This window comes from Rhinopithecus roxellana, chromosome 4 (assembly GCF_007565055.1).
Source record: "Rhinopithecus roxellana isolate Shanxi Qingling chromosome 4, ASM756505v1, whole genome shotgun sequence".
Taxonomy (NCBI): domain Eukaryota; kingdom Metazoa; phylum Chordata; class Mammalia; order Primates; family Cercopithecidae; genus Rhinopithecus; species Rhinopithecus roxellana.
This window is the reverse complement of record NC_044552.1, coordinates 6,464,576-6,892,799: the sequence shown is the minus strand read 5'-3', so window position 1 is coordinate 6,892,799 and position 428,224 is coordinate 6,464,576. Positions and strand designations below refer to the sequence as shown.

Below are 428,224 nucleotides of genomic sequence, written 5' to 3'. Positions count from 1 at the left end.
TACTACTGTCACCCCATGTAGCAATGGTTTCAAGGTGTCTGTATAAATCGTCCTTAGTAATTACAATATTCTTGGAAGGAGAGCCTGGGGGCTTGGCCTGAAAGAGGTGATTGCATAGTAAGCATATGATTTTCACTTGGACGTTATGTTTCCTGGGCTCTTTATGGCACCAATCTCATATAAACAATCCTTTTCTACCTACCAGTGAGGCTCAGGGTCAAGGGCACTCATCCTTGTATTTCACCTACAGAAAATCCTTGGGTCCCAATACGTTTGGGTAAACTTTCTTCAGCTGGTGAAAGGCTAAACCAGACCAACAGTAAAGTCCGCTTTAAGAAGTATCCTCAGAGTAGTAGCAAATTACTGACAGGTACTTGATATTTAACCTACATCACATATTCTGTGTCACGTCTGGTGCTTGGCCCACCGCTGCTGTGGCGCTCTTAATGGCGGTTTGTTATGGCACAAATCACCTCTGTAAAATGATGAAGGGTTTTTCTTACAAGTCACAGCTGTGAAGAGAAACAAGCAGAAAACCATAGTGGTGTCAGGCTGATTGTAAGAAAAGAAGAGGTGGAGGGGTCTCATCACACAGCACATTGCTCTAAGACCTTTTCTCAGCAGGGAGAGTTCGTGACCGGATGTCACTACCTCTCACTTGCCACTTCCTGCCTCTCCTCTTGAATCTGCTCCTACCTTCAGTGAGTAGGAGCCAAATGTCCTTGAAGTGTAGCGCTGGGGTTCTGGGAAGCTGCAGAGTTGTGAATTATGAGCGTACGTCAGGACAGGCGAGCCTCGAAGCAGCATGAGTCAGGGATACAGCATAGTCAGAGCCCAGGGCAGATTCTCAGCCAGAAGCAAGCATACAAGCAAAGGTATATGCAATCTGATGTTTGTAACGCTGAAGGCTTGCACTGGCATAGAAAAATATGTAAAGTGAACTCAAAGGTCAATATATGGGGCTTGCAATCAAAACATCATGAGTGGACCTGAATTAACTAAAACGCATTTTCTAACACAGACAGAGAGTTCTTTGATGTTTCCTTTTGGAGAAGCTCCTCCCCGGGGTATGAAAAACTTTGAGCAGGAAATAAATGGCTCATCAATTCCCCCATTCTGCCAGCAACTGACCTCATCCAGAGTGGGATTAAAGGAAAGGTACCCATAAGAAAATCTCTGCCTACATTCATTGACATTGACTTTCCAATGCCACATCCCATCTTTTGCTCACCCTTCAGGAAACAGAATATTCCAACAAACATGCAACAACAGAAAAGGAAGAAAAAAAGAGGAAAAACTGATAATCCTCAAAATGATCTGTCATTTCCCATTAAATATGTCATTATTTCCATATGATTAAGTGCCGTTTAGTGTGCCTAGCACTATGCTACTTAAACACCACAGGGATATCAAGTAGTAGAAACACAATTCAAGCTAATACTCTTTGAGTATTTATTGCCAAGTGATATACTACATTTTTGAAATACCCTGCCCTGTTTAAAGTAACCACAACTTCATGTTGTAGTTAGAGCTAGTTCTTTCATTTACAAGTGATGAAACTAAGTCTTAAAGGTCAAACAACTAGTTTAAGGTCACACAGTGGCCAGGTGTGGTGGCTCACACCTGTAATCCTAGTCACTCTGGAGGCTGAGGCAGGAGAATCGCTTGAACTCAGGAGGCGGCAGGTGCAGTGAGCCGAGATCATATCACTGCACTCCAGCCTGGGCGACAGAACGAGACTCTGTCTCAAATAAATAAATAAATAAACAAATGTAAATAAGGTCACACTGATACACGACAAGCCTGGGACTGGAATTCATACAGTCCAACTCCAATGCCTGAGTGTTTGGCAACACAGTTCCACTGAAGAAAGTAGCTTACGAGCTAGTGGAGAAATGAATCATCCAAGTCAATCTTCCTGACCCAGGCTGATACAAGCACACATATCCCAAAGCTCCATAGCTCTTTCATCCAGGCATTTCAGCAGGTATAGATCTGCCCTACCAACCACATTCAATCTTTGCAGAATCCTGGTAATATTCAATAAAAAAGTATTATTCATTCCTCTATAGGTTAAACATAGAATTACCAGTAATTCCGCTCCCAGACAGATATCCTAAAGAATTAGAAACAGATGCTCAAACAAAAACTTGTAGAGGAATGTTCATAGCAGCATTACTCACAATAGCCAAAAGGTAGAAAACCCACAAATGTTCATCAATAAACAAAGTGTGGACAAACAATATGTGGCATATCCATATAATGAAATATTATTCAGCCAGAGAAAGAAAGAAAGTACTGACATATGTACTTTATGGATGAACCTTGAAAATACTATGCCAAGAGAAAGAAGCCACATATGTCGGATTCCATTTATATGAAATGTCCAGAATAGACAAATTCACAGAGACCTGAAGGTAGGTTGGTTCTACCAGGGGCTAAGGAAAATGGGAGAATTAGGTATGATTGTTTCTTGGCTACAGGGTTTCCTTTTGGGTTGATGAAAATATTATAGCACTACGTAGTGTTGATGGCTGCACAACACTGTGAATGTAATAAATGGCACTGAATTATACACCTTAAAATGGTTACAATGATGAATTTTACATATGTGTATTCTGCCACAATGGAAAGAAAAGGTTGTTATGGACCTGGGATAGTAGGTTCCATGTGGCATTTTTAGGGGTTCATAGATGCGTAAGACACATTCTCTATCCTCAAATAATTTAGAAATACACTGATGATGAAATTAAAATGCAAATGTCCTTCTTGCTTTTCTATGAATGGGAAGGTGCTGTTGCTTTGGTGACAAATGGTATATCCAAGTAAATAATTGCTTCACTGTGGTTGAATTGACACCTGTCAACATGTTATGATTTATAAAGGTTGTAAAACACTTAGAAATTCATACAATCTGAATGGCACAGGTAAATTTATTTTATATTTGAGATAATACTTAAGAATTTATGATATTCTAAATCTGTAGGCCTTGCACGTAGTCTTGGAATTTTCTTGCTTTTGCTGGATCAATAGAAAAAATGACGGACAAAAGATGACTCTTCTGCATATTTAGGTCTCAGGTCATTTTATGGATTATTAACTTTGCCAAACTGCGTGTGGGATTAATTGGAAACAATTGCAATGTTCTTACTACATTGCACCACTTCCTCTTGTTAATTAAGAGACATTACCCTCTGTTCTACTGATAACAAAAAGGATGACTCTTTTATTACCAGACAGCAGCCATGGAAGGAAAGGCAGGAAGCACAGTGTGTCTGAGAATTAAGACAATGATCGAGGGCATACATCTCAGTATGGTGGCTACCGAGAGAGATGCTGAGTCCAAATCCTGGGCTCTTAAGTATGCTTAATTCTAAGCTTCTAGTTCAATCTGCCCAATTACAATTTGGCCTGTCTGTTTGCTAGTTGACAAAAGCAAGCTGCCTAAAAAAGCAAAACTTACTAAGGAGAATAAAATAACAATGGGGTTGATTAAGAAAATCCCTCGCCATCCACAATTACATACCTATGTTAATCCTTTCGTTTAAACAATAAATTAGAAACAAAATTAATACAACATCTGTAAGTGCCCTTTAACAGTAAACCCTTTAAAAAAATAAACTTCCTTATTCTGACTTTATTGAAAGAATTTGGAAGTGGGTATGTGTGTAGCTCTGTGTTTCGAAAGATCATATCTGTCCCCCTAAAATAATTGTTTGATCAGATTACTGTAATGCCTAAGCATGTTCTGAACATCCACTTTGCAAGCTAGATAATGTAGAGAAGACAGAGTAAGTTCCCGTGAATGGGGATGAAAGGAGCGGTGAAGACATCTTCACCTTTGAAATAAGATTTTCTTTTTTTTTGAGACAGAGTCTCGCTGGGTCGCCCAGGCTGGAGTGCAGTGGCCCGATCTCGGCTCACTGCAAGCTCCGCCTCCCAGGTTCAGGCCATTCTCCTGCCTCAGCCTCAGGAGTAGCTGGGACTACAGGCGCCCGCCACCACGCCTGGCTAATTTTTTGTATTTTTAGTAGAGACGGCGTTTCACCGGGTTAGCCAGAATGGTCTTGATCTCCTGACCTCGTGATCTGCCCGCCTCAGCCTCCCAAAGTGCTGGGTTTACAGGCATGAGAGTTAAGATTTCTTTTAGTCCCTCAGACATGTCATGCTCTCTCTGGTTTTAGCAGCTTCATACAAGCAGTTGCCCCTGACTACACTCTTCCCCTTTTGCCCCCCTTATTCCCATCTGACTAACTCCTACTTCTCTTTTAGGTCCCCGTATAAAACCACTTCCTCCAGGAAGCTCTCCCTAATCACTCCCCTAAATTCATTGTGTTTCTGCTATGCACTGCCACATTGTCTCTGTTTCTCCTATGATAGCTCTTACCACATTCTGTGGTCATTGCATGTTTACTTATCCACTGTTCAGTCAAAACTGCAAGTTTCATGAAAGCAGGAATTATGTTCATCTTGCTGTCAAGAGAATATTTTCTCAGTACATTCACCAGTGCCTGGCATGGTGCTAAATACATATTTTCCAAGTCAATGAATAAGGACAGATGAAATGAAATGTGAACGAATGAAGAAGATTTGAATAGATCAGGGATTCCCAAAGTACGGTCATTAAATACTAATTCTTATGGGTTTCTAGAAAAAGAGGAATCTGGTGTTTGGGAAACACTGAGTAGCAAAGCTAACCTGATTTACTTGCTGCAGGACTTCTCAGAGCGTTTTAAATGCTAAAGTTCAGCCGGGTACAGTGGCTTATGACTGTAATCCCAGCATTTTGGGAGGCCAAGGTGGGCAGATCACCTGAGGTCACGAGTTTGAGACCAGCCGGGCCAATATGGCAAAACCCCAATTCTACCAAAAATACAAAAATTAGCCGGGTGTGGTGGTGGGTGCCTGGAGTTCCAGCTACTCAGGAGGCTGAGGCAGGAGAATTGCTTGAACCCAGGAGGTGGAGGTTGCAGTGGCCAAGATCATACTACTGCATTCCAGCCTGGGTAACAGAGCAAGACGCTGTCTCAAAAATAAATAAATAAATAAATAAATAAATAAATAAATAAGTGCTAAAGTTCATGAAACCTCCAAGGTGGGGGTGGAAGTGGATCTAGTATACCGTATTATACCAGATTCCTTTTCTTTAGTAGACATCTTGCAAGACCAGTATTCTGAGGAGCATATATTGGGAAATGCCACAAAAGATAAAGAATAAAATGCATCGTCCAGTGAGAAGGTGGGTAGAGAAAGATGAAATGTGTGTAGAATACTAAGTAGACTATAATAGCAGAAAATGTAGCATCAGGGAAGGATGGAATGAAAAATGAACAGGAATGTAGTGAAGGACGTTGGGTGCCATGCTAAACAACTTGAACACTACCCTGTAAGGGAGTGATATTAACCTTTGAGAAAGGGTGTCATATACTAACCCGGTTTTAGGAAGCCAATTCTGGTGGCAGTGTGAAAAACAAAGCTCCGAGATATGAGCAATTTGCAAATGGGAAACCAGTTAGATTACTGCAGTAGACCTGGTAAGAGAGGGTAAGGATGCGAATTAGGAAAATTGCAAGTGGTGTAGAAGAGAAGGCTCTAGAAAAATATATTAAAAGATCAGAAGTGAGATCATCCAGGGAGGAGTAAGACCAAAAAATGGCTTGAGAGAGAACCCAACATTTAAGAAGTAGATAAATGGAGAAAAAACAAAGAAATAAGAAGTACAGTTCAAGCAAACAAATGAAAAAGTAGCTTAGAGTAAGTGGTATTGCAGAAAGCAAGAAAAGAATTGCAGCGTGATATCCAATATGGTAGAGGGCTCAGAGTCTAAAAAAGCATTGCACATACAATGCAACGATGGTGCTGGAATTTTTTTTTTTTTTTTTTTTTTTTTGAGATGGAGTCTTGCTCTGTGGCTCAGGCTGGAGTGCAGTGGCAAGGTCTCGGCTCACTGGAACCCTCCATCTCCTCGATTCAAGCAATTCTCCTGCCTCAGCCTCCTGAGTAGCTGGAATTAAAGGCACCCGCCACCATGCCTGGCTAATTTTTGTGCTTTTAGTAGAGATGGTGTTTCACCATATTGGTCAGGCTGGTCTCAAACTCCTGATGTCGTGATCCGCCCGCCTCAGCCTCCGAAAGTGCTGGGATTACAGGTGTGAGGTACCACGCTTGGCCGACGGTGCTGGATTTTTAGTGGAGCTCCCCTGGATCGTTAATATAATTTTGTAACAGTCCAACTTCTAGACTTAAAAAAGGAATACCGGCCGGGCGAGGTGGCTCAAGCCTGTAATCCCAGCACTTTGGGAAGCCAAGACGGGCAGATCACGAGGTCAGGAGATCGAGACCATCCTGGCTAACACGGTGAAACCCCGTCTCTACTAAAAAAAATACAAAAAAAAAAACTAGCCGGGCAAGGTGGCGGGTGCCTGTAGTCTCAGCTACTCGGGAGGCTGAGGCAGGAGAATGGCGTAAACCTGGGAGGTGGAGCTTGCAGTGAGCTGAGATCCGACCACTGCACTCCAGCCTGGGTGACGGAGCAAGACTCTGTCTCAAAAAAAAAAAGAAAAAAAAAAAAAGGAATACCCATAAATTACTGCGTGGCAAGCTAAGTTCTTTCTGCTAGATGCTTACTATGCTTCTTTATACTGCACTGTTGAGATACAATGGTCTGCATACCCTAGCACTTTATCTGGCTTCCCAAGAAACATAACTGAAGAAACATAACTATTCTGCTTTTTTTTTTTTTTCCTGTGATGACACCAGTTGCCTCGTGATTTTCACATCAGTTAGTGTAGAGGGAAGTGGTTTACTGCAGAGGGTTCAATAAGAAATAAAGAAGACATGGGAAAAACATGAAAAACAATGTTCTTATTTTTGAATGGATGATGAATTAATGACTTGGGAGAAAAAAACTAAATCAAAAGTAGTGAAACTTAAAAGAAATATTTAGAACATTTATTTGAAAGCAGAAATGTGGGAGCCAGACGCTCCTGGGTTTGTATCCTGACTCTAGTGGCTATAAATTATATGACCTTTGGGGAAAGAAATGGTGGATCTTGCCAGGGGCTGTGGTAAGCAGTAAACTTCTGTGAATTCATTTAATCCTCACAATCACCCTAAGGAAAAGTGAGGCTCAGAAAGGTCTAAGCAATTTAAATAGGTAGTAAGTGACAGAGTCAGATTCAAACTCAGGGTCATTTGATGACAAAGCAGTTATTTTCCACCAGTCTGAAAACTGTGAGGCAGAAATCACCTCTGTTTTCTTTACGTTTGTATATCCTACAGATCCATAGCAGGCTGTTAATAACTATTTGTTGAATGGATGAATTAATATATAAATGATTAAGTGAATGAACAACTAATCTGTAATGTTATTTCCAATAGACTTTATCTTTTTCAACCCTAATGTTCTCCTCTGTTGGCTCATTGTAGGTGCACCATGAACCTTTCCATATCCCTAAAGGAAAGGCCGAGCTGATTGGCAACAGACTTAGGAGCTGGATGGTTCTGCATCATTAGTCAAAACAGACTTTCTGTTCTAGGGTAATCTGGCCAGTAGGTGATGCTGACTGAGACAGTTGAAAACACCTAGTGTCAAGTCATGGCTGGGTGTTGGTAAGCTGTACAGAGCAGCTGAGATATTTGGATTGTTTGAAACAATTATGATCATGACATTAACATAAAAGCTGAGAAATAGAGTTGAGTTGAAGGGAAAATGTCTCAGTGGAAGGAAAGGTTTTTAAAGAAAGGGGTATATCCCAGCCAGCTCTAAGGCCTTAAGAGCAAAATCCATCATGGTGACTAGGATAGGGTTGTTGTTGGTGGTCATGGTGGTGATGCTGATGATGATAATAAACTGTAAGATGTATGCCTTCTCTGTGCCAGATATGATGCTAAGTATTTAACACAAACCACCACATTTATCTTAACAATAATTCTATGATCTAGGCTTTATTTTTATCCCCCTTCAAGACTTGTGAATTCATCAAAGGTCACACAGTTAAAGTAATAATGGTCAAGATTTAAACTCTGACCTTGCCCGATTCCAGTGCCTAAGCTTTGAACCCCATGTTATCTTCCTCTAGGAAGAGGTAATTGAGGCCATACTTATCTTTCAATTAGGTTTTTTTTTAATGTGTTCAACATCTACATTTCATCCACATGCCCTTACTCAAAGCTGCTCTCACATTCTGAAATATTTGAATATTTGACAATTTAGTAATTATTAAATTTTACTTCCAGGCAATTTATAGCTGTTTTTCTTTGTTTGCGTGGAAAGTCATAAAAGCATTTCAAAATAAATTTTTATAACAGACACGCTTGAAGGTCAGATGTAAGGAATCCTTGTGACAATGGGGTACAAAGAAATAGAAAAATAGGGCTGGGCACGGTGGCTCACGCCTGTAATCCCAGCACTTTGGGAGGCTGAGGCAGGCGGATGACCTGAGGTCGGGAGTGCGAGGCCAGTCTGACCAACATGGAGAAACCTCATATCTATTAAAAATACAAAATTAGCCCGGCATGGTGGCGCCTACCTGTAATCCTAGCTACTCGGGAGACTGAGGCAGGAGAATCACTTGAACCCAGGAGGCAGAGATTGCAGTGACCTGGATCGTGCCATTGCACTCCAACCTGGGCAACAAAAGCGAAACTTCATCAAAAAAAAAAAAAAAAGAAAGAAAGAAAGAAAGAAAAGAAAAATGGTCCACATTCTCCAGGAATTTTCAGCACAGTGGAAATACAACCTATGTCAATGAAACACCTAGGAAAGCCCAGTAAACAGTTACTCAAGGGCAACATCTTCCAGCACAGACACCACTCTCTTAGCATAAGTGCTCATTGGGAAGGAAGAATAAGTAAATGATCCAAGTCCATTGTGGTTGTTTGGGGAGCTTCCTGGAAGAGGTGAGTCTCTGAAGGCAAATGTGGTATAGACATACATTGACCAAAAAGGCATGGGAGTCAGAGAGGATATTCTAACGAGGAAGGGGGTCTGAATATAGTGCTATGGTGGTTTTATTTAAAATAAATTTAAAGAATATATAAACTCTGATATAAAACACTTTGAAAAACTGTTTAGTATTAATGTCCTTTTAAACCAGAAATGGTTTGGTAACTTTAAGGTTTAGTATAAACGTAAACAGCTTCTGTGGTTTGAAAAAAAAAATCACGAATCAATCTGGATCAATGGTGGGATTTTCTCATGCCATTACACACACAAGTACACAGTGCTCTGAGGAAGAGAAGGATTAGATTACTACTTGAAAATGGAGTTGCCCATCCCCACGGCTGATAAAATGTCTAAGACGCCAAGCCTTATATACACCCCTCCTGTCTCACACCTAATGCTCCAATCCTGGGCTGCTTATGATTTTTATTAAATAGCTACTGGAGTGTCCCAAGGCTCTTTCACTGCATAACAAATCACCCCAACACTTTGCTGTTTAAAACAATAATCATTTTGATAATCTCTCATGTTTCTGTGAACCAGGATTTGGGAGGACTCACCTGAATAGTTTTTGTTTCAGTCTCTCATGAGGTTGCAGTTCAGGCAGCAACTGTTGAAGGGTGGGGCTGGAGCATCTGAGAACTCTCTGGTCTCCCCACGCAGGCTAAGTTGGGCTTCCTCATAGTATGGCGGCCTCAAAGCAGTTAACTGCTTACGTGTCATCTGAAGGCTTCAATAGCAAGGATCCCAACTAATTTGAGAGAAGCTACATTGCCTTTTATGATGGCCTCTCTGCAGTCCCACAGAATTACTTCTACCATACAGTGTGTAAGCAAGTTCCAAGCCTACTCAGATTCAGAGAGAGGAATTAGATTCCACCACTTGATGGGGGAGTGGTAGGATTCTAGAAGAGAACGTGGGATAGGAGATGTGGTTGTGTTCATCTTTGGAAAATACAATCTGCAACTTGGAGGTTTCCCAGGAGAAGGGAGGAGGAGAGACACACACATGTGGTACTCACTATTTGCTGGAGAGCTCATTTAATTTCCCAAAGAACTCTACAAAAGGGGCATTGTTGTCTTTCTCCCTTTTATACATGAGAAAAAGGAGACTAAGAAACCAGCCTGGCTAGGATCATTCAGCACCTGTCCTGCCCCTAGGTACCTGACAGGTGCTTTACAAACATCACCTTATAACTTCTCCCCAGTTTACGAAACAGAGGCTAACTCACCTGCCCCATGTGAGCAAGTGGCAGAACTAGAATTCCATCTCAGGCCTCTTCCTACTGCAGTTTCCACCTTCTAACACCTCATTCATTTGCGCCATTACATGGGCCACTGAGTTCTTGTATCTTCCCTGGGTCTTCGTCCTATTTGGGCACAAGTCATGACAAAAATTCCACATGGTGCTTTGGAGAGAATTAGAGGGACCAACAAAAGGGCCTGATCCTGCAGGAGACGGCCTTTTTCTGTTGCTCTCCCAAAGTAAAGCTGTCATGTAGGTTTTGTGCTGAGCTGGCCAAAAAGCAATTTGAAAAATGGCTTCCGAGATGGGCAGTGGCATTGACTTGGCAGGGAGGAAGGTAATAACTGCTCTGTTATAGATTATGCCGGAGGCCTCCCATCTCGTTCCTGTCAGGCCCTGCCTTCATTCTGGGAAGCTCTGTGTGAAACTGTCCCCTTTGCTCAGAACAAGAATCCTTTGACCTCATACCTTTCTTGTTTATGGTATTGCAGACCTTCCAAGGGAGAGCAGAAACAGGCTAGTCTAAGTTTAGCAACCTGGTGAGCTTAATATGGCCTTGGCAAAAAGATCTCCATACAACACCCTTAGTTAGTCGGCCAGGAATAGCAAGGAGACAAAATAAACTCATTTTTAAGATAATAAAAGAAAAGGAGGCAGTTAAAGAAAAAGAGAGGTAAAGGAAAATAAAGAAGAGGGGAGAAAGAGGTAGAAAGAAGAAAGAGGGAAAGAAGGAAGACAAGTTGTGAAAGTCAATAAATTTGCCATCTTAATACGTGCCAACAGGAAGTGAGATAGAGAGAAGGTGGGGTGAGATAGGAGGAGTTCACACCCTAATTCCATCTCCAACACTTTATTATGATCATGAAATATCTCCTAATATTTGATGTTGAGAATAAACAATTTCCATTCATTGACAATCATATTAGCCACTCACTCTGCCAAGCCCTTTATTTATAGACATGATCTCGTATAATGCCCAGAGTAATCTGCAATATCCTCATTCCCTTTTTATAGATGAGGAAACTGAGGCTCTCAGAGGGTAAAGGACTTTGCCCAGCAGAGACAGCTCTGCTCTGTGCACTGTGTTGTAAAGCCAAGCAGTGGTGGCCAAAGGCTGACCCTTAGAGCACACAGAGCAAAAAGCCTCTTCCTGGATCAAGTTCCTGAGGGAGTTAGGCTTTTACAGAACTCAGCTTCTCTTCTAGCCCTGAGCCTCGCCTCCTAGCACCATGCCCTGTGCAAGTCTGAGGCTATCCCAGGGTCCAGAGCCTCCAGAAACCCCATTGGTAATAGTTTTCTGTTGACATCAAGGCTATGATACTGTTTAAGTAGGTGAAAATACGTATTTATTATGAGAAGCATCAAGTGTATTTTATCTTCATTTTATTTCAACAAGAGTTTGTTAAACCTTTAGTACCTGCACTGCCGTTTATGTAGTGGCATTGTGGAAACAAAGTGCAGAAAGCAATGAATACTCTTGAGTAACTGACAACCCAGTAAAAAACAACTGGTGCATTGCACTTGAGCCAGTGAGCGCAACCCTGGGCACCCGTGAACAAGAAGTTCTCTGGTCCCTTCATGTTTTAAAAAAACAGGCGTATGCTTTAGAGCAGTTTTAGGCTCACAGCAAAGTTGAGAGGAAGGAACAGAGATTTCTCATGTACCTCCTACCCTACAAGTGCACAGCCTCCCTATCGATAGCCCCCAGCAGAGTGGTCCCTTTGTGACAATCGATGAACCTACGTCATCATCTCCCAGAGTCCACAGCCTGCATTAGGGTTCACTCTTGGTGCTCTTGGTGCTGAACATTCTGTGGGTCTGGATAGATGTCTAATGACATGTTCTAACCACTATAGTATCATCTGAGCAAAGTAATTTCCCTGCCCAAAAAATCCTCTGTGCTCCACTCATTCATCACTCCCTCCCCCAATCCTGATCTTTTCATTGTCTCCGTAGTGTTTACCTTTACCAGAATATCATATGTAATCAGACTCAAACAGTGTGTGGCCTTTCCAGACTGGCTTTTTTCCATGGAGGCATTTAGATTTCCTCCCTGTCTTTTCATGGCTTGAGAGCTCATTTGCTTTTAATGCTAAATAATACTCTATTGTCCGGATGTACCAGTTTATTTATCCATACGCCTCCTGAAGGACATCTTGATTGCTTCCAACTTTTGGCAATTATGCATAAAGCTGCTATCCATGTGCAGATTTTTGTGTGAATATGAAGTTTTCAACTCCTTTGTGTAGATACCAAGGAACAGGATGTCTGGATCATATGATAAGAATATGTTTAGTTTTGTAAGAAGTTTCCAAATTGTCTTCCAAAGTGTCTGTACCATTTTGAGTCCCCACCAGCAATAAATGAGAGTTCCTTCCTATCCTTGCCAGCATTGGATGGTTGGTCTGTTCATTTTTTAAAGCACCAATAAACCGAATTATGATAGAAACTACTAGAGAGCCAAAAATAGTGCCAAAAATGACTCTGAGAAAAAGGCTGAATGTCGAGTCCTGTGACATCCACAGAGCAGCGCCCCTTGTGCCCTTACTCAAAGCTACAATATTCTTGCCAGGTGCGGTGGCTCATGCCTGTAATCCCAGCACTTTGGGAGGCTGAGGCACGTGGATCACCTGAGGTCATGAGTCCGAGATTAGCCTGGCCAATGTGGTGAAACCCCGTCTCTACTAAAAACATAAAAATTAGCCCGGCGTGGTGGCTGGCACCTGTAATCCCAGCTACTTGAGAGGCTGAGGCAGGAGAATCTCTTGAACCCAGGAGGTGAAGGTTGCAGTGAGCCGAGATCATGGCACTGCACTCCAGCCTGGGCAACAGAGCAAGACTCCATCTCCGAAAGAAAGAAGGAAGGAAGGAAGGAAGGAAGGAAGGAAGGAAGGAAGGAAGGAAGGAAGGAAGGAAGGAAGGAAGGAAGGAAGGAAGGAAGGAAGGAAGGAAGGAAGGAAGAAAGAAAGAAAGAAAGAAAGAAAGAAAGAAAGAAAGAAAGAAAGAAAGAAAGAAAGAACGGAGGGAGGGAGGGAGGGAGGGAGGGAGGGAGGGAGGGAGGAAGGAAGGAAGGAAGGAAGGAAGGAAGGAAGGAAGGAAGGAAGGAAGGAAGGAAGGAAGGAAGGAAGGAAGGAAGGCTACAATATTCTCATTCTACACAAAACACTAGTAAGCTACTTTTCTATTTTCCCATCCCACTAAAATCTGGAGGCTTTAAAGAGTCAGAGACACTAAAAATATAAAACAAAAACACATGCCTTAGCCTGTTTACAAATAAGTTAACAAATATATAACCCTGTGCACTTTGGAGACATAACTACACATCAACTTGTCTAAACTGGTGTTTATAACAATAACCTAAAAACACTGGCTGAAAGAATGAAACTGTATTTGAGATGCCACAGCTATTAGAAATTGGGGATATTATAAGTCCCTGCCTTATAGATTTTTTGTTAGAATTAAATGAAATCTGTGTAAAATGCTTAGCACAATGTTTGATACCTAGTAAGTGCTGATAATATTGGCTGCTGTGTAATGACGAGAATGATGATGGTGATAACGATGATACACCAAGGGATTAGAGAATCAGAAGGAGGAGTAGAAGAGCATTAGAATTCCTCAGACATTCATTGAAATACTCTTATGTCCCAAGGTGAGTTCATAGGTAAATGACACACAATTCGTATTCTTGGAAAGGTCCTTGTATAGCATATTATATGATTATAGTTGAATGTGATAAATGTTATAACACATTGACTTATAAAAGTGGCGTGATGGCATAGGTGAAGAAGCTGTTAATTTTGACCACAAGATTAGGAAAAACTACAGGAGATAGCTGAGCTAGGCTTGAAAGATTTTGCTATTTGGTAAGGGGTAGGCATTTCAAGGAAGAACATTCCAGGCAGACGAAACAGACTTTCAACAAAGGCAGGGAGACTGAGAAGTCATGCCACAGTTAAGCATGCAGACTAGGGTAAATTCAAAGAATGTGCAGCAAAGAGATGAGCTGGAAATGCTCCCAGGGCCAGTTTATGATTGCCTAGCATATCACTGCAAGGAGTGTGGATTTCATTTGAAAGGCGGTAGGTTGCCATTAAAAGTTTTAAGCTGAGTAACTATAGGATTAAATGTCTGCTTGGACACGTGCTCACGCTGAAGACAGGGTAGAAAATGAACTCAAGTGGTCAGAAAGTGAAGTCAGGAGGGCCAGGCAGGGGTGCTCGTGATAGTTTGGGTACTGGCTGAGGCCCTGCCACTTGAGAAAAGGTGACGGGTAGACTTGATAAGATTGAGGGTTCTGGCCGGGCACGGTGGCTCACACCTGTAATCCCGGCTCACACAGTGAAACCCCATCTCTACTAAAAATACAAAAAATTAGCCGGGCGAGGTGGCGGGCGCCTGCAGTCCCAGCTACTCAGGAGGCTGAGGCAGGAGAACTGGCGTAAACCCGGGAGGCGGAGCTTGCAGTGAGCCCAGATCGCGACACTGCACTCCAGCCTGGACGACAGAGGGAGACCCCGTCTCAAAAAAAAAAAAAGATTGAGGGCTCTATTAGGAGGGCTAGGGGAAATGGGCAGAGAGAGAGGATGTGTAGAAAGTCAAGTCAAGTCAAGATAAGACTTTGGGGGCCTGAGCTTGGGCAACTGGGGCAACACAAGGAAAGAACTTGTTACAAACCCAAGATTGAGGTTTTAATCTTCATGACCCTCTAGTGGCAAGAAAGAAGTTGAATCTTTAATACTATTTCAGTTCCAGGCTTATTTGATGTTTTCTTGTTCCACCCAAGAGATTACCACTTGAATTACGCCGTAGGGCTAGAACCAAATTAATGCAGTTATTTTTCTAAAATGTGCAAGTAGGGATAGACAAATTTGCTCCCCCAAAATAAATTCTAACCTCAAAAAGGCCAAATATAATCCAGGGCTTGGCCATCTAATGTGATAACCACTAACCACATGTGGCTACTGGGTATTTGAAATGTGGCTAGACTTATTTGAGATGTGATGAGGGTATAAAACACTTACCAATATTCAGATATTCAGTATGAAAATAATACATAATATTTCATTAATTTTTATATTGATTACATGTTGAAATAATGTTTTGGGTATATGGGATTAAATAAGCTATATTACAAAAATAATTTCCCTTAAAAAATTTTAATGTGACTACTAGAAAATTTAAAATTACAACTATGGCTCACATTATATTTCCTTTTTTTTTTTTTTTTTTTTTGAGAGAGAGATGGTGTCTTGCTCTGTTGCCCAGGCTGGAGTGCAGTAGTACAGTCGTGACTCACTGTAGCTTTTTCCTCCTGGGCTCAAGGGATCCTCCCATCTCAACCTCCCCAGTAGCTGGAATTACAGGTGCACCCAACCAGCTGATTTTTTAATTAAAAAAATTTTTTTTGTAGCAATGGGGTCTTGCTGTGTTGCCCAGACTTGTCTCAAGCTCCTATTGTCACCTGGCCTCCCAAAGCGCTGGGATTACAGGATTGAGCCACCGTGCCCGGCCCCACATTATATTTCTATTGAACAATGCTGGTAAGAAATTTGAGTTTTGCAGTGCCAGTATTTAATGACCATATACAGGCCAAGGGTATATTTTTTATTACTGCATCCTCTTCCCATTACTGAGGAATGTCTCACCACCTGATGTTCTCTAACACCTTCCTATGTGTCTTTATTCTTATTAAGAAAGTAGTTACCATAGCAACTGCCACAATACCTTGTATTTACTACACCTGGAGGGAGAGACATAAACAGACATCAATCTGTCATTCAGGTTTTCAGGTTTACACATTTATATTTTTCTCATGTTTATCTGAGTTTTCCTCTGCAAAGCGGAACACCAAGAGTAGGAGACCCGTCTTGTAACTCCTATCTATGACACTGGCGTCTCTGGCTCTCCATAAGAACAGTCATTACCCCATGCTGACCTCAGGGGGCTATGTGGATAGATAGTTACAAAGAATTTTGAAAGTGATTCTTAGGGTACAGTATCTAATGTCACATATTTTAACATGAAAATAGTATCTGACATTACTTACAATAATGGAGGAAGGCAGGAGGGAGAAAGTAGTTTCCTCTGGTGATTATGGGTTGGGAAGATCCAGGGGAGAGAAAAGGAGTGAGACTAGAAAAACCCATAGTAGGGCCGGGCGCGGTGGCTCAAGCCTGTAATCCCAGCACTTTGGGAGGCCGAGACGGGCGGATCACGAGGTCAGGAGACCGAGACCATCCTGGCTAACACGGTGAAACCCCGTCTCTACTAAAAAAATACAAAAAACTAGCCGGGCGAGGCGGCAGGTGCCTGTAGTCCCAGCTACTAGGGAGGCTGAGGCAGGAGAATGGCGTGAACCTGGGAGGCGGAGCTTGCAGTGAGCTGAGATTCGGCCACTGCACTCCAGCCTGGGCGACAGAGCGAGACTCCGTCTCAAAAAAAAAAAAAAAAAGAAAAACCCATAGAAGGCTGATCAACATTAGCATTTGTTCTCATCAACATAAAATAGTTATTTTCCTGTATTCAACAACAAGGCTCCACTGGCTGGGAGAAGATTGGGAGCCCAGAGCTATGCAGATAGTTCATCTTGGCTTTGACATGGAAAAAGCAAACGGGTTGGAGTGTTTTTTACATCATATTGTATGATACTTTAGGTGTTACCCTCATTGATTGCCATTTAAGTTCCATTCATGGGACGATTATGTTTGAACATGCTTGCTCCTTAGTGGGTAACATCTGGGCAGAGATAACAGATGCTAAGACAGGGACTGGGGGGACATTGAGGAATATTACTACTACCTTGACCTAGGACAGGTGTGGCTTCAAAATGTCTATATAGAGTGGCCTTAGGGGTTACAATATGGTTGAAAGTGGAGGCTAGGGGCTTGCCCTTTCGGAGGTGTTTGCCTAGCAAAGCAAGATGTTGTCCCTTGGGCATTATGCTTATTTGTGGTGGCTGGAGCGGGTTTATGAGGATCAAGGTCAGGGCAGGGATTTTGGCTCAAGACCCCTCAATCCAAGCCACCCCTTTGGCATTTCATGGAAATGTGGCAAAAGTAATGAGATTCTTGGTTTTAGGTTTTATTTGCACATGTTTTATAAATCTACCTGAAGCTGTTCAACTGACGATCCGCTTGATCATTTCAAAATCCATTCAGCGACTTATCCCATCTACGGAGAACCATCCTAAAATACAATCAAGAAAGATGCTACCATCCCATCTTGAGAAATTCCCACTCACTCCTCATGGGCATTTGGGAGGTCCTCTACTCAAGAGTTGAACTGAAGGCAAATAAAGTGCACTGCAAAAATGCAGTCCTTCCAGGGAAGGTTCAAGGAAAGTTAATTGTCATTGTTCCACGTTTTGAGGTCTCCCTCCCTCTTCCCTTCCTGGGGGGCGGGGTGGGGTGGATGATGATGGGGGGTGGGGGAAAGGGGAGGCAAGTGTGGTTTTCCGATCAGAGATCAAATAGCAGTTAGAATTATATAATGGAACTGCCCTGAGTCAGTTCCATTACTCGGGGATCACTGAGTAATTCCCTGCAGAAGGAGACAAACTGCATGTTAAAAAGCTCAACAAATACTCTAAAAAAAAAAAAAAAAAAAAAAAAGCCCAGGCCGTGAGTTCCAGACTTCCAAGCTGCAGTTTCCTCTGAATCCTCTCCAGGCTGAAACAGCTGTACAGGCTTGCTGAGTCAGAAGACTCCCAGAGATTGGGGATGGCCGAGGCAGGTCGGGGGTCTGGTGTGGATCCCCGGGTTACTTTCTGTTTCATTTTGAAATGTTCCCTGCTTCTGAAACCGTTTGCCTCTGATGTCAAGTAAAACACAGGACTCCTTGGAGATGCCAGCTGGGCTTTTAAGGACTGGGGCTCTGTGAAGGTAAGAGGCAGTCTGTGCCCCACCGGCTGGAGGCTGCCACTTTAGAGAGGTCTGAGTACCCGCAGGTCACACCCAGGAGGGGTTGGTGTGCCTGCCAACTGTTCTGGGCTCTGAATGAGGCTGGAGAGACCATCGTGGAGGCGGTTTCAGGTTAGAAAAGGGATAAAATGGACCCTTCCTGCCAGATGGGTGGCCACCTAGTCCACGGTGAGTTGAATCCATCCCCCGACTTTGGTTGACACCCTCCCCTTCTCCATTCCATCCCACGTGGGAGCTGGTCAGCAGCCAGGGAACTGGCACGGCCGGGAAGGAAGGCGAAGGGGCTGCCTGGCACTGAGAGGCTGCATGGGTGTGTGTAGCATGTGTATTTTCAGAGCCCGACACTTGAGGAGACTGTTGCTCAATTTAAGAAAGCATAGCTATTGGAAAGCCAGGAAACAGACCCAGAGAGGCAGATGCATGTGGGAGCAAAGAGCTTTGGGCAGCCTTTAAGGTAGGCATTGGCATCTGAAATCATGGTATTGCCTTTTGTTTATTTGTTAGGTGGATTTTGTATTGGTTTTATGCTTTGTTCGGTTTAGAGAATTTTCCTTTGATGGAGCTGCCAATATGAATAGATTTGGTTTTGAAATCCTCAGACCGGGTTCATAGGATATCCTGGAGCCCACAGTGTTAGTGTAGATACCTCAAAGTCAGAGGAGATGGATACAAAACTGGTGATGGTTTTCAAAGGAGATTCACTTGCAAATCTCACTGCAATGGAGACTTGCTGGGAGTCCTGGTGCCTGCTGAGGCAGGCAGCTCTTAGGAACCTCAGGAAGTTTCTGACTTAAAGAGACAGGAAAGGAAAAAATCAAATCCGCAGCTGTTATTTTGGGGAAAGTGGGTTCAGGGAGAATTTGTGGCTGAAGAAAAGGGAAAGAGGACTTGGAAAACAAACGGAAACGTAAGGGATAGGCTTGGTGGGATTCCAGCTTGGGGCAGTGGCATTTTGAGGCTTGCTGCATGGAGATAAAAATCAATATGGGAACGGATAACAGCTCACTCAGCATGAATAAGAAATGCTACATGGATTCTTTCACCACTGACTTCTAAAGAGCCTGAGAAATACGCAAGGTGTTAGTTTGGAGGAGTTTATTTCTAGTTGTTATTTATTTTTTATTGTTTGTCCCCATGAGCTGCTCTAAACAAAATATTGTGATGTTAGAACCAAAAGGAAAGTGTCCTTAGAATAATATCTATAAAGAGGAGGTATTCAAGTTTTCACTGCCTTTCTCCTTCTTTTTCTGCCTTTCTCTCAGTTTGGGCAAATTATGTGATTTGAATGTATCCAACAGAAACAACTCTTTAAAGAGGAGCTGGGCACGGTGGCTTACGCCTGTAATCCCAGCACTGTGGCAGGCCGAGGCGGATGGATTACTTGAGGTCAGGAGTTCGAGACTAGCCTGGCCAACATGGTGAAACCCTGTATCTACTAAAAATACAAAACTTAGCTGGGCGTGGTGGCACACGCCTGTAGTCCCAGCTACTGGGGAGGCTGTGGCACAAGAACAGCTTGAACCCAGGAGGTAGAGGTTGCAGTGAGCCCAGATCTCACCACTGCACCCTATCTGGGTGATGGAGTGAGACTCTATCTCGAAAAAAAAAAAAAAAGAAAAAAGAAAAGAAAACGGAAACAACTCTTTAAAGTGGTACAATTTATCTTTTAAGAAGATATTTGAATATTGGAATTAAAAAATGATCTTAAATCTGTGGTTCTTAAATCTTCAAAATCATGGACCACATTTGGGAAGCAAAAAGACTGTGGATCGTGAATTTCTAGTCTTTTCTCTACTGTGGCCCTATCACTCCCATCTCTTCTGATGCTCAACAAACAAAACTAAACAACAAAGCTAAAAAAGCATAACAAAGTTTTTCACTAAAGTACATACTTGAAATGGAGATGCTATAATATTGTAAATATTCGTAATGTAAAAGAACAGCTCATAGAGCCCCTTTTTAAGGCCATGGCAGTCTCTCGAGAAAACATTGCTTAAATAATTAATATCAGCAGAATGAGTTCCTTTTATCTGGATTTCCATCTGTTGAAACTTGCTGGAAACTTACCTTTCTACATTTCAATAATATTATGAGGACTGAGATTCATGAGGATGACCTCCAGGTACTACAAAGCTCATTGGTGCCTCCCAAATCACAGAAGATAACATGATGCTCAAGAGTCTTGGTTTTGAGCGCATTGCCTTCCACTCTAATTCAATAAAATTTGCTCATCTGCATAGATCGTGGTGCCCACGTTTTCTATGTCAAGGACCAGGACTTGTGACCTTACAGAGGACTTTTATGTTGCTTTCAGCGTGAGAGACGGTCTAAGAAATGCAGTGTGGATGCCAGGTTTTGTTAATTTCTGGGATAGTCCAACAAGTTATGGGACAGCTGGTGAAATAGGACAGATTTTGAAAATTCAGTCTTTATGGAAATCAAGGTGCTTTGATTAAAAGCTTAATGTTTTTAGTTAGGTTGACTGAGGTTTCCATTCCAATTATGCTACCTTTTCAGTGAGTGACATTGAGCAAGTTTGCTGACCTTTCTAAGGCTCAGTTTCCTCATCCATAAAATTGGAGAGTAACAGTGCTTTACCTCATAGGCTGTATGGGAAGTAAATTATATAGAACATCCCGTAGTGCTGTGCCTGGCACACTTAGTGCCTGACAAAGTACCTGCTACTATTTTTGTTATCATTTATGGTATCTAGTGACCACAAAGTACTTGAAAAACCAGGTCACTTTTTCCCTTGAATGTGCCAGTGAGTAAAGAATACATGTGAAACTTTAGCTCACATTTGAGCTCCTACAAATATTTTGGAATTAATTCAATAACACTTGTATTTCTCTATATGAGAAAGCATGATTGTCTGCGTGTTTTGGACAGAAGGGTCAATTGAACTGGTTTAAGCCACAGAGGGCATCAGTGGCAGCAGCAGATAAACAACATTTGTCGCCAGACTCCCTGCACTCTACCACCGGGTCACAGTGACCCCACACCAGGGAGGGTCCAACAAGGACAAAATAGCCCTTGTCTCTGGACAGCCCCAAACACCTTCTAATGGATGTAGTAGGTTTGATTTTTCCTGCTTCACCCATGCTATAAGTTGTGATTCTGCCCTTTTCTCATCCTGAATCTGATGGGCTCAGGGCTCATGTAGGCTTGTTGTTGTTGTTGTTGTTGTTGTTTTCTGAGACGGAGTCTCACTCTGTCACTCAGGCTGGAGAGCAGTGGCAGGATCTCGGCTCATTGCAAGCTCCGCCTCCCGGGTTCACTGCCATTCTCCTGCCTCAGCCTCCCAAGTAGCTGGGACTACAGGAGCTCGCCACCAGGCCCGGTTAATTTTTTGTATTTTTAGTAGAGATGGGGTTTCACCATGTTAGCCAGGATGGTCTCGATCTCCTGACCTTGTGATCTGCCTGCCTCAGCCTCCCAAAGTGCTGGGAATACAGGCGCGAGCCACCGCGCCCGGCCTCCTGTAGGCTTTTACCCAAGTTGGAAAATGACTACAGATGGGCTATAGTGATCCATAACTATACACTTCCAAGCCTCCACTAGGGACAACACAGAATCTGCTACCCCTAAATGGCCCCTTAATGACAGTGTTTTTATTTTCTTTTTGCAGTCTCCTAACGTGGGGATTTAATGCCTCCCATAAAGCAAGCTCCTGATCATATACTGTAAAGTCCAAAGACAGTAGCATAATTACTCTAAAGGGTAAAGATGCCAAAGGCCCTTAATTTTGACATTCCATGAGTATTTCAGCTTCCTACAAAGTTCTGGATCCACGGTTGCTGGGAAAGGGTTTCATAAAAGGTTCTCTAGGTGTAGCTTGAGCTTCTCTAGGAAACTAACTGGATAAAAAAACCTCTCCTGGAACTTGTCCTAAACAAGGAAGAGTGAAAAACAGTGTAGGGTGTCTTCTTCTAAGAAATCCATCACAAAGATAACACAAATGTCTAAAATTAAGAGAAACAGAAAAAAATAATCCAACAGAATACAGAAAGATGAGACACAAGTTTCAGAAACAACTGGGATGGAAAAACACCCAAACTTGGGTGTATTCTAATGTTAGGGAAAAAGAAGAAGGAGTGGAATGTTGGAGAAGCAGCAGAGGAAGTGGTATTGAAAGACCTGGTTATAAATTCATATGCCCTGGGTAAATCATGCCAGAGTCAGTTTCTTCACTTATAAAATAGCAAAAATAATTCCTACCCTACCGTCAGGGTATTGAAGAGGAACATATGATATCCTGTGTCCAAACTGAAATGAAGACAAGAACCTAAAGCACAAACTTGTGTTAATAATTATTTGGGATTAAAGAACCTGACCTCCCAAAAAAGGAATATGTGTGTTACTGAAAACCAGGATTTTCTTATAGATAGTAATGAAGAAAATCACCTTGGATAGTCCATACTTAATGTATTCATTGGCTAAGGCTGCCGTAACAAAATACTACTGGGTCGCTGAAACAATAGTAATTTATTTTCTCACAGTTTTGGAGGCTGGAAGGTCCAAGACTGAGGTACTGGTAAGGTTGATTTTTCCTGAGGTCTTGCTCCTTGGCTTGTAGATGACCTCATTCTCACCTTGTCCTCCCACACAGTTGCCCCTTGGTCTGTGGCTGTCTGTGGCCTAATCTTCTTCTCTTTTTTTGTTGTTTTTGTTTTTGGTTTTGAGTCAGGATCTGTCTCTGTCACCCAGGCTTGGGTGCAGTGGTGTGATCTCAGCTCTCTGGAGCCTTGATCTCCTGGGCTCAAGTGAACCTCCCGCCTAAGCCTTCTGTGTAGCTGGGACCACAGGGGTGTGATACCACCCAAGCTAATTTCTTTATTTTTTAATTTTTTGTAGGGACAGAGCCTTGCTATGTTGTCCAGGCTGGTCTCGAACTCCTGGGCTCAAGTGATCTCCCTCCTTGGCCTCCCAAAATGCTGGGATGAGCCACTGTGTCTGGCCCTAATCTCTCCTATAAAGACACCAGTCATATTGGATTTGCCCCCACCCTTATTACCCCATTTAACATTAATCATCTCTTTCAAGGCCCTTTCTCCAAATATAGTCACATTCTCAGGTCACATACTAGGGGTCAGGGCCTCAACATATGAATTTGGGAGGGAGCACAATTTGGCTCCAAACAGCTATCAAGTTGATTAAGAAAATTCATTAAAAGATGCATTCTTCTTGTTTTAGGAATTGATCAGATCCATTAGGGAACATGGTACCACCTTAGAAGAAAATGGTATTGCCAAACTGCTATGAGGAGACTCCAGGAAAGGCAGCCTGGTAGACCTGGGCCAAGCTTCCAGAGAAGCTTGACTCCCTAGAGTGTATTAATCACAAGGGAAAGGGAGGACCTTGTTTTACTGACTTCCACCTGGGCATTCTGTCAAAGCACTGGTAGATTGTACCTAACAAGTTTTGCAGCTCTGTGGTGACAGCTGTTCTTGGAGAATGGATTTAACGTAGTTTTGAATTAGATGTTCCTTTGAGGTCAAAAGGATTATGGCATGTCTCTGGATAATTTCCCACTTCCTTTCACTGTTTCATCACTTAAAAAAGATTGATCCTATCATCCAGGTTCCTGCCATGTTCTGCAGAACCATTCATGGCCTTCTGTGTTTCTGGTCAGTCCCCAGCTCTCCCTGTCTCCATTCAGCATGAACAGTGATATTCAAGGACATGGTTACTTGAAATACACATACCTCAGCACATGCGTACACACACCTCAGCACATGCGTGCACACACACACACACATTGATTTATATATTTTTGAAACAGAATTGGTCAGTACAGAGGAAGATGATTTGCAAGTGGTATTTACAAGTCACTTCCTTTCTAAATGTTGGATCTCAGAATTCAGAGAAAGAGACAGGAAGTCCAGCTCATAGCTGAAGTATTCTTACAAATATGGGAAGTGCAGGGGAACTGACGCCTCTTCCAAATTAACAGACATGAAAAGGCATGGACGAGAAAGTAATAACAAGAGTGGAGCAGGTGATTTGCAGGCCCCCACAGATGAGGGTGAGCCTGCTCACTGCTTCCTCTTCCCCTCCGCAGCTGCACCATTACCGGGACCATTTGCACACTTTGGTAAGGCATAGACCAGTTCCCTGGTAGCAGCCTGGATCCTCCATTCAAACAGGAAAATGCAACATAAAGGAGGAAATCATTCAGGCAAGACATGTACTTTGATTTTCTTTAAAAAAAAAAAAACAACTGATGATGGTGAAAAAATATATCAGGAGGAACAAAGGAGCACACATTTAGTAACTTGTAAAACACCCTGCTATGTCTTTCTTCATTAAAAATACGGTATGCCTCCAGTGCCCAAGAAGGAAGTATTTGTTCCCTGGACGTTATGATCCCACCTCCTGATTCTCACAAACAGGAACACACTCAGTCATGAGTAGACAGACTTACCCTATACCAGGCTCCAGTTCAGAGGCAGAGAGCAACAGGTTAATGTACAAAATTAGTTTGCCCAAGCTTCAAGCTATTTAGATGCAGTGATCTCACCAAGTGTGAAGTGCTCTTGTTGTTATTAGAATGAGGCTGTTGAAAGACCCTGTGATGTAATTCGGAGTATGTTGGCACCTGTATTATTTAGCCCTGATTTCAAGGTTCATGACTTACCCGAAAAAGGGCCTGGAGGCTGCAGATGTTTAGGACAAACGTTCAGGAATGAGTCACCAGACTTTAAGAAAACTAGTTAGTATTGGCTCCCTTTGGCTTTCATATAAATTAGGAACTCTCTTTTTAATTTAAAGTTGGTTTGTTCATATGTAGAATTTCTCAAGTAAAAAAAAAAGTGTTTTTATAAATATCATGTCTTTTTCAGTAAAGCAAAACCAACTACCTTGTGAGTATTTTTGTTATTGTATTTAATCAGTAAGCATTTATTATCTACTGTACTAAAGACACGGTATTGTGCAAAGAGTTCCACAGTATATGAGAAAAGGAATCAGATCTACTCATACCTATTCAGGGAAATAAAACATGTACATAAAAGTTTTAACAAAATATGGAAAATGACAGCTTCCATGAGAACAGAAAAAAAAAAGATTATTGAGGATGATAAGAGGGAGATATTAATTCTGGCTAGAAAAGGCTTTAGAGATGTTTTTAACCTAAGAGTCTTGAGAGCTGAATAGATATATTTTAATATAGGAGAATGGGGGAGGGAAGGAGGGAGCAGGAGACATTTTCAACAAAGGAGGGAGAGTAAGTGGAATGCCAATTCAGCAGGGAAGGCATGCCTGGAGTGTACATGAGGCATGGTGGCCAGGCCAGTTTTGTTGAACGAGAGGGTAGAGAGAAAGGGATCGATGGTAGATGCATTGAAAAGAATTTGACTACCAAGCCCAGAAGTGACATGGTTAGAGTTTAAGTCTATGTGTCAGGTGGCACATGGAGATGGAGGCACCATCAGTTACAAATGCAACTGCAGCGGTGAGGAACATAATGGTAATAAATAATAATAATGACGATAAATAATAGTAACAGCTTTCACTTGTTAATTGCCTAGTACTTGCTTCTTAGATTATGTCCTTTAATCTGCACAGCAAGCCTGCATGACAAATACAGCCGGTCCTCATTTTTCCAAGGTCTGTTTAGGTACGAACACAGTCTTCCCTGGGAACCACAGTGCAGGTTCCTGGACACCTCCACTCTCTCCCGCAGCCTCCCGACCCCCGCCATGCTCAAGTTCCTGATATAAAATAGTGTAATATTTGCATATAATCTATGCATATCCTCACACATAGTTTAAATCATCTCTAGCTTACGTATAATACCTAACAGAATGTAAATGCTATGCAAATAGTTGTTATACTGTATTGTTTATTAAATTTGTGTTATTTTTATTGCTGTATTGTTACTTTTTATTTTTTCCCCATGGATTGAACAGAGAGGGCTGACTGTACAGTCAATCCTCATTTTTCTTGGATTCTGCTTTTGCAAAATTTGCCTACTCACTAGAATGTATTTGTAACCCCAAAAATCAGTCCCTGTGGCGTTTTCACAGTCATTTGCAGACATGTGCAGAGCAGCGAAAATTTGAGCTGAGATGGAACAAAGCGAGGCTCTGCCTCCTTGTTTGAGCTCTCATCCTGTTGATGTGTCCTTTTTACAGTCTATTTTGTGCCATTTTTTTTTGCATTTTGGTGCTTTTTGTTGGTGGTTTTGCTGTTTAGAATGGCCCCAAGCATCATGCTGAAGTGTCGTACAGTGCTTCTAAACTTCAGGGAAGCTGTGACGAGCTTTATGGAGAACATGCAATGAGCGTGGCTCAGGCTTGAGTGATAGTGCTGTTGGCCGTGTGACTTCAATGTTGATGAATCAACAGTATGTGTTAAATCTGGTGTGGTTCAACAGAAACAAACAGTAAACCTAAGGTATGTACAGGCGGGCTGAAGAAAACATGCTCGCAGAGACTTCGCCTTGCATTTCCTCCAGTAGCAATGGTTCAGTGTTCACCAATCCAGTGTTCACAGTGACTTTGTGAGACAAAACTGCCATAAACAGTGAGGATCCACTAGTTATTTCCTTCCCGCAGAGAAATAAACTGAGGGTTGCAGAAATAAGAAATTTGTCAGAAGCTGCACAGCTAGCATGAACTCAGACTGGAGTGTCATAAATGGCACACATTTCTAAAGACAATAAAGGGCCTGGACATGGTGATGGCAAGGAATGGAAGAGAGGAGGCAAAGTGTAAACGATTGAGGGAGTAGAATCAATAGGCTTTGGCCACTGACTGCACATGGGGAAGGCTACGAGGAGGAAGGGGTGCAGGAGGACCCTGAAGTCAGGTGGAGGCAATGGAAGGTCGAGTTTGGAGGGCCTGAGAGTCAAGGTTGCAGGGAGGGTAAGAAGCAGCTCCAGCAGCAAGTAAGGACTCAGGCTGGGGGCAGACGGGCCAGCTCTTACTTTCTGAGCACTCACTATGTTCAGATGCCGCTGAGAGATTCTTGCTAAATGATCTCATTGAATCTTCACGACCCTATGGGAGAGAAAGAGGGACTATTATACCCATGTTACAGATGAGGATAGTGAGGCTCAAAGAAGTAAAGTAACTTGTCCCTGGACATCCTGCTGATAAAGCACAGAACAGGGAATGCAAACCCAGGCAAGAGGACCCTGGCTGGTTGTGATCACAGTGAGACGTTTTGGAGTTTCAGATCTTGGAGGAAGAGAAGCACTAATGTTAATGATACCTGACCTTGTTCTCTAGTTTCTTGTTTTTATTTTTACTTTTTCCAACATTCTGCTTATACCACATATTTTTCTACCTTCATGTTTTTGTTCAAATTCTTTTCTTCCACAGGAAGGTTGTTCTTCTCTCCTAGCCTTTAGGTTTTCTTGTTTTGTTTTGTTGATATTGCAAAAGGGTGGTTAAAATTATTTGGTAGCTGAAAAAATTGGACATTTTATTTGTGTTATGTTATATTGTGCTGTTTAGTAAAAATATGTGAACATTTCAGTGTTTCCTAGAATATAATATATATTACTAAAAAGTCACTCTTGGCATTTCACATTAATGGAGCTACAAGTGACTTACAGATGTGCTCATTAACAGAGGAGAAGCATGGTTATACTATTTTTCTACTAGATTTGGAGAATCTGGAATAAAATGACATGGTCCTTGCTTTACATTTTGTCTCTAATGTGAATTATCTCTGAACCTTTTTAAAGACCTGAAGTCTCTCTTTAAGTTTCCCAAATTTGTATTGCTGAGAATTACTTGCCCATGTTCCTCAGATATTATAAAATTAAATAATCCTCAATACTTAGGTATTAAGGGCTATTCCCAGAGCCCTCTTAGTACCGTTCTTATGGATAAAAGTGATTCCAAATACAGCAAATGTTTCATCTTCATATATTAAAAAATGTGGACAATACAGAATAGGGAAAAACCCTTATCAGAATATTGGGCCCCTTCCTTGTTTCTCAAATGGCCCTCCAAGATGTCCAAGGAGGTGAGCATTCTTTCTGACCACATGGAAAGTGCTGTCTCTGAAGCTGTGGCACTCCATTAAAACACGTCTGCCCACAGAGTTCAAATGCTGAGGGCTGCATGAAGAAAAGTAAGCTTGAAACTTTGTAGCTAAGTGGAAAAGAGTTCTCCTACAAGGGAGTCTCTATTCTTTGAAATAAGCAAGTCTGGAGCCCTTCATTTATAAATTAAAGAAGAAACCTGCTGAACTATACCGAAACCAGGGAGAGAGAGAAAAGCAATGCTGCTGGCAACTGTGCTATATACTTATTCAACTGTAACTCTTAGATGAGTAAATTCTGCATGTGTGTAGAGACCTGGTAGTGTAGAAACAAAGGCTATGACAAAGAAACCCAAGAAATATTCGTCCTCTTCTTAAACTTCCATTCCCTAGAAATGGAACTGGGAAAAGCTAAGCCGCATTTGATTCCACAAACACTTGAAACCATCTTTCAAGTATCCTGGACGGAATCAAGTCCAAGGCGTACTTTGCCAAACCCAAGGGAAATTCGCTCCATATGTTTCTGATTCATCTATAGTTTAATCATCAAAATATTGTTTTGCAAGGACTAGTTTTGTCCAAGAAAGCTTTTATGAGCCATTTTAAAACACTATCTTGAAAACAGGAAGTTCCGTTTTGCCAAGAGCTAACAGAGGCCTGAGCAGTGGTTCTGGATTTGGTTGTGGGGGCAAGCCCTGGATACCAAGGTTTCCAACATGACCGAGCTGGCTTTAGAATTCCTTCAGGGAGTCTGTGTTGTGTGCCCTCTCCACTCACCAGAATTATAGAACTCTTTCAGGGAAAATAACCCAAGGGAAGGGTGATCACGGGCTTCCATGATTTCCACCCAAACTCATCGCCCTTCGTGGAATCTCATGCCCCCTTCCCCACATTCCATTTGCTAAATGATGGTTCAGAGATAACTTCCCTACTGAAATTATGTTAGCATTGTAGCCCTTAAAAGCCTAAGGTAAAATTTCACAAAGGAGCTTGGAAAACAGCAGCTTCAAAGGAGCCATTGACTCCAGGAAAAGGGAAAGAAAAATTCTCTTTCTTCCTGAGTTTCTTTAATTTTTTTTTCATGGCAAAATACACATAACATGAAATTTAGCATCGTTACTATATTGAAGTCTTCAGGCTTGTGGCATAAAGTACATTCGCAGTATTGTGCAACCATCATCACCATCCATCCCTCTCCAGAACTCTTCATTTGCAAGAGTGAAACACTGTGACCGTTAAACAATAACTTTTCATTCCCCTTCCCCGCAGCCCCTTGCAAACATCATTCAACTTTCTGTCTGAACTAAGGAGTAACTAAATTCATCTGGTGACATGAGCTTTTTTTGTCACTAAAATGTGAAAGGATTTTTGTTGTTTGGATTCTTGTACAAGGGATTTTGGATATATAGTAGGAAAATGTCTTTGATAAGAATTGTATAATTGACACAAATAGACTCCACTGATCCCCAGGCAAATCATGAAACTAGAGTTCAGTGAAGGCATTTCACCAGGGAGTTCTGCCACTGTGCTGCTTTTTGATGATCTGATAGTAAAAATGTATAGAATATTCTTTTAAAAAAAAAAAGGTGGTCATCAAACTTTCAAATGCATTAGAATCTCCTGGGAATCTTGTTATCCACAGATTCTGATTCAGCAGGTCTGAAGTGGGGCTCAAGATGTTACATTTCTAACAACCTCCCAGGTGATGGTAATGCTGCTAATCCATGCACCACACTTGGAGAAACAAGGTTCTAGAAGAGTGGTTCATGACCCTTGACAGCCTTTTTAAAATTCTAACTCAAATATTCTGGATGGGACTTGGGCATAGGTATTTTTAAAGTACCTCAAGCAATCCTAATGTATAGCTAGCATTGAGAACCTCTGACCTGAGAAATTGAGTTAATATTTTTGTCTGCCTCTCTTAAAGTCAGATATTTCATCTGAGTTGTTGAGTATTAGATTGCAGGGAATTCATACTTGACTTCTCTAGTAAGAGCCTTGAGTGGCTATTTCTGTGTTCCTGATAAAAGAAAGAGCTAAATGCTTTAGATTCCAGACACACTAACTACGGAGTTGACATTCAGCTATGAAAATCTAGCAACATGTCTTGTATTTTCACCACTGCAGAGGGTATTCCTAGGCCGGATACGGTGACTCATGCTTGTAATCCCAGCACTTTGGGAGGCCTAGGTGGGAGGATCACTTGAGCCCAGGAGTTTGAGACCAGCCCAGGCAATGTGGTGAAACCCCATCTCTACCAAAAATATATGCTCAAATACTTAGACACATAATTGAGAACTCAGAATCTTGTACAAAAAAAAAAGAGAGAGAAAATGTTATCTTAAAAATGTTAAGAACAGGACAGGTGCAGTGGCTCATGCCTGTAATCCCAGCACTTGGGGAGGCCAAGGCAGGTGGTTCACTTGAGGTCAGGAATCGGAGACCAGCCTGGCCAACATGGTGAAAAACCGTTTCTACTAAAAATACAAAAAATTAGCTGGGCATGGTGGCATGCACCTGTAATCCCAGCTACTCAGGAGGCTGAGGCAGGAGAACTGCTTGAACCCGGGAGGTGGAGGTTGCAGTGAGCCGAGATCATGCCACTGCACTCCAGCCTGGGCGATAGAGTAAGACTCCATCTCAAAAACAAAACAAAAGAAACAAACAAAAAATAAAACAAAAAACAAATGTTAAGAACAAATGTTACAATCCGCTTGTCTCTAGCATAAAATAAATATAATATTACTTCTGTGGAACATCTGATTCTACTTTTATCTGCATCCTGATGGATCTTCTTGAATGAGTCACCTGCAAAGTGCACCTCTAAGAAGCTGAATGTGCTGTCTGTGGTTGGGATAATTAAATACTGTGGACTTAAACATTAGAGAATGCCTGCCAAAGACAATTATTTCAATTTAGCTTAATTGAGACTAAACTCTTCCTCACAATAATTAGCCAACAGGAGCAGTTATTTTTAAGGCCATCCCTAATTTCTGATAATAAAACTATGGTAACATAGAAAAGAACGTATCCCTGTTTATTCTGGCAGATGAATGCAGACCCAATGTAGCTAATAAGCACATCAACTTATTTAAATATTAAACCCAAAAGGAGAAGAATTCAGTGCATGGCAGTATTTTAGAATTTAAATTTAATCCACCAGAAAGCCATTCTTGGCCGGGCGTGGTGGCTCACGCCTGTAATCCCACTACTTTGTGAGGCCGAGGCGGAAGGATCACGAGGTCAGGAGATCGAAACCGTCCTAGCCAACACGGTGAAATCCCATCTCTACTAAAAGTACAAAAATTAATGTACTTTTTTACATTAAAAGTACTATAGTGGGCACCTATAGTCCCAGCTACTTGGGAGGCTGAGGCACGAGAATCCTTTGAACCGGCGGGAGGTGGGGGGGGCGGTGGAGGTTGCAGTGAGCAGAGATCTCACCACTGCACTCCAGCCTGGGTGACAGAGCAAGATTCTGTCTCAAACAAACAAACAAAAAGTGATTCTTATTTACCCCCATCTTTTTGCCAGTAGTATTATGATGGCAGACTTTAATCAAACATTATAATTAATTAAAAATTAGAATGAAAAATGTTGATGCCATATAAACATTTCCCATTTTATGCCGTGGGTAGCTCATGTGCATGAACCAAAGACTGACCAAAAACAATCATCATTGCCAACGTCTTCTCAACCATTTTCTCCAGAAACTGGAACTGTGTAGTAGTGATAAGTAATAGAATGATCATTAATAGAATAGACATGGCCAGGATAGTCATGAAGAAGTGTTTCCTGTTATTCATTGCAATACCCCGTTTTGAGACCTGTGTGCTCTGACCTGGCCCTTTGAGTTAATGTAACCCACTCATGTCCCAGGGCTGAGCAGCACAAACCAGCTAGGGCTGGAAGAAACAAATCAGGGTCCCTCTTGCTTGTTTCTTCTCCAATTCCATCTTCACCCAACACTAGCCCTAGGGCCCGGACCATCTTTCTTGGCCTCTTTGCACATCATACTTAGCTGTGTTCTTTTTAGTACTTAGAATTCAGATTTTCTCATAGACTTAGGCTTTGCCACCCTTAAAAGGGGCTTAAAATGTCCCCTACTGCCCCCTCAGCTAGGAATTCCCACCCCCACCTCAGCCCCAAGAAACCCCTTCCCAGTATAACAACAGTAGCCAGACCAGTACAGCAGCAATTACAATAAACTATCAACAAACCTGGGGTAAATGAATCTGGCCTCCAGGTTACTGAAGACACCTATGTGTGGGCAAAAGGATGGGAAAGAAGAGAGGCCAGCGGGATAGAGGTGCCCTCGCATGCCTGAGGGAGCCGATGGACCCCCTTGAATTTGGGTCCATGTATACCCTCCTGTAGAACACCTGGCCACTTCTCATTACTAGGACTAGAGTTTTGAAGTTGAGGTTTGGGAAGGCGGCATGAGGAGGGAGACCTTTAAATTTGTGTATTCTTTTAAAATCATGATTGGAAAATGTAACCTTTAAATTTAAGTTCCCTGTAATACTAGAAGCTCTGATGAATATAATCCAGTTCCCCTGAAGGTTACTTTCAGGCGGACCCAGTTTTCACTTTTGAAGGGAAAAAAGGTGATGTGAAATTTTGAGGTGATGGCCAATAAGCTCATCAGTTTGCTTAGATAGTGCAATTTTCTTCTTGAAGCAAGCGTGTACCACATTTGGATCCCATCTAAAAAAGCAATGCCTAAGATCGCATCCACAGCAGTTGCTGGGATAGACTCCCTAATTCTCAGAGCCAGAGATTGTGTTCAGTTTTTGTTGATTGATCGGATTTTTAAAGTGGATGCATTTTCACTAAGGGGGTAGGCTAAATAAGGGAGTAGAAAACTGCTATAAACAATAAAAACAAATATTGTAATAACAAAGGATAGGCAGGTCCACAGCCAGGCAGCAATAATACCAAGAATTAAGGCAAGAAAATAAGAAGCAGAAGGTCATCTCCAGAGCCTAAAGACTGAGTCCACTGAGGAGGTCAGGAGCCCAAAAAGAAACTCAAGGAGACAGGTATTCCAAAAGCCTAACAAATTACCTGCGATAGACAGAAACAAGCCAAAATTGATTAAGAAAACCAGTAATAAGACAAAACAAAGGAACTGAGGCCAGTTCTTCAGTCATTCTCATTTGAATAGCCTGGGAGCACTTTCAAAACATTAATTACAGGCTTCATCCTAGGCCAACTCAATCAAAATTTCTAGATGTCAAACACGAGGATCAGATTGGAACTTTGTTTAAATGTCCCTCAGGAAAATCAAATGCACATCAAGAGCTGAGAATCCAGGACTAGCCTAACCAGGAAGCCTGTGTTGTAGTCTCTGTTAGGGCAATAGTTTTGGAGATGGACATTCTATAGCTTGCTTCGCTGTCCAGCTGCCACCCACTGGCCACATGTGGCCAAAGAGCACTTGAAATGTGCCTTGTCCAAATGGCTGTATGCTGTGTTAAATACACACTGGATCTTCAAGATATAGTATGAGGGAAAAAAAGTATAAAACATCTCAATAAATTTTATATTGGCTATATGTCAAAATAGTATTTGGGGTATACTGGGTTAAATAAAATATACTTCAAAAATTAATTTCACCATTTTGTTTTTACTTTTTTAATGTGGCTACTAGAATACTTTAAATTACCTATGTAACTCACACTATACTTCTATAGGACTGTGCTGTCCCAGAGCCCACAGGTAAGACCACAGAGCAAGAGGAGAACATAGGAAAATCATTTTTTGGTACTGATTTATTGTTTAGCTTTTGTATTCAAAGATAATTGTTTAAGGCCAGGCATGGTGGCTCACACCTGTAATCTCAGCACTTTGGGAGCTCGAGGAGGGCAGATCACCTGGAGTCAGGAGTCTGACATCAGCCTGGCCAACATGGAGAAATTCCATCTACTAAAAATGCGAAAATTAGCCAGGTGTGATGGCGGCACCTGTGATCCTTGCACTTTGGTAGGCCGAGGCAGGTAGATTACCTGAGTTGAGGAGTTCAAAACCAGTCTGGCCAACATAGTGAAACCCCATCTCTACTAAAAATACAAAAATTAGCCAAGTGTGTTAGTGAGCACCTGTAATCCCAGCTATTCGGGAGGCTGAGGCAGGAGAATCTCTTGAACCCAGGAGGTGGACATCACAGTGAGCCGAGATCGTGCCACTACACTCCAGACTGGGTGACAGAGCGAGACTCCGTCCCAAAATAACAACAAATAAATCCAAAGATATTGTTTAAATTTAATTTATTTAAGCCCCAAATCTTGCATTTCCCTATCCTTCAGTAGATAACCTTCTGCACAAAGGTTGAAACGTCAGTCAACAGAGATTTAGGAATGAAAGACTCTCCCTAACCTGCCCCACCTGGAAATATTTCCTGAATTAAGTAGAATACTGCTGTGTGAATCATTTAGTCATGACTTGTCCAGAAATTAGACAAGGAAAATGAAATGCTGTATAATGCTATATATTCCTTAATAGTTAACATATTTTCTTGAGCATGCACAGACACACATACCCCAGTCAACTATCCATTAGTGTGTGTGGGTGACAAATGGAAGCAGGGAAACCTATGAAGTTTCAGCCTAAGTTTAGCTTCTTTGAATTCTGTGTTTGAAACTTGGAACTTTTTCAAATTGGAGACATTCCTCGTGCTTTCCATTAACACATATCTGCGGTACAAATACTATGCAAGGTGCTAAGGATGCAACAATGAATAAGATGGACACAGGTCCTACTTTCTCAGAGCTTACAGGGAACACAAGCAGGCAATTACAATGTAGCATCATGACATAGTATAAGGAGCTAAGGAAGTGTGTCTCAAAGGCAGTCAGTGAAGACTTCCTGGGAAAAATGAGTCTTGTTTGATACCTGAGGGATGCAAAGGTTGTTCCAGGCAAAGGCACATGCACATACATAGGGCTGAAGGCAGAAGGGTGGGAACTGTGAAAACTCAAACAACTAAAAGTAATTACAGTTTTGCTGTCCTATCCCTGAGGGATGGGAAATTGGTAAGGTAAGCCTGGAAAGGTAAATATGACCCAGGACAAAAGTCCGCATATTGCATGATTCCATGTATATGAAATGTCCAAAAAGACAAATCCATAGGGACAGAACATGGATGAGTAGTTACTGAGGGGTAGGGTGGGAATAAAGAATGGTGGTAAATCACCACCCAAGTCCTTTTTAGGATGATGGAACTGTTCTAAAAGTAGACTGTAGTGATGGCAATTCTGCACTATACATAATACAATTTTGCAAATACGCTACAAAAAAAAAAAAAAACCCATGAAATTGTTGTGAATCACATACAGGTGAATTTCATGATATGTAAATTATGTCTTAAGCTGTTAAAATATAAAAAGCATTTCACACATCCTGCTAAGGAGTTTTTTTGTTATCCCAGTTGAGGCAGGAAGGTATTAATGATGCAGATACAGGCCTTTACATTTTAGAAAGCTCCCTGGGGTATTATACACAGCCCCTGCTATGTAAGGTTGAGGTGAGAGGAAGAGAACTGACTTCTGTTGAGCACCTACTGTGTAAGAAACACTGGGTAGAGACTCCTTACTCAAATTATCTCATTTAAACTTCACAACAACCTACTGATACCTTTTACTATATCTGGATGGTTTGTTGCCGTTGCAGTAGGGGTGTGATTCTACTGGATGTGATATAGTATAAACAACTACTGCTTTACCTGTGAGGTAATTAGGACTCAGAGAGGTAAATAGCCCAGAGGCACGCAGACCAGACCAGAAGTGACAGAACCAGGACTGGAACTCAGGGGATGTCTCATCTAGAGCTTTGCTCTTTCTACTCCACTCTGCTGCCTTGACATTGGGTGAATTCACGTGCATAGCATGAGGTTGAACAGTTTGGTAGATTTCCCAGCATTAACTCTTACACATACCCCTTCTTTTAGTTTTCTGTTACTGTTATAATAAATTACCACAAACTTAGTGGCCTAAAGCAACACTAGATTTATTCACAGTTCTGGAGGTCAGAAGACCAAAATCAATCTCACTGGAATTAAGTCAAGGTATAGGCATAGCTGGATCATCCTGGAGGCTCTAGAAGAGAATCCATTTCTGTGTCTTTTTCAGCTTCTCTGGCCTGCCTGTGTTCCGTGACTCATGGCCTTTTCCTTGCACTGGTATCACTCTAGCTCCTTTCTTTCTTTTCTTTTCTTTTTTTTTTTTTTTTTTTTTTTTTTGAGATAGCATCTTGCTCTGTCACCCAGGCTGGAGAGCAGTGGCGTGATCTCGGCTCACTGCAACCTCCACCTCCTGGGTTCAAGCAGTTCTCCTGTCTCAGCCTCCCAAGTTGCTGAGACTACAGATGCCTGCCACCACACCCAGCAATTTTTGTATTTTCAGTAGAGACAGGATTTCACCATATTGATCAGGCTGGTCTGAAACTCCTGTCCTCAAATGACCCACCTGCCTCGGCCACCCAAAGTGTTGGGATTACAGGTGCGGTTTCACTGCACCCAGCCTTTATCACTCTAACTTCTGCTTCCACCATCACAACTCCTTCTTCTCTGACTTTGGGCCTCTTGCCTTCCTCTTATAGACACCCTTGTGATTACATTGGGCCTATTTGGATGATCCAGGATAACCTTTTCTCAGGACCTTTAATTTAATTACAGCCGCAAAGTCCCTCTGCCATGTAAGGTACCATGTTCACAGGGTTAGGACTAGGCCACCACCCTGCTCTAGAAACCCTTTGTTTAAAAGGAGTCTGAAAATAAATGTAGTCTTCCACATCTTCACCTTGAACATAAGCTCAAAACTTCTTCTTTATTTATAACAACACAAGCAAGACTAAATTAAATAATACTATTATTTATTTGCCTCCAATTTTAAATCTCCTCCACTCAAAATTTTAGAGGAATAAAATAAAGACTTGATCATGTGCCATTAAAAATATCATTTTCCTTGGAAAGTATTATTATTAGTTAATAAATTACAGAATAACTTTCATATGTTCAGCCCTCAGAGAGGTCTCACGCCAAAGGAATGTGGAAATGTGGACAAATGAGAACAAACAGGCACGGAGAATAATGTTTACATTGCATCATAAACTGTTTTGAGGCATGCTTTCTCTTCTACCACTTCATTCAAGACAAATATAAGCTTCATAAAGCTGTTTCTCAGCAGGTCAGTGTGTTGTTTTTAAGGGATCTGTGTTATCTATTTTGCTGTAGGGTTGCTCGTTTACTGCCAGAGCTGTAAATTGTCAATGTCAAGGCACCATCAGAAGAGGAACAAAACCAGAGGCCATGAGACAGCCTGGACTGTTCTGACCAAAGGCACGCTGCAAAGAAAGGAGCTTATTGATTGTTATTCAAGGATCCTGGGTTCTAAGGTTGTTTGTTCAAAGGTGGGAGAGCTAACCATCTTTAAACAAACAAATATATTGGGGGTTGAAGAGGCTGGGATTTTTCATTTTTTTATTTTTATTTATTTATTTTTTTTGAGGCAGTCTCGCTCTCTCACCCGGGCTAGAGTGCAATGGTGCGATCTTGACTCACTGCAACCTCTGCCTCCCGGGTTCAAGGAATTCTCCTGCCTCAGCCTCCCGAGTAGCAGGTACTACAGGCATGCGCCACCACGCCCGGCTAATTTTTGTATTTTTAGTAGAGACAGGGTTTCACCATATTGGCCAGGCTGGTCTCAAACTCCTGACATTGTGATCCACCCACTCTGTCTCCGCAAGTGCTGGGATTACAGGTGTGAGCCACCGCACCCGGCCACAAGTGTGGGATTTTTTAAGCTCCTTGTCAGAGTTTCCCTATATATTCTCATTTCTCCTTGACCAATGCAAGCAATGCCATTCTCTGTAACTCTGTCACCTTCACATAACTATATCATCCTCTTAATCTTTTGTTCTCTTTCTTACACTCGGCATATCACCATGGACTTTTTCTATCCTTCGATTCAAATCTCATGACAGGCTTCTGCTAGAAGTAATATCTTAGCTCACAAATGTCCCGGCCTGTTAACCAGATTTGTCTCACTCACAGAGTAAAATCCTGGGGGACTCAGGATATCTGCTCTCTGACATTAACTACTCATGTGACCTTGTTTGTTAAGATCTCAGTTTTTCCAAATAAAAATCGAAATTCACAAACATTGTCTAATTGGGTGAAAACTCAATTGGGTGACAACTTGATTGTGGTGCCTTTCAATTCCAATCTCATAAACTCAGAACATTTGGTGGATACAGGAAATATAAGCAGGAAAAATAAATATAAGTGGATACAGCATTTGCTGGGTCTTGAGGTTTGGGGTTTCAAAAAGGCTGACCCAGAGATAAGATTTTGAGTGCAAGCGAGATTTTGGGAGGTGCACACAGAAAATACCAGCAGAGATTTGGGGAAGTACGACAGAAAAGAGAAGAAAGTCAGTAAAAAGTGTTATTTTCATGCCACTGACCACTGTGTGAAACATACCTCCAAGTTATTCCAATTTAAGTGTGTAGAAATTGGGATATGTATTTACTTACTTCCTCTCCATCATTGGATGATCACTGCTTCATTGAGCATTGTCTCCCATACTCCTATGGTCAGGGAAAAAAGCTCTCTGTACAGTTGTAGATGTTCCCAGTAAGCTTCTAATTAGGGAGGTAAGTGCTACTGGGTTATGGACCGAGGGAGTGCTGACTCTATCTGTTACAATGAGTGTGAGAGGTGTGGGAGAAGTATGGGAAATGAATAATACATTAGGAAATAGGAAAGCCCATGGCCTGTGTTTTGCATGCTTTTAAACTTGCTATGACATTTCTAGAGATTACAAGGCATTGTTCTGCTATGTTTAGCAGCATAAACTTGCTACCTCCACGACGGACATGGACCAGAAAATTAATTTGCAGCTAACGTTAAAGAAGAGCTCAAAAAGATCCTGACCAGAGTGAAAAGGGTGGTATGTTAATAAGTTATGGGTACTCTGTATTATTTATATGAAAATACTCTTAAAACTTCACTCTGCAAAAATCTGCAATGAATTTTTTCTCTATATCCATTCTTCAGAAATGACATTAAAATGTTTTAGCGCTAAGATATTTTAACTATTAAGGAGCTCATTTTCAATTGCTTGGTATAGAAGGTTCAGTTTGGGCAAAAGCCTTTCTTTATGTATTTTGGGCCTTTCTTTTCTTTTTTGAGACGAGGTCTCACTCTGTCACCCAGGCTGGAGTGCAGTGGTGTGATCAACTGCTCACTGCAACCTCCACCTGCCAGGCTCAAGCAACCCTCCCACCCCAGCCTCCTGAGTAGCTGGGACTAGAGAAACACAACAAAATGCCTGGCTATTTGTAAATCTTTTTGTAGAGATGGAATCTCACTAAACACTGTTGCCCGGGTTGGTCTAATTTCTGGGCTCAAGTAATCCTCCTGCCTCAGCCTTCCAAAGTGCTGGGATTACAGTCAAGAGCTACCTTGGCAGGTCGAATCTTTCTTTAAATGCACAGCCAGTGCTATAGGTAAAATGGGCCGATTGGTCTTATGATCATCCATTGAAAAGATTTGGCATTTAGATGTGCTTTTAGAAATATATGGGGTGGGAGGAATGGGATAATTCAATTCCTTTTCCCCCTTCTGAACTTTATTTCTGAGAACTCAACTTGCCAACATCTATGAAAAATAGAAGAGGCTTAGCAATCAATCACTGGGGGAGAGGGTGATGGAAGGGGAAGGAGACAGCTGGCTAAGGAATTCTAGGCTTCAATCATTTTGTAGTTCAGAACAAGAGAGCAGGGTTGCTGACTTTTAGATTTCCTTTGAGAGATGATGCATGAACGGCATGTGGAATATTCTAATAAAAGTCAGGTATAGGTTTAACTCCTTTAGGAAACAATCAAACAGGTAAAATGTGAAAGTCCTTGGGTGAATTTTAAGTAAGATTTGACTTATGTGTAACCTGGAATCTTAGAATAAAAAGGAACCTTGTAGAGCATCTGATTCAACCCTTTCTTTTTTTTTTTGAGACGGAGTCTCGCTCTGTCACCCAGGCTGGAGTGCTGTGGCCAGATCTCAGCTCACTGCAAGCTCCGCCTCCCAGGTTTTCGCCATTCTCCTGCCTCAGCCTCCCGAGTAGCTGGGACTACAGGTGCCGCCACCTCGCCCGGCTAGTTTTTTGTATTTTTTTAGTAGAGACGGGGTTTCACCGTGTTAGCCAGGATGATCTTGATCTCCTGACCTCGTGATCCGCCCATCTCGGCCTCCCAAAGTGCTGGGATTACAGGCTTGAGCCACCGCGCCCGGCCGATTCAACCCTTTCATTTGACTCAAGAAGAAACCAGGACCTTGAAAGTTTCAGAGATTTGGTCAACAGGACTCCAGAACTTGTGGACTAAAGTGTTCTCATACTTGTTCAGTGCTCCTTCTGCCCCACCCCATTGCTCAGTCTTTCCTGCTTATCAGCAATTTTACTTTCTGTGGTTTTAGTTACTCATAGTCAACCGCAATCTGAAAATATTAAATGGTAAACTCCAGAAATGAACAATTCATAAGTTTTAAATTTCACACCATTCTGAATATTGTGATGAAATCTTGCTCTGTCCACTCTGTACTGCCTGGGTCATGGATCATTCCTTTATCAGGTGTCTCTCCCTGAAAATGCTTCCCACCTGTGAGCCACTTAGTAGCCATCTCAGTCATCAGATCAACTGTCCTAGTGTCACAGTGCTTGTGTTCACATAACGATTTTACCTAATTGCTCTATTTTATTATAAGTAATTATTGCTAATCTCTTACTGTGTATAGTTTATAAGTTAAATTTTATTATAGATATGTATGTATAGGAAAAAACATAGTATGTGTAGGGTTCTCTATGATCTGCAGTGTTTGTTGGTTTGTTTGTTTGTTTTGAGAAGGAGTCTCACTCTGTTGCCCAGGCTGGAGTGCAATGGTGCACTCTTGGCTCACTGCAATCTCTGCCTAGTGGGTTCAAGCTATTCTCCTGCCTCAGCCTCCTGAGTAGCTGGGATTAGAGGTGCCCGCCTAATTTTGTATTTTAGTAGAGATAGGGTTTCACAAAGTTGGCCAGGCTGGTCTTGACCTCAGGTGATCCACCCACCTCGGCCTTCCAAAGTGCTAGGATTATAGGCGTGAGCTGCTGTGACCGGCCAAAAAGGATCTATAGTTTTAGGACATCCATTGAGGGTCTTGGAATGTACCTCCCTGCAGGTAAGGGAGTACTGCTATATATTGCTGCTGTTCCTCTTCCTCAGTCTTCCTTCTACTTCTCTCTCTCTCTCTTCCTCTCTCTCTCTCTTTCACACACACACACACACACATACACACATACACACACACACAACTCATTTAAACAAGACATTCGACTTGAAAGGACAACTATCTAGGACCCATTTCTTTTAGTTTATCCCTCTATGTAAGAGCTTCACACACTCTCTCCCCCTAAAAGTTATAAAGTTATCCTTGGCTTTACAAGGATGGAAGTGAAACACTGGAATCCTCCAGTCAAACAAGGTCTGCAAGGATTTGTGTGAATCATTTGTTTAACACTGAGAGCCCGGTAATTAGTGTAATGTAAGGATCAAAATTAAATGAGCATGCCGCTAATGGGAAAAGGTGATGTTTTTATGCGAAGTCTTTCTCTAGACCTTTTTCTAGATCTCCATCTTGAGAAACATAGTGGGACATTTAGCTTTTAAAAGTGTGGCTCTGTCCTGTTTCCCTCAGCTTCTCTTTGCCTGATCTGTTCCATGTCTTTGTCATTTAACATCTCTGAACCTCAGCCTCCCTCTGTTGAAATAACATTTCTTGGCTGGGGTAGATCTTGTTTTGGAGGAGGTTTTCCTAAGGAAAAATATAGAAATATCTGATTTTGAAAATTAGGAAAACCATATGTGCATGTGAACACGTGGCTAGGTCCTCTCCCAAGGCCTTTGGAAAGGGGCCCAGGCCTAATTTCAGCTCCCGTATCTTCAAGGCAAATCTGTCTGTATGTTTCAGCATCCTGCATGATATTTCCTTCCATCTCTAGAAATCCGACCACACCCTGCCTGGCCTGGTTTTCAGCAGCGCCCTTGGCTAGGCCCCTGAGTCCCATCCACTCCACTGTTCCATCTCCCACTGGCCTCCAGAGTCAGTGTTCAAAATCTGAATCTCATTATGTCACCACTCCCCCTGACCTTGTGAAAATCCTCTTTCCCTGATTTTCCATCATCTCAAGAATAATCACTAATTCCTTAGAAAGGAATCCAAGGCCTTCTAGGAGGGTCCAGTCCTTACCCTTCCAATACTTGCTCTTGCCAGGCTCTCAGGACCACGTCCACACCCCAGTCACTCATGCTGTCTACCGTTCCATGCAGTCAGGGCTCTCCTGCCTCCATGCCTGCTGGCCTGCTCTGCATCCTCAGCACTCTGGCTGCCATATCTCTCTTTGAAGACTTTGCTTCCAAGACACCCAATAGTGATGTCTCTCTGGGCTTCCCAATAAAAGTAAGCATTCTTTCCCTGCCTGTACCCTGTGTCTTAACATCTGGGATATATCGTTGCTCTGATGAGCTTCTCCCGCCTACAAAGCTTGACAATAGTCACATATGTCTTCTTTGTATTTGCAGTGCCTGCTGGAATGGTGCTGGCTCATAGTTGATGACACGTGTTTGTGGCATAGGGTCGACTTCAGATTTAACTCCTTACTTACCACAGCAGTATCAAGTCTCAAGGGAAAGAAGTGTTTTCCAGCTTTTCAGGCTGAAATTAAGTACTAACAAGTTATGAAACTCAAAATGCCTCCATCTGTGTTGTTTGACCACCAGGATCATTATAGATTTTAACTGGAATATTCCTAGTGATCACTGGGCTTGATCTTCTGCTTTTGTAGACCTTTGCAGCAAGAATAATAAAGGGCATCTGGTGAAAAGAGGATGGAGATGCTCCTAGCGCTGTTTTGTCCTTAATATGCTGAAAATGATTGTTGATTTTAAGGCCCTTTCTTTAGAAGAGGCTGAAGAAGAGAGTGACCAGGAGACCACTCCCCTCCCACCTCCAACCCAGCCACTGAGTACATTGTCCCTGGTGGACCAGGGTCTGTGTTGGCCAGAGACTGTCATATTTCACCTTTCTTCAGGTGGAGGAGGCGGAAGAGTGAATTCTGCTTTCTTTTTGCTGCTTCAAAAGTTCACCTGGCCCCTTATTCTTCACTTTGGGCAGATTCCCTCTAATGGTTGTCATAATCATTAAGCATGTCTCTGAATCCATTAGGTGCATCTCTAAACATGGCAGTGCTGCATCAAGCATTGAACAAAGGATGCAAGTCAGCCAGCAGATCCTACCTTCAGGAGTTCACAGTGCACATGTGGCTATGAGAGAACAGCTGGCGAGGTCCAGAGACCCCTCCTGAGCCCTGTTTTGCAGTTGCAGGGGGTCTCTGGTGATCTGACGTTCTGAAGAGACCCTACTGTCATCCACAGAATGGTAGCATACCCAATTAGAATGCACCTGCAGGTTTTCATTGCTTGCATTGTGTTGTTCTGGTGTAAGTTTGTAGCATTGTGAGCCTCACACACAGGCACTGTTGTTTAGAGAAACATTCCCTTTCTATGTTTGTATGCAGAGGAGCTCCAATGCAGTGAGTTTTCCTTTAAAGAAAATGATCCCCCCTCCAAAAAAAAAAAAAGAAAAACCCACACAACAAGTGTTACAGTGTATTTGGAGAATTCTGTAAGCCACTGTGATTCTTTCTAGAACAAAATCAAATGCTAAAAGGTTGTCTCATCCTTTCGTTGTTGAATACCTGGTAAATAACACAGTTTATTTGGAATGACTGATTTAAGAAGACCTGCTTTTCTTCCAGAAAATGGCTCTCCAAAATATTCTTTTTTGCTTGCATAAGGATGAAATCACTTTCACAATTAGCATGCTTTGTTAGCCACAAGTGGAGATAGTTCTCTTTATGGTATATAGAAATGTTCAATCTACTGATGGAAAAGCCGATGACGTAATTATGAGATCCTGGTCAAATTATTTTGTTTTGTGTCATAGCAAAAGGAGGGTGGTATAAGTCCTCAAGATAGCAGTTTTTATCTAATAGTGAAAACTCGTTATTCTAAGTGCATACAGAAAAAGCATAGAGTGTGTGTGTGTGTGTGTATGTGTGTGTGTGCACATGCATGTGTGCACGTGTGTGACAAATGACAGATGCTAAAAGGTTTATTATTTAGTCTGTTCATTTCTATTTGCTCTTGCAAATCCAGCTTCCCACTGGCCTTAAAGTGACCAGGATGAGAAAAGGATTCATTATCTCCCCTCATCACCCTTCCAGACCTAGACTCAGGGCACCAGGATCTGGAGTGTCAAGCATGTCCCGTACAAGTGAGATTATATGCTCCCAGAGAGCCAAGTGTGTTTTGTCGAATAGTACGGTGACTTGCACTTACCCAATAGTGCCCAATAGACATTGGAATGAATCCATAGGAGAGTTAGTGCTTAAAAGTGTGGTTTTAGATTCACTATTTTTGAGTCACAAACAGAATGACTTCTATGTGTGGTTGTGGCAAGGAGGATAGGATGAAATGCGCAGTTTTATTAAAATATCTGTGAAAACTATTTGAGACTCCCATGTCCTAAGTCTTAGATACATTCTTTTTACTCCATTCTGGAGACACTGGTGCAGACCAAAGACAAAGACAGCCCGGAAGAGAGATATCCTTGCTGTTATTTATATATTTTTATGAAGTCTCTCCTTAGTCATATTTTTATTTTTCAGAAATCCCCAAGTAGGACTGAATCTGCCTACACGATTTCTTTAAAATTAAACTTGCGCATCAGTATTCATAGCTCCGCCTACTCTTCCTCCCTTTTTTGGGGTGTATGCAGACTATACAGATGCCTGGGGATACGCTTCCATTCTCCTTGACATAAACGTGCTCAGCTTCCCTCAGGATAACTGTGGGAATGCTCCGCAACAGTCTATGCAGGCTATGCAGCCTGCAACAGTCGGCTTATTCCTGCAACATCGCATTTAATCTACCTTCTTGCGTGAGTGTTGCATTTAGGAAATTGGCCTTTTCAATAAGTGAATGCGACTAGAATCGCCAAGAACGTCATAATTGTTTTAGAGCTGATTTCATAAATATAATAGTATAAAATACTAGTGAAAAAGTAATCCAAAAAAGGATGCTAAAAACAATAGCATAAAAACTCTTCCCCATCCCTGCCTCCCTTGCAAAGCAAGCTAATCGGAACTGTCCAGCCAAATGTCTTATTGCTGATATGATTGTGTGTCTTGGCGTTTTCTGATTACTACCATGAATAGAAAGAAAACCTTTAAATTAAATGAAATAGACATTATTTCCTTCTTTCTCCTATTAGAATGTGAACAATCTGAGAAAATCTCACGCTGGAAAGATTTTTATCATGCTTCCATAGGAAAAATTCCACAAAGCATCCCCAAATGTAGGCACTTTTCTTTACCTATTATTTGAATTGCCAAATCTTTTTTCCAGGTTAAGAGGTTACGAGTTTTCCCATTCAGAATTTTACCATGGGATCACTGTCTTGACCCATATTCATTTCCCACCCTCAATTGGGCATGACATGACCAGTGAACTGGTTGAATCAGGAAGTCTCTGAACTAAAAGGGAAGAAAACTTCTGGGTACAAACCATGTACAAGTGGGCAGTTTGTAGTAGGTAGCTTAAATGTATGCCTCAGTGCATCTTGGCATATGTATTTTTATATGTATTTTCAATATTTTCTGCTTTATTCCCAGGGCCTAGATTAGGTCCAAATGAGTTGGCAATTACTTGAACCCCATCAAATTATTTGTATCTCCTGAATCCACCTGTGCTTGCTTTCTTTCTCTAAGCCCCTTTCTGCCACCAGTTTGATTTCTTGCTAGACTTTTCTACATCTTTTTTGCTTACCCTCTCCCTTCCCAAATCCCAGTGAGCCTCTTTTGCTAATGATCTTTAAGAGGAGATTAGATGTTTGCATATTGACTTGAAATTCCAGAACTGAAACAGGTAAATTGTAAAGTTGCTTTTCACCTAATCAACAGGTCTTAATATCCTCGTTCTTAGGCTTTCCTCATGTGACTTCCCCCAAGTTAGCCAGCCCCTCCTGGCAGCTCTCTGCAGCTCCTGACAACCCCTAATAGTCCTTTAGCTAGAAGTGCCCAGGTTCTAGTCCCTAAAGCAACTTTTTCCAGCTACTGCTTAAAACTCTGTTTAGTCCTTTCCTCTGAGACATGAATGACTTTTCTACTGCTTGTCAGTTGTTTACTCGTTGTTAAAATTAACCTATCAGCCGAGCACGGTGGCTCACACCTGTAATCCCAACACTTTGGGAGACCGAGATGGGTGGATCATGAGCTTAGGAGTTCAAGACCAGCCTGGCCAACATGGTGAAACCCCATCTCTATTAAAAATACAAAAATTAGCCAGGCATGGTGGTGGGCCCCTGTAATCCCAGCTACTCGGGAGGCTGAGGCAGAGAATTGCTTGAACCCGGGAGGTGGAGGTTGCAGTGAGCCTAGATTGTGCCACTGTGCTCCAGCCTGGGTGACAGAGCAAGACTCCGTGTCAAAATAAATAAATACATAAACAAACAAACCTGTCTAAAGTTTCCTTTCCAGGCTTGCTCTCAAGAGTCAGTTTACTTTCCTAAGAATCACTGGACTTGAAATTGAACAACTAGGGTCCAAACTCCTGCTTCTATCACTTTTAGAGACTGTTTTCTCATCCATCCAGTGGATCAGTTCCTGACTCTCAAAAAAATGCTCTTCTTTTCTAGCTATAATTAATGAGATGTATATTCACAACAACTGTGCAATTAGAGATGTTACATCTGGTGTAAATGAGAGAATTTTTGAATTTCTTCTTTGATCATTAAGGCTAAGACCCCTAAAGATATGAAGACCAATTTCTTGATTTTACATATGAAGAAGGTGCTCCACCATACCCCCATCATTTAGTTAGTAGAAAACCTGAGAACAAAACCCATGCTTGAGATTTCCAGTCCCTTGATTTGTTTTTCCTGTATAACATGTTGAATTTGCAAACTTAAGTAAATACAAATTAATTCAGTGCTTACTGCAAGGAACTGTGGGTAGCACTGAAAATACAAAAAGAAGCCTAGTTTCTATTTGCAAAAAGATTATGAACAAGTAGAGGATAAAAATAGGTCATTAACTAATTAATACAGGGAAGAGTGAAGTAAATGCTAAATAAAGCAAAATCTGGTTGTAATTTATCTAATTCAAAAAAGGAGGTGACATTTAACCTGGACCTTGACCGTTATGAAAGATTTGAATACATGGAGAAGTAGAGGGCTGAAAGAGCACTCCAGACAAAAATAATTACAAAAGTAAAACCAAAGAGTCATGAAGGTACATAGTGGGGACCTGGAATACAGAAGAGGCTAATGTTAAGTAGAGGGTAGGAATTCTAAGGAGGTGTATTTAGAATTTAGATTAAAACATAGCTAGTCTGGGGCCACAGAGTCAAGAATGTGGCTTTTTTTTTTTTTTTTTTTTCAAATTAATAGCCATTTAAGGAGGCAGGCGATGTGAGAGTATTTAATCTTTCAATAAAGCAGCTCCTTCCAGAACTGATGTTTGGATAGACTGAAGAGCCAGAGGGCATAGACAGTGGGAACAGAAAGAAGGGCTAGTTCTGGAAATGTGCCATGTCAGGGCTAGATTTAAATCAACAATTCTAAACTTAGGAACTTATATCATTGTTCATTTCTAAGTTATCCCCTCTGGTGTTCCAAGAAAGAATCCCTTTCAATATGGTCACCACTTTTGATTTTGTCATTCCATGGGTACTAACCTAGTTACGCCTTTCATTTATAGGATAGTAGCTACAACTAGTTTCTAAATAATTTTGGGATCATTAGTGGGGAGAGGATGGGTCATGTTGTCTGCACCTTCCCCAGCTGAGCAGTTTGTTTCATAAGGAAAAAGCAAACCTTCTAATGGTGAATCTATAATACTGGAGTATTCATCAATCACAGTTTCAGAACATGCTCTTAATAAACAGGAAGCCCATGAGATTTTTATAGCACATTCATGGAAATGTAAGAACAAAATCTGAGCAAGACCAAACGACGAAGATAGTTATTTTGAGTTTGAGACTTCTCACTTACAAGTTTTGGAACTGCTTCTATACTTGGCAAAAGCTGGGTTGTCCCTTCAGTTAAAATCATCTAAACCACAATCTTCCACTAGTATATATAGTTCCAATTTCACCCAACTGAAACCAACTAAAATTTATTTTTTATTAATAGGATATGAGGTTCATAGGCATCATCATCATTCTAAGTCGATACTTTAAGAAGCACTTTGAAAAGTACTGTTTATAATTTCTCTATTTCACACCTCATCTCCATACATTAGCTCAATAATCCAAATTTTCTATGGTTCAATTTTCTTGAACCATAGGAAAAATATAAGCCTAAGGTCTTACTCCAATTGAGAAATTAACCTGTAGAGACTAGATTTTGCATGGGCTCAAATAGCAGGCATAGGTTTATAATTGATTGAAGGTAGATGCAGTGGGATGTCCTGTGTTCCAGTAAGTCCCTCCTGTAATTTTCTTCCCAATGAAAAACCAAGTTCTTTTGTACTTTAGTGTATTTCAATGTGGCTACTGTTTACATTGACCATACTACATCATCAGAAGTTTGTAAAGTATTACAAATTAAGTTATATATATATATATATATATATATATATAGAGAGAGAGAGAGAGAGAGAGAGAGAGAGAGAGAGAGGAGGTGGGAGAGAGAGAGAGAGAGATGCACACACACAAACATGAATATGAAAGTTAATAGTATTTTTTATAAAGGCTAAAACCTGGAAACAACTCAATGTCCATTAAGAGTAGAATGGATAAATTAATTATGGTATAATCATGCAATGGTACAGTTCACAGAAATAGAAGTAACAAAATCACAATTATATAGATGAATCTCATAAACATAATATTAAGGGAAAGAAGCTAGAACACATATTGTATAATTCAATTTATATTAAGTTCAAAAACATGCTAATTTTTTTTTTTTTTTTTTTTTTTTTTTGAGACAGAGTTTCACTCTTGTCACCCAGGCTGGAGTGCAAAGGCACCATCTCAGCTCACTGCAACCTCTGCCTCCTGGGTTCAAGTGATTCTCCTGTCTCAGCCTCCTGAGTAGCTGGGATTACAGGCACCTGCCACCATGCCCAGCTAATCTTCGTATTTCTGGTAGAGAGGGGATTTCACCATGTTAGTCAGGCTGGTCTCAAACTCCTGATCTCAGGTGATCCACCTGCCTCAGCCTCCCAAAGTGCTGGGATTACAGGCGTGAGCCACCATGCCCGGCCTAAAACCATACTAAATTAAACAATAATGTTAGAAACAACTTGCCCTGAGCTTTCAGGAGCAAAGGTGGGTAGAGATTGTGATGAGGCATCAGTAGGGGCTTCAGAGACACTGGCAAAATTTGTTTTCTTGATCTGGGTGATGTCCGCATGGGCATCCCAGGACCTTGCACTGGTGACGCACATAGTTGTGTATTGTGGAGCTAAAAAAGTATTGCCTAGAGTCTTTTCAGACCTTTCATTCCTAAACAGACAATAGTTCTAACATAAAAGATCTGATGTGCTAGAAACACTGCAGACAAGTATTCATGGAGCGCAAGGGGCCTACTACCGTATGGTTTGTCTTCAGCTCATTAGATGAGAAGCCATGCTTTCTGCTCTTGCGTTCATTACTCCCCCAGTGTTTGTTTGATGCCAGCTCTATGCTAGGCAGAAGCTAAAGAAAGGGATGGATAAAACACACTTTGCCATCAGAGAGCTTCCAGTCTCTATTGGGGGACAGATATGGGTGCATGCCAGATAGATGTGCACATGCAGGCCAGACCTCACCATGCCAGCAGAGAAGACACCTATGGAAGATTAGGGGGGAGGGGGATCCATCTTACTTGTGAGGATGGGTGTATGGAGAGCTTCGAAGGGGAGGCGGTATTTGAGCAGTCCTTGATCTACCAGTATACTTATCAGAGAGGACTCAGAAGGGCAATATAGTTCAGAGAGAACAAGGTAAGCAAAGGTTTAGAGAAGTGAAAGCCCATAGTTTGCTAAGAAACTCATCTGAAAGATACCTATCAAGATGCTAATAGGGGCTGCCTCAGAGTGGTTGATTTGTACAGGATTTTTCCTACTTTATATAAGACTGTCATTTATGTGTTTTTTACAATAGGAATGTACTGTATTCACAGCTGTAATATATATATATATATATATATACACACACATATATACACACATATATACATGCACATGTAAGTGTATATGATTTTAAAAGAAATATATGAATATTATGATTATAGTCAATATTATGATTAGGTTTAGAAAGATCCAGAATATTAAGGATTTTTATTTTATTCTGCAGGTGAGTAGGAGATAAGAAAGGCCTTTTTACAGCAGAATGACATTATCCATTGAAAAACACTTAGAGAACAGCTCAAAAGAGTATTTGATTCAGCTCCAAAATATGTAACACCAACATATGCAGCGAGTCAGAAAAGAAAATAGCATTGTGGACCAGAACGTTAATGAAAGGCTTTGTAGAAAGACATGAGATCAGAGCTCAACTTGGAACAATTTGTAATAGGTAGAGGGAGAAGGCATTTTAGCTGAAGCAAAGCATGAGCAAAAGCAAAGTGCTGAAGACAAATGTTTCTATTTGGAAATAATGAGACCTGGGGATGCACAGGTGGAACCATGGTAGCTTAAGGCAGCTTCTAGTTCCAAAAGGATGGCTTTGGACTTGATTGTGTAAGCCAGTGGAGATCTTCAAGCAGAATGATGGGATAAAGATAGTTCTTGAGCAAATAAAGCTCATGCAGCAGCAGTGTTTAGGGAGATGCAGCAGGAGAGGCACTAGTCTGTATGTGGGGTGCTGGCAGTGGAAGCAGTAGGAATAGAACAGCAGCGGTAACCCATTTTAAAATTCGAAAATCAATAGAAGGGTGAAGATGTACTAGAATAAGAGGGAAGGGTTAATGGTGTTTCTGCTGTAGAGCGGAATTCTAAAGTCCTGACGATAACTATAAATTGCCAGACAATCTCACTCACATGAAAATGACAACACCAGTCCCCACTATTACTGCATGGATGTTGTGAATTTTCCAGCACTTTTGCTAGATGGGACTAGCCACTTACACTCTCCTGCAGGGGCCCCTTGGCAGCCACTGGTGCACATTTCTAAGAGGGTTGGCTAGCCTGTGACCATGGGAACAAGTCAACTTAGCTGATCGCAGGGGCAGGCCTTCAACTCTGATCTTAAGTATATCAAGTGGCAGCCAACTAAGGTCATCAATGTGAATTAATATTGGAAATTGAATGCCTTAGGGTCCATTTGCAGTACTTATTGACAGGCAAAAGACGTAGAGGAATAAGAGTACCATTTCCTTCAGAGCTTCTTAAAAGATGGAAGAATTGTCATAAGCAATTACAAATTAAATAGTCTTCATCCAGATTGATTGCTGGAGCTGACCTAGAAATCATCTCAAAGCATTATGTGGCATGAAGCCACATCACACTGATCACCAATTACCATGGGTAGGTACCAGAAGGGTGTGAAAACTGTCTGGATGCCATGCTAAATATTCATAATGAAGTATTGAAGCGGAGGCTCCCCTTTGATCCTTGGCTACAAAGTTATCAGAGATGCTAATAGAGGTGATGCATTATGAATGAAGATATGTCCATCAGGCAATCATGGAAAACCACCAAGACACAAAAGTATAATGTTTGCAAAGTACCTAAGCATCCTTTAAATTCCTTGACCTTACCTCCCCAGTGTGTAGAGCATATTATTCCTCTTTTCAGATAAGAAACCTGAAGCTGAGAGGTTAAGCAATTTGGCCAATATCATGGTGGTGAATAGATAGTGGGAAAAACACTGGTTGGCCAAGACAGTCATGTTCGAATTTCAGCACCGCTCTCATATGTGGAACCAGAGATGCATCACTTAACCAGTCCGCCTTGCTGTCTCCTGCCATAAAATGATGATCACAGTAAGAGCCTACTCATCTCACAGGGCTTTTGAGAGGATCAAAGAGATAACAGATGTGAAAGTAGGATTTAGGTGTAAGGTACCATCAGTGTGACTAGAAGGTAAAGCTCCTATACATTTTTGAACTTGACAGAGTCCTCCAAGGAATACAGATCTCCTAGAACAATGTGTCTCATTCCACCTGTTGCTGCAACAAAGATTCAAGAAAGAAATTACTGTATTTAACCACTCAAGATGAATATTTACCCTGGCATCATAATGCCTATCTTATAACTTTGCATGCTAATTAGTAATCTAATTGCATTAGCATGGTAATTAGTAATCTGCCTATGAAATACTAATACAAAAAGGTGACTTCCAGGCGGACAAGCCATCTATTCATTAATTTTCCAAACATCACTGCTATTCATGTGTCCAGGAACTAAAGGCACAAATATAAAGAAGATATAATTGCTTTCCACGGAGACTCAAAGTCTACAGGGGGAGATAGAGATATAAACACATATTCACAAAGCCAAGTGAGAGGTGAGGAATGAAGAAAATGCTTCCCGGTCACTGAGGGTAGAATGAATAACTTTGTCTGGGTAGTCAAGAAAGTTTCATCCAGGAGGTGCTCTCTGAGTTGCAGGTTATACCAACATATAGTCTGGGAGGCCAGCAAGATAGATGTTGGGTTTGTTGCTCATTCCAATGCAACTTCAGAATTTCTGACCCAGGCCAGAAGCACCTCACCCCTGCAACTCCCACTTTAGAGAGTTTCTCCTGATGTTTTCTGTGGGAGACCAGTCTCAACACCACCCAGAGGGTATCCGAAGTCCGGTGGCGACAAAGGATTGAGAAGAGACAAGTTAAGAGTTTATGAAGGTGGGAGCCAGGGGGCCAGCTGCAAAATGGAGGCTGCAAAAGGACCAGAGTTCTGGTCTCCACACTATTTATTGAGTACAATCACTTAGATCTAAGAAGCAGATGTTCAGGACGAAACAGTGAAAGGGGGGCAATGTGTCATAGGCGTAATCTATAGCAACAGTGGTTTAAATGAATCTCCTTTGTGCTCAAACAGCATATCTTTAACTTCTCGGAGAGTAGCTAGTGGGAGTGGACTTAACTAGGAGCCTGTACGTCTGTCCACATTTCAGTGTTTTAAAGGAGTATCTTTCTCCTTGAACACAGTGTTTACAGGTAAAAGAGCGGGTCTCGCTCTGAGCATGGGAACATGACGGCAGTTAGGAGGCTTTCCTCCTCAGAGGCCTCTTGTGGCTTTCCACAGCTTCTTATCCCATATTTTTATGGCCAGTTTATACAGGCACCCCACAAGCCCTTTTCCCAGCAGTTTTCTAAGGCCTTATGAGATGCCTGGATGGCAAAGCAGTAGTTGTCTTAGCTAGGAGCCCTGGGCCCAGACCAGACCTGTGCCACCCTTAGACCCCTGTTTCTGCTTTTTGGGATACTCTTCAATCTTCCAACTCCATTGTATCCACTCTCAGCCTTGGGAGTTGATCAGATGTCCCAAGGAGCTCAGCACTCCTTCCTGTGGTTGACCTTGGGCCCTGTTGAGACTGAAGAGTACCCTTGACTTGACCTTGTTGTGGGTGGGAACTGGAGTGCACCAGCTCTGGGACAAGCCAACCACTTCAGCACCAGCAGGAATGAATTTCACTCGCTTGAACTTGCTAGGTTGAAACATTCACAGGAGAGAGCACACAGGAGAGTGGGTGCCAGGGCCGGGCTGAGTGCTTTTGGGTTCCAGCCCCATGGCAGCATTCTATGGGTGTGTTACAATTTTAGCTTTGCTGTCTATGGATGGCTAAGTGTTGACAGCTCAGTGGTAGGTCAGGGTGACAGCCTTCTGCACCTGCCCCTTTGATACCCAAGTTCTTGTTTGGCATCCAGAAGAATCAGATCACATGAACTGTTTGAAAGGCGATGAATGCAGAGGATTTTATTAAGCAGTGGAAGTGGCTCTCAGAGAATCAGGAGCTGGAAAGGGGATGGTGTAGGATGAAGGTGATCTTTCCCAGAGATGACCAGGCTCTTCTCTGAAGTTGTGCCATCTGAAGTTAAGCCACATCTCTCTGTAGTCTTCAATGCTCAGTTGCTTCTTCTCTGGATGTTCAGCCACTTGTCTCTTTGCCAGCTGGGGTCTGAGGTTTATATGGGCACAGGATAGGGGAATGAGGCAGGCCAAAAAGGCAACATTTGGGCAGGAAAACAGGGATAACATTTCTCATTTAGGGCCGTAGTTTCCAGGCTTGAGGATAGGGCTTTTGCCAGGGAACATTAGTTCCTGGTACTACTACCCAGTATTTCCCTGCCTCCTGTCCATATCACTATTACCTGTCCCTTGTTCCAGGAGGGCAGCCTGCCAAGCAGTTTACCTCTGCTGACCAGGATGCCATTTCTTCTATAAATCAGGTGAGATCAGTGCTAACACACTGACCCAGGGTGACACAAATTGCTGCTATAGATGAGGACCCTAGCACCCAAGGGGTGGCCCTGGTTTGCAGGGCAGTAGATGGGCATGTTTACCTTATATCGCCACAGGACTGCCCCATGTTGGAAAATTTTCCCTTTACAGAGCTGATGAATATGTCAGTGCTCAGTGATTACAACAGCTCATTCCATTACACCACAAATACCTGCCAACTAAATACTTTCTAAAGAGGCCAGCAATACAGAAAATGGTCTTATGCAGTTTCTCTGATGTCATTAAAAATATTCCCTTCTACTTTTTGGTTTATTCTTCTTTTACAAAGTCCTGTCCTACATCATTTTCTTCTTAAGAAAAAAATAACTGTAACTGAACTGAAACTTCCTCATCAGCATTTTGTTGCCATATGGAGAAATAAGCTGGATGATGAGGACCACTATTGAGAGAGGCCAGCACTCTTATGGTAGGCACTGAAGAAGAAATGGAAGTAGTTTAATTAGATAAAACTATAATGGTTTTGTGTTTGTGGAGGGGGAGATCACATGCACAGTACTTTCTAAACACACTTCATTAGAAGCTTGCTCAAGACCTCAAATAATGAAAACGTCAAGTATTCAACGTGATAAGCCTTGCAAATTTCCAAACAGGATACACAGGCTTACTCAATTATGGCACTGACATAAGTATGTTTCTGTGTCTTTTTTTTTTTTATTTTTTTAACCACTATGAAAGGTCTTTCAAAATCCCAATTAGTATCTGCTATTTTCTCACACCCCAAATCCACTGACAACACACACATTGTTATTTTACCATGTCCCAAAGTTAAATCACCGACTTAAAGGAAGCTGCAAAGAAGGATGAACTCTAGGTTAATAGGAGACAAGGCCTTTCTTCCTTCTTTCTCCCTCCTCCAATCCCCTACCCAAATCGCCAGTGATAAATGTTAAAGGAGAAATCAGAGTATCCTCCTCTTGCACTGTAAATAAATTGAAAATGAAGCCCCTTCATGGAGTTTCATATTTTAAAAACTGAAAATCTAGAAAGATGTTAATTAAATGGTCAAAAAGCTTCTTGCCTCATTTCACTGCATGGCATAACCAGGTAGCCAGAAACTAAATATAGCCTCTGAGTACTATTCTTGGGTCTTAATATAGTGTTAATTATTTAATTTAAACAATATTTCAAATAGTGAGGAAGAAAACCAGTTGAAGAAGAGGTCAGAGCAATCAGGTTCCACAGACATCTCCCAATTATTGCTCTCCAGTTCTCTTTATTCTCTGACGTATCTCTTATCTGTGTCTTGGACACCATGTTGCAAGTGACAAGTTGTACAGAACTTCTTAGTAGATGTCAAACTCATCTAAATTAAACTCATTCATTTACCAAATATTGAAGCGGTGCTGTTTTTCATTGCCTTACGCCAAGGAAACTGAAGACGCAGATGCACACAAAGAATGAGTTTAAGAGTGAAGGTTTAATAGGCGAAAGAAAGAGAAAAGCTCTCTCTCCTACATAGAGAGGGGCTCCTACCGGAGTGGGTCTTCCGGTTCTGTGGTGAAATGCACGGGCTTGGGGGGTGGGGAGGTCTATAGACGAGCTCAAGAAGGCAGAAGGCAGCGGCTGATTTACATAGGGCACAAAAGATTGGTCAGACCAGGTATGCCATTTACATAGTGCGTGAAGAAGCTGGCCTCCTCACCTTAATCTTTTATTATGCAAATGGTTCTCTACCTGGCCGACGCCATGTTGCCTGCTTCTATGCTGCACACATGGTTGACAAAGAAAAAGGAAGATAGAGCCTCCATGTTGAACATGCCTAACCCCCAGGTGGCCTTTTCTTATTGGCACAGCTGCCAGCATTCACCTGTGTAAGCTTCTAGCTTACTTATCTATGCTTGCAGCTTGATTTTTCAGGCTGTTTTTTGTTCGAAAAGAAATGATTTCGGGACTGCTTTTTATTAAAAGGAAATCTTACTGAGGACTCTCATCCTCGCTATCTGCCTAAATAATTTCTTTCTAGCTCTTCTATCAGTATGAATCATGCTTTTGTTTACTCTCTGCCAGGTTTTTTGCTAGGAGTTGGGATAGTAGAGCAGAGAGAAATAATGGTTAATAAGTTGGTTCTTGCCTTTGAAATGCTCATTCACTAGTTGAGAGAGACAAACACGTAAAGAAATAATCAGAAGAACTTTCAGCAGCATAATAGACTGAACTGACTTTACTCTGGGGTGTCTGACCTGGATACATGCCTGAGACACTGAGGGCTGGAGTTTCAATTCTCATTTAAGGGCAGAGCTAAGACTCTGATTAAGGGAAGACTCCTCGAAGTCCTACCCATAGATAAAACTGGAAATTGGAAAAAAAGACAAAGCAATAACTTTGCCTGTGAGGAAAATAGCAAGGAGCTGTAAGCCCAGGGGATCTCTGTAGAGGCAGGAAAGTCCCTATGAGAAATTGAAACTGAAAGCCTATGTGATCCAAATTTTTAGTACCCAGAGGATTTGGGAATCCTGGAGCTAAAAGTGAACATATTTCCCACCCTCTAGGCCATTAGAATCATTGGGTTATTGATAGAAGCAAATAAAAAATTACTCTTTAAGGAATGGAAAAGAATCCTGTTAAGTATAAACTCACAATGAAAAAACTCCAAATCACATGAAGAAATAGACTAGAATAAAGTCAACAGATTCAACAAATGAAGAACTAGAAATAAGATATAAATATAAAGGTTTCTATCAAATACATATGCTTACAATAAGAAAAGAAATAGAGAATAAATAGGAGCCATAGTGAAAAAGAAACCACTATGAAAAACAACAGCAAAAAAAGACAGACTAGAAGAGAAATAAATATAATATCTAGAAATGAAAAATATAGTCTTTGAAATTAAACACTGAATAAATAGCACAGTAGACACAGCCAAAGAAAGAATTAATAAACTGGAAGATCAAAGAAAATCAGAATGAAGCCCTGAGAAATGAGATGAAGAATACAATATATTAGGTGACACAAAAGATAGTAAAAGGGGGTGGTGTAAAGCAACTTCTCTATCACTCCCTCAAGAGGTGGGATTTTTCCCCTCCTTGGAGAAGTTAAATCCAAAAGCATCTGGATTTAGGCACATAATCATAGCTCCAAAATGAGGCACCCTGTCTGAAATATTTGGTTGATTGGGGTGTTATACTGAGAAGCTGTTGAAGGGTGTAGAAAAAATTAGAGATCAGTTCAAAGAAGACTCAGGAAAAAAATTAAGGGATTATTAACTCCAGGAAAAATGAAAATTTGTTTAAAATGGAAGTGTAATCATAGAATTCCAAAGAACCAATTTTAACAAAATTGAAATATGTAAAAATTGAATATTTAACAAAATATGATATAAAAATGGAGGAGGAAAAGGGGAATGGAATGGCTTAAGAGAGCTCAGTCTGCTAACATAGTATACAGTTAATAAATTGTATTATAAATTAATGAATTGAGAGTATTATACTATTTAGAAACTTAGAGCTAAATACCATATGGAATAGATCAGAAAGAAAAAACAGTTGGAAATTGTTATGTCTGGGGAAGTGAGGAACAGGAGACTACTACTTTTAGCACCATTTAAATTTTTAACTACTTACATACATTTATTAGATAATAATAATTAAAATATATAAAGATTCATGCTAGTAAACTCAGGGTCTGAGTTCGTTAATCATAGACCCTCACTAAACGAAGGAATCGCCTGTCATTCAGAAAGAAGAAAATTGAACCAAGAAGGAAGGAGTGAGATTGAAGAAGCAGATGTGACGTTGATAAATATATTTGTAAAAGTAAAACAACATAAAACAGTGATGGAATTTTTTCTAAAGGGATGGGGTTACAGACAAGGTAGAACTAAAAGCAAACCTAAGTAACAGAGAGGGGTGATTTCAGCATTCTGGGCTTGTTCCAGATATACTGGCCAGAAACATAAGAATATGTTAAAGTTGTAATGACAACTATTAAAAAAAAAGAAACAAAATATATAACTTCCAAATTAGAGGAAAGGAAAAGAAAGAATAAAGAAAACTCCATCAGTCAGAGATCAAGAGGTGAAAAGACAAATGGAAAACCAAAATAGTATGAAACAAATGAGTCACAACAACTATAAATAGATTAAACTTCTATGCTAAAAGTAGAAAAAAACCATGATGCACCAATGATTCAATAGGCAAATATTAACCAAAAGTAAATCAAACTAGCATACCAATATTACTATTAAATAAAATAGATTTTAAAGCTAACAACAGTATTAAAGATAGGGAAAATTGTTACTTAATGATACTTGTTAATACTTAATTATGAATCAGTACTTAATGGTAAATGATTATAGATAAATAATTATGTATTAATACTTAATGATAAATGATTAATACTTAATAATTTCATTAATAATGACAAAGGGAATATTTCATAGGAAGATGTAAAAATTTAACAAAATAGCCACCAAATAAAAAATGCATAAATGTTTAAAATTACAAGGGAAAACTAATCCAAAATTATAAACGAATATTTTTTAAAACACATTTTTCACAGTAACTTATACATTAGTTAGCTTAGTAATTTTAATGGAGGTTTAAACAACTCAGGTAACATGTTTTCTTTAATGTACACATTAACAATTGAAGCCTACATATTTTTTGAAGTAATATATGGACCATTAAGAAAATTAGTTACAAGCTAGATCATTAAAAAGTTAGTAAATTCCAAACTATTAATATGCAAAGTATTTTCTCTAGAAAATAGCAATAAAGCGATATATATGTCAAAGATATTGCTTAAAACATACGTTTGGAATTAAATAAATACCTAAGAAATTCATACATCAAAAGTAAATCATTTCTAAATATGAAATATTTAGAACTGAACGATAACTTAAAACTACTTACAAAATATATGAGATTTGCAAGTAGTTCTTTGAGAGAAATCTGTAGCCTTGCATGCATGTGTTAGGAAATAGGTAATATTTAAAGTGAATTAGTCACACAGTCAACTCAGTAAATAAGAAAAGATACAGCAGCACTATCCCAAAGACTGAAGAAAGAAATTATAGAAATAAGAGGTGAAATTAATGGAAAGAAAATCCAAGATACAATCGACACTCAAAAATCAAAGAAAATAAAAAGTTTCTTGTTTTGAAAATGTTAATAAAACAGGCAGATCTCTGGCAAGAGCCATCAAAAACAAAACAAAAGAAGGCACAAACATAGAGTATTAGAGGGGCACAGTTAACAGATAATTTTAAAATACCTGAAGGAAATATTATGATCAACTTCTTGCAAGTAAATTGGAAAACTTAAATAAAATGGAAAATCTTCTAGATGATCTATAAACTACCAATATTGACTGAAGAAGCAATAGAAAATAAATCACTACAGTCGCTGAAGAAATCAGATCTACAGTAAAAATCAATTAGGCTGATGAGTTTTAATAAACATTTAAGAAGGGTTACCCTTAACTTATATAAGCTATTCCAGAGACTAAATATGTGACCTCTATTTTACATAAACTTTTCAAGTCAATAGAAAGAGAAGGAATGTTTAACAAATCTTTTTATTAGAGTAATACAACCCTTAATCTAAAAACTGGAGAAGGACCATGTAAGAGAGAAAACATACAGATCAATCTAATTTATGAACATAAATTAAATTCAGAAATTCTAAATATAATATTTTAACACAAGCCAGCAAACTATTTGATAAATTTTAAAAATTTATAAATGTATGGCCAGTTGCGATGGCTCACTCCTGTGATCCCAGCACTTTGGAAGGCCAAGGCAGGCAGATCACCTGAGGTCAGGAGTTTGAGACCAGCCTGATCAACATGGTGAAACCCCGTCTCTACTAAAAGCACAAAATTAGCCAGGCATGGTGGTACATGCCTGTAAGCCCAGCTACTCGGGAGGCTGAGGCAGGAGAATCGCTTGAACCTGGGAGGTGGAGGTTGCAGTGAGCTGAGATCACCCGCCATTGCACTCCAGCCCGGGCAACAAAAGAGAAACGCTGTCTCAAAAAAAACATAATAATAGGCCGGGCGCGGTGGCTCAAGCCTGTAATCCCAGCACTTTGGGAGGCCGAGACGGGCGGATCACGAGGTCAGGAGATCGAGACCATCCTGGCTAACACGGTGAAACCCCGTCTCTACTAAAAATACAAAAACTAGCCGGGCGAGGTGGCGGGCGCCTGTAGTCCCAGCTACTCGGGAGGCTGAGGCAGGAGAATGGCGTAAACCCGGGAGGCGGAGCTTGCAGTGAGCTGAGATCCGGCCACTGCACTCCAGTCCGGGCGACAGAGCGAGACTCCGCCTCAAAAAAAAAACAACAACAACAACAACAAAAAACATAATAATAAATGTATTATAAATTTATAATACATTTATATATGATTTATTATATAATAAATATATATTACATATTATATATTTATATATAAGTAAATATATATTATGTTAGTATATAAGTAAATCTATATTTTATATATAAGTAAATTTACATTATATATAAGTAAATATATATTTAAAGTAAATATGTATTGTATATATTTATATATAAATAAATATATGGGGGATGGGAGGAAGAGAGTCTTTTTATTCTTCTGCCTGCCATTTTTTCAAGTTTTATTCTATTTTTAATTGACACATAATAGTTTCATATATTTATGGGGTACAAATGAGATGCTTCAATACACTTTTACATTGTGTGATGACTAAATCAGGATAATTAGCATATCCATCACCTCAAATATGTATCATTTTTTGTGGTGAGAATATTCAAAATCCTCTCTTCTAGCTATTTTGAAATATGCAACACATTATTATTAACTATAGTTACCCTAGTGTGCAAAGAACGCCAGGACTTATACATAAAAATATATTTAAAATATTCAGTATAACTCAGTCCATTGGTATATCACAAAAGTAGCTTTATAAATCAGTATAGAAAAAGTAAACCATGCAATAAGCAGTACTGAGGAAAAAAATTTTTTTCCATATTGTAAAAAATAAATTGGCTTTCTGGCTCACGTCTTATATAAAAACAAATTCCAGATGGATTAACAACCTAAATATGTAAAGCAAAACATTGAAACTTTAAAAGGAGAATATAGGTGAAGATTGCATAACCTTGTCATAGAAAAGAATTTATTTAAAAGTCCAAAAATAGGCAAGGCACAGTGGCTCATGCCTGTAATCCCAGCACTTCGGGAGGCTGAGGCAGAGGAATTGCTTTAGCTTAGGAGTTAGAGACCAGCCTGGACAACATAGCGAGATCTCATCTCTACTTAAAGAAAAATTAGTCAGGTGTGGTGGTGCACACCTCTGGTCCCAACTTACTCGAGAGACTGAGGCAAGAGGATTGTCTGAACCCTTGAGTGCAGGGCTGCCATGAGCTATGATATTGCCACTGCACTCTGGCCTGGGCAACAGAGCAAGACCTGTTCAAAAAAAAAAAAAAGAAGAAGAAAGGAAAAAGAAAAAGTCCCAAGACAGCACAAAAACATCAAATCAACAACTGGTAACTTTAACTTTAAAAAAATCTTTATATGACAAAGGACTCACAAACAAAATTATGACTGAAAGACTGGTACTGCACATAAAGCCAACAACAATGGTTATACCAGAAGAAAAGAGTCTATATAAATCAAAGAGAAAAAAAAAAAAAACTCAATATACAAGTGGACAAAATATGAGCAAGTAATTTGTAGACAGAGAAACCTGAATACTCCGCAGATAATCAAGATATAGGAATTAAATCACCCAGCATTCTGAAAACCCAAATGAAATAATGATAATACCAAGTAATGATGAAGTGGAAAGAGAAACTTTCATACACTGTTGATGAGATGGTAATCGTTACGATCACTTTAAGAGCTGTCTGTCAATATCTAGTTAAACTAAAGTTGCGCATACCCGATGACACAGCTATTTCAGTTATATTTATATTCTTTAGAGAAACCTTTGCACATGGGTACAAAAGAGAATTGATCAGGATGCTCACTGGAGGATTGTCATTGCAAAAAAATGTACATACCAACTAAAAAACCCTCTGTAAGGGTTGAAGAATCTTGTGATATAATCATCTATTGGAATACTAATGCAGCAGGAAACATGAATGAACTAGATTTACATGAACCAACATGCAATAATCTTAAAACATGTTGAGACTGGGCGTGATGGCTCATGCCTGTAATCCCAGCACTTTTGGGAGGCCGAGGTGGGTGGATCACGATATCAGGAGTTCAAGACCAACCTGGTCAAGATGGCGAAACCCTGTCTCTACTAACAAAATACAAAAATTAGCCGGGCATGGTGTCAGGCGCCTGTAATCCCAGCTACTCGGGAGGCTGAAGCAGAGAATTGCTTGAACCCCGGAGGCGGAGGTTGCAGAGAGCTGAGATTGTGCCACTGCACTCCAGCCTGGGTGACAGAGCGAGACTCTGTCTCAAAAAACAAAAAAGCAAACATAATGTTGAATTAAATGTAGAATGTTACAAATGATTCTTAAAGTGTGATACCGCATATGGACATTGGAAGCCTATGAAGAAATATTTTATATTAATGCTTGCAAATGCATACCTATATGGTAAAAGTACAACAGGATACGCAAACATTAACTTCAGGGTAGTACTTGCTTCCAGGAAAAGGTGTGGGAAAAGGGAGCATCCGTGATGTTTGGCCATATGTGTAATTTGTATTCCTTTACATTATTTTTGAAACACTAAAGCAGCTAGGACACAATGTTAACATTTCTAAACCTAAATAATGTCCAGGTGGAGAGTATTATATTCATCATTTTTTTGTCTTGTATTTGAAATATTTCCTAAAGAAAAACTTAAATACAGAATGTTACAATAAATGTTCAGTTAGCAGTAAGTTCCAAGGTGGCACAAAGCACTGGGCAGGGAATCTGTTGGTCAGGGTGTGCTGCAGGTGTCTTCCAAAATGGCACTCTCACTGCTATGATCAGAAAAACAAGAAAGAGGCTCCAGAAAGAGACCAGGAAAGGGCATGTGGGAAGCCATGACAAGGCATGGTGTTTGGGGGAACTGTAAGTTATCTGGAGCAGCTAAGCTTGAAGCGGTGGCAGGTAGCAAAGGTGGCGGATGGCCCCGTGCTGTGGTTCACACCTGGAATCTCAGCACTTTGGGAGGCTGAGGCCGGAGGAGGATCCTTTGAGCCCAGGAGTTCAAGACTAGCCTGGGCAACATTGTGAGACCCCGTCTCTATAAAAAATGTAGAACTTATCTAGGTGTGGTGGTGCACATCTGTGGTCCCAGCTACACAGGAGGCTGAGGTGAGAGGATCTCTCGAGCTCAGGAGGTTCAGGCTGCAGTGAGCCATGATTGCACCACTGCACTCCAGCCACAGTGACAGAGTCTCCAAAAACAAACGTGGAGGAGGGAGAGACAAAGAGAGACGGGGAGGGGGAGAAAGAGAAGAGAGGGAAGGAAGGAAGGAAGGAAAGAGCGAAGGAAGGAAGGAAGGGAGGAAGGGAGGGACGGAGGGAAGGAGGAAGGAAGGAAGGAAGGAAGGAAGGAAGGAAGGAAGGAAGGAAGGAAGGAAGGAAGGAAGGAAGGAAGGAAGGAAGGAAGGAAGGAAAGAAGGAAGGAAGGAAAAGAGAAAAACAAAGGTGGTGGAACGTGCAGCTATAGAGGAAGATTAAGCCTGCCTTGGCTGTAGGTCACGATTTGATGTCTTAGAAAGGTAAATGCTCACGGCAAGCTCTCACTTCAATCTAGCGTGTCATTTTTCCTCTTCCAACAAGGTTATTTATGTTTCTTTCTTCCCCAAGATCATCTTCCAGTTGCAATTTACATCTGTTAGAGTCAAAGAATTACATTTTTGGGAAGACCTTAGCAGTCTTCTCCTAGTCCAATGCCCTCATTTTACCAACCGAAGAATGTATTGATCACTTTGAGGAGTAACCCCTCTGAAAGGTTTGGTCTTTGTAATCAAATCTAACTTAGTTGACTTTCTGGAATAATTGATTCCTAGGAAAGGTTTATGATGGAATCAGGGGATAGACTGTGTCAGAAGTGGTTCCATTGATAGAAAATTTCATGCAAGTAATATTGTGATAAATAAAGACAGGTGCTTAATAAATTACAAATGATGTTGATGGATTTTTAGTTGTGAAAATAATAATGAAAGAGGTTGTTACTTTAGTTCATTTTCTAAAGAATGAAATGAGGATGCCGTCTCATCCCAGTCTCAGCTTCGGGGTATTTTTTCATCATAAATGAGATAAAAATTGGGAAGAAAAATTAACTAGGCTTGGCACTGTATTCAGAAGAAGTGACCAAAAGATAGTGCAGAGGGTTCAAGTGCAGAGAAGAAAGGGTGACCTTGAAAGGAGGGTGGTTTGCACAAGAGGACAATGAGAATGGTTTGGAGCTGGACTTGAAATTCAGCATACGACTACAGATTCCAACTCTAGTTTATTCATTGTCCTCTCCCCACCATGACCTGCAGTAGCCCAGAAGTCTTTCTCAAGGCTTCTCTGTAGTATTCTGAAATTCAGTTTCTCCCAGAAAAGGTAATCTCTCCCTTTTCTTGATTCAGTGCCACCTCTCAACAGAAACCTGGCAGCCTAGAAAGTGACATCCAATAAATAGTGTGTCCTCCACTTTGGGGAAGTACTGTCTTGTTTCTGGTTTTCTCTCCTCCTTCTCACTTTGGTGTGAAACCATTGTGTTTCCTAATCCTCCTGATCATGCTTGAGCGATAGGTAGATTTTAATAGAATATCCACGAGGAATTTCCCTAATTTCTAAGACTGTCATCACTGGAAGTTTCAGTCTGGGTGACTGACAGGTGATTAATGCAGGTAGCAACATGGATAGTAGTATCAACCCGGATTCAGATTGATTTGGACTTGAACTGTGAAGATTTTATTGACTCGTTCATTCCTCCACCCAATACTTAGTGGTCTAAACAGTTCTCAGCAGTCTCTTTATGTTACCAAGCATATGCTGGTATTTACAATTAACACTGAACTATGCATTTGCAGGGAATGAGCCCTTTCCTTCCTGAGTCACCTCTCTTTTCCCTCTTTTATACAGTTTGAGCTAAGATCATTTTGGAGAGCATAGTGGCACATTGCTCATTTATTTCAGCAAGCAACATGGTGTCTCAGGTAAAGGGGAAAATGCCTGCTCTATTAGCTCGGCTATCCTATTTCTTTCATGGCCCGATAAAATGTCAACATATACTATAAAGCATTATATACATGTCTACTTTTTTTTTGGGGGGGGTTAGCAGTTACAAATATGTATTCACAGGAAAATGTCTCAGCTCTCTTTTTTTATTTCAGTACTCTATGTGGAAATACCTATCTCTCTCATTGTTTATTTGTTAACAAAACCTAGGAAAAATTTCAGGAGAAAGCATTTCCTATGATTATCATGTGTCTTCTATATTACCCTCAGGCTTAAAAGCAGCATGAGGAAAAGGCTAAACTCTTTCTCTGTTGGAAAATATACATAAGATCGAAGCAGTGTGACCTATTCGTTGATCATGTGCACCTGTCAAAAACCAAACTTGGCTGTACCAATGCCTGCCTGGAGAGTCAACTCTAAATGCATGTAATGATGGGTTCCCAAACTGTGTATAAAATGTTCTAAACAGTTCCCAGTTGTCTTAATATGCACCATTTAAGAAAAATTAGCTGATCTGAATATGCAAACATGATAATATGCCCTTTATGGGCTCATGAATGTATTAACAAAAAAGCTTGAGGAGTTACGCTGGTAAGTCATATGCATTAATGTCCTGAAGTATGTCTGAGAACTTAAACTTTTGAGCATCAGGTTTAGGTAATGGAGCAGTGCCTATATATTTACCTTGCATGCAAAACAAGTGTGTTTCATTTTTAAGGTAAATTTTAGATTAGGATTTAGTTAAGTGGAAACGATAGGGCTTTTTTGCCTTTAAGAAATGGACAGATTTGAAGGTTTATCTTCATGAAATCAGAGGATTTTAACCTGAGACCTCAGGTATCCCTGACATATTGCCAATTTGGGAAAAGAAAGAGAAAGGGAACTAAAAAAAGAGAAACTGGAAGAAGGATTTCACATAGTTAAAATTTTTGCAAGATTCCTTTAAACTGTTTCTATGCATTAGATTTGGTAAAATATAAATATATGTTGATTTATTATCTATAGATTCAGAATGTTTCATTTATTTTTTATCATAACTCAGACTTTCTCTAAGGATTGATTCTTTTTGTCAAAATTTAATAATTCTGTTTTTTCACCTGCTGACTGCCAAGAAAAATAGCATGTTTTAAAATGCTTTTAAAAATAAATGACAAGATTTGAGATAGAGAGAGTATTTGTTTCAGTACTTTAAAAATAATCTATAAACTGACAAGACAGATTTACTCCCAGTATAAATAAGTAGATGGATAGATGGACCCTTCATCTTTGGGAAGTCTTCCAGGAATTTTTTTTCTAGGGTGCCTTGTAAAGATATTTTTCCTTCATTACTACTTCTTTTAAAAACATTTTTAATAGATTTAGGAAGTACAAAGTGTCATTTTTTATTACATGGATATACTATGGAGAAGTGAAGCCTGGACTTTGAGTGTAGCCATCACCCTAAGAGCACATTGTACCCACCAAATAACTTCTCATTTCTCACTCTCACATCCTCCCACCCTTCTGAGTCTCCAGTGTCTATTATTCCACTCTCTATGTCCATGTCCATTGGTAACCACCATTGAGCTCCTACTTATAAGCGAGAACATGTGGTATTTGACTTTCTGTCTCTGAGTTATTTCACTTAAGATAATGGCCTGCAAGTTCTATCCAGGTTGCTGCAAAAGACATAATTTTATTCTTTTGTTATGGCTCAGTAGTATTCCTTTGTGTGTGTGTATGTGTGTGTGTGTGTATATATATATATATCACATTTTCTTTATCCAGTCATCTGTTGATGAACATTTAGGTTGATTCCATATCTTTGCTGTTGTGAATAGTGCTGCGATAAACATATGGGTGCGGGTATCTGTTTAATATAATGGTTTGTTTTCCTTTGTGTATATACCCAGTAGTAGGATTGCTGGATTGAATGGTAGATCTATTTTTAGTTCTTTGGGACATCTCCATCTGTTTTCCATAGAGGTTGCATTAATTTACATTCCCATCAACAGTGTGTAAGTACGCCCTTTTCTCTGCATCCTCACCAACATCTGTCAATGGTTTTAAATTTTAGTATTAATAATAACCATTCTGACAGGTGTGAGATGGCATCTCATTGTGATTTTAGTAAGCGTTTCTCTGATTAGTGATGTTGAACATTTTTCATATGTTTCTTGGCCCTTTGTATGTTTTCTTTTGCAAAATGTCTGTTTGTGTCATTTACCCAATTTTTAGTGGGTTTATTTGCTTTTTGTTGTTGTTATTGTTGAGTTATTTGAGTTCCTTGTAGATTCTGAATATTAGTCTTTTGTCAATATAGCCTTTTTTTTTTTTTTTTATGTGAAGGTTTGTTACATAGCTATACATGTGCAATGGTGGTTTACTGCACCTATCAACCTCTCACCTAGGTTTTAAACCTCACATGCATTAGGTATTTGTCCTAATACTCTCCCTCCCCTTGCCTCTTTCTTATGTGCAAAGTTCTGGACAGCAGCATGATATGGTGGAGAGTGTATATGTCTGGTCTGCATTCACTTCAGATTTGGGCTTTGCACATCTGTGCAATATAGCTTTGCACAACTTCCTCTCGCCAGCTTTTTCCTTATAAGGGAAATACCTCAAACCTTGTAACCATTGTGAACATTAAGTGATAAAATTTGCAGTTAATATAAAATCTATGTAAAATATAAAATACTATATACCATTTGCTTGTAATATATATTTAATATATTTCTTATTCTTTAAATATATTTTACAAATGAATATCTTTAAATTTTTTATTAATCAAAAGCCCAGTAGTTTCTCAGATACACCAGAAGCTCACTAAATGATACATCCTTTACATCCTTCCCCTTCTTCCCGCTAGTGGTCTCTTTCCCTGCAAACTCATTGTTGTGACCCTGAATGGGTTTTTAAAATCTCTCTTTGTGTGTCTCCTTTTATTTTTATTTTTTTCAGACAGGGTCTCACTGTTGCCTAGGCTGATCTTGAACTTAGACTATATCTCTAAGGAGTATGGAGTATATAGAGCATATACATATACTGTCTCTATACATAAGAGTATATATCTCTCCATATATATCCACGTGCATCTCTACAACATACATACAACATGCATGTATTGCTCTCCTACCCTTAAGCTCCCTTTATATGAGCTCTCTTTAGACTCCTCTTAGCTTTTGACTTACCCTTGATTCTTGCAGACAACATTCCTTTTACATGTAAAATGGCTACAAACTGTTATATTAATTTGTGTGGATATAATATGTATCATGGAAGAAAAGCTCTATTGAAATATAATGTATAAATATAAATATCTTTTCTCTTCAGCATGGCTTCTGTACTGTAAAAAATTCTTTTGGAAGCTCAGGGATCACAGGATCCTGGAGTGCTGGAATCAAGATACAACCTGCCTTGTTAGAACTAGAGATGTTCCTTTGATCATTCACTTCACAAGTCTTAGAGCATATTCCATTGTTTTCCTCGGTGAATTAGACATCGTATTTTCCATGGAAGAAACAAAATGCATATCCCACTTTAATACACCAGTGACATCCACTTAAAATCTTCCCAGAGCTGGCTACCTACAACTCCCTGCCCCACCCCACCCCCCACCATTATGTTGCATGTGTAACTAAAGTTCTCACACTTGGAAAAAGGGCCACTCCACTCTCCATTTCTCGCCAATGTTACATTATCCTATTACCTTGTTCCAGCACCTGCTCAATATAAACAATCGGGATTCTGTCCTAAAGGCCAATTATCATTAGCTGATGGTGAGCTTTTGTGAAACAGCCCTGAGGGATTCACCACAATGTAGATACAATCCCAGCCCTAAAAGGATCACATCAGCCAGTACACAACTGCAGTCTGTTTTAAAGATTAAAAGAGCAGGGATCTGCCAATACAGATGATAGATAAGAACCTATGCATCCTATTTTTATCCCTGTTCTATTTACCACCAGCAGCGATGCTCGGCATGGCAGCCAAGGTTTCTGTGTCCTGTGCCTGTAGTATGATAACCTTTCTTGGTTGTGTTTTATGATGCCATATGCTCTGTCCTAAAATAGTGCTGAGGGTCCTCTGAAGAAAAACTGCCTAGCCACTTTCTCAATGTCAGTGGAATGTTTAGAGACAGAAAGGTGAGCTTTGCTGTAAACTCATTTTCACTCAGAGTTCTACTTGGCCAAATGCTAATTGTGTGACCTGGGAAATTCATTTAATCTCACTGAACTTCTGTTTTGTGAAGTGTAAAAAGTGGAAATACTACTTCCATCTTATGATATTGGTGTGATGTTTAAATAAGGTGATACATACACACCTTATATTAAATAAGGTGATATACACACAACTTATTTTAAATAAGGTGATATATGATACACACACACACATACACACTTCTCATTGTTTTATTAGTCTTGATAGGCTAGATTGTATTGCAGTGAAAACAACTCCCAAATTTCAGCAGCGTGACACAACACAAGTTTGTGTCTCATACTACAGGACTGTTGTTGGTCGTTAGGTAGTCTGAGCTCATCACTGCCTCACTTCAAAACCCAAAGGGAAGCAGTAGCTGCTATCTTGAACTTCAGCTATCATTTAAAGGTCGGAATGGCCCCACTCACAAAGGGTTCTGGCTGTGCCAACTGCAATCCTACCATGTGCCTGAAGACAGCAAGTCAGAAATATTTGGAGGGCACTAGTGATGTCTACAATATTTGTTTCACAAAAATGAGATCATATTATAGTCAGTTTTGTGAACTTTAATTTTCTCATTTAACAATATATTGTGGAAGTTCTTCCAGGTCAACTTATTTAGGTCTAACTCATTCTTTTTAGTGGCATCATGCTATAAATATACTACAATTTATGAGGTCATTCCATCATTGCTGGACTTCCCAGCTGCTTTATTTTATTTTATTATAATATAAACACACTTAATACCACCTTTATACTCTGGTACTTTTATGACTATAAGACAAATATCTAGAAGTGTCTAAATCTGCCAAAAAGAAGAACGATTTCAAAAAGAATACATAAGGCTGTGTTTATCCGTCCATAAATCTCATAGAATGGGATTGATAGTTTGGAGCAAAATGTAAAGCAACTGAATACTTTGGAACAACTAGAAGTCTCACTAATCTCTGATCATTTTCAGCCTCTACCTAATCTATCCCCTATTTATCCCCAGACATGAGCAGCAATACCTGATCCTAAATTTATTAACTTAGAATAAGAGTCTTCCTTGGATATTAGTAATATAGGCTTTAAAGATGCTTGATGTTACAAGACTTTGCAGAAAAATTTCCACCATACCTGATCTTCTTTCTGTCATGGCCACAACAATGATATTCACTTCTCCTATTTTGGAGAAGATCTTTTTCTTTTTTTGAACTTAAGAGCTAGACTACCCCAGCCCTCTTTTCTTCAATGGTAATGCAGAAAGAGAAAGGAGTCTTCCAAAGTAATGCTGCAATCAAAGAACTACAGGAGTCATATTCTGGATAGTTCTCCCCCAATCACCTCTTCCTCCACCTGTTTTATCTAAAATGATTCCAATCTTCCTTCTCATCATGGTGCTATCTGCTAAGTGTTCACAGAATAATTTTCACAGAGCAATCCCCTTAGTAAGCAAAATTATCACAAGCCTAGAAGTAAAACTGCTTTCCATTCGAAGTTTTAGGGAAACAACCCTCATCTAAAATAAACAAATAAAAAATAAAAAACAAAACCCCACTTAACACAAAAAAACTGCTCACACATTTAGATGTTTCAACTAGATTATTTTACAGAATTGTTTCTGTAAACCCCTTGTCCACTAACCTCTCCCTGGGGCTTATACCAAAAGTCTGCCAGATTTGATCAAGAGATAATAAAGGAAAAGCTAAAGCCAAAGGATCTTTCACTTTAGGCTTCAAATCACAGTTGACAGAAAAACACTGTGGTGGAAAAGCCTTACTTGTGGGGCAATCAAAGCTTGTCAATCATATGCAGGAGTGACATTCAAAATATTTAACAACTAGACATATAAGAGTCAGAAAGAATATTCAATCTATTAGAACAGATGCCAGCCATAAACAATTCATACAGCTGGACCAGTGCTCAGGCCCTGAATATGACCTCCACGTACATACCCCTAAATCTCCTAAAGAATTTTCACTAGCCATTCACAGCAAGCTCTGATCACATCTCCTTGCTCGAAATATAAATGTATTACATCAAATATGAGACAGCCTGGAAGCTATATCTCCTCTTAATCGCAGTCTTCTCTTCCATTCCTTTCCATACTTCCAGTCTAGCATCTGCAAAAAACTAACAAAAAACTCAAACCAAAAAATACCCCCAAAACAACAACAACAACAACAACAACAACACACACACACACACACACACGCACATAGCAGCAGTGCTGCACCATTCTGTGTCCATGAACCATTTGGAAGTACTTTTTTTTTTTTTTTTTTTTTTTGAGACGGAGTCTCACTCTATCGCCCAGGCTGGAGTGCAGTGGCCGGATCTCAGCTCACTGCAAGCTCCGCCTCCCGGGTTTACGCCATTCTCCTGCCTCAGCCTCCCGAGTAGCTGGGACTACAGGCGCCCGCCACCTCGCCCGGCTAGTTTTTTGTATTTTTTTAGTAGAGACGGGGTTTCACAGTGTTAGCCAGGATGGTCTCGATCTCCTGACCTCGTGATCCACCCGTCTCGGCCTCCCAAAGTGCTGGGATTACAGGCTTGAGCCACCGCGCCCAGCCTTGGAAGTACTTTTTTAACCTTGTTCTTAATCTACACTTTGCAGATGAGCTTGCAGTTCTGGTTTTAACATACTGCACATTTAGAGCAAACCTGGAAAAATATAGATGCTATTCTTGTAATAAGAATATCACATATTGTTAATGTTTAGGGAGTGTGTTTTTCCTAGGGATGATGTAACAAATTATCCCAAAGTTAGCGGCTTAAAACAACAGATATTTATTCTCTCACTCAGTTCTGGAGACCAACAGGTCAAGTTCAAGGTGGACCAAGATCCCTCCAGAGGCTCTTGGGGAGAGCCTGTTCCTCCCTTCCTCCAGCTTCTGGTGACTGTTGGCATTCCTGTGGCAGCGGTGTCACTCCCATCTCCGAATCCATCTTCACATTGTGTTCTCCTCCTCTGTCTGTGTGTCTCTCCTCTGTGTGCCTTTTATAAAAAGCACTTATCACTGGATTTAGGACCCCTGCAGAGAATCTAGGATGATCTCCTCATCTCAAGATCCTTAACTTAATTAAACCTGCAAAGACACTTTTCCCAAATAAGGTCACACCCATATATTCCAGGGATTTGACAGGGACATATCTCTGGGAGAGGTGGACACCATTCCACCCACTGTAGGGTGGATAGGAACAAGAAAGGAGACACAGAAGCAGGGCGGACACTGAATGAATAGCTTGAGTTCAAATCAAAGAAAAAATACTGAGAGAGGAAAAGAAGATTTTTATAAAAATCTTTTCTTACATTAAATATGTGTAGTAATTTCTATTTGAGTACACTTCCATTGCTTTGCCCTGTGTTGACCTTAATATTTAGTATTTCTGCTGTGTGCTTTCCCGTAAGAGTGAAAGCACTTTTGTGAGCATTTTAAATTTTCTACCCTTAATTTTGATTGTAGGTTTCTTTAAAGCCTCATAACAGCTGGGCGTTAAAAATGGGGAGGAGCATAGGCAAGTAGAAAACAGAACAAAGCCTCAGTTCACAGGAGATCACACACTGCTTCTCACATTCAGACTTGGAGGATTTCAAGGTCTGCAGTTGCCCTCACATCAGCCTAATGGTGGGATCTTCTGGAAAAGTCAATTTGCTGGCTGTAACAGGTCCTGCCAGGCCAATGGCCGCCCATCCTTGACCTCCCCACCCCATGAACTCCTAGTCTGCGAGCTTGCAGTCTCCCTACACTACCACCGCCGCCACCACCACCCTGTGCCCCCTACTGCTTCAGATCAACTTTCCCAGGGGACTCATCCTGCATATATGCCATCTCTTCCACAATAATCACTGCAGAAATCCCTTTATATATGGCTCACCCCACACCCCCGATGTTAAATTCATAGATCTCCGTGGGTACTCCTGGTTACAAATTTGCACGTGTTTTCAGCTCAGTGTCTCCTGTTATTCTTATATGCCCTTGTATTAAGTGCACCCTCTTTCCCATTAATTTTTTTTTTTTTTTTTTTTTTTTTTTTTGAGACGGAGTTTTGCTCTTATTGCCCAAGCTGGAGTGCAGTGGCACGATTTTGGCTCGCTGCAACCTCTGCCTCCCGGGTTCAAGCAATTCTCCTGCCTCAGCCTCCTGAGTAGCTGGGATTACAGGTGCATGCCACCATGCCCCACGCTAATTTTTTGTATTTTTAGTACAGACAGGGTTTCACCATGTTGGCCAGGCTGGTCTCAAACTCCTGACCTCAAGTGGTCCACCCGCCTCAGTGTCCCGAAGTGCTGGTGGATTACAGGCATGAGCCACCCACCCAGCCCTTCCCATTAAGTTTCAAGTTCCATGAGATCAAGAATCCTATCCACGCCTTACTTTGGAATGAAAATATGTGTTGCTCTGGTAGGCTGATTTCTAGAGGGTGCATCTGAAACCTCAATATGCATCCAAATCACCCGGAGGTCTTGTTTAAATGCAGATTCTGGGCTAGAGCTTGAAGTGCTGCATTTCTAACAAGCTCTCAGGTACCTGGGATCTGCTGGTCCTTGGGGTCATATTTTGGGTAGTGGGGTCTTAGGGGACCAAACAAGTCTCACAAGGGGATCTGCAAGTTAAGTATATCCTAAATCAGGGATGGGAAGGAGACTGTCATACAGTCAAGTGACGCTGAGCGTGATCACAGGAGGTCATCCTCATTTAGATCATCTTGGTAAAAAAAAAAAAAAAAAAAAAGTAAATAAATAAATAAATGCTACAAGGAAATAATAATAATGGACACCAGTAGTGATTCTTCACTGAGGTGGCATTCGGGGTACGAGCAGAGTCAAGAGGAAATGCGGGACAGTGTGCACATCAGCCCTGCTGCCTGCTGAGGCAAGGAGGTGGTGCTAGAAGCTGTCAGATTCAGCCACCTACCAAACTGCTGCCCACACTAAGCTATATTCCATCCTGGGCCCTTTTTCACACACCTTCTGTTGTAACAATAAGAGATGGCACTTCTTAGCTTCTGAAACTTAAGCTAATCCTTCTCGAATTCAATCTGAGACACTAAAAGGCACACATCTGCTAAGAACAGCATGGTCTCATACAACTTTCAACGGTGATGAAGTGTTCTACAATCTGCCCTACCCAATGCAGTAGCCACTAGCCACGTGTGGCCATTGAGCATGTGGATAGTGGTTAGTGCAGCTGAGGAACTGAATTTGAATTTTATTGAATTTTAATTCATTTAAATGTCAACAGTCACATGTTGCTAGTGGATACTATATTGCACAGCACCACGAGAGGGTACAAACTCAGGGAGGACAGTTGAGAAAGATGGATCCTCAAACAAGAGAAATGGCTCTCCCAGGTAAACTTTATGGCTTTTATACACTTAACTTGAACAGAGGGCCCCTACAGCCCAGGGCACATCCCTTAATATTTGAGGCTTTGCTGGCGGCTCTGTCAGTCTTTTTGTACGACACAATCACAATGCCTGATGGCCAATTAAGATAGAAACATACAGAGCCCCTTAGTATTCTGCAAGGGAATAAAAGATTGCTTCACTCTTAGTTGCTTTAATAAGGTCAGATGGGGTTTCTGCAGGTCCACTGTTCTAACCTGTGGGGCAGAGAGTAAGGCAGAAAAGGCATGCAATTTAAAATACACATTTAAGGAAAAATGTACTTTGCTGGTAAATACACGACCTCCTCTTTTCAGAAGGGACTTAAGGGATGATAGTTTGGGGGAGGGGCCCACGGAATTACACAAGAGAATAACAAATGTTTGCTCAGAATACAATGCAGCAAATTCCCTGGTGCACTCAACCAGTATAACAAACAGGTCCTTTGTAACCTCTAAGGTAAGGCTTATAATTAGCCAGGGACCAAGTGACATGAATCCGACATGAGCAGACGTAGTGGATTCACCTGTGGTTGGCCTGGCTGGTAATCCAGTAAAAGGGGGCAGTTGCTGAAGCCCTCAATGGGCACCAAGAGGGATGGAGATCTAATTACAGAGACCTGCATTCTACGTCCATCCCCCTCTGGAGGAGGCGATGGCAGCTGGACACCTGACTTTCCGAACTCCAGAATGAAAATGAAGCTCTTGTCCTGCTGATTTGTGCACACTATTTTGCAGACGAGAAGTAGTAGAAATGATAGAGTGGTAGAATTGGAGTGATCAGAAGCCTATTGCAATACAGTAATTTAATATCCTCAGTGGATCATTGACCCTGTTACCTGTGAGGCAACTGTGTGTGTAGAATTTGCCCAGTTGGAGGAGAGACTAGCAAAGACCTGCCTTTTGTGGAAGAGGCAGTGACAGGGAATTGTGAGATTAGCTTTGAGGAAGTTCCTAGAAACAACTGGTAGTGACAGTGCATTCTTCAACTGACATTATTCTGGTAGGTTGGAAAAGAGGACAAGGGTGTGACTCCGAGTGAATGCAGTAGGGTGGGAAGAACACAGGAGTGGGGGCAGACACACCTGGCTGTAAACACCTGTTTCTCCATTTATGCTTTGCATCAAAGTCACCTGGGGAGCTCGTTAAAGGTACAGATTCCTGGACCCTGCACTGACCTACTAAATCAGAATATCAGGATTTAGGGCTCTGTAATCTCTATTTTTAAAATAAGCACACAAGGTGATTGTGATATAGGCCTTCTCTAAGCCTTAGTTCTCTAAAAGGTGATATAGGATTGGCGATATCTGAGTCGGGATTGTTGTGTGAATTGGTGGTTTATTAGAAGTAGCATGATTTTAATAAGGCAAATCCGTGGCTGAAGAATAATATTTACAAGTTACTGAGCTTTGATTTGTTCTGCATGGTTCGTTAAAGGCACTGTTCTCCCTGCAATGCCAGATACTCAGGAAACTGAGGCAAGAGGATCGCTTGAGCCCGGGAGTTCGAGGCTGCAGCGAATTGTCATTGTGCCACAGCACTCTAGCCTAGGCGACAGAGTGACAGCCGATCTCTAAAAACAATTTTTTTGGTTTGTTTTTTAAAGAAAATACCCTGTTCTCCCTTTGGAAATCCTGGTAGATGTCTCTTGCTTTGCTAAGCCTTAGTTACTGTGCTAAAACAGCTGGAGAGTGATTTGACCAAATTAGCTGACAGTCCCAAAGTCGCAAATTGTTGTTTCTGAGTCTTGATAAAATCAGCATTTTATTTTCCTTTTTAATGACCCTGGCGTTAAACAATCTCCTTCGGGTCTGAGAATTTCTATGGGAGGTGAAAACATCAATTATGTTGTAACAGGTTGTCTGCTCCAGTGAAAGTCAAGGGCTATGGGTTGGACCCGCTGGAGAGGGTAATTTGCTGTGCCCCTGGAGGGGCGCTTGCACCCGAGGGCTCCCAGCGCAACGCTTTCCGTGTGAAACATTTTGCTTTCATTCGGCAGCTTTAGGCGTGAAGAAAAGGGGGAGGGGGTTGGCGTTCCGCCCTGGAGCTCTTGAGAGTGAAGGTAGCTGCAAACCCAGCAGGCTCTCAGTAGCTGGTGCTGAGATTTCCGGAGGGGTGGGGCCTCCAGAGGAGGATGTGCACGTGAGACCCGGAGAGAGGTGGGAGTGGAGCGTCTCAGGTAGGACCGAGGAGCGCCCTGCGTGCCCCCTCCTCCGGCCTCGGGATCCGGATTGGCTCGGGCAGCGAGGTCGGCGAGGTCAAGACCCTTTCGGCGCCCTCCCCGACCCGCCCCGCCGCGGCGGTGCTTATGTAGAGCGACCGGCGCGGGCGGGGCGGGGGCATGCTGGCGAGGCCGAGGGGCGCGAGTGGCAGCGCGCGGGGGCCGGAGCAGCGCCCGGCCCCGGGCGCCCGGGGACCGGATGGCGGAGCCCACGCGCGCAGCGAAGCCGGGGAGGTTTGCGCTCCGCTCGCCGCGCTGCAGGGAGGGCGCGGTGCCAGGCGCGAGCGCCGAGAAACCAAAAAAGAAAGCTTTTTATTTGATGAGGATGAAGCCCCTGAAGGAGCCCGCCCCCAACAACAACAACAACGTGTCCTTTGTGATCCACTGTCAACTAGGCAAGGAGATCAAACACATTTGCAGCAACTGCAGTCGGGGGGAGGACGCCCGGGACGGTGAGTGCCGGGGCCCGTCGGGGCGGCAGCGGCCAGCGCGGGAGGCGGGGAGGTGGTTCGGGCTGTCTCAGTTTGGGGGCACCGTCGGCGTCTGTCGCCTGGAGAACTGCAGGGACATCCGCACTCCACCCAGACATGACACCCGCCCGCCGAGCACTTTGCAGAGTGACACCCACAGCCCAACCCGGGCTCGCAACCCTGTACATCCCATTGACGTATATGGTCCCCAAAATGAGGGTTTTGAAACAGTTAAAAGAGCAAGTCTTGGGATTTTCATTTGGAAGCCGAGGCTTAGGGGATTTGTCGGTGGTAAAAGAGCTGACTCCCGCTTTTTCCTTCCATGGGCTTCTTAACTGTTGCCCCGTCCTCGTGTCATGATGGGATACAGGGTTTTCTGGGCTGCGTTAGGGACATGGGCTTTCTTCGGGTGGCATCAGTTTGGAGAGGCGGTTTGGCGGCGGCGCCCAGAGCCCTAGAGACTTGTGGAGTTGTTGAATGATGCCTGTTTAGAGTAAAACATGGCTGTGATTTTTGGAGTGCCGCTGCTGGTCCCTGATGGAACGATGCCCAAAGGCCAACATGTGGAGAGGTGGGGGAGGGGGCGCGCAGCGGCATCTTCCAGGTGAGCCTGGGCGTGTGCGAGCCAGAGCTCCCGCAGTCTAATCTGAAGCAGGGCAGTGAAAGGGTGCCGGGCTGCCAGCGACTCTGGGCAGGAGGAGCCCAGAGCGAGGGACAGCCGGCGCGGACGAGGCAGAAGCCTCTGCAGCTGTGGACGCCCCTGTGTGGCTGTGCATTCGCGCGAGCTTCCAGGCGGTTCCTGAGCAGCTCACGGAACAGGCTCTGCAGGGCCGCTGGAGGTCATGGAAAAGTTTTAGGCAGCAGATTTTACATTGAAAGCCTTAGCTACTGGCCGGCCTGAAGCTCATCTCCATGCCTGACACGCACACCTGCTTGGGCAGGCAGATTTTCCTATCACATAGGCAGGTTTTGCTGTTCCTTTTGGAAGAAGAAACATTACTTAGGATCCCTCCCGTTCTTAGTCTGTCTCTGAAGTGCAGAGTAATGAAATGACTCTGGCTTGGCTAATGTCTTTTCAAAATTAGAGGCCTGCTAGCGTCATTATCGTTTTCTTTGATTAAATTGCAAGAGAGGCTGTGCAGGACACCACCAGGCATCCGAGAGGAAACCCGGGACGGCAGTGGAGGAAGGCGCACACACGAAACACATGAACGCCCCTGCTGTTAGGTGTAGGGGGGATATATGTTTCTGAGAAGCACACACTGACTGACATGTGTTGGTTACTACATCAGCTGATAACATCGAGACCTATGGAATACAAATGGATTAATCAGATGACCCAAAGCCAGACCTTTACCATGTAACGCAACAAAGCTTGATATGCAGGCTAAAATGGTTATTAAATGTCAGTTTCTCTCTTGACTGAATTGCTGCTTCACAAATGGGCTGCTTCCACAACCCTGGGAGTTTACTTAAATTAGCGTCTGTAAATGCTGCTCTGATAAGGAAAGGTATATGTCCATACTCAAGGATGTGTGCTTACAAATGTTATTATGAGTGCTGTCACTGGTAAATGCGGTATACTCTGTCAATGGATACACGTACGTATTTTAACCTGCAGCACATAGTTCTTCTTGAAACGTGCGTCATCTCCACAGCCTCACACATTTCAGAATGTCCCAAGCAGCTATGTATGGATGCTCACATATTACCTGATAGGATTATTTACCCTCAAAGGATTCTTAAGTGGGGAATTATGTTATAGTGCCTAATTTTTGCCTAATTTCATACTGCTAATCCTGCCAATCTATTGTGTGGTGCACTCATTTAATCACCAAAATGGAATGAGGTCAGGAGCTTAACCCTTCTTCTTTTACTGCTGGAAACCAAAGCAGCACTGCCCACTGTGGAAGTTCCAATACATTTCACTTTGGGCAAGGATTGCCCTCCCATGATAGTCTGCAGGGAGTGGATGTTCTTTTGGATAAATTCTCTAGAAGCGATTTGCAATTTGAGTCATATTTTCTACATGCCAGGAGCACCAGCTATTTTAAAACATTTGTATGCTCAAGATCATAGTGAGGCAAACAGATTTCCCCAACGTCCTGTTTGCTCAGGCTCTATAGAGGAAGGTGCATCTTAAGGAGAGGCACACCTGTATTATGTCCAGTACCATCCGTGTGCCTGGTTCTTCATTCAGCACTGAGTAGGCCACTTGGTGGCACCCACGGAAAATTCTGATACAGCTTGAAAGCCCTTCTAGAAATTTTACACAGATGAAATTTTAGAAAGGTACTGTTCACTGAGTTTCTTTCACACTTAATTTCTTTGCATGTGAAATCGTTATTTAAAGCATATTTTAATAACTTACAGTTTAAAGACAATCTATAACTAAAGAATAAACTTTAAAGGATAAAATATTTCTGGCTCTTGAGAGGTATATAAAAGGTGAAATTACATTTCAACGATTATCTTTTTACTCGAGTTTTTTTTTTTCCTGGTGTCTACTAACTAGTATTAAAGATGTTTTGCTAAGCTTATTTTAAGTAATTCTCTATTGTTAAGAAACCATAGAACACAATTCACCATTAATGGCCAAATACTGTGTTTCCTTCCATCTTTGCTGTTTTGATTCAATACTAAAGCTATTTTCAGGTGAGGAAACAAGCTTATCTAGGAAAGCCACACAGTAAATACAGGGGAAACAGACTCACACCCTCATCTGTTTCACTTTAAAACCAAGACGCGGCTGGGCGCGGTGGCTCACGCCTGTAATCCCAGCACTTTGGGAGGCCGAGGCCTGTGGATCACTTGAGGTCAGTAGTTTGAGACCAGCATGGCCAACAGGGTGAAACCGTGTCTCTACTAAAAATACAAAAATTAGCCAGGCATGGTGGCACATGCCTGTAATCCCAGCTACTGGGGAGGCTGAGGCAGGAGAATTGCTTGAATGCAGGAGGCAGAGGTTGCAGTGAGCCAAGATCGCGCCATAAGAAACGAGACAGTATCTCAAAAAAAACAACAACCAAGACGCTTTCCACTGTACCATCAAGTTAATTGTTTTTTAATGGCCGTTTATCTCTGCCACCTGCACTGAATGTGGAACATTAGGTATTGTGGTGTCTATTTATATCTGTATGCATGTGTGATATATACATGTGCAGTCTCAACAAGCTAGGTTTATTATTATAGTAAAGAATTAGAAGGAATTGCAGAATTTTCTGAAGCATTTTTTTCCCCTGCCTTACCTACTTGATAGAGGCTGACTTTAGTGGGGATAGAGAGGAATTTACAACCAGGTAGATTAGAAGTTATGGACATCGTAAAGCCATAAGAAACATAGCTAAGTCATCACTGAACTTATATTAGAAGTTAATAGGAGAATATGATTTAATTTACAAATAGTTAAAAATGAAATTTAGAGAAAATCGATTCTAGAAAGTGAAGTATTTATGTATTTGATTTCAAACGCATTTCTATTTTCATTTGAATTCCTTTTGAGTCCATTAATAGTGAGAAATAAGTTTAGGAATTATAATATATGTAATAATTATGTATTAAGATATAATTTCAATAGAAATAAAATATTTTAACTGCTTTTAAAAATGTCTTGAAGCCTCTCAGTCTTATTTTATAATGACACTTAATAAAATGATGGATTTAGAAACAAGACATATTGATTGCAACTGCTACTCAGTGCCTTTTACATGTAATTAATCAGTAGATCACAGTTGTCTTCATTTTACTATATATGGTTCCTATTTTTTAAACATTTATATAGAAATGTACTAATCCGTGGACATGCTAGATGTTTTCTTAAGTTTTGTTTTAGGGATTAGAAATATTTAGCATATTTTCTAATGGATTCCAATGTGAACTTTAGGAATAACAATTTGACTGTAGAGTTCATCCATCAAGACAGCCTTTTAGGAGAGAATGCCCTGTGAGTTTCTGTGGGTCACCTGCCTCATTTTGCAGGTGAGAAAATGAAGATGCATAAGGATTAAGTGAGCAGTCTACCAAGGTCAAACCACCATTTGGTGTCAGGGCTGCTAACAGAACCTGTCCTTGAAGAGGGAAGCAGTTTTCAACTGGGGTTCACAGCTGGATCCTGGAAACGTACTGCCTGTTTTCAGTGTCTCCTCTGCTTGCTGGTTGGGTGGTTTGGGGATATTACCATTTTAGTTGTAAGGATTAAATGAGATATTTGGTACAAAGCATTTAGCATGGTGCCTTTCAAGAGAAAGTGCTTGAGAAACATTAGCTGCAATTGCTAGCGTTTGTACTGTTACCCCCCAAGTCCAATTTTGCCTTGGGCATTTCCCCCTGTTATACTGTGCTGCTTTGCCTCTTCTGTAATTAAACTTCCTTGGATTGAGACCAAGATGAGAGCACCCAATTCTTCTCTATATTTAAACATATATTTCTAACAAGACAAATAAGGTAAGGGTCAGATTGAGGACATAGTGGTAGGTTCCACCCTGGGCAGGAAAAGGAAGGTCAGAAAAAGCCTCTTACAGTTTCAGAAGCAGTTCAGATTGCATCCACTTCCAAAGGAATTCAGATTGCAAGTACCAAAGATGGCACAGGGTTTTTAAGCAGAGGCGATGTGATCAACTCATCTGTTTGTTTGTTTATTTATTTATTTGAGATAGGGTCTCACTCTGTTGCCCAGGCTAAAGTGCGGAGGCAAAATCATGGTTCAGGCTATCCTTCCACCTGGTAGCTGGGACTACGGGCATGCACTACCACATTGACTAATTTTTGTGTGTATGTGTGTATATATATATACATTTTCTTTTTGTAGAGACAGGATATTCCCCACGTTGCCCAGGCTGATCTTGAACTCCTGGGCTCAAGCAGTCCTCCCGCCTCAGCCTCCCAAAGTGCTGGGATTACAAGCATGAGCCACAGTGCCTGGCTCAAAATGCCCTTTTAAAAAAAGTTTATTATGAAAAATTATACACATATGCGAAAGTAGACGCAATAGGATAATTAATTCCCGTAGGCATATCACTCAGATTCCCCCACTCTTGTATTACATTAAAGCAAATATAAGTGAGTTTTTCCAATGGTGTTGGTGTTAGTGCCTAGGCCAGGACTAGACAAGACAAGGACCCAGCTCCATGCTGCTCATAGCTCAACAAAGGATGTTTCAAGACCTTGAGCAGCCAAAAGACCAAGATTCTGCAATATCTGTTTCAGGCTCAGAATGTGTCCAATAATACACTTTCAATCACCAGCAATTCAAAATCAGCTTGTCTTATTTTTAGCATAACTTTGAGCTCATATATAATTTTACTAATAATTTCCCCTTCTGTTCTAATATTGCTCTGACACTTTACAGACATCTGTAAATAGTCACTTAGTTTAGGAGAGGACATATTTAAACAATTTGTGAAATCTATAGCTTAAAGTATCCTTATTTGTCTAAAGGAGATAAAAGCAATCACATTGAAAAGGGTAATAGATAAAATATATCCATAAAACTTTAATGGGGGTAGGTGGAAAGGATCACTACTTGTTTCCTAGCCCTAAACTTCTATTTCTTTGGTTCACTAACTTACATATGAATGGTGAGAACTCTTTGGACTTGACTAGGCTTTGGGGACTTCTAGAAGTGTCTAAAAGCCTGAAGGGTGGTGGTCCATTGAGCCAGTTAGGAGCCACCATTGATGATGTTCAATGAGGTACTGCTGGTGCACAGGCTACCTGTGCCAGGGGGACAGCTGAGCTGAAAGCCAAGAGATAAAGGTGAGTTTGTTGAAGGCCAAGTAGCCAGAGAGAGGGGCAGAGGTGACCTTACTTCACCCCACAGGTTGCAAGGGAGAAAAGGTAAGTCCAAAGAGGCAAAAATTGGAATAGATCCAGGAACTAAACAAGAATCTAGTTGTTGGTTTGGAAAAGAAGAAATGAATTATAGAGATTTTCAGCCCAGGGAAAAAAATCAGCCAGAAGGTTAGCAGTAGACCATTCAAGAGAAATCATATGATGATTGTTTTTAGTGTTGTATTGTTTTTATACCCAAGGCCAGAGGAAGGATAGAACATGGTCATTTGTTTATTCATGTATCAAACATTGATGCCTACGGTGAAGTTACGTGTGAGTAGAGAGGTAGAAGATGAGTTCCTGCCCTGAGAGAAACAGTCCAGTGAGGGACGTTGCTGTGACAGGTAGACTCAGGATGTCATGGACACACGGGTGGGGAACCCATCTCCTCCCTGGGGGAGAAAGCTAGCAGGCCATGTAGGAGGAGATGGTACTTGGGCTGAATTGAGTGGGATGAATAGGGTTGGGCTGGCAGATACCTGAAGGAAAGAGTCACTGGAAGCGGGACAAAGAGCAAGGGTAGGAAAGGTCAAAGGCCAGAGGAGGGCATTGAATGCTGCTCTTCCAGCAAGGGTCTGTCCTATCTTCTCATGACTGCTATGTTTCTAGTGCTGAGAACAGTGCACAGGTATTATCCACTTAAGATATGTTCAATACATGAACGTACATGTTCTTTTATTATAGATCTAGTCAATGAATGTGTGTCCCTTTATTACAGCGGCTGTAAGGACAGTGGTGTGATGTGGCTGGGGGATGGTGAGAAGGGCGCCTGGGGAGATGGACAGTAGCCACATACCAAGGGCCTGGGATACCACGCTAAGGAGCTGGGACTTGCTCCATGACGAGTTGTAGTATTCCCTGGAGGATTTTTTAGAAAGCATTTTTACTGAGATATAATTCACACACCAGAGAGTTCACTAATTTAAGGTATGTAATTTAATAGCATTTAAGTCATAGAATTGTCATCCATCACCACAATCAATTTTTGAATGTTTTCATTACACCTAAAAAGCAACTCTGTTCCCCTTAACATATCCATTCATTATTCCATTCCCTACACCCCGTTCCCAAATCCCAGGCAGCCACTCATCTATAGGTTTCCCTATTCTAGACATTTCACATAAATGGAACCATGCAATATATGGTACCTTATATTTGGTAGCCATGCAATATATGGCTTCTTTCACTTAGCACAGTGTTTTCAAAATGTATTCATGCTGTAGTATGTATCAGAATTTCATTGCTTTTTATGGCTGAATAATATTTCATTGTGTGAATATTTATTCACCCATTCATCTGCTGATAGACATTTGGGTTGTTTCCACTCTTTGGCTCTGCTGAATATGCCACTATAAACATTGATGTGCAAGCTTTAGCATGGACACAGGTTTTCATCTCTCTTATGTATGTACCTAGGAGTAGAATTGCTAGATCACATTGTAACTCCATGTTTAACCATTTGAGGGTCTGCCAGACCCTTTGCCAAACTGGCTGCACCATTTTACATCTCCCCGAGCAATGAATAGTATATAAAAGTTCAGTTTCTCTACAATTTTCCTGACACTTGTTATTATCTGTTATGGGTAATAGCCACCCTGCAGGACTTTTAAGAAAGCAAGTTAGAAGGTTCTAAATGAGTTGGTGGTCAAGAAAAAGAGTTAATTCAGTCCATTTAAGAAAACTAGTGATTTTAGACACCTTACATAAATGTATTTACATTACGCTTTATAGCTTGTGTCTTATTTCCTTGCGGTCATCAGAACAACCTTTTACAGTTGGAATTATTCTTGTGACCATTTAAGAGAAGAGGGTCAGAGACTCAGAGTAGCTCTTGGCTTCCTAATGTCACCTGCCCATGCTGTTGCGGCTGAGCTGTCTCTCCAGCTCTGGCTCCCACCTTCGGGTCATCAAGCCACTTTTAGCTGCCTGGAGACTCACACTTTACTGAACCTCTAAGGAGGGACTGTTTATTTTGGCCCATGAAGTTTAACTTCTTAAGGCAATTAATTAAATGTGATTATGATCATTCAGAGAAATTTGGGCAAAGATGAACACCCAAAGCAAACCGTCAATTCATTGAAAAGTTGAAGTGGAAATTATCTGATGAAGAGGGTGTTTGGTTAGAATTAGGAGGCCGAGGGGACCTCCAATGCCTCTACCTGCTTTTGAGTTTCTTCCACCTGCAAAATGAATTTACTTCCATTCCACAGGAGGTGCCTAAAACCTATCTGGCTCAGGAGTTAGTAAACTATGGCTCATGGGCCCTCTGCCTGTGTTTGTAGGTTGAGAATGTTGTTTGCGATTTTAAATGGCTGGAGAAAAATCAAAAGAAGAAAAATAATTCATGACACAAGATACTTACAGGAAATTCAGATTTTAGTGTCTGTAAATACAGTCTTATTGGGAAACAACCATGCACAATTGTTTGCACACTGTCTGTGGCACCTTTCAAGTTACAACTGGACGTAAGTTGTTGCCACAGAGACTCGCAAAGCTTAAGATATTTATTCTCTGGCCTTAAAAAAATAAACAAACTTTGCCAACCCCTGGTGACATCAAAGTTGCTGTAATAGAAAGTATCTCTCCTGACTGGGTGTGGTGGCTCACACCTGTAATCCAGCACCTTCGGAGACTGAGGTGGGTGGATCGCTTGAGCCCAGGAGTTCGAGACCAGCCTGGGCAACATGGCGAAACCCCGTCTCTACAAAAAATTCTAAAATTAGCCAGGTGTGGTGGTGCATGCTTGTAATCCCAGCTACTTGGGTGACTGAGGTGGGAAGATCACCTGAGCCCAGGAGGCAAAAGTTGCAGTGAGCTGAGATCACACCACTGCACTCCAGGCTGGACCATAGAGGGAGATCCTGTCTCAAAATAATAATAATAATAATAAATAAAGTACCACTCCTGACCATTTTAGCATCATAGGCTGATTTTAGAATTGAAAAGGATCCTGGAGATTATCCAGTGTTCAATTATATATCAGTGTCGTTCACCTGAATTGCAGCTTTGGTCTTTTCAAAAGTTATTTGATGTTGTGGTGTACTCAGAGGGACAGGTTTAAAATGAAAATCAGCCTACAAAGAAATAACTTATCTGAATTCAGTTTGCGGAGTATCTTTAGTGTTCCCACTCCCACCCTGACCTTTATGTGGGCTTCAGGCTGGCACATGTTACAAAGAGGGATGGCTTTTCTAATCCCCACCTATGAGTTAACCATCTTGACTCTGTTATTGTTTCGATGTGAACTTTAGAACAATTGCCTCAGCTATTTTGTCACTGGAGATTTGCCTCCACAGTAATTATTTTGCAACCCACAAAAGTAATTATAAAATCAAATAATTATCTTCTAAACAAGCTGTAACCTCAGCAGAGGCTCTTGGGGTGGGGGGGGAGTTCCCGTTCTTTCGTTCTCATTTTTTGGGCTGTAACATTCTGCTTCCCTTGTCCCCTTACCGCAGTTCTGAGGTTATTTCAAGTACAGTGGCAATCTGTAGTGAAGAACCATCTTCTTTTGATGCAATCTCCTTGACACAGTAGCACTGCTCCATGTCTATGAGTAGAAAGAGTGAGGAACAAGTTACAGAAGAGGAAAACAAAAGTGAATGGAATTCTTCTGGCCATGGGAAGTAAAAGAAAAAAATGGGGTCAGGCACAGTGGCTCATGCCTGTAATCCCAGCACTTTGGGAGGCCAAGGTGGGCAGATTACTTGATATCAGGAGTTCAAGACCAGCCTGGCCAAGATAACAAAACCCTGTCTCTACTAAAAATACAAAAGTTAGCTGGGCATGGTGGCACTTGCCTATAATTCCAGCTACTTGGGAGGCAGCGGCTGGAGAATCGCTTGAACCCCGGAGGCAGAGTTTGGAAAGAGCTGAGATCGAGCCACTGCACTCCAGCCTGGGTGACAGAGCGAGACTCTGTCTCAAAGTAAAAAATTGGAATAACAGCCTACCAGACTCGATTGCATATTGGTTTGAATTATTGAGAGATGCATTATAGGGAGATGTTGCTGATTCTGAAGGTGTTCTCAGTAAGAGTTGGCACCAGTACATCCTGGCACAACTTGAAGGCTGAAATCTGCTGCACAGTTAGGGACCATCCCTCTCTGACAGGCTGGGCATCTACCAGAATTAGGTTCTTTCTTGAAAGACTTGAGGTCTGTTTATGGGCAAGTGTTTGTCTGACATAGCCAGCGGAAACTATAGATTGTGCTTATTTATATGTTTGGAAATTGTCACCGGTCTGATGGACTGACCTAATCCACATGATGAGAGGATGTGTAGAGAAGCAGATCTTGGCCACAGGAACATTGCTGATCTGCTACATTTTCAAGAATCACCTCTGCAAATTTCAGTAACTCACTGATTTATGCATCCCTTTACCATCCCCCTGAAAAGTCAAACAGGCCACCGGACAGGAGCTCATCATTCTCAAAATGAACATACTGTGAACTTTTTTGCCTGCCCAAAGCCTTAATGTGCTCATATCCAGAACAAATAGTATGTAGCTGTTTTCTACTAGTCATGATATGAATTATTCATGCACTATTAAGCAGCCTGTGGTCGGAACACCACTACCCAAAGTAAAACTGAATACAAAAGAAGAGGCTTTAATATCTGCAGCTGAAAATGCCCTTTGCCATGGGAGTAGAAACGATGGGCTACTGGACCCCTCCCATCCTTGTGCCAGGTCTTAGAGGTTGAATCTGTGAATATCGATGCAGATTCCTGTGGTAAGACACTGGAAATGGCTTGGAATACCTGAAAAGTGTAGTAGTCGTTGGGCTGCATACCTAGGTTAATGTTTTTCGTTTTTCTAGCAGGCAAAAGAAGGAGAACCTATACAAAAAGGAGCATCAGGCCAGGCCCAAGCTGGTAAATCGCTTGAGCCCAGGAGTTCAAGACCAGCCTGGGCAACATAGTGAAACCCCATCGCTACAAAAATACAAAAATTAGCTGGGCATGGTGGTGCGTGCCTACAGTCCTACAGCTACTTGGGAGGCTGAGGTAGGAGGATTGCTTGAGCTGGGGAGGTTGAGGCTGCAGTGAGCCAAGATTGTGCCACTACACTCTAGCCTGGGTGACAAAGCAACACTCCGTCTCAAAAACAAAAAAAAAGCAAAAAAGAGTAGCCACAGAAAAGAAATAAAAAGTAAAGAAACATGTAATAGAAGAGTTGTTCTTTGGAAAGAGAAAACTTAACAAGCATCTTGAAAGACCCCCATATATAAACCAGATAAAAGGGAGATTGCTGTGGTTTAGGCCAGATTGGCGGGCCTGCCCTGACATAGTGCCGTAGAGTCCTGGAATTTTTCAGAACTATAGTTTAAAATTTGTTCCATGCTGTCCTCCATTTAGATGAGATACACTATATTGTAGAGTGACACTTGTATCTCTAGAATATACACATCACCTCATAATGGTGGACATTATATCCAAAATTTAATTCTAGGAAGATGACATCTAATAGAATAACCTGTGATGTAAGTCACAGGTGTGTGTGTGTGTGTATGTTTGTGTGTGGGTGTGTGTGGTATGTATGGTATGTCCTAGGGCAGAGTTAGTTTTGGAAATATGTATGTATTGGCTAAAGGATTAATTACATCATATAGAAATTGGTAGGAATGTAACATTTTTAAGTTCAAATTATTTCCAGAGGAATGTTTAATCTTATGCCAACATGAATAATCACCTCTTTAAAAAAAGCAACTGCTGGGAATGAAGTTGGAGCAGTTTTATAGTCCCTGTGCTCTCCTCATGACATTGTTGATGGTTCCAAAATGCACCACTGGTTTTATAAACAAGAGTTGAGGACCAGACAGGAATGACATTTAGCTTTTAAGCCATGATTATGACAGATGGGTCAGTGTACATTGCTAACTCCAAATACATAATTAGCCATAATAAAATGGTACAAATTTACTTTGAAAATATCATAGCCTAAATCACAGTCAGATTTAACTGGAAGAATTTCCACCATGATTTTAGAAAGCAAATATGGCTTATTTTTATTGCAGAAACCTAGGAGTGCAATTCCTGGCAGTGTTTACCAGAGAGAAGGAATTAGCAGCCTCCAGGGAGGGTTAGGAAAACAGAGCACCCCTGGGAATCAGACTCTTAAGTTTCAGTTCCAGTAGCCTCCAAACCAACTGGGCTCAGGTCATTCAGTCTCCCTGAATTTCAAAATTTTGTGATATTTAGAAATTCTCTGTTTTCTTTCTTGCAAACCAGGCCCAGGTATAGGAGGGTCAAGCTTTTTTTTCCAGAGGGTCTTGAAAATCTGTAGGAGGTATCTGGAGACTTTTCAAAAACACAGAGGGTCTGGTGCTTTTATATCCATGGTGCTGGCTTGTACAGAGGGAGGAAGGAGCTGGATTTCTCTTTTCTTCTCCTCTCAGTTCATGGTGGTGGTGGGGAGGAGAATGGAGGGCCAAACAGGCACGTATGTGTGATTCACAGGGCGGGAGGATGATAGCCCTTTCATCACAAGGTGAAAGCACAGAGGGAGCCCCAGAGCTGGAGGAACAGATGGCAGCGTTGTTGCTGCTACATTGCTTCTGGCTGTGCATGTCCTCATCCCGTGCCCAGCCAAGCCTCTTTAGACTGTGCAGGTCACAGAGTAATGGCCAACTCGAAAGATCAATGTCCTGAAGGCTGCTGTAGACACCAGAGTACCTTGCTGATGGCCAGTCCCCTGCCAAAACAAAAAAGTCTGCACAGTCTTAAGCAAGGGTGGTTGGACTGAGGTCTTCTAGGAAGTACAGATCCTCTTCAGAATTCAGTCCTCTGCAATACAGCTAAATCCATAGATATCACAGAATTTCAAAAACGAACAACTGGGTCTGTGACTCAGGGATATAAGGGATTAGAGAGGATTAGGGACTGGTTGGGAAGTGGATGGGCAGAAACAGGGTACCGAGTACCTGTTCCTTTGGTCTCTTGCAAATGCTCTCTTACTCTGCTTGCTTACAGATATTCAGAGTCACTATTTGTCGGGGCTTTTTCTCTCTTTGTCCTGCAAAAGTTTGAATTAGCCTTATTGCTTGTGGGAAAATAATAATTTTCTGCCTAGTGTTTAAATATATTGAGGTCAGTACTGTTGTATCCAGTCCAAGGTGAGAAGGCAGAAAAGACAAGTTCCTTCATTTGTCTTTTATGCCAACGGGAAGTGTGGTCTGGCTAGTCCTCGGGTCCGTGTTACTGCAACAGAAACCAGCAGAAGCAGTGCTCTTCCTCCTAACACTTCTGAAGTTATGTTGTCCTTCTTTGCTATTTAGTGTCCCAGAGCAGCTCTGATTACACTGTGAGAAACTGTAATTCAAGTTCTATGGTTCAATCTTGAGGTTTTTGTCAACTTCAATGAGATGTTTTCCAAAATGTGTTCCACCGAATACTTGCTGCACAGGATGGTAACAATAATATGTGGATTTTTTTTTTTTTTTTTTTTTTTTTTTGAGACAGAGTCTCACTCGGTCACCCAGGTGGAGTGCAGTGGCACAATCTAGACTGACTGCAACCTCCGCCCCCTGGGTTCAAACGATTCTCCTTCCTCAGTCTTCTAAGCAGCTGGGATTACAGGCGCCTGCCACCACGCCTAGCTAATTTTTTGTATTTTTAGTAGAGAGGGGGTTTCACCATGTTGGCCAGGCTGGTCTTGAACTCCTGACCTCAGATGATCCACCCATCTCGGCCTCCCAAAGTGCTGGGATTACAGGTGTGAGCCAGTGCGCCCGGCCTGATATATGGAAAATTTCAAGATCACACTAGGGTGGAAAACTGAGCGGAACAAAGTTAAGTAAATGTTTTTATCTCAGAGCCCCTGGTGTGAAAATATGTATTGTAAATCTCTAAGAACAGGGTATAGATGCTTCTTTACCCAAATGTATTTTATCACACATATGTCTTGTTTTGTTTGTTTGTTTGTTTGTTTGCGGAGTGGCTCAGGTGACTAACGTCCTAGAGGAAAATTAATGTGCTGCATTAGAATCTTCCAATAGAAAGTACTGTATTGATTGACTATGTTCCCACTTGTAAGAGACAAAGAAACACACACAACACTGAGATTCCTTTGTGATTTGTTCTTTTCCACCAGAAGCTATTAGCTTGAAACTATAGCCTGGTAATTGAGAAGAAATGTTTCCACTGTGGCTGGACGTATGTATTCAGTGATTTTTAGGTAACAGGTAACAGAGATCTAAATGCAAATTAAAATATTGTATCAATCGTACTTTTGCTTCAATCGATCCAGGAATCAGGAGCTTCCTCTTCCATAGCAGGCAGTATGACAGAATGATAGGACAGGGTTGATGCTTCCAGAGACCTTGTGATTGCAATGCGTGGGATATTTTGGGTCAGGGTTTTTCAGGCTGAGGACTGTTGACATTTTATGCTGGATAATTCTTTACTACTGGGGAGTGTCAGGTGCATCCTATACATTGTAGGATGTTTAGCAGCATCCTTGGACTGTACCCACTAGAGGCCAGTAGCACCCACCTCCCTTTTGTGGCAAACATTAAGTATCTCTAGACATTGCCAAATGTCACCTTGGAGACAAGTTTGCTCCTGAGTTGAGAGCCACTGATTAAGGGGCAAGGTGGATACTGCTGACCACGAGTGAGTTCCCCAAAGCAAGAGATCAGTGTGGACTAGTGTCTAGGAGGAGGCTTTGTGTGAAGAGGCTGGTTTGGATTAGTAGAGTGAGGAAGGGAGAAATGCTAAGTGGGGAGAATAACATGAACACCGGCAGAGGGAAGGAAGGAAGAGTTACTGTACTGGCTTTTTGGATATTAGCAGTAATAACATTGCTTATTCACTTATTATGTGCCAATTATGAGAATTAATCTAATCTTCCCAAGATAGATACTATTTATCTCAATTTAGTAGAAAAGGAAAATGAGGCTCAGTGGAACTAGAGAGTACGCCTGAGTCTCACTGGTAGTAAGTGTTGGCGTTAGAGTTTGAAACCAGGTTTCTTTTAGTTACAAGATTGTATTAAAATGATATGAATTTGAAAGAACATCAGGTAAGATTAAAGAATGTTAAATTATAGACAGAAGTGTCTGGACTTCAGGGGATGCGCTGCATAAAGTAATGGCAGAGTCTTCGACAGAGGAATGGTTTGGTGAAAAGGGCATGTTGTATTCATCTCGCAGCATCAGCCATGCAGAAGGGATGGGGAATTGATTGGAAGTGGGCTGAGATGATGTGGGGCTGAGCAAGCTGCAGTACAGGTGTGGAGGAGTGGGGTTTGGCCATGGCTAGTGACGGCAGAATTTAATGGGCTTCACTCATATAGTATCGCCATCATTCAGCAGGCAAAATACAAAGAAAAGGTAATTACTAGCTCTCAAGATGGTTACAGAAATAGATGGAGGAGCATACTGAAATGAAATGAAGCTACGTAGCTAGGAGTACAGTGTTGAGTTGACATTAGGTATTATTGAAGAGTTTCAACAGGTGTTGGCAAACTTTTTTCGTAAAGGGCCAGATAGTAAATATTTTAGGCTTTCACAGTGTGGTCTCTGTTGGAACGACTCTACTCAGCTATTCTAGTGCAAATGCAGTGAGAAGCAGTGCATATGTAAATAAGAATGGCTGTGTTCCAATAAAACTGTATTTATAAGGAGAGGCAGCAGGCCAGATTGGAACTGAAGGTCAGATTTGTGCACCCCTGGTGGACTCTCAAGTCTGACAGACAGAACAAGGCACAGACCCCAGATGTGCCACTTGCTAGTTGTGTGACCTTCTCAGACTAAGCCTCAGTTTCTGCATCTGTAAAATGGTGAATCTGATAGCATCCACATTTAGAGTTGATGGTAGGATTAAGTGAGATAATGTGAAGTGCTTGGCACTGACCCTAGCATATAGTAAGTGCTGAATAAATGGTGGCTTTTATTGTTATTGTGGTTACAAGTATTATTTTTATACTCCTGACCTTTTTTCCTTCTTGTTTTTCATTGTATTAAATGAATTCACACTGAATTCATGCTTGTGAGTGCAACAGACATTTTATTTGCACTTGTTATCTCTAGATTTCTTGAGTTTAAAGAATAATAAGGAAAATATCTGTAGTTCCTACCAGTGAGGATTGTTGTAAGTATAAAATTCATGTGAAGAAACTTACACAGTTTCCTGTCACTTAGCACACAATATATCACCGCTAATGGGGAGAAGAGAATATGTTGAAAAATAAAGTATTAAAATGCAGAACATAAAAAAATTAATTACTTGGAAATCTTATGGAATTTCAATTAAATAAGAAATCTGATGGGGGAGATTTTAGCATTCAGTGTACATAAACAGCTTAGTTGTTCACGTTTGGAATCAATTAATTGCTTGGCTTTGTTAATTAGGTATTCCCTGAAGTAGAATCCATTGCTCATAAACTAGGAATGTTAAAGCCAGTCAAGGCATTTGCTTTTCAAAATGATCTGTTTGTATTGTAGCTGAAACAAGATAAATCACACAAGAGAAACAGCTGTCTGTTGGTTGAAGAATAGTTTCTGTTCTGCACCTTGAGAATACTCATTACAAACACTCATTCATGTGCTGAGACAATGATCGTTCAGTAATGTATGGAAGAGGTGAAAGCAGAACTCACTCAACTAGGTCTAGTTTCTTTGGGATCATGTGTTCAGAGGATACAGAGAACAGGATTTATTCGCCTGAGCACTGTTGACATTTTGAGCCAGATCATTCTCTGTTATGGAAGACTGTCTGGTGCATTGCAGGATGTTCAGCAGCATCCTGGCCTCCACCTACTAGATACCAGTAGCAGATGTCCCCCACCCCACCCCAGTGGCGACGATCAAAACTATTTCCAGATATTTGGCAAAATGTCTCATGGGAGACAAGATTACCCCTGGTCCAGAACCACTGATGTAGATTGCTGTTTAACAGTGCCTGGAGACATTATGTCCCAACATATCCAAGCAATAATAACTTATTCATATTGGAATATATGCCTGATTTCTCAGGATAGTCTTAATTTCAGGTATTCTGCCTCACTGATCTAATGTAATTGGAACCCCATGTATTCTGATATTTTTTTCTATTTGAAAATAGAGTGACCATCCCTATGCAGTGTTTGTCTATTTTAGGACTTAGTTGGAATACTTAGTTGGAATATGTTTATTGTGCCACCATTCACTTTTAGACTTTGTGAATTTTGCTGAGACAAATAGTTGATGTACTTCCTACTGGTTAGCAACATTGAATGTGGTTATATCCCAAGAGTGATATAAGTCTACCACCAGTTTAATTGAAATGAATTCTATTAAAAGTTTAATATGCAGAGTGATACAATTTTTTGGTCTGATTCTTCTCATATTAAAGCATGGTCATTGACTGTTTCTGGTAATATGCCACATTACATGTAGCTGGAAAGGGATGACTTTCTAGGTGCATGAGGAAGGTATTGTTCTACCTGTCTACTAGGACGCCTTTCCAGGTAAATTCTGGCACATTGGCTATATTCCCTGAAACAAGTTCGTTTATTTTTAGGATGCATTTCTTTTGTAAAATAAGGTTGACATTACTCATGTCTTTAAAACAAGTATTAAAAATTGCCACTTTTCTTTTTGACTCACCATTGCCTGAGGAATACAATGATAGTAAGAAAAATGAAATCAAAGTTTGCATTTCTTACTAGATTGACACCAAGTGCTAAATGGAAATGTCTGCTTAACCTATAATAAGATAGTCACTTATAGAGGATATGGAGAAAGATGTCAGTATTTAAATTATCTTGAAAATATTTACAATAAGAACATATGTAGTTTTCTGTATTACTATTCTGACCCTTGTGGAATTTACTGGTGTAATGAAACACCAACATTTCAGCATCAGAAAAAGCAATTCTAGAATATAATATTTACCTAGGTATAATATTTACCTTCATGGGTAGAATAATTACCCATGAAGATATATTTCACATATTATATAGCCTGTGAATAACTTTGCCAACTTGTTCCTTAGTCTATTCTATATTTACCATTTATTAAAGAGACACATTATATACTGAACATCAGTACCTTGAAAAATAATTGTGGCCCATAGTATTTTAAATGTTGGCTATCCTCAAACATTATTTTAAGTTCCGCTTATTTATTTTATTCAGAATCTGTTTATATGTAATAATTTGCTTTCATTCTCCTCTCCATTTTATTTGATAGCATTTTACTGTAACAGAGGACCTATATAAACAAATGACAAAGCATCTCTGTTAGCTTTGAGCTCTTAGTCCTTGTGAGGTCATGATTATGCAGTAGAATAAATCCTATTGTTGCTGTGTTTACAGCAGTATTTTATAGATTCTTTTTATTTGTGCATATAGGATATCCCTGTGCCTTATATATGTATGTGATGTTTACTTTGTCATAAAATTTTTATTGTTTGAGAATATGGAAGATGATATGAAAGATTTTTTTTTTTTTTTTGACATGGGGTCTAGCTCTGTTGCCCAGGCTGGAATGCAGTGGCACGAATATGGCTCACTGCAGCCTTGAACTCTGGGCTTAGGTGATCCTCCCGCCTCAGCCTCATGAGGACTATAGGCGTGCACCACCATGCCCTGCCTAATTTTTATTTTTTTGTAGAGACAGAGTTTCACCATGTTACCCAGGTTGATCTTGAACTCTTGGGCTCACACAATCCACTCTCCATGGCCTCCCAAAGTGCTGGGATTACAGGTATGAGCTACTGTGCCCAGTGATATGAGAGAGATTTTGTTACTCTTTTATGTTGTTGTTTTTAGTTTTGGTCAAAATTTCCCGTTAGAGGAAGTCTCAATTTTGTGAAATAAAAAAAAAAAATACTGCCTCTATTTCCGAAAGTCATAAAAATGAACCTGACTTCTCTTTTCCCACTCTTATGGTTTCATTGTTTTTCCAGAGTGCTAAGGCATTCTTCCTAACTTGCAACTATGTATATGTGAAGAATACCCCATCCAGACCCCGCAAAATTAGGAATTACACAAAATTGCCTTTAAACTCTCTTATTTAAACTTTAGATTTTTAATGTCAACAAAATTCTCCTCATTGCTTTTTGGCAGGGCCATGATTTGGAAGAATGAAATAAGACTATTTTCCCCTCTGTACCTGTTTCCAGCCCTAACCAAACCGTAGACATGCAACTGTTTGAAGTGACTTTTCATTTTCACTGTGCAATGACTGCATACACTTGACATATTCTAGCTACCAGGTTATCATCATACTATTATACATGAGAGTATTACTGCCTGTTTTATGAACAAGTTGTCTTATATGGCCATGCTCTGTTAAAATGCACCATTATATCATTGATTCCTTCGATGAACAGCCATACTTAGCAGTTATTGGCAATTAGATAAAGAAAAAATAATTTAAGGCAACTGTAAAATGCTGTTTATTTCTAGCCATTTATCCTAGGTGGTCAGCCTGAGAACCAGAAAGGAAAATGCTATATACAGGATTGATTCAATCTGTCAGAATTTTGAAGCTTAATTAATGCAAACATGGCTACTGGCATAAAAGTTGTTTCAACTTTTATCGTATGAACTATTCTAGAAAAGAACTTTCTCAGTGTTATAAAGATAGAACTGACTTACTTTCTTCCTGTCCCATAGAGTGCCCTAAACAAAGAGCTAGTTTATGACTTTTAATAAAATTGTTCCTACTTTACACCAATTATAATAAAGCAAAATGGTCCCAAGAAATAATTATTTTAAAACCTCCCTACAAACTTATCTTCAAGAAAATCTGAAATTGTTTTCTTGTCTAAACCAATAGATGAGTTTGTGTCCCACAATGTTGTGAGTACTTCTGAAGGACAGGACTTTTGTTTGTCTAATCCACAAAGCCGCACACAGAGCAGATGCTCAATAAATGGTTGTGGAATTAAATTCATAAAAGGCAGTTTGTTGGAGAAACCAACTTTTGTTAAAGTACTTAATATAGATTTTCTCCCTCCAAACCACTTCCTCTCATATTTTATCTTGGAGGTTCAGTAATTACTCTCTTGGTGAGCTGAGAAAGAGCTCAAGATGAAAAGCTACTGTTTCTCCCCCAGTGGACATGTGGCTGAGTTCTGCAGATAATTAAAAGAAAAATTCCTGTTATTGGTATTGGGGTTGGGGCTGGGTTGTTATCTGAGTGGTATAGAGGGGACTTGTTTGTCAGACTTAAATATTCTGACTATGGCTTCTGTATTTGCAAATAAAGATTTCCTTAGCCTGGCTCGTCCTCCTGAATTGAATCTTTCTTGAACCAGCTCAATCCTGTAGGTGCAACTAATTTTTATAAGTATCAAAGGGAACAATTGTATTTGCATTTGAGGCAGTATAAATGGCACACAGAAAAAGTCCTTTTCTGGTAGTGAAAAGCCAGGAAATAGATAAATTACTTTCAATGTTTCTTGAAGGATAGTTCAACAAATATCAAATGCTGTTAGAAGACCTATGAAAATATTGACTTCATGTTGTCTAATTTCTTTCTGCTTAGTGGATCTACACCAGATCTCAGGCAATTTCTATTTAAATAAATGCCCTAAAGCCTTCAAAGTATTCATGAGGTGTTTGCTTTGTGCCTTGCATGATAACATTGTGAATGTATTTGAGTTACTCTTGGCTTTGTTAGTCAATTTAGCTATAGGATTAAAACCCAAATTATTTTATATTCCCAAGACAAAAATTAATCATAGATATGTCTTATTACACCAGCAAATGCGCTCTGTTGTTGTTATTAATCTATAAATACTTCCATTTTTCATTAGAGTGCCGTTTTCACATAAATTAAATCCTAACAGATAAAAATGAATTTGGCATACAATTAAGCCTGAACTTATTTTATTATATACCCTCCTCTCAGAATCTCCTTATTCCCCCCTCCCATTTTTAGATAGCCATTTATCTTTTCAAAATACAAATAGTCCAGAGAAGTTCTATGTGTGTTTTTTTTTTTAAAAACCTAACAACCCATTTTACTGCATTGTTCTAGTTTCTGTTTAAATAATTCCTACAACCTTATTTTAAAATGTAAGCAATTCTCTAGGTAAAAATATAGCTAGTGGAATGTCAAGGCAGAATTTATTATATTTAAAATATAATTTTATGATGAATTATAATACTAGTATTTGCTGGGCACTTAACTATGGCCAGGAACTGTGTTCAGTATTTAAGTACCTAATCTTTTGGAATACAAGAGCCCTATGAAGAAACTATTATTATTCTCATTGTAAAGTGATGAAATTTGCCTTAGGTCATGGGACTCATGACTCTCCATGCTGAAGCCATGCTTTTACATGCTGCATTGCACATAGTTCAGTGATAGCCTCGGGGAGGAAAGGTCACATTCAAGGTCATCGGTCATTCCTTTGTGCCCTGCACATTCAACCACAACTTCCACTAAGTACCATCTGTAAATTTGTTAGGCTTAAATACAAACATAATATTTATATTACAGTGATGATATATAATGTTCATATAGCTAATATTCATTAGTACTTACCACATGTTAAATCCATTACTAAATGTTTACATATATTCATTCCTCATAACAATTTAAGAGATAGGTTCTCTTATTTTCTCTATTATACAAAGGTGGTTACTGAGGCTTAGCATACGGCTAGTAGCTGACAGTGATGGGATTAAATCCACTCCCTCATTCCAAAAAATAAAAAATAAAAAAGAAGACTGAAGAAAAGAAAATTATAGAGAAGCTTAAAATTTGTCTATAACTTTATCGCCCAAATAGAACCACTATCAGCTAAGTTTCTTCTTCCAAATCCTATCCCTATGCATAAATGGATATGAAGATAGGCAAGTAAGCCATTCTTATAGAAAAATAGAATTATACATAATATTTGGCAAAACTAAGCAACAAACTATGGCAATTTTTCACATCAATAATGAGAGCTGTTTATAATTTTTAATGGCTGCGTAGACACGCATTAAATGGTTGTTTCTTAATTTAATCAATCTGTCATGGTTGAACATGGGGGTCATTATCTTTTTACAGTATTAAATACAAATAGAGCTTAATTTATGATATCACTCTTGAATAATATGTCAAACCTGACCAAAATTAGCAAATCCTCTTGTGGTTTATGGGACAAACTCATGTGAAAAGCCAATGGTCACCTTGAAACAACAGCCTCAGTTCAAACTCGAGATAAACTTACAACCAAGAGAAATTTCTAAGGACTCATGGTAGCCTCTAATCTTACCCTGTCATGTGAGAAAATTCTCCACATGTCATTTCTTACCTGTGGTTTGGAGGTGGATGCTGTCTCTTATTCCACAGCCCCACCTCCAGCCATGGCTCTGCTTGGATCAATCTTAACTACAGTGGTTTGTCCTAACCATGAATATTCCAGGAGATGGGAAATATTATACATACTGAAACCAGAGCCTATCCTTTCTCTGGGAAACATTCATTCATTTATCCATTCAAAAAATAATCATTAATTACTTCCTAGGTGGCATAAACGATCCTTGTCCTCCACGGCAAGCATGGAGGGTAGGGTCATGTCATTTAGGATGCTTTTGGCTGCAGTCACAGAAGTTCTCCTGCATCTTGGCCCAAAAAGTAAGGTCACTTATTATCTTATATAGCAAATGTGTCAGTGAGGCAGGTTCTAGGCCTGATTACCCTATGATTCTCTGCTCTGCTCACCTTTGCTTCAGGACTCTATCCTCAGGCCCGTTGCAAGGTGGCTACAATAGTTCGGGCCTCACATCCTGACACCATAGTGATCAGAGGCAGAAGTAGGACTTAGAGATACAGAATAGGTGTCTCTCTCTAAGTGTGAGGCAGCCATTCTTAGAAGCCTCACTACCTACAGGTACTCCCACCACCCCCCATTAACCCACCCATTAACCAATTCCTAACCAGAGATCCACCCACTAGAGCTTGAGTGGGATCAACTTCTAGGAAGCTCATGGTCTGGTGAAGAAGCTAAATGTTGGAGCACAGTCTGGGTTATATTAAAAAGGAAAATGGACGGATAAGGGTGCAGCATTTTTTTTTACAGAGGAAACTAGCAGGCAGCAGTGACTGGTAAAAATTAATTAGCCAGGCAGACCGAATGGCCTTGAGGCAGAAATGATGGGTTTCTTGTATTTGAAGACTAGAATGAGGAGCAGAACTGGAGCCAGTGAGTGATTGGAGATGGGAGAGATCATGTCCCTCTGGGCTGATGTGAAGCCTCCAGGGCCTTAAGAGCAAGGAGGACCCACTGGGGGATTCATAGAGGAACCATGGCATGCTTTGATTCATCTTTAGAAGAGATGTTCCTGGCTGCTGTATGGAAGACTTGAGGGCAAGTAACGAAAGTCAGAACACGGAAACTGATTATATGGATGACTGATCTACATGAGGAGAGAAGTGGGGAGAGTTGGCAAATAGTTAAGAGTTACCTTTGACCAGTTTTGGTGATGAGTTAGAGCTGGTGGCCATAAGGAAAAAGGTGGTATCAAGGACAACTCGTGGGTTTCTCTCTGAGCAATTAGATCACTGGCATTGCCATTACTAAAGAATGCTCCAGTTAAGGGTAAGAATAATTCACTTTAGATAAAGTGAAGATGAGGTGCCTATGAAATGTTATTTGGAGATGCAGAGTCATGATGAGGCTAGTATTAATTCAGATATTTTTCCAAATATTATTTTGTATGAAATAATATAATTCTCATAATAATCCATGAAGCAGAGGCTGTTATTATCCCCATATTCCAGATGTGGTAACTGAGACCTAGAGAAGTTAAAAACTTGGCCGATGTTACACAGCTAGTAAGAACTGTGTCAATGAGAAGAGCTTTTTGGGCTGGAAATACAAATTTAAAAATATTAAGATTATCAATGGTAATTAGAGCCATAGGTACAAATGAAATGGTCTAGGGAGAACTGAACCTTGGGAAATTCCATAATTTAACTCAAGGCCTGAGAGATACAAAAGTGCTCTAGAGAAAAGGGAAAGGGAAAGGGAGGAAGCCTTCCTGGGGATCAGCTTCTTTTGCATGAGTGTTCAAGTGTTAAAATTAAAAAAAAAAAAGGAAGGACTTGGCTCCTTTACAAACTAAAAAGCAGTTTATAAAAGGTTCTGAAATTCTGCCAGAGAGAGAGAGAGCGTGTGAAATATGGACATGTATGTCAGCACTTGATGTTCTGCCACTTAGAAACTATAGAGTTTGTATAAACTCAGGCAAATTACTTCTTTGCATTAGGATTAGGTTCAGCTGCATAAAACCAACTCAAAATAGTAATAACTAACACAAGATAGGGATGAATTTTTCTCTCATGTAAAAGAAGCACAGAGGCGGTCAGTTTAAGGCTGCTATGTATGATGGCTCCACAAAGTTCTTAAAGACCAAGATGCCTCCTAGCTTACAACTGTGTTATTACTATGAAGTGGCCCTTGTCCTCACAGTGCCTTCCATGTTCCAGCCATCACTTCTTTGATCTAGAAAACTGGATGAAGGGAAAAGCAAACCAAAGAAATGGCACATCTCTTATCTTTAAGCAGATTTCCCAGAAGTCACTTGGAACCCTTTGGTTCATATCTCATTGGTAAAAGCTTTATAATAGGCCCCACCTACCCTCACAGGAGGCTGGGAAACATTCTTTTGTGGGGCAAAAAATCAAAATGTATTCACTAAATAGAAGAATGGATTTGGCAGGTGGCCAGTTGTCTCTGCCATTGTCAATTTGCTCTTTTGTAAAACAGGATTTAAAATATTCACTTCATCTTTCTTATTGGTTTGTTGTAGGGATCAAATGATAAAATAACTGGGCAAGTCCTTGATAAATGATAAAACACTATTCAAATAGTTGCTGTGAGGATGGCCATTTACTCCTCTTGCACACAGTAAGCACTTAAATATGTTTTCAATGAGAAAATCTTAAAAAATATTTTCTATTTGTGGGGTCTAAAGCAGGAAATGTGGACTGATAACAGAGATTTTTTTTTTCTACAAATCTTGCACTTCAGTGGCAAAGCCTTTCTTTGCCTTCAGAATCCATTTCAGGACAGCCAAGATTGATATTTGATTAGCTCTGCGGTAAAGTTCCCATCAATATTGCCTACTCTCTGATGAACTCAGGCACTCTCCTGAGTTTTTCTGGTAGATAAAGTAGAAGAATTATTTGTGGGGATTGCAGCTCATGTCATTAACCCACCTGGTCCTCACAATTCTGACATCCTGGCAACATAACAAGGATTCCAGACCAAGGTCCCTTGTGGTGACTGTTTTTAAGGGAATGGCTCTTTAAATCAGAAACCAGTTGAAATGATCATTAGGAAACAGACTGCAAAGATAGCAGGGCACTCTGGAAACTGTAGCTACTTATTGTGCTTAGAGATTCCCAGGCATGGATAAAAGTAAATGAAGTTTCTTTTCCTATTAAAATAAATCTGGGGTAGTCAGGAATTATCTGTGAATACTGATAATCTTTTTAACTTTTGAGCTTGGCCCCAGAAACAGATGATGCTTTTGCATTAAATAATGACCTTTAAGATTATTCCACCACTCAGGGCAGTTTCTATTTCTTTCATTATATACGTGCTTTATATGTTAATTCCTCTAAAAATAAAATAATGTTTGCTCTTGTACAGTACTTTGCATTTTAGGATTTTAAAGAGTAGAAATTTCCTCTTCTCTTTCTTCAAAATCCCTACCCTCATAATTTGAATTGTACAATAAATGCTTAAAAAATTTTTGCCACATCAATGCATCATAACCTCCTGTACTCATGGGCTTCCCAAAAGTTCCCAAAAGTCCTCCCCAAAAGTTCCTGAAGGGACAGGTCTGAGAGCAGGACCCTCGACATCAGCCTGTTTCTCTATTTCTTGTGACTGTCCTTTTTTCTTTCCTTGACCTGTTGCCTTATAATTTAATGCTTAAATTTTGGAAAGGGAAAAAGGAACAAGCACAAATAGAGCTGATTTAGTTAAGATGAGTTTCATTATGTGGCCTAAAGGAAAATGGAAAAGATGCTATATACATTAAAAAACCATATTGCAAGTAATGCAGGAAAACATGTTTGACAGATGATAAGCCCAAATTGTAGCCAACAATTCAACTTGGGGAAAATTCCCACTTAGATCTGGTGTGGCTTGGTTAGTTTCATTGATGAGTCTTACTGGATAGTCATTAGCTGCTCTTTGTGATACCCTCCAGCTGAGACACAGGACCCTGCCCACCAGCCACCACCTTCCTGTGAGATTCAAGTAAAATCAAGAGTGTATGCAGACTGAAATGGTTATAAACAATCAACACTCTAAATTTGGAGTCAGGAAATATTTAATGGGCACCCACAAAATGCCACTTATTATACTAGAGTTTCCATGTATTAGTATAATGGTTATATATGCAATCAGAGAGGTAGATATTGCTATTTCCGTTTTTGTAGTTAAGGAAATATAGTTTTGAGGCTGATTAACTTGTCTGTGGTTACAGAGCAAGTGATGATTAAGTGCACTTAAACCTGATGTTCAAAGTCCCAATTCTAGGCTCTAAGGTGAATACATCCAGATATTTGGAGAAAAGAACTCAAAAATAAGGAAAGTAATAATTTAAAAATAAACACTAAAGCAAATGTGAATTCAGAACTTCCTCTGGGGCAAAATTAATAGGTGACTTTCTCTGTTGAGACCTCTTTAAAAATGTAACATCTTTCATGCAGAAGAATAATAAAAAGTCCCCAAAGGAATCAACAGGACAAAAAAGAATAGGACATTTACCTCTGAAAAAAGACTAATGGAAGTCAATTTCTGTGTTCTGAGACAAGGACAATTAAGAATTCCTCGTGAAAGTCTTGACCAAGATATGAGCACGGTTCCTTACTTTCTGAGCAATAATCAAAACAGGTCCAAGTTAGAGCCACTGGTGGTAATTAAAATACACACACACACACACACACACACAGAAGAGAAGAAGAAAAGAATGTTTTAGCAAGGATCAACACCCTTGCGAAAATGTTCACTTCAGAAATACTATTTGAATTTCACCTCGTCACTACACAAATGACAAATGGCACTGAAAAACTCATCTGGGAGGTAATGGGAGCTACATAAGGAAACAGGGTAATGTCATCACGCAGAGAAAGTGAGAAATCTGAGCTTAAAAGGAAGTAGACTCAAGAAATGATTCTCAAATGGAATGTAAAGTTTCATCAGGTTCTCTATCATCCTACACTTAATAGGTAACAGAGTGGCTGTTTTCATGAGATTTTGGAATGAGTTCAAGAGAGAAAAAAGTGTCCAGGAGTGTATTAACCTTGACAGTATTAATGGAGGGAAAGATTTTGCAAAGGTCGAATCAAAAAGCCTGCACCGCCTGGTCTTGAGCATCCTCAAACCATCCACAGGAAAAGATGTGTGAATGACAAGTCTCTAGACTCAGTCCTGGACCACGGTAACTTTGTGTGAGTTGCCACATTCTAGGCAAATCCCTTGACTCCTCTGTGTCTCGGTTCCTTTAACGATAGAATGGTACAAAAAATACTCAACATTTGATAAATTGTGTTTCATGGAACACAAGTCTGTGAGACCTTAATGATGTCCCACAAAAAAACCACCAGCCAACCATATTTGTGATTAAGTTAAGTTTGGAAAATAAAAGGTTCAACAGAGTTTAAAAGGTTTACTGCAGACCTTCTGAGAGCCATTAAAAGGCTAAATTGTAATTCAATTCTTGGAGAAAATAGTATCATAGTCATACATAGAGAAACAAATGAAATGTTATGCCCCACCCACATAATGGGGGTGTTGTGAAGATCTAATGAGATAATAGATCTAAAAGCATTTAGAATAAAGCACTACATGAACATTAGGCATTTTAAAATAATTCCCAGTGATTTCAGGTTTTAGGGACTGGCAGACACCACTGAAGTATGACTGAATTTTCTATACTAAGGATCTTTCTTCTTAGCCAGCCACCTGAAGGCAATGGATATAGCTGGGAAGAAGGGAGTAGGATCCTAGGGTTCAGTAGGAGTGCTGCAGGTCTCAAAGAGTGATTCTCAGAACACTGCTGTCAAAATTACCTGGGCTGCCTATTTATGCATTCATATTCCTGGTGCTGTAGGTGTGAGATGGGATTAAAATTCTTAACAGGTACTTCAGTTGATTCTTATATGCACTAAATTTTGAGATCCACTAGTCTGAAGAGACAGCACAGTTGAGAGCCTCCAAAACTTTTTAAATTCATGTAAGTCCGTAAGGGATATTCTAGCTGTGAAGTGGTAATGAACTTCACCCCAGTGGAACCCTTATTAGCCAGGTGGTCTGACTGATACCAGAGGAGACTTTTCACTTTCAGATAACTTTAGTGGAGCCCATGTTCTGTGCCCCAAAAGAGTGGTTGTAGTATATGCCTATTAATCTTTATAAGTCTGTATTATCCCCATTTTACAGAGAGGAAGCTGATGGGACTTCCCTAAGGTCACACAGTGAATTTGTTAGAAGCCTTTTAGTTGCAAGTAAAAGAGAACCCCACTCAACCTAGTGTAAGTAAAAAAGAGAATTTATTGCTTTGTATAAGGTAAACATTCAGGGTTATAATGGTTTCAGGCAGGGCTGGATCCAGAAGACCAAGTGATGTAATGAGATTTCAGTTTCATTGAGTCATCTCTGTTCTCTTTGTCTCTGTTGTGGCTCCATTCTCAGGCAGCCTCTGCCATTAAAGTGACTGAAAGGGCTGGGCATGGTGGCTCGCGCCTGTAATCCCAGCACTTTGAGAGGCCGAGGTGGGAGGATTACTTGAGGTCAGGGGTTCAAGACCAGCCTGGCCAACATGGCAAAACCCTGTCTCTACTAAAAATACAAAAATTATCTGGGTGTGGTGGTGCACACCTGTAATCCAAGCTACTTGGGAGGTGGAGACACAAGAACCGCTTGAACTCGGGAAGTGGAGGCTGCAGTGAGCTGAGATTGAGCCACTGCACTTCAGCCTGTGAAAGATTCAGCCTTCAGTCTTCACAAAGTGAGATTATGTCTCAAAAAAAAAAAGAAAAAAAAAAAGGATTGCGGGGGCTGAAAGATTACCCATAGCTCTATAGGACAAGGGTTGACAAGCTATGGCCATGCAGGCCAGATGCTTGTTTTTATAAATAAAGTTTTATTGGAACACAGACATGCCCATTTGGGCATATTAGTCTACCACTGCTTTTACAGTGCATCAGCGGAGTAGAGTACTTCAACAGAGAGTATATGTTCCGTAAAGCCTAAAGTACTTACTATTTGGCTTAACAGAAAGAGTTTGCTCACCCCTGCAGGGGAAACCAGGCTTTGTTGAGGTGGGATTTGAGTCTGTGAAAGGCACTATTTATTTAACTGCAAGAAGAATATCAGACCCTAGGGTCTATGAATTTAAGATGAAAAAAGGGTCTACGTTATTTAAAGATTGTTGCTTTGGTTTAACACAAGACTTGGGAGTTTATCTACAATTTAAGTAAGTTCTGTTCCCAACACAAATGTATTCTATAGATTAAATGAACAACAGAATGTTTTATAAGTTTTTGTAGTCATTATATGTGTTAGTGGTTGAAAGCTACATTCCTGGGAGATAAAACAAAAATTTTGTACTGAATATCTAAGGAAGAATTTTGATAATAACATCTATTAGCTCAATAAGTCTAACAATATAGAACTTGTATAATTTTAAATATTTTACATGTTATAATTTTAAATTTAAATATTTTACATTTTATAGTTTTAAATGTGAATAGAAACTTTCCTCCCTACCTGTCTGGTCCATTCACAATATGCTCTCTTCATTGCCCTGTGTTCATGGAATAGAAATATTTTCATCCTTCCAACACAGTTCTTAGAACATATGAAGTATTTGACATAATAGGGCTGTTTCTTCTCAAAGCTTATGAATCATCATTGTGACTTGGAGATTCTTTTAACATTAACCAAGGCTAAATGAAGATGTTTTAGTTTGTGACCCCTACATTGATTAGGCTTAGAGCCTATGTAATCTGCAATCCCAGCTGAAAGAGCATGTTTATCAGTGGTTCCAACAAAATCCAGCATTGAGTCTCATTGTCTAGCCAAGCTCAATGGCTCATCCCTGAATGAATTACTGTGGGTGGAGGTTGGAGATGCAATGCTCTGATTGGCCAGCACTGGGTCACATGCCCGCTTTTGGCGTCAGGATGGAAATGAACTTCCTGAATCACCCAGAGTGCAAGGAGAGGAGGAGTGACTCTCCAGAGGAGAATTAGAAAGCCCTTGCCACCTGGTGGGGGCCAGAAAGAACTCCTCTCCACCAGTAGCTATTAGGTGGTAGATTCCGGATCTGGACCCTCATCCTCCTGGTTTCATAATATTTTTCCCCTATACACGATGGTTAGCATTTTCTAAGTGAAGCAGATCTGAGCCTGTTCCAGGCCTGACTGGCACCTGCTGAGTTCATGATTGTAGCTTGTGGCACAGGTCCTTAGTAAATAATGTCCTAGCCGGTTCTTCTTGTCCTAGTGATCTAGAGCGGGTATTCTCCAGGGCACCTACAGACAGGTGTACATCTATATTATGACATTTTAGGGTAAGACAGCACCTCTTTTCTCTTGCTAGAGTAGGATCAATTTATACTTGACATCTGTTTTGCAGCCTTTTCGAAAAAGCAGCTCATTTCCTCCCTCATCCCTGAAGCCCTCTTACTACTTTAGTGAGTAATACAAAAATTCAAAAAGCCAGACTCTCACACATTGAGGAGATATTCTTGCAAATAGGCATGTCTTAGTTAAAAGCATGTGTTTCTCTTCTTTCGAGAATCACTTTTTCCTATTCATTAGTCCCTTCTCAATTTCTCCAGCTCTAAAATGGGGATAATATATAGCCCTAGCTCACAAGTTTAATTTGAGGATTATATAAGGTAACACATTTTAAGTGCTTAGATCAGTGGAATAGACTTAGCGACTGAAACATGTTAGCTGTTATGAATGCTGTTATCCTCCTCATCCTCATCATCATCAGTTATGATCTTTACCATCGTAATAGTCATCAGCACCGATACCTAAGGAAGTACTATACCTTTTAGAATCCCCCCTCCTGTTAGAAGGAAACGCAGAGTCCCATAAACCACATTGGTCATGTGGCCTCTTTCTGATACAGTAGCCCACGATTCCAAAACCAGTAGAGCTAACTTCTTGCTTTCTTTAAAACTGGCACATCTTAGGGCACCAGGATTTATGGATGTTCTTGTATTCTTCTTAGCTGTCAATTCATGCTTCAGGAGCAAATTAACAGAAACATGACTTGGGCCATCTTTGGACCTATGGATCCCTGAGTTTCCCTTCCTTCCCATCTCCCCGCATTGCGTGTCAGCACAGTGTTTTCCCAGGGGACCACTAAAGGGCAGCTCTGCCTGTTCACAGTGCAGGAGGCAGCAGCACACCTATGATGAAAGCATCCCTAGGGACTTGCCCCTGGCAGTGACTAGAGCTGCCTTTACCAGGCAGAACTCTGTAGAAGCCAGAGACAAAGGAGGAGGTTGGCCAAGCGCCTGAGCAAATCTGTTGAGAAGTTTGGGTCCAGGTCTATGCAGCTTCCCTCCCTTCTCCCACCACCTCCCAGCCCACAGGACTCTATCGTATAGGCATGCACACATTATTGGTTCATCCCCCATGAGGACTACCATTCTTGTAAGCAATAAGATTGAACTCTCTCAATGTAAACGCTGACCTCTCCCTCCAGAGATGTAGTGGGGAAGACTGCCAAATGTCATGATGTGGCGTAATAGTTGCGTCTGGGGTGTGGGTGGTGTTTTGTGTGGAATGTAAATGGAATTTCCTCTGATGGTTCCCAGGTAGAAAACATAGCCACCTGTGTGTCCAAGTGGCTGAGGAGCACCAGAGCTCCCTCCTCCTCCCCATCCCCACCAGGACTTGCATTACTCAAGTCATCCAGTCTTTGGATTCAAACAGATAAACCCTTAGTTAAATGTTGCTGTCTCATTACCACATGCTCAGCCAGTATCAGTGTCCACAGCTTGGTGCTAATACATAAATTGGATCCCTCTTTGACTGGATGCTAAGGGATGGGGAGGAGGAGGGCAGGTGCACAGAGTTGCTAAAAAGCCTCAAAGGAGGAGGTGAGGGCAGTGAAGGTCAGTGATCCTCATACTCACCAATGTTAACATGAGCACTCAGGCATCGTTTCTGTGTTTAATAGCTCTTGGACAACACGGTCTTGTTGATGTATCTCCTAGCTCCTTCGTGGCATATATTTTTCCTTTAACCAGGCAACCTCTATGTGCTAAAAGAGTCTCTGTTGTCCCCATCGTTTTCCCTCTTTAATACCCAATCCTTGTCCCATCCACTCCCCACTTTAAGTCCCCATCCCATTCCTAAAGAAACCAGATGGGCATTCTGGATTTTTAGAATAAACATGTTTTACTCTTTTTTAAATAAAAATCAAAAAACAAGGCCGGGCGCGGTGGCTCAAGCCTGTAATCCCAGCACTTTGGGAGGCCGAGATGGGTGGATCGCGAGGTCAGGAGATCGAGACCATCCTGGCTAGCACGGCGAAACCCCGTCTCTACTAAAAAATACAAAAAACTAGCCGGGCGAGTTGGCGGGTGCCTGTAGTCCCAGCTACTTGGGAGGCTGAGGCAGGAGAATGGCGTAAACCCGGGAGGCGAAGCTTGCAGTGAGCTGAGATCCGGCCACTGCACTCCAGCCTGGGCGACAGAGCGAGACTCCGTCTCAAAAAAAAAAAAAAAAAAAAAAAAAAAAAAAAATCTTCTGGTTAATCAATTCTAGGATGTCAGAAACACTTCCAAGAGATCCAGCCTCTGTAAGAGTATGGTATGACTTATTCTAGAAAAAAGAAAAATAGTGTCCTCATATGATAATTCATATTAACCCTTCATTTATTTATGATAAGGTAGCTCTGAAAGTGATAGTACATTTATAAAAGGGACCTTTCTGAATGTCTGGGCACCTGTGTGGCATCATTTTGCAGGACAGGAAAAGGCAGTGCAGGCCAGCCATGGTGGCTCACACCTGTAGTCCCAGCACTTTGGGAGGCCAAGGCAGGCGGATCACATGAGGCCAGGAGTTCAAGACCAGCCTGGACAACATGGTGAAACCTTGTCTCTGCTAAAAATACAAAAATTAGCCGAGTGTGGTGGTGCATTCCTATAGTCCTGGCTACTCGGGAGGCTGAGGCATGAGAATGGCTTGAACCCGGGAGGTGGAGGTTGCAGTGAACTGAGATCGTGTCACTGCACTCCAGCCTCCAGCCTGGGTGACAGAGCAAAACCCTGTCTCAAAAAAAAAAAAAAAAAAAAAAAAAAAGGCAGTGCTGCTTCAGCGTAGTGAGCTGACAGCCTAGCTTGCCTCCACTCTGATTTTGGTTCCCATTCCTAGGGTGGTGAAATAAGGGGGATATATAACCCCTTCTAATTACAAGCAAAAGTGAAGGTTATCAGATCCTGCAACAGAAACGTTCTGTTATTGAGTTCACTTAGGATTAAGAAACAAGAATCCAATTTATGAGAATCTTAGGTCCTCCAAAAACCCTAGGAGCACTTAGCAGATGGAGAGATCTCCACTGGGGTCCCAAATGGGCTGCCCTCCTGCCTCTGGTGCTGACTCTGACTAGACATCAGATGGCACAGACACCGTGCTTCCTTCATTCCAGGTTGCTCCCTGGGACACTGTATGACCAGCACTTTCTAGGCCAGCAGGAAGCCAAGGTGGTGCCATCCTTGCGCATGCCTTTTGAAAGCCAAACCACCGTGAGAAATATGGTGTACCTGAGGAGTGCCCCTGGCCCAGCTCCTCCCACTTCAACAGAGACCATATGGTCCATAAAGCCTAAAGTACTTACTATTTGGCCCTAGGAGCCCACCAAGAGTCATCCCAGGCTGCCACAAGGGCTGGGGTTCAGAACACCATCAGGCCGAGGTGCTTTGGTTCTTGTTCATTAAAATCATGCACACATCAAATATTTTCTTTCTAGCCTTTCTAAGGAGAAAGAAAAATAATCTCCTAATCATTTCCACCCTATGGATAAAACAAAATCCAGTTTTGTCATAAGTGGGAGCCCAAACTGTGTGGTCCTTTAAAGAGCGTTCTCTTGGGTGGTAGAGCAGGAAAGACGCCAGGAGTTTGCTTGCCCATGGCTCGTTCCTCACTTCACCCTTCTGAAGGAGCTCAGCTGCCCAGCTTCCAACGTTTTGATTCAACATGCTCAGTCCTGGCAGCTGACATTCAAGCTGATTCATGTGTAGCTCAGCATTTTCTCCAGACAGCATGAGGTAGCCACCTTTGAGCAGGCCAAAGCGAAGCTGTCTTTACATGCTCCATTTCCAAGGAAGGCTGTTTGTGATTCCAAAACATGGCAGGCTGTGCCTTACTCTCCCACTTGCCATCATCCCTTTCTTTCTCTGGTTTCTGCAGTGGGAGAGCACTTTATTCTGAACCCTGGTTTTTTGTGGGTTTTTTTCCCTTCATTTTCTTTTCTCTCTCTCTCTCTCTTTTTATTTTTTATTTTTATTTTTGTGTTTGTGTGATGGAGTTTCGCTTTTGTCACCTAGGCTGGAGTGCAGTGGTGCAATCTCCGCTCACTGCAATCTCCACCTCTTGGATTCAAGTGATTCTCCTGCCTCAGCCTCAGTAGCTGGGATTACAGGCACCTGCCACCACACCCAGCTTATTTTTTGTATTTTTAGTGGAGACAGGGTTTCACCATGTCGGCCAGGCTGGTTTTGAACTCCTGATCTCAGGTGATCCACCTGCCTCGACCTCCCAAAGTGCTGTAATTATAGGCGTGAGCTGCCACACCAAGCCTTCCCTTCCTTTTCAAACTGTATTCACAAATTGGCTCATTCTTGAGCCATCCTCACACTTAAGCCTTCCAATATCATTATCTGATGCCAAAGCTAGCCCCCATCATCAAATGAATTGAAGAAAAATGTAATGGGGTGATTAAAATATAAATCAACTAAACCTAATGTGATCCAGTCTACTCAATAATCTGCTGAATTTAAGAGCTAAACATCATGAATTTCATAATAATACTTATTAAGCATTCATTTACCTACTGAGTTATAATTATACCTTTATAATACCCTCTGTTCCTTGCCACTCTTGGTTTTTCAAAGACAGTTCTAATTTCATATCATTATTTTAATGGGGCAATTTCAGAATAATTTGTATCCACTTCTCTTTTTTTTTTTTTTTTTTTGAGACGGAGTCTCGCTCTGTCACCCAGGCTGGAGTGCAGTGGCCGGATCTCAGCTCACTGCAAGCTCCGCCTCCCGGGTTTACGCCATTCTCCTGCCTCAGCCTCCCGAGTAGCTGGGACTACAGGCGCCCACCACCTCGCCCGGCTAGTTTTTTTGCATTTTTTAGTAGAGACGGGGTTTCACCGTGTTAGCCAGGATGGTCTCGATCTCCTGACCTCGTGATCCACCCGTCTCGGCCTCCCAAAGTGCTGGGATTACAGGCTTGAGCCACCGCTCCCGGCCTGTATCCATTTCTTAAAGATGTGATTGTGGAACAGCCTTTTGGTTCTCATGGCACTTTTTTTTAAAGACAAATAACGATACTTATTTTCATACCTCTGAAGATGTGAGGGAATGAATTGAATCAAATGCAGTTATCCAGTTATCTATTTAATAAGTCATTATTGAGTGCCAACCATGAGAAGCAAACTCAGTATCAACCCTGAATAATTCCTCTCTTGATTTTTTTAGAGGATTCTGTGTATAATCTCTCTTTAACCTTTAGCAGATGTTTTGTGTTGGCTGAACTCAGAGAATTCTCAAACTGAATATTTTTACAACTTCACCTTTTGTGGCTTAGGCTCTTTTGAGAATCAAAGAATGATAGGAAATCTTCCAACCAAATGCAGATACCCATCCCCTTGAAGACCACTGGGATCCAGAGATCCCGGGATGAGCTGCTTCTACAGGGAGGATTTCATTTTGACTACAACCCGTGTTTAGAGAAGTGCTAGAAGATCATTCTGAGCAGCTTACTCAGGTTGAGAGTAATAAGTCAGGCTGTTTTAATACAAAAAATAGGTTATTTCATGGAGGAAAAAAGCTTGAATAAGTGATTATTGGCCTTGTCTGAAGGCCAATATAGGACATTAGAACTTCCTACTGTATGCTGTGGGGAGCCACTTGTAGTTCCTACAAGGAACAGACTTCTAGTGAAAGTATCCAATACAGGTTTGAAGGCAGGAGAGTAAGTCTGGCAATGTAGGTTTGGAGACTTGTAAAATCTGGACAAAAGCAACAAAAAGACTATTCACCAAGGTAAGAAATGGGGGGGGGGGAGTGATGAGTATGAAAGAGAAGGTGTCCTTGGGAGAATCAGACCTCTGGACTGTGGTGGCTTTGCTTCCTTCCTGGACTCAATACCTCTTTGCTTTGGTTTCCCGCAATTATCACTACTCATGTGGCTCTGCTGACATTGTTGAAGAAGCACCAACTCAAGCAGCTGATGCCATTTAAAAAGCAGAATGCTCAAATTCAGTGTTACTTCTGAGGCCATTTACTTGCCTGATTTGATTTCTTTTTTATTCCTTGTCGTAGCTGTGTTGTTGTTATTGTTACCACTCTCCTCAGCCATTCCACAACCGTACTTAAAACCTTCTGAATCTTTTATCTTCCTCCTTTAGCCTCCAATAATCCATTATTTTACCACTGCTGCTAGATTATTCTCCCTGAGGCCCACATCTGATCTATGCCATTTGTGATCAGACACCTCAGTTCAAACTTTCAATCACTCAGCATACAATCTCCTGATCACTAATACTTTTGTACACTTTTGATCCCACTTCTTCTCCTTCCTAAGAACCATGTTTCATACATTTCTCAGCCTTTTTTCTACATCTTCGGTCTGTCACTTTCCCCTGGCTCTGGCAGCTCAGCCTACTGACCCCCAAATCAAGTCTCTCCTTCCTACCTTGGCAAATTTCCTCTCAATAGTTCTTCATTACCTCAAGAAATAAAGTTCTAATCCCTAAAGAGCCTTTGCAAAAATACTGAATTATCTGGCTGCAAAGTTCTTGTCCCCATTGAGCTGCCATCCTATTCTGCTCCTTCCTTTATCATCAAATTCTTTAAAACATGTAAAATCATCACATTGACCTAGTCATGAAAACTAAAAATGTTAGCCATTCTCACTTCCTGGCACTTGCTCATGTTTATCCAGAGAGTTACCAAATCTGCTGATTCTCCCACCTGGCTGAATCGCATCTTTTCTTCCTATCCTTCTGTCATGCTCCTGCTTGAATCCTAGTCACTGTGATTGCAGTGTCCTCCTGATGGTTCTCGCTGTCAAGGATTTTCCCATATTCTGAGTCAGGTTACCTTTGCTGCTGCAATGATATTCCTAAGAAACAAATCTAGTTGCATCCTGATCAGGCCGACCCCCCCCCCCCCCCGTTCTCGAGTACCTGGCATGGAAACGGGGGGCCGGCCCTTCTCGATCAGGCCGATCCCCCCATTCCACGCCAGGTACTCTTGATCTACTTTACCGGGTTCTACTCATTATATTTTTCCCCAAAGCAAGTGTCTTCTGGCATACTCTATAATTTATTTGGTTTCAGCGTTTGCTGTCTGCCCTTCACCCTACCTCCGCATGTGAACCCTATGAATTGGTATTTTTATCTGTTTTGTTTACCTCATAGCCTAAGCATCTGGTATAGAGTGAGCATGCAATACATTTTGGTTGAATGTAATAATGCCAGTTTCCCATTCTCAAATTTCCTTGTCCCTCTGCTCAGAGGATGAACCCCAAATGCCAATTCATTTCAAGAGCTTGCATGATCTGGTTGCAGACCCTCCAACCCCACTCTCTCTCCATTAGTGCTTCATTTCACCTAATGTCACTGAGGCTCACAGTTGACTGAGTTCCTTCAAGTCCCCAGATCTTCCATGCTTTCAGCCCTCTCTGTTCCTGTTGGGTCTGTTTCTCCTCCCAGGGATCCACTTCTCCCTCTTCCCTTTGCAGGGAGAACAGTTCCTCCTCTTTCAAAACTTAAGCCCAAAGTGACCTCCCTCGAGGTCTTCTCCAATGCTGTGAAGCAGAAGTTGTTGCTCTCTCCTCTTCACCTCCATTGAGTTTTACATCATAGCTCTGTTGTGGTATGTTCTTACACACTGATCCCTCTGTCTCCCCCTTGGGACTATGTGCTCAAGACTGGTTTTCCTGTGTGTCTTCCCCAGAAATGGTCATAGTGTCTGGCAGAGATTTAAGTGGTCACTTAATTAAATGATTGAAAAAAGGAGCTCCCAGTGCGTTGAACCAGGTAGTAAAAGGTTTAAGTGCCCTCTTCATTGCAATATGTCCAAATCATGGCTGCCCTCACCCCTAAACCTGTGCCCTCCCCTGTCTTCCTTATCTCTATGAATGAAGGGTACTACTCTGCTGACCTGAATCTGGGAATTGCCAATGATCTGTCTCCAGTCCTTCAGGTCACTCAATCAGTCACTAAGTTCTTTTGACTTTGCTCCTGACGTGTCTCTCAATTCCATCTGCTTTCTTTCAGTCCTGCTGTGGGGAGCTCTTACTAGCTTATCACATCTGTCACCAATACAACTGCCACAGCACACACTCAAAATTCCATATGTATTGAATGAATGAATCTCCTGAGTTAAAACTATGTTCAGACCACAACAAGCAGACTATCATTTTTATGTGGTCATTGACAGGTTGAACTTGCAAGGAATGCATCGGTTGAAGAAGTCTGGATGATTTTTTTGAGAGACTATGGTCAAGGCCAAACAAAGTGGTTTGGGATTTGCCATGGCTTCAGATACTGTTTTGCTTTCTGGGAAGTTGAATCCACACCCTCAATTTTGCCAAAGAGCTTGTTTTCTCTGATTATTCCTTTCTTAAAAATTTAAGTTGGGGTATTGGACTCTGTAAATATGGAAAAGAGTTAGTTTTATTTCATGTGGTAAAAAGAGGTTGGGATGATTGTGACCTTTAAGGAAGGGTCCACTAGGCATTATGAGATTGAAAGTCTTAATTTAATATGCTCAAGTGTTCCATTATTGGGATTAGCGTAGATTTTCCCTAAAGATACCCCCGGCTCTCAATTTCTAAGAATTTTTTTTTTTTTTAAGCAAGTCTCCAGGAAAAGAAAATCTAGTGGAATTAAGACAATTGTAAAATCTAATGGAAGTGTGAGTGATTCTAAAATAGATCAGTAATCCTGAAGAACAGTCACTTGTTTAACAGATTTCAGTGCTGCTGAAAGTCTAGGTAAAGCCAGGTAGTAGGAAGTAGAGAGCAGTGGGTGTTGGAGACATTGGCTTTGGAATAGACAGTTGATAAATGTTTTCTGTCTTCTTTTTTCTCAGCAGACAGTGCTGTAGTGATTGCATTTGCCAAGTCTTATTTGAGAAATTGCTGGACCAGTAGTTACACTGACTCTCATTTGAATCTTCTGGTGGCCTCTCCCTGTTTTGGGCGGGAGTCCCTGACTTGTCCAGAGAGCTCTCCTCCTCTTTCTCTTCCTCCTCCAGCCTAAGTAGAAGTTGAGCAAATTTGGCTGGGGTGTTCTGAATCTCTAGGGTTTGGCCAACTGTCCTCAGCCTTCAGAACACACTGGTATGACTTCCATTCCAAAAGGCAAAAAGAAACTCTGGTCACGTGGTTTCTGTTATCTGTAACCATGGAAAACGTTGGCCATCTGTGAGGCTCCCATTTTAACACTCTTTTTCTCTCTTTATTTTCATTTCTTTCTTGGAAATAACAAGCTGAGGAAGTGGAGAGGCTGGCGGCGATGCGTTCTGACTCCCTCGTCCCAGGCACCCACACCCCACCCATCCGCAGGAGAAGTAAGTTTGCCAACCTGGGAAGGATTTTCAAGCCTTGGAAATGGAGGAAGAAGAAAAGCGAAAAGTTCAAACACACGTCAGCAGGTAAGATGATTTGTTTTTTCATTTCTCATTGGGTATTTGTTGCCTTCAACTCTATTATCTTAATTAATAGAATTGAATTGCAATAGGCTGTTTGAACCAAAGGGAAAAAAATATCAAGCCTTGAAATTGCCCTTGTCTTTAAAAATTCTTCAATATGACCAAGAATGACTTTTATATCTTATGTGTTTTCTCATATCTCATGTTTTTTTGGTTTGTTTTTAAATTAAAGAACCACTCTTTTTATTTGATCTATGAATAATCTGAATTTAGAACTCCACCTTTTCTATAATTGAATGCTTTTATTCTGGCATTGATGATCCATTTATTATATTCAATGTTATTTTCACTATTCCAGTAAAAGTGAACACATAGCAGAAAACAAGTTATATAGTTACTGGCAGGTAAGAATAGGTTATTTCATGGAGGAAAAACCTTGAATAAGTGATTCTTGGGCATAGCAGGAAAACAAAGAATACAAATGAATCATTGTAGTGGCAAAGATAACTGTACAGTTTGTGGCTCAATGGACAGCAAAGAAATGTGGGGCAAGTCAGCACAGCTGAGGGGTTAAGAGCACAGATCCTGGAGCCAGACTTCCTGGGGTTGAATCCCAAATCTGATACTTGCTGGTTGTATGATCTTGCTCAGTTTATTAATGCTGTGCTTTGGCTTCCTCATCTATAAAAATAGAAGTAAGAAAAATACCTTATATGAGTTAATGTTTGTGGAGAGTTTGTGTGGCATCTTAGGTGGATATTTTTTCAAGAAGTAAGGGTGTGCAGAGGGAAATGTGCTACAGGGAGAGACACAGAGTTTTGACTTCGCCCCACTGGGTCTGCAGTCAGATAGTGGAAGAGCTATATAGATTCTCTTTGGTTTTGGTCGGTTTGGGCTGCCATAACAAAATACCATAGACTGGGTGGCTTAAACAACAGAAATGTGTTTCTCACAGTTCTGGAGGCTGGAAGACCAAGATCAAGTTGCTGCAAGATAGGTTTCCTTCTGAGGCCTCTTCTCTTGGCTTGTGGATGGCAGCCATCTTGCTGTACACTCACATCACCTCTTCATTTTTGTGTGCACAGAGAGAGCATGTGCGTGAGTGTGAGCAGGCTGGCGAGAGTCTCTCCTTATAAAGACACTAAATCCATCATGAGTGCCCTACCTACATGACCTCATCTAATCCTAATCACCTCCCAAAGTCCCCTTTCTCCAAATACCAACACAAGGGGAGTGAGGGTTTCAACATATGAATGTGGGAGGGTCACAACTAAGTCCACGGGACTTCATTTTGATTTTTCTAATCACGCGTCCAGTCATTGCCAGGGCTACCCTGGCTTGAAGGCTTTCATTTCCTTCTTCCCTCTACATCCTCAAAAACTCAACCTGCCTTCTCGCCTGCTCAGAATCATCACCTCTTCCATTTCTTGGGTTTCCTCCCGCTTTGCCTCAACCCCAAACTAACCTTGAAATAGGAGATGTGCTTCTTGTCCCTGAATATCAGTCCACAGATCTGAGAATTTTAATGCTAATCACTTTTGGAAAAGAAAGAGAATAACATAGAAAAGCGGCAGAGTCTTGAAATCTTAATTCTCATGGTAGCCATGTTTTCTGACTAGCTCAGTAGCTCTCTCTTGCAGTCTCAACATTTTGGGCAGCCCAGGTAAGAGGATCCCTTGAGGAGTTAAAGATCAGCTTGGGCGACATAGTGAGACCTCATCTCTACAAAACATAAAATTAGCATGGGGACACATGTCTGTAGTCCCAGGTACTCAGGAGGCTGAGGTGAGAGGATTGCTTGAACCCAGGAGTTCAAGGCTGCAGTGAGCTGTGCTCGTGCCACTATAGCTTGGGTGACCAGCGGAGACACTATCTCAAACATACAAAAAGCAAACTTTTCCATGTGTGTGTAAGAGTCATATCTAAATAAATATGCATGAGAATTGGTTGACTGAGGGAATGTTCGTTGGTTAGTCAATTTTAGCTAGTATACTTATCTTTGTCTTGTATGTATGTGTTGTTAGAGGAAAAGTTATTCATTGACGCTTGTTGAAGATAAGGCAGTCTTTATTCAAGACCACTGAGAGAAGTATAGGGACCACTGCAATCGGGTCTTGCAGTGGGAGAAATGGTCAGGACTCAACTCTGATACAGCATGGGCAAGTGGAAATTTACAACCAGGGAGCAGAGTGAGGGTCCCTGGGTGGAAAACTACTAAAAGGAAACATCAGGAGTAAGGGGGATTCTGGCTAAGCCAATGTAACAAGATTCTTGCTGAAGACAGGCCGGGGTGATCAGATATCACCTGGGAGATGGTGGGGACTGAGGAACCTGATGATTAAATAATGAGAATGATCTGATATTGAAGATGGGGAGATTCTGCTTAAACTGACTTACCAGGATCCTTGCTGAAATTGGACAATGGAAAGAAGAACATGACAGGCCAAAGTCAGGCCCAGTGAAAAGGAGTTCAGGGTGGGGGAAGGGAGAACGAAGAGAAGTTGGTTAATGAGTACAAAACTACAGTTAGTTAGAAGGAATAAAGTATAATAGATTAGACTGTAGTTAAGAATTTTTTATAAATTTCAAATAGCTGGAAGAGAAGAATTGGAATGTTCTAACAAAGAAAAGATAACTGTTTGAGATGATGGATATTCCCAATTATCCTGATTTGACCACTATACATTGTATACATGCATCCAAATATCACCCCCAAAATATATGCAAAATGTATGTATTTATATACAAATATATATCAAAATGTACCCCCCAAATATATACAACTATTGTGTATTAATTTAGAAAAAAGGAAAAAGGAGTTCAGGGGAGCCTGAGTAGACTTTGGTTAATGAGAAAATCTTACTCAGTCTATGTCATATCCTTTCATATGTACAATATTATCCACCTTTTTAAATACAAAGGATAAGTCCATATAATTGTATGATTTATTTGTATTTAAAAGTATATCCTTCTTTGAACACACAAAAAGACGTCAATACAGTGTTTACTTGGCTTGTTATTGTTTACAGACTGGGTTACATTTATAATTTGCCATGATTAGCTATACTGTGGTTCAACTGTAACTTGTTACAGAGGCTTATGTGTCTCTTTGTAATTAAATTTCTGAGTGTACCTTTCTACAAGGAATAAATTGCAATATTTGATAGTAGATAGTGTACCTTATACAAGGGGACACTCAGAAATCTTATTTGCTCTTGTATAGCAATAAGAAAACTACATTGGAAAGTTATGATTTCAACGTTTCCCTCAATTTTGACATCAACGTTTACATGAATGTTTTGAACTTAGACCTCCACTTTGAATGCTACTCTTACATCTTTCCTATTCTAAGCTGAAGGCTGCCATCCTTAAAAGGTCCTGAGCGTTAAGACCCAGAGGCTGAGCTCCAGATGGTGGTAAAAGCACTATTAAGACAAGGAGTAGCTCTCAGCAGCAGTCCTGCATCACAGGATGGCAGGAGGAAAACAGGAATGGATGAAACATAAAGTAATGGGTTCCTCAGGGAGACGATCCCCACATGCCTTTCAGTCTGTCCTCCGAGGCCCTGCCCAGGGCTTGTGAACCTGTGAGCCTGATACATTCAGCTTCTTACGTGAATCTGCAGTGGTGTCCACAATGCATCTCCACACCTGCCCCAGGAATGAAGACAGATGATAACATCCCCTCTGAAATAGAACAGGCAGTGCCTCCCCAAAATAGTCAACCGCAGCGATCTTATCCAAAATCCTTGAAAATGAGGACTGTATTTATAGAAAAGTAGAACTGGCAGGCAGAAACTGTGAAGATACCACTGAGTTATGCTTTTATTTCCTTTTGACAGAAAATCATCAGCTGCAGGGGTTGGCCCTGGAAATCTACAATGTGTCAGAATTCCCTTTGTGCTTCTAAGATTTTCTGCACACCTAGGGTCTTGGGTGTTGAGGGGGGAGAGAAAAGCATGAAAAACTTTTACTGAGTGTCTACCACATGCCGGAATGTCACCTGGCTCTGGGTATATAGCTGTGAGCCAAACCAGACCTAGTCGGTGACCTCCTGGCATGCACGATATAGTGGAGAGACAGCTGGTCAAATGTTGAAATTACAAAAGTAAAGGTAAAGTCACACCTGTGATAAGGGCAATGAAGGAAAGGTACTTGGGAGAATGAGAGGGAGGACTTCACTTAGTCTTGAGGGGTCAGGGAAACTTTCCTAAGGAAGAGAGGTTTGGGCTAGAGTCTGAGGAAAGTGTAGAAATGTAGAAAATGAGCAGCAGAAAGAGCTTGTGCAAAGGCCCTGTAGTAGAAGAAGGAGAGGTGAGCAGTCTAGGAGAGCGAGAAAGACCAGTGGCTAGAGAATGGAGAGCTGAGTGTGGTGCGGGCTGAGGCTGGAGAGGTAACCAAACACCAGCTCCCCACTGATTCTGCCTTGTTTAGAGCAAATTCAGGAGTGTGAGTGGCTGCAGACAGCCAGTGGGGGGCATTATGCAGATGATAGTAGCCTGAACTAATGTCTGGTAGTAGAAAGGGATGGATTTGAGAGATTTTATAGGGAACAAACGACTTAGTAATGGGGCAAACATGGAGAGGAGAGATAGAAGCAGTGTCACTTTTGGAAAGGAATGTTCCATTTTGACATTTGGGGGCAATATTATTTAGTCTTAAAAGAGAAGGAAATCCTACCATTTGTGAGAAAATGGGTAAACCTGGAGGGTACCATGCCAAGTGAAATATACTGGGTACAGATGGACAAATGTGGCATGAGCCCACTTCCATGAGGTATCTGAAAGAGTCAAGTAGAAGGGTGGTTGCCAGGGGAGGGGGAAATGGGGAGTTGTTTCTCAATGGCCATAAAAGCTCAGTTATGTAAGATGAATTAGTTCTAGAGGTCTACTGTATAATACGGTGTCTCTAATTAACAATTCAGTATTATGCACTTAAAAATTTAAGATGGTAGATTTTATGTTAAATGTTCTTACCACACGCACACACACATACACACACAAAAAACCCACAGAGGGGCACAAGGAAACTTTTGAAGGTGATGGATGTGTTTATTACCTTGATTGTGGTGATATCTTGGTTGTATGCATATGTCCAAACTCATCTACTTGTATATGTAAACATGCAGTTTGTACACAATTATACCTCAATAAAGTTGACAATTTTAAAAATAAAAAAATTGTTTTAAAGTGTAAAGTTTGACACCCTAATGTTGGTTTATGGTGGTGACTTTACCTGAGATGAGTACTTTAGAAGAGTGACAGGTTTGGGGGTATGATTCCAATTTTAGATGTGTAGGTATGTGCTTGAGTCAACTTTGTGATATCCAGAGTTGGCAGTTGAATATATGGAATGCAAAAGAGAGGTCTGGGCTGGTTATGTAAATTTCAGGTCATTTGCATATGTATAATAATTAGAGTGATGATTACATATAAGATTGGCTAGGAAACAAGAACAGAATGAAAAGAAAAGAGGGCCAAGGACGGTCTTATAGACAAGGGAAGATTATTGTCCCTAAGACTAGATAGAGGAGGAGGAGCCTGTAAAGGAGATAGAGAGGCAGTGGCCAGAGAGGTAGGAGGAAAAGCATAAGCCTAAGATGAGGTGGACACCAAGAACAGAAGGCATCCAGGAGACTACAGTTAACTGTGTTTAATACCATGAAGTCAAGTGGAAGAAGTACAGAAAAATGTCCATCGGCACTAGTGGTTCCACTCAACTAGAGATTATTGGTGACTTAGCAAGTGCTGCCTGGGTGGATTGTTTGGGGCAGATGTCAGATTAGTGTAGAGTGAGAAGTTAGTGGGAACTGGATGAAAATAGGGTTAAATTTTTGAGAAGGTCAGCAGTTAAGTGGGTAAGAAATAGGACAAGATGGATGATGGAGGAAATCTGTATGTGTCTGTAGGGGGCTGTATGTGTGCCTTCTGATTTGTCACCATTGTTTGTCACCATGCAAGAGAGATCAAGAGGAAAAGCAAATGTGAAAGAGGCAGTAGAAGGAGTTAGAATATATGAGACAGAAGTGACAGGGTAAAGGTGCTGACAAGTGAGGAGTAGATGGGTTACAAGATACAGAAACAAGGGCTAGTATCAGAAAAGGAATGAACTCCACTGCAATCAGAGGGAAGCTGCAGCAGTAGATAGAATGATACATTTGATGAGCTCATCCAGTGGTGACTGAGTTGGTCTAGGTAATAAACGAGGTTATCTCCTAACAGGGAGAGGAGGAGAAGAACGTACAGGGTGAAGTCCATTCCAGATTGATGATTATGACTCTACATGATACTGATGACTTTTTTTCACTGGCTTTTGGCTGTCAGCTAATAGTTGGGTCCATCCAGAACTGGAGCTTTGCCAGATACGTAGAAAGAAAAGGAGGGCAAGGGAGATTGAGTTAGTTTCCTAAGCTGCTATAACAAATTACTATAAACTTGGTGGCTTAAAGCAACAGAGCTTCTCCTGCAGTTCCAGAAATCTAAAGTCAAAGTGTTGGCAGGGTGGGTTCCTTCTGGAAACTCTAAGGGAGAATCTGTTCATGCCTCTCTCCTCCCTGCCAGTGGCCACTGGCAATCCTTGGTGTTCCTTAGCTGGCAGCTGCATAATTTGAATCTCTGCCACCACCTTCACATGGCATCTCTCTGTGTCTCAAGTCTCTCTCTTTCTCCTTTTCTCTTATAAGGATACCAGAAATTGGATTTAGGGACCACCTGTATATCCAGGATATTCTTGTTCAGATATCCTTGCATTTGTTATATCTGCAAAGACCTTATTTCCAAATAAGATCACATTCATGGGCACCAAGGGTTGGGACTTGGATGTATCTTTTGGGGGACACAGTTTGGCAGGGGACCCACTGCAGTACTGAATTTTAGATAGGACAGGAAAGGTCCAGGGGAGTTCAGAGGAATTAGAAAAAATCAACAAATATTAATTTCCAAAGAGGTCAAAGAAGTTTAAATTGGTCAGTGGGGACAATTACAGAAGCAATACAGATCACGAGCTGATGGGTAAACAGCTGCATTCTTGAATTAGTGGTTTTTAAGGTGGTACAGTTATAGCGACAAGATAAAAACTCAGACCATGGGGGTGGACAGTTGAGGTAGAGGAAAAAGTTAGGAAACTGGAAATTGCCTTATTGAAAACATGGTAAATGATCCTACTTACTAGTAGACTAACAGCTATATATCTTATTTGCTGAGTTTTGTGCTGATTTAATTTGCCATTTTCACTCGAGGAAAAAAAGGAAATTTCCTCTCTGGTTTTTGCATTCAACTAATTTTGAATTGATATTTTCTTGGAAAATTTTTCTGTTTTTCTTTTTCCAAATTGAGATGTTTTGGTCCATCATATTTTTAAGCAATAAAGTACTGCAGTTCAATTGATTCATAGAAAATCAAAACCATAATTTGCTTTTGAATGTTTCACTCCAGCTATTAGCATACCCACCTAATATAGGTAAAGTAGTATGATAATCAGGCAGCAGCTTCAGATACAAGTAATTGATTGCTTGTTCATCTTCCATGCAATTGGGAACTTGTGAAACGTAGCCTTAGTCTGCTTGTGTCAGCCTCACCTAAATGATGGCAATAATGAAGGGCTGGGCCAGAAATATGTTGGAAACTTTCCTGATACTCATGACAGTGTCCAGAAACAGTCTCCTTGCTTTTGCCCAGTATTTTATTTATGACACAAGACTGATGTAACAGTATGTATGCACAGGAAAGTCTTTAGGTACTCAGGTGAGCATAGAGCTCCAGCCCTCTCCCTAAGCCCCCATCTGCCTAATTGTCATTTTGCTGTAGGTTCTGTTTATCCTGAAATCCCCTAATCAAACAAGAACCAGCCCTTAACCCTGGCCTGTTAGACAACCACTTCACCTAGTTTCTTAGCTTCCCCTTTCCCACAGGGCTAGACTCTACTTCCTTCATTTCTTCCATCAATTCACCCAGAGTTGCTCATGACTTTAACAACCACTATGTCCCAGGAATCACTTCCATGGAAGCTTATGTATCTGGAATTATTCTTCTTTAAATAAAAATCCTTGGATAGCCAAGGCAGTCTACATTGGATTCTGCCTTTGGACCTGATGGTGATAGGCTTCTGGGCTGTTCTGGAAGAGTCTGTCCCTGGTGTCCAGGATGGTTGCCCTCCATGCTAACCCCAGATTTCTCATTCCTCTGTCAGGAAACCCTAGCATTCCATGTCATTGACAGAGTACATCTGCAATTCTTGGAGTAGAAAAATAAACCCATAGTTACATCATGTCTTGCCTTGACATCTTTGTAGTGTGGGATGGAAGATCATTGTTCGTAAAGGGAAACATGACCTCTTATCCAGCATAAGACTAGCTACATCCACCATGAAGACTCCATGCCCCGTCACTGGCATAACTCTTGAGCTGGAAGCTTAAAGCAAAGAGACAAAATTGATAGGTTGAAAAAAAATGAATGATTATGAATAGGTTCTGATGTGCTTGAAAGATGGAGGATTACAGGTCTTGCACTCTAACTTAAGCGCTCCCTTGGTGTTCCTGTTTCTCAGTCTAACAGAATAATATAATCTACTTGTTCAGAGCCTAGGCTGTTGGACTTAAACTATAAGAAGTTCATAAATGATACCAGCTTACTGTATTGAATTTATTTATGTGCCAGATGCTGCCATTGTTCATACGAAGTCCATACCATTGCAACAGTGAGGACGGACATGGCCCCTACCTCCCAAAGGTTTTGGTCTTAAAGGGAAGACAGATAATAAAGCCAGCAATTGCAATAAAGTAGAAGTGAAGTGATAAGAGATGCACAGGGGCTTTGAGAGCTTGAAAGAGACAAACCCAGTTGAGTGGCAAGTTACCGGGAAAGGTTTGCTAGAGAAAGGGATATTTCACCAAGGGGTTAGCAATGCATGTGAAGAAATCTCTCCTGGTAGGCAGAATAGAATGTAGGAGAGCCAGGGAAGAGAGGAGAGGTTAACAGTCTACAGCTTAAAAAGAAATTATGGCCGGGCGCCTTGACTCATGCCTGTAATCCCAGCACTTTGGGAGGCCAAAGTGGGAGACTTACTTGAGCCCACGAGTTTGAGATCAGCCTTGACAACACAGCAAGACCCCATCACTGCAAAATGAAATGAAATGAAAAAATAAAAATTAGCTGAGTGTGATGGCGTATGCCTGAAGTCCCAGCTACTGGGGAGGCTCAGGTGGGAGGATCACATGAGTCCAGGAGATCAAGGCTGCAGTGAATCATGTTTGCACTACCACACTCCAGCCTGGGCAATGGAGCAAGACCCTGTCTCAAAAAAATAAAATAAATTATGACTTGAAAAGGATTGTTGGGGGAAGGACAGAGAGTAGTGAGAGATGAGGCTGAAGAGATGGACAAGAATCTACTCGTAAAGGGTCTTGTGAGGTATGTTAAGGAGTCTGAGTGTTATCCTAATGCAATAGGAAATTATGAGAGGACTTGCATTTTAGAACAATTATTCTCTATATTATGGGAAAAGCTTGGGGTGGCACCGAGTGGTGTTTACAAGTTTATAACATAACAACTTCTATAAATGTTGATGTTGTGTTGGTAATGAGAGAAAATTTACTTGTGATAGAATTAAGATGATACCTTATTCCTGTCACATCAAATGGAATATTGCGTCCTTATTGATTCTGGTAACAAGGAAACTGGTTAGCAGGTGGTTGATTATAATGTTGGGGAGAGAGGGAGATAGCCTAGACTAAAATAGTGCCATTAGGAACTGAAGACTGTGAACAGATCCAAGAGATATTTAGGAGACAGAATGAGCAAGACTTGATTACAGATTGGATGTGGAAGTGGGGAGAAGAACAAAAAAAAACCACTCTTGGGTTTCTCACTGAGCAATTAAATGGATGGAGGTATGTTCTGTGCAGAAGTTGCGCGAGGGGAGAAGAAAAGACACACCCACGATACCTTTACGGGTAAACAAGCTTTATCCCACGTAAATGGCAATGCAGATATAATAAGCAAATTGTATAATATGCAAATGAATATAATACATTGCAACAGGAAGGGGAGAAGAGAATATATATATATACACTCGCCAGACTATGGAGGATTCACCACCAGACCGGGAAGGAACAGCCTGGGCTCCAGAGTCAGCCACTCGTGCATGCACAGATGAGGAGAGGTCTCATGAAGCTTTAGCGCAGTCTGGGACCCTAGGTCTTTTTGTAACAAGTTGTTTGGCATGAAACCCAGTCAAGAAGGCCCTTCACGACTGGGCTCAAGGAACACAAAAGTCAATTTGATTTTCACGATTGTCTACTGTTTTTCAATAACTAATGTATAGGAATAGATTGAAATAGAGATTTCTCCAAAACAGCGCTGGATGAACGCTTTAACTCACCTGTTCCGGGACTTGGTGACCATTGTTTGTGTCCATGTTCAATTGAGTTCAAATTTAATATTTAACTTTCCCTCCACATTGTACCATTGACTAAGTCAGGGACACTGAAGAGGAGCAGATTTGTGAGGGAAAAAGATGAATTTATCTGGGGACATGCCAGCTTTCTTGTGCTTCTGAGACATTCAGATGGAGGGGACCTTGCGTATAGAGAACTGGGGTCCAGAGAGGTCTAAGAAATGCAGATTGGAGGTCATCAGCACCTGGATGATCATGGAAGCCCTGGGATGAAAACTCCAAAGAGAGAAAGTAAAGTGTGAAGCAAAGTCAAGGGTACAGTAACACCTTGAGGGCCACTAGCCTGTGAGTTCTGAACAGAGGCAGCAGAGCCTTCAGAGAAGGCAGATGGCCCACTAGAGTTTGGAGGAAAACTAGGAGGGACTGGTGGTCTCGGTGAACCAGAGGAGGAGAGGGCTCCAGAAAGAAGAGTCTACTCTGGCAGATCTTGACAAGATGGTAAGGACTGAGACGTGTCCGGTGGGCAGAGACAACTCATCATTGCTGTCCTTTGGGATTATGACTTTAGGAAAGCCACGTGGCTGGGATTTAGATAGCATATGGTTGAGGAGTAATTGAGAGGAGAGGAAGTAGTCATCTTCTTTTAAGATGTTGGGTTGAGAGGGAAAATGAGAAATATATAGTAAACACCAAAAGAGGATGTGAGCTTGAGGGAGATGTTTTTTAAGATTGGTTAGATTGTGTCAAGCTACAAAATTTGCCTTAACATGGCTGTGGCATTCCCAGGGAAATTGAAACATCAGCAAAGTGACTGTTAAGCCAAATAAATATATTTGCACACATTTTTCAGCAATGACAATTCTCGTGACTAGGAAAAATAAACATGCAAATAATCAGCACTGGTTAGCATCTGATTTTAATAAGAAACTATCAAACCAAGTTGAATAGCCTTCAGCATCTGGCCAGATCACATATTCCCTTTGGGTGAGTGATTGGAGCATTTCATTGGAGGGAGCATTTCATTTCTTCTTTAAAAAAAAAAAAACAAAGATCCAGCATAGATAAGCAGGGAATATTCTTAGTTGCGTATTCATCATGACTCACAAAGGGAACATCTAGTGGTTAGAAAGCAAAGTAGACTTAATGGCCCTGTTTTATGTTTTTTAAAAAATCTCTAACAGGTACGACTAAAGACTATGGGAATCTCTTACCTTGTAGGTCTGGATTGTAAAAGATGTAATTGTTTCTTCTCAAAGTGAACTTTATCCAGCACTTTCTGCTTGTGAGTCCAGGCGGTAAAATCCTTAATCGCATTGACTCTGCTGATATCCTTTTGTCTTCTAGTGTTAAGCGGAACACTTGGTACAGAATAGGTACCAGATAAGTACATATTGAACTTAAAGTCAATAAGCCAGCCAGATATTAATATATTTTTAAGTTTCTCTGTTTACTAAGATCTGAAAGAGGAGAGGAGGTAGGGTACTTAGGGTACTTATGGATGCATACGATGGAAGGTCCCAATCTTTGAAGAATTTGTCATCATTCGTGATTGTTTTTCAGTTTTTCATAGTCATGCACAGGTTAGGCTAAATGACAGTGTGTGTTAAAAGCTCAGATTGTTTGGACAGAATTATTGTCCAATTTGGACAATTTAGGTTATCTATTGCTGTGTTACAAAACCCCCTAAAACATAATGGCTTAAAAACAGCAACCTCTGTATTATCCGTTATGGCTTGGGGATTGACTGGGCTCGGTGAGATTGTTCTTCAGCTGGTCTCTCTTGGGGTCTGTCATGCATTTTCCGGTAGATTGCATTGGAGTCATCTGGAGGCTCACTAAGGTGCGAGGAAAGCTGGGCCACTTTCCCTGTTTATGTAGTCTCAGGGCTTTTCCGTGTGGTTTCTTCCTATGGTCTCTCCAGCAGGGAGTTGAGGGCCCCTAAAAGCACAAAATAAGATGCTTCCATGCCTTTTAAAGGCTTAGGTACAACATTGGCTTAGTATTATAGTCACATTATTCTAATGGTTAAAGCAAGCCATGGGACCAGCCCAGATTCATTGTTGGGTGGACTAAACAAGGGTATGAATGCCAGAACAAGGTTCAGTGGGGCCTGTCTTTGGAAGCCAGATACTACCATTGTTCAAGATGTGGTAAGACAACAGCTGCTCCTTGTTTCCTTCTTCCCAGGTAGGATGTGCTTCAACAATGTTATATTGATGACAACAGCAGGAGCAATCTTCCGTTGTGCTCTGCTCATATTACTATGTAATATGAAGTATACTTGACCCTTTCCATGCCTTATGGACTTGAATCTTTTACCAGACCTATATAGTATTATTAGCTTCACTTGACAGACGAGGAAACTGAAGCTTAGGGAGATTAAATAATTGCCAGTTAGAAATAACAGAGCTAGAATTTGAACTTAGCCCATAGTCTTCTCAACTGTATCACATTTCAGATCCATGAGGTGGAAATCAATAATTCAGATGTTTTAAAACATAGTTCTTCTGCACATAACAATGATATTACAAGATACTTTCCTTTTTTTGACATATGTCTATAAAGAAATGTGAAGGAAGAGAAACTCAAAAAACTGACACTGGAAGCCATGATACGAGTCTTTATTGAAAGCCTTTAAAGGGGAAAGTCAAGGTGTAGCATACTCATCTTTGTATGAACCCCACAGTATCCAGTTCAATGCCATGTACTTGGAGGATGCACTCTGTTTGTTGAATGGCTAGGAAAGAGTAAATTGATACTGGCATGAAACAAACCTTCAAAATCATTCCATTTATGTTTTCAATATAGCTATCTCTTTCTGCTGTATGATATATAGGAACAAAATATGCATAGATCAGGTAATCAGACAGTAATCACAGAGGCCTCAGTGGTTGCTAGATTTGGGGCTAGATAGACACAGAAATATTTCTATAAAAAGATGCAAACTTGGCCGGGCGCGGTGGCTCAAGCCTGTAATCCCAGCACTTTGGGAGGCCGAGGCGGGTGGATCACGAGGTCAGGAGATCGAGACCCTCCTGGCTAACACAGTGAAACCCCGTCTCTACTAAAAATACAAAAAACTAGCTGGGCGCGGTGGCGGGCGCCTGTAGTCCCAGCTACTCGGAGGCTGAGGCGGGAGAATGGCGGGAACCCGGGAGGCGGAGCTTGCAGTGAGCCGAGATCGCGCCACTGCACTCCAGCCTGGGCGACACAGCGAGACTCCGTCTCAAAAAAAAAAAAAAAGATGCAAACTTTTTATTGTTTGATGTATGTGTGGCTACTTCTAAGATAAGGAGTTTTATGGGAGAGGTGATATAGACTAGTGGTTAGGGGTCAAATTCTGGAGCCTGACTGCTGAGTTACCTCGTCCAAGTTTTTTGTATTCTCTCTGCCTCAGTTCCTTCAACTTTAACATAGGGATAAAGCTGGCACCTTAGGCCAGGCACGGTGCCCCAGCACCTTTGGGAGGCCAAGGCAGGCGGATCTCCTGAGGTCTGGAATTTGAGACCAGCCTGGCCAACACGGTGAAACCCCACCTCTACTAAAATTACAAAAATTAGCTGAGCATAGTGGCATATGCCTGTAGCCCCACCTACTCCGGAGGCTGAGGCATGAGAATTGCTTAAACCTGGGGGATGGAGGTTGCAGTGAGCCGAGATGACACCACTGCACTCCAGCCTGGGTGACAGAGTGAGACTCTGCCTCAAAAACAAACAAACAACAACAACAACAACAACAACAATAAAAACTGGCATCCTATAAATTTGTTTTGAGGATTCAAAAAGAAGTTAATTGATGGAAATCTCTTAGAATAGTACCTTGCACATAAGTTTTATCTACCATTATTTTTTCTTCTCTACATGCATTTGAAAAACACAACAGACATCTTAGAGTAACGGAAGGTTTATTTCCTATTTTCAGTCTGTGGATGGTGTATGGATAACTTCATGATTCTGATAAGCTTCTCTTAGATCTAGGCAGTGTTCACTTCAGTGCTAAGTTTAGGAGCCTGCCTTTAGACACGTTGTACGATTCCACAAACCTGGAGTTTTGTTCCTTATTTTCCTGGGTACAAGCAAGTTTCTTCACTAAAGTATTTCCTTTTCTCTGTGAATTTACAATGAAGTGAACAAACACAATGGCCACTGAGGAAGTGCCTTATCCTGTTTCTCCTTTGCTATGTCACGGGCAGAAATATGCACAATAGAGGAAGAGAGAGTCTTGGGAGGGAAGGTGAGCACCGTATCCTTTCAAAAAGCAGAAATTGGTGGCAAGTCAGAAGGCTCGAAAACAGAAGGTATTTAAATGGAGCGACCTTGTACTTTACGTTCCAAACCTGGGCATTTCCGAGAGTGAAATGGGGTGCTATAACTCCTTAGGCTGAACAATAATCTGAATGAGGCCTGTGCTGAGGAAAGCAGGGAGAATATGGTCACCCTATACAAAACCACAGAGACAGAAGTACAGGCCCTGAGGCCAGTGCTGTTTTACAAACAGAAAAGAAGTGCCAGTTAACTTTCAAAAGAAGACTGGACCCCAGACACAGAAGAACATTAACATGGCCCTCCACTGTCTACCATCTCAGTTAAATTAATTAATGGAGGTTGAGTATCTTTGCTTCTCTACAGAATTGAATTTCTTTGTTCCCAGTCCTCACACTGTTTCTGCCACCTCTCTTGTACCTCTTCTGCTGAATGTCTTGTCTGGAAATGCTGTCCCAGTGCAGTTTCTTTCACTAATAATTTATTCTCTATTCCTTTAACACTTCTTTTTCTCTCCAAAGTTCTGATGGCTTCTGTCATCAGCTCCCATGCCACCAGGTCTAGTGCCTCTTCCCCACTTCCAGACCCTTTAGACATGCATGACACACACGTCTTACCACTGCCTTTCCTTGGACCAGGACTGGGAGTCATGCATGACTCTCCTTGAGTACTTCTCTTCATGTTTAACACATTGTTCTTTCTTTATTCTTCTTCTTCTGCTCTGGTTTTCTTTCCATTCTTTCCCTCTCCTTTTCTTCTTGGAACACTCATTTATTCCACCTAAAGCCTAGATGTCTCCTAAGTTCATTTGGTTTCCTTCTTCCCAGGTAGAATGTGCTTCAACAATGTCATATCGATTGACTGTAGCAGGAGCAATCTTCTGTTGTGCTCTGCTCATATTACTATGTATTAATTATATGAAATACACGTGACCCTTTCCATGCCTTATGGACTTGAATCTTGCAACGGACCTATATAGTATTATTAACTTCATTTGACAAGTGAGAAAACTGAAGCTTAGGGAAACTAAATAATTGCCAGTTAGAAATGACCAAGCTGGAATTTGAACTTAGCCTGTAGTCTAAGGCTACAGTGCTGGTTTCCGACTACATGGCCACACTGGACTCAGATCTCTGTTGGCAGGTCCAACTTCTGCCCTGAGACCAGCCCTCTGCAGAACCTCAAATAAGTATGTGTACACCAAATGCCTCATTTTCACCCTAGCAGGCTTCCCCTCCGATAGCACCCTGACTCTATGAAATGATTATCATTGCCTTTGAGGACACTTCTGAATTAAGCCTCAGTTTCATTTCCATATCTAGTCGAATTACAGATGTGCCCTTTCATTTCTTCACTGTCACTTTAATCTAGATATTCATTGGGGTCTTGTGGGTTTCCCCAGAATTTTTTGACCTTTTTCCTTTGACTTTTAGTCACTAAAAACTTAATAATTATGTTATTAATATACATTAGCACTGCTAGTAACAATGGTAATAGCTAGTGCTTGAGTGCCCACCTGACAAGTGTGAACTAGCTGCAGTCTGGCTCTCAGTGCCCCAGCAGTCCTCTCAGGTGGTTACTTAGTTATTCCTAATACCTGTTTGATAGGTGAGGGTAATGAGGCTTAGGAGGGGCCAGTAACTTGCCCAGGGTCACAGGACTGGTTAATGATATAGCCCCAGAGGATTAGAATTGCAAGGCTGTCTCACCCCAAAGTCTTCTGGGCTTTACTTGGAAGTATCACAGTTAACCATGACTTGAAAACATACAGAGTGAAAAGGTTAAGATGTATGCATATCTGGGTGGGTAAGTTTTGAACATACTGGAATTCAGAAATCTAATCTCATTGAGAAAACAGAAACTATTGGAAATAGGACTTGGCAATTTTGGTGACTAATTCTGGATTCCCAAGGCAGAGAAAGATACCTACATGATGTGTATGAACATGCCTGCTTAAAAAAACAAAACTAAACTAAAACAAGGTTTTTGTTGCTTGGTTGGTTTTGTTGGTGGTGGTTTCCTTAAGTTGAAGGAGATAGAGAAATAACATTAGGCAATGAATTAATGAGGATTTGGAACTTGTTTGACTAAAATATAAAGTAACCTTAATAATTAAAAAAAAAAAAAAAGACTGAATCAAATAGTTGTGGAAGGTCAGGTTTAAAGGTCTTTCTTCTTTTTGTTACCCTGAAGGAGAGTTGGGTGGGGGCAATTTGTGAATATAAAACGTGTAAAATATTAATGACATCACACGAATGAAAAAGTTATGCCGGGCGCAGTGGCTCGTGCCTGTAATCCCCGCACTTTGGGAGGCCAAGGCAGGCAGATCACCTGAGATCAGGAGTTAGAGACCAGCCTGACCCATATGGTAAAACCCTGTCTCTACTAAAAATGCAAGAAATTAGCCAGGCGTGGCAGTGTGCACCTGTAATCCCAGCTACATGGGAGGCTGAGGCAGGAGAATTGCTTGAACCTGGGAGGTGGAGGTTGCAGTGAGCTGAGATCACGACGCTACTGCACTCCAGCTTGGGCGATAGTGAGACTACATCTCAAAAAAAAAAGGAAAGTTGTATACCAAGAACCCACATTGCAGTGGTATTCTGACCTGAGTTAGGAGGATGGGGTGATAACCTCAAATGCCTCTGAGGACTTTTCCTGTCGAATCAAATTAGCACAAAGCTGGGAGAGGTCTGTGTGGAGTAGAAGTCAGAGTGCTAATGATGTTCAGATGCAGATGTAATTTGGCCGTAGAAGACTATTGTTCAGTCTATTTTGGTCCTCAAATTAACCAAATGGGAATTTCTAAAATAAAAAATCTCTTCTATGGCATAGCAGCATTTTTAGGTCCTCTAAATAGTGGTTTTGTTCCATATTGATGGGGTTTACCTTCTCTGGCATCCTGAGGGACATGAAAACCTCTGTTAACATGTAGGAAGCTGCCTGCTACCACTGCATGTTGTTGTGGTTAGAAAGGGCTACTAAATGCTTCCCAGCATACACAACGGGGTTGTTTAATGCTGTAGTTTGAGCATCATGTTAATTATATTTCCAGATGTTTCTATGAAGATTATGTGAAGCAACTACGAACTCTAATTCAGCAGCATCATTTTATAATAATGTTTATATGAAAAAAAGGTTATGCAATTAATCTGTTGTAGCACAAAACTCTATTTCATCCATGGACAACGGAAAAGATTCACTAGAAAGTCTATTGTTACAACAAGGATGAACTTTGTTTTCCTGGTGAATGGCTGAAACATCACTTGATAGAAGTAGGTCAGATATTTACAGGGATACCCAACAACCATGTGCCTTTCCCCAGTGCCCATTATCAGAACTGCATTCCAGAACTGCTTCCAGTAGTTCTGGAAAGACTGGTGGGCTCTTGTCATGTTGAATCCTAATCGTGGATACATTAATTAAATGCCTTTAAATCAGTCATTTAACTTGTTTGTCACCAACAGCATGCCTATGGAAGGTCTTTATTGTCATAATTTGGTATGTAGATTCTGACTAGAAGAAAACTTGAGATTTTTAAAAATATGTAAATAATAGATATTAGAGTTTGAAAGCAGAGACAAAAATGCACCCTTAATTCTGACAATCTTATACATTATGATTGTTTATACATACTTGCTTTCCTTTTTTCATAATCCCACATAGTTGAAATCAAAATATAGACCTAATTTTACCTCTCTCTTTTTTGTTTTTTAAAGTTGACCTTATGTCATAGCAGAAACTCTAGCTCATTGCTGAGTAGTCACCCTCCTAATTCTAAAACATTCCCTTGATTGTGTGCCATTATAAATAACCTTGCCACAAACATGTATGTGTTTCTTTTCTTTATTTTTTCTTTATACATTTCTCCTTTATTTGTACTTTTTTTTCCTGGGGATAGAGATCTGCTTCTGGGGTGCATTGAGTGTGAATAGTTTTATGGTTTTATGGGCCCTTGCTTTCCAAAAAGGTTGTAACAATTTACACCTCCTGTGATATGGAGAGTAATGACTTCACACTCAGCAGGGCTGGAAGACAGAGATGTATAATGGTGTGAAGTTAAGGTGGTTAGTGAGAAATCAAGTAGGGAAGTAGGGTGTTCCAGCATTAGACAGTATGTCCGGAGTGGTCTCAGGGAAGCCGTGATCATTGGCCTTTATTTGGACTGATTTCTTCTTTTGTAGTTTATTATACTCCTGCTGTGAATGTTGCAAAGGACTAATCCACCGTAGTCTCACATTTTCCCTATCAGAGTAGCTGAAGTTTCGTATGTGAGAACTTAAGTAAGAGCCAGCTGGAAAATCTCTGGATCATAAACAAGCAGAAACCAGAAAAGACATAATATTTAAAAATGGTCTCTGATAACAGGATTAACAGAAAGAAAGAAAGAAAGAGAGAGAGAGAGAGAGAGAGAGAGGGAGGGAGGGAGGGGGAGAGAGAGAGAGAGAGAAAGTAAGAAAGAGAGAGAGGGAGGGAGGGAGGGGGAGAGAGAGAGAGGGAGGGAGGGAGGGGGAGAGAGAGAGAGAGAGAGAGAGAGAAAGAGAGAAAGAGAGAGAGAGAAAGAAAGAAAGAAAATACTTGAGGAAAATAGTTTAATGTTTCTTAGGTAGTTCCTTAAGATGAATTATATGAAAATTGGAGTTCCTTCAACCAGTCATTCCATGAATTTATTTATTTATTTATTTTTGAGACATAGTCTCACTCTGTTGCCCAGGCTGGAGTGCAGTGGTACAATCTCGTCTCACTGCAACCTCCGCCTCTTGGGTCTCACTACAACCTCCACCTCTTGGGTCCAAGTGATTCTTCTGCCTCAACCTCCTGAGTAGCTGGGACTACAGGTGCATGTCACCACACCTGGCTAATTTTTGTATTTTTAGTAGAGAAGCCATTTCACCATGTTATCCGGGCTGGGCTCGAACTCCTGACCTTGTGATCTGCCCACCTCAGCCTCCCGAAGTGCTGGGATTACTGGCGTGAGCCACCACGCCTGGCCCATTCTATGAATTTTTATTGACAAAGAGATCTGGGACCACAAGTGGCCAGGTGTTTCTGTGCCATCAAGCTTGAGACAAGAGGAATCAACCATTGAGAGAAGTGGCATAGATGGGACCAGATCACACACAAGCCCCCCTTTTTTTTCATATTAGGGATTCCAGACTATCCCATAGGCAGTAGGTCACTGTGAAAGGCTTTAAGTTCATATTTTCTTTTTTCTTTCTTTTTTTTTTTTTTTTTTTTTCTGAGACGGAGTCTTGCTCTGTCACCCAGGCTGTGGAGCAGCACGATCTCGGCTCACTGCAACCTCCACCTCCGGGTTCAAGAGATTCTCCTGCCTCAGCCTCCCGAGTAGCTGGGATTACAGGCACGCACCACCGTGCCCAGCTAATTTTTGTATTTTTAGTAGAGATGGGGTTTCACCATGTTGGTCAGGCTGGTCTTGAACTCCTGATGTCATGATCCACCCACCTTGGCCTCCCAAAGTGCTGGGATTACAGGCATGAGCTACCGTACCTGGCCCATATTTTCAATTCAAGACAAATTGTCTGGGCAAAGGATATGAACCAGCAAATCAAAGAAAAATGCAAATGCCCCAAAAACATAAAAAATGATCTTATCCTCACTCATAGTATAACTAAGGAAATACAAATTGAAACTACTGAGGTACCATTTGTCACTTATGACTTTGCCAAAGATAAGAAATCGATAACTACACTCTGTCAGCTAGTGTTAAAGTAGACTAGGAGACAGCTACTCTTACAGCATTGGTGGAAAGAGGAGTCAGTGCAAGATTTTTGGAATACAATGTGGCAAAAATAATCAAAATTTTAGATGCACTTACCCTTGACCTTGTAATTCATCAACCCGCCAAAGGATAGTAAGACAGGAAGAACATCCCACACGCAGGAAAAAGAGATGCTGCAAAGTTTCAGATTTGAGGAAGGCCATGCCCAGAAGAAATGGTAAATTGCCAGGAATTTAACCTACGTATATATACTTGCAGAAATATAATAAGAAGGATGTACAAGGTTGTTTGTTACAGAATGTTTATAATCACACACACAAAAGCTGGAAACAAGGTAAATGCCATCAGTAGGGGCTGGTTATACAAATCATGATCTTTCTACACAGTGGAGTACCAATGAGTCATAGAAAAGTATGAAGAAGACGTATATCTTCAGATACGGAGAGGACTTTAAGATACACAGTTAATGGAAAAAAGCAAGATGAGATGGAGAACAGTATGAATATTGTGATCCTATTCATTTGAAGGGATAGACTGTATATATCCACATAATTGATTTCTGAATAATTTTTTTTCTGTAAAAACATGAAAGAAACATTTAAGAGTGTGGTGGTCATTGGGAAATATAATTGGGTATTGAGATTAGAATTATTTCAATTATTGTCATATGTATGCGTTGCTTTTATAAAAAGTAATTACAAAAGACATTTTCATTGACTATTAGCCACACATCACCTTCGCCTAATTTAATGTTGGTTTATCAACATATATATTACTTATGTGTCATTCACTCTTCCAAGTTTGTCACATATATTAACTCCTATTATCACAAACCCGTATGAGATGAGAACTATTCATATAGTCTCATTTTGTGGAAGAAGGAACTGAGACACAGAGAGGTTAGGCAACTTGCCCCAAGATCACGTGGCTCTTAAGGAACAAATCCAGGATTTGAACTCTAGTAGCCTGGCACCCCAGCCCACTACAGCTTCCCTCAGTGATTTTGACTTGCCACCATTGAAACAGGAAGCTGATCCCTTGAGTAAAGTCTTCATAATGACCCTTGTACTATTACTTGTTACTGATTTGAGGTTCTTTTAGTTCAGTCAGTGAGTAGTTGTATTTAGTAAGGGGTTAAAGTTGGTTCTGGCACCTGCTCCAACAAGTGCCTCTTTTCCCCATGCAGAATTTGCTCAGCTTTCATCTGAAGACAACGAGTCCAATACATAAAGGCCACAGGTGCCCCTTGCCGCCCTCCTGCTTTCTCAATCCTAGTTTTGCTTTCTGAAAGGGAAATACACAGAGGATTTATCCCTTCCAGGCATGCTGAGAGCCCAGCAGTTGGCCAGGCTATGTTCAAGTCTTCTAGACTCCCAGCCTGGGCTCCCTGAATACCCCTTAGCAGAATGCTTTATAGCTCAAGGTCATATGCCAAGGGATCTTTCTGCCCTACGACTCCCTGCAGCAAGCTTGGAAAACAAAATACTGTAAGTCAAGCTAGATCCGAGGCCAGGATAACTAGATTAATACAGCTAAAAATTTTTCTGTTTTCAGAGTTATGCCATGGAAATGACAATAGGATTTGATCAGAAATACCTTCCTAGCAATGAATTATTTAAAAAAAAACAATGCAAGGGAACATCTTATTTTTTCCCCCCCGATTGGCTGATGTTACTTAATGGCTCGTAGTGCCCCATTATTTGGCTCAGTTTTCTGAGCAAATTCCTTTGTTCAACAAACACTTACCTAAGATCTCCTTAATGCCAGGTACAAAAACTAGAGAGACACAGTCGCCCACACTGAGCACACACTAATGAAAGAAATAGAACTGGCAGCCAATAATTACAAGGCTGCAAGATAAGTGATTATGAAGCATATACAAAGTACTCTGGAACCACGAAGTAAGTAATCCTTTAATTGTCTTAATTTAGTCCCAGTTGATAAGTATTTGCCAGGGAAATGGCCTCCGTCTCCTTTGGGAATATGAATGCCTTGGGTTATTTCAGCCTTTCACCTGTTCATGCATGCATGCATGCAACAAACACAGAACACCTGACAACACTGGCCCTGGTGGCTGCATAGAGAAAAATGTGATAGAGTTACGTTCATTGGGGAATTCACACCAACATTTGGTCTTCTGCATGTTTTGCAAGCATTCATTTTGTACATACTAAGTGCTAAACCCTGAATTAGGCCCTTGGTTACAAAGATGAAAAAATGTAATTCCTTCCTCTGAGAGACTTGAGTGTGACCCAACTGGAGCTGAAGTGGAGATGGCAACAGAGCACTGGGAAGCAAAGAAGATGGAGTGAGGTTCCCTGGGGCCTTTGAAGCTGGTGTTTGAGGTTGGAAAGAGAGAAGGGACATTCCAGATGCAGGAAGAAGTGCTGCAAAGTCATAGAGTTAAGGAGAAGCATGTCCAAAAGGAATGATAGAAGGAACTTAAGGGCCATAAGAGCAGATTAGTTGGAATGCTCTGAGAGGTCAGGGCAGAGGGTCATTGTTTTCAATAATAATAGTTGAAAGTGATTGCATGCTTATGTGTCTGAGTGTGGTTTATGCATTCACTTGTTTAATTCTCACTGTAGCCCGATGAAGTATTATGTACTCCCATCTTGCATTAGTGGAAACTGAAACACAGGGAAGTTTGATAACTTGCCAAGCTCGTATCTCAGTGAGTTGATCTGGTTCATTGCACTCTAGGGCCTGCACACCTAACCATGGCACCACCAGGCTACAGTCCTTGCAGAATGGCCAGGATTTTGAACAGCAGAATTAGGGGAGAGGATATTCAGACACAGCCAATGGGATAAACAAAGGCACAGATCAGAAGCGTGTTTTAGAAGTTTGACTCAGTTGGATCAGGGGTTATAACAGGCAACTGCTGGGAGATATAAGTTGGGTTTAGATCATGGAAAGCAGTAACAGCTATAGAATTGGGCTTTCATTCCACTGGAGGCTTTTGAGCAAGCAGGTGACATGATCACAGCTGGCCTTTGGGTGACTCACTAGCAGTTAGAGATACAACCAACAGGAAAGTGGGAGCCTGGCCAGGGAGGCTAGTTAGGGGACTATGGTAACAGTCTAGGCAAGAGACAATGGAGCCAGCATGAGGTGGTGGCAGCCAGAATGAAAGGAAGCCAAGAAATAGAGGCACAGAGGAGGAAGAAATGACAAGACTCGTGAGACAAAATGTGGGGGTGAGGGAGAAGGAGAAATCAAAGGTAGCCCAGAGGTTCTGACCCTGGGTGACTGATGATTGGTGGTGCTTTTTTAACAGCCATGGATAAGAGTTGAATTAAGATGAGAAGAGAAGGGGAATCTGCTTATGACAAGGAACCCTCAGGGCCAAAGAGGATCCAGGGGCCCCCCATCACACAATGAAGGAGAGTTCATCTACTGGGAGTGCAGGATGCCAAGGCTGGATTCCACCATGTCTCAGAAAGGACGGGAACACTCTTAACCCTATGGGGCAGCTGTATCAGTTTCCTAGAGCTGTTTTTATTTTATTTTATTTTATTTATTTATTTATTTATTTATTTATTTATTTATTTATTTTTATTTTTATTTATTTATTTATTTTTTTTTTAAGGGCCGTGAGGAAGAATCTGTTCCACGCATCTCCCCTAGCTTCTGGTGGTTTGCTGACCATCTTGGTCATTCCTTGGCTTATAGAAGCATCACCCTAACCTCTGCCTTCGGCCTCACATGGCGTTCTCCCTGTGTGCCTGTCTGTCTCCAAATTTCCCTTTTTTGTAAAGACACCAGTGATACTGGATTAGGGACTTATACTATTCCAACGTGACCTTACCCGAATCCAGCTGGTGACATCTTCAACAACCCTATTCCAAATAAGGTCGCATTCTAAACACTAGGGATTAAGACATCAACATGTGAATTTTGGAGGAATGTAGTTCTAACCATAACAGCAGTGAGTGAGATGAAGAACTATTGCTCTCAAAAGGTAGCCAGGTTTCTATTTTCCATAGGCATTTTCTGGAGGTTTGTGAGCAATTCATTATTATCTTAAAAATATTATCAAGAGCTCTGGTCTAGTAGCAACTCATTACCAGACTGACAGATATGTTTAATCAGCAAAAGAATTGTTCCTATGATTAGCATCCTCTTGGTTTCCCAGCTCAAGAGTTCTTCTGAGTAACAGTAATCCTTCCCCCAGAGATCATATTCCAGAATAGCTGTATAGCCGGGAGCACATGCCCAGTGGCTGGAGAACTCTTCTTTGGGAGAGAAGCTGCTTAAGACAAAGAACAAGTAAAGGCGAAAACTTGAGCTGTGGGTAACCAGGGCATTCAGGCGCAAATAAAGTCCCACCACATTCAGTTCCTATTAGGAATAGATCTGTGTCCATTTTGGTGTTTGCAGGGGTCTAGCTTTGTCAATAAAATAGTTTACAGTCTTTAACCCAAACTCAATTTTTTTCTTCTTGGAAAATGAATTTTATCGCCATGTTGAAAAGAAAAAAAAAGTTTTCCAAGAGCAAATTTTTAAAAGATATTTGATTTTTCCAGATTCACCATCATCCTCATAAGGCATATAGGCTGTTGTGCCCAAGCAGGATCAGAGAAAAACACATTTGACTCATGATCACGGTCCTTCCTCATGAAGAGGCAATGCCAACTCATGGAGACACGGCCCTTACTGCTTACAGGCGATGGCTGGAGGTTTGGGCATTGCAGAGATGGACAGATACCCATGAGTGAATCACAAGAAGCTCTGCCCTGGGTGTTTATAATTCAGATCCAGCCCTTCCCTGAATAGCTCTTAGGTGATATTCCATTTCCATGTGGGCATATTTACATTTACACTCCATTTATGCGATTTGTTTGAGCTTGAGGCTGATAGCTTAAAACCTTTCCCTTCCCTTCCAGTTTTCATTGCCCTCCCAATCTCTATAGCCTTGAAAGTGAGCTTTTCTGAGCTTCTCATTAATTTTTCACTCCTCTCCCTGCAGGAGACTCACAGATAGACGGCACTGGGATTGCCGGCCAAGGAATGCTTGGCAAGCCACTGCTGCATCCAGCAATAAGTTTCAGAAACATATCTCAAGGGATTTTGACGAGTAAAATGCCCAGTACCTGCTTGCATTCTAATTATGGGGTTCCCATGAGACCCTGAGAAGGTTGCATTATGTACCAATCTCAGGGTGTGCAGTGATTTGCTCATTCTTTTTTAATTGGATGTTAAATTAAAAGTAGCGGTGTGATATACTAGCAAGATCACCACTCTGGCTATAACTAGCCTTATGACCTTGAACAAGTGAGTTCACCTCTTCGAACCGTCTCACTTCATCTTCAAAATATGTATCCTAGGCTAGACCACCTCCAAGATTTTATCACATCTAACCTTCCTCTCATTTTGACAGCCACCGAGCATTCTTTTCTACAAATACAGAGAAACGGCATGTAAGCAGTCTCCCTTTGTGTCTGTTTCTCTAGCCATGAACAGGATTTGTGTGTTGGAAGGCTCAAAAATTCACCCACACCCAGTTTTGTGTAAGAAACATGCCACACAGGACATGTGTCTTCCACTTAGGGCAACCCTGTCATCCAATGTTGTGACATCGGATGCTGTCTCTGAACTTCACTGCTCCTCCTTTCCACCTGACCCCCCACCCCCACCCAACACAACTATCCTGATTTAGAAGATTTGAATGCATTTCTTAAGAGGCCTTTAAAAAAGTCATTTCAAGCACTGGAGTTTAGAATTCTGTAGGACGAGAGTATCTAGAGAGCTCTGTAATAAGCCTAGAGTCTTGGTGAGCATGAACTTACTCAGCTGGCAAAATAACCCTATTGAAGTTTTTACCCAGCTGGTTTAATTGGAACTGGGGTGTGTAAGGGTCAAAATGGATAAGACTTTTCATTGATTAGTTCATTAACCAACTAAACCAATGGTGCATGTGATTTGCTTCTGCAAAGTCTTCTAAAATGAGATAACCTTCTGAATTTATAGATGGTCTTCCAATAACTAATAATTCAAATAACCAGTGAACAAAATAGGACAAGAGTCGGGTTTTGTCACCTTCTGTGGCCTGTATTTGCTGTCTAGAGGTAATTATCTTGGGAATGAACTCATTTGATCAGCAGCCAGGAATGCTATCTGTGACAAATAAATTCCCTTAGATTGTCCTTGAGGATAATAATAAATGATGTCACAAGAAGGAAAATATAAAAAGAAAACCTGGTAGAAAAGACAATAAATATGTGTTAGGAATTAAGTACTACAGTAATGATAGAGCTTTCTCCACCTAAATTTTATGTCATCCTAGGAAAGAACTTTTTGTAAAAGAAAATAAAGTTTTTAATGGCTTGCTTCCATGACTAATAGAAAACCAGAGAAATTTTCAGGCTAAGCTAAAAAGGAGAATATTTTTGGAAAAATACAGCAAGCACTTGGAGTACAGACAATTTGTGACATCAACATTAAATCAGAACATGTTGAATAACCAATGGATTATTTTCTTCATAAGAATAGAGAGTAGTCCAGAGTGCAGTATTTAAAACACTGAGCATAAAAACCCTAAAAGTGTCAGTCTTTTCATGTACCCCAAAGGTTGAAAAATAAAACAGTGGGTTATAGTAGTAATTACTTTGAGCAGAACTCTGCCAGTATTTGAAGTTCTTGGCATAACTCCATTGTACTTTCTGAACTGGGTTCTACGAGAGGATGAACTCCCCTAGAGCTGTTTCCTCATGCATGAAGTGATGGGTTTAGAATAGATGGTCTCTGAGGCTCCTGACAACCCTAATATTCTTTGATTTTAAAACAACAAATTTAAGAAAAATGCATCGAATTTTATGTTTTCAGTTGTATTAAAATATAGTAGCAGCAGAAATGATAGACACAACATGTATCTGTTCTGTTAGCAAAATATCTCTTTGCACAATGCCCTTCCCAATCACTGCTCCTGGTTATAGCTATTTGAAAGCACTGTACGATGTTATCTAAAAGCTTACTTAAAGAAGAAGCCAGGCTGGGCTCATGCCTGTAATCCCAGATCTTTGGGAGGCCAAAGCAGGAGGATCGCTTTAGGCCAGAAGTTCGAGACTAGCCTGGGCAACATAGTGAGACCCCATCTCTAAAAAAAAAAAAAAATTAATTAATTAGCCAGGTGTGCAGATGTAATCCCAGCCACTTGGGAAGCTGAAGCAGGAGGACCACTTCAGCCCGGGAGATTGAGACTGCAGTAGGCTATGATTGTATCACTGCACTTTAGCCTAGGCGATGGAGTAAGACCCTGTCTCTAAAACAATAAAAATAAGAAGTCAAAGGGAAGCATGGTTTGCCCTCTTTAAATGCTACAGCAGTAGACTTCATTTACGGGAATTTAGGAATACTAGAACGAATGATGTCTCTTTCATCATTGCTGTTTCTTTCCTAGTTTAACAATTCACAAAGAATTGCAGGTAAGATCAATCTTGCCATACTTTCTTTTGAGCGAGAATAGATATTAATACTTAAAGGAAAGAACAATTAGGGGCCTAGGTGAGATCATTAGGGCTAGGTGCAGACTTTGGGAATTTCACTGATGCCCCCCCACCCCATTCACTCCATGTTATTCTGCCTCCTACTTCCACTCATCGCGATGCCTTCATCCTTTTTTCTTCCACCTTTAAGAGTGTATGCTGGTCTCTGTATGTTTCCTTCTCCTCCACTGAGTCACCAGTGGCTCCAATGGGTATCACTTTGCTCAAAGTCAACTGGAGATGGCTGGCCATGAATATTATTATATCTTCAGTGTGCTGAGGGCAAATGCCATTAGTCAACAGTTTTATGCCTAGGTAAACCAGCATTCAGCATTTTATGCCTAGGTAAACCAGCATTCATAAAATAAAGATGTGTTAGCCATAGGAATCTGAAAGAGTTGACCGTGAAGAGATAGTTCCCAAAAGGAATGTGAAAGAAACAGTTCAGGAAGAAGAAAAATGAACCCATAATAAAGGACTTGAATGGAGGAAGCAATAACGAGCAAATAAATTGGCAACATTCTTTTATCAATGTAAATAAGTGCTCCCTGTTTAAAAATAGTAAAAATAATTATTATGAGCAATTTTAAAAGGAAGAACCAGTATCCTACATAACAACGTATAAGAGGAGGTGGTGGCATGAATAATGACATTCTAAGTTCACTGTATTATTCTGGAGGAAGGTGGTGATAGGGATTCATTTTGAACTTTCTGAGTCAAGTAAGCATATTAAACATTTAAGGCTAACCACTAAAAGAATAGAAGTAGAGCATGTAACTTAAACCAGTGAAGAGGGAACAGGATAAAGAAAACTTTTTCATTCTAATAGAAAGTAATGAAAACTCTAAGAAAATTATGGCAATTAGCATAGAATAAAAGGGTAGAGATATTAATAAATCCAAATATATCAGCAATTACAATACATGTAAGTATTCAATATATACCAATTAAAAGATGGATGTTAAAAAGTATACAACAAAATTCAAATATATCCTGTTTATAAAACATACTTTAAACATAAGGACATGGAAAAGTTTAGAAGGTCATAAAAGGATATGCTAACTAAAATTTTTTAGAAGAATGCTATTCTAATATTTTTTAGAAGAATTTATCTATGTAAATATTAATCAAATATACTTTCAGGCAAAAAGCAGCTATAAAGTTGATAAAAGGAACAGTTTATTAGGAAGATGCAACAATTCAAAATATGTATGTATCTAACTTTATAGTCTTAAAATATATACAGCATAAGTTGGCAGAATATGAGGATAAATGAACAAATCTATTAACTTATACCTCTCAAGAACTGGCAGATGAGACAGACAAAAAGAAGTGAGGATATAGAAAGCTAAAATGCATGATTAACAAGCTGTAAGACAGCCAAAATCTATCACAGGTTTGGAAATTTAAAAATGAACATTAAAATGTTTTATGGATTAAAGAATAAATTATACACTCAGCATTAAAAAAAATTTAGAAATGACTGAAAATAAATATATTATGTGTCAAATACATGTGAGATATAGCATAAAACAGTATGTAGAAGTAAATTTATAACCTTAAATGTATACCTTAGAAAAGAAGAAAGATTGCAGGAGCTAAAATTAATGAATCAAAAACAATTTAAAAAATAAGATCCATAAAGCCTAAAAACAATTGTTTGAAAACACTTCCAAAGCGGATAAAAATCTAGGCAAAGTAATTACCTAAAAATAAAGAAGATATAAATTTCTAAAAAAAAAAAAAAAACTAGAAGGAAAACAACATAACTACAGATAGAACTCAGAGTTTTTAATCAAAAGGAAAAACAGAACAACTTTATGCCAAAATTTGAAAACCTAGGTTAATAAGAGTTTCTATAACATAATATGAATTGCCTAAATGCATACTAGTAAAAATAGAAAAGGCAACTAAACTCCAGCCAGTGTACTATTAAATTAGTAGTTTAGAAACCTTTATTTTCTTTTAAAACATTTTTTATTGAGATGTAATTTACACTCGGCAAAATTAACCCATTTTCATGTACAGTTTCAGGAGTTTCGCAGATATATACAGACATGTAACCCCCTCCATAATCAAGATACAGAACAGTTTTATTTCCCTAAAAATTTCCTCATTCTCCTCTGCAGACAACTTTTGTTCACCCCTAGGCCCCAGTAAACAGTGCTCTTTTTTCTGCCACTATGATTTTGTGCTTTCCAGAGTGTGGTAAGAATGGAATTATATAGTACGCAGCATTCTGAGAATGCATTTCAGATTCATCTGTGTTATGGTGTGTATCTGTCATTTATTCCTTTTTCTTGCTGAGTAGTATTTCCTTACATGGATATCCCATAGTTTACCCATTTGACCAATTGAAAGACTTTTGGGTTGTTTCTAGGTTTAGGCTATTATTATGTACATACATGTTTTTATTTCACCTAGGTAAATAACTAGGAGTAAGATTTCTGGGTTATATGGTAAGGGTATGTTTAACTTTATAAGAAATTGTCACACTGTGTTTGTACCACTTTGCATTCCCATCAACAAGGTGATAGAGTTCCAGTGGCTCTGTATTCTTGTCAACACTTGGTATTATCCATTCATTTATTTTATCCATTCTAATAGGTATGAGTCTCACTGTAATTCAAATTTGCATTTTCATAATGACTAATGAGCATCTTTTCATGTTCTTATTTGCCATTTTTATATCTTTGTTCAAATATTTTGACCATTTTTAAAACTGGGTTGTTCATTTTCTTACTGAGTTTTCAGATTGTTGTATATATATAAAATATATGAATATATTTAGATATCTAAAATATATATATATATATTCTGTGTTAAAAATTACATGCAGTAGCTTAAAATCATCCTTCTTTTAAAAAAGTGAAGCCTTAGGTGGTGGTGATTTAACCATTCTACCAAACCATCGAGGAAAAACTACAAATTATTCTGGAAAATGAAATAAAAGTCCTCAATCATTTTATTGTGTAACTATGATACCGAAGCACATAGTATGAGAAAGGAAAATTTGTAGAGCAATTTTACTTGCAACATAGATGAAATACTATCAAACTAAATTCATGTTCAAGTGAGTTTTTTTGCATCAATGATGGGTTAACATTAGACAGTTTATTAATATAACTTACTGCCTGACTATGTTAAGAAGAAGATCATATAAGTATCTCAAAAGAAGAAAAAGCACTGAGGATATCTAATATTCATGATTTAAAGAAAGAAACAATGTTAGCAAATTACAAATAAAAGCAGAATTTTTTTTTTTTTTGAAACAGGGTGTCACCCTGTTGCACAGGCTGGTGTGCAGTGGTGTGATCGCAGCTCACTGCAGCTTTCACCTCCTGAGCTCAGGTGATCCTCCCACCTGAGCTTCCCTAGTAGCTGGAACTACAGGTGCATGCCATCACGCCTGGCTAATATTTTGTATTTTTTGTAGAGATGGGGTTTCACCATGCTGCCCAGGCTAATCTGGAAGTCCTGGGTTCAAGCAATCCTCCCACCTTGGCCTCCCAAGGTGCTAGGATTACAAGCATGAGCCACTGCACCCAGCCAAAAGCAGACATCTTTCACCTGGTAATGTGTCGCTACAAAAAGCCATATTCACCATATTGAAGGGTGAAACACTAGAAACCTTCTCTTTGATGACAGGTAGAAAAGAAGAGTGTTCATCCTTACCACCTCTATTTAACATAGTTCTTGAGCTCCTACCCAGAAAAATGAGACACAATTCCTGCACAGAGAGTGCAAGATAATCTAAACAAACTTAGAACTAATATGTGGGGCTCGGCAAGTTTGCTGTGAATAAAATATAATACATTTTAGAAACAATTGAATTCATATATAACAGCTACAAGTAATAATAAAACATAATATTTTTTAAAAGATTCTATTCTTTACAGTTCTATTTCCCCACCCCCACCCCTCCAAAAAAAACCCTCAGTACTCAGAGCTGTGCTTCTGGCTTCTGTAGCTCTCCATTTCACCCTGGACGTGGTTCTTTATCTTGCCACCTGGGAGAAATTTGATTCTCCCTATACCTTCTAACTGCAAATATCTACCTAGGTGGTTCTGTACTCCAAGTGTTTATGGATCCATTTAATTATATTCCCAAACTTTTTTTGAGTAATGACTATATTTCAGGCATTTTTTTTTTTTTTTGACCAGCATCTATTTAGCAGGTTTTCTTTTTTAGATCTGGAAAATTTGCTCCCAGCAGCTGCTCACCAGAGCTCCCTAAACATGGCTCAGATAGGCTTTGTTTTGACCCTAGTTTCTGTATAAGATGTTCCTTTCTCTTTTTTTGCTCACCATTGATTCTCAGCCTTTTGGATATCACAAAGCTGTCCCCATAGTCACCTTGAAGAGCCCTTCTAAGGTCAGCTTCAACATTTAAATGACCCTTGTCTGCAGGAAAACAGGGATACAATGCAATGCACATGGAAATATTTCCTCCTGGGCTCTCGAGTACGGACATTCTGCTGTTCAGCTTTGTATCCTCTGAGCCTAATAGACAGTCTTGCAAAAAGAGGGTGCCAGTTATATTTAGAAATGGATTATACAAAACTTCAAACATCCAGAAAACAGGTAATTTATTGTAGATTTGCTAAGAGGTGACAGGAAGGGACTGCTTCATCTCCTCTGTCTCCTTTACCTTCTCTGTCACTGTGCAGTCATACAGGGACCTCCTACAGGTCCTCCACTAACAAGAGGACAAACTGGACAAGATTACAAACACAGTCCCCTCCCCCTTAGCTCTTGGTTTGCCCCCCTTCTCTTCCTGCCCTGCGCCCATCCCTCCACCACAAGAAACCCCTGGGGCACAGGTGGGGACACTTACCAGTACATCTGCTCAAGCTTCATCCCCTGGAAGCTCTTGGCTATTTGGGCAGAGAACCCAGGGGTCCCGAGTACACAGCGTGGGATATCTGAGAGGGTGCAGGCTCCAGGGGGTTGCACTCTATTGGCCCAGACATCTCACTTTGTACAGAAGGGCAGATCTGGGGAGAGGTCTACTTAGGTGCCTGGCTCAGGGGAGGCTTTCTTGGGTGTCAGTGTGCAGCCAGAACACGTCAACTTATTTCCTGAAGAATTCTGACTCAATATGCTATCATCATTTTTTAGGTAGAATTGTAACATTTGAGAACTTGAAGAGACCTTAGAAATTGCCTCATCCAAAGTGTTCATTAAGTGGGGAAACCAAGGCCAAAAAATAATGAATTCATTTACTAATGGTCATGTGACAGGGTCGCATTAGATAATTGATAGCAAACCAGATTTCTGGAGTCCGGATGATGCTTCTGGTTTGTGTCCTGCTAGCTGTATATTCATAACACCTATCGCGGGATTCCTGAATGGGTCGACAAATTTATGTGCCAATTTTGTTGCTAGTGAATAAAACTGACAAACGGTAACCACAGTGGAACAAACTGGTGAGATGAGGCCAGGGGAAAATGCAGCCACATGCCCCACAGCATCTGCATCACTTGGATTTGTCCTCCTTGTGACATAATAATTTTCCTGAAATGCATAGGAAATGTCATTTAGAATCAGAAGTGGACAACAGCGGGCTATCAGGTAAGCTGAAATGCCAGAAGCTAAGTAATATAATAGAAGGGAACAACAGCACTGCATTGGTTATATTTTTTTGAGATGGAGTTTCACTCTTATTGCCCAGGCTGGAGTGCAATGGCGCGATCTTGGCTCACTGCAACCTCCGCCTCCCGGGTTCAAGCAATTCTCCTGCCTCAACCTCCTGAGTAACTGGGATTACAGGTGACCTGAGACAAGAATGAGAACATAGCTTAGGGCAGCGGTCCCCAGCTTTTTTGGCACCAGGGACCAGTTGTGTGGAAGACAGTTTTTCCGCCGACTGGGGGTAGCAGATAGTTTTAGGATGATTTAAGCACATTACATCTGTTGTACATTTTATTTCTATTATTATTACATTGTAATATATAATGAAATAATTATACAACTTACCATAATGTAGAATCAGTGGGAGCCCTGAGCTTGTTTTTCTACAACTAGTCAGTCCCATCTGGCAGCAATCGGAGACAGTGACAGATCATCAGGAATTAGATTCTCATAAGAAGCAGGCAACCTAGACCCCTTGCATGTGCAGTTCACAATAGTGGTCACCCTTCTCTTTTTTTGAGACAGAATCTCGCTCTGTGGCCCAGGCTGGAGTGCAATGGCTCTATCTCAGTTCACTGCAAGCTCCGCCTCCTGGGTTCAAGCGATTCTCCTGCCTCAGCCTCCTGAGTACCTGGGACTACAGGCGCCTACGACCACGCCTGGCTAATTTTTTTGTATCTTTAGTGGATACGGGGTTTCACTGTGTTACGCAGGATAGTCTCAATTTCCTGACCTCATGATCCACCTGCCTCAGCCTCCCAAAGTGTTGGGATTGCAGGCATGAGCCACCGTGCCCCGCACTTCTTTGAGAATCTAATGCCGCTGATCTGACAGGAGGCGGAGCTCAGGCGGTAATGCAAGTGATGGGCAGTGGCTGTAAATACAGATGAAGCTGCGCTCAGCTGCCGCTCAATCTCCCGCTATGCGGCACACAGTTCCTAATAGGCCACGGACTGGTCCGGGGGCCTGGGGGTTGGGGACCCCCGACTTAGGGCCTCCCAATTTTCATTCTTTTGCATACGATTTGTTCTTTTAACAAATATTTATTGAACAGTTGCCATTTATTAAGTCCTGTGCTGGGTACTAAGAATATAGAAGTGAACCAGGCAGATGTCATTCCTGCTATTAAGTAGCTTCCAGTCTAATGGTAAAGAATCATTTGAGATCGTCAAGATCTCAATGTCAGAAGCCAGACAATTTTTCTGTGGACTGGGGACAGCAGATGGCTTTTGGATGATTTAAGCACATTACATTTATTGTACACTTTGTTGCTATTATTATTACATTGCAATATATAATGACATAATTATACAACTCACCATAATATGGACTCAGTGGGAGTCCTGAGCTTGTTTTTCTGCAACTAGTCAGTCCCATCTGGTGGTGATGGGAGACAGTGAAGGAATGGGAACGTGGAAAAGAGCTAAACCAGGAATGTAGGAAGCTCCTGATGGAGCAAAAAAGCAGAAGGAAACTCTACCCATTAGCACACTGTGGCAGAGATGCCAGAATACATGCTTTGCTATAGAACATGGATGAAGACTGATGCTTTTTGCCTTCACTGAGAACAAAGTAAACTCCAGCCTGAGGGATTCCGGCAGGAAAGCAGCATTTCCATATGTTTGAAAGTTTTTATAGTAGAAAATAAGCATCTAGAGGAGATTATGGAATATTGTCTGATGATCTTTACAGTAGACCCACAGGCCTAGGGTGGTCTAGCCATGATCTTGTTTGTGTCTGTGAGTGACAAACTGGGGAACTCTTCAGGGTCAGTCCAAGCGTGATTTGCATTCATGTGGTTGACAGAATTCTTAGTGATCTTGGGCAATATGTATCTACTTTGTTATTTAGAAACAGGTATTACAACATTTGAAACTGATATTAGGTTTTATGAACTATAGGCAAGATACAACAAGTAAGTCAAATTTTATTGAATTTCGTTTTTAATGCATTAATATGAATTACAAAGAGGCATCTTCTGAACCAGCCATATAGTTTTGCCTTTATTGCAACAACTTAAAAATATGTTAGCATTCAGCTGTATTTAGCCAGAAGAACCAAATGTATCCAAGTCCATAAATTGAGAGTTGAGCCAAATGTTCTGTAAGAAAGATCATTCTGATTATTAGAAACAATCAGCCTCCCGCCGCCATCATCATTCTCCTTATCACAGTTATTACTGTTCCATCCAGCATGCCACTCTAACACTGTGTCAGCAAAATCACAGTTGTATTACACATTTCAGGCCAATTTACTTAGTGGTTACACCCTCCACACTAACATAGACAACTTAGTACAAATAAGGCATTCAGGAGACTGATAACTGGGCCTCCTTGCCTCAAGTGAATTCCTGGTAGGTTTTGAATAAAATGTGTTCCAGTCCTTGTCTTCTATATTGGGTTTTAGTCCAGTTCTTTGTTAATATTGTATTTATTCACTTCTGTTCAGCAAAGACAAAAAGTATCAAGAATGGACTAAACACTAGGAGTGAAAGCTAAAGTAGTCCGGTAAGTAGATAGCCTTGAATGCTGGACAGAATCTGATTTTGAAGAGCCATTCTTTCACCGGGGTCAGATATTATGATTTTCTTTCTATTTTGAGATAGGGTTTTGCTCTGTCACCCAGGCTGGGGTGCAGTGGTGCAATCACAACTCACAGAAGCCTTAAACTCCCAGGTTCAAGCAATTCTCCCTCCTCAGCCTCCCGAGTAGCTGGGGCCTCAGATGCGTGCCACCACACCTGACTAATTTATTTTTGTTTTCATAGAGACAGGGTCTCACTATGTTGCCCACGCTGATCTCAAACTCCTGGGCTCAGGGGCTCAAGCAGTCCTCCCACCTCAGCCTCTCAAAGTGTTGGGATTACAAGTGTGAGCCACCACACATGGCCAGCTATTTTTCTATTTTAGGTTAAAATTAGCTAAACAGATTTTCTATTTTAAAATCAAAACGTATTGCCTGTATTATACTTTTTCCGTGGTTCTATTATTTTTTTAAAATGATAAATTATCTTTTTTTTTTTGAGATGGAGCCTCACTCTGTCGTCCAGGCTGGAGGGCAGTGGCGTGATCTCAGCTCACTGCAACCTCCCCCTCCCGGGTTCAAGCGATTCTCCTGCCTTAGCCTCCTGAGTAGCTGGGATTATAGCTGCCTGCCACCATGCCTGGCTACTTTTTGTATTTTTAATAGAGACAGGGTTTCACCATATTAGCCAGGCAGGTCTCGAACTCCTGACCTCAGGTAGTCCGCCCGCCTCGGCCTCCCAAAGTGCTGAGATTACAGGCGTGAGCCACCACACCCAGTGATAAAGTATCTTTCTAGTTTAGAGAAGGAAGCAGGAGACAGCTAAGGAGCCCAGGAACGAGGCTGAAGGCGACAGAGATGGGAGCATAAAGTTGATAGCTGTGTTTGACAGCACAATTATACTACAATCTTTTGATGCAGAAGAGAGCATTAGATTAAGTACATTTTATTATTACCTACATATATTACACTAATATAATACAAAGTTTGGAGAAAAAAATATGCAGCATTATTTCATCGCTCACCCCTTCTTTCTCCCTTTTATGGACTGAATGTGTGTTCCCATAAATTCATACATGGAAGTCCTTACCACTAGTGTGGCTGTATTTGAACATGGTACCTCTAAAGAAGTTATTAAGGCTAAATGAGGTCAAAGCAGGGCTCTGATGTGGAAGGATTAGATAGGAAGAGACACCAGAGAGCTTGCTAGCCTAGTGTCTCTCTTAAAAAAGAGGTCATATGAACACAAGCACTGTGGCTGCCACCTGCAAGGCAAGAGAAGAGGCTTCAGAATGAAACTTACCTTGCCAGTGACTTGATCTTGGAATTCCCAGTCTCCAGAACCGTGAGAAATAAGTTTCTGTTGTTTAAGCTGCCTAATCTGTGGTGTTTTATTACAGCAGCTTGAGCAGACTGATACGCTCTCTAGTTCCAGTGTCACTCCTAAGAGAGAGCCCTGTAGAAGATGGTACACTGTTAATGGCCTATTAATTTGTAAAATAAGCAAATAGAGAACAGAGCATATTACTTTTCAGGGTGAGTGATTTAAATTTTGAGTCAATGGCAGCCTGCATCACCATCCTCAGCACTCACTTTTATTCACTTTTGGGTGATGTTCTGCTAGGTCTGCAGGATGCAAGTAAAATAGACGTGGTCTCTGCCTTGCAGAGTATTCTATTGATTCATTCTAGGTTTGATAGTTTCTGTTTTAACCAGAAAAAAAAAAAATGTGTATTGTGGGATCCTCCTACTATCCTAACTTTACTCTGGCATGCCTAAATCGGAATAGGCAGACTCAAAACATAAATCTGCCCACAGCTGGAAGGTCATACAAAGATTGAAGTGAATGGAGGATGAGGGCAAAGGGTGGAGGAAGGGACGTGACCTTGAACTTTAGAAATGTAAATTGATACTAAACTCTAAAGTGAATTATTTTGAAGGGTGTTTTTTTTTGTTTTTTTGTTTGTTTGTTTGTTTTTTGTTTTTATTAGACCAGGCTTGTAAAGCTTACTGGGTAACCTATCAAGAGGAAGAACTGGGTTTTGATCCATTGGCTTATCACATTTCACGTTTTATGTGTTAAGTCATGCAAGTACAAGAAAACAAGAGGATGGGAACAATTGCAGGTTTTGAAACCCAAAACATAGCAGGGTGGTCCCTTTTGATCTGTGTGCCGTTTCTTTTAACTGTGTGCTTTCCAGTAGTTAGAGTCTGAAATAATCACAACTGGAATGACCTTCTTCTCCTTTGAGCTCCCTATTTTTTTAACCACATCCCCATAAATGTTGTTAACTTTTGAGTTTTATGTCATTCTACATAGACAGCCTACAGAGGTTAAAATGAGAATCTTTCCAAACCACAGTCCCCCTCACCCCTCCTTTTTTAAACAACAGACTTTGCTGGATAGAAATCAAATTGATAACTAAAAGAAATAAATTTGATCATTTCTTTTCCAGCCCCTGGTGTTAGTTCTGGTATCCTAGGAGCCAAACAAGCGACTGGCTCATTCACAAGCCTCTCTAAAGGTACAAGAGAAATTCCTTCTCTGATTAGAGATTAAACCAATGCTTCAGATCTTTCAAATACATATGCTAATTAGAAACCGTTGGGCAACCATAGCGGGCAAAGTTTCTTACATTTGTGTCTTCTTTTCTACTCTTTAAACTTGGGGAAATCATACTTGGGAATCTTCTCAGGAAAGCAAATCAAGTGTTGGTGACACTGTGAGTGCAGATTAACATAATATTAGTAATTACACTTGGGAGGCTGTGGACACTTGAGAAAGATGTCATTTTGTCCTGTAGGGAAAAGAACAAATGCAGAGACTGAGGATGTGATGAGACTCAGGGAATTGAAACTCGTGAAGAAACTCTAATGGTCTTAGTTTTCTGTTTGTCTTTAAAGCATTCTGATTTGGATATGTCAGCATAGTGACAAATTTATTAAGCATAGCTTTTGCAAGTGTTATTTTTAAGGAAAGTCTGTGTGTCTAGAGATGCCAGGAAAAATAACAAGGAGAGATTGGAACTATTCTATGAATAGTTTCAAGAGGCATGTAGCTTCTCCCTCCTATGATGTGTGACTTCTGGAATACAGAAAGAGCTTTTAATTGCATCTGTGTGCAATAAGAAAAAGCAAAGGTGACATAGAAAGGCAGCATAATATAAGTTTTTAAATGTATAGTGAATAATTAATCTGATATTTTAAAAGAAGAGGACTTAAGCTCTCTGTTACTATAAACATTAATAAGGTAGAGGATAAATAATTGGAAACATAAATGCAAATGTTGACAAGTCATGTTTACAGTCTTGTTCCAGAACAAAGTTAACTCCTTGTAACCCACACAGTTATAGACAGGGTCAGTTTGAATTCCCTTGAGGCGCTGGCATTCTAGCTAAGGAATACTATTTCTGGATCTTCAAATGGTCTACTGGTTTTATGTTTTGTATAGAAAATGGAAAGCATTGTGCTTATTTAAGGCGGATACATTTCTTAAAAAACATTATTCTTGTTGATGCAAATCAATCCATGTCTTGGCCTCCTGCCCCCACCCCTCTTCACCTCCCGCCCCTGGTTCCACCAGAAATAGTATCTTGTATTCTAAAATAATTCATTGTGGTAATTTATTGTTGTTGTTGCACTGATTGTAAGTGATTTGTAGTAGTATTCTGACATTTTCTTGATTGTAAGAGCAGAGGAAAAGTTATTTTACTTTTGAGACTTACAAAGCCATTTAACTTCATGCAAGGAAACTAATTTAAAGCTGAAGAATGCCCCTCTTGCCCTGGCTAACCATCTAGCCTGGCACTGAGTAGTTAATAACCAGATTCCTATTCAACCATGGCACATTGCCCTACTGCTAACTTGGCAGCCTCAGTGAGGCCTCCATACCACTTTAGCCATCCTACTGTGTTTCTCTAGAACATTCATTTTCCCTTTGTCCCCAGAGACTTATTCCTCCTCTACTATCCCCAGATCTCCTCCCTTTCCATTTTCAATTTCCTACTCCCATCCCCACTATGTGATTTTTGCCCTAGGAGCCTAGTATAGAAAACAGCAGCCCTCAGACAGGAATGCCCCAACTTCCCACCGTCCAATCTACCTTTTCTCTGGGTTGCTCCTCCTGTTGCAATAGAAGAAATGTCCCTCTACTTTTTAAAGATCAGTGTGTGTCCTGTTCTCCCACCTACTCAGAATCCCACGTCCTCTCCTCTCTCTTACGGATCTCAGTTTTCATTTATTACTGGATCCTTCCTCTACTCAGTCAAAACATACTGAAGCACCTCCCATGTTAGAAAACACTCCTTTGACTTTATATTTTCCTCTGGCTACTAGTAGTTTCACCTCTCATCATGGAACTTCTCAAGTTGCTCACTGCTTTACTGAAACTGCCCTTGTAAGGTCCACACCCTCCATGTTGCTACTTGAAAGATTTCCTCTTACTTAGCATCCCAGAGATGTTTACCCAGTTGAACAGTCCTTCCTATTCAAGGCCCTCTTCTCTTGGCTTCAGGTTCACTGTGCCTTCCTGTTTTTCCCTCTCTCTCCCTAGCTACTCCTCCACCTCTGCCCAACCTCTACCTGTTACATCCCTGTTGATTTCTTTGTAGGCCTTCTCTTTGGGACTCCCTCTTTTGAGGCTTTTCATCACACACTTGGCTTCGAGTGCCATCTACCCACTGATACAACCCAAGTTTATGTTTCCATCTGGATTTCCTTCTAAGCACCAAACCCCTGCTTGATATCCCCAGTCTGTGTTGTGAGGACCTCGGATTCAAGATGGCCAAAACTAAACTCATCATTCACTTCCCAGACCTGATCCACCTTCTGTGTCTCCTTCCTCCATAAATGGCCTAATGTCCACTCTTTCACTCAGGATGAAAACAGTAATTCTGAACGCCTCCCTGTCTAGCATCTTTCACATCCAGTCAGTCTCTAAATCCCGCTGATCATAGCTCTTCATTATTTCTGGGATGTGTTCACTTTTTTCTAATTCCAGTGACTCCTTCCTAGGCTATCCACTAAGGTCTCTTGCCTGGGCCATCACAACAGCCTCCTATCATCTTCCTACATCCACGTGGGCAACCTGCAATCAAGTCTCTGCCCTGTAGCCATGGTAATGGTATGAAAGCAAAAACATAGTCATGTCATTTCCTGTTTAATACACTTCACTAACTTATAACACACGAAGTCCAGAGTCCTTGATGTGGCCTATGAGGCCCTGCCTGCTTCCCTGGCTTGGTCACTCCAGCCACACGGCCACGTCAATGCTCTGTGTTTCCAGCTCTGTGGCCTCTGCACATGACCTCCCAGTCTTCACCTGGATAAAGTCCTAGTTATCCCTTCCATCTCTGTCTAAATGTAACTTGCTCAGATATCCTCTGAATTAAATCAGGCACCATTATCACAGTTGTTCATCATGCCTTTTAGTTTCCCTCGAACTTTTCTCCGTTCACCATCATATGTCACCTCTTCTGATGATCTAACATTTGTCACCTCCAATAGACTGCAAGTGGTAGGCTGTCTGTCTATTCAGTCTTAGATATTCCTGGCACATGGTGGATGCCCACTGATGGTAGTCAAGTGAATCAGTGAGTAAGTGTTGAATAGGAACATCTCCTGGAATGGACTGAATTCTCTGGTCACTAAGACTGGATGTTTTAGAGCCACTGGTGATGGGACAGGCTCCCATTCCCATTATTCCCATGGGGTGCAACTTGCTTGTGAGGTAGAGTGTTCCTGTTTTCCATCAAAAATCCCTCCTAGTGGAGATACTCTGTGGTTGTGGGTGTGGATGTGGGTGTATACCCTTTTACCTCTAAAGAGTGTTTAATCTTGAAGAATTCTAAATGAACGTGAAAGATAACTTAGGTAAAATCCAAACATAACTACATTGACCCAATAAAATGACATTAACTTGAAATGTTTCAACAAGAGATATTAATGCATAAACACACTTTTCAGCTTTCTCTTTACCAAGATTGTTTATAGTTTGTTTGCTTGTTTTTTAAATTGAGAAACAAACAAGACACACATTTAAAAATTAGCACCTGCCTCAGTCAAAGTCTTCTGTAATTTGTAAGCCTTATGGATGATATAAATCAGGAAGGGTTGTTAATTTAATGTCACAACAAGGGCTAGTTTTAGTCTGCTTGACTGCATAATAATCAACAATATTCAAACAAGCAAATATTGAGTGTGTTATGAAACCCTGGTGGTGAGGGAAAGAATAACAATAAAACTAGAAGAGGAAGCCAAATACTGTAGGAGAGGAAAATATCTAGTCCTCAACCATCACTAGGTTTCTGGCTGACACCCCTATATCAATCAAAAGATAGATTCGCAAGCAAAAGAATACATAAATTTATTTAATGTTAAGTTTAGTATAAGCTTTGGGGGATAAAGACCCTGAGAAACAGGTAAACTTGTAAATTTTTGTGCTTAGGTTTGATGAAGAAGTGGATAGTCATAGGGAAATATGATTGGAGGCAAAAGGGTCTGTAGTGATTTTTTCTAGTATTTGCAAAAGAGAACTATTTATACATGTTTATAAACCCCAACCCTTAAACTTGATAAATTGTCTGCCTGTAGTAGGTATGTCACAAAACTACGAAGACATACCATTCAGTAAAGGACTGGAGGAAAAAATTTCTTTTTTCAGCTCTCCACTCACTTACCTCTAAAATTCTCTGTCTCCATACCTGAGTACCACACTGTTGCACATTATATTTATTCAGTTATTCCTCTCTTACCTTGCAATGGAAGTCTTTGTATTTCCATCTCTTGGCTTCTTAAATTCCCAAATTGTGAGCTGGCTGGATGGTTGTGTTTTAGTATGATTAACCTCACCAAATTGTGTGATTATTAACTTTAGGAAATCCTCTGTGGAATTGAGTTAATCAACCAACAAGCATTTCTTTAACTATGAATTAGAGGAAGGATTCTGCAGAATGTAAGATGATTGATGCTTGTGCCCTGTTTATACCTCCTCAGTTACTTAAGGAGGTTAAGATAATGCTGATAATAAGGAAAGGGTAAAAAGAAGAGGTGACCAGGTGTTCCAGATAGCAATTTCAATGACTAGCTTGTTTAAGCTAGTTCTCAGATAGTAGTATACAGTACATTAGAATTTCTTAAAGATTTTGTTAAAACTGGTGTTCCTGGGCTCAACTCCCCCAACCCTCCAGAGATCCTGATTTAGTAAATCTTGAATAGTCTCATAAACTTTCATTTTTATAAGTGTCTTAGTCCATTTTATGTTGTTACAACAGAATAACATGATACCACAGACCACAAGTAATTTATAATGAACAAAAATGTATTTGACTTATGGTTCTGAAGGCTGGGAATTTCAAGAGCATGGTGCTGGCATCTTTTGAGGGCCTTCATACTGTATCAGCCCATGATGAAAGGCCAAAGGGCAAGTAAGGGCAAGAGCAAGAGAGGGCAGAACTCACTTCTGTAACAGTCCACTCTCACATTAACCACATCAGTCCATTCATGAGAGCAGAGTCCTCATGACCTGACCACTTCTTATTAACCCCACTTCCCAAGACCATTTCACTAGGGATTAAGTTTCCAACACATGAACTTTGGGGCACACATTTAGACCATAGCAGTTTGCTTACAGGAGATATGGATGTTGCTGGTCTGACCACACCCAGAGTAGACCTGATTTAGTCTAGCCAACAGCAGGAGCAGCTGAGTCACATGATTTCCCTCTACCGCTTTTGTAATAAACCTGTGTTGTAAGAATTGAAAGAATAGCTGAAAAAAAATGTAGAAGAACCTCTAGTTTTGTAACTCACAGAATGATGTGGTCAGAACGTGGTGGATATGGTACTCAAAACAGTACATTGAGTAGTGGGTAGTATTTCACCATTGGTACAAGCAGCACGTGGGCTGACCAGATGCAAAAAGTATGTTGCCAGAATCTGAATAAGTAGAAAAGGACAAGACATTTCTGAAAAGATAAAAAGGAGCTTAACTTTTGCAATAAGAATGCCAGTCACAAACTCAGTGGTACGTCTCAGTGATGCTGCTCATAATCCGCTGTTAACTCAGGGAAGACCCACCTATTCATGGAGGGAGCCTCCTTGGGTAAAGCCAGATGCATAGAATACTGGATTTCCCTACAGCATGCTTGCTGCTCAAGGGTTAATATCACTAGGTTTCAAAGAGGTCTTGCTGAACGTCCATTCTCTAAATACCCCAAAAATTATCTGAAAAGGCTTTCCTCACTAGCCAGAGGATGCTTGTCAAAATTCAGCTAACTTAAAAAACACTTGCATTGCTTACTGACCCAGAGCTTCACCTCTGTAATTAGAATAGCACTTTTCTTTGTTTTCCCAGAGGGCAAAGGAGTTGCCAAGTATTTAGCAACCAGCATCTAACAAGCCCCATGGAAGGAACTATTGATTGGGCTGGAGGAAAAACAAGTACAATCAAGTTTCAGACTAATCATCAAAATTCAACATTGACCAAGTTGTCCTGGAGACTCATTAAAACCCCTCTCTTTGGCTCTGAGTAAAGGAGTTTCTGGGTTTTTGGAGAAGGTCATTGGCCTTATGAAAAACCGTGGTTCTGAAATTTGGAATATTTTCTTACTCTCAAGGAACCAAAAACACAATGAATAAAAATTGTAAATCCCCACGGTAGGTTTTGTAATTATAAGTGAAAGGCAGGGAGAATTTTAGCATTTAACGTCATAGCCCATCCATTCACAGCAATTCCACTATGAATTATGCATATTTTTATGTCAATTTTGGTGTGGTTTCTTTTGGCTTGGTAACATTGCAGAGCAACCAATGCTGTTGCCACATCTGTTTTAGGTACCTAGGTAGACTGTGTGGGACCTCAAGAATGTACAAAATCGCCTTGAGAGAAAAAAAAGTGGTGCCATTGTTTCCAGTTTCTAAATGTCTACATTAGTAGTGAAAACTGTTCTTATTTTGAAAAGCTCACAAAACATCCTGGTGTGATAGCAGTATATACTATTTTGAAAATGTAGTTGATGTGGCATTATGTTATTCATATGCAAATCACACCTGGAAAAATAATCTCTAATGTGACAGACAGACTCCCATTGCTTCCTTTATGGCCAGCCAACCTTGGTCCAAGAAGCCAGCTTGTAAAAGGAGCTCACAACCTTTGCTTTGTTCTTTGTAGTGTGAGGCAGTCCAACCCACGCTATTTTCTTTCTTTCTGGAACTTAAGAGGCTCAGTTTTCCTCGGCTTGAATTGATTGGAATTTATTTTATGATACCATCAAAACAAAAGAGAGAAATTTTTCTACTTATTTCCACCTATTAACGTTTGTTGCAAATGTGGCTTGGAAACATGCAAAATAAATTACTTCATCCTGTTGGGAAAAAATGCCATGCTGTTAATTGTATGGCTTTTCTAGCAAGCATATTAGTGTTCAGCAGTAGATATAATTGGAGGCACATTATAAATTAGAGATGGGATGGCCACTCCTAAGCATGAGATCTTTACTAGCTTTGGATATAGGATATAGGGTATCTGAATTCTTTTCCAAGGAAAAGCAGGAAAGTTGCTAAAAAATGCTGACTGTGGTTTGTTATTGTTGTGAGAATTTGCAAATACTTTCTGTAGTGTTTGAATGGTGATTATGTTACTTTTATAAGAAGAAATTATTCTTGAAATAACAGATGTTAAAATCTTTAGGACTACTATAATTTCATTCATTTCCCAGTACCTGTAGTAGTTTCTTGAGATGAGCTTTTCTTTTTCCAAAACCAAAAGTATATATAATTGTTAATATGGGGTAGAAGTGTTTCTTTGTTCTGAACTTTTAATTTTGAACTGATTTTAAACTTATAGAAAAGTTGTGAAAATAGCCTATAAGATCCTTATACCCCATACCTTGTGACACCCATTGTTGGCATTTGACAAAACCATAGTAAAGTGATCAAGAGCAGGATCTTAACATTGGTGCCATATTATCAACTACAGCATTCATTAAAATGTCACCTGTTTTGGCAGGGTGCAGTGGCTCATGCTTGTAATCCCAGCACTTTGGGAGGCCAAGGTGGGCAGATCACTTGAGGTCAGGAGGTCGAAACCAGCCCAGCCAACATGGTGAAACCACATCTCTGCTAAAAATACAAAAATTAGCTGGGCATGGTGGCACGCACCTGTAGTCTCAGCTGCTTGGGAGGTTGAGGCAGGAAAATCGCTTGACCCCAGGAGATGAAAGTTACAGGTGGGCTGAGATCGCACTACTGCATTCCAGCCTGGGCGACAGAGTGAGACTCCAGTCTCAAAAAAATAAAAAATAAAGAAATTTTTTTGGAAAAGTATTTCACCTATTTTTTCCATTAAAGTTTATTTTCTTTCCTGGATCCTATCCAGGACTTCAAATTGAATTTAGTTAATATTTCCCTTTCTCTTGAGTCTCCTGTAGTCTCTAACAACTTACCAGTCTTTCTCTTTCGTAAAAAATATTTCCTTCAGCACCATAGGAAACATAAAAAAGAAAAAAATTTCTTAAGGTAAATGTTTTATGTAATCTGGTGAAATATATATGCAAGATCATACCTGTGTGTGTGTTGAGGGGCACACATGGTGACTGAACAGGAAACATTTGAACTCCTTGTTTGCAAGAAATATGACAGGGACCTTGCCAATATGTTAATGATATGTGACAACAACTTAGCCTAATTCATCAAACTTTACTAATTCAGATTACTTGAAAAAAAAGCCACTAAATTTAGTTTTTTTAAAAAGTCTTAATTTTACTTTAAATTATAGTTTGCAAATAGATCAAGTTTTATTCCATTAACTTATAAAATTCTTAATTAATATAGCCTTTCATTCTCATTGTTGTCTAGAGCTCATTGAATATATAAGGCCAATTTAGAATTAGCATAAGTATTAGTTGTATGTGGTAGATTATGTCCCCTTCAGAAAGTAATTTTGTTCCTTAAATATTCTCCCTAAGAAGGATCTTACCATTTTTATTCCACTATAAAAAGGTATTGGCTATGCAAAGGTAAACCAAAGCCTGAATCTTACCTATATTCTATAAATTTCAAATTAATATCATTCAAATTAACAAGTTTGTATTGTATGAGAATCTTAAAGTTTTGTGCTGGAATATGATTTTGGAGAGCATTTGAACTGTTTATAAACTAATCTACTCTTAGTACATTATCCTCTGTCCTTTTTCCATCACCACAGTCATGTGTATGCAAGAGGATCATGAGCATGGTCTGGTAGGTAAATGTGGCAGTAATTCTCAACACTTCACCTCTCCTTGAGAATGACTGTTGGGCCAGCATTCCGCTCACACCTGTAATTCAACCACTTAGAGAGACCAAGGAGGGAAGATTGCTTGAGCCCAGGAGTTTGAGACTAGCCTTGGACAACATAGGGAGACCTTGTCTCTACAAAAAATTTTTTAAAATTAGCTGAGCGTGGTGGTGCACACCTGTAGTCCCAACTACTCTGGTGGCTGAGATGGAGAGATCACTTGTGCCCAGAGGGTTGAGGCTACAGTGAGCCATGATTATGCCACTGCATTCCACCCTGGGTGACAGAATGAGACACTGTCTCTGGTGTGTGTGGGGCAGGGGTGGGGATGGGGGGAAGTATACTATTAAATGGAGATACACATGCCGCAGTTCCAAAAAGTGTTTTTCCCCCTTTAATTCTGTTTCAACACTTCTGGCATTGAGTATACAGCAGTTCAATTCTGACACTAACCATCCAGTTAGCGCAAACCCCACAAGTTGTAGGGCATGGTTGTGGTCCCTAACACGACTGCCCTTACTAAACATGCTGGCCACAAGTAGTACCCCGACCACCCATACTTCTGACTGACTGCCTACAAATCTAAGGTTTCTACCTTTGGCTTAATAATTCTCCAGAAGGACTCACAGAACTCAGGGAAGCACTAATACCCAATTAAAGGAAAAAGCTGAGACAAAATTAATATAAGTATAAAGTTTATTTGGACCAAGCTTGAGGATTGCAACCAGGAGCATAGATTCAAGTTGCTCTGAATATAGACTCCATTAGCAGCAGTTACAAGTGGATTTTTAAAGAATACAAGGGGGAATGGGCAGTGGGCTGATATAAAGTTGTTTATCAGGAATTCTCATTGGTTTACAGAAATAACATTGATCAGTGATTGGCTATCTGTTGTTAAGCTACAGGGTGTGAGTTATAGTGTCAGGTACAGCATTAGTAAGTTAATTTATAACTACTTGTGGCAATAGCAAATAGTTTTAAGGATGAGTATATAGTTAAAGGAGGAAGTAGGACATGATTGCTGTCTCATTTTAACATTTCTATGGGTCTGATAATTTAAAAGGTCTCACATTCCTCAGATAAAAGTTATTTTCCTTTTTCATTGATGTTGCTTTTAGGATATTCTATATAAACAATCATATTGCCTGCAAATAAATATTTATTTCTTCCTTTAAATCTGGATTCCTTTGATTTATTTATTTTTATCTTGCTTGATTGTGCTGGCTACCCAGGATAGTTTTAAGAGCATTTTATGATACAGCACAGTGTTAAATAGAAGTAGTGAGTGAGGACATCCTTGCCCTGTTGCTGTTCTTCGAGGAGAGTTGTTCAGTCTTTCATCATTAAATATGATGTTAGCTACAGGTTATTTGCAGGTGCCCTTTGTTTATTTTTGTTCTTTTATTTCTTAAAAAACAAGGTATTGCTCTGTCACCTGGGCTGGAGTGCAATGGTGCAATCATAGCTCACTGCAGCCTTGACCTCCAGGCTCAAGCAATCCTCCCACCTCAGCCTCCTGAGTAGCTGGGACTACAGGCATGTGCCACCATGCCTGGCTAATTATTTTATTTTTTGTAGAGATGGGGTCTCACTTTGTTGCCCAGACTGCCTTTATTAAGTTAAGGAATTTTTTTCATCTCTAGTTTTCTTTGAAAATCATGAATGGATGTTGAATATTGTCCAATTTTTTTTCATCTTTTGGGATAATCAGATGATTTTTCTCCTTTTATCTATTAAAAAGATGAATTGCAATTCAATGCCTTTTGAATGTTTCACCAACCTTGCATGACTGAGATAAACATCAGTTGGTTTAAATATTTTGGGTTATACTGTATTATACTTGCCTTATATGTTACTGGATTAAATTTGAGAATATTTTGTTAAAGATTTTCATGTTTATGTTCATGAGAGATAATGGCCTGTAGTTTTCTTGTAATGTTTTGTTAGGTTTTGTTATCAGAGGAAAGTTGACATTATAAAATGTGTTAGGAGATGTTTCCTTCTCTCTCTCTCTCTCTCTCTCTCTCTCTCTCTCTCTCTCTCTCTCTCTCTCTCTTCTCTCTCTTTCTCTCTTGCCCTCTCTCTCACACATTCCAGACAGACTCTTGCTCTGTTGCCCAGGCTGGAGTGCAGTGGTACATTCACAGCTCACTGCAGCCTTGACCTCCGAGGCTCGAGCAATCCTCCTGCCTCAGTCTCCTGAGTAGCTGGGATTATAGGCACGTGCAACCATGCCTGGCTAATTTTTTAAGTTTTTGGTAGAGATAGGGTTGCTATGTTGCTAGGGCTGGGCTCGAACTCTTGGGCTGAAGGGATCCTCCCACCTTGGTCTCCCAAAGTGCTAGGATTATAGGTGTGAGCCACCATGCTTGGTCTCTTTCTCTTTTTATCTAAATAAGTTTGTGTAAATTTGTTATTATTTATTCTTTAATGCAGAATTCAGCAAAGAAGGTATCTGTACCTGGAGTATTCTTTGTGGGAAGGGATTCAATTTCAAAGTCACTATCTTTAATAGATATAGAACTATTTGCTTTCTTTCTTCTTGTGTTAGTTTTGATAATTTATGTCTTTCAAACCATTTCATCATCTCATGTTAGCTGTTGAGTTTATTAACCAAAAGTTGTTCACAATATTCCATTATTATCCTTTTACTATCTATAGTATCTGTAGTGATGTCCCTTAGGTCTTCTTCCATTCCTGATATTCATAATTTTTAAAATTATCTTTTATTCATGATCAGTTTTCCTAGAGGTTATCACTTTTTCTCATCTTTTCAAAGACACAGCCTTTAGTTCCATTCATTTTTCTTTCTAGTGTTTGTTCATTTCCTTTCTCACTGATTTCCAGTCTTTATTATATCATTTTCCTCTATTGCCATTCAATTTGATTTTGCCTCTTCCATTTCTTTAAAATGGGATGTTGATATCATTGATTTTCTTATATTACAAAAGCATTTAAGGTTTTCAGATTTTCACTTAAAGCACTGCTTCAGCTGCATCTCATAAATTTGGTAGTTTACATTTTCATTATCATCCACTTCTGAATATTTTCTAGTTTCTTTTATGGCTTCTTCTTGGACTCGTTGATTATGTAATGCTAGTGTTTAATTTTGTAATATATAGCTATTTTTCAAATATTTTTGGTTTTGATTCCTAATTTAATTTCATTGTAGTCATAGAACATATTCCATATGATTGGAGCCATTTTAAATTTAATGAGACTTTTTTATGACCCAGTAGTATAGAATAACTTGCTGAATATTTTATGTGTCCTTAAAAAGAATGTGTATGTTGCAGTTTGGGGTAAAGTATCTGATAAATGTCAATTAGATCAAGCTGGTTTAAAGTGTTCTTCAAGTTTTCCATGTCATTACTGTGTTTTTGTCTACCTTTCTAGAAAATACTGAAAATTTCTCAGTATAATTATGGACTTTGTTTTTTCCTCCTTTCATACTGTTAATTTTTGATTAATGCATTTTCAAATTCTGGTGTTTACCATTATTATATATATTGTCTTTAAAAATTGACTTATATTGTTATGTAATGATATTCTTTATATCTGGAACTATTTCTTGTCATGCAGGTTATTTTATCTGACATTAATATAGCATTCCAGGTGTCTCCTGTTAGTGTCTACATAGTATATCTTTATTCCAATCTTTCACTTTTAACAAATCTATGTCTTTACATTTAAATTATGTTTGGTTTCCAGTAGATGGCATATAGTGATCAGGATTTTATTTTTGTGCATTTATCAATATGGTTGGATTTAATCTACCATTCTTGCTACTTATTTTCTATTTGTCTCATCTGTTCTTCTTTCCTCTGTTTTGCCATCTTTTGAATTTAGTTTTATTTTTAGTTTTTTAAAAACATTTTATGTGCTCTGTTTGCTTAGTAGCTCTATTGTTTTGTTATTTTATTGATTGCTCTGGGATTTACTATATTCATCTTAATTTTATCGTAGTCTACCTTCAGATAATATTATACTACTGCATGTGTAATATCAGTGCCTGAAAACAGTAAACCTCCATTTTCCTCCTCACTCCTTGTGCTATTGTGGAAATACACTTTATTTCAACATGTAAACCTCACAATGCATTATTAATTTTTTAAACAGCTAATTATCTTCTAAATAAATTTAAAACTGAGTAAAAGGTATTTTTTCCATCCTGCTTTTTATTTTTATGTAAATCTGAGTTTCATCTCATATTATTTTCTTCAGCCCTAAAAAACTTGCTCTAATATGTCTTAACAGTGCAGACCTACTAATGATAAATTGTTATAACTTCTGTTTATCTGAGAAGTTCTTGATTTTACCTTAATTTTGTGGGAATTTTCTCTGAGTATAGAATTACAGGTGATGTGTTTTTTTCTATAATATAAACTTATTCGTTCATTGCCTTCTGGATTACATTATTTCTAATAAGAAGTCAAAGATGATTCTTATCTTTTTTCAGCTGTATCTAATATTGTTTCTCTCTGACTACTCTTAAAATTTTCTTCTTATCACTAATCTGGAATAGTTTGATTAAGATATGCATTGGTGTCTTTTTTTATATTTATCCTGCTTTAGGTTTGTTATGCTTTTTGAATATGTAGATTTATACTTAATAATTTTTATCACATTTTATAAATTTTAACTATTATTTTTACAAAAGTTTTCTGCTCCTCCCTGTGTCTCCTTTTCTTTTGGAACAAAAATTGTATGTATGTTATGACCACTCATATTGTTTCAGAGATCATTTAACCTCTGTTCAATTTTTTCAGTGTGTGTGTATGTGTGTGTGTGTGTTTCAGTTTGGAAAGTTTCTATTCCTATGTCTTCAAGTTCACTGATCTTTTCTCTTATGTTGTCTAATCTGTTAATCTCATCCAGGGAAACTTTTAATTTAGATATAGTATTTTTCAGTTCTATATATCTTTGTTGGTTTTTTAATATCTTAAGCTTCTCTCAGTTTCTCTTATGTTCATATTTTAAATCCTTGGACATAAATAAAACAGCTGTTTTTAAGTCCCCATTTGCAGATTTCATTATCCCTGTTATTTCTGCATCTGTTTCTATGGACTGACATTTTTTCCTGGTTATGGTTCATGTTTTCTTGTTTTTCTGTGTATCTTGTAGTTTTTTATTTAGTACCAAGCATTTATTTTAGTTCTGTACCGAGTATTAAGTTTTGTTCTGTCTGGCAGTAATTTGCATGATCCCTCCAAAGCTTGCTTTTAAGTTTGTTTTGGATGGATATAAGGTAGCTTTTCCTCTATGCGTAGTGTAACCCTTCTATTAAGGCATTCTGGGGTCTGTGCAGAATGCTACAGGTATTCACTGAGTTTTCTTCACTTTTAAGGGTCAGAATTTGAATGACTTCAGCTTTCTGGTAGTTTTTCTTTCCCCAAAGGTTGTGATGTGCTCAACAGTTTTGAATCGCAGCTAAAAACTCAGAAGGATTTCTGTAGTTCTGCTCTGTGCAGCTCTCTCCTCTCTAGTACTCTGAGTACTCTGCTTCTTATATTCCAGTTACCTTGGTCTTCTTGTGAACTACAACCTCCATCTCTTCAACTCAGTAGGACTGCTAAGCTCTTTGGTATTCCCGTTCCTGTACCACAGACTGGAAAGTGTCTCCAGACAGAAAACTGGGGAGATCATAGGGCTCACTTCATTTGTTTTCTTTTCTTATGTCTCACAGAACTGCTCTGCATGTCTGAACTATCTAAAAATAGTTGGTTTTTAAGTTTTGTCCAGATTCCTACTATTTTACAGTCGAAGGTCGGATCTGGCTACTATATCATGGCTGGAAACTGAAATTCTGTTTTTCCTGCAGAGTTTGTGTCCTGGGTTTTTTTGTTTTGTTTTGTTTTGTTTTTTTCTTTTCTCTCTCTCTCTTTATATTTTAAGTCTTTTCTATAATATTCAGGAATTCTCATTTTAATGACTGGAGAAGAGTCCTTTGAATGGATATACCACAATTTACATAAGAATCTCCACAATTCAGATCAGAACATAGACCTTCAGTTACACTGCATTAGTATTAATGTACATTTTTGTTATATCCATAGGATAAAATGAAATTACTGTGTCAAAGGAAGTAGATATTTGACTATCTCTTTGTACAAATTATCATATTGCCATATAAATAGATTATTTAAACTCAGAGTGTGCATACCACAATGATCTCTTTAGTAGTGGATATTCAATTTTTTTAAAATTTCCAATTTAAGTAAAAATTTGTATCTTATTGTTGGAACTTTATTTGGAACTCCATTTATTTTATTATTGCTATGCTTGAATTTGCAAGTGTCTTCTGGTTATTTGCATCTGTTATTTTAAATTCTGTCAAGTTAAAATATGTATGTGTTTTATAATATCAAATAGTAGAGAAAATCTTACAATGAAAACAGCCATTCCCTGTTGCACACCTCATTATTTTAGTCCTATTGCTCAAAGGAAACCAATTTTAACTCTTTTAGATTTCTAAATTAGATCTTATAATGTTACAACCTCAGTTATTAATTTGAGATGTCTACATCCTACTCTTAGGTTAGACTCTTACTACAACTCTCTGTGTTCCTTCCCCCATCCTCTCAATATAGGTATATAGTTAAATCAATAGTGAGTGTTCACATCACTGTACCTATGTAATGATATTCTCTACAGAGGTAATAATTGTCTCATTTCAGTTCTATTCTTGCATGGTTTTTTTCCTTCCAGAAGTGTTTAATAGTTTTTCTTTTCTTCCTGCAATATTTCCCTATGATTTTCTTTTTTAGCTCTGGGATATTTACAAAGTGCCTTCATTTTTTTAACTGTTAAGTTCAGGGTACATGTACAGATTTGTTATATAGGTAAACTTGTGTCATGGGGGTTCTTTGTACAGAATATTTCATCACCCAGGTATTAAGCCTAGTACCTATTACTTTTCCTGATCCTCTCCCCATTCCCATCCTTCACCCTCCAATAGGCCCTAGTGTGTGCTGCTCCCCTCTATGTGTCCATGTATTCTCATCATTTAGCTCCCACTTATAAGTGAAAACATGCAGTATTTGGTTTTCAGTTCCTGCATTAGTTTGCTAAGGATAACGGCCTCCACTTCCATCCATGTTCCTGCAAAAGACATGATCTCTTTCTTTTTTGTGGCTGCATAGTATTCCATGGTATATATGTACCACATGGTTTTTGTCCAGTCTATCATTGATGAGCTTTTAGGTTGATTCCATGTCTTTGCTATTGTGAATAGTGCTGCAGTGAACATACGTGTACATATGTCTTTATAATAAAATGATTTAAATTCCTTTAGGTATACACCCACTAATAGGATTGAGTCAAATGGTAGTTCTGCTTTTAGGTCTTTGAGGAATTGCCACACTGTCTCCCACAATGGTTGAACTATTAAATAATTTACATTCCCACCAGCAGTGTATAAGTGTTTCATTTTCTCCGCAACCACACCAGCATCTGGTATTTTTTGACTTTGTAATGATAGTCAGTCTGACTGGTGTGAGATGGTATCTCATTGTGGTTTTGATTTGCATTTCTCTAATGATCAGTGATGTTGAACTTTTTTCATATAAAAAATAGTTGGCCACTTGTCATTTTTTGAAGTGTCTTTTCATGTCCTTTGTCCACTTTTTAATGGGGTTTTTTAATCTTGTAAATTGAAGTTTCTTATAGATGCTATATATTAGACTTTTGTCAGATGCATAGTTGCAAAAATATTCTGCCATTCTGTAGGTTGTCTGTTCATTCTGTTGATAGTTTCTTTTGCTGTGCAGAAGCTCTTAAGTATAATTAGATCCCATTTGTCAGTTTTTACATGTGTTGCAATTGTTTTTAATATCTTCTTCATGAAATCTTTGCCCATTCGTGTATCGAGAATGGTATTACCTAGGTTGCCTTCCTGGGTTTTTATGGTCTTGGAGTTTACATTTAAGTCTTTAATCCATCTTGATTTAACTTTTGTATATGGTGTAAGGAAGGGGTCCAGTTTCAATCATCTGCATATGAAGTGCCCTGAAGTGTGAGGTTCACTTGAGTCCAAGAGTTTCAGGGTGCAGCGAGCTATGATCGTGCCACTGCACTCCAGCCTGAGTGGCAGAGCAAGATCCTGTCTCAAAACAAAACAAAAAAAAACTTCGATGAAATAAATTTCTAGTAAAAGATAACTGGTTAAAACTGATCCAAGAAGAAATAGGAATCTGAGTAATCTGTAACCATTAAATAAATTGAATCATTAGACAGAGTTCTTTCAAGGGAGAACACATCAAAGATTTTAAAACAAGTTTTACCAGACTTCCAAGAAACAGATCATTAAAATTTCAACCAATCTCTTCCAAAGAAAGGAAAAGCAAGGGACGTGCCCTACCTCATTCCATTAGACTCGATTAATAATTCACATCAACAAAAGAGAACCTAGATATGATCATTTCAGTAGACACAGAAAAAATTATATTACAGAATTTAGCACCTGCTCATGATTAACAACCAACATGACAGAAGTAGAAAGGGAGATTCCTTATCTTCACAAAGGGTCCTGATAACAATAAAAACAAAACCAGATACCACACAAAATGGGAGCAAGCATCATTTTTAATGCTTTTCAGCATTTACAAGACAAGGCTGCCAACTAATCAGGCTTCTGTCTCACCGACGTACCTGTGGCCCTGGCCAGTGTAGTAAATCAAGGAAACTACTTTACAGTTATGAGGACTGGAAAGGAAGGAACCAACTACTATTATTTGCAGACTCTGTGATAGTTCTAAGACTAAAGTTGTAAGGCTCGTTGTTAGAAATATTGAAAGTATTGAGCAAGGTAACCTGCAAGTATCAAAAACCAGGTTCCAACTGGAGAAAAAGCAATAAAACTATATTAATTTTAGAAACATAAAATGCTAAGAAAATCCAAAAAGAAAATATAAAGGTCTGCAAAAATATTTCACTAACAGCCATGCACAGGGCAGATTTCTGGCCCTAAAAGTAGCTGAATGCACACAGGTTGCTGGTGCTGCTTCATCCATGGCTTCCCTGCCCTGCAGTTCCCAGCCTCCCAGAAGCAGACTCGCTCTGATGGCTTTACTTTCCCTCCCTCTCCTCTGCCAAGACCTGCTCCAGCTGCTCTCACTAGTTGGCACAAGATCAGAAAAGAATACAGGTTTTTTTTTTTTCATTTCTAAAAACTCCATGTTTCCTGGAGACCGCTGAGTTTAAGTCTCTGGAGTGGAGAGAGAAGTTATCTGGTCTGAGTTCATCCCTAGAGCTCATATTCTTGGTACATTCTCAGGAATAACGGATAGTCTCTCCAGGCTCAGGTGATCCTGTCTGACTTGACCTGCAGCATTGAGTCAAACCTCCTTTCCCCCAGGGAAATATTCTTCTATTAGAGGATGAGCGCTTCAACATAGCATAAATGTAAAGTAACAAATATACACATATACCATGTGATAAATTTCAAAACAATCAGTAATCAACAGATTTAGAGTTAAAATATAATTTCTCTAGCTCAGCAGTTCTCAATCCAGGGCATTTTTGCCACCTACTCCTCTGCCCCACCAGACATTTGCCAATATCTGGAGGTACCACTTGTTTTCACTACTTGTAGGGAATGTGCTACTGTCAAATAGTAGATAGAAGCCAGGGATATGGCTCAACAGTCTACACTACATGGGAGAGACCTGCCCCTCAACAACAAAGAAATATCTGGCCCAAAATGTCAATAGTTCTGAGACAGAAAAGCCCTGGCTTAAAAGTTATAAATCTAAACCATCATCACAATAATAAAAATGCACATTTGTTGAGCACTTACTATATCCCAGACATGGTGCTAAGTAAACTGCATACATATTCTCACAGACCTAGTCTTATACCTATTTTACATATAAGAAACCAGCCTTAAGGAGGTTACAAAAATTATGTAAGGTCACTTAGTGACTGATGTATAAACCTGGAATTCAAACTGGTCTGACTTCAGGGCCAGAAAATTTAACTAGGCTAAACTGCTTCCCAAGTTGGGACCAATGCCCTCATTTTATAGATAAGAGAACTGTGTGAGATCTTAACATAGGTTTGTTTCTCTTTCTGTCCTTAAAGTTAAATGCTATAATGACTTGGGGCAGGCTCAGCCCAGAATTATTTTTACGCTGCCAGAGAACTGTTTGGTTGAAGACTTGTACATCTCTTATTTTACTGCAATCTGACTCAACATAAAATGACCAACCTATGGCTACACAGTATGTTCAGGAAGAACTGAGAAAAACCCCCTCTCTCAAACCTTCAACACATACACACTCTCTCTCTCCCTTTCTCTCTCTCTCTCTCTCTCTAGCAGGTTATCAGTCTTCATTGCACTTGATTCTGCCTCCCAAAGAGGTTTCTTTTGAAACTACACCTTCTTCTCCCTTCTACCCCCGTCTTACTTAGCATTGGCCTGAAAACAGAGCCTGAGATGAAGGTTTGTATACAGGTAGTTTATTTGGGAGGTAGTCTCAGGAAACAGGAGTGAGGCAAAGTCAGGGAGGAAGAAAAGCCACCATCAAAATGTATTTAGTTACTAAGGTTGCCACAGTCGGAGCTCCCATCCTCATGGCTTTAAACCCATGGGTTTCCAGGCTCCACTTAGGCTGTGTAAAGGGCTTGGGGCAGATAATGGAAAAATGCGTGTGAACACTGCATGCTTGAGAAGGGGTGCTTTCAGTGAGGTTGTGTCTGCGCTGACACAGAACTGTCCACCGCAGCTCCAGATTCAGAGTTAAGCCTAAGAGATGAGAACCCATTTCTTCTAAAAAGGTTCACCAAGCCCAGTGACAGAACAGCAGGTGCATAGGGGATTTCTCAACTAAGCTGTCAATCTTCTGCTTCAGATGACTAGAGAAAGATGTGCTGGTGTGACAGGGATCGGCCATGGTATGTGACCAAGTGGCCTTGGGATGCTTAGTGTGCTGCAGACTGACTCTTGACACACTAGTTCTCCACTTTTTTCTTCCACAATTGTACTAGAACTATCTGGTTTTTCTGTAAAAGTTCTAGATGAATTCAGTCAACAAGATGCAATCATTATGGCTCCAGTCCTCATGGACACTATTGAGGAGGCTAACAATAGGCAGTTAACTGAACTGAAATTGGAGGAACATGCATTCAATTAACAAAAGCCAACATTACAAATCCAGCATGGTGTGAAGTCCCACAGCCATATGCAGAGTGATAAATGCAAACTGCTTATGCCCTGAGACATATTTATTTTGTAGCTGAAAGTGAGAAGCATTGCATGTAAGTGCAATTATGAAGTGAGAGCAATGTCAAATGCGGAGGTGGTAAACTTCTTGAGTGTATCTTATATTATCTTTTTTAAAAAGTAGCCAACATTTGTTGAGCACTTACCATGCCCATGCATTAAATCATTTAAGGGTGCCTCGAAAAAATATTAAAGTATTTTAGAAGACATAGCAGTGTTTACTTTTAGGGAGCATGGAGGAAATTGGTGGGGAGGGGCTGTGTGAGATTCTTCTGGGGAACTGGCAGGGTTCTATTTCTTATTTCCAGGTGATAGATACAGAGGTATGCCCTTTTAAATAAACATGCATCCACTTGCTATATACTTTTTGTAAGTGTGTAATATTTTGCAATTTAAAGAATGTTAAATTATTAAGTTTAATGACTAAATGGGAAAATAACTGCTGGAGAGAGAATAATAATGGTGAGAAATTTTTGAGCCTTCTCTATGAGTGATCTCATTTCCTCTTCACAATACCCTGTGAAGTACATGACAGTATTATTATCCTCATCGTCAGATGAGGAAATGAGGCATATAGATTAAATTACTTGTTGCAGGTGACACTGCTAGTAGGTGGTAAGGCTTGATATGTAGACATGTTATTTTTACTTTTTAAAGTGTCAGAGCTTGCCTATTGAAGTGAGGTGCTCAATAGCTTCTTGGTTTCTTCAAAACCTGAGTGAGGTCTGAGCTGGCTTAGTCACTCAGACCGAGCCTTAGATCTGCAGAACCCTGAAGCCCAGAAATGCCAAGGACAAGGTGTCCCATGGGAAGAAGTCAGTCACCATGTTGTTTCAGAACCGCTGACACTTTTCTTTGGAAACCTGCCTCTTTTCCCCAGTCTTTTGGATTCCCCTTTAAATTAAAAGTCACTGGTTATTTGTAGCAGTAAAGACAAGAGACCACTTGGTTTACTTTCTGCAGACTTGACCTAGGCAAGATGCCATGTTTAGTGAGTTTAGGGTTTGGTTTCAGTTGATATCCTTTTCATTGTATGTCATATCTGGTCATTTTTTGAAACTTGGGCTCTTTTTCAGTATTGATGTCATGTGGATTTGTTTGGGAAATGGATATCTATGAATAATCTCAGAGGACTATTAATAAAGGGCAGGAAATGTCAAATTAAAATACATCCTTGGCTTGTAAAGGGCAAAAATTTGAATTCCCGTCACCATCTGTCCTGCTTAATTCAATCAAATAAGTTTTTATTTTGTACCTGTTGTGTAACCAGTTAGTACACACTGTAAGTTTCACAAAAAATGTGGTCTCTGGTCAAGGAGCTGGGATATATGTGAATGTGTGTATATTTTAAATCCCACCGAGACAGGCTTTTAAAATGGCATGTAACATAATTTGCAGTAATTCACCTTATAATTTTAGCCCACACAGATCACATCACTTTCTCTCTCCATTATGTTCATCAGTGATGGTAGCGCCATATCCATCCATCATCCCCCAGCAACTGTAATCTCCTTCTTTAGCCATCTCCTTTCCTACACTTATATCCCACCAACACAGAGCTCTGCATGTGCTAAGCATGCAACAGATGTCTCAAATAAATTAATGCAACCATACCCTCTCCACTCAACTCTTGATTTTTACAAGCCGGAGGATAATTTTAAATATTCATGTTGCACACAGAATCTCACATTACTCTCCTCCTTAAACCAATATTTAGTGCTCAGTGCTGGTCCTAGAAGCTAGATGGAATCAAATAAGAAATTCAACATTTGGTCTGTTTCTACTGATGAATTAAAGCTTCCTAGAAATATTTTAAACTTTTCTAAAATGGAAATGGAATGTAAGCTGAATGTGTGGATGGGTCTTCTGCTTCCTCCATCGTTCCTGCCAGAAGCACCTAGCTTGAACATGCACCATTCTTCACATACATCCAGAAGCACCCAGGCTTCATGGATGTATGTGAAGGTGGCACCTGTTCCCCAGTTATGCTTGGACTCCCTTCACATCCTCAGAAAGGTCAGAACTGTACTGGCCTCAGGGAAGCAAGGAATCAAGAAGCCGCTCGCCTGGGAGTTTTACCCAAGTCCCGCTGGCTTATCAGGTAACATCCTTGTGAAGCTCCTCTGTGATTTCATTGCTCTGAAGCTTGCCCAACCAGGGCCCTTTTTTCTTTCTTTCTTTTTTTTTTTTTGAGATGGAGTCTTGCTCTGTCACCCAGGCTGGAATGTAGTGGCACGATCTCGGCTCACTGCAACCTCCCCCTCCCGGGTTCAAGCAATTCTCCTGCCTCAGCCTCCCAAGTAGCTGAGACTACAGGTGTGTGCCACCACACCCGGCTACTTTTTGTATTTTTATTAGACACGGGGTTTCACCATGTTTGCCAAGCTGGTCTCAAACTCCTGATCTCGTGATCCGCCCGCCTCAGCCTCCCAAAGTGCTGGGATTACAGGTGTGAGTCACTGTGCCTGGCCCAGGGCCCTTTATAAGAAGGGCAGTATGGCACAGTGGAAAGAGCCCAGGCACTGCAGCTAGAAGTACCTGGGTGTGCAACTCTACTTAGCCACATACTAGACTCGCTTTTGGATGATTCTTGCAGTGCTCGGAGCCTCAGTTGCCTCATCTGTAAAATGGGAATGATACTACTTCTAATGCTAGGTACTACTGAGAGTTTCTATGAGTCAGAAAGCACCTAGCACATAATAGACCCCGAAAAAGGTTTCATCCCGCCTTATTAGAGGGTTTACGAAAAACTTCCTCTCTTTGTCTTCTCTTTTCAGCCTCTCTCTTTTTCTACTTCATAAAAAAACAGAGTGAGTTTTTTAAAACTTCATTTCTGTTTCTCCCCAAGCATATTTCTCACATGGTGGAAGATAGCAAATTAGGCCTTGTGCATGGTAAGGAAAGCTTCTCTTCCAGAGCAATACCCAAACAGACTAGCATCATGTAATACACTTTGGAAAACCCGTTGGGATTAATTTAAACTTCTAACAGTAGTTGGAAAACAGCATTTGGCTTCAGAATTGACTTGTTCATGTATAAAGTTTACCAATGTCATGATAATTTGATCACTTTTCTCATAACGTCAGAAAGCTACCATATAGTCCTGCACATACTGACCTCATTAGTGGGAAGATGAATTTTCTCCACATTAGAGGAAGATGAGGTTCTGTAATATATGGGGAGTGCTGAGGGTGTTCCCTAAGAAGGCCTCACAGGGACCCACTAGCTCAGAACAGACGCTGGGGAAGAGGCCCCCAGAGCTCCCAGACCCTGCAGCTCCAACTCACATTTGTTGCTTTTGCATCTCTGCTTCCTACTGAGGAGGAGGTTCAGATCTCTGCCTGTGCTCCAGCAGGTCATCCCTGAAGGGCAGGGCCTGGGAGAGGCTGAGCGGATAAATGCTTCTGCTAAAGCTTTAGTGCCTGGAGTCTCAACAGCTCACCTTCAGCTCCGGGAACACTTCCAGCAGAACAGATGTTTCCATGAGAAGCCGACGGGTGTTCTTTCTCCCACTCACCCTTCCCTGTGTCATTTCCCAGGAATCTAAACTTGTAGAGACAAAGTCTGAGTGGTAAGAGCGTGTGCCACAGTTTTTTCCTTGTATGGAAACATCCAACTCAAAGCCACCTTTATTTATTAGGGAGTTGCTTCCTGGAGATGCACCCTGCCTGTCGCATCAGATCGACCTGCTGGATGAAATACCTGGTGAAGGGGACCCGTGGACACATGGTCCATTAGTTCTGGAAATGCCTCTCCTGGTGCCTCCTCTTCTCTGTGGAGAAAACACTTTCCCTTGCCAGTCTCTCAAGAGTTTACAAATATTTTATTCATCCTTGCCACATATGAAGGACTTCCCTCCTGGTCTACAATCTAGCTTTGCAAACTAACTTCCTTTCCTACTTCTTCCTTTCTTCTCCCTCCCTGCTCCTCTCTCTCTCCTTCTCTTCCTCCCCTCCTTTTTTTTTTTTTCCCTGGAGAAAAGCATTCCATTTAAACAAAGTAGGAAAACTGAAGACCCAGTGAAATTGAATAACAAGGGGCCCCGCTGTGACATCCTAAACCCACACTGCTGAGATAGGACTTCTTGGCACGGAGAGTTAATAGGAAAATGACGATCTTAAGTGAGTTAAAGACAGAGTCCAGGAAGGCTGACTGTTGAAGCATGCTGCTGGCCGCTTCTGTCTTCACAGGGTGAGGAGGAGAAAGTGTGGGAGTGGTTTGGGATGGTGGCAATTTAGAGGAGGCCGAAGGTGGGGATGGCTGGTTTTCTCTTTTCTTCTAGCTAGCCATTGAGTGTGGGACCTCCTTGCTTCCTTGACAGACTGCTGGGCTCATCTCTTTCATGTAATCCTGCAAGCCAGGATGGCTATGGCTGCAGAGGGCATGCTGCCCTTCCTCTCTTCTCTTCCCTGCCCCCGCTTGTAGGAAAAACAGGGGGTATGGGGAAAGGCCAGACATCATCTGCAAGGACTCCATGCAGTCCTCACTATTGTTGTCATTTTAAAGCATATGTTTACCTCTTGTGGAGAAAACTTTTACCCAGCATTGCAGTGTGTGATGCCTCTGTATTTTCTCACATTTGTATCATTAAACTCAGTGACAGGGTGATTGGGAGCTCTGTGCCAACCCCCAGATGATAAAGAACAAGCCTGGCACCCTAATCTAAAGAACGTGAGGTCTGCAGGGCATTCAGACAGGTGCAGCTGACAGCCAGCTACACAAGACAGAACAAGATAAGACTGTAAAGGAGGCGTGGGCACCCACCATGTGGAGGGAGTGATGTTAACTTAGGTCTTGGGTGGTCTGCAGAAAGAACTTTCACTAGCTCGAGATGGATGCATTTTCCAGGTAGGGGAAGTGATGCCAGCACAGAAGTGCAGTGTGCCTGGAGGGAATCATTAGAATGTGGATGGGTTGGGGATGGAGGCACTTAGAAGGGAGGTCTGGCAGGGGACAGAGTGGTGAGAGGCACAGACTCCAGAGCCAGGCTGCCTGGGTCCAACTCCCAATCCTGTCACTTAATAGCTAGGTGACCTTGGGAAAGCTACCCAATCACTTTCGGCCTCAGTTTTCTCCTCCGTAAAATGGTAATATAGTACTTCCTTCAGATAGGTCATGTCTTCTCATATTATTGACCATATATACTAATTACATAATTATATAAGTCTATAGTTAACTATTAAACACGAGTTAAATATTACACTATACTATGTAGGATATTATTGTAGCTATTATTATTTGAGACATTGTTTGCATGGGGTCTCACGTGCCAATTTGATGAATGTGTACTTATTCTATAAGCAGCAGAGAGACGTGAAAGGGATTCAAGGTACATTTTATATGATCTGACATGGTTTCCAGCAAATAGATCTGGCTGGAAATGGTAATATAGTACTGTATGAAGGCTAGGTGGGAACGGGTAAGACTGGCTGCAGGAAGACACATCAGATTTCTCTTTCAATCTAGACAGGGCCTCGCCCAGGGCTGTAGCAATCTTCATGGAAAGCAGGCTGTGCATGAAGTGATGGTAATCATATGAGCAAGGCTTCACAGTGAATCAGCGTGGGAAACTTGGGAAGAGGGACTTACTGAGTTCAGAAAGTGAGTCATACAATGTGAAGTTCAGGACTGCATGAGTTTTAAATATATACATGTGTATATGCATATGTAAGTATGCATGTGTAAATATATACATAAAGTCTTGTAAGAAATATTATAGGCAGTATTACGACATGCCACACATTTATGGTGTGACTGCCTTTGCTTCTGTGTGATACTGAGGCAGTCTGTTCCTGAGCCCGACAGCCGCCACTCTTCAATAAAGACTCATCCTCAGTGATAGAATACTTGCCCGTACTTTCCAAATGGTAGGCAATCCAATGAGGATTGAAACACGTGTTTAAAAAAAACATTTTTAAGAGTTTCAGCATGTAAGGACTCTGTGTTTTACATCTAGGTATCTTGTATTTTCAAAGGTTATTTTTAATTGGTATTGCATAACCTGCTACTGATTAATTCCCCAAATTCAGATTCAGCTTATGTCTGTAATTAGGTGAAGTCGAACCCTCCCAAAGGAAGAGATGTGGTGAGCTTCCTCCACACCTGATCTCAGAAGAGCTTCGTAATTGCCAGAAGAAGTAAAGCTTTAAAAATATGTGTGCACATCAGCACGGTGCCTGTAGGTTAACGTGTCCTGACAATATGAAGCTATTGATATATTGTCTTACCCAATACAGGACTTCCCGCTAGAATGAGGGCAATTTGTTTGTCAAACTTGTAAGAATTTCAGTGACACTTGTTGAAAGGGGGATGAATAGATGGGGGTTCATTGTACTGATCTCTCTACTTTTAAATACCTAAAATCCTTTGTATGTGTACTTTTTATTTTTAAGGAGAATTCAACTTTTGGAAATTGGAAGATACTGTTAGGAACCATTGTCTTAGAGAGTACATGGCATGATTTTAGAACCATCGGAAGGACCACTTACCCAGTGTAGCCTGATGCTCTCAGCATGAGATCAACTCCGTTAGTTAAAGTAACTGTCTTTAGTCCTTTTAAAAACAAACAAGGGTTGCTACCTATGAGCTCACACAGTGCCATACAAATATTCATTGGAGGCAGCACATATTGTGTGTTTTTTGTTTCTTTCATTTTGTTAATTACCTGGCTTCTCAGAAACTGGGGAGGAAGTGTCTCAGGAAATGCTCACAGGATGAATTTGGAAGTAACATACAGAGAAGTCAAGAATGTAGCAAACTTCACAGAGTGTGGCTCTCAGAACTTGGGAGGAGAAAAGGGCCCCCTGAAAAAAAGTGAAAGAATAAATAGCTTGGATAGGAAGAAAAACATTTCTTATTTAATTTCACCTAAAGCCAGCTCAGCCTGTATCCAGCTCCTGGGTGTAGGTAATGACTTAGGAGAGAATCCCATTGCCTTTCTCCCCTCTGCGTGGGGAGATCCCAGCTGAGCTCCCCAGGGATCAGATTTAGTAGTGGGAACATTTTAAAGGTTTTGAGGGAATCTCCAAATCTGTATATTCTTACAGTGAGGAGCAGAGTTAGCATTGAATGGGGCTGTCATAGAAATGTAAATGAAGGACAAGAAGGAGAGCAAGAAGCTTAACTGCTTGGCCCTTTCTCTCACCCAGGTGCAAAGCATTAAACATTTAAAGGCTTATAATGGGTGTGTATCTTAAAATGGGGAACAGGAAGGCCACCTAAATTTAGATCCTACAGCCAGCTTTGATGAGGGAAAATGAAAGTCATTAGTATCCTCCATGAAATTAGCAGGTATCTTTCATTCTTGCCAATTTGAGGGTGGAGGGGTATAGTTGGGGTGTTGTGTTGTAGTGTGAATCACTGAAATTTTGACAAGAGCGCCAATGTGCATAACCATTCTTCTGAAACAGAAAAAAGAACAGCATGTTGAAATCAAAACCATGATGAATTGTGTTTGTATATGTTGCCACTCACACACGCTAAAGGCTCCCATCACATCCCTTGTGTTACCTGTGCCCCTGGCCAGGTAGGATTTGCGTGCTTTCAGGCTTCACAGTGGTGTGTTGTCTGAGGCAGAGGCTGGGGACACAGGCAGTCCTGAGGGGCAGTGTTTCAAATGGCAGGTTTGAAGATGAAGAACCCTGCATCCGAAGTCAGACAGCCCAAGTCTCAAAGGAATCAGGGAGCTTGCCATCTTAGCTGGGCGGGGGATGCAGGTCCTCCCATGTGCAGATGATCCAAGGAGATAGAATGCCCCCACTATCCAAAAGGCTGAGCTAAGATCCTCATCAAAAGAATTCAAGGGACGTGGGAGTATTGAACTGCAGAGAGCTGGGTTATGAGCACTGCTCTAAAGTCTAAGCAGGTCTCCCTCCCCACAGCATTTTAACCAGAAGCTACTATTGGGACCTCTTGTTGATGCTGGGAGAGGGATGCATCCCACCCAACTTGGAGGAGCCACAGAGCACAGCTTCCCATACCATGGAGTTCCCAATAAATTGTGCTCCTGGGGCTCATGTCACTGAAGGCTATAATAACATCTGTTTCCATTTATTTTCTGAAATGAGTCAATAAAATATGTATGTTCCCTATAACACAAAACCATCTGAGAGCATTTAGGTGTGCATATGCAGTAGTTGGCGTCCAATGAACAGGTCACATGACTCAGTCATTTGGTCATTTTATTGTTCATTGGTTCCCGCCTCACCTGTGGGCATTTTGGCCACTAAGACAGTTCAAAATTGCCTTTATCCTTAGTCAAACATTGTTTCCTTCATATCTCTAAAGGTTCCTTCATATCTCTAAAGGCCTTTGGATTACAGACACAAACCCATATTGGTTAGCTTGGTCTGCCATAACAAAATACCACAGTCTAGGTGGCTTAAACAACAGAAATTTATTTCTCACAGTTTTAGAGGCTGGAAGTCTGAGATAAGGGTGCCCACATGGTGGGGTTCAGGTGAGGGCTCTCTCTTTGGCTTGCAAACGGATGCCTTCTCACTGTGTGCTTATGTGGTAGAGAAAGCCAGCAAGCTCTCTGATGTCTCTTCTTATAAGTATCTCTATGTCTCTTATGGTGTCTTTTCTTATAATCCCATCTCCCATTGGAGGTTAGATCTTAAGCATAGGAATTTGAGAGGACACAAATGGCCAGTCCTTAGCATGACACAAATCTAGAGATTCAAGCTAAAGATGTCTAGGTAGGGTGCTGAACACGGAACTTTGTCTCCATCTACTCCTGAGGCACCAGTAAAATGATAAAGGGGCATAGAGGCATGAATCCACAGGACAATGAGAACAGTGGAAGAGGCAAAAGGAAAGAGAAAAGTCTACAAACTTTCACGGCTGGGAAGCAGGTGAATTAACTGAGTAAACCAGAGAAAGTTGAAAACCAACTGCTGAGGAGTGGAGAAGCCAGGGACAGATTAAGAGTAAAGAGAATCAATTGTAATAATTTCCTGCTATAGTGGCAGTCTTAGATGGTTTTAGAAGGGATTTTTCCTGAAAATTCTCAAATATCTGCCCTGCTCTAATTTGTATTTGTATTCTGATTTGTAAACACTATGGTAGTCTTTCTATTGCCCTGGATTTATTTTTGGGGTTGTGTAGCTTGATTTTATCTGTTTTTAAGACCAGCAGCTTTTTGAAGTTGTTCTCATTTACCTTTTAGTCATTTTTTTTCTTTTTTTTTTTTTTTTGAGACGGAGTCTCGCTCTGTCACCCAGGCTGGAGTGCAGTGGTCGGATCTCAGCTCACTGCAAGCTCCGCCTCCCGGGTTTACGCCATTCTCCTGCCTCAGCCTCCGCAGTAGCTGGGACTACAGGCGCCCGCCACCTCGCCCGGCTAGATTTTTGTATTTTTTTAGTAGAGACGGGGTTTCACCGTGTTAGCCAGGATGGTCTCGATCTCCTGACCTCGTGATCCGCCCGTCTCGGCCTCCCAAAGTGCTGGGATTACAGGCTTGAGCCACCGCGCCCGGCTGGCCTTTTAGTCATTTTTTTATGCTAGCTTCAATGGAAGAAACGTACTGAAAAGTAACTTGTAATTTCTACTCCTATGACTTTATCTTCTATCTCCCTCCAGCAAAGGAAGAAATATGTCACTCTTAAAAATTCATAAAAATTTAAAGAATTTAAATTAAAAATCCCCAATATCTCATGGTATATTTCTTGTACTTTAAAAAATATTATGTTCCTGGGCATGGCAGCTCATGCCTGTAATCCTAGCACTTTGGGAGGCCAATGCATGCAAATCACTTGAGCCTAGGGGTTTGAGACCAGCCTGGGCAACATGGCAAGACCCCATCTTTACTAAAAATACAAAAAATTAGCCAGTCTTGGTGGTGCACACTTATAGTCCCAGCTACTTGGGAGGCTGAGATGGGAGGATTGCCTGAGCCTGGGAAGTTGAGGCTGCAGTGAGCCATGATTGCGCCACTGTGCTCCATCCTGGGCAGCAGGAGTGAGACCCTGTCTCAAAACAAATAGGTTAAACATAGTCCAAATTAAATAAATGCCTTTTGTATGAAGATATTTCCACATGGAAGATGTCCAGATTGTGCATCTGTGCTTGGTTAATATTTGATATTAAGAATTTAATAATATTTAAAAACATTTATGTTATTAAAGTAAGATTTCCTTTTTGGGACTCAGACCAAATAATGATGCAAGAAGAAAGAAAAATGGTTCAAATCATACAACTGAATTGGCTGGGTGTGAGTGTGTGTAAATTAGAATTTATGTTAGTCAGTTCACTAATTGGCAAAAGTACTGCATTTACATTTAAGTAACAATAAACATCAGTGTATCTGGAACCTAGTAAGTGTCAAATAAATGTCTGGATGGGCAGGGAGGAAGAGAAGGGGAGGAAAGGAAGGAAGAAAGAATTTCACTATTTGCTTCTTAAAATGTGCAAGAAAGACAAACCCAGATGCCTATAAAATATTACTTGCTATTGAAAGTGTACTAAATACTAGCTAAATCTCTGCAAGTTAGCAGAATGGAGAGCTGGTTTGCATCAAGAGACCAAACTCTTCCCACTAAAGAATGGCCTTGAACAAGCCTCTTAGCCCTAGAACCAAAAAGGTGGCCCACAATGGTATCCAAGCTAAATATCTACCACATATTGAGTGCATTTCTTGGCTCATTTAAAAAGGTCACCCAGTCATGGTTTCCAAGCTAAATATCCACCATGTGTTAAGTGCATATCTGGGCTCATTTAAACATCACAGCCACCTTGTGTGATAAATATTTTTCTACTCTAGAAACAAGGAAACTAAAATGCAAAGAGGTTCAGTAACTTGCCCAGGATCACACAGTTAGTAAATGGTATATATGGAATTTGTGCTCAGGTCTATTGGACTACAGAAATCTGTACTTCTAACCAGTTGTCAAAACTTTAGTATATACATCGTAGGAGAGGCAAATTTTTACTTCTATTCTTTTCAACTTTTTTGGCTGGGCCTGAGAGTTACATTGATATAAGACAGAGTCAACAGGAGAAAAGCATACAAATTTATTTAATGCAAGTTCTACAATGCGAGCCTTCGTGAAGAAATGAAAATTAAGACACAGAAATTAATGCTTATATGCTGAATTGGACAGAGCAGTAAATTATGAAAATATGACAAGGTAACGCGGTTTGGGCTAGGGTAGTTAATTGGGTGGAGAAGTGACTAGGAAGATAAGGGTTCGTTTAACAAGGTTGGTTTAAATAGATTTCTCTGGGCCTCAATCTCCTGTGCTTGATGATAAGAATAATTTCCTTCTGGTGTAAGAAGGGCGTATTTTGCATGGAAATTATCACCTGCTTTTAAGAAACAGAAGGAATAAGCCAGGAGAGGTGGCTCATGACTGTAATCCCAACACTTTGGGAGGCAGAGGTGGGAGAACTGCTTGAGGCCAGGGGCTTGAGATCAGCCTGGGCAACACAGTGAGACCCCATCTCTACCAAAAAAAAAAAAAAAAAATTAGCTGGGTGTGGTGGCACATGCCTGTAGTCTCAGCTACTCAGGAGGTTGAGGCAGGAGGATTACTTGAGCCCAGGAGGTTGAGATTGCAGTGAGCTATGGTCATGCCACTGCACTCTGGGCTGCATGACAGAGAGAGACCCTGTAAAAAAGAAAGACAGGAAAATTGAAGGAAGGTCACCAATGATATTTGTGTACCTGCTGGTTTTTAAGTGCCTTTAACTCAAAATAGTCAACATGTCAGAGTGATATTTTGGGGGTGTTATGTTCTTAACCCCTTCAGCACACACACATTTTTCTGGATGCCCATTTGATTCACAGTGCTTCAGTATTCTTGCTTGTCCTTTCTATCTGTAGTAGAAGCTGTAGTTGGCAGCATAGGATAATGTATTTTTTCAGTGTTTCATACATATGCATTGTATTAGTCCGTTCTCACGCAGCTATAAAGGACTGTCCGAGACTGGGTAATTTATAAAGGAAAGAAGTTTAATTGACTCAGTTCCGCATGGCTAGGGAGGCCTCAGCAAACTTACAATCATGGCGGAAGGGGAAGCAAACACATCCTTCTCCACATGGCGGCCGGAAGGAGAAGTATAAGCAAAAGGAGGAAAAACCCCATATAAAACCATCAGATCTTGTGAAAAGTCACTCACTATCATGAGAACAGCAGCATGGGGGTAAACATCCCCATGATTCAAATACCTCCCACCAGGTCCCTCCCACAACAGGTGGGGATTATGGGAATTACAATTCAAGATGAGATTTGGGTGGGGACAGAGCCAAACCATATCATGAAAACAACTGACACTATTTCTAATGAATCGTGTGGCAGTTGGCTGTAGAAGTAAAGCACCTGACTAGAGGTTTTTTTAGGTTTTGGCAATACCGACTACCTGAAGAATTTATTTATTTATTTATTTTTATTTTATTTTATTTTTTGAGACGGAGTCTCGCTCTGTCACCCAGGCTGGAGTGCAGTGGCGCGATCTCGGCTCACTGCAACCTCCGCCTCCCGGGTTCACGCCATTCTCCTGCCTCAGCCTCCCGAGTGGCTGGGACTACAGGCACCCGCCACAGCGCCCGGCTAATTTTTTGTATTTTTAGTAGAGACGGGGTTTCACCGTGTTAGCCAGGATGTTCTGGATCTCCTGACCTCGTTATCTGCCCACCTCGGCCTCCCAAAGTGCTGGGATTACAGGTGTGAGCCACGGCGCCCGGCCCTACCTGGAGAAATTTTTAACCATTGATTATGGGAAAGTTCCTTTTCCCTTTTCCATTTCTCCCACCTGACTCCGTGATGTAAGGTCCATATGAAATGTCTGTCAGGTTATTTTGAGGGAATAAGATTCAAAGAATAAAAATGCAAAGTGAGAGAATTTTGTGTCCAACATGTTAGTGCGCATCTGACATTGATAGGATTGATTCACGGTGTGGTTGCTGGAGTTTAGCTTTTTGTCTTAGTTGCACACTTCGCTAAGTGTTAACCTTAAGCGTGTGCTTTATTGAACCCTCTAGCAACCTCTGTGGCTCAGAAGGTTGGAATAGAAAATCATTGACTTCTCACTTATTTGAAAAATATTTGATTTCATATCTCTTTGATATTTACCATATATTCATATAGTATGAAGATGTGCACTATATAATGTACAGAAAGAATTTAAAGTGACTTTTTAATACAGGAATATAAACATATGTATCTCTAATGCGGTGTTGTGGGTAGATGATATATTATGCTTGAAAGCCATGACATTTTTTTTCTGTACTAGATTTTGCCCTGTCTTTGGGTTGGGTGGTTTATACAAGTCTTGGCTTAATTGGAGCCATATTTACATTCTCTCATGTTTGACCGAAGAAGATATGACTAAGAATTAAGAGACCACGTGGGACCCGCCAGAGTATCCTCTTCTTCTCTAAATAGTAGATTGCTCTGATGACAGCAGCCAGAAATTTTAGCCACTGGCCTTTAGGAATCTAGGTTTAAATGAAGTAGGTTTGAAGGACATAATGTTATAAAATTAAGAGAACTGTGTTCTGGCCTCATCACTTTCAAAAATTGATTATTCTGAATTTCAGAGGATATGTGTTAAAATTGTTGAAGTACTTTGAAAATAGTAGCATAAATCTGCCTTTATTAAATTGTTAATTTCTTTGATGTCTTAATCAAGCACACAGTTTTATAGCTTTATGGATAATCATGTCTCCAAATGATTTGTGTCAGTTTACATCATTATGGAAATATAATGCTTCATTAAGCATTAGGAAATTAGATGTTCTGCTTTTACCAAAGGCCTATCTCTTATAAATGCATTAAAGAATTTTTTAATTTCCAATCTTCAATAGACATCTCTAAAATATGGACTTTCCCATTTCTCCTTAGTGTAAAGTAAACCTAGTTTTACATTTTCCTAATGCTTCAGGGTCCTTATTAAAATGTTTCATACCATGCCATGCCCATAATAATGATGCTCACAGGGGCTAATAAATGGTGTAGGAGGATTTTGTCTTTTTGCTTTAAAAGCCCCTCATTCATTCTCATATGTGCAAGCTGCTGCTTCTCCTTTCAGCCAGCCTCTTGCTTTCTAATTTATGTTTCTAAGTGGATATGGGCTGGAAAACCAGACTACAAAGCCTATTTAAATTGCAACTAAAATTAAAGTAAACTAGCTAAGAGTAGGAGCTAGGGGAATGCTCAAAATGCTTTAACTGGGTGAGTTTTAATGCATGATTTGTGCTGCCAGCTCCTTTGCTTCTTGGCTTCCTGCTAGCTAGAAACTTGACTATGTGGTTAGGCAAGTGAATGCTACGGTGACTTAAAACTCCTGAAAGCATTTTGAAGTAATTCCTGGGTTCACATAGAGGAAGAAAATGTGTCAAATCCATTTCGAATTAATAATAACAGTGAAATTCCTCTAATTTAAAATACAACAATAAAAAAGAAAAAATATTAACTGAGTTTCAAAATCATTCTCAAAATTAATTGGATCACCTATTCCAGTGGTTTCTTTGAATTGGGAAAAAAATGAACTCAGTAGAGAAGACTTTTTCTTCCATTCGCTTCAGCTCACATTCTGAAGGACTTTTTTTCTTACATATTTTTGTTAAGCAATTATGAGTTCAGTATACATTTTGTAACTCTATTGAGGCAAATTAAAATTTTAACTGAACTTTATCATAAACTAACAATATGAGGCTTGAAAATAGTTTAATGACCTCATTTAAAAACTCATCAAAACTGTAGTTTTGCACAGGTGCATTGTAAAATAACTTTTTAGGTGCATTCTAAATTAACAAAGACTGATATGCCTTAAAATAAAGCCAGTTCTGTCAAATCCCCACCTCAAGTTTATAACCTGAGACTTAAAGTTTTTTAACCCCTTTTTCTTCTACAAGTCTGTTTCATATCTTTGGATATGAAGTCTTTGAAGTAGACTTTGAAGTAGTCTACCAAGACTTTGGAGTCTTGGTAGTAGAAGAAAATTGTGTTTTCCCTATATCAGAATAAGTTCATTACAGGCAGTTTTCATAAATTGAGTCTCCATACACGTTTTAGAATGTGAAAATTCCTTATTTGGAAAATTAAAATGCCTTTTCTTAACTACACAAATTAGGAAATAACAGTAACTTTAAAATGAACATTTAAAAATCTAAAAATTATACTTTTACTGGTGATATGGTAAATCCCACTAAAGGTGTTCAAAATAGTTACACAACCCTTGTTAGTAGTATTCCTTACATATAACATTCTAACCTAAAATATGTTAAAGCAACAGCTTTTTCCCCCTGTACCTTCTCCCGAATGTTTTTTGACAAGCCTCATCACTGTGGTTGCCTCTAAGACTCAGTCATTGCCCATTGGTGGTTTCTCATCTAATTTATTTCTCTAATTTCCTTCCCCTGATTTTATACTGAGCTCTGTTTGGTTGTCTCTTTTCTTCTGATTTCTTGATTTCTTGCCATTTCTGCAAATATATAATATATATTTAATTAAATATAAAAAATTTTCATTTGAAAATCCCAATTCATACAAAAGATAATATGACCTCTTTCATCCCACCCCCAGCCCAAAGCAGACCTCTTTTCAACCTCCCCATCATGGTTGAGGTATATCACTCAATGTCAGTGCAGTATGGGATTGAAATATAGAAAATTATGTGCTGGCCGGGCGCGGTGGCTCAAGCCTGTAATCCCAGCACTTTGGGAGGCCGAGACGGGCGGATCACGAGGTCAGGAGATCGAGACCATCCTGGCTAACACGGTGAAACCCCGTCTCTACTAAAAAATACAAAAAACTAGCCGGGCGAGGTGGCGGGCACCTGTAGTCCCAGCTACTTGGAGGCTGAGGCAGGAGAATGGCATAAACCTGGGAGGCGGAGCTTGCAGTGAGCTGAGAATTCGGCCACTGCACTCCAGCCTGGGCGACAGAGCGAGACTCCGTCTCAAAAAAAAAAAAAAGAAAATTATGTGCTTACATGATTAGGGGAATGGAAAAATTATAGATAGTTGCCTGAATGCAAACAATTAGAGTATCATATAGGTGGGTGGGTAATCAGGGTTGGGGAGATACCCAGTAGAGACTCAGCCACAGGCCTTTAGCTTCAAGTACATGATTGCATTCTCAAGCAAAATCCTTAGGAAAAAAAAAATCCATGGCAAACATAGAAGAAATAGGAGGCTCTTAGTCCCTAAGAATAGGAGTTCAAGAATGAAACTAAGAAAAACACTGAGTTACTGAAACTCAGGAACCAGAATCAGAATACTTGAAAAGAGCAATATTAGCCCTGATTTGCTCTGCATTTTAAATACCAGAATAGGTGTCTTATTCACCACTACATCTCCAGAACTAAGTCTGTGTTAGGACATGGGATGTGCTAAAACTAAGATAAAAATTGTCGAAAGAATGAATGAAATTCAAAGGCAACTCATTCAAAATGTGCTCACTGACTTCAAGCAGAATGGAGAGTTGAGGTCTGGTTGCCCTTCCTGGGTGACGTGAAGTCCTGGAACCAAGGCAGGATCAGCTTCCTGTTTGGGCTGAATCTTATAGAAGTAAAGCACAACTAGCGAGACCAGCCCCTGATATTCCTGTAAAATTAACTTAAGTCACAAGAGAAGAGACATGGGTACTGCATTTAATTTCTGTGACTCTCAGGAGGGGGAAGATGGCAGATAGGAAACAGGGCTAATGTGTAGCTGCGACATGAATAGACAAAACAGCATGTGGAGACTCACACATGATCTTTTGCTCAAGAACCATTGCAGGAATGTACCAGGAAAACCAAAATAACTCACAGATCATTTGAAAGAAATGGCACAGCAAAGTGCCAGGGGGACACTGTAGGATCAAGACTGGCCTCACCAACTGCATGGGAGCTGAGTGAGGCTTCTTGACTCCTCTTGCTACTGGCTATCCCCCATGCCCCTGGCAAACTATATGACACAGCAGAGGTGGCCAAGATCCCCTCTGGAACGTAACCCCATTGGCCTGAGAACCACTCCCCTATCCCCTACAGTGGCCTTGGCAAGCCCCACCCAAGAAGAGTTTGAGCCCAGACTCACCTAACCCTGCCCCCACCTGATGGTATTTCCCTACTTCTCCTGGTAGCTGAACACAAAGCAAAGAAACTCTTGGGAGCTTTATGGCCTGACCCATCACCTAAGAAACCAAAATACTTACCCTGGCCATCTTAGGGCAAGCTTAGAGCCGCCTACTACTACTGTAGTTGGTAGTCTTTCGAAAGTGCCACCTCCTGGCTAGAGGCCAACCAACTTAGGCCATTACAGCAACTCAGAACAAAATTACCCTGATTCCAGGAAGGAGAAGACAACATCTAATTCCACTACCTGCAATATCCTGGCTAACTAGAGGTCCTGCGGGTATCCACTTGACAACTTCACCACTAGCATAACCAACATTCAAGAAAGCCAGCACACCAGACATATTTATAGCCAAAGATTCTCATAGAATCTACTTTGCTTCCTTGCCACCTCTACAAGAGCAGGTGCTGGGCGACCTGAAGACAAATCACAGGACTCTTTGCAGACATCCCCCAGCATCAGCTCAGACAGAGCCTGTTGCCCTGCTGAGTGGCTTGACCCAGAAGAACAATAACAGTTACTGCCATCCAGGTCTCAGGAAGCCCCATCCCTAGGGGAACAGGGAGAGCACAACATCAAAGGATCACCCCTTAGGACAAGAAAATCTGAGTAGCAGCCCTTGAGTTTCAGACCTCTCCATGGAATTAGTCTACCCAAATGAGAAGAAGCCAGAAAAGTAGTTCTGGCAGTATAATAAAACAGGGTTCTATAATACCCCCTGATCACACCAGCTTCCCAGCAACAGATCCAAACCAAAATAAAAAATCTGAACTGTCAGATAAAGAATTTATCTTCTAAAGAATTTAGAAGTTTAATTGTTAATATTAAGCCACTCAAGGAGATACCAGAGAATGGTGAAAACCAACTTAAAGAAAATTTTTTAAGTGCAGGATATGGATTAAAAATGCCCCAGAGAAACAGATATCATAAAGAAAAAACAATCACAACTTCTGGAAGTGAAAGATACACTTAGATAAATATAAAATGCAGTTGAAATCTTCAATAGTCTAGAAGAAGTAGAAGAAAGAACTTCAGAGCTTGAAGACAAGGCTTTTGAATTAACCCAATCAGACAAAGACAATGAAAAAAACATTTTAAGTGAACAAAGCCTCTAAGAAAATTGGGATTATGTTAAATCACCAAACCTAATAATAATTGGCGTTCCTGAGGAAGAAGAGAAATCTAAAAGTCTGGAAAAATTCCCTGGCCTTGCTAGAGATCTAGACATCCAAATACAAAAAGCTCAAAGAACACCTAGAAAATTCATTTCATAAAGATTGTCACCTAGGCACATATTCATCGAGTTGTCTAAAGTCAAGATGAAGGAAAGAATCTTAAGAGCTGTGAGACAAAAGTATCAGGTAGCCTATAAAGGAAAACCCATCAGATTAACAGCAGATTTCTCAGCAGAAACCTTACAAGTCAGAAGGGATCGGGGTCCCATCTTCACCCTCCTGAAACAAAATAATTATCAGCCAAGGATTTTATATTCAGTGAAACTAAGCTTCATAAATGAGGGAGAGATAAAGCCTTTTTTCAGACAAACAAATGCTGAGAGAATTTGCCACTACTAAGCCAGCACTACAAGAAATACTAACAAGAGTTCCAAATCTTGAAACAAAACCTCAAAATACAGCAAAATAGAACCTCCTTAAAGCACAAATCTCATAGGGCCTATAAAACAATGACACAATGGAAAAAAAAAACACAAGGTATTAAGGCACCAACTAACATGACGAATAGAACAGTACTTCACATCTTAATACTAACATTGAATGTAAATGGCCTAAATGCTCCACTTAAAATATAATGGCAGAATGAATAAAAATCCACCAACCAAATATCTGCTGTCCTCAAGAGACTTATCTAACACATAAGAACCTATGTAAACTTAAGATAAAGGAGTGGAAAAAGATATTCCATGCAAATGGACATCAAAAGTGATCAGGAGTAGCTATTCTTGTATCAGACAAAACAGACTTTAAAGCAACAACAGTTAAAAAAAATAGGGACTTACATAATGATAAAAGGAACAGTCCAGCAGGAAAATATCACAATCCTAAATATGTACGCACCTAACACTAGAGCTCCCAAATTCATTAAACAATTACTACTAGACCTAAGAATTGAGTTAGACAGCAACACAATAATAGTGGGGGGGCTTCAATACTCCACTGACAACACTAGACAGGTCATCGCAACAGAAAGTCAACAAAGAAACAATGGATTTAAATTATATACACTAAAACAAGTGGATTAACAGATATTTACAGAACATTCTACCCAACAACTGTAGAATATACATTTTTTTAACACATGGAGCATTCTCCAAGATAGGCCATATGATAGGTCACAACACAAGTCTCAATAAATTTAAGAAAATTGAAAGTACATCAGGTATCCTTTCAAACCACAATGGAATAAAGCTGGAAATTAACTCCATATGGAACCCCTCAAACTATACGAATGCATGGAAATTAAATAATCTGCTCTTAAATGCTCTTTGGGTCAACAATGAAATCAAGATGGAAATTTAAAAATTCTTTGAGCTAAACAATAATAGTGACATAATTTACCAAAACTTCTAGGCTTCAGCAAAAGTGGTACAAAGAGGAAAGTTCATAGCCTACGTCAAAAAGCCTGAAAGAGTGCAAATAGACAATCTAATGTCACACCACAAGGAACTAGAAAAACAAGAACAAACCAAACCCAAACCTAGCAGAAAAAATAAATAAGTAAATAAAGTCAGAGCAGAACTAAATGAAATTGAAACAAAAAAAAATTACAAAGGATAAATGAAAGAAAAAACTGGTTCTTTGAAAAGATAAACAAAGTTGAAAGACCTCTAATGAGATTAACCAAGAAAAGAAAAGATCCAGGATCCAAATAAGCTCAATTAGAAAGGAAACAGGAGATATTACAACCAATACCACAGGAATACAAAAGATTATTCAAGGCTACTATGAACACCTTTACACACACAAACTAGAAAATTTAGAGGAGATGGGTAAATTCCTGGAAATATACAACCCTCCCAGATTAAATCAGAAAGAAATAGAAACTCTGAACAGACCAATAACAAGCAGTGAGATTGAAAAAGTAATTAAAAATTTCCAATTAAAACAAAAGGTCCAGGACCAGATGGATTCACAGCTGAATTCTATCAGATATTCAAAGGAGAATTGGTACCAATCTTACTGAAAATATTCCAAAAGATAGAGAAAGAGGGACTCCTCCCTAAATCATTCTGTGAAACCAGTATCACTCTAATTCCAAAACCAGAAAAGGAAATAACAAAAAAAGAAAACTACAGACCAATATCCCTGATAAATATAGATGCAAAAATCCTTAAGAAAATAGTAGCTAACTGAATCCAGTTGCATATCAAAAAGATAATACACCATGATCAAGTGGGTTTCATACCAGGGATGTGGGGTTGGTTTAACAAGTCAATAAATGTGATATAGCACATCAACAGAATTAAAAACAAAAATCATATGATCATCTCAATAGATTCAGAAAAAGCATTTGACAAAATCCAGCATCCCTTTATGATTAAAACCACATATATATATAATATATATATATATATCGTGTTGTATGTATATATATAGTTGTGTGTAAATATATATATGTGTGTGTGTGTATATAGTATGTTCTTATTTATAAGTGGGAGCTAAACTGAGGATGCAAAGGCATAAGAATGATATAATGGGCTTTGGGTACTTGCGGGGAAGGGTTGGAGGGGGATGAGGGGTGAAAAACTACACATTGAGTACAGCATACACTGCTTGGGTGAATGGGTGCACCAAAATCTCAATAGTTATCACTGAAGAATGTATCCATGTAACCAAAAGCCACCTGTTCCCCAAAAACAATTGAAATAAAAAAATTTCTGTAACTCTCAATAAGTTAAGAGCAATGTTTATTTTTAAATTCCTTCAGTTCAAAATCCTGTTCAAATTTTTGAGAGATTTTATCTTCCTTTAATTTGATAACATGTGGCATTCTGCTTTGAAAATGGTTAAAATATTTTTAAAGCTTGCTCAGAATGGTTGGGTAGACCTGTTAAATATTTTAGAGGATGCATTTCAATCATTTGACTGTACCTCAAACACAAACATAACCTCCCTTAATCCTTTCCTGTTATTTTATTAATGTAGAAAGGGAATTCACAAAGCTGGAAGTTTAGAAAAAGAAGCTGAATTCAGCTGTCATTCAAAATCTGACCTTCACATTTCCTAATCTCCTTTTTTCCAGCATACTTTCCAAGAACCACTGTAAGTAAAACAGTGCACTAGACCCCTTTAAATTTGAAGAAATTCAAAGAGTCACCCACTCCATGACTGTAAACAATTGACTCTCATCTCAGGCATCAGATTCATCTATTACAGTAGAGGTTTAAGTACTAACCCACTCAAAAGAATCTTTCAGATTTAGTAACTCAGAGGAGTTACAATAACTCGGTGAGAGAACTGGTTGAGGTCTTTGTTCTAGTTCTCATCAACTAGTGGAACTTCCTGGCTCAGGTCGTCATGGAGCTAAACTCTTTCCCTTCCAGTTCCAGCTCAAGTCTCACCTGCTGGCACCTCCATGGGTGACCGCTCCCTCCTCTAAGCCCATAGCAGCCCCTAGTCTCTCTCCTCGTCACATGGCCCTCAGTTTATCAGCTATCTGTAGAGACCCATGCCCTAGTTAGACTGCATGTTCTGCAGACACCCATGCTCTCCCACTGTCCTCCATGTCTTGCCCATAGCAGATGCTTAGCAAGTGTCTATTCACGATGTCATGGTTTGTGACATAGTGATGGTGATTGCTGTTTTTAGAGAGACCACTGAGACGTCGCAGGCTTGGTTCCAGACCACTGAAATAAAGTGAATATTTCAGTAAAGCAAGTCACACGAATTTTGGTGTTTCCCAGTGCATATAACAGTTATGTTTACACTAAACTGTAGCTATTCAGCATTATGTCTAAAAGAAATATACATACCTTAATTTAAAAAGACTGTATTGCAAAAAAAAAAAAAAAATGCTAATGATCATCTGAGCCTTCAGCAAGTCATAATCTTGCTAATGGAGGGTCTTGCTTCTATGTTGATGGCTACTGACTGATCATGGTTGCTAACAGTTGAGGTGGCTATGGCAATTTCTTGAAATAAGACAACAGTGGAGCTGGTAGCATTGATTGACGCTTCCTTTCATGAAAGATTTTTTGGCAGTATGTGACGCTGTTTGATAGCTTTACCCACAGTAGAACTTCTTTCAAAATTGGAGTCAATCCTCTCAAACCCTGCTGCTGCTTTCTCAACTAAGTTAATTAAATATTCTCAATCCTTTTTTGTCATTTTAAGAATATTCACAGCATCTTTATCAGAAGTAGTCTCCCATCTCCAGAAACTGCTTTCTTTGCTCCCCGGTAGGAAATCCTAGATGGCATCTTCCAATAGAAGATTAGTTCGTCTTCACTGAAAATCTATTTGGTGTAGCCACCTCAATGCTCTTAGCTAGGTTTTCTGAATAACTTGCTGCATCTTCTCCATCAGCACTTGCTGCTTCACCTTGCACTTTTATGTTACAGAGACAGCTTCTTTCCTTAAACTTCATGAACACAACTCTACTGGTTTTAGACTTTTCTTCTGCAGCTTCCTCACCTCCCTCAACCTTCATAGAATTGAAGAGAGTTAGGCTTTGCTCTGGATTAGTCTTTGGCTTAAGGGAATATTGTGGCTGGGTTTGATCTTCTATCCAAACTATTTAGACTTTCTCCATATCAGCAATAAGGCTGTTTCACTTTTTTATCATTCACGTATTCACTGAAGTAGCACTTTGGCCAGTTAGCCAATTGGCACAAGAAGCCCTGGCTTTTGGCCTATCTCAGCTTTCAACATGCCTTCCTCACTAAGCTTAATCATTTCTAGCTTTTGATTTAATGTGAAAGGTATGCGACTCCTCCTTTCACTTAAACATTTCGAGATCATTGTAGGGTTGTTAATTGGCCCAATTTCAACATGCTGTTGAACAAATAGTGCCGATAGACTTGCTCAATGCAGAGTTGTCACCAGCTTTCAACTTGTATAAAATGCTATGTCTTCTAAGCACTAAGACAAGGTATGCTTGTATTTTGTTATGGGGGAAAGCTATGTTTGGAGAGCATTAGAGGCAAATTAGTCACTCAGGCAGCCGAGTTAATCAATGGACAGTCTTTTCTTCTCAGAATATGCAAGAATCTTTTCAAAGCCTAGAAACAGGAGGCATTCGATTTTGGTTTGGTTGTTTCTGCTCTGTTTTTCTTTTTATAGAACATAAAAAGTAATTTTTCAAGATGTACCTAGGCATTGAGTTAATGGAATGTGCCTATTACCTAAAGCTATTCCAATGTCTTAACTGTGAAGAAACTTGGTATGTGCTGATGGAATAAATGAATAACTGAACTGGTTTTGGAAATGTCAACTTAATTCAGAAATCCTACATTCAAAATGGAATTTTTCAAAGTTAAACTATTTGGATTATTTCATCTAGGTACCATTTTCTACCCTTTGTTATCTAAAATAAAGATTAAATAACATTCAAGTTTCTATGTTTAGCAGTTCCTGTCGTTTGAATCCCATGTAACTGTTTTCATGCTAAGATGTGTTTATGCTACACAGGTGACCCATGCATTTGTGTGCTGGGAATGGAAATGATTGAAGCCATTGCCAGCATCATTCATTAGGGAGAGAGTCTTGTTTCTCCAGAAATACAAAACTGAGAGGACAAACTCTTGGTAGAAGAGAAAAATATGTCGGTTGGACTCACCTGTAAAACCTCATTCAGAAAGTCTGCTTGGACCTCCTGGAATAGGAATGGTACTGTATCTCAAGACATGCTAAGAAAAATAAGGGGAGAGAATTCTCACTCTCTTGTGTCCTGAGCATTAAAGACAGAGCAGTTTCCCCTGAAGGCAGCATGGAGCAGCAACCACTGTCAAAGAGAAAGAAAGCCAGACACTAATTAAAGGCAATGAGAGGGATTTTCTCCAGTACTACTGCAATAGGAGAGAGACCCCAGTGTATACTGAGCTCAACTCTATGGAAACTAAAATGTAGGAGTCTTCATAAGCACTGGGAGCTACTAAAGGAAGTAAACGGAAGGGCCTTAAGGGATATGATGAGGCCATCTGTGTGTGCTAACTGGTGCTTATTGAAATTAGGGTCCTACCCTCCCCCAGAGACTGGAAGATGGGGGCTTTATACTTCTCGGTGATTACATGTCAAAGAGATGGTTCCCAGGTCTCCGAGAAAGATGTTCCTGGGTTGTAGAAGATACACGTACATCTCAAAGGGACAGAGAAAGGATTTACAATTGTAAACTTTCTAAAGTAAATGCTCCAAGAAACGGGAATTTAGGGGTCTATTTTCAAGTATTGATTAGAACAAACAGCAAATATTTTTGGTGGTGTTGAACCTTCTCAGGCAGGCATTTTAAGGTTACTGGGATTATCTTCCTAGGGACATGGCTTTGAGCTGCTAGAAACTGTAGTAGTAGTGTTTGTTCAAGTCTTCCAGTGTTGAAAAGTGGATGGACTCATTTGTACTGAAAGTTGTAGTTCTTACAGGCCAAGGTTGAAGCCTAGTTGGAAAGAGACCTCAGAGGAACTGACTCAAGTTTGGCCAAGGAGAAAGTCTTTGTCACCACCTTGGGATAAACTCAAAGGGGAAAATGAGATGGTTGTCAGAGGCACCTTGGCCCAGCCACCCACTAACTAGGTGCATTTCCTTCCAGTGGTGACCTTGGAGCCTTCGCTCGTATGTTGATGAGGAAAATGTTGTTTCCTTATATACCAAAAAGCATTCGTTGAGTGACTTCTGTTTAAGGATGCACCTCCTGGCTGTCCCCTGACATTTTCTTGTTTGTCAAGTTAAATATGATCTTGTGAGGAAGAGTTAGGATTTAGGGTTTTACATACAAGCTTATGTTGATTTTCATCCATCTTGAGCTTCTTTAGATCAAGGATCAGAAGCTTGAACATGACATGGAGCCATGAAATAACTTTTTTACATGAAAGCCACATTTTTATACTTAGTTCTTAGAGAAATCATATCAAGAGGGTTAATTTTGCCATTTGCCTTTTTTTTTTTTTTTTTTGCCACAGAGTTTGAAAGCTTATTCTTCTTCCTTCTACTTTTGAAAGGACTCCAATTTTCAAAGTTCTTTCCTTTGGGTCTTCCACAACAGGGGTTAACAAACTATAACCCATGGGCCAAATCCATCCCACCACCTGCTTTTGTAAATAAAGTTTTATTGGAACACAGCCACATACATCCATTTGCATACTGTCTGCAGCTACTGCAGATGAATTGAGTCATTTCCACAGAGACAGTGTGACCTGCAAAGCCTTAAGTATCAGCTGTTTGGTCCTCGTCACAAAAAGTTTACCAACACCTGCTCTATTTATTCACAGACAAACTGTTTTTTCCATTATATTTATGTTTTCTATGTTTGAATCTACTTGAACTAGAAGGCTTACAGAATCCATATTACTACCTTTGTGTTCCCAAAAAACTTTCATTTGAGGAACTGAACTTGAAAGAACAGCATTGTTTCAAGCCCCAGTGAAGCTTCAAAGACAGAGATCAAGTACATACCAAGCTAAGCTAAGCAGGTTTCCTCATAAACTAGAAACTTTGATTGGCTCACGTAATTAAAGACGTTCATCACACACAGCAGAGGAAGATATAAATAATTTCAGCAAAGCTACTGTTCTTCATTAATTATAAAGAAATTTGTGGCTAAGTCTCTATTTTGAAAAAAATAAAACCACAATAATAAAAACCTTCATTTCCTTTTCTGAAAAATGGAAAATGTAACCCTTCCTCCTACCTTACTCATGCTTTTGACAAAATTCATGTCCACTTTCCCTCTGCAGAGAATTCAAAAGTCTTATACACCAAAAGGGTCAAAGGAGGACTTTAGTTTTAATATTGTTGTTTCTGTGCTCTGAGGTGAAGAAAGGGCAACTTTTAAAAGTATTTAAGCTCACAGACAAATATATGTAATGCTAGGTTCTTATGATCTTCCTCTCTCTGAATTTTGACATATTAAAACTAAGTGATCACTTCATATCCCTAGGATTGTTAAAAACACAGATAATAACAAGTATTGATGAGGATGTGGAGAAATTTGAACCCTTGTACACTGTTGCTAATCAAAATAAAATGCGGCAGCTGCTATGGAAAGCAGTGTAGGTGGCATTTCCTCAAAAAATTAAAAATGGAATTACCATATAACCCAGCAATTCCACTTCTAAGTATATATCCAAAACAATTGAAAACCGGATCTTGGAGAGAGAGTTGCATATCCATGTACATAGCAGCACTGTTCACAGAAGCCAAGAAGTGGAAGCAACCCAAGTGTCTATTGACAGATGAATGGATTTTAAAAAGGGGTCTAGGCCGGGCGCGGTGGCTCAAGCCTGTAATCCCAGCACTTTGGGAGGCCGAGATGGGCGGATCACGAGGTCAGGAGATCGAGACCATCCTGGCTAACACGGTGAAACCCCGTCTCTACTAAAAACTACAAAAAACTAGCCGGGCGACGTGGCGGCGCCTGTAGTCCCAGCTACTCGGGAGGCTGAGACAGGAGAATGGCCTGAACCCGGGAGGCGGAGCTTGCAGTGAGCTGAGATCCGGCCACAGCACTCCAGCCTGGGTGACAGAGCGAGACTCCGTCTCAAAAAAAAAAAAATAAAAAAAAATAAAAAATAAAAAGGGGTCTATACATACAATGGAGTATTACTCATCATTAAAAAAGAAAAGAAATTCTGACACATTGTATAGCATGGATGAACCCTGAGGACATTATATTAAATGAAATAAGCCAGTCACAAAGAAGACAAATACTGTATGATTCCACTTAATGAGATACCTAGCATAGCCAAGGAAGTAAAATGTAGACAGGAAGTAAAAGGGTGGTTGCCAGGGACTAGGTTGTAGGGGAATGAGGAGTTACTGTTTGGTGAATAAAAGTTTTCGTTTTACAAGTTGAAAAAGTTCTGGAGATGGTTGCACAATGATGTGAATATATGCACTGAACTGTGCATTTATAAATGGTTAAGATGATAAATGTTGTTATTTATAGTCTACCAAAATGTTTGTAAAAAATGAAGCTGTCAGTACCATGAAACTAATAGTTTTGATATAATGCATGACAGAGTCCAGACAAACTTTCTATTTAGCCTCTATCTTCATGGTTTCACAGAAATTAATCTATTTGGCTCTGTCAGGTGACAGGATGTTTTAATGAGGGGAGAAATCAAATCAAGTTGATTGATCTGTTTTCATCACTTGTTCCTGTAATATTGTGTAGAATATAACCTTGGGCAGGAGTTTCTATTAACCCAGTGACGAGGACCAGCAGAGTCCCTTTTATGAGTATGCCAAAAAGAAAAAAAAATGAGTTTGATGGTTTGCATTTGCCTTTGAACACCATTGAGATCAGCTGGGTTCCCATCAGCCCCATGGCCAAATCCTTTATCCCCTCCCTAACTCCAGCCAAGATTGCACTAAGAAGCAGAATTTGAATTCTAAATTGCTGCCTTGGCTCAGACTTTTACTCAGATCAACCCGACTCAAATCAACTGGGGGTCAGTCTCTAGAACTAAGAAACTGCTGGACAATATTACGGAACAAAGCTCCATTCATGATGTCATAAAGAACCTGACTCAAGCAAATGAAAGAAAATGATGTCTGCTATTTTTATTTGTGAATTAAGGATTGCCTGTTCATCAGCTTCCACTATGCGTGTGACATTTATTTCAAAATAAGTGTAAAAATACTCATCAAAAACAAAACTCAGAAGTTGCAGTCACAAAAAAATGAGCAGAGAAGTCTGGGTGCTCATTTAAGGGATCAGTGTGCTTCCTGCCCTGTCTCACTGCCTTGTCATTACCGTGAGGATGATGGCATTCTGTAAGATCGAGAACGCCTCAACGAGAGCTTTGAGTATCACTGTGCTTTTAGACCTTTCTTCTCTATTTTCTGTATTCCATACGTTTTTAGATTTCTTCTTTCTTTTTTGTTGTTGTGCTTGTTTTTCAGTTTTTTTCAATTGCAGTTAGGGTAAACATTTGATTCTCAAACTTGCCACTTAAATATTCTGGGATTGTTATAGTATGCAGTTACTAAAGGTTGATTTTTCCCGACTACAGAAGAATAATTCATTGCCCCTATTTGAAGATAATGGATATCTTCCATACTATTTTTATCATTAAGTGACAAATGCTTGGGTGCAATCCAGCTAAACCCAAACCCTGCTTCTGGTTGAAACCTCTTGCCATGCAAGGGGAGAGGGCTGAGGCTGAAGAAAACACAATATGCTTAGTGTGCAGAATGGTAAAGCACATTTCTAAATTACTTGGACATTAAGGTTGAAGGTTTCATTATTCAATTAAAATAAAAGCAGTTTAAAGAAATTTAAGAAGAAAAAAAGAAGAAATAGAAAACACAACTACTATACCTATTGAACAAATTGTATTGGTAATTAAAAACCTTGCCAAAAGAAAACTTTAGGCTCAGCTTGATTCACTAATGAACTCTCCCAGATGTTTAATAAAGAAATAATATTAGTTTTACACAAACTGACTCCAGATAATATAAAAAGAGGAAAGTGCCAGGCACAGAAAGACACACTTCACATGTTCTCACTTATTTTGGAGAGGTAAAAATTTCAACAATTGAACCCATGGAGATAGATAATAGAATGATGGTTACCAGAGGCTGGGAAGGGTAGTTGGAGGTGGAAAGGAAGGGAAGTGGAGATGGTTAATGGGTCCAAAAAAATAGTTGAAAATGAATAAGAACTAACATTTGCTAGCACAACAGAGTGACTATAGTCAATAATAATTTAATAGTACATTTTAAAATAACTAAAAGTATAATTGGATAGTTTGTAACTCAAAGGATAAATGCTTGAGGTGATAGATACCCATTTACTCTGATGTGATCATTACACATTGCATGCCTATATGAAAACATCCCAAATACCCCATAAATACATGCACCTACTATATAGCCACAAAAATTTAAAATTTAAAAAGATGTATAAATCCTTTTCTTCTCAAACCATGTGTACAGATGTCTCCTGGGGATCTCGTTGAAACACAGATACTGATTCAGTAGTTCTGGGCTGGGGCCTGAGATTCCACATTAAAAAAAATGTTTTTACATTTTCAATTGTAGAAATTTGCATTTCAAAATGAACCATCAAGTGATATTGATACCACTGGTGCTCAAACGCTTGAGTGATAAAAATAAATATAAATTAAAAAATAAAGTGAGGAAAGACTTCTCAACTTGTTTGTAAAGACCAGCATAAATTGGATTCCATAACATGGTAATGATACCATAAGACAGAAAAAGTATATGCCAATGTCTCTCATTATATAAACATAAAAAAATTATATAAAATATTAGGAAATTGAATCTGATAATATATTTAAAAGAATAATATGTCATAGTTAAAGTTGGATTGGTCCTGTGAGTGCATAGCTTGTTTAATGTGCAAACTCAACCAATATTATTTATACTATTAGCAGAATGAAGGGGAGTGTCTTATGATCAATTCGTAGGTGCAGATACAATTTAATAAAATTTTACATTCATCATTAAAATTTTAAGCAAGGTAGAAATAGAAGGGAACTTCTAAACTCTGATATGTTACTTACAAAAACTAAAGAGAAAACTCACAGTAGGTAACAAACTTAATTGTGAAATAGTGAAGGATATTCTCCTGAAATTAGAATAAGAAAAGATGGACTGTTTTCACCTCTTCTGTTCAGCATGACACTAGAGGACCTAGTCAGAGCAATAAAGGACAAGAAGGTAATAAAGGTTAAAAGATTGAAAAGCAATAAATAAAACCATTATTTGTGAATGACATAATTATGTACCTACAAGATACAATAAAATCTACTCATAAACTATTAGAACTAAATGAATTTAGCAAGATCTCTGGATACAAGGTCAATATATAAAAATAAATTGTATTGCTATATACCAGCAACACGTATTGAAAATAACTTTTAAATCCTATTTTTAGCCACATAAAAATAAAATGAAGAGATGGAGCATATTCATGGACTAGAAGACTCAATATTGTAAAGATGCCGGTTCTCCCTAAATTGATCTCAAGATTCAGTGTAATTCGAATAGGGGTTTTTTTATGGAAATTGACAAACTGATTCTAAAATATGCGTGAATTAGCCAAATGTGGTGGCACATGCCTATAATCCCAGCTGCCCGGGAGACTGCGGTGGGAAGATTGCCTGAGCCCAGGAAGTGCAGGCTGCACTGAGCCATGATCATGCCACTGTACTCCAGCCTGGGCAACAGAGTGAGACCCTGTCTCCAAAAAAAAAAAAAAAAAGTATGTGTGGAAATTCAAAGGACCGAGAATAGTAAGAGCAATTGAAGAACCAGGTCAAAGGATGTATACTACTACATATTCAGGCTACAGAGATTAGAACAATGTAGTACAGGTGCAGGATAGGCAAAGATACCAGTAGAAAATAAGAAAGTGCCTAGATTTCGATTCAAACATATATAACCATCTAATTCAAGGGAAAATTACTGTTGCAATGAAATAGGCTCTGTAAAATAAAAGATGCTTAATCAATTGGTTATCTGTTTTTAAAAAGCAGTTATTATGCATATCCTCCATGAGCACGTCTACTCTGCTTTGGTATAAAAGTCTTGTTATAGCTCAGTATTTCAAGGATAGGCATCAGAATCAACAGAAAATCTGCATATTTGTTCCCTGTGTAGTTCTCGCCACCTGAAATGACTCTTGAGAAGTAGCTGAGCAAATATTTGCCTTCCTAAATATGGATATTACCTTATCATATACATATACAAGAAGAAAGTTAAATTATACATTTGTGGCTTATTTCCTCTGAATAGTTTAATTTTTTCCTAAAGTAGGAGAGTGCTAATGATAACAGTCACAGCTGATTGAGTTTTATATTTAAGGCAATGTGCTTGGTCTTCATATGTGAAATCTTATTCAATGACAAATAACTGCTAAACTTAATAAAAATGATTTAAGAAGTAATCACAGTTTATAAATGTTATAGACTGAATGTTTGTGCCTGCCCCGCCACCAAATTCATGTGTTGGAGCCCTAACCCACACGTGGCTGTATTTGGTGTAAGGAAGTAACTAAAGTTAAATGAGGTTATAAATGTGGATGCCTGATCTGATAGAATTAATGTCTTTGCAAGAAGAGACACCAAAGAGCTCTCTTTCTCTGAGCACACGAACCAAGGAAAGGCCTCATGAGCACACAGCAAGAAGGCAGCCATCTGCAAGCCAGGAAGTGAGCCCTCATCAGAAGTCAAAAGGGTCAAGATCTTTATCTTGGACCTCTGGTCTTTAAAACTGTGAGGAAATAAATTTCTGTTGTTTAAGCCTGTCTATTTTGTCGTGGCAGCCCTAGCAGACTAATATATCAAGCCAAAATTCTGCCTAGGAGAGAGCAAAATATTGTATATTTAGTTCTTCTGTATATACATGAAAGCCTATCTGTACAAGTTTGTTCATTTGCAGATCAGCTTGACAAACTGTGGGCCATATCCCTAGCTTGTAAGGCTTAAAAAGGCAGTGATAATGTCATCCCTAAGTGTTCTCACACTGGAATCCCATGGCTTGGGTTCAAGTGCAACTCTGCACCTTGGGCAGGTCATGTAACATCTTCTTTATCTGTCATGTGTACATAATAGTGCCAACCTCTCAGAGTTGTTGTAAGCCTTACATAAAGTACTATGTGGAAGGCACAGAGTGCATGATTCGTAATACATAATAAGTGTTACCATGGTGATGATGGGGGAGAAATCAAGTCTTCACACAAAATATCCCCTTCAGGCAAAATATTTGTCTGGATAGACATCTGACATAGCTATGCATAGTTACGACTTTTTAAATTTTGGTTCAAAATTATTAGCTAACTTTGGTTCTAACCGTAGGTAATAAGAACAACCAAAAACCCTCAATCTAACACTACTGTCTTTGTCTGATAAGAAGTCAAAGCAGTAAGAATGTAAAACCTGACTATCTTAACACTGTCTTCTGAAGACTTCATTGCAGCAGGGTTGATCCAACCATGAGTAGAAAAGCAAGCCGCCAAGCAGGCAATCTTACTTCCATTAACTTGGCACCACAAAACACTTTGAACAAGGGCGCTATTATCTTTTAGGTAACAGGTGGTAGCTGGGGTATTAAGCTGTTCTGGGCATGATTTCAGATTTCCATTCTTCAGTGCTTTGGGCAATACACTTCTATCATAAGGTGATCAATAATAATTAGGTGTCTGGAATGAAATACAGTACACCATTATACTTCCTACATCTGGAAGGAGAAACTCACTTAACTAGCTCTGAATCAATGAATTTTCTTTTTATTCCTGGGGGTAGTGTTAACGGCAGCAGAGAACAGGGTGGAAATGTGAATTGTGGATCTGAGCACAATCACAAAAAAATCAGATGTTATGATACACTCGCATACAAGTAATAGAAGCAAGCCCCAGAGCATCGAGCGTTTGTGTCTAACATCAACACTTTCATCACATGACATTCCCTTTTACTGCAGGGTCACCTGTTTCACATTTAATGAAAAAGTCTGTCCTAATAGGTGATATATAGGTGAAAGAACAAAGTGAAGGCTGTTCGTGGGGCTTAACGCAGTTTATTTTTCAGATCTTAATTTTATCAAGTCATGTTTTATCACATTCCCGTAACAGGGGACCAATAAATGGAGAAGGAATTATTTCTCTTGTGTCTCATCGTTCTCAGAAAAGACAACTGATATTTACTCTGTTCAAATTTGATTTGAAGTTCCCTGTGCAGGTTGGTGCAGAGAGATAGAAAATGGAATCTGTAAGTTGTAACATAAATTTTCCTTGGTGCACTTCCAAGAATGTGCAGCCTGGTCCTTGCAAAGCTATCTTCTCTTAGTTGCTTCTGACTTGTCACGTTAAGGATGGTCTTCAAGGATAGTCAATCCTTTTTTCCAAATTCAGAATCCTTACTTCTGTAAAATTACTCACCTCTAAAACTTCCTGCTGGCTTTCTTCCCCCAATACTTCAAGTTTCCATCTTGCTCTCTGGAGACTTGGAAAGAGACTAAGCAAATGTTTGTTAAGAGCAACCCTTCTACACTCTTATCTGACCTATTTGAAGAAATGACCAGGAAAAGACTTACTGTGGCATTTATTGCCTTATAACCATCCTTTCTTTCATTAACAGGAGTTAGTTTACTGGCCAGCTGCATGATTTTATTATTTGATGGCTGAGTGTTTTATTCCCCCTCAGAAACTATTGCAATAGTACAAAGAAGCAGAGTTAGTAAGAATGTCATTTAAATTTTTTTATTTGGGAAATAAAATACAAATTGAGAAAAAGGGGTTAAGCATCAATATACAGTTTAACAATTGTTCATAAAGTGAATACTGTGTAACCACTGCCCCAGTCAAAAAACTTAAATACTGCCAGCACCTGGAAGCCCCTTAATGTACCTTTCTAATTGTAATTCCCCTCCCCACCAGAGGTAGCCACTGTCCTGATATTTTATTGTAATCATAGCTTTCCTTTTCTTTGTAGTTCTCAAGCTTAGAGATAAATTTCTCTAAACCATATATTGAGTTTTTCTGGTTTTTGAACTTTATATAAATGGAACCATAGTATATGTGTTCTTTTCCCTTGTTTTTTTTTTTTATTTTTTTTTATTTTCCCTCAACATGGCTTGTAAGATTCATTTGTGTGTTTACTGGTTTCTTCTGAAAATTTGCAAATGTAAGAGAAGTTGAGAGAATTGTATAATGATATAACTATATATTCTATAATTGTATTGCCATCACATAACTAAAACTTGCCTATATCTATTGCTTTTTCCTTCTGAAGTGTTTTAATGTAAATTACAGACATCTGTAATCATACGTCTCCCAAAAAAATAAGGGAAGTGTTCTGTATAATCCAAGACCATTATCATATGTAGCAAAACTAATTCCCTAATATGATCTAATACCCAGTTCATATTCATATTTACCTAGGTGACCCCAAAATGCTTCAACAGCTGATTTGTTCAAACTAAGATCCAATCAAAATTCATGAAGAATGCATTTTTGACAGCGTGCTGAAAATGACGTTGTTTCCCTTCCTTTTTTTTTCACATATACCTACTCAGTTAACAGAGCTCCCATGGGACCTGGCTTCAGGTACTTCTCCCATAGTCAAGAGGAAAATAAGTAGCCTCCTCTATGTTAATGACATGATCTACCTCATACTGTATCACTCCAGAGGAAAGTATGCTAATCTGAGTTACTGTCAGAAGACAAGCCTAGCAGAAATGAGATCAAAACCAAAGTTGTTATCTTGAGGAGATACTCTGTAGTACTGGGCTGCTTGAGGTTCTTCAGCAAGTCTATAGCTTTCTTTATTAGGGGAATGCACATGAGGGCCGGCCCAGCCAAGGCAGCTCATTGGAATGCAGGTCTCTACTGACTGAAGTTGCTACCAAGACCACAGGAGTGTTGGTCATTCGGATCCAGGTCAGTCATGTCTTCGTAACTTGATATTGCTGGACTTAGGGTTTTCAGTTGTGTTTGTTTCAAATGTTTACCAGAAAGCTCTTGATGAAAGAGCATGGCCCCTGCTGAGCAAGCTGACCTCCCTGGTGCCTTTTTACAACACAACACCTCATTTGCTTTCTGCAATCTAGTATTTAGATCAGCATCTCCCAGAGGCTTTTTCTCAGAGTACTAGCTCCATGGTACTCCGTAAAAGGGTCATATTGTCCAACGAACTGGGGAGAAATGGTGAAACTGAGTTACACTGCTTTCTTTATTCCAAGTCTTCTCGGGGCCTTCAGTGTGCTAATGAACACGGTGATTCTCCAGCAGTACATGGCATTTCCCAAAATTATTTGTGCACAGAACCCTTTTCTCAGAGCGTCTCTGTGGGTCACTATTCTGCAAAAACAGACTTTAGAAAGTGCTGAGGTAGATGACTTGGATGTAATTGCAAACCATAGTAAATAAAGTCTCATCTCCTACTTCAGGGGCCATGAAGAATTTATCCAAGCTCACTATATAGCTTTACACAAGTAGAGTGGTTGGGTGTCTGTGTTGGAAATGAGGAATTTTGTTCGCATAGACTCCGCTAAAGTTCCTACTGTGATCATGGGGGAGGGGTTAACATAGAGCAGAGATCGGGACCTGTGCTTGTTGTCTTTCAACAAGGACAGTGAACCCTCAGATTTCAAGCTTGTCCGACCTGCAGCCCCTGGGCCACCTGCAACCCAGGACAGCTCTGAATGCAGCCCAACACAAATATGTGAACTTTCTTGAAACGTTATGAGATTTTTTTTTTTTTTTTTTTGGCGATTTTTGATTTTTTTTAGCTCAATTTTATATGTGGCTCAAGACAATTCTTGTAATGTGGCCCAGGGACGCCAAAAGATTGGGCATCCCTGATTTAGATAGAAGTTCCATGTGGTTTGGATTTTTAGAGGGGAAAAAAGTTCTAAACTGACCTGCCTCTCTCTGCTTTTGAGAATCACTTGGCTTTAGTTGCCAAATATAAAAAGAATTTTCTGCCTGGGCACAGTGGCTCACACCTGTAATCCCAATAGTTTGGAAGGCCGAGGCAGGCAGATCGTTTGAGCCCAGGAGTTCGAGACCAGACTGGGCAACATGGCGAAACCCCACCTCTACAGAAAATACAAAAGTTAGCAGGGTGTGGTACCGCACGCCTGTCCCAACAACTTGGGAGGCTGAGGTGGGAGGATCACTTAAGCCTGGCAGGTGGAGTTTCCAGTGAGCCAAGATTGCACCACTACATTCCAGCCTTGGCAACAGAGTGAGACTCTGCTTCAGAAAATAATAATAATAATAATAATAATAAATTTTCTTTCATTTTGAATTACTGATTTGATAAGCTTTCCTTGGATTATCAAGTAATTGAAAACCTTCTTACCTAGTAATAACTGGGTTACTGGCAAAACGTTCAGATATTCATGGTACCTGAGGTAGTGAAAGACCCAATATGTGGTACTCATACAAATTGCCTCTAGATTAATGTGACTTTTTCTTGAACATGATATGTTTTTCTTGAACATGATATGTTTATCATATCATGTTGTCTAAAATTAGACATTCAGAGTTGCGTTCTTTTTTCTTTTTTACATTCCTTTCCCTTTTCAACATATCATTAGATTGACAACCTTGTTTATTTTTTCATTAACTTCCTTATGAAATAAAAGATCAACAGATGTTTGCCACCTGGTCTTTGACAATGGAAGACCACTATGTTTTTCTCATTGCTCCCCTTTATCCTCTTTTATATATTGTTTATATAAACTTAATTTTGAAACATCTGTTTATCTTAAGAAAGCATTTTTCTCTAGAGATAGCATAAATGTGGACTGATTGTTTCATTTGGAATCCTTCTAGGCTATAGTTGTTGCATCATACTAATACGTGGGTTGATTATTTTGTTTTGAGTCTTTCTAGGCTGCAATTATTGCATCATATGAATAATTCTCATTACTCATGAAGCCAGATGGGAAGTGGAGGCATGTTCTAGGTTCTTGAGGCTCATTGCATTTGTCACTTGTAGATTTCCAGCCTAAAAAGTTCCTTTCACTGGAGTTGTAAGATTTACAAAGGATAAAAGCTATAGATTTTACTTGCAAGTAAACTACTCAGCAGTAAGCTACCACAAATTTCATCATTTCTCAATTGCTTTTCCCCCTTCAACTTTCTATTCCCTTCAGAATGTAATTTAAAGGCAATTGAGCAGAGAATTCAACAGAGATAGATTATCCTGGAGAGAAATCTAAATAAGTTTCTGCTCTGGTAATCTGAGCAGGACCAAATGACTTGTTCCAACATCAATATTGCTTTTTCTCCAACTTCTTCATCTTTTTTTTTTTTTTTTTTTAATAAAGCAAGCAATACTTAAAAGTTAGGGAACTTAAGAGTTGCTTTCTTCCATCAGTACTGGGAGCACATAGAAAATACCCGGTCCAGAAATTGTACATCTAGCTATATATTCTAGAAAAATCCTTATACATGTTTACATGAGTACCTGAACAAGTATGAACACAGTAGCGATGTTTGTATGCCACAATGTAGGAACAACTTAACTTGCCTTCAGCTGCAGGCTGGTTAAATAAATCATAGTACATATATCCCATGAAATGGCATGCAGTACTCAAAAAGAATGAGGTGGGAAGAGCTATGGAACCATTTGATAAGTTAGAGGAAGAAAAAAACTTGTAGAACAACATGCATAGAATAATTTCATTTAATGGTATTTGTATATGGTGTGGGAAGGTATGACTGTTGCAGGGGAGAGGCAAGGAAAAAGATGGAGGTAGTAGTGGGTTTGATGAGTTAGGCTATGGAGGGAGAGATAGTGAAAAGGACTGTTTTCTCTTTATTTCTTGAAGTTTTTTACAGTAAAATATTTTCATGTATTATTTTTATAAATAAGTGTGTGCCTGTGTGTGTATGTGCAAGAGATTTTTTTTAATACCCTATTTTTAACAAATTCATCTAACCTAGGTATTCCACCAAGGAGAATGAGCCCATCCAAGATGCTTATTTTAAATTCATCAATGTCAAACTGGGTGCAGTGGTGCACACCTGTAATCCCAGCACTCTGGGAGGTGGAGGTGGGCAGATCACCTGAAGTAAAGAGTTCGAGATCAGCCTGGCCAACATGGTGAAGCCATAGCTCTACTAAAGATACAAAAAATTAACCAGGCATGGTGGTGGGCTCCTGTAGTTCCAGCTACTTGGGAGGCTGAGGCAGGAGAAACGCTTAAACCCTTAAGCCCGGGAGGCAGAGGTAGCAGTGTGTCAAGATTGAGCCATTGCACTCCAGCCTGGGCAACAGAGCAAGACTCCGTCTCAAAAAAAAAAAAAAAAAAAAAAGAAAAAAATTCTTCAATGTCAAAGAGGCATAGGATTCCTTGGTTCATCACAAATTCATGTGGAAAGGGAGGAGACTGGGAAAATACATTAAGGAGGTATCATGGGGAACTGGCTTTCAGCAAATACAGCATAGACTGACATGGTGGCTCAGAAGAGGAGTTTAAAAAATTACTAAACTAGAACTACTCTCACTATTAGTAGAGGTGGTCTTTGGTCTTTTATCTCCAGACTCCTCATTTCTAAACTACTGGCTCACGTGCAGACAGATTTCAGAACAACAAAGTGCAACAGAAAGCTGTGAGAATTTCCCAGTTCTCCTGTTTTATCCTTCTTTTACAAACCGGTGCAAAGATCGGTGTGTTTTAAACTGGAGATTTGATTATTTTTCAGGTATGGTGAGGCCAACAGATAAGAAGACAACTGCCATTGAAAAGACTGTTTTACTCCCAAATCCCAAGAGCAAGGGGCATGCCAACCAAGCAGGGCCATACAGGGGGAGGTATGGGAGGAAAATGTGGGCATGAGCCTTTTCTTGTGGTTTCCATGGGAAGGAACAGGCAAGACAGAATAAGCAGGCTTAGAATTGGCCAGCAGGAATACTTTCAGTGGGCTCTGTCACATAGGAGCGGTCTCTAGTCATCTAGTACCTGGCCCTGGGGTGCTGAGAACAGGTGCACAGTGGCTGGGAATGTACTAGCTCATTAAAGGAGTTGGTCAGGACTGTGGGCTCTGAATTGATTCATTTGGATCTGAAAGGCACATTCAAAGAATTCTATTCACTCTCTGGGAATCAGCCAGCCATAAGAGAGGTAGTCCATCCAGGGTCAGCAAGGCTCCGTCAGAGCATCAGTAACACAGAATAAAAGTCCATGGTGAATACACAGTGGTAAGGATGCAAGAATAGCCATGCCTTTTGAGGTTTCATGACTAGTTTTTATATTAAGGCAGAGTTTGAAGGCAAATTTAGAGAGCCTTCCTTGGACATGCCAACCTTTCAATACAGTTTCTTGGGGCTATTTTTGGCTATGTTTGGCACCATAATTGAGAAATCATTCTCCCAGTCATATTTTAGGCAAGAGAGATATGTGAAACCTCTTTTTTTATATGTCTGGGTCTTCTCAGCTAACTTTGTTGGTCTATAAAAGCAAAGCACAATTTGCTTTTTTCCTTTCTCTCTTCAGGCTATCTCATATGTTGGCTTTGAATTGCAGACTAGATGCTTCTAGAAGGAGTCTTTGCACCTTTGCTGGTCTATGTAGTTTTGTTTTGGTGTTTCAGTTGCCAGCATCACATTGTAAAGCCTCTGATGGTTTTCTGCATTGACTGCAGGCTGGAAATTTGGTTATTTTCTAAAGATCAGGAAGTTACATTGGCCACCTTCTAAGCTGCATATTCATCTTAGAGAGAACCAGATTCCTGATTTTTCTATTTTGGTTCTACTGACTAATTAGGTGTTAGAGGTTTAAAACACTGCTGAAAAGAAATTTACCTTTATATGCTGTGTTTCTAATTTTTAAATGTTAATGTTGGCCTCCTAGCTTTCTGTGGCCTGAAGTTTATTAATTTCTTAATTGTCTGCTTAGATTTACTATTTTCATTTTTTTAACTAATGCTTTTGCTATTACAGGCATTTTTCTTTAACAACTTTATTGAGGTATAATTTACATACCATAAAATGAACCCATTGTAAGTAAACAACTCAATGATTTCAGTAAATTTAAAGGGTTGTGCAGCCATCACCGCAATCCAGTTTTAAACCAAATGGTTTACAGCAAAACACCCCCTTGTATGGACACTTGAATTTTATACTGCCCTGTATTTTATTTTATTTTATTTTATTTTTTATTTTGTTTTTTGAGATGAAGTCTCACTCTGTTGCCCAGGCTGGAGTGTAGTGGTGCGATCTCAGCTCACAGCAACCTCCACCTCCTGGGTTCAAGCAGTTTTCCTGCCTCACCCTCCTGAGTAAGCAGGCCACCATGCCTGGCTAATTTTTGTATTTTTAGTAGAAATGAGGTTTCACCATGTTGGCCAGGTTGGTCTTGAACTCCTGACCTCAAATGAGGCCCACCTCAACCTCCCAAAGTGCTGAGATTACGAGCAATAGCCATCGTGCCTGGCCTGCCCTGTATTTTAATAACTGTATAATATCAGAGTGATTTTTGGATTTGAGAATAGATTTTCTCATTTTAAAAGAAATCCTTGTGACTTTATTTCTTTATGTAAAAATAATATCTGCTCTCATGCTTTTCCAGCACCTCTAGCAATACAGATTTTTGCTTAAAGGAATGGATTGCTTTGTTCTGTTCACTTTCATTTTCTACCTCCCAAAGACCAAACACTCCCAGGCAGTCAGCTCACCCTCACACCTCGGTTCTCATTTACCTGATTTATCTTATCCCTGCCATCCATCAGGCTGGCGCACTACACATCACACCTTCTCTCTTTCCCAATGCCTCACTCCTCTTCTTCTAAATTCTTTAACTTTTCATAATTCCTTCTTTTTTCTTCCTTGTTCATGTTTGTTCTACCCACAGCCAAAATTATCGAGGAAGGAGGGTCAGACCATACCTGGTTTGTGAAAAGGGAAACCATTGTATTTTCTTTTTTTTCCCATATTAAGCCCATTTTCCCCTGTGTTTTACGGGTCAGTCATAAACCAGATCCAATGGTTGTCTCTTTGTACAGACAGCCCACAGTATTTTACTTCCTGGAGCAGTAGTGAGCTTGTCCTAGTGTAGAAATTAAAGCAACTTCACCTTGGATGCTAATCCACCATGTTGGCTTCTGATTAACCCCAGGTCTTAGAAGGCCTCTGAGACTTCCACTTTATCTACTGTTCTCTGTGCAAGAGCATGTACTTACCATGAGTGGTGCCCTTAGGTCAAAACAACCTTGATGTTACCATGCTTTGGTTGTCCTACACTGTATTTTCAATCATGCAGACTCTTTCCATTTATTATAGAAACCCTGGGTCTGGGAGAATAATGGCTTGGGGGTCCACTATCTCATCTCACTGCTGCTCAAGACCCAGCCATGGCTTCTGTTTGTGAGTCCCTACTACAAATTCAGAAGATGAATTTGTTAGCCTTTCTTTGTCCTCTCGGCTTCCTCAGACGTGGGGGGTAGGTGTACATACACCTGCCTGCTGCAGAACACTTTGACCCCACTTAAACTTAGCTCTGACTTTGGAAGAGCTGCTGAAAATAAGATCAGAAGAGAGGCATCATGCATACCTTGTTAAGAGAGATGGTAAGAAGAAAAGAGTTCCTGGCTGGGCGCAGTGGCTGACACCTGTAATCCCAGCACTTTGGGAGGCCAAGGCGGGCAGATCATGAGGTCAGGAGTTCAAGACCAGCCTGGCCAACATGGTGAAACCCCGTCTCTACTAAAAATACAAAAATTAGCCAGGTGTGGCAGTGGGCACCTGTAATCCCAGCTACTGAAGAGGCTGAGGCAGGAGAATCTCTTGAACCCAGGAGGCAGTGGTTGGAGTGAGCCGAGACCATGCCATTGCACTCTAGCCTGGGCAACAGAGCAGTACTCCTTCTCAAAAAACGAAAACAAAAACAAACAAAAAAACTGAAGAGTTCCTTACAAGGAAGAAGCTCCTGAGAGTAAAGTGGAATTATGTCACTTTACCACGACTTTCAACCCCAAGTAAACTAACAATCAGATTGCCTTCTGTTTTTAGATCCTTGCAGTTTTCCTATACATTATGATCATTCTCACAACAACATTGCATCATGGAGAAAAAGGGAAGAGCATTAAAATCTCTTTCTGCCCTTCCACTTGCTACTGTGGGACTCTGAGCAAGTTCATTTTCCTGGGCCTTTACAGTGAGGTACCTCACTGTAAAATGGGAATGATTATACTTTACAGGATTGTGGTAAAGATTAAGTTAAGTAACATAATTTTTCACGCTTCTCAAGATGATCTGTGCATTCGCTGTGGGCTTAGGATTCTTTACCAGGAATGGACAAAACCATAGAAGAAAAAAGCCGCCTCCAGCACGTCACTTTAACTTGGAAATTGGTGGTGATGGAGCAGGAGTCTTTTCTTATTTAAATTAAAACAGATATATTATGTGATTTCTACATTTACTTTCAAAGGAAACTTAATACATTGAAGAAACATACTTTCTTTTTTTTTTTTTTTTTTTTTTTTTTTTTTGAGACGGAGTCTCGCTCTGTCGCCCGGGCTGGAGTGCAGTGGCCGGATCTCAGCTCACTGCAAGCTCCGCCTCCCGGGTTTACGCCATTCTCCTGCCTCAGCCTCCTGAGTAGCTGGGACTACAGGCGCCCGCCTCGTCGCCCGGCTAGTTTTTGTATTTTTAGTAGAGACAGGGTTTCACCGTATTAGCCAGGATGGTCTCGATCTCCTGACCTCATGATCCGCCCGTCTCGGCCTCCCAAAGTGCTGGGATTACAGGCTTGAGCCACCGCGCCCGGCCCATACTTTCTTTAATGCTTGGCATGGGCAACTTTGAGTCATACCCTTGGAGCCCCTAGTATTCTCCCTTTGTCATCAGGAATGTTTCCATGGAAAAGTTTGAGAAGCACTGGTGCGTGAAAGCATCTGGCATAGTCTGTGCCATGTAGCACATTCTCATTTAACTTCCCATGTCTGTTTTATAAAGTATCCAACTGCATTTCCCTGGCACATGCTTGATCACGTCTCTTGGATGTGGCTAGCACTGAACTTGTCATGCATCCTCCAACCCCGATTCTCACCCTGTACTCCCTGCCTTAGTCATGGACAGCACCATCCATTGAGTTATGCAGATCAGGAACCAAGGCATCCTCCTTGGTCTTTCTCTTTCCTGCATATCCGTGTCCAAGCTTTAACGTCTAATCGTGTCTGCATTGTCACCTTCACATGTCTTGGGTGCATCTTTTGTCACTGTCAATAGCATCTTCGTCTCAGCTACCATCATCCCCTGCCTAGATGCCTATAATCACCTAGTCATTGGCCTCTTTCCAATCCATTCTCTATACTAAAGTGAATGTTCATCTTTCATATCCTCAAAGCTGATCATTTCTTCCCATTGCTCTTAGAATAACATGGTCCATGAGGCCTTTCATGGCCCAACCCCCTACCCCATCTCAAACATTCTTCATCTGATGCTGGCAGCTGCAGCCACATCAGCTTTCTTTCTGTTCCTTCCTGGTACCATGATTTCTCCATCTAGAGCAGGCTGCTCTATCTGGAGCATTTCCCTCGGCCCCTACCCAGCCCCCCTCAGCTCAAAGATCTCTTCTTCAGAAAAGCCTTTTCCAACACCCTAATCAGGGACAATATTTACCATATGCTCGATAGGAACTTGTCCCTTTTCTTCAGGAGGACTTATCTCAACTTGTGATCACACATTAAGTAATATCATCATTTGACAATGGTCTGAATGTCACACGAGTCTGTAAATTCTATCACAGCAATGGCTGGCTCTTTGGTCACCATTATCTCCAGCCCCAGCCAGTGCCTTTGACTGCGGACAGCGGATCCACAGTTGTTAGTGACAGCTGATGTCCAGATGGCTGAGTGCTTAGCCTGAGAACATCCACATTTCTCCTAATAGCTCAGGATCTTGGACCTCCAACTCCAGGGTTCTGCTCACTTCATCGCAGATCTTCCTTTAATGCTGTAGACCAGGTCTCTCTGCTTTAGTCTGTGGTTTAGAACACCTGGGAAACCTCATTTTGTCTAAGAGAAATCTGTTTTATTTATGTGGTTAAGTACAGAAGGGGAAAGCATCTCTTTGCATTTGGATGGCTTTATGTCACCCAAACATCTGTAACAAACCCAATACTTAAAGCCCCCCTGCTTCACCTTACCTGCCCAGTCTTTTCCTACTGTGCTGCTTAGCAGATCTTTTCTTTTTCCCTTTTATTTTTTGGTGGTTGTTGTTGTTGTTGTTTTGAGATAGAGTCTCCCTGTGCTGCCCAGGCTGGAGTGCAGTGGTGCAGTCTCGCTCACCACAACCTCTGCCTCACGGGTTCAAGCAATTCTCCTGTTTCAGCCTCCCAAGTAGCAGGGACTACAGGCATGCGCCACCACTGATGACTAATATTTGTATTTTTAGTAGAGACAGGGTTTCACCATGTTGACCAGGCTGCTCTCAAACTCCTGACCTCAAATGATCCACCCACCTCGACCTCCCAAAGTGCTGAGATTACAGGTGTGAACCACCATGCTCGGCTGCTTAGCAGATCTTTTCACATCAGGCAGAACTTTCTAACCTAACTGCATGCAATTCCGTATCCCTTCTCCAGCCCTTCCCGAAGCTGTCTTCTGCAAAGAGAACATTTTTCTGCCTTCCTGCCACCATATCATGTCATCTGGTTTGACAAATAAAACTCTTGAACCCCCAGTTTCCATGTTTCCTGCACCCAGCTTTCCCCCTTGTCCTCCCATACAGCCTTCCTGCCACCACTTCCGTAGTTACAGATTTCTGTCTCTATTTTAGGATTAATATGTTCTCCGTCAGCTCTATGTGAGTGCATCCTAACCTAACATTTATTTTTCTCCCTCATACCAGTTAATTCATTATAATTTAAGAGAGGGAACTAGAATGTAACATTTTTAAAATAGTAAGTTCCAAAATATATAATTAGTGATTCTCAGCCGAGTCATGCCTGAAAATAACCCAGAGAGCTTTTTTATCACAATGGAGATGTCCTGGTCCTACCCTGGGCCTATGAAATTGGAATGGTTGGGCTGAGGCATCAGTGTTTTCCCAGTGTGGCAAAGTGACTTGACTAAGGTCACTTGACTCATGTCCCATAGCTTAGAGGGTGACAGAGTTAGAACCATAATCCACGTTTGCTTGCTTTCTTCCTAGTTCTTCTTCATATTCTTTGGACTAAATTCCGTTGATGGCAGTGTGTGTTTAATTAATCTGTATCTGAATTTGTCTGCATAAAGTAGTTTCCTTATTTTATAGCTGGTGATTTTCCCCTGAATATGTTTTCGAAGGCTGTGGAGGTTGAGTCAGTGTGTACCAGAGACTCCGCCAACTGCTGGAATAGCCTTCTTTCCTCCCCATGTTTGCCTGTGTCCCTCCTTCGAGCCACAGGCCTGTCTTTTGGGCAGCCCCTCACTTCCCCACTCCTGGGCTGTTTCTACTTGATGTGCCCCCCAGCGCACCCACTGTTCCCTCTTCCCTCCTCCAGCCCTGCTGCCACCTTCCCAAGCTCTCGACCTAGGTGCATGGCGGGGCCATGGCGGAGGTGCATTGTGTAACTGAATAGTTCCTTCTCCACTTGGCTGCTCCAGCTTGGAGCCTAAGAGAAAAAGGCAGTGGAGGGGCCGTGCCATGGAAGCCACCCCTACCTTTAGACAGTATCGCCTCCGGACCATGGGAGGCCACACCAGAGAGCTTCTCAGAAGGTATTTTCACACCATTTTTTAAAATAGTTGGAAAGTAACGGAATCCTCAGTGAGGCCTGATCTCTATGAACTGGATCATTGAAACAGCAGTCCCTCCTGGGAGGAAGTGCCATGTTCAGGAAAGTTCAGTAAGACGTGAGGTTCGGCTGACATCCAAGGTGGTGTTTCTGGCATTGAATCCTAGTTCCTTTACTCAGTAGCAATGTGACTCTGACAAGTTGTTGAGCTTTTCTGTGCTACAGGTTCAACCATAAATTGGGGTTCAATTAAATAAGAATGCCTACCTTGGCTGGGCACGATGGCTTACGCCTGTAATCCCAGCACTTTGGGAGGCCAAGACCAGTGGTTTATGAGGTCAGGAAATCGAGACCATCCTGGCTAAACATAAAACCCCCTCTCTACTAAAAATATAAAAATTAGCTGGGCACGGTGGCCTGTGCCTGTAGTCCCAGCTACTCAGAAGGCTAAGGCAGGAGAATCACTTGAACCTGGGAGGCAGGAGTTGCAGTGAGCTGAGATCACGCCACCGTACTCCAGCCTGGGCAACAGAGTGAGACTCTGTCTCAAAAAAAAAAAAAAAAAAAGAATGCCTACCCTTTCATTCGTGATAATTTGAAGATTATTTGGAAACTTAAATGACATAATCTGATTAAAAGGCTTATTATGATAGTATCAAAACATATGAATTGGTATGTCTCATTAGCTCACGTTAGCAAAGCACAATTTACAGAAGCTTTCTCGTACATTACATTGCCATATGTGTTAACATAGGATTCTTTAGAAGACAGCTTGGTTTCCTACTCACATCTGCTTCCCCGTTTGTCTTTTATTTGTAGCCCTGGAAAGGAAAATATCTATGAGGCAAAGCAGAGAAGAGCTGATAAAGCGAGGAGTCCTGAAGGAAATCTATGATAAAGGTAAGGAGGTTCGGTCTGCCGTCCACAGGCCAAAGAGTCATGCGTAGAATCTGCATGCATATTTCTTGGAGTTCCATTTCGTTTCCTGTATCACAATATATCAGGATTTGAACCGTTAAAACTCCAGACAGTTCTAGAGAGAAATGAGAACATAACACACAGTGCTGAAGCTGTCAGCATTATATGAGACGAGGGAAACAAAACTCCCTTTTCTGAGCATTGGAATCAAGCCGTAGGAGGCTAAGCAAAATGATGTGGCCCCAGGAATGATGCAGGCACTGGTCGTGAGTCTGTCGGTGTGCAGATACACACGACCGGGCTGCAGTCAGCTGTGTAGGCCCTTTCAGGCACTAGGGATTCCCAAGACAAATGTGAAAAATCCATACTCATCTAGGATTTCCTTAACATGTCTCTCTTTTTTTTTTTTTTTTTTTTTGGTGGTCTATATCCCACAACAGAATAAATTAAAGGAGATAAATTTGTGATGTGTAACTATGCATTTAAGATATTGTAAATGATAATATTACAGGCTTCAAATGCTCTGTGAATACATCCACAGATATTTGCTGGTGAATACCACGTGTCCTTTGATTATCGAATTATTGCCTTTAAATATGAATGTATGCAGTAATCTATATAGCATATCAAGTATCTTTCACTCCTCTTTTCTAAGAGCTTTGTGATATTTTATTTTATTTTACATATATATATATTTATTTTTATTTATTTTTTTTTTTTTTTGAGACAGAGTCTTGCTCTATTGCCTAGGCTGGAGTGCAGTGGTGCAATCATGCTCACTGCAGCCTTGACCTCCCAGGCTGAAGGGATCCTCTCACCTCAGCCTCCTGAGTAGCTGAGACCACAGGTGTGCATCACCTCACCTGGTCAATTTTTGTATTTTTGGGCAGACAGGGTCCCACTATGTTGCCCAGGCTGGTCTCAAACTCCTGGGCTCGAGCAATCTTCCCACCTCAGCCTCCCAAAGTGCTGGGATTACAGGCATGAGCCACCATACTCAGCCCTTCCCTTGTTCTGACTTTAAATCTCCATGCTTCATCATAAGCTCCTTTCCCCATATTCACCCCCCAGGAGAGATGGAAAATAAACTTAACTAAAGGTATAATATTATATAATAAGCACCTAAGTGCTTAAATAAATATTATTGTTACAGCCAAAACTTGTTCAGATCCAGTTAAACAATTCCTCTTCTCCCTCAGGAATATTCTGAAGTAGAGAATACATCTACTGTAGCATTTATTATTTCCATTACATCTAATAACTGGGATAAGGTAAGAATTGCCTAAGTGGCTTCCTGACTTATAAAAAGAAGTCACAAACTGTTGGAGCAAAAGCCTCATTTGATAGGGAAAGAAAGAGAAGGTCCCTGAGACTGGAGGGTCCCTGAGGCTGCTCTCAAGGAACTCCTGACTGTTGGTGCCACAAGGCCTCACAACAGTTCCCCAAGAGCAGGCGATGTGCCTCTGTCACACTTGCTTCTTTCTCCATCAGCACACATGGAGCTGACACAGGACCTGCACGCCGTTAGTGGCTGCAGGCCGGGTGCGGTGAGTCACGCCTGTAATCCCAGCACTTTGGGAGGCCAAGGTGGTGGATCACGTGAGGACAGGAGTTCGAGACCAGCCTGGCCAACATGGTGAAACCTCGTCTCTACTAAAAATACAAAACTTTGTCGGGTGTGGTGGCATGCACCTGTAGCCCCAGATACTTGGGAGGCTGAGGAAGGAGAATCACTTGAACCCAGGAGGTGGGGGTTGCAGTGAGTCAAGATTTTGCACTGTACTCTGGCCTGGGCAACAGAGCAAGACTCTGTCTCAAAAAAGGAAATAAATAAATAAATAGATAAATAAATAAATAAGTGATTGCAGAGGGAAGGACCAGTCTAGTCCCCACCTGTCACTTGCCACCACAACTTCCTGTTTTACTTTGATCCTTGCACTTATCACTGTTTGCTCTTTCTGTTGTTTGTTGACTGACTTTCCTCACTAGCACATAAACTGTAGGAGAGCAGGGGCCTCAGAGGCTGCGATTCCCCAAGCCCCGAATCATGTCTGATATAGTTTAAATGCTCAAAAATGTTTACTGTTTGGATGATTGGAAGAGGAGAAGAAGAGATGGGCTAAAGTGAAAACTTCATTGCACATAGTAGTGTATAGTTTTGTGTTTTCTGTGGGATTTTCTGATAAAAGCATTCATTTTGTATCACCGTGGATATTAATCTCATTGCCTTATATTGTAGTATATCGACAGTTAGGAGCATGAGCCCTAGAATCAGATTCAATTCTAGTTCTACTGTTGACTAGCTGTGCGACTTTAGTCAAGTTGCTTAACTTCTCTGTGCTTCTCTTTCTTTATCTGAAAGTATGGGTGATGGTGTGATGAGGACTACAGGAGATTGCGCATATAAATAAAACAGTGACTTTTTTATAACAGTGACTTTATAGCGATCTATAAATTCTCAATAAGGGTTAACATGCTGTGATTATTAGTCTCATCATCATCATCATCATCGTCCTTTATATTTTCTTCAAACCCTTTATGTGCCTCATCCTAGGTGACCCTGTCAACAGGTCCAAGAAGTCACAGGGGTAGACATCACTGTCCCCTTTTGTCTGAGGATTAAAAAAGTGCAAAGATCTATGACCTCCTCAGAATGGCCTTCGTGTCAGTGTCCACCGAGAACCCAGTTTTCTGTAGCTGAATTCGGTTCCACCTGGCTTTCCTCCTAGCTTCTAAGCAAGTCATTTTCCTGTCATTTGTTCTTCCCTTTCTACAATGTCATTCTTTTTCCTGTATCCGAGATTCTGGGGGGTAAAGCAAATAAAATTTTATTGCCACAGCATGATGAACAGCAAATGGCAAAGAGACTGTAATTGTTTTCTTAAGTTGTTCGTTTCAAGGATAAATCTCATAGCTTTGGAACAACCGTTCCATGTTGCCTGGCTGGTAATTCCTCATTTTGCACCACCTCCTTGTGTTAGCACACATGACTCTAACTAGTTACCAGCAGCAAAATCGTTTCCACCAGAGATGCATGGACCCTGACAGCTGCCGCGTTGATTCGTAATGACTATGTCAGCCCATCCACCTGCATGCAGCCTCCAGGCCCCGCCTCTGTTTGTGCTGCAGTTATCCTGTTTGTGTGCACGATACTGCTAACGTGGTGGAAAATAATTTGTCTTTAGTGGGTAGGATTTTCCCTTCCAGTGCTTTTTACATTATTGATTTTGCTTGATAATGCCCCACTTGTTCATAGAAACCATGAAAATAAACTGTAGTGATTTGAAAGTCATAATTATTTAGACGGAGCACACACAGAATTAATGAGGTTTTATTACTCTGACAGTTCTCAAAATTCTTTCCATTTTTCTTGGTGGGTTAAAATGCCAAACTAGTCAATGAATTTAATTCAGGCAAAATGAGAGCTTGGGTCTAAGAAAAATAATCTCAAATGTCGACTGAACTAGCGCAGAGATTCCTCATTTAACAGAGTGTGTTTGTTAGACAAGAAGAGCGTAGTTATTCAACAGGTTTTTTTTATTATTATTATTACTGGCTTCCATATTGAATCACATAATTTTACAGTCCAGAGATTTAGATAAAAGTTTTAAAATCAGAGGAAATAGTTTGATCTCTAGACATATTGAGGCCAGGTAAGAATGCAGCATACTTTGAAAACCACATAAAAGGAAATTTTAAATTATGTTAGTTGTGATGGTAACCCAGACGTAAAATTGTACGTTCTTTTTTTCCCATTTTCCTGATTGTCTACAGTATGATTGTCTTATAAAGAACACAACTTAAACATTAAGATGAACTGCCAACACTCTAAATAGTAAAAATGTTAAACCAATTAATGGTGTAAAAGAATCTGTAGTTCGACAGTTTATTTTTATTTATTCCTCAATCTTATGACCTATTTGCTTAAATTTGAACTTAATTTAAACAAACTAAACAAAGTTTAATTAAACAAAGTTCTCCTTGGCACCTGGACTACTGCATGTATTTATTCATTCAACACATTGGCACCAGGTGCTCCCTCTATGCCAAGGAGTTGTCTCAGTATGGAGCTACCATGATAACAAAAATTGCAAAATCTTACCATTTCAGGGTTTACCTTCTACTCAGAAATAGGAAATAATACATATAGTATTTATTGCCAAGGAGTGATGAGCACTCTGAAGAAGAATGAAGCAGCAGGGTAAGGAAATAAAGTCAAGAGAAGGGGGTTGTGATTTTAGGTCAATGCAATCATGGAGGACCTCTTGCAGGAGGTGATATTTTCACAGAGATCTAAATGAAGTGACCGAGTGACTCAAACAGGGTGCCTGGGCACCCAGATTCTGAAACTTGGTCCTACTACGACTTTAAGGTAACTTGTAACTTCATTCATGAGCCCTTAAGTTCTTCAGATTGCCCCGGGATGTTTCTTTTCAATGAAAGCCTCTCTGTGGCATTTGCTTCTCTCTCATTACCAGGTAAATCAGAGCGTGTCACTGCCTGCTCAAAACCTGCAGTGGCTCCACATTTCACTCAGAAATTCCAGGTTTCTACAACAGCCTGAAGCCCTGCATGATCTGCCCCACAACCCCTAACTTGTATTTTCACTCTCTCCATCCCTCTACAGATTCCCTTTCCCTAGTGCCACTTCAGCCCTGCTTCCTAGCCCTTGAGGTTTGTGTTGGCTGCACCGTCTTCCGGAAGCCTCTTCCCCCAGATATCCAGATGGCTGCTCCTCTTTCCAGGCAGAGGTGTCACCTTCTCAGTGTCACCTTCTCAGTGAAGCTTACGCTGCGTCCACCAAGTTTAAAATTGCTGCCACCTTCTCTAAGTTCTTAGACCCCTTACCCTCCTTCTTCCTTTCTTTCTTCTATCTCTTATCACCTTCCACCTTCAAACGCCTCTAAATTATCTATTTATCATGTTAATTTTTTCTTGTCTATCTCTCCTCACTTCATAAGCCCCACCAAGCAGAGCAGGGGTCTTCGTCTAATTTGTTCCCTGTTGTAGCCCAAGTGTCTATAGCAGTGCCTGGGACAAAATTGATGTTCAGCAAATGCTAATAGAAAGCAGTGAATGCAGGCATGAGGTAATTTCTGCATGTTCACATGATTTGGTTTATTCACTGCACTGGTGAAATCCAGAATACTAACAACACCAATCCCCCTTGTTTATTCAGTTTTATGGTCCATAAAACTTTATTGCCAGTTATTTAAATAGGTGATATTATATTATGCATATATTTGTATACATGGATGCCAAATGCCCTACTTTCAGATAGTGTCTTTAAGTGTTATGGGAAAAATAGAGCAATGCCAGTCAATAGTATAGTCATCCCAAGGTATACGCAAGGGATTGGTTCCAGAACCACCTCCCGTACCAAATTTTGCACATACTCCAGGCCCATAGTCAGCCCTGTGAAACCCATGTATGCAGAACATTAGCCCCCCAAACACAGGTCTTTCAATCTGTGGTTGAAAAAAATTCACATACGAATGGACCTTTGCAGCTCAAACCCGTGTCATTCAAGGATCAACTGTATATTGTTTGGCCATTAGTAAAATAGTGATAATATTTCTCAGACTTAACAAGAATCTCAAGAAGTCACCTGGCTAGCTACTGATTATTCCAATGTAGACGGGAAGCAGCTGAAGCCAAGAAAGGTTACTGGTGCAACCTAAGTCACGGACAGTGCGTGTGAGCTCTTAAAACCCCTGCTGAGATCACATGTTCTTCATCTGGGATTTATAGGGACACAGGAAAGCTATGCCCATTGGTTGTCAGAGAATCTTAATAAATATTGCTATTAGTGGCCGTTGCAAGTAATCTCTACAAACAAACATGATGCTATATTTGTAAAATGTTGGTAATTGTGCTATTTCCACCACTGAATTTCTCTATGAAGCCTCAGTTCTATCACAATGTCACTCGCTTTGTATAATATGGGTATGTTTAATTCACATGGATGTATCTTTTGTTGGGAGGATGGGGAGAGAAAAGAAGGCCACTTCTCTACCATCCGATGAAACGGCCTTGTCCCTGCATGTTAGACAATTCCACACCCTAAATGTGGCAGCCTGCAGTAAGATCATTGAGGCTGCCGCAGCTCACCTAGTAGTTTCCACTGCAGTCCTACCTAGACCTGGGGGAAGAGGTAATCCCACAGGGAGGGGAAAAGAGATCAGGAGGGCATGTATCCTGCAAGGAAAGAATAAAACTGACAGCATGCCAGTGAGCAACTTTGCTTTCCACTGTGTGCTGGGAATTAGAGATAACATGCCACAGCAAGTAATAAAGTGCATTGAGGTATGTTGTTTTCCCTAATCAGGTTGGAGCAACATTTTGGAAGGTGTTATTTTTAATTATAAACACAAACAGAAGCTTCCTGAAATGGACAACTCTTTTACACAGGGGTCGCGCTTTTCCTCTTCTGACATTCAAGATGGAAAAGCCGGATATTTAAATTAAAAGGTCATCATATTTTAAAAATAAAAATAAAACTTCTCGTCTGTATTAGAGGAGACAAATGTAGACTCGAGCCTTCTTAAATCCCATAGTTTATCTGGTATTCCAGGTGCATAGACTTAAATCTTGACGTTTATAGGAAACGCTTTTCACAACCTTTACCAGGCACTGTTGTTTGTCACATTTTTAGCTGTTTCTGATGTCTCACCTAGAAATGGCATTTTCTGAAAGCTGTGATTTGGAGTAACCATGTGAAAATGAAAAGAGTGTTTACTTTCAGCATCAACAACCTACAATCCTTTGTGTAGCACCTAAGCACTTAATACAATAGGTTTACTCGGACTTGCTTTTTAAACAAAATCCACCTTTAAAAATGTAAAGGTGTTAAATTAAGACAAATGGAAAGTGGTTTAAACAATAAGAATAAAGAGCAATTGTGATAAAAATTCTCTTAAGCAACACTGTTCTCTCAGAAAACCACCATTCCAAGCCTAAAGAATTAATGAAGTCATAGTCATTATTATTGTCATGAGTAAGCATTCCCCATAAATGCACTCATTCATTATATATTTGTGAGTACCTGTTGTGTTTTAGGCACCATTCTGGGCACCAGGAATACTAGGAAGGCCAAGCCAGGCATCTCTGGCTAATAGAACTTACAGTGCTGGTGATGGATTTAGGCTGCTTGGCAGTTACAATGGAGAAAGGATAGGATTTTCAGGTGCACGTGGAAGCATCACCCATCCAGGTCTGGGGACTTAGGGAAGGCATCTTGGAAGGAGCAGTATCTTAGAGGAACCCTGCGGGGTGAGTAAGAATTATGCTAGAGAAGATAGGAGGGGTAAGGGAATGTTACAAGCCGAAGGACCAGTACAGTTGGAAACACAGAGTCAGGAATAATTGAAGGGAAGGGATAAGAGTGCCCAGCATGTCTGTAAGGAAAGGGAGAGTCAGGACAGATCATACAGGCTGGAAAATTATGTTCATTGTTTATTCTTCATCTTGAGAATGGTGAGGTGCTTTGGGAGGGTTTGCCACATAATCAGATTTGCAGCCTCATCACACTGCCTGCAGGGAGACTGACTTGCAAGGAGAGCACGGCATGAATCAGGGATACCAGCTCGCTGACTGTTGCTGGGATTCAGATGATGTGATGGTGGGTAGTGGGAAAAGGGTAGTAAGCGTGGGGAAAAAGAGAGGACAGACTGGAGAGTTCTAGGAGGTGAGGTCAAAAGCGCCCTGTGACCACTTAGATTTGGGGAAGTGAGGAAAGGGAGTAGGCAGCGCTGAGACTTAGGATTTGGGCTTGGACGACTGGGTAGACCATTCCCTGAGCTGGGATCCCAAGAGAAGTGAGTTTAGGACACAAAACCTTGTGATGATTTGTCTCCATTGAGTCTCAGATATCCAAATATCTAAGTAGACCATTAAATATACAGACATGAAACTCAAGGGAGATCTGGGCTGGGCTAGGCTGGAGAGGGTTTGGACTGGTCAGTGTATACATCCTGTAAAGTCATATCAATTGATGGTATTTCTCAGAGAGAATATAAAGTAGGAAAATAAGGTGACCCTGATAGAAGACTCCATGGAACCCCAACATTTAATGTTTGAGGAGTAAAAAATGATCTAGGAGTAAGAAGGACCCTCAAAAACTAAGAAGTGTTCAAAAAATAAGAGGTCAACCAGAAATGTGTAGCATTATGGAAGCCAAAGCAAGGGACTGGTGCTCAGCTGGAGGCAAAATTGCCCACATGGTCAAATGCAGACACATCAAATAAGACAAGGAATGAGAAAAAGATCAGGAATAAGAAGTGCCCTTTTGATTACGTTTATGCTATTATATAGATTCTTCAGTTACCTGTGAAGCCAATATGCAGTCAGCAGGGTGTAAGTTCAGATGCTCTGGATGCAGGTAATAAAAAGGTTAAAGAGACTAAAACAATAAGCAAATTCAGAAAGTCCACAGGCTAATAATTTTTGTATGTTTTTCCTCCGAGGTATCCCAAATGCCTTCAACAATCTTAGAGTTTGCTGGTGCTCATTTCATATTTATTGCGTGAAAGAATGAAACTCACGTAATCAAGTCCTATGGTAGGGCAGCTCCAGGGCTGGTTCATTCATCAGCTGTATACCATGGCTAATGGATGCCATCCTCTGGCTGTAACTCCTCATGGTGACAAGATGGCTGCAGTAATTCCTGCAGCACATGCATATACCACAGTGTACAGGGAACAAACAAAGGCTGTATCTTCTTGGCATCTTGACGATAGCACGAAAATTTTGCACCAAAGGTTTTTCAGGATTGCCCTCATGTCTCATAGATGAAAATTTGGGCAGATAACCACCAGATATTTTTCCCCTAATTTTGACAAATGTTGCCATAAACTTAAAATAGTACAAGTACAGTCAACTCCCTGAGTGCTGCTGCATAATGTAAATTCATATTGGAATATCCACCATGAAACCACCCTTTCTAACTGCTTACCTGGACCCCTCCTGCGAACTCATGGCAGGGCAGGGTACGTGGGGCATGGTGGGCATCACTGCCTCATCCACGTGTCCCCTGCCTTCCAATGCTTTATTACTCCCCAGTCACTGACATGCATTGACCTTTATAACTAGAAACCCAGCCAAACTTTGGGAGTCTAGTAGCTGATGAAGGAAAAGCTGGAAATAGCTTAGAAAAAGGTTCCAGATTTCATACTTTTGCCCCAGACTTGTGTAAAGTTAGACAAATCAGTGGGGCATGCCACCACATTAATAATGTCTAAAAGGACAGTACTCTTGTAGGAGTCCTGAGCCAGAGGTTCCGGTTCTGGCTCCCTCATGTTCTGTCTATGGAAGATACAGGGCATCTTTTCATCTCTCTAGACTCTGCTTTCTGATTGAGTATAACCCCAGGACCCCAGCAAGGCCATGCTTTCCTTTGATCCCCTCTCGCTATTCCCAGGCCCCAGCCTGCTTCATTGAAGGCAGTCTGTTACCAACCGGGTGATCCTCCTAGAGTCTCAGTCTGTTACCAACCGGGTGATCCTCCTAGAGTCTCAGTCTGTTACCAACCGGGTGATCCTCCTAGAGTCTCAGTCTGTTACCAACCGGGTGATCCTCCTAGAGTCTCTGGGAATCATTCCATCCTCCCATGGAACGATGAACTCTTCAGCTCCATTCTGGCCCTTGCCTGTCATCTCATAAAGGACATAATCGCATTTGGGCTTAAAGGACATCATCCAGTGTGGGAGGTTAGGTCACCACCTGCTTAGAGCAGGTACTCCATCAAGGTTAGCTATGGTCTCCACCAGCCACCTGCTCTCCCTGCTCTCCCTGCTCTTCTGCTTTCCTTTGATACTTTTCTCAAGTCCTCTTCACAATCCCCACCCCACCCCACTTCTGCTCAGGTAGAACCGAGATCCACTGAAAGCTCAGGACTCCTCCAAGGGCCACGTCCACCTCTGTAGTTCTATCTCACTGCTCTCAGGACTCCTACTGTCCATGTGTGCCCTGGAGCTCATCCCCCATCCCAGCACCCCAGGTTTCCCACAACTGCCATTTCTCTAATAGGACTACAGTACACTGAGCCAGACACTCGTTATGGTGGAGATCAGTGTAGCAGCATCATTTTAACCTCTCTGTTCCAGAAATGGATTGACTTTTGCATACATGTAAGTCCCATGGTTGTGATTATCAAGTCTACCTTGAGAGGTACCGTCCCATAGAACTTTCAACGGTAACAGAAATGTTCTGTCATCTGCGTCGAGCCTCTAGCTATATGTGGTGGTGGAGCACTTAAAACGTGGTTACTCTGATTGAGGAACTGCTTTGTGAATTTTACTTAATTTTAATGAATTTGAATACCACTACATATGTCTAGTGAATGCCCTATTTGAGAGCCCAGCTTAGAGAAACAGAGCTGTGCAAATTTTGAAATGGCCATCCCCTATAATTTCCCTCCCCCAACTCTAGCCACTTTTTTTTTTTTTTAGATGGAGTTTCATTCTGGTTGCCCAGGCTGGAGTGCAATGGTGCAATCTGGGCTTACTGCAACCACTACCTCCGTGGTTCAATCAATTCTCCTGCCTCAGCCTCCCAAATAGCTGGGATTACAGGCATGTGCCAACACACCCAGCTAATTTTTGTATTTTTAGTAGAGATGGGGTTTCATCATGTTGGCAAGGCTGGTCTTGAACTCCTGACCTCAGATGATCCGCTCACCTCGGCCTCCCAAAGTGCTAGGATTACAGGTGTGAGCCACCGTGCCCAGCCAACTCTAGCCTTTTCTAAAATCTTGAATGCTAGGCTCAGTTGGGCTACCCTATTAATGATGAAAGAGGCCCCTTGCACAATGATTGATTCTGTGAGATTCAGACTATTGTATTCCATAAGAGAGAAACTGTGACATTGTGTTCATTTTCTATTCAATCTGTGCCCCAGTTGCATTTTTTATATCAAAATGCCCAGAAATAGCAAGATGGTAACTCCTCTTTCAGCTACAAACCTTGGAGTCAGAGTCATTATTTGGAAATAGTGGTCAGAGCCCTGATAGGTCATGAGGATACATCATCTGAGAACCAATGCACTTGGCATGCAGACTGCTGAGGAGGCATAACCATACCTGGGAGACAGGCACCACACAATTCCATGTAATGAGGCGCTCAGGTTACCAGGAGGCTGAAGACAGGGGAAGCAGCCCAGACTCCACATGAGCCATGGTTTATTGACCATGAGACGCAGTCAGCGGCAGCAGATACTAATAAATCCAGCAGGAAACAGCTCCAGGGAAGTGCAGCTGAAACAAGCTACCCAGGGTCAATGTCTTTGCCACTCTTGTGATGGAAAGTCATTGCATCTCACCTATTCAATGTTTTAGGCAAAGGCTTCTTAGCAAGAGGAAAAGCCTATTAAAATCAAAATAGGATATTAAACTCAGAACAATAACCACAATAACAAAAAGCAAGAAGATTCTTTGAGTACAAAAACAGGTACCATTTCATTCCATGTGTGAAAATATCCACTCCAAGTAACATAGAATCAATTAAATTCTGAGAATGAAAATAAATTTTGCACAGCTTTTCAAGGTAGTTGGATTCAGGAGGATTTTGTGAGATGCCTGCATGAGAAAGAAAAGAACATCACAGCTCTTGCAAGATTGTTCTTGCATATATACTGGTCAGAATAATCCAAAGACTTGGCTACAGGTAGGGGTAAAAAACTGAAAGATTCTCTGACTTGTGGATTCTGAAAATATAGGTTCCCTGGTCCAACAGACCCCTACAGCATCTGCCTCAAATCCTGACAGTGCACAGAGACTTTTAAACACATACAGACACAAACAAAATGACTTTTCCTCACTTGGAAAAGTCCAGAAATGCCAAATAGCTAATGTATTCTGTTGGTACAAATGTAATTGCAGCTTTAATTAAAAGCAATGACAAAAATTGCAATTACTTTTGCACCAACTTAGTTTTTTGTGTTTTGGTTTTTTTCCAGGTAAGACTATCAAGTCTTTTTAAACGCCCAAGCATCAAATTATAGTAACACTCATTAGTAAATAGGCAACGTTTAATAAGAACATATTGCTTTCTATGCTCTCCATTTAAAATTCTTTAAAGTGACAACTATGGCACCAAGTAATCACACCAACTCCCTAAACTCAGGCAAACTGGAGAAAATATCTCCAACAGAGATCGACAAATGCCACACAAACATTTCCAGCTTCTTAGGCTTAGAGCTTTTAATCCATCGAGGAAATCCTTAATCCTTAAATAAATTATTTCTTAGTTAAACTGTTACTCAACACGTCATTTTACATTATGTTACTGACTATCAGGGCAACTGGTAGCTTCGATTACAGTGATTTAAAAGGTCATTGGGATTAACAGAAGCTTTTTCAAAGCTCTGCATCTTGTTGCTAAAACAATACCTCTCTGAGATACAGAACAATGGCTATGCCCCTTAATGAGTGGATTTTTTTTTCTAGTCACATAGAAAACATGTATCAATGTCAAAAAAGTACATAAGACGAAGTCTCTATTTCAGCCTCACTAATGTTAGGACCACTAACACCAGAATGACACTTGTGTGGGAAGCACCTTAGACTTTCCATTTGAGATGCACGAAGGGCATGTCTGGGAAGCTAAAATGGGAACACAGAACTTGCTGAACAGCAGCTCTTGTCTCAGAGAGAAAAGGCAATTAGCAAATGCTTGCATTAGGCTCCTCTTCTGTGTCTTCACAAGGATAATTATTTGCTTTAACATAAGGTGGCTCGACTTTTTTATTTTGCTAACTATAGCCATAGGTGATCATCAGTAAATTAAAATGTGTTTCAATTTTTGCAAGCATGCATGTATAAATTCAACACATTTGCATTACCAAAAAAGATGCAGTGTAGCTAATTCTTCTTATCATTTTTAGTCTAAAATTGTCACGTGGCACTTCACTTATATAATGTTTCTTTACAATGGAAGCATAAATGTAGTCATGGTTTCATGATGTTCATTATCCTCTGCTACAAGGACTAACAGTTAAGAGAGTTTGAGTTTTGTTAATGACAAGTACATGTCTTATTTATAAAGGATTCTATATTGTTCTTGCCATCCTTAAGGAATTAAAATTTCCAAATAAGTCATTTTAAGTTAAATCACATTCTCTCTCTCTCTCTCTCTCTCTCTCTCTCTCTTTCTCTCTCTCTCTCTCTCTCTTTCTCACCATATAGTACTAGCTTAGCATCTACTGAACTAGGGACTTCACACCAGTTATTTAACTTTCTAATGTTCACTTTTCTCTAAACAATAAGAGTGATTTTGGTACTAACTTCATAGGATGGATGGGTGGAAGGAAGGAAGGAAGGAAGGAAGGAAGGAAGGAAGGAAGGAAGGAAGGAAGGAAGGAAGGAAGGAAGGAAGGAAGAAACACAGCCTGGCACATAGTAAGTTCTCTGAAATATTGTTTCAGAGGTTGTTATTATTACTATCATATATAAAAAGTCCAATATGATGCTGGACACCGAATATGCTCCAGCAATGTTTCTTTCTCCTTTCATTTCTTCCTCCCTGTCTCTCTACTGTGTACAGAGTCTTTTTGTGCAGAGCACAGATTTCTAGATCTATGTGAAAACTTTACTTACAAGTCTTTAAAAAGTAAAAATATAAAATTTTATTTAGCCAAAAATAAAGCAGAAATTCATTCATTTACTTTCTAGTTCTTGCTGTAATAGGTCTAAACAGTATATCAGACAAGAAAAAGAAAACCTGAATATAAAATGTTGTGCTGTGTTAGCTCATCTGATATTTCAGGATGATTTGCAAGTTTGGGTGGGGGCGCTTTTTCTGGTCTCTTCCAGCCTTCATGCAGGGAATACTTTGATCTGCAAGGAAGTCAGGCATCATCCAACACAGTCCTTTTCTTTTCAAGGAGCAGACACTAAGGTTCCCAGAAGTTAGGTGGCTTGTTGCAACCTAGTGATGGCCAGGATGATAACAGGGCTCTCCCTGTGCTCTGAGTCAGGGCTCCTTTCCACTGCAGCTGCACTTCACCCCACCTGTCTCTCCTGAGAATAAATTAGAGGCGCTCACCAGCACACCTCTGTTAACTGAGGTTAGCAGACCCCCCAGGAGAGCATGGTTTTAACACCATCCTTTCTATCACCTGTCAATGCCTCCTTCGATTTCTTTTTACCTGAGGTGGAAAAAGCGTTCTCTTCCCTTGAGTCTCCAGACTGTTAAGGATTTGAGGGGCCCTCTATTAGCACTCTTCTTCATCTCTGAGTTTCTGAACCATGTGAGAAATAAGACAAATGGGAGATCAAAGTAGGGGATCTCCTTTATCACTGGCAAAAGCTGGGCTGGAGGAAGTCATTGATGGGTCTGATCATGCTCCTCCCCCAGCCTTGACCTCGAATCAACCCCCCAACTGGGAAAGTCTGAATCTGGAATCAACACAGGTCCAGAGCAGGAGGGAAAGGATGGATTGGCTCCCACAGTGGAGACACAGGGGCCAGTGCTTATACCCAGCAAGAAGCAGCAGTGGAGAGGGGCAAGAGGGTAAGCAAGCATCAGGAACCGTGGGGAAAATGTCTCCGAGTAGAAACCAGAGGAATGAGGAATGGGTTTCCTCTCTAACCAAACTATTATTGTTTTAATGTAACATGGCAGCATGCAATTTTTTTTTTTGTATTTTTAAAAATAAATGTAAGCATCTTGCAGGGGAAAAAAAGTGAATGATCATTAAGTTCTATATCATGCCAGATTCACTTCAGAGCTTTGCCAACCTGCACACATATTTCATTTTCATGTCATTGTAATCCACATGTGCATACTGTCCTCCATTCCTGCTTTTGTACTTGACATTATTTCAAACACAATTTCTTTTTTTTATTATTATTATACTTTAAGTTCTAGGGTACATGTGCACAATGTGCAGGTTTGTTACATATGTATACATGTGCCATGTTAGTGTGCTGCACCCATTAACTCGTCATTTACATTAGGTATATCTCCTAATGCTATCTCTCCCCTCTCCCCACTCCCCACAATAGGACCCGGTGTATGATGATCCCCTTCCTGTGTCCAAGCGATCTCATTGTTCAGTTCCTACCTATGAGTGAGAACATGCGGTATTTGATTTTCTGTTCTTGCGATAGTTTGCTGAGAATGATGGTTTCCAGCTGCATCCATGTCCCTATAAAGGACATGAACTCATCCTTTTTTATGGCTGCATAGTATTCCATGGTGTATATGTGCCACATTTTCTTAATCCAGTCTGTCACTGATGGACATTTGGGTTGATTCCAAGTCTTTGCTATTGTGAATAGTGCCACAATAAACATACGTGTGCATGTGTCTTTATAGCAACATGACTTATAACCCTTTGGATATATCCCCAGTAATGGGATGGCTGGGTCAAATGGTATTTCTAGTTCTAGATCCTTGAGGAATCACCACATTGTTTTCCACAATGGTTGAACTCGTTTACAGTCCCACCAACAGTGTAGAAGTGTTCCTATTTCTCCATATCCTCTCCAACACCTGTTGTTTCCTGACTTTTCAATGATTGCCATTCTAACTGGTGTGAGATGGTATCTCATTGTGGTTTTGATTTGTGTTTCTCTGATGGAGAGTGATGATGAGCATTTTTTCATGTGTCTGTTGGCTGTATGAATGTCTTCTTTTGAGAAGTGTCTGTTCCTATCCTTTGCCCACTTTTTGATGGGGTTGTTTGTTTTTTTTCTTGTAAATTTGATTGAGTTCTTTATAGGTTCTGGATATTAGCCCTTTGTCAGATGAGTAGATTGCAAACATTTTCTCCCATTCTGTAGGCTGCCTGTTCACTCTGATGGTAGTTTCTTTTGCTGTGCAGAAGCTCTTTAGTTTAATTAGATCGCATTTGTCAATTTTGGCTTTTGTTGCCATTGCTTTTGGTGTTTTAGACATGAAGTCCTTGCCCATGCCTATATCCTGAATGGTATTACCTAGATTTTCTTCTAGAGTTTTTATGGTTTTAGGTCTAACATTTAAGTCTCTAATCCATCTTGAATTAATTTTCGTATAAGGAGTAAGGAAAGGATCCAGTTTCAGCTTTCTGCTTATGGCTAGCCAATTTTCCCAGCACCATTTATTAAATAGGGAATCCTTTCCCCATTTCTTGTTTTTGTCAGGTTTGTCAAAAATCAGATGGCTGTAGATGTGTGGTATTATTTCTGAGGGCTCTGTTCTGTTCCATTGGTCTATATTTCTGTTTTGGTACCAGTACCATGCTGTTTTGGTTACTGTAGCCTTGTAGTATAGTTTGAAGTCAGGTAGCGTGATGCCTCCAGCTTTGTTCTTTTGGCTTAGGATGGTCTTGGCAATGCGGAGTCTTTTTTGGTTCCATATGAACTTTACAGCAGTTTTTTCCAAATCTGTGAAGAAAGTCATTGGTAGCTTAATGGGGATGGCATTGAATCTATAAATTACCTTGAGCAGTATGGCCATTTTCACAATATTGATTCTTCCTATCCATGAGCATGGTATGTTCTTCCATTTGTTTGTGTCCTCTTTTATTTCACTGAACAGTGGTTTGTAGTTGTCCTTGAAGAGGTCCTTTACATCCCTTGTAAGTTGGATTCCTAGGTATTTTATTCTCTTTGAAGCTATTGTGAATGGGAGTTCATTCCTGATTTGGCTCTCTGTTTGTCTGTTACTGGTGTATAAGAATGCTTGTGATTTTTGCACATTGATTTTGTATCCTGAGACTTTGCTGAAGTTGCTTATCAGCTTAAGGAGATTTTGGGCTGAGACAATGAGGTTTTCTAAATATACAGTCATGTCATCATGCATCCACATCACTCACATGGTCATTTCATTTGCATTTCTCTAATTCCTAGCAAGGTTTTGCACTTTACAAGTAGCACCTGGGACTTGATTTTTTATTTACCAGAGCAAATACTCTTCCTACTTGGAAGAGTGTGTTCTTTTATTAGTTCTGTGTAGCACATATGTTTCCATTGTGCTGCTTTTGTTCTTCTATCTGGTGTACAGCATTTCCTTTTGCAAATTAAAAACAAAAAGTTTTATGAGGAAGTCAGAACTATCCATCTGGCTTTCCTCTTGAACAACCTGAATAAATATATATATATATATATATATATATATATATATATTTGTTTCTACTATTCTATTTTTCCTACTTTTTTATTCTGGTTTTAAAGTTTTATTTTTAGTTTTTGGATCTGTATAAAATGCATTGCCATATTGGTTCAATATATAGATACAAAGCAATTCTTCATAGTCATATTCAATGGTTATTTATTAAATAAGGATTTCTTAGCTCACTAGAGATACATTTTAAACTTGGGTTTTCAAAAATATAAACCACAATTCATATCATAGAAAATCAGATTTAGTGGTGAGCTTACATTTATTAATGTACTTTTGTTTTTCAGAATTAGAGTTGACACTTTTAAAAATCCTAAACTCCAGAGGGTCCTGAACCCTGAGCCTTTTCAGAACAAAATGTCCTTTCTTCATACAATATTTTACCAGATACGGTGGCTCATGCCTGTAATTTCAGCACTTTGGGAGACCAAGGCAGGAGAATCACTTGAGCCCAGGAGTTCAAGACCAGCCTTGGCAACATAGCAAGACCCCCATCTCTACAAAAAAAAAAAAAAAAAAAAAAAAATTAGCCAGGCATGGTAGTATACACCTGTAGTCCCAGCTACTTGGGAGGCTGAAGTGGGAGGATCACTTGAACCTCGGAGGTAGAGTCTGCACTCCAGCCTGGGTGATGGAGCAAGACCCTGAGAGCAAGACACTGTCTGTCTGTCTGTCTGTTTCTCTCTCTCTCTCTCTCTCTCTCTCTCTCTCTCTCTATATATATATATATATATATATATACACACACACACAGACATGCACACACATATATGTATGTATGTGTGTATATATGTGTGTATGTGTGTGTATATATATATATGTATCAGATTTTTATATCTATTTTTAAATAGAAACTTTTGTTACATAGGTACCCATGAGAGCCTGAAAGAATTCCTGTCACCCATTCTCCATAGTGACAGTCATCTATAAAAAACAACTTCAGTTAACCATGAGCTTTGAGAAAATGTAATTGAGCAGAAGTTGATATTGATCACCCCAAAACCAGGGAGTGTCCCTAAAGCAAAACAAAGAACAATAATGTAGCAACAAATCATTCTTTTAAGCCACTTGGACAAGATTCATTTGAGGTGTTTGACTCATGCTTCACTTATGGGAGGAGAGGCAGGCTGGGGTGTGGGTAAGCTCCAGGGCCCTGGCGGCAGCCTACTGGGTTTCTATGAGTATCATAATGAGCTAACAGCAAACCTCTGGCTTCTCCGTGAGGTCGTTGTAGGGGATTGGAGGTTTCTGATAGATGACGCATGTTGTCATCAACAGGTGTTTGTCTATTGAAAGATTTTATTCACTCTCTCTGATTTGGTGTTAACTTTGACTCTCCTAACATCTTTGTTTCTTACGCTTCACCAGAAAAGGAGAGTAAGGCTGGCGCAATCTTGGCGGCCAGTTCTATATCTTAGATCCATTGCTTTCTATGTCTCATGATTTAAAATGTATGACATTGACCTACACTGACGTCTGCATACTATTCTCTGCTGCTTCTGTAACCTGCTTCTACCTTGTTAGACATGTCTGCCTCTGAAACACATTTTTCTCTTCCACTTCTGCTCTCTCCAGCCCCATTGTCCTTTGTGCCAAATTCATATTCATGATCCACGGTTAGACAATGCAACCTCCTGCTTCCTCATGCTCTCTGTCCCATGTTAGCCACACAGCCAGCATTTCCTGCCCTAAACCTCATCAGGATGATGTTGGGGTCCACGTGTTTCCTAAACAAAGGAATGAACACACAAGACAACACAAGACAAGACAAACATGGCGGCCGCCCCGAATGGCACGCTCTGCTTTATTTTATACAGTCATTTGTGGAATGTTGCCAAGTCACAAGACACATTGTTGTTTTTCTGACCTTTCCCTGACTTTCTGGATTTTCAAGATGTTTACATATAAACAAGCCCCCAGGGTCTGCCGTTTGCAGCTGGCTCCTTTGTCCTCCCTGCAAACAGGGAAGGAATACCCTGCTTCGTTTGCAAGAGCAGGACTTATCAGGAACGTCTCGTTTGCGAGCACGTAGTCCTCTACAGGATGAGGCACAATTACATTGCAGTTTCTCTTGGCTCTTTGACTCTTTATCCTTAATTCAGTGTTTTCTCAAAGTGTGGAACCCTGACCAGCAAAAGGAGCACTAACATCACCCAAGGACTTGTTAGATGTGCACATTCTTGAGTCTCACCCAGAAACTACTAGGTCAGAAACTCTGGGGGTGGAGCCCAGCAATCTGTGTTTTAATAGCTTCCAGCGGGTTGCTATGCCAGCTACAGTTTGAGAACCACGGCCTTAACCCATGTCTTGCCCTGCCTTCTTTCTTCCTGCTGTGTGCATTTGACTAATTCTAGTAGGAAGCAGCTCATGATTGGAGGTTATTGCATACTATTTTTCAAAGCCATTATCACAGATAACTTTAGAAGGTTATGTAAAACATCAGCATAATTTCCAACACTCAGTGAACACTGTCTCATCCACACTAACAAGATGGTGATGACCTAGCTAGATGGGGATACAAAAAATGCCTAAGCCTCACCTTAGTCGGGCAAGTTACATTCTTCCTGGGGAGGTTTTTTTTTAATAATGTGAATTTTTAAATGCTGGTAAAGATGCTAATAAACATTATCGGTAGGCTGGACGCAGTGGCTCACACCTGTAATCCCAGCACTTTGGGAGGCCGAGGTGGGTGCATCTCTTGAGTCCAGGAGTTCCAGACCAGGCTGGGCAACATGGCGAAACCCTGTCTCTACAAAAAATATAAAAATTAGTGGGGCATGGTGGTGTGGGCCTGTGGTCCCAGCTATTCTGGGGGCTGAGGTGACAGTATTACTGGAGCCTGGGAGATGGAAGCTGCAATGAGCCATGTTCATGCCACTGCGCTCCAGCCTGGGCAACAGAGTGAGACCCTGTCTCAAACAAACAGCAACAACAACAACAACAACAACAAACCCAGTACTGATAAATACTAGCAGGACATGGAGAGACTAGTCTTCAAATTCATAACACTTGGGATTACCAAGCATTAGGAATTCCCAGATCATTCCTTAGCTTAATAATGGGTATATACGGTCCATTACATTAATGTCTCGTGTGTGTGTGTGTGTGTGTGTGTGTGTGTGTGTGTGTGTGTGTATGTGTGTTTGAAAATGTCATAATAAAAAATTTAAAATATTACTTAAAAGTGGCAGTATTATACCATCCTTAAATAAATCCAAGTCAAATAGTTTTTACTTTTGTTGCTACCCACCTTGGTCATAAATGATATTAATAATGAATTTGTACTTATTGAATGATTTTCATTTATTTCTACTAGCGACATATATACATATATGGATGGATGGGTGGTTGATAGATAGGTAGGTAAGTAGATAGGTAGAGATAGATAGATAGATAGATAGATAGATAGATAGATAGATAGATAGATAGATAGAATATGGTTGTCAATATTAATGTTGAAGAAATCGCCAAAAGCTAAACGATGTGTATGGTCTGTACATTTCTTCTAATTGTGTAAATTGGAAAATTCTTTAATAAAACAATTTCACGAGATCCATGTATGTGTCACTCGACATTGGAATATTAATACATGAAAATTTCATTTACTGGAATTTATCCTAATGGGGGAGAATTCTAATTGCAGAAAACTTGTATGTAGGATGATGGTCCTCACTGCATTTTTTTCATAATAGCATAAATCTATCCCTTTGTGACCAACGAAATGGGAGCTAGCCAAGTAAATATCGATATGTAATCATCCCGTATAATCATTAAGATGATCGTTGTTTATAATAGTATGGAGGAAGAAAGACACAAAATTTGGCTCACAGTAGGATTACAATCTTGAAAAATATGTGCAAAAAGAGGAAACTGTTTCTATTAGGTAGGGTGGTGATATGATCAGTGTCTTACACCTTCTTCTCCTGTTTTTACTTTTTCAAAGGAAATGTATATTTAGCAATTATAACAATGGAATTCCCAAGATTATTTCCTCTCCAAAGTGGTTTGGGCCTTTGTGATTTGGCAACATTACTTTTAATCTATAGAGAGCCCAATTTTTCAAGAGTTAATATGTCCCAAGAGGAGCGAGCAATATTGCTTCTCTGTTACCAGCAAAGCCCAGGATTCATGGAGAGAGTCTAGAGTCATCCGACTGCAGTTGCATCTCTTTTTTCTAATGTTGCTTCTATGGTACTTTTAACTATTAAAATGTATGGCAATCATTCGATTGCATCCTTCTCCCAAAGAAGCAGAACTTGGCAAGAGCCCTGAGACCTCTGTCCCCTCTGGTTGTCTCATCCAGGACTTTTATTATACTCGGAACATCAAGAATCAAAGTGGTTTCCTAGAGATGTGTTAGGCTGAATGGCAGCTGCATCATTATTCCACCAACTGGGAAATTGAAACAGAGCTACTTCCCACGGCATCTGTTTGAACATGCTACATAAAGGCAGTTTAAGAAGACTGGGGAGCATCCATGGTGGGATAGCAACATACTGACGCTTAGCCCTTCCCATCCCAGAGACTTCCAGTTCATCTGTGTGGTTTCCATTGCATGGGCTTACAGTCTGCACTGCTTTTGCTTTCTTATTAATGAGTAATCATCGTATTATTGATCCCAATTATAATAACTTTTACTACCATTTTGGGCATTAAAAAAAGCTGAATTTAAAAAAGAAAAAAAAAACATACATACACCCTTCAAATGCTGGTGCTTTTACACTGTCAGCTTCAGATGATTTTTTTTTTGGCATTCATTATATTTTTTCTATGCTTATAGAAGATTCAGGTCAAACACCATATGCCCTTGAATCATATGCTATTTCAGGCCTTTTGATTTGTTGATTACTCTGTTAAACAGATATTCACTGGACCGACTCTAATGGGGGGTGGGCCATGGAGGGATTCTGTGCCACTGTAGATCACTGATATATAAAATTAAACTAGAGGTGGAACATAGCAAAAGGAAAGGATTATTTACCCAAGAATCACCTTGGAGTCACTTCACTGTTTCTTTTCTACGAGTCGTCATCTTGCTTCTGGTTTTAAGTCAGGTAATTGCTCTGCTGCTTTCTGTGTTTCTGACTCGGCAGAACTTAGTCTTTCATCTGGTGTTTATTCATCTCGATGGAACAGCTTTCAGTCCTCTTTAAAAATTAATTTGACTTTAATGTCTAGTTATCTAAGACTCCCCTGGGCTAGGATGAAATCACACGGGGGGAATTTTGATTTGACAAATGGCCATTGTATGGGAGCCTTTGATCCTGCACCACGGTCCTTGTTTTGCTGAGCTTTAAGCAACATCAAAGTCTGCACCATGCGGCATGATTGGTGGTCGACGCCAGGAGAATTCTGGCACTTCCCAGCATCCCTGGGTGGCTGCAGCCTGTTAGGTGCAGATGAGAGCTGTCCTAATCCTTTACCCAAGTAGAGAAATTGGACAAGAGTGGAGGCAAACAGAAGATGGGATGAGTTTTTCCTAGGACCTTGGTGCCTGTTGAGTGACGTGAAGCCCTTTGCTCCCTAAAGTAGGAATTCCCAATCCTGGTCTTCCAATCCCTGAGGCCTGCTGAGTTTTTTCCCAAGTTTTTAGAAATTATGAGAAAAAAAATTGTTAATTTACTTTTTATTTGTAAAAATACATAGAAAATGGCCAGGCACGGTGGTTCATGCCTGTAATCCCAGCACTTTGGGAGGCCCAGGGGGGCGGATCACCTGAGGTGGGGAGTTTGAGACCAGCCTGACCAACATGGAGAAACCCCATCTCTACTAAAGATACAAAATTAGCCAGGCGTGGTGGCACATGCCTGTAATCCCAGCTACTCAGGAGGCTGAGGCAGGAGAATCACTTGAATCTGGGAGGCAAAGGTTGTGGTGAGCCAAGATCATGCCATTGCACTCCAGCCTGGGCAGTAAGAGTGAAACTCTGTCTCAAAAAAAAAAAAAAAACGTAGAAAATGTGATGGATTCAGGTTAGAAAGACAGAGAGAAAACAGGCAAAATGCTGAAGACCACTGGAAATTGTTGCCCTGATGATTAGACAACGTATCTCTAATGATCAAATAAATGTCTTAAAAGCAAAAGAACAGATGTTGGTTTTAGAGGCTGACCTTGATAGAGATTGTTCAGCTGCATCTAGACTCAGCAGGCGGTAAGTGTCACTCCTTCTTGAGAGGCAGACGTTGTCTAACTCTGCAATCTCCTTTTCTCTCTGACAGATGGGGAACTTTCCATATCCAATGAAGAGGACTCCCTAGAAAATGGGCAGTCCCTGAGCTCCAGCCAGCTGTCTCTGCCTGCGCTGTCCGAAATGGAGCCAGTCCCAATGCCCCGGGATCCCTGCTCATATGAGGTGCTCCAACCGTCAGACATCATGGATGGGCCAGGTAATGCCCCTGGCAGGATTGTAGAGCAGGTCCCAGACACTGAGTCCAGCCAGACACCAGGGATCTTTGGCCTGGCTGGACTTGGAATTCTATTTTGGACTATCCCGAGCATAAGGATCTGGAAATGTAGTAAAACAGATTAGCTTTTAGTACATACTGAGTATTTTTTAAAATGGAATATATTTACACTTATTATTCTACAGTGTTTAAAAAACTCTTTATTACCTTAATCTCTTTAAAGAAGATATGGCTTATTTTTGTAACATTAATGATTTAAAATATTATTATTTTGTTTTTTAACACTCATCTCTGTTAAGATAAAGCTGAGGAATCCTACATTTCTATATGATACATATCTAATTCTTCTGTTTGAAAGGTCCTTTAGTCTTCATCCCAGTATGCCAGATAATACTTGTATCAATTTACTGGATATAGTCAATTAATTTAATTGTCAATTAAATTGTATATAATTTACTGATTGAATTGTATCCTGCCGATAGCTGATTTTTGACGCCATGTGACTGTCATCTCCTTCTTTGGTCCAAAGGTGGCTGAGTGGCTAATACTCATTTTCTCAGAAGGTTTGCAGAGTGGTCCTAATTTGCCCCAAAATAGGTCCCTCCTGACAGCTAGGGAGCAGTGGTACTTGTTGTCAGGAGATGAGTCTGGGAGGAGGAACCTCTTGCAATATCCAGCGTATAGGTAGAAGGCCTTTCTCCCCATCATGTGCAAAATCCACATCCACAGGCAGTCACGTGGGAGGGTGGGAGGGATGGGCTTTCACAGGGTTAATTCCCATGCTTCGCCATGGGACCTGGTGAGTCATTGCTCCATCACTGTGTGCCACATTGATAATAATAGTGTCCCTGAGACAGGAGAATATAGTGCTCATGAGGATTTTGTGCAGGGCTTTGGTGCTGCACAGAACACCTGATCAGGGAGGAGGAAGGAGGTTGGGGAGGGGAGGAGTCCCTTACAGGCTTTCTCACTGAGGCTGTGGCAGGAGGTGAGAGGAGATGCAGCGGAGTTACACCTTCCTACCCCAGGGAGGGTTTCCCAGTGAAAGCAGTGCATTCTAAAAAATAATCCAGACTTCCCTGTGACACTGAAGTCAGATAGATTTGATTATTATAGTAAAAATCTGTCATTCCAGCAGAATCACAGAGTTTCACTCTGTCATTAGCCAAGCTACCTGCATGGTAGGAAGGTGTGTGCCACCACCCAATGACAGCTCTTCATGAAAGCCAGTCAGGGGTTCGCCCATGAAGGAAAGGAAGAGGCGGGTCCAATGCAGTGCGAAGAGAAATGGAGGAACTGACAAAAGAAAACTATAGTTGTGGTGAGCAAGAAGAAAGACGAAAGTGGAAGATTAAAAGGTTGACTTAAAGCATGCTTTGCCTCGTCAACGTTTACAGGAGCTGGCAGGGGCAGGATGCTGTTGCTAAAACTACAGAATTTGGGCTGAAAGGCTGCTGCTCAGCACCGGGCACTCCAGAACCTGGAGGAGCAGCCGTCCAGCGCCTGGGGGTGCAGCCTATGTGGTGTCAGCATTCCAGGCTGTCATCTGTACCCAGTGTTGCAGATCTGAGAGCAGAGACAGAGCAGATCCAGTGGACAAAACTGAGCCTCTCCACTTGTTTGAACCCACTCCCTCTTGCCCCTCAGCAAAGGGCAAGCAGGCCCCAGCGAGGGTGCTAGCATTCAGTTCTGGTTTGGTTAAGAGGGGCTCTGCACCCTGGGCCTTCTGCAATGGCCACCCTGGTGATTCCTACTATGCTCCATGAGTCACATCTTCGAGCATGCATAGGATTTGTATGACCAATGCTGAGTTTGAAATGGTGAAGTGTTTAATGGTTTGAGAAAACATCCTCCTCTTTCTCCCTGTTGCTCTTCCTGCCTCCACCCTCTCTTTTCCTCTGCCTCCTCTATCTGTCCCTCCTGCTTCACTGGATTTCTGGTGTCCTTGCTGTAGCTCTCTACACATGCGTGGCAGCCTGAAGCATCAGTGCTCTGCTGTGTTGCCAACCCGAGTCCCTGTCCTGTGTTCTCCGCTGGCCCCACCTGCACTGCGTTTGTGTAATGTCTCCTGTGTATCATGTGGTTGTCCCCTCAGTGTCTGAAGAGAGTCCCTCTGCCAGTGAATCTGGAGTCCTCCTGTCCCAAGATCCTTCAGCCAAACCAGTCCTGCTACTGCCCCCCAAAAAACCTGCTGCTTTCCCTGGAGACCATGAAGAGACCCCAGTGAAGCAGCTGCCCCTTCTCAAGCAGCCCCCGGCCCTGCCTCCCAAACCCACTACCAGGATTGCCAACCACTTAACAGGTGAGTGCAGACGTCTTCTGGGGCAAGCAGTCCCTCCTTCCCTTCAAGGGATTTTCTTTTTCTCTTGTTCTTTTAACTGAGGCCTGAAGGCAGCTCTCTGGGGAGGTTGCCCTGTGGGATGTTTGGGTGTTTCTGTGTGTGTCTTGATATCTGCAGTCATGACCAGGGTTTGTGTTTCTGTGTCAAGCAGCATTTGATATCCACCTACCAACCATATGCCAAGAGCTTTCCGTCATGTGTATCTGTAAATGTGTACATTGTATTTAAGTGACTAAATTCAAGATTGTTTGCTCATCTAGGTGAAGTCGATTCAATGTCAACATTTTTGCAAAGATGAAGAATAGTGCCTTCTTCATATGAGTTTGTCAAGGTTTTAAATTTTTTGTCTTTAAGTTATTGACCTGAAGCCCAGTGTATTTCTCCTATTAAAATTCATGTCAGTTCTGTTCTCTTAGGGAAAAAAAAAAAAAAAGACAATCTGCAAATTATGTGGTAAATACTTTTAAAAGAAGAGTAAGCTTAGCAATGTTGTCCTAAAATGATTGCACGCATACTTTGCAGTGTTTTTGAAGTGTTACTTAATGAATGTATCCACAGGTATTAAATTGAGCACTCAGTGAAATTGTACTTCACTGCACTTTGGCACATGAATTAGATACCACTTTGTGATTTAAGGCTGTGGTATAATCAGAGATTAAAAGATTTCAGAGGGTCATTTCTCCAACTTTGATAATAGTTTCACCTGATGCTGACTGCCTTTTTAAAAAGTGTTCGGTATTTTGACAAATAATACCTAGATCATCACTATACCATTTGGTAACATGTAATGGGGGTGGAATTAGGGAAAAATATCCACCTATCTTATAGGAGAAACACTGAGGTTCAAGAAAAATAAGTGACTTCCAGGGCTGACAGGAATTCTGTAATAGAGGCACAATCAATGCTATGTTTCTCGACTCTGAGTTCAGCTAATGTTGTTTCCATAGCAGGCTGTCTTTCACGTGGTACTGAGTTCTATAAGAGTCCATCTTTTTTTTTTTTTTTTTTTTTTTTTTTTTTTTTTTTTTTTGAGACGGAGTCTCACTCTGTCGCCCGGGCTGGAGTGCAGTGGCAGGATCTCAGCTCACTGCAAGCTCCGCCTCCTGGGTTCACGCCATTCTCCTGCCTCAGCCTCCCCAGTAGCTGGGACTACAGGCGCCCGCCACCTCGCCCGGCTAGTTTTTTGTATTTTTTAGTAGAGACGGGGTTTCACCGTGTTAGCCAGGATGGTCTCGATCTCCTGACCTCGTGATCTGCCCACCTCGGCCTCCCAAAGTGCTGGGATTACAGGCTTGAGCCACCGCGCCCGACCAAGAGTCCATCTTAGACATGGGCTTATGTCAAACGAATCTATTAATGTATATGTCCATCCGTGTCAGATGTGTACGGCGTGAAAGAGCAAATTTCCATCTAACGGAACCATCCAACATATCAATAACACGTTAGTCCGCTGTCCAAAAATTGAAATTCACAGAAAACTACACAGGAGAAAAGGTCCCATAGGTCTACTTCTAGGCAATATCCACTGTCCATCTGTCTGTCTATTGAATAAAAATTGAATGTTGCTGTACGTATTGTTTTGTCACCTGCTTTTTGCACTTGGTGATATGTTGTAAAGTGATTTTCATGTTAGTCAGTATTCCACGATGTGATTTTATTAGCTGCTTGGATGGATCAGGGTTTACTTGACTGACCCTTTAAGGCTTTTCCATCTTCCTTATTGTTAAACCACAACAGCAAACAACTGCAAGAGCCCGCATATATCTTCATAAGCTGTTCTGAGTTTTCTTTAATTTGTTTCTAAAATAAGAACTGTTGAGTCAAAGATTATGCACCCTTTAATGCTTTGATGTCAAATTTCCCTTAAGAAAGATTAAACATTGTACAAAATAAACCCCTACATTAATACATATTTATTCAGCATATCTACAGTAGGCAGAATGCTGTAATAAGTATCAAAGTAGATAGGAATATGTAACAGTTTAATGCAGCTGTCCCCAACCTTTTTGGCACCAAGGACCAGTTTCGTAGAAGACCATTTTTCTACCGACCGGAGGTGCAGTGGGAGAGATTAGTTCGGGATGATTCAAGTGCATTACATTTATTGTGCACTTTATTTCTATTATTATTACATTGCAATATATAATTAAATCATTATACAGTTCACCATAATATAGAATCTGTGGGAGCCCTGAGCTTGTTTTCCTGCAACTAGACAGTCCCATGTAAGGGTGGTGGGAGGCAGTGACAGATCGTCAAGCAGTAGATTTTCATAAGGAGCAGGCAACCTGGATTCCTCGCATGCGCAGTTCACAATAGGGTTCGCGCTCATCTACTGCTGCTGCTGATTTGACAGGGGGCAGAGCTCAGGAGGTAATGGTGAACAATGGGGAGTGGCTGTAAATACAAATGAAGCTTCACTCACTCACCTGCCCCTTACCTCCTGCTGTGCAGCCCAGTTCCTAATAGGCCACAGACCAGTACAGGTTCATGGCCCTGGTGGTTGGGGAACCCTGGTTTGATGAATGCATATATGTACATAGAGAGTACTAACATAACTACTGTTAGCAGTAACACTTGCAGTTCAATGCAGTCTGATAAAGAGAAGTCTGAAGCTTGAACTGACTTTTCAAGCATGAATGACATTTATAGAAAGTGAGGTAAGAGTCTTCCAGGAAAGAAGACCCTAGACAAAGCCTCAGAGGTGGCAACATTTTGGGTCATTGAAGAGTTGGCTGAACAGGGATGGAAGCTTCATTCTGAGGTATACTGAGAGATGGGACTCACTAGAAAAAGGCATAAAAAGATTCAGATTTTAATCCCTACGCAGTGAAAAGACTTTGGAGGTTTTTGAGCAAGGGAGTGATTTGGTGAAAACTAACCTTTAAAAGATCTTCTTGGATCACCATGTAGAATAAGCAGAAAGGTTAAAGGCCTATCAGAGAAGCCACCACCGAGGCCAGCTCTGGGCCACATACTCCAAAGTCAGATCAGTTAAATGGACTGATCTGAGCCAGGGAGAATAGTGTAGTGGCTTCTCCAGTCATTGAAATATGAGCTAACAAGCATCTGACTGATTATCAGTGAGAAGAGAGAGAGCAGACCAGTAGATATGACATTGTAAAAAGAAGAGTCAGCAGAATTTCTTAACTAACAACACCTCTGATTTATCTAGTTATCTCATTAATGGAGGCAAACTTGAGTTTCATCTATGAGCCCAGGAGCTCAGGTAGCCTGGTATCTGCAGGGTTCTTTACATGTGAGAGACCGAAGATATCTCAATTGACCCCGTCTCTCTGGCTTCCCTGGTCCTTTCCTGAGAGAGTAGACTCTATTATCTATATACTTTACCTCTATACAGCTTGGATCAAATGAACAAAAATACACAAAAAGCTAATATCCTTACTCTGTAGTACCTGGTAACCTCTTAAATATGATAAAGCAAGACAGGTAGAGAAATCCGTACACTGTAAATCTAGTGCTATCCTTTTGGGCTTAAACTCAATTAGACTTGCTTAATTTTTATAAGTGAGCAATCAGTCATAATGAATCTGCAGCACCATGAGGTAGCTACATTAACCCTGTTCTGTTACTAATTGCTCTGAAGACATCTGGGCCATGTCAGAGGGAATTAATAAACTAAGAATTCTAGAACTGTAAATTGAGACTCATGAGTTTTAGTCTGTCCTCAGTGTCTGCTGCTCTGTTGACATGTTTGAAAGGAAACACAGGACAATTGAAAGACACCAAGCGTGACTAATGGGAGTGACAGTGGCTAATGGTTTGGTAGAATGCTTGGAGGAGATGCGAGCCTGAACTGGAACTGCTTCCAAGTTCACGGCCAGGGAAACTCATGCAGAAATACCTCTACTGTGGCATTTGCTTCCACTTTATCAGGAAAACGTAATTAATTTGGAGAGTATTTGTCTTACAAATTCGTTCTGTTCATCAGCCAGGCAGAGAGAAGTTCTCTCACTCTCCCTGTCTGTCTTGCTTTGTTTCTTGTTAACATCTCCTTCCATCTCACCTCCTCCAACATCAGCCATGCAACAGCATGTGATATGGGGCCAGGAGTTGTTGGGCATCCATTTCCTTTGTTTCCAGAAGTACAGTGTCCGACAGAGCTTGTCGTGTGATGAATGTGATCTGAAGTGAAATGCATCCTTCTTGGAATCCTTGCAGTGATGGATGACCCCAAAAGGGTGAAGAAGGCAAAAGCCACTGTCTCCTACCTCTCTAAGTCATCATCGATCACTTATCCGTGGCATCCTGGCTTCAGAAGTCAGATGTTCAATGCCGCATGAATAACGTATGCCTTCTGCATAAGGTACCTGTGGCAGGTGCCCCAGCATGCTAGTTGAATGAAGGATAAATCAATTCAGTTGGACTTCACAGTCAGATGTTCACATTTGGGTAATAATAATGGCAGTTAGCCTTTTTTGAGAACTTTACCACATACTCTTTGATACTGTTATCATTATTACCTCTTTTTGCAGATGAACGTGAAATTTGGAGAAATTAAAGGACTTGGTCATAGTTACTTAGCTAGTAAGTGACAGATAAGCATGAACCTATTTTGTCTGACTCCAGAATCCTCATTTATAACCATTTGTTTATACTGTCTCCACCAAGATTCCCTTTCCCCGCCCCCCCCCCCCTTTTTTTTTTCTTTTCTGTTTTTGAGACAGGGTCTCACTGTGTCTTCCAGTCTGGAGTGCAGTAGCACAATCACAGCTCACTGCACCCTCCACCTCCCAGGCATAAGTGATCCTCCCACCTCAGCCTCCTGAGTAGCTAGAACTACAGGCACATGCCACCACGCCTGGCTAATTTTTTATTTTTTGTAGAGAAGGAATTTCACCAAGTTGCCCAGGCTGGTCTGGAACTCCTGGGCTCAAGTGATCCGCCCACCTCTGCCTCCCAAAGTGCTAGGATTACAGGAATGAGCCACTTTACGAAGCCTATTCCCGAATCTTAAAAAACCATCAGCTTTCTTTGTGTTTTAGCTTTGTATGTTTTAATCTGCTTAAGAAGTTAGAAAATCTGCTCCTTTGTTTTTATAAGTTGTATTATTCTGCTTGGGCTGCCGCAACAAAAGAATGTAGATTGGGTAGTTTACACAGCAGAAATGTATTTTTCTTAGTTCTGGAGGCTGGGAAGTCCAAGATCAAAGTCCGTAGGGTTCGGTTTCTAGTGACATCTCTTTTGCTGTCTGCAGACAGCTGCCTTCTCGCTATGTTCTCACATAACAGGGAGAGAGAAAGAGATCTCTGATATCTCTCCTACTTCTTCTTCTTTTTTTTTTTTTTTTTTAACAGTTTCTGCTCACCCAGGCTGGAGTGCAGTGGCATGATCTCGGCTGACTGCAACCTCCGCCTCCTGGGTTCAAGCGATTCTCCTGCCTCAGCCTCCCGAGTAGCTGGGATTACAGGCTTGTGCCACCACACTCAGCTAATTTTCGTATCTTTTTTTTTTTTTTTTTTTTTTGAGATGGAGTCTTGCTCTGCCGCCCAGGCTGGAGTGCAGTGGCCGGCTCTCAGCTCACTGCAAGCTCCGCCTCTCGGGTTCACGCCATTCTCCTGTCTCAGCCTCCCGAGTAGCTGGGACTACAGGCGCCCGCCTCGTCGCCCGGCTAGTTTTTTGTATTTTTCAGTAGAGACGGGGTTTCACTGTATTAGCCAGGATGGTCTCGATCTCCTGACCTCGTGATCCGCCCGTCTCGGCCTCCCGAAGTGCTGGGATTACAGGCTTGAGCCACCGCGCCCGGCCCGTATCTTTTTTTTAAAGAGGTGGGATTTCACCATGTTGGCCAGGCTGGTCTTGAACTCCTGGCCTGAAGTGTTCTGCCTGCCTCAGCCTCCCAAAATGCTGGGATTACAGGCTTCAGCCACCGAGCCCGGCCTGATGTCTCTTCTTATAAGGACATTAATCTTATCATATTAGGGTTCCATCTTCATGACCTCATTTCACTTTGATGACTTCCTTACTCCAAATACAGTCACATTGAGGGTGAGGGTTTCAACAGATGAATTTAGGGGGTGGGGGTACACAACAGCATGACTCAAGGACAAAAATTATCTAGTTCTTCAAAAATTAGTCGTATACTCAAGGCACTTGGTTATAAAGAGGGGGATCTGAGTTCAGTTGGGTCAGGTTTCAAAGAACAGACCCAAAGGAGACAGTTTGTGTAAGAGTCAGGAAGCAGGGCAAACCAGGTGGGAAGCATCTGACCACATTAGAGATTGCTGACACTTCAGCAAAGAAAGGAAACTGAGGCTTATCCTTAAAAACAAGTGATAATACACACCTACCCAGGACTTGCACAGTGGTTAGAATTCAAAACACAAGGAAACAATAAATTCTCAGAGCTTAGTTGTCTGCTCATTTCAGTGTTACCAAAGTATTTGCTACCACAACTTTGCCTGACAAATGGTGTCCATGCCCTGTATCATTTTCAGCCCCAGCATGTGTACCTGTGTAATGAGGATCCTGTCTCCATGCTTGACCAATATTCCTGGTTATAGCCGTCTCTCTGGTTTGGTGGGCATTTTCACTGTTCTACAGTCACATGCTGCTGCGTAATTTCACTATGTGTCTCTGTTTTTCTCTGATGCTCTCTCACCCCCATTGATCCCCACATTCACCACCTTCCACGTCCTCCTCTCCAACCCTCCAGAACCACCTGGCTACTTCTGCCTCTGCCCCTGCCTTCCTTCCCAGTAATCCCAGCGCAATGAAACCAAAGATTAGACCACTGTGAACTTGGACTTTATGCCTTTAAATGGAAAAAAATGAAGTTTGCATAGAAGTCTCAGAGGTTTAAAGTTTACACTCTCTTGGTAACTGATACGTTGAAGGTGTTCTGTGTTCTTTATGAGATGGTCAGTCAAGTACAGCCATAAGGTTTATTATAATCACAAGCCCTAGAGACGGGAGAAACAGCTCACCACACAGGGTGCATGGGGAAGCCTCAGGGTGGTCAGGAGGCAGAAAGCAAGGAGAGGGAAAGCTGAGGCCAGAGCCATTATTGGGGTTTCTGCAGAAAGGCAAAGCAGGGCAGACTGAACACTTTAGGAATGGCCAGTTTGCATAATGTCTGCAGGCTCTAAGCTATACTAGTTGCCAGGTACCTGGCCATGGGATGATTAAGGCAGAGGAATAATGCATCCTGGGGTGGACAGTCCTGATAGAGGAAGTCTGGCTCTGATCTGGTTCATTTGCATATCAAAGGGCTGCTCCTGGCTTAGCCCTTGCTAACTCTGAGAATTGGCCAGCCCCAGGAGGGACAGTCTCCCCAGCCAGAAAGGTTTTTAAGATGTCAAAACTCATACAAAAAATAAAAAATGGAAACAACACAGAAAGAATGGGGGAGTTAGCTGCATTTACTTTTTATACTCACTTTTCTACCCATCTCTCCACGTTTTTCCAGTCTTGTTTCTATTCTCAAAATGCTGAAGTTTTTTTCTGTAGTGCATACAAGGACTATCTGTTGATTAAAACACTTTTTAAAGGATGCTTTCTGCTCTGATTTCTATAACCTGAGCAAAGATCGTAGCAAAATACCTGTCTTTTTTTTTTTTTTTTTTTAGCACTGTTAGGTTGGAGATTTAATTCACTCGGCGCTTGTGTTTTCAGTGCCTGCTACCTGCCGGGTGCTCTGCCAGCCCTTATACAAGGTACAAAAATGGTCAAGGCCATCAGCGAGAGGAGCTGCAGGTTGTGATAAGCTACAGAAAGTGTTTAATAGGAGGAGATGTAAACATAGCTCTAAAGAAATTCAAGTATAAGAGGTCAAATCCTTTGGGAGGAATCAAGAAAAAGCATTACTGAGGAGGATTTCTTTAAGACAAGCCTTAAAGATTAGTAGGATTTTGACAGGTAGGATTGGAGGAGGAGGTTGTTTTTAAACAAGACACAAAGGACACACAGGGACATGGGTACAAGGCTCATTATGTTCAAGAAATAGCAAATAGTCCAGTCAGCAGGGATGTAGGATTCTTGTGGTGTAGTAAGGAAAATTGGGGCTGAAAAGTGGATAGTGGTGAAACTGTGGAGAGTCATGAATGCCGTGAGGAAGGATATAACTTTGTAGGAGGAAGTGAGCATCTTTTGTGCACTTTTTAGCAGCAATTGCTTGATTTCAGCCAAGCATGTCTCCTCAATGTTCCTGTGAATAAGATGGACAGTAATGCTGTCAGATGGATTTATAACTGGATATATAAATTAACTGGGGCATATCCAACATCAACATGAAATTGCAAAGGGCACCAAGCTTCCTTCCTCTTGGATTTTTTCTAAACATCCCAGGGGTCAGTTTCATGAGGGCAGGGATTTAACCTGATGTGTTCCCTGCTGAGTCCTTAGCTAATGCAGGGAGAGAAGCCTTGCTGCTGAAGGAGGAGTTTGATGGTCTTTTGCTTGCATCTTCATAGCAGAATACTTGCATTTTAGGGTAGTTAGCAAAATGTTCTCCGGTTCTAAGTTCTGCCGTAAATGAAACCTATTCCCCTGTGTTCTGTAGTGTTTGAAGGAAAAGTGATAACCTAGATGTAAAAGCAACCCCTTCTAAGAGTAGCAGTTAGAACATGACAGTCACCCATATTGGTCAAACTCATGGTCCAGCCCTAGGTCTCAGGCCGTGCACTAAGAATTTTGAAAGGAAACAGGCATGCTCTTACACACACCAACTACAGACAGACCAGCCATTAACATCATTGTAAATGCAAAACATACGAGTGTGACCTCCAGCAGTGAACAGATATCATCCTGCATCCAAGAGATGCAAGGTAAGAAGATGAGCTGCAGCCATCCTTGTTTTTCCTTTAAAGTATTTATGGATCTAGCCTGAACTTACACCGTCACCATGAATATTCTACTTCTTAATAGCTCTGTATATATATATGGTTCGGGGGAGTGTATGTTGAGATGCAGTCTCACTATGTTGTCCAGCTTGGAGTGCAGTGGCACAATCATAGCTCACTGCATCCTCAAATTCCTGGCTCAAGTGACCACCACACCTCAGCCTCCCAAGTAGCTGGGACTATAGGCATGCACCACTACTCCCGGCTAAGTTTTAAAACATTTTTTAGAGGCAAGGTCTCGCCATGTTGCCCAGGCTGATCTCCAACTCCTGGGCCCAAGCAATCTTCCTGCCTCAGCCTTCCAAGTAACTGGGACTACAGGTGAGATCTGCCACACCCAGCTCAGTATTTTCTTTTATATGATCTCAGTTTACTTTCAAACTTCGTATATGTATCTCCTGTTTTGCCTGTTTTGAGAGCAGATGAATGTGTCGATGCTCACCCTGATGACGTGGTGACTTTGATTCGATTCCCTGTCCTCTTGGATGAATGAATGCTCCTTTCATGTCTCCGTCTCTGCACATCTCACCCTCCTTTATGCCTGTCCTGCAGAAGGCCCAGGTTCAACAGCACAATGATCAATTGAAGGGCACTCTTCTCTTCCGGTCTCCCTAGGAGCAGCAGCACCAGTTCATGGCTGCAGACATAAACAATATGATGTGCTTTTATATAGGTGATTTATTATTTCTCACAAAATACTTACGGATCCTCTCAACAGGTGTTTGTTCCATGGTTAGAAGGACATCTACCATTTTGACTCTTTGAGAGCAGTTCCCTGGGCTGGGCGCAGTGGCTCACACCGGTAATCCAGCACTTTGGAAGGCCGAGGTGGGCGGATCACGAGGTCCAGAGATGGAGACCTTCCTGGCCAGTGTAGTGAAACCCCATCTCTACTAAAAATACAAAAATTAGCTGGGCATGGTGGCGGGCGCCTGTAGTCCCAGCTACTCAGGAGGCTGAGGCAGGAGAATTGCTTGAACCCAGGAGGTGTAGGTTGCAGTGAGCCGAGATCACACCACTGCACTCCAGCCTGGTGACAGAGCGAGACTCCATCTCAAAAAAAAAAAAAAAAAAAAAAAAAGAAAAAGGAAAAGAGAGCAGTTCCCTGGCAATTAATAATGTGTAATTTTATTGAAGAAAAAGTGACTCTCATCTCTAGTCCTTCGCTCCTCATGGCCATCTTCCCAGGGTACGCTTAATGCATTGTATATTTCAAAATTGCTAAGACAGAAGATTTTAAATGTTTTCACTGCCAAAATGTGGTAAGTGTGTAAGGTGATGGATTTGTTAATTAGCCTGATTTAATCATCCCACATTACAAATATGTATCAAAATGTCATCCCATGAATATCTACAATTATTATTTGTCTAGTAAAAATGTTTTTTAAAAAATTAATGTTTCGGCCGGGCCCGGTGGCTCAAGCCTGTAATCCTAGCACTTTGGGAGGCCGAGACGGGCGGATCACGAGGTCAGGAGATCGAGACCATCCTGGCTAACACGGTGAAACCCCGTCTCTACTAAAAATACAAAAACTAGCCGGGCGAGGTGGCAGGCGCCTGTAGTCCCAGCTACTCGGGAGGCTGAGGCAGGAGAATGGCGTTAACCTGGGAGGCGGAGCTTGCAGTGAGCTGAGATCTGGCCACTGCGCTCCAGTCCGGGCGACAGAGCGAGACTCCGCCTCAAAAAAAAAAAAAAATAATAATGTTTCTTTGTGGAAAGTGGCTCTGAAACTAAGTCAGCTGAGGGTGCCAGGGTTGTGTATGTTATCATGGCCCTTGAGGTCATGATTCCAGATCTGAGGGGGGCGGTCCTCACAAAGACCAGGCGTCTGCTGCGGTTTTCACGTGCTGACCTGGCTTGGAAGGGAAAGCCAGGTTTGGGACATTTCACAAAAATAACATTTTTTCATTACTCTTGTTTCCCTCGACATCATCCCTCTCACCACAAGGGGTCAGTCAGCACATTTTGCCTTTGACCAAGGCAAAACGCCAGGCAACGTGATCATCCCTAGGCAGGCCTGGTGTTCTGAAGGAACTGATGGAGCTCCTATTGAGCTCTTTTTTGCAGCCAAGGGGAATCTGATTTAGTAGATTAGTGATGCTGGACTCTCACTTCTGTTCCAAATATACTGCCAACAGGCCCTTTATAGCTTCAGGTGCAGTACCTATAGCTAAGGTTAAGTAATTAAAGGAGAGAAGTAATTCCAACTCACTGCAATCCGTTGGCAAATGACTGAGAAAATCTTGCAACACATTTATTCATTAGGCTGTAAGTGCTGTGCTCATTGACAAGTAACTGTCGATACAGCAGCAGTTACAAATGGGCCTCTACAGCAGGTGCTGATTAAAAAGTTCATTTGTGGCTGGGCGTGGTGGCTCACACCTGTAATCCCAGCGCTTCGGGAGGCTGAAATGAGTGGATCACCTGAGGTCAGGAGTTGGCGACCAGCCTTGTCAACATAGTGAAACCCCATCTCTATTGAAATACAAAAATTAGCTGGGCGTGGTGGCAAGCACCTGTAATCCCAGCTACTCAGGAGGCTGAAGCATGAAAATTGCTTGAACCCAGAAGGCAGAGGCTGCAGTGAGCCGAGATCACACCACTGCACTCCAGCCTGGACAACAGACAGAGACACCATCTCAATTAAAAAAAAAAAAAAAAGTTCATTTGTGGTGGTGAGAAGAGAGGCTAGAGGTGTATTTATTTAGCCCACACTTATTCCATGTGTAGGCTACAGCCGTACGGCACGAGGACCGACTTTAGAATTCATCTTTGCTTTTTCTTTCCTTGTCTGAAGTCATAAGCCAGGGCTGTGTCATGTTTGGAAATACAGCCCTCTTGGGTTTTATGGTTCTGTGACATTCACGGTTTGGGTTTATTTTCCTTGTTCTCTGCAACTGGTCGTTTTTGCTTCTTCCACTCCATCAACAGAGACGGTTTTATGAATACACTGCATCTCAATCAGTCTGGCTGCAGAAACAAGTCAGCAAGCAGAGAGCTCTGTGTGTGTCCTGGCAGGAGCAGCCACCATCATCATTAGAAAGGCAAGAGGTAGCGCGTGTACTCCAACAATTAATAAATATCATGCGTCGGATAGATGCAAAACCATTTATTCAGTGAGGTGCTATCAAGGGAAAAGAGGCATTTTTATCCCAGGATATTTAGCAGTAAAGAGACTAAATCCCAGGAAGGTTAGATGTCTTCCTCAGGTAGTTAAAAGCAAAGCATGCAGGTTTTCAGACTCCTAGGTCATCCACTAGTTTTTATTTCTTTTTTTTTTTTTGAGACAGAGGCTCACTCTATTGCCCAGGGTGGAGTGCAGTGGTACAATCGCAGCTCACTGCAACCTCTGCTTCCCGGGTTCAAGCGATTCTCCTGCCTCAGCCTCCCAAGTAGCTGGGACTACAGGCATGCGCCACTGCGCTCAGCTAATTTTTGTACTTTTTTTAGAGACAGGGTTTCACCATTTTGGTCAGGCTGGTCTCGAACTCCTGACCTCGTGATCTGCCCGCCTCGGCCTCCCAAAGTACTGGAATTACAGGCTTGACCCACTGCACCCAGCCCCATTCACTAGTTTTCAATACTGATGTAGTGCAGTGTGCATCAGAACAATACACTGAAATCTAGAAACCTCTCCTGGAGCGTTTTGTGGTGGTGTTTTGTTGCAAGCATGGAGAACCGCCATGGTAGTCCTTTGCAAGCCTCTCTGCTCTACCATTGATTCACTTTCCAATCACCTCTGCTTTTTTCCGCTGCCTACTTATGATACTACCACCACATATTAAACACTCTGTTGTTTTTTTGGCTTCTACCTTCCCACCCCAGGCTGGAAAGCATCAGGATAGGTGGATTTTCAGAAGTGTGGTGAAAGCCCTATTAGCAACACTGCAGCTATATAAGGTACTTTGCAATTTACAAAGCATGTTCACGTGATCCTGTCTGACCCTCCAAGCAACCTATGGCAGAGGTGGGCAATGTATTATGATGTTTGTCTCAGAATCAAGACTACATTTGTTGAACTCCTGTGATGCATCAAGGAGTGTACCGGGGGTATTTTATTCTCAGGCCTTCTGCTAAGCTATATGGAGACTTTGTAAAATTAGAAAAAGTGCCCTGTAGCGGATGCCACTTCCTCTAGAGTGACTCAGCCCTGTGCCAGGGCAGGCCTCAAGCTAGATTTCAACCCTAAGTTCCCCTCAGCACCTTACATGGAGTGTGTAGTTATTAATCTATTTACTTCTCCTTACAGATCTATACTGTGGACAATACTCCCTTTCTACAGATGAGAAAACCTAGGCTCAGGAAAGCTAAATGTCTTAGGAAGAGTAACAAAGTTTCTTGGTCTTGGAGCTGTACTTAAACCCCAGCTCTTCTGAGTTCTAAGTCAGTGGTGGTTTCACCAGGACATTCTGCCCTCGGTCCACAGCAGAAGCCTCTGCACCTCCCTCCCAGCCCTCCCAGAGCAGTGCTGGGATGAATCTCCTCCTCCAGAAGGCTCTAAGCATTTGTCATTTTGCCTATGGAGGGAGTAGCCTCTTCAGAAAGGAATGCCTCTTTCAGGGGTGCTCCTCAGACTTAATAGATCAGCGTCCCCTGGGGATCTTGTCAGAGGGTCTGGGCTGGGCCTTTCTGATCAGCATTTCTGATAAGGTCCTAGGTCATTTGGCTCCTGCTAGTCCATGGACCACACTTTGACTAGCAGACCCTTAATACAGCAGAAACCAGTCACTAATTTCCACCTTTTCCCATTGCCCTGAAGCCATGATGAAAAGATAAGTGTTTATTAGGCATCTGCTATGCACTAGGCTCAGTCCATTCTAACAGGTAAAATGGGAGGAAACAGCCACGCTCAGTGAAATTTAATAATTACTACATCACACATACCTCTTGCAAGGAAAAATCAGCAACAAGTTAAGAAAAATGAAAGGGATTGAATTGACTCAAGAGGCAATGCTGTGGCACAGGGAAACATGAGGCCTTGGGGGTCCTGTGGGCAGGCGCCTCAGCCAGCCTCGGGAGGATGGGCTTCCTGAAGGAGGCAATTAATAATGAGGATGGTGACAGCATCGAGAATTATGGTTACTCTCTGTGGAATAGCTGGAGTGTCTAGAGTGTCAGACGCTATGCCACACAGTTTATGTACTTTATTTAATTTTACAATTGTCCTGTAACACAGGGGTGTCCAACCTTTTGGCTTCCCTGGGCCACACTGGAAGAAGAAGAATTGTCTTGGGCTACACATAAAATACAAACATTAACGATACCTGATGAGCAAAAAGAAAGAAAGAAAAAAAGGAAAGAAAAGAAAAAAGATTCACGCATAAATCTCATCATGTTTTAAGAAAGTTTACAAATTTGTGTCGGGCCACATTCCAGGCCGCCCTGGGTTGCATGCATGCTGCCAGTTGGACGACCTTGCCATAGCGCATTATTTCGCAGATTAGAAAACTGAACATCAGAAAGATTAAGCAATTTGCTGAAGCCAACAGAACTGAATCGGTGCATGATTTTATAGTGTATCTTATACTTTTTAGCCCAACAAATTTTGGTGACGATTTTATGCCTCTGTGCCCAATAAGAACTTGCAGCACCAAGTGTCATTTCCATCCAGGTAGATCAGAGTGATCTGGGAGTTTGTTTATAAAGCAGATTCCTGGGCACCGCTGTGGACTTACTGAATCTGAACTCTGAAGGTGAGGTCCAGGAATCTGCCTCTCCCAAGCTTCCCTAATGAGACTGATGAAACGCTACTTTAAGAAGTTGGCTGCTGGGAGCAGTGGCTCACGCCTGTAATCCCACCACTTTGGGAGGCCAAGGCGGGTAGATCATGAGGTCAGGAGTTCGAGACCAGCCAGGCCAACATGGTGAAACCTCATCTCTACTAAAAATACAAAAAATTAACCAGGCATGGTGGTGTGCACCTATAATCCCAGCTACTCGGGAGGCTGAAGCAGAATTGCTTGAACCCGGGAGGTGGAGGTTGCAATGAGCCAAGATCACACCACTGCACTCCAGCCTGGGTGATAAAGTAAGATTTGATCTCAAAAAAAAAAAAATTGACATCCTGAAAAGTGGGTGCCATGCAGTAGAATCCTGATTTACCCAAATCCCTTTGTCATCCTCATTATAAAAATGTAATAGCCTCACTAAACAGAAATGAGTACTAGGGATATATTTCTTGGTTTGTTTAGTAAATGTACAGAGTGCACACAGGGTAAATAAAACATCAGAAAGAAGGCAGAAGAACCTAAATGCATTGAATCAATATGTAGGAAAAGCTAATCACTTGATGAAGTACTTATTGCTTGACACAAAATTTTGAAGAAAGGCTCTTTATGCAAACTTGTCTAAAACATCCTTAAAGTTTAGACAAGATATAGATAGAAATAGAATAAAAGATTTTATTTCTATAGATAGAAATAAAATAGAAAAAGTCACCCACAAGGATTTTAGACATCTTATCATTTACAAAAGGCTCAATGACAAATGATTTTTATAAAACTCGATTGGAAGTGCCATTAGACAAATTGGTTTAAGAAGTATCCTTTAACTGCACATTCTAAATGTGGACAAGATAATCATTAGGTGAATAGATTTTAGGCAAATTGGCTTTTAGTAAATTGGTTTAGGGAAAATTGGTCTTTTACTTTTTACATGTTGGGGGCATAGAAATAGAGTCTGGAAATTATCCCAGTGACCCCCCCAGGACGGACATTGGTCCAGACGCTGGATGGAACTGATGCATCCTGACCTCGAGTGCTGCAGTATCCCTGCCTCAGGCAGCACCATACTCCAAGCAGTTTAGCTCCCTGAGCCAATGATTCTCAGCTCCTTGTATATGCTGAGCATTTGGGGAGCATCTTTCTTTTTCTTTCTTTTTTTTTTTTTTTTTTGAGACAGAGTCTCACTCTGTCGCCCAGGCTGGAGTGCAGTGGCGCAATCTCGGCTCACTGCAACCTCCACCTCCCAAGTTCAAGCGATTCTCCTGCCTCAGCCTCCCGAGTAGCTGGGATTACAGTCGTGCACCACCATGCCCAGCTAATTTTTGTATTTTTAGTAGAGACAGGGTCAAAGTGCTGGGATTACAGGCATGTGCCACTGCGCCTGGCCAGGAAGCATCTTAAATCCAAATGTCTGATCCAAAGATTCTGGTTCAGTAGGTGCAAAGTAAAGCCCAGGAACATGAAGTTGCATCAGGCAAATATTACAGGTGTTCCAAGGACTCTGCTCTAAGAAATAGCGCCCTTTTCTTCAGAGAAAAGGGCAAAAGTAAGACGCCAAGAGTTATTTTTGACTGTGGCTTTTTAGAAATGCAATGCTGGGCCAGGTGGCCAGGACAGGGTGGCCATCCACTTTGGGAGGATGAGGTGGGTGGATCACCTGAGGTCAGGAGTTTGAGAGCAGCCTGGCCAACATGGTGAAGCCCCATCTCTACTAAAAATAAAAAAATAAATTAAAAAAATAAAAAATCGGCCAGGTGTGGTGGTGGGCACCTGTAGTCCCAGCTAATCAGAGGCTGAGGCAGGAAAATCACTTGAACAACCCGGGAAGGGGAGGTTGCAGTGGACCGAGGTTGCACCATTGCACTCTTGCCTGGGCAACAAGAGTGAAACTCTGTCTCAAAAGAAAAAAAGAAAAGAAAGAAAGAAATTCACTGCTGGACCCAACCTAGAATCCCTAAGAAGAAGAATGAGCGTCCGTGTGATTCTGATGCACCCCCCAGCCCTGGGCCTGAGGACCTCAAGGCAGTGAGCACATTCTATCACTGCCCAGTCTCAGAGTCCTGCTGCAGCGCCTGTACGAGGAGCCATCCGGGAGCTAGTTGGGAAGACAAGGCTGACCCAAATGGAGCCAGCAGTAACCAGCACAAGACAGAGCCAAATTCCCTGGCGTTGCCGACCACCTGGGTTGTAGGAGTTAAGGGAGGAGAGGCTGCCAGAGGAAAGTGGGTCTTCGTTTGCTGCTTGAAGGGCAAATGCAGTTTTTATAATCAAGGAACAGGAAGGCATTTCAGGAGGTGAGTACAGTGAAGGCCCTGAAGAGAGAAGGAGCATGTTTGTCGGGAAACCCAGAGGCCAGAGTGGACGAGAGAGATGTAAGTGGGAGACTTGTGGTAGAGCTCAGACAGAGTCACACTTGGACCTGCAGCATGGACTGAGCCTGGAGCCATCATGGAACTCACGCATGCCCAGCAGGTACTGTAGGGAGATAGATATCTGGTACAGAGTGGGGACAGATCAGAGGGCTTTGTCCCCAATGGGGATAAAGAGACCACATTATCCACACGATAAGAGAAGATGAGTGTCCTAGGCTGGTGTAGTGGTCAAGAAGCCGGAGAATACAGAAGTTTGAGTGGGAAAGGAAGATAAAAGCTTAGATGGAAGTTCAGAATGACATAATACGCAGCTGGTTCCAAATCGTGCCACTAGTTATGTTATGGGGAATGACTTGGTGTTAAGATGTTGTAAAAATATGCAAATAGGCATTGCCACTCTAACAAAGACATGAGCTGCCCAGCCTCTCCTCAGTTATCCACAATGTTGGGGAAAGATAGGGACTGCATGGCTAATTCACAGAAAGCAGGAAATTCCACCTGATTTTAGCCTTTTCTTCACTTTCGTTAATTTTATGAAATCCACTAAGCCAAAAATGATTTTAAATGATTCACTTTTATTCTCTGCCTTTCTTTAATTCATAGCCATGTGCATCAAAACAACCAGAAAGGAGATGTAGCAGGAAAGAAGGAGGGGGTTCCCCACGGCCGCAGCATGCCTCTCCTGGAACAATAAGAATAACCATCTCCACTAACTTGGTCCCATTGGCCTTTTTCCCTTGCCTGTTTTCATAGAACTGCTGGGGCTCACTTGGCCAATTTTCTAGTGATTATACCAAGTAGGTTTTTGCTATGGAAGTAGTCACAAGAAGTGGTGGAATGTTATAAGAAGCTATTGATTCACAAGATGGGCAGAACTCAGTATAATCACTGCCCCTTCCTAGGCAGAGAATTCCACTCTGCCCTCCTGGTTCTTTCTCCTGACCAAGCAAATGAACACCTACCTGCCTTAGAGAACCAGAGTTTTCAAATGAAGGACTATGGGTTAAGAGTCCTGGAGCAAAATCCTTAACACTTCAGGACATATTGGATTTGCTAGGTTTGCACTGAAGCTTCTTCTTCTTTTTTTTTTTCTTGAGGCAGAGTTTCCCTAACCCAGGCTGGAGTGCAATGGTACAATCTTGGCTCACTGCAAAGTCCACCTCCCGGGTGTAAGTGATTCTCCTGACTCAGCCTCCCAAGTAGCTGGGATTACAGGCGCCTGCCACCACGCCTGGCTAATTTTGCATTTTTAGTAGAGATGGGGTTTCACCATATTGGTCAGGCTGGTCTCGAACTCCTGACCTCAAGTAATCCACCCACCCCGGCCTCCCGAAGTGCTGGGATTACAGGGTGGGCCACCATGTCCACCTGCACTGAACCTTCTAAGAGCCATGTAAGTGGACCCTTCAGTAAGAGGAACTGGACAATGGTGTTGAGTTTTTCTGTGTCTCAGCACTTTGGAACTAGCTAGCCTGTTAACTTAACTGCCTGTTAAGTTCCTGAATGTGGTGACTTTGCACCATGTGCATGAGGGGTCACAATGAACAGGATAAGCCCTTGGGAATGAACATGCGGAAGGCTTCTGGTTATGATTGGTTTGCATTCTGGTGTTGGGGAGCAATCTTATCAGGCCCCCGAAATGATTTTTCACATAAATTTTCTGTGTCTTAGCTGTAGGATCGGAAGTTTAGTGTCCATACACCACAACTGCATGATCCTAAAATTATAATCCATTTCAGGCTCACATGTCCCTCCTAGAGTATCTATTTCTGGGGAAGGTGTGAATTCATCCCACAGCAGAGCATCATAACTTTGGCTCATTCTGTAAACACGATTTGCATCTCTTGTGATGTGAGCTGGGCACTGAAAAAGATGCTGAGGTTTGAGATACAATAATAAATCACACACCGTCACTGTTCTCCGGGAGAGGAGACAGTTATGTAAACAGGAAATGCAGCATAGTGTCTTCAGAGACCCTGTTTCGTCATCTGCAAACATGAGATAATAATGGCATCTACCTCAGAATTGTAAGGATTCAACTGGTTGGAATACAAAGAGCCCTTAGAACAGTATCTGGCACATAGTAAGCATGATAGAAGTCTTGATTATCATGACTGTCGTCATTCCTGCTATCATCATTAACACAATTAACGCGGACATAATGTGCATCCACGTTCCCACTCTCTTTCCACAGAGTGGGAAGAAAGATGATCAAGGAAGGCTTTTCAGGGGGGATTATTTGTGAGTTGGATCTTGAAGGGTGACTAGTAATTGACCAAGAAGACAAACAGAGGAGAATATTCCAAACTGAGGGAAAGTGACATGCAAAGGCCTAGGTTTATGGAAATATCAGGCAGTTTAGGAAACTCAACAGTTCAGGAGTGAGGGTGGATGGTATGGGTAATGGTGAGAAAAGTGGGCTGGAACTAAAGAGGAGGTGGGGAAGCCATGAGTGCTTCTCTTCAGTTCCTTAGTGACAGGGAGAGGCATCTGTGGAGGGTGAGGATCCTGGAGGAAGCTGGGGAAGACTGCAGCAGCTCTTGGGAGAATGGCCAAGGCCACCTGGTCAACTTTGTTGAGGGTGGAGACCCTGAATCCATGGGCCACCAAATAAGTAGAATCCACAGGAGAAGAGTGATCTGGGCCATAGGAGAGAGTCTGCTCTGGCTTTTCAGGTGCCATGGGTAAGGTTATTTCCAACTGAGGGAACCAGAGCAAACTTCATAGAGGTACAATGTGGACATGAAGAGATGAACCAAGCAGCAGCCAGCTCATGGAAGGCCTTGAATGATGTATCAGGAAGGTTTAGTCCGTGGATTGGTTTTAAACTGAGGAGCAACGTGATCAGATTTGTGCTCTAGGAATGTCATTTTGGCAGGACTGTGAGTTAGACTGGAGGAAGTCCACGTTTAAGGCAGATAGATCATTAGATCCTCTGAGATGGAGAGTCAGAACTGTGTGGTGCTCCCCAGCAGGGGGTGCCAGTGCACCACTGAGACTCCCCACTCCTCCCTGCTGTGCTTTTCCACATCATGCTTCTCCCAGGCAAGCCGCAATCCACAGGGTTCAACCAGGTTCCCCTCCAGTGCTAGGTGATTTCCAGAAATGTGGGGTACAGCGGCAGACTACATCTTCCCAAAAATACCCTGGGGTCTAGTCTGACTCTGAGCCCCTCAAACATGAAGGATCTCTAGGAAGCTCAATGGCATTGTCATGGAACCCAGCAGTTGGTCCTAGAGTCCAGCAGACTAGAGTCCCCTGTGGGAGCCTCCTTACTGTTTCAGCAGCCCACACTTGACTGGGCCCACCTATCCAGCAGTCACTCTCACTCCTGCCCCAGTCGTGCACCCAAGCCAGGATCTGCAAAAACTAATCTTTACAAAGCATCCTCTCAAGGCAGGATGGTCATCCCTCGGTGACAGAAGAGGGAATTAAGGTTGGCAGCAGTAAAGGCACTTGCAGAGTGACATGGTGTTGGTGGACTTGACCCTAGGGCTGGCTTTAAATCTCATCCCTGTTGGGAAGTTCCAGCTTTGAAAGGATCTGTTCACATCATACTGGCAAAATTGTAGACATATCTTGTAGACTGGCATGTCTCGGTCTGTTTTGTGTTGCTCTAACAATACCTGAGGCTAGGTAATTTATGAAGAAAAGAGATTTCTTTAGTTCACAGTTCTGCAGACTGGGAATTATGAGAAACATTGTGCTTCTGGTGAGGGCCTCTGGCTGCTTCCACCTACGGAGGAAAGCAGAAGGGGAGCTGGTATATGCGGAGAGCATATGGCAAGAGAGGAAGCAAAGGAGAGAAACTGAGGAACCCAGACTCTTTTTAACAACCCACCCTCCCTTGGGAACTAATCCGTTCCTGGGAGAGCTAAAACTCATTCACACCCACCACTAACCTATTCATGAGGGATCCACACCCGTGACCCAGGCGCCTCCCACTAGGCCCCACCTGTTAAAGGTTGCACCTCCTGACATCCTTATATTGACAATTAAATTTCACCATGAGTTTTTGCAGGGACAAACTGCATCCAAACCATAGTTTGGCATATCCTAGCAAAGGTTTCCTTGACGGTCCATGCGTGTCCATGAGCAGAAGAGCTCATCACATGCCTCCTTCCTCCTGCCTATCTGGGCTGCTCCCAAGTCTCTGTTTGACATACTGTGCATTAGACACCACTAATGTCTGGGTTCCTGAAGGCCCTTACGGCCAGTGCAAGTGCACTTGGAGTAGGAAACGAGTCAATGGATGCTTGCTGAGTAGCACTCATCATGCTGGTGTCTCCAGTTGACACATTTTACCTAAGAGGCGCACCTCAATGGCCACAGTTTCCAGGTGAGCGCATCTGGTGTTCTGGGTTTCTTCTGATGCCCCCAAACTCACGTCTCCCTCTCACCCTCTTTCTGCCGTAGATCCTGGCGCCCCTGTGAAATTGCCTTGTCTGCCAGTGAAACTGTCGCCTCCGCTACCTCCAAAGAAAGTCATGATCTGTATGCCCGTGGGGGGGCCAGACCTCTCGCTGGTATCCTACACAGCCCAGAAGAGCGGCCAGCAGGGCGTGGCCCAGCATCACCACACTGTCCTGCCCTCCCAGATCCAGCACCAGCTGCAATATGGCAGCCATGGCCAGCATCTCCCCTCCACCACCGGCTCCCTCCCCATGCACCCCTCGGGCTGCAGGATGATAGACGAGCTCAACAAAACGCTGGCCATGACCATGCAGAGGCTGGAAAGGTAAAGGTGGGCACCAGGAGGGAAGACGGGAGGAGAGGGATTGGCTGGGGAGAGGGGCTTAGTGATTTGGACCATGACTTAGGAATGTGAACAAGGGGTCATCCCCACTGGGGGAAAATATTTGAAAGTAAAATGAGACAAAAAACTGAAGGTCAAAGCATGGAAGAAAAAAAATGTTGCCAATTGAAAAGCTCTAGAATAATCACATTTATCAGAAAGAAAAACTAACATTCATATATATGTATATGCTTATATATACACACAGTCCTCAGTGTCATCAGTAGGTTCATGAAAATTGCAACTTCAGTAAAATAAAATCTCCCAAAACCAATTTAACCATAGACTAATTGATACAAACAAGACTTAGGTTCCTACGGCATATTTCTGGTCACAAAAATATCACCAAACTTATTAATAAAGACCAGAACACTTCTAATATTAAACATTGAAATAAAAGTGAGCTGTACATACGTTTAAGAAAGATTAATAAAAACAAGGAAGGTGATTACCCAATTATTCCTGTTCAGGGTGGTGGCTAGCCAGAGCGTGTCCCAGCAGCCCAGGGCACAAGGCGAGATCTGGCCCTGGTCGGACATCATCCCCTCGCAGGGCGCGCTCACACCCACACCCACACTCTCTCAGACCTAGGACAGTGTGGACACACCATTTCACCTGACATGTACATCTTAGGGATGTGAGAGGAAACCTGAGTACATGGAGAAAACCCATGCAGTCGTGGGGAGAACGTGCAAACTCCACACAGACGATGGCCCCAGCTGGGAATCAGTTTTTTTATTTTCTCATCAATGTTATGGTAAAATTACATTGAATGAAATGACTTTATTCAAGGACCTGCCATATATCCATCTTTGCATACGGGTGAGTGTATACACATACACACACGCATACACACACACATGCACGCACATATTACGTCTATAAGCATTAACGTTTTGTGAAAAAATATATACATAGTCATTAATAGCGTTTATTCCTGGGGTGGAGAAATGGGGAGAAAATACTTTTATATTTCATATCTTTCTATACTACTTTTTAATTCTGTGAATATTACTTTTATGATACCCAAAGGATTCAAATGTAAAATAAGAAAAGATGAGGGTTGGCAGGTGTTGGAGGGAAACAGGAGGGCTGGGGAAGGTGGGAAGATACACCCTGTTCTTGCTGATGGAGGAAGCAGAGTCCCAGGCTCTGATTATATGTGCATGTGCCACTAATAGTTGGCCATTATCAAGGCAGCTCCCTCTTTCACCAGAATCTGCCTCCAATCGCTCTTCAGGGAGAGTTGCAAAGATGACCCCACAGGCAGGCCTGCAGCCACGACCCTAACTCACCACCACCTAGGGAGATCTTTCAAACTGGTTCTCAGTTACTCTTGATCACGTGTGCATGCATGATCATGTGTGTGTATTCAAACACCGCCACCTACCTCTCATCCAAGAAGGGACTGGGATTTCCCACTGGGGCTCTGAGGCACAGTGCTTGACTGAGTGCCCTGGTGTGATAAGAAGAAAGTGTGTCTATGAGGTGCAAAGAATGTGTCTGACTGGGAGCTGAATGCTTGTCCTGTAGTAACGGCTGCTGGCCACTGGGTCCTATGGATGGAAAATGGCAGTCTGGAGGTCCCAGCGAATCACCACAGAGCCAAAAGTGAGATGCACAGTTGGGAGCTTCAGGCTGTGTTTTCCTGACTCTGGGTGGCCTTCTCTACTCCTGCCTGTCAGCTAAGTGTTCTGCATTTGGGAAAGGAGCAATTCATCTGGAGGTTGCTGTGTCTAGGAATTCTGACTTGATTACTTGTTGTTAACACCTGCCCTTGCTGCAAAAGGAAAAACACAAAATTTTATTTGGCCCCTTGCTATCATTTGCAACTATTTGTTTTATTAATTAGAACAATAATAATTTAAAATGTGGGTGGCACCTTTTAATCCATCACACGTACACATTATTGTCACTGTCATTGTCATCTTATTTAATCCTCACATCACCTACGGAAACTGAGTAGATGGAGAAACTAAGGGAGGTTCACTAAGTTCCCCAAAGCCACTTTCTCAAAGGGTGGCCCACAAATAGCTTATCTCATGTCTGCAACCATGTAAGTGCAGACATTGAGAACAAGCTTTTACATACTCTTATAGCAATATGACAGAATATTTTCATGTCTGTTGAATCTTGTCATTAAAAAGGGCTTCATTATTTTTATATTTGTGTTATATTTTACAAAAGCATCAGTTTGTGATGGATTGAAAATTGAAAGAACTAAACAGTAAGAACTGTTTCTTCCCTGTAGACATCTGGAAAACACTCCCCTACGCAGTAAGTTGAGAGGCCAAGCCTCCAGCCTGGGCCTCTCCAAGTCCAGAGCTCTTTGTACTAACACACAGCTGCTTCTTAAGGACAAGTAGCAGCCAACATCATTGCAGCCACCCCCAACCCCATGTCTACATGCACCCAGTAAGTTTTCATATCTCTCATGAGCTTCAATCATCAGAAAAGATACTTAGATAGTATATTAATAAGATATTGCTAAATATGCTTCCACTTAAAAAAAAACACCCTATTAAAAGGTTCAGTTAAAGATGCTAACTGACAAGTTTTATAATATCTGTGGGTATTTGTGGGATATTTCAGTTTAATTTAGACCAATGGGTAGATCTAGTGGGATATGGGAATTTTGTAGGGGGCAGGGTATGCAGCATGATCTCAGCAGCAGAGCCAAGGCAGTCTCTCCGCTTTGTCCCAACCCAGATTCATTTCCTCCTTCCTTCTCCTTCACTTCCCACTCGAGGTCAAAGCATAGGGCTGTCCTAACAGATCAACCAGAATGCAGAGATTAATGCATGCATCAGTTTGACAAGATCGCCACCCCAGAGAAAGAGAGGCCCTCTTCCCAAACAAAGATTGGAGAGATTGTTCTGAGTGTCCCCAGTCATCTCCAGGAAGAATCTGAGAGTAGGCCAAGGTCACAGGCCACACTTTTCAGTGCGGGGAGGGAATCACCAGCTGTCCCGGGTAATTTCCCCCTGATTTTTACTACCTAAAAATTCTCCCTGTTGCCTGTCAACATGATTTCATTCTTGTTCTAACCAAATTTTATACAGAAAGAAAGAATCATTTCTCTATCCTCCTGGCAATTTCCAGTGACCCCAAAAAAACTCTGCAAGAAGGGAGAGGCATTACCAAACACTCAGGCATCCTGCCTTCAGAGTTCCTTGGACCGGCCCCCTGTTTGTGCCATTGCTGCCCCCTGAAATCTCAAAGAATGTCACTATAGGTCATTGGTCCAGACAGACAGTCCAATCCTGATGAGAAAGTTATAGGTAATGTAAAAAGTTGAATGGTGAATTAAACAGCATCAATGCCTGACACTGGACTGTACATTTGCACAAGTCGTCTTATCACTGAAAGGGGCCTTGAAGGCCATCCAGGCCACCAAGCCCCTGCCCACAGCAGTGTTCCTGACCATTTATTCCCTGGTCTCTTCTCCAACAGGACCTTCCCCAGCTCCCAACATAGCCTGCACCATTGTCAAGAAGGTCTGGCTGTTACAAAGTCCCCTCTCTATTAAAAGTTTTACTCATTGAAATTTATATCTGCCCCTTCCTGATCTTACTTCTAATCTTCCTTTCCTGTAAAAGACTTTTAAATCTTTGAAGATAGCTACCATTCTCTTCATCTAAGGACTTCTCTAGATCTTATACCATCTTGTTTGTGTTCCCCTGAGATTATACCAAATCTGCTCTGATTTATATGGAGAAGATATTGTTTTATTTATATTTTTTATTTTTGAGACAGCATCTCACTTTGGCACCCAGGCTGTAGTGCAGTGGCATGATCATGGCTCTCTGCAGTCTCAACCTTCCAGGCTCAAGCGATTCTCCCACCTCAGCCTCCTGAGTAACTGGGACCACAGGCGCATGCCACCACACCCAGTTAATTATTTTTTATTATATTTTTGGTAGAGATGGAGTTTTGTCATGTTGCCCAGGCTGGCATCAAACTCATGGTCTAAAGTGATCCTCCTGCTTCAGCCTCCCAAAGTTCTGGCATTACAGGTGTAAGCCATGGCACACACCTGCAGAGAAGTTCTTAGACATTACCCTGCCTAAGCCTGCTTGATGGCACTAAACAATGATGTGGTTATTTACAGCTTTGGCTCACAAGATTTGGGGGAAGGAGCTAGAGTTCACCTGAAGCAAATTTAAAGGGTCATATTTATTCAGAATCACAGGGCTGCCCTAGGCAGTGGGGGCCAAGCTGATGACATCACCCACCCCTACTTCAGGACCAGGTATGTGGGTTCCAGAATTAACTGCCAGAGTTTGAATCTTAGACACACCACGTATTAGCTGTGTGACCCAAAGCGTGTGGCTCAACCTCTTTTTGATTTTCATGCCTTGTCTGTAAAATACAGATAATCATAATGCCAGCAGCCTCATTAGGGTCATTTGTGAGGATCCGATGATTTAATGAATCCAATCAGTGAGGTTATTGCATGTCACACAGTAAGCAGCTAACAAATGGTGTTGAACATTAGCCAGCATGGAAAATTTGTCTTCAATGACGCTGGAATGGTTTTGATCCAACCTTGTTGGAGATTTTTGTTTGTTTGAGTAAGTTTCCTCAAATTAGATTATCTTCATTCCCCTCACACTATTTGTGGTGAGCCACGTCTTTTTGAAGGTGATCTTTTATCATTTCAAATTTTTTTTTTTGCGTTTAGATTTCCCCTCAACTTTCCATTCTAATAAATAACACTGCATTTTTTCCCCATTTTTGTACTTAAATGTTTGCTAGCCTTTACTCTTGTTTTTAAGAAACAAGCTTTTCTTAAAGTCATTAAAGAGTTGAATTCATGGTTATTTAGTGACCCTGTTGTGGAAAGACCTTTTATTTGTTTATTTTTACTTTTATTTCAATAGTTTTTGGGGAACAGGTGGTTTTTGGTTACATGGATAAGTTCTTTAATGGTGATTTCTGAGGTTTGCGTGCACCCATCATCTGAGAAGTGTACACTGTGCCCAATGTATAGTCTTTTATCCCTCACCTGCCTCCCACCCTTCCCCCTGAGTCCCCAACGTCCATTATATCATTTTTATGCCTTTGTTATCATTTCAAAGATGATGCAGTGTTTTTATTTTTAAATATCTGCAGTAAGCTCCTTGATCTAGTTGGCATCGATCCTAGAAGTCAGTTGTAAAGTCCTAATCAGGACTCCTTTTCTTTCTGATCTTAATTCGGCTGATCTGTTTCTGTGTGTTCTAGTCTCCTATTAGTAAAATGAAGGTGGAATGTGGACCCATGTTGACCCTGAAAGAATTTTAGGAAGATTCTTAATGGACTGCACTTTAAAGAAGTCTTTCCCTTCTCAATTAGAGGCAACTTCATACTTTCAGTCACTCATGCCAAAAACCTGGAGTCACCCTTGACCCTTTCCTTTCTCTGGTCCCCCACATCTGACCGTCCGCAAATCCTATCTGGTCCACACTGGACACACACAGGGATAAGATCAACACTTCCACGTGCTCCTGCTTCCCCGGCCTGAACCTCAGTCGGCCTTGCCTGGCTTGCTGCAGTTTCCCCCACCTGTTCTTCTGCGTCCACATCTGCTCTGCAGCCCATCCCCACCACAGCAGCCCAGGCGACAGGGTTTGAGAAAGTCAGATGGTGACTGTCTTCATCTGCTAGGACTGTCATTACGAAAAAACCACACACGGCCGGGCATGGTGGCTCACACCTGTAATCCCAGCACTTTGGGAGGCCAAGGCGGGTGGATCACGATGTCAGGAGATCGAGACCATCCTGGCTAACACGGTGAAACCCCATCTCTACTAAAAATATAAAAAATGAGCCAGGCATAGTGGCAGGCACCTGTAGTCCCAGCTACTCGGGAGGCTGAGGCAGGAGAATGGCGTGAACCCGGGAGGCGGAGCTTGCAGTGAACCGAGACCACGCCACTGCACTCCAGCCTGGGTGACAGAGCAAGACTCCATCTCAAAAAAACAAACAAACAAACAAAAACACACACACACACACAGAATGGGTGACTTAGATGACAGAAATTTCTTGTCTTTCAGTTCTGGAGGCTCGAAGTCTGAGATGAAGGTGTCAGCAGGGTTTGTTTCTCCCGGGGCCTCTCTCCTTGGCTTGTATAGGTGGTGTCTTCTCTCTGTGTCCTCACGTGGTCTTCCCTCTGTGTGTGGCTCTTCCTCATCTCTGCTTATAAGGACACCAGTGATGGTGGAATAGGGCCCACACCAGTGACATCATTGTAACTGCCTCACCTCTTTAAAGACCCTACTTCCAAATACAGTCACATTCTGAGGCACTGGGACTTAGGACTTCAACGTATGAATTTATCTGGGGACACAGCTCAGCTCTTAACAATGGCTGTGCCCAAATGCTCCTGTTACCATCCAGCTCGCCAAGAGTAAAAAGCGAAATCCTCCCCATGGCCCAGAAGCCCACTCCCACTCCCAGTTCTCTTGCAAAGAAAAATCTACTGACTCTTCAAGACATTATTAAAATACCAGGTCTTCTGTGACCCCTTCTCAGATTCTGGTACAGAGCTCTGCCCTCCTGCACACACTCCTGTTGCACACTTGCATTGGGTTATGTGTTTCTCTCTATATTCTCTGTTTAATGTGAACAGGAACCGTCCTTGTCTCCTCATCTGCTATGGTTTGAGCATCTCTCCTCCAAAATTCAGGGGTTGAAACCTGAGTATTAACGGACTGCCCCTGTGGTCTCCCTCGCTTCATCGGCTCCACTCTGTGTTGCTCCCTCCTCCCTCACACAGCAACCTTCCCGCCATTCTCGCACATTCTTGGACATGCCGGATGCCTCCTGATGGGGCCTTGGCACTGTCTGTTCCCCTGGATGGACTGCCCTTCCCTCAGATATCCTCAGGGCTCCTACACTCACCTGCCCCAGGTCTCTACTCAAATGACACGTCCTCAACGAGGCCCTTCCTGTTCAAAATGGCAACCCTCCTCGCAACCTGGCCTGTTCCCCAGCTCCTTTTATTCTTATCAAAGCATTTTTCACCGTCTAATATTTTGTGTCATTTGCCTTTCGTTCAGTTTGTTGCTCTTCTCACCTAATAGAACATACAGTCCACAAGGGCAGGAACTGTTTTGTTCATGGCTGTATCCAGAGTGCCTACAACAGGGCCTGGCTAATAGGTTTGAGTGAGTGAGTGAAAAAATAACTGAATGAATGGAGAGCCTCTCGTAGCTGCAGTGATATTCTTTCGCTTATTAATCTGCTTCCTAGCGATGGATTGAGTTCTCACAAGGCATATGTTATATAAATATTCAGCAGTATTAGTGGTCTTTAACCTTTTATATTTTCTTTATTCTAACAATTTGAACTATTCCCTCTGTTTGGAATGCATTCTCTTCCATCCCGTCCTCTACTACCCACAGCAGCTTCTTTTGCAAAGAAAAATTCTTGTTCTTCAAGACATTATTAAAATACCAGTTCCTCTGTGATCCCTTCTCAGATTCCCATACAGAGCTCTGCCCTCCTGCACACACCCCTTTTGCATGCTTGCATCAGGTTATGTGTTTCTCTAGATATTCTCTCTTTAATGTGGACAAGAACCATCCTTGTCTCCCCGTATGGAATGGTTTGAGTATCTCTCTTCCAAAATTCAGGAGTTGAAACTTAATGGCCAATGTGATAGTATTAACAAGTGGGGCCTTTAAGAGATGATTAGGCCATGAGGGTTCCTCCCTCATGAATGACATTAAGACCCTGGTGTAAAAGGACTTCACACAGCAACATAAAGCTCTCTTGGCCTTCCACCATGGGAGGATGCTGCATTTCTCCCAGCCAGAGGATGCAGCCCTCACCAGACAGCCAAACCTGCCAGCGCCTTGATCTTGGACTTTCCAGCCCCCAGAACTGTGAGGAAACACGTTTCTGTTCTTTTTAAATTACCCAGTCTCGGGTATTTTATTATAGCAGCACAAATGGGCCACAATGGCTCTCGACCCTTAATCTGCCATAGTACCTCTCATGTAGGAAGTATTCTGAAACTATTTATGGAGTGGGTTTCATTAAAAGTTACTCTAATCTTTGAAATAGAAAAATATCTTACTATTACGATCAATGTTTTGTTATAAACTGTCTCAATTATAGAAACAGGCTTTTGCATACTTATCTGGCAGTGGAGATACATGATCACAAAGGTCGTTTTCCCAGGCAAGCTTATTCATTGCACTCCGTATGTGCTGACCCCTGTGATTTTCCCAAATGTGGGAAACTTGACTGCATAATTTGTGGTAGTGGGGGACTGTATTCGTGCTTTCCCCTGAAAAAAAAACAAAGGAAGAAAAGAAACAGGCTTTTGTGTGGATCCACTCCTGCTTCCCCAGTTGGGCCATTCCTGTTGTGTTGTGTTTGATGTTAGAAGCAACGTATATACAAAGTTCCTCCCTTTAGGTTAAACCTAGGTCTTTGCTTGTCATGTCTGGTAATATCAAACTTGACTCCAGATACTATAACTTTGATTATGAACCTAAGCCATCATTGAAGTACATTTTCCCTTCTTATTAATTCTCTTGGAGCAAATCCTTAATGAATGATAAAATGGGAGAGAAGTTATCATCCTCAGCTAAGGTAGGGATGCTAAGATTGCTAAGGTGTAGGGAATCGTATTTGATAGTCCAGCTCTATCCAGTGTCCTCAAACTAAACCTGAAAGTTAACTTCCAGCATTTTATGCTGAGACCTCAAAAATAGGAGCAATCATGTAAGGAGGAGAAAGGCAATGCAGGTACATCCTAGATGAATTAGAGGGAGGAGTGTGTTGGTAGACCAGGTGAGTTCACATAGGAAGAATAATTGAAATCTCTGAGTTTGATCTAAAAAGGCAAAATATGAATGAGTTTTTGTTATTAGTATCATTCATGCATGCTATCAACTGATGCAAAATATCAGTAGATATTTTTAATGATGCCTTATTTACATCCAGTGAATTTTAGTTTAGGAAAATTTTAAGTACCATACATTCAGTTCTGATGGAAATTGCCACCTATGGGCCTTATAAATGAAAAAGTAAATTCGTTTCTAATAAATTTATTCTTTATCTACCTCTTCCTGTCCAAAGTCCCTGAGCAGCTAGATGAAGAAAGCTCTGATATTTGCCAGGAAAAAATTTCAGGCAATTACTGACTTGTAAATCTTGAATGAAAACAGGCCCTGTGAAAAGAAAGGATGGTACCTGTGTTTGCTTAGCAAACAGAATATCCACCAATTCTTTGCTCAGTGTATTTTCTAGACCAGGCTCCGTGCTTGGCACTGGGGATGTAACAGTGAACAAAATACAGAAGATACCCTCAGTGCAGCTTAGAACCTGCTGGGAGTATAGACTGGGCAGATCAGTACCCGTGAGAGTATAGGGAAGGAGAAGAATGGGCAACAGGAATGTCAACTGGTCTATGAAATTCGGAGTTGTCTTCTCTGAAGAACCGCATTTAAACTAAAAGCTAAAAGAAAGGAATAACCAGATGGAGAGGAGAAAGGGAATGAGAGAACATTTAGGCAGATTAGAGGAAGGGGTGATATACTATCTCCAGATAGTGAATGAGGTTTTTAATAAGAAAAGGAAGTTGGCATTTATTCTCCAGGTTTTCAGAAGACATGGCATAGAGAATGAGATTGATGACATAACATTGTAATCAGATATAAGGAAGAACCAACAGAGAGGACACTGAAGATTTTTAAGAAAAATCAGGCCAACAGGAGTCCCAAATGGTTTACTCATGTATTTATGTAGAGAAAAAACATACAGGTGGGATCAGCTGCTAAGGACATATTCAACTCTGTAACTGCAGATTAGATATATTGAAGTAGGTTAACTCTCATGTGAAATTTTGGAGAAATAGAATGGCTTTACCTCTGCTGGCATATTCGATGTACATCTGTGTTAGCATAGATAAGCCAGTCCAATCTGGATGGTCAACTAGATGCAGGAAAGTTCCAGAATTATCTTGAACTCTTAGCAACACCCATTGATCACTGCATGCCAAGCATTGTAATAGGCACAGAATGACAAAGCAATCTTTCCTTTAAAATAATGACATTGATAAGTTCATATAAATAGTTTATTATTTCTTATAATGTCCCCTTTTTACATTTACATATTAGCTGGAGATTAATTTGTCAAGAATATTGAAAAAGGAATGGTTTTTACAATGGACAGAAGAAATTGAAATCAGTAGACCCCAAAATCCCTCCAAGCTCTAGAATTCTATTATCCCATGATTATTTTTAGGCCTTTCAAAGAGTGTAATACAATTTATAATCCTTGGATAAATACATTTCATGGTGACAATTACTTTTCTTCATGTTGCCTCAAAGGTCACAGGAAATTCTAAAGAATAATTCTGGCTGCTAAACTAGATGATCCCTAGGGTTTCTTTTAGCCTGAACAGTCTAACATAATTATTGTATTGGCTTGTGTCTGTAATGTTTCACCTGCTAATTAGGGTGTTCCCTGATAATACACAGATGTGAATCAGTGCCTCAGCAAGAATGAAACTCTGAATACCTAGGTGTTATTTGCTTGTGAAGTGGTGTTGCTGTGAAGTTCCATGTTTCTTCATGACATAACAAATGGCCTACATTGTTAAATGAAATATGTTTCCAGGGAAAGATTCTCTTCTTATGGTGATGATCATCTCTTCCACATCTCACACAATTCCAGTTAGACATTTGTCCTTGCCCCTTGGAAGCCAGCACTGTCAATCTCTTACTTTAGGTCAGTTATTTGCTTTTAAAGCCTATATTTATCATCTTTAATTGGCTACACGTACATGTTGTTTTTCAGATTTAACTGCTCTTCCAACGTACAGGATGTGGTTTTAGTGCAAAGTAATGTCATTATGAGCAAGACCCGTCCTTCCCTATAAGGTTGGCAAGGAAATTGTCTAACCAATTTCCTAAGTTAATTGTTTAACTTTAAGGAAAGTTAAAATGAGACTGTACAAACCATTAACACCTTTTTAAGGCTAAGAAGATGAAAAAACAAAGAAGTGTATTTTCAAAAGAAAGTGAATCTGCTTTTGATTTTTTTTGTTTGTTTGTTTGTTTGCTTCAATAGAAATCCTGCCCTTTTCCAGTGCACAAATATTAATTATTTGATCTTGGAAACCATTGTCCAGAAAGTTTTGTGAATCAAAACTATTAAAATACTAAAGGAAATATTTTAATAAATTAGTGGGTAATATCTATAATGACTAACTTATGATAAATTGTTGGTGTTGACATGCACTCCTGGTTAAAACAGCAGCTCTCAGCGTTGATGTCCAGGAAGCACACTGCACCAGCATTACCTTCTAATTTCACAACTGCCTGTGAGGTGGGCACCTAGGTTTCTCCATTTAACTGAAGAGGAGCCAAAGACCAAGAGACTAGGTTAGGTTAGCGAATGGTCCAGCTGGGACTTGCACAGTCCTGCTGACTCTGTGTCCCGCCTTCTTAGTACCCATGCTCAACCAAGCATGCTAGAACACCCACCAGCGTCTAGGGACAAAGTCAAATAGAAAAGCCACCACTGGTTTCTCCATCAGAAATAGAGAGTGCTGGGAGGGATGGGCTGTTGGTCAAACTCTGTGTGTCTTATGGTTTTGTTCATCACATCCCAATCCCAGACAGTATTTCAGAAATGTGGGTCATTGGTCCCTGAAAGGACAGAGGCTGTGAACAAATTAATTTAAATCCATTACCACTGCTGAAAAAAAAAAAAACTCAAAATACGTTTTCTATTCAGGAAGGCTCAGTACCCTCGTCTATATATAGAACAGCATAGTTTCCTGCTGACTAAAGTTCAACAAAAAACAAAAGCTTTAATGTTACATGTCTTATCTTAGAAGGCCAATCCTAGGCCATGATAAACCACACAATGTATGCCTGCTTTCTTAAAAAGAAGCTGATTAACTATTTTCTTGGGCTACAGTGGTTATTTCTGCTATTTTTCAGCCTCAGGCACTGCAATTTGCAGCATAATTTCTCACACATTTTTGGTCTCCAGGAGGAAAGTGGCTGATTGTTCTCTCTCCCCTCTGAAAACTCTCTTCATAACTCGTGCAGACTAAATTACAAAAGCTGTTCCTGTTGAAGTTTAATTTGGTTTTCAGTGTCATATTTGTAGATTATAAATTTTCTCTGTCCTTTGAGGAGATTAATGTCTTTTTTTTTAACAATGGATGCATTTAAAATCAGATACCAGAAAGCAATATTCCCTTTATTACGTGTTTTTCTTTAGAAATGATAGTGAAATGGATCCCACCAATTTTAGAGAAAGATTAAGGATTGAAAAGAGACAGTGATTTTCAATTTTATGACCTGCACTTGATTCCCTACAAGAGTTTCAAAGGTGTTTGCCAGCCAGTAATTCCCCTCCCATGGATGGGTCACAGTGATTTCCTACTCATCAGCCTGTACCATGGAATGGAGATAAAGTGATTATTACAAAGCTCCCTTGAAAAGGGAGTGACTCTTATAATGACCTGGACTCACGGTAGATGTCTTGGCATTCATTCCTGTATGAATGACTGAAAGTAAGGTCTGGGCCTTACCCTTATCCAGTAATGAACATGAAAGGTAAGTCAGTCTCTTCATTTTTGAAGTCTAGAGATCCCTTAAAAACATTCAGCCATTGAAATGGTAGGAAAAGTCCAGGCACGGTGGCTCACTCCTGTAATCCTAACAACTTCGGGAGCCCAGGAGTTTGAGACCAGTCTGGGTAACATAGCGAGACCCCATCTCTACAAAAAAAATCAAAAAATTAGCCAGGTGCGGCGACATGCACCTGTTAGTCCCAGCTACTCAGGAGGCTGAGGCAGGAGGATTGCTTGAGCCCAAAGGTCCAAGGCTGCAATGAGCTATTAAAAAAGAAAAGAAAAGAAAAAAATGGTAGAAAAAGGGAAGGGAGACAGAAATGGTTATCTGCCCGGGCTCTCAACCTATGCATCTCCTACTTAGTTTAACAGAGTCAAAGAGAAAAGTTGAGTTTTCCAAGAAGAAGTCTTGGTAAAGGTCATTCTTGGTGTGAACAAGACCAAGGGAAGAGAGTACAGCTTTTCACCTCCCTAAGGCGTCCTGTAGATGTGATGAGAGGAAGGCAGTTTTAAATGTGTGCCTTGTATCGATTCGGGACTGCCATTTTCCTCTCAAGCTTTCCAAATACATCTCTTTTCAGTGTTGTGTAAATAGCAAGCCTTCTGTTTTAGGGATACTTCTGTTCATTCTTTTCTGTTCATTTAAACTGTTCCATCCTCTAGGGGAAAATGAGGATGAAACAACGTCCTCATCCTTGTGAGCTTACTCATTAGTGGGAGCAACAGGTAATAAGCCTATGAATATGTAATATGATGTCAGGCGGGGACAGGGCACTGAAGAACCATCATGCAGGGTCATGGGAGGAGTGTGGTGGTGATGCCTCTCTGTCCTTCAGGAGATGTGTCATTAAAGTGGCCACAATAGACATGAAACCCACCGCATGCCCCCTTTTTATCAGCAACGCTCCATTGTGCAAGGCTGGATTATCCAGCCTGGTAATTATTCTGTCCTCCCTCTTGTCGCCTATACTTTCTGCACACCTACTCACCCCCAGCCGTGTGCTACTCACACAAAACTTGTATCCCCAAGTCTAGAATTGAAACCCCCTCCCTATGTGTTCCACAATAGCCCTCATCATGGGACTCTTCACAGCAAAATTCATAGCAAGAGAGTAGCTGGATTGTGTGAACATCTGTTATCCTTGCTTTTTGTTATAAAAATATTATATTCCGTGGTTTTTAAAATTTGCAGTATAAATTGCATTTCATAGTCAGCATATACATCTATGGAAAAAATGATGGGCTTTGCTGATTCTCCAGCAGAAGGCAACATAGTTCATGGAAAGAACACAGGCCCTGGGTGGGAAAACCTGAGCTCACATCCTGCTGTGATCACTGCCGAGAGATCACTTGTGTTCTCAGAGACTTCATGTGCCCATTCATGAAAATCAAGATAATAACAATACCCTTCTTAACTATGCAAGTTTTTGTGGCGATTAAATGAGATGATGAACATTTACAACACACTTTCATGGGACACTAAAGGACCATCTGTGGTAGCCGTGTGGTTGTTTTGAAAGATGCTCCTTTTTATTTGACACTAATTGAAGTCTGAACTTTAAACAGATTCTTGGACTGGTGGTTCATATTCATCAGCTCGTTCAACTTTAGCATCTGTCTCGTCCCCAGTGGCTTTTCCAGAACTACTGCCTTCACCATGAAGCTCCATGAGCTTTCCCAATTCAAACTTGGGCTTCTTCAGCATTTTTACTTTTCTAACGAAGACATCATGGAGAGGATAAATAGAGAAAAAAAAAAAAAAAGATGCTCCTGCTCCGTCATCCTGAGCTGTGGAACCCGCTGGTATCTTTAAGACATTGTGTGGAAATATTCTGAAATGGTGCATCTGTCCAACATCTTGTGAACATCATGGAATGCTCTTTAGTTTCTGCATGTTCATCCCTCTTACGTTTGTCAAGTAAATGACATTACTGAGTGCTACCTAGATGATAGGGAGCAGAAATTCATCTGTTTTTCCCCTGGAAAATAATTTAAGGCCTTTGGTCTTTGTTTAAATTCATTATAGGATGTTAGTATGAGAGGAAACCGTATAGATCTCATCAAGCTCAATGACGTCACCTTACAAAGCAGCCTAACTTTGGACAGTCTGAATTGAAGTGGGCTGAGGGCCTGTGAGTATAGAATTGGAAACTGGAATACCATAAGCTCTCTCTGTTACCTTTTCTGTGCACACACAGTCCTGGAATGAAGGCCACACCATACCAACGTGCTCTTGCTTGCATAGATCTCTGTGCCTTCACTCCTCCAGTTGTCTTCTTAGGAAAAAGAACTCTAGAACACTATTTCCAAAATCCTAATGCTCCTTTCACAAAGAGAATTTCCCTACAACAGCAAGACTCTATCTAAGGGTCAGGGATCCTAATTTTAGCAAATTGAGTAATTGGAAATGTAATGTGGTGTACTCTGATTGCGTGTGACTTCAATTCAAATATTTGATCAACTTATCCATCAGTTCCAAACACACATGCAATGATGAGGTTGAGGCAGGAAGATCATCAGCCTCTGTCTTGGAGAGACTCACAGTTAATGGGGGTGGTGGTAAATGCTTAGCCTGTAATTATAACCTAATGTGGCAGATGCTGTAACAAAGCTGGAAACAGAGGCTATGGATGTGCAGAGAAGGGACTGATTTCCATTGGAAAAATCAGAAAAGGATGCTCAATGAAATGAGATTTGAGCCATCCCTGAAGGATAGGCAGGATACTCTTTCTAGGCCAAAACCTGAAGGGTGAGTTCTGAGGCAGAGCAACTGCAGGAGTAGAGGGAAGAGGCAAGAAAGTCCACAGTGTACTTGGGCAGTGGCACGTGGTCTGATGTGGCTGGAACATTGGGGAGACAGTAAAGAATAATAACAAATGAGATTGAAAGGAGTTGGGGGGTCAGATCGTGAGGCACCTCTTAGTCCATGCTATAGAGGGTGGAGTTGATCCAGTTTACAGTGAGGCCTTTCCTGACTCTTTTGATTAGGAGAATTACATGATCAGACCGATTTGACAGCAGAATAGAGGGTGGACTTGGTGGATGCGGAGGGGGAGGTTCTGGAAGAAGAGTAAGGTTTAGAGCCACTGGGGAACCACTGCCTCTACATTAGCAGTAGTATAGTGACAGCAGTAGATCAGGTCCTATAGTCTGACAGCCTGAATTCAATGTCTGCATCCCTCTGGTTGTGTCACCTTGGCCACGTGCCTTTGTGTTTTCCCGTCTAAAATGGGAAGATCACAATAGTACCTATCTTTTAGGATCCTTGTGAAGCTCAAGTGAATCAACACATGGGACAGTGTGAGCATTTAGAAATGTTAACTTCTGTCATCATCTGCAATAATCCAGTTAGAATGAACAAAGGCGGCCGGGCACAGTGGCTCCTCCCTGTAATCCCAGCACTTTGGGAGGCCAAGGCAGGTGGATCACGAGGTCAGGAATTCAAGACCAGCCTGGCCAAGATGGTGAAACCCTGCCTCTACTAAAAATACAATAATTAGCTGGGCTTGATGGCGGGCACCTGTAATCCCAGCTACTTGGGAGGCTGAGGCAGAGAATTGCTTGAACTCAGGAGGCAGAGGTTGCAGTGAGCCGAGATCGCGCCACTGCACTCCAGCCTGGGTGACAGAGCGAGACTCTGTCTCAAAAAAAAAAAAAGAATAAACAAAGGCTCCATCTCAGAGGTTAGGATGAGATTCTTCACATTTACCTGTGGTTTTAGAAGCTAGTTAGCCCTTAGGAAGAGGGAGGGTGAAAACAACCCGTGTGCAATGAAGTCCATTTGAACCTGAAGCCAACTAAATGCTTAATGCCAAAGAATTTTGATGTGAATGGTCTAGAATAGACTTTATTACACGAGTCAGCAATTCCTCAGGGAGGTTGACAGGTACTCTGGAAGATGTGACTCTCAGGCCACTGAGTGTCATTCAGTAAATCACTGATCTGGGCAACAGAATGAGAAAACCTGTTTCACTCAAGCATCAGCTTGGAGCTCTTGCATTCATGAGGTAACAGCTCAGGAACTGAAAGCAGGAGTGCAAGTAGCTGAGTGAGTAGAACCCCAAGAGCATCAGCGTCTTGGTACAGCCCCCAGAGTGCCAGCCTCAGACCTGACAAGTCAGGAACTCACGTGAGAAGATCTGGACAGTTCTTCATCATTCAGCGAATGCTGCAGATTCCTGATAATTAATACCTAAGTAGCTTTTGAGGAGACTCACATGGTATAGTGCTGAGAATGCAGCAAGCAGCAAAGCCACTGTGGATGCTCTAGGCCAGTGCCTCCTAATCTGAGATGATTTTCATCCCTCAGAGGACATTTGGCAATGTCTGAAGATTGTTTTGGCTGTCACAGTTGGAGGAAGTGCTGTTGGTATCTGGTGAGTGGAGGCCAGGGTACTGCTAAGTATACTACAATGCACAGGACAACTCTCAAAGCAATGAATTTTCTGGCCCAAAATGTCAGTCATGCCTGTGTTGAAAAAACCTGGGCTAGACCAACATTTAACCAAAACGTGATGTCTGCATCATTGGTGGTACAGAAAATGAGTTTAGGACAACCTTTGATTAGTTTTAATATTTTATTGAATATTGTATGCACTTATGCATATATCAATATTGAAAATATATGTATTACAAATATAAAAATATATCTTAACATGTTATAAACCTATATGGTTTACATATAAAACCTGTTATTACAAAGATATCATTTGCTTAGGATGAGGTTACAATAGTGTTTAAATTTTTTTTAAAGTACCACACTGACTTTAAAAATTACAAAGTAAATAATAGTATAAATGGACTTCAAAGATGCCATACACAAAAAATTAAGGAGGCAGGAGTATAATCAAGGTTTAGAAAACATTGGTTCAGATCAGGGCTCAGAAAACATTTTCTGTAAAGAACCAGATAGATAGTAAATATTTTCAGCTCTGTTGCAACTACTCCACTCTGCTATTTTGGTGCAAAAGCAGCCAAGGTGATCAGTGAATGGATGGGTCTCCTGAATGCCCTTGAGTATTAAACTCAGTGCCCCAGAAGTGGCCTGGTCATGGCAGGGTAGAACACTAGTTAGTAGGACTTAAAATAGTTATAAAGTAATGATGCCCATTTTTCACACACGTTGACAAGGCATGATATTTCCTCCATCTTGCATGGGTACATTTAGTGGGGTTTGTGTTTTATCAAAAAACATATCTCATAAGTATCACAGTTCAACTTTTGCATGCAGAATTTGTAATAGAGTGGGTTCAAATTTCAAGCCCTTCCTTTACCAACTGTGTCCTTGTGGGCCTATTCAATTACCCTTTCAGAGCTTCAATTTCCTGCTTCGTAAATTGGGGAGAATTTACAGCACCTGTCCTGTACAGTTGTTGGAAAGGTGAAATGCAACACTGTGTGTGAAAATTACACATTTAGTAAATGTTCTCTCTATTCACTCTCCCTTCTTTCCTTCTCTCCTTCAATTCTTCCACTTATTCATTGAGGATGCCCTTTTTATCATTGCCATTGATAAAGATGCTAACCAAGTCTAGAGCACCGCATCCCTGCAGCACACCACTAGATACCTCTCTGAAAATTAAAAAACAATCCCTTAGTTAATACCTTTTGAACATGTTTTGCCAAGTGCTTACAAATGTACCTAAACATCAGTCATTCCAGCCTGTATTTCTTTCCTTCGGCTAAAGCAATAGACAATTACTGAGCATCTATTTTGTGTCAGGCATGATACTAGGCACTAAGCATGGTAATAGGAACCAGATACAAACAGAAGACGTGGCTTCTGCCCCAAGGAGCCTACAGCCTTGGGTGGTGAAGAGAAGACAGTAAGCAAACAGATGATCATGATTTTCACACCCGAGGACTCTCCCGTAAACACAGGCAAGGCATTGACTGAGACAAGTATTGAGAAATAGGAATGAATGAGGTGAAGATGGTTTGCGAACACATTCCAGGGCAAGAGCATTGAATGCATAGTTGCAGGTGATCAAGGGGTCAGTTGCTTGGAGACAGAAGTAAAGAAGTGGGAATGAGTTTGTGTTAATAATTTGGGCCAAATTATGTAGGGTGTGGCAGGCACATGACACTATGTTTAAGCTACTGTTTGCAGGCTCATGGTTTTCACCTTCCTTTTGGAATTAGAGCCTGTATTTAGAGCAGATCTAGGGGATAACTATATTATATAAAACTCGTGCCGGGTACGGTGGCTCAAGCCTGTAATCCCAGCACTTTGGGAGGCCGAGACGGGTGGATCACGAGGTCAGGAGATCAAGACCATCCTGGCTAACACGGTGAAACCCCGTCTCTACTAAAAAAATACAAAAACACTAGCCGGGTGATGTGGCGGGCGCCTGTAGTCCCAGTTACTCGGGAGGCTGAGGCAGGAGAATGGCGTAAACCTGGGAGGCGGAGCTTGCAGTGAGCTGAGATCCGGCCACTGCACTCCAGCCTGGGCTACAGAGCGAGACTCCGTCTCAAAAAAAAAAAAAAAACTCGTGCTACAGAGACTGATGTTCTGGTGGGTGTCCGTCACCAGCGGGGCAGAGGCCACGTGTCATAAGATGCCGCATTTGAGTTGATTTGGTTCTTTGCCTCAAATAGTACAGTTCATGATGCGTTAACTGAATTTTCATTTGCATCACTCCCAGAGCAGTAGTTTTGTAGACTTGAGAGGCTTTCAAAGTTCTCTTGGGTGAGGCTCTTAGATCTGAGTTTTAGAAAGTCGCTCCAACAGCTCTGGAGACTGGACTGAAACTGAGCATGCTGTGAAACCACTTGGAAGGCCATGTCTGTCAATAACCAGTAAGGGTCTCATTTGAGGCCATGTCAACAGGTGACTTCACATGCACCAGCCCTACAAAAAAGGCATGATTTACCCCGTTTTGCAGTTGAGGAAGCCAAGATTCAGAGGTTAAACAATGTGGCCAGTGTCAAGAAGACAGTAAGTGGCAAAACATGGACCCAGATCTGTCTTGACTCCCCAAACTGAGGCCACATGTTAACCTTCCCAGCCTCCTCAGCTAACTCCTGTACTCTCCTTTCTTTTCTTGCTCTCCTGTGGTTCTCCATAGTTACAAAAGGGGTGGGTTCATCAGGGCATTTGTCTTCTTCTCAGGACTCTTCCTGATGCATAGTTGGCATTCAGTGGATATTTATTAATAGAATGTTTTACAATTCTTTTGGTGGATTCACCTAGCTTCCTGGAAAACTACCTCCTTCATTCTTAAGGAAAATTAGGCATTCAAGAACATGCTAGGGTTCACACATCAAGAAGATGACCTGATTGGTCCCAGAAGTCTTTAGCTCTTTCTCTAGTGCCCCAACAGGCAGTCATTGGCCACTTGACCAATCCCTATTTGACAAACCCAGTAGCATGGTACCTGGTACCTTTCAAAGTAGCCAGCTGTCCTCCATTTAATCCCATCCTATTTAAGAAGGTCTCACGCTGCCCATGTATCTTTGAAAGAGAAGAAACCACAGCCTCTTGTTGATCACACACTACCTGAGGTGGAGTTTCTTATCTTCCTTTGCGTTTTTCTCTCTTCTTTATCTTCTTGAATCAACTTGGAGCCTTCTTCCTTAAGGAAACTCATGCTTTCTGGTTTCCAACTTTTTTCCTTAAAAGATTCTTCTCACCAAACAAGAATATCTATTGACTGCTTTCATCCCCAGCTCCCGGCTTCCATTATCCCTAGCTCTGTGCCTTTATAGGAACCATTGCTAATTAAACTAGAAAGTGGAGAGAGGAAAGACAGGATTTGGGCAAAATATGAGCCGTGGAATTACATTTTTTTTTGCCTCTTCCATCCTTACTTCCTATAATACCCAATATGGAAATCCAAGCGCAGTTGGAATGGAGTGGCTGTCACTGATAAAAGGGCTGCTTTTGCAGGGTAAGCACGAAGTTCCTAGCCCCACTCCCATCACCCTTTGCCACTCTGGGGACTTCACCCTCCTGCTCCCATTGTCATTTGTATTAAATTAGGTGGGAAATCGACTGACGTAAACCACTAATGTGGTAAACCACTAATAAGATGCTGTATTTTTATAAATATATGATTTAATACTATTCAGTAGTTGGCTTTTTTTAAGTTGATTTAGTTCATCGCGTTGAACATCATAGCTCATAATGTGTTAACTAGATTTTTCCATTTGTGTCACTGAAGAGTTATGTGAAAAATACAGAGAGAAAAACAGCTCTTTGGAAACAATGGAAGGAAGGAAGTTAATTGAATTTACATTAGGCATAGCAATAATTTAAAGCATAATTGAAAGTTTCAGAGGAGAGGCATGCATTCATATGTCCTAAGTCAGATTTCTTTTGGATAAAATATTCAAATGTAGAACTTACTGATATATAATATAACCTCATGTTCCATTTCCTTATGCATGTCAAACAGTTTTGGATGGTAAAATGCACTGAGTTTCCTGTGTTTAGAAATTCCTTAAATGAAAGATATAAATTCCACTTCCAGTTAATCTGAAAAAGAATTACAAAATTTAACTGTGGTTTCTGGCTTCATATTCTTATGATATTTGCTAGATTTCATGCAAAGCCCGTCATAAAAAGGGTTCTAAGTTACTACATAATCCTCAGAGGATTCAGAAAATAATTATTTTCTTTATTTTTGATGACATGCATTTACTAACTTTCGAACAACAAACTTGTATAGATTTTTTTTTTTCTTTTTGAGATGGAGTCTCACTCTGTTGCCAGGCTGGAGTGCAGTGACACGATATCAGCTCACTGCAACCTCTGCCTCCCAGGCTCAAGTGATTCTCCTGCCTCAGCCTCCCAAGTAGCTGAGACTACAGGTGTGTGCCAACACGCCCAGCTAATTTTTGTATTTTTAGTAGAGACGGGGTTTCACCATGTTGGCCAGCATGGGCTTGATCTCTTGACCCCATGATCCACCTGCCTTGGCCTCCCAAAGTGCTGCAATTACAGGCATGAGCCACCACACCCAGCAGTATAGCTTTTTTAGTTAATAAAGATATTTGATCCAAGTTGGTTCAACTTAAGAAGTAGAACCAAAAACATCATCCTCGATGCCTGTTAGAAAGCTGACCTGCAAAATATCCAGACTGGCATTACCTGTGGCTCCCTGTGGGAGATCACTTTCTGTAGGTCATCGCTGACGATGTCATGCATGGGTCTCCAGCCTTCTGTCCATCCCCCTCTTCCCTTTCTCAGCATCTCCAGCCACAGCATTTCAGTCTTGCACACACTCAGTCCCTATCAGTCGCCCTGTGTAGCTTTAGAAAACTAGAACCTCAATTATTATCTTTCTCTCCTGAAACTGTAGCTTCACTATCAGGTTAATGCTTTACCCTTGCTTTTAATTTTTTTTAATTATGGTAAACACAGATAACATAAAATTTGCCATCTTAACCATTCGAAGACATACAGTTCAATGGCATTAAGTACGTTCACATCATTGTGCAACCATCACACCACCCACAAGGAGTTGGATTTATTATTTCCTACCCACGCCACTATTCCCATCAGGAAACAGTGCCATCTTCAAATGATTCCCTGTAAGATGAGCGACAGAACCTTACTTGCCCAGTAGACCCTTTGTCTCTTAGGACTAGACAACTGAGTTTTACAATGGTTTTGATGCACTTATATAGCATGTTAGCCAAAATGAATTTCGTCTTTCCTCCTTGTCTTTAAACAGCTCTGAGCAGCGGGTCCCCTGTTCCACTTCTTACCACAGCTCTGGGTTGCATTCGGGTGACGGGGTCACCAAAGCAGGACCTATGGGCCTTCCAGAAATAAGACAAGTGCCAACTGTTGTGATTGAATGTGATGACAATAAAGAAAATGTGCCTCATGAGTCAGACTACGAAGACTCTTCTTGCCTGTACACAAGAGAAGAGGAGGAAGAGGAGGAGGACGAAGACGATGACAGCTCATTATACACCAGTGCGTTCATCTTAACTCTTCACCAGGGGTGGGGAAGCATGCTATTGTGGAAAGAGAGCAGAGAGAGGACCCAGTAGCCCAGCATTCTGGGTTCTAATCCCCGCTCTGGTATTGACTGGTCCTGGGTCGTAGGGCAACTTAGTCTACCTCTTGGGGCCTCAGTTCCTACATCAATTAGAGGAGAGGGTAAATGTCCTCTAAATGCCCTCCTAGCTCTAAAAATTACTGCCACCTCCTACCTCTTTAAATGGCTTATTCTTTGTTGCTTCCCTTAGGATGCAACTTCTCCCCCAACCCACAAAAAAAAAAAAAGAAAAGAAAAGAAATTTAAAACTCTGTGTTTGTCTAGCAAACACTCAAATACTACCCACTGTATATGCAACAAATTCAGTTTTTAAGCATACCTCAGCAACTTTGAAGGCCTCAATTTAAATTTCTTATTTATGACCTTTAAATGTGCTAAGAGACAAGAGAAGAAATGAAGAAAGCAAAGTTCAAAACCTATCACTCTAGCCATGAACAGTAAATAAATTTTAGTTACGTGAGTACAGCCTGATATTTGGTCAACTTTTTAATAAATGAACTTATGAGAATAGCAACCATGCATTGAACATGTGCTGTGTGCCTGACAATGGGCTACGGTTTTAATCTCTCACCTACATCTCACAACCCTGAGGCATGGATGCTATTGCCTCATTTTACAGATAAGGGCAGAAAATGGAGAAGCAAGGCACAGGCCCAGGGCCTCACGTCTGCTAAGGGGCAATGCTGGGGTTTGATGCAGGCTCTGTCACATTCTGAAGCCCATGTTCTAAAACCAGCGGAGGAAGAAAGAAGAAAAGCACTACACAATAAAGCCCAAAGGCATCCTCAGACTTGTTGTCTGCTGGCGTTTTCTCTTGCTCTCTACTTACCAGGCTTCAAATAGCTGGCTCCGTGTGAGACCTGGCAAGCTATGCAGGGATCCAAATGATGTCAAGGAAAGAACCACACAGGGCAGCCAAAGACCTCAATGATCCATGAATGGAAGGAGCAACTGCTCAGCCCCTGTTTTGCTGTTCAGTATCCAGAGAACTGAATGTTTTATAACGGGGTTTCTCAACCTCAGCACTCCCGGCATGTGGGACCAGATAATTCTTTGGTGTGGGCCATACTGTGCATTGTGGGGTGTTTACAGGCATCCCTGGCCTCTGTCCGCTAGATACCAGTAGCACCCTCTGCCTGCCACCTTAGTTTTGACAACCAAAAATGCCTTGAGATATTGCCAGGTGTCCCTTGGGGAGCAAAATCACCACTGGTTGAGAACCACTGATTTACACCAGATGTAGGGAAGCCCTGCCTCAGCTGCTCAGAAACCCTGGGGTTAAAAAGAAAAAAACCCACCCCAGGATATTGCCTATTTCAAAGCCCTCACCTCCACTCCCACCCCCAACCAGCCCCACTTTGTCGGCCTACCTTTTTTCTCCTTCACGTGCCCCCAGCTCCAGTGTAGTTGATCTTTTCTGTCTCTTGAGATTTCCTGGTGTAACCTTCACCACTGAACTTTTGCAGACACAGATCCCCACCCACCTGCTGCCTGTTGGACTCTCATCACTGCTTCAGGTGTCAGCCCCTCCTCCTTGTGAAACTTCCCCTAATTGCTAAAGGCCTCTGTCCTGTCTCCCCCTTTGCAGTCCACTGCACCCCACAGCCAGTCCTGCCTTTCTTTGTGATGTCGCCTGCATGCTAGGCGTTCCTGGAGAGCAGAGACCCAATCACAGGCTCCCTGTGTGCTGTCCATGTGCCCCACACAGTGCTTGGGGTAGAGTGTGTGGCAATGGCAGGAACTCTAGGAACTGAGGCCTTAACCACTTTCAGGTGTTAAAGCGTTGATGACTTCCTTCCTGCCTTGTATCTTATGGCCCAGGGTTGGCCCTGTGGGAGCCCAGGCAGATACGTCAGCCTTAGTTGACTCATTTCTCTCTCCTACAGGCTCCCTGGCCATGAAGGTCTGCAGGAAGGACTCCTTAGCCATCAAACTCAGCAACAGGCCCTCCAAGCGAGAGCTGGAAGAAAAGAACATCCTTCCCAGGCAGACGGATGAGGAGCGGCTGGAGCTGAGGCAACAGATTGGCACCAAGCTCACCAGGTAGGACAGCGGCACCCTCTGCCTCCCTGGCAGTGGGCCTTTAGCTCTCCAGATTCTAGCAAAAGAATTCACTCTTGGCCAGGCGCAGTAGCCTATGCCTATAATCCTAGCATTTTGGGAGGCCAAGGCAGGTGGATCACATGAGGTCAGGAGTTCAAGACCAGCCTGACCAACGTGGTGAAACCCCATCTATACTAAAAATGCAAAAATTAGCCAGGTATGGTGGCCTCTAATCCCAGCTACTCAGGAGGCTGAGGCAGGAGGATCACTTGAATCCGGGAGGTAGAGGTTCCAGTGAGCTGAGATCACGCCATTGCACTCTAGCCTGTGTGACAGAGCAAGACTCTGTCTCAAAAAAGAAAAAAAAAAGAAAGATACAATGGAAAACATCCCATTTTGTCTCCAAGGTTGTTTCTATAGTGCTCTCTCTTTCATTTATACAAATCTTGGAAAATTCACTTGATTCAAGGTTCAGGGAGAAATTGAGAGGCAGGTTTCCAGGGAGAATAATCATCTGTAGAAAAGCCTCCATCATCTGACCAGGCATGGTGGCTTATGTCTGTAGTCCTAACATATTGGGTGGCCAAGGCAGGCAGATTGTTTCAGCCCAGGAGTTTGAGGCCAGCCTGAGTAACAAAGTAAAACCCCATCTCTACATAAAATAAAAAATTAGCCAGATGTGGTGGCACATGCCTATGGTCCCAGCTACACGGGAAGTTGAGGCAGGAGGATGACTTGAGCATAGGAGGTCAAGGCTGCAGTGAGCCATTATTATGCCACTGCACTCCCAGCCCAGGTGACAGAGTGAGAAAGAAAAAAGAAAAAGAAAAAGAAAAGAAAGAAAAGAAAAGAAAAGAGAAGAGAAGGGAGAAAGAGAAGGGGAACGGGAAGGGGAAGGGAGGGGAAGGAAGGAAAGGAAGGCCTCCATCATGTAATAGAATTGACCTATGGAGAGATAAGGTGTGGTCTGATTAAGCACAAAGCAGTCAGATAAACAAACTCTCTGCTATACGGTTAAGTGGTTGGTAGTGATGCCTCATTACTCCACTGTGACTCTTTTTGAGTGATTGCCCTTTATGTATGGATATTACAGACATAGGCATAGCTTTATATTATATTAAGATATTAACCACTTTTGTATGTATTTGTAATCAAGGGTGTGTTTATGTGACATTAGGTAACCTTTGTTGAGTACTTATTATTTGCCACCATTCTCTAAACATTTTATATGTATTAAATCATTTGTCTTTTGGCCTCTCTATAAGATACACATTCGTACACCCATTTTACAGATGAGAACACCAGGCATAGAGAACTTTGGTTGCTTTGCATAATGTCACACAGCACAACTCTGGAATTCTCTCTCTTGAGCCCTTACTTTGTACCAGACACTGTTGTGAGTGCCTGGACATAATGTGTGGAAGTCTACCAGGGCTTAATTTCTGATTCTCCCTCTTACTAGCTATATGGCCTTAAGTAAGTCACTTAGTCTCTTTCCCTGTGTTTCTACTGATTCTCCCTCTTACTAGCTATATGGCCTTAAGTAAGTCACTTAGTCTCTTTCCCTGTGTTTCTACATAAGTAAAAGAGTGAGTTGTGAAAATTAAGCAAATTAATAGAAGTATTTAAAACAGTGTCTGGCCCATAGCAAGCAATCAGTTACCTGTTGTTACCATCACCTTTGCAATGTACAAGTGAGGAAGGTGGTACATAGAGATTATGTAGACATAGGCGTCATCCAACTTTATGCCACTATTCTTCCCTCCCACCTGATTTACTTTGTTACCTAAGGGCAGCTTCTTTCCCAAAATTAACTTGGTTTCCTCTTGGAGGATGTTGTGATGGTACAGGGCTTTGTAAAATGGTCAACACTGATGGATGATTGGACATAGTATTATGCAGTCTTCAGAGTCATAGAATGAAAACATCTAACCACCTGCTACACACACACACATTCTTTCTGTCATTGATTGAAGTAACATGGGCTTGTCTTTTAATACCTCAGTGATAGTTGCAGCTCTCTAGAGAGCCCATCCCATTGTTGGAGAGCCTTACTGTTAGGCATTTTTCCAATATTGAACTGAAATCTGTCCATGCCACTCCCATCCATTGGTCTTATTCTGTGTTTTCTGCACCTTCATCCCCTGTAACACGGCATGCTTTAGCGTACCTGAAGATAATGATCCTGGCCTCCCTGATCTCTCTCACGTTACATAGAACCATATGTCAGCTCTGAGATTGGTTGGGGTGGGTGGGTATGGTTCTGGGCTACTCCTGACCCAGCTTGTTCAAGTTTACACATTATCCTCTAGGGGATTAGAAAAAAGAGAAGGAGCAGATCTTTTATCATAGCTCCTTCCCCTCACTTCCCATTCCTCCAGCTCTGCTACAGTACAAGCAGAGCCCCAGGTATGTGAGGGGCAAATGAAAATTTATCTGCAGGTGGGAGTGAGATGCCAGAGCATCTGGCTGCCTGGGTGACCTCTTCTTTGGCAAGTGTGAGACAGAGATGGGAAGCATAGGAAGTCGGCCTGTGAGCCTGGACACCTGCTTTTTCACTGTGGGGTCCTTGCACCTGGTTTAGACTAGCACAGTAAAAAAGGGCACCGTTGTCTGAGAGCATACTCCTAAAAAGAGAGACAACCCCAGGCTGTCCTGCCTGAATACATATCCACAAGGCTAGCAAAGGCAGCTGCAAAACCCAGAGGTGGGAAGAGACATAAACCATCCATGTCCTGAAAGAGGTTCTCTGTATCTGAAATCTTATTCTGGTAAATCAGCCCTTTCCCAACTCTTCCCCTAATAAGGATGCTTAAATACTGCTTGGAATTTGTGACATCCACTGAAGGTTTACCATAGTATACTTTGTTCCCAGCCCTCTTTCATTATGGCCGATAGCAGGTGTATTATTCAGTTCACTGCTATGAAGAAATACCTGAGACTGGGTAATTTATAAAGAAAAGAGGTTTAATTGACTCACAGTTCTGCATGGCTGGGGAGGTCTCAGGAAACTTACAATCATGGCAGAAGGTACCTCTTCACAGGGTGGCAGGAGAGAGAATGAGTGCAAGCAGAGGAAATGCCAGACAGTTATAAAACCATCAGATCTCATGAGACCCACTCATTATCACAAGAACAGCATGAGGGAAACTGCCCCCAAGATTCAGTTACTTCCACCTGGTCCCGCCCTTGACATGTAGGGATTATGGGGATTAAATTCAAGGTGAGATTTGGGTGGGGACACAGAACCAAACCTTATCAGCAGGAGAAGACACGTCAACTAGGGACAGAAAGACAAAGTAGAGAAGGCAGCATATTCAAGCAATTGAGATGACCTGCGTCCTTCGTCTGAACTCACTTTGTCCTTCACTCTTTCAACTAGGGAGTTTCTTTCTTTGTGGTAAGACCCTTGGAAGCTCTAGCCAGATTGCAGGGACTGTGCCTAAAGGACAGACTGTCAGGAATGTCTAGCAAATTGGCAAAGTTGTACAGAGCTTAGCACATGTCTCCATATGGCAGATAGGTCATATCTATACCTCAAGGTCATTTTTGAGGTAGCACAGCCATTAATGCAGACCCAAAGAGTTTTAGGGACAATTCCCTTTAGAATTGAGAGCTCAGCTCTGTGCTTCCAGCCACCCATTCATCCTGAAGCCAGGGAAGAATGAAGGGGAAATCTGAGAACCAAAAAGTGACTGTGGTAGAGAGCGAGCTACTCTGGAGTCAGGAGTTTGGGTTCCAGCTCTGATTCTTTCATTTCCTAGTCATTTGCCCTGAGGGCATTAGACTAGGTCATCTGACTACTGTGTGTAAAACATGTGCTCTATGATCACAAAAAGCAACTAAAGGAATGCAGACGTGTGCTGTAGAGTTGGCATTTCTTAAGCTACAAGGCCGCAGCATTCTCTGGCTATTAATGTACTGGAAATCTTAGGCTCTTTGAAAAGCATTTGACCAAGTCTGTGGTCCTCATGGAGTCAGCAAGATAGAAAACATAATTTTAGCCTGAAAGTTCCAGTAACATAAGAAAAAAAAAAAAAAAAGGACCACAATTTGCAGCATTCTAAGAATAATCCCTGTGCTTCCAAAAACATTTACTTGTTGAGGCTATTGGGCAGACTCTCCTAAGTCTCAGTCAGCAAGTCATCTGGATTTTTAAATAAATAACTATTTCAATTAACTGCCATTGGAAACGTATGGACTGCCCTAAGGACATGAAGGTTGGTCAGCAGGGTTCATGTGACTCCTCCTCCGTATGTATACAGACTTTGAACTTTGGGATGGCAAAGTTCACCAAGGAGTGGTGAATGATGCCATCCACTGGGGTGCCAGGTGAAAATAGTAGAGCTTCTATTTACATTCATTTCATGTCATCCTTTTTAACATGGTTATTTGTGCCCAGATTGTACTGTGCATGGTGTATCATTACAGTAGCACCTGTGTCTTATACATAAAGAAATGGTACATATGGGGACATGTGATTAGATTCATATTGATGAAGTTCTCTTAGAGTCCCCTGGTTTGAGAGTCACTTCTCAGTGCTGTGTGAGTAACACTTTTCATCTCCAGTGGACACACAGAGACCTCAGGGCAATCCCTCGCCCCACCTACCCCGCCCCATGAGAAACCATTCTGCATTCTCTCTAGATCTCCTCTTGGGATTCCATATCCTGAACCCTAGGAAGTGCCCTGACTATGGGATCTCAGCCATCACACCTACTTCTAGTTCTGTTCATTTGTCAAGCTTTTTATTCCCACAAGAGTAATGTTCCCTCATGACCCCATTTTGTTTATTTGAAATATAATTGAACATACTACCCCAAAATATCAGTATTAAAAAAATTAGACATGGAGCTATGCTTCTCAAAGTTCATAGTTAGGGTGCCCTGTCAGGGTGACCTCGTGATCAGCCAGAGCCAGCATGCTCTGGCACTTCCTCACATTCCAGCCTGTGGCACTGACTGATTGTTGAAGTGAAATCCCCAGAGGCTGGAGCTTCGGATCACTAGTTATGGGGTGTTCTGGAACTAAAAAGAAACCTGATGGCTAACAAGCTGTGCTTTTGATTCGGAAACATCCTATAAAAAGTGAGTCATTCAGTAAGTTGATAGGGCTACTCATGTTTAAAGGAAGGAGATTAAGACTCCAAAACATGACCTATTTGTGGTCAGTCAACAGCCAGTCTACTTGGGACCTCACCTAGTGAACAGCTAGGTCTTCAGACCCAACAGAGGATCGACTGGCCCAGTCGTCTCCAACTGAGGTCCTCTGTCCCCACTCATACCCTCTTGGTTGTTTGGACCAGATGAAAAAGCCTGCAAAAGAAAAATAAAATGGAAAGTGCCTCACCATATACACAGTAGTTTATCATCTAAAGTGAGCTCAGGAGTAAATGAGGATTGGGACCATCTACCTCCCTGACATACTCCTTCCTCTAAGATATCCCTTTACCCTTAAAATATCACCCTCCTACTCAGGAATGAACTATGGCCTTTTTTTTTTTTTTTTTTTTTTTTTGGCAGTCAGAGTTGACCAGAATTTTTTCATCAACTGAGCTGGAGCAGGCAGACCCCCCACTTCTAGTTGGATGCATCTCTATGTAGAAGCTCCTGGAAGCTTGGCCACTTGGTTTGGGAAAGAACATTTCTCCTTGTAATGTCCTTTTCCTAAGCTAGACATAGCCAATAATGCAGACCACTCACCGATGATTATTCCCAATGATCAAAGGAAGGTACTGACTTCATTTAAGCTACTTGGTGTATTCATTTGCTGGAGCTGCCATAACAGAGTCCCACAAATCAAGTGGCATACACACAGAAATGCATTGTCTCAGAGGTCTAGAGGCTGGAAGTCTGAGATCCAGGTGTCAACAGAGTTGGTTCCTTCTGAGGGCCGTGAGGGAGGCTCTGTTCTGGGCGTCTCTGCCATCCTCTTGTGTTTGCTGAGAATCTTTGGCCTTCCTTGGCTTGTAGATGCATCACCTCAATCTCTGCCTTCGTCTCTGCGTGATGCTCTCCCTGTGTGTGTACCTCTGTGTTCAGATTTCCCCTTTGTATAAGGACACCAGTTATGCTGGATTAGGGCCCACCACCCCATCCTGAAGACCTCATTTTAACATGATTATCCCTGTAAAGACCTTGTGAGGTGCTGGGATTAGGATTTCAACCTGGAAGTTTTAGGAAGACAGAATTCAATCCATAACACTTGGAGAAGTGTCAAGTGGGTTTACCTAGAGAAGGGACCATGACCCCAAATGCATGTGGAGACAGAGAGATATTGCACAGAAGTGAAGCAGACAATGAGGAGATGAAGAGGGAGTGTTGGGAACAGGGGCAAGATGAAAAGTCCACCCTTGCATCAAGAGACCATCACTGTTCAGCTTCAACCCCATGTTGTTTTGCAAAAATGAAGGACTAGTTTGTTAGCTCTTCTGAAAAAAGAATCTGGATTTTTAACATGACAATTTCAAATTTTTTAGACTTTATAGGACTGGCACAGTGACTCACGCCTATAATCCCAGCACTTTGGGAGGCCAAAGTGGAAGGATCACTTGAGCCCAGGAGTCTGAGACCAGCCTGGGCAACATAGACCCCATGATGACAAAACAAATTCTTAAAAATTAACTGGGCATGGTGGCGTCCACCTGTAGTCCCAGCTACTTGGGAGGCTAAGGTAGGAGGATCTCTTGAGCCCAGGAGGTCGAGGCTGCAGTGAGCTATAATTGTGCCACTGCACTCCAACCTGAGCATCAGAATGAGACCCCTCTTTAAAAAAAAAAAAAAAAAATGGCCGGGCGCGGTGGCTCAAGCCTGTAATCCCAGCACTTTGGGAGGCCGAGACGGGCGGATCACGAGGTCAGGAGATCGAGACCATCCTGGCTAACACGGTGAAACCCCGTCTCTACTAAAAAATACAAGAAACTAGCCGGGTGAGGTGGCGGGCGCCTGTGGTCCCAGCTACTCGGGAGGCTGAGGCAGGAGAATGGCGTAAACCCGGAAGGCGGAGCTTGCAGTGAGCTGAGATCCGGCCATTGCACTCCAGCATGGGCAACAGAGCGAGACTCCGTCTCAAAAAAAAAAATGAGATAGGCAAAAATATATATTTGTAGAGTGAATTCAGCCCAATGACTCCATCTCAGTCCTGGGCCACCTATTTTAAATCTTGGTCCTGGATGGTGTCGTTTATTCTATTTATAGTATATTCATGAAGTCTTTGTGCATGCACTGCACATGCTGAGGAGACAGTGAGACAGGAATAGTAGGTATGTTGTAAATGTAAATGTGAACACATGTATGTATCAGTAGCAATTTAAAATAAGCATCTGTAGAATTCAAATTAGTTTGAATGTACAGTCATACATTGCTTAATGATGGGATTACATTCTGAGAAATGTGTCAGGCAATTTTGTCATTGTGTGGCCATCATGAAGTGTACTCACATAAACCTAGATGGTAGAGTGTACTACACTCCTAGGCTAGATGGTAGAGCCTATTACTCCTCAACTACAAACCTGTATGCTATGTTACAGTACTGAATACTGTAGCAATTGTAACACATGGTATCTGTGCATCTAAACATAGAAAAGGTAAAATAAAAGTACAGTATTATAATATTTTGGGACCACAGTCCCATATGCAGTCCATTAACCAAAAGGTTGTTATGAGGTGCGTGACTTTATTTATTTGTGTGGATTGATCTTTAATCAATATGCCATATTCCTAAAAATGAACACTTGTTCCAGGTCTTTGTTTTAGGAATTCAGTTAGGTTTCTGCAGAATGTCTGTAAGTGACTCCTAAGGAACACATTAAGTTGGATGAAGCTGGTGAAGTAGCTTCCCTGCTTTCTTTTCCTTAACACCCACAGCCTGGGAATCAGAAGGGTTTAAGGTTAAAGCACCTAGTGACGCTAATAGCTTGACTAAGCCCCACGTGGTAGATCAGATGTAGTTTTCTCCTTCGTAAAGGACCAAAATTCTTCCTCTTTTCTCTCCTCCTCACTACTTTATCATTACCATGACTTAAAAAGCTGGCAAGTGGGGCATAGTGAATGAGATAGTGAGATAATAGTCTGATCATCTCCACGAAACCTAGTATGTTACTCTGCCTTATTTAGAATTTCATAATATGGTAGATAGAAAAAGTCTCCTAAATCTGTATTTTATACTCCTAAGTAGTCTACACCATTGTTGCTACAAGCAGAATATGAAATAATATGTACCAAGGATTATGCGCTGCTTTAAATCATGATACAGTGTTCAAGAGAGAAAATTGAAATCCATTTTTTGTGCTTGTAGCACAGCCAATAAAGTACAGTAATCTCGACTTCTAAATGTAGTTTGAGTAGTGTTTATGGTTGGGGAAAATTGGTGCGGTGAATCTGACACACCGACACCTAGCTCCAAAGTGCCAAATAGTGTCTCCCCAGGATTCTAAGGACTAATGCTGAGTGTGAGCTGGCATCTCCCCAGGCTAGGTAATTTCTTCTGCTGCAGAAACACTTTCTAAAAATAGGAATAACAATAAAAGGCTCTATGAATTAAATTCAACTTGGACTTACTCAGTGTCCCTGGATACGTGTCACTGTGCATTACCACTCCAAAGAGAAAAGGAAGGAAAATAGACTGGAGTGAAGTTTTGGAGGCCATGCTTTAGGCCTAGCCTTTGCGGTTGTGTGCCATTATCATCGCCATCATCATCCTCCTCCTCCTCCTCCTCCTCATCATCATCCTCATCTCAGCTGTGGAGGAGCAGGGAGTGGGGCACAGCTTAGAGAGCACAGGAGAGAAATGGAAACAGGGCCCTGGTATTCGCTCATCTTCAGATCCACAAAGCCTGGGTGGGAGTGGCTCAGGCCAGGGAGACTTCCCATAAACTGGGGAGGATTCTGAGACCTCCCATAAAACTGAAGGAAGACACCAGTCAGCAAACTGAAATTGTGTGTTGGGAACAAGTCAGGTCAGGGTGAGCATGATTTGAATGTATTTATTGTGTCCTACAACATTTGTACCACAAATGCATGGACTCTTAGAGGAGCTAAGCTGCTTTCAGATAATTTGACATCTTTTATGAACTCACTGCACACAATAGAAAATCCTTTTTGAGAGCCCTTCGGGAATACTGACATCTTCCGAAAGGTGCTCAGATGAGCCTAGGCTACGGCACTACCTGTTTGATAGACAGTTAAAGAAACCACATGTTCACTGGGGCTTATTTTAAAAAAAAAAATCAATGGAAGGTGAGAAAGCATCTGGATAAGAAGATTTGAGCAAGATGCATTGGAAGGAGGTAGAATAAAACTTCAAAACCACACATGTAGAGGTTCTGGCATTGAGCCATGGGTCACAGCCATCACAGGGCCCTACAGCCATTGAACATGTCTCAGAGCCCTTGCAGGGACGTGCACGGCCTCTTACTCTCTCCCTCCAGCCTCTAGCTGTTAACAGCTGCAGCAAAGACTGAACTCTTGACATCCTGTTGCTAGGACAAAGTTTCTAAGCCTTGACTCTGTGTGTGTATGTGCATGCCTGTGTGTCAGGAGGAGAGGAGGCCCAGCCTGCAAGCCCAGGTCTGCATGTTGAGGAGCAGAGCCACATCTTGGGGAGCACCGCTAGTTCTCTGCATCTGTGACTTGCGGCTGCCCCGGCAGCCTATACATTTTTCAGTGATATAGTAAGTGTGGTGGACAAAGAGCTGCCTTTTACCCAGTGGGAACACAATCGATCTTAGTGTTTAAACTTGCAAAGGTTCTTTTTAAAAAAAAAAAAAAAAAAAAAGTGGCCATTCTTGGAGGCTGTGAGTCTTACTTTGTTTTGTATTTCATAGCTGTTTTAAACGACTGATTATTCCAGCAGCATTTCAAATTTTGGGTGCAGGGGGTGGGGAGAGCACAGCTATACTCAACTGCAGACTAAGCAGGGAATGGAGGAATCTTCTGGGCTGCATGGTCACATTTTAAGAGGCTCCTCTTAGGGTAGATGAAGAGGAAACTTCAAAGACTGAGCTGTTTGTTACTCACAGCCCCTTTTTGTTCTCGGGTGATTTTCTCTTAATCTGTAATGATTGTTGTTGTTTGTTGTTAATCTAAGCAGATGGCAGAAAGAAAGGCTGTGTTTCTGAGGATATTCGCTGTGGTTTGTTGTTGTTGTTTTTTTTTTTTTTTTTTTTTTTTTTTTTTTTGAGATGGAGTCTCACTTTGTTGCCCAGGCTGGAGTGCAGCAGCACAATCTTGGCTCACTGCAACCTCCACCTCTCCGGGTTCAAGTGATTGTCATGCCTCAGCCTTCCAAGTAGCTGGGACTACAGGCATGTGCCACCACACCTGGCTAATTTTTGTGTTTTTAGTAGAGCTGGGGTTTCGACCTGTTGATCGGGCTGGTCTCAAACTCCTAGACTCAAGTGATCCGCCCACCTCAGCCTCCTAAAGAGCTGGGATTACAGGCGTGAGCCACTGTAACCAGCCAGGATATTTGGCGAAGTGAAAGAAGAATCAACCCATCTACATTTAAAGACCTCTCAGGGCGAAGGTCCCTGACACATGCCGTATATAACTTGAAAGCCTGTTGCTGTAGATAAAGTGTTTCCCCATCAGCACCTCATCTAATAATCCCCATGCAACCCTGCAAGGCAGTTGCTACTGGGAATCCCATTCTGTAGGTGAGGAAACAGAACCAATTATCTTAGAGATGATAAAGGGCAAAGAGAAGCACATCTTCTAAATCCAGGGTTTTCCTATTTCTGGCAAACCCACTGGAAAAAATGTTTAGTTTGGTTTAGTTTTTATGTTGAACAGAGCTTCCTTCCCAAGGACCTGTGGTTTGGTAGGTATCCTGGTGGACTGTAAAGTTCTAGACCAGTGGGTCAAGCTTGTACATGCAAATGTCCTCAAGGGAGAGATAAGGCATGGAATGAGGAAGAGGAAAGAAGTTGTTCTTCTATCTCAGGCTTAACTGGGCTTTTTATTGCATTTCAGTAATACCTGTGCCTGTTGCAATGTGGGGAACAGAGGTTTGATGCAGTGGTTCTCCTGGTGTGGCCCATGGGCTAATGGCATCATCTTCCCCTGGGAATTTGTTGAGGCCCCACATATTGTCAGGTCCCACCCCAGACTCAGAATCAGAAATTCTTGGGACAGGGTCGGGGGTGGTGTGCAGGAATCTGCATTTTAACCAGCATGATTCCGATGCACACTAAAGTTTGAGAAACAGTGGGCTAGTAAGAAGAGCAATCAAAGACTTTGGAGCTGGACCTGAGCTTGAAAGCTCTTCACCATTTACTAGCTGGGCCCCTGTCAAGCCTTAGTTTCCACGTCTGTAAGATTGACCTCCCATACAAGGTATCCAGAGCACCAAATGAGTAAGACTTTCAATTGTAGTAGATAAGGAACGCTGTTTCCTTCCCTCTCCTGGTGAGTTTGAATACTGTGTCATGCTGGACTCTTACTAGAATAAGTAATGCTGGGCAGGCACGGTGACTCACAGCTGTAATCCCTGCATTTTGGGAGGCTGAGGCAGGTCAATCACTTGAGATCAGGAGTTCAAGACCAGCCTGTCGAGCAAGGTAAAACCTCATCTCTACTAAAAATGCAAAATGCAAAAAAAAAAAAAAAAAAAAAAAAAAACTAGCCAGGTGTGGTGGCACAGGCCTGTAGTCCCAGCTACTTGGTAGGCTGAGGCAGGAGAATCGCTTGAACCCAGGAGATGGAGGTTGCAGTGAGCTGAGTTTGCACCACTGCACTCCTTCAGTCTGGGGGAAAAAGAATAAGTAATGCTAGTTACCCTAACAGGAAAATCCTAAATCCCAGTCACCTAAGGCAGCAAAGGTTTATTTCTCACTGGAGTTAAGCCTAAGGTGGATCTGGTAGCCTTGATCCTTCAGGTAGCCATTACATACTTCTAGAACACATGGCTCCAATCTCAGTTTCAAGGGAAGAGCAAGTAGAGGAGGCACACACATCACTTCTGCTCACAGTCCATTCATCAGAACCCAATCTCACTTCAAGGGAGTGTGGAAAACATAGAGAAGCACACGCAGTGTTGGAAGAGCATAAAGGACCTTTTCCACAATTCCACTGAGCCTACAGTTGCCACATAGGTCTTTAGGTCATGGTTCTTGCAGTTGTGTAAAAGGGACTGTCACAGCTCTAAGAGAGTTGATTAAGACTTTTCACAATTAGCAGCTGGAATTCAGGGGCACCAGGTACATCTGAATGGAGCATATCATGTGGATTGCCAGAGGGGTCTGTCTTGGGGCCAGTATATGGAGGTCACTAATACCCATGGTCTATATCAATGAATTTGCGCCTGAGGTTAAGTTTAGTAAACCAACTTAAGGAAATCAAAATGATCTCAATTAGAGACTCAAAAAAATCAACACTGCTTTTGCTTAAAGGAAAAACTAGCTTAACTACAACTGAGAAATCATAAAAAGGAACAGTAGACTTTGAACTCGAGTGAGTTTGTTTTATATGAGTTTAAGGTTAAATTTCCAGGGAAACAAGTTACTAAGGGAGACCATGGGAACCTCAGCTTCAGCCAGTTGATTCAATTGGAAACTATTGATTAAGCACCAACCGTGTTCACAGCTTTGTAGTGGGTGTTATTTAAAAGGTAGCTGGATAATTATGCTTCCCAGAAGGTTTAGATGAGTGAGTCACGGTATGCTTACTGTTCTCTGGTTTCATCCGGAAAAGATGCAGCAAGTTCCATGAAGAAGGTGCAGATCTCTCTGTAGCAAATTCTTTTATGGGTGCGAATTTATTTTAGATTATTTCTCTTGCCACGTTTTTTCCTTTAAAATGTCCCCAAAAGAATGGGAATGAGTCAGGGCTCTGATCATGTAAACACTGAATAATCTAAACATCTGTTTCTGAGGTTTCTTTTCTCTTAAACTCGTGCATTAATGTGAACAACTTCAACTTGAGTTGTCAGACCACTTTTTTTTTTTTTTGCAAGATGTTCTTTTCTACAACCTTTTTAACCACTTATAAGCTTATAACAGCCACAAAGATGTGTCATTTCTCTCATAAATTTACCATGAAAGGATTTCTTAGTCACTTGTGAACTTACCAGGAGGCGCTGAATAAACTCTGATTTAAATCATTTTATGAAGCATTCAAATAATGGCCTAAACCTTGGTTAAAAGGCAATTTCACTGCATGGAATATTCAAATATCTCTTCCAGGCCTTTCAGACTGGCTCGGAGATTTTTGTCACTGAGTGGACTTTGGGCCTATGACTTGTTGGAGACTCTTTGATGAGTTTCTTTTAAAAGAAAAAAATCTTAGGTTCAAGGGTATATGTGCAGGTTTATTATAGAGGTAAATTGCATATAGTGGGGGTTTGGTGTGCAGATTATTTTGTCACCCAGGTAATAAGCATAGTACCTGATAGGTAGTTTGGTAGTTTTTTGATCCTCAACCTGCTCCTACCCTCCACCCTCAAGTAGACCCCAGTGCCTATTGTTTCCTTTTTTGTGTCTGTGTACTCAGTGTTTAGCTCCTACTTATAAGCGAGAACATGTGGTATTTGGTTTTCTGTTCCTGTGTTAGTTTGCTTAGGATAATGGCCTCCAGCTCCATCCATGTTACTGCAAAGAACACGATCTCATTCTTTTTTATGGCTGCATAGTATTCCATGGTGTATGTGTATATATGTACCGTATTTTCTTTATCCAGTCTGCCACTGACGGGTATTTAGGTTGATTCCATGTCTTCACTGTGGGCAGTGAATAGTGCTGTGATGAACACACATGTGCATGTGTCTTTATGGTAGACTGATTTCTATTCCTTTGGGTATATACCCATTAACAGGATTGCAAAGTCAACAGGTAATTCTGTTTTAAGGTGTTTGAGAAATAGCAACTGCTCTCCACAATGGCTGTTTACAGTCCCACCAGCAGCATATAAATGTTCTCTTTTCTCCACAACCTCGCCAGCATCTATTATTTTTTGACTTTCTAATAATAGCCATTCCAATTGGTGTGAAGTGATATTAGGTTTTGATTTGCATTTCTCTAATGATTAACAATGTTGAGCATTTTTTCATGTTTGTTGGTCATATGTATGTCTGTTTTTGAAAAGTGTCTGTTCATGTCCTTTTTAATGGAGTTGTTTGGTTTTTGCTTGTAAATTTAAGTTTCTTATAGAGCTGGATATTAGACCTTTGTTGGACATACAGTTTGCAAATATTTTCTCCCATTCAGTAGGTTGTCTGTTTACTCTGTTGACAGTTTCTTTTGCTGTACAGAAGCTCTTTGGTTTAATTAGATGCCATTTGTCAATTTTTGTTTTCATTGCAATTGCCTTTGGCATCTTCATGAAATCTTTGCCAGGTCTTGTGTTCAGAATGGTATTTCCTAGGTTATCTTCCAGGTTTTCTATAGTTTTAGGTTTTAAGTCTTTTAATCTATCTCGAGTTGATTTTTGTATATGGTATAAGGAGGAGGTCTAGTTTCAATTTCTGCATATAGCTAGCCAGTTATTCCAGCTCTTTTGTGCATTTCTTCACCCACTTCACAACTGTATCATTAGGATCTGAGGGTGTAATAGAACATTTTAGAACTTAAATGGACATTTACTATCACTGCGTCTAGCCTTAATTTTACAGGTAAACAGCTGATAGACGCTACACTACTAGCCAAGTTCACATAGTAATTTCTGACAAACTAGGATTTAAAATAAAGTCCTCTGACCCAGCCAGTGCTTAAAATTAATCTGTCTCAAAAAAGGGAGAAATATATCACGTTTTACTGGAAGAAACAGGCCAGTTGTTTGTTAGCAACCATAACAAATCATATACCTTAGTTGATTTTCTCAAAAGAAAAATAAATAAATAATGTAGAGGTTTTGAGTGAAATCTTTAAAAAAACATATTCAGTAAAAGGAATCCTTGAATTCTCCCATAGATACGTTCTTTCACAGCCAGCATTATCTTCCTTGATCCCACTTAGCCAAAAGACCACTGAAATTAAATGTGTCAATGAAAGATGTTTCCCTATATGGATGGCTGATGATTCATTACAGCCAAGCAAAGTCTCATTCATCATTTTAAAAACTAGGCAGGTACTCTGGAAAATTCTTTTGCCAGTACCATAATTTAGAGTTGGCCTCTTCTTGTGATTCTGTCTTTCAAATGATAAGTGAAACTCTAATCATCTATACTTATTAAGAATTATCTGTTCTTTGTTTCAGTGGTGAAGCTGGCATTTCCAGTCTATAATTTCCATTGCATACAGTGCTCCTCCCTCACCCACTACATGTGGCTTCAGGCTTGATGGGATATGATTTTTCTGTAGCCCCTATACAGAGCTTGCACATGGACCTGAATATTGAAAGAGCAGAACAGGATTACAACTGAGAAATTTGCAGTACAGTTGTTCTTCACGTGTCCCCATGTATCTTTGCTTACTGGCAAAACACCTCGAATCTCATGCAAAATGCTAATAGGAGTGATTCATTTTATTTATCTTCATTATGTTCATTTCACTCCTCCTGGGATGCCAAGATTTTTATAATGGCCTCAAAAATTGCATACATGCCTAACTAAATAGTAATTTTGAAGCAGAATGTAAACAGGGAAAAACATCCAAAGATGCAACCCTGGAAAATCGCTTTTCCTCTCATTCTAAAAGCAATTCCTTTGAAATATAACTGAATACACTTCTATTTTAGGAAGTGTGATCATGAAAATTTGATCTTCTGTGCCCTTCGACTCATTAAAACAGTAGTTATTCAAAATGGGCAGCCTCTTTAGTTCCTCTGAAAAGAAATAGGTAGACAGAAAAAAAAAAAAAAAAAAAAAAAAAAAAAAAAAAAAAAAAAAAAAAAAAAAAAGAAATAGGTAGACAGATAAACAGTGGGTGCAGACAGGTCATCGGTGTATTGAAAAGAGGTTCGCCTCTCCTGTAAATCCAACCCTCCTTTTGACTGTTAGGATTTTCCTTGTTTTGCTCATTTTCACATTGTAACTTATTAAGTTTCTTCTTTTGCGTGTGTGTGTGTGTGTGTGTGTGTGATGGAGTTTCATTTTTGTCCCCCAGGCTGCAGTGCAATGACTCCATCTCAGCTGACTGCAACCTCCGGCTCCTGGGTTAAAACGATTCTCCTGCCTCAGCCTCCCGAGTAGCTGATATTACAGGTGCCCGCCACCATGCCTGGCTAATTTTTGTATTTTTAATAGACATAGGGTTTTACCACATTGGCCAGGCTGGGGGAACTCCTGACCTCTCAGGTGATCTGCCTGCCTTAGCCTCCCAAAGTGCTGGGATTATAGGTGTGAGCGACTGTGCCCAGCCCAAGTTCCCTCTTAAAAGATGCCAAGACAGGTAATTGCATCTTCCTGTGCATTAACATGACATTGTGGAAGCTAGGCATGCACCTACAGCCCCAGCTGCTCGGGAGGCTGAGGCTAGAGAATCACTTGAGGTCAGGACTTCAAGGTTGTAGTCTGTGATGATCACACCTGTGAATAGCCACTGCACTCCAGCCTGGGCAACATAGTGAGACCCTGCCTCTTTAAAAAAATAACCAAATTTTTAAATGACATTATAAAGGAGCTACCATCTACAAATTTGGTTTGACCAATGAATCTACCATCTGCCCATTCTACCCAAAGAAGCCTGGTTAATGTGGCATTTCAGGTGAAGCCCCCAGCACATCCTCCTTCAGTTACTCAGCACTGCCTTTGTATTCATGGAACTGTGAGCGAGCAGTCTCCCTGAAGCCTGCCGCATCAGTCCAGCACATCCTTGAAGCATCTCTTGCAGAGCAGCCTTGGCCCTCGCTCTGTGGTGGTTCTCTGTCAAGTTTCCCAATCTCTTCACAGTTCTTAATGAACAGAGCCATCTGCGGCCCCAGCCTGTGAAATCTGATTCTCTTCACACAGTCAGCAAACAGAGCCACTGGGATATGCTCAGGCAGCTCCCAGGAGGAAACCATAAATGCATATAGCTTTGTCTAGGCAAAAATAAAATGAGCTCATTCATTCAAAACAAAACAGTGAAAAACATTGTATCATGTCAGCTGCAGGCTCCCTAAGAAATTAGTTAAAATGTATCATAAATATAGATCACATATTAAGTGATCTCTATGCACTAATTTGTTTATAATATAGCATCCAGGTATTTGTAAAATTCTATGGCACGTGTTTTGAACATGAAAACTCGTCATTTCTATAAAATCTTTCAAACTGCCTGTTTGGCAAATACACTTGATTTCGGGGGAAATTCTGGTCTCTTGTGTATGATCACGGTTATCCTCATGTTGAGGTGATCGCAAAGCCCCAAACTGAGGGACCCTCTTAGAGAAGATCAATCATCATTGTAAGGCCAATTAGTAGACAGGGCAATAACTCATATTGGGAGAAGCATGCCTTTAGCTGCCTTAAGTGGAGGAACTCACAGTCGCAGCCACATCCCAGCAGCTCTGATCAGACTGCAGAGCTACCAAAAATCTAATCCGCATGTGTGGGGTAAAGCACAAGCAAGGGACAGAAGACTGGCAGCCACAGCGGAGAGGAAGTTGGCATAAAAAGCACTCTGCAAACATCAAAATCGTGTGCCAACTAAGCAAAGCCAATGCATAAGCTATAATGTCTTCTAGATATTTTATTCACGATGATGAGGGTGATGAAGAACAAGAGGAGGAGAAGTTAGGCCTTCCGTCCTCCCTTGCCAGCCACAGTTCCAAACTGTACCATTTTTAAAGATTTGATGAACCGTTCGTGGCCTATCAGCATTATTCTTTGTAGCCTTTTGGCCATGCTCGTGCAGGGGTCCCCAACCCCCAGGCGGTAGACTGGTAACAGTCTGTGGCCTGTTAGGAAACAGGCCCCACAGCAGGAGATGAGTGGCGGGAGCGAGCATTACTGCCTGAGCCCCACCTTCTGTCAGATCAGTGGCGGCATTAGATTCTCATAGGAGCGCAAACCCTGTTGTGAACTGCACATGCGAGGGATCTAGGTTGCACGTTCCTTATGAGACTCTAACTAATGCCTGATGATCTGAGATGGAATCACCCTACCCCTGAAACCACCTTCCCCCCACACCCCCATCCATAGAAAAACTGTCTTCCATGAAAGCAGTCCCTGGTGCCAAAAAGGTTGGGGACAGCTGGTCTAGTGTGTTAAAGGCCCCAACAGATTACATCTTTCTGGTCAGGGTTATGAACTACACTAAAATGTATGGTGACTAGGCCGGGCGCAGTGGCTCACACCTGTAATCCTAGCACTTTGGGAGGCCAAGACCGGTGGATCACCTGAGGTCAGGAGTTCAAGAACAGCCTGGCTAACATGGTGAAACCCCATCTCTACTAAAATTACAAAAATAAGCCGGGTGTGTTGGCAGGTGCCTGTAATCCCAGCTACTCAGGAGGCTGAGGCAGGAGAATAGCTTGAACCTGGGAGTCGGAGGTTGCAGTGGGCCAAGATTGTACCATTGCACTCCAGCCTAGGCAACAGAGCAAAACTCCATCTCAAAAAAAAAAAAAAAAAGTACGGTGAGTAAAGAATCACCCATTTCATTTTTCACTGGGGAACCAAAATAATTTCCATCTTGTAAGGTATGACCATTTGTGTGGTTCTGCTCCATGGATGCTTCAAGAAAGTAGTTTTCAGACATTGGTGACACTCCATGGTAGGGGCCCACCAGCTGTGGCCCACAGACTAAACGCACTCCACTGCCTATCTTTGTCAATAAAGCTTTATTGGAACACAGTCACACTCATTCACTTACCTATTCTCTGTGGCTGCTTACACACTATAATGGCAGCGTTGAGTAGCTGCAACAGAAACTGTATGTCCCACAAAGCCCAAAGTATTTACTATCTGTCCCTTTGAAGAAGAAAGAAATGAGACATTTAAGGACCTAGAGTGAGGACATTAGAGAATGTGGCCTTGCTCTCACAGTGTTGATCCTAGATCTATTTAGAAAATGCATGTGCCTGAAATATCTCCATTAGAGAAACTGAATTCATCCTCACACACATAAGGATTTTCTTTGTGCTCATTACTCTAATCATCAAAATGATCCCATTTACCTTTACTTCTTAGTCCAGATCCGCCTGTATGTAGCATACAGATTATGCTGGGAATATGGTCCAGTTTTTCAAATTTGATTTATTACCTGAGCAGTTAGAAAAGCTACTTCAAGGACAACCAGGTATCATTGAAAGCAGCTCAGCTCAGCTGTTGGCCAGCTAAGAAGGGGCTGGCTGTGCAGACAGACTGAGAGAAGGAATCTGTGTAAGCAGAAAATGTGTGTTGTCCTTAAGAAAGGAAGGCCACAGCCACGCCAGGCAGGCTTACTTGAAAACAAATATCAGCAGGCATGAGAAGTATGGTCCTGTTTTTGCAGCTGAGCTAGATTCCAAGTCCTGCAGGAAAAGGTGAGGGCTGGAAGGCGGGTCGCCAACGAATAAGAGCCAGATACTATAACATGACTCCTTGGGCACAAGATAGGCCTAGCCTCAAGACAGGTGGTACACAAATGGAGTGTCACACAGATAGGAAGAGATGTGGCAAGAGCTCTGGCAAATTGCAAAACTGTAGAATATGCTTGGTATGTGTGTAACATTGTGGTGAAGAGAGGCTGACAAATCCTCTACACAACACTTATTGCATGAAGAAAACATCCATTTTACACACACACACACACACACACACACAATCGATCTTCTGATCAGTGAAAGGAGCTACTGACAATGGTCCCTGTGTGTGGTCCATGTGCCTCTCCCATGAGTGGCAGCCACCTGAGAAGGGCGGCTTTCAGGACCCCAAGTGGCCATGTGTCCCTGTCTGCTGTGTGCAGGATTCTGCCTGCCAGGCACACCCAGCCTCCCAGTGACCTCTTGTATTAGAGACACATCAGGTGGGATGCTAGCCATAGGTGGGCACTCTCCTGGAAGGAGGCGATGGCTCCTCTGACGGAGGGGAATGTTAGACAATCAGTCGTCCCCTCGGGATGGAGGTGGGTGTTTATTTTCACTGCAGGAGTTGGTTTGGCTGGTGCTCCCTGAGAGGGACATTACAATCACGGGTGCAGGGCTGCAAGTAGGATCTGTCCAGGTTCTCCCTGGCCTCCAGCTGCGGCATTTCAGCATCAAGAAACTGCCTGCCCATGTGCTGGGGGTACTGGGGTCTCTGATGTCTGGCCTTGTATAGGGGAGGGGATGTATGCACAGTGCATGTGTGTGTTGAATATATTTGATGTGACCAGAATGTGAGAAAATAAAACAAAAAACCATAAGGAAGGGAAAAGAACATGGGCTAATGTGTACTAGGCTGAGATCTAATGGCAGATACGAGCTCTAAATTCAGCCTCTTTTAAGTCTCCTATTTGAAAGCAGCTATCTCCACTCTCAAGGGCTCTCTCAAGCCATTGAGTAGATTAGCTAAAGAATTAGTGGAACATCATTTAAATTTATATATATTATAAGGGGATTGGGAGGCTGAGGCAGGAGGATTGCTTGAGGCCAGGAGTTCAAGACCAGCCTAAGCAACATAGCAAGACCCCCTATCTCTACAAAAATTAAAAAATTAGCTGGGCAGGGTGGCACACACCTATAGTCCCAGCTACTGGGGAGGCTGAAGTGGGAGGATCACTTGAGCTCAGCAGTTTGAGGCTGCAGTGAGCTGTGATTGAACCACTGTACTCCAGCCTGGACAACACAGCAAGACCCTGCCTCTTAAAAAAAAAAAAAGAAAAAAGAAAAAAAAGGCCAGGTGCAGTGACTTATGTCCATAATCCCAGCACTTTGTGAGGCTGAGGTGGGCAGATCACCTGAGCCCAGGAGTTTTAGACCAGCCTGAGCAACATAGCAAAACCCTGCCTTTACAAAAAACTAGAAAAAAAATTAGCCAGGCGCCTGGGAGACAGAGGTTGCAGTGAACCAAGATCGCACCACTGCACTCCAGCCTGAGCAACAGAGCAAGATCCTGTCTCAAAAAAAAAAAAAAAAAAAAAAAGAAGAAGAAAAGAAAATAAAAAAGTCTAAAAAAGAAAAAGAAAAGGATAAAGTCTATTTGAAACTTCCATTTTACTCTCCATTTTCCATTCTTTTTCTTCTTTCCCTTTCCTGTATAAATAGATCCTCTCCTGGATAAATAACTCATTCCATTATTTCCATCATTAAAATTCCATCTATCCTGATCTCATTATAATTAACCAATTTTCAAAGAATGGAAAAATACAAATCTAGACTGGTTAGACATTCCTAAAATCTGCCATGCTGCTATTAAAAAAAAAAAAAAAAAAAAGTTTCGGGGGAGAGGAGAGGGGTCTCTGTTGTTGCGTCACATCTGCAGAAAAATGTATTTTGTGAAAGAGTACTGGGCTGCAGGAAAACACTTAGAGATTAATGAGAGTATCTATATTCATACCATTCCTTTGGGCTATGAGGCTATTGGCTTAAAAATGAAGCTTTATGTTTAAATTTATGGGCCATGGGTCAGGAAGGAGTAGGGAAAATGAGACTTTTATTAAAGGAGAATTATAGAAAACTTAGCAGAATAATGCAGCCAAAACCTCCCTCCACTTGAGCATCTGAGACTCCTTGGGATTTCTGTGTTTTCATTTCCAGGTTTCTAAATAGCATAAGATCTCATCTGAACTTGAGTTGTGGTTGTTTCCAGAAATAGAAGTTCAGAAGAGACTTTAGGAAACAGTTGGAAGGAAAATAGCTGTGGCCCCATTGAATGAGGAAGGAAAGGATCGGGATTCCTGCCACCCGTCTCCTGGCTTCTTCCCCACCCTCTATCCTCAGCTCTCTCCTTGGGAAGTGTGATGACCCCAAGATGAGAGATTGGCCCTTTGTGGGTGACATTTAAAAAACATGAGCTGCACATGTTCTGTAACTCCTAGGAGGAATCCACGTTTTGCAGTCAGAGAAAGACATGGAAGGAGGCACCTTGTTGCCTATTTTTAACGCTTCATCCCTTGCCTATCTTTGAAAAATGACTGGTGGGCGCATGTGTTGTTTATTGAGGCCCAACTAAGCACAGGCATTGGAGAAATCTAGAACCATAGTACTTTGTGAATAAATGAATGAATGATGACATGTTCCTGTTGTCTGGGCTGTGCATATCAACCTAACCACAATATTGCCCATGACAGTCCCTCTCAATAGCAAACCCCAGAACTTCCTCTCTTTATCTGATCACTCTTTGTCCTTGGCCCAGAGTGCTGTAATCATCAGAAGCACACTGCTTAGAGAAGTAAGGACAATAAGTACAGTGATACCTAGAGTAAGCCTTCAGTTAAGGAAAGGAAATCTGGATGCCCACCACCATCTGAATCTCAGCAAAAGACCTGCTGTAGACTCAGCAGAGCCTAAACATGTCCACAGTGGTGGGCACGTTCGGTGGGTGTATCCTGGGTCCACCAGCAGTCTCCTTTCCTGCAGGAGGTCAGCTGCATGGACGTGGACATCTGTGTCTCCACATTGGGCAGTGGCAGTGATTAGGCATTGTCAGGAGACCTCACTGAAGGGCTAAGACAGTAAAGGGGGAAAATGCCCAATGCCATTTGATAATGGCAGGACTTGATTCGGGGCACACATTAAAAACCAACTGGGGTGGCTGGGTGCAGTGGCTCATGCCTGTAATCCCAGCACTTTGGAAGGCCAAGGCAGGCAGATGGCCTGAGGTCAGAAGTTCAAGATCAGCCTGGCTAACATGGTGAAACCCTGTCTCTAGTAAAAATACAAAAATTAGCCAGGCATGGTGGCGCATGCCTGTAGTCCCAGATACTCGGGAGGCTGAGGCAGGAGAATTACTTGAACCTGGGAGGTGGAGGTTGCAGTGAGTTAAGATTGCAACACTGCATTCCAGCCTGGGCAATAGAGCAAGACTCCATTACAAAAATAAAATAAATAAAATAAAATAAATTTTTTTAAAAAAACAATTTGGATATCCCAGAATTGAGATACTTTGCAAACATTACAGGTTATGTATTTTTGTGACATGGAAAATTGTTATTTGTAAGTCATCTGAATATTTTTTGGCTTAGTCCTCTTAGTTGGAATATTGGGCCCAGTGTAACTCTCTACCCTTAAAGAGAAATGGTGCAAAGATCATCTAATCTGATTGCCATTATCTGTCACTGTTGATTGCCAGGATTGATGTGGTTATATGACTATCAAAGCAAATGTCTCCTTCCTCTTTGGATATACTTTGTGTCTCAAATCTGAATACCTTCATCAAAAAGGAAGATATTCTCTATCATGATCTTCCCATCAGTCAAGGTTCCAGCAGGAAACAGATGGTTCCTAATTATGATAACCTGAGGAGGGCTTATTTACAACAGAACTAATTATAAAGGTGTGGGCAGGCTTCAGAATCCTTCTCAACACAGAGCTCCAGGCTGTCTTAACCAACCAACCAGAGTTGACAAATGAACTGTACCTGTTTTTCAGTGTGACTCCTGTAGATTACTGTTAGTTGCATCTTCCTTAAGGAGCCAAGAAAGCAATAGATTACTTACCTATTTTTATATAAAGACATTACAAATAGGCAGGAAATTCTCATATGCAACAAGTTAAGAGAGGACATAAATTCTGAACTGAGAAAGACCCACCTCTTAGCTGCCCAAGGCAGGAAACCAACACATCTCTGTATTAGTCCATTCTTGCACTGCTATAAAGACATGCCTGAGACTGGGTAATTTATAAAGAAAAGAGGTTTAATTGGCTTCTGATTCTTCAGGCTGTACAGGAAGCATAGCAGCTTCTGCTTCTGGGGAGGCCTCAGGAAGTTTCCAATCATGGCAGAAAACAAAGTGGGTGCAAGGTGTCATACATGCCAGGAACAGGAGCAAGAGGCAGTGAGGGGAAGATGCCACACACTTTTAAACAACCAGATCTCATGAGAACTCATTCACTATCAGGAGAACAGCACCAAGGGGATGGTGCTAACCCATTCATAAGAATCTGCCTCCATCATTCAGTCACCTCCCACCAGGTCCCACCTCTAACACTGGGTATTACAATTGAACATGAGATTTGGGTAGGGACACAGATCCAAACCATATCATTCTGCCCCGGTATCTCCCAAATCTCATGTCCTTCTTATATTACAAAATAAAATCATTCCTTCCCACCAATCCCCAGTCTTCACTCATTCCAACATTAACTCAAAAGTCTCATCTGAGACAAGGCGTCCCTTCTGCCTATGAACCTGTAAAATCAAAAACAAGTTTGTTATTTCCCAAATGCAATGGGAGTATAGGCATTGGGTAAATACTTCCACTCCAAAAGGGAGACATCAGCCAAAAGAAAGGGGCTACAGGCCCCGTGTAAGTCCTAAACCCAGCAGGGCAGTCATTAAATCTTAATGCTCCAAAATCTCTTTTGACTCTATGTCCCACATCCCAACCATACTGGTGTGGATGGTGGGCTCCCAAAGCCTTGGCCAATGCTGCCTCTGTGGCTTTTCAGGGTTTAGCCTCCACAGCTGCCCTCATGGACTGATGTTGAGTGCCTGCGGCTTTTCTAGGCACAGGGTGCAAGCTGCCAATGGATCTTCTGGGGCCTAGAGGACAGTGACCCTCTTCTCACAGCTCCACAAGGCGGTGCCCCAGTGGGGACTCTGTGTGGGGGCTCCAACCCCACATTTTCCCTCTGCGCTCCCTAGTAGAGGTTCTCCATGAGGGCTCTGCCCCTGCAGCAGGCTTTTGCCTGGACACCCAGGCTTTTCCATACATCCTCTAAAGTCTAGGCCTCAACTCTTATACTCTGCACACCCACAGGCTTACCACCACATGGAAGCCACCAAGGCATACAGTTTGCACCCTCTGAAGCAGCAGCCTGAGCTGTACCTGGGCCCCTTTGAGCCATGGCTAGAGCTAGAGTGACTGAGATGCAGAAAGCAGTGTCCCAAGGCTGCACAGAGCAGCAGGGCCCTAGGCCTGGACCATGAAACCATTCTTCCTTCCTAGGCCTCTGGGCCTGTGATGGGAGGAGCTACTGTGAAGGTCTCTGAATTGCCTTCCAGGTCTTTTCCCCATTGTCTTGGCTATTAGCACTTGGCTCCTTTTTACTTACGCAAATTTCTGCAGCCTACTTGAATTCCTCCCCTGAAAATGGGCTTTTCTTTTCTACCACATGACCAGGCTGCAAAGTTTCCACTTTTACCCTGTTTCCCTTTTAAATATAAGTTCCAGTTTTAGGTCATTTTTTTACTCATGCAGGTGAACATATATTGTTAGAAACAGCCAGGCTACATTTCGAATTTGGCTGCTTAGAAATTTCTTCTGCCAGATACTCTAAATCATCATTCTCAAGTTCAAAGTTCCACAGATCCCTAGGGCAGGGGCACAGTGCTGCCAAGTTTTTCCTAAAGCATAATAAAAGTGACCTTTGCCCCAGTTCCCAATAAGTTCCTCATTTCCATTTGAGATTTCATCATCCTGGCCTTCACTGTCCATATCACTATGAGCATTTTGGTCACAGCCATGCAACCAGTCTCTAGGCAGTTCCAAATATTCCTTCATCTTCCTCTCTTCTTCTGAGCCCTACACACTCTTCTAATCTCTGTCCATTACCCAGTTCCAGAGTCAGTTCCACATATCCAGGTATCTTTATAGCAATACCCCACTCCTCAGTTTCAAATTTCTGTATTAGTCAGTTCTTGAACTGCTACAGAGAAATACCTGAGACTGGGTAGTTTTTAAAGAAAAGAGATTGAGGCCGGGCGCGGTGGCTCAAGCCTGTAATCCCAGCACTTTGGGAGGCCGAGACGGGCGGATCACGAGGTCAGGAGTTCGAGACCATCCTGGCTAACACAGTGAAACCCCGTCTCTACTAAAAAATACAAAAAGCTAGCTGGGCGAGGTGGCTGGCACCTGTAGTCCCAGCTACTCGGGAGGCTGAGGCAGGAGAATGGCGTAAACCCGGGAGGCAGAGCTTGCAGTGAGCTGAGATCCGGCCACTGCACTCCAGTCCGGGTGACAGAGCGAGACTCCGTCTCAAAAAAAAAAAAAAAAAAAAAAGAGATTGAATTGGATCCTGGTTCTGAAGGCTGTACAGGAAGCATAGCAGCTTCTGCTTCTGCGGAGTCCTCAGGAAGCTGCCAATCATGGCAGAAAACAAAGGGGGACTGAGGCATCTTACATGGCAGGAGCAGGAGCAAGAGAAAGAGGAGGAGGCACCACACACTTTTCAACAACCAGATCTCGTGAGAACCCATTCACTATCAGGAAAACAGCACCAAGGGAATGGACCTAAACCATTCATAAGAAACCACCCCCATGATCCAGTCACCTCCCACTAGGCTGCACCTCCAACACTGGGTATTACAATGGAACATGAGATTTGTGTGGGGACACAGATCCAAACCATAGCAATCCCTAACTTCATAGAGCTTTATTACACATCATAATCACCTTTCTAATTCCCACCCATCCAGCACCTTATCCGGAAAACGGTCAACAGATATATCTTAAATCATATTGAATTGAGTAAAATTGAAATCAAATGAATACTAAATAAATGTTAAACCCATTGGTCTAAATCATAGCTCTTGACTCCTGTGGGATCTTCTTATTTCCACAGGAGAGAACACAAATCTCACTTCTTCCCCGTAGATGGAGGCTGACACTTTGTGCATGCTGTTTCTTTCCTTATTGCTCAGTGACCTCCGTCTTCTCAGTAGAGTGATATGCAGGCTGCCTCCAAATCTTCACATCTCTCTAACCTTCCACCTGCTTACATGTCCACCCACCTATTGAAGCAGCCTCCTTCAACACTTTATGATAGCATCTAGAGCTGTTGTTCTCAAACCTTAGCATGCACGTGCATCTCCTGGAGAGAGCTTGTAAAAACAGCACAGATGGCCGTGCCCCACTCTCAGACCTTCTGATTCAATAGCTCTGGAGCCCAGTGGTTTGCAGGTTAAAGAGCACCCAGGTGATGCTGATGCTGGGGTCCACGCTGTGAGAAGCACTGACTTGGGATTGTTCACAATCCTCACTGCAGGTTTGAATTACCTGAGAAGCTTAAAAAAAAAGAAATACAACAGGCTGGGCACAGTGGTTCATGCCTGTGATCCTAGCACTTTGGGAGGCCAAGGCGGATGGATCACCTGAGGTCAGGAGTTCAAGACCAGCCTGGCCAACACAGCAAAACCCTGTCTCTACTAAAAATACAAAAATTAGCGGGCATGGTGGTGCATGCCTATAATTCCAGCTTCTAGGGGGGCTGAGGCAGGAGGATTGCTTGAACCTGGGAGGCGGAGGTTGTAGTGAGCTGAGATCGTGCCACTGCACTCCAGCATGGGCGACAGAGAGACACCGTCAAAAAAAAAAAGGAAAAGAAAAAGAAAACAGTGCTTAAGCTCTACTTTCATACATTCTGATTTAATGGATTAAGAATGTGGCCCAGGTTTAAGGTAACACAGGTTATTCTAAGGTGCTATGGGATTGAGAACCACTGACACAGAGACCATGGGAAACAGCAGAGATCAGGGAAAGAGACAAAAGGCCGTAGGAAGAGGACCAGCGATGGGCTCGAAGTTATAAGTTCAGTGTGGTTGTTGTTCCCACTAGTCTAGTGAAGTGTGATGATTAGCAGTGGTGTCCCTGCACCAGTTTTGCCTCAATCTCAGTCTTTTCCCTTGATCAGATCATGTTAAGCTTGTCGAAGACTCTGACAGAGGGTTATTTAAAAAATACTTTGTGCTCCTAGAAAGGTTAGTTTTTTGCCAAAGGTACCTAGTAGAGCTCTTTATTGGAAAGGAGCAGGGAAAAGTAAAGGCTAAATTTTAGTTTTTAAGGTGTGAGGAGAAGCTAATAGCAAAAGATAAAACATGGTATGTATTTGATGGCAGAGCTTTTTAAACCATCTGTGCATGGCCATTCTTGCTGATGTTGTTTTTATATATAGCTCTCACTGAAGGTCTAGCCCAATTTCTGGCATATAATACATGCAAGGATGGTTGGATGAGTTAAGCTAAAGGTGACCAAATCTCCTCAGTCGCTTCAAAGTGGTGGAGCATTGGACACTTGTCTTTTATTCCGTATTTCTTAGCTTTTTGGCATCACATTGTTTTGGCACTCATTTTGATTGACTCTTCTTGTAAAAATAGCCTTGTTGAAATGACTATCTTAATTTCTGTTATAATTAACTATCTTAATTTCTGTTATAACAACTCAGATACTCTTTCAAAGTGGAATCATCCTGACATGGGGTTTATGTCCAATAATCCTAATAATACTGAAAGTGTTCACTGTGCAGGCTCTCAACTGTCTTACTGTCTTGTTTTGTAATGGATTTGATGCCTAGCAATACACACAGTCCCATCGTTACTCCAAAAGTGATTTTCACTCAACATGACCAGCAATATTATGATGCTTTTTTGGGTTATTATCTCACAGTGTCATATCTTAGCCACAGGCCATTGCACTGGGGCCATAGCCTCCAGAGAATAAAGCCAAAAATATTCTTTCAAGCGTAACCTGTTTACCTATTTCAGGTAAGGGATTTTTTTCAAGTTACCAAAAATAGTATTTCATGCTTTGTACTTATTTTTAAAAGGGACTTTCACATCTAATTCTCCTTTGATCTTCCTGACAGTCCTACACAGCAGGCGGGTGAGATGTCATTATGACCATTTGTCATTAGTGAAATTGGGTGTGGAGGGGTAAGGGGCTGACTTGCGCTCAAGGGACCTTCTGTTGAGTGGTGCAGGCAGGCCAGGATGCGGGCCTCAGGGCCCCAGTCCATCTTCCCCTCTCTGTGCTCTCTCCTTTAGCCAGGCTAACTGTTCCTAGCTTGAGGGCAATGACAGAGAGAAATTTGAAAATTATTGACGGAAACGCCTGGGAAGAGCTGTGCGTGCGGATCAATAGTATTAAGAGTTGTTCTGCTCAGTTTGCAGAGAGAAAAGGGCATAGTACTGAGGAATAAAAGCAAAACTGCTGTTCAGCCCTCCCAGCAGCCCCTCTTCTGTGGCAGGAATGCCTTCCCATAAGCCCAGCATTCTCATTCATCCCATGGGCACGACTCCAGGCGTGAGAGATTATTAATTTGTTTAACATAAAAAATCAAATGAGCCCCTATTATGTGCCAGCCGCTGTACTAAGTACTAAGAACACAGAGATAAATAAGATTTAATTTGTGATTTTGGAGCATTCATAGTTCAACTGAGAAGATCTTCATGTACGCAGGTATCATCAATGTAATGGATAAGGCCATCGTCAAGATGGGGAACTCCATAGACAGAACCACTACCTCTGCCTGATAGAATCAGAGGAGGCATCTCAGCTTCCTTAAACAGTGAATGTGCTACTGGGCTGTCCTACTGTGCATAAGAGAGTGAAGGTAAATGAGGCATTGTGGCCAGGGTGTGGTGTGGAGTGAATTCAAGCATTATTCTTAGTGCAATGTCAGGCGGTGGAAGGCTGTTAGCAGAGGAGTAAAACAACCAAGCTATGTCCTCCCCGCCTCCCAACTTCTCCTCTGCCCCTTCTTAGCACTAAAATACTAGGAAGTTTGACCAGGACTGGCAGTTAAAGCATTCTGTTTGTTCCATCACACAAAGATGAAAAAGCTGAGGCTTAGAGAGGAATGCCATCTCATTCAAGATCTCACACTTGTTAAACAGCAGGCTGACCCAAGCTGGTGACGGGCATGCGTCATACTGCCCAAAGCCACTCTGAAGGATAGGGCACCCCTGGTCTTTTTATCACACTTGAGATCTGCTAAGTAGCCGGAACTGGGAAATACGAAGAGGAAAATAGGAGACTATTAGTCAAAGGTATCATATACTAGAGAAAGGTTTAGTAAAATAAGGGCTCTAAAAGGCCACTGGATTAGACAATTAAATCATCGATGACCCTATCAAGAACTGATTCAGTAGAGCAGGGCTTCTCAACCTAAGCACCGTAGATGCTTTGGACTGAATGATCTTTGCGGTGGGGGCTGTCCCATGCATTGGAAGATGTTTAGCAGCACCCTGGCCTCTATCTACTGGATGCCAATAGCACCCTCTCAATCGCAACAACCAAAAATAACTTCAGACATTACCAAATGGATCCTTGGAGGCAAAATCACCCGTGCTGAGGACCAGCACAGTAGAGCTGTGTGAACAGAAGCCAGACTGGAGGGTTACTGAGGCCTCAAACCTGGACCACCCTTTCGAGAGGTCTGGCAGCCAAGAGCAGACAAGTGAGAAGGGTGAGCTGGAGGAGGAGGCTGGCGTCAGAGGACAGCTTTGTTCATTTGCTGTTGTTTTAATGAGTTTTATTTCTAATGGAGAATACATTTGTTTGCCCTAAGGAAAGAAGCAAGAAAGAGGTAAAGGTTAAAGGTAAGGGAAAGTCACGGAGTAGCATCCATTTAATTATTTCACAAACATCAAGCATCTCCAGTTACCAGACTCTGTGCCAAGCTCTGCAGACGTCATGGTGAACAAGTGAGAGGTTCCTTGTTCAAAAAATATTGAAAAGTTTGAAATGGCAACAGAGCATTAAACCCCAAGCACGAAGCCCTTCTGTGCAGGGGTGGAGTGGGAGGGTGTTCTGTGCATCCGCTCAGATCCTATGCACAGGAAGCCATCCCTGGTAGTGAGTGAGACAGAGGTGACCGTGGCCTCACGGAGTGTAAGCCTCATTGTCTGGTGAACAGGACAGGCAATAAATGGAAGTATAACAAGCACGGGGGTATGGAACATGCAGGAATATTGTTGCACACTGTAGCACACCTAAACCAAGAGATTAGCAGACAGAGGAAGTGATACTGAAGCTTTAAGCTGTAACGTTCGGGATTATTGTCGGTTAGCCAGACAGAGAGGAAGGAAAAGAATGGTAAGGCTATGAGGAAGGGCATGCAAATCTGGAAGGAACCAAGAAGAGATGGTTCTGGGTGAAGGACAGGATGGGCAGATTCTTGACAGGTAGCCAGATCATGAAGAATCTTTCAGAACATTGAGTGTTTTGACTCTTTCCGGGGAGCACTGTAAAGGCATGCTTACTTTTCAAGCACAGAGTGGTATGATCAGATCAGTCCCTTAGAACGATCATTCTGTGTGGGCTGGAGGAAGACCAGAGTGGGATAGGCTGGCAGCAACTGGGAGAGATGCTGATGGGCTGCTTTCCCAAGGTGGTGGTGGATGGAATCGGAGATGGTTTGGATACAGGACTCTTGGTAGTTGATTGGCCATTAAGAGTGAAGTTCAGAGAGGATGATTCCCAGTTTCATGGCCTGGACATCTCACTGGGACTCCATGTAAGACTACTTGGAGAGGAAGACGTATGGGGGAAGAAGATGAATTAATTCATTTGGGACCCTTTAAGTCTGATGGCCCATAGGAGTACAAGATAGCAGTTAGAAAGGTGGCCAGGAACTCAAAAACATGACTGGAGGTTTAGATTTTGGAATCATCAGCATATTGATGCTTTGGAAGTCATAAGTATTGATGAGATCATCCAAGGAGCATGTGTGGCATCTGAACTGGTGGGATCTGGGTTAAATAGCTACTAAATGAGCATCTATTATGCTCTCTATGCTCTCTTAGGAGCTGGGGATGTAGTAATAACCAAGGCTGGACAGAAATGCCCCAATCCTCATGGAACTCACAGGTTCTCAGGAGGAAGTTTCCAAAGGATATAGAGGGGATAGAATTCAGCGCTTCTCCGTTTCCCCTGATCCCACCAAGTCCATCTATGTTTGTTCAGTCTTCCATCTAGGATACCTGTTAGAAAACCCCATCTCCTCCTACTTTTAGAGAGAGGACCTTATTTTCTGTCATTCTCCATGAGGACTTTTGCATTTCCTCTTTCCATCTGTCTGAAAATGCAGTTACCTTCCTCTCGTGCTGAGTTGCAGAAAACTCAAGTTAATTCTGTTTTTCCTTTGTCCTGAAATGCAGATCCAGTTTCAGAGATCCAGACTTTAAAATCAAGGCCCTCAAAACAATAAGCAGTTGTAAATGCTAATGAAAGCTGTGACCTTGGTGTTCTGGAACTGGCAGAAAGCCCATTAGCTCTGTGCAGCAGAACTAATCTCTGTTGGCCTCAACAAGCCAAACCAACAAAACCTACAAGGGTTTTGTCACTTCTCCACGGAGATACTGTAATATGCAAAGACAATGCTACCTGCTCTGCATACATTTAAAGCATTTTGCCACGACATTCTCTACCAGTCTTCTTTTTCCAAGGTCAAAACTGAAGTGTCCTTCATTTTGGGCTTTTATTGTTTTTTTTCTTTTTTTCAGTCTTTCTATGCAAAAAAGAAAACTTCAATTTATTTGATTATTTCTTTTTTTTTTTTTTTTTTTTGAGACAGAGTCTTGCTCTGTCACCCAGGCTGGAGTGCAGTGGCCGGATCTCAGCTCACTGCAAGCTGCGCCTCCCGGGTTTACGCCATTCTCCTGCCTCAGCCTCCCGAGTAGCTGGGACTACAGGCGCCCGCCACCTCGCCCGGCTAGTTTTTGTATTTTTAGTAGAGACGGGGTTTCACCGTGTTAGCCAGGATGGGCTCGATCTCCTGACCTCGTGATCCGCCCGTCTCAGCCTCCCACAGTGCTGGGATTACAGGCGTGAGCCACCGCGCCCGGCGATTATTTCTTATGCTTAGCAGTAGAGACAGCATTGTTCAGACTGAAAAAAAAGGCAAGATCCATTCTTAAATTTTTAAAGAAAATAGAAGGCTCACATATGGCCATTGATGGCACGTGGCATTTAAACAGGACCCCAGAGATTTTTCAGTTCACTGTACATGGAGAATCATTTAGCCATAGTCCATGGTAAAGAAAAAACCATTTGAGGCATGGAAACCATTTTGCCGCTCAGACATATTTTATAAACCAGGGTCACATATATAGTAGTAGCAAAGCTACTTAAGATCACTTGAAAGTACACTAAACATTTAGTTCTGGATGATTCATTTTATATAAAAATTTATCTCCAAAAATCATTGCCTTTGACATCTAGCAAAGTGATCATGTTTAGATATATAGTCAGGAATTGTTTTTAATTTAATATTAGTTTTAATCAGATACAACTAGTGAAATCTACTGGCAAGATAGGAACAAAGGAGATACAGTAAATTCAGAAGGCGTCTTGACTTTGATTCTTGGAGTTATCAGCTCCTTGGGATGATTCATACAGGTGACCACGTCATTGTGCTCTGCTGCTCGGTTTTCTGTGTTAACCAATACTTAATAGATGCACCAGGTACATCGATCATAAAATGAGCCAAGCAGATGGCTGCTTTGCTTGGTGAAGATGGCAAGATGCCCTGGGTGTCCCCTGAAAACTTTGATGACTAGAATTCCAAAGCTGGAGCTTTATGCCTTGGGTTTGTAAATTTGTCTCTGTTCAAAGACAAATCTCCCAATGAAAGGTAAAATTTTAAACTAAAATAAGTCATCTTCAGTGTAGCTCAATTTGAATGAATAAACAAAAGCTATCAACTGGGAACTCCTCTGTAATTCCAATACTGAACATTGCAAATCTACATGCAACCCACTCTGTCCTACTTGCCCACTGTCCCAGTAAAGAGCTGTTCCTCTTCTACTCAAAAATAATGCCACCCCATCCCTTGGATCCCAAGCCCTCCTACGTTCTCAGGACTCATGCACTATCAGTTGGGCCTCTTCCTTTTTATATATTCAGCTTCTCCCTCCACCCCCCGCCATCTAATCTGGATTCTTTCCATTAAACATGCCCCATTTTCTTCCATTAAAAAATAAAATTTGGGCCGAGTGCGGTGGCTCATGCCTGTAATCCCAGCACTTTGGGAGGCTGAGGTTGGGTGGATCACCTGAGGTCAGGAGTTCGAGACCAGCCTGGCCAACATGGCGAAACCCCCATCTCTACTAAAAATACAAAAATTAGCTGGTGTGGTGGCACGTCCCTGTAGTCCCAGCTACTCAGGAGGCTGAGGCAGGAGAATCACTTGAACCTGGGAGGTGGAGGTTACAGTGAGCCGAGATGGTGCCACTGCACTCCAGCCTGGGCCACAGAGTGAACCCTCGTCTGAGAAAAAAATACAATACAATTTGGCCAGGTGTGGTAGCTTATAGCAGTAATCCCAGCACTTTGGGAGGCCAAGGCAGGAGGACAGCTTGAAGCCAGGAGTTTGAGACTGGCCTGGGCAACACAGAAAGACCCCATCTCTACCAAAAATTAAAAATTAGCTAGGCATGGTGATGCATGCCTATAGTCCCAGCTGCTCAGGAGGCTGAGGTGGGAGGATCACTTGAGCCCGGGAGGTTGAGGCTGCAGTGAACCAAGGTGGTGCCACTGCACTCCAGCTTGGGTGGCCACGTGAGGCCCCATCTCTGAAAAAAATAAACAATAAAATAAATAAAATAAAATTCCACCACAGCCTCCTTCACTTCTACTTCTCTCACCCCCTTCAAAGCCAGGCTTCGTGGCCAAGTCCTTCACCTTCGGTGCATCCATTTTCCCACCCCTGTCCTCAGCCCTCTCCAATCTTGTTTCTCTTCCTGCCACCCCACTGAAGGGGCTCCAGTAACAGCCTCCATGGTGCTAAACCCAGTGGGCATTTTTCTTCAGGCCTCATCTAACCTTACAGCAGCTCTCAGCACTCTTTGTGGGCCACACCTATTGTCTTACTGTTAACGAAAAGACTGACACACAGGTCAAAGCAAATAGCACTTATTTGGGAGACAAAGAATGGCAGTTGGGGTCCACCGGATCAGGGCAGCCCTGAAGAGTGCCCCACAAAGCTGGCTGCAGGAGAGAATTTTTAAAATAGAGGATTGTCACAAAAAGTTATCTTCAGAAGTAGTTCATTGGCCAGGCAGAAATCCTAAATCACAAAGCCGTTGTGATTGGTTAGTTAATGAGGGTACACTCAGCTGAGGTGTTGAAGGCCAGCAGATGCTGACTTCAGTTGTTTCACCGAGTCTAGTGGAACATCCCCTGGTTTGACCTTCAGCAGGTGTGAGTGTGATCCTCTTCGACTCCACTTCAGAAAGCCTTAGCATTAGTTACTTTATTTTCTTTCCCATTACGTTGCTTCCATGATATGACATTTTAGTCTTTATGCTATCTCCAAGAACTGCCCCTCCCCAGAGTCCATGGCAGGTTCATCCTCCTTAGTCCATGCATTAAATACTAGAATTCTGCAAGGTTCCATCCCAAGCCCTCTCCTCTTCCCACTCTCTACTCTGTCCATACTCATGGCTTCAAATATTGTCTATATTACAGACTAGTCTCAGATTTCTATCACTGGCCTAGTCCTCTCCTCTCTACTGAGCTAAACGTATCCCGCTGCCTACATGACAGCTTCATTCACATGTCTCAGGAGCATTCTGATATAACAGATCCAAACTCAAATTCATTATTTTCTTCTACTCTTCCTTCACAAATGCCCTGGTTCTCTTGCAGTGCCCCTGCCTCAGTGAACAGCATTCCCATCCATCTAGTTGCAATAGTTAGAAAACCTAAGGAGATATCCTGTACACCTGCTTCTTCCTGTCCATTCATGTATGCTGTGGCTACATGACTTCATAAGAGCTTGCACATCACCGCCACGGCCTTGCCCAAGCCTCCACCATCTCTTACCAGGTGTGCCAAGCCTCCCGAAGCCTCTTCTCAGGTTGCCTCTTGCTTCCTCCAGTCTCTTCTCTGTATAACAACCAGCGTGATGTTTTTCCACTGTAAGTCTGATCATTTCATTACTCCTCCCCTCCCACACCCTAAAACTTAAAACTTTTCAGCGGTTTCACATTGCTCCTAGAAAAAGAAGATCGAAGTCCTGGAAGCAGCTGTATTAGGCTATTCCCACACTGCTATGAAGAAATACCTGAGACTGGGTAGTTTATAAAGAAAAGAGGTTTAATTGGCTCACAGTTCTGCAGGCTGTACAGGAAGCATGATGCTGGCATCTGCTTCTGGTGAGGCCTCAGGAAGCTTCCAATCATGGTGGAAAACAAAGGGAAAGCAAGGTGTCTTACATTGGAGGAGCAGAAGCAAGGGGGAAGGTCTACACACTTTTAAACAACCAGATCTCGCGAGAATGCACTCACTCTCACCAGAACAGCACCAAGGGGTTGGTGCTAAACTGTTCATGAAAAACTACCCCCCATGATCCAATCACCTCCCACCAGGCTCCACCTCCAACACTGGGGATTACAATTCAACATGTGATTTGGGCGGGGACACAGATCCAAATCACACCCACAGCATCTGGCCCCTGCCCTCCTTCCCACCAACCTTCTCTCCTTCCTCTCTGCCCAGAGAGAGCGTCCTTCTTCCATCCCTGAGCTCTGGGCACAGTGTCGCTTCCTCCTGGAAGCCTTTCCTGACCTCCTGATTTGGTCAGATCCAGAGATCCCTGCACCAAGTACCTCACCATGGAAGCCCTTACTCTAGCTACATTTTACACTCATTTCTGTGACTATTTGATTAATGGCTACCCCCCATCCTCTTCCAGTCTTCTCTGTTCCAGGTCAGGGACTGGTTTTGCTCATCACTGTACCCTGGTACCTAATATAGAACCTGACACAGCACTGGCACTAATAAGTGACTTGCTAAATGAATGAATGGGTTTACATTTGAATGTAGCTGAGTCTCTGGCACCCATTTCTAAAACAAGTCTTGACAGGAATGAGATAGAGCAAGAGTGATGACATAATTCTAGGAACTCGAGGGGGGAGGACTCCAGGGAGTAGAGTCAAGGCAGAACCACAGACACTTTATCTCCTTCACAGTTTTGCCTTGTGCCCAGCCAGCCCCGCTTCCGTGTGGCTGCTGAATGGTTTTTGTCTGACTCAGCTCTTGATGGCAAACTGAGATTGCTGCAAGAATGAACAGTGCCTTCCACATGGGCAGTGAAAGTCTAAGTCATGCCCAACTTGCTTATTGTTTTGAGGATATTTTATTACACGCCAGTCCTTGGAAACTGTTGATCCAGTTTTACCTTGCACATTGTAATCACCGATGTGCACCTCCGGGCTGTCAGCACCTTAAGAATGTGCCTGGCCTCCAGGTGGCCCCTGGTTCATGTTGGGTAGATTGGCGGATGAAAGACTTAGGAAAACAAAAATTGGAATTCTTATCATTTGATGATCTCATCCAGCATCTCAAACTCAGAGGCCCTCGGGGGTCCAGGAATGATCTGAAAAAAAAAAAAAAAAAAAAGCAGGACAGATGTGAGCATGCTCACCTGTACTATCTAAGTGAGGCCTGGGGAGTGGGCTAATTAGATCACACACACTCTTTCTAAAGGCATTCAGGCTCAAAAAAAAGTGAAACCAGCTGGGCTCAGTGGCTTATGCCTGTAATCCCAGCACTTTGGGAGGCCAAGGTGGGTGGATCACCTGAGGTCAGGAGTTTGAGACCAGCCTGGCCAACATGGCAAAACCCCATGTCTACTAAAAATACAAAAATTAGCTGGGCATGGTGGCACGCACCTGTAATCCCAGCTACTCAGGAGGCTGAGGCAGGAGAATCGCTTGAACCCAAGAGGTGGAGGTTGCAGTGAACTGAGATTGCACCACTGCACTCCAGCGTGGGCAACAGGGCAAGACTCCGCCTCAAAAAAAGAGAAAAAAGTGTAACCTCTGAGCATGCCAAAGAGAACTGATAGAGTCAAATCCAGTGCACCAGACATCAGTTTGCAACCTCAGACTTAAAGTACCGTGGTTATGGCAGACAAAATATTGACCACCCTTCCACAAGATGTCCACATCCTCATCCCCAAATCTATGAATATGTAACCTTCCAGGGCAAAGGAGACTTTGCAACTGGAATTCAGTTAAAAATCTTGAGATAAAGATTAAATGAATTAACATATGTACAGTGCTTGGAAGCACACCCTTACATTATAGGCATTAAATCAGCCTTAGCTTATTACATTAGTATTTATTATTTGCAGAGAAAAGAACATAGGCCTAGTAGAATCTGATACCTTGTCCGAGGTAAATAGGTTCAGAGCAGAGCCAGGACTAGAACCCAAACCTTCTAGCTCCTGAGCTACTTAGTGCTTTGTCATTACAATGCCACCATATCATTTTCTTCCCAAATCTCATTTTCAAGGTCAAACTAACTATAGCACAGGCCCTTCTGGCGCGCTCAGCTGCATTTTATAGCGATGATTAGTCTTGATGTTCTCAGTCGCTTTCCAGAGAAATAAAACATAAACAGAGGACCTCATTTGAAATTATGGGTATTTGACTATAAAGCAGCCTAGTTAATAACAGAATTTTCTCGGATCAGAGTCTAGTCACTCAGTTTTACCCCCTCCAAATATGACCACCCATTAAAAAAAAAAGGGGGGGCCACTACAGAGCCAGTTGTCATGTTCTGTGATGAGATCAATGCGATGGCACCGTCAAAGCTGATGAGGAAACAACGTAGTCTGCAGACACTTTGCATAAGACTCTGAAACACTGGCCTGACCTCCAAGATGTAGGCGCCACCCGCATTTACAAGGCTTTCTCAAAACATACTGCCCCCAAAACTTAGCTCGACTTAAAGCCTGGGTATTACCAAACCATTCCATAAAAGTGGCTGCCCATCCCTTATAAAAGCAGCAAGTATTTTTAGGGAAAATAAACTGGCAGGTGAGAAAGAGCTGTTAAGATCTTTCAACGTGGAGTCGGTAAGCTGCATTCCAGACCTCTGACACCAGCTCACTCAGTTGTATAATCACCACTTTCCTCCTGCAGCGTGAGAATGCTATTTTAGAAAGGACTCAAAAGATACTGCGTCCAAATTTAGACCCTCTAATATTGTGAATTTCCAGATACACAGCTGGCCCTTGTCAATGGGGATGAAAAATGTCTTAATGGGATTGCAAAAAAAAACAAACTTTGGGTGCAGCGGCTCACGTCTGTAATCCCAACACTTTGGAAGGCTGAAACAGGTGGATCACCTGAGGTCAGGAGTTCAAGACCAGCCTGGCCAACATGGTGAAACCCCGTCTGTACTAAAAATACAAAAAATTAGCATGGGGCATGGTGGCGCGCACCTGTAATCCCAGCTACTCAGGAGGCCGAGGCAGGAGAATTGCTTGAACCCGGGAGGCAGAGGTTGCAGTGAGCTGAGATCACACCACTGCACTCCAGCCTGGGCAACAAAAGCTAAACTCCATCTCAAAAAAAGAAAAAAACCAACTTTTTTCACTCTACTCTCACACTTAGCACACTTGCGTGACCCCACACACTTCTGTGTGACACAGTTCCCCATACACCAAGCAATTCTCCAGCAGACACGAACTGGGCATCCTGTAATTCCATTTGATTCTGACCCTTTCTACTGGGATAGCATCAGATCACACAGGTTAAGGACTCAGTCCCACAGAACTGCCCCCCACTTCAGATGCCAATACCAAGTCGCAGGTTGTCACCAATACTTACGACCCACTAGCTGTAAATTGGGGTTCTCACAACTCCCTCTTTGTGTTCAAATAATTTGCTAAGATGACTCACAGAACTCAGGGAAACACTTACTTTAGCAGTTTCTTACAGAGGTTACAGATGAACAGCCAGATGAAAAGATGGATGGGGCAAGGTACTGGGGGACAGAGGCAGAGCTTCTGTGCACTGTCCAGGTGCCACCCTCCCAGCAGTGGCCCCCAGCCCTGTGGTCAGCCACCAGGAAGCTCATCTAATCTTGTGGTTCAAGAATTTCCATAGAACTTCACCTCCAGCCCCCCACCCTCCCGCTTCCCAGCTGAAAGCTCCATGCCTCTAACCATGTGGTCTTTCTGGTAGCCAGCCCCATCCTAAGTCACCTAATTGGCACAAACTCTGGTGTGCTCCAAAGGGACTCATTCCAAGTAACAAAATACACTCCTGACACTCGGGAAATTCCAAGGGTTTTAGGTGCTCTGTGATAGGAACTGGGTCAAAAACAAATGTTTTATATTATGCCATGGGGATATTTTGAAAAGTAATAATAAATATGAAAATGTTCTTATACTCTTAAAAACACTTTGGAATGCAATTTCCAACAGTTTCAGGGTACTGTAGGTTTTACAGGCAGGTATATGACCAAAAATCCTTTCTCTGACATTCTATTAGGCCAGTCTTGCATTACTGTAAAGGAATACTTCAGACTGGGTAATTTATAAAGAAAAGAGGTTTAATTGGCTCATGGTTCTGCAGGCTATCCAGGCAGCATGGCCCTGGCATTTGCTTGACTTCTAGGGAAGCCTTAGGAAGCTTCCAATCATGGAGGAAGGTGAAGGAGAGGAAGGCATATCACATGGCAAAAGCAGGAGCAAGAGAGAGAGTGGGCAGGGAGTTGCCACACGCTTTTTTTGTTTTTGAGACAGAGTCTCACTTTGTCGACCAGGCTGGAGTGCAGTGGCACGATGTCGACTCACTGCAACCTCCACCTCCCAGGTTCCAGTGCTTCTCCTGCCTCAGCCTCCCAAGTAGCTGGGATTACAGGCATGTACCACCATGCCCAGCTAATTTTTGTGTTTTTAGTAGAGACAGGGTTTCGCCACAAAGTTTTAAATGACCAGATATTGCAAGAACTCACTGTCAAGAAGACAGAACCAAGCCATGAGGGCTCCCCATCCAAGCACCTTACACCAGGCCTCACCCTGAGCAATGGGGATTACCATTCAACATGAGACAAATATCCAAACTAGATGAGACACTGAAGCCCATTCCCTATATAGGATGTGTGGTGGTGACACGGGAATGTCACAGAAGCAACTGATTCTGGCCCAATGCAATAAAGAAAAATACAAATGACAACAAGCTTTGAATTAAAAATATAGTCCTTTCTGGGATATTGAGTCCAGGACTCCCTTGGATACCAAAATCCAAGGATGCTTAAGCCCCTTGTATGAAATGGCTTAGTATTTGCAAAAAAAACTACGCATATCCTCCCATATCCTTTAAATCATCTCTAAATTACTTATATCTAATACAAGATAAATGCTATATCAGTAATTATTAGACTATTGTTTTTGTTTGTATTTTTTAAATATCTTCCATCTGCAGTTGGTAGAACCGAAGAATGTGGAATTCATGGATACAGAGGACCAACTGTAGTTCTGTTTGGAGACTTCATTGACTTATATTTTCACTCTAGGATCTCTCTTCAGATTTTAAGATGTGAACATCTTGCCAACTATGGACACCAGTTTCTAATACCCAGGGAGGAACTGCAACTTCCGTCACTAGGAGAGCATCCTCTCTATCCCTTAGATCCCAGTAGAGGAGTCTGAGAAGCCTAAAATTTCCTCTACAATGATTCAGTCTCTCACACAGCTCATCCCAGTGGGTGAAGCGGAATGCTGGATAATTGCAGGGTTGTTAAATAATTACCAAAACTTCAAAGGTACAGATGTCTCTGTTCCTGCTCAGGCTCCTGAGTCCGTGTCAGTCATTCCTGGCACCTAATGCAGGCATTCCCCCCTCGGATGCCATGCCCGTTCCCTGGCTACTTCTGTCACTACGTGCCATCCACTGCCTGTCCCTGCCTCCACGCATTGCATCATTGCAGGCTCATGCCCTGGCTATGATGTTTCACTTACGGTAGCTAAATTTCATGCCTGGCCACAGGAGTGTCATTTCTGTGTCTTTGCCACTCATGTCTTCTAAGGCTTCAGAATAAGAGGAGCAGGACCAAAAGAAGAGCAGCCATTGTTCTCTGCAGACAGACACACTCTCTCACATGTCCCCGGGGCCACAGGCCTCTTTATGTTCTAACTGGGTCTGTACAGAAGAGGCATAAGACAGGCTTTAGCCTCAAGGGAGGGAGAGGCAAGAGGCCACAGTCCCCAAGTTAGGAGGCCACAAGGAAAGAAAAGGACTTCTGTGAAGAAAAGAGTCCCGTCTAAGTTGCAGTCCACTTGCCTGGGGCCACTGGAGGAGACAGGGCTAGGGAGGGGCCGCTGCAGGGAGGAGGGTGGGGGTCAGCGGCTGTGACATGACGCACGTGCCTCTCCTGGGCTTGAAATTGAGGAACTGAGGAGGCGGTGGTGGCGAGAGTCAGTCTTTCAGAGCACAGGATGGAACAAGAACTCCAGCCACTGACTCTGTCTCATGTATCTGCAAGGGCCGAGGAGATTAATGACCCAAGGAGGCTATGATATGGTCCAAAAACTTTTCCTGGATTTTTTCCGTAGGCGGCTGAGCCAGAGGCCAACTGCGGAAGAACTGGAACAGAGGAACATTTTGAAACGTAAGTGACTAAGCCCATGGCAATCCCTGATGTTTTGTGGCGGCTTTTGTTATTATTTAATGGTAGGCCACAAGGTTTCTACCTTGCGCCTGTGCGGAAAGCACTGAAAACCTTTCTAACGGTTGAGGCCTCATGCGTGTGTGTTAGAACACCAAAGACGACCTCCCCAAAGAGAAGGCAAATTTTATTCCACTTTAGAAGCTCACAGGCGGCAGGCAGAGCCTTCCTTTTAGTGAGTTGTAAAGTCAGAGAGAAGCTGAAAAATTAGAGTGAGACCACTTATTATTTAATGATTTTTGAGAGTAGGGTCACCTTTAAACCAAAATTGGCTTGAAAATGGAGACTGTGATATGGGCGGCTAATGGCCATTTGAACTGAGACTAGAAAGCATGACTTTGCATTGCAGCTGGCTGCTGTTGATAAAAATCCCTCATCCCTTTGAACATTAAATTTAAAGACTAAGAAAGCATTTCCAAGCGAAGTGCTTCATGTCTGTCTCTCAGGATTCCCACAGCTGGTCCCGGGCATGCCTGTCTGATGCTCTCATTCGAGGAAAACTGCCTTTCACCATTGCTGCAGACAGAAAAAAATAAATGAGCCCCTTGTTTGGTTTAAGACACAGAGACATTTGAATATGTACAGAGGATCCACTTGGTGCTTTAAAAAAAAAAGGATACAAAATACTAAAAAAGATCAAGCATTTGATGGACACCAGTATGCGTCAGTTTAGTGGTGGATATTAAATAACTTAAAAATCAAACCATTCTAGTCAGTCATTGCTACCATTCTCACCAACATTGCCTCAAGATAGTGAACAAATATTTCTGGCTTAATTCATGACCCTGTTCCCCCTACCGCACAACACACTTCTAATTTCTCTCCAGAAAGGAAAGATATATACTATGCAGAGTTTTCTAGAAATGCTATGCTGTACAGACTGACTCCTCGCCTCCCCCCGCTCCCCCGCCCCTCCGTGCCTAGTAAATCACATGCAACCGCAGTGTGAGTTTGCCGGGAATTTCCACTGTAACCACACTAAAATATGCTTGACTTTACCTTTCTGCCGTGCTCACTGTGGCCTTGTGACTTGCTCGGTATTTCGTAGTCTGCTGAAGGTTGGTGCTGGGTTCCGCTCTGATGGGGAGGCCTGTTGCCTACAGCACCCACCCCCGCCTGACGCCCCCGCATGTCCGTTTATGTCAACCCTGCCTTTATCAATATCTTGCCTCCCGTCCCCACGCCAGCCACCACTTCCTCAACTCTCAGTGGAAGTTATTTTCAGGATTGGGCCTTCCTCGGTCCTCGGGGAACCCTAAGCATTGCCTAGGTCTCTAGGAATGTGCATTTATTTTTTTTCTGCCCAAGGGGTACCCTTCAAAGTTTCCAAGCTTAATATTCTATATAATGAATTTAGAGCTTTTTCAAAGGATTTCCAAGGTCAGGGAACATTTGGCCTATATGATGTCTTCCTTTCTGCCTCAATCTGGTACCTGAGCCATTATAAACATTCCGTTGTTGGAGAGAAAGATAAACAGCCAGGTGAGCCTGTACAACTTACTCACAACCCCCTGCTGTACTTGTGGCCTCTGACCTGAGGCCTAAATTCAAAGAAGCTAAAAGCCTCCGGGGATTATTTAGGTTTCAGAAAATGGTGCTTATCACACCGGGAATACGGTTTCTGAAAAGAGATCTAAAGTCCCCTAGCTCAGCTCTGGGTTCTCTCAAAGGCATCACATCCCCTCTGTGGCTTGTCCAGATCCCTGGGAGACCACAGGTCCTTTGAGCTTGGGTTTTTACCACCATCAAGCAGGGAGCTTAGATTCAGGGAACCAAAAAGGAGCTGTGAAAGATTGTTCCCATAGCTCTCTTTTATTCTCTTCCCTAATCCCTCTTGTCCTGGCCACATAGTTGCAAATTAAATCACTACTTGACCAATTCAAACAGACGGATCATTTCATAGTTTTGAAACTTTTCAGAAATCAACTTGTTTTCCCACAGGTTCTTATTTTTCCCTGGATTCTGGAACTATGTTCTCCTAAATATTTTTTTAAATTTAATCTATCGCGATTGTTAAATAAACAAACAAAAATGTCTAGTCATATAAGAAAACATCCTCCGACAGTTTGTTTTAAAACTGATTTTCTGAGCTTTCAGCCATTTCAGCTTTCACCGAGGAACTGCTCGGTGTTGGGCGGTGGGGAACAGGGCACAGAGACGCCATGGCTCAGCCCTGGAGCTTTGAGAGCCTTGGATTGGTTTCCAGCCTCACCCTGCCTGGACCTGGGAGCAGCCCCTGTTCTGTCCAGCAGCCAGTGAGGCCCTGTGTACCTCTGAGCACATAATGAACCCTCTGATGGTGGCAGCTGTAATGATGACATCACAGGCCTTTCCTGGCCTGTCTTCCCGGTTGCCTAATGCGGTTGTCTTGGTACCTTCTGCCTGAAAATTCATGAACCTGAGTTGGTCAATGGCTTTGAACTAAAGGTATCGATTCCGTAGGTGGTAGCTTGTGGCCCCACCCCCAAGAGTGACCTAAGAAATGCACATAGGAGATGAAGGGCTCCATGCTCTATCAGCTGTGTCACAGGATGCCTGCTTTCATGGCTCCGAAGGGGCCTGTAAGATCAGAAGTCTGAGGCTAGTAATGAGGAGTAGAGCCGGCCCCAAGCAAAACATGAACACAGGAAAAAGCCTATCTGTGTAACCAATGAGCCAGGTAGGGTGTGACTAGCCACTTAACACCCCTGGGCCTTCAGATCCTCAGTTATAAACCAGTGGTGGTAGATGAGGTGGTCACTAGGACCCTCATGGCCCTAGTATTCTGTGCCTCTGTAAATTTTCACCGTGTGCCCTCTAGCTGTCCCCAGTGACCCAACATCCAGACTACCTTTCCTTCCATCTGTTCTCCCACCTGAGACATCTCCAAATGGGAGTTCCCTCCTTCTGGTTCTTGCTGTCTGCCTCCCCATTTATCTCTGCTAGATTAATTCATACTAAGATATTAATGGCTGACCAGTTTAATAGATTTTATCCCACTGAAATTTGCATTTGTACAAATGTCACTGTCTGGGGGTTCCCTGCTTCCGGGTTTTGCTGTCTGCCCCCCAGTTTATCTCTGCTAGATTAATTCATACTGAGCTATTAATGGCTGACTCGTTTAATGGGCTTTTATTCAAGAGAAATTTGCATTAAAAAAACCAAAAAAACAAAAAAACTCTGGGAGGGAGATTAGATCTCTAATCCAAAGGAAAGCACACTCATGGTGATGGTTTCAGGCACTGTAGGGTGGGCTGGAGCAGGGACCTCTGGTGACCTCAGCCCACAGCAAGATGTGGCTGTTTCTTGTGCTGCCTTTCTACAAAGCCTTATGCCCGCAGGCAGTCAGGGGCCCTGATTTGGCCCCACGGGGGTGGCCCTCAAGGGCTTGAGTTCTGCTGTGACCTCACACCACTTGTGCTAGTGGGAGGTATAGTCACCTTCAGTGTAAAGGTGACACAGTTATCAGATGGTCCCCACCCCTTTCTAGGCACAGGGGGTTTCCTTCCTTTAAAGACCTGTCCCATACGAAGACAAAAAGCAACCATACCTGAATTGCATGTGTGCACCAATACAACAAACTAATGAAGTTGCCAAAATATAATTCAACAACTGTGTCTCAGGCAGTCATGATGCACCCTACGGCAAAATCAATGTGTTTCCTTTTACTAACACCATTTGAAATATAATCTCAGAAGGCCTGAGAATCACAGGCCTTCCTTGATACAAGCTGACTTCCATAGTTTTTTCAAGTCCAACAATGCTACGCTGATGTCTGTGCTTCCATAGATATCAAGGAATTCTTCCAAGGTTCAGAAGGGAAATGCTCTACCCTAGGTCATCCAGTTAGCTTAAAAGGAGAAATAAGCCCAGATTCTCTGCCCTTCAAATATCTGCCCCCTTCCCCAGACTCTCTTATATACAGCTCTTTAAAAATCTGATGAGTAAATCACCCATGTATTAAGCCAAGAGCTTTTAGGCTCTGCAGTCTACTCTTCTGAGCCACTCCTAAAAAGTCTACATGCAGGCAATTGTATCCCACACTCTGGCCTCACCCATGCTCTGTGGACTTCTTGGAAGATTCAAAGAATCGATGGAATCAGGGCTTGTGAAAGGTGAGCGTTTTGAAATTCCTCCTGCCTTGTCTTGTTCCTGCAGCAGGTCTTCTGCTCTCTCTACCCCCACAGGGCACCAGACACAAGGACTACATCACAATGAGCTTCCTTCAGTGTTTGGAGGCTCAATAGAGAATGAGTGAGCCCCAGTCTTATCCAAAGAAAGGATCCTCACATCTCCTCAAATGCCTGTGTGTCCCTGTGTCAACATTCCCACCCACCTCCTTGCACTGTGCAGTGGCTTGCACCTGTACTCCCAGCACTTTGAGAGGCTAAGGCAGGAGGATCGCTTGATGCCAGGAGTTCAAGACCAGCCTGAACAACATAATGAGACCTCCATCTCAATAAAAAATAAAAATTTTTAAAAATTAGTCAGGTGTGGTGGCGTGCATGTGAAGCCCTAGCTACTTGGGAGGCTGAGGTAGGAGAATCACTTGAGCCCAGGAGTTCCAGGCTACACTAAGCTATGATTGTGCCACTGCACTTTAGGCTGGGAGACAGAACGAGACCCTGTCAAAAAAAAAAAAAAAAAAAAAAAACCTACCTTCCTTGTAGCCATGTTTCTCAACCCCAGCATCTCTGCCTGGAGACCTGAAACCCCATGTGATGTAAAGAAGGCAAAATGATAAGGTTGACCTGCTCAGTAGCAATTTGAAATAACGCAGGTAGTTTGGAAAGCAATCCCCATAAGGAGAAGGGCAGCTGGGGGAGGGGACAGGAGCTCTCTCTTCCCTTTTTCAAACTGAAATGCTTGGCCTGCCAAGGTCCAAAGGATGCACCTCTACACAACACTGTTTACTGAAATAAAAAAACATCTTAAATATTTCTTTCAGCTCGGAATGAACAAGAGGAACAGGAGGAGAAGAGAGAGATCAAGAGGAGGCTAACCCGAAAGGTAGGTGGTACTCCATGCCAAGAGCTGGGACAGGCGAGAGTGGGCTGCCCGCCACACCTCTGCTGGCCTCAGTGGCCTCACCGCTGCCTGGTTCCTCTCCTCCTGTGTCAGAGAGCGCCACTCTCTTACATGACCCTCAGTCCTTTGAGCTGGTGACATTCAATGTTGTTTGATTTTGTGACACCCACCTACTCCCAAATAACTTGATGGCTATTGTGTTATATTTTTGATTACACTGAATGTTTTGTTTTTAAAAATTCACTATAATCCCATTAAGCAATGGGAAATTCATAATCAAAATCAGTAGTTCAAAGGCCAGGTTCAGTGGTTCATGCCTATAAACCCAGCACTTTGGGTGGCAAAGGTGAGTGGATAACTTGAAGCCAGGAGTTCGAGACCAGCCTGGGCAACATGGTAAAATGCTGTCTTTGCCAAAGTAAATATACAAAAACTAGTTGGCCGTGGTGATGTGCACCTGTAGTCCCAGATACATGGGAGTCTGAGATTGGATAATTGCTTGAGCCCAGGAAGGCAGAGGTTGCAGTTAGCTGAGATCACACCGCTGCACTCCAGCCTGGGCAACAAAGCAAGACTGTCTCAAAATAAAAGAAAAATTACTAGTTCAAATATTACACAATTATTTGCTATGACCCTGGGAAAATATAGACTTTTTTTTTTTTTTTTTTTTTTTTTTTTTTTTTTTTTGCTTCCCTGACACTATTCTTTCCCTAGGAATTAAGAACTATGCAACTTTATGAGGCTAAATTATGAAAGTGCTGACAAATTTAAAGCAGATGGTTGAGAAGCACATAGATAAAAGTCATAAAACTGGAATTTTAATATATTCTTAACCCCAAAAATAGATGGTTTGGCAATGCACTGTAGCCTCGCATGCATATCATTCCACACGAGTGTCCTCTTTAACAACAAACGCATTGTTAAGGCTATTCTTGGATGATGCTGAAAAGTTTAATTAATTGATGACATGCAAGATATAATACTACCTTCTGTCTGACGAAGTCAAAGTGTTTTTAATCAGCCTCCTACAGTGACCATCTTGAGAGAAAGATACTCATATCTTAGCGACAGTTAAGAGGCCCATTAACATTCATTGTAAAAAGGTTTATGACTGGATTTTTCTCTCCAGAAATATCACACAAAGGAAGAAATTCAGAGATCCTGAAATATCATACCAATTATGAAGGAGATGGTTTGTATTTCTCAACACTTTCTCTCCCTGCGAGCATCCCAGATAACCTGGTGACAAGGCAAATGCCAACGCAATTAGCAAGAGCAGGATAAACAAGTGCCTGAATGGTCAGACGACTGGCTGGCGTCACCCTGGCGGAGACTAGAGCAAGAGCTAAGTGATTTCACCAGCCAGTCGCTGTCCTACCCGTCAAGGTTGGACCCTTTACATCCTTACGCCCACCCACTCTTTGGATGCAGGGTGCACTTTTTCCTGAGCTTGAGTAGTGAGAAGAGCAGGGGAGACACATTAGCTTTTTCTCATCGTGTCCTTGAAATGACAGGGGCTTGCAAAAGACACTGTGATAAACCTTCATTTCTGATATGGAAAGGTCTAGAAACTTAGAAAAAAAAAAAACGTTTAAATCGGATTTTCATCAGATTTTTTGGAATTGGTTGCTAGATCCCCAAAATTCCCCCAATTTTAAAAGTTGCTTGCTAAAAGATGGTCATAGAGAAATACTTAGACATTTACTTAATTCCTATCTCTTAACAAAGTTGATATGATTTTATGGAGAACTTGACTAATGGCATGATTTGGCAATGAGTAAAGAGTCTTCCTTTCCACACCCATCTCCCTAGGGTGGGTAACACTAGGGATGGGGACCCCAAATAGTTCATAGTTTTTGCAAGTCTCCACAATCAAATAATTGCCTCTTAGTTCCTTCTTACCTCTCCTTTCTTCTCCCCGGGAAATGGCCTTGGAATTTTAGCATTTACCTTCCCCTGGGACTGGCTGGGGGGATTAGAAATAATGAGCTTGAGGGGGATAACTGCTTCTGAGAGAGAGAGACTAGAAGAACAGAGGGGCAACTTCCACGTCTGCTTTTGTGGGCAGAGATGTGGTGCCTTCCAGCAGGTAGGGAACCTACATCATCACTTCCTGGCCCTGTGTAGGTTCTTCTCTTGAGCATTTATCACACCAAGACCAGATACCAGTGATGGTGGCTGCTTTATAGTGACTTGCCCTCAGCCCAAGAACTTCTTCAATAAAGTTCTATTTCATTGTAATGCACTAGTAAGAAAACTAAAAAATAAAACGTAGTAACTGAGGCTGATAGCAACAGATCAGTCATTTTCTTTGACCAAATTGAGACTAATATATAAGTTACATGCTTTGCCTTTTAAAAAACATGCCTGCGGCCAGGCGCAGTGGCTCATGCCTGTAATCCCAGCACTTTGGGAGGCCGAGGCGGGCCTGACTTTGGCTGCAAAGATTATTTTTGCAGCATTCAAGGAAGCACTTCAGGTTCCAGATGCCCCAAGGGCTACAGCCAGCACCAGGCCAAAGGTGCATCTTCTGAGCCCTTCGTGCTCAGGGGCATAAGCCCATGCACACGGAGGAGTGTCCTGGTGGCTGTTTGTTAGTGCTGGGGTCCTTGCACCAACTGTGGCTCTCAGAGGCAGCAGCCAGCTGCATCCTCACTCATTCCCTCTGAGCACTTGGGCGCAGTGCCATCTTGATTTGGAAAGGCAGTGTCCAAGGCCCCACGATTTTCAGGCACAAGAAACAGCCCCTGACCTGCAGCGTTTATGCTTAGTCTTCAGTTCACTCCAGACCCTGCCATAGACAGGATATTAGTAAAATCCAGGTCATAATTTCCAGGAAGAGAAATTTGAAAGTCAGGGCTTAACCATTTTTCTCACATCATGGCACACTTAGAAAATAACACTTTGGGCCAGGCTCGGTGGCTCACACCTATAATCCCTGCACTTTGGGAGGCTGAGAACGGCAGATCATTTGAGATCAGGAGTTCGAGACCAGCTTGGGCAATATGGTGAACCCTATTTCTATTAAAAATACAAAAATTAGCTGGGCAATGTGGTGCATACCTGTAATCCCAGCTACTCGGAGGCTGAGGCAGGAGAATTACTTGAACCCAGGACGTGGAGGTTACAGTGAGCCGAGCTCATTGCACCATTGAACTCCAGCCTGGGCAACAGAGTGAGCCTCTATCTGAAAAAAGAAAAATAAAGAAAAGAAAATAACACTTTGTCCAGCCCCTTGGGGTAAACCCAGCAAGTCCTGAGGAACACAGACAGGATTCTGAGTAGGAGTCTGTTTATCTGGAGGAAATATGACAAATATTGCATGTCTTTATGTATTTTAATTATAGCACAAAATCTCCCTGCACTCACATTGTGGAGATCACGTTTTGGAGCCAAGATGATCGCTATTTTTGTTTATGGTGACCACAGCCATAATAGCCTGGGAAGCCTGTGGGTTCTCGCGACAGGCCCACACTGGTGCCAGAATGTTGTCCTGCCCAAGAAAGCCAAGGGAGGGCTATGTGCAGTCTAGGCAGGGGGGACGGCACCAGAGGCGGCTGAGCCCCTGATCCCCAGAGATTCCTGCCTTTGGCTGAGAGGGAGCTGCAGGCCTGCCTTGGCCCTGGCTGGGATGTGTCACCATTCTATTTGATACCTGCCAGCCATCCTCTAATTGTGCTCTGCCAGCATGGGAGCAAGTTGGAACATTCTCGCACCAGCCAAGGGTGTCTGCAAGCTGCCTGTTGCAGAGTTGAAACTGCCAGGGTGGTTTGGACTCCATTGTGTTTGTTTTATGGGCCTGAGTTGCAAGATTCTATGAGTCAGTGTCTTCTAGTAATAGAATTACACAGAGTTTAGGGCTCGGAAGGAAAATTGCTTTTAAGTAGCATTGGTTGAACATCAATTGACAGCATCTTAAAGACAGCAATTGTGTTGCTCCGGGAGAAATAAACCTGGTGACAGGAAGAGATAATAGAAATGTCAGCCTTATGTTGCTAAAGTAGAGGAAGGGGTCCTCATGGCTAATATCGGGAGATGGCAAAATACATGTGAATCTTCCTTTTACTTGCCTCATCTCTCATTCCTGCAGTCCTTCATCAGGGACCATCCAAAGGGCTGGTCCTGAGTCGCCCCTGGCATAAATGTGGCCTTTTTCTGTACTTACTCAGCTCCGCATTTGTTGACTGACCTTCCCCTTGACCTTCTTGCAGAGGGCTGTCACCAGCGTTTGGACTGACCTCTTCAGCCAGCAGATTCCCATCCCCGCATACCCCAAGTTTGCATACCATTTTCACATACGCTTTTTTGCATCTAAAACACACACAAAATGTATTGCAAACCCATCTTGGAGAAGGCATTCAATGTGACACACAGATGTGGACTCGCAAATCCAAAATAAGACAGAATCATTGTAGAATATCCCTGTCACCTGGCGGGAGTAGGACAGATAAGAAGAAATCCACTACAGAAGCCCACAGCCAAACAGAAAGACAAGCTTCTAGTAGCGACTGGAACTCAGCAATGTCATGAAGATAGAGACCGTTTACTATCGATTTGTATAGGTGTAAACACAGTATTGTAAATGTACTTTAGTCCTGATCTTTTTCTATTCTATACTGAAATATACACAGGTAAAATGGTATGATGCCTGCAATTTGGTTCAAAGAAATCCACATGTGAATGTAGTCAAGAGTTGATCATTGTTGAAGTTGGTGATAATACACCAAATTCATGATATTAGTCTCCTTCCTTCTTTTGAAAATTAATATAATAAAAGATTTTTTTAAGTTAAAAAAAAAAAAAAAAGATAGAGCTTGGCCTAGAGGGTATGTAAGGGATAACAAAGCTCTCTCTTAGGACTGAGAAAGGGTCCAGTCCCAAGAGTCAGGAGACTTGGGTCCCCCTACCCCGGCCCTCCCCCTCCCCCTGCCCCTCACTCACTATGCAACGCATCCATTGCCTCACTGAACCTTATTTTCCACACCTGCAAGTTCACAGACAGGACCGAGTGCCGTGGTCAACCCTTTCTGGCTGACTGGGTCTGTCTCTCTCCCTCCCTGCAGCTCAGTCAAAGGCCCACCGTGGAAGAGCTTCGGGAAAGGAAGATCCTCATCCGCTTCAGTGATTACGTGGAGGTGGCTGACGCTCAGGACTATGACCGCAGGGCAGATAAGCCGTGGACCCGCCTCACCGCTGCAGACAAAGTAAGCAGAGGGGAGTGCTGGAGAGTGGGAGGCAGGATCATCTGCTGGGTGTCTTGCTGGGCTCACCGCTGGGGAGCGTGTAGGGAGACCCGCAGCCAGGCCTCAGCTGCAGTCCCTGTCATGGAGTGTTGGGACCCCAACACCTTTCACCAGGGGCCAGAGATAATCTGCAGAAAGGCTGCTGAATCGAATAAAACACAAGGCACATAATACTGTGCCCGTTTTACAGGAGGAGGAGCAGCAGCCTAGGAGGCTGTGCCCAGAGAAAGAGAATAGCACTGGATAGGCGTAGACAGGTGAAGGCACGAGGCTCTGGGTTCATCACAGTCCTTCCGTGTAGGGGACACTGCTGCCGGCATCCAACAGGGGATTCACCAAACCAAAAGAAAAGACAAAGTGGACACGTAACCTCAGGAGAGAAATAGGCACAAATCAAAGAGACGTCGCAAAACATATCTCGCCGCACTAGACCCTCGCCGATTCAGAAAACAAAAAGAATAATCTGAAGTTCAGTTTGTTTTTTAGGAAAAGCAGTGATGCCAATGAGAAATCATTTTCTCTGTCCACCAGACGAGGCATCAGAATGAACGTCTGTTTGGTAATCCTCTCTGATTCTAGTCTGGTCACCATGAGGAGCTGGAGGGTTAAGGGCCTTTTCTAAAATGTAGTCTGTGCGCTGGGTGCGGTGGCTCACGTCTGTAATCCCAGCACTTTGGGAGGCCGAGGCGGGTAAATCACTTGAGGTCAGAAGTTCAAGACCAGCCTGACCAACATGATGAAACCCCATCTCTGTTAAAAATACAAAATTAGCCGGGCGTGATGGCACGCACCTGTAATCCCAGCTGCTTGGGAGGCTAAGGCAGGAGAATTGCTTGAACCCAGGAGGCGGAGGTTGCAGTGAGCCAAGATTGCACCACTGCACTCCAGCCTGGATGACAAGAGTGAAACTCCATCTCAAAAACAAACATACAAATATATATATATTTATTATATATATATTTATTTTATATATATATAGTCTGGAATAATGATCTGCCCAATGTGTAGGTGACAATAGAAACTATGGAGTGTGTCAGGGGCCTTCTGCTCAACAGTCCTGCCTTCACTCTGTCCGTTTCAGGGACCCGGGGTTTTCTTATATGATTCAGCAGGAAGTCATCTACGGCCCAGGCTGGCTACATTATCACCAACCCTGGATCCAGGAGTTGCAGGAAACATGGATGCAGGCACATTGCCACACTCGGGTGGGAATGAAGCAGCCAGAGGCAGATAGACTTCCAGAGACGACCTCGCCTGTGGCAGGTCAACCCACAGACACAATGCGTGGAAGACTATGCCCTCCTCTGTAAACACAGCATTCACATCTTCCCTGCAAGGGAATTTGTGAGAGCAACCCAGGAACTGGCACTGCCGTGCCCCAGACAGACAAACCCAGCTCCCCAGGAGTGTGTCATCTAAATACGAAGAGGAAGGGGCTTTCGCTCTTGTCCTCTCCTGTCCACACTCTCACTGTGGTATGCTTGCAAGGATAAGGATATTCGCAAGTGTGCAAGGAAACCACAGACATCTCTACTTGCACCCTCATAGAGTTCTGAGTAGCTCTTAGGCCGAAAACATATCCAGTTTCTCAGTGGCTGTTGGGGAAAAAAAACAGGAAGCACAGGGTGACCCCTGCCCCCGCCCCAAAGCTGCTACCCAGGCACTTAAACCTAAGCCAGCCTTCTTTTCCTGGGGAGGGCCATTCTGATCCTACATGAAGACTTTTCTATTCTCAAACTCCTGGGGCCTTGATATTCCCATCAAAGCAGGTATCGGCCATAGACAGAACTGTGCAAGAAGGCAGGCATTTGCGATTTCCACTCTTGACGAAGGAGTGAGGTTGTCTCCGGCCCCAGCTGCCTTCTCTACCAGCCCCTCCTCCTCCCCTGCTCTCTCATGGCTTCTCTTTGCTGTCTGATTCCAGGCCCTGCCTCCTCGGTGGCAGTATTGTAAAGATGGGGTGATTTGGGATCATCTCAGAACATGTGAGGTTATTCAAAATATATCTTACATGGTGAAATACATCACTGAAGAGTCAGGCAAGCTGTAAAAGAGCAAAAGCAAAGGGTTGGTAGGGAGCTAGCCATCACCTTTCCCCCTAATTTGGTTGGAGAATTTGATCCATGCCTTCTGGAAGTCTCCACCTCGAGGCAAAAGTGTGCCTGTGCTGAGCTCTGTTTATTTACGGAAGATGAGAGGTTGACATTGAATGTGTTCTTGGGCCCCCAGAAGTGTGGGGTAGGCATACACCACCATTGATGCCCCAATGCCACAGCTCTGTGAAAAGAAGAAGAAAAACACACTTCGGCCAATAGCCTGTCATCATTTGCAACTTAGGTTTAGGGAAGGAGGGGAATCTTTGTTTTAAATGACATCTCAGGTGATTTTTCTTCCTCCCAATGAAAGAATTCATCTTAAACTTGTTGGTCTTTGTTGAAGAAGAAAAATATGTTGTTAGGAATGAACTGAAAGGGGAGTTTTTTTCTGACTCTCTCCCATTGCACATTGATGGGCTTCTGTTGATTCCAGGCTGCCATCCGAAAGGAGCTCAATGAATTCAAAAGCACTGAGATGGAAGTTCATGAATTGAGTAGACACTTAACAAGGTTAGTATCGAGGGGTTTTTTTTCCTTCAAGTTGCAATATTTATCTCCAAATGAAGCTCTCCCCCTTGTGGGTTACGAGTGGGTTGGTGGGTGCCGTGGGAGGGAAGATAATAGGAAGGTAGGCATGCAGTTCCACTTTAGGTTACTGAAATGAGGAAGCAGAACATAGATGGCCCGGGCTAAAAGCAACTTTCTGCAAAGTCTGAGGTCCACTCATTTAAACTAAAGGTCTGATAAGCACCAGACTACCAACAACCCCAAGGTGAGTTTTCGTGAAAACTCAAGTCAAGGAGAAAAGATTGTTGCCAATTTGCAACCAGTCAGCAGAGGCCAAACCTGAACAAAATACCAAGTCCACGTGGGACTTCCAAAGTGGACCACTTCTATTATTCCCTGACATTCTCCCTGACAGTCCAGCATGATGATGATATTTGGGGAAAGTGAGGCACGGAGTGATTAAGAGACTTATATAAGGTTGCATTGCTAGTTAGCAACAGTGCTACTGATTTAATTCTGACTTTCTTTTGGGGGAAACATTTAGAGAAATAGGACATAGCAAGTATTTAGTCTAGAGACTCAGAGACACAGATTGGGTTCTGCACCTTGCTGCTGGATCCAGGCTGATGGCAGGAGGTGGAGGCCACCAGGGCTGCCCCTGATGAAACTATTTCAAAACCAGGTGTGTGTTCAGTGGCGCTCCTGTGGGGATGATGGTGGGAAGCTCACCCCTCCCTCTCACGGTCAAGAAACTCCCTGAGGATGGGAGATTGGACTGTTGAATCCTGCACTTTTGGCAGCCCCTTGGTCTTGATGTAATTATTTGTTTCCTCAGGTTTCACCGACCTTAACAGTCGAATTCCTCTTGAGTGCTATGCTGTCTTCAAAACATAAATTTATAAGAACCATAAGTGCTGGTATTTATTCACTTCCCCTTTATGATGTAAATCTTCTGAACTGCCTTTTTTTTTTAAAGAAGAAAAATCAAGGAAACACAATCAGGATTTTATGTGTGAAAACGCAAAAGTGATGGCTCGGTGGTCCGAGCTGCTGGTCCCACTTCTGACACCAAAATGCATCCCAAACCCCAGCAGTGCCAAGGGCACCGGCAGGGCCCTGACTGAAGACTTTCCAGCAGGTGGAATGGTCCTTGTCCTCTCCAGCCAGGCCCAGCAGGCACTGCCTTCATGAAGTCTCCAGCAAACCTCTTCCTCACAAGTGTCTGTCACCTGAGTCCAAAGAAACCTGAAGGGGTGGGTTTGTTTTGGGGGGTACTGTGCAAAGCTAATGATCTGGTTGGACTCCTACACTTGGCCAAATGTGCTGGCTCCAGACATGACATCTGGTTTGGGGGCCCTTTGAAGTTGATGCCAAGAAGGAGGGAGCACTTCTCAGTTGTCCCTGGCTTTTCCCTCCCTTCAGCCACCACCCACACAGTGGACAAAAGGGAAGGGCCCATTTCTGGGGGAGTCTGGCTGCCTCTTGGCTATGAAGGCTGGCACTGAGCACCCATCCTGCCCCCTCTGCCTGAGCTGAGCTGCCTTTCGGGAAGCTCTGGTTTAGAAGGGGAAAGTTGTCATCTGCTCAGTTCAAATAATCAACCCATCTGTGTTCAGAGAGTCCAGTGTCATGAGTGACCCACGCGCACACACACAGCCATTGCTAAGGTACTCCTGTGCTGTTTATAAGTCTGAGTGGGAGGACCCTATTGAACCCTGTGGGGTCAGAAATTGCTTGGCTGACATTTATTTTCTCTGTGTGTCTTGGAGCCGGTGATTATATGGCTTGGGAGTTCCTAGCTTCTGTGTATAGGACCAGTGCATACAGGCCAGAAACTTTTCCTATAGGACTGGCTTTCCAGCCACTGAGGGACTGGTACTCCAGAACCACTCCATGGCCTTCTCTTTTTTGTTTTTGCACTGAAGAGTTTCTGTGAAGGAGCCCCGGAGTTGGGCATGTGCCAGAATCAGGCCAACACCAGCCGCACCTGCCCACAGTGCCCCTTCCTGCTCCAGTTGATCCAGAGAGCTCTTCCCTCTCCCTCATGATGCCGGGAAGCGTGATTGTGGGTATGTCTCTGACTGGGATACCCAGGGTAGGGTGTGCAATGAGGCCAAGACCCTCCTAAACCCTAACAAGCATCCTAATGAGGCCCATTGCAGCTTTCGTTTTCCTTCCTAACAGAGCTCGCAGGCCCTCAGTCACAGAGCTCTCTCACTTTCTGGAGTGACTCCATTGTTACCCCAGTCTTTCTAGGTGGTGGCACACTCTCCACCACACATGCCATTTAGAAAGATGCCAGCTTGGCCTTTCCAAAAAGTTAACCAGTCTCCCACCACGAACCCTGTGGGAGCAGGTTACTCTTAGGATGCACACCTGTCAATGAGGCCATTGCATTTTTTTGCAGGCATGAACCGCTCTCATGTAGGCACTAACCCAGGAGCCGGACAACTGCTGGGGAGAGTTCAGGGCAGCTCTTTGGGCGGTGCCTCCAGCTGCAGCTTTGCCTTGCCACCTGGAGCCAGCACGCCTCTGCCCAACCCAAGGAGGATGCCATCACTAGATCCTTTTTTTTTTTTTTTTTTTAACTCTTGAATCTGAATAGTTCCTGCCGTGGGGAGAGGTATTGTTCAGGGAAAATGTGATCAGGATTTTAGTGTGGCTGTAAACACAGTCTTCCCGAAAGGCTTACTGACGTTTGAATGTGCAAATGGTATGACGAAAGATGTAGGGCTCTTTCGTTGAACTTCTCTACGGCGGGTGGGCGGGCATGTGTTCCAGGTGGAGGTGCCTGCCGGCCAGGCTTTGAGTCTGAACTTCTTCTAACTGCAGCTGGGCTCCTGGCACACGTGGTGCCCTGGCATGATGGTCCTCCCTGACCAGGAGCGAGTCCTAAGGAAATTCATTCCATTGACTGGACTTCCTCCCATGATAGGCCCATGGCTTCTCTGCTGGCCTTGGTTCTTGGCCCTTCAGATTCCCTGGGGATATAAGGCCCAAGTGGATCTCCCTGCAGCCAGCCAGCAAACAGCCCAGGGTTTCCGCCCAAAGTGCCCTCGTGCTGCAGTCCACTTTGTGCATGGAAGATATTGAACACAATTTCCACTGCTCTTCCTGCAGGACCTCTTTTCCAGAAGTCACTTGCTCAGACTGAGGGGTGCACCTCCCCTGCCATTGACAGGTCCTGCGCCTTCAGGATGGGCTATTTCAAGCCTGTTTTAAGTGGCTCTTACACAGGCTCAGCAACCTCTGTGGCCTGCAGGATGGGCCTTCTGCTGTCTCTTTCCTTTCTTAAAACCTTAAGGTCTTTCTAGAGACCTATTCAATTTTCTTTCTTTTTTTCTCGGCTACAACATCATGACAACTGTAGCAATTTGTGTTACTTTCCAAGATGACAATTTGACATTAATTAAGGGAAAAAATAAAAGGGTGAGCTAGATGACTTAAAATGCATCTCTTTTTTGAAAAAGCTGCAGCTGGCAAGTCAAAGTTTATTTTATGTGTATAAATTCCCAGTTGAGCATTTTTTCATTTGGATTAGTGTGAGAGGAAAAATGTGAAATGTCTCACATCAAATGCTTCCTTCTAAAGATTAGACATTGCCCGATCCTGCCCCCTGCCCCCAATCAATGACAGAAGAGATCGCCATCAGCCTACTAGCTTTTTAAAAATGGTTGATATATTCATCTCCAAAGGCCCTCAAAGCCCTGTAAAACTTTTAAAACTTTAGCCTTTATGTCAGATTAGAGAAACCAAACAACGTGACGGTAAATGTGATGAAAAGCTCTGATTTTATTTTTCTCCCGCTTATGAACATGTATTTTTATTTGCCGAATGAAAATCGTGTTGTGTTGCTTCGATGAATGGAATTTCAGGTTCTCCCTGTGCACAGCCGGTGGGCAAAGGTCACCTTCAATGACTTTTTCTCCCTATCTGTCTGTTAATCCCCAGACCGGTTGCATTTTCCAGTTGCTTCCTGGGTGTCTGTACATAGTTTGTCTTTGTATAGGAGTGAGTGTGGTGACCGTCAATCCCCTGATCTCCCGGGTTCTAATTTAACAGATGATGGCTGTATGAGGAAAACGATGTAAATAGAGAATACGAATTAAACTGGATCTCTGTGGCCTAGGTTTTGTACATACAGAAACTGCATGGCATTTAAATTATTGTTTGTCTCTGATGATGTATGCAGTTTCTTTAAAAACAAACCAAAAAAAAAGTCAAAAAAAAAACCTCTTGACTCTTGTGTGTTTTATCAACCAGCAGCAGAAACCACCCAAAATGCTTTGACTGGGAAACGGAGGTTTCAGGAATGGGAGAGGTCGGTCAGCTCACCTGCAACATACATAGTGAGACTGAGTGGACATACGGGACAACCGCATGTCTCTGGTATTACTGGGGGAAGGAAGTATTGTAGCACATACATTAACTTTCTAGAAGACTTTTGTGTACTGGGAGTTTTTTCCTCAACTGTTGTCTTTTTTGTTGTGTTTTTGTTTTTGTTTTTTTTGAGACAGAGTCTTGCTCCGTCACCAGGCTAGAGTGCAATAGCATGATCTCAGCTCACTGCAACCTCTGCCTCCCGGGTTCAAGACATTCTCCTGCCTCAGCCTCCCAAGTAGCTGGTACTACAGGCACATGCCACCATACCTGGCTAATTTTTGTATTTTTAGTAGAGACAGGGTTTCACCATGTTTGCCAGGATGTTCTCGATCTCGACCTCGTTATCCGCCCGCCTCAGCCTCCCAAAGTGCTGGGATTACAGGAATGAGCCACTGCATTCAGCCTTCCTCAACATTTTTATAAGAATATCTAAAATGTCAACTCTCCTTTTAATGATCCAGGAATAATGAACATAAATTTAACTTTTTGTGAAATCACTCAGGGTCATCTCTGTAGTGTCAGGTATCAGACAGTCTTAGAACAGCAATGCCTTGGGGTCTTTTGGACTGTCACTGCCCCTAAACAAAAGCCCCAGACTACTTTGTTTTTTGAGTCCTTCTCGTCCTAATCTCTATCTCTGTTTTTCTGGGTTTTTTTGAGACGGAATCTCACTTTGTCTCCCAGGCTGGAGATCTTGGCTCACTGCAACCTCTGTCTCCCTGGTTCAAGTGATTCTCCTGCCTCAGCCTCCTGAATAGCTGGGACTAGAGGCGTGCACCACCAAACCTGGCTATTTTGTTGTTGTTGTTGTTGTTGTTGTATTTTTACTTTTAGTAGAAACAGGTTTCACCATGTTGGCCAGGCTGGTCTCAAACTCCTGGCCTCAGTCAATCCTCCCAAAGCGCTGAGATTACAGGTGTGAGCCACCGTGCCTGGCCTCTATCTCCGTTCTTGAGAAGCCTGAGTATTTGATCTATAAAGCAAAGAACTTCATTGCATAACCTTCTGGTTACTAATTCGTCGCTTTGAAGGCTTTTGAGGGAAGCAGGGGGCTGCATTTTAGGTGGGTGACGTTGCTGGGTAGCATATCCTTGGTCCAGCAGTGTAGAAAGGCTGTTTTGGGAAAGGGCAACCTCGCACCATGCTGCTCAAACCACCTTGCCTAGGAATCACCTGGGGGTCTTGTTAACATGCAGGTGCTGAGTCAGTAGGTCTGGATGGGGCCTGGGAGTCTGCATTTCTAACAAGCTCTCAGGGCCTGCTGATACTGCTGGTCCAGGAATTCCACTTCTGAGTCTCAAAGGCTGGGAGAAGAACCCCTTCCTTCCAGAGCTCTTTTTTTTTTTTGTTTTGTTTTTAATGAGACAGAGTCTCACTCTGTCACCCAAGCTGGAGTGCAGTGGTACGATCTCAGCTCACTGCAACCTCCGCCTCCTGGGTTAAAGCGACTCTCCTGCCTCAGCCTCTTGAGTAGTTGGGATTACAGGCGAGCACCACCGTGCCTGGCTAATTTTTGTACTTTAGTAGAGACAGGGTTTCACATTGGTCAGGGCAGTCTCGAACTCCTGACCTCGTGATCCACCCACCTCGGCCTCCCAAAGTGCTGGGATTACAGGCATGAGTCACCTCGCCCGCCGCTCTCTAACTTGTGATAAATTAATCTGAGAACTTTATTGCAAGTTTTAGGGCAGTGAAAGGACCAGAAAGAAAAAGCTTTGATAAATAAAGCTCCTAACAGACTGTCTGGCAAGAGGGAAGGAAACTGGCCATAATCCTGCTAAGGAGGGAGCCCTTTCCTAAGGAAACAAAGGTTGTGGCTACACATTCTCCGCAGGAAGGGGCAGCCTGGTGTGTCTATCGCATCTGCTTATCTGGGCTTCAATTTCCTCATCTGGAAAACAGAGACACTGAAATAGATGTTCCTAATGTTCTTTGGAGCATCAGCTTGCCCACGATTTGGAAATATCGGACTTTTTTTTTTTTTTTTTTTTGAGATGGAGTCTCGCTCTGTCACGTGCAGTGGCACGATCTCCACTCACTGCAAGCTCCGCCTCCCGGGTTCACGCCATTCTCCTGCCTCAGCCTCTCAGGTAGCTGAGACTACAGGCGCCTGACACCACGCCCGGCCAATTTTTTGTATCTTTTAGTAGAGATGGGATTTCACCATGTTAGCCAGGATGGTCTCGATCTCCTGACCTTGTGATTTGCCCACCTCGGCCTCCCAAAGTGCTGGGATTACACGCATGAGCCACTGTGTCCAGCCGAAATTTTTAAAACATTCAACTTAGTCGTTAGGAAAGAGTTAGCTTTAAAGCAAGTCCTGCTGAGGTCTGTCTCTCGAACAGTTTAGATTCTTCTCCTTCAGGTCACCACAAATCTGCCATCTCTCCCTGCGGTCCCACCCTGCCACGCACTGCCCTCCTGGAGAGCTGGGTGGCCCTGGGACCTACCCTCCCAAGTGCCTTTGTGGGGCCTCATCCCGAAGCCGCTATCAATCAGGTTATCTGACATCCTTCTGCCTCCCTCTGCCCTTGGGCAAAACACCCTGGGGTGATGTTGGGGGTGATGTCTACAACACAGTGCGTTGTCCCCTACGCATCGCAGGTTTCAGGGTGCTCCATGGATGTGGCTACTTAACCTGTTAATCCGAAGGACAAGTTTGACTCGGGAAAAGCTCCCTGGCTCACTCGCCACAGGTGCTAAGTGATCTCCTCCATGGGTGTGGCTTCAGATGACTCCCTGTCTATGGCTATAGCTCAGATCTGTCCCAAGCCCCTGGCGCAGGTTTTCTAAAAAGCAGCAGGGTATCATAGAACGTTCCACAACTTGGAGCTGGAGGCCATTATGCTAAGTGAAGCAACACAGGAGTGAAAAACCAAGTATCATATGTTCTCACTCATAAGTGGGAGCTAAGCTATAAGGACACAAAGGCCTAAAAATGATATAATGGACTCTGGGGACTCAGAAGGGGGAGGGTGCGAGGGGGGTAGGGATAAAAATTACACATTAGGTACAATGTACACTACTCGGGTGATGGGAGCACAAATCTCAGACTAAACTACTATATAATTTATCCATGTAACAAAAAGTCACTTGTGGGGCCGGGCACGGTGGCTCAGGCCTATAATCCCAACACTTTGGGAGGCCGAGGCAGGTGGATCACCTGAGGTCGGGAGTTCGAGACCAGCCTGGCCAGCATGGTGAAACCCCCATCTCTACTAAAAGTACAAAAAATTAGCCAGGTGTGATGGCAGTCGCCTGTAATCCTAGCCACTTGGGAGGCTGAGGCAGGAGAATCACTTGAACTCGGGAGGCAGAGGTTGCAGTGAGCTGAGATCACATCATTGCACTCCAGCCTGGGCAACAAGAGTGAAACTCTTATCTCCAAAAAAAAAAAAAAAAAGCCACCCGTACCCCAAAAGTTATTGAAACATAAATAAATAATAACATAAAATACAGATATACTAATTTTTGAAAAAGGTTCTCCCACCTGGATGACGGCAGCCATGGTCTTTTTGCCTGTGGCCTCAGCATCCAGTCCTGCCGCCAGAGTCATCTCTCCAAACTCAGACGGGCTCACCTCACCCTCCTGCTTGGTGCCTGCAGCAGCCCTCACTATCTTATCCGTCAAGCCCCACTCTGCAGTGTGGCATCCGCAGTGACAGTGTGGTCCTTGCTCACTTCCGCCAGCCTCACTTCCCGTCCCCTGCTCCATCACTCTGCTCAGGCTTCCCGGGCAGACCCTTCTGGTGTGTGTGGTCTGGGAGTCCTGTGAGGGACGCTGTTGATGTGGCCATGTTGTGGTGACCACCTCAGGGACAACCAGGGTTTTTAACAAGGGCCTTCAGGCACTGAGCAGTGAAGCTTCCCTGAAAGGAGTCCAAGAGAGGTCTCACGCAGGCAACCTTGAAACGCAGTGAGGAGCATACAAAACAAAGAAAGGATGAACAAATAGCTGTCTCCTCTGACTCCTGGCAGGTGGCGGCCCTGATGTCTAACTCTAGCTGGCTGGTCACTTGATTCCTACCAGTAGCACCACTAACAGCTCCCACACAGTAAACACTTAGCATACCCCAGGCACTGTGCTAGGCCATCTTCATGCACCATTTTCCTTAACCCTTACAACACCTTGGTCACCGATGAGGAAACTCAGTTCCCCAAACAACAACGTGGGCAAAGTCACACACATGGTAAGTGGTGGAGGGGCTTCCAAACCCAGGTCTGCCTGACTCTAAGGCAATGCCTTTAACCTCCCTGCTACGCTGATGTGTTGTGGCTTTCTCTCTACCTTCTTGAGTTCACACTTCCATAGCATCCATCCAGTGATCCCATTTGCCTGTCTTGAGGGATTACATAGTCTTCCGACACCGAGGATCACAGACTGGGAAAGATCACCGACTGCCTCCAAGCCCTGGCTCCCAGCTCCTCCTCCTCGCCTCCCATGCACAACTTTGTCTGTGGTTAAGCTGAGTCTCCCCCTTCCCCACACCATGGGGACCTCCCACAAGCATTTGACAGTCAGCCAACATTTATGACTTCCTGCAAGGGAAGTAGAAGTCACAAATGAGGCACATGTACCGTGTGGTCCTACCTAGAGCTGTTGCAAAGGCAGGAAGAGAAGGACATGCTACCTAATGAGAGGGAAGAACACCAGACTCACTTCTTCATCGTGTGTGAGTGTCCAGTCCCTCACCTAGAAGCTATTTTCTGGGGGAAAAAAGGGTTCTGGTCCTAATCAAATAATGCTCTCCACATTTCATAATAGGGAGCCATGATCGTCCACTATTTCCATGGGCAACACTGCAGAGGAAAGCAAAAGGTTCTCATTAATTAAACTAATGAATTCATCTGCAGGAGACAGGAAGAGTAAACCATGGAAACAGAATTGACTAATTCTTCTTCCATTAAGATGCATCTACTCTGAGCCAGAATTCCAGACCTGGTTCCCTTCCTCATCCATGATGAAGACGTTGCGTCTCATGTGGTCACAAAGGCATGGTGTTTCCTATGTGGAGATACCATAGCTGTTCTGCCTTTGATAAATTTAAAAACACCAACAATAAAAAAATAAATTAATTAAAAAAAAAAAAAAAACAGAGACAGAAATGGTAGAGGGAGGGAGGAAAATGCTGTCAGTTCCTTAATCACCAATCACCAACCTGGAGTGGTCACTGACACCTTGTCCCAGTGTGGCGGGGATGGGTCAGGGGGGTCCCTGGGGTCCATGGTCCTGGGGTCCATTCAAAGCCTCCATCCAGAAGAGGACAAGCCAGTCTCCAGCTACCCAGGTTAAAAAAAAAAAAAAAATACTTCACACATGAATTGAACTTCTTATCTCAGACAGTCCTGACCAGGGACGGAATCAGAATAAAGGCTTTGGTCTCACACAGCAACCCTGTGGCCAGTCCCCGCAGTCCAGCAGGCCTGCCACTGTGCTGACCGAGGCCGTCATGCATGAAGCACGTCCGGGACTTTATGGCTCAACACCTGAGCCTCCTGGAAGGCCTTGGCCGCCTCACTGAAGCCCCAGCGTACTGGTTCTGCAAGGCCCTGGGGTTAAAATAGCAAAAATGCCACCGGGCAAGAGGCTGGCTTTGTTCAGACTGTGTGCTGCCTTGTCGCTGGGGTGGTGGGGACATTTTCCAAGCCATCATTAGAATTGAGCTGTCACCTGGGCCAGCCCCACCCCTCCATGCCCCCAGCCCACTCATCAGCATCCATGCAATCATGGCAGGAGCCCCTGTGGCAGCTGAGCCACCTTGGGTTTTCCTCAATTCCATCTCACTGACTCGGTGACGACAGCCCCAAAACAGGCAGGACGAACCCCTTCTTTCTTCCTAGAAAAGTACCTGAAATAACACGCTCATTTTTAGACTCCCAGGAGTTAGTGCTGAGGAAGAACGGTCCTTGGGGCTGGGACATGGAGAACAGCCACCGGTCACTGCAGACCCTTTTATCCTGGCTGCCTTTCCCCTCTATTGGCACATGTTCCTTTTCCATCAAAAAATTTAGTTACAATTATTTTTTTTAATAAGAAGACCAGAAAGAACACACAGGGCTGGCCGCCTTTTATAGAACAAAACACAAACAGGGAAACTTAACTTGTGTGTAACATGCGCGCCCAGACAGACCTTCTTTCAATCATATCCGATTTTAAAATCCAGGAACCGGCCACAGTAAGGAAAGGCAGGCATGTTTCAGGCTGTCCAGCCGCTGGGCAGAAAAACGGGAGACCCACTGGGCCAGCGAGAGGCTTCAATTGAGCCATCTTAGTTCAGGTCTACCTGGTGACCCCCTGCTGTGCAGGGAGGTAAGTGCATCTCTTGATATTTTTAGTTCACTGTAAAGACATGGTTTTTGCCCTCCAGGAATCAGCTAGCTATGCATGAGCGGAAACCCTGTACGTGCCGAACGTAACTGATTGGAGTGGGGAGGAGGGGAAGGACAAAGAGTGATGGCTTCAGGTTTGGAGAGTAGTTGAGTCATATTAGAAGCAAAAAGCATCTCTGATTTGGACAGCAGAGGTGTGCACAGTTCTGCTGTGGTTTCAATCTTACTACAGGCTACAGTCAACAGGACAGCACAAACGCTCTTTGTTGACCAGACATTCGGCCGGCTCAGAGCAAGCAGCTGGGGTAGAGTCACTTAGATTTCAGCAGCAAAGCTGTGCGGGGAGGCAAGACGTTGCCTGGGCTGCCTCCCAGGCCTCAGTATCACGCCTAGGAGCTGGTGGAGGAAGACGCCAAGGCAGGTTTCTCGAGCCCAGTGGAAAGCTTCTTGTTCTGCCCCCAGCTCTCTCCCAACAAAACCAAAGACCATTCATGCTAAAAGGGTCACCCGGTCCAACCCTTCTGGCCACAACAGAAGAAGGTGCTCTGCCGCCCTCAGTACACCAAAGGGAACACCCCTAAAGAAAGCACTAGAAGGTGGGGTGCAGTGGCTCACACCTGTAATCTCAGCATTTTGGGAGGCTGAGATGGGTGAATCTCTTGAGTCCAGGAGTTCGAGACCAGCCTGGGCAACAAGGCGAAACCCCATGTCTACAAAAAATGCAAAAAACTAGCTGGGCATGTGTCTGTAGTCCCAGCTACCAACTACCGGGGAAGTTGAGGTAGGAAGATCACCTGAGCCCAGGATCTTGAGACTGCAGTGAGCTGTGATTACACTATTGCACTCCAGCCTGGGTGACACAGTGAGACCCTATCTCAAAAAAAAATTTTTTTAAAGCAAGCAAGGAGTAGAAGCTGCATTGCTGCCAGCACTCAAGCTTCACCCCACGAGGCCCCTCCCTGCTGCATTAGCACTGGCCCCTGCATCACATCCCCACACCGTCATCCTGAGATACCCTGCCCCCAGCACCAGAGGAATGAGTTTTGCACTTTCATCTCTCATCCCCGTTTTACAGATGAAGGGGCTGAGGCCAAGAAAAAACACAATCACACAGCTAGGAAACAGCAGAGCTGAGCAAAGAACTCTCAATCCAGTTCCCTTGACCCTACACCACTAGTGAATCCCAGAAAGGGCAGTCAGAAAGACGATAGTTTTAGACATAGATTCAAACCCATATCTGCCTTGCTAAACTGCATCTGCTTTGATGGTGTCTGTTAGCATTAGGTCCAACAGTCTTCACATAACCAAAAACAAGTGGCTGAAACAAATTGGGATTTTTTTCAATGTAAAGGCAGTCTGGAATTAAGCAGAAAAGAGCTTGTGTGGTAGTGACACCATCAATGTGTAGCTCTATGTGTTGGCCCCACCATCCTTATCATGTGGCTTCCATTCTTGATGTTGCCTCACATTCCAAGATAGCTGCTGAAGCTCCCACCATTATGTATGTGTTCCAGGCAGAAAGTAACAGGAAATACCAGGAAGAGAAAATTTACCTGCCAGCTTTTAAATTCTCTTTAAAAACCTTTTCTGCAAGTCCCACCTAATGACTTTAACCTTCCATCTTACTGGCCCTGCCTTTCAGCAAGAGGGCCAGGGGAATAAGGTTATGTTAACACACTCCTGCCTCAAATAAAATTGGGGTCTCGTTAGTAAGGAAGAGGAGAGGATGACGAATGAATAGGCAACTATGAGGTAGTTGGTGGTTGGTGAGCTGCCACAGAGCTGTCCTTGGTAATGAGCTGATTGGTAATAAAGTTAGAGTGACACCACTTCCTAGCATGGAAAGGGAACAATTTGTGGAAAACATTCACATTTCAGTACCGAGATTTTATTCCAGTTTGATGCAGTGTTTTATAAACTTTAGCAATAGCTTAGAAACGAGGTCAGACTAGTTTAAAAAATGAAAAAAAGGCACAGGCAAGTGGCATATTTCTTTCTCTTGCAATCAGCGTTAAACCTTTCATCATTAGGTGAAATCTACATTCCCTGGGCCCTTGCTACTCAAACTGTGATCCCCCTGGACCAGCAGCATCAGCATCATCACGGAACTTGTTAGAAATGCAGAAAGTCATGCCCACCCCTGACCTACAGACAGAATCTGCAGTTCACCAAGACCCCAGGGGCTCCCAGTGCACATTCAAGTTTGAGAAGCCCTGTTCCAATGCAATGCCCTAAAGAGTCTGCAATGGGCCTCCGCTCTCCTAAAAACCTTTTCTCAGGAAGCAGTGTGCTCTAGGAATCTTAGTCTTTGGTGAGACTCTGCATCACAGTGCCACTCTTTGAGGAGAATGTACATTAAAACACTTGTAGAACTATAATACCTAGTATTTACCAACTTCTGTGCCGGACACTGGTGTAAGGATTTCATAACTTTTTCTGTAGCTCATCCTTCTACCCACTCTGTGAAGTGGGAGCTCTTACTCTCATCCCCTCCCCTGGGGTGCAGATAAGAACATGGTGCTGAGTTACCCAGCCAGCCAGCCAGCAATGGGTCCAGGCAGATTCTGCCTCTCTGGAATGTTTTGCCCAGATGGAGAGATTTTAAGGTTCAGAGAAAGATGGGTCAGTGTTTCCGAATGAGGGAGCAGCTTGGTGAAATACACTCTGGACAGGTAGCTGGGATGCCTGGGTTCCAGAGCTTGCTCAGCTACCGTGACCTTGTATAAGTAACTCACTAGACCACCTGGAACCTCACTTCTCTTATCTGTATATGGGGTGATATGCAAGCTCCCCTCCAGCTCTGACATTCCTCAGGTCCGGACATGCCTTCTGTATGATCTGAAAATCAGTCAGCCTGAGCAGCTGCCTCCCCTAACTGGCTATATTCAGGTTCACTCGACTGCCACCCAGTCTGGCCACAGCCCAACTTGGTCTAGGCACCCGGATGTTGGACACCCTGCGGGGAAACTATACACCCTCCTGAGCAATCAGAGACACACACAGCTGCTGCCAGCGAAGCCCCCCAGTTGACCCAGGTGGAGGGCAAGGAGCTGGGCAAAGTCGACTTCCTGTAGACTTTCGGACTGAATTAGACTTGGTATGAAAGTTCACAAAGGGAGTACCTGGCCACGTGAATGAGTTCACCAAGGCTGCTGGTGTGGTATTACCCCTCTGCCTGCCCCCATCAGAAAGGGCTGGCTGTCCACCTACAGACTGGCTGGCAGAAACCAGAAAGAAGTGGTGCAGGAAAAGTCACTGAGACTTAGTGGAGGCAGAAGGCTTCTTGTTGCCCCCTGGCACTTCTGAGGGCACTTATCTGGTCAACAGAGCTAAGTGGAGCAGTCTTTGAGAGTCTCTTCCCAGTTCACAGTGGACCTGTCCACCATGCCCCTTGCTCACCACTCCCTGCACTGCAGGAGACACAAGGGAGGCTCCTGGTGGCCCTGCATTTGCTGTGGGATGCCTCCACCCACTCAGCTCTACGTGAATGGCCCATAGGCAGCCCGAACCCCAGGCCAGACCACAGCCTCTTTCCCATGGATTTAGGAATTGGGCCACGAGACTGTGTCTCCAGAGGCTGGACCTGTAACATATACATTTAGTGCCTTAGGGTGGGACATTTTCTACCAGAGCGATCCAGACTGCAGAGATACAGACTCCAGACAGAGCCCACACACAATGTGGATCACAGATAAGAGGACGAGAGGGTCCAGGGTCTCTTTAGTCCCATCCCAGATTCCAAGCCCTCCTTCTTTAGGTTCTCAGCCTCACCCCTGCATCCTATAATAAAGTCTCCTATAAGCAAGCTTGCTTCAGAACAACTCTGTTACTTGTCAATGGAGGCATCTTAATGCTGAACCAGGCCTTCCCATATTCAACAAATATTCATGAAGAGCCCACATGGGCTAGGAGATGTGCTTGACACTGGGGGAATGAAAAAAAGAGTAAGTCATTATTACTAATCTCAAGGAGGTCACATAAATCTGGAATGTAAACAGATCATTCTAAACCAATGTATTAGTCTCAATGTTTGTCTTCCCCTAAAATGTGTGTGCTGAAATCCTAGCCCCTAGGGTGATGGTATTTGGAGGTGGGGCCTTTGGAAGGGGTGAAGTCATGGGGTGGTTCCTCATGCATGGGATTAGGACACTTAGAAGGGGCTGAAAGACCACAGTTCATTCCTTCCACCAGGACACAGCAGGAAGGCACCATCTATGAACCACACAGAGGGCCCTCCCCAGAAGCTGAATCTGCCAGTGCCTCGGTGTGCTAAAGGCAGCCCCTGGCTTCAAGAATCTTGCATCTTAGAGGGAAACCACATGGAACACTTAATGAAAGTTCAAGACAACCGAACAAGAGACTTCCAAACAATTATTGCTAAATAAGTGGTCCCTGAAATATTACAGAAGCTCAGAGTTAGGAAAATGAACTTTGAGCTTGGCAGTTAACAAGCTTTCAGAGCAGGTAGAGCTGAGTTAGGCCTCCAAGCATAGAGTAGATTCAAACAGAGACAGTGCCCAGCCACACTCTTGCAAATGATGCTCTTGAAAATATTAAATATCCACAGAGTTCCATGCTTCTAAAAGTGCTTTCACAGCCAACTCATGTGATGCTCACAAGCATGCAGGGGAGGAAGGGATGTAACAGAATCGCTGTTCAATGATGGGGAAACCAAGACACAGACTAAGTGATTGGCTTGGTTCACAAAACTAGTGAGTGGGGCAGATGTTTATGCCCCCTCCCTGATCCAAGGCTCTTCCTGTCACCTCTTCCATTAATAAAGGGAAGGGGACACAGAATCACACATCTCAGAGCAGTTCTATCCTTTCTCTGGAGCTTCTGGACAGACTCAGTCTACCTTCTCCCTGGTGTGGCAGCACAGGAGTTGAGAGTTTCTCTTAAAGACGTCTGGAACAAACCATATATCTGTGAAATATGTCTTCCCTGCATGCTTGTACACTCCGAGAGGGCAGACAACATGTCTTGTTCAGCAATTAAGCTCAGCACCTGGCCCATAATTAAGAGTGTATTCACATATATTTCGTGATTGAATGAAAACAAATAAGAGGACAAGTGAACCAAACAGATTGGTCAGAAGAGGGAGAAATGGGAGGTGGGAATGCAGGGCCACTGTGGTGTAGCATGCAGCCACCTAACGTTTAGTAGTGAATCTTCCAAAGCTTCTCCTCTTTGCTGCCCCCCTCTCAAATCTTCTTAGTATTATGTCCAGAGGGCAGGCAGAAGCAGGGAAAAGAGATGCTAAAATACCCAGCAAGTACCAGCTTGCTACTTATTAAGACTCTAGGAAAGGATGATAGAGAAGACCAGGAAGTGACTCTGTGATAAAGCCAGTGCTTAGCATGAGCTCTGGCAGTCCCCAGTGCCTGCCGTGTAAGTTCTGGTAAACTGCAAAGGAAAACATCAGTATTACGTATGAGTTGGAGGTATGAACCTTAAGCGCTTGCTACGATATTCAATTTGGAGTTGTGCTTAGTCAGGATGAGCTTCTGGGATTCTCGTGTGTCCTCTGATGACATTCTCCGACTCCCTTTGTCATTGTCCTGGAGTAAAATCAGTCCCTGGGCGGGGGCTCCCCTTATGGGGAGTTATCACCTCATCTAGCAACTGTCTACTCACTTTTTAACGTCCCCAAGGCAAGGCTGACAGAGGGACCAAAGGGACAGCTTTCCTGTCAGCACCCCCACCATGGTCCCCCAGAAATCACTACCGCCCTCTGTTCTCCTTTCCGCCATCCCTCACCCCTCCCTCCTACTCAAACTGGCGCCAGCTCTGGAGGAACACCAGCTGATCTAGGAGCCACAGCTTGTGCCAAGAGCCACAGGCAGTTTCATTTGGCACACAGTCTCAAAGGGAAATGGCTCTTTGTTTCCACCAACAGAGGGAATGCCATCAACTCCTGCTCCCCAAATTCCCGCACTCCTTTCCCTCTCTATCAAGGGCAGAGAAAAGCATCTTCTGGCCGTTCTAGACCCAAAACACCCAGCTAAAGACAAAAGCTGCTGACCCTATGTGACCCGGTCAGATTCACTGTCCACACCCCACACCCCTCACCAGGTTCCCCAAAGGCTGCCTTGGCTGGAGAACTTGGTATGTCACTCTGCTGCTTATGTCACAGAAAAGGAGCAGGTGCTGTCACTTGGGCCACGTGAGCCAGCGACTCATTTTAGGATCTGGTCCCGGACATCTAAGCTCTTTGCTTACCCTCCTCATCCCCACTGGCTTCCCTCCGGGTTCTTCATTTTCAGAGGGAAAACATCATAATCTTGAGTCACCATGGGGAGGTGATGACCACATGACAGGGAACTTACGCAATTCAAGAGAGGGCAAGTGCCTGTCATACCCAGAGCTACAGTGGAAGAAGGTCCTCGGAGCTCCTTCAACGCATCATATGATTTCAGTGTTGCCCCATAATTTTCAGGCGAACTTTCCATTAACAAAGAAAGTGCTTCATTCTCATGAACCCTGACCTTATTTCCTGAAACAGCCTTGACACACAAGCCTGTGTACACATAATCCTCTACACAATTGTACCTCTACGCAATCCATCCATTCGATTTGTCAGCAGACCAAAGCCACACCCCCAACACACACACACACTCTCCAACCTTCCTCAGCCTTCCTTTCTCCTGGCCAAGAGGACTGAGATGTTTTCTCATTCGTGTTTAAGGCAAATCTCTAGAAGGGAAAGAGCAGAAACTACATGTGATCATGTTAAATTCCAGCTTTCCAAGGGCAAGGAAGAATCCCACATTTTAGCCACAATAGTTTGTGACAGGAACCGTGGGTTGAAGGAAAAATTCTGCAGTATCCTGACAAAATGTTTTGAAGAAAAGGCATATGAATGTATTTTTATCAGGAACTGCGCTCCTTACCCAAGACAGCAGGCACAAACATTTTCAAAACACTTAGCTCTCAGCGAAGTGAAATTCTGCTATGAAAGCGAAACTGGATGCTCATCCTCTCCACCACTTGCTCGTGGTGGGTCTTAAAAACATCATTCCACCAACCAGTGTTTTATAAGGAAAAACTCTCAGATTGACTAACTTCCAGAAAAAATCGCCGCCCCACACCGTAGAGCCAGAAAGGTTTTACCAAACTGGGTTTGACAGAATATACTTGCAGAATATTTATTTTAAGATCCCTTAGCAGTACAGCAAGAGTCTTCCATTTCAGATCAGCTGGCCTCCAGCCAAAACAGCAAAGTAAGAGGAACTTCAGCCCCTAAGCCTTCCTGCTCCCTAATAGTACCAGCGCTCCTGCCTGGCTCCAGCATAAATGGTTGGCAATAAGTCATTTTTTATTAAAGTTTTAACTGTAGGCAGCAATTTTGCTTTAAAAGGTTTTTCTTTGGAGTGCATTTTTATTTTAAAAAACTAAATACTCTTGGATATGTTAGTATTCAGAAGCAGCAGATTTCAACAACTCACACTTTCTCTGAACTTTTTTTCAACAGATATTTCACATACTAGGGAGGGCCTGAATTCTCAGAATTGTACCTCTATAACTTCATAGCTGCCCTCCTCTTTTAGGGGGTGGGTAGAAAATCCAGCTCACCACTCAGGCTCTTGCAGGTCTGAAGGCTGAAGCGGTGTGAAACAAAGGGTCCCCTTCACTCACTACTCCCAAAGCCGGGAACTATCCGGTGAAGAGTGGCCATGCCATTTACGCGGCACAAGCTGTTCACCTTCACTGGCCATTTCTCTCACTTCTTTAGTGTGTGGCACAGTGCTCCCTAACATCCCACATTTAACGCCCCATCAAGTAAAACAGGAGTGCAGCAAAATATCCAACAAGTACTTGCTCCTAGAAGCAATTCAAACACGTTTTGTTCAATAATGGTTTCATTCCAACTGGCCCAAAGAGAAAAAAGACTAAGGAATTTTTTAAAGCCTGCTTAGCAAGATGAAGCCTCCGAAGGCAGTTGGCTTACATTTAAACACGTACTGCATCAACAAAAGCCATATCTGAGGTGTCAACAAAAGGAAGTCACTCTTATGCTAGAAATAGACCTTAAAAGTAACTAGCTTGGTGCCAATTAGAGGCAGGGCAGGCTTACTTATGCACTGCTGGTTAACACACTCACTCGCCCTGACTAAACCACTTTAAAATCGGGGAGCTATTTTCTAACAACCCTTTTGAAATGCTATTCAGAGATGAACTTTACATTTCTATGTAACTGCAAGATGCTGCTCCCCAACACAGCAACACCAGGCATTTCAATTAAATAATTTTATTGGGGGGAGAAAAAACCACTTTGAGCACCAGAGCAAGAAAAGTGTATTATTCATTCAGTTTCCCAGATCACATGCCAAGAACACAACGCTCAGGGTGGGCCTGGCAGACGGTCCACAACCAGCAGGTGCGTTCAGCTTGAATGGACCGGGGTCCCACAGTGTTTGTGCCACAAGTCAATGGCCTTGCTCACGATCGCGTCTGAGCTGTCCTGGGGAATCTGTGGACAAGCAAACCAGTCTTTGTGAAATTTTAGTGTTGACAACTTCGGTGTCTTCCCTCGTTCGCTGTGGCATAAAATTCACTACCATGGGAGTTTTCACTGTTTTTCAGAAAGTGACAGGATAAAAGGCTTGTATCACATGCTACCTGAGGACATGAAAGGGCTCCAGTGTCAGCCTGCCTGGGTTCAAATCCTGCACTGCTCACTAACTGTGCACCCCCCGGGCGGGTTACCTAAGCTACCTGGGTTTCAAATCCCCATCTCTAAAATGGGGGATATGATAGCCCGACTTCGCAGAGCTGTTCACAGTATGACATGAGATAACCCATGGAAAATACTTAGCACAGGCCTGGCACTGTTAGCCACTTCTGGTTATAATGATGATTATTCGTTTATTCAACACATATTGACTCTGTACTTTATTATAATTTACCAGGCCATTATTCAAATGCTAATACTCTTTTAAAAATGAATAGATTTGGGATTCTGTGAAAATCATTCAGGCATAAGTCTCTTTAATCCTATTTCTTGCCTGGTAAAGGGTATTCCAAGATACATAGGGAGGGAAAAGTTAATTTCATTACCATTGCCTTTTTCAGCAATATGCCAGGTTAATACTGTATATTAATAAACCCAACTGGGATTACACCAGAGACAGTAACAGAAATGAAATGGCTTACAAAATCCTCCAAAATACAGAATCCCTTTTGAACTGACAAAAATTACTCATTGTAAAATGACAGATCTCACCTTTTCCTTTTCCTGACATGACTGCTGATAGTCACATGGAGGATAAGACTCTGGTTCTAAGTGGACACATTCACAAGATGGTCTCAGACCATCATCTCCCAAAGACAGGATGCAAACTAATCCTCAGGCCAACTTTAGGCCAAACTTTTTCAGGGAAAAATGTTTCTTATAATGTAAAAATATACTGTATGATTTCTCTGGAATAATCTAATGTAACAGGAAAATCTGACTTGCTAAGGTAACTTCATTTCCAGATTCAAAATCAAATCAAATTATTATTTCTCTAAAATAATCATTATTATAATTATTCTCTGAAACATTCTAAGGTATTATTTCTCTGAAATAATCTAATGTAATAGGAAAATCTGACCTGCTAAGGTAAATTCATTTCCAGATTCAAAATCAAATCAAAGCACACTTACATTTTCCAGAAACTTTGTTATCTTCTCTGCACTGTTCAGTGCCATAACTTTTATTTTAAAGGTTAATAAAATTTCGACAGCTACAAAAACTAGGATCTTACAGGATCCACTCACAACTTTATCCCAAACCCTACAAAAATAAGGAGATATAATCAAATTACATGAGTTTGAGCATTATGCTTAGCCTAGACATCTCAAACTACAAAATAAAATTTGCTCCAATTTTATGTAAAAGTTTCAAAGAACAACTTTTATGAAATAATCATCAAAACAACAACAAAATACAGAAGCCATTTGAAATCTATTCTGGATACAATCAGCACTAGAAGGAAAAAGGAAAGTTCACTAAAAATTACTGCTCCACTAGGCATCTACCAAAATCATATTCCCTCATGTTGTGAACCTGACATTTTTGAGGAAGAAAAAGAAAATCCTAAACTAATGGTATATATTCTGCTAATATTCCGTAATGCTATAATTATAGCCTACTAAGGGACAACAAAAGATGTACATGAAATGAGATAAATTCAGTTTCATTGCCAGTGATTCTGGGGACAGACTCCTTAAACTTCTCTAAGGGCTTAAGGAGCCAGTTACTGATCTATAAACACTCTAAAATAATAATTCTGATCATTCCCATAACTCCTAAAAGTTGGTATTCTACTTGATACACTTAGTTACATATTATCTTATAATGTTCTCTGTGTACTGCACTATTCAGTGCCATAACTTATTTTAAGAGTTACTGTTCTACTACATCACAAAGTCTTAATGGGTGGCACCTGGACTCCGAAATACCCAGACGTGTCTGAAACTGACTGGAAGAACTTAGTTTGAGTCTCAAATCTTTGACTGCCTTCAGCTTCTTTAAAGATACCATGATGAAACTAATACTAAGATTTCTGCTAGAGGAGGATTTGTCACATTTCTGGAAAAGAGGAGCTGACGCTTATATAAACTCGTGGAGACCATGTGAGGTGTGACTACTTCACAGCATCTAATGCACTGAGGGCCCTCAATTTTTCTAACTATAAATTCAAGAATAAGCGTAATCATGTGCTGTTATGGTAGCTGCTGGAGGGCTGAGCTTCAAATTACTGTATTGTTCTAAAGCAAATTTATACTCTGAGGGATGACCGCATGAAAGGCCAGAACTCTGCTCTAATGCCAAGCCTTCAATATGTCTTCAAAAGACATACTTGCCTCTGTAAACTGGATTCAGGCAAACATCCCGCAAAGCACCTCTTGAACCAGAGATCATAAGGAAGTTTGGGCGCCGCGGAACACATCTTCAGATGAGTCAGCAGTCTGCCATCTTCCAGATTCAAGTATTGTTCAAACGCTTTTGGCTACAGATTAAGCAAGAACAGAGATGATTCATTTCCTGTGTCATAGCATCATCTGATATTATAGTCTCTGATGGAAAAAAAAATTACATGCTGAATTCAAGGAAGTATTAGAAAACAAAACTTCAGAATTATCCAAGTCACTTGTGACACAGCAGTTTCCTAGGTCAGCCCTAACTAAAGTAACAAACCATCCAAGACTGAGGAGTTTCCCAGGACACAGGGCTCTTTCAGTGCTAAAACGGGGGCGGTCCCAGGCAAAATGGAATGGGTGGTCACCCTAATACTAACTTCACTAGCCAGATTCAACAACCTAAGGCAAAAGTCCAAAGCAAAATTCAATTGTTCTGAGGAGCTAAGGAAGGCCCATTATATTACTGGCTGGTCTAACGAGCAGTAGATTATATACTAAGGAAAAAAGGGGGAAAGAGGAAAGGTGAAACCAAAGAAATAGAGTGGGATTAGAGTGGGGAGAGGGCATTAGGAAGAATAAGACAAAAAGTGATGCTGATGAGAAGGGGCTGACCAGTCACCGACTATACATACACTGCCCTGGACTGAGCACCACTGTGCACCAGTGCCAAGCAGGCTCACACAACAGGGATGTCCAGAGGGTGAACTCTGTATTCAACACAAAGGTGCACTAAAATTTCTTAGAATTCAAGGGATAACTCAGAGGGAATAAAGCACCTGGATTCCACTTGGTAGCCTCTGTCTCATGAAGTCAGGTGGCAGCCAACACTAGAAGACTGGAGAGCTAATAAAGCCAGCTCCCCAAACCTGACCAAATCCATCTTGCATTGGCTGCTGTATTTAGGTTGGCTGCTATATTTAGGGTCCACTGGCTGAGAATGGGCTCTAAGAGTCAAACCCTAAAGACCATACTCAATATCTGCAGTACAACCAGAGCCCGCATCACTTAAGCAAATGGAAATGTTTATTTGACTCAATATCTATAACTCTCTGCTTCTGTCAAAGAGGAAATTCATCACCTTTACAAGGTCCACTATAGTCAGAGACTGCACTTCATACAATGAATAAAGTGAAAGGTAAGAGAAAATCCCTGCCTTCAAGGAGCTTACAGCTTGAGACATACAAGTAAAGAGGTAACTACAATACACTGTAATACTGTGATGCTATGATGGGAACAAGCACAAGATGTTGGGTACATCCAGGAGAAAATCCTAACCTGGGCTGTAGGAAGGAGAAGCAGCTTCTCAGGAGAGGTGACATTTGAGCTGACCTCTGAAGAATGGACAGGAGTTAGCCAGGCAAAGAGAGGCCCATATCATAATATCTGGTCCAGCTTTCCCCTTTCTTTTTCAGGATATCTCTTTTTCCTGTTTATCCAACCTCCCTATACTACTCAAAGGTTCCTAGAGTTTCTCACTAACACTGCAGACAACTTCCCAAACAAGGAATTGGGGTTGGTTTTGCAAAGGGGATATATGTACTTTTTTCCTAGTGACTTGGTTGAAAACACACACACTGAGTTATATATTATGTCTCATAGGAAAGAAAATTTCATCCAAAAGTCAGTACAAATAATAGACAAGATGGAGATGTGTGAACATTTTAAAACTATGTATTGCCTTTTTCCTTTATCAGACAATAAGCTCACGGGGGGAAGGTACTGTATCTATTTTGTTCACTGCTGGTTCTTCAATACCTAGCACATCACTTGGCATGGTAAGCACTCAATATATAACTGTTGAGTGAGCAAATCAATACTGTGAATTAATATAAAGCTGTGAATACATCAATCGACATCTTAACAATTGCTCAATGTACATCTTTTTGCCAATATCTAATTAATTTTTTAAACTTTTTCCTGGTTTATTATAGCCTATTATAAGAAATCTTGAAATGATATGAAAGAATAAAGAGCATATAGACATCAAGTATAATCACACTCCCAATGATAACTACTGGTAATACTTAGGTTATAGAGCATCTATCCTGCATACATACAGACACACTTCTCTTTCTTTTATTAGTTGAACTCATACTGAATATATGATTTAGTATTTTTCCGTTTGCACTCAACAAATTGTGGACATTTTCCCAGGTTAATGAATAATCTTAAAGGGTTAATATCCCTCCCAAAAGAGAGCTTTTTAAAGTGGAGAAGGAAAAAAGTCAAGAACTCTATAGGGAAAAAAAAATGCACCTGCCTTTACCCATATAAAAACATGCTCAACCTACTTACAACAATATAAATGCAATATAAAATTCCACTGAAGTATCACTTCCTACCTATCAGAATGGCAAAAATTCAAGACTAATGACATACCATGTTGGCAAGGCTGTAGGGAAACAATCTACTGGTTGTGAGGACGCAAAAGACTATGAGCTCTATGAAGGGGAATTTGGCAATATTTAGCAAAGTAATATATGCACTTACCCTTTGATCCAGCCAATCTATTTTTAGGCAATCCAACTCAATATACTACCAAGCACATGAGAAGCTGCATGCACAAGTCTATTTACCAGTAACACTGTGTATAACAGCAAAAGACTGAAAACATCCCAAATAGCCAACAATAAAAGACAGGTTGAATAAACTACATTCACAATAGAACAGTATGAATATACTAACCTGAGAATATTGTGTAGGCTGGGCCTGGTGGCTCACGCCTGTAATCCCAGCACTTTGGGAGGCTGAGGTGGGTGGATCACCTGAGGTCAGGAGTTCGAGACCAGCCTGGCCAACATGGTGAAACCCTGTCTCTACTAAAAATACAAAAACTAGCTGGCCGTGGTGGCATGTGCCGGTGATTCCAGCTACTTGGGAGGCTGAGGCAGGAGAATCACTTGAACCTGGGAGGCAGAGGTTGCTGTGAGCCAAGATTGCACCAATGCACTTCAGCCTGGGTGACAGAGTGAGACTCCGTCTCAAAAAAAAAAAAAAGAATATTGTGTAAGAATGTACACAGGACAGTAGTATGAAATCATGACAGGAATAAGGAGTATCTCTGTATACTAATATGGCATGATCTCCAGCATATAGCAGGTAAAAAGAACAAGATGGAAAGAATGTGTACTGTATGCTACAGCTTCATCTAAGAAAGAAAGTGAATTCAAATACATACGTGTATATATATTTTTTAATGGAAGGAGCTAATATTTATATTGCCTGACCTTTTTCATACTTAGCAAACGATAGACACCATAGATGTGATTTATTATTGATAGATGTAATTTATTATAACCATAATTATGTCTTACTCCCATTTAGGTTATTTGCAATATTTCTATGACCCCCATATTCTTACTTTATGAAGACAATAAACTATACATCATCAACAGAAGGAAAAACGTGACAAAAATAGGTACTTAATCACTCTGAGAGGAATTTATATCAAACTTAGGAAGAAGCTGCTAATAGTAAATATGAAAAAACCTCTTTAGCAGAGCTTTAAAAAACTGTGTCTATAGCAATAAAACAAAGATCACTTATGTTAATGATTAACACAATTAAGTTTGAGATGGTTTAATAGAAACCTTCCATGCCACACGATTGAAGTTGGCCTCTATTCTCCTTGACAAAGAGAGACCTTGTCAAAAAAACAGAATTCAATATGAAAAGTTTGTAAGGAGAGAGGCTATGATGCAATCCTCGGAATCAGAATAGTATGGCAGAATAAACACATCATCACTCAGGGGTATCCTTATCTTCTTCTGAGCCTATCATTGTCCACCATACACACATTTCCACAGAACTAAGCAGCAACCTAAACTGTGTGTTATAAGATAGACTAAAGACGGTTTCACTAGAGAGAAAAGTGTAAGCAAATCACTTGATGCCTAAATCAAACAGAAAGTGACACAAAGGAAATGTAAGTTTTTTATACATTCTGGATGACTTTTTTTAAACTTCATAACTACTTAAAACTATGTGCTAGACACTGTAATGCATACAGTAAAAGAAGCCCCATTTTTAAAGAGGAAACTAAGGTTTAAGGGACATGAAGTATCTTGCTGATTCTAAAATTCATTTCTGAAAAGAAAAAGGCAAGTTCAAGAATAGCCAAGACATTTTTTAAAAAGAGCAACAATAAGAGACTTTCCTTATCAGTTATCAAAATACGCTAGAAAGTTGTACTAAATAAATCATATGATATTGGCCCAGGAATAGACAAATAACTCAATGGAATAAAAAGGAGTCCAGAAAGAGATATAAATATATATATGTGTGTATATATATGTACATACATATATACAAACACACACATATATATACACACATATATATGGAAATCCAGTATATAAAGGTGGCATTTCAAATCTGTGGAAAAAGGATGAACTGACAAATTCACAGAGTAAGTGCTGTTCTACTGCTTACTAACTGAGACCTTGGTCTTACTTAACTTCTCTGTGCTTCAGTTTCCTCATCTGTAAAAACAAAGATAATATGCTTGAATGAAGTAGCTCACTAACAATATAAATTTAGCACTGCCCGATATGAAGTACATTCTCAGTAACACACAAACCAGAGAGGGGGAAGAAGAAGAGGAGGAGGAGTGACGTGTTGGTAGAAGTAGTGGTGTTGCAAGTGAGTGTAAGAATGAAATCCAGTATGTGTCTGATGCCAATCAGAAAGATAAATCCCTGACAAAGAGCTAAATTTAAAATGTTTAAGCATTTTTAAAAGTTAGGAAAAAACAGGCCGGGTGCAGTGGCTCACGCCTGTAATCTCAGCACTTTGGGAGGCCGAGGGCGGTGGATCACCTGAGGTCAGGAGTTTGAGACCAGCCTGGCCAAGATAGGGAAATCCTGTCTCTACTAAAAATACAAAAATTAGCCAGGCATGGTGCCACACACATGCCTATAGTCCCAGCTACTCAGGAGGCTGAGGCAGGAGAATCCCTTGAACCCAAGAGGCGGAGGATGCAGTGAGCCAAGATCACACCACTGCACTCCAGCCTGGGTGACAGAGCAAGACTCCATCTCAGAAAAAAAAAAAAAAAAAAAAAAAAAGGAGAAAAAAATATATATATATATAAATATATATATATATATTTTAATCTTGGGGTTGGAAAGGGTTAATTAACCAGTAAGACACAAAAAAGCAAAAAATAAAAAAAAATATGCTGACCAATCTCATTGTATCAAAACCTAAAATTCTGTACAACAAACAGAAAGTATTTTCAACAAACATAAGGGATAAGGATAAATATCCAGGGTACAGTTGACCCTCGTTTCCATGGACTCAACCAACCATGGGCGAAAAATATTTGGGAAATAAAAAATGGATAGTCGTGTCTGTACCGAACAAAGTTTTTTTGTCATTATTCCCTAAATAATACAGTATAACAATTTACATAGCATTTACATTGCATTACGTATTATAAGTAATCTAGATTTAAAGTATACAAGAAGAGATATGTAGGTTATATGCAAATACTATGCCATTTTATGTAAGGGACTTGAACACCCATGAATTTTACTATCTCAAGGAGTCCTAGAACTAATCCCCTACAGATCGAAGAGTGACTATATACCAATAACTCTTACAAAGAAAAAAAGTCAACAAAACAATAGCAATATGCAAACATACTCAACTTCACTAGAAACTGAGGACAAGTAAATTAAAATGAGATACCATTTCACCATCAGATAGAGAAAAATGTAAGACATTGATACTATCACGTATTGGCAATGGGGTGGAAAATGGGAAATCTCATCATCTGTTTGGTGGGAGCATAAATTGATATGGCCTTTGGATGAGCAGTCAGGCAGTTTAAATTTTAAATATGACAAAAATAAATGAATAGATTTTACATATGTCTCCCCTCCGCTTGAGCATCTGCTTCTGCTCATAGGTACGAAGCCTAAAGAGATAACGCATACACACAGGGAGCCTGTACAAGGGCATACTTACTCTCAGCATGGATCTCTTATGTTTAAATAGGGGAAATTCGTAACAGGAAATGCTAGGAGTAAATATTTTTTAATAGGTGGTTCTAAACGAGTGCCTTTCAATCTTTAGCTACACTTCAGAATTGCCTGGAGCTTTTAAGAATTTAGAATTCCAGGGCCCCACCTTCAGAGATTCAGATTTCACTTGTCTAGGTGGAGGAAAGGTGATGGTAATTTTTAAGAGCTCTCAGGTGGTACTAATAGGAAGTCAGGGCTGAAAACTAGTGATTTGTCTATACTGCCTTGGAAAGTTTTCCAAGGCAATAAGTTAAAAACAAAAATAGAACTATAGGGCCATATGTATAGTATACTACTACTTAATGTGAATAATCCCAGCACTTTGAGAGGCTGAGGCGGGCGGATCACGAGGTCAGGAGATCGAGACCATCCTGGCTAACATGGTGAAACCCCGTCTCTATTAAAAATACAAAAAATTAGCCAGGCGTGGTGGTGGGAGCCTGTAGTCCCAGCTACTTGGGAGGCTGAGGCAAGAGAATGGCGTGAACCCGTGAGCCAAGATCACACCACTGCACTCCCGCCTTGGTGACAGAGCTAGACTCCATCTCAAAAAAAAAAAAAAAAGAAAAAGAAAAATCATATATACACGCACATAAGAGAATCTTGAATAATGCACACCAAGCTAATGACAAATGTTTACTTCTTAGAAGGGGAAGTGGGCAATTGCAGGGATGGGGTGGTTAGTCCAGGTCTAGGGAAATATGGATTCATCTGAATTGCTTAATTTCTTTTGAGAATGCATTCGCTGCTTATTTTACGAAAAATAAAGGGTGAATTTTTTAAAAATAGTATAAACTATCAAAATGCTACTGACTTATTCAAATATTAAATAAGAAAAGCTAATTAGATCATGGTATGATAAAACTGAGACCTCCTCACTTAATTAGGCAACTGACATAGTTATGTAAGCTCCATTTCCATGCTTAAATTATTTTTACTGAAATCAACAAAGTGGATCAAATTTCAAAATCTTAAAAGTCAAATTTTGCTTAGTTGAAATATATAAAAACTGCTCTTGTAAGTGTTCTCAGAAGCTGAAGGGTCTTGCACATTGCCTTATTAATAATTAACTGCAGTGATCCTCAATGCCCATTCAACCATCATCACTGCCCCGCATCTGATCTTGCACCCTATACCACAGTTACCACTTTCAGTAGAATTTTAAAAAGAAATAACCCAATGATTTAAGACAAACAGATTTATTTTTATAAATGAGATAAATAAGAGAAAAAAAACTAGACAAAAAAAAGAAAATGGCAAAGGAAGACTAGCTTGTGCGATGCAGCAAGCACCATTTAGTTCTCTGCTTTCCCAAGCAAGGCTATGATAGAAACAGCTCGCTGCCTGCCACACTCCCATGTGCTCCTCCTATGTCACTCACAGAGCCCCTGTTTTAGTGGGAGATCACAAGGCTTTTTTTAAAAAAGAACACCTTTCCCTGCCTCTACTATAGACAGGGCAGCCAAGTGATACAGTCCTGGTCACTAACATATAGTTGACCCTTGAGCAACACGGGTTTGAATTGCAAAGGTCCCCTTAAACATGGATTTTTTTCCACTTTTGCCAACCCCTGAGACAGCAAGACCATCCTTCCCTCCCTCCTTCCACTCAGCCTACTCTACGCGAAGACAAAGAGAATGAAGACTTTGTGATGAACCACTTCCACTTCATAAATAGAAAATATATTTCATTTTCCTTATGCTTTTCTTAACATTTTCTTTTCTCTAGCTTACTTCATTACAGGAATATAGTGAATACACATATAACAAAATATGTGGCTGGGTGTGGTGGCTCATGCCTGTAAATCCCAGCACTTTGGGAGGCCAAGGTGGGCGGATCACTTGAGGTCAGGAGTTCGAGACCAGCCTGACCAACATGATGAAACCCTGTCTCTACTAAAAAAGATACAAAAATTAGCCAGGCATGGTGGCAGGCACCTGTAATCCCAGTTACTTGGCAGGCTAAGGCAGAAGAATCATTTGAACCCAGGAGGCAGAGGTTGCAGTGAGCCGAGATCATGCCATTGCACTCCAGCCTGGGCGACAGCATGAGACTCCATCTTAAAAAAACACAAACGGAAACAAAATATGTGTACAAAATATGTGTTAAATGACCGTCTATGTTATCAGTAAGGCTTCCAGTCAACTGTAAGTTATTAGTAGTTAGGTTTTGCGGGAGTCAAAAGTTATATGCAGGGTATCAACTATGCTAGGGTTGGGTCAGTTCTCTTAACCCTACACTACTCAAAGGTCAGCTGTACATGCAGAGAGAAAGCCTAATGGGCCACAGACTTGGCTGGCCTGTCCCTCTTAGTCCTTTGTGTTTACCTTTGCCTTCCCTTTCCTTCTGCCCAGAACACAGAAGGCATGGCCACTGCTCCAAGAGCCACCTTGTGAGCATGAGGGGAAGGATGATGCCTACGAATACTGTCTGCAACCCTCTCCATACTGAGGTTCTGCAGCACCAGCTCTGCACTGCCTGGATTCTTAGCTTCTGGTATTTGGGCTTCCCATTATATGCAGCCAAATGAAAACCTTAACTTATACAGACGGATTACTCTAGACTGGCGGATTCTAGACCAGAATAAGGAATACTATAGAGCAGGATTGGCCACCTATGGCCTGCAGCAGGGCAAATCCAGCCAGGAACATTATTTTATGCATTGTCTAAGGTTGCTTTTGTGCAACAACAGCAGAGTTGAGTGGTTACAATAGAGACCATCTGGCCCACCAAGCTGGAAATATTTAGATTATACGGCCTTTTACAGAAAACACTTGCTGAGTCCTACTGTAAAGGATTATTCATAATTGTAGCAGCCGCAGGAGGTAAGAGCACTCCCTGAAGACCCCCAATACCATTGTTCACTCTCCAATAGCCTAAAAAAAAAAAAGTCCTCACCAACTGGGGTAAAGAATCCCGGTACTTGGTATTTAATTGGTTCACAAAGCGTCGGGTGATCCAGTAACAGTCGACGCTGTCTTCCACCATTTCCTCCATGGCTTTAGCTATAGCAAGAAATACTTCATCTTCTGGCTCCTGAAAGATTAATAATAAATCTCAAGAGGAAGGCGGCGAAAGAGAGGAATACATATTTCTTTAATAAAAAATGAAACCTTGCTCCCTAAATTTTGAAAAGGCTACATTAATAAATCAAAGCGGGATCAAAAAGCACAGAGTCCATCCCTGAAGAGGGGAGCAAGGGGGAGAAAAGGATGAGTAACTACAGGGTCAGTGCTGCTTCTGAATGACCGGGTTTCAGGCTGAGTGTACGGAGATGCTCCAGCTTCTAACATTAAGCCCCTCACAGAGTCAACACAAATGATCAGCAAGTCACTGACTCTCTCCACTCAAAAATATCCTTAGTACTAGGTGAGAATGTCTTTGAAAAGGGTGTAACAAACGGCCCCATCAGTAACCGGAGACATTTTTCAGCACAGTAATTTGCAAATATTGAAGAGCTCCAAAAAAGACTAATAGAGCATTTGCTTTATTTCAAAGCATTCATGCATAGCTTCAGAATTTTGTTCCATCTTAAGCAGTAAAAAAGTTAAAATGTTTCGAGAATCAGAATTTTGGGAATCAAAAGAATAGCATTTCTCAAACCTTGTGTCAATACTCAGAATGCGAAAGTAAACTCTCAGGGAAATTTCAACAGAGAGATCTTAGAAAAACTGGGACCTTATTTGAAAACCTCTTCTGGTTTCAAACACCATATCGTATACAAAAAGCTTTACATTTTCATCTAGGATTTAATAGCTGAAGGATTTTAATGTTAAAAAGAAACTAAGAAGTATCAGTTTCCCCTAAAAAGTACCAACTTAAAATTGTCACTTTAATGTATTATTTCATTCTAAGCCCTTCTTTCAACTTGTTAATATTCTATAAAATGTCAAGAAAAACAGAATTTAAATCATAGGGAATAAATTTTCTCTAAGCATTTTATTAATGTGTCAGAGGAGAATGGAAAATAAGTAGGAAGAAAAGGGAAAGGAAAAATCTCCTTTCCTGGACTCCCGTGCAGTTCTGTGCACTGTGCTTGGCACCCACAAAGGTGGCATATCACTGACTGCTCCAGACCACTGACAGGTCAAGGGAAGAGGACTCAGGTCATCCTTCCTGGCCCTGTGCCAAGCGCTGCTGCACCCTCTTATTAATGAATTAAAAAATGAGGCAGAGTGGGGGCTAAGTATGTGCTATGGTTCAAACATCTGTCCCCTCCAAAATTTATGTTGAAATTTAATCCCCAATGTGGCAGTATTGAGAAGTGGGGCCTTTAAGAGGTGACTGGATCGCGAGGGCTCTGCCCTCATCAGTGGGTCAATTCATAGATTAACAGTTATCACAGGAATGGGACTGGTGGCTTCCTAAGAAGAAGAGAGTCCTGGGTGAGCATGTTGGCACGTTCAGCCCCCTCGCCATGCGATAGCCTGTGCCAACTCAGGACCCTGCAGAGAGTCCTTATCAGCAAGAAGGCCCTCACCAGATGCAGCCCCTGAATCCTGGACTTCCCAGCTTCTAGAATTGTAAGAAATAAATTCCTTTTTTAAATGAATTATCCAATTTCAGGTATTCTGTTATAAGCAACCAAAAACAGACTAACACAATGAGGACCATGACTGGGGAGACGTGGGGTGGCAGAGTCCAAAACACTCAATCACAAGCATATCTGCCTGAGGCTGCAGTAAAGGTGTCTCAGCTTGGAACACAGACAAGCTGAGTAGCGGTGAGGGGGAACCTATACCCTGTCATCTCAATTCCTTGAACTAACAGATTATCTAATTTAATTTGATATGTAATTTAAGAACTTGTGTAGTACTATCAACTTCCCTTTGCCAATAAGTGAAATTTAAAGATGATTGCTTAAATTATTCCAATTATTTTTTAGGGACCTTCTCTCTCTTGATAAACATAATAAATACAAATGATCTTTATTAGCTCTAAGGTTTGTCCATGGATACCCCATCATTAACTTCAAAAAATATAAGATATGCAATAAAAATAAATTTTGTAAAATAGGAGTGTTCCAGAAAATCCATTTGAACAATTCACTGTTTAAGCCAAACAAATAACACTTTAATTTCATACTGATAGAAATAAAGAAGGAAAAGGGAAAACTTTTTCTTAGAGAAGAATGCCAACTAATACATGCAAAAAGAATGAGGGAGTTAGATCACCATCTGGCAACCAGCATGGTAAAAATTGGTTCAGGCAAGAAGAAGAACCGTTAGTGGATGGCTATTTACAAGTCTCAAAGTACTTCCCCACAGTTACTTATTAATTACAAAGAGGAAAATAGTAACCTTATAGTGGAGAAACTCCACAGACACCATCTTACCCAAGTGATCACAGTTAGCAGCAACAGTAATGAGTCTCACACTTCTGTAGTATTCCTGCCAATAATGCGTGACCAGAGTTTAACCATGGAGAAACATGTGACAAACCCAAATTGAGAAATGCTCTATTGTCCAGGGCTCTTCAAAAGTGTCAAGGTCATGAAAGACAAAGACTGAAGAACTGTTCTGTTCCAGGCCGGGCACAGTGGCTCACGCCTGTAATCCCAGTACTTTGGGAGGCCAAGGCGGGTGAATCACCTGAGGTCAGGAGTTCAAAACCAGCCTGACCAACATGGAGAAATCCCGTCTCTACTAAAAATACAAAAATTAACCGGGTGTGGTGGTGTGCGCCTGAAATCCCAGCTACTCCAGAGGCTGAGGCACAAGAATCACTTGAAACCGGGAGGCAGAGGTTGTGATGAGCCGAGATCGCACCATTGAACTCCAGCCTGACAAAAAGAGCAAAACTCCATCTCAAAAAAAAAAAAAAAAAAAAAACTGTTCCAGATTACAGACTAAGACATGGCAGCTAAATGTAATGTGTGATCTGGAACTGGATCTTGGATCAGAAGAAGAGCATCAGTGGGACATCAGCAAAATCCCAATGAGGCCTACAGAGTAGCTCCCCGTATTGTGACTCTCTGGTTTTGATCATTACATTATGGTTGTATGAGATGTAACATTTGAGGACACTGGGAGAAGGTATTTGAGAACACTTTACTATTTTTGCAACTTTTTTCTACATCCCACATTATTTAAAAAGTTAAAAAATAAAATTTTTTTAGAAATCGTCAAATGAGAATACTCATGAGCGAAAGTTCAATAAGGAATAGGATATTTACATAGCGGTTTTCAAGTGTCTCCCCACAAAGAGAAACAGCAATTAAAAAGGAAAAAATAAACAATTTCCAGTGGAAAACTCCAGCAGGCACCACCCTCGCCAAATGATCCAAGCTAACACTATCTCTTATGGGGCAAATCCACACTATGTGCCTCCTGATAAGAGTCACAGAAAAGGAGACAGCATCACCCACCTGGTATCCCCGCCAAAAATGAATAGCCTGAATCTAATCAGGAGGGAGCACCAGACAAACCTAAATTGAGGGGCTTTCTTCAAAGCATCTGATTATGCCCTTCAAAAATGTCCAAGCCATGAAAGATTAAAAAAAGACAGAACTGTCCCAAGTCAAAGGAGACAAAAGCAACATGATCAGCCAGTGCAAAGCCTAAACCAGGATCCAATCCTCACCCATAACTTTGACTGTTTGCTTATTTGTGAAGGCATTATTGGTCAAATTCAAATGGAGTTGGTAGATGAGATATTAATATTGTATCAATGTCAACATCTTAGTTTTCAGGACTGTACTATGGCTATCTACAGGGGTGTCCTGTCTTTAGGAAGTGTACACTGAAGGAATCTGAGGTAGCAGGGAACCCTGTCTGCATCTTATTCTCAAATGATTTAGGAAAAAAAAAATGTGTTTAAAAAATACATTTTAAAATGACGAAGCAAAACAGATGCACATAATGTTAACAACTGGAGAATCTGAGTAAAGGGTATATGCAAATTCTTGGAAATATTCTTGCAACTTTTCTAGAAGTTTGAAATTACTTCAAAATAAAACGTATTTTAAAAAAACAAAAAATAAGAAGGTTGGGTCAGAACGTGCATGGCCATGAATGCCAAGTAAAGATGTGTCACTTTTACACTAATAACAATAGGGAGCCACCAAAAGTTTCTAAGGCAAACATGATGTAATCAAAGGCTGGCGAGACGGAACAGTCTAGAGTTGAGTTTAGTGCCAGACAAAAGCGACCACTAACCAGTGGAAAAGAGGGACTTCGAGGTAACTTCCCAGACTCCAGCTGATACATGCGGAGATAGACTTCAGCCTGAGGTGTGGCATCACTAACAAAGCGAACGACTTTCAGGGCATGAAGGACATCCGAGTACTGCTCCTTACGATACATCATCACCTTGGCATGGGACTCATGGTGTGGAGGCAGGATTCCTAGAGAGAATAGGAAAAACGAAAAAAGGACAAAATACTGAGCCATCACTCCAAATCCCTCATCCATGAAAGAGGATGCTGTGAGAAGCGACCCAACACAGTTAGGCTAGAATTCACACAGATATTTAAGTACCATATAGAATCTCTTTTAGAAATTCTCACTATAAAACAATCTTAAATGTGAAATATTATCAATGTTTGAATGCTGAGGCATCATTGATATAAGAACACTGGCAAAGCCCTTGAATAAGTGCACCGCATACATTCAAGATTAACAACCACATCAATTATAACAATGGTTTAATTTAATTTATGGCAGCCTCAGGCTGCCTTTAGCTCCCAGAGGGTCTCACCCTAGTCTTTGTACTTGACCCCTACATCTCAGAACCACCAACAGCCCACTGAATTCTTCTCTTCCCCAACAGTTAAAACTTGCTCACTACATATCCTATCCTCCAGGTCACAAAAGACCTTAATCTTCATTGGTGAGGTCACCTTACATGACATTTCTATGATACATTAAGCTCATTAACCCATTTTAACATGGTGTCATATCCTTTTTACAAACAAATGGCTCTGAGAAAACATAGTGGAAAGACCACTAGACAGGCCAGCCATCCGGGCTCCAGCCTCGGATTGGATAATGCTAGGACTCTCAAAAAACACAGTGGAAAGACCACTAGACAGGCCAGCCATCCGGGCTCCAGCCTCGGATTGGATAATGCTAGGACTCTCAAAAAACACAGTGGAAAGACCACTAGACAGGCCAGCCATCCGGGTTCCAGCCTCGGATTGGAAAACACTAGGACTCTCAAATGTGTTTGTCTTTCTGGGCATTTGTTTCCCCATCTGTCAGAGGCAGGAAACGGGATAAGCATTTCACCAAATGCTTCTCCACAGAATGCTAACCCCAAGAGAAAACAAAATGCCATCGTCAAACAGATTTGGGAAATGGTGACAATGAATTTTCATGGCTCTAAGTTTTGCCATAAAGAAAAACATTTTAGGCCAGGTATGGTGGCTCATGCCTATAATCCCAGCACTTTGAGAGGCCAAGGCAGGCAGATCACTTGAGCCCAGGAGTTTGAGACCAGCCTGGGCAACTGAGTGAAGGTATCTGAGAAACCCTGTCTCTACAGAAAAATTAGCCAGGTCCGGTGGCACATGCCTGCAGTCCCAGCTACCCCTGAGGCTGACGTGGGAGGATCACCTGAGCCTGGGAAGTCAAGGCCATAGTAAGCTGTGATCGTACCACTGCACTCCAGCCTGGGAAACAGAGTAAGACCCTGTCTCAAAGAAAACAAAACAAAACAAAACAAAAAAACATTTTATTTACTCAAGCCTCATTAAACTTAATGAGGCTCCACAGAAGCACAGACTCTGGAGCAAAGTTGCTGGGTTTAAATTCCAGCTCTACAATTAACTGGCTGGGTGGTGACCTCTAGCAATCACTTTATCTCCCTATGTCTTAGCTTCCCCATCTGAGAAATGGGAATAACAATACCTAATATCATACAGTTGCTGAGATGAATAAACAGATCAATATACACAAAGCATTCAGGAGAGTACTCGGCAAACACTAAGCTAGTGTAAGTGTTAGCTAGTACATTTGACTGTGAATCCCTCTTTGGTGCAGGTTTAGTATATAAAATGCCACAGGTTTAGTATTCTAAAGAACACCCCAGAAAACAAAAACAATAGTAGCTAATATGATACCATGTCAATATTAGAAAAAAAAACTTGCTTAAATGTTCTTTTTCCTGAAATAAATCTTTAACTCATCATTGCTATGAGACTGTGAGCCAGGCTTCCAGAAAAGCCAAGGGAATATGCTAAGAGTCTCCTACATCTCGGCTAATACAGATTAAACAGCTGTGACCGAACCCTCATCACACTTCTAGAGGCAGCACGTTAACCCTTAAACCTGTATTCTAAGGGCTGGTCCTCAAAAGCCTCTTTCTGATATTTAACTAAAATAGTATCAGGAAGTAGGCATTTGAAGTAAAGATCCCTAAATAATCAAAACTCTGGGCTAGGAAGAGTCAGGCTGTGTCCTACACAGCACGACAGGCTCTAAACTTCCAGTGCCTTTTCCTCAAAAAATAACTATGACATGATAAAGGAAGGTGGGCTGGGCGCGGTGGCTGACGCCTGTAATCCCAGCACTTTGGGAGGCCAAGGCGGGTGGACTGCCTGAGCTCAGGAGTTCGTGACCAGCCTGGGCAACATGGTGAAACCCCATCTCTACCAAAATACAAAAAATTAGCCGGGCGTGGTAGTGCGCACCTGTAGTCCCAGCTACTCGGGAGGCTGAGGCAGGAGAATCACGATCTATCTTACCTTCAAATGAGTTTCACAAACGTAAGCTCAAATCCTAGCTCTGCCATTTACAGGCTATAATGCCTTAGGCAAGTTATTTAGCCTCAGAGTCTTTTTCCCCACCTGCAAAATTAGGATACCGATACCTGCCTCACAGGGGATTCTAGAATTACTCTGTACAATCTGTGTAAATGACTCTGCCTACTGACAGGCACACAGGGATGCCCAATAAGGAGCAAACGTAGTTTATATTCTTCAAGGAATTTAGTCCTCACCACTATCTTACAGTCAACAAACTATAAGTTTTTTTTTTTTGGAGACAGAGTCTCGCGCTGTTCCCAGGCTGGAGTGCAGCGGTGCCATCTTGTCTCACTGCAACCTCCACTTCCTGGCTTCAAGAGATTCTCCTGCCTCAGCCTCCCGAGCAGCTGGTACTACAGGTGCATGCCACCACGCCCAGCTAATTTTTTGTATTTTTAGTAGACAGGGGATTTCACCATGTTGGCCAGGATGGTCTCAATCTCCCGACCTCGTGATCTGCCCTCCTTGGCCTCCCAGAGTGCTGGGATTACAGGTGTGAGCCACCGCACCCAGCCAAAAATACTTTTTTTATGAAAGAAAAGGAGGATGGTAATGGATAGGAATTATATGCTCCAGCAGGCTCAGCAATGGTAGGGGAAAGAAAATCTTGGGCTCAGAAGGGATGCTGCCAGTTACTCATGGCACTTAATTCATGTTTTCCTCCATAGAAGCTAAGTAAGATCAGTTTTCCTTCTCATTCAGCCACTCACACCGCTGGAATTTAGTCATTCACACTTCTAGGGAGTATTAAGTCTCCAATTTCTCTTTGACTCATCAGGAAGTTATACCTCTATAGCTGAGAATCACAAAATATTACAAATGTAGAGCTAAAAACTAGGAGTAATTTAGCTCAAAAGCCTCAGTTTATAGATGCAAAAAATGAGTCCCAGAGGGGTCGCCTTCCTCCAGGTTACCGAGCTGACAGCAAAGCCTAAACCAAGTCTCATTCCTCCTAGTCCAGTGCTCTTCCCAGATCCTGTCTCAGGAACATACACTATTTTCTCTTCTATAGTATCATTAATAGAACAGAAAATAATGAGCGGTAATTGAACCTCCTGGGGAAGATCTAATATTCAATAAAAGGCCTAAACAAATTTTCCTTGTTCTGACTGATAAGATAGCAAATGATCCCATTATTCAATATTTTTGAAGATAAATCTTCCAACTCCTGGGTCTCATACCTAGAAGCACCTTCCATACCAACGCACGGTACATGGACGGGAGAGGGAACCGCTGACTAAAAGTACAAAGTTTCTCTGTATCTAGAGGAAGAAGAAAACAAGTGTTAGAAGCTTTTCATGCTGATCACAGTATGTCAAAGCACATTTCATTTTTTAAAACTGAAAGAATAGTTAAGACATTTCTTCAGGGGATGTCTACCATATGGTCAGTAAGTTTAGAAGAAGTAATACTAGTCTGATTTCTAGCCCAAGACTTCTGCCAACTAAGTTATTTAAAAACAATTTGCGGCCAGGCGCAGTGGCTCACACCTGTCATCTCAGCACTTTGGGAGGCTGAGGCGGGCAAATCACGAGAGGTCAGGAGTTTGGGACCAGCCTGGCCAACATGGCAAAACACCATCTCTACTAAAAATATGAAAATTGGCCAGGTATGGTGGCACACACCTGTAGTCCCAGCTAGTCAGGAGGCTGAGACAGAAGAATCACCTGAACCCAGGAGGCAGAAGTTGCAGTAAGCCAAGATCATGCCACTGCACTCCAGCCTGGGCAACAGAGTGAGACGTTGTCTTAAAAAATAATAATAAAAATAAAAATAATTTGCATTTTACAGCATTGGAGATGCATTTTGCATATATTACTACATTCCCTATAACAGTGGTAGTTACTAATTACAGGGTTATTTCATTTAATTCATATTGCAAGCCTGTTAGGTAGTTCTTGTTCTAAAAATGCAGAAACTGAAGTTCAAAGCAGTTAAATGATTTGATCAAACTAACACAGCTAGTAAGTGGTGCAGTCCACCTTCAAAACCCTACATTTTCCAGTAAATTACAGTTAGTTCCCTGACCCTCAATTCTTCTACTTATCAAAGGAGAATACCAGACATACTGAAGCAAAGACTGTACAGTTGAAGATCAAAGATAAGGTGAGAAATGTTTCAGAAACTTTAAAAGTACTCTATGCAAATAAAGTACTATCTTTAAATATGGTTCAGTTTATTTTACTTTAGTCAACAACAGACCTTATTCAGACTGGCTTAAAATAAACTAAAATGTCAATATACAATGCACTTAGTACTTCCATAGAAGAGAATCATGGGCTGAGCGCGGTAACTAATGCCTGTAATCCCAGCACTTTGGGAGGTCAAAGTGGGTGGGTCACTTGAGGTCAGGAGTTTGAGACCAGCCTGGCCAACATGGTGACTGTCTCTACTAAAAACACAAAAAATAGCTAGGAATGGTGGTGCATGCCTGTAATCCCAGCTACTTAGGAGGCTGAGGCAGGAGAATCGCTTGAACCCAGGAAGCGTAGGTTGCAGTGAGCCCAGATCGCACCACTGCACTACAGCCTGGACAACAGAGTCAGACTCGGTCTCAAAAAAAAGAAGAAAAAAATCATGACCAGAGTTATTGCAAATTTACCTAGATAATACATGAAAACATATAGATTCAATAAAAGAAAAAATATTAACGATTTTCTTAAGAAACCTTTCAAAAACTTCTGACTCTCAGTGAAATACAAATTTGAAAAATCTATAACTTTGCTCAAAATACACCATTCTGCTTCAACATGTCACTAAAAAATACAACAAGCAACCAATGCTTCTGGATATCTTTTAAGAAAATACTTACTTCAGAACATGTGGAATGACTGAGAACCAATGTGATTAATTTTAAAAAGTACTCACCCAGACGGTCATCTTTCAGGAGAATTTCTAATGATTTCTTTTCTTCAACTCCACGAAACCCCACTTTCTCATAATATACTGAACGAAAGTTTCTCTGAGAGTCGTCAGTCATATTTCATTCTTGGAGGAGACACAGAAAAATAGAGACGAAGGGGAAAAGTGAGTGTAGAAACAGTGAGTCAAGAATTAGAATAATTTTCAATGATGTTCTTCACCTTTTCAATAAATCTGATGTACCCTTGCATAGGACCCAATATTAAAGATTTCCTTTCACTCAGTTCTACAACCATCCACCTATGCATCTTGGCCAAAAGCCAAGATATAAGTTAAAAGTTCTCTGAGCTGCTAAAATAGATGGCACAAGGTTTATGCACTAGGTTTCCCACTATACCTATGAGTGCCTAGCACAATAGAACATTCTGTAGTTATTATAAATGTGCAAAGAAAAAAAAATAAGTGAAATGGAAGCCAGGCAAGATATGTCAAAAAAAATTATAATCGAACAGTATACACTATGATTTCATTGTTTGTTTTTTACAAATTTCATGTATTTTAAAAATTAACACTCTATTCCAAAATGTTAGCAATGGTTATCTTTAGGTAGTAGGATTCCAGATGATTTTAATTTCCTTTCTTTAGCTTAGTTATATTTTTTTTAACGGGCATTTTGCAAAATGAAAAATTGTTATATAAAAGTAAAAAGCCACGAGTTCCTTACTTTTCTTTTAAACACAATTCTATTAAGTGTAACTATCAAAATTCAGAACTTACAACAGACAAATTGCATTAAATTATAACGAGAAGAGGGTAAAGAATGTAACCGATTCACAGTGATCCCAAAGTCAGAGTTGAAGACAGAAAAACAATTTAAAATCTATCGCAAGAACTCAAAAAGCTCAGTAGTCTCAGGTTCCTTCACAGGAACCTTCATAATACTGGAGGTAACTCAACCAAAAAAAGACCAAGTTAGATTTGGCGTTTCAAGAACAGAAAAGATGTGATGCATTTCCCAAAAAAGCACGGCACTGCCTCACGCAAATACTTCCAGGCTCTGTGCACAAGGGTAAATCTTTAGGTTTAAAAATCCTGAGACGTCCCCAGTGAGCAGGGGAGGGCTTCCTTCCTTACTGAAAAGATATCCTCTGATCCGATCCAGTCACAGGAAAGATTAGGATTCGTTTAGTAAATGAAATGCTAAAGGGCTCTGAGCTTTCGGGAGCAGATGTCTTAAAAATAAAAAAGTCAGCAGCATAAGACGCATAATGAGTGTGGGGATTTATTTTTTTTAAGGCATCCAAACAGTTGCATGACGATTCGGTCGGTCCCTGTTGTCTAAGGACACCCATTCTTAGATTGCACTACAATGACAAAGGCATCCTCTAGGAGGAAACATTGCAAATAAAATCTCCTGCCCATGCGCGTCCACCTGATGGGAAAAGTAAAAACACCTTGGTCCAAGACCCCAGGTCCCCTTCTCTCTATGATGGATGCTTCACCTCTAGAAGTGGAAACACACCCGGGTTGAGACTAAGTGGTCCGGGAGAAGCAGAGGAAGCCGTGCCCTTTGCGCTGACCGACCGCCGGGCAGGCGGGCACCGTTGGGGCCCAGGGCCAAGAGGGGCGAGTCCTGCGGGAAGGAGGGAGACGGAGGGACACCTGGGACACCCGCGCGCGACCCGACGACCCGAGAGACAAAACTCAGCACCGCTGCCGCCGCCGCCGCCGGATGTGACATCACTCCAGGTCGAGCGGCGGGCACTGGGCGGGCGCATGCGCAGAGGGCGCGCGCAGGAAGCTCCACCCTCACTCGGGGAAGCTCGGGTTTAGTTGGTGAAACCCGACGGGATAAAGGGCTAGGCTCACCTCCAGGCTTGTGTAGTTTCTCCCACCCTGGGCACCCGGGCCCTTGCTACCCCGCAAAATCTCTCGACCATTTACTCCCGCCGTCCGAAGGCGCGTGCCTGGGTTGCACTGCCGTCTCCGGCCCTCGAGGTTCCTGCCTAGGGGAGACCCGAGCCCTAGGGCAGTACTTAAGCTGCCTGCGTGCAGGACCCGAGTTTTGCTTTTGCTAATTTCCTCCCCACCCCGTGTATGTGGGAATAAATGAAGACCATCTGAACGAGAAGAGCAAAGGCGTCAGCCACTGTCCCTTGCCTTTAGGGAGGGACGCAAGGGCAGAGAGAGGAGTGGGGACGCTTTCTGGTGGACAAAAGGGAAGGCTTCAAGTGTGCGCAGACCGGAGTCTGGAGGCGGCTCCCTAGAAGTGGAATATCCCAGGGATTGGTTAGGGGGCATAGTTGCCGTTCTCTGGTTGGTCCTAACTTGGAAGCAAGGACAAAAATTAAGAAAGCTATCAGTTATTAAGTCCTGGCCACTTGAGCCCAGTTGTTACAGAAGTTATTGTTCAGCTTGCTAGACTGTTGCTAGAGACGGCAATCGGGCTTCCTGCAAGTCTGATTGAGAGCAGGAAGGCTCCCTGGGTTGCTTATTGTAGATAACGGACTGGTTTTCTAGGCAGGTTGCTGCAGGTTGTGGGTTAGAGATCTGTTTTTATATTAGGTTTGGCCATTGTCTTAGTATATTCAGCCTCTCAGGTAAAATACTATAAAATGGGAGAAAAATGAAGGTTAAAAAAAAATGTGCTAAATACAAGCTCCGATTTGTTATTAGTAGGTCTAACAGAACAAAGTTACTCTTTAAAGTAGCTACTAACGCTTACAAATGCTTGCTTTCTGTTTCTGTGCTTGCCTCACTGGTCCACCGGCTGAGCAGCAGTGCCCAAGTAGGTTTTTAAACCACCAGGGTTTGAGAGAAATTCCCAGTGTTGGGTATCGTCCCTTTGAAAGTCCAAATCTCTACCAAATAAACCACACAGATGCCAATCTTTAGAGGAAACTTAGGACTATCCACAATGCAGAAGTCCAGTTATAGTGCAGACAAATGTGTGGTATAATGGCTAGACAGAACTTAAAAATGAAGAAACGTGTGGTGGTTGAACTCAAACACTGACGCCCCTCCCCACCCCCTTACCACCACCATCTTTAGTTCCTCAGTACTGGGGTACTAAACCTTACTTGGGTAGTGTTCACAGGAGTAAGCAGAGTTCTTCAAGTTACCTTACACAGGTTCCATTTACTTGATCTAAACCTTGGGCCGGTCACTAACTTTTACAATTTCCTTTTCTTGTCTTTAAAATCATCACCAGGACTGGGCACGGTGGCTCATGCCTGTAATCCCAGCACTTTGGGAGGCTGAGGCCGGCGGATCACCTGAAGTCAGGAGCTCGAGACCAGCCTGGCCAACATGGTGAAACCCCATCTCTACTAAAAATACAAAATTAGCCAGGCGTGATGGCGCACACCTGTAATCCCAGCTACTCCGGAGGCTGAGTCAGGAGGATCACTTGAACCCAGGAGGCGGAGGTTGCAGTGAGCCGAGATGGCACCACTGCACTCCAGCCTGGGCAACAACAGCAAAATTCCGCCTCAAAAAATAATAATAGAATAAAATCATCACCAATAGTGGTGATTATATAGAAGGTGGGAAGGGTTAAGTGAGAAAGTATGTAATGTACTTGGCATGGTGCCTGGCATGTGGCACAGTAGGGATATATGTGAATTGGCTGTGTCAAGATCAATTAAAAACACAAAGATGAGTCTCTAAATCATTTTATTTGGGAAAACAGAATTGCAGTTCAGGGCATACACACAGACTGGGGTGGTCTTCAGAAGAACAAAGAGATGGTTGGAGGTTTCATTAGAGAAATGTTATGTATTGCCTTGAAAGATAGCTCATTGACCCTAAGCAAAGTTTTTAGGAGCAGGCAAGCTCTAATTTGTGAGAGAAGGTGGTAAGTAAAACCAGTCTTAGAGTTTCAGCAGCTACTAGGTAAAACTGGTCTTCAGGTTATATAGCAGGTCACTTTGGCAGCTGGCTTTCAATATAATTCCTGGGCAGGCACTTTGTGCCCCAACTGCTTTCTCTTCTCCCTCATTTCTGGACTCTAATTTATCTGGGTATGACAAGATAATTCCAATTCATATAATCAGTTTTCAAGGCTGCTATTCACTGAATGGTGACAGCAATATGGGTGCCTTCAACTGCCCTTCATTCTGTTTTTTGATGAGCTGATAACAGAATACGTGGAAGCTTCCCTAAGAGATAACACCCTGAGACTTTGGTCAACTCTGCAGCCAGAATGAATCTAAAAATATCCCTTCTCTGCACAAAATCCTTCAGTGGCTCCCCATTTCTCTCAAAGGAAAAACTGAAGTACTCAACAACAGCTTAACAACACTTTTCATGGTCTATCTCCTCTTACCTCAATCTCAGCTACTATGAGTGACTGCTTTGCCTTAGGACCTTCTCACATTCCATCTGCCTGAAACACGTTAACTTCTGCTTGCCGCATGGGCCACTCGCTCACCTCAGTCATGATCAAATGTTCCCTCCCTGAGGCTACTCTCCCCACCCCACCTAAAATTGCAACACTTTACTTGAATCCCAATCCCCTGTATGCAGTTCTGCTTTTTCCTTCTTCCACAGCACTGATCCTTTTTTTTTTTTTTTTTTTTTTTTTTTTTTTTTTTTTTTTTTTGAGACAGTTTTACTCTTGTTGCCCAAGCTGGAATGCAAAATGGTGCGACCTCAGCTCACTGCAACCTTCACCTCCCAGGTTCAAGCGATTCTCCTGCCTCAGCCTCTGGAGTAGCTGGGATTACAGGCACCTACCACCGCACCCGGCTAATTTTTTGTATTTTTAGTAGAGATGGGGTTTCACCATGTTAGCCAGGCTGGTCTCGAACTCCTGACCTCAGGTGATCCACCCGTCTCAGCGTCCCAAAGTGCTGGCATCACAGGCGTGAGCCACAGTGCCTGGCTAGCACTGATGCACTGATCACTTTTTAACACACTACATCATTGACTTAACTTATTTTAGGTTTTTTTGCTTGTTTGTTTTGTTTTTTTTGCACAGAGTCTCGCTCTATTGCCCAGGCTGGATTGCAGTGGCATGATCTCAGCTCATGCAAACTCCACCTCCCGGGTTCACGCCATTCTCCTGTCTCAGCCTCCCGAGTAGCTGGGACTACAGGCGCCCGCCACCTCGCCCGGCTAGTTTTTTGTATTTTTTTAGTAGAGACGGGGTTTCACTGTGTTAGCCAGGATGGTCTCGATCTTCTGACCTCGTGATCCGCCAGCCTCAGCCTCCCAAAGTGTTGGGATTACAGGCGTGAGCCACCGCGCCTGGCTTATTTTAGTTTTTATTGGATCTGTCCTCCCACCAGAATGTCAGTTTCACAAGGTTAGGGATCTTTGCTTTGGTAGCCGATGTATCCTGAGTCCATGGAACAGCACCTGGCACACAGTAAGTGCTTAATATAGACTTCTAAACAAATGAAATGGGTTACCACGTGGCCATTTGTTCTTACAGTTGCATATTTGAGTTGTGAACTGTTAGCATTATTAGTCACTGAACTCTTAGCATGACACAGATTATAGAATGGAGTTGGCAGGCAATAAAATTTTTGTGGGATTTAATTGAAATAAGAATTGTAAAAGTCACAGGTGTACTTCACTGTAGCAGCCATCGCTCCTTTCTGACTTGTAATATTTCTGCCCTCTAGTGGTTAGCCTTTTTTGCTAAATTTTTTTTTTTTTTTTAATTACACTGTACTGCTAGTTACAGAATCAAATCTCAAGGTTGAAAGGGACTTAAAGGTCAGCCAGTCTCATTAAATGTGGCGCAGAGAGCTAAGCTTCAGGGCATAAAAACAGCCACATAGCTTTAGAAGTGGCATCCTATCTTTCAGCTTCTAAATTTACTTTGGCAGAATAGTAATTGTCACATACCACTGGCCTCGATCCTTGCGCCTCGTTTTCTAGAGATAAGGAAATGAAGATGGAGTGAGGTTATGGCTGTAGGGCAACTGTCTTCATGTTGAGGAGCCATTAAAGTGAACGTAGTAAAAATCCCATCACAGCATAATTGGCGAACATGAGAACTGTAAGAACATTCAGATAGTTCATGGGTTAAACCACATCTCCAAAACAGCTGAAGAGAGACAAATCCGGATGGTCTTGAACACTCATTTCCTCCTTCATTTTGGTAATTTGGCAGAAAACTGGCTCAGCAGGTCCGTGTTAGTCAAATAGGCAGAACCACCTCATCGCTATAGATATTTACAATATTAAGGGCATGGAGATCAGTCTTATTGGAATGTTGGTCACAGTGCATGTAAACCTCTATGCCTGGCCTCAGCTGAGGGATAATTCGATTCCAGGGATGGCATGCACTCTACTACTTTCTGCTTGTATGTTTTTCCTCTAATAAACCCAAACTTATACCTGTATCACTTAACACAGTGGTGTGTTTTCATGGCCCTTTCTGAGCATGCATAACTGTACCCCAGAAATGTCCTGTTACAGAGCGGAAATATTGGTTCATCTGTCAAAACGGGTGGCATATGTCTTTATGTGATTATAGGCTTCCAATACTGTCCTGGTATATAGAAACCTCTGGTTACAGCCATAGGTTTCCTAGTGCGTATGGGGTCATTTAACAAATAATGATTCCATTAACCACTGATAATTGTCTGACCTTGGCCCTGTCTTCTCCTTTGCATGAATCTTTGATAGTTCTAGTGTCAAAACAGCAGGTACAGTCAGCAGGGTAGAAAAACAAACTCTATTTTCAGCGAAACTAGAAAACAATATATCAAGTAGGTGAAGAAGTTTCCGAAAGCAGTGGAAACCAACAGGGCACGTGTAGGAAAAGGCAGAGAGGGAGAGAGATCCAAAGCTGCACATCTCAGAAATAGCCAGCAAAACACACACTTCTCAAAGGTGAGGGATTTACCTTGAGAAGCAATATATATTTCTTTTGTGTGCAGTCTTGGGAATAGAACAACCAGGCTGGTGACGAGGGCATCTCACAACCAAGTTAGATTCTGTGATGCAAAAAACAGGCCACTCTCCTGAAGATAACAGTGATAAAATCTGGACGACATATAAAAAGCAAATACTTGCAGGTGTTTTAGTATAACTGAGAGCAGCTGGATTCTTGTGGAATGTTGAGCTTTGGGAGAATGGAACAGCACCAGGTAAGTTTCCCATTTTCAAAGCCACTGGAGGGCTCTCCCTTTGGCCCTGGGGGTGTGGTGGTTGTTTGCAGGGGCTGTGCCTGAAGCTTGGACCTGCAGTCTGGGGCGTCTGTACACATGCATGGGAGCTCCCAGTCATGGAGCCGGAGGCAAGAGGAGAAGGAGGGCGATGGAACTGGTAGAAAGTGGACAGGTTCCAAGTGCTCCCTCCTCTTCTGTATTGTGGAATAGTATGTGTAGAATTGGTATTGCCTCTTCCTTGAATGTTTGGTCGAGTACACCAATGAAACTATCTGGGTCTAGAGTTTTCTTTGTGAGAAGGTGTTAAACTACACATGCAATTTCTTCAATAGATAGAGGTCAGGAGATATGTTTCTTCTTTATTAAGATTTGGTAGTTTAGGGCTGGGCACGGTGGCTTACGCCTGTAATCCCAGCACTTTGGGAGGCCGAGGCGGTTGGATCACTTGAGATCAGGAGTTCAAGACCAGCCTGGCTAACATGGTGAAACCCCGTCTATACTAAAAATTAAAAAAAAAAAAAAAAAAATTTGGCCGGGCATGGTGGCTCACGCCTGTAATCCCAGCACTTTGGGAGGCCAAGGTGGGTGGATCACGAGGTCAGGAGATCGAGACCATCCTGGCTAACATGGTGAAACCCTGTCTCTACTACTAAAAATACAAAACATTAGCCGGGCGTGGCGGCAGGCGCCTGTAGTCCCAGCTACTCGGGAGGCTGAGGTAGGAGAATGGCGTGAACCCGGGAGGCGGAGCTTGCAGTGAGCAGAGATAGAGCCATTGCACTCCAGCCTGGGTGACAGAGCAAGACTTCGTCTCAAAAAAAAAAAAAAAATTAGCCAGCACGGTGGCAGTTGCCTGTAATCCCAGCTACTCAGGAGACTGAGGTGGGAGAATCGCTTGAACCTGGGAGACAGAGGTTGAAGTGAGCTGAGATTGCACCATTGCACTCCAGCCTGGGTGACAACAACAAAACTCCATCTCAAAAAAAAAAAAAAAAAAGCCAGTCGCGGTGGCTCACGCCTGTAATCCCAGCACTTTGGGAGGCCGAGGTGGGCGGATCACAAGGTCAGGAGATCAAGACCATCCTGGCTAACATGGTGAAACCCCGTCTCTACCAAAAATACAAAAAATTAGCCAGGTGTGGTGGCAGGCACCTGCAGTCCCAGCTACTCGGAAGGCTGAGGCAGGAGAATGGCGTGAACCCAGGATGCGGAGCTTGCAGTGAGCTGAGATCACACCACTGCACTCCAGCCTGGGCAACAGAGCGAGACTCTGTCTCAAAAAAAAAAAAAAAAAAAAGATTTGGTAGTTTAGGTCTCTGAAGAAATTTTTCTATTTCACTTAAGTTTTTAAATGTATTGCGTTAAATTCAGGAACACAATACATTGTTATTAACTTTAGTCACCATTATGGACAATAGAACTCCTAAACTTATTCCTGCTGTTTAAAATTTTTTACCTTTTGACCACCATCTCTCCAACACCTACCCACCCCAGCCCCTGATACCCTCCATTCTGCTCACTGCTTCTATTAGTTCAATGTTTCAAGATTCCACATATAAATGAGATCATGCAGTATTTCTTTCTGGGCCTGGCTTATTTCACTCAACATAATAAGTCCTCCAGGTTTATCCATGTTACTGCAAATGGCAGGATTTCCTTCTTTATAAAGGCTGTACATATATGGACTACATTTTCTTTACCCATGATTGGGATATTTCTCACACTGTGAGCTTAGGAAAACTTCATTCCTAAACAGTGGTTGGGATTCTGCCTCCACCAACTGACAGTAGGTGTTTATCCATTAATCTGTTGCTGGACATTTGAGTTGTTTCATACATTGGCTATTGTAATTAATGCTGCCATGGAGATAGGAGTGCAAACAGCTCTTCAGCATACTGGTTTCAATTTCTGTGGATATATATATATGGTATTCTGTGGATACCCAGTAGTGGATTGCTGGGTCATATGATAGTAGAAAAAATTTTAAGAAGTAATGTGCCCAAGTAACAATGCATTTGATAAGGGCAACCCAGGTAAGACATAAGAAATGTCATAGAAGTTAAGGTACTCCCTGGAGTGCTTAAAGAAGGCGCTATATAGGAAATAGCATTTGAGCTGAGCAGTGAATAATTTTTGTAGAAAAGAGTGCCTTTTCAACACAAGAAAGAGCAATCAGTAAACTACAGAGGCAGGAAATGACAGTGTGTATGTGGATGATGGGAGCCGGCCTGGCAGCTGTGTTGGGGTCATGAGAGATCAGGCTTGGAGCTGGCAGGGTAGGTTGCGGGAGGCCCACGGAGCGTGGGCCAAGCACAGGCTGTGGAGAGATGACTCAGAGCAGAGAGAGCTTTTGAATGATGGATCTCCATGACCTGTAAAAGGGAGAGGCTTGGAGGCAGGAGGGCCTCTCTCGAGGTGCTAAAAGCTCTTGCAGAGGGAGGGAGGGATTGGTTTGAGCCACTGAGAGGACGTGAAAAAAAGAGAGGTCACAGCTACTGGGGGACGTAAGTCTCTGGGATACAGGGATACAGAAAACCAGAATGAGAAAGTCAGAGAAGAGTAGCTTTGAGAATTGGCCGTGTTCAGAAGCCTGTTTGAGGTAACATAGAGCAACATTTGATGTCCGGGCACAGTGGTGCATCCCAGCATGCTTTGGGAGGCCAAGGCAGGAGGATCACTTGAAGCCAGGAATTTGAGATCAGCCTGAACAACAGAGTGAGACTCTGTCTCTACCAATAAAAAAATTAACTGGGTGTGGTAGTTGCATGACTGTAGTCCCAGCTACTTGGGAGGCTAAGGCAGGAGGATTGCTTGAGCCCAGGAGTTCCAGGTTACAGTGAGCTATGATTTTGCCACTACACTTCAGCCTGGGTGACAAAGCAAGACTGTCTCTAAAATAATAATAGAATATTTTTAAAATTGTAGAAAATATTCCATGAAAATGTCCAGAAACAGTTATAGATTATAAAAATGCAGTGCTATTATGTTAAAGTCACTGTGAAAAATGAATTTGTGGATATTCAATGAAATCCTAAACAAAGTCCATACAGGTTGAGCACCCCTAATCTGGAAATTGGAAATCTGAAATGCTAGAAAATCCAAAACTTTTTCAGCACTGACATGATGTCACCAGTGGAAAATATTACACCTGACCTCATGCAATGGGTTGCAGTCAAAACATAGCCAAAACTTTGTTTAATGCAAAAATTTATTTAAAATATTGCATAAAATTACCTTCGAGCTATGTGGACAAGGTATATATGAAACATAAATGAATTTCATGTTTAGACTTGGGTCCCATCCCCAAGATACCTCAATGTGTATATGCAAGTATTCCAAAATCTTTAAAAATCCAAAATCCAAGACACATCTTGTCGCAAGCATTTTAAATACGGGATACCCAACCTGTATTGCCAACTCCCTCCATATGTGGTTACATTTTGCTGGTCTTATGGCAGAAACTCGGCTTGGTGTAATTCTTAATGGTAGCAGCAGAGGGCAGCAAGCAGTAGACGGTTGGGATCTTCCTCACACCGAGTTAAGGGAAACTTCATTCCTCAGTGAGAATTGGGATTCTACCTCCACCCACTGACGGTAGATGTTTCCAGATGCTGGGGAGGAGATGACTGGCCCTGGCTTGCCAAGTAAACCGCAGATTCATCTACACCTTCCAGATGGAAATTCTGAGCAAAGCAACAGGGATCTCTTTATTCCACCAAGCAAAAAGAATAATAATAGGCCTGGCACGGTGGCTCACGCCTGTAATCCTAGCGCTTTGGGAGGCCAAGGCAGGCAGATTGCCTGAGCTCAGGAGTTCAAGACCAACCTGGGCAACACGGTGAAACCCCCTCTCTACTAAAAATGCAAAAAATTAACCAGCTGTGAGGGGTGTGCCTGTAATCCCAGCTGCTCCAGAGGCTGAGGCAGGAGAATTGCTTGAACCTGGGAGGCGAAGCACTTGAACACTCCAGTCTGGGTGACAGATTGAGACTTGTCTCCAAAAAAAAAAAAAGAAAAGAATAGTTCAAGGTATTGAGTGCCTATTCTTCTAAGAGCTGCATGCATGCTATGCCATTTAATTGTCTTAACAACACTAAGAAGCTGGCATTATTATTACCATCCACATTTTATTGTAAATAAGTTTAAGTGGAAGCAACTTATAGATGGTGGATATCTGGCTCCTGAGTCCATTGGTTTAATTAACCCTTCCACTGTATTACCTGTCTACAAAGTGTTATTCGAGTGTGTGTACGTGCACACATGCTCTCTGGTGCACACAGAGTTTTTGTTAGCTTATTTAGGTTTTGCAGAAAGGTGAAGAACTTATGCGTGTTTTCATCTCTTTTTTTTTTTTTTTTTTTTTTTTTTTTTTTTGAGACAGAGTCTTGCTCTGTCGCCCAGGCTGGAGTGCAATGGCGCAATCTTGGCTCACTGCAAGCTCCGCCTCCTGGGTTCACACCATTTTCCTGCCTCAGCCTCCCAAGTAGCTGGGATTACAGGCACCCGCCACCATGCCCAGCTAATTTTTGTATTTTTAGTAGAGATGGAGTTTCACCGTGTTGGCCAGGCTGGTCTTGAACTCCTGACCTCAGGTGATCCACCCACCTCGCCTCTCAAAGTGCTGGGATTACAGGCATGAGCCTCTGTGCCCAGTCTTCATCTCTTTTAAACCAAAAACACTGTAAGGCATTAACAACATACTTTGCTGGAGCAGTGCTATTTCAAGTGTGTTCCCCTCTCTGGTGCTGTCCATGAGCTGTTGCTCAGGGGCCTGTTAGGTAAGCACAGAAATTGAGAGAATTTAGATACTTTGATAGCAATGTGACAGAGTCATTTTATGTCTGTTGAATCTCATAATAAAAATTGTGGGCTTGTGTTTTACCTGTCTTTTTCATTTGGTTTTTCTAGTAATTTGAGGCTAGTTGCTTGCCCACAGGATTGCTTGAGAAGCACTGCAGTTGAGTTTATAACACACATGTAAAAGTCTAGAGGATTTTAGCTAGTTCCTTTCACAGGGGAAATGAAACCCAGCACAATTATTAAGACAGGGAGGAGTTGCTCCTCTAAATCCTCCAACAGCTTCACTGATTGTCGAGATTAAAATACAATAAAGGGGAGAAAGTGGCAGTGAGGGAGGAATGGGAGAAGAGGAACTCAAGGGACAGTCTTGACAACTCTTGCAGGAGGACTTGGGCCACGTCACTGCGATGAGTACAGGAAAAGCACAAAATTAAAAAGAAGCAAATGGAATAAGGAATACTTTTTCTAAAAAGAAAACCAAAACAAAACCCTGCTCTTAGATATGACTGCTGCACCTTTTGCATATACATTTGATATAGCAAATTATCCTGAAGTCCATGTACTAGGCTAGGCTTCCACATTCATTGATTCCATTCACTTATACCAATCGATACTTGATTTTCAACAAGCTGCAAGTCAGAAGTCATCATTAAGGGTGGGGTGAGGTGGCTCACACATGCAATCCCAGCATTTTGGGAAGCCAAGGCAGGCAGATTACTTGAGCTCGGGAGTTCAAGACAAGCCTGGGCACATAGTGAAACCCAGTCTCTACAAAGATTACAAAAAAAATTGACTGGGCATGGTGGCACACACCTGTGGTCCCAGCTACTCAGGAGGCTGAGATGGGAGGATTGCTTGAGCCCAGGAGGCCAAGGCTGCAATGAGCTGTGATTGTGCCACTGCACTCCAACTTGGGCAACAGAGTGAGACCCTGTCTCAAAAAAAAAAAAAAAAAGTCGCCATTTAGGAATAAGAAAAAAGTTCTTTTAGGAGAAGTAGCATGTCTTAGGGAAAAAGAAAAATCAAAACAATAAAGGAACTTGTCACGGCAAATGTAAAATTTTAAAATGGGAGGGAGAGTTTGTTAGAGTAAAGGAGTCAGGGGAAGCAGCATTGTTTTTTCGCTTGCAGGCACTTTCTTTCTCTGAAGATGTAAACTGAAAAATGACTGGCTCGGTTTAGACTCAAGAGTACTTGCTTAGCAGTGCGCAAAGATAAAGGAGATGTCCAACTATATAATATGATTTGCCAGGCAGTCTTCCCCAGTTGCCCCCAAATCCTTCTTCCCTGCCCCTCCTCTGTATTTAATACCATTTCCTTGGCTTAAGGCTCTCTTCACTATTAAAAAGCCAAAGAATCCTGGAAGGATTAATACATTTAACCAAATGGATCATTTGGTATGAGTTTACCAGATCCTCTCCAGAGAGCTTGATTTGATAAGAGGGATAGAGGGGGCTGGAGGGGGCTCCAGGCATTCCTTCTTCAGCAAACATTTGAGTCCCTACATGCCAAGCACTGGGAGCTCACGCCCCTACCCTCAAGGAGCTTGTAATCTACTGAAAGAGACGTGAGTGAATCCAGAAAACCATGCAGAGATCCAATGCTTTAATGTACACAGTAGGTGGTTACATAAGGGTTAGAGAAGAATGCATTCAGACTGTGAGAGGTAGTAGAAAATGAGAAAGAATTAACTTGCTAATGCATACATGGAGGATTTCAGAGCAATGGGAAGCAGTTGTTCAGATAATGCCAGGAGGTGGCACAACTGGAATAAAAATAGGAACCTGAGACCCTGCACACCATCCAGTCTTGGGGGTATGGACACGAAGCCCGGGATGATGTCAGGCTGTTCTGATTTGGCTTCCATTGGAGCCTATTAAGACTGATTAAGGACTGTTTACTTTGGAAAATCACATTTTGACTTCCATCCCTTCACATTTCAGCTCAAAACCAATGTTTAATTCAAGTTCAAGTCAGATTTAGCTCCCTCCAAATTAGTCATTGTCATTTTCATGACATAAAACTGCATTTTGGCAACAGGGCACAGACATATTCCAGCTCCTCAAAGTGCTAGTTAAGTAAAATACTGAACTTCTCAATGCCTCATTTGTCTCTTCTGTAGAATGGGCATATCGGCACTATTTGCCTCACAAGGTTATCATGAGGATTAAAATAAATAAACACATAAAGCACCTATGATTACTTTGATTGCTAATCCACATCCAAAGATTTGATGACCTGAGGGGCTGTTGGGGGTGGGAAGGCCTCTTCTCTCACTGTGCATAAGAGGGGCTGGGATGAGAAGGTTGAAAGGAAGAAGTAGCTAGCATGTGAACACCTGAATGGGTCTGCAGAGAGAGCTTGGAGCCACTGACAGAAGGATGGAACAAAGGTGCTCCCAGATCAGAAGCAGGTACTTGAGAAGAGGCTTCAGTAGAAACACAAGCTTTTAATAGGAAGAGAAAGTAACTTTCTTCAGGTACGTAGGAAGCTGGCAGAAGGTGTGGCCACGGGACACCATCCTCTGTTGAGGATGCACAGCTAGATCTTCAATATTCACTTAATGTTTCTTGAGCTCCCACTACGTTCCAGGGGCTTTTCTGAGTGCTTGGGTATGTCCAAATGCATACATAAAAAACATCCCTGCCCTGTGGAGGATAGGGATATATAGTCTAGAGGGGCAAACAGGCAACGAACAATGGATGTAATAAATAAGGACATTTATTTTTCAGAAAGGAAAGAGTTGATCAGGGAAATGCTGATTCGGTATTTGGGGGTGAGGTTGCATGTCTATTTATTTCAGGAATGACAAGGGGACCAGTATTGAACTGGAGCCACAGAAGGAGAGAGTAGATGTGTAGTGGCAGAAAGGTGACAGGGTGAGAGACAGAAGTTAGATCACTTTGGTCACTGCAAGCACTTTGGCCTTTTCTTTAAGTGAAATGTGGAGTTTTGAGCAGAGAATTGATATAATATGACTCATATTTTCAAAGAACTGCGTTTGTTGCTATGTTGAAAATAGATGCCAGGGCATATGGAGAGAAACAGAGACAGAGAGCTATTCCTGCAATTCAAGCAAGGGATGATTACGATGACCAGGACCAGGGGACAGCAGTGGGTGGAGTGACAAGTTGTGGGATTATATATATGTTTAAGGTAGAGCCAATAGGTGTTCCCCACAAGTTACAGGTGGGATGTGAGAGAAGATGGGAGTCAACTGTGACCTTTTTTATCGAACCTAAGCAGCCGGAAGAATGGCGAAAGTTGTACATAGAACAGGCTTAGACTTGGTGCTTCTGAGATTATAGGATATCCAGTAGAAGGGTCAAGTAGATGGCTGGTCCCAACTCTGGAGTACACCAGTTATCAATTAACTACCTCTCAGCTCCAGATCCACCTTTCATTATCTGCTCTGTGAAAATGGAGCTGGGCCATGTAATAGCTTGACTTTGTCCTCTGGCATGATGTGAAAGTTTCTCAGCAGAGTGCACTGGAGGGATGCTGCAGGAGGAAAGGATTATCTTCCAATCCTGGTGAATGCTTCGTGCAGGCCCCTGCCATGTGCATAGATTGTGCAGCCCCCAAGTCCTGGTACCTGGCAGCTGGCAGCATAAGACATCTCTTATGGATGGCTTCCCTCCATACCTTTGCAGCAAGTTCCAAAGCACAGCACCAATCAGCAGACTTTACAGTAAGTTCCAAGATGCAGCACCAGCCAGCAGGCAGCTCCCCCAGCAACAGAGAGGGCCGATTCTCAGTACCATCAGTGTAGCAGCTCAGCAAACTTTTCCACCTTCCCATGAGCCACAGCTGCACCCCTTCCAGTAAGGTCTGGATTTCAGCCCTGGAGTATGAGTGGAGGTCCTCCTCTTCCAGATTTGTTCTGTTCTTGAACACTCTATCTCAGCCTTATGGATGGTAGAAGCTCCCTTTATCTGCTATTTATGTATCCTTTGGCATTTTCTTTACCAATTGCTAGCCCGTCATCCATTACTCCAGTCCCTGATTATACTAAACTGTTCCTGTGCAAACTACTCTGTGGCTTTTGCCTCCTGAGTGGACCCTGGCTGATATCTGGGGTTCAGCAGAGAGCTTCAGGCAGAATGTATATCCTTGGGAACTGTCAGCAAATAAAGGCACATAGAACCATGAGATCACTAATGGAGTGGACAGATGGAGGAGGAGAAAAAATAGACCCCAACATTAAAAGACCAGGGAGAAAAAGAGGAATCGGCATAAATGACAGGGAAGGAGCAACAGTAAGGCAGGAGAAAAATCAAGAGATTTTTCTGGCAACCAAGTTTAAAAAGTGTATCAGGGAGGGAGTGAGCCACCATGTCAAAGTCTGCTGATACATCAAGTAAAAGTTCTGAGAGATGACCATGGGACGTTATTGTGACCTAGACAAGGTCAGTGAGGAAGAAGACTGATGGAGGTATTTTTAAGAGAGAATGGAAGGGGAAGAATTGAGACAGAGACCTTCAGAAATTCTTTTGAGAAGCTTTGTTGCAAAGAAAAGCAAATAAATGGTGGTAGCCAGATGTGGGGGATAAGGAGGTGGTGCCAAGAGAAAGAAGCTGCACGTTTCTGAGATTACGAAAACGATCTGGTAGCGAAGGAATAATTGCTGATATGGCAAGAAGGGGGAGAAATGCTGGAGCCTTATTTTTGAGTAGAGGATGGTTGGTCTAGAATCAGGAGTGCAAGTGAAGGGATAATACACAGGGCCTTCGAGGTCTGCCCAAGGGCCAGATTGAAACAACCAAAGAAAAAGTTGGGCTTACCCAAAAGTGGAGACAGCCTAGACAAAAGGAAGTGTGACTTGGGAATGGAGCAGAATTGCCAGGAAGCCATGCCCTCCAAGCCAACTACAGCTACTGACAAGGCAGCTTAGCCAAGCAGAGCATGCCCTGTGAGTGCCCGTCTTCATGCTTTGATGAACAGGGAGAGAGTGAGACCTAGAGAATGGAGACCTGGAGAATGAGTACAACCTCCAGAGCAGATCACTGGGAATGAATCACAACTCTGCTTTCACATTCTCTATGACAAAGGATAAAAACAAAACAAAACAAAACAAAACAAGAACTGGATTTCTTTCTATTTCACTTATAAAGAATGATCTTGATAATTATTACATATGTACCACAGGCTGTTGTGAGGATTAAATGAGTTAAGTATCTAAAACACGTAGAACAGTAGCTGAAACTATATAAATAATGAGCACTAGATCATACCAGTTAGTATTTTTAATGTTACTTTTCCCTTAGTTTTAGTTTCCTTTTTCTTTGTTTTTTGTTTGTTTTCTGTTTTTTGTTTTTGAGATGGAGTCTTGCCTTATTGCTCAGGCTGGAGTGCAGTGGCACAATGTTGGCTCACTGCAACCTCTGCTTCCCGGGTTCAAGCAATTCTCCTGCCTCAGCCTCCTGAGTAGGTGGGATTACAGGTGTGCGCCACAATACCTGGTTAATTTTTGTATTTTTAGTGGAGATGGGGTTTCACCATGTTGGCCAGGCTGGTCTCGAACTCCTGACCTCAAGTGACCCACCCACCTTGGTCTCCCAAAGTGCTGGGATTACAGGCATGAGCCACTGCACTCGTCCTAGTTTCCTTTTTCAAAAATGTCTTATTTGAGTTAAGAAAAAAAATTTTAAGGGGGATATATCCATTTCTATACTAGGATAGCTGAAGTTGGGTCTTTAGGGAGCCATCTAAATGGAAAGTCAAGTATGGTAGCAACTGAGAACGTGGAAGTTTAGGTCAAAGTGGCCCAGAGTAGGGAAACCTCTTGTGGGTATAATAGGGTGACATGGTTTGGATCTGTGTCCCCACCCAAATCTCATATCGAATTGTAACCTCCAGTGTTGGGGGTGGGGCCTGGTGGGAGGTGACTGGATCATGGAGGCAGTTTCTCATGAATGGGTTACACCATCCCCTCGATGCTGTTCTCATGATAGTGAGTGAGTGAGTTATCGTGAGATCTGGCTGTTTAAAAGCAGGTAGCACTTCCCCCCTACCTCTCTTCCTCCTACCCCGGGGCTTGTGAAGTGCCTTGCTCCCACTTTGCCTTCCTCCATGGGTAAAGGCTTCCTGAGGTCTCCCCAGAAGCAGATGCCCCTATGCCTCCTGTACAGCCTGCAGAACCGTGAGCCAAGTCACCCTCTTTTCTCGGCCTCCCGTGCAGGTTTCTGTGACCATGAGACTAAGTCTTGGTCAAAGGATGGGAAAGGGATGTTTTACATGAAACTTTGGGGTCATACTCTTCAAGGGAAGGGACCCTCCCTTCCCCTTTTTCCTGATGGCTGGAATACAATCACAGGGGTGAGCCATTCAGAACCATCTAGACAAAGACAACTCCATAAGAAAAATGGGACAACCAGATAGATAAGTCCAGCCCTGGGCAGCTCGTCAGAACAGCCGCCATTTGAGCTTCCCCTGCTGCATGAGGGAGAAGGGGACCTGTATCTTGATGAAGCTTCTGTTACTTTGAGACTCTGTTTTATGCAACCAAACTTATATCCAAAAGAATATCGATTTCCATAAAAATATGCCTGCAGGACCACTTCTTTGAATGCCATGAAACCCCTAGAACAGAGATGTGAGCAGATGTAAAGATGCCAATCTTACATTCGTAGGAAAGTGCAGCTGCAGAGGGCAGAGAGCCCAGCTCTTTGCCAATTAAGAAAAACAGACTTCATGAGATGCCCTGTTCCCACAATCCTGGGCACCTTTGGCCTTCCGGTCCTGTTTACATTCATTCTTGATCTCTCCCTTCTTCATTGAGAAATGTATGTTTTCTTCATTGTTCTACTCATGCCAAAGTTATCTTGCCGCCATGCCACCTTCAAAATGCCTGCAACACAATCTAATTCCTTGGTTCTTTGTTTGTTTGTTTGTTTGAGACAGAGTCTCACTCTGTCCACTGGCTGGAGTGCAGTGGCACGATTTCAGCTCACTGCAACCTCCACTTCCAGAGTTCAAGCGATTCTCCTGCCTCAGCCTCCCTAGTAGCTGGGACTACAGGCGTGTGTCACCATGCCCAGCTAATTTTTTGTATTTTCAGTAGAGACTGGGTTTCACCACGTTGGCCAGAATGGTCTCGATTTCTTGACCTCATGATCTGCCCGCCTTGGCCTCCCAAAGTGCTGGGATTACAGGCGTGAGCCACCGCGCCCAGCCATTCCTCAGTTCTTATAATTGACTCAATTATCCTGAGTTTAAATCAGAGGAAACAACTCTGGTCTCCTGAAAAACTTTCAACTCATTTCCTCCTCTGCATCTTCTCACTATTCTGGATTGGATTCCTGTGGGGTGTATTTCCCAGAAGGGCCCCAAAATTATTTCCGAAACCAACAGACATTTTTTTCCTAATACACCTTCAACCTGTCTTCCTCTCCCCACAAACATGTATTAGGCTCTTATTTATTCTCTTCCAGGGATCATACCAGGTTCTAACCTAGACAGACACCTGCCCCTGCAAGTGCGAAGCATGAATGATCATGGGAAAAACTCTTTCTTCATAGGATGGAATCAGAATTTCAACACAATATAAAGAATTAAAGTCTAATTTCAAACAGGTAGTTGGCAGGTATCCATCAAGGAAAACTAATTTAGCACTTAGAACATTTCTGGAAATCTACATGCTAGGGTACTAGCATGTACTCTTCATCCTCAAACATTCATTTATTTCCTTTCATTAGCACCGTTACAGACCTCAAGTAAGTTTAATAGGAAGCCAAACTGACCTGATTAATTATTTTAAACAAACAATACAAAACTGCAGTTTGCATGTTGGAGATCCCAAAGAGGCTTCTTTTCTTTGGATCACTGGAGTAATTTTTCCTTGGTTGTAGTCGCTCAGGTACTGCATGGAGCTCCATGTTTCTTGGCCCTTTGCCTCATCACCAGGACAGCGGGAAACTCTCGACATTGATTAGATGAGTGATGTTATAAGAAAAAGGTAGGATTGTGTCAGAATTCACTGGCATTTCATGGTGGAATCTGGCTTCCTGTTGAGATGTGGATTTAGACACCTCCTCTATCATTTGCCGTCTGTGCTACTCTTAGTAAGTTAGTTAACCTTTCTGAGCTTTGAATTTGAAAACAAAAAAAAACAAAAGTGGGGGCTGGGGGGGCATTAAACAATAGCTGCAATGGTGGTGAGGATTATATGAGGGGATGGTCACACTTCCCTGGCTGAATAGGGCCCTATCTCAGGCTGTCTCTGCATGAACCATGCTCTTGCCCACTTTTCCCCGCTTTGTAAACCAGCTCTCACGTGGATGCCACATTGAAGAGTCTGATAAATAAAGTATCACTCAGGCAACATTAATAAGCTGCTTTCTCCCGGGATATTTGTACTTTAGGCTGGATATGTCATTAATCAGTAGGGTGGAGTTTCAGGTATGAATGACAGAATGGAAGAGAGGAATATTGTGCTTGGGAAGTGCCAGAACCATTGAATCATACCAGCTGGACCAGTTTATTTCACTGTGATGCAGGTTCTACTCTTTGTAGAATTGTACAGTGAGGTTGACACCTAAGTAACTTTGAAAAGGGTGCCTTAGGATGCACGTATTATAAAACCAAAAGGATGGAGAAGCTGTCTTGAAGGTACTGTGTCTGCTCAGGATGTAACAATGGTTACAATTTAAAATTCCCCCTCAATTAGAAAAAAAAGTGAAACAAAGACCCAACCAAAAAATTAAACACTATACAAAAATCTCTTTAGTCATAATGGCTGTAGAAACTCTGAGAATTAGTGTGTGGCATCTGCATATCTGAACATTTCTCTATAGTCCTGGGAAACTTCCACATGGCGTGAGGGGACGACAGACCTGGGATCCAGAATATGCATAAATCTTGCCAGTAGCAAGGGAAGGATCTGGAAAAGAGAATAAAAGCCTCTCTTCTTGATCAGAACACACCTAATCCCCTGTGGATAAAAAGCATGACTGTCATTCTTGGCCAACTGCACTTGAGTCTCCCAAATTCAGGCTGGGAAAAGGACTAGAACGTGTACAGCCCAGTGCCTGTCGAAGCCCTTTCCTGCACCTGTCCTCCAGAGAAGGGATGGGTGTTCCCTGGTTACAGAAATGGAGTCCAGAGTGGGCAGAAGAATTGAAGTTGGGACACCAGCATGTGGAACCCATCCCTGCCTCTCCATGGTGACCTGGACCATGGGAAGGCTTGGCTGTGTCCTTTAGCCAAATTCCGGGGGTCCTTGTGTCGTTTTTTTTTTTTTTTTTTCTTCTCTCTCTGTGAAGAGATTCCTAAAAATTACAGTTTTACTTGACTTTTAACATAGTATTAAGGACACTCTATCAGTTTGAAACAACTTACCATCTTCTCTCAGTCTTCTAATTCCATTACTTCCTCATGTGGGGGTATAGGAGGGAGGGGAATACTAAACTATTTTGTTTTCAGGGAAGAAAGTGAATATGCAAAATTTTTGTTGTTGTTGTTATTTAATTTAAGCAACTGACTCAGGAAACACTTGACCTATTCAACTTCTCCTTCCTGGAACATTGGACTTGTTTTTCATAAGAGTCTTCGTGTTAGTAGGGTTGGATGGATGAGCTCCGTGAAGATAATCACAGGCTGATTATTGTAGTCTTTGCGGGGCCAAAAAGAAAAGCAAAGAGGAACTGGGCGCACTGGCTCATACGTGTAATCCCAGCACTTTGGGAGGCCGAGGTGGGCAGATCACTTGAGGTCAGGAGTTCGAGACCAGCCTGGCCAACATGATGAAAAACCCATCTCTACTAAAAACACAAAATTAGCCCGGCATGATGGCGGGCACCTGTAATCCCAGCCACTCATGAGGCTGAGGCAGGAGAATCACTTGAACCTGGGAGGCGGAGGTTGCAGTGAGTCGAGTTTGTACCACTGCACTCCTACCTGGGCAACAGAGTGAGACTCTGCCTCAAAAAAAAAAAAAAGGAAAATGAAGAGGAGTCAGGAGGAAGGGTGGTTAGCTAAGTGGCAGTGAAAGGATGAGAATGTCTGTGAACATGGTAGGTGGCAGTGGGGGGCACACTAAGCATGGGAGTCTCTCTCCTGAGCAGCGGCTGAGTGCCCATTGGAATATTCTAGGGCACGGAGCAGGAGTACAAACATACCACTGTCATGGCTTCCTTCTTGGCATCTGGGCGCTGAGTGCCAGTCTCTTTTAGACTTGGCCCATATTTGTAAATACTGGAAAAAAAAACACAAAATGGACTGGCTCACAATATTTTCTGCTCATCCTGAAGGATGAAAACTCAATATTAGCAATTCTATGCTGAAGACAAGTTCAGATCTTTCAGAAGCTCTTAGAACCAAAGATTTATTTTTTTCCTGGAAAAGACCTTAAGAGACTATCCAATAAATGTTAATATAATTCCTATTTTATAGAGGAAGCCACTGAGGCCTAGACAGATTAGATGATTTAATTTTCCCAAAGGCTTGCAGCCAGTGAGGGGTTGGGTTAGAAATCCAAGTCTCTCCTTGAACCTAGCAATGCTCTGTCCTACATTTTGTTACCTCTCTGGCTGACGAGTGATCATGATGAATTGCAAAAAATAGATTACTTCTGTGCTGGGAGGAGGTGGTGAGGAACAAATGGGTGGTTACTTGCAAGGCTGCCAAACTCTGCATGGAGAATCTTGTGGGTGGTTTTTTTTTTTTTTTTTTTTTTTTTTGAGACGGAGTTTTACTCTTGTAGCCCAGTCTGGAGTGCAATGGCGTGATCTCAGCTCACTGCAACCTCTGCCTCCCAGGTTCAAGCAATTCCTCTGCCTCAGCCTCTAGAATGGCTTGGACTACAGGCGTGCACCACCACGCCCAGCTAATTTTTGCATTTTTAGTAGAGACGGGGTTTCACCATGTTGGCCTGGCTGGTCTCCAACTCCTGACCTCAGGTGATCCACCTGCCTCAGCTTCCCAAAGTGCTGAGATTATAGGCGTGAGCCACCGCACCTGACTGTGAGTGGTTCTTAAAGCCCTATCTGAACATTAGAATCACCTGAAGAACTATGACCAAGCAGATGAATTCAGTCAGAATCTCTGGGTGTGAGGTCAGGGTATCTAGACTTTATAAAAGCCCCCCAGGTGATTCTAAGATGCAGCCAGGGCTGAGAGCCTCTGTTCTAAAACTGTGACTCTTTATTTATTTATTTTTTTAATTAGAGATGGGGGTCTCGATATGTTTACCAGGCTGGTCTCTAACTCCTGGCCTCAAGTGATCCTCCCATCTCAGCCTCCCAAAGCGCCAGGATTACAGGCTGCAGCCACCTCACCCAGTCTAAAACTGTGATTCTTATAAGGCAGCAGTTTGCAACATTTTTGGCCTCAGGAATGGTTTTTGTGGAAGACAATTTTTCCATGCACCAGGGGTCAGGAGGCATGGTTTCCGGATGATTCAAGTGCGTTACACTTATTGTGCACTTTATTTCTATTATTATTACATTGTAATATATAATGAAATAATAATACAACTCACCGTAATGTGGAATCAGTAGGAGCCTGAGCTTGTTTTCCTGCAACTAGATGGTCCCATCTGGGGGTGATGGGAGACAGTGACAGATCATCAGGCATTAGATTCTCATAAAAAGTATGCACCCTAGATCCTTCACATGCACAGTTCACAATAGGGTTTGCATTCCTGTAAGAATATAATGCCAGTACCCATCCGTGGCCTGGAGGTTGCAGACCCCTGTGATAAGGGAAAGGTGGAGGGCAAACAAAGCCTCACCTAGAGATGTGGCCCCAGTGAGCATGCATTAGACTCAGCTGGGGGGCTTGCTGGATCCAGCCTCAGATTCGACACGTCTGTGGTGGGTCTGAGGATTTGCGTTTATAACAAGTTCCCTATGTGATGCTGATGCTGCTGAGTGGGGGCCATACTTTAAGAACGGTTGACCTAGGGTGAGGTGCCACACCACACCTGTCCAGTTCCCATCCTTAAAGATTGCTGTATCACTCAGGTGGCCTTGGGGTGCACAGGTGGGGAAGATGGTAGCTCTGATTGAGAATCCAAGTGAAACCGATTACAGAACACACAACTCTGGTGGTGGAGGGTGTGACATCTCTTAGGAGTCTCAGGGCAGGCAAAAGTTACCAGCTAGCAACCCAGAGCATGAAAACCAGAATGAGAAGCTGATATTTGTTTCCTGTGCTGAAAGTAGAGTTTCTTGAAATGCACACTAGAACTGGTTAATTTTTGGAAAACAGCCGTGCCATAAGAAGGCTATAAAGCAGCTATTTGGCACCACGGCAAGCCAGCAACCAGGAGCAAGACCCTTATCTTAGGAAACCCAGTTGCCAGGAGCTCAGGGGTCTGTTTTGACCTCCACAGGGCTTATTCCCAACTCCCATATCTCACTATAGGGCAATTGCCAGGATTTCAACCATAGGATGGAGTCTGAGAACATCTGATCTCAGAGGGAAGGCAGCAGGAAAAGGAAAACACATTGAGAGTGGTGGCCCCCAGTTCTTCAAATAGAACAGCCAGGTCTCACCACTCCCTGGGTTCCACTTCTTAAAGATGAACCAGGCCTGACAGGCAAGGCCACCATAGCTGAAAGGAATGATGTTTGAGCAGGTAAAAACCCAACCAAAGGGACAGTTCCTGAATACGTGGACAGTGTTGGCAGTGCAGTGGGTGGCAGTGGTGCACAGTGAGAAGCTCCAGTGAGGCAGCTTACTATAGTGGCTGCTGTGTAGGAAGGAGAAAATGGAGAAGAATCTCGAATGAACCTATGAGATGAGGTCAGAGCTGCGCTTCACCACACCTAAGAAAACTTCCATGAAATGATGGAATGTTGGTATGTACAATGACCTGGGAGTAACCAGCCGGGGAAAGGAAAATCCTGAGTCTCCAATGGAGTCATCTCGCTGCCAGGACCCAACCGCTGAGCCTCGGACAGACCTTCGAGCCACACTGCATGAATGTGGAAAATATCAAGACAGATCCTTCCAGACATTCAAGTGATTCCTTAACAGGCAGATGCAAGAATTTTGTATACCACAGTAACCTGTCCGGGTCACAAAATCCTCTTTGTGAAGTGTCTGCCTGTAGCCAAGGCAGTACTTGCATGGACTTCCGTGACACAGAGTGCCCGAGGTGCTGGGAGAGCCTTCCTGTGGATTGAAGATTTGACAATGATGTCCTCAGACCAGCTTTTGTTCCCTCAGATCTGAACTGCTCCCAAGTCTGTGGATCAATGGAATGACACTAAGCGGCACAGATACATCACGTTACACAGAATTTCAGGGGATTTAACTTATCTGAACATATCACGTATGAAAAGACTTCTTCGGAGATCTGTAGCTGAGTCAAGGATGTGGAAATGCAAGGAAGGCTTTAGCAGGGACAGGGAGAGTAAGGTTTCCATGCAGACGTCTGCCACAGCAGACTCTTTGGGCTATTTGGGCCTGGGCTTGAATTGCTTCACAAGCTCTGGCCTAATTTCTACAGAGCTTTTCAACACGGAGGATGAAAGGCATTCCGGAGCTGAAAGGGATTCTGTCCTCCCGCAGTACTGGGGCTGTCGGTGGCACCAACAGCATAACAGCCGTCTGCCGACTCCTGACAGGCTTAGGAAGGAGCCTTTCATGCCACTACAGCTCCATGTTAGCAGCCGCCCGTGGAGAGGAGGGAATTGTTTCCATGAAGAAATACAACTCGTCTTTTTGCTTTTAATTTCTCTAGAATGAGTGGACTCAGAGTGGTGGCAAAAGAGGCAAAATGAGAGTAGGCGTCTCCAAAATGTCAGGCTGGTGACTGGACCAGGGGCAAGAGGAGCAATGCAGCTCAATTACCTGGGGAGCTTCAAAATGATTTTTTGTTTTTGTTCTTGTTTTTTTTAATTGTTGTAAAATGTATGTAACATAAAATTTACCATTTAACCATTTTATTTATTTGTATATTTTTGGAGATAGGGTCTCTCTCTGTTGCCCAGGCTAGAGTACAGGGGTGCAATCTCAGCTCATCAACCTCCACTTCCCAGGCTCAAGCGATCTTCCCAGCTCAGCCTCCCAAGCAGCTGGGACTACAAGTGCACACCACCATGCCTGGCTAATTTTCATATTTTTGGTAGAGATGGGGTTTTACCATATTTCCTGGACTGGTCTCGAACTCCTGGGCTCAAGTGATCCACCCACCTCAGCCTCCCAAAGTGCAGGGATTACAGATGTGAGCCACTGCAGGTAGCCTATTTTAACCATTTTAAGTGTACATTTCAGTAGTATTTGGTACATTTGCATGACTGTGCAACCATGACCACTGTCGATCACTAGAACCTTAGTTTTGTTTTGTTTTGAGATAGGTCTTGTTCTGTTGCCCAGGATGGAGTGCAGTGGCATGATCTTGGCTCTCTGCAACTTCTATCTCTTGGGTTCAAGCGATTCTCATGCCTCAACCACCCAAATAGCTGGGATTATAGGTGTGTGCCACCATACTCGGCTAATTTTTAATTTTTATAATTTTAATAGAGATGGGGTTTCACCACGTTGGCCAGGCTGGTCTTGAACTCCTGGCCTCATGTGATTGCGCACCTTGGCATCCCAAAGTGCTGGGATTACAAGGACGAGCCACCACACCTTGCCCAGTACTTCAAATATTTTAAATTATAATTTTTTAATGAAGATTTCATTCAGTAAAGCCATTGAAAAAGAAGGAGATTGTTCTTCTGTGCTGATGTGGAGAGATGTTAAAAATCCTTATTAGAGATTTAGAGAAAAAGAGCAAGCCACAGAACTGTGTGTATAGTACTTGTAATGGGTGTGTATGCACGCAGATGACTTCAGGAGGAGAACACAAATTGTTCATGGTGATTACCTCTAGAAATGGGAGTGAAGCTCTGGAATGGAAGGAATTTTAACTTTCATTGTATACTTTTTTTTTTTTTTTTGGACAGTTTAAGCGTTTTAATAGATGCCTGTGGTGTTTGCATTTAAAAGTTTTCCAGCCACCTATTCTGCCTGAAATCGATGCAGACAGTATGGAGCAGTGCCTCAGGACCTGTTCATGTTGGGATACCTTTTTGATTCTGACACGCTGCTATGTTTAGAAACACCGCTTTGTAACAAGATCTTCCAGACGAAGGTTTGGATGCCTAGAGGGGTCTTTGGTGTCAGAATATCTATTTTAAATGAATTGTGTCATTATTCAAATCATATTCAATAAACATGGGAAAAATTTTATGTTTGGGAGTAAGGATTAAGACAAGGCGACTTCTACTATACACAGGGGTTCTTAACTTTTTGTGTGCCATGTTTACTGCTATGATTTGAATGTGTCCTCCAAATTTCATGTGTTAAAAACTTAATCCCCAAATTCACATTTTGATTGGAGTTGGGGTCTTTGGACAGTAACGGGGATTAGAGAAGTTCATCAGGGTGGGCTCCTTATGTCAGGACTGGTGGCTTTGTAAGACAAAGAGGAGAGCCCTGAGCTGGCACAAACGCTCTTGCCCTTTGTGATGGTTAATTCTGTCAACTTGATTGGATTGAATTTGGTGTGTCTGTAAGGGTGTTGCCAAAAAAGGTTAACATTTCAGTCAGTGGGCTGGGAAAGGCAGACTCACCCTTAATCTGGGTAGGCACAATCTAATCAGAAGGCAGAAAAATGTGAAAAGAGAAACTGGCTTAACCTCCCAGCCTACATCTTTCTCCTGTGCTGGATGCTTCCTGCCTTCGAACATTACACTCCAAGTTCTTCAGTTTTGGAACTGGTTCTCTTTGCTCCTCAGCCTGCAGACAGACTATTGTGGGACCTTATGATTGTGTGAGTTAATACTTAATAAACTCCCCTTTATATATATATATATATATATGCACACATAGTTCTGTGGCTTGCTGTTGTTCTGTAAATCTCTAATAAGGATTTTTTGTTTGTTTGTTTTTTTGTTTTTTTGTTTTTTTTTTTTGAGGCGGAGTCTCGCTCTGTCGCCCGGACTGGAGTGCAGTGGCCGGATCTCAGCTCACTGCAAGCTCCGCCTCCCAGGTTTACGCCATTCTCTTGCCTCAGCCTCCCGAGTAGCTGGGACTACAGGAGCCCGCCACCTCGCCCGGCTAGTTTTTGTATTTTTAGTAGAGACGGGGTTTCACTGTGTTAGCCAGGATGGTCTCGATCTCCTGACCTTGTGATCCGCCCGTCTCGGCCTCCCAAAGTGCTGGGATTACAGGCTTGAGCCACCGCGCCCGGCCTAATAAGGATTTTTAACATCTGTCCACATCAGCACAGAAGAACAATCTCATTCTTTTTCAATGACTTCACTGAATGAAATCTGAATGAATGAAATCTGCATGTGTGTGTGTTTATATATATACACATATATACACTTATAAAAACTTAATACTTGATAAACTCCCCTTTATATATATGTATATATATACACATACATACACACACACACACACACACACACATATATTCCATTAGTTCTGTCCCTCTAAAGAACCCTGACTAATACACCCTCTCACAGTGTAATGACCTTTGCCAGGTTATGCCACAGCAAGAAGACTCTCACCAGATGCCAGTGCCATGCTGTTGGACTTCCCAGCCTCCAGAACTGTAAGAAATGAATCTCTGTCCTTTATAAATTACCCAGCCTCAGGTATTCAGTTACAGTAGCACAAAACAGACTAAGAAATGTATCTTTGGCAATCTGGTGAAGCTAATGACCAGTTTTGGGAATAATGGTCCCCCTCCCTGCCCAATAAGGTTCTTTTTCTTAAAGCAATTATTTTTATTACCATTATTTTTGAGACAGGGTCTTGCTCTTTCACCCAGGCTGGAGTGCAGTGGCATGATCATAGTTTGCAGTAACCTCAAACTCCTGGACTCGAGCAATCCTTCCACCTCCACCTTCTGAGTAGCTGGGACTATAGGCACACACCACCATGTTTGGCTAATTAAAAAAATTTTTTTTGTAAAGATGGGATCTGGTTATGTTGTCCAGGCTAATCTCAATCTCTTGGCCTCACGGGATCCTCCTGTCTTGGCCTCCAATAAGATTTTTAAGTGTGCAAAATAATATGTATATAATTACAAAATAATAAATTATATTGATATATAGTTCTCCAAATTTAAAAAAATTATCAATAAAACAATGTATAAGCCTTTCATTGAAGTATTAAATAACAAAAGCTGTTTGTGGTCTACTGATTTCCATAATTTCAGAGGAGTAATGAGTGTAAATGCCACTTTAAGATATCACAAAACCAGTGATGAGATCTGAAAATAGATGTGAAGCCTAAGCAAGATGGTAAGACCTCGTCTCTACAAAACATTTTTTAAAAACATTACCTAGGCATGGGTCTACATCAGTAGTCCCAGCTACTCAAGAGGAGAAGCAGGAGAACTGCCTGAGCCCGGGAGTTTGAGGCTGCAGTGAGCTGTGTTCGCACCACTGCACTCCTACAGAGCGAGACCCTCATCCCTAAAAAAAATTTTAAAAAAGATGAAAATAGGCCGGGCGCAGCGGCTCAACCCTGTAATCCCAGCACTTTGGGAGGCCGAGACGGGCGGATCACGAGGTCAGGAGATCGAGACCATCCTGGCTAACACGGTGAAACCCCGTCTCTACTAAAAAAAATACAAAAAACTAGCTGGGCGAGGTGGTGGGCGCCTGTAGTCCCAGCTACTCGGGAGGCTGAGGCAGGAGAATGGCGTAAACCCGGGAGGCAGAGCTTGCAGTGAGCTGAGATCCAGCCACTGCACTCCAGCCTGGGCGACAGAGCGAAACTCCGTCTCAAAAAAAAAAAAAAAAAAGATGAAAATAGATGTGATTTCTATTGATGATAAAGTCACAGATATTGCTTACATAATTGTGATTTGTTGTCATAATCAAAGAAAATGCTAAATTTCCCTTAGAGTTAGTGAAAATCAAGACACATTTTTTTTCCCATCTAAGTTCAGAGACATAGATGGCCCCAGTTCATACTCCAGGCTGGGTGCCACTGGCATAACTGACAGATGAAAGGAAGAGAAGAATGGACACAGAGAGATTGGAGGTGGAGAATAAGAGTGGGCTTGGAAGGAATGAGATTCAGCATTAGAAGGGAAAGATGTATCTTTCCCTCTGACTTGGTTTCCCCATGCAAGGAAGAGAAAGTAGCTGGGTACAGCATATATTAGGTCATCAGGAAAACAGGTAAGGAAGCTTTCCTCAGATGGCCTCAGAGTGAATGAATGGATGAATGAAAGCAAGAGGTTGTTGTAAGCAAGTGAGGGAGAAACCCAGATGTTATAGGAAACCTAAGGAGAGAAGATCTGGAACTAATCTGAGGACTCAGCCAGGGAGTCCAGGAGAGCAGAGGCCATGGGCTAGATGGAGTGGGTGAACATCCATTTCTGCTGGCCAGGCTGGCTCACCTGGGGACTTTCTTCAGAAATTCTGTGCTGCAGGAGGAGACAGCAGATTGAAGTGACAGCCTAGTGGGTGGATTCTTTGAAAGATGAGGAGGAGTGAGAAGCCTTGTGTGTGCATAAAAAAAAAAAAAAAAAAAAAGAATAAATAAATAAAGGCTAAATGGTAGATTTCTGAGTGGAGAGTGTGTTTGAAGGGGCCGAGGGAGGGGACTAACACATGGGAAAGGGCAGATGCTGAATCCTTGAAGACTTCAAGTTTGGGGGATTTGCAAATCGCAAAAGTAACAAGAAAGGAGGAGGGGATCCAAAGTGCAATTGGGGTCTTAGGGATGTTGCTCATTTAACACAGTTGTTGGCATTAAAGAATTTCCAGGAAATGTCAATAGTTTGATAGCTTTGAACAGCCCTAAAAGTGACTCAGCCAGATGGTTCCTGTAAGAATTCCTCCCTCATGCCTCCTTGTCTGCCATCCTCCTCCTCATACAAGCTGTTTCCAGAGTGCAGATTAAGGCTTGTCAGCCAAAGAGGAACCATACTTCAGATATCTCAGGCAACATTTATTTATCTTCACAACCTTCCTTATTTTAAGTGCAGAGCCCTCTGACCTTTCGTCTGTTTGTTCCCCTTCATCTAATTTACCCTACATGAACTACCACTTTTCCTGCTCCCCTCTCCTTCCCTTGCTGGTCCATTAATGCCAGCTCCTTCCTCTCTTTTTTTTCTGCCCATCCTTTCCTCTCTCCTGTTTCCTCAGGGAGATGTAGAGTTTTAGCACTTAGCCAGAGTGATGCAGAGCTGCTCTTTCGAGGCTAGCTCTGTCTTTTGCTTCATGGCGGAAACTTGACTGTCAAGTCCAGATCCCTTGGCCTAGAACTCTGAAGAGTCAGCCTCATCTGTTTTCTCCAAGACAGGCACCTTTGGGAAGCTGAGAAAGCGCAAGAGGTCTTGCTCCTCTCCCTGGAGTTTCACTAGCTCTCAGGCCTGCTTGGCCTTTGCTTCTGAGGAGTCTGGAGTGACTTGCCCTTCCCACGGGAGCCTCAAACGGCCTATGTCTGACTTAAACCTGAGTTAGACCCTTTCGTTCTTTCTACAAGGGAGTTAGTGACATGGGAACGTTTAGCGCTTAGCCTGAACCTGTGGGGTCTGTGCACATGGTCTGCACATCAGCTGCAACCCGTCAGGCCTTCCTAGGGTCCTTCCTTCCCAGGGCATTGATGGCCAATGATGAGTAGGTCAGAGACAAAGGGACACACACACACATGTATTCCAGACTGCTGTTCTAGGATTGAGTCCCTTCAATGAGCGAGAAATGAATTAATCTAATTGCCCAAGAAGGCTTCTAAAAGTTACTTCATCTTTCACTTTCATTCATGGTTGAAGAGAAGGAGTTAAGGTGATTAGAATCTGTATAAAATTAGGAGAGAAAGGTGTTTCTGTAATTAGAATGACATTTTAGAGGAAGTCCAACAACCAGCTTAGGTATGCTGGAGTTTATCTCACAGAGTTGTGGTTGGACCACAGCAATGCTACGAAAGCTGTCACAGCTCAAGTCATCGTTCAGGAATTTACCCAGCAGATGCAGACTCAGAGATAGGATTCAAAAGGAAGCCTCAACTTGAATGCACAAGGCAAAGGATTTTGAGTAGTTTCCATTTGCATGAGCTTTTTGTAGCAGTCTTGGCTCAAGTAAACTGTAACACTGAGCTTCTGGCGGTGACTTGGCACAAACTTGTGAAGCGATGTGCCTTCTTCATCTCTATCATCTAGACTTCTTGGACAACATTTCCTCCAGGGACCATTGCTACTGCAAAATGCATAAGGGCTGGGGTAGGGGGGCGCCAAGCCTGGGGATATCTAGGCAGAGGGATCTTTCCTGCTTAAGCAAAAGTTAGGTAAATAAGGGTCAATAACATGGGAGCCTATGACTTAGAGTGAGGTGAAGTTATTTTTGTTTTCATTTCTATACCGAGTTCTGCATACATCATGTATCTGTAACTCATTCTTACAGTAATTGTAGCAGTCATTTCATTTTTTAGATGGAGTCACCCAGGCTTGTCACAACAGGTGCTAAAAATGCACAAGATAAAAGAAGCAGGAAGTGAAACCGGAAAATGGTTCTGTGAATCTGGGAGGTGGGGTGTGTAGACAGACATTGGAGGACACCCAGGTTTCTCTTCATTTCACCAGTAAAGAGCAACCTAAATGACTTACCATGCAATTATATCTGTTCTTTTTAAGCAACAGTTCAGGGACTATGAAAGCAGTGTTGATCATATCCTATGATTTACTAGGAGGCATATAATCCCAGGTTTACAAAGCAAGAAATGGGACTAAATTGAGACAAACCAACATCACAAAGAGAATCCAAAACCCATGAAGGAAGAACTAGCTCCTAGATTAAAAATTTATATAACTGAGCCGGGCGTGGTGGCTCAAGCCTGTAATCCCAGCACTTTGGGAGGCCGAGACGGGTGGATCACAAGGTCAGGAGATCGAGACCATCCTGGCTAACATGGTGAAACCCCGTCTCTACTAAATATACAAAAAAAACTAGCCGGGCGAGGTGGCGGCGCCTGTAGTCCCAGCTACTCGGGAGGCTGAGGCAGGAGAATGGCGTGAACCCGGGAGGCAGAGCTTGCAGTGAGCTGAGATCTGGCCACTGCACTCCAGTCTGGGTGACAGAGCGAGACTCCGTCTCAAAAAAAAAAAAAAAAATTTATGTAACTGCTTAGGAGATTCGAGTTTTCATTGAGGGTTGGTTCTCAGGTCACTTTGCTGGAAGAAACTTAGGGGAATGGATCTCATCATGATGACACTTGACATTTGGGTGGATGATGCTTTTAGTTTTGACCAAGCACTCTCCTTTTTGCCCTTATTTAGAACTGCTCTTAGATTTACTGCAGAATCATATGGTATGAAAATGTCATATGTTCAAGATAATAATCTATGTGGATACAGGGGGTTGCTACAATTTTATCATAATAGATGGACTGAATTCTGGATGTATTTATATCAGGACCTGCTCATGAAGGAGTGAATGAGATTTCAGATTTTATAGTATTAAATCTTATTTTTAAGTGAAGGGGAAGCCATAGACCAGAAGGAACATTCATGAGCATTCTCTAAGACTCCGCAAAAGATAGAAAGGAAAGGCCAGCCCCTCCATAAAACACTCTATGTCATGCAAATTTGAAATTAGGCTGAGCTCAATCTTAGATGGTTGCCCTTAACACTGCTAAGAAGGAAGGAAGTAAAGATGCTCTTTCAAATGGTCAGTGCTGGGCATGATGGCTCATGCCTGTAATCCCAGCACTTTGGGAGGCTGAGGCAGGCAGATCATTTGAGTCCAGGATTTCGAGATCAGCCTGGGCAACATGATGAAACCCCATCTCTACAAAATACAGAAAAAAAAAATTAAAAAATAGCGGGGCGTGGTGGCACATGCCTGTAGTCCCAGCAACCCAAGAGCCTGAAATGGTAGGATTGCTTGAGCCACAGGAGGTAGAAGGTGCAGTGAGCCATGATCGTGCCACTGCACTCCAGCCTGGGTGACAGAGTAAGATCCTGTCTCGAAAAAAAAAAAGGTGTCTTTCAGTGCTTGGTGTGAAGTCTTAGGTTACAGTGTTAAAATACTAGAGAATTCTAAAATTTGCTCCCCCAATCTAAGAGCTATGTTCTCATCCTCTTGTTGTCTACACTAGCTTTTGTTGTCCACACTAGCTTTGGACACACATACACATATACACATACCAAGAGGCCATCGGTAGGTTACTTTCCTTTCATTTTCACATTTCCAAAATGAGGGTTTGAACCAGATGGCTTTGAAGTGCCTCCAGTTCTCACATGCGCTGGTTTTCAATCAAAATTGTAGGTCTGTTGATTTCCATTGTTCAGCTTCATGGATGCTGACTCACGAACAGCCTCCCCCAGCACACGCACAAACACCACAGGCACACACACCCCTCTACCTTGGATGCACCCATTCATGCTTCAGATCCCACAAACTGATCAGGCGCCTATATTGAGAGTGGCAGGATGTAAAAAAAAAAAAAAAAAAAAAAAAAAAAAAAAAAAAAACAGGCAAAGAGCTGGAATTGTATTTTCTTTTAAATCTTTATTTATCCTTTTCATTCCTTTATCCCACCAATGCAAATTGCGGAGAACAGCTGGAAGCCACGTCAGAGCGGCACAGGCCAGCTGGCTGAGTGATGCTGACTGCTGGCCCCGAGCATCGAGCATCGCAGAGGTCACGACGGGCATCAGCTCCGGAGCTCGGAGCGGTAGACACAGGGCCACTGGAGGCCCGCAGGGAGGGTGCCTCCCAGCTCCCACAGTAGTTTGGCCTTAAAAACACTAAGAACAGTTGCATTCATTGTCTTTTTTTTTTTCTTCTTTTTTTTCCTTTAATAATAAAAAAGAAAACCAAAACCTCCTATAATTTATAAGCTATGTTTGACTATCTACATTATATAGAAAATATAGACTCTGTTTACTTTATAACACACATCTTTTTTCCCGTGATAAATAACTCTTTAAAATATCTAGTATACATGCCTTGACTTCTTATATATATGTTTGGTTATATACATATACATACATATATACTCATGTTTGTAAGACACAATAAATATGTACTAGTCAATGACAGCCAAACAAATGCCGTTTTGGTTAAAAAACACAACAACAACAACAACAATAAAAAGCAGATGAAGTGCTATAAAAGCACCAGGCAGCAGACAGAAAGCCATAATTGCTAGAAACTTCTCCCTCCCCTGGGCAAGGCACAGGGCAGAATAATAAACTGTCCAGGTGCCTGAAAGAGAAGGAAGGCGGCAAAGGAATGGGTCAGGTCACAAGCTTTTGTTGTTTCTTAGCCTGGGATTAGACTAAGAATCACAAATAAGTCATTGCATTTATAAGGAAAAACCAAGGGGCTCATTGATCAGCTTAGCCCTTGTGGTGGCTCCAGGGGACAGTAGAGACCTGGAAGGGGAAGGACAGAGACAGTGACCTGGTGACGACTCCATGACTATTTTCTAGCCCCTGCCTACATCTGCCCAGGCAAGCTTTTGATTGCCACACTAAGCATCAAGCCATTGCATATAACATGTTCTTTTCATTACTCTATTCACTGCTGGTGTAAACAAAAAGGAGGATTCAGTAGTGCAACACTTTAGGAGGCTGAATGAGAGCCACATGTTCTGGTGGCCCCCTCAAGGGCTCCAGCAAATGGGGACTGTGACGTTGGGGAGAAAAAGGCCAGTGGGCCATTGCCTTCCACTCCTGAGACAGTACCAGCTTCACCGCCAGACGCCAATGGGAACACTGAGCCCATCGCCTTTTAAAGAAGTGCAGGAGGTCTTGACTCCTCCTATGAGAAGTCCCAGAGCCCCAGTGAGTCTGGGTGGGGGTCCCCTGAAACTCAGAGAACAGTCCAGCTGCTGGCTCCTGTGTCTGGCGGGGAGAAGGTGGAGGGGCCGGCATGCCTGCCGCTGAGAAAGACTGATATAACGCTCCAGCTGCACACCCCTTTTCTTCCATGGCCCTCCTCTCTCTCCCTAAAAGGAAATTAAAATGTGGGGCTCTGATCATTGATTTTTAAACAAGCTCCCCAATGTCATGGCCTCTGCTCTGTAAACTCCAAGGCTCTGATGGCCAAAGAAAGTAGGCGGTGGTGGAGCAGTAGGCAATGGTCAGGACTAGATTTGTATTAATATCTAGGAGTGGGGTGGGGATATGGGTGGAGGGTGATCCAAGTAGAGCAAGTCTCAGGAAATCCCAGAGGTGAAGATTTGATGCATATCCCCCATCCTTGTCAAATAAAATACAAGTTAGAGATCACTGTTCACATTACAATCACAATGGGACATTTTAAACAGCTCGTTTTCTGAGTACATTCAAGACATAATTGAGTTTATTTTAAAAAATGAATTTCCCGGCTGGGTACGGTTGGTCATGCCTGTCATCCCAGTACTTTGGGAGGTCGAGGCGGGTGGATCACAATGTCAGGAGTTCAAGACCAGCCTGACCAATATGGTGAAACCTTGCCTCTACTAAAAATACAAAAATTAGCTGGGCGCGGTGGTGCGTGCCTGTAATTCCAGCTACTCAGGAGGCTGAGGCAGGAGAATCGCTTGAACCCGGGAGGCGGAGGTTGCAGTGAGCTGAGATCATGCCACTGCACTCCAGCCTGGGTGACAGAGTGAGACTCGGTCTCAAAAGAAAAAAAAGGATTTCCGGATTTCCCTGCAACTGCTCAGGGAATCCAGGTCAAATGCAGGTCTAATTCCAACTTCTCTACCCACTAGCCACAGGACTTCAGACAAGTCACTTCATCTCTCTGAGCCTCCTTTCTCTAGAGCTCTGGAGGTGCTGTGTGAGGCAGCACTAGACTTAAGATGCAGAAAACCTGACTTTTCATCCTGGCTCTACCACTAAAGATGTGGGTGGCCTTGACCATCACTCTGTTATATAAAACAAAGGGACGGCATATATTGGACTGTGAAGCCCCTTCAGATGCAGCTGAATTTATTTTCTGCCCAGAAAATCATTAACAAAGCTGATTCTGCCCCCCAGTACCCACCAGAATGCAAGAGATCAGATCAGAAACCCAACTTATGATCACAGGTCAAATTCAATAGCTGTGGCTAAGAGACAAGACGAAGAGAATAAGAGTGTAAAGGTGCAGTGCGCAGCTAAAATTTGAGTCACAAACAAATGAACTTTAAAGCCCCACTCCCTGAGAAAGGACATTTTCCTATGTTATATTCAGACCCCCAAGAGCAAATTCCAAGGCTATCTATAATAGCCGACCAACAAGATTTTGAAAATTCCCAGCCCTGAGGCTTGCTGCATCACCTACAATCAAAATCAACTTAAGAAGTCAATTTTAAAAGAGGCTGAGTGATATTTCCATTTTGGAAGAGGAAGAAACACTGGCTACTTCTATGTGCAGCTCTATAGCCTCCTGGCAGAACATCAGATGTTGCATCCTGCTGAACAGGAGGGTGCTGACAGCAGGCTGAGTGGAGCTGCAGGCCAGTCCATGCTTGTCACAGTCCTTCCGGGGTGTGAGAGCAGACCCCTGTAGATGTTGACAAGGAGCGATTTCCTGCCTGGCAAGAGCAAGAGGTGCCCACATCTCTTCTTGGGAGGCAGTGTGTTCTGGAGGAGAAGATTATGGATTTGAATGACCTCATTTCTGCCTAACAGTTGTGTGACTTTGAACAAGTTCCTCTTCCTCTTACTGCCTCCATTTTCTCATGTGTATACAAGAAATAGCTATACTCAACACTATAGGGTTGTTTTTATGGATTGCATGAGATAACATACTTAAAATACTCTGCCCACAGTGGACAAATCTTGGAATAGGCCAGTCTTGGAGTTGGCCAAGACTACCCTAGAGTCCAGATATACCTGGCACAGTGGTATTTGCTGCCATGTAGGCTAAGGTGGGTCTGGGGTGCCCTACAATGCAATTGTCTGTTGAGAGAAGTCTTGGAGGAGCTGAGAGCGATCACAGATTAAAATTTTTCAAATAGGCCCAGGGAACTCCCAAACATTTTTAGATACCAGGTAAGAACCCTAACCCACACCCTCCCTCAGAACTTGGAATCTAGGCCATTCACACATTGATGGGAACAAAACAGGCAAGCGGGAACTAAATGGGAAGACTCTTAAAGCACTGCCTCCTTACATCAAGGCCCTTGAAACACATTAAACAAAGCAGAAAGGAGCCATTGCTGGGTTTTAGTCCTAGGTCAAAGTCAGCTGTGGGTACCCAAACCCCTAAGGGCTGGGCTGATGAAGGGCGCTGGGCTGAAACAAAGTCCTTCTGCAGAATGCTGTTGAA

At 42.0% G+C, this 428,224-nt stretch overlaps 2 protein-coding genes, 1 long non-coding RNA gene and 1 other non-coding gene across 11 annotated transcripts; 2 read left to right on the top strand and 2 right to left on the bottom strand.

Annotated features, from left to right (window-relative positions):
* Nucleotides 1-17,883: 17,883 nt before the first annotated feature.
* On the top strand, nucleotides 17,884-354,054 carry PHACTR1 (phosphatase and actin regulator 1). Of its 6 annotated transcripts, none has more exons than XM_010357139.2 (13): nucleotides 18,014-18,565; nucleotides 117,540-117,704; nucleotides 222,481-222,561; nucleotides 245,897-246,064; nucleotides 248,178-248,384; nucleotides 269,797-270,118; nucleotides 292,445-292,692; nucleotides 294,664-294,820; nucleotides 336,871-336,926; nucleotides 341,911-341,972; nucleotides 347,054-347,194; nucleotides 349,763-349,839; nucleotides 350,672-351,455. In XM_010357139.2, the coding sequence occupies exons 2-13, from the start codon at nucleotides 117,566-117,568 to the stop codon at nucleotides 350,685-350,687; spliced, it is 1,674 nt and encodes a 557-aa protein (XP_010355441.1). In that variant the 5' UTR covers nucleotides 18,014-18,565; nucleotides 117,540-117,565; the 3' UTR covers nucleotides 350,688-351,455. The 6 variants fall into 6 exon arrangements, with proteins under 6 accessions (XP_030784430.1, XP_010355441.1, XP_010355443.1 ...); XM_030928569.1 differs by having other exon boundaries at nucleotides 18,175-18,279; XM_010357137.2 differs by lacking the exon at nucleotides 18,014-18,565 and adding an exon at nucleotides 77,404-77,989 and having other exon boundaries at nucleotides 350,672-354,054.
* Nucleotides 278,296-278,456, top strand: LOC115897231. Its single transcript, XR_004057147.1, has one exon. It is a non-coding gene; the product is annotated as a U1 spliceosomal RNA (small nuclear RNA).
* Nucleotides 337,191-338,108, bottom strand: LOC115896883. Its single transcript, XR_004056792.1, has 2 exons — nucleotides 337,983-338,108; nucleotides 337,191-337,499 (listed from the first exon to the last, which is right to left on the bottom strand). It is a non-coding gene; the product is annotated as an uncharacterized LOC115896883 (long non-coding RNA).
* A 14,730-nt stretch (nucleotides 354,055-368,784) lies between the features above and the next one.
* On the bottom strand, nucleotides 368,785-391,870 carry TBC1D7 (TBC1 domain family member 7). 3 transcript variants are annotated; one of them, XM_010357132.2, is made up of 8 exons: nucleotides 391,613-391,870; nucleotides 390,097-390,216; nucleotides 388,410-388,490; nucleotides 384,641-384,828; nucleotides 380,382-380,519; nucleotides 371,401-371,546; nucleotides 370,198-370,327; nucleotides 368,785-369,022 (listed from the first exon to the last, which is right to left on the bottom strand). In XM_010357132.2, the coding sequence occupies exons 2-8, from the start codon at nucleotides 390,206-390,208 to the stop codon at nucleotides 368,936-368,938; spliced, it is 882 nt and encodes a 293-aa protein (XP_010355434.1). In that variant the 5' UTR covers nucleotides 390,209-390,216; nucleotides 391,613-391,870; the 3' UTR covers nucleotides 368,785-368,935. The 3 variants fall into 3 exon arrangements, with proteins under 3 accessions (XP_010355434.1, XP_010355436.1, XP_010355435.1); XM_010357134.2 differs by having other exon boundaries at nucleotides 391,753-391,870; XM_010357133.2 differs by having other exon boundaries at nucleotides 391,593-391,832.
* Nucleotides 391,871-428,224: the final 36,354 nt, after the last annotated feature.

Coding starts and splice junctions, on each gene's coding strand:
- PHACTR1 (XM_010357137.2), top strand. CDS start 77,737: ATGGCGGAGCCCACGCGCGCAGCGAAGCCGGGGAGGTTTGCGCTCCGC. Junction 77,990..117,539: donor GGGGGAGGACGCCCGGGACG/GTGAGTGCCGGG, acceptor GGAAATAACAAG/CTGAGGAAGTGGAGAGGCTG. Junction 117,705..222,480: donor GTTCAAACACACGTCAGCAG/GTAAGATGATTT, acceptor TTTTATTTGTAG/CCCTGGAAAGGAAAATATCT.
- TBC1D7 (XM_010357132.2), bottom strand. CDS start 390,208: ATGACTGACGACTCTCAGAGAAACTTTCGTTCAGTATATTATGAGAAA. Junction 388,491..390,096: donor CCTGAAAGATGACCGTCTGG/GTGAGTACTTTT, acceptor TTCTTCCTCTAG/ATACAGAGAAACTTTGTACT. Junction 380,520..384,640: donor GAAGTCCCTCTTTTCCACTG/GTTAGTGGTCGC, acceptor TTAATCTTTCAG/GAGCCAGAAGATGAAGTATT.